This window comes from Mchenga conophoros, linkage group LG22 (assembly GCF_057382185.1).
Source record: "Mchenga conophoros isolate Kocher_MC1m ecotype Shallow Benthic linkage group LG22, M_conophoros_male_GT1.1, whole genome shotgun sequence".
NCBI lineage: Eukaryota > Metazoa > Chordata > Actinopteri > Cichliformes > Cichlidae > Mchenga > Mchenga conophoros.
The window spans coordinates 23,493,822-24,070,537 of NC_140546.1; the positions used below are offsets into that span (position 1 = coordinate 23,493,822).

The window sequence follows — 576,716 nt, forward strand, 5'->3', positions numbered from 1 at the left end:
GAGTGCCCAAAAGCACAAGGTGTGCAATACTCAGAGACATGGCCAAGGTAAGAAAGGCTGAAAGATGACCACCACTGAACAAGACACACAAGCTGAAACGTCAAGACTGGGCCAAGAAATATCTCAAGACTGGTTTTTCTAAGGTTTTATGGACTGATGAAATGAGAGTGAGTCTTGATGGGCCAGATGGATGGGCCCGTGGCTGGATTGGTAAAGGGCAGAGAGCTCCAGTCCGACTCAGACGCCAGCAAGGTGGAGGTGGAGTACTGGTTTGGGCTGGTATCATCAAAGATGAGCTTATGGGGCCTTTTCGGGTTGAGGATGGAGTCAAGCTCAACTCCCAGTCCTACTGCCAGTTTCTGGAAGACTCCTTCTTCAAGCAGTGGTACAGGAAGAAGTCTGCATCCTTCAAGAAAAACATGATTTTTATGCAGGACGATGCTCCATCACACGCGTCCAAGTACTCCACAGCGTGGCTGGCAAGAAAGGGTATAAAAGAAGAAAAACTAATGACATGGCCACCTCGTTCACCTGATCTGAACCCCATTGAGAACCTGTGGTCCATCATCAAATGTGAGATTTACAAGGAGGGAAAACAGTACACCTCTCTGAACAGTGTCTGGGAGGCTGTGGTTGCTGCTGCACGCAATGTTGATGGTGAACAGATCAAAACACTGACAGAATCCATGGATGGCAGGCTTTTGAGTGTCCTTGCAAAGAAAGGTGGCTATATTGGTCGCTGATTTGTTTTTGTTTTGTTTTTGAATGTCAGAAATGTATATTTGTGAATGTGGAGATGTTATATTGGTGTCACTGGTAAAAATAAATAATTGAAATGGGTATATATTTGTTTTTTGTTAAGTTGCCTAATAATTATGCACAGTAATAGTCACCTGCACACACAGATATCCCCCTAAAATAGCTAAAACTAAAACCAAACTAAAAACTACTTCCAAAAACATTCAGCTTTGATATTAATGAGTATTTTGGTTTCGTTGAGAACATGGTTGTTGTTCAATAATAAAATTATTCCTCAAAAATACAACTTGCCTAATAATTCTGCACTCCCTGTATTATTATTCATCATAATTTTTTTCTTTCAAAACTAACAAGAAATGGTTTTATAGTTTTATTTGCAGTAATAAAAGTATAAGAAGGAGCTTCCTGTTGTTGCTCCTGTCTCAAAGTAAATGAAAAAATACCACACAAATACTGCATGCTAATGCTAATTTAGCGTGCGATAGCACTCTGCCATGTAGGCTGTACCGTCTAGTGTTGGGGGTGGTTCTATCAACAAATGAACACCATAATTTTAATTTCAGAACAAACTGACAGTATTTTGATGGGCTGTCTACTGTGGTAACACTATTCCCCAACCTCAGATTGACTTATCAGGCCAAGAACAAGCATCTACATGTTAGCATATCCAGCTAACATTTACAGATATGCTACCATCACAGACTTTGATTCCTTTACACAAGCAGTCTTTAAGGTCACAGCCTCATCAGGTGCAGCAAACCTGCATTGTTGTGGGAAACAGTTTATTGACTGTAAGCAGAAAATCTCAATAATTAAGCAAATCACTTTAATGCTATCAGCTTCATTAAAACTTAAAGATGAAAAGGCATTTCCATGACATGCAACTGAAATCACTTACATTTTATACTTAAATGCTCAAACTTTAGTAACAAACTGCCACTCCAGTATCTAATATTGCCCTGGCTGGTGTTAACTTCCTGTCTGTGGAAGGTTAGGCGGGCAGGGTTGGGGGCTGGGGATATCGGCAAAACGGCTGCAAGCTTTAGCATGCATGTCAGGGCCGGGGGACGCTCTCTGAGCCAAATGCCAGTCTATAGATCGCAGAGGGGACTAAAGATCACATCATCGTCCACCCGGACATCGGTGACACCGGACAGCGGACGTGGGAGAGACGGAGGACCAAATGATCCCTGCCAGGACCAGGCATTATAGACAGCCGCTGTCATTACAGGGCAAACATGCACTAGTTTGAGTGCACAAATGTAAACAAACACACACACAGGGTAACACACACGTACACGAGCTGTGACAACGACATTATAGACAAGTGCTGTCATTAGAAGAGTCTCTGCGGAGCTCAAATGATAACGAGCATGGGGGAAGAAGAGCGGGGGGTTGACGAGGATGACTGTCCAGCTGTCTGCAGGTAAGCTTGGGGTGTTGGATGTTGCAGTCTTATTAGCTCAATATACACAAAGCATTTGGGTGTCTGATGAGTTTTCACTTTTTAATTCTTAATCAGCTAATGTCTGTTCAGCTTACTCTGTTCCTGCTTCAGTTATTCACCTAAGAGTGTACAGTAGCTTAAACTCGACAACTCTCAAAAGACTAATGACTTGTTGAATTATATATACAAATCTTCAACTGTAACGTTTATTTTTCCAGTTTTAATATTAACAATGTGAAATTGTATAGCTAAGTTTCTGGGCTTCTGTTAAAATAAACAAATACTACAGATTCAGGGGATTTTTGAAGTAGGAACTACAGTACTTGGCACTTACAACACATGCACCAAGGAATTATAAACACTGAAACTAAGGGCAAATGATTTTCTGCATCATTTTCTTTAACAAACAGAGTGAAAGCAGGAAAGCAAATCTGGTGTGCTTTGATCAGGTATATCCTATTGACAGACTTTACCCTTAAGCATAAATTAAGATCGGATCAAGTGATGACAGTTTGTGGGAGCTTCCAAAGGGAGTTCATGGCCAACAGGTATGTCTGGGTCATCAAAGCACTCCTATGTATCTATTAAACTAATTGTCAGGACTGAAGAATTCACATCAAGTATGTTGTGTGGGCCACATGACACCACAGAAAGCAAGGGTAGTAAAGACAATTTTTGTGCATCAAAGGGCAAATCGCCAATAAATGGATTACCTGATAACTTAATTGTATGAGATGACATTGACAACAAATGTCATCAGAATAACTTGTTGCTAACCCCAAGGCATTCTCTAAAAAAAGAAAAAAAATGCCAAAGAGGAAATGCTAGAAACCGCAGTTCCTCTAATGGCCACTTGTGGCTGGTCCCAAAAGTGAGCAAATCTCTATAGATTCTATGTAAAAATGCCCAGGTTTGCTAGGCTTTACTTCAGCTGAATCAAACCCCTGAACTCTACCTCTCATCTGTATTTGTGTTATTGGCACTGTAAGGAGTTTTTTAATTCAATTATCTTTTAATATTTTAGATTTATGTTTGGTTTATTGCAGAGCAGTGAGTCGCTGTTTCTTTTAAAATAAAACCTAATAGCAAAAATAGACAAAATTACAAGTGAATCAATGCAATGATTCATTTGTATATAGCCACTTGTTTGCGCCCAATTTACTGTAAATGACATAGAAAACTGAAAAGCACTTTTACCAGTCTGTGCAATGTACAGTCCACATTATACCACAACTGGATATGGAAATGCTCAAAGTGGTTCCATTGCCAAAAACACTGGGTATGCTTGAAAATGGGTTACTCATGACAAACTATATACAGTAAGCAGTTACATCAGATAAGCCAGGAAGGTCTTGAACCTGGAATACGAAAAAGGGAGGCTGCCCACTTCTGCTGTCAACATCTCAACACCAAAAGTGTTGTAAAGAAAAAGCAAAGCAAGTACTCTGTGCTTACACACAGTGTGTTAGAGATTTAACTGAACATTAATTTGTCTCACTAAGCTTACAGTTGGAAGTCTGAAATGTAAATTGCTCTTTGCCTGAAGGGGACAAGTCTATCAGTGCTCAGTTTCAATCCTGCTCTTCAACTCCCACAGTGTTATGCGCTTCAGGGTGTGTACATACTAGAGGCTCAGAGTTACCCTATGCCTCACATCTGTCACTTAAACATCTTCACAATAACAATCTTCTGTATTGCTGCTGCCTATTTTAACACCAATGCTTGCTTTACTGCTGTGTCTCTTTCTGGCTTCAAAACAGCACACTAACACTGTCGTGTAGTTGGGATCAACTCATCTTTGAGGGTATTGTCTGGCTCAAAAATATCAAAATATGGTGATTTCCCCTTAAAAAATGTAAGAGGAGAAATCTAAAAAACTCCAACAGCTGGGTCAAAGCATGCTGAAAAATGTCTTTGGTGTGACCTGATCTAGTAACTTATATCAGTAACTGTCAAAGAAGCTGAATACTCTAATTTGTGTCAGTTAACGCACAAATGGTTCCCTAATCTTCCTCATATTGTGTTACCAATGGTCTTCTATCACAGTGTACATGACTGCGATTGGGCTTCCTGTGGGCAAGACTGACAGGTGGTTTTCAGGTAGAATGGTGTCAGGTGAGCTCAAACATCCCGACAGTTGCTGACACAGCGGTGTTGAAACTTGTCTTGTGCCTTGAAGCTGTGTGTGTTCATATCTGTTTGTGAAAACTATGACTATAGCTCTGTGTTTTTTTGCTTTGATATGTTAGCAATTACCTGCTTGAGGCCGTTTCAGCATTTGCTACTTCATCTGTCTACTTATTCATGAAACCAAAGGCTCAAAGACCTTAATATCAAAGGCCTGGCTCAGGCTCTACTTGCTTATTGACAAGTGCTGCTGGCCATGCAGTTTAGATTATGGGATTATATTTTGGCTCTGTTAACCTTACAGTAACTCTTTGGCTCAGTAGGAAAACTATAAGATGCATAACAAAAGGCATGGGTACGCACAACATGTACAAAGAAAATGCATTTAAAATACATGTTTGGGTGATTGAGCTGAGCAAATAGGCCTAATAATTTCACATAGCCTACCTTGTGGTCTTACACTTGATTGGACTTTACATAATATTAAAAGTATGAGAATAATAAGTAGTAAAAGTAATTCCATTTTTCTAGGTTTAGAAATTCTAAAAGAATGTGGTGTCGCCTGATCACAGTAAGTATAGAAAACGTTTTGCCAGACATGAAATTTTGGCTGAATTATTTTCTTGTTTTCATCTTATTTCAGAATATCATTATTGCAAAATGTGTCTTCGGCAGATGTTTATCTTTTTCTGTGTGGGCAGATTTTGTCACCATACAGTGGACACAATGCAGTGACTGAACTTTAAATGTATACCTTCATGCATATAGTTGACACCAAAATGAAGAGCAGGTTCTAAAGTAGTTATAGTAAAACTCACATATCATTTCAGTTTTTGGAGTCTGCCATAATGAAAAAAATAGCAAACAAAAAAACAACTTCCAAGCAATCAGTTTTACAGTCTAGTTTGGCAGGTTCTGTCATGGGAAAAAGGTCTCTGCGCAGTCTCGTAAAAAAACTAAGTGCACCCTCACTTATTTTTATTTTCAGAAATTGAGAGTGTAATTAGCAGCCAGGTGCTGCTAATCAAATGCACTTGATAACTGATCAACAAGTATGACCGCCTCCATGAAAGCAGAGGTTTTGGCAGTTTGCTGGTCTGGAGTATTTAGATGTATGTTTGTACAATACCAAAAAGAAAATGCATCAGCAATGACTTTAGATCCTAACAGTTATAGGATCATTTTCAATCAATTCCAAAATGATTGGTCATTCTGCAGTGAGAAAGAGTGGAAAATGTTTCAAGATTGTCATCAGTCCTCTCAGGAGTGGATGTCCCAAAAACTTCACGCCAATGTAAGACTGCAGTTCTCAGAGAAATTGTAAAAAAAAACTTCTCACTCAAAAAAACATGGCAGCATGGCTTAGGTTTGCAAAACTGCATCTAAAGAAACCTCAAGACGAAGAATGTCCTTTGAACACAAGATCAAAGTAGGGATGTTTGACCATAACACACAGTGCCACAATTGTAGAAAACCAAACTTAGCATATTTGCACAAACATCTCATACAAACTGTCTAGACCTGTGGTTGAGGGGTGATGATCTGGGCTTGTTTTGCAGGGTACCTTGTCGTTATCGTGTCGAGCATGAATCCATCTTTATGCTAGAGTAGCATTTGTGATATTCTAGAGTCAAATGTGAGGCTATCTATCTGAGAGCTAAACTTGGGTCCAAATTGGGTTGTGCAAAAGGACTATGATCCTGAGCACAGCAGCAAATCAACAGAATTACTGAAGAAAACAAAAGTTAAGGTGTTTCAAAGGTACAGTCAAAGTCCAGACCTCAACCTTACTGAAATGCTTTGGCATTATGGCAAAATGCAGTCAGACCAACTGTAGTGGGATCCACCACAAAGGCAGCTTTGACTATTTGGCAGGTGTTAACATGTCTCTCTATCTGTGGACAGATTTTGTCAGCAGAGTAGTGTCACAATCATCCTTTAATTGTATGACATCAAAAGATTTTGAAGATGACTAGTGTGAGAACTCGTGGTCTATGGCTCTCCATGGTCTATATATATGTACATTTTCAAGGTTCAAGGTTCAAGGTTCTTTATTTGTCACATGCATAGTTATACAAGTATAACACACAGTGAAATGTAGCCTGACACGCTCCTCGACATGTGCAAAAATGGGGGGGGGGGGGGGGTAGGGGAAGAACATATATGTATATAAATATATATATATATATATATATATATATATATATATATATATATATATACATTGGGTGAATGGTGAATGTGCAGTAGTAGCAGCAAGCAGGTGAATTCTGTACATTAATATGAATAGACATCTGACTATTTTACAGGATAGACAATATAAACATATTTAAAATTAAAGGAATTTGGAATGTACATTGTGCCTTGGTTTAGAGTGTCTGTAAGAGTCCTGTCTCAGTCAATTATAGATGATGTGAGAGGGCGGGTGTGTGTGTTTGTTTAGGGCCCGGATGGCTTGGGGATAGAATCTCCTCTTGAGTCTCTCTGTCCTTGCCCGGATGATGCGGAACCTTCTACCAGATTGCAGAAGTTGGAACAGTTTGTTGCCAGGATGGGACGGGTCCTTCAGTATCTGCGCTGCTCTAGTCCGGCATCTCCTGGTGTAGGTGTCCTGAAGCGGGGGGAGAGCAATCCTGCAGCAGTGTTCTGCTGTACGGATCACTCTCTGGAGAGCTTTTTGGTCCTTCACACAGCTGTTCCCAAACCACGATATCATGTTCTGTGTGAGGATGCTCTCCACAGCGCCTGTATAGAAAATCCTGAGGATCTTTGGAGAGACCCTGAACTTCCTCAGTTGTCGTAGGAACCTTGAACCTTGAATCCTGTGGGTATGTTGAACTTTCCAGTGCATGGCTCAGGAGAGCTGAGGGTCATATAGTCTTTTACAGAATAATACTTCTTTCTGAAACCAGAAGAATCGCCTCCTAATGGACATTAAATAAAATCCAAGTTTAAGACATCTCCATCGGCTTGATTTTTCAGACCCGAAAGCTACGTTCATCTTTGATATGCAGCCTATGCTTTTCCCATTCAAGACTCACCAGATGCCCACAAGATTACAACGCTTGTGTTCATTCAAAGTATTCCTGAAGAATTCCAAGTATGCTTTTACAGCCATAATATGAAGACCACAGGAATGTCCTCTCTTTTAATTTGAACATGACTACAGGCAACACAGTGATTGCTCACTGGTTTCAGGCTGAAGCCTGAGAAATTGTAAAGCTGGAGTTTCCAGTTCTGGCATGGCAAACACACAGACCATGACTTACCAGCCAATCCATCTGCTTTCAACCACAAATTCTTGCAACAACAGGACTGCAAAAAACCCAACAGTCCACATCATTTTCATATCTGCTCCCCATTTTTACCTGACTGACTCACAAAGCAATGACGAATTACTGGTCAGAATCACTGGGTTGAAGCAGTGCATGATCCTGTTATTAGCAAACAGAAAGATTTTCACTTTTTGCAGGTTTCATCTAGCCATTTCAGACATCAATACCCCAAATTTTGTGACAAAAATAAACCCATGTGTGACAGCACACGGTGTGATCAGATGGTGGCAGCAGCACAGTTTATCTGACCTTTGACATCAAGTGTGCATGACTGATGTGCATGACTGATTTTCAACTATTCTGTAGACTAAATAAACCTCTGTACTTAATTTTTAAAGGACCTAATATTTTGTACATTCGGCATGACTGTCCTTGAGCCAAGTCTCTTATTTGTAAGACACACAGCTACTGTAACTGACAGTTTTCAGCCAGAATGTTTCTCTGTGGTTATTCCTGTTTGATCTGAAGTGTGTGTGTGTGTGTGTGTGTGTGTGTGTGTGTGTGTGTGTGTGTGTGTGTGTGTGTGTGTGTGTGTGTGTGTGTTCACACTCCCTTTCAAAGGGGAGTGCGAGAGAGAAAGAGGGAGAGACAGACAGGATGAACAGCCTGTCTGTCAGGTGTTGGTACTCACATTAGTCATGTTTAAAACAAAGGATTCTGGGAAGAGATGATGGCCAACACAAAGAGCATCAAGGCTCCTCAGTGACACCCGATCTCCTATTTTTGTGTGTGTGTCTGAATGTGTGTGTGTGTGTCTAGATAAGTGTGTGCGTATGTGTGGTGGGGGGCTTTCTTTAGGGGGTTTGGGGGTGCCTCATTGGCTGCCATGCTGAGGTCAACCTGGGGTCAGGACTTGTGTGATGGATGGACCACTGTCTCTAGACTACTAGCTAGTCCTCACTCCTCCTGTGGGCCTCAGACCTGCTGAAGTATCCTAGCTGTGCTCTTCTATTTTCACATCTCTTTGTATAACTCCATTTGGCACTCGAAGTAGGAGTGCTTCATCAAACAAAAGGGGCTCAGCGAAAACTGCAGACATCTCTTTGAGGTGAGTTCTGTTGTCAAGATGTGGCTGTGCACCACTTTACCCAGCCTTTGTTACTCATGTAACCTCTACTTTTCCTACCTCTAATCATTACAATACACATTCTGCCTTCCCTAAACTACCCTAGCGACCATGGTCTAACATGCCTGGCATGACAGACTGTTACTAACCACATGATGTCACCTCTCTTCTTGTTCCCCTCCTTCTCTTCCACCATCATTCTGTCAATCCCTCCATCGGCTCCGTCCCTTTATCGGCACATGGTAATGCACATCTGTCGATGGAGGAATTCATTTTGGCTGCCAATCACACCAGGGGAGTGGTCAATGAGCGCAGACGTGCCAATACCTCGACTACCCTGATGAGTGACTTCTGTCTCTCTGTCTCTCAGTCTCTCTGGGTTTCCAACACTTTATGTCTGAGAGAGGCTCTCTGCTTCATTTGTTTTTTACTCTGTTGTGCCCTGTGTGTGTGTTTGTGTGTTTATCCACAGCTGACCATAAACAAACTCGACAAACTTGCTTGAATATGTAATAGCACAGTCTGCTTATTTCATTCATATGTAAAGCTCTGCAATCATCTTCACTGACCTTGAAAAGAATATTACTGTTTGTGGTCATATCCCCGCATCATTGTTTGCAATGCCTAGCTGATGTTTACTCTTTTTAATTTCCTGATTCTATAATGTATTTGATGTGTGCATGCAGGTGCACAACCACATGCACCCACTCTCACTCACACACATATACGCACACGCACACGAACACACACACGCACACACACACACACACACACACACACACACACACACACACACACACACACACACACACACACACATTGTAAAAATGTGAAGATGAAATGAACTTTGCAGAGTGTGAGGACATGACAATTATTTCTGCAGTTATCTGCCTTCACCTTGTATTTGCATAGGCTACTCAGCAGTTTCTCTGACACACTGGAGGAATGGAACTTAATTACAAAGGTTTTGAGCAACAAATTTTTATATCAGTGTCCAATTAAAATTTGCAATGGATGGTGTAATGACCCAGATTTTGAACTTTCTATAGTGTGCTTATTTTGAAACCCCATCCCTCTATTTTCCCGATTTTATCAGGTTTATCATAAATTAATAGTCTTTTAAGATTAAGACTAAGTAGAGATGCAATCTTTGGAGTTATATTTCCATCTTTCGTTTGTGTTTGCATATGTGTGTGTGTGTGTGTGTGTGTGTGTGTGTGTGTGTGTGTGTGTGTGTGTGTGTGTGTGTGTGTGTGTGTGTGTGTGTGTGCTTGCACGTGCAAAATCATTCCTTAATGCTTTCAAACTGTCACATTTAGATTTCTTATATGCGGTACTGTGTTTCCAGGCGGATGTGTGTATAGACGTACAGATTTGTTTGTTCTCAGGTTTGTAGCCTGTGGGTCTTTTTTCATCAACTGCTTCTCTTTTGGCTCTCATAAATCATGCAGGAGGAAAGACACCGCCACAAATTATTTTTTATGCAACAATATAATGTAAAGTGAAAGCTTCAACAAGTATTTCAAAAGTATTTGTCAGTCACCACCAGGCAGTGTACTTGAGCCTTTAAACTAAATCACCTTTTAGAAATGGTCTGTTTCATAATTTATTTACAGTGTAAAAATGTAAAACATTTTTAAAAAATCCGAAGTGTTTAATTGGTTGCCGAAACAGTCTAAAATACACACTAATCACTAATTAAGAATCGCTCTCAATATGCTGCAGTAGAAGGCCATTAATACAGTTATTGTTAGTGAGAGAAGAAAACGTAAACAAAACAGAAAAAATGCATATTTCAAAATAAAATAGAAAAATATCTTTCAAATATTTTAATTCGGTTAAAATATAGTAAAATAATTAATTTTACTTTGATTTGAAACTGAATAAAAACGTAGACACTTTATTATTATTGTTGTCATGCAGTTTGCTTTAGAAGTTTATCATTTCTTGCTTATGTAGACTTTGGAGGGCTTCTTCATTGTTTTCCAAATTCACTTTAAATTTAAATATTGGTGAATGTTTGAGCTGATATTAATAACATTTTATTATTCTATTATTCTATCTCTTTTTTAAATGTTATGGTTTAATTTAATTATAAAATAAGTTAATCTTTTTCACAATTGGTGGATTATGTTTTGCAATGATAGTATTTCCCAAGTGCCTCTTCGTATTCGTTTACATTTATTTTTATTTATTTACTTATTTATTTTTTGTTTGCTTCGCAGTTTTCACAAAAATAAATTTAAAATTTGCGTTTATGTAGTTAGGAAGACACGCCAGATATTTCAGTTGAAATTCAAACTTATTTTTGTTTCTACTGTTATTTGAAAAGCTAAAAAAAAAAAAAAATGCTGTAATTAACTCAGTATACTGGCACAAATATGCTTGGTCGCATACAAGACGTCTGTTTCAGTCACTTAATAGGAATAGGAATCCAATTCCTTCATCAGTTTGTTAAGTCATAAGCTTTAAACCTTTAGTCATCCGCACCAAAGCCCTAATGGTTTGAGTTAAACATCTGTCATCGTCCACGTGTTTATCTCAGGTCCTTAATGGGAAACATCAGCCGCGCAGTGCTGGATTCTGACGGTCGGACCAGTGAAATCGCTCTATCTCACTGCGCTGAGGTCATTTTTTTTTAACAGTTTAACACGGAGTCTGAAAGTGTTTTGGTCAAACAGGCCGTCGTAGTTGAACTGTGAATGCATTGTTAAGGTGCTTGTTTACCCAGTAAACTGTTGTTTAGCTTTGGGTGGTGCTGTGACAACAAAAGTCAAACCGTGACCGAGGATTGACCCTTTTTTTCCAGTGTTTCCCCCCACTCTGCATGGCTTCTAGAGCGCACGGGGTCGTATAGGGAGCTTCAGAGAACCTAAAAACTGGGGTCCAGGGACACCCAAGGGTCCTTGAAGGGATTTAAAGGTCTGCTTTAACATAGATACTTTTCTTTCAGTGACGACATGGAGGTAAATTGCGTAAGACAAAAAGTATATAAAAAGTAAAGTTTCTTCACCATTAACTTACAACATAAACTAATTTTAGCACTAAAGTCACACTTTTCACCCAAAACAAAAATATTTTTAGGTAAAATAAATGGAGGTCAAACGTAAAGAATCACCGTGGAAAATCTGAGTAAGATAGCTTTTAAAAACGGCAACTAAACGACATTAGACATACTTATTAAAACCCTCCGTACATTCGTAATATTTTGGAACACATAGTGAATAAAGAAAGAAAATTAATTTAAGGTAAATAATACATTAATCTAAAGTCCCTTACAAGTTTTGGTGTTTCATAAATTGCAATTGAAATGTGTATTTCTATCTTATAAATAGTAGATCAGAAATATTATTTGTTTAGTGATTCGACCTTTTCCTCTAAACCTTCTCAGTATCAATAATAAAATATTTATTTTTAAAAATGTGTTCGCTTAAGCCATTTAACAAAAAAGCAGAATTGCGCGCATAATAAGGCACTGTAACTAACTACTTTTTAATTTAGTGTTATACGTTTCTTTGCGATCTCCAGTTAAAATCCTGGAAAGGGGGGGGGGGGGCTGTCATTAGCGTTCATTTAAATGAATACTGAACGCTTGTATGCGGTTTTGGTAAATCTATTTTTTTTTTTGATAATAAAAATAAAATGAATATTTCCAGAGGTTCGACATTTTCCCTCCAGCCCTTCTGTTCTCGATTACACTGGTCTCCAAAGCAGGCCCCGAGCAACAAGTCTGTGTACGGATTATTTATACCGAAACAACTTCTCGAAAAGCAAAATGAGGGTACCTGTAGTTACCAAAATAACCTTGTTAGGTTTTACACAAAACATCCTTTGTCCTCTGTAGGAAAACGCGACGCACCGCCTGCCGACAATAAATAGACGAATAAAAGACAGATTGTCCACATAACTTACGCTCCTTCTCCGTGTTTGTTAGGGCTGAATTGGACAGAGTAGTCTGCGCTGCTGCCTCAGCAGGTCCCCGCAGCTCAAATATAGCAGCTCCCGCAGGTGGATCCGAAGGTAAAGGAGAATGTTGCTCATTAATCATGGCTCTTTTGGCGCTTCTTTGCCCTTTTATGGTACGATGGCCTCGCATCGTGCACACCAGGAATTAAAACAACAAAAGAACCAAAAGAACCCTCTTTTAGTTTGAAAATGGGGATATAGGTTAGCTTGAATAGAGCAGTTTAAAAAAAAATGCATCCAGTTTTGCTCCCACTTAAAATGCATCATTGCACGGGTCGTTTATTGCACTCATAGCGTGAGTTTATTTTCCAAAGCAACATAATCGATATCAGATTAAAACTCAAATGACCAAATAGCATATTTTTAAATAAGATGAGCCTGTCTCTCTCTTCCTCTGACAGCTGACATAAGCTTGAAATATAAATACTCTGGTCAAAGCAGTGTTGTGCACACACAATTATGACATGCGATGCTGCAAGTTGTCACAGTTCGGCTTGTCATCAGGTGGGGATGATGACACCGCCGTGTAACTTGTGGTGGTGGTGGGGGGGTGTCAGGACCAGCGGGGGCACCATGCTTGTCAATACCGTAACCTCGATGTTTTAATCAATAGTTTCTTTTTGTCCCTTCAATAAGCCAAGTGCTCGATAAGGTTGTCATCACAGATGACGCTGACGTCCTCGCTCTCATCTTTGCCCTGGATAAACATGCCTTTCTTATGCCAGTAAATCTTTACCCCGGGGACAGTGGCGCGCATGGCTGCATACATTTAGAGACTTTGGGGTTGAGTCAAGCAGACGCGTGCAGCTTCTCAGGGGTTGGAAATGAACATAGGTTTGCTTTTCTGTCTGCTGGGTTTAGGAAAATTTTAACCCTAGCATTTGATATGACAACGAATCGAAAGTCTGCAGCACACTCTCCCCCTTAGAAATGACACATAGGAAAAAAAAACTTTAGAGGTAAACGCACTTTAATACACATGATTGACCCGTAAACGTCTCTTTGGACCAAACAGTTGTGTGCTTCACTCGATTTAACAGCTAGCAGGTTAAAGCTTCAAACGTACAAAGCCATAAAATGACTGATTCTGCAACTGATAAAACTCAGCTCCTCAATAATACATGAAAGCATTACGCATCATGCAAACCTCACGCAACAGACAAACAGTTGACACACACAGACCTGAAACACAGAAGAGACAGTGTTTAAGTGGCTACTGGAACAGTGTACTCATTAGCGATTTGATAACCGAGGTTATCTCGTTGATTGTGTGATGCCTAATTGATGGCATCCGGTGCAATCAGACTGGCTGAGGTGCACAAGTTTGGCAAATCTGAGGTATTTGTGAGTGCAGATTTGTGACACTTGCCTCTTCAGAGGCAGACTTAAAGATGGCGCTGAGTGTCCCTTGCACAGCATAATTTTGGCGAATTGCAATTTCAAAAGCGAATGGACAGAATTTAACCAATGCACAGGGCGGCAAGGCTATAGATCTTGCAAACACAACACACAATATAAAACGAATATGGTCCAGAAGTGGTCCGTGAGTTCCCCAATAGTGCATTGTTCACATCATGTATGGGCACAACTGTCATCCATTAACAAATTTTTGCCTTTGATACACTTGTATGGAATTTGGTATACACAGGCCGCCTTGACCCATAGAAGTAAAGGGGTCACTTGACCCTCAGTTGGAGGCGAAAGGATCAGGCCCCGTGGAAGACACAGTGGAGGATGTGGGAGAAGGAGTAGATGGAGCTGAGATAGATTTCTCGGATGCTGCATCGTCCATTTTCTCCTGACTGCTGTCCGAGGATGTAAGTTTGGCTGGCAACAGCCCTTCTTTCTCTCGCTTTTTTTGCTTCATCCTCCGGTTCTGGAACCAAATTTTCACCTGAGTCTCATTGAGTTGCAGCGCGGCTGCAATTTCTACACGGCGCGCCCGGGTCAGGTACTTGTTGAAGTGGAATTCCTTCTCTAGTTCCGTCAGCTGTTTGGTTGTGAAGTTGGTCCGGACCGTATTCGGCTGACCAGCATAGCCATACTCACCAGACCTCCCTGCAAAGAGGAAAACAAATCACTGTAACTCTGAAGAAGAGGGTTTTTTTCTTCTCTGATCAGAGTACACATATGCCTTGAGACTATACTGTGTCTGTGCAACAAGGCTCAACTTTTAGGTACGAGCCAAATAGCATTAGCTACTCGAAAAAACATCCAACAAGGGCCTTAGAAGAGATTCAAATATTATACAACACATGTGTTATCACACAGGTGGATTACGTTAAAGTGAAAGGATCTAAAGTACTACATTAAAAGTTAAGTTCATATATTAGTGTTTCGTGTGCTTATTTTATTTTTTGAAAAACTTCCCAGTTTAAAGATTTTGGATCATTTATAAGACAGCATTTTTGTGCATCCGCACTTTCACCCACTATAGGCTACTTGGCACCAACCTGTTTTTGGTGGATTCCTCTTAACTTTCATCCAGTCAAAAGTCTGTGCAGACGATGCGCCCTCAGACAGAGGTGAACAGCAAGCCTCCAGATGAGCTGCATGCAGAGGTGACAGCGGATTTGAACACCCTGGATAAGGGGGCGCTTGCTCGTGCCCGCCGCTGTAGGCAGTGTGGCTATACTGCAGTTGACCCAGGGGGGCGGCACTGTAACCATGGCGATGCTGAGAAACCATGGAGGAGGAAATGTTACCAGAGTACATCAGTGGGCCGCACTGAGGGAACGCAGCTGCGGTGTCTACTTCCTGGGCGAGGGCATGGTGGTTATATGTAGTGCAGAAACTTTGGGGTCCATAGTTAGAGCTGCAGGCCGGGTGGGCCCCATAGGGGAGACTTAGAGAGCTGGCATTAGATTGGTACGACCCCGTCTGGTGAGAGACGCAGTCAGGAGAAGCTCTGCTCACCATGAAATGGTCATCCACCCCGCAGTTGTTAACAGTGGCCCCGCACGACTGGAAAGTTGTAATCCCGTGGTCCGAGTGAAAAGCCCTAACAGTGCATGAGCCACCTTCCCCGCTCATCACCGTGTAGTCTAAGAAACTGCTCATTGTAGCATTTTTTCTAACCGGAACGAGGGACCGTCCTCTGCACAGACAACCCCCTGATGTCTTCCTTTCTCCCCTCTTACCCCGAGTGACCGTGCCAATCTTTACCTATACTAGGTCTTATCAGAGAAGGGAGGGGGTCGCACGGGCCGATATCAATGAACGGGTTCTGTCACGTGGGCCCGGGTCAGCCAGTGAGGTACTTGTCCTTATCCCTTTAGCTGGTGACAGATTGGTGTTTGAGGGGCTATTTAAATTCCAAGCACTCGTCGATCAAGGTGACGCGCGTCGCCACTAATGTATTGGCCGAGCAAACAATGAGCTGCGAGGCAGACAGCGGTGGACAGCTTCGGGGTCGCATGAAGAGCGGGGCCACTGTTAAAACTGTTTCTTCTAAGCTCCACTGTGCGCTCTTCCACGACCACAGAGGGAGATTAACGTTTGTCCCTCTGCACCCTCGCCATGAGGACGACCTAGCACTCTGACCTCAGGTAGGTATTTTTGGAACAGAGACGAGAATAGGTGTGTGTGTGTGTGTGTGTGTGTGTGTGTGTGTGTGTGTGTGTGTGTGTGTGTGTGTGTGTGTGTGTGTGGTGACACGTGCGCATAACAGTTACGATTTCATGTGTATAACGGTGTCATTATCTTCTAGTTGGATGGATGGGTGGATGGATGGGTGCGTGTCACTGCCACGGGCTATCTGTGGGCTATTAATGTCACATTCCCTTGCGAAATGTTTCACTTCATGCGTGAACATTGAGAAAAATATTGTTACAGAGTGACGGTGAAGGGAAGCAAAAGACAGAAAACGTATCTCCCGTCACAGACCGCCTTTTTATTTTGCACAACTTTGTTTCCCCATCAAGGTCGCATTAGACGTATATGACTGCTCGCTTTGCCGGGAGGTCACAGGTGATGAAGCGACAAGACAACACATAGAACATTAAGATGATGTGGTATTAATTTCTTTCCACCCTCTGCTCCGGTCATAGGGTCTGCTATCCACCCTGATTTCACTCCCACATGTATTCATTATGCATGTATAGTGATCAAATGATCTCATAACGCCAGGCCAGTCGTGGAGCTAATGCATCCACATAGCCCGAGGTGCAAGTGTGGGCTGATTATCCTGTTAAGTTCATCAAATAAAGCTGTTGGCGAAATTAATGCCCACGACAAGCGGCGTTGAGAAGGGGTAGAGCTTGTGCGTGGGAGACTGGCGGCAGCGGCAGCAGATGCCCAACCTCTCACTGAGGAAGCAAAAGGAATGAAGCGGGAAGAAGGGAGGGAGGGAGCGAGTGAGAGAGGCTCACACGGAGGGATGAGCGCCCCCAAAGGTCGCATGTGGTCATGCACTCGAAATCTCCAAATGTTTTTAACCTCTGGAGAAAATATATGATCGTATTCTTGGAGATATTTCATCGCTATACATTCCAGGGAACACTTTACGCAGCGGTGGTTATGGATCAAAGACAGCTGGTGTTTTTGTCACTGTATCAATTATTTACAATTCTTTGCGCTGCTTTGACTCCACTACATGTCAGAGGGGACTACTAGAGCCCACTGTTTACGCCTCACTTTTAATTAAATAATACAACAGTGTGTAAAGGCGCCCCACGTGGACAAGCACATCATTCAGATGATGCTTACTCGTTGTTAATAATAAGGATCGTGCAATAATGTGAGATGTTATGCAGCAATACCACATAATTACTTTTTTGGAGGTGTTCATTCACTGAAGTTGTTCTAGTTAAAAAATTTGACTGTAGTCTGATATTGTGAATTTTAACACAAGTAAATGATGCGGATGCTTCTACCACTAGTATGGCAAATGAAATAGAAATGCATACCGGTAATCGCATAACGATGATACTTCAAAGTGTTTAAAAGATAAGAGGTGCAAACTTCCCACCAGTTGGAGGGAGGGGGGAGTAGGGTCAATACCCTCCACCCATCACTCCCCTCCCTTTCCTCCGTCTTCCCAGCTGCCTGTGAAAAAGTAGTGAGTGGGCGCAGTGGATCTTGCCTTGCCTGATTATGGAAACTTCGCCAGGCCTCGGAGCTTTCTTGGCTCTTTGTGTGTGCACGCATGTGCGCAGACAAGGCGCGCTCTCTTGGAATGATTTGGTTAAACTGGCCCTGTGGTTAGTCAGAGTGCAGGAGTGCAAGATCTGCCCCCGCTTTTACCCATACATCCCCTCCTCTCCTCCTCCTTAAACTCAAACACAGACCACTTGCTCAGTAAGACTAATGTCCAGCCAGTCAATGAGCTGCTTATGGCTTCCAGATTATTCGATAAACGTTGGAGCCTCTGAATGTCGCGCGTGTAGATGAGTTTCTGGATCGATCCGTGCAGGCAGGCTGCCTATGCGGCTTTCCCTTCTTTCCTTCTTTCTTTTTAAGCATGTTGCAGATAAACCTGTTTAAGTGGACTATAACTTTTTTTAGTTGAGCTCATAAGTGTTTCCCAAAGTGAAATCAGGTGCAATACAGCACAACAAGACACTTTATAAGCCCTTTAAAACAAGTGCAAAAGTGATTGTAAAATCCCCCCCAAAGTACAGATACTTTCTTAATAAAGTACGCCGTGATGGCCGACTCTGTTCAATGCAGCAAGCAGGCTCTTACTGGTAATTATTTATCTGATGAATCGCATTTAGTCCACGAGTAGTCTGTTTTGAGTTTAGTCTACTTTTAACACACGAGGGAAAGTGTGCGACTCATAACCTGAGCAGGCTGCTACCGCTGCTGCTGTCGCCGAGCCAGAGCCGTGTTTAAACAAGCTATAAAAATGAATTATTACCAAACGCATGCAGAGAATCAGCCCCTTTTAGCCCAGGAATTGGGGAGTCCCATATGAAAATGTAAGTGGGGTTTTATTTGTGCACATTACGCCACAATTGGTCTCCTTAATGTCCGTCTCATTCATGCCACGGAGTGATTTATGAGCTCCTGAAGGCAAACATGGCTCGCGTATTTGCCTGCAACATGCATACAATGTTAAGAGCTCTGTCATGCCTAGATTCGTGTTGCCATATTTGCTGCTTTTCCCCCCTCTCCCACTCTCTCTCTCTGCAAAATAGTTTGAAGGAGAAAATAAAAAAAATCCGTGTTGGTGCTTAATCAAACAGTGTAAAACCATCTTTTTATGTTTAAGTGTAAATGCGAATTATCCAAAAGATTTAAAGAAATGCTGCAATTTTTCAGTGTTTTTCTTTTCAGTTTGTGTACAATTATACATCATTTGACTTAATAAAAAGTGTAACCTCCAAAGTTTTAAGATTTCAGGAAACTGATTTAATTTTTTTATGGTTCGGCAAACTTTTCAAAGAAATTTTAGTCCTAGGGAAAAAAAATTACACCGTGTGTGCCTTCAACGACACTTCGAAGTCTAGCCTATTTATATTCATTGCCAACCTGTTGTTAAATTTGCATAACGTCTCTATCTCTCCATGTCCTACTTCTTAAAAATTATTTTTATTTTGTATATTTTTCTACATGAATAATTCAAGCAAAAAGAAAAAGAAAAAAAAGGAAAGTCTGGAAAATGGATAATAAATCACTCAAACACCAGAAAAAAGAAGATTGTAGCAAGTTAATTGTATTCTAACAAAAATATCCAAGACATTGGAAGCTATACAAAAATAAAAAGGACCAGGTTCCATAGGCCTAATATTGTATAATTATTCACAAACACTCATAATTTCCATTCCAAGAGAACAAGTTGTTATGGTAATTACAAGCCACGTTTAAGCTGCTTCAGTGATTTAATCTCATCCTTACCTTGTATTAATCGTCAAGTCAAATATCAACAGAATAAATGTGCCGAATATACAAATAACATCGGGGTTAATGTTGTTGTAGCCTGATATTTATTGTCCCGAAAGAAAGAAGGGAAAAGGGTTATTTGATTGATTCTAGTTAATAGTTCAGATGCTGCAAGTCGATTGTAGTTAGAGACTCCGAGAAAAAATAGAAACTGTCCGTAGAAATGTCCACGGGGCTGTCCAGAGACTCTGACAAGCTCGGCGAGGCTGCATCGGAGAGCTGCAGGCAGGAATCCGAGGAGAAAGGTTGAAAATCGTGTAAAGAAACATCCAGGGCCGGGGGACTGTCGCCATTGTCCGGGCCAGATGCCGAGCCGGGGCCCATTGTTGACATGCAGCCCGGAACAGTGGGTGACGGGTTGGGAAAATGTTTCAGATTTTTGTCATTGCTGTTCAGCGGCGCAGCAGCAAAGCTCATCGACTCTCCATTGTGGAGCTGCTGTGTGTTGTTTTGAAAGGAGCAGGTATCTCTTTCCAGTAGGGCCCCGCTCTGCTCGTACTGGGGGGCCTCGTCCTCTTCCTCGCTGTGAATGCCGTCCTCGGCGCTCAGCCCCTTGCCGTCCCCGTTGTGGTTCTCCTTGCTCTGGGTCTGCCGCTTGTGCTTCATGCGTCGGTTTTGGAACCAGACTTTAACCTGCCTCTCGGTCAGGTCCAGCAGGGCCGCTATTTCCACCCTCCTGGGCCGGCACAGATACTTGTTGAAGTGGAACTCCTTCTCCAGCTCCAGAAGCTGTGTGTTAGTGTACGCTGTTCTCAGCCGACGGGAGCCCCCTCCTCCCCCACCGCTCTCCACGATCTCAGGCGAGCCTAGAAAATAAGCGGCACAGTAGCATGGGATTAAAAACGCAGGACCCAGCAGTTACATAACCCTGCTGCTCATAAATCTAACGTTATGGCTATCACAGTCCACCAGAGAGTGGCTCACAGCACGCTGCAGCAAAATGGCCGCTGGAGCTATACTGAACCAAACTTATACAGCGTTCACCACCCCCCTAAAAAAAAATCGTCGCTCTGTAAAGATCTTCATCAGATTGTTTTATAGATAAAATAAGGCTCAGCGTGAGCGTGAACTAAACTCAGTGCACTTTAGAAGCAGTGAGGTCCAGGCTGGTGTGGGATACTAATGAATGCTCCAGCTGCCCTCCTCGGCAAAGGCACTCCATCACTCTTCATTACTGTCACACATCAAAACTCTGCCTCGGCTAGGGGAATAAATCATCTTACATCACCAAACTTTACCCAAACTTTTTTTCGCTTCCTTTTATTGCTTCACACACAATAACTGCAAAGCAACAACCATAAATCTGCCACAATGAACCGACTTAAAGCCTATTTGTTGTTTTGAGGAAGGGCCTTTGCAGGTCTTCAATTTAGCACCAGAGAGTGAAGATAGATCACAGCAGCTCTTTCTGCTTTGAAATAACCCACCTTTCGGAGAGAAGCACACGGGTCCGTTGGAGATGGTAGTAGCAGTGGAAGTCGGCAGGTGGTTCCTCTTGGAGGCTTTCTTCTCCCGCATCCATGGGTACTCCGGGGGTAAGGAGGCGGTAGGCAGCGGGCTACATCCGTCGGGGCTGTGTCTAGGCCGGCCATGCCGCGGATGGCTGCCCGGGTTGAGGCTGGGAATGGTCTGCTCAAAGGGAGGAGGAATCAGTGTCGGGCGTGAAAGCGTCGAGCTCTTGATTGATGAACTTTGAAATGAATCAGCGACAGGGGGGAAAGATGTCAGGCACTCAGCAAGCGACGGCTGACTATTGATAAAACCGCTCTCTCGCTCGAATTCGTAATTCATCTCCTCTCCCTGAGAGCCGAGGAAAGTTTGCACGCGTATTTCTTAAAAAATATTGCAGCTCAGTGATGACGAAAAATTAAAAAAATCATCAAAAAAAATCTCCTTGTGGTGTTTTTTTTTCTATTTCACTGATTACGGCCGTATGGGGACCGAGCTGCTATTAAACTATTGAATTCATGGAGACAAGGTTGAAATTGGACCGAATTGCCTGTCACATGATTACCTCTGCCCAATGACAATTTGGGGTTTAATCAAAAGAAGCCACTGTCTGCCTGATTGATCCAAAACTCTGGTGAAGAACGCCTCGCTCAGCTGGGGGGGACGACTGTTTATATTTACATCTTTGTCTGCTGAGTTTATCCTCCTCTCGCCCTGCAGTCCACTCCACTAAGCTACAAAATGTGTTTTTTAAGAATGGCTGACGCGCTCACTATTACAGGGAAAGAGCACAGCCTGGGTGCGCGGATTCGTGCACTCCTCTTTCTCGTCTTTCTCGTATTGTTTGAGGATGTCAGTGGAGAACGCCCCCACCACACACCGCACACACACACACACACACACACACACACACACACACACACACACACACACACACACACACACACACACACACACACACACACACACACACACTTCACGCCAGTAGCCCAGCTATTCATACAATCAAGAGTCAGCCTTCAGAGGTGGAAAAAAAAATGAAACGCTCAAAACTGATTTTGAGATTTCTCGACAGAAACAAACCACAACAATGAAGTCTGTTCACTGTGATGTGAGTTTGGACACCAGGATGAATGTGATTCTTTAAAGGTTTCATAATAATGACATATGCAGTGCATCCGCTGGCATGTGCTGCAATAAAAAGGCCCATCCATAAAGTTAATACTGACAGATGGCACGTTCAGACCATTTCACCAACCCATAACAGTGGTTGAACATTTACAGCTATTGTGCAGAAATTTGCGCAGGGACACACAGGCATGTGTTATGCATATGCGCTCGCAAACAGTGTTATTTTTGTTATTATTATGATTATTATTATTACTATTATAGGCTTTTTATGCTGACTTGACAGATATGATATTAAGGCACATGGCAGTTTCGTTTATTCCACAAAAAGGTATTATAACGAGGTCATGCACGCCCGTGTACGTGCAGCTACTAACAAATATTATAGTAAACCCACAGGAGCTTTTTCTTTTATTATCATTGTTGGTGTTGGTCACAATTTTCGATAACTAAAATCTACCATAATTACTGCCTTTGCACATCTTTGAAACGGTTCCTTTTTCATATTAAGCAGGAAGCCACTCCACAGGCTAAGCCTGGATTTACTGGAAGGGCACTGGTTACAGTGCTGAGAAAGCCTCTCATTGTATTCCCATTATCATTTCTACCTGAAATTGCAATGAAGCAAACACAGTTACAATCGACCACTTACAACGAATCCATTTGCAGCGTTATTATGCGGATGGAAATGTTATTGAATTGCCCTTCCCCGCCGTGTTTGGTTTCATGCCTCTTCCAGAATAATCTGTGAAAACCATGTTTGAGATATTTTTTTCGTTAGGCAGCACATACCATATTTTCATTTTTAAAAAAGTGGCTCGGTATGTAGGAGATGGAAGAAGAGAAGTGGTAGGCTTCTCTCAGTTTGTTGCTTATATACCAAACAAAGAGTCCTGGAAGCCTGCGCGCGATCAATCTTACTCGCCAAAAGGTCTGACAGCTCGGTGCCCTCACAACACATTTAAGGCTTCTAACTCTCTGCCGGATCAAATGCAGGCAGGAAGCCGGTGAGAAACACTGGCCCCTCAGATTAGAACCAGTTTCTGTTCACAGACATAGTCTAGCTGTCGCTGGAGGGATATTTTTAAAGATAAATACGAATCCAGCTACACGAGATGCCACCATTTCCTTTTTTATGAGGAGGCGGTAACGCGCCAGCGGTGAGTAGGGCGAAGCAGCGTGTTCACCTGGCTTTTATCTTTGAATTCTCAATGCGTTTTAAACTACATTCACTTTTCGTTTAAGTAGCATCTGAGAAAGCGGGGTGACGGACGGAGTTGCTAGGAGCACAGGCTTTGTGTGAAAGAAAAGGAGTGGGTGGCTGCATTTTAGTGGACCCCAGCCTGTCCTACACACTTATCTTTATAGCAGGACTGATTTAGAACCACTTTCCCACGGATGTAAGATGCCCAAGTCTTCTCTTTCACTTAAAACTATATCAGCGTGCTACCTATGGGTTAAATCTTTGCCTTGTTGTTAAAGCGCGTGCACGCGTGTGCGTGGATGTCTCTGTGTGTGTGGCTGTGTTGGATGCAGAAATACTCAATCCATCAGCTTTTTTTTTTTTTTGCAGTGACACACCATGGTTCAATTGTTCTAGTTTTGCCTGCTAGCCATATGTCAGGGCCAGTAATGTTCATGCCCACTTAAATCAATCAGTTTGGCCTGAAATTATAATAATAATAATTATTATTATTATTATTATTTAGTGCAAAATTAAAGAGAGCAAATAATGTAGCAAGTGTAGAAAAAAGTAGGCTTGTAAACATTGGTTTCGAAATAAAAGGAGCATGTTAAACATAATGATGTATACACTGTCCACATTTAGTTAATTGCACACCCAAAGTGTAGTCTTTTAGCTCCAGCTGTGTCTCTGTTGTATACTGGAAATTTATAAATACTGAAAATGCCTGCAAAAATTCTAGGACAGATATTAAAATGATAATACTAACAATAATTCTTGTAGCACCTTTTTAATTTTATAAAAGTAAAAAAAAGAATATAATGTCCTGTCTTTGAAGAAAAAAACCTTTTAAATTGATAATTCCTTTTGTTGTAGCCATCTTCACAACGGAGCTGCTTCGTACCGAGCTGGCTTTACCACTCTGGCATCTGCAAATCTGTAGAATAATGAGACCAATAAGCCGCGTTATGATTCTAGTTCAGACTATATCCTCTCTGACCGCATTTGACTGACTGAAAATATCAGCGGATTATTTTTTAAACGATTTCTCATTTAGCTTGTTGTCTTCTTGCAGATTCTCCAGAAGGGCCCCGGTGACATTTTTATTATTATGGATGTGCCCACGCAGATGAGAGGAGGGGAGAGGGCCACCCTGGAGTTTTCTTCACCTCGAATCAAGTGAAGGGGAGGAAAATAAAATAAAATAAAATAAAACAAAAAAGAATGCATCGTTTATTACGCATTTTTACTATATCTGCCAATATTTGCCTGCATGTTATTGGATAATATTTATGGCCAATATTCCACGTTATGTTGTATGAAAAAATAGAAATATATTGCCACTTTATATGTGTGATAGGCTACTCTATGATTTATTATTGTTAAAACATTTTTGTTTCTTTTCTTTTACGTCTATTTGCCTGACTATATATTTGGAAACTGATTCGATTTTTTTTCACCTCCATTTTATTGCAGAGAAACCTAAAGATGTGTATTTATACTTTTTAGTCCACTTCGTGATTTGTGATCGTGTGCAATGCTTCTGCCAAGTCTAAATTAAAATCGAAGGCTATGCTTTCGGTATATTTCAATTCTTTTATTTATTTGTTCTAACTGGAGCAGCATGGAATGTATGACATCGAAAAAAAAGTTTGTTTCTTATTACTTCAATAAAGAAACAGCTAACGTAATATGTCCTTCTTTTCCACCCTTATTGCATGACTGATTGACTTTTACATTCGCTGAGAAAAATAAAACACCTCCTTCGATGAAGAAAAAAATGGAAACATAGCCTCTAACAGGAACATGGGTTTTCTGCTGCTGAGGAGCTAATACAGACTAACATGTATGGGCTGAAAAAGGGCCGAGACGCAAATTTTCCACCAACCTTCTACCCACACAAAGATGGAGGGGGTGTCAAATAATACTAAAGGACTCTTTCATCTTTCACACCAAACAAAATAAATAACATTAGAAAGTCCAAAAAATGGAACAAAACACAAGCAAGGGGGAGGGGTTGCCTGTAAGCTTATGACCCTTGCTTTTGAAAACGTATTTTCCCTCTTAATTCCAACTCGTGGCTCTTGAAGGACGCTTACACATAAGTGCAACAAAATGCAAAATGCAACAAAAAAAAAAGAGAGAGAGAGAGAGAGAAACATAATTCTTCAATTGCGGATAAATAAGAGGACGGACAAATTCACATTGAAAATTGATAACATGTGTTCATAATACCCTGTTTGAGTTTTTGATTAGAAAACATTTAAAAAAGATTAAATAAGTCTATGCATATACTGCGCCCCCCTCCCTCCCCTCCCGCGTACAGCCCAGATAAAGGTCTCTGTGAGACAATGACACGAGCAAATTCAAGCAAGTCGTGATTATTTTTCCTACGCTACTTCACACACCAAAAAAATTAAAAAGGGGAAAAAACTATAGGGAACATAAACAAAAGTAGAGAGATTGTGGGAGCCGTGAGGAGGCGCATAAACAAAGCAGTAATATGTCTGGAGGTGGATAAGACAATGGGCGGAGTGATCCAGGCAGCGCCACTGCTACAGATGCGTCAGTTTGGGCGCTTCCTGGATTCTTCCCTGAGAGTAGTGCGGCGTTAGGTCTGTGTACGTCGGTGTTGGATCACACACTCCGTGATGCTGACTGTGACCCATTGTGATTGCTCCATTATACTCCATGTTTGCGGACGGTGGGTGCGTAAGGTGGGCCAGACCGAAAACAGAGGCCCCAGAACTGGGCATTGAGTCGATGTAACCTCCGCCGACATAAACAGGGCTGCCTTGCATGTGAGTCCCGTAACTGCCATTGCCTTGGAGGGGATGCGCGTCATACTCGGGCGTGGCAGAGTCGTTCCCGGGATACCTCTTCTGGGAGGGCGGGCAGTTGTTGAGGGAGTTGTTTAAAGGAGGGGGGTATGACGTAGGCATACCATATGCGTTTTGATGAGGTTTACTGTAAGAATTCGGCGACTGGGATTCATATGGAACACTGTTTACGAGAGAATGCATAGAGTTGAGGTATCCGCCTCCCACACCGCCAGCACCAGAAGCTGGGCCCACGGGACTGCGCGGGGACTGTCCACCGGGAGAAGGCATCATTCCGACGCCTTTCTGATCCTTCTTGTATTTCATCCTGCGGTTCTGGAACCAGATTTTGATCTGTCTCTCTGTGAGGTTGAGCAGGTTCGCCATCTCTACCCTCCGGGGTCTGCAGAGGTACCGGTTAAAGTGGAACTCCTTCTCCAATTCCACAAGCTGAGCGCTAGTGTAAGCTGTCCGGGCCCTCTTTGATGCTGCTGACCCCGGGGGGCTTTTGTCTCCGGGGCAACTCTCCACTGTCAGGATGAAGGAGAGGATGTCAGTCAGTAATTCGTTATACAGAGAGAGGTACAGAGGCAAAGACAGGAGAGTGAAGGCGACATCATGTGACAACACATAGCTGTTAGCAAACTCTGCGATCAGGAGGGGGCGGTGGTGTTGACTGGGGAGTTTACTAAATAAGTTTGCCCACTTAAATATGTATCATAATGATCGCTAACACTAATAACGTGCGTATGTGCGTATGTTCCAAACATCTCAATATTTCTAATAAACCCATTCCCCTATGGCAAATCACAGGAGTTATCATCAAGGCTCCATGAGCTAGCTAGTTACATGCACAGCTTCACAGACTTCCAAAAATAAAAGTGCAACTGGACAATAATGGCTCAGTATCTGATATGGAATCAGGTAACCTCAGGTTTACTACTAAAATATCTTGACCCTAATTTCCCCCCACAGTTGCAGGGTAGCTCACACATAATGCAAACACAAGCATTATGTATTCCTCAGGGTGTATATAAAACAGTTCGCCTTGCCCTCACTGATAAGCTTAAGAGGCTGGATCTTGGCTGCAGAATTGCAAGGTGCTAGTCTACTTACTGTTATGGCAGGCGGCCAACATTTAATAACTATCACTGCCTTTCGCCCAAATCTAAAGTAATAGCAATGCAGGATGACATAATCTGGTCCATTGTGTTATGTTATGGATGAGAAATAAGTGATCACGTGGATTTGACGTAATGCCTTAGAATCACACGATTATTACCGGATCGGTTTAGTTTTACTTTTTTGACGACTTGATTGTCAAAAGGCCACTTAGTTTAGGTCATGCAAGATCCTAACTGTAACGTATGTGTCAAGCACTATGCATCTTTCCTACGTGAGTAACAGGTGCGTATAAATAATTTTCATGATAAATACTGGGCGTTCTTCGAACTCATTAACGCACCCTACCAAACACAATTCAGGCTGAAACCAGTCTGCTTTGCATTTTAACTAAAAAATAAAAAAAAACAGAGCCCTGATCCACCCGATCCGGCCTGAGTTGTCCAGTGAACAAAGAAGTTTCTGGAATTAGTATATGCGTAAAATGTAAAGGACTTTCCAAAGTTGTTCATAAAGCCTGGGCTTTTATATGTTGTATACGTCATGAAGACTTCTTAACAGCGTAACAAAGTTATGAACATTACGCATTAACTGAAGACTGCTGCTTAATTTATTAAGAAAATCCTCCAGCTCGCAAAAGGTCTTTGAAAGCAATTCTGAAATTAACTCTTCGTTATGGAAGTAAAAATAAGACTCTTCAAACCACTACAGTGTCTTCATCTTGACAATGAGATCTCAATAATAAGATTTGCCGTTCTTATAAACCTTGAACGTGCATCAAGGGTTTCCATAAATCGGCTATGTGATGCTGAAAACAAATTAAAAAAAACCTTTGGTGCACTTGAAATAACTAAACTTAATGAAAAGCGCCACACTGCCTTGCAGTTCAGCGATTGCACTTGGTAAGATCCTGGAATGTCATTAGATTATTACCCATTTATTTTTACAGAAAGGAAGAAGAGTTGACTACCCAGAGCTAAACTCAGAACCCCTGACCCCGAATTTCCCTGGCGCCAAAACAGCAGGTTCTACCTTGCGTGCATGAACGTGCGTAAAGGGTTGGGACTTGATAAAAAACACACAAAAAAAACACCTCTCCTGATACTCATGAGCCACGCGCCTTTGCTTCTATTAGTGCACTATAACCTGCACACCGAAATTAAAGCATATAGCCACTGAATTTACAAAATAAGAAGTTCGTGGGAAGATGTGCATTTCGAAATGTTTAGCTTTCCTCTAAGTAAATACGGACCATCTCCCACACATGCACACTGACCCACAGAGTTTTTCGCTAATCAAAACAGCAGGACAAACTGAAACAACTGTTGTGTGTATTTGTTGTCTGTCCAGGACCATTATGAGATCAGAGGAGAGGTGTGTTTACAGTAGGGACAGGTCAGCTGCAGGGCAAAAGAGACAACAAATGGTGATATCTACTGTTAATGTGGCATACAGTTTTTCCGCAGTCTAAAACGTCATATTGCGCAAATAATTTGTAACAATCCTTACAGATTTTGACCAGGATGCAGTGTAGCCAGTCTGTCAGTTTACACTGCACTTCACTACAACTGCAGTGTAGAATAAATAAATGTAATAGTAAAGGGTATGTGTGGGATTATGGTAATTATACATTACAGCAATAGCAATGTAATTCAATGACACACTGATTATTAATGATTTAAAACATTTAACAACTTCCTGTCCCCGATGCAGAAAACACACCATTGTGACCTTCCCAGGGGAAGTATTGTTCTGTTGTGGGCCCACCCCCCTTTCCTCGTAAGCCCTTACCTGCTCACCCCCTTGTGCATTGCATCCTCTCTAAACCAAACTTGAGCAACTTTCTGGTTGCAGACCAACAAAGAGTGTGGATATTAGAGGAGCAGTCATGTTAATGCAGTGAGTACCTGAACTGGAGCTACTGGTGGGTTTCTGCTTGGTGTTCTGACGGGATTCCTTCATCCAGGGGAAGATCTGCTTGCTGCGAGCGGTAGAGGTCGGGGAGTCGTTCTTGGCACTGACTGGTTGGTTGGATCCGTTGCTTGTGTTTTGGCTGATAGCACCGGGGGACTGTGAGGGAGGGGGTGGGCCTGATACCGGCACCTGCGGTTGATTGCTTTCGGGATGAACCTTGGACTGCGCCGCCTGAATGGCTGTGGTCCTGTCGCAGCTCTCCGCCATCTCCCCGGGCTTTTGCAAAGCCACGGAGCCGTCAGGAGACTGCAGGGAGCAGGCAGGTCGATGGTACTCACTTTCCACATGAGAGGCCCGGGGATATTGGACCTGATTGGCATCATAACTGAAGCCATTTGCGCTTTGATATGGGTAGCCACTGTAAATTGCGGAGCTGTCGTAGTAGGTTGCCTTTTGCATCTCGCCGTTTCCCAATATTTATTTCAGAAACTGACAGGGTCTTGACACCCTTGTAGAATAACATTGGCACCCCGTGGTCACGTGACGCCTCTCCGCCAATGGCCTCCTTGGGTGAACCTAGGGTTACAAGAAGCACTGTGAGGAGAAGAAATGGTGGCGATCCATCTTACTTTTCAATGCAGCCCTGACACAGGAGACTATGGAGGCAAGATAGGGCCAACAATTCTGTGGACTATTACCGTTTACCTTATGGCTTACACGGGGCACAGAGGCACGCACTAACCTTGTATTACCATCTGTGGCGAACATAAAACCATTTTAAAAGCATTTCAGACTGTCAAATCATTTAGAAACGCGAAAAGACGACGGGTGGCGTTTTAAAATATTTGATTCTAACTAACAGTGAAGCAGAATATAGTTAGAGTAGGCCTTATGGAGAAATGCGCTGTGGAAATAGCTTGTTAGAGGGTTACCACACAGGAAAATAATATTTCTTTTACACTGGTATTCTACCAACAGGGCTGTCAACGGTGTATCTAATTTCCTGTATAGCGAGTGAAAAACATACCGTCGGATCCACAAACCTTCAACCTTTTATTTTTTACTTTTAGAAAAAATTCATAATTTTTAAGAGAATAAAATATCCCTGAGCTTGCCACATAGTCTGTCTCTTTTTTTTTATCCCCCCCCCCCCCCTTTTTTTTTTTTTTTTTCTACGTTTCCTCATAATAGTAGAAAAACTGTAAAGGCCCAGAGGAAACCTGAAAAACCGGCCGGCGTCCGTGCATCTCCATGCCCATGGTTTGAACTTTGTTCCATAGTAGGCCCATAATAATGGCTGCTGTCGCTGTCTGAGCGGCGGCCGGTCGCGGTGATATATGAGGGCGGGGGGGTCAGTGAGCCGGGACTGCCCGCTCGGAATGAGCGGCCCGGTGAGCAGCCAAGCCCTAACAAAGCAAGTATTAAGCAGACAGAAACCCGGGGATGGTACAGCTAGAGGCTGTTGCTGGAGCACCATAATTCATGTAGGTAACCTCGGGGAGAGACTATAAACTATGATAGACAAACATCACTGCTCTTTTGGGGGAAATCTTTTTATAATGGGACATTAATGGGACATTAACAATGAGACAGTGGATTGAACAGCTATTATTATTATTATTATTATTATTATTATTATTATTATTATTATTATAATAAAGCTAATGATTTTCAGTAGAAATAAAATATTCCCATTCATTTTCGCATTTGCTGTCTACTCTGTAGATTCTATAGATTTAGCCATTATACATCGTTTGAATAAAGCAAATAAATACATTAAATTATATATATATATATATATATATATATATATATATATATATATATATATATATATATATATATATATATATATATATATATATATATATTGCATTTAACACAGTTGAGATTTTAACTGATGAGTCGGGTTGTTTTATGTCTGATAGCAAAAGTTACCCGGGCAATAAAAATGATTTAAAAACAGGGTTTAAAACAAAAAGGAAGCCCTCTTGCATGTTTCATAATCCATAGCCCCGAAGCAGACACATAACTATGCGATGCATCATCATAAAATGAGCACACGGAAAATGTAAATGTCGAGCAATTCTGGCCTGTGCCGTTCTGCATACAATAACAAAAAGCAAATCAGTTTCAAAATGCCCTCAGCGCTGTTAAACCGCAGACTGAAAGGACGTGTCTTCACCGTGTCTGCACTCGTGATGACCGGGAAAATATATCACGAAGCTCTGTGGTGTGTATCTCCAGGCGAACCATTGCGATAGTCATAAACGGCAGAGAAAAGAGAGACAAAAGACAGACTTGAGCTCTCTGCGCAGCCCCTCCGCTCCACGCTGGAGAAATCCGGCCGCCTGACTGTGTGTGTGTGTGTGAACTCTTCCTGAACCGAGATCTAAGTCATACGGTGATAAATCACCGCGCGACATACAAACTCAGCCATTTACAACCGAGGGAGCCTATTCCTGGCCTGCTTACCTTATCCTCTTACGACGAATGCAGAGCACCAAGCAATATTTTCTCATTCAGCGACGAAATCGATCAAAGCAGTAATCCAGAGAAAAGTTTAAAGACAGGGCTGACTGGGTGAAGCAGCGGTAGCAGACTGCGCCCTGCCATACACCGAGCATTAGCAGCCACAACAACAAAAAAAAAAAAAAAAAAAAAAGGAAGAGCCAAGAGAAGCCCCCTTTTTTTCCTCTTTTCCTTTTTTCCTACTCGACGTGGACGGGTAAACCGAGATTACGAAAGCAGGCGTGAGCTGTCGGGTCAACGAGATAAGACTTATCTGGCCCCAAGATTGAATGTATCGTCCTGCTATAGAGCTATGACCAGGGCTTCATAGCAATATTAAAGTCGGCCAAGGCTATGCTGGTGTATGTGATCCTTCACTAGTACCATGCAGTCACCAGTGAACTGCCCCGAACCAGAGCGTCACCATAGACAAGAAAAATTATGCAAATGAAGTAGCGCCTTGGAAAGCCTGTTCAAATCAAGTGGTTGCCTCTCCTCCTCCCCCAACCAAATGAGGTAGTGCGTCTAGAAGAAAAAATATATACATATATATATATTTATATCTCTACAAAAATAGCACAGTCCTTCCCTAAAGTGTTTTAAATCTTTTCTGTTATTATGTACTCCGTGGCCTGCAGTGGAATTATGAACCCAGTGAATGAGATGGGGGGAGAGAGAGAGAGAGAGCTGGAATACAAAGGAATAATCAGGCCCCGACCATGCTGCATTTCCATTTCCATGGGACATAAAGGGCTTCTATCCACGGCTTAATCATTAACCCGCATTTCTGCACATTTTGGCGAAAAAAAAGGAGACAACAGTGCGTTTTCATTTTCTGCGCCAGGTACGCCCTTTATGGCTTTTTAACACGAGAATAAAATAAATACCGAAATACACCGAAATACTGCGCACACGCCGAGACGCTCTCACACACGCACACACAAATATCTGTACATATAGTTGTGCTTTCAAATAGCTGAGATTTATGAAAGCATGGCTGATCAAAGCTGTATTCGATTTATATCAACCCCCTCCAGTAGCATGGTGTGAAAATGGGCACAAGTTTCATCACCAAAAGGCAAAGTGGAGGACATGCAGCGAGGACCAGGGGAGAAGAGAGCGGCAGCAGGGGGAATCCCTCAGCATATTAATGCTGTCTTTTGCAGCCAAAAAGAAAGCCTGAGAAAAGTAGATTTATGTCCTCTCAGCTTCCCCGGGCTGTAAACACGTCCAGAGCTGCAGCTTCTCTGCTGGTTTCAGGCTCTGGGACAAAATTCAGTGACACAATTAGAAACTGTAGAACACACGGACGGCGTGGGAGGTTGAGTGGGACCCAAAAATTCACATGTGAGGGTTTTTTAAGCTAACTGCGCTTTTTTTGCCCCCCCAACCAAAAGTAGCCAGTCTGTATAATTATTTACTTCTTTGTGTTGTGCTAAAATGCTGATTCGACTTTCTCTTTAATGTGGCCCTGAGGAGAGGGTTAAAAGTCAGCGGGGCTCGTATACTGCCGGACATAATAAGGCGCAAAATGTGGGAAGGAAAAAGAAAAGAGGAAAAAGAAAGAAAGGAATTTTGATAAAAGAAAAAAATATTTTCAAAAACTTCAGTTCTGTAAACTGTGGCAGCTAGAAGCAGATGGCTTTCACAGAAAGTGGTTTTTGAAATGAGTAAGGCACCGCTCCAAGAGCTGCGATTCCTCTCGTCACTTTTATAGTGACAAATTGCACCACAAAGACAAGTGGAAGAGAAGGAATTATTGCTCTCGGGCTGGTCATATTGCTGCTACAAGGAAATGTACAAGCCATAGGCTGCTTCTCTATCCCTGCGAGTGCTTCGGTGGGCGTGTGTGGTGCTTATTAGAAATTGAATAAGGATATCACCATCAAGCATTCATAACACAAATCAATAAAGATATATGGACTTACCGAAGGCAGTTCAAGGTGTCTGGGAGACCGTGCGTTGGCCAGAATTTACTAAGCTGGAATTCTGCAACGAGGAGTAGAACAAATATTAACATTTTCTCGGAGAATGATCCAACATTTCAACGATTTTGTAAATTAAATTAGTGTGGGTTTTATTTTAAATCCAGGGCTCCAATATACTGTTAAGATCGAATGTAATTATAAATAATAAGGCAATTGTTGTTATGCGTGCGTTGTTTAGGCCCGCGCGTCATGACTTAAAAAATTAAAGTCAAACATAAATCTTTAAAAATAAATAAATAAAAAAGAACAAATGAAATTAAGTCATCTTTTATTTGGGATTATTTGATTAAACTGCAAGATCCAATGAGACGGGTTTTTTTGTTTTTTTTAAACAAACTATTTTTAGTCAAGTAAAGATATCTTTACAGTTTAAAGGAAGCAGTCAATTTTAATTCATTTTAACATAAAAACACAGACTTACACACAGACAACGTCAGTCTATGAAAAACAAATACACAAAATAGAAAACAGAAAGTAAAAGGCCAAATTCTGATATTCTTCGTGGACAAACAGCGTTACAGCCACAAACGGCTGGTTATCAGCACAAAATCATAATAACATAAAAATTGGCCTATATGCAAATAACGCATTTGTTGTTTCCCTGCTGGCCGGCAAGCAATTTCTCCACAAATGGATCGAATAGTCATTAGCTCTGGCGCACCATCTTCCCCAAGTCCCCGCGCCCATAAATCAAGCAGGAGCTCCGTGACCTCAGAGCGGCCGCCCGGTCCTGGATGGCACTCCGTCTTCCATTATATCCTCGTTTCCCTGGCGGAGCGACACAACCCCACCGCTTTCCTATACTTTTTTCTTTCTTTCACGGATCTCATTTTGATGTATGATTTACGCACAAAAACGTAAAGCAACGAGATGTTTTGTTTTACAGAGGTGCCGAGCGCTTTGACTATTATTATTTATTTATTTAGCTTTTGCTTGGAAGCCGATATTTAAATGGCTGCTTTATTAACACAGGCCTCTTAATCCAAATGGTATAGCTCACGCTGTTAAAGCAGCAATTAATACTGAAATCTCCCCCCCCCCCCCTTTTTTTTCGCGCTTCTGTTTAAAGTTTTGGACTGAAATTTAAGCTGCATTTATCACAGCGTTGGGCAAACAAGCATAAACTGGAACAATGTCTCAACCTTAATGACCCAGACAAATCCTTAAATGGTTATGCATACAATCTGTATAAATCGCTCTGGTCTAAGGTATTTGCTTCGCTCTGTTAGCTGTGATAACTGAGATATTAATACATAAATGAAGCTTCTTGATATGTGTCAATTTGATCTCCCTGCAAATAAAAAAAGAAGAAGCCCTGGACCCTTTGTTACTGACCTCTGCCTCGCGCAGCAATAACTCACGACAGTAATGAACAATCAGCGGAAATACCTCAAAATAAAATCCATCCTCCCAAAGCTCGAGCTCTGACTCCGTCCGCGTGGAAAAACATATCCGTCCGTGACAGCAGAATACATCCACAAACCCGGAATCCTCTTTCTCTCAGACTGCCTCTACTTTCTTTTTTCCTCCCCTGGATAAACAAACTACAAAGCCAGGACTCCCCTCGCGGAAAGTGGGGGTAACCCGCATATAATCTGCATCATATGGCCAGACCGGGGCTCCGGTTTTCTTCCCAGTGCCATAACACCGCGCAGTATTATGCGCCGCGCTCACGTGACGCAACGTCAACTTAAATCCCTTTTATTTGAGCCCGTGAATCATTAATGGAGGCAGTCATTGCCCCCGAGGAGAAACGGATCAGTTTGGAGGGAGAAAAAAGAGGGGTATGTGACACTGCAATGTATCTGGCAGAGGAGCAAGCCTCTCGCAGGGCAAGCAGCTTCTTTTTTTTTTCCACGTGTCGCCCATTCAGGGGTAAAGACTGTTCTGTCAGTTTTAAAGTGCCATATATTTGGTGCCTGTTAGCAGCTGAAAGAGCTAATCTTGCCGTATTATGCTGAGCTTCGAGTGCACAGCAGCCCCGAGCCACACTGTAACGAGAGTGTTTTGCGGAGTAATAATTCGCGTTATGTATGGGGATGGCACCCCCACTTCTAACACACACACACACACACACCTTACTAAAAATAATTTAAGAGTGGAATAATAATTACTCCTCGCTGGCAGTGAATGTGCTTTTTTTCCTTCTCTGTAACAACACAGTCAGGTTTGAGAGGAGCCTTGCAGAAAACTCAACTCAATATCGCCCCCCAAGTCCTAATTGTCAGACTCGTGCTTTGGCACCACTTAGTCAGCCTCTGGTCCTCCATCAGCAAAGTCTGCACAAATACAAACACGTTACACGTTTACCTGTCCTACATGAAGGAGGCTGAGCGTCTTGGTGGATGTGAGGGCTGCCTGTCAGTCAGCAGAGAGCGGAAAGCGGAGCTGAGGTGACCAAAGCGCGGCTGCTCGACCCCGCTGATCAGTACATGGACCCCCATTAGACCTACATGCACTTACGCGTTTCCTATGAACAGCTGAGTGATGGTTGAAATTACAAGCTGGCGCAAAGGTTAAGGGTTGTGGGGGGATTTTTTAAAATTATCATTCCACCATGTCTGCCTTGATATGAAGCAGTTTCTATATAAATAGTGTACCACCGTGAAATACATCCGCCTTCAAACATTCCAGGTACTGCCAAAAATCCCAGCCTGGAAGAGCTTTTGTACTTCACGGCACCGTTTGGCGCTTGTTTTCCGTCAACACTGAAGCAGCAGCGGGCGTGGAAAAAATTCCACTACAACTATTAATCATTTGGGGCGGACATAGAAAGCATCCCCACTCCCACATCAGCTTTTGTCCTCTCAAACTACAACTTGAGCGGTAAACTTTTAAAAGGCAGGAGCAGAGGAAGAGCCCCTCTTATTAGCTCACCTTCCTCACATTTAACATTTATTTTTTAAAAGAAAAATAAGGATAAGAGTTAAGAGAAAGAAGGCTAAATTTGCACTTTAGGCTTTGGAAGCATGAATGTGAAGAGATGGGCTCTCTTTCCTTTGTTAAAGCAAGTGCTAATTTTGTTTAATGTCTTCTGTAGATTTGAAGCTGTCAGCGGATTTATGGCTTGACACGGCCCTGCTCTGGAAGACAACCCCTACGCCAGCTTTTGCCATCGCACCTGAACTTTTCCCTGACCCAGGACAGAGGCATGGAGTCTTGAGTGGAAAGTTATTTGGAGTTCAAAAACAAGGAGAAGTTGGAAATCAAAAGTCCTCAGCTGGTAGCCTACTGATTTCACTTTTTTTCCCCTAACCTACTACTTTCCAGATTTGCATTTAGTTCCGGAGAAGAAGAAGCAGCAGAAGAAAACAAAGCATAATAAAGCAGTTAAAACTTTCTCCTTGAGCCAAAAGTAGCTGATTGATTATGTTTTAAATCTCGGGCTGTTTTCGCATTAAACAACTGTATCAGAGGTATTTACACAAATCAAGGCTCCTTATCACTGTCAGCGAAGAGGAGTTAGAGGCAGAGACCTCTGGATATTAGCCAGACGGCGGTCCATATCTTCCCACAATGTTGACACTGGGAGCTCTTAACAGCCAGGCTTGGGTTACCGACACTCTCAGACCAAGATAACTCTTTCTGCGAGGTTTACACAGCCCAACATCAAGGCTAAAGCAAAATTCAACGCCTGAAGCTGAGGGGAGCCACCTCTGATGAGCCCACACCAACACTGTGGCGGATTAGGACGACTGACATGTTTTTGCATGAGATTGTTGTAATAAAGATATTTTAATTTACATGTTGAACAGACTCCTGGCTTTTTTTTTATTGGAAATGACCCAGCAAGCTTTAGTTGCAAGTAAATTTTGGAAATAGCCTTATGTCCACAACAACAATAATAATAATAATAATAATAATAATAATAATAATAATAATATTGTGTTCACTCTCACTGAACTGTCCATTTATTTCTTACACTTAAGGGTTTAAAGCAATATAATCATAACGCTGTTTAATAATTGCTATCATCATTCCAGATTGCTATTAATATTATTTTACTTTTATTTATTTTTATTGGGATGCGTGGTTTAGTGCATGCAGTTATTTGGAGCTGAACGTTGCCAACATAAATACTGACTGTTTATTTTGGTTCATTAAAATCGTATTGCATAGAAGCGTCTCAGTTGCCACACACACAGAGAGACACAGAAACACACGCAGTAGATTTTACCTCTGCACTTATATGTGTATTACTTATTTTAAAACAGATTTGTGTTCAGTATTTAAAAGCAAAGTTTAGACTGAATGTGACCATCGTAATGCTCTTGTTCTTGTTGTCCATAGGAGGTCCAGTAAGCAGGCTAAATAGTCTACACTTACGTAGCACTTGGTAAACTAAGCGCTTTTCATTGTCTTTGCAATTTGGCACCTAAGCTCCAATGCACGGTGCTAGCCTTCAACTGGAAGCAGTTTGGGATTAGGTGTCTTGCCTAAGGACACCTCGGCACGTGTGGAGGGGTCGGGAGATCGAACTTCTAACACTACGATTAGTAGCCCGTCTGCTCGAATACCTGAGCTACGGCAACCCTGTATGCCAAAGGCGTATATATGTATATTTTCCAAACAATACAAATTTATATGGATCCGATTTTAGAATTGATTTGAGGACCATAGAGAGCAAAACGCGATATTAACAGGAAAGGTTTGTTTGCATTGGAATATGCAGTGACATGCACAAAAAGATCATGGCGCAAACTGCACTTCCGGGATATTGTATGCAAAATTGTGATATCACTGCAAAGCTAAAAAATAAATAAATAAAATAAAATAAGAAGCAACCATGTCTACTCACAAGTCATGCCGGTCTGTGTCCAGCGGACAGAGTTTTGTCAGAGGAGAAGAGATCTGACTCGCACCCTGCGGATCACTTCAAATGAAAATAAGTCAGAATTTCACATCTATTTCTGACCCCGGGGCATTCATTATTCAGCGAGTCACGTGAACGGGCGAATTAAAATTTCAGTACATTGGAAGTGACCTCTATTCGCGACTCAAATGACTTGAAATCTGTAATTTATGCAGAATTGGACTTCTTGGAGTCTGCGCAAAATTGGTGCCAATCAGCCTCAGCGTCATCTCCTGCACAGTTTCCATATCTGAAGCAACTGCTGCACAGTAATGGGGAGCTTCAGGATGTCTGCGGCAACATACAACACTTTTTTTTTTTAATTGTGGTAACATTCAATAAGCAATGCATACACGAAAATGTACAACTATCTATTTCTCACTCTGAGGATTAAAAAAGAAAAACACTCCAATCAATTTTGCATTTATTTCATTGCAGACCCATCCTGTGTGCAGTTAGTGGCATAATCAGTGGGCTAAAACCATCAGTGCCAGCATACTAAATAACATCTATCCGTTTCTGCTCATATCTGCTCCCTTTCTTCGTCCACTGACAGGCACGTTTCAGTTATTATTTGCAGGAGAGCTGTCTCATGCCTCCGATTCACACTTACAATCACAGTTTTTGTTTCCGCGCCCTCTTTGGGTATCCCGTAAATGAGAAGAAAAAGCTCTTGGAGTTCTCGGTGCTGATATATGGTCTTAACATTGTGTGTGTCGAAAGGTCAAGGGTCAGAAGAAGTGCTCTAAGCCGGTGATTGGCCAGTGCCGGCCGTGTCCCCCAGCTGAACTCTCTATTGTTTGGATGTAGCAGGTAGTGACCAACACTCACACTCTGGTGCACAGCGCGTAATGGCAAGTAAGAACAATATGTGTTGCCGGATACATTTAACAGTTTGGGTTTGGTCTGATTCCCGTGTCAGTACAGCCTATAAAGCTTTGGAGCTATCAGCTGATACCTGCCTGATATACTCTGTCACAGCTCAGCCTAATCCACGAAAACGCGCACGGCGTTCAGAACACTCAGGAGTAACAAAAAGACATAAGACATGCCTTCACTTTGTCAAAGTTTGTGCATGGCATTGCATTTCTTAGGTTTCACTCTAAAGCGATTTTGCGCATTGGTAATGTGAAAATATCTTTTCGGATCAACCGTGAATGTATTAAAACGGAGGTGCGCAATACTATCAAATGAAACATTTCTGTAAAAAACATTTATCGCAAATATTTTCTTTCTACTCTGGCAAAGTGTTAAAAAGTGCAAGAAAACGCAGCCACAATGTTGCCAACATGTTGCAAGGCAAATTGTTCGGGACTGCAACACAATGTGACCACTTTAAGTACGCATCTCAAATGGCTGGATTTCTTACCAAAAGCTTCAGAGCGCAATAGTCCACACACCGAATAGAAATTCAATGTAAACCAAAATAAACAATGTGAGTTCAAAGTTTTAATTTCTGCAAAAAAAATATAAACAAAAATATAAATGAACAAATGAGAATCAGTTTTTAAAAAAATGGCACCTTGAATGTCGTGAAAGTGAAATCCGTATTTGCGGTGACAAAACATCCGAAGCCATGTCAGCCTTATAAGTGAAGCACACATTTATTTCACAAGGACAGATTTATTCTAAACTAGCCTACATCACAACGGCCATTACTGAGACAACATATACAAATATTCACAGTTTAGAACACAGCACAACATGGACGCACTATAGCACAAATAAAACTAGACCATATGACACCAACAAACATAAACTTACTTTGACGAAACGCTTTTCTTATTGTGCCATCATTGTGATTTGTCTATGTACATTAGATGTGAAAGTCACCTGGACTACATTCAACAGTAAACCAACCCACTCGAACACACACATACTACACTGCTATACTCTGACTGATGCCATGCCTCTAAAAAAATTAAAAATTAAAAAATTGAGAAATAAAATGCCGTGTGGTTTTCTAACTGGCATCTATAGAGTCTCGCTAAATATCTTTCAAGTATATTCAAACTTTTCCATGAGCAACAATAAAGAAAAGAAAAGGAAATATCAAAGAGAACATTGAAAAGAAAAAATGAGGTCAAACTTACTTTTTTACCTCACTCACTTTTAACTGCAATTATACATTTCATCCAAGTTTGATGTGCATTATCCTTCTTTCATAATAATAAACAAATATATAAACACTTCAGTTGCCACCGTGGCAATTAAAGGTGAATTTCAAGCTTATATGATGAGGGCGAGGACGACCGGAGAGAGGGGTAAGGGCACAAAGGACGTGACAGGGGCCCAATAGCAGAGGCAAGGTGAAAGAGATAACACCATGTGTGTGTGTAAAATACTGAGAATCGGTCCATCAAATTCCACTTGTGTTATTTGCCATCTCAGTCTGGATTGGGGTTTTCAGGGATGGGGGGTTCGTTCATGCACTATAGACCTGCGGTGCACGGCGTGGGGACAAGCTGCTGGCCTGTTTTGATCTGCTGCTGCTGCTGCTGCTGGGCCCCCGAGGCTGAAGCTGAGGCCGAGCTTGAGGATCGAATCTTAGTGTTGGGAAGCTTGTGCTCCTTTTTCCATTTCATCCTCCGGTTCTGGAACCAGATCTTGACCTGGCGCTCGGACAGGCACATGGTGTGAGCAATCTCCACCCGCCTGCGCCGGGTCAGGTACCGGTTGAAGTGGAACTCCTTCTCCAGCTCCAAAGCCTGCTGGCGGGTGTAGGCAGTGCGGGACCTCTTGGGCACTCCTCCATTGTAACTGGCATTGACTGGGAGGGGGGGGGAAAGCCATAGACAGGGAGGCAAGCAGGTGTTACATGCAGGTTGATTGCGTTTACTCCAAAACCCTTAAATCCGCCACTGGACACATTCTAGCTTCGAAAATCGTGCAAGAATTTGTGGGTTTGGTGGAAATTTGCAGTCGCTTGTTCTACACTCTGTCTTGTTTCAGTTTACGGACATGACCTTAATGTGGAGATGCCGAGTGCACAAGTACTCGCATCCAGGGACAGATCAAGCTTAGGAAATGATTAACAAAAACAGCGGGGCTGAATATTACTTTGGCTCGGCTCCAGTGGTGGAGGTAGTTTGGGTTAAAAAGCAACAAAGGCACATGGCCCCGACAGACGAACACAGGCAATAAAATTTACGAGGGTCCTTAATTACCGACCCTGCTGCTCGATAGTCGTAAATTGCTGTTGTAAGGGCTGCTACTAGTGTTGCCTCAATAGGCTTGCGTGTGTTCCAGTGGTTGTTTCTCAGTGGTTCAGTTATTTAACCGTGATGATAACTCACCGCTGCTAACGTGGACCTTTTTCATCCAAGGATAGACCACCGGCTCCTTGCCCTTCGCTACGCCGGGATAGACTTCAGTGGCGAGGCTGCAGTCTTTGCTGGCGTTTGCGCCACCGTCTGGGGCCGCCGTGAGGCGAGGACCGTGGCTCTGTGGAACCGGTTGCGGTTGCGCGTGATGCCCATCGTTGAAATCGTCGAGTCCGGTGGCGGGGACGTTACCGTAATCGTATCCCGATTCTGTGTAGTTTGACCTCGGATAGGATGGCTCTTCGTGATGGGGGAAACCCGTATCTTTTGGCCGCTCGTAATAATCACCGGGGTTAGGGATGTATCCGCTCTGCTGATATTCGTCGCATGGAGGAAAGGAAGGCTCGATATAGTTGGAGTTTATCAAGTAGGAACTCATGGTCATTAATTTGTGAAGTGCAACAATACTAATTTTTATCGCGCTGTCGTTTTTCTGATCTCCACAAAACCCTCCTACTCCCTGTCAAATGTACAAAGTTGCCTGGTCACGTGTGAAGAGCCACCAATCACGGCGTGTCCTGTGGGCATCATGTAAACAGGAACCAATGGAAAGCATGGCACTGGTACCACCAACACTGCTTGGACTGGCTTACGTTAGTGTTTTCCTTATTAAATCACGGTATATAAAGCAAAACCAATCAACTAACTTGTTTACTGCACGGGACCAAACTTATGCGGGCGAGGCTTCCTGCGTTTAAAACAATCCGCCTCCCCTGAAACAGAAAGTGGATATGAAATTCAAACCCTTAAGGTTTTTTTCGTAAACAAAACGCCATTTCCAACAAACAGGGAAAGAGGTTGTTGGAGTTTTAATCTGTTGCATCCTAATAAAGAGAAACTGCAGTGGGGGTTAAAAAAAGAAAAGAAGGCCAGCACAGCAATGCAAACTGTAGTGTTGTGTAATATAACAGCCTTCAAATTACTGACAAAGGCACGGTGAATGCAGAAGCTTTACACCCAGCACTGACGAGCCGCTTCTATGCGAGCATCAAAGCCTGCGCATAAAGCTTGCTTGTCTATAAAAACCTAGAAGATCACACATAAGCTGCAAATTAAAAAAAAAAAAAAAAAAAAAAGCACGGGCTGCTCAAGTTGCACAAATGTGTATAAATGCACGACACCTCCTTTGGCAAGTGCTGTTGCATTAAAAACTCGAAATTGCACCTTTCCCCTTATTTGCCAGCACATGGCAATGATCTGAAGCTATTCCTGGTCTGTTTGTTTGATAATATCACGTTGCAAACTTGGTAAGTGTTAATTGCACGCATTCTGTGGCTTAACAGCCTCTGCGCGTTACATGTCAGGGAAAAGCTCGTCCAAACAGCGGACAAACACGTGAAGGCACCTGTCTTGCATTACAGCCAGATGCCAAAACAAAACATTGTGATTTTAAACCTCCACGTACAGTAAGACCTGCCAGCTCCAACTAGTCTGCACAACAAAAATGACTTATATCTGAGCATTTTTCTCTAATTCTGAATAAATTTGGAAGTATTTAAAACCGTTATAAGGAGCAGTTTGCACAGATTTCAGTGCAGTCCCGCGTTGTAACAGTAACAGGTAAAGAAAAGTCCAGTGTGCCCAGTATTACTAAGAAAGCTATAATAATAATAATAATAATAATAATAATAATAATAATAATAATAATAATAATAATAACCACACGATCTGGAATCATAAAACGTAAAGTATAATTTCTTGTTTTTTTCCTGACTGCATGTTAGATGATATAAAAGTCTCTGACCGTTCATCTCGCCGGCAGCCATCACGTCCAGGCCCAGTTTCCTCTCCACGTCCGAGGTGACTTCCACACTTTATCTGTGTTTCTTGAAGATGCAGCAGCTCTTCATAAAGCTGATCCACGCTGTCCACATCAACAAGGCCTCTGCATGGAGAAACCAGAGGCCAAATTTTCGGAAATATTTTAAGCTTTCTTTTCTCCCCCATTTTCTTTATCTTCTTCTTTCTCTCTCTCTCTCTCTCTCTCTCGTCCCCCCTCTATTCTATTCGCTCCCCTAAACAGAGATAACTTCTGCCTGACCCCATAGTGACACCGTTTCCATTTTGTTTCTGATTAATCTTGCCCATTGACAGTCTTTGTTAAACAACAAGGCGTGCCCTTTTTCCAAAGAGGCGACATTTTCATATCTGTTAGACGCAGTGACCCGGGGTTCACCCCGGACTTGGACTTCAGTTTTGCGGGCTCTGTTCAGCTTTGGGTAGTTGGGGTGGGGGGAGCACTTAGCGCGGGTCAGCGCCCAGGATGGTCCCCCAAAAGAGTTTTAAATGTGTAAAATTACCTAGAGCTATTTAAGAAGCTCACACGTCCAACTACTACTGCATTGCATGACATAGATCAGAAGATAGAAGTTTGCATTTAAAAGAGGGACCTCAAAACTAAAGAGATCAACTGCAGATCGACTGAAGTAGTATATGTTTTACTTTCTTTTAGGACTTTTTTTCTCAGCTTTTCTCAATAACTAAACTTCTAGATTTTGGATATGCTCTTGCCGAGGACTGAAAACTCGAAGGCCTTTTTTCTCTCTCGAAACAAATTGCCATTCTTTTCTTGTTAGCACACTGTTGCTGCAAGGCAAAGCTGCTACTTTATGAATCTCACAGGCTCTCCTGCACCTAACTCATTGTAAATGGCAGCTGCTGTACTTTACGCCAAAGATCCACTGTATCCTTATGGCCAAGAGACCACCTGAGAGGCAATATGTCAACATAATGTCAACGGGTAAGACGACTTCACATGATATCTAAATTTACAGTCCACTACCATTCTATTATATACATATATATATATATATATATATACCTTGTATAAATATGGGCCAGGTCAGATCGGCTATTATCCACTTACTGTAAGTTATTCTTGTGTGAAAAACGACTTCTGATGGACAGTTCATTCTACTTGTTGCTATATGTATTTTTATATTACTCTATGAAAGCCTTTTTGCATATTAAAGTGAATCAAAGTTTTGAGAGCTAACTCTTCATTCATTCACCAGTGGTCATAATGTTAGGCGTAATTGGTGTGTGTGAGTGATATATATATATATATATATATATATATATATATATATATATATATATATATATATATATATATATATATATATATACATACATACATACATACATACATACATACATACATACATACATGCATGCATACATACATGCATGCATACATGCATGCATACATACATACATACATACATACATATATTGTAAGGTCCTGCTACTGTATAGTGTCAAAGTATTCAGTGGACAGTAGACTAATGGACAGTATTTGGATTACGTGATACTGACTTACATTGTACACATAATTTTGCATTTAAACTCCATTCTGTTTCAGAAATCTTTCCTTAATTTTATTCTCGGACAAAATAAGCTTTGTACAAGGGCAGGATGCTTTCAGAGCATATTCACGGAACTGAAGGCCTATTTGACCAATAGACATCTTTGCTGACAGTTTACTGTAAATTTAGATTATCAGAGAAGTGCCGTGACAATGGTGACAGATTGCAGATGGCTCTCACAAGGTTTCTTGTCTATATGGAGCTCTAAATGACGATGGAGTAAAAAAATCATTTCTACGTGCACGATGGGATACAGATTCGGGCAAAAAAACACATTTTTGCCTTTATGGAAACATTTGGATATGGGTAAACGCTCATAATAAAATATATCCTTAAGCACAGTGTGCCGTGTGCATAGCGTCCAAAGCCATAGCACAGAAAAAAAGAAAGAATTGGTTTTCCAAAATGCAAGGAACAGTCACTAACCTCTGTCTACCGTTGCTAATTTTGATTAGACTTAATCAGAGCTTAAACTATTGGAGGATTAATGGCTAAACGAGCAACTACATATTCCTTATTCCTCTGCGTGAAGGGGGGTTTGCAGTTGGGAGTAGAATTTCAGAACCTGAAAGCCAAGAAATATAATCCACGGACTCACTGCAGCAAAAAATGTTCAAGCAATTACATTTTTAAAGGTTAATTTATTAGACATGCATTTCAAGGAGAGCCACAGCAGCAAGGAATATACAGATAACCAATGTCTAACACTGAGTGTAGATATTTGCATAAAACAAACTGAAGACATTTTTTTTAAAAAGTTCAGTGCATGTTGTCATTTATGAGAATAAAACGTGTGTACAATCAGCATATGTTGTTTGTGTTTTTAATGCGAACGAATTCGCTGTCTGTCCGTCATTAATGACTTTTTAGTTTTCAATGAAATTATTAAAAAAAGACTTTGAATCAAAGAAATGTGGAACGGAGCTCATCCAATTGTTTTTGGACATTTAAACGCTCCTATCCTTTGCAAGGCGCAGATTTTTTTTAAGTAGATAAGCGACACATAAGCGTAATGTGTTGATTTTCTACCAGTCAGAATACGCAGGCCTGCAATTGTGTAGATTTTCCACTGATGAATTTTAATTCATTTTTAAATATTTGTGCCTTCAAATGTTTATCTTCTTTTCCCCCTCTTTTTAACGTGTTAAAAAGAGGTTCCAGAAAAAACGAAAATGGTGATACATTCAGATTTTGTTAGTTCTTTTAAGAAGAATTGTTTTTTACACTGATTTTATGCTCATGTAATTGATTTATTTATTTATTTAACCTTTTTCTCTGCAATTATTGCTGACTGTGTATAATCAGTATTAAGATTAAAGGAAGAAGCAAGACCTTAATGTATTTTTTAAATTAAAAAATCGACATTTATTGTTATATGTTATTATTCTTGTCAATTGTCGCGTTCCCATTGTGCCCTTACAACTTTCACAAACCGTTCACTATTTGAACTTGCTTAAAATAGCGTTATTTCATTGAATGCCACTAAGTAGACCTTATGAAAAAAACCACTCAAAACTACAATATATTGATACTATATATCTATATATATATTAAGCCGGTCTATTTATGAGGCGCAACATCTGTGCCATTTCAGTTTTTTTAAAGGCTTCTATTCAGTTGATCAGGAAGAGTGGAGCTAAATGTTTTTTAAGGGATCCGGGGGCTCATGTTGGGGGCCGAGGGCCTTCGCATTACCCTGTGACCGGGTCGAGAGTATCAATCCTCAAAATGCTAATTTTGCCCTCGTCCCCAAACATATCAAATGCAATTTATTCAAAGGAAATTCACCAATCAGCCGCCCTAATAAAACGCCAACCACTCAATCTTGTTGCTGGGGACGGGTGGGGGGTCTCCTCCCCCGGTTTCAAACGCGAGGTCACTGCGCATCCAGGGTTCACCTGGAGTGCACCATGCAACATATGTAATGCAAAGCTATTCTGTCTTTTGTGTGGAGAGTCAAGATCGCTATTATAAGGCTGGCATCAGGCTCCGAGTGAACAGATGACGGAGAGTTGTTCAGCGCGTAAACTTTTGACCCCAATTTTTCCTCCTCTTCTGCAGCTATCTCGCTCTCATCAGCCCCAGCCCAGTGAGATACCCCCCCCCCCCCGCCCCCGCGCATCACTCCATACCGTTTGAAACGAAAAAGCTGATTTTAACAATGTCTACATTTCATGCCATCACAATGATCATTGTCAAAAAAAATTTATAAGCAGCAAAGATGCCATCACAAGATCTAAAATGCAATTGTAGCTTTGTGATGTTCCCAAAGACGTAAGATAAATCCGGCGGGCTCCCACTCAAGACTAATAGGGCCGTAAAATATGCAAATCACTCATTAGTGTTAGAGCAACCACAGCAGCCAAAAGTCTTTGTTGAAGGCAACACTGCAAGTTTTCCTCCCACTATTCTTGCGCAGTCTTTTCCTCTCGTGCAGGATATTACCACAGGCTCTCCATCCTTTGGTAATTTCATTTTTACGCATTATGCTTATAGGCAACGCCAAGCAAACGTGTCATTAACGTGAGTGTGTGCGTGTGCGCGCTACCGCGGATGTGCCACTGTGGGTTTTTCCTCTCTCTATGCAGCAGGGTGACAGTGAACTTGGCCTAAAGCGAGCTCTGCTGGTGGCTCAGAGAGGATGCAGATTTATCTTGGTGCTGTGGCTGACCTCCAGATGAACCTGCTGCGCTCCCCTCTTTCTCTCTCTCTCTCTCTTTCTCTGCCTGGCAGTATGCCGCACATGGGGCCCTGTCGAAGTATCTCCTTTTGAAATATTGGCAAGGATTTTAATTTCCAAACAGCCTTCCTCCACCCCGTCCTGCTTTATTTTCAATATGTCTCAAATCAAACTGGAAAAAGTATAAATTTGTGTTTCTGTTAGGCTGGCGTTTACTTTACACACGCGTGCAAAAAACTCGCAAAGCACTGCTTCAAGGATTGGGAGAACAAAATGCAAATGCCGAATTTTTGGATTTCTTGATGATAATGATGAGAAGAAATCAAAACGATTTAAGCAATTCAAGACACTTTTTAAAGGTGCCAAGATTTTAAATACCTACCAGCATTGGTGAACATATACTAAAGTATAAACGATTTGAAGTCATTTGACGATATAAATATTTGTTTTCGTGTCATAAGGTTCAGAACTCACCGATGAATAAAAAACATGATGAAGGCCTCTGCACAAAAACAGAGAAACTTTGATATTTAAATTATTCAGACTGGCGGACAGCATGACCTTTGAAAACCCGCTGAATCAACAAATTCACCAAAGTTCATTCAGACATTCAGCAAGTTTTTTGGCTGGCAAAACATGATAAGACTTATAAAATCAAAATATTTTCAGTTTTATTCGATTTCGTGCGTATTTGCACCGGAAGTTTCAACGAAGAGAAGGCGCAGTAACACCTCCTGTAGTGCGGGATAGGAAAAAAATGAATTAAATGAAAAAAAAACAACAATATACAGTTTACACTTTCATTTTCAGATCATGTTTCTGTGAATCTGTGTCCACTAGTGACCCGTTTGGCCCCGACTCTGCTCGGACAAAAGATCACCACAAAGCGAGAGTGACTTTTAAGAGGTCATCTGAACTTTTCAACCAACTTGGTTGACACAAAACGGAATTCCTTTTAAACGTGTCCCTGCTGTTGTTTCTTCCCTTGTTGTGTTTACTTGACAGTTTACAGCCTGCCCTAAAGCCAAATACCGTGCCAACATGTGGCGCGCATGCAGCGCTCAGCATAACAACTGCAACTTTTGTTTTAGCGATGGACCCACAAGTTTCAGAAGTCATCAGCACATACAGAATCCAATCAAGCGAGCTGTAAATCTGTAGGCCTGCATTAACCCTTAACTTTATCAAGGAAATCTACACGCTCCACGAGCCCCCTGGAAACTTTCTGGCGCACGCTCTGTGACTTCTCCAATGTAATAAAACGACAACAAGTTGAAGTTTGTGGGGGTGGAAATGGACACAGATAATTATCCAAGATGTAAAAATGGATTATGAGTTACACCACAGATGGAGGGAAACAAGTTACACAGGGAAGGAAGCAATTAAATAGCCATGAGCTGGACCCAACCCTGCGCAACATCTGCCGAGACCAGTATTCAGCACTCCACAACTGACAAATTAGTGTAATGGACTAATAGGGACGAATAGAGGGAGCGAATACAATAATAAGGCTGTTTAACACAGACTGGCTGTTCTCAAGCTACCGTCTAGTCTGGTGAAACTTACCCACAGACGCGGTCCCCATCCTGGAGAACGTCCGGTCCATACTGAGGCAAGACTGAGCAATAGAGCTGGTCTGTACCGGTCAAGTAACACTTACAGCCTGCAAAGAGAGAGTCAGACGAAGCCTCGCCGTCAGTGCGATTATATGTTATGTGCAATATACTGTCAACTCCCCAAAACCATAAAACTTACTTTAATGGCTACCACGTGACCGTTTATGGCCAGTGAGCCTATCTGGCCGCTCTCCGGATGATTTTTACGATCGAATTCATAGACAAACCCCCCATTCATTTAGCACCCAAATGTCAGAGAACCAGAAACGGCCCTAATAAAGTTTACAGCAAGAAAAGTCGAGCTAATTCTCTGGGAATAGCTCGGGAGTCTGTGCGCAAAGAGGGGACCCACGGCCCCTGAAGTCAGTTAAGGACCCCAGCGCCTGAGCAAGGTGAGTAAAACTGGATGCTTTAATACGAGAGGACCTGTTGAATTCAAAGAGATTTGAGGAAACTTTGCCAGCTTGTTTTTTTCCTGAGAGCTCATACAAGTGGCTTTAAGATTTTTAGATCAACCAGCAAAACTCCCCAAATCTTCTCCGCCATAAAACAGCAGCCCTGAATCTGAAAGATTTGACAAAAACGTACACTCAGTGAGGTGTTGCCATTCCAGTACAAAGTTTATTATTCTGGCCATCATCGTCGTCATCATGAACATCATTATTATTATCATACTATAGTTTGACTTCCAGTCTTTTGAAAAACATTTACAAAAAAAAAAAAGCTTATCACGATGGAGATAATACACATTGCGATAAGATTTACGGTGGGACCCTAAAAACAGCTAAAACACGCTTTTACTCGGATATTGCGCCCAGATGAAGAACGCAAAAAGAAAAAAATATAATAATAAAATAATAAGGAAAGAAGGAGAATAAAAGCAGCTCCTGCAAAAAAAAAAGAAAAGAAAAGAAAAGAAAAGAAAAGAAAAGAAAAGAAAAGAAAAGAAAAGAAAAGAAAAGAAAAGAAAAGAAAAGAAAAGAAAGATACAAGGCACAGCTAATGTACATACAAGGGTGAGTCGGCACCTTTGTCCACGTGTGTTCACAACACATACAATAACCACACAAGGCTTTTACTGCTGGTTCTACTTTTGGAAGCAAGTTATCTGACAACTCGGTACAATACACCAAACAAATAAATACATACATATACAGTACATACAGAGAAAAGAAAGGTCAAACACAAATGTAGCTCAACCTGAACCTTCTACTTATTAAGCTGTTATTGTTGAGTGCATCACACAGAAAATATGGATTTATTTGCGCTAGGCGGGTAGCATTTCAAGCTTTTATTTATTTAACTTTTTTTTCCGTCTGAACAAGAAATAATTTAAGCAAACATTTATTTTCATGTCTCTTTTTTTCATTTTCTAAATCTAGACAGAACTGTACATAATGCATTTTACTCACATAAGCATAACCACGGTAGGGATAAAAATGAAATTATATTGTTGGACATAAAGAAGGTTTATAGATAGGGTGACCCACTCCTCTGTCCCTTCTCTCACACTAAGTCTCTGCGCTTTTTTGGAATAGGAGGAGAAGTTGATATGACAATCTTTGTTTTGTTTTTTTGTTTGTTTTTTGAAGTGCTCTTTTTTTCAGGATTAAAAGGTGTAAAAATCAGGGCCTATAGGCTCCTCCGCCTGCAGCCGCCATGCTCATGCTTTTCAGTTTGTTGTCCTTCTTCCACTTCATCCTTCGGTTCTGAAACCAGATTTTGATCTGTCTCTCTGAGAGGCAGAGGGCATGGGCTATCTCGATCCTCCGCCTGCGGGTCAGGTACCGGTTGAAGTGGAACTCCTTCTCCAGCTCGAGGGTCTGGTACCGAGTGTATGCAGTTCTGGCCCGCTTCCCCTCTGGCCCAGACAAATCTTGTACACACACACAAAAAGAGAAAACAGATCAGACGCAGAAGAATTAAATAATAATTTTACTTTTGCGCCAACTTTCCTGAACACGTTTCTTTCAATTTTACAATACTGTGTTTGGTAATATTATAGGTATGAATGTCTTAATCGCTGCCACACGACTGGCACCTTGTAGAGCTTGAATGGTTAAAACTTACAAGTAACAAGGTACCACACACTTTTACTACTGAGTCCATAGAAAGAGGGTTAATAGCAAAAAATATTTGAAGTATCCTCTTTTTATTTAAAGCCATTTTAAAACGCACATTTAGTAAATATCAAGTGTAGAAAAGGGTCAGATACATTTAACTAGTCTAACCTCGCATCTGTTGCTACACTATCCCGTACCTGATAGTCTAGCTAACCAAATATAAACCAAACAGGTGAGAGGTGCACATAGCGCCACATGCCCCTTTTCCAAAACTACGTTTATTTGTGCTCTTTCTATCACTTTAACGCCAGAATGGCCAAAATTTGGCTTGTGCTCATAAAATGTCCTAAATAAGATGATACCACGTCCCTTTTCTTTCTTTCTTTCTGTCTTTCTTTTAAACAAACAGTCAGACAACAGCTTTTTGTTTTTTGCAAAAGATCAAAATCAGTACGAAGTCATTAAACAAAGCAGTTTACCGTGACTTATGTGTAGTTTTCTCATCCACGGGTATATCTGAGGCTGTGTTGAGTCGGTTACATTTTGAGGAGTTGTCGGTGCACTTCCCGCGGGCTTCTCTTCCTCCAGAGGGGAAGCTTTGGACACACAGTCCCGGCTGAGCAGCAGCGTGGCTCCATTCGAGTTTGAGCACGGGGTTGAGCACGGGGTCGTTATGGAGTTTTTCACAGCTCTGTGCTGAGACTGTGTCTCGGTCACTGGGGACGAGCTGGCGACCGAGGAGCACGGTAGAGAGTCAGGTGGAGGCGATAGAGACGAGTTCCCGGTGCTGTTTGCGGACTGGTTGTACCTGACAGGCTCCACCGCGGGTGTTGTCGCCGCTGAGTGACTCGGGGAGTAGCCCGGTGTCCGCTCGCTTCCCACAAAGTGTCCGGTACTGGTCCGGCCGACTGTTAGGTCCATCCCGTTGTAGCCGTAGCCATACCTGCTGGAATGCATGGCTGTTGAGTCTCTATATTGCTCGTTTGCCGTACTGTGGTCTCCATAATTATGTAACTGGAAGTCCGCGCCATTGGGATAGCGACCGCAGAATGAGTTCACAAAATAGGAGCTCATTTGTTGACAGTTCCACCGTTTGCTTGTTGTAGGTATTGCTCTTGTTTTTTATGGTTATTTTTAGAGGTAAAATAGCATAACCTGTGTTCTTGATTTGTGGCTCTTATGCTTTAGCGCGTCCTATAGCACCCTTGCACAATTTATGATGAATTATGGAAATGAGTGGGACATGGACTTGATTCTCTCTTACGTAGGCACCCAAATATGGGGTATGGCGAAGAATCACGTGCTTTTGTTGACCAGTCGTAAATCCTGCTCGGTGACCTCCAGAGGTAAACTCGTGCACGCAGGAAATACTGGGTGGGATATAAAGGGTGCGCGCTTTCCCTGCGCTCGTGGCTAGGGCAAACTCTGAGCCGGGGCTTTGGGTGTTTTGGATTGTCGTGGTGCGCCATCCTCTGGTTCAACAGTTGCACTGCGTGTCTGCGGCGCTTTCCGAGGCGTGGGCTGCACACGGGGTCATTCGGAGGTTAACGACCATTGCGGCAAAAAAAAAAAAAAAAAAAAAAAAGCTCCTGAACAATACAACAAGTGACATGCTGAGAGTGCAATCTCGGCGGTGATAGTGTACAGAAATAATTCGATCAGAATCCGTTATGCATGTTATGATGGGCTATGAGTGTAAACAGTCTGCGCACTTAATAGAATAAAAGCCCATTCGCAACAGAGCTGCGTTTTCTCTCATATGATATAGCCCTATCGTGAAATATTTGAACGACTTCAAGAGCAAAAAAAAAGACTAATGAATAAATGTTTGGGGGAAGAATAAAAGCTAAACATCACTTTATCGAATAAAGCCACAGAATGTGCTATCCGAGGCCTGATTTTTACGCCACTTTGAAAAATTAATAACTATAAATATGGGCTTTATATGAACACACGAATGTCGTTTATAAGCAGGTTAAAATATATAACTATGGGCCTCCATGGAACAGATGCTCAGATGATAGCTATTACAATCCTTTTGCGCCAAACCCGATGTTATTTTGCTCTTATTTAACGGCGACTCCTCTGCTATATTGACCTTTAAACAGTCAATCATGCCAAGCTGCAGTTTCTCGTGTTTTTATTTGTTTACATATAAGCTAAAGATTGATTATTTCTTCTTTTTTTATAACATGAGAAACTACAAAGCCCGGGGCTTTGCTAAGTATGACTTTTGAATTTAATGAAATTAGTGGAGGGGTGGAAAAAATAGACTTTATTGCAAAAATGACACGGTGAAAGGATTTGCTGCTTAGGAGTGAATTTGATGCTTTTTAAGTCCTCGAAATGTAGAATACTCAATCAAACTTTAACATTATTTTGCGAGTGTGGTGAAAGCTGAACTGCATATTTATATTTTTAGGGGTTAATACAAAAAGCACATACGTATTTACGATGACAGAGAAAAGGCGATCTTGAGATTTTCTCGTCATTTGTGCCACTGTGATCATTAAAAAAATTCCCAAAACAATTTCTCAACACAACTCTGCAATCGATCAGTTAAACCGTCAAAAATATTATTGATAATAAACAATAATGTTATTTTTAGATATGTTAGAAGCTATTCCCTGCAGCAGTTATGTATCATTGCTTAATAAACCCCAGCCGATTCACCATTTGAAAACGGTTCGTCAGCTTTGGACTTTCTTTCAAATTAATTCACGAAGGAAATCACAATTTTTAAAAGAAGCGTAGCAGGCATGGCGCAGTCAGGCGCTTCCCGTTTGTTTTACTCCCTGTGGAATTTTTATGGCACCTTCGCCTCTCAAAGGCAGTGACTTGTCCTAAGGTTTCCTCCACATGCCGTTTCCCCGGAGCAGAGCGTTTGACCAGCACAAGCCCATTCCTGTGTTAGGATTGACAGGAACAGTGAGATGGATTTATTCAGTCCCAGGTATGTGTGTGGGAGAGAGAGTGCGTTAACACACTCCCAGAAGGCACGACTTTAGGAAGGGTGAATACCGGGCTCCTACACACCCAGTGTGGGCCCACAAGGAGAGGAGCGCTATGCGCGGAGTTTGTGTTGGTTAAACAGTCGAGCAACAACAGCTGATTTATGGTTGGCCAATGGCAACAAAGTTCCCACGAAAATTACTTCTCTGAGTTGAGCCAGGGACACACCCAGGAACTAAAACACAGGCATCGAAAAGAAAGGAGAGCAACGGAGTGAGTGCGCGCTGGTGTCTGACTTGTCGGGTTGAGAGAGGGGTGAAGGGGGTACGATGGTCACTGGTGAAGGGAGGGGGCGGTGCTATCCGACTTTGCAGACACACACACGCACTCGTAGTAGCTTTTGAGAAAACATTTAAAATCACTTTCTTTTTCGTGGCCTATAATCCACGTGTTACCCCAAGAAATTACGGTAGTTCAAGCAAAAAAAAAAAAATCGAAAGGAAAGTAAAATCATACTCTTTATGCAGAAATGACTTACAACAGGGAGATTTATCACTGCATTTGATGCATTTAAATCACCCTGTTAGGACTGATTGGGGGATACATTGCATGCTTTTTTTGCATCGATGCATTTTATTAAATATTAATTGCAGTCTAGCAACATACATGACTCTCTGATTTTACTTTCGGCAATACCGCTAACAAGAGCATCTATGCAAAGAAACATTTTTGCAATTAAAATATCTGATCATTTAAAAAAGCATTTTTAAGTTTAATAACGTTTAGTGGTTGTCATCCTGTTCATTAATTCCATGCACATCACGCTGAGGCCTACATGCACACATACAAGGCAATAGAATAAAACACGTGGATGCACAGATGTCGACCTTTCTCATTTGCAGCAAAAAAAACAAAACAAACCACGACGAGCTGCAAGCGCGATAGCCCCACTGCCTCCACAGGAGGGCGTCAAAGAGCGCTTACTTTGCCCATCATCCACCCACCCGAAAGCACATCCCCATTTAAATCCAACAACAAATACAATCCAGACAGCCTACAACAACACTAAGATCACTGCAAAAATGAATAACCATGTTAAAATATTAGTAACGATAATAATTATCATCATCAAATAAGAGCTTGTAAATCTGATAAATCAGATTTAACACGAAGCATCAGTGATGGGAATCCTGATGAAGATCAAGTGTAACACGAAACCATTTCTTTCCAAGATTTCAGTCTCTAACCAAAATCAAAGCAGGAGAAACCATAAAGTAAGTTGCTTGCTTTAAGAAGATGCAAATAAGTACATTGTCAACCACATGCACTGGCTGACGAGCGTAAGCTGCCTTACCTTGAGAAGGTCTCTGCATGTAAACACAGGGGGGGTGACTGGAGGGAGTGGGCAGGTGCAGTGACAGAGAAAAGTCTCCCGACTGAGACCCCTTACTTGTTTCTCCATGGGGGTCGGTTCCTTCGTCTCATTTTTCCGTTACCTAGGCACCCAAATGATCCAGGCATGTCTTACTATAAGCTCCTTGCTCGTCGAGGTTCTGCCTAACATCTCACCCCCGACCCCTTAAAAAAATCCCCAAAAGCAGATGTGAGAGATGGTAAAATGTCGAAGGTCGACTGTGAAAAGGTTCCCGTGGAAGTCCGAGACCGTTAAATGAAAGGCTCCTCTATCCCGCAATTGAAAATTAAATATAAAAAAACGGGGCGAAAAAAAAAGTTCATGTTCATGGCTCCCCGCCACGTGACAAGCTGCGGCCAATAGGAACCCGGGCCGCGTCGTAAACTTGTATGGCTATGTTGTAAATTTTCATAAACAACAACGGATTTATGGCCCAGAGCTGGAGGGAGAGGGACGAGGGGAGAGAAAGAGACAGAAAAAGGAGGGAGGGAGGAGGGCAGGTCAGCGTCAGGCGCCATCTTACCCAGCGAGGAGGGAAAGCAGAGTTCAACAGTAATTTCCCTTCATCTGCAGCCTGTCCCATCTCGCATCCTCATAGCTCACATTCCCCAACTTCACTGTTTACCTAACCCCCATTATGGACTGTAACATGTCTCATTACATGCAACCCAATACTGGTCACACTGAAGGTCACATAATGGTAACTGTGAACACATTATTACTCGACCCAGGGCGCGATTACAATCCTTTTCTTGGATGGATATTTTTAATAACACGGTAAATATGGAATGAAACCAAATAGAGAGGGTAAAATCATTTTTATTAAATGATTGCGCGTTCACTTCATTTACAGGACAGACTACAAGCCTAGCAGACTTTGATTGAAAGCCAGCAGCATTTGCTCACTATACTGGAATATTTCTCTGATTATAAAATGATGGATATTGCCAGCTGGATAACGGTACATGTATTTAAAAGACTAATCTGTAAAGCTAGATATCCACAGTAGCCTACGGCACAATCGCTGACGGTATAGTGAGCGGGTGAGGAATCTGAGGTAGGTTACATGCAAAACTAAACAAATATTTGCGTCGATAGTTAAATCCTCACCCCTAGCAGGCGGATTAAAATCCATGTTAATTAAAAGGGGGGAGGGAGAAGAAGAAACTCAGGAATTCTTTTATCAAAATCAGTCAAATAAAACATTTGCCTTTACCGGTTCAAAATAAGGCACATCAATTGTATGGTAGAAAACAGGAAACCATCAATTAAATCACCAGCTCTGTTCGTGTTTACATTTCCGTGTCAGTTTTTGAAAATTATAAGGTAAATACTAGGTCGTTTTTTGCTGAAGGAATGTTAACTCAGTAGTAGTTTTCTGTAGTCCAAAATGTGCCATATTTGTAGTACTCCTATGGGATATATGCGGAGGATATAAAAATACAGGCTAGTTAGGGTAGGTAGTTAGTATTTGTCACGTGAAGCATTTTTAGTGCTGGTTTAAATATGAAATCCAGAAGAGCAGTGTAGTGTTTTAATGTGGATTACTGTCAAAAGATTAATAAGACTTAGTGCCTAAATGTTATGTCAGAAGTTATATTCGATGCATACCAACACAATATTTAACACATTATATTTCTTTATTTTGATTTTCTGTCCGTCTCTTCTGTTACTTTTCAGTTGTTCCTGAGTCAACACGGCCGCTTTGGGTCTCTTCACTTTTGGGTTCCCTGCCTTCCGACGGTGCCTGACTATCACGGTGCTGTTCCTCGTTGCTCGGCTCGTCCTTGTGGTCCTTCTTCCACTTCATCCTGCGGTTCTGAAACCAGATTTTGATCTGTCTCTCTGAGAGGCAGAGGGCATGGGCTATCTCGATCCTGCGTCTGCGGGTCAGGTAGCGGTTAAAGTGGAACTCCTTCTCCAGCTCCAGCGTCTGGTGTCGGGAGTAGGTCTGCCGTCCTCGCTTTCGATTTGGATCTGTGGAAGATGAGATGCGTGAACAGAAATAACGTTATTGTAATGTGGGACTGTATTTGTATTTTTTAAATTAAAGTGTACTTAAAATTGGATCTTACAATAAAAACCAGCAGATTTAAATGTCTATAATTCATTTGTAAGTGCATATTTAATTGCAGCCTGTAATTACTCAATTACCACCTGCACACACGCATTCGCTAACACAACTTTTTTTAAAAGCATCTTTGCAACAATTTAAAGTGGCCCTGCTGGGGTGTTTGGTTCATGCCTCCTTTGATACTCTGCATGCCTTTCCAATTAAAAGCCAGCCAGGCTCTACACACCGAAGAAACTACTTACAGCTCCCACTTCAAAAAATATTACTATGTTTCATTTTCATCTGACTTCCCCGTGTAGCGGCCAGTAGTGGCGCATATTGATCCAGGTTTCTGAAAATACCAGAGCCTCTGCAATGCAGAACCAATTAGAAAGGGGCTGCAGAGTGCAGGAGAGCTGATTTACACAACAGGCCGGTCTTTTTTTACAACCACAAAGGGGAGAAGAGGCTGTAAGAGTAATAGGAGTGCAGAGAAAACCCCCAGCGGCAAGGTCTCTGCGTACTGAACACACACAAGCGCTGGCCAAATGAATTTATGGCTGCAGAACTCATTAGTTGCGCAATAAAAGTTTTACGATTCTTTCCATGCAACACCAATGGCTTCACGAAATTAATTGAACCACTAACGGCCAGTCTAAGTATCACAATGTTTTGTAAGCGCACTGACCCGGGGGCTTTGAAACAGCACATACCTGATACTTGCATCCAGGGGTACATCCGGTGTTGTTTGTCCGGCGACGAGGTTAGGGGTTCAGTCCCAGGGTGACAGCAGCTGTCGCTGAACAGGCGGCTCTGGTCAAACGGGCTGCAGTTTGACGAGTGTGCGTCCTGCCCCTGGCCATAGCCGCAGGTAAACACAGTATGGCTCTGGTACACTGTATTATTAACGCTGTAATCTCCAGAGAGGGATGGCGCAAATGCAATGGCCGCAGCAGTCCGAGTAGAGCTATGGTCGTCCCCACGGGGTCCGATGCTGCAAGAAGCTCGTTCCACGTTTGGGAACAGGGAACTGCCCGTCGTAGATTTGCTAAGAAGACCATCCACATAATAAGAACTCATATTTTTTTCTCTCTGATTTGTTGGCCCAGAATCCTCAGTGTCGTTTTTACGAGGTAGTGTGATAGATGACAGCAATACACCCTAGATTTACACCAAACCCCATTTTTACTCTGGACCAAAGAACTCACCCATGTGACCCCGGCCTGGTCGCTCTCGTCCAATCAGCAGAGACGTGGTTTTATTATGGCACAAGACTGCGGAGTAGGATTAACACTTCAGACACATAAACACGCACACAGATATAAACACACATGCAAGAAATTCACACGGTCCCGATAAGCCGAGGGTAACTGGCTGAATTTAATTCTCATGGGTTTGTTTCGCCATATCATCACTAATCATCATTTTATAAGCTTTCTGCTTCCTATTTCAAGTACCTCAGTGAATCTATCTATCTATCTATCTATCTATCTATCTATCTATCTATCTATCTATCTATCTATCTATCTATCTATCTATCTATCTATCTATCTATCTATCTATCTATCTATCTATCTATCTATCTATCTAGTAGTACTTAAAGAAATATTTCTAAAAGTATAGTATACTTATAGAAATAGTTTTTGATTATCTACCACATAAAAACATCTGTATATTTTCTTTTGATCTTACAAAATGGCTCGTGCCATTAAAACATATTTTCACAAGTTAGTTTTCATTATATTTGTCTATCCGTGCAATATAACCGGTTATTATTATTATTATCGTTGTTGTTGCTGTTGTTTTGTTATTGTTGGTAAAATTAGATTATATTGTTACCATAAATGGGCAATAAATTACCACAAATCATGCTTGAAAAATATTAATAATACTAAATTGAAAATATTTAGATTTCACTACTTTACCTTAAATAATTACGATTACCGTCTATAATAATGATCAGTAGTAGTATTAGTAATATTACGTTTTTAATTATTTAACTTTACTAATATCATAATGTAATTATTAACTAATATTGTTTTAAGGTAATAGTTTTGTTATTTTTAGTAATATTTTAAGTAATAATAATAATAATAATAATAATAATACGGATTGTAAACTTAATTATTCCGTGTGGAAAAAATCACATATTATATCTTATTTTAAACATATGCATTTTTGAAATAATTAATGAACAATTGAGCGGGAGGATGCAGATTTTAGCAAAGTCTTGCTGTTAAACTAATTATTTAATTTAAGGCGTTTACCTTTAAATACGACAACAGGACGACAAGAGTGAACACAGCGACTACTTGGGTGTGCAAGCAGTAATCCAGCAGCCACAGGCTTTTTCATTCCTCCCCGCAGAGCTGCAGGTTCATGAAGCAGCTTCTACACTGAGACTGTAAAAAGGTGTGAAATTATTCCTCTGGACTCTTAAAATGTTGCTACAGTTTGTTCCCAGTGCAGGCTCATTAGGGAGGGGGTGTTACAAAAAGCAGAGGGGTGATGTAGAACAGTGTCGCCACCCTCTGGTGATTCGTGGGGATTGCAGCGTTGGGGAGGCAGCACTGCGCAGGCGTTGTTATTTTAATGCTGAATCCGATAGAATGCAGCAGATTAAGGAAAGGAGGATGTCACGGAGGTGACGTTTCGTTTATGTTGGGTATGATTTAGAGAAATGCTCCGGTGTTGCAACATACTCGTGTTTATAGACACAAGTCTCACTGCTGTGTCTGAAACTAGCTGTTCACTTTATTGCTACCTTTTCCTTTAGGAAGGCCCGGCAAAGGAGCAAGGGGCGGAAGGTTCCCAGGTAGAAACAAAGGATCCCTCCAAATGACCGTGAGTCCTGCGCGTCCCCGTCGAGGAGAATCCAATAAAACTGATCATTTCCGCTCGGGCCTTTTGTCCAGACCGCAGTCTCACAGAAAGAGAAGAAAAAAACAAATGGGTGCCATTCTGGAAGCGGCCTAATTGTGTCTGGACGGCCATAAAGCCATTAAAACTGGAATGCCAGACAGTATAGCAGACCAGGCGTTTTATTGCACTGTCTCTGGCCGAGTCTTTGAAGTTTGGGTCCATCTGCGTCCCCCCCCCCAACGCGTCACAACAGCACTCCAGTTGTGGACTAAAGGACGACTTAGCCTCCAAGCAGCATAATCGATAGTTTCTGTACAGCCCCTTAATGAAAGCTGAATTACCTGCTCCTCCTGTCTTTGATCGATCAGGACACCATGCAACTGTAGCTCAGATCGGATTTGCTGGTCTCTTTGTGTCAAATATTTTCTCCAGCATGCAGAGACTTGAACCAGTCTTAACACTAAAATGAAGGGGCCATATTTTAAACTAGACCTACACCATTACTCCAAAGCCAGTTGGACAGTTTGACCTCAAAATGTGTGTGTGTGTGTGTGTGTGTGTGTGTGTGTGTGTGTGTGTGTGTGTGTGTGTGTGTGTGTGTTTAAACAAATTCCTAAATTTCCAAAATACATTTAAAAAGATGCGGGGTTTTTCCTCTTCTTGTAAATTGTTTAGCGCCGTCTGTGATGGCTCATGACAGATTAGCCTAAGCGCCCTTGTCAAATCTGAGCTGAGGAGAAACACATCGGCTGTATTATTTTGGGCTTCAGCAGTCGAAGCCCACGGTGTCTTTTTTGTTTTGTGTCCTCTCGCCTCGCAGCGCTTTGCACCCCATAAAAGGTTATAGCGGTAATTGTCTTTTATGGCTGTATACAGCTAACAACATCCTCTGCCAAGATGCAGCTATGTCCCCAACACACACACACACACACACACACACAGTGTTCTAGGTGTGTTAGGTTTCACTGGTGTGTGTGTGGGTACACACTCTTTTTTTGGGGTGGGGGGGGGTTGTTTTTTGTTTTTTTGCTTTTTACAAATTAAAAATATTTAAGCAAACAAAAAGCTCATTTTCACTAAGTATGCAATCATCCAAATATAACTGATTATCATTACTCTATTTTTTTGTTTCTGTATTTTCACGTGTCATAACTTTTGGCAGCGCAAACCAGCGCCAGCTCAGGCTTTTTTGTTTGTTTGTTTTTGCGTACCAAGAATTCAGAATTTCAAATATTATGAAAGCATGAAATGCAGACTGGCGTGGGGGTGCAGTGAGATATGAATGTAAGATACTTGTAGTCGCAGATATAATTTGTTTTATTCAATAAATAAAGTACAAATTACATTTGTGAACCAAAAGTCAGACGGTCAGCACGACCGCGAGGTATTAAAAATGAGTAGCTAGCCTACAGTGTTTTCTTCCATTTGCACTCACTAACAAATATTACGCTCTTTGAAAATGACTCCCTGAAATTCAGTCACACGAATCCAGTAATGCAAACAAATCTATTACAATCCACCACTGCAAAACAAAGGTCAATGTAGGTATGTAGGTAGTTGAAAGACATAGGTAGTCAATCATGTTATGTAATACAACTTCTAGCCTATCATATATATACTGAAATTTCGTAAGAGTTCTCAGGAGGTTCCTTGTATTTATGAGCCTATTTTACTCTGTTTTTCCCTACAGTTTCTAACGTTAGATTCAAATTCAGTCAAAGGCTTATCCTAATAGTAAGAGAGAAACAACAATAAAATACTTTTTTTTTTACAAACTATACGCTCAGTTGGCTCTGAGACAGACAACAAATATAGCTACAATCCGGAACACAGAGAGCTAGAAACAGTCGTACACAAACAAGCACAGGGGCAAGGCCAACTAATACACTTTAACGAGGTATTAATTCAAAGCAGCACGAGAAAAGAACAAGTTAAAAAAAAACGAGGGTGCACTGTTAAAACTGTGCAATATAATGGTAGTTGCAAAAAACTAAAGCCCAACATGCTGTTTTTTGTTTGTTTGTTTGTTTGTTTTTTACAAGACAAATAACCCTATAGCTGTTATTAAGAACAATATGACAATGTTGTTTAAAAACAGGGTCCAGCAGAGTTAAGAGCTCTTACACATCAAGCTCGCTATCAGTCTAATGCTGCTTTTGTCTAAGGTTCAGTCACTCGTCTTTCGGTGCGCCGTCTTTATTGAACTTCTTCATCTTCATCCTGCGGTTCTGAAACCAAATTTTAACCTGTCTTTCGGTGAGGTTTAGCAGCCTCGCCACCTCGTACCTACGGTCTCTGGTCAGGTAGGTGTTAAAGAGGAACTCTTTCTCCAGCTCCAGGATCTGGTGCTTGGTGTACGGACAGCGCTTTTTTCTTGTGGCACTCGCGTGGAGCCAGTTGGACACTGGGTTATCTGAAAAGAGTGGGGTGCGACACTGGTGTGAGCTCCTGAACTTCTGACTAACCATATATATATATATATATATATATATATATATATATATATATATATATATATATATATATATATAAAATACAAATAAAGTAAAAGCGTAAAAGCGGATGTGCGCCTCTAAATTCTGCTATATCCACAGCTCTACAGCTCCCCGTCCATGTTTTGTCCCTTCTGCCTCCCTCGCTGCTCACGCTCACTTTAAAGGCTGCAAGAGGTTATCTAATACAGCAATGTGAGCTGGGCTATTAACAGCCCCCCATAAGGAAATGGCACGTTCAGAATGGCATCTGTTAGGACGCGCACCCCCATAAGGCACCCCAATCCTCACAGCTTCATGTTGTGCAAATGACATAAAAGACTCTGCTTTGACTTACTTGGATCCAGGCCCGGTTTCTCTTCCCCCTCTCCGCTCAAATCCCCTGCCTGGACGGAGAGTTCGTCCTTTTCCACCGGTGATGCTGACGCCACGGTGCCATTGGCGTATTCAGAGAGCAGCAGAGCCGTGTGGGATCCGGGCAGCCCTCCTTCAGCCCGCGCCCCCAGTCCCTCCGGTTTGATCCCGTAGTGATGGGTCGTCGGTAATCCGGTCAACGGCAGGGAACCGGACATGGGCTCCAGAAGCCAGGATTGATACCGGCCATCTGTATCTCCACCTACTGGGCCTTGGGGATGCCCGTAGTGGGGATGATACACAGAGGAGACGGTGGCTGGAAACTGAGCCGGGACGTGGCTCCAAGACGGCCCGAATACCTGGGGCTTGGATGGGAAGGTGCAAGTCCCGACCTCGCTGTGGTCGCTGATGGAGGCATGCTGCCTGGCGTGCTGGAGCCCAGGACCGGAGGTGTACCTCGGCACAGAGAGCTCCTCGCTCTCGGGGAGAATGAGGGAATCGACGTAGTAACTAGTGAGCGTTCCAGATGTCGACATGGCAGAAAAATTACACTTTCACATGTACACAGTCATACAGCGGATGCATGCAAAAGCGAGACGCGCACACACACCACACACACACACATACACACGCAGTAAACCCAGCCTCACAAAATAACAATGTGGAGAAATCAAGTAGCAACTTCGCTCCACGGAGAACTACAGTGGGAAAGTAATGGGGGGACAGGCTGCCATGCCATTGGGTAGCAGACACACGTGATCATAAGGCTGAACAATAAAGGATAAATCAATCCCTACGGTCATTAAATACTCACCCTCTCTCCTATAACAACTTCGACTTTTTAAGAATTATCAAGATTTGAGCAGGAACCACTATGCGAGATGAAAAATATGAATGAATAAAATAAATGACACCGGGCTCCTTCTTATTGGCACTTGCTGCCGTTCCAATCCCCTCTCGGTTATCCAAAACGATACAAAATGTATTTGGAAGCCTTCTTTTACGAGACATTTTATAGGACACGTAAGCACCCTACGATCGCTGCTCACCAAAACGCATTTTAAACAGCACCACATCACAGAAACTTTGCAGCTCAATGATCTGAATAAGACTATCTAGTGAATTATGAATCGTTTTTTATAACACTTTATAACAGTTTTTCTCCCCTCACAGGCCATACGCTTTCCTCTGCAGGTTTTTCTTTGCTACAGCTTAAAGCATTAAATACATATCATAGGCGCAAAAAGCTAGCCAATAATGAAACATACTTAAGTCTATTATGAGGCTGAGTAGTTTTCAGTTAAACGTTGTATTCCTATGTGAGTTAAACCTTAAGCGCAGGCTACATGGAGAATTCTCGTATAGGGTTATTTTTCTACCACAATCAAGCTTCCTGCCTACGTCAGGTCACTGTACACGCTGGAACTAAGTCTCTGGCGCCTAATTAACCTCATTACAATACACGAAGTTTCCATGAAATGAACGCTTCTGCAGGAGTTTGAGTATTTTTTCTCAACAAAGCTATAGTGTTAAATTAACTATGTAAAACTACATCAATAAACGTGTCGTTATTTCTGAAGAATTGAAAGAATGTTTTGTTTTTCAATTTTTTTTTGTAAATTACATTTTTTTAAAAGAATAATAACAGGGTTTCTTATTTGAGCATTTTTAGTGGATTTATCAGTTACGCTGTAATAGAATTTAATAATATATAAATAATATATATATTTGTTTCTTGACAAATATAAACATATCGTGCCGTGAAGCAGTGTGTGTGTGTGTGTGTGTGTGTGTGTGTGTGTGTGTGTGTGTGTGTGTGTGTGTGTGTGTGTGTGTTTTGGTTTTTAAGAAGAACAGCGAAAATAAAAATAAATTAAATGCATATTTTTTTGCTAATTTGAAATAATCCGCTGGATTCAAACACGCTGGCCAAAACTTTAGAAATTATAGAAGTGGTTAACTAATAAATAATATATGTAATTATTATTTTAAAAAAATACCAGAGCCTCATTCTAACCCGTTTATTATTTACACCGCCGTTATCACTTAGTATACGCCTGTATCATCACTACCATCAACAAATTATCTGTAATACCAGCTAGGTGCCAGGGCGTCGGTGTAACGTTACTCTTATATGCAGCTGAGAATAAATGCAATGTGGTGTTTGTGGTTTCCCCCTTTTAAAAAGAAATGGCGCGGGGAATGTCCTGCACCAGGATACATTTAATATGCTGTATTTTCAGGTTTTTTCCCATATAGAGCTTAACACAGAATTTATTTGTGTTTTTAAAAACATGGTGCTGTAAGCCTAAGCTTGTCGTGTCCAGTAAATCCTAAATCTGCGAATTTAACTACTGCAGGTTTCAAAGTAGCAACCTTGAGTTTTCACATACTGCATGCCCGTTTTTTTTTTATTACCCGCAAATAAAGTGAGAGCTTGGCCAACTCCCCCACAAGGCCACAGGCAATTCAACACGTAGAAATTATCTGCTCTCTGCTGATGCATCTAAAAGAGGAACACAAAAGAATGCACAAGGTGTCCATAATTTGCTTTCTAGATGCGGGCTATCACTTCGCTGGTACTTGCACAATATTTGGCTAGACATCAAACAAGCCGAAGGGGGAAAGGAGCGGCTGTGCGCCTATTTGTGCACTAAAAGTTCGAATAGACAAACACCTTCAGAGCAGGAAAAGACGGCACTATGCCAATGGCTCTAAGGCTGTAAACCTAAATCAGGGTGTTTTTTCACTCAGTTTACCGCAGGGGCTATTCACTTCTTTTGCCTCTGCAGATAACAGCCTGTCTGGCGGATCTAAATATCACCATAAAGCCCTTCCCCTCCTTTTGTCTGAGCCACTATTGCGCAGTGGAAGCATCCGGTCTCATTGCCCACGGAGGTCGCTGTTGCCCCATTCACCTTCCCCTTCCCCTCCACTGCAGTGGTCGTAACCGAGGCCTTGTCTGGCGTGTCTGCGTCACTACTACTCACGAAAAACACTCACGGCTTTACCCTTAATCCCAAGTCCACAATGTATAATGCAACTCAGCTTTGATCACGTTGATATTCAGCACACGTGCCCATTCAGACGTATTCTAGCAAGAGAAAGAAAGAAGAAGGAAAGCAAAGCAAGTGGAGGACTCCAAAGAAAGCACTACGGAAGACAGGTTGAGCTTGTACACAACAGCCAGCCACCCCTCCCTGATTTCCACATAGGAAGGTTTGTAACGTGTCACCAACACACCGCTCCCCACTTTTAAAAAAAGAAAATCTCACCCTCTTTATCACCCAGATTTGCTTCACTTTCGGTTTCGATGTATGTAACTGGGGCAATTAAGACAGTTTCATGTTGCAGAGTTAGAAATGGACCCCAACAACATGAAACTACCTAAACCACTCGACAGTCGATCCGGGCCTCGAGAGAAAGCACAGCCAGCCAGTTCATAATGCACCGTGGTCGTCGTTTCGGTCATCATGTGTTCAAAAAAATGTACTGAGAAAGCCACAACAGTGTTTGATGGGCTGTATGCACTCCAGTGAACCCGCTGCAACAAGGCGCAAAATGGACAAATTTACAGCAATGAACTTACCGCGATCCTCGCGTTAATCCCAGTTATTCCCAGACTTGAGCAGAAATCGTGTTTTATCCACAGTGTGTTTGCATAGTTCAGTTTTCTAGCTGTGAGCCGGGCCTCCTCTCCGTCCGAAAGACTCTCTCACGACTGAAGCAGCTCTTAGAGGAGAGGGAGAAAGCTCATATACCAGCCAGTCATAAAACTCTACAATAGCCGGCTGGGTATGCAGCTAGACGGCTAATATCTTAATTATTTCCGATGGCCAGTGCAGTAGTGCTTAGAAACAGTTTGTTGCTCAGCTGCTACAAACACACACACACACTCAAAAAAAAATTAATAAAGAAGGAATATCAAGTGTAGGAGCCTCTGTTATTTTTTAACTTTACATTTTAAAGGCTTATTTCCCCCTCCAGCCTCTCTCTGTCCCTGTCTCCTTCTATAGAAAAACATACACGAACACAGAAAAAATTCAAACGGCTTCGGTTCAGTGCGAGCTGATAATTTATTAAGCATTACACAAAAAACACATTGTCATATGTACACAGAAATATACAAAAAGGAACATTCCTCCTTCACTTTGCAAACTGTTTTCGTGTAAACGCCCTCAACGCGAACGGAGTTCCAATTTATACATTCAGCTCATACATAGTTTAGACTTATAGTACTACATTTAATGGTCACAGGGTGAAGGATTTTCTTTGTCATTTCTCCCTGGTTATATAAGGGCATTATATTCCAGATTGGTTTAAATTTGCTTCGAAAAAATAAAAATATATAAAATAAAAACTTCTTATCATGCAGTTTGAAAATTAAATATTTTTTCAAAATTATTTCTAAAAATTTAGATGAAAAAGATGATTTGCCCCGTCACTTTCCAGGGCGCAGGTCCATGTGTGTGTGCATGTATGCGTGCGTGTGTGTGTGGGGGGGGGGGGGGGGGGGGGGGTGTTCACTGCACTGATTTAACTGCACTGAGGACACTACCCAAACATACGACGGAGGTGTCGGATCAACAATATAAAAAGAAAATATAAAAAGAAAAACACAATCAGGGGTAAAAACAGAGTCAAAAACATTCAGATGATCCTTTTTTCCTTTTTCTCAGTAGCTCACAGAGGACGTTTCATTGACATTAAGCGTGTTTGGAAATTAAAGGACGCTGCACCCCACGGTAAAACGAGTCTTTGTGTGGACAAGGAGGTGTGGGGTGGCGAATGTAATTTATTTCACCTATATATCTTGTTTTTACATTTTATTTTACTTCTCCTGTGTCATCGTGATTCTCTCGTTCATCACGAAAATCCATAGTTGGAGGTGAGTTCCCGGATCCTGTTTTCCCTCGTCATTTTCTTCAGCTTCATCCTGCGGTTCTGGAACCAGATTTTGACCTGTCTGTCCGTCAGGTGGACGCTTTTACTGATCTCTAGGCGGCGCTCTCGGGTCAGGTACATGTTGAAGAGGAATTCCTTCTCCAGCTCTAGTGTCTGGTGCTTGGTGTATGGACAACGTTTCTTACGGCCGCTTTTTGCTGTCAGCCAGTTGGCCGTGCTTTCACTTTTTGTGTCTCCTAAAGAAAATGGTAAATAAACGGGTTTACGCAGTGTAAACATGAGAAACTCCACTGTGTGTAAGAGAGAAAGGCAGACAAAGAGCATAGTTTTTTTTTAATCTATATGTTTGCATTGCGCTCATATTAAAACAACAGGCAACACTTTACCTTAAATTTCCTATATTTGGTAAGCAGTGCATTTAATAAATGTTTTATGACGTGTTAAAATGTGGATGTAAGAGTTTACTGATGAACTGCATTTGAAAACTTGACATTATCTAAATAGATAATGAGTGACCTTATAATAAAACACGTGGAGAGTAAAACAGACTTAACATTAGCTGCATATTAACAGAGTATAAGAGTGTTATAAACCAAGTCATAAATGTTTCTGATTATAAGTACGAAATGAAAGGATTACTCTGTGTGTGTGTGTGTGTGTGTGTGTGTGTGTGTGTGTGTGTGTGTGTGTGTGTGTGTGTGTGTGTGTGTGTGTGTGTGTGTGTGTTTGATGCGGAAAGTATAGTTTCTTTGTTAGATTCATCAGACTTGCAGTTGACGTTATAGCAACATATGCAAAATTTTCCGCCAATCGTAAACAGGGACACAAACATTATGCTGCTATCATAGATGGATGCAAATTACAGAAACGTTATAGCACTGGAAAAACATAAAAGCCTAAATAATAAATTTAGGCCCTTTTTTATGCAGCAGCCAACAACAAAAAAACAACACTGGATAAAGCTTCAGGTATTTAACGTGCATCGTATAATAAGTACTTCATTTCATATTACTCTGTAGGTTTGTATTATTAAATTTGTTGTGCTTGTTTAACGACAATAAAGAGTTTCATGTCACTCTGTAGGTTTGTATAATCAGGCAAAATTAAATTTGCCTTCATAATCACTGCTTCTCTCTTTTAATTTTACGCAGTACAATTTCTGTCTATTCATGAAAAAATGCACGCTTATTTAAGGGCGTTCCTCCCGCAGAATCTTGTCTTTATAGCATAAGAAACAACGAGATATGCAAAAACAGTGTTTACAGACCTGTGTCTTCACTGTCACCTCACCCTGACCAGTAAAATAAAACTTGACAGGTGTCATTAAAAAGCCCCACTCTAACTGAACGCTAACAAAACAAAAGTGCGCAGACGAACCGTGACATTACCTTTATTAGACTGTACTGCTCTCTCTTTGTCGTTCTCCTCTGTTTCTTCAGCTGACGAGGCGTCTCCATCCGAGGAGTCGCGTGCCTCCTCGGTCCCAGTCGCAGCGTGAGGCTGCAGGTCTGCGTTTCCCGAGGACACGGGCCCCTCGGTGTTCCTCCCCTCCTGTGCCGTGGCTGGAGCAGAAGTCGAGGTTGGAGGTGTGTGGAAGCGAGCTGGAGCAGTGGGGTGTAGGCCAAAATGGGAATGGGAAGGGTTCGACTGGGGGCCGCTGGAGTTGTAAAGTTTATGAGAATGTGCGTGCGTCTGAGACAAGCGGAAGTAGCCCGGCACAGGCACTGAGCCCCCGCCGCCGCCATCGGTAACTGTACAAGAACTCGACCCTTGGCCGGCTCCAGTTAACCTTGAATATGTGAGATCTTCTGCGGTGGAGGCTTTAGGACACTTCGCCTGCTCGTACAGGCAGTAGGTGCTCTCTTCCTTTATATTTTGCGGGAACGAGCAGGGCGCGACCTGAGGACCTACCGGGTGATCTTGGTCCATCCGACATGACCTCTGTGCGTCCATCCACATTTCCATGGTGGACATGTAAGCGCCCGAGGCGGAAACCACGTTTTGTGGACCCACCTCGCTCCGCTTACCCATACCTGGGAAGTATCCATAGTTGTGTAGTCCGTAAGGCACTTCTGTGGCAGTGCTGTGAGGCACGCACAGTGCGCTCCCGGTGTAGTGACCTCCGCCGCTCTCATTGCGGCCACTGATCAGAGAATCCACTAGAAATGCATTTCCTGACGGGCTGTCCGAACATGACATTATTGTGGTGTATTTTGGCGAAGAGAGAAGGTAGCCCTTTCTGGCTGACATTTCTTGTGCAAAACATGCTGGATATGATTAGAGGCACCCCCTCTCCGCCGAGCAGACTGTGAAACCAATGGAAAAGCTGGAAGATGGGCAGTCCCTCCCACTCTGGGGCTACGTAACGATATCCATCTTGGAGCTGAGGCAGAGAAAGAAGACAGCACAGCAATCAGTGCCTCACCTCTCCTTATGCGCTACCTTGAAGTGACGAGGTGCAACACGATTCAGAAGTTTTAAAACATCTGTCTTTGAATTGTGTAATTCGTGCATGTGTTCTTTAGAAAAGCTTTGGAAGCATTATTTCCATTGCACAAGTACACAAAGGCCTGAAGCACTGACTTCCACTTTCCAACAAATGCAATGCAAATCAAATGTTAGCACAACGCTTAGCTATACAGGACAGTAGGACGTACTATATGTATAACCTGCCAAGCCCCTGAACGATAAAAGTGATGTAAGTGGGAAAATATAAGCAAATAATACAATTTATTATACAATTTCGCTTTAAGCCGGTGTGGCTTTAAGGTGTCAGATCAATTTAAAACGTGTGAGCCTTCTGAAACCCATCAACAAAGACACAAGACAAAGCTTAACGGTAATAAAGTCTTTTTGACTGTAGGGAGAATGCGCCTTTGGCAAAATGTCTTGTTTTATGTTGTCCATCCTGCAGCCCAAAGCAAGTCTGAGCTCCTCTGCAATAAAAACAGAAGTGTTTGGAATATTGTTGCCTACAGATATAGTGATTGCTATCAAACATGCGGAAGATAATGCCTCTGAAAAGTTCATATTTTCATTTTAGTCCGGATCGTTTAGTTGTACTGTTCTAAGTCACTTTGTACATGTTTGTAGCAAAATCACTTTTCACTTGAGAGTTTGGGCAAATATTAAATTCTTGGAAAATTCGCGAAGATTAACAAAGCAGTGCTGCGTGACAAAGAAAACACATTGTCGATGGGTCTGAACGCAACTGAAGAATGCACAAATACATAGAAAAATAATTAAAATAATTAAATCATTTAAAAACCAAATTTCTAAAATTCCCTGTCATTCTACTTTCCATCCAACAAAGCCTCTGAAGGCACTTTCTTAATTTTATATAAATCCTGTGTCCATATAATTTTAAATTTTACACTAAGAACACGAACACATGTTTTTTCAATCTATCAATTTCAAATTAGACAACGCAATAACTATGCTCTTTGTCTGTTTTTTTTTCCAAAAACGCAAAATATAGAATGTATTTAATTGTATCCAAGCAATCATTACGGGCAACATGTAAAAAGGTCAAGCCTGCGTGTGCTTTTGCTCAAACGCTACAAATGATATCACCATGCAGCACTACGCTGTTTGGATTCCTTTCTTACAAACATTCAAAAAAAAAAACCTCAAAGCGGACTTCAATACGCAAATTTACATTCGTTAATCTGCCAAAATATTGATCACGTTGTTGTGAGGGAAAAGTCCCTTTGCGCCACAGTAAAGCCGACATAAAGCTTCCACATTCACAAGCCATCCAGTTTGTCCAATTTGGGGCAATAAGGTCCACAATAAAACTCTCCTTCCATCTTGTCGTGTCCTTGGCCATGTGCACTCCATTGCTCTGTCTCCAGGTTGAAGTTAATCTTGGCCAGCTTTGCCATTACCAGGCCCAGGTGGCCCTTACACCCCCCCAGTTTGTTTTGCAAAAAAATAAAAAAACAGAGAGAAAGAAAGAAAGAAAGAAAAAAAAAGAGGAAATTCGGGAGTTATTCATAAATTGAGCCCATTTAGGTTTTCTGTCATTTATATGTACACTGACTTGGAGTTTTACCGAGTCACGGCGGACGTTTGTCAATCGCTGCTGCTCAGTGCGAGCATACTTCAAATTACTTAAATGACTGAGGCTGGATGCGGGTTATTTATGCGCATGAGAATATAATGCAATGGCCAATTTGAGAAGAAAATGATCTATTATGGAATTGTATTTTTTTAAAAGGCGTTTTGAGATTTCAGAATAAAGGCCGTGAGCGGCCGGAGCGTTTGTGTCCGTTTGTAAAATTTCCCCCAAAACATAAAATGAACCACAACACTGTTAGCCCAGTGACACAGATAAACGAACAACAATAGGTTTAAAATCATGTGCGCTTGTCCCCACAGTGGCCTGTTGCACGTGGGACACATGAGCCAACAGGGAAACCAAATACCTCAATTAATTATGTGTGCCTGGTATTAAAGTGTTTTGGCCCGCACACTTCATGATGTTGTAGTGGCATGGGGGCCTATCGATACCGTTGTGTTGCAGTTATTAATTGTAGCTATTAAATCTTCATTTTCACAGCTGCCCGGCTATTATATCCTGAACACAGTTTAGTCTGACCACTGGCTTTGATCAGGCCCATATAATCGTGGCCGAAGAGGCCGTTTGAATCGTATCATGTTCGTCCCGAGTGCAGTTATGAACAATAACGCGGCGTTTTATTACGTCCAAGCGGAAGCATTTATTTTTCACGAGAGACAAAGGAGAGAGAGAGAGAGAGAGAAAGAGAAAAGAGACTGGGTCCACACGCATTAGGGTTTAGAATAGCCACTCGCCACTTGGACTGATACAGAATAGCCTCAAACCTCAGCCCTATAGTGTCTGTTACAGGAAGGAAAAGGAGACGCGATTGCTGCCCTATCGCAATCAAATCGACCTTTTTAATCACAGCTTTGGCACGTAGACAGGGAATTGTGTGTTTTGGAACGACGTCAAATGATTTTAATGGATTCCTTTAAGAGGAAGAGCACGGAGAAGAATGATCACAGAGGCGACTACTGTGATTTAAGATGAGCTGCATTAGTATGTGAAAAATAAAACCGTTTGTTTTCCTTCCAGCACCCACTGCCTAGTTTGTGTCATTAACGTACGAGCTGTGTCCACCTTTGTCTAATAATTAAGGCAGAGTTTCCCGAAATACAAAACATTTGTGGTTAGACTCGGGAGGGGTTGCAGATCTCTCCAGGTACAAGGCGGCTATGCTACACTCCAACCATTAAAAAGCTCTAGCCCAGCAAAATGAATAGCACATGCAGCATGAAGCCTTGGCACAGATGTGCTGCCTTATTAGGGCCCCCAGGAAGACTTTCTCTAGCGCGTAAGCCTTTGGGCACCAGAGGAAAAATGTGGAAACTAAACTAAAAAAAAAAAGAGGCTCTTATCTCGGACTAACAGGGCTTGCATGCAAGGCAAGAATTCAAGCAATGAACAATTGTTTTTTTTTAGTGCAGAGCAAAACTATTCAAGGTCCAGACTTTTACCTGTTTGCTTTTAAGGTGAGTTTGGAGATCAAAAGATCCAGGGCCGTGACATTGGTCCCAATAGCGCCGCCCGGTGGTAGGAGAGTCCAATCCCAAGTGCAGCTTTTTCCTCAGGAATGATTTGAAGTGGATAAACCACGCTACAGGGAAAAGCCTCTCAAATGAAGCCGGTGCAGCGAGCGAGCAGAAGCTTTTCCTATCCGTCCTCTGCCTGTCGTTGCTGTCGCCTCCTTGGTAACACAGTTAATAACCTTGGGTCTCAGACGGTTTATTGCACTGCACTCCAATTGTACAAATGCTCCAGACTCTCAGACAGCTTTTATGGCCGCGTTGCTGCGGCAACGGGGAGGATGTCCCGTAATTAGGGACGGAATTCCAGCGCGCAGTAAAGGATGCGCAAGGCAAGGCCGGACTATGGCAGCGAGAGGCAACCATAAACTTCAGCCTCTCTCCCTGAGTTTATGGCCCTTTTGACTGTCATATATGAACGCCAATGCGCTGCGGCTAGCTCCCATAAACACAGCGATAACAACAGCAAATATGGCGACCCTCGCCAAAGGAGACTCCAGTTGGAGAGGGTTCCCAAAGCCAATCAGCAAAATGACAGTTTGCGCACACGGACAGACACAAGCAGAGAGAAAAGATTCGAGAATAAAGTACACATGGTGCAATATGCTGGCAACAATAAATATGACTGTGACAGATAAAAGGTGACCTATAAGCTATCTGCAAAGATTCAGTAACAATGATTTCCTTTAGATGGAATGCAAGAATTGCAAAATATGTTATATAACTCAAAATACAGCAAGGGAGACTGAAAAATGTTTGGAGAGCACAGCAGCACAAACATAATTTAAGTATCGATTCAGGTTTATTATTGTTTTTATATTTGTATAACCTATCTAAGCACACAGCTGGCAAAGACTCTGAATTGTTGGGTATTTATTTAATGATTTATTGATTTTGCTTCATTCACACAGGAGGAGTTTAATCTGCAGTAGTGTGGTAGAGAGTGCGACTGTTTGGTTAATATTTCGTATTTCAGCCTTTAAATTCACTGAAAGTCATTGTTTCCGTTGTTTTGTTTCATACCTGTAGGTAGCTCACTGTGATTGCTGCGCTGTAAGTGTGAGATATATACATATATACATACATATATATATATATATATATATATATACATATATACATACACACACACATTGAAAAAGCAAAGTCACTGACAAAATACAAGTCAAGTTGATTTTCGGTAATATTCCACTTTTTATTATTTGGAAATATAATGATATAATGATGATACACAATATTTCGGGCAGACCAAGCAGTTAAATTCAGTGTGATCATCCTGGCCAGCCTCGCCCTGACGGTAAAAATTAAGATTAAAAATTAATCTTTTTAATCTTCATCTTTCTTTTTCTCTTCTTTTTTTCTGTTTTATTTAAACGACAATTGTCAAGATTCAAGAATCGTGAACTGAAAATCTTGTTTAAAACGAAGGGGCCCACCGCGTAAGGTTACCTGTTGTGAACATCTCGGGGCGTGTACCTCAGTGCAAATCCACACGGACCCATAGACCTGGATTATTAATACTGGATTGATAAAATCAAAAGAGACATCTTAGAATTGATTTGGAAATTGAAAGATACGCAAAATACAAAATTAGTCTGCTAATCCTTGGTTTGCAGGGCACAGAAAATACGACAAAAGCTCGTTTTGAGGTCAGCTCAGACTACAACATGGGATCCCAGTAGTCAGCGTGTATTAACCGATTTTAGCTTGGATAGCCGTGGCATCAAAGTAAGATGGTAAACGAGAGGCTACAAAATAAATAAGCACACAAAACAAGAAAAAACCCACATCATTGTCATCCGTCGGATTCATTATTTGGTCACACCAATATAGATTCGGTTGGCAAGATATTCACCATCAGCCTAAATCCACAAGTTTTCTGATTTGAAAAACAGGAGAAAAAAAATCAGATCTTTTGAATACAAAATACACTAGATCAGTCAATTCATTACGTCTTTTTTTCTTTTCTTTTTTTTTCTCGCGCGAAAGGAAAATGAAGCGTCTTAGGTCACATTATGAACAAGGCCTTCGCAAACACAGTCTTGGCGATGTCAAAAAATCAACATTTTCAAAAGTGAGACAATGAGGAGCGAAATCAAAGTCCGCGGACCGCCTCTGTTCGTACTCCCTCTTTGTTTGAGTATTGCAGATCACAAGATACTGTTGTCCTCGAACTTGAAATTAACCATCGAGCAGTGTTGCTGCTGCTGCTGCTGCTGCTGCTGCTGCGGCCAATGTGGTACACAATGTACACGGGGAGAGACACAGCCAGGCGAGTCAGTCAGTCTGTAAAGGTAACCAGTCCCACAAGCAGAGGACTAATGGAGCTGTGGCCGTCTTCTCCCCGACCCCCCTAAAGCAGAGGATTGGACGTATAATATTGTAATCTGTCTCTGTTTAGTTTCTTCTCCTTCATGCGACGGTTCTGAAACCAGATCTTTACTTGTCGGTCGGTCAGGTTGAGCATCCGAGACAGTTGCAGCCGCTTCTCCTTGTTTATGTACACACTGAAAAAGAATTCTCTTTCAAGTTCTCTGATTTGATATTTGGAATAAGGGCATCTTTTCTTCCGGGTCCTCTGTCCACCTGAAAGCCACAAAAATAGAAGAGGGAGAAGAAGAAATACAGGCGTCACAGAAAATCTAAACACTTCAAATTAGCCGTGACTATTTTACAGAAAGAGATTTATACGGGTGGGATGTCGCCCAGATTACGCATGAGAGGATTTCCTGAACATGAAGCATTAATAACATATTTCCCATTTCAACCTTTCAAGTGTCATATATACTGATATTATATTACACTGGAAAGATTACCAAGCCATTCGCTGCTGGCTCGCTAGACAATACACTTGGGCTTTGACCTTTACTAGCAAGTGAAAACAACAAGTTCACTTTAAAGTAGACGCCTCTGGTAGACGCAGGTAAATGAGACTCTGCTGCATTGAGTTTTACGTGAAAGCTTTTTTGGTTTGTTTGTTTTTTGTTTTTTACAGAGCAAATAAAGGGGAAATGTACAAGTAGGAACAGCAGCTCCATGCTAGCTTTAACATAAGACCTCGTGTGTGCTAAACCTTAAACCAGAGGCACCACCCTCAATTACATGCAAGGGGTCTTTTTAACGCTAAGAACCCGTGAAACAAGCACGGTCATAATAAGTGGATATAATCAACGCGGATCTGTATAGCAACTCATTGCTGGGCATTACTGGGTATATATATATATTGGTAATATATTATATATATTATATATATATTATATATATTGGTAAACATCGGGGAGTTTTACAGAAAAATATCCGCCTTGGTGTCTTTCACGGCCAATTTCAACTCCAAACACGTGATCCTGCAGTTTATAACAAAGTTTTGTTGGGGGGTGGGAAGGGGGTGGGGGGTCTGCAGGCCCTCTATAAACCTTATATGCTTATAAAACAGCATATAAAATTTTTAACAGCGGCGCGCAAGATTGCAAACTTTCTCTCATAACCGAGGCGCTGACTTTAATACGTACTGCTGCCGCCGGTTTTCTCCTCATTGTTGCCGGAAGACAACTCCGGGCTGCTCGTTTCATCCCGCTGCTCCTTCGACTCGCTGTCCGGGCACGATGGCGCTTCCTCCTGCACGGAGCCGGGAGGCTTGGTCGCCGTTTTGTCCCCTGAGTAGCCATTCGCGGAGGAGCTCTCCGACGCGTTCCCGTACGCCGTCTCGTAAAACTGGTCGAAAGCTTGCGGCAGCACTCCATTTCTGCCCACATTCCCATAGAAATTGGTAGCAGCGGAGCCAGCACTCGCGTGGTGGTGGTGGTGGTGGTGGTATGCGGCAGCGGCGGCTGCTGGGCTGCTTTTACCGAACATGTCCCCTACGACGGCGGATTGAGCTGACAGGCAGTCCCGGTGTACCATGTCCTCCGCGCTGGGGTAGCACTGAGGCAAGTTCCCCCGGTGCGGCCATTTACCGGATGCATCAATGGCTGCATAGTCCCTGAATGTCACTTCTCTGACGGGTTGAACCTGCGGGAGGTTAGAGGAGTAGGAGTATGTCATGGGGCGGGTGGACGGGGTCTGGGACAAAAACGATGGAAGACCGGAGAAATCAGCGCCCGCCGACACATAATACGTGCAGCTGGGCAGATACATGTTCGATCCGACGGGGACCCTTTCGTCAAAATCCATCATCGTATTCACCCACTTCTACAACTCTCTGCTGGGCTACGATTCCTCTATAACCGCCCTGAACATGGCTCTGAAGCGCCGTGCCTCTTGCCTCTTTGAAGCAGGTTCGCTAAGCAGAAATTGGGAGACGTAGGCTGACGTGAGAGTCATCTCCATCCACTCCACGGAGGAGGAGGTCACGTGGCAGAAATTGACAGATTTTCAGGCCCCACTTGTGTGTGCGTGCAGTGTGTGCGCGCGTATAGTGTGTGAGCGCGCGCCACGTCGCGCGTGCGCTTGCAGGAAAGAGTGTGTGCGTGTAGGAGTGTAAGAGACATGACTGCCGTGTGTCCTAAAGCTTGACATTGGTGCTTTTATCGCCATGTTTGCTTAAAAATAAATTCCTTAACATGCAACCGTGTCAGGAGAATGATGAACCATAAATGGATGCTGCCTGTTGCAGTCAAAGTTTTATGCAGTCTATTTACACCTCAGATGCTGAAATCACTTTTCAGTCTTTCGGGGGGAAATGTGCATGAAGACTTGTTTAATAGCAAAATGAAAAAAAAAGAAGGATCATGAACACTACATTGTCCAAACTATCTAATATGAACTATATAACTCGAACAACACATTATCAGAGGAAGAAAACAGCTTATTTGTAAAGTCCGCTTTTAGAAATGTCTGAGTGGTCATCATTAGGTGGCTTTTACGGCACAGCATTTGGCTGAGTGGGCATTTGGTTATCAGGGTCATGTTCAAAGTAGCGGCTAATGTTTCAGCTGGCCACAGCCTTGTCTTAGAACCATTATAAGACCAAACTGGAATTTTGACAGGATAAATTCAAAACGTCTTTAAAATAGGTAGCTCGAGGAACAGTTTCTAACTTCAAGACATAAAACACACAGTGTGTGTACAAAACCTTGTGCCATTAATGGATTATCAAATAATAATATTAAGACGTTTACTTGAAATTATTGTGATAGTTAATACGTACCCTCAACATTAGAAGAAACTGACAGATATTCCGCAAGCAACAGCGATCAATTGTTGAGAAAAATACTCATCAGCTGAAAGGTACAGTCTGTTGCCTAAATATAGAATGCTTCAATGTCCATATTTAATTAGCTTGTTGCTGAATAACAACATTGTTCCATTTTTAACGGGTTTCGCCTCGCTCTTCTGCTTTGCTTCAAGTTAACAATTTTATGCATCTGCTGGCAGCTTTTAAAGTTGCAACAGTCAAGCTTGCTCCACTTTTACGCATGGCGATCTCGCAGCATTTTGGTCCAAATATGTATCCAAATGTTCACTGTTAAGCAAGAAGACGGCGTCCAGAAATTTACATGACATTTAGATATCATTATGTACTGACAAATAATAACTTCCACCAGTTCCGTGATATTTTTACTCAGATGAACAACGAAAAACATTTACGTAAATCTCACCACCGTGTAAAATCGTTTCTAAACACATATTAATGGATTATTTTAAAATAACAGCGCTGTCAGTATTTTTACAATTATAGCTCGGAACATGTTAGCAACTAATGTACTCTATGAATATTTTTAAGTATTGGATGTAGATAATCCAAATGGTTAAGATTGTCATATGGTCATATGGAGTCTATTCCTCACAGAAACTAAAGTAAAACAAGATAAGAAATGTGTTGAATCCTGTGAAATAAATTTCTGCTATTTGAATTGGGGAAACACGCCACAGTGCACATTCCCCGGCTCCCTGCTCTGAGGCCACCGTGGAGCTTGTTTTGGAGAGGCTGCAACTTGACTCTAATGTGCTGTGAATGAGAGACCTGAGCTCGGATTAAGACCGCCGCGGCTGGTCTGCCCCCACTGCCCAATGTGCATATAGGGATTCGAGGGGCTCTTGATGGCACATGTGAAACATGACCTTGAAATATCATACATACTAATAATACTGTGCGAGAACCAACTAATACTAGAACCCAGCGATTGTGTCAAAAAGAAAAACGGAAAAAACCTGATATGAATCGTTCCAGACCCTTACAGGCAGTGTAATGTGGATAAATTGCAGGGACACAAACAACTCGAGTGTCTTTGCGGTCACACGCTCCGCCTCTCGGTCAATCCAGACAAATTCTAAGAGTTGTGCCGAAGCTTTTAAGCTGTAATTGAGGACAGGATGCCCAGGAAAACCAAAGCCAGCACTGCACAGACCTGGGTTTTTATAGCTGCTCTAGTATTCTTGTGCGCCTTTCCCCTCAAGCCAGACAGACACCACAAAATCGGTCAAGCGTGATAGGAAGTCACCACCTACACTGACTCAAAGTCAGCAGCTGGGGAATTTCAGCAACATAGAAACATGTGTCTGTACACAGCTAAGGTAAGAGTTCTCCTTTGAATAAATCGGTATTTCTCTAAGAAATGTCTAGAAATATTACAATTTTTGTTAATTTTAACAAAGACAGTGATCATAAAACAGTTGATACAAGTGAGCTGAGAGCCAGATTTATGTCAAATGTGCTTTCGTTAAAGGAAGTCGTTCTGTGGATCCTCAGTCCGCCTTTCGTGTGTTGTTTTTGGTCAGAAAAAAAACTGCCGTCTGGCGCTGCGTAAAAGCTCTCAAAGCCAAAGCTTTGTCTCTTCGGTCGACTTCAAGTTCGGGGAGAGAGGGGGTCCTTCACAAAGAGCAAAGGGCTCCATTTGCCCCGGATGGAGTTCCATTTAATTGCCTTTGCATCCACTCATGCCTTGAGTCGCAAGATTGCCTGATAACGTGAATTTATAATTGCAAGCAGCTAATAGTATGTCTGTTATTAGAGTTGTGGGCCCTAACCGTCTGCTGTGGTTTTTATCCAAATTATTAATAGAAGAGAAAACAACACACTCCTTGTGTGACTTCGTGCTCAAAGCGACCCCTTAGAGTTCAGCTTTGTCTTGTGCCTAGTATCCACAGTCAGCATCTAGCTGATAAGTTTTATGATAATAATAATAATAACAATAATAGTAATAATAAAGGGGGTTGGGGTATAAGACATAACCACGCGAGACTATTCAATAGATTTGACACCAAGACAGACAAATAAGTGACTTTACTCAAGGGCACTCGTTTTTATGACCTTAAAGTTTCCTTGTTGTGTTTTCTTTAACGCACACAGCACGCATAAACACACATTGGATTTGCTTTTTTAGAACAAACACGCAATTAAAGAAAATTGTGCATAAAATAGCAACACTTCAAAATAAGAGTCCTTGGTTTGGCATAGTGGCATAGTTTGGCATTGTTTTTCCGTTTTTTTCTTTTTTTGTAGTCAGGACGAAAATGCGACGTGTAGATTGCCCAATCCTTGTGCCATAAAACCTTGTCAGACAACAAGTAAACAATCAAGTGTGGGGAGGATCTGAAAGTACAGTTTAACGCCCTGTCAGGTAGGCCCTATAGGCCGTAAAGGGGGCTAAATAGGAGTATTCAATCTCCTGCAGTGAAACCTCCTGTAGTTTCAGTCTTCAAGGAAAAGAAAAAGCTCAGAGCTTTACTACAGGCTGTTTTTTGTTTTCATTCTGTGGCTGAGAAATAGGCCACCACACCTGCACCTCAGAGGATCTATTGACTAGATTCTTCATCTCAAAATCTTCCTTAGTCTAAACAAATACACAAACAGTCGACCAACACAAAAAGAACACAGGTGTTTGATTGTGCCTTTTAATGAGCGTGTTCCTATATTTTCAATAAAACACAATTTTACTAAACACTTTGCTTTATTGCGCATAAACCAGCCGGGAACTGCACTACCAAAATAGCCAACAGATTAGCCTAGATTAGACTAATCATGGCTTCCTTTATTTCTGTTTCGCCAAAGCAGTTCTTCAAACTGCAAATTCGTCTGCTTGTGTGTCCTAAAAAATCGCACTACATTAATATATAAAGTGTTTTTGAACTTGAATTGTACATGGGCTTGCTCAGCCGCCACCATCTTACTGGGGGATTATAAAACCATCAGACTGAAACATGAAACAATCAGAGCTCGCACTTGGTTGCGTACAAACGAACGAGCTGGAATATATCAGCAAACGTGAACCCGATTAAGCGAACATCTGTTGATTTATCCACAGGTGACAGAAACGAGGGCGATGACAGAGAGGCCTGGCGGACCACACAAGGGCTCCAAGGCGAAACTGACCAACTCCACGGTCAACGGGAGCGCCTCCGGCTAGTCAGGGGAGAATCACAAGGCTGGATTAGCCTGCAGAGGGTGTCATGAGAAACAAGGCGCCAGGAGGAGCGGGACTGGACAAAAGGACATAAAGTGGTGTGGGGAATAAAAGAATATTTACAAAGAGGTCATTTGAAAGAATAACAAGGAATACGAGAAAGAACCAAGACGCGAGTAAAGCGAAATTAAAGGATTTCATCTTCATTAATAAAAATAAAACTCCTCACAAAGTACAAAATAGAATAATGAAATAGAAAATTCATTTTTTTTTACATAAAAAGCGTTCGGCAAATAAACCCAGAAATTGTGAGTATTCTTAGAAGATCTTAGTTATTTTATTTCTTATAGGTAACCAGTTGGATTTCAGTCCTCTAATAAATAAAACTAGAAGCCTACATGCGCCAGATCTTTGGTTGAGTTCTAGTGTTTAGTTGCGATCTCCCACAACATGAAAAAAACGATCGCTTTGAAAGGACATTTGATAAAATTACACGACCATGCGACGTTTAGTTTTACTTAAACGAGGAGAGAGAAAAAATCTGTTTGGGGTCTAAAAACAGGCGCAGTGTGCGTCAAATAACGCAAATCCCGACCTGCGTTTCTTTCTTTCTTTCTTACTAAAAAGTCACATTTTTACACCACATTAACCTTCAGTATTTTCCTTTTCTGTTGTATATTTTTTCAGCTTGCTCGGCGCTGAAATGATCTTCTCAAGATGTTGACATCTTGCGGACGCAACGCCGAGTTTCTTGCTTTTTTTCTTTTTTCTTTTTTTTTCTTTTCTTTTCTTTCTTTTTTCTTTTGTTTAATTGCTGAATCTAAGCTCAAATAATAATGGGCGACTTCAAAAATTCTACTTTCGTTCACAAATATAAATGGCCCTCATGGTTACCAAATCATCGTGAAATAACGGATTATACTTTAAACTGTCAAGTGGATTTTAATTCTTTTTTTTTTCTTTACGTGGATTCACAAACAAATGTGAAACTCCCACAATTTGCTTCACTTATTATAAATGAATCTTCTAAATCAGGTAAGATGATTCAGTGAATTTGCTATTTATATAAGAGAAGGACAGCAGGTTCTAAAAAACAACAACAGATGTATTTCTTTCGTTTCCGTGGAGTCTTTTCGACTTGCCCACATAATAAGAATTCAAGTTATCACAGATCAACTGATCACACAATTGATTCGACATATTATGTATAATGATCTTTGTTATTGTTGACCACCATTTAAAATGAACAATTTTGTGCTGGGGGTGTTCGCAAACCTACAAACGAGTGGCTAGCTTTGACTGACGCATCCTTGCCGGTACATCCTTCTTAAATCTAGTCTGTATACCCTTCGTGAATGAAGACAGTACATTTTGGGGCATTTATACATGAAACCAAATGAGATGATCTGATATCCGGACAGGAAACCCGCTCTGTCTATAAAGACTGAGGCGCCGACTGGGGCATGGAGGAGGCTTTCATATAATCTCGGTCAAGTGCTTCTATTGGCCCGCTGTCACGGTCTTGGGTAAGCTTATGTCCGCTTGGGGTCTTTGTGCTGTATTACAAGATTATCTTCCAAAATCACGCTATCAAGCTTGAAAGCTGCACTGCAGGCTAAGTGAAGGTTGCAGGCCTGTCCTCCATTATGCTCAGAGACAGCGAAGGTCAATGTAAAGAGCAAAGCAAAGAGCCGGCCCTGAATGCAGAGCTCATTCACGGCTGACAGCGCGTGGAGTGATGTTGTGCATCGTGTACAACACAGTTTCTACAATCTAAGCATGTCAAATTGTCCAGTGTTATTTCATAGGACGCATTTTTTATTTAAAGAAAACACTAACAGTGACTTTTGTCCATTGCTTGTTTTGTTTTTGTTTTATCATTACCTTCCACTGTGTAAATTAAAAGCTGATAGTAAAATAGAAACGCGTTGAAATTTCTGCGCTTTCAAAACTCATTCTCTAGTTTATTTGACATTCTACAACATGCTAATTGAAACCTTTTTATTCTCTAAAACAAGCTGTAATACACTCTTTATCCTTAGTGTGGCAGCAGAATTCAATTTTTGAACACAGTGCGGTCCAGCCTCCAGAGTTTTCTAGCCACGGTCCAATCAAAGATAGCTCTCGCGAGGAGAGAGGGGTAGGCGGAGCATTGTGCTTTGAGCTTTGGACTCTCACGTTGTTTCTCAGGCTGCAGGCGGGACTTTCGTGTTTGTTTTGGTTTTCACTAAGCCAATAGCAACACGCTCTACTTCCTCGTAGCCAATAAACTTACACTTAGGTAATGCCACAAGTAACTTCCGCTCCGCAGCTTCCGCCTCTTCAACGCTTTCCTGTGCGTGTTTTTCGGGAGCAGAGGCGCGTTCTGGAGTCAGACATCAAACTTTTCTCCACATCTATGTGCTTGTTTAACACGTGCGCGCCCCGCCGCGCCGACGTCAGAAAACGTGGCAGAGACGTAACATCACATTTCCTGCTCTCTGACTGCTGTCTCACATGGCTCTGGTGTTTGTCCTGATCAGCCAGCTGGGCATGTGCGTGATAGGAGCACAAGATATGGCACTACAGAGCATTTAAAAACGGTTCATAGTCCGGCCCACTGTTGACTTACTTTATGCAACCCATAGCAAATGTTTGTTTTCATCCTACTAAGGTGGGTTTTTAACGCGCAAACGAAAGTAAATACCGTATGAATGGTAAATTAAACTCGCTGATCAAAATCTGTTCAAAGCCTAAGAACAGCAAACAAAAAAGGAACATAAAGTAGATATTAGACCTACACAAATAAGGCTGAAATTTTTAGTCAGACTAAGCGACTGGGGTTTTGGCTATAACCAAACAACAAAGAGGATATTGATTATGCTAATGAATAAACTATATAGTAAGTAAATAAGTAAGTAAGTAAGTAAGTAATAATAATAATAATAATAATAATAATAATAATAATAATAATAATAATAATAAATTAACAACATTGTCCTCGTCATTAGGTGATAAAAACATGATAAGATGAAATAAGATGTTTAAATTAATAATAATTATCTATCTAACTATCTATATATATATATATATATATATATATATATATATATATATATATATATATATATATATATATATATATATATATATATAACAACATTTAAATATTTAATTTATTATTTTTTATTAAACCTTAAGGTTAACCCAGTGGCTATAGCGATGTCTGCGATTTCACGACTGGCAGTCTCTCAAGAAAGTATTTAAGGATAACAATTTAACAGACAGACACAATGTACACGATAACATTTACACCATACCTAGAAATTCTGACCTTTTTAATTCACATTTTATTTAGGAAAATAAATCTAAGCACACATTAAATATGTTATTTATTTCCATGTTTTTATTTTTCATTGTTTTGAAATGAAACAGTTCCGTGCGAAACAGTGCTGTCGGGAAGACACCAAACACGTAACCCTCTGAATAAACTCTGCAATCCAGTCGTTGGGTATAGGTCGAAATTTCTAAGGCATTCTCTTAGACCTTTTAAAGGGAGTTTCAATGTAAGCCTACTTAAAACAACAAAGCATAATCAAACAGATACGGGGATTCTCATAAGTGTTCACTGTTTTTTTGTTCTCTCACATTTTCAACAAAGACCAACGAAGGTGAATACTTTGCCAAAAGAAACTTTCTGATTCATCAATCCGGAAAATATTTGGGCTTTTTGCAAATTATATAAATATTAATATACATTTTTGTTTGCTTTGATTTTAGTTAAAAAAAAACACACAATCTCGGCGCTCTTTCACAAACGCTTAACTTTGACTTTAACACACAGAAAAAAACTTTAATATTAAATCAATAGCTTCCAGTGTGCAGTGAGTCCGTGTGAGCACTTCGGACATATCGCAAAGTTTAATATGTCTTCAATAAAAAGTAAATTGTGGTTCCACTTGTTCCTCCTGCGTATGTTTATTCTCCCGCGTGGTCAAAGTCAAGGCTAAAACACTAGGGCTACTGACTAAGTTCATTATTATTATTATTATTATTATTATTATTATTATTATTATTATTATTATTATTATTATTATTATTATTATTATTATTATTATTATTATTATTCAGGCCTCTAAGCTTTGAATGGGATGTCCTGACCACTACAGTATTTTCCACAGTCGTCACTAGATGGCGATGTAAGCTTATATTTCAGCACAGACCAGCCTCAACTGATTTATTTCCTCTAATCCCACAGCCAAACGGGAGTCTACAGCACAGTTCAAATATTTGACTTTCTAAATATAATTTGTATATAGCATTTCTGGATAAAGTTCACCTCAAACCCAGCAAAGCCACTACGAGATAGTATAACTGTAAAAGCTGGCTGTGCGTCTCTACAGCAAATCTGCGGGCCTTCATCGTATTTTAAATTCCTATTTCGTAAAAAAGGAAAATTCGCCTTTTTTTGTTCTTACGTAAGGTAAATACGTTTAAAGGAAAAATAATGTTTATATTAAATTGAGCTATAATCACTCAAATAAACTCAAAGGATACAAACTTAGATAAAATTCAACCAAGTCCATATTTTATTGGGACGGACTTTAACGCCGACATATTGGGACTCACACACAACCTGGATATCACGCCGGAATTTACTTTTACACTTATTTACAAACACAAGAATACGCACACACATTATAAAAGCTATGATTGACATGAACACACATCAGTCATATCATATGACGATTATCTAAGCATGATAATAAGAATTGCACCATGGACTGAATATGCATGAGAGCACGGATTCATATGATAAAACTATACTTCATACAAGTTAAACATGTGGGTAGGTTTTTAAAAAAAAAAGAAGAAGAAGAAGAAGCCGGGATTGATTAATATTTAACATCCCACAAGGTCCAAATTTGTCACACCGTCACTTCCTGTGAATCTTCCATTTATCACTCTCGTTAAAAAGTTGTAGTCTAGATAAAGGTGTAGCTCGGTGGCGCACACACCTGAGGTCACTTTGAGAGTGAGCATGCCAAAAGAAAATAATAATAATATTAACAAGAAGAAGAAGAAGTCACGCCTACTGCAGCTATACATTTTCTCTTTTCTCCCACTTGAGTCTCTGAACAATATTTAACAACAAGTAGCAGGAAGAGGTGGGTCCGGAAAGTTTGTCTGGGGAGCTCCGGGAAAACATTTGCCTACATACATATGAATCATAATCGGTCATGAAGGAGCTGCTTGCCCTAATCCGTGTGTGTGTGTGTGTGTGTGTGTGTGTGTGTGTGTGTGTGTGTGTGTGTGTGTGTGTGTGTGTGTGTGTGTGTTTTAATTTCCCATAGATTTTGTCCGTCATCTAAAAATCAAAAAATGTGTAAAAAGAAAAAAGAGAAAAAGAGAAAAAAGAAAAAGAAACTAGCTGATAGTTTTCAGCTTGTTGACGATTTTCTTCTCCTTTACGCGTCTGTTTTGAAACCATATCGTGACCTGTCGCTCGGACAGGTTGGTCTGAGCGGATATCCTCCTCCTTTTGTCCTTTGTGATAAATTTATTGGCGGCGTACTCGCGCTCGAGTTCCTTCAGTTGCACCTTGGTGTATGGCACGCGCTTCTTTCTTCCACGTCGATAAGACCCGGAGTCTCCCCCGGCGTGAGACACTGCGTCTGAGAAGGAAAAAAAATACAGAGAGAGAGAGACAAAAGAACATGTGATAATCTGCCTCTAAACTTACTCTCAGAATAAAATTTCCCTCCCACGAAAAAAAAAGAAAAAAAGAAAATGTAAATAGTTGAGTGACACACTTTCAACCTTTTTTTTAAATAAAATAAAACATGATGTTTGAGGTTATTGATGAAAATGAGAAATCCTCAAACCAACTGGACAGGCTTGACTCTTTAATGATAAGTGATTGATAAAACAATAGAAAAATGTATTTGTGTAATTTTCTCAAAGGAAAACGCAACTTAGCGCATTTTAAAGCGTCCTCATATTAATCTAGTCGTTTTAACGCCCTTTGCTGTATTGTCGCTTACATTTGTTTTGTCATACATTTGAGATGTTCTTCCCACAGTGAGGGAGATTTTATCAACACGCCATGTACTACTGCACCATACATACTGGATTTGCTGTGTGTACTATCGGACTTAAATTGTCAAAAAGCTGCTTCCTGTAAAGGATGGATTCTGTGTAAGGCACATGCCTACCTGGTATGGAGGATTTCCACATGTGTCCGGGCTGAGGCTGCTCCTTGGCGCAGTAGACCTGGCTGTTCCAGCCGTTGGAAGCGAGAGTCCACGGTTGGTAGCTCTCCATAGGCAGAAGAGACTCGTGTCTGGCCTCTGAAGACGCGCTGATAGTTGGCACTACTGGGACGTCCAGGTAACTGGGGACAGGTTGGTACGGGCCAGAGGGATACGTTGGATAAAAAGCAAATTCCTTTGCCCGGGAGGCGAAATCGTCGCCTGAGGCGGACGTGTCCATGTATTTCTCCCCATACGCGGAGGGGGGCTGCGCTCCACACGACTTTATGCTGCTGTGATGCGACATTCTGCACGGGTAACCGAAGTACCCGTACGGCAGGGACGCGCTGGACGAATTCTGAGCTGCAGAGCAGGGGCTGCACTGTTTCACAGGCTCGCCCATCCCGGAGGTATGCACGTCGCTGGACGAGTACGCCGTGCTTGGTGCCAGGGATGCGGGGTGCGCCATCAGATTCCTGCACTGGTTCGCAGCAAAGTTGCCACCAGCAAAACCCTCCATGTTCTTGCTCACTTCATCGGAACCGCCGCCGTTGTCGTAGAGGAACATCACCGACGGGTCGACCCAGCGAGGACGGAGGAGCAGTGACGTTGTCATAGCACGGCATCCAACATTGAAGCTTATGGCTCTTTTTTAAAAAGCCCTCAGACTGAAAAAAGGGAGATACTGCTTCCCGGAGAGTAAAGCCACTCTGACGCGCACAAGAGCGCAGATGTGGCGCTGTTATTGGTCCAGATGTGGTCACGTGACCGGGCTATGCAAAGAGGACGGTAAACATCAGCAGATAATTAAATGGAGAAAAATGCGGCGAAGGGAAGGTGACTGCACCTATCGAGGGGTTTGACTTTTGTCATATTTGATTTAACCAGCATGGATGATGTGCATTAATTTCAAAACAGAACGTAAGGTACAATTTACATGAATCTGTGCTTACGCTCATTTAGGTTTCATGCATCCAAATGATAGAATTTCGTCATTTTGAGAGGAGAAATGCTTATTTTCACATATAATATGCAAACAAGAGTCGATTATTTAAAGGTATGCAACAATTTTTTTTAAAAAAAGAAAGAAAACCGTTGTGACCCAGGCAGTTACATATGACTCATATGCAACGCTTTTAGCCTTTACGCATGCATACTGACCTGCCTTTGTTTGCCTCGCTGTACAAATTCTAATATTATAACACTCTTTACAACAGAACCTTCTTAGTGTAAAAATAAAGTCTGTGCATTGCACCGCTATACACGGAATTAAACAGGGTACTTCTGTCTCCCGCTGATACGCCTCTGTTTGCGCTTTATCCGATAGGACGTGTAAGATGAAAAAAAAAGTTTGATCCTAGTAACTTGGAGGTATTGAAATAACACATATATAATATATATAAACACGTATAATGAGGCGCATGCGTGTAGTTCTGAAAAGGAGACAGGGTTCACTTGTGTATTTCGATAGCAGTTTTAAAAAAGAGAAAAGAGGGCATGAGAGATAATCTCGTGTTGTGGGGGATTATTTTATACACTTGACTTCAGACATGTTTACAGTATGCAAAATCAGAAATCAGAAAAGCTCTCGACATGGTGTGCGTGCGTGTTTTTGCATAGGACGTAAACGCGGTTGGAGGCCAAGGTCAAGTTGAATGTTGCTGTCTAGCCATCCAGTCCCTCGGCCTATTCAGGCTTTGAAGAGACCGTCTGAGCTCTTGAAAAGAGCGGAAGGGGGGTGAGAATTCCTGTCCCAATGAACGCTATTGGAGGACATTAACTTTTACTGTCATTTTGTTATCTCCCCTGTTTACTCTTGCGAACTAGTTCGAACCCGCTCCTTCTTCTACTTCTTCTTCTGGGTGGCACGTAGGCCTATACCTTTGAATCCCAGCGTTGGAAATGTAAAAAGGATAGGGCTGGGGATTTGTTTTATTATTCTTTTCGGGGTGTTTCTTTCTCTCTTTTTTTCTTCTTCTTTTGGTAGACATGTGTGAAAAAGAAAACGTGTGTGTGTGTGTGTGTGTGTGTGTGTGTGTGTGTGTGTGTGTGTGTGTGTGTGTGTGTGTGTGTGTGTGTGTGTGTGTGTGTGTGTGTGTGTCTGGTCTGCTGGTTAGTGTTTATGACCAGTGGCTCTCCGTCTATTCACTGCAGTAGGACCTGGTGGATTTTCCCTCGTGGTTGTTACCAGATTTTCCAAATCCACCATAAATTGTCACCTACATGTCCCCGTGTGTACTGTTTCTGCTATGAGACTGGGGAACTAAACACCCAAAGAGAAGCTGCTACTCATGGATGGAGCTGTTTAGCTTCAAGCCAAATACTTTATATGAGAACAGTAATTTTTAAAAATTGTTCCGTCACATTTGTTATCTAAAATATGAACAACTGTACAGTAAATTCCAACACATCGTTAACTTCGATAATATATCAAGTGAAACTAGATATTAATAAACAGTAAACACGGATTTAGGCAGTTTGGTTTTATATTGTGAACCGTAGACTTGCTGGCACCGGGCGACAAAAAAGGGATGGACTGAGGTTGTTAAACAAAAGGAAGCTTAAGACAGCAGTTTGTGTTAAAAAAAAATAGAAATAAATAAAAAGTGTGCTTGATGTTTTATCTTTTTGGGGGGAGGTGCTTGATTTAAGAGGCATATGATGCAGATGGAGAGAGAGTATTTGGGATGGATATTTTTTTCTCTTCTTTTTAATGAGTTCCACATTTATCCAAAAGAGAGAACACCCAAAGAGATTTAATCTTAATGTTTTGAGTGTAACTAAAAATGTAAAATAAATAGCAGATTATCGTTACCAAGTTTTTTCTTTGTTTTGTTTTTTCAAATGAGCCATTAAACGTGGGTTTGTAACGCTTATTATTAAAGTGAAAGATTATGACATTCAGAACTAGGCTGCTGTCTATTTTTTTTTTAGATCAAAGGGAAATCTGTTCCTTCCATGGATTTGGATTGCAAAGGCTCTACCTTTTCAAATACATCTCCGTTTAGACCCATAAACCGCGTCACATGCAACATTTATTTAGTAGTCAAATGGAAAAGTTATTGCATTCGGTGGATTTGAATAATTGTAAGGCTGAAGTAAAGAGGATTCAACACGAGCTGGTCGGGGTTGGTTCTGAAGTCATCGTACAAGAAAGCTCAAGTAATGAAATCATTCATCAGCAATATGCAACAATATTTATGAGTCTCGCTACAAGGCCCGGCCTGTTGATTACACTGCCTCGTGGCGTTCTCGTCGATACGGGAAAAGCTTTTTTTTTAAAAAAACAAAAAACAAACAAAATCAAAACAACAACAAAAAACACGGTTGCGTTAAACCACACTGTGGCATATGGACTTTGTTCATGTTAAATCAAGCTGCATTTAATAAAAGTATTCTATCCATTTTTTTTAAGTTTCTTGTCTCAGAGAGACTCTTGAAAAAAAATCAGGAATCGTGTTTTTAATCTCCGTTCTGTCCTTTAATTGTTCATGTTACTCTCCTCTGGTAAGAAGACCAGCCATGGGGGCTGTCTGCGCGTCCATGTGGTCAGTCCAGACACGAGACATCCCAAAGTACAATGAACACACAACAGGAGGGGGCCAGTGCCCGCCGAGGAGACGCACAATTCACCACTGGCTTGTGCTTAAATCGTGTGGCAGGAACCTTCGTTAGAAACACCTTTTAAACGCTTAGACAATTCACTATTGAATTCTTGTCGGATTTGCATTGTATTCTCTGATTTACACACAAACGTAAGCGGGATAAAAAATGAAAGACTAAACGGTGATTAATCTTATATCTGTAAGTTCCACTAAATCAAAGTGAATTTAAATGGCATAAATTTGACGTGCACCCCTTGATCTATTTCAAGCATCCTGCAAAGTTTCTAAGACTGCGCTTTGGGATTTGGCAGCAGAGCCTGGAGGCTTTTCTCTGAGGTCATTATCAAGGCTCTGATACTGGCACTGAAGTTATGCAGTCAGAGAAAGAAAGAGCGCATTTGATCCGCGGCCTGAGCCCATGAAGCCTTGGTAAAGCAGTCTATATAAAGTTATGCCCAGCTATAAATTTATATCCTTAATAACATAAATTGGGACATAAAACAGGGTGCTAAGAACGTGTAGTCAAATGTTGGTGTTGATCGCACGTGCTTTTGTCAAAAAAAGCTGTCAAAACATAAGAGCCAGTATGTTTTTGTGGTTAAAGCAGGGAACCACAAGGCGGTCACACACTTGTCTTTTCCATATTTTCTGGACGACTGCCTGCACTGTGATTATGACGGACTGCATAAAAGTAACAAGGAAAGCTGGCCCACTTCATTCTTTTTTCTTTTTTTTGGGGGGGGGGGGGGGGACGACACACATGCAGTCTAAACTAAAGGTCTACAGTTCTCTAGGAAATCCTTACTCCCACGGTGTTCCCAATAATGTTCCCTCTTGACTGACACATTTGCTGCAACTTTTCGCTGTGCTTCACTTTCTCTCGCCGTGGGCTCAAACGTTGCGTTAACAGCCTGCTAAACTATAGCCTGTAAGCTGCATGTGAAATCACTTTATTGGCATGCGAGAACCTCCGTAAATATACAGATCTGCGCTGCCTCTCACTGCATGTTCAGTCGGTTCCACATCTGTTGTATTTCTGATCCGAAGCCACCGTCCGATTGCAGCGAGTATTATTTGCTTTTAAATGCCATCAGGCCGACAATAAGTCATTTTCTCCTTATCTAGCATCATCGTTACATTTTTAATTTGATCCACACATTATTATTATTGTTGTTGTGTTTTGGGGATTTTTATATTATTATTTTTGCAAAATTTAAATAAAATATTTTTTAGCGAAGTAGGTTTTTCAGTGCATTTGTTTTCTTTTTCAATAATAGCATTGTGAGCGCTAAAATTCCTCCCAAATATGCAACACTGCATTCTAAATTGTAGCGTAACCATTTTTTTAACTGTAAATATACATTTTGAGCAATGGAGTGAGGTTAAATATGTGCACCTGTTAAGCTGCGTTACAGAGGTTTTGCTCTTTCTGCACTCCTAAAGCAAAGACGAAATTGTAAATGTCATTAAAACTGCAGCTCTGTCAATAAAACGCGACAAAACGACTGATTGGGTTTTCTTTTTCTTAACCTCAAGGTGATTTTTCCTTGTTTGTTTGTCTGGTTATAAAGATAGAGACTGAAATGGCTCGCCCGTTTTAAAATGTTGTCGGAATGTGGAGATTGAAATAGAATGGTTGCATTTAGTTACTTCAGAAATCAAATACCTCTGCATGGACTGTTTTCCTATCTTCCTAATAATTTTCTATTGAGTTTTGAAACTTGCAAAATAGTTTAAAAACCATTATTATCAAAGTAGCATTGGTTTTAAGGCATTTGCAGGGGAAAGGCCTGCACAGTTTGGCGTTCACGACCTGGAATTTAATGAAAAAATGAAGACTTGGATAGTTTAATTAAAAAACAAAACAAAACAAAACTCCACGGGATGAACAATTTAAAGACAAACAACTCAAAAAAACATTGCAGACGTAGTTGAGTTGACGTAAGGCCCGCTGTCTCCGTGCAGGTATTTTTCTAGTCAACCAGGTGTGGTAAAGGCAGCAACTTAACTTATACTGAGATTTGTAAAACTACAAAACTCCTAAAACATTGGGCTTATTCACTGCGGGACCTATGTGTCTCACGCCTTCAATTACATGCAAATCAACGGGATGCCCGTTTGTATCCACACATCATTATTTGAACGGCGGTTGTGGGAAAAATTTAAAAAAAATTTAAAAAAAAAACCCTGAAAACTGAGGGCAGAAATGTGAATAGGATGATCTTGCCGGCAGTATAACTCAATAGCTCATTATTAGAGGCTAAAATTAGTGGAGAGCAGCGAGAAAACAGAGGCACATGAGCATGCAGTGGGGACTGATGACAGCGGCACTCTGGCAAAAAAAAAGAAAAAAAAAAAAAGAAAAAACATTTGCAACCAGGCAGACTTGTAAATATCACCTTTCTCAAAGATGCCAGGGACCCACATACCAGACTAAAGAATTGCATGCACTCTTGTGAAATATCGGGGCTTTGCACCTGGTGGGTTGCCCTGCTGCTGCTGAACTAATGGTAAGCCATACCCTAAGCCCTTCGTGTAATAGCGTAGGGTGTGCGGGATGGAGCAGGGAAGTGCGATAAAAGAAGTTCTTACAGCAGAGATTTCCAGCTGTATAGTCATCAGGACTCGTTTCGCTCCAAGGTCAACGAGTTAACTCTCTGGTAGCTGCGTCATCCCGTTTCAAGGCCAAGTTGAAGCAACGGAGACGGGAGGGGCCACCTTAGTGAGGAGAGTCTAAATTGTTATTTTCTTCCAGGTTCCTTGTGTGTGAAACGCAGTGCGCCTCAGCCAGCGGCTGGCTCAACAACCACCAAACTAATTCGTGCGCAATTTCATCGCGCACTGAAGCACATTTTGTGCTAAAAGCAAACATTGTGACAGATCTGCACCGCCGGGGCCAAGGATTGGATTACACGCAGACTGCGCAGGCTCCATGGTCAAGTTCAAGTTGGGCTGGCTAGTAAAACTAAGGGGCGCATTCTGCAGTGTCTGCCATGGGGGGCGCTCCCCACTCTTTGATCTTCCCCTGAAGAAGTAGACACTGGAGATGCGCCTACACTGCAGTCCAGTTTTCTGCACTTGTGCCACAAGAATGTGGATCAAATGTGCATTGAATAAAAAATAATAATAACTGCGTTCCATGCTATGGAAATTGCTTTATGTAAATAAGTAAACCGCGTTCCACACCCAGCAAGCTCTCCAAACCAATCCGCTCTCCTTTACTATCTAAGCCACACACAATATGTACTGTAAATGCACAAGGTCACCCATTGCGCAAAAGCATTTTCGAAGCGTTATCTCAGGGTGATCACAAGATTTTATCTGCGACCCATTACGTAACGAGCGAGGATCTTGGCGCTTGACCAACAAACACTGCGCGATGACCAGTGTTTATGATTTTTCAAAACAAAAGTAACAAGTTCTTTCATTTCTTGGACGTAATTATGTCATTTTGATAGATAGATAGATAGATAGATAGATAGATAGATAGATAGATAGATAGATAGATAGATAGATAGATAGATAGATAGATAGATAGATAGATAGATAGATAGATAGATAGATAGATAGATAGATAGATAGATAGATAGATAGATAGATAGATAGATAGATAGATAGATAGCTCTGTTCTAGGATGCCCTCCAGCTCTGTTCTAGGATGCCCTCTGGACCCAGTGGAGGTGGTGAGTGACAGGAGAATGGCGGCTAAGCTGTCATCCCTGTTGGACAACGTCTCCCACCCCATGCAGCAGACTGTGACAGCACTGAGCAGCTCCTTCAGTGGGAGACTGCGGCACCCACGGTGTGGGACGGAGAGATTTCGCAGGTCTTTCCTCCCCACTGCTGTCAGACTCCACAACAAAGACTTTAACTGAACAAACACACACATCCACACATGTGCAATAACACTAAGTGCAATAATCTTTTCTGGCATCGTTGTATTTTTACTCAGTTGTATATAGCATTCGTATTCTATTTTTATCTTATTGTATATTTTTATTCTATTTTATTCTACTGTATATAGTATATTATTTTATTCTATTCTGTACAGCTGTGTACTGTATTTATTCTTATTGTATTCTAATTTTTGCGTCATAACTTTTGCACTGTCCACTTCCTGCTGTGACAAAACAAATTTCCCACGTGTGGGACTAATAAAGGTTATCTTATCTTATCTTATCTTATCTTAGATAGATAGATAGATAGATAGATAGATAGATAGATAGATAGATAGATAGATAGATAGATAGATAGATAGATAGATAGATAGATAGATAGATAGATAGATAGATAGATAGATAGATAGATAGATAGATAGATAGATAGATAGATAGATAGATAGATAGATAGATAGATAGATAGATAGATAGAGCAACAAAAAGAAAGAAGAGAGGTGAGGGTTTTTTTTCCAACGAGATGAAAGAGTCGGACGCGAAAGCCAAAGGAATTTCCCTCACTTCTCATCCGTCGCGGGGGGAGGGGTGGCTGCTGCTCGGGGCCTTTTCTCACTTTCGGACAGGCGAGGGCGCACAAGGACAGCGGAGGGTGCTGGAAACCCACAGTATGTCCCTCTCCTCTCTGTGAGACCACATGACACCGCCTATCTGTGACACACGATATGCATCCACATACATGCAGCCACACTCAGCCTCGCAGTTCGAAAATCGCACGTGTGGAGGCACCTCTGTTATAACCACCTGGATAAAGTAGCTCAGTGTGCTCAAAGAGCAATGTGATTAAGGAAGTCATCAACCTCAGCTCTTTAAAATGTTGCACTTGAAGGTACGTTGATGTTTGAATGTTGTCCCCAAGCTGTAATTGTTTTTAAGTTATAGCACGAATGCCTGATATTTTTGATAGCTGGGAGTTTAGAAACAGTCACACCAGTTTTTAATAAAACTTTATTTGCTGCAACTGTGTTAAATAAATGTTTTGGCCACGTTGGTGCAGTGAAGATGTCTTTACGCCTCAGAGGCAGAGTTCAAATGTGACCACTTCTAAACAGCAGCTACAAGCCCTGTGTGCAGCAGGTTTGCGCTCCCATTATCACCATTCATTGACTTTTTGCTGAAACACTGCACGTCTGGAGAACTGGAAAAACGACCACTGCCGATATAAGAATCCAAAGAACCCCATGACAGTGTCATGCTTTTGTTTGGATTTCTTTCATTTGGAACAGCAAATGCTTTGCACACATGATCATACAAATTAGCAATGCAAATCACGGTACCACATTTCATAACTTGTTTGGGCATAAAGAATAAAGAGAATGGTTTCGGTTCAACGTTTCCTTTTTTCATCTCTAATCGGCCTTTATCTAAACCCTGACCGCAAGACCTGACCTTTGGAGACTTTACTTGACTCCACTTAAGATGATGATAACAATCACAAGAGAGAGGGGAAAGTGACGGGGGAGGGAGGGGTGAATAAAATGTAAATACATAATGTAACTTAAATGACTGATATGAGTTTTACGAAATGACTCTGTGTTAATTAGTTATATTTGAGCAAAAGCAAAGCTGAACTTTATTTAATAAGTAGAAAAAAAAACCAAAATATTTGAGCATATTAACTGGCGTTAAAATGGCTCATTAGTAATTTAAATATACTGTAATACAATAAAATACAATAAAAAGCTAAGTCTTAAGCAAACATTATTTTACTACTACTACTACTACTAATAATAATAATAATAATAATAATAATAATAATAATAATAATAATAATAATAATAATAATAATAATAATAATAATAATGACTTAATGCATATTTCAATATTCCAACACCACAGATACATCACCATGTAAATCCTAAATATGCTGTTTCTTGTTTCTGCTGCCTCTTGTTGTGCCCTCTGACATCCCCCACCCCCATCTCGCCGTTGCCGTTGCTCCTTCTGTTTACCCACAGATTCAGTCAATGAGTGTCGTCATCAGGGGGGACCATCGTGAAGACTGGGTCATTAAGAATGACAGCTCTGAAGAAAGAGAGAGAGGGAGAGAGAGAGAGAGGGTAAATGGTGATCCCTCCCAGAGCTCCCACTCGGCACTCTGAAGCGGTCTTCTCTCAGGTTCAGACCGGATTGCATCCCCTCTTTTTTTTTCCAGAAGCCTCTCCTTCTCTTTTAGGACGCAATCTCCCACCCACCGCCATCCCCGCTGCACGCACACACGCGCACACCCCTCCAACCTGAGATTCATCTCCTTGGTTTTGACGGTTCGCCTCGAAGACGAGGTTTGCTTGTTTTGTTTTTTTCTTTTAAGTCGTGCTTGTGATGGAAAGCAGAGAGGAGATGGTGATGCTGGCAGAGGGAGGTCAGCTTGGCAAGAGCGGCTCTAATTTGTCGGAAGCCATCGGGAGCCCCGTGCGAGAACCACCAGGCAAGCCGGGCCACAGAGGTTGTCTGAGTCCAGGAGCTGCACCCTATTCCCGCGACAGGAGCGATCTAGCGGCGGAGGATAGCGCACGGAGAAATATGAGCGCCGACGCAAGGCTGGTTGGCACGTCTACCTCCGGAGAGAGGCACCAGGCTGACCAACATCACAAAGACGGCAGCAGCTCAGACACAGAGTCGGACTTCTATGAGGAAATTGATGTCAGCTGCACGCCTGAAAGCATGGACTACCCAACAGCTAAAGGTAAGCTGTGTGGGTGCATGTTGGATTGTATGCTATTGCAATAAACATATTGGCACTGTAGGGTGGAACAGAAAATCGAATATTTATGCTCAATGAAACAGATCCAGGGTCTGCTTCAGGTTCAAACACTGCAGCTGCAGTCGGTGCTATACAGCTATTCTGTCAGCTGATCGGTGTGGCTGCAAACGCTGAGGTGACACCCACAGTGTAACCTGACATTTCCCTCACTGACTTTGACAACGAGTTACTCGTACTGCAAATGTGCTTATGGGCTACTTCACCAGGAAAAAATTGGAGATTCAAGAAAAAATTATGTCAATTGGTTTTGGCAGCTGTGAAGGTGCAAGCACCCACTGCTCAGTTTATTGTGAATATCATTCTGTGTGAAATCTTTATGAATAAACATTCATACATGAAACATTTGGAGTAGTAGACTAAACGAATGGTAAAGTAACAAACGAATGAAAACAATACAGTTTAAGTATTGATTATTTTCAACCAAGGGAAATTATTGTTCATATCAAATCAATATATCGTGGAAAATACCTTTAGAAAAAAATAATAGTAGTGGAAATTGCATCTTAATTTAAAAACTACACTAAATGAGAAGCTAAGCGAGCAGTCAGGATGTCTCTTATTTTTCTAAAAGTCAAACAAATAATGGAGTTAGCCTGCTAGTCTTCAAATGGCAGCGAATGAAATAAATAAAGCGTTTCGATTTGTTTTGGGTCCTGTTTAAATTGTAAATGTGTGCGTTTTACACCTGATTGTAATTAAAATATGCTTATTCTCTGTTTTTGGTTCAGGCCGAAATGGGGATTCTCCAAGCCACCCGAACGAGTGCGGTACTGAGCCGAGTAAGAATGTCCCGGGTCAGGGCTCTCTGTCTTACGCAGCAGATCAGATTCGCCGGTACCGAACAGCATTCACGCGAGAGCAGATAGCACGCCTGGAGAAGGAGTTTTACCGGGAAAACTATGTGTCCAGGCCGCGGAGATGCGAACTTGCGGCCGCTTTAAATCTACCCGAAACCACCATCAAAGTAAGATTTCATCTCAGGGAAGTGGGACTGAATTAGGCCTCTTGACCATCAATACGTACTCTGTGAGCTTGTGTTGATGTATATCAAATCCACGTCGAGTGCAAAATGGTCAGGCTTACGTAAATGACTGCCAGTGGTTTATTTGTGTATGGATAGAAATAATCTCATGGAAAATAATCTCATAGAGTAAAATCAAATTAGTCCATACAGGAAACAAAGCAAAAAAAAAAGAAAGATTAAGAAGCAGGCACCGCGTTATGTAGCCACGGGTCATATTTATTTATTTACTTGGGTTGGTATTTTTTGATTGGATGCTAGTCAAATGTCACGCAGTCCACAATAAATAAATAAATAAATTACAGTAACAAGTTTCTCCAACCCAAATCCAAATATTGTCATGAGTAAAAAAGCCAAACATTATCTACGCATGTGCTTGTGTTGTTTCAGGTCACGGGGGGGATTGTGGTTAATATTTGATCCGCTGTGTCTCCTTCACAGGTGTGGTTTCAGAACCGCAGGATGAAAGACAAACGGCAGCGTCTGGCCATGACTTGGCCTCACCCCGCCGATCCGGCCTTCTACACCTACATGATGAGCCATGCGGCTGCCACGGGGAACCTGCCCTACCCCTTTCCATCGCACCTGCCGCTGCCCTACTACTCTCACCTGGGCGTCGGGGCTGGCTCAGCTCCTGCAGCCGCCCCTTTCTCAACCCCCCTGCGCTCTCTCGATAGTTTCCGGATGCTGTCTCATCCCTACCAGAGGCCCGAGCTCCTGTGCGCCTTCAGACACCCTTCCTTGTACTCAGGTCCCACTCACGGCCTAGGTCCCGGAGGAACTCCGTGCTCCTGCTTGGCGTGTCACTCCAGTCAGTCCAACGCCATCTCAACCAGGCCTTCCGGCTCGGACTTCGCTTGCTCCCCAACAAGCAGGACTGACGCGTTTGTCACTTTCACGCCTTCAGTGCTCAGCAAATCCTCATCTGTGACACTGGACCAGAGGGAAGAAGTGCCTCTGACCAGATAAAAAATAACTCTTGCTCCACATAAGCCTTTAACCACAAGCTTTTTAACCCTAACGTATTATATGATCAGGACTGAAACAGCATGAGGGGTGGGGTAGCCAGTATATAAACAGTGAAAGCCAGTTTATACTTGGGGAGAAGAGAAAGCTCTCCAGCTATAAGACGCGCAAAAGACCTGCTGTTATTGAAATATAATAATCCCATCGAAGATCCGGGGACATTGGGCTGAAATAAGACTGCGTAGACAGAAATTCAGATTTGATTTCTACAAGATTATTGTGACTGCTATGAGAGAGAGAGACGGGGAGAGATAAGCGGGGTGGTCCAGAGAAACGTTTAAATCTCCGTGATTGATGACGTTAAGGTCTTGATCATTATTTTATGCGTCCAAAAATCAGCCTACACGTATTGTTAGTTACGCGAGAATGATGCTTTCCATCTCTCTTTTTTAACAAGGGGATTTGTTAAAAGACTGCGGCCGTCTCATTATAGCTAGCTCTCCACACCGGGGCCCTCTCGACGGCCCGGGCCGAAATGTGCAGATGCTAGTAAAATTATTAAGTGATGTATATGTAAGACCGGGTGAATTTTGAGTGTTGAATTAATGATAATGCCAGGAAGGTTTCAGGCAAAAGGTAACAAGGCGCCGAGGGAACGGATTACCACAGCCGGCACGATCTGAAGAGGGGAGGGGAGAGAAAGATCAGAAAGAGGATGGAGAGAGGACAATCAAAAAAGAAAAAAAAAGAAATGAGCATTTTTAAGGCCACCCAACACTCTTTCTTTCTCTGTTTTCTCCCATGACCGTAAAAGAGACAGTGTGATTAAATAATGCCCACGGGCCTTCTTTAAAACCGTTTTTCGCTTTGCACTGTTACACCAGTTTAGCATTTGTGTGGGAATACGGAATAATGTGTGACTGATTTTTTTTCTTCATTGTTTTACTATTATTATTATTTTATTATAAAACTTTATTTTTGGTTCGCTATTTTTTTTGTTTGTTTGTTTTTGTTTTTTTGTGTTATGACTGGGTTGTCCTTATCGTTTAATTTGCAAATAAATACTGTCAAAGCATCGAAGGCGTGCGGAGTGATCTATACGCGTATTTCGGATCCATTTAAATAGCCAATAACCAATATGTCACTTTAAACTCACGGCAATAGAATAAAACTGATTCAAGCAAATTTTTGTTGTTGTTGTTGTTTTTGCTTTTCTCCCGGTCATCTTCTTTGGTTTGGTTTCGTTCAGCTTCAAGCGTATTGAGGATCTTCTCCATTCACAATTGGTTCAGGTCCGCCAGTCCTACCGCCTCAATAATAACACTAATTTTGTTCTCAAGTGGTAGCTGTCAAAACACCAGAGTGCGCCCCCTCCTATTTCCTGATGGGACCGTTAGATTGACCGTGACAGTTAAGTGGTCCCCGGGCTCCGTTAACGCCACTCATATTTTTTTCTGCGACCACTTAATAGACGCGACAGAATTAGGTGTCTGCAGATATTGGAAATGCAAAGAGATCGATCATTCGGAGAGGAGCGCCAACAATCAGCGGGATCTTAATTGGCCGCATTTGACCGGGCCCGAGCAAATTAAAAGAGTTTTTGGAGCGTAATAGGATTGGCTAAGTGCTGCGGCCCGCGGAGAGACACACAAATCACCCTTTAAAGGGAGTTTTAGGTCGTGGATTAGAAGTCATTGCAGTGATGGGCGAGAAAGTGTGTGGTATTTCAATTGGGCCTCGAAGTAAAAAAAAACAAACAACAACAACAACAAACGAAAAACTGGCCAATTGCGTGCTTACATAATCGAACATGAAGATTTTCTTTATTTTATTTTTTAAAAAATGCTTCAAATTTAGGTGACATTCCTCGAACCTTTATTCTGATTATTCCGAAATATGAAGATTTTGGAATTTGAAATATATGAAATATGAAGATTCCTGCCAGTGAAGCCAGACACCAAGAAGAACAATTTAGTTACCAAATATGATTTTAGGTACAGTGTTTTTTGTTTTTGTTTTTATTAGACTTGTTCTAATCAAACTCTACTGCACCCACAAAAACGGCACCATTGAGTCCAACCCCGCCCCCCCCAACCCACCCTGCTCCCTCACGCGTTTGATTGATGGCCTTATTAACTGGAGTTCTTGTAAGTGTGACCGAGCTGATTAAAATGCATATGTTTGGAATAATACACCGTTTAAGCCTCCCGGGTCGAGGCGAAACCACAAGGCAGATTTATGTAAACTATCAGCCGGTGTCTTTAAGCCTGATGGGGACGCGGGTCACGCAAGAAAATTGCTTTAGTTTGTGCATAATAAAATCGCACCATAAAAATAAAGATGAACGGGGCGGACTAACGGAATATTCAGAAGGTGTAGTCTCTTTAAAAGGAAAGGGGAAATGGTTTCATGGTGGGTTCTTTTCTCTTTTTTTAACAGTCTGGGAAATTTGGAGCTGACTTTCAACAGGAGCAGCAGCACTACACGGCCATCTAAACCTCGAGTCACACTGTGCCAAAACGACGCATTAAAGTGAGGCAAATTACAACCACATTTACCCAGCCACACATATGGGCTCCCATCTCTTTGCCGGGGAAACTATACGGCTGAATCCTCAGTGGCCTAATCCGGCATCAACATGCCATTTAATCGCTGGAATATTTCGTGTGACTGAGCTTCAAGATATGATGGGCTCGTAGATTGCGCACATAACAGCAATTACATCAGCCTTATAAGATCCTATTAGTGCGAATTGGCACAGGTCTCCCCAGCTCCCACAACCAACACAAAGCATTTTGATAGGGGCGGTGTAGTGCAGCTGTCCACCGACAGCAAATTTAAAAAAAAAAAAAAAAAAAAAAAAAAAGGAGCTGTGGCTGCTGTTACCGCTGTTTAAATTGGATTACATCCTAATTTACAGACCCCTGTCGTAACGCAAGAGGCTGGCGGAGGCGTAGAAGGACCAATCACCAAGTAATGATGATGAATGAGAGATTAATGCGCATACAAGCAAGACAATTTGAGCCTTCATCTGTTTAAATAGGCTTCCAATATCATTTGGAAAACGGAGGTCACGTTAAATCAATCGGGGGACGCGTGAAAGTCATTTTCGGAGGCGTCTTTATCAACATTATTTACGGTGCACCGGAGACAGCTATGTGCAGCAAGAAAATGTGACGGCTGTTGCGTGTTTATGTGACAAAGAAGAGCAAGCAAGACAGAGCATGACGCATCCAGGCTATCAAAAGATGCACTTAAATCTTTATCGTTAGCTGTTCAAATTAAGTGGCGGCTACACCGTTTCTCAGGGCGTCTGCGCAAACCCAAGATAGAATCTGTCCCCTGAGCAATCCAGATAAACTGGGTTGGTTTTGTAGAGTGGTTCTTTGAAGCAATACAGAGCTCAATGTCATAATTTGGAAAGAATTGTGGCTCAGAGCACAACTCAACACAAGTTTACAGCCTTAACGACTCAAGAGATAACAAAAACTCTTATTATCCCTTGTAAATGTCTACTTCCTTAAATATATGATAACTGAAAGTCTTTCGTTTGGGCCCAAAACATCGCGAGTACTAAGCAGATCTTGGAAACCGGTTCAATTAATTCAAACAACAAGGAAAATCTTTTGCAGGCTTCTTATTGTGTTGCAAGCCGGATCAACTTTGTAACTGAAAAGTACCAACCAGCAGACCCATCTACCACAGGGGAGACAAAATATAACGGCAATTATAGTTGCTAAATGTTATCAGAGGCTTCTACACAACAGGTTTAGGCTATATTCAGTGCAAAAGGAATAAAAAATATACATAGGCTGCATCTGAAAATGACCTACTGTTACACGTCATCCAAACAGAAAAGGGATTATATTCGGATTCAGCACAGAACAAACAGTGTTTTAAATTACTGACACCAAACTTTGCAGCACATATCAAACATTATTTGTTAACCTTCCAGGGTTTCATCTATATGGCGAAATTTAAACAAAGGCATGTTGTGTTAAATACTCAAGAGTTACCAAAACTTACACTTAGGTCCATTGTGGTCGATAAAGATGCAATTTGTTTTAGCAGTGGATTTAAAATCACACAACCAAAATGTGATTGAAGCGCAAACTTCCAGTCTTAAGTCAAGACTCAAAGGTTTTGTTTTTTGTTTTTTTAACAAAACAGAAAATCTGGCATAACCGTTTAGAAATTACAGCAATTTTTATGCACAGCCTCGCATTTTCAGAGGTTTAAAAACAATTGGACAATTGATTGACAAGCAGTTTTATGGTCACGTGACCTCTCTTCTACTTTTTCGTTCAGACATACTATATGAAGTTGAGTCAAAGCGTTTACTTTATATTTACTTATAGCTTTTCACTGTCATTTTAAATATGCTGTCCAAAGAGGTGTCAGCCTAAGTGTGTAATGTTAGTGAAACGAGGATGTTATAGTTGTATGCACTGGGAAAACCCACCGAAAAGCCCAACTCTTCAAGAAAAGCACGGATCCTGCTAGCCTGTAATCTTCTGTGTGCAATGACAAGAAACATAATGATATAACAATGCTGACCCATGCAGCATGTTAAAGATGGTGACAACAAACGTGTGTCTTCTAACCAATTCTGTACATAAAATATGCCCTCTTGCAAAACACACACACAAACAAATGCTAAATTTAAGGACTAAAACAAAATAACTGAGCCATCATCTTTTTCTCCATCTGATCTACAGCTCTGAGTGTCTAAGGGATAGTCACTGATTATGACATTACATTGCACATGATTGGATGAATAGTGTCCACGAGGTACTGAACAGGCATATGGTGAAAATAAGAAGCAAAACTACAGTAAGAAGTCTACTGTAAGTTTTGAGTGCAGCAATCTATCCCTGAGGCAGAAGTACTGGGAAGACAAGCCTGATGACAACGATTGGTGAGGTAAATTGTAAATATGTTGCTGAAAGGTTTCATTATCCACTGCATAGAGTATAAAAAAGGTTTAGAGTGGGTACAGGTTTGTCATCTTCTATTAAACAGCTGTTGTGGTGAACTCAGTCTCTTAGAGGTAACAATATTGGGATCCATGTTTCATTTTTATCATCATTAGAGCTTCTGGTTCTGGAAGGGTTTCAGACTGGGATGGAAGATACAAGGATGCCTTTGACTGTCCATTTAAAAAACGTCACTACAGCTGATTTACAACTGTATATACCCTTGAATCGTGGAAATCACTGTTCCATAAGAAGGCTCAATGAGTGCATTTTGGTCATAAAAACTGGACTTCCTGCAGTTTCTTACAGTTAAATGAGTCCAAACCAGAGGTCATGTTGTTTGGCCTTCCACTAAAGGTTAAAGGATAACATGGACTTTTTAACTCCTTTAATTAAAACACAAGTTAAGAACAGTGGGATAATCTTTGACACAAATTTGAAATTTCATAGACAAATAGATTAAGTGGTTAACAGCAGTGACTTCCAGCTCAGAACAATCTCCAGATGAAAAACAATAAATAAATAAAAATTAAGGTTCTGGAAAGGGTTATGCATGCCTCTGATATATCTAAATACTTTTGGAACGTGCTGTATACCACAGTTGGCTAGTCATCTCCTGCCTATTTCAAATTAGTCCAAAATGCTGCAGCCAGATTACTGACCAGGACAAAAAAAGAAAGCCCACATTACTCTAGCGTTAGCAGTTTTTCACTGCCTCCCTGTGGATTTGGATTAGAGGATCTGGTTAAAGTGACACTGCTTGTGTTTAGTCTTAAAGGGGTTTTGCATCTGCATATGTGGTAGATATGCTCCATCCATACCCTCTGAAGATCATTAAGGTCTGCTTCTCAATCACTCCGCTTATTTCAAAAAAAGTTTGCGCCTTTGCTGTTGTTGCACTAAAGCTCTGGAATAACCTCCCAAATGACCTCAGACAAGGATCAAGTGTGACTGTTTCCAAACCTAAGCTGAGGACTTACCTCTCCAGTCAAACTGTTGGAAACTGTTGTTTTCGAGAACTGTGATTGGAGGGCTGGCTACAGTTGGGTTATTTCAAATTAAAACTGTGAATGTGTGTAGCGTCATTATTTCTTTAAAGAACCTGTTCCATTTTACTTTTGTGTAAAGGACTTTGGTTTTAAATGTGCTATAGGACTAGATTTTACTTACTTAAAATGCAGATTGTCAAAAGGTTTGAATTTTGGCTTGTTGCCGTTCACATAAGCTGCACCCATTCAGTAGTTTTGCATTTAATCTCAATGAAAAGAAAAATTATCTGCAGGATTCAGGCTATTACATTTTTCAAGATGTGGAGAAGCTAGAGTTGATTACATGTGGCAGAACTGTTTGGACAAAAAACATGAAGTATTGCAGTCTATATAAGAAAACTGTTTTGTATATATACAATGTACAAGGTACAGTAACAAAGAGTATGCAGGTGTTGTACGATATGCTCAGTGGTTTGGTTGTGTTAGCTAAGTGAATTGTTTTTCCACCCTTTATGTTTGTTTCTTCAGAACACAACCTGGCGATATTTATAATTCACTCCACAGGCAGTCCAGTCCGATCCAGGCACAAAAATGAATTGTGCTTTCTCTTTCTTTACTCTGCATCAATTGAGACAAAGCAGCAGAGACTGATGTTACTGCTGCAATAAATTTCACAAGGAAAACAGATTTACCCTTGATTGTAGACATGAGTGGACATGGTTAGTGTTTTGATAGAGGAACAGAAAAGTCTTTATAAGAGAAAAGTGGGAAAAAGATGTCTGAATTTCAATGCTGACCAGAGCACAAACAGTAAATATGAGGACAGAGAGAGCATGCACGAGAGCAGGAAATTTAAATAAATAAAGCCCACAAAAAATACTGTTTTACATTCAGTAGCTGTAATGAAGGCAGCAGCAGCACAACATCATCCAAAATCATCCAAATATCCAATTTTATTTGGTTTTACTTTCTATCTGCGGTGATTGATTCATTTTAGAATTCAGCCCCGTAGGGAAATCTGAACTACTGACGTAACCAGTAGATCATCTGCTCTTATTCCTGTCTTGTAGTGATTTGGATACTTAATGGAAAAGACTGAATCTGCTCTCTTTACAGAATTGCTGGCAGCCATGTAAACTGAGGCATTTGTGTACTTTATACTAACGTAATATGAGAGATTTTTATCAAATCAAAAGTCTTTGCCTTTGGAGGGCACAATAAATGTTTGATAGAGTTGTGCAATGATAAAAAAGGAAGGAAAAGCCAGGAAAAGCACTCTGCCTTGAAATAATTCTGTTACAAAGGTGCCGTCCCATCTTGATAAGTGTACTCAGCACGGTTTGTTTTCCCAGGCTGCACCCAGTTTACATCCTGTCATGTGTAGTCTAGTGTCCTCCTGCACTGATCCATAAGAAAATCCTTTTTTTTGCTGACAGAAATCATGACTCCTTACTTTTTTAATAACACTTCCTATGCACTGATGGTGGAAAAAAATTGCTGTATTTGTCTACGTGTTTATGGGCCACCTGTGCAGAGAAAGGTGTATTTTCTTCAGACATAAAAATCGAATATACGACCTGTTCATAAACAGGTAATAATAATAATAAACTTGTTGTACACACACTCATGACCTGGAGTGTTTTTGTGTGTTTGTGTGTTTGTCTTTCTTTACACCACAGGCCTAGTTAGAAATGCAGAAAATACTGAAGACCTACTCCACAACTCCTCTGATGCAGATTACAATTCTCTCTTCAAGTCCAAGTAATAGCCACATAATGGCCAAGTGTCATTTTATTGATGGTGCTGGTAGAAGCACTAGGGTCTCCCAGGAGCCCCACTGTGACGATGATTATCAGCTTATTAAATTTCTTTTGATTGTTCGGCTTCTTTCCCCATGAGATCTTTGTGTTTTGTGGAGCCGCTCACAGAGTGCACCGCATTGTGCAATATTGTTTAAAATGATTTAATAAGCACTTTGTTTTACGATGGAGTGTTATTATTTTACGAGCCTCTCGGCAGCCAATAGCTTTGCACATCAGTCCAACTCTCTCCGCACCTCGCATTATTTTACTGCACGCTGGCTGCTTTACTGCTCGGCAGTGGCGGTGACTAAAGGCGACAGGAAAAGTTGTTCCCCCTCTTTCCCAGAGAAACGAACCAACTCCAGTGACAGGGATAAGGGGAAAGAGTGTTCCCACAGTCGCACTGGGCTTGGATCACTCAAAATGGTTAACTTAGTCTCTTACAGTGGGAATGTTGTGCAGCTGAGGATCATATGATGTTTTGTGCATAATAAGAACAATATATATCAGTGTGATGTTGGCCTCCATGGATGCTGTTGCGCAGTAGGTACACAGTGTGCCTGCTTGTGAGTGCCTGTCACTTGGTGTGTGTGCCTGTGATAGAGTATCTCATTGCTGCAGTGATGTATCCTCATTATGCCCCTGTCCCATGACCGTCACACCCAGTCTACTGGGTCTCTCATGGGTGGGGGGGGTGATTGGGAAATCTGGGCTTCCCCTTCTGTCCACGTCGCCATCTCCCAATCCTCTGACCTTCTGACTCAACACACGAAAACCCCAAACCTACACTGACTGTGAAGTGCTGAGTCGTGCTGTCCTCTCACTGCTGCTGCTGACCTGTGGTTTGCTGATGTCAACTCAACTTAAAAAGGTTCGCTTCTGAAAGTGCTGCAGGCTATAGACTCAAGTGTAATGACATCAAAATAATGATAAAATTACTGGGCAGACTTCACTCTTTTAACATACAGCCATCAAATGGATATTTAGGAGACATTATTATAAGATTTCTTTTTTATATTTGTTGTAAAATGAGACAGCGCAAAATCAAAACTTAATCTGAAGACAGACCAACCAACCAGCTTTTTACACTAACATTAGGTTTGCTATTTAGCTACACCGTATGGACAAAAATACTTTGTGACTCCTCTTAATCAATGAATTCAGGTGTTTTCGGTCTGTTTGCCTCATGTGTATAAAATCAAGCACCTAGCCATGCAGGATGCCACAACTGCAACAAGCCAGTTTGTGAAATTTCTTCCCTTCATAATCACCTGTAAGTGACATTATTGCAAAGTGGAAGCATTTAAGAACCACAGCAACTCAGAGTGGGGTTGCTGAGTGCTGAGACTCCAACACTGCTGAGTTATAAACCTCCTCAAGCATTAACATCAGCATAAAAACTGTGAGTCTGTAGCTTCATTGGATAGGCTTCTATGGCTGAGTTTCTCCTGTAGGTGGTCCATGCTTTTTGTCCATAGAGTGTAGCTGTCCACAAAATTGCCACTGACTGTGAAAACCTATATTAGATAGATAGATAGATAGATAGATAGATAGATAGATAGATAGATAGATAGATAGATAGATAGATAGATAGATAGATAGATAGATAGATAGATAGATAGATAGATAGATAGATAGATAGATAGATAGATAGATAGATAGATAGATAGATAGATAGATAGATAGATAGATAGATAAAACTAGTCATAGCCTACTAAAGAAGCTGGAGAAGCAGGCTGTATGCAAGTGTGTGTCCATTAGAGCAAGATCAGTTTGGGAGGTAAGGTTACACCATGGGAAAGAGAGCAGGGGAGATGGTGGTACCAGATAGTGAGGGTATCAGAAGAGGAGCTAAGAGCCTGTGCTTAGTGCCTTAATGGAGCATTTCAAAGAACACTCACACTGTTTGGCTGGGAGCAGGCCTCCCTAAAACTATTAAACTTTGGTGACTGACAATGTAGAGGTGGGGTTAGCTGTTTGAGCATTCGGTGTTTTAAATTGTTGGGCATTGGGATTAAAACAGGCCCGTGCAATGGCTTTAACACTGCATGTTTGCAAAATTGGGCAAATATCATCTTGATTGGTTCCACATATTATTATATTTAAAGTTAAAAAAAAAATCATGGAAAAAATGTTTCCCAAAATACTCTAACATTTATGTGTAGATTCAATGCAATTGAATCTACACATAAATCTACAATCTACAATCTATCATGCAATTACAAAAACAAAGACTTATTGTTAGAATTACTTCACTTAAACTGATGCGCTGTTGCTAGAGTGATCATCTTACAGTCATTACTCTTTCCATATATAGTGATAAAAACACAGTGGATTCCTGATGAATCAGCTCCTCTCCTTTTCAGTTAAATCTTTACAATGGCTACACTGTTCAGAAAAGGAAGTCTGACCAGGGGAACCTGAGCATACAGAGGTCTATGTTTGGGTTGGTTAGAATTAAAAATGTGTTCTTTATTTAGCACTGGAAACACCAAAAAGGCAGCGCCATCTTTACAGTAATCCCTTTGGAAGATCTCAACTCATTAGCGAAGATGGCAACACAGATCACAACTTAATTTATCAAAATGTGTTCTGTGTTCAGATTTTTCTAATAACTAAACAGCGTGCACGGTTGATCTCCCGTCTGGCATATTTGGATGTGAGCGCCTCTTTGAAGCGGTCAGATCAAAATGAAAACTGTTAGTGAATGAATGGCAAAGTGGTTTAATAAGACAGACAGACTGACGCTGACAGATAGACCTGTGGCGTCCTCAGGTTGTGACTCACAGACCAGGAACCCAGATTAAGCAGGGAACGGACTTAACAAGGGAATCTTGTTTTGGTCATCTGTGTGGGAGGAAGGGAGATGGAAATAGACTGGGATTCCTCATTGTAAAGATTTCGTCTTTCTTTGTTTTTGTCTGTTATTCACTGTGAAGGCGAAAGGACAGATGGGTAAAATATTTGTAAAAAGAGGAACAAATATGTGGGAAAGGAGGGGAAGAAAGGAGGGGAATGAGACAAAGTGTGAGTACAGGCTCTGAAGATCAAGAAAAAGATGGAGGTAAGGAAGGAAGGTTTATGGTGATGCTCTGTTTGTGACGGCTGTCTGCTGAATGAAAACAGGGCCTCTTTAACTCCTCACGGGTTAATGGAACTTTTATGAGTTTGTTCTGCAATCATGTAACCCCTGGCGTCTCCATTCTTCTGTTTCTCTCTCTGCATCCTTGTCTCTCATTCTCTCTCTTTTTTTTCCCCACCCCCTATTGCAGGGCAGATCAGAGGTGAGCCGCTCCTTTGTTTCTGTAAACACTACTCTCGCTCTCTCACTGCACTTCGTTTATGAGGACACAACTGGTTTGGAGGAGGTCTCCAGTGGATGGCTCACAGCTCTGGCTTAGCTTACATTAGGTAAAGACTTGTTTAGGTAGTGGTTAGCATCGTCAGCTGGACAGTATGGACAGCAGCAGTCTAATGGCTTAACAGCTGAGAAGTATGTAAAGGTCCAGGGGTTTCTCTTGTCCAGCCATTATTTCTGTAGCGCAGGAAATAATTGGTCTCGCTTTCCAGAGGTTGGCAATGGGACTTTAATTGTACATAAAAAAGTAGACCTAGTAGCTCATTTGTTTTATTATAGCAAAACCACATTTGGAAACCCAGACACCAATCCCTGTGACATCTCTCGCAAAACCCCACAGCTAAAGCTCTCCCACTGGGACGAAAAAGAGTCGATGCCTGGCAACGCAAGGTGCATTAAATATGAAGAAAGAGGGGTTTCTGCAGAGGTGCTGCGGATTGATGGAGATTGGCGCAGAAAGGCGACGGGAACCCAACCAGGTCTCCTATCATAAAGCAAAGCTGAGGAATGGACGGCTGCAGGCCAGACGCAACTTTTAATGGCCGCCCATGACTCACGCTGACTGTCAGTAATGAGTTTTATTCACTTCCATCATTTGAGTGTCGATTGTAATCATGGGGCTATCTGAGAGGTATGATTGACGGGATGAAGCCAAAGATGTGAGGTGGGAGTGTGGGATAAAAGAGGGCAGAAAGGAGATGGACTCTTGATCCCGATGCTTGTATGTACCTGTCTTTAGTGGCAAATGTGTGGCAGCCAGCTAATGACCAGTTCAGATCTATGTGGAGAGAAAATATACATGTGATTAGAGCCTGATTTTGCATTCAAAAAGTCTAACCTTGCATCACATCCTCCACATCTTACTATCTTCCTTCTATTCTTTCATTTCCTTTCATATCCTGTATTTCCCACTTCTCCTTTAGGTCACAAATATTAAAAAAATAAAAAAATAAAAAGTCACTCTGGACATTTTCTCTTCTTGTTTGTTTCCTCAAACATTCACAAACTCTTTTGGCTAAACTGGAGCAGCTCTACATGGAAGCACATGATCAAAAACAGGCAGTTTATGGATGATAATCAATATTGATCCCAGTAACAGACTGAGTACGGAGTGATGCAAAAGGGAGAGGAGTCCTTACTCTGTCTTGACGCTGGTGGGATCAATGAGCTTTGGAGGATCCAGAATGGATGGATCTTTGTTTGCACGCTCTGTTAGCTGTGACAGGGCCAGGCAATTGTACACAGTCTCCACCTTACTGTCATCACCTTTCTATTTCTACTTTTTCTACCTCTATCAATAAATTCTAACAGCAAAATGAACCTGAATGTGCAAATGCATAGAGTGTATGTTTGTGTGTTCATGTAGAGGTGACATGAAATCAGCCTTATTTTTCGCCTTTGAGGTTATTGATTTGGAGGTAATGTGGTAATCTGCTGGGCCGTTACATTAGAGAGACATGTCACACATGCTTTTTTTTAATGAACAGAGATTGCAGTCAATCATAGAGGATGCACGGGAGACAGAATTTAAAACACCCAAACGGAATTATATAATGATAAAGTTCTTCTTTCAGGTGCAGTAAAGAAAAGGCGAAACCCAGATGTAGAAATTATTTTAGAACAGATGAGGTTGGCTGTTGATGGTGGACATTGAGGTAAAGATACGTTCCAATTGGCCGTGTTCCCCCTGACAGTAAGAGAGCCTTTTCTATTCTAATAAAGCTTGTCCTCGCTATATTTACCTGCTTAGCACAGTCCAGTGCTCTGGGGCCACTGTGACCTGCCTGCACGAGTGTGTCCGCGCCTTGGAGGGAGACATAATGGTGACTTAGCACCTGGATGTGTCAACGCTATGTAGATTCAGCGATGTTGATGCAGCATCTGAATTGGCAGTGAATGCAAATTTATTTGTGGCCCTACCTTGCGTGGAGATGGAGAACGAGGGTTCAGCGAACATTTGAGCAAGCGCACAACATGAGCAAGCGAAAGAACGAGGGAGAAGATTCAGCTGTGTGGGTGAGAGTGGTGGATTAGAGATGACAGGCAAGACTGAGGAATCCCATCATTCCACATCCAGGGAGCACTCCATTCAGTCACTGACATGGCCCTCTGGGGTGGGAATAGGAGGGTGCTAGTTACACTCTGTCAGGGGGTCTTATGACCTGATGGATGTGGTGCTACGGGACTCAGAGAACACCCTGAATATTGCCTCTCTCACACACACACTGTTATCAAGAACTCATAAGCTCACATACCGCAGCGCGGCAGAATGCACACATGCACTTGCTTTTTGCATCTAATTTCTTGTTGTCCCCTCACTTTTCTGCAGTTTTCTTTTGCTTTCTCATTTTAGAGCTGCACAAGATGAGATGATGAGCATAGATGAGCACCGATACTCCCAGGATCCCGTATGACAGCGCTGAACAGCCTACCACAACTATCATTGAACTGAAAAGCCCCTAAGTTGCATCTTCTTTTATTAGAATGACATAATAACTATCCATCAACTCAGCCAGCCAACCGTATCTCTCCCTCCTGACGGGCACAGCCAATCGGCTACCTCAATATTTGAGAGCTAATTTGTCACAGTCAGCAGCGTCCCTCCCATTTCTTCGTCTCCCTGAAGTGAGTGTTATTGTCATCCCAAATCTCTAAGGATGGTTTTATCATTCCTACTTTGCGCAGCACTGGGACTTATGAGACACGCAGAAATATTTTCAGGCATCTTTTAACCATACAAACCACACGGCAAGTTTTTTTTTTTTTTCATAAGCATTTAATTTTGCTCCTCCTTTCTCTCTGTATTCCTCACACACATACAGACAGTAGATGGCTGTGCTCGTGTGTATGTGTGGACTGTTTCCCTCCACTCTGCTCTAAACGAACCAATTATGGGTGTTTATATAGCTTTAATGCGTGTAAGTGTCAGGAGAGAAACATTGCACCGCTCACCACCTAATCAATGAGGCCTTGCATGCTACACCACTACTTGTTTTCTCTCCTCTTCCTCGTCCCTTATCACATCAGTCCTTCCTCTATCCCCCCCCCCCCCCCCCCCCCTTCTCTGCCTCTCTCTCTCTCTCTCTCTCATTCTTTCTCCATTCAATTAGCAAGAGATGAGAATGAGGTTTCTGGCCAATTGGCCATGAAGAGAGCTTTAAACGGAGCAAGATGAGGCCATCAGAAAGTTGCTATGCTCAGGACAATAAGTGTAAATCTTACAAGCCTGGTTATGGTATATTTAGAGTATGTTCCAAACACTTTTGGCCAGCATTTCAGGTCCTGCAGCTGTTGCCAATTTATGCCTGAGTCCCAGTGCAAATGTTTTGTTGTGTTGCATTTTGTGTTTCATTGATTTGGGAGTACACTGCATAAATACAAGCTCCACACAGATTTTAACTAAAGACATTGTCATGGTGGGATCACACCAACCAGTGAGTTCCCAGTGTACATCCACCTTCAAAAATATAGCTACTTCATAAGTTAAAAACAACAACAACAAAAAGTGTTACAGTGGATATAAAGTGGGGTTCCATCATACCTAGGTTCATACTCAGCAGTCATTTTGACCTCAGCTACGCACATGTAAAGTTTATTGCCTATTTTGCATCGCTGCACTGCAGTGACATTGACAAAATCAGATTAGCATACTGCTATAAACTGTGATTGTCTGTAGTGCCACACATGACCAGAACTAGAAATTATTGAGGGCCAGAATTTTTTTCTCTTATTATTATTTAAGGTGTTGCACCTGGACCCCAGTGACCAGTAAAAAAGGCTGGACCCTATCCCAGCTACCATAGGGTATGAGGCAGTGTAAACCCTGGACAGGTTGCCAATCTGTTACAGGGTGAGCACAGAGAGAAAGAGAACCATTCACACTCTCACTCACATCTATTGGCAATTTGGAATCGCCATTTAACCTAACCCTGCTGGTTACCAATGTTGCTTTTCTGTGTGGCCTTTGCATGTTCTTCCCGTGTTTGGGTGGGTTCTCTCCGGGTACTCTGGCATTGTCCCGCAGTCTAACCACATGCAGTCAGTGGGGTTAGTGGGAAATAAAACAAAAGAAAAAAATTACAGATCTATTCCTTCAAATTTAAATAGCACAAAGAAAAACGTTACTTACTCATGGCTCCTAAACAGTTATTATTTTTTATGAATTATGCATCAAACTAACCCCTAAAACACAACCCAGTCAGGGGCACTTCAGGCCATAACTTCATATAATTCCTGTAGTCTTTTCAAAATAAAGGCCATCTAGGGTTACACACACTGATCCTGCCGATTTCTACAGACGGAGAAGCATGATTCATCACTCCAGAGAACACGTCTCTACTGTTCTAGAGCCCTGTGGAGCCATGCTTTACATCACTGTATCTGATGCGTTGCAGTGCGCTTGGTGATGTAAGGATTGGATGCAGCTGCTCAGCCATGGAAACCCATTCCATGAAGTTCTCTGTGCACTGCTCTTGAGCTAATCTGAAGGCCACATGAAGTCTGGAGGTCTGTAGTGATTGACTCTGCAAAAAGTTGAAAACCTCTGAGAGCTATGCACCTCAGCATCTGCTCAGGGATTTTATGTGGATTACCACTTCATTGCTGAGTTGTTGTTATTCCCAATTCCTTCCACTTTGTTATAATACGACTAACAGTTGCCTGAGGAATATTTAGTGGCTCACAGTTTTATTCCAAAGGTTGAGGCCAGGACTTTGTGCAGGCCAGTCAAGTTCTTCCACACCAAACTCACTCATCCGTGTCTTTATGAACCTTGCACTAACAGCTGACTGTGGAATACTTAGTATTGATTAAACTGAAAATGGAAATCAGAAAGTTTTTATTGCACAGCTTGATGAACTACACTGTGCATGTCTGGTGTGAATGTGCTGTCTGTTCAACGGTCCATGGTTCATTTTTTAAAGTTAATAAATTTGGTGGGATTCCATATTTTCTTAGTCTTTCAGACCCTTATTACCCTTATTTTCCCTCTCTGATTGCTAAGTCTGGATAAGAGTGCCTTTACACCACTCTCAGCAACTCTTATCCAATAACGAGTCTGAAGCAGCACTTCTGGATCAGGTGTTGTTGGTACTTTCTCCCCTAGTTGGTGGCAGAGATGAATGGAGCTCGGTGGGAGCTGCACCCCCCTGGGTTTTGGGGGCCCACCGTGGTGGGTCCGACGGGACTGGCAGGGCCAGAGCCCTTTTACCGACACTAGTGATTATTTACCGGGCCCGGGCCTCTGTGGGAACCGGCGTGATGGATTCTGACGGGGTTGATGATCACTCTTCCAATGAGAGTAATTAATATAATGAAGAGCTACTGAGCATGTGCAGTAGGATGTGATGAATAGCGCGTGTATGTTGTCGTTATTCACAGGTGACAGAGGGTGTGTGGGAGGTAATGTGAGAAAGGAAGTATACAGTGTAAGAGGAGGAAAAGGTAGAAAAAGAAAGCCAGGTATGTTTGGCTTTATGAATCTATATGAGTATGAATCTATCATGCTAAAGAAAGCCAGGGGTGTTGTTAAAAAATTTGGGGAAACTGATTAGATTAATTAGAAGATATGAACTGCAATGGCAGAAGTAGTGGGAGGGAACAGTAGAGAACAAGTTCACAAGGTAAGCAGGGCCATATTTTAAATGGCCTGCTTGCCTTTAGGTATTTACTCACGTTGCTGCGATCCAACCTTTTAACCAGGTAGTGGGTCCATGTTTCACTCCAAGCCATTACACCCCCATAAATATTCTAATGAGGACTTCACAGTTATAATTAGTTGTTGTTATGCGCCTTGCTGTCGACAAGACATGTAATGTGCTGACCCGCTGTCTGAAATGGAATTATCTTCACTAATGAACCTAAACGGAGTCAGTGACTCAAAATGGGGGAATGATGTCTACAAAACAGGAAGAAGACGTGTGGGTGTCGAGTTGATGTGCAGACGCTGTGGGTGTGGATATGAACCAGGGCTAAATGGCCTGAATATTATTGGTGGGTTCATGTAAAAGATATCAAGACCACATTACTACGCAGCGAGACAGTGGCTGGCTTGTTACACACCACTGGGCGAGCTGTAATACCTGCTAGATTTCAGCCACTAATTTAGCCGCATGCCACTTAACGTGCGTTTGATATGAATCACGGGGTGCTTAGCCTCGCCCCTCCTTCCCTGCCCCATGACCCCACCACTCTTACTTCCTTAAAGAGCAAGTCGTTAAACAGCAGAGAGGATCCACCCGCCGTTATAATGGGGAAATAATGAACGCTGTTGCCTCAGGTATTTATCACAGCCGCAACTCTCAGTGCCGAGGCTGTTTTAATCTCCAAATGGCAGAGGGGGGGGGATTAACCAGGTGGGAAATTAACCAGAAGCAGATACTAGAGTGATAGAGCGAGGCAAAAATTAATTATCTGTGTATAATATGCACAACTTTAATTTCTAAATTAGTTTAGCTCAGGTTGATTTAGGTTTCCTTGTAGAATAACCCCTCCAAAATAAATCACTTTGGTGTTGTAAGACTGACATATTTGTACAGTCAAAACCTATGCATCAAACGCTGAACTCTTGCTGACACTTTAGTGTTGTATGCTGGTGTTGAGACAGTCTGTGTGGTGTGTCTAGTGTCCCACCACTGGCTGCCCAGCCGAGAGGGTGAGGCCCTCCGGCTCAGACCGGCTGGCTCGAGACTTGGTCGGTCCCTCAGTCGTTCGCGTCCCCTTCAGACGTCAGCACAGGCCGGTCTCACCACGGCTCCTTTACTGCCTGCTTTCATGTGTCCTTTAATGAGGAAACCGCCGGCTCAGCAGCCTGCTATAAAACACAGGCGAATTAAAACACCCAAATATGAATCAGCTAAGCTGCCTAATTCAGCAGGCCAAGCCAGAGGCGTAGCTCTGCTTAAGGGAGACCTCAGGAAGACCAGATCCTATTGTCTGCAGAGGCCAAGGTGCAAAATCCTGATGGAGAAAAGACCCTGAAAAATAGAAGAGATAACAAGGGATTCTTAACCTAAAGCTCTGAGCACCTCAACTCTATTACAATCAGATGAAGTTAATCTTCAAAGCACGCAGCCGAAGCAAGTGCATAACTTCCCAAGGAACAATAACAGAGTGAGTCACAAGCCCACAACACAACTCCTGCCACCAACGGCTCGCCACAGTCTGCTAGAGCTGCGGCTGCCACTTAGACAACAGCAGCTCCATAAAACGTCGAAGAAACATCAACCCTAAAAAAAAGAGAGGGAGAAATAAAACAAAACCACACTTGTTTTTTTCCTCCCATTTCATTGTAATGATGGAAATAAGGGCATCATTCTGAGATTAGTGCTGCTATTTCTCCCCGGCTGGCTATAAGCGTTATACGAGTGCCTGTTGAAGAGATTTTGAAGGAATAATGCAACAACAACCCACTGAGGAGAAGGATGACAGGATCATATGCTGATTTTCCAACATTAAGAGGTATAAAACTAGTGAAACAGGATCTAAGACATGAAACCAGAAGGTTGATGATACGGTTTTTTTCTGTTACATAATCTTTGTTCCTTTTTTTTTTTTTTTTTAAATGAATGCAAGTGTGCGCTAGAAGGCTTTAGGATGTATACAACATATGACCTCCAAGAAGAGACCCCATTTACAGGTTGAGAGAAAAAACAAGTCCGAGTTAACCCTTTCCTTGAAACACTGACAGGCTGTGTATGATGTCATAAGGAATACTAGCATAAATAAGAAGACCTGAGCCAACAAGTTGAGCCAACTCACACCACACCCATCTTCAAACTCTCTCATTTTCATGTCAACATCATACCTGCATACCTGTGATATAGTGTGCTGACGGACATGTAGACACTTTCTAAAGTACTCAAAACTGCCACTGTGGTAGTTCCTGCTACAGTACAGCGCCAAATCACTTGCCTCAAGGCAAGGTAGACCCTACAATAATACATAGAGAGAAAAACCCAACAATCATATGACCCCCTATGAGCAAGCACTTTGGCGACAATGGGAAGGAAAATCTCCCTTTTAACAGGAAGAAACCTCCGGCAGAACCAGGCTCAGGGCCATCTGCCACGACTGGTTGGGGTAAGAGAAGGAAAAGAGAGACAGAGATTAATAACAGGTACAATTCAATGCAGAGAGGTCTATGAACACATAGTGAGTTAGAAAGGTGACTGGAAAGGAAAAACTCATTGCATCATGGGAATCCCCCGGCAGCCTACATCTATTGCAGCATAACTAAGGGAGGATTCAGGGTCACCTGGTCCAGCCCTAACTATACTTTAGCAAAAAGGAAAATTTTAGGCCTAATCTTAAAAGTAGAGATAGTGTCTGTCTCCTGAATTCAAACTGGAAGCTGGTTCCATAGAAGAGGGGCCTGAAAACTGAAGGCTCTGCTTCCCATTCTACTTTTAAATACTCTAGGAACAACAAGTAAGCCTGCAGTGCGAGAGCGAAGTGCTCTAATTGGGTGATATGGTACTACAAGGTCATTAAGATAAGATGGGGCCTGAGAATTAGAGTCAAGAGTTAGCCCTGGCTGCTCCAGACTGGAGCAGATATTGAGTTTCAAGCTGGTCTTCAGCTTTGAGTGCTTTAGTAGAGCAGAAAACCCCAATATAAGAACTAACATGGTAAATGGACTAGAGTTAGTGGGACAGTCAAGAATTTTAAGAGTATCTCTGGTTATCAGGTAATATTACATCTGAGCTTCTTTCTTAGTGTAAAAATGCTATATTCAATAAAATAATAACAGGAATGCCTATTTTCATAGTTTGTGCATGTCAGTCATCTCAAAATGAAGCTAGCCATTTGAGCTTTGATCTAGTTTAATAAAACAAAAATAAAAATAAAAATGATGTTACAAGAAAATACAAACACTGAATACATGGAACAGCTTTTATTTTAGGCTACAGTGTGACTGGATCTGTTTCACAGTGCAAAGACAAACTGTAGACTTATAATGAATTTTACTACAAAAAAATGGCAGTCCATTCAGATTCCTCTTCAGTGCTACACAACAATATGAATTATGCACAGAGCAGGATGAATCATTCCTCTCTGACTTTACACAGATTGTCATACACGCATAGAGGGAGAGAGAGGAGAAATATGGACTGAAGAAGGTGCTTGACAGAACATTTTGCAGTGATTAGAAAACGTTTTAACAGCACTGGTCAAAAAAATAATACTTCATTGGCTCAATAAGCAGATAGAGAAAAGCAGTAACATTAAAGAGATTCTGTGACTGTATCAAAACAGCCCAGCACATCGCACTGCGATGCACATGGTGCAAAAATAACCAGATATTTATCTCACAGAATAGTAGAGCAAAACTGGTCGATAAAGTGAGGAAATACTTGAATGGTGTACCACAGAAGATTTACTGCAACTTTAGTGAACTCATGAGGTAAAAAAAAAAATGAATTAAATGCAGTACTGAATAATGAAAGGAGAAATAAAATGTCAAAAAAACAAAAAAGTAACAAACTCAGTAAACTTTGAACAAAAAAGAGTGGCTTATTTTTGTAACCTTAAACGTAGTGCTGGTATGTGGGTATTGTAAGTATGAAGTAACCTCTTCATGCTCTTCAATTAAATTTCAATTATTATGTGAATCTATACCATTTTTTTTTACCTTTATAGTTTAATATAAACAGGCTGAGGTAACTTGGGTAATAGGGTAACAGTCAAACAGCACAAATCCCCACAAAACAAAACCAAAAAGAACATAATCATGCTTTTACATTAATTCAGTTATTACTTATTACCCTGAAAACCACATATACTTTTCACTGTTACATGTAAGCCTAATCGGAGTCAGTTTTATGATTTCCTTCATATAGACAGAGGAGGATAAAGTGAAAATATGATTTAGCTAATGTAATGAGGGGACATGGGTCGAAATGGTATGAAAACTGGGTAGCAGGTCTGTGCTCGACTGCAAGGCCTTAGCATCTCCTGAGCATACTGGGATAAGGGGCACAGGGGTGTGTGCAGCTCTGGTGTGTGTTTATGTGTGTTTGTGTATTGTAACAGCAGAGTCAGTGTGCTCCCCTTGCATTCATTGTCCGTCCTCCTCACGCAGAAACTGGAACACGGATGAGAAATCCTTATTAGCGTAGCCGCGAGAGCACATGACTCGGTAGATCTGGTGAGCGAGGGAACCCAGAGGGACAGGTGTCTTGGTGTTGGTGGCAGTGTTTTGCGCCAAACCAAGATCCTTTAAGCACAGACATGAGAAGAGAGGGACAAGCAGTCAGAAAAAGTGACAGGTGCAAACAGATCCTATGAACAGCTCAAGAAAACCGGTTTTCAGAAACATCTTTATTTTAGTGTGTAGGATATGAAGAAATGTCTGCCTCATTAGATGATGAGCACATACTGGATTTAAAAAAAATATTCTTGACAATTCTCTTCCTGTTAAAAGGGGGATTCTTCATCCCCACTGTACCCAAAAACCCAAGAATTCTCTATACAGATTCTTGGATTTCAGAACACTTTCATTATCAGTTTATGTATTGATAAGATGAACTGATTATTAAACACATCAGACATTAAGAATCACAAATAATACAACCAGAACACAAGCTTAGTACCTTTGCCATTAGTGTGGTTCCAAAGCCGCCCTGGTAGTTGTTGGCAGAGGGAACTCCCTCCATTACTCCAGGGACAGGGTTGTACGTGTCGCTGGACCAGCAACGACCTGAGGACATATTTAGGATTTTTGCCAACAGCTTGGGATCCAAACCCAGTCTGCAAAAAGAAGAAAATAGAGTTAAATAAGTTCTGTCTTTGACACATGTGAAATAGTTTTATTTGTCTGAAGGTGTACAACACTAAATTACATTGCAACTAAATTACAGTTTTAACAATTCTAGCTGTTAATAATAATTAAAAAATTTTTTGCATATACTATTATATATTGTACATATATTTATTAGTTTCAGATTTAGCCATTCGTATATATTTTGCCTGTTTATGTTATTGTATTTTGCACAACTCTGTTGCTTGTGAAGCTCGCACACAAGAATTTCACTTGCATGTGCTGTACCAATGTACCTGCACATGTGATGTGACAATAAAAGTGATTTGATTTGATTTAATAGCCCAAATAACACCAAATATGGTGGTTTTAAAGAAACCTAAAATATCATACTACTATTACAACATGTTTCAGACAAAAAAAAGTCAGAAAATTACTTTACTTTCAAACTTTTAGCATCTTAGAATGACATGGAGAGGAAAACTTTAAAAAATGGTAGGCACAAACAAGGAAAGAGGAGTTATGCAAAATATAGGGAGGAAATGGGACAGAGTTGGGTTGAAGAGGACCAGTGGGACATAAGAAATGTGGCAAAAGGTGGGTGTGGGGGTGCCTGGTGATTGTAGTGACCCCCAATGAACCTTATGCCTCACTGTGACCATTCCTCAGTGTTAATGGCTGAAGGCTTTGTAATGCCGGCTAATGCAGTATTGATGTTTACCACTACATCTATCCTTCATCCCTCTTTCAAGAAAGTGGAGGAGGAGAAGTGGTTAAGCAGCACAGGGGAGCCATAAACCTCGCTGTCACACACAGAGGCACATTCTTAGCTCTGCTGCCCTATTTTGCAGCAAACCTACTTTCATATGCAAGAGGACAAACCTCCGGACTATGATAAGAAGTAACCAAAGGCACATGAGACAAAGAAAGAGACTGAGGGTAGACAGACAGAAGCAATGAGTGAAACCGAGCAGGGAGGGTGTAACGACGGCGTCTGTGTCGACCGTTCAACATGCCATATTAATGGTTTTAAGGCCAGTATAAAGCTGACCACATCAAGTCCTGGCTGCCTCAGTTTACTGTTACTTACAGGCCTGTAACTCTATTCTGCTCTCAATATGACTATTAAACTATCATAGGTCTTTAAGGCCAGCACCCTCCCTCCTTCCCTCTCTCCACCTGGCTCTCATTCTGCCATTACTGCTGCAGTTTTATTAGCTGTCTACTAACTAATTAAGAAAAGGAATTGCATTTACACTCTCTCCATGTCTCGCCCTCCCCCTTTCCTCTCCCCTTCATCTCTTATGTGTCCGCTCAGACTCCCTAATTTTTTAACAAACAGTTTTGGAAGTGTGGCATGAGTGGTTCTGCACGCGCTGGGTTTTTTCTTCTTCTTCTTTTTTAATGGTAGTCTAGCTCATGATAGCTTTCTTAGTTTATGTCTGTAAGCATCCCTTGCCATCCTGCTTCCCCTCTACCCTTCCTCCCTCTTCCATGCTGACACCTTCCTGTCTAAGGACTCATGGGGACATATGTTTGACATCGCACAAGCCTCCCCCCCCCACACACACACACACACAAGCAAGCAGCCCCTCCCTGTGTTCTGGGTCAGCAGCTGAAAAGGTTACTGGCTGAGCTACAATAAAGCGCGTCCGAGCGCGCAGATCGTTTGTTATAGCGGCCATAGACGCTGACGGGGAGCTGTTGTCCTCTGTTAACGATAAATCAATGAAGTTCCCCTCTTGCTCCCATCACAGAGACACACACGACAAACTGTTCGCACACACTCATACTCAGCTGCGGTTATTAGCTGACGCAGTGGTGTTGTTCCTCGCCTGCGGTAATTTGCGTGGAGAAGAGGACATGTCACGCTTTAACAAGATTGACATGGATAATCAGACATGAACGGTGTTGCTGTGTAATGCTGGTGCAGATAAAAATAAAATAAAATTAAGAAAAAAAAAAAAACAGTAAGAGAGATGGTGCTGAAGATTCAAACGAGAGGGGAGGATGTTTATGTCCTGGGAGCTCTAGCAGGTGGAGTTCATTTGCAGCACTGATATTAACCGTCTCTTTCATTATGATTAGCTTCTCGATCTCATCAGACGCCACAAGAGAGGAAGCCCAGCCTCTTCCCCATTTAATATATCATTAAAGAGCTAACGAGCACATACACACACACACACAAGCACTTACTATTCCATTTATAGAGGCAACAAGCGCGTTTATCACGCGAGTTTAATCTTCATCTGAACATATGCTCACGATTCATCTCAACTATAGAGAGAGGAAGGGAACGATGTGTTTGTGCTCATGTATGTTGTGGTGAACCTATTTCTGTCTCTCTGCTAAAAGGGTCTTGTTATAAACTCTGATTTGCCTGTTGTCCTCCCCATAAAAAGAACAAAGGAGCAAATATGTATGCTCCTACTTGGGCATCGGCAACTGCGTATTTGTACGCATGAATGGGCGCAGACACACAGGTTTGCAAGGTGAACTGTAAAAGTGTCATATGAGCGTCACATGGGCCAGTCGTCTCTACTCTTATCTTCATATGTATCATTAAAATCACTGCTGCTCCTCTCCACTGCTCTATGATACTCTCTGCAGCTTTTCATCCTTCTTTTACTGACTGCTTGGCTGCTTTCAAATATTACAGCAGGCCCCCCCCCCAAAAAAAAAGAAAGAAAAAAATGGATTAAAATAATAAAATAAAGAATGTAAAGCAAATATGGATGGGAAGCAAAAGCCAAAAGCAAGGAATTGAAAATACATAGAAAGAAACGGTCTGCATGGGAGAGTGTGTTTGAGTGTGTGAGTGTGTGCGTGTGCTGATAATTGTCATGCGTGGCCATTCCTTGCACTAAGAGAACGTCACGCTCTGCTGGAGACGGCCCAAGCTTCCATCTGAGATCAACAAATTAGCTCCATGAACAGAACTCTCTGTGTGTGTGTGTGTGTGTGTGTGTGTGTGTGTGTGTGTGTGTGTGTGTGTGTCTGCCTGCATGTACAGGTAAGGAAACACACACACACACACACACACACACACACACACACACACACACACACACACACAAAAGAAAGGGCAGCTCTATCAGGCCCAAGTCCAACATGATAAAATGTTATTGCCGTTTTCCTGCAAATTGCCTGTGAGTGCTTAGCCTCCTTTGTCTTGAATTGTGTCGGTGTGTGTGTCTGCACACATGCACCAAAGAGAGCGTTCTTTCTGCATAAGAGGCTGGGCCGCAATGCAGCATGGGAGATTTACGGGTGTGGGCTCCCTCTAAACGATGACAGTCTTTGTCAAGCCCTCTAATAAAGCCCCAGAGATTGGCTAGCAAGAAGAGGGGGAAACTGAAACACACACAGACACACACACAGACACACACACACAAAATGGAATCAAGACTGAATATGGGTCAGTCTTGAAAAGATATGAAGATAATTCACAGTCAAAGTGAAGAGATGCGGTAGTTAGTATTCCTATTTTTGTTATAGGAATACATTATAATGATGTGAATTGTGAGAAGTTGTAGTGGTAGAAAACTGCTGCCTTCAGTATATCTGGATGTAAATTTGTGTGTCTGTGTGTGTGTGCTTCAGAGACAGTGTGGCAATGTGTAAATCTGCGTTGCTCCCTTAATGCCTCCATATTTCAGAGGCATAGTGAGGGGATTTATGTTCGACTGCTCATGCCAATTTTCCTCCTCTGTCTCAGCACAGATAAATCAGTCGCACTAACACAGCTGCACTGTGCAAAGAGGAATTCATGGACGCTCATGAACACCCGTGCAGAAAACTCGATGCAAATACCATTTTACACTGTAAAGGCCGTAAAATCGCATTATAGCCAGAGAGTAAACAGAAGAAACAGTCCATTATTGACAAGGAAAATACATAAATAGAACAGAATATAAAATCTGAAGAGTATAAAATCTATAAAAACTGATGTATAAGCTTCCTGTATGCAAGCCGCACTTAAAAATTCTACAGACCAAAACAAAGTATGGGTGCTGTGGTGCATTTTAAGTCCTCACATGATTTCTAGTGCTATAAGATTGCAGTGCAATCCACCGGACTTCACCTCCCATCATCCTCAGCTTCCTGGCCAAAGAAGCTTTGTGTCACGAGGAGGAATCATGAATGATGGGTTTTCTAGGTGGTGTTCAGTAGCAGAGGTGTGGCAGGATTCTGGTGAGAGCTCAATCAGCAAATGTAAATCAGACAATGTGGCTCCACCCCCTCATCCATCTCTCTTTAGCAGAGGCGGCTCTGACTTGGGGCAGGGCTGACCCCTTCACACTCCCATAAACTACACACACACACACACACACACACACACACACACACGCACCCACACGTTTCTAAACCTGTATTGTAGTAGTAAATTACAGTTACAGCTACATCGCTGGCGTAGTAATTGACCTTACTGTGACAACTATATCTAACAGCAATAATAGCAGAGTTAATGTGTGGCTAAAAGGTAGTAACCTCAAAATATGTCCTTGTAATTTCACTGTACTTGTTCTTTCGTTTTTGCAAATTCATCAACAACAATAAGGAAATCTGGATCTGGATGTACTAAATCCCTGTACACCTATGTACAGCTGTGTTAGTGCTACCCACAGACAGCTATCTCTACACTAATCATTCCCATGTAAATGAATCCACTGATCATACACTTCCTTATTATTTTATCTTTTAGCAGAGCATTTGCTTACAGTACCTGATACCAAGGTTCATGGTCTCCGCGGTCCCAATCATCCCAATCGCCAGCAGCATATTGTTGCAGATTTTAGCTGCCTATAAGGGTGTGAAAGAAAGATTTTTATAAAGGAATTATTATGTAAATGATGAAGTCTGCAAAACAAAATATAACACACAACAGTAAATCTCAGATAATCTGACTCTGGAATAGACGAGTGAAACACTTCAATGGCCACTAATGCTTAAATGCTACATTTTTAATGGTCATCTTTGAAGTAATGGGATCATTTCAATTATTTTAAGACTTCTTTTCAAGAAAATGCAACGTATTATATCATTTTAGATGTTTTTTTGGTCAAATCCAATCTGGCATTTCTTTTGTTATGGTTGATAACTAGGATAATAATAATAATGATTTGGTCCTGAAGGATTTTTTTCCCTCTCAACCATGGAAAGGATCCTGCCACAAACCAGCACTATTGTCCTCAGCGGATGTCCAGAGCTTCCTATGCTGCCAAGGTTACTAGCATGTTGTTTTTTCCCCTCAGAATGCATCAAGCTGTTGAGTTTCTCACTTCTATTGTTCTTGCCATCTCTCTGTAGGATTTGCAGTTTAAAGACGGTCTGTTTCACTTGCAATGACAGCTCCTAGATCCAACAACAGCTTCCAAATGGATGCGCCACACTTGGAATAATCTCCATACATGTAGCTAATGAAGAAATTCTGAAGTAGCCCACCTCTATCTACAAAACAGTTTTTAAGTGAATTATCCAATTATAAATGAGGCCCAACAATCTGGACTTCTAGCCCAATTTAGCCAATATAGCAAATTACCTTTTAACATGTAAACAAAAAATGTATTTCCATAATAGACTGATTCAGTGTTAATTTGAAGTTTGAGTAGACTTTATCTTGGTGGGTTTCCCAAGCCACAGACTTCATTTCGGTAAAACATGCAAATCCCATTGATATGCATGGGGCTTTGCTTTGGTATTAGGTCAATAAACAATTACTGTCACTTCATAAAGTGTCTCATGACCTGATGATGCTCACCCAGTCATCTTCTTAAGCCCACATTGCTTTGCAGGACTTTTTCTTGACTAATTGTTTGTATAGTGGCTTATTTCGATAACTATATTCATAATCAGAGGCTGCTTAGCATCACCAGGAAGATTAAAAAAAATTGCACTGATTGTGAAAATATGTAGTATAACGAATGTAGAATGCGCAAGTAAACAAACTTTAGTATGTAGACACTAAACATGAACAACACAGTTGTAAGGTGGCCATTTGGTGCTCAATTGAGCTGTCAAATGAACAAATATATATAATTGTGGGATTTGTATAAAATATTTGTATATGCCATATAGACACAACATCTTAGGAAATGTTTATGCAGAGTTTCATCAGGACTGGTCCACTCATCTAAGATGACATAGGGAATATACATACATTAGATCCTTTGGATAAATCATTATGAAAATAAATTACTGGAGGAATTGTAATAATATGGAAGAAGTCATGTTCTTATAAAACTATTTTATTAATGCTGCAGCATTTATGGGGTCAGATTGACTAAACAGTGGAAATTTGTGTTGAGAAAGGTTCTGGTCAAATTAGGTACAATTGTTTAAGGGCATTTTCCACCCATCAATATGTAAGAAAGAATTACAGCACGGTATTTCAAAATTGCATAGTCCAGCATGTTACAATATTATTACAAAGATTATTTGTAACAATACTGTAAGCAAGATGATGCTACATGCAGCAGAAACAACTGATACTTCTATAATTATAGGAGTTATCATGATTTCTTATGTGTGCATTCTAGCCTACATTTATTCTGTTTATAAAGTTGATAGAAGTTTTGTTGCTGGTGTTTTTGTTTGTTTGTTTGTTTTGTTTTCCTTTAAAGCAACATCAGAAATCTGGAGTAAACACTGTGTGCTGTCCATGGTCCTGAAATGTGAAACACAATTGGAAATCTGAATCTCGTTAAGTTTTTCAGGTAAGGTTTGTTTGGGATTTATGAAACATGAAATTAGAAGTTGATTTAAGTTGTGTTTGACTTCTGAAAAATGAACCAAAGCCAGTGGGTTGCAAAACTTTTTGGAAGAGCTATTATTTAAAGAGTTTTAATTGGAGGTTCTAAACAGTCTCCAATATACTCCGGCAAATATTATATGTACTGATAACTACATATTCTGGCAAAAAGCACAACATGAGTAGAAACTTACAAACCTCACTATATAGTTATCTGCTCAAATTTTGAAAGCTATTGTAAACATATATACGGAAAAAGACCAGACTTTCAAATGTCCACACTTTTCCATTGATAATTTTTTGCCTTGGTGTCCTATAATTTTGGCCATAGTGTCTTAGAAGTATTGGTTGAGGCATCAAATCTATGTCCCTGTGTGAAATGCTGTTTGTATTTATGCAGTCATTATGTTTAGACATTCCTTATTACCTGTCCAGTGCCGACCTGTCCGCAGTAAATAACATTTGCTCCCATGCAGGTGAGCAACTCCTTTGCTGCGTTGTATTCCTCGACCACTCCGCCTACCATGAAGGTGAGTTTGGCCATGCTGGCAGCTCCAACACCTAAACACACCACATGCTGATATTAACATTAACTGATGTGAGCACATCACTAATAAGACACACACATTTCACATATTGATGTCTAGTCTTTAAAAGTTCAACGCATATGTGCAGACCTGCAAAACACATGAAATAGTTAATGAAAACTGGAACACAAAGTTCAGGTGTTGATACGTGTTGAACTAAAATATGTGAATTTTCCACACGAGACATAATATATCAGCCATATGACTGGTTTAACACTACCAACTGTGTCTAAAAGGTCAGCTGTGCTCTGTTCTCTGTGTGCATGTGTATGCCAAACTCTTAGTGGGACAGACGTGTTAAGTAGTGCTGTACCAGAGGGACAGAGGTATCTTTAAAAGCCGATTGTTGCCATCATCCACTGCACAACTCTCATGGGATCCCTTGGCTTTTGTCTTGTCACCCCTTCTCTTTCATATACACACACACACACACACACACACGGACACACGAGCAGCTGTGCCTGAGGCCAGCCCCCTATCTCATGGGGGTATCATTGACAGGCGAGAGGGGTAATTAACTTTACACTTTATCATGTTCAATTAGGCGTCCCTCCCCGTGCCTGATGGCTTAAGGAGCGTGCCATGTTGTAGGAGGCAACCTCACCCCACTGACTCACAGCCCACCCTCTCCACAGGGTCCTTAATGCTGAAATAACCTCTTTTCAGAGTAGGCTGAATCCAGCCGGTCTGAGTCTCTTATGCAATGGCTCCTTTCCCTGTATGCTTCAGTGATTAGCCAGTGTCAGTTAAAGCTGATTATTATTAATATTTGTCTAAATAAACACACAAATATGCTTTTGGGACAGCCGAAATCACCAGATTATGAACCTGGAGGAACCCTCTGAACTTTACATTCAATTTCATTAGCTGTGTTGTTAAATGTACACATTAAAATAACTTGGTTAGGTTCAGCAAATGTTTTGATTAAATATTTCAAATTCACAGGAGCGAGACCCACTTCATTATCACCTCTACACTGGGCCAGTGCTAAAGGACATCTTTTGTATATGTCTGCAGTAACAATGACTTTGCATAGCTCAGAATGATGAAAGCTCTACCAGGGTAGATTTTAAAAAAACAACAACTCAAACCCAAAAAAACACTACCAACAAAAACACAATGAGAATAGAGCAGCACTAAAAAATACGTTATTATTTATTTTTCCTGTAAGAAAAAAAAAAAAACAAGAGGAAAGTGTAGAATGAGGATATGTAGTTTGACTGTCTTTTACGGGGGCCATCCACCCTTAATGAAAGCCTTAACAGTGAAAGCCTAATAATGTCGGTGTTAATAATTAAAAGGGAATTACTGGGGACAAAGCAGCTGAAATCTAATTGTTAGATGTCACTGCAGAGGCAAGGAAAGGAGAGGAAAGACAGGGTTTATAGTAAATTTCCATTGCTCAAATATCCCCCCCCCCCCCACCTTCTTTAATTGGCTGTGCTGTTGTCACATATATGATCATGCCACTACACTGTATGTGTGTGTCTGTGCATGTGTATTTCAGTGATGAGCTGTCAGAAGGTCATTAGGGCCACATAATGAAGCCCAAAGCCCATGCTGCAGCAGCTGCATACGGACCACGGCTAACATGCGCTCAACATACGGCCGCCACACACACCAATCATACACACATATGGTCCACAGACATGATGGATTCTCTTCCCTTCTTGCTATTTGATGTCTTCTTATTTATTTGCTTAAATTCTTTTTAGCATAATTGATTCAAGTTTTATTTGATGTAACAAAGTTTCCATTTAATGGCAGAACAGTTTTTTTTAGTCTAAAAAAATGGAAACTGGATTTTACTCCAGTATCGAGCACATAGTGAACAGTGTGGTGTGCAGTGAAGTCACAGAATTCTCTTCACATTTTCATTAAAGTAATGGAAATAAATAAATAAATAAATAAATAAATAAATACATGACTAAGAATAATAATAATAATAATCATAATAATCATAATCATAATCATAATAATAAGTACAATTACCAGCACTTTTTTTTTTTTTCTTCTGATATTTTTACCATCCCATTTTGCAGTTTCTATGCTGCAGGCTGAGCCTCACAAATACAGATACACACACACACAATGAGAAAGAGCAGTGTGACGACTGTGCTGGTTCATTAGTGGAGATCACTGTTTGCGGACGACTAAAGAGGAGATTATTGATAACACAGTCAACGTGCTGATCGATATATCTCACTAAGGAGAGAAAGAAAGCGAGTGAGCCAAAAGAGAGCAAGAGAGAGGGATAAAGAAAGAAGTACGAGGAGAGAGCGGTGCAGAGATGACAGCAAAGAAGGAAAATGATCTCTCTCTTTTTACCTCCCAGCATCCCTCCCTCAAATTAACTAATCACCCATAATAAGCTCTTATGATGTGTAGTGGATTTCTATAAGGAGTGACACCAGGATGATCGAAGATCCTTGTTTGTAGCAGAATAACACATCATTAGCATAACAGTGTGTGTATGCGTGTGTGTTACTGTGTGTATACACTGTGTGGGTATCAGTGGGTCCATTCTTTGTGCATGGGCTGAAGTGCATTTGTGTCTGTATGTATGTCGGTATAAAGTGTGATTTTAATATTGTGTCTATGCGCTGAATGTACTTTCATAGGGTATTTATTGTGTGTGGTGTATGTGTGAGGGGACGTCCCATTCTCGGGCCGGTCCTGTCAGAGACGGATTAAAGAAGAATCCTAATGAGGCTTCCTGAGCGCCGGGTATGCTGGCTCATCCATCCCAGCGGGAGTGACAGTCCTGGATCATTAGCACTGCACAACTACACAACGCCCCCTAGGGGGAACGAGAGAAGGTGTGTGTATATGTGTGGGGTTGGGGGGTTGGGGGGCACCTATGATAGAAGATTCAGGCTAGAGACAGTAATGGAGGGATGAGGATGCTAAGAAGATATCCACAAGGAATGACAAAGCAACTATATATTGAATAATAAATGGAGGTATACACAATTATGCCAGAGTGCTACAAACAATACACAATGTCAACTCTTTCAAGCACTCCCAAAAAATTGTACAGGGGCATGTTCATCTTTATTCCCAAACTGGTACGTAATACTTTCCTGAGAAATAACTCCCTTGAAGCAGAACCACCATCTTCCTCGGTCACGTTCGCTTACCAACATCCAGGGGACATGTTTGGGTTGACAGAGTGGTGGATGCTTACCTCCTCTCCCCAATATCAACCAAAGTAAATATTCTCAGACCGAGCTGAAGTTTGCTGGACTATTAACTTTGACTCTGACATAAAAGGTTGAATGAAAGGAGAAAAAAAGTCTCTTAACGCATTGTAGAAAGGATGGAAGGGCAAGACAGTTAATGTGCTTATGTGAGTGTCTGTGAGGCCCATGCAAGCCCCTTTATCTCAAATCCTCTATTACCAAAAGACTACTTAATAAGCAAGCAATCAAGCGCCGTTAGGACAGATGCTCAACAGCAGGCTTCGATGACAGCCTTTAACCATGAACATAAGAGACTGAAACTACTTGTGTGAGGGCAAAGGAAGATCAGAGACAGAGCTCTGGTTTGGGCTGTTTGTAGTAAATGCTAAGTTCATTAGCACTTCTTTCATTTCACACGAAAGAATCAACCAAAGCAATTCATGACAGCCATATAAGCCTTTTAAAACTGAGCTCTTTTTGAAGTGGTGCGTGCAAGTACAAAGCAAGTGACAATGAGCGTGAACATGTGCACGCAGTATCTGTGCACGTATGCGAGTATCAGAGGCAGGTGCAGATCTCAGAGTTGGCCGCCAGTAAGACGTCAGTTGGAGGTTCTGAGGCTCCGTCTCAGAGTTACGAGCCGCATGTAAACCAGTAGCCACTTTTTATTGGTGGTGGGTTTAAATTAAACTACATTTGTGAATATGAGGCTACACAAACAACACAAAATGGCAGACACACATGCACACACAAGAAGGGATGTTCCCAGTGTTTGGTAATGAATGACGCATTTGACAACGTTCCAAAAGCCTGCTTTTTTTCCCCCCGCGGAGAGATTAAACGGAAAAACACTTGGAGCAAAGGCAACACCTATAATATCATTAGAGCTCCACAAAACACACAATTTCCTCAAATGATAATGTAACTGCTCTTACTGCAAGAATGCCACGAAAGCTTTAAGGATAAAACTTCATATCACACCTCTGGGTTTGAATGTACTTGGTGTAAACAAACTCTGGCACTGGCAATAGACTAGACTGTTTGTCTTTAACTATATGCACATGCAAAGTTACTCTGGCGCAACCACAGTCATCTATAATTCAGAATGAAAAGTGCCTTCACACTTAATAGAGTAACAGGCTTAAATGAATAAGAGTTGACTGCTTAGAATTAAAATCAGTGGGGTAGGATGTTTACAGGCCAACAATGCAGCCTCACGTGATCCACCATCATAATTACACGCGAGAGCAGATCTTTTTCGCAAACAAATTAAAACCCTGAATGGGCCCCCGTAAAAAGTGGAAAGGATATCGAGTAAATAAGTGAAATGGGACGAGGGTGTGCGTTAGCCCACATCGGCAGGAAAAAAAAAATCAGCAGTTTCAACAGGTTTTTGCTGCCAATTTTACTAATGCCACTCTGTTGTGTTAAAAACAGACACTTTATCAGCTCCACTTAACGAGCGCAGCCCCATGAGAACTGACTCCTGCACACATATACTCTGTGAGAACCTCGTGTGAGCAGGCGACTGCAAAAAGTTTGGGTTTGGGGGGAAAAAATTTGAGAGAACAAAATTGTTGCATGTAAAGTTACGACAGTCTTGAGAATTTGGTTTGCAGTGCCTGTCCACTTACCATCAGGTCAGGCCTCATCATGATCATCACCATTATTATCATCATCATCATCATCATCATCAGTAACTGATCTTTTCCAGAGGGGAGTACCTGGTCAATTGTAAGTGACAGAATAGAGCAAGCAAGAGAGAGCCACAATCAATCCTTTGCCCGGCCCAATGAGACTCATCTAGGATAGACCGAGTTAATAATGATCCTCAATTAGGCTGTTAGCAGGCAGACACACACACACACACACACACACACACACACACACACACACACACACACACACACACACACACACAATGTTAATTCACGTGTAGATGAGTGTCATGCAGTGTGACATTTGGGCTACGTTTGATGGACAGAGACTTTTTGTATGACGTATAGACCAGCTGACTATTTGTCTGCACGCTCACGTCCACAGCAGATGACACAGGGGCAGAGTTGTGAGAACCAGTCTCCCAGCTGCTATGGGTCCACCTCCATCTGGAGCATAGGCTAGAACCCCCACATCACCACCGCTCCATCATCGTCATCATCACCCTGCCTGGCCACTTTACCACCCTACACACTCCCTCACTCCCCCTCCATGTCACCAGGGCCTGTCAGCAAGTCGCTTGTTATGCTAATCTAGTCTTTGGACGATGGCCACTCTCTAGTACTGGTTAGCCGTGACAGACTGCGACAGCACCACCCCCTGCCTGTCCAACCTGATTCCTTAACTCAGTCTTAGAGTCCCCACCAACCTTCAGGCTCATCTTCTTAAATAATTCTATTCCCAGACTGGATTAGGTTTCACGAAAACATTTAGACTGGGTTTTAATGAGACACACAAGTGCTACCCTATTACTGTTCTACCTATCACACTATGTCGCATTTCTAGATTTTTGCCAGTTTTTCCAAAATACCAGAGTGAAATATCTGTAAAAATACAGCACTAAATATACATGCATAAATATATAGTGTAAAACGCTTTAAAAACTATTCAACAAAGACAGAAAATACAGATATATAGTGTAAGCTTTGAAAGCTGTGCTGTAGTAAGGCAACACAACAGTGAAATGGTGCAGCGTGATTACATATCTATGTTAGCTTCTATGTTAGAAGAACCAAAGCACAAATACTCTGTTACTTTATGTAAGTAGAGTATTCAGGTATTTGTACTCCAGTATTTATTTTTTGGATAACTTATGTTTACTCCTTACATTTTATATATGTACTTTCTACTCCTTACATTTTCAAAAAAACCCAAACTCATTACTTAAGGTTCAGCAGAATCATCTATAGGGTTTAACTGGACTGGAAGGAGTGCAGGAGTTCGTAAGGTGTGGTAATGTCGTAAGTGTCAGGCAATTTCAAATGCAACATTTCTATCAGCTCAAAAAACATTAGCAAACACACAAACTGTTTGTGAGCAGTTGTAGGTACAGCTGTTGTATTTTCCAGGGAGAAAGCTAACTTCACTCAGAGATGGAGAAAAATGTAGGAAGACAGACAGGACAGGGCAGGACAGGATTTAAAGCTAAGGACTGCTCAGTGACACTTGATAAACTAAAAATTTAAAGCTTGCATGTAATGTCATAATTTTACTCACATATTGAATTTGTATATGATATGTAGTGTGGTGAATTCGCAGTAAAGCACTGTGTTGGACTAGTGCACAGTGGCTGTGGTGCTCATGGTCAGGTTTAGGTTGCATCAAGTGTAGCAGAGATGAATGTGCATTTAAGCTGATGATGCTTACATTTATTCACTGAATTTAGACTTTGTACCAATTGTATACCTTCTAGTATAAAGGCAGTATAAACAGCATAGCGCCAGTGTAAGGGATGGACAACAGCCAAGACAGCTGTGAAATTGCTGACATATTGTTGAATTCAGTTGCGTAAATCTACAAAGAGCAGCAGGTCAGCTGATCACAGCCTGCACAGTAAGAAAATCTACTAAAGCTCACAATGGAAGTTATTGGGAGCTGTGATTTTTTTCCCTATGCTGAGACACTACACAGATCTTAGTGTTCACCCACCTGCTGGATCCCACTGTAACCCCTGACTGTACTCATTTTACTGTTTAGCTGTGGAGGCAAAGTCCCCCACTACAAAGTAGGCTACAGAAAATAGTTAGATTTTAAAATGATCTTTCAGTGCTTATGTTCTACATAACTAATTTAAGCTGAGTATGTTTTGGAATTTGGACTTGAATAAGATTTGTATTCTCATCTACTAATATTATTTTATTATTATATTAATATAACACAAAGTTCAATTTCCTTTGTACAAAAATGGTTAGAAAAATGAGCTCCTTTTTACTTTCTTATTTTGAGTACATTTCAGAGCCTGTACTTTTTCCACCTCTGACAATCTCAAAGAATTTCACCTTCAGCAGACTGTGAGTAACATTTGAGAGCTAGAGTGAACGAGTGAGTGGTTTCCTGCAAATCTCTAGAGGCAAAAAACAACTTGGTCCATATTTTATGATAAATGTGGCTAAAGAAACTAAGATTTGTAAGTACAATGACACATTGAAGACTATTTCAAGTATCACAGCTGAAAACTTCCAAAAATCAAGTTTTGAATAGGTAAAATGTAATCAAAGGAATTAGTGTTACATTTTGACAGTTACAATTACAACAAGGGTTTATTGGCCAGCTTTTGCCCTGAGCTATGAACTCTATCACACAGTCTTCATCAGACACTGGAGTTTGCCTGCTTCTCACTTAACTGCTGACCAGCAAGGGAAGTCACTGTTCAGATTTAATTTGTAATGCCTCTGGTCTATGTTCACTTAAGAAATGCACAAGAAAAGCCTTTTCCAACTACTATTACCAGAGAAAAGGCTTTCCTGGTTTACAATTAAAAAGTATTCAGGAAAAGGTAAACTAATAAATGCTAATAATCTTAATTATACTGCTTTTTCTGTTTTATTATTTGTGCATATCAGTTTAAACCGTAGTCAAAGTTGATTTTTTTGGAAGAAGATCTAGTGGACTGGAAGTGTTGACTGATGGACAAACTAGCGCCAGCCTTGGCTTGAACAAGCTCCTACAAGCTGAAGGATGACGTTCAAACTGTCAGCAAATGACACACTGCAAAGCTAAGGTTGAGTTGATGTGGTATGGATATGATTAGAGTGGTGTTGAGACTCAGCCTAAATAGGTAGTTAGCGGAGAATTATAAGACCTCGCAAACAAGCAACATTAGCCCAAATTCCTACAGTCCCACAGCAGCTAGGCTGCCTCTTGCTTTCATTTGCACCGACAGCTGACTTTCCCAGCAATGGGAAAAACACAATGAAAGGTTTTTAGGGCCTTTTTAAAGCCATCGTCCGTTAGCTATGTGGCAGCCCACCATGGGCACACAGACACAAACACAGGCATTCTGGGTAATTACTGCTAACGACCCACCGCTTGTCAGCCAGACCTCCTATTTTTGCCATCGCTGTGCCAACACCCTTGGCCTGTGACATCAGAGCTTGTTTTGTTGTGGGACAACTTTGCATGTGGATGCTTTTAATGACTCCAGACAGTGACAGACGTGTGTTGTGTGTGCACAAGCAAACATCAGCATGCATAAAGAACCACAATCTAAGTTAATATAATTGTGTCTGGATAAAAAAAGATGTTCAGAGTGCAGATAAGAACATTTGAACACACACTGTGTGTGTGTGTCCACGTATGTGTGTGCGTGTACCAGAACACATCTGGCTGTGGCACTGCACAGCTGGCTAGTGCAGGGCTAAAGCCAAGATGTTGGTCAATGTGCAAGAATGGAAGCCAGCAGGATGCCCATGAGAAGAAAGTGAAAGTTTTTTTGACTGCTCTTTTTAAGAAGGGTTATGACTGTGCAATTCAGATCCCACGCCTGCCTGCCAAACCTCTAGTGACGCACACAACATACAAACACACATTTCTGTGTAAAAAACACCACCTCACACAGCACAGAAAAGGGATTTATTTTATATCAAACGAAATTCTACATTAAAAATAAAAACAATGCTCAAACCACAAAAAGAGCAGGCTGTGTCTGCAAAAGTTTAACAGTACAGCAGATCACGGCAAGTCTGCTCAGTGTGCTCAGAGGGAAACTGAACCAGTTCTGACTGGATAACACTTTGCCTTGAGTCAGTGGGATCAAACATGTTCAAATGATAGCGTGATATAAATGATACTCAATGACAGAAAACTGTGAGAAGTACTTTAAATTAAATATAATGATACCATTTATCAGGTTGACACAAGACATGAATGATTTTTAAGTCAGATGCCATATTTTCACTTAACTTTTATTTCAAACTATCTTTCTTTTACTAAGCATACTCTATCAATTTAACCAATATTAAATAATTATTCTCAGAACTAAGGCGCTTCCGTCCACATTTTTCCCCTGTCTCTCACACACACACACACACACACACACACACACACACACACACACACACACACACACACACACACACACACACACACACACACACACACACACACACACACCTAACTCAAAAAGTATGACAGTGCCCTGTTTGGGTAGGGTGCCATCTCCTGGTTGGAACAGAGCATGTAACTGCCCAGAGGTGTGCAAAGCAGGGGTGTGGGGTTGGGAGGGTGGGGTGAGCGGGGTTGTTAAGCTCTCTGAAATTGGTTACCAAGTTGTCACTGGGACATTCTTTCACAACCTGTCTTTACAAGTTTGGCTTGGCAACACCACCGAGATGAGATAGATGTCTCCGACCAAATATATCTCATTTACAACAGCAGGAAAATAACAATTCTTAGATTGTAGAGATTGAATGCACTTATTCAAAAACTACATGGCTGAGTTTTATTAAACTTTGTGGAAAGGTTAAGTATGAGTAAAGGAAGGACACTTTCATTTTTATGTGGATCTGGATAGCTTTTTTAAAATAGCAGAATAAGGCATTTGCCTTGGTGGGGACTATGCTCACCAAATGCATAAATCAATGGATCAAAATTATAATTTATTATCAAAAAATTTTCACTTAATTTTTCATCAATTTTCTACTTAGAATGTGCTGGCACTGTGCTCTAAAGTCAGTACCTGGATTTCTGGATATGACTTATGAATGTCTAATGTGACACTGGATGGGCAGGTGCATATAAGGAAAGAATGTCTAGCTGCAGAGACCTGCTAGGTAGCAAGTAAATCATTGGTCACCTCAAGCCAGTTAAAGAGGCCTAGTAAGGAACAGGAGAGGAAGAACGCTGCCAGGGGACTGCACACAAACACTGTCTATAGTGTTTAAACAGTACATGTGCTAAGGCAGAGTAACAAGCTTAAGACTCTGATCTCACTCACTGCAGCCGCTCTGTGCTGCAGACGCCAGCTGGTAAACATGCCGAAAATGGGATAAGTCTATGTTTGTATGGGAGACCGCGGGAGTTTCAGGGTTACGAATTAAAGATTGTGCAATAAAAAGGAAACAGACTGTGATCAGAGTTCGTACTCTGACATGCAGGGGTGTCAGCATGTTGAAATCCTTAACTGCATACCTGAATCAGAAGAACTTTGTGGTTGTGTATGTGAAAGAGAGAAAGAGACAAAGACAGAAAGACTGAGAAAGATGGACAGTTTTACTGCGATGTATCTCCTTCATGTCTTATCTTCCTCTCCCCCTCTTCTCCTGTCCTCCATGTGAGGGCAGTTTCTCTCTTCTTTACGACTCTTTATCTGACATGAAAGGCACTAACATGGGATACCCGCCATTACGGCTCCATCAACATGAAAAGCTCTGACATGGGATTCTCCACTGCAGCTCAGCCCATTAAGGACGACTGGCGATCCTGTGCTCTGTCAAGAAGCTGTCACAAGTAGACAGTGCCAACATAATGAGGACTTAAAACCTTAACCTTGCCTTTAAGACCCCTGGTCAAAAGCTGCAATAAAAGCCTTAAGAGGGCACCTACTGGCTGGCCCGCTCAGTAATTACAATCCGTGTCTGAGCATTAACCCAAAAGGTCCAATAGTTTAGATATACAAAAGAGTGTGAGACAGTTCAGAACTGAGGTTGAAGGGTCACAGGCCTAATACCGTGGTTGGCACAGTTGAATAAATAAACCAGCTGTCTAATTCTACTTTTCACAATGCCAACTAACGTCTCTCTTTTTTCTTTATGTATTTCAAGTCAAGAATGAGCAAATCAAAAACACATAAATCAAGGGAAAGACTTTACAGAATCGAAGACACCAATTGAGGTGTGCTTGCTTACTAATAATTTGTTTGACACAATACCTCCTGACACTGGGGCATCCATGAACACAGCACCCTTCTTCTCTGCAGCAACTGCCATTTCTCTAGATACAGCAGGATCAATCGTGGAGGAGTCAATTAACAAGGTCCCCTTCTTTACCTTCCTGCACCGGGTAAAAGAGAATAAATGAACACATGGATTATGGTAATCAAACTAAGTCCTATCTATTTTTTAAACACGATGAAATCTCCACTTACCATTTATAGATTTTAAAAATACAAAGAGAAGATACATAAATGTCACAGAAATCACAGAGACACCAACAATAACATGTCTTACTTGAGGATGCCATTTGGGCCTGTGTATACTTCTATGACATTGGGACTAGAGGGGAGCATGGTGATGATGCGGTCTGCTTTCTCTGCAACGTCTGCTGGGGAGTCCACTACCTGAAAACCATCACCACAAAATACCCCACTTGATTTTGTGACAGCCTGTCAACTGTCGCACAGAGAAGCTGTAAATTATTGCACAAATAAGTGTTTACATGTGTAAATGCAATGTGTTACTGAGAGTTTATTACCTGGGCACCAGTGTCCTGCAGCTCCTTGCAAGACTGAGGAAAGACATCGGTAGCAATGACAGGATACCCATTTTTTAACAGGTTTTTAGCCATGGGACTGCCCATGTTTCCCAGACCAATAAATCCCACTGGTGTCTTTGAGGCCATTGATCGTGTTGATACTGTTGTAAAAACAAGATTTAGTTGAAATCAGGAGCAAAATCACGAAATCTGAATGAAGACAATACTGCTTTCTACTGCAGGTAGTGCTGTAGACATTTCCCTATGACTAATACCTGGTGTAAAATTCTAACATTATCCAGAAATAAATTAACTAATTAAAAGTGGTTAAAAATATCTCTGATCTCAGTCAGTCCAGTCAGGCTATTAACCACTTCTAGCTTAGCCAAGATCCAGACAGGTTAAAACACAATGGAAACTCTGGCAGTGGACCAACCAGACTGCAACAACAGGATTAGGAAGGGAAGAAAAAGCACAAACGAAAGGCCTAAAGCTTAAATTCAGCAAAGTCTTCACCATACTCAGGAGACCAACTTCTCCCATCTCTCTGTAATACTTAAATGACGACAGGGTATTCTCCAGTGCTGGACTAAAATGACCAAACTTCAAAACTTCAAGTACTGGATACGTAACAATGAATAAGCTTTGTGCTAATGACACACTGACATCTAATGCAGAGGCATATCCATTCTGACAAATCAGAGCTCTACAAAAGAAGAAGAAGAAGAAGAAGAAGCAGCTTTATGGTCCATATTGAAAAAAACATGCATTTACCACTGCACCAAAATCCCCAATTAAAATCCCTCATGTCAAAATCACCATATATTTTATAGAACCAAAAGGTACTACACAACAGAAAAAAGTGTCATCTTATTCTGCAGTATAAGATGACAGCACCTTATTTTATTTTTTTTTACACACTGAATTTTATTCCAATATTGCATCGCTTTATTAGTATAATAGCACAGTGCATTACACTGAACTGCAAACGGCAACTTTTAATAAAAGATTAATACTTATAACAGGATGTTACTTTCTCAGGTATTGCTTGCTATACATGGCTTTCTAAGGTAGCACACTCAGCTGGTGTAACACAGTACAGCACATGTTTGCTTCTGAAACATTTTTAAAACGGGATTTACTTCAGAAACATAAACCAGATAATAGAAAGTGGAGTGAAGAAATCTTTTGCACAAAATTATTGAATGATTTGTTGTTGTTGTGTTTTATTTATTTTATTAATTGTGCACCAATTATTAAATTAATTGGGTCATGACAGTACATCAATCTATCTGAATAATTGATTTATAGAAATTTAATAGGGTTACAGCCCATTTAAAGAGGTTGATGGGTTATCTTCTAAACTACACTGAAATCATTTAAATCAATAGTCACTGTAGATAATTCATAAGAAACAACCTAGCGTGTCTTGTTTGCACTGTAGGAGCGATGAACAGAGTATGTGTTTGCAACAGTGATGCAATGGAAGCTAGTGGTTTTTATGTAGCGCAGATTTGTGAGTGGCAATTAAATATTCATATGAACTACCTAAAACCAACATATCGCATATTCCTACTGAGGTCCAAAATGAGCTTTTCGTGCCATTGCTATTTCAGTGTGCTCGTCTTTGTTGCGCATAGTGATGTTCAACTTGGTGACATCGTCCACACTGCAAACACCTAAGTATTCATACTTTCTTCAGAGGGCTAACGAGCTAGCTAACAAGTACAACAGGACTATTCCGCCTGAATTTACCTGTGACCACACATTCGTAAATGAATGAAACGATGCGGAAAAAAAACCCGTCAACATAAGCGAATACATTACCGAAGGCAACGTTGACATGCTTACTCCACCTTAACCATATATATCGAGACCCTCTGAACAGCGAAGCCATACTTCTTTCCCCTTGACCTCGTACGGTGACAGCTGTCAGAGCTAGGAAAGCTACGCCGAAGGGTTATGATCGACAGCATTTTCCACCAATCGTAACGGGGGATAAGTTTGCCAAGCCAATGAAAACGAGGCAAAAGCGGGATATCCTGTGCTTTTACTTATAAATGCTCTTTCAGTCTGTACAACCATTCACTGCCATGGTTTTAAATGAAAATAAAAAACGTAAAACCATTACGTTAAAAACCGAGGTTAAATGCGCAGTCTGTTTTCTGTTTTTTAAATTAATGGCATGTTGTTAGAGTTGGCAAATGACCCTAAACAGTTATCGTATTAAGTCAGATTTTTTTTTATAAGTGAAATAAGCGAGGATAATAATTAAAGTGATTTAAGTCACCCGAGTAAATAATAAAGTTGTTACATTGACCTCTTGTCGTCTCCTCTATTCCTAGCAGCATCACTGGTACTTCTCAGCATCCCGGAAGTCCAGCATCATTTTCTCTTTCAGGAAGAGAGAGACGCATCATCGCCAGAGCTTTGACAACAACGGGGACACTGGCAAAAACATCGGCCAGGCCGGCAGACATTCACTTTGTTTTGCAAGTGGAAATCCAATGAAAAGGGTACCCTTTTTAAATTCAGACTAAAATAACGCTCGTGAAAATCTTTGCTCTCTTTTCTCAGCCAGACAGCTAGCTGTCCGACTAGTATAATGTTTAGCTAGCTGGTGACTTGACAGGACATGGCCTGTTCACAAGCTAATATTAGCTCCTTAGCCATAACAAATAAGATTAACTCCAGGCTAACTGAGCTAGTTTTAAAGGGCTGTGCTCTACTTTAGCCGTTGTGTGCTGCCTTCGTCGTGTTTTGGTCGAAGCGGATCAGTGGTCAGACGTTGTACGTTAGCTGTTTAGCTTAACCGAGCATCAGTTTATGACTTAGACTTGCACGTTATGTTTATCAGTCCAGGGTTGGGTGTATAGGAAATGCAGGGATTTAGGGTTTGTCGTTGTAGCTTGCTTCGCAGTTACGGAGATGACTTGGTGACCGTGATGCTAAGCAGCTGCATCATTCTTCTTGACCACGAACAATAGCCCTGACTGTGCAGTTTAAAGTCAGCTGTTTCATCACAGTGGTGGGGCGGTTTCTTCATATATGGGGGTTTATACACTCGTGAACAATGTCAAGAGATTATAATTATAATGTCACTGATACCTCTGCTTTTTCCTATTTAACACCCTAGTTTTTCAGCAGTGTAGTACTGCATAAAAATGTCTTTAAAGAGATGCCCATAGCAGAGACACCATTTTTCAAATTATGGTTGTGTACATCACCACAGTGAATGAAACAACTCATATGTAGTTGAAGTGCAGATTTCAGTGGGTTGAACAAAAAGAGCATAGAAATGTGAGGAACTAAAGTGTTTTTTAACACAACTCCTTCATTTTAGGTGCTCAAAAGTAATTGGTAATTAAATTAAGAAAATAAAATGTTCATTTCTAATACTTGGTTGAAAACCTTTGCTGGCAATGACAGCCTGAAGTCTTGAACTCATGGGCATCACTGGATACTGGGTTTCCTCCTTTTTAATGCTCTGCCAGGCTTTTACTGCAGAGGTTTTCAATTCCTGTTTACTTGTGGGCCTATCTGTTCAAAGTTTAGTCTTTAACAAGTGAAATGCATCCCTGATTGGGTTAAGCTCTGGTGACTGACTTGGCCATTCAAGAATATTCCACTTCTTTGCTTTAGTAAACTCCTAGGTTGCTTCGGCTGTATATTTTGGCTCATTGTCCATCTGTATTATGAAACGGCGCCCAGTCAACAAGCAGACAGTATCTCTGAACATCAGAATTCATTCATATGCTTGTGTCTTGTGTCACATCGTCAATGAACACTAGTGTCCCAGTGCCACTGACAGCCATGGATGCCCAAGCCATCACACTGCCGCTGTTGTGTTTTACAGATGATGTGGTATGAGCTTTTTGACACCCTCTCAATCCTTTATTCTTGCCATTATTCTGGTAGAGGTTGATCTTGGTTTCATTTGTCCAAAGAATGTTTTTCCAGAACAGTGCTGTCTTTTTTTAGATGTTTTGTTGTTGTTGTTGTTGTTGTTGTTGTTTTTTTTTTTTGTTTTTTGTTTTTTGTTTTTTTTTAGCAAAGTCCAATCTAGTCTTTCTATTCTTGAGGCTTATGAGATCTTATACCTTGCAGTGGACCCAGTGTATTTACTTTCATGCAGTCTCCTTTATGGTAGACTTAGATATCAATACTCCTATCTCCTGGAGAGTATTGTTCACTTGGTTGGCAGTTGTGAAAGGGTTTCTCTTCACCATAGAAGAAATTCTGCAAGCATGCAACAATGTTAGATTCCATGTACGTCCAGGCCTTTTTGATTTGCTGAGTTCACAAGTGGTTTCTTTCTTTCTCAGGATGTACCAAACTTTTTCATTACTAATATTGTAGCAATTTCTCAGATGTTTTTTTTTTTCTGTTTTCACAGCCTGAGGAAGGCCTGTTTTTGTCTGCTTAATTGATAATGACATATATACTCATGGCAACTTTATTAGTTATACCTGTTCAATTGCTTGTTTACATAATTACCTAATCTGTCAACCACGTGGCGGCAACACATTAGCTATGTAGACATGGACAAGGTGACATGCTGAAGTTCACACCAAGCATCAGAAAGCAGAAGAAAGGTGATTTAAGTGACTTTTTGTGATTGTGGTTGTCAGATAGGCTGGTCTGAGTGTTACAGATATGGTTGAGCTAATGGTAATTACCTCCACATCCATCTCTAGGGTTTATAGAGATTCTTTAGAAAAAGATAAAATATCCAGTGAGCCGTAGTTCTCTAGGCAAAAATGCTTTGCTGATTCCAGAGGTCAGAGGACAATAGCCAGACTGATTCAAGTTGATAGGATGGCAACGCTAACTCAAATAACAACTTTTTACAACCAAGTTATGAAAAAAAGCAAAATTTGTTATAGGTTTGCTACACCAGCAGAGGACCACATCAGCTACCACTGCTGTCAGCTAAGAACAGGCAATTGAGGCGACAGTTCACACAGGGTCACCTCAATTGGACAATAGAAGATTGAAAAAAAGATGCATCATGACTCTCATTTTCTGCCGCAACTTTTGGATGGAAGGGTCAGAATCTGGCTCAAACAACATAAAAGCATGGATCCGTCTTGCCTTCTGTCAGTTGTTTGGGCTGATGGAGTTGTGATGGATATATTCTTGGCACACTTTTGGCCAACTGAGCATCTTTTAAACAAAAAGCCTGTTATTACTATATTATTCCATTTTTGAGGACCGTGTCCATCTTTTCATAACCACAGTGTACCCATCTTCTGATGGCTGCTTCCAGCAGGATACTGTTCCATGTCACAAAGCTTGTTTATCTCGAACTGGTTTCTTGAATATGACAGTGAGTTTACTGTACTCAAATGGCTTCCACAGTGACCATATTCCAATCCAATAGAGCACCTTTGGGATGTGGTGAAACAGGAGATTCCCACCCAGTGCAGCCAACAACTCTTCAGCAACTGTATGATGCTATCATGTCAATATTGACCGAAACTAAAGAGGACTGTTTCCAGTAAAAGAGGGTTCAACCCAATAATAACTGGTAATTAATCAAGTGGTCTAATATGTTTAAAGCAAGGAAAAATATGGAGAGAAATACATCTCAAAAGGGGTTGCAAATGCGTGGGATATGATTCACTAGCGTAAACTAAGATTTACAAATGTGTGCAATGATTTGTTTGTAAGCACTGGTTGATTTTTCCCAGCGGAAGAATGTTCAACATGTAAAAGCAGATTATTGAAACCATATATTATATTTTATAGGCTATCGTGTAATGTCTGGTTAATCACATTTTCTACGTTTTTTTAGAAAAAGAAATGTTCACTTTGTTTGGAAAAAATAAAAAACGCTGCCCAGATGTCCCAGTTTTGCACTGGCACTTCAAACCAGCTGGCAGCATTCAATTTGTCTTAAATGTGGGCATGCGACATGGTCTGTGCGTATTAGGCGATTCGTTCACATGCATTTAAAGTTTTGTAAGGGAGCGACAGAGCTGTTACGTGTGGTTTTACACATTTGTACGCATAGAAAGGTTTTTAGAAGTCAAAAACTTGGGATTTTTGAGCTAAACTTAATATATTGTGCATAAGTGATCAGTATCAGTTTAGATGTACATATTTGTGAAATAATTTTACTTGTGCTCAAACTCCTTTGTATTTGCGCGTTGAGTCCTCAAAAGTTACACACAAATCATTTCACACATTTGTAAAGCTCAGTTTATGCTTGTATATCATGTTGTACGCCTTTGCAACCTTTTTGAGACATATTTCTCTTCATAGAAAAACAAATGTTAATAAACTTCCTCTTATAGAGGTGTAGCACACTTGGTTCCTGAGAAGCAGTGAGCCTATAGTCTAGTTGAAGAACCGAATTTTCCAGTTTGATATGCATATTTAAACATTCAGCACGACTGCTTGCTTCTTCGCTCTGTGGGAGATACACTTGTGTACACTTTTACCTGTTTCAGGTGCAGAAAGGGTAAACATGGTGTCATCACTTTTATGAGTGGGAGAGAAAGTCAGGCCTCCGCAGATCTTTAGTGTAAGTGCAACTGCTTTATCATCTCAAAGTCTGAACACAGTGTCAACAAAAGGATTGCGTGTGACTCAGGAGTGCAAAAGCTAACTGGCATGAAGCTTTATGGCACGTCATTGCTTTGCAATGTACAAGTGTCAAGGAAAAACATGCCAGCAGAGCATAAAGGAATTGAGACACTTGGAATCATTTGATTCTAATAGATTGCATCATTTTGGAACAGCTTTTGTGTTAAATATTTGCTTTTTCACTCCATACTTATTTCTGTCTATGCTGTTTTCGCTTTTCTAGACAAATGAAGTGACCAACAGGAAACAATGTCATCGTTCCAGGTGGTGGATTCATCGCCGGGCAGCAGCGTCAGCGTGATGGAAACGTCCAACTTTGCCCACGTTATTTTTCAGAATGTGGGGAAGAGTTTCCTACCCCAGGCACCCTTGGAGTGTCGTTACACCCTGACCCCTTACATTACTCCCCACCCCAAAGACTGGGTGGGCATTTTCAAGGTACAACACGCACACACACACACACACACACACACACACACACACACACACACACACACACACACACTACAGCTGCTATTACTCAGACCACGCTTCAAAGACAAAAGCAGGCATAATCGGTTAAAGACCAGACGTTTATATAATAGGAATCATTTGTGTTACCGAGACATACTTAGTGAATAAAACAATTTCCCGCCCATTATACGAGTGTTTTTTGACATGGATTATGTGTTAGCGTTTTATTAATTGGCCATAGGTTTGTACTTGGCACATTAACACATACATCCGCCTTGACGCTAATGGCTGAGCTCTTCTCTACATGCCTAAAACCTCACCGCAAGCTTTGGTGTGGTTGCTCTACATGCAGAAGGAGGAAGAGTGTGCATGGTGGGCTGGTTACAGTAGGTCTCACTGGAAGGGGGACGAGGCAATCATTTGGTACTCTTTATGAACCATTCTGATTCCTATTAAGAACACACACACACTTTTGGCATGTTGGCTCACCATCTCTTTCCATCCTTTTCGCTGCTTCCTGCTAAGCAGCATCCCCCCGTGCTCCGTCCTTTTATCGGGGCCATCAAATCTCACACGTAATTAACAGGAAATGCGAACGAGGAAGCTTAATGTCTCGTAAAGTCAAAAGACAAACATTTTATCGTTGTTTAAGAACTGACTTCAAATCCACCAGCTCAATTAAAAAGGAATAAAGACGCCGCGTTTATTTGGAAAAAAAGTCGATTGGAAAATGTAATTATTGTAATCCGTGCTAATGAAACCTGTTTGATGGTTAGAGCTTCATGGCAGGGAGCAAGCAGACCACGCTTCTTTAATCCTTTTGACGTATACGTCTGTCTTTTGTGTGTGTTCACAGAGATGTTATTTTACAGCAGCAAAATCTCTGCAGTATCAGTGTATACTGTCTGTTACAAGAATATTTAACCATTTCAACTAATAATTATTTTGTCAGGTAATCAAGTTTAGTATTTAAAGGGGTTTTACAAATGGTAATGACCACTGGAAATCACTTGAATGATTTTTACCTCCTTTTTCCTCAGTTGGGCGGGTTTAGTTTCTTTGTTTCTGTTGGAAGGATTACTTCCAACAGACTTAGACTAAATTAGAGGTGATTAACTTTTGGAGTCAGTCAAGATCTGGCTCCAGAAATTAGTTTGAAGGATTTTGTACCATTGTGAGCAGAATTGTACATTTAATATCAGCTCTACATACATATCAAATAGGAAGACGCCTTGATGTCCTAGATATTCTTTTTGATCTAGAAACTCAGCTTGTACATGGCACAGAGAGAGACTTCAGAGCCTCTGGCAGAGGTATGAAGTATCAGACTTCCCCTGCATGGTTTTCACTGGGTATTTGGAAACTGTAAGCTTGCTTATTTAAAAAAAAAATGACTGTTTACATTTGACTTTTTCCTCAAACGTCTTGAACTCACTGTTGAATACTCTGTGTTTGAGTCCTGGAGGCAAAACTGTTCCACAGAGATGACTCAGAAAGAGAATATTTTCTTCCTCTTACCTCCGACATCCACAGGCGTTACCTGAACGCTAGAGAGACTGAGTAATGAAGCCGAGAGACCGAGTAACAAAGCTGACTTGCTAAGAGGATGACTCAGGTGGCTCAGAGAGGCAGTACTCAGTTGAGTTGTGTACAGACACCCCCTAGTGGTCGAAAATATTCATAGCCCACAATAAGGATCCTGCCATAACAAATGTGCTCCTAGATGGTGTTGCATTGAAACAGTACTCACATACACAGTGAAGATCAACAGTTCCCATTACAATCAAGCTTGCTTAGCTTTCTTTCTTTCGTCTCTTTGCGTCACTGAAAAGCATTTCAACATATTTGTTTTATTTGGCTACTGACAGCCTGATTTAGTTTGATGTTTGACTCACGTGCACACACACACGCTAATGCACACACACATTCATCTCCCTGAAAAGCCCCGTGGAGGTTTTTGGTTGTGGCATGTTCGTTGGGTCGGCAGGGAGAAACCCGTTGTGTGAGTGTATAATTAAAGTGTCATCGTGCTGTTCCCTCACACCTTGGATGAATGATTGATAGCTGCTTTGCCTGTGATTATTTTATAACAGCACTCATCTGTTGGAATGCCACACCATACCTAACCAAGTGTCAGTCAACTTCACTCTGCAATTAGCAAAATTATTTATGTCTGTTCTCTCTTAAGCAAATACACATGACCACACGAACAAACCTGGCTGGAGTCCCATCGCAGCCCCGCTTCTCACTCAGATGCTGTTGGCGGTGGAAGGAATGTTCTTGGCAGCAAGATTTCACGTTGACAATTACCATTTGTTTGGAGCAGCATTATACGCAGCGTAATGGGGTTGATGCGGCACACACTGCAATTACGTTTCGGTGCAACAACATTATCAAATCTGAAAGCCTGACAAACGTTTTGAGTAGCTCTGGTGATTTACTGTCGTCACCTGAAGCTTCCGTGTTTTGTTTTTGTTGACTGTTTTTTTTGTACTTGAAAGTCATTTAATGATTTAATCAGTTAAAAGTCATTTATTTTAATATTTTCCTACAGAAACAGTTTTTTAAAAACTCAGCTCATTAAAGAGAAAATCAGCAAGCGTTGCCTGTTGATCATCTAAGTGTGATATTCTTTGGTTAACTCTTCTTTTTTTTTTCTTTTTTTCTTTTCTTTTAAGAAAACAAAACGTCCTGCACTTCCACAGATGGTTGAGTTCACTGCAGCTGAAACGTAGTTATGTAATGTCACAATAATGCATCGCGTACTTATGAGTACGAGTTGCAGGGAGGTATGCGTGTGCGCGTGCGTCCAAGACGGGGCGCGTGCGCGGCTGTATGTGACAGATTTACAATGCACGGAGCTGAATTGGGACGGGCACGACGACCTTTCATCATCTGTCTTCTAACAACACGTGAAATCCAGGGAATTACATTTCCCTTCTCATTTTCTGTAAAATTTTCACCTTATTTGTATCCACTCTCCCGCTTCCCTCGCCTCCCCCCTCCCCCCCCATTTCTTTGTTGGCTAGTCTCTGCAGCCCCCACGAGCCCACGATTGTATGCAGACGAGCCCCCCTTGCCCTTCCACCCTTTTCTCACACCTTTGCTGGTCCTCTTTTTTGTGGGTCCAAAAGGGGAAGGAACTGAGGGAAAGGAGTGAAAGGGGGAGGAGGTGTGTGGAGAAATGAGGGGTTTTAAATGTTTCCATTCTTGCTTTGAACATTGGATGTAGTCCTCCAGAATGCTTCATCAAGCATCTTTTCAAATCAGATCTAACGATTAACACATGTTTGCTGGAAAATTTGGCCTTCTTCAGCGTGATTTGAACTGCAGCACACAACTTTTACACTGTGGGATCGTTTGTTTATTTTTGTTTTTAATGTCTCCTCAGGTGGGTTGGAGCACAGCCAGAGATTACTACACTTTCGTTTGGTCTCCTATGCCTGAAAACTATGAACCAGGAAGTACTGCGCACAGGGCTGTGGTGTTTCAAGGTACAGCACACACAAGCACGCACACTTACATACTATTTAAACCACTATACAAACCCAGGGTATTCCAAAGTTACTCCTCCATTTTACAGTGCATATAAAAACCAGCACTTTTATTTAATAAGGGAACACGACCGCAAACTGAGGCCTGGGACCTGAGCACCTCTCAAACCACACACAGACACACACAGACACAGACAGTTGAGGGCCTGCAAACTGGTTTTACTGGGCCTGGAACGGTCAGACATTACACAGTGAAAATATGAGAGCACGCTGCGGTGTGTCAGGAGTCAGTAAAACCAGTTGGCTTCTGGATATTCCTCTACTGCCCTAGAGGACCAGGGCTCACACTTGAATAATGTGCTTCAGTTTCCAGTGTAACCTTGGAATGCTCGAACCCAGCATATGTAATGTATTTTCTAGCTAAATCCTCTGCATAAGTCTTCTCAATGCTGGTGATTTTTTCTTTCTCTGCTTTGAAGCAGAACAGTTGGATGGATATTTGGGGTGATATTGTAAATATAGGCAGTCTAGAACAGTTTTGAGCAGGTTTGGTCTATAAAAGAACCCATTATGTTAATTTCCAGCTGCGTGTTTTTATTCTTGGTCTATAAAGAAGGAGCTTTGGATGATTCACAGTTTAAGTTCTTCGTGCTGCACCTGACACTTAAGCTTTTATTTCAGGAGATATATGTGTATATGTGAACGATTATAAGGAAGGACACAACGTGCCCCCCTTACGTGCCAACATTACGTTCTTTTTTCTTTGCTGTGCAGCTTATTATGTTCCTAAATCTGATGGAGAGTTTTACCAGTTCTGTTACGTCACTCACGCTGGTGACATCAGAGGAGCCAGCACACCCTTCCAGTTCAGGTCAGCCACGCCCACCGAAGAGCTGCTGACTGTTACTGAGGATGACAGCAACTCCGACATACTGGTCGTCACCACCAAAACGGGCCTGCTAGAGGTAGAATGCACAAAATGTTATTATTTATTAATAATTCTTAACCCCTCTGGTCTTGAGTCATCAAACAGCGATCTGCAGTGTAACTGACTATAGAATCAGCACTCTAAATAGGGGAAAAATGAGAGGTAAATGTAATAAATTGCAGAAGACCAGAAGATAACGTTGACCAATCCCCTTCAAATTGAGTCGATCTGATTTTTTTTCTGCTTCTCCTTCTGCCTGTTAGCGTGTGGAGGAAGCACAGCAGGAGCGCAGGGAACTGCTGAAAGCTATGCGTCTCCTGCAAGAGGAGAAGCAACAGCTGCAGGAGGAGCAGAAGCGACTGGCCAGGGAAAGGGAGCAGGAGAGGGAGACGTGCTGCCTGCTGCGGACACATAACCAGGTTAGAGGTAGTGGGCTAAGTTTTGAATAGTACAGGCTCCCACGGAGGGGGAGGGAAACCTGTAGGGGCAGCTGCAATCCCCAGCTCCTGCAGTCTTCATTTCAAGAATCCTTGAAATGTAGTTCCGCTGATACATTCATTGTGCATGAATGTCTGACAAGGAGCTTAGGCCTAGAATAAAGTCAGAATGTGTGTGTGTGTGAGTGAAAAGGGGCTCGTAGTAAAAAAGCACTTTGAGTTCTCAATTAGGAGTAGAAAACTCCTGTATAAGTGTCCATCCTAATTAATGAGTCTAAAAATAAATAACTGGTATTTCTCGTTTTTTCTTTTCGTTTTTTTTTTAAATTGCGGTTAAATTTGGAACCCTGAGCAATGTTCCCACCCTTAAAATAGCCCACAGGTTTTTATCCAGTTGTGACATGACAGGCCTACGTCAGCAATGTTGGATTAGCCCCAGAGCCTACATCTCTCATCTGCTTGTTGTCATCGCCAACAATGATGAACTTGTTTTAATGTCCGATGGTAACCTCAGCCAACCCACAAACCAAGCAATTAATATTCCTAACGTTAAGTAACAGAGCTCATTCTGTCTTCAGTTTAAAAGTCAGAAGTTTTATTTAGAATGGTATTTAAAAAATCTGAAGTCTTCACTCGCCCTAAGCCCCGTAGTAGCAAAAATATTTGGGAATACTCAATAGAGTTCAAATGTCCGTACATGGATAAAATAAATAAACGGTATATATGCAACCTTGAGACTGAAGAGAGTTAAGACAGTTTCGGTGTGTGTGTGTAGTTGTATTTAGTGTATGGGTGTGTACAGGTGAGTGTGTAGATGGACACAGGCTTGGAGCCAGTTCCTCACCAGTGATCATAGGTCTGAAAACTTCAAAGGGCTAAATTCATGTATAATCTGTTTCCATGTTTGACAGACACACAAAAAGCTGCTCAGTGTGTGTCTGTTTGTGCATGTGTTTGTGTGTGTGTGTGTGTCTTTTTCTCCCTCTTTAACGACCTGACTCAGTGGGCCAGAACGGAATTGGGACACAGTTTTTCTTGGGCATCTGGCGTCAGGGACGATGCCATCGCAACCACAGAGTGAACAAACATGACGTCAAACGCACACACACACCCACGTGCATGCGCCTGCACAAACCCCCGTCCCCTCCGTCCCCTTAGGCTGTCACATTCACATTCAGGTTCTACACAACAGGGCCCCTCTAATGTGCATTTACACATGCACAAGCATGCACACACACACACACACACACACACACAAACGCACTCATTATGCCACCCGCTTGCAAACCCTTTTAGTCTGTGTGTGGAATGAGAGGAGGGTAGTCCGCAAAACCGCCTGTCTGAAAAAAGAGCCCTGCCCAGCCTGAGGGACAAACACCACTCAGTCACGCGATGCAGTGGCCACTGCTTTCTCACTGTCTTATTTTCTTCCCTCTCGCTTTTTTTCTCTCTCCCTCAGAGTTTCTTAATTGGCATGACGAGGAAATAAATTTTAAATCCAAGTTAAAATGATACGTTTAGAAAAATCTGTCAAAATGAATAAAGTTTAAAAAAAAAAAAAAAAAAACTTCTACACCCAGTTCGTCCGCTATGTCCCTCACACCTTCTTCACTCACTCATCAGGATGAGTCACATTTTAGCATTTTATGAGTTTCCTCATTTGATAAGCAGTAGCTTGGCACACACGCCTAAAAACAGTCACCTCAAGCTAGCTCAATAAAAGTAGGAGAGGGGAGTTGGCAGAGAGAAGTGAAACCCAGAAAGTTGCCAGGTTTTTCTGAGCTTGAAGCCAGTCTCTTATCGCCCCCTAGTGCAGCTTCCTGGTGTAGATCCACAGGCTGCTTTGAGTTAGTCTGTTGCTCCTTTTTCCCCCCCTTTTTTTCTTTCTTTTTTTTTTATGAAGGACAAAATCACCATAAATTACACACACACGCTCTGTTATTACCATGCTGCTTTTCATTCAACAGGCATGTCCATCTGCAGATATACGACCTGTGTGAATAGGGGTGTGTGTGTCATTTGTAAAACATTTACAGTAGGTGCGTTAGCTCGTGGCTCGCTGATGAAAATATCCTTTGAGTTTCTTAACGTGAAAACATAAGTACATATTTTGTGGCTGCTAATTTTACGACTATACTTTTTATAAGGTCTTTACGCACTGCTAAAGTGCTTCCCAAACGCCAGCCGTAAAAATCATACAGTAATCTATGCAGAGCCAAGCCCAGAGGGAGACGGGCCTGAGTATGCGTTGGAGTGTGCATGTGCACTCTGTCTGTCTCTTGTATGTCCTTGACTGTGTAACTGTGTGTCTGTCTTTCCTAGTGTGTGAAAGAGAATGGGTGTGTTAAGGGCTCATACTACAAAATAAAGGAAGGGTGTGTGCACAGGTATGTTGTCCTGTCACAACCAATATTAGCTATGCATGATTTAATGTCGTTCACTGCTAATTCGCAGCAAGTTCAAACAAGGTATTTCCTCTGCAGGCACACCACACGGAGAAAACAAAACTGATATAATGTGTTGTTTGATAGCAGTAAATTGTTTTGTACTTCCACTACAGGATGCTACTGAACATTTTTTTTGGAATCTACATAGTTATTCTGTGCTTTGTGTCCAACAAAAGACTTAATGAGTCATAACTTGTAACCAGTTATTTATGAGTGATGAGATAAGGCTTTATTGAACCCCTAGAGGGGAATTCACATGTTACAGCTGCACTAGAAATATGCCGTAGAGGTCGAGAACAGTAATAAATAATTAAATACAGTTGTGGTCAGAAGTTTACATACAGTCATCGTGGGCACAAATGCAATGTTAATTTGGGGCTTTTAATGATTTCTTTCAACTTTTTACAGGATGGCATGGTTGCATAGTTTAGATCTTTAATGACAAACAAGAATTGGATACACAAGTTGCACAGACTAAAAAAACTTTTAATATTTGGTTAAATGTCCCTTAACAAATAATACCTCCATCAGACTTTTTTTTTCTGGCATAATTCAGATTAATATTTGACCACTCTTCCTGGAAAAGTTTCATTTAAATCGGCTGGCTTCCTGGCACGGATCTGGCACTTAAGCATAGTCCAAGAGTTTTCAGTGGGATTGTGATCAAGACTTGTGGAAGGCTATTCCATAAACTTAATACAATCCAAAACCAGTTTTGATGTGTGTTTGAGATCATTGTTCCATTGGAACACCCATGTGTCCAAGTTGAAGAATTTGAAGGTACTCCTCTTTCATTATACCATCCATTCCATGTAGTGTACCAGTATGACTGGCAGGAAACCAGCCACCGAGCATGATGTTACAACTACCATGCTTGACAGTTGGTACAGCATTCTTAGGTTTGAAAGCCTCATCTTTATTCCTCCAGTAATCTATCTTGTCTATCTTTGTTTTGTGTGAGCATAAAAGTCACATGAGACGATGAAGGCATTATGTGACATTAGTCCATGTGGGCAGCTATAAATTTCAGTCAAGTTTGAAGGTGTCAGTTTTGGAGCAGAGGATTCTTTCCTGGTCAGCACCCTCTAAGTCTATGCCAATGTAAAACTTGCTTCACTGTGGACAGTGGTGATTTGTGTTTCCTGGGTTGATCCTGAACATCCTAACAAAATTCCTTTCATCTGAGGGTGATAGTTCCAAACCTTGGTAAAGACACAGCGGAGTTACATACAGTTGTTTGAGCTGATGATCTTGAAATCTGTAGTTCTTTGCAAATGTCTCCCAAAGACCCTCCCAACTTGTGTAAATTTAGACTTCCCTCTCTTCACTGAGTTCCTTGGACTTTCCCATTGTTCTAACTAACGATCAGTCCAATATGTGCTGTCAAATAAATGCTTTTTATGGCGAACTGAAGCTACAATTTGTTGTCAAGATGATGTAGAACCTTCAGTACCACTTCACAAAAGATATAAGTGAATGTATGTATATGTATGAGCTTGTATGTATACTTTTGACATGTTTGAGAGAAGGATTTGGGAAAATCCAAAATAAATTCAAACTTTTACACCCAATTCTTGTTTTTAAAGTCCTTAAAGATCCTGAAAAAAGGACAGTTAAAGAAAATCACAAAAAGTCCATAATTATTATGATGTTCGTGGCCAAGAGGAGTGTTTGTGTGTGTTTAAGCTTCTGACCATAACTTTTGATTAAAAAAAAATTCTATTTATGCTGTACAAATGATAAGAAATATATAGAGACAGTAGTATTTGAAATATAGTGAATGGGTTTGGCAGGGCTATAATAGAGCTCTTCAGCTACTGAGATTGACTGTAGTGGCTGTCAGGCTGATGTACAGCTACCTCTCTGGCCCGCAGGAGCTGCTGCGTTCTTCACAGGGCCTGTCAGAAGAGAGGGAGGAGGTAAGGCGGAGGCTGACAGAGGCTACGGACCGGGTACGCCAGCTAGAGGAGGACCTGCTGGGAGTCACTCAGAGGGGCCTGCAAAAGGAGACAGAGCTGGATTGGTGAGTGAAGAATGGCAACATGTAACCATCAGTCATCCATTTGAAGACAGACTGTTTACATAAATCTAAGCAAGCTTAACATCAGCCTCACAGATGTGGAATATGTGTAGAATAGTTTTGCATGCGTGTTTACTTCCCAGGTTTAAACATGCATACAAAATTGTGCCAGATGCTGCACAGGAATATGTCAGCCTGGCTTTAACATATTTCACTGGCATCTGATGGCTCTCATTTGATATTTTCCGGCCTTATACACACATAGATTATACCCATCAGTAAAGCCATGTTTAAGGTGTCCACTTAATCACTAAATAGCTTTTTGTAAGAAAACTTTAGATTTATAATATGAGACACAAGAAAGCACTAAAGAAGTTGTTTTTCAATATGTCTTTCAGTCTGCGTGATCGCTTAAAGAAGCTGACAGCAGAGAGAGACAGTCTGGAGAGCCAGCTGAAGAATGAGAAGGATGAGCGAGATCTTTATAAGGTGAAGAAGTGTTTTACGTGAAAGGCTGACTATTTTTTTTTTTTTTTTTTTTGTACCAGCCGAGGGTGTGTTTTTGTCTGCATTCTTACTTGACCAGTTCTGTTTAACTGTTTCGCCATATGTGTAGGCCCACCTGCGCAGCACAGAACTGGAGAACACTAAGCTGAGCGCAGAGCTTCAGATGCTAAAGGCGGTGGAGCTGAACCGGGAGGTGACCATCGCTCAGTTCCAAGAGGAGCTGGAGAGGCTCAGGGCCTGCGTTGCACAGAGAGACAGTCTGGAGAAAGAGCTGCTGGCACACAAAGCTGACAAAGTAAAAGTGCTTGTGCATATTATTGCTGGCAACACTAAAGTAGTACTCAAAATGTAAACAAAAATGTCCACTAATCGCAGGGTTAGCATTTTGATGGTATAGCTTTAGTAAAATCAGTTGCACTATATTTAAATTTCTTCTTTCTGTCTTTAGGCAGAGCTGGCCCGTGTACGTGAGCAGCTCCGTCAGGCTGAGGAGCAGCTCCAGGCATCCCGGCAACAGGCCTCTCTGCTAGCCTCGGAGCTGCGTGACTCAGCCAGTACTCGCGACCACACGATGACCGAGCTTTACCGCGCCCGCTTAGAAGCCGACAAGCTCCGTGCCAGTTTAGCTGATGCCCAGGCAGAGTGCCAACGCATGGAGAGCCAGCTTGACCGCATGAGGAGCACTGCACAGAAGGAAGTGGTCAGTGGTCGACTTCCTTAATATCTGTCCCTGTGTTTAGGGAAAAGAAGTTTAGGGAAATCTGTAGCTAAACATGGAAAGGAATTTTCACACTTTTCAGTTTTATTTAGATGGATGATTTTTATATGAGAACTGAGGACAACCGATTTAAGCAAGAGAAATTTTAACTGTTTACCATTTTAACAAAGAACACAGTGCAAAGAAGATTTTGGCGTTGAGCCTTTTTTTTGTTTGTTTATAATTTATTGCTGAACAGTTTGAACTGTGTTAGATTACAAAGCTCCTGCCTTAGTCGTTCTGAGTCTCAAATATTTTTTATATTAAAATGGAGATAAATGAATTCACAAATACTTTTTTTTGTTTGTTTTTATTTAATCAATTTTTTTAACACTGTGTGTTCAGGGTGTTGGGACCAATGGGGACATGACCCCCAGCATGATTGTGGTGTCAGAGGCAGAGGCTGAGCTGCAGAGGGAAGTGGAGGAGCTGAAGCTGCGTCTCCACATGGCTGCAGAGCACTATAAGGAGAAGTACCGGGAGTGTCAGCGCCTCCGCAGACAGGTGGCCAAACTGAACACAGCGGAGTCCCAAGGGGTGAGTAATTTTTAGCAATGCTCATCAGGCTGAAAAGAAACATTTCGTTCAGTTCCATATGTGCCTAAACCAGCAAAATTGCATTTCATTGATGTGTATATCTTTGCAGGAGCCAAAGAGAAATGCATCTACTGAGACAACACTGGAGCCACTGACCCCTAGTCCAGAGTCACCAACAGGAGGTACATACATTCAGATAAAGGGCATATTCCATCTGTCCATTTTCTGCCATTTATCCAGGTCTAGGTTGGGGAGACAGCAAAGACGCCAAGACCTCCTTCTCCCCAGCCTCCTTCTCCAGTCAAGAGATGTAATTTCTCTAGCATTTCTGGCTGACCACTTCAACTGCCTCCTTTCAATGTGGAAGAGTAGCAGCTCAGTCATTCTGAGTGAATGACTGAGTTCCTTACCTTATCTCTGCGGACCTGTATTCACAATCTCAGTTTCTCACGACCATAGGTGAGAGTAGGAACAAGATCAGTCAGTAAATCGACAGCTTCATTTTCATACTCGGCTTTCTCTTTAGGCAAGGCAAGGCAAGGCAAGTTTATTTGTATAGCACAATTCAACAACAAGGTGATTCAAAGTGCTTTACAGAGACATTAGAAACAAGAACAAATAAAAAGCATGATTTAAAATTGATTAAAACAAGCAAATAAACTAACTAACTAATTAACAAACAAACAAACAAACAAACAAACAAAACAGTATATAAAATCAAAACAGATAAAATCAGAACAGTAGATAAAATCAGTAGTTAAATGTAAGTTTTGAAATTTAAGCTTAAAGTGTGGATTTGGTGCTTTATTCAAATGCAGCTGAGAACAGGTGAGTCTTCAACCTGGATTTAAATAAACTGAGTGTTTCAGCTGATCTGAGGCTTTCTGGGAGTTTGTTCCAGATATAAGGAGCATAAAAGCTGAATGCAGCTTCTCCGTGTCTGGTTCTGACTCTGGGAACTGATAAAAGACCGGATCCAGATGACCTGAGGGATCTGGAAGGTTCATACTGGGTCAGGAGGTCATTGATGTATTTTGGTCCTAAACCATTCAGAGCTTTATAGGCCAGCATCAGAACTTTAAAGTCTATCCTCTGACGGACAGGCAGCCAGTGTAAGGACCTCAGAGCTGGACTGATGTGGTCCACTTTTTTGGTCTTAGTGAGGACTCGAGCAGCAGAGTTCTGAATGAGCTGTAGTTGTCTGACTGATTTTTTAGGTAGACCTGTAAAGATGCTGTTACAGTAATCAAGCCTACTAAAGATGAATGCATGGACTAGTTTTTCCAGGTCCTGTTGAGACATCAGATCTTTTATCCTTGATATATTCTTGAGGTGATAGTAAGCTGACTTTGTTATTGTCTTAATGTGTTTTTCTAAGTTTAGGTCTGCATCCATCACTACACCCAAATTTCTCGCCTGGTTTGTGGTTTTTAGATGTATAGATTGAAGTTCTCTGGTGACCTGTAATCGTTTTTCTTTGGCGCCAAAGACTATTACCTCAGTTTTGTTTTTGTTTAGCTGGAGAAAATTGTGGCACAACCAGTCATTGATTTCCTCAATGCATTTACCAAGAGCCTGTACAGGGCCTCGGTCTCCTGGTGACATTGTGATATATATTTGTGTGTCATCTGCATAGCTGTGATAGTTTATTTTGTTGTTGTTTATAATCTGTGCCAGTGGGAGCATGTAGATGTTAAACAGAAGGGGTCCCAAGATGGAACCTTGGGGAACTCCACATGTGATACTTGTCTGCTCAGATGTGAAGTTACCTATTGATACAAAGTATTTCCTGTTTTCTAAGTATGTTTTGAACCAGTTTAGTACAGTTCCTGAAAGACCTGTCCAGTTCTCCAGTCGTTTGAGTAATATGTTGTGGTCAACTGTATCAAATGCTGCACTGAGATCCAGTAAAACTAGGACTGACATTTTTCCACTGTCTGTATTCTTTACCACAACAGACCAGTTTGGGATTCGTATCACTGCTTATATCGCACCAATCCACATGTCACTCTCCCCTAACTGGTGAACAAGACGCCAGGATACCTAAACTCCTCCACTTGAGACAACAAATCATTCCCAACCTGGAGTGGGCACTCTACCCTTTTTCAGCCTCACACTTGGAGGCACTAATTCTTAACCTAACCACTTCACATTCAGCTAAAAACTGCCCCATTGTAAGCTGGAGGTCATGGCTTGATGAATTCATCAGAACCACGTCATTTGCTAAAGCACTGTTGCCTTACAGTTTGACTCCACCATCTGGCCAGTGCTTTTCTGTGTGGCGTTTGCATGTTTGCCACATGTTTGTGTGGATTCTTTTTGGGTTTTTGGGAAAGTCATCCTGTATCTTTAGCAGAAAAATAGCCACAAAACATAATGTTTCCACCTCCGTACTTGACTGAAATCAAACACCTAATTTTTATTTTGGCAGTCTCTCTCTCGTGTCCTTGTGCACCTCTGGATCACTTTTGCCAGGCTGCAATAAGTTCGCTCATAAAAACTCCACTCTGTACCCTTGTACTTGTGCTGCTGCAGATTTCTCCACAGGGTTTCAGTGAAAGACCCACTGTTTTCCACCCAGTGCCAAGGAGCTGAATTATGGTTAATGCCTTCAGCTCATATTTCTCTGTGTAAAACTCTTTACATTTAAATAGGTTTAATTGTAACTTTGTGTTTTTACAGGAAATATAGCTGCGGCAGTCCTACAAGAAGCTGTTGAGATGACAATCACTCCAGACGTCAGCAACAAGGAAGTCACAAATGCTGATACACAAGTGTGCACAGAGAAGGAGGAGCAGAAGACACTGAATACACTTGAAGAGAAAGCTGAGGTGAAGGTTGAAAGTCAAGTTAAACAAATGGATGATAATGAAAAAGACAAAGAGAATGAAAAAGAGGAGTGGAAGGAGAGCCTGCCGGAAGAGAGCCTGAGGATGGCGAGTTGGGTAGAAGTGGAGAACGAGAGGCTGGGCGCTGAGGAAAACAGTGAGGTGGAAGGGGCCCTGAATATGGAGGAGCTGAGGGACGGTGCCGAGGAGCAGGGGCTGCTGGAGGTAGAGGAGAGGTGCATGGAAGAGGCAGAGAAGGAGCAGACTCGTTCAGTGGAGGAGGAGCTGGCAATGATGGAGGAGAAATGGAGGGAGCAGTGCGCAATCAACGAGACACTCAAACAACGGCTGGCTGACGAGGAGGAGCGATTCAGAGTAAGACACAAAGACATAACCTTAAGATTAAGTAAAGCTCTGAGAGAATGTGATTGTGAGGGTGTTGGGTCTCATTCCACAGCAAAAAGTAACAGAAATGAGATATACTGGTTAAAATAAATACTGACAAAGTACAACTTTGAGGACATAATTTGCAGTATATTCACAATATACAGATTTCACTATACAATTTTAATAAATTCATACAAATTACAGAAACTGAGTTTATTCATATTTTTAGCATCAACAAAGGAGTGGTTGCAGTTTTACCTGCTAGACTTGCCTTAATGTTCCAGCACCTTGAAGACTAGCTGTATGCCGCCACATAGTGCAGTTCCAGTGCAGCGCTCTGTATAGACTTCCCTGGCTTTGCTCCAGGAGTTCAGTGTTTTCATCACTGGTGGTAATAGCAGGAGTTCTGCTGCGTGATTTGTCAAGAACAGATCCTGTTTTGAGAAATTTGCCACGGATTGCATAAATTGTGTTATGTGCTGGAGCAGTGTCGTCGGGGACTGAAAAGCTTCTTGCTAAGTAGGAAATTTTGCAATGCTGCTCCAGTGTCACTTGGCGGACCATGGGCACAAAAATGATACGCTTACAAAAACTGTAAAACCAAAACTGTCTTATGCTCATGGCCTCAAGTCTTTCCAAATAAAATCTGAAATGAATTAGAAAAAACGAAGTATATAGTGCATTTTGGGACACTCCTGTATGTTATATATCTATACTCAGTGTATAACAAATTGTTAAAAATTGCAATAATATCATATCATGCTATATACATGCTATCATGTATTGTGATAATATCATATTGTGGGGATTTGTACCTCTACTATTGGTAGATTTTTTTTCTTTCTTTCTTTTTTTAAATCTTCACTTAACATGCATGGCTCCCTCTGTGCTGCTTTCATTGTCAAATTCAGTTTAATGCTCTTTTATGCACAATCTACCATTAAAATAAAACACAGCTGCCTGAAAAACATTGTTGTACGACGGTCTGCTGTGCCATGCATAAACACTTTAATGTAATACCCAGTCATTCAAATGGAATTTGCTGAACCACAAAGCCTGAAGAACAACAAATGTCTAACTGCTCTACTACTTACAGTATGGACCATACCTTCCAATGGGTGAGCCAGCATGTGTGGTATGTGTGCGTGATTCAGTAGAGACCTTGCATTTTGAATGCGAACCTCCACTAAAGTACCAAATAGCATTTAATCTCCATGAGTGAGTGTGTGTTTATCGGCGCTGTAAATACGGCTCTCCCTCAACTTTGATAGAGTCTCCTGTCTGGGGCGAGCACCCCGGGTCCCAAGCTGCTCTTAATGGCCCCGGAGACTGACAAGCGAGGCAGCCGCAGAGCGGCATGCTTTACGGCTGTTTACATCAGCCACCCAGAGGAAGGAGAGAGGGAGAGGAATAGGATGAAGTGTGTGTGTGTGGGGGGGGGTGCATAGTACTACATTGCTGCGGACTCCCTTCACCTGAACTTAACCTTCTAATGCCGTGCCGTAAATTTATGATAGAAGGAAAACACGAGAGAGGACAAAAGGAGATGAAAGAGAACAAGTGGGGGAAGCAAAAGAAGCGAACAGAATTTAAGAGAGAAAAAATTGGGATAGACAGATGGACATTGAGCAGAAAGAGAAACCATGGGAAGGGAGGGAATCTGGAACCTTTGAAATGGGGTGAAATTAGAGAAGACGGGCAACGGGCCATGTAAACTATCCCACAGGGTCAGTTCTGTTAGAGGCTAAGAGATTTACTACGATCCCCTGGTCCGCTTCAGCTTTATGTTATGTGTTTTATAGCAAGGCCCACACATCTGAGGCTGCACCAGGTGAAATTAAAACCAAATATTTTCACTTACCTGGCTGTATGAAGGCTGATTTTGGTCTTCTCAAGTTGGCACAAAATAAAAGCAACAAGTAAAGCGGTTATTATCAACTAAAAGCTGTATGAATCGTATGAATAAAAATACTGGTGGTCGCCAATGCTATCCCATAGCCTAATACTAGATAAGAGCACCTATGGTATCAATTTGAAAAAATCCTTGGCCACATCGGCCTCAAGTTATCACGTAGACAGAATTTTCAAAAAACTTGACCTCTGATCCTGACTTTGAGGTCAAGATCAAAATCGTTCAAACTGGTCTGAGATTTTCAGTAGATGCTCCTATGGTATGCATTTGAAAATCCTATATTGCATCGTTCTTAAGTCATCATGTTCACAAACTTGGGTGTCCATGCTACCCCGCCCGGTGGCGTGATGAAAATACTCCTGAGCTGTACAGCCCTTCAGCGGTATTGTACAACTAAGGGGGAAAAAGTTGAAGATTATTAGTTAAAACTATGGTTGGCAATTAAAATTATTGGCTAACCATACAGATTTGCAGTTAGAATAAAAATAAAAGTTTTGGAAAAACTGAAACAACTAAACAAAAACAAATGCTATCAACACATAATAGATTAAACGAGCTGTTATTAAATTGAGCCACAGCTAAACGTTGAGGATGAAATTGCTAATCTGAAAATAATTGGTAAGAGTAAAGTGTAGGCAAATCCTGGTTTTAAATGAGTTTAAGATAATACAGTTGAACATGAGTGGAGCTGTTGATAAAGGGATTCTTGAGCCCATCTTACAGGTCTGTACGTCAAATGAAAAAAAATGCTGAGATGCACTGTGCTGTGAGTTGATTGTCTTTATCTATTTCACTAGGTCCAAATGGCAGAGAGAGCCAGCGAGGTCACCGAACTGAAACGCAACCTTGCCCAGGCTCTCAGAGACAAAGAGCAATTACAGGAGGTAAAGATGCCACCACCAGTGTTCTCTAAATGAATTTCAATGCAACATTGTTGCTTTAACAGCAACTCAGCACTTTCATTCAGGTTTTCCACTTGTCTGCACATAAATTGTGGCCATATTGGCCTGAAAAGAGGAGAAAAATCAACTGTCACCATGGAAATCGGTCTAAAAACAGTGAAAATGTTAATGCACTCTCTCCACACATAGTGCCCGAGCACTCTAGAAACTTTTGCATACTCTGATTTCTAAGCAGGCACAAGTTGTGCATAAATGAATCTATTCATTGCAGGTAAAACTGTGCATATTTCAACAATGACCTCAACTTAAGGTTATAAAACTTTAGCCTCAACATAGCTCTTACTTACAATCAAATTCACATACTTAGACAATGTAGACTGAGCTGAAGCCCAGACCAGTATCATTGCTTTCAATTATAGGAGGTGTATGAACCATTTCCATAGCTTTTTCTTTCTTACTCAACACTCCCCACTCTCCTCTAATTAATACATCTATACTTGCTTCTTTCGCCCACTGGTACAGTGCCATTAGATGGTGCAAATGCCACACAACGTGTCTGTTTCACCTTCCCAACCCTGGTTTAAATGTTAAACCTGATAGCAGCGCACTAATGAAGTCATAAAGAGAGGAGATCAGGGAGGAATAGGGAGAGTAAGGAAGGAGTTACAAAGAAAGGGAGAGGGTGAGTGCTTCTATCAGCAAAGCCAGAGCAGAGGGAGCCAGAGTCTGACACCCATTACAGTAATGAGTAGGGTACTAATGCGCTTGCTTCAGATATAATCACAAAGGGCAGAAACAATGTAGACGGGAAACTTAACTCTTAAGATGAACGCACTCACCAACTGTGAGAAAGGTTCTGCTGAAATGTTAACTGATGACTTATAAAACTGAGACTGACTGCGGTTCTGCACTTATAGCATCAGGAGGATATCCAGGACTTTTTAAATGAGGTGTGGCCGTGAAGTGTAAAGTGTAAAGCTCTCTCGCATCTCTTCTGTAGCAGTTGCAGCGTTACATGTCCAGGCAGAGGGAGCAGGAGGTTGCTGTTCAGGGTGCTGAGGTCCGGCAGCCAATGGTGCTGCGCTACCCTCTGCCCTACCCCCAGCATCCCTCCCCTCCGCCGCTGGTGCCGCAGAGGCCCGCTGAGCTGCAGTACGGCAATCCTTACTCCACCGACACCACAAGAGGTCGGGTCAGAAACTGAAATGATTTACTCGCACTCTGTGTCCCTGCTGCTCCCCTGCTGCTTTAATGTGTTAATCTTTTTAGATCGGGGGGATGTTGCACTTTCCCCTGAGCACGTGTCCCGTCCCCCACCTGAGGCTCCATCCTGCACCCCTCCCTGCGCACCTCCGATCTCACCGTCTAGCCCGGGTCCGGGAGCACCAGGCTGGGATCGAGAGGTGGTCTGCATCCAACCCTCCCGTAGCACAAGTCCCCCCGAGACCCTCGAGCATCCACCAGAGGAGCCACAAAATGTGAGTAGCGGTGTATCTAGCTCAAAACTGAAAAACCTATTGTTGGCTAAAATTTTATATTTAGTGTATGTAGTGTTGTTATATATAAATAATGCATTGTATTTCTGAATAAATACAAAACCATGATTGGCAGCATTAATTGACCTCTCTACATAACTTTTGAGGGATATTTTAAATCACTGTGATGCGATCCCAGCCGTTGCTCTCCTACACTGGCTTTTTGTTGTTGCCACGATAATCCCGCGTTTACTTCACCCTTCTCCGTCTCTGGAGGATTTCTCCCTCGCTAAACGAAGGGAAATGCAGCTTGGCCTTAAAAGACGGTGCTTTGAACTCATTTGCATGAAGCTCTAATTAGTGTCACTCCTTCAGAGCTCAAGAGAGATGAAGATAACAAGAGCTGGGGGAGAGTAATTAGAGGAGGTTTTGCATAAGGACAGGCAGAAGATGAGTTAGAGACTGTCGGATAATGGGGCATCCTTGTTTACTGTCATGTAATAGAAACGTAGGTACACATAGTTTACTAACACACGCTTCATTTACTTTAGTCGCACTCCTTTTTCCTGTAATTGTCTTTGGAGGTGGTGTTCATTAAAGCATTCAGATCTGTGAGCAAATAGTGGAAATTTTCTTTTTGTGTGTGTGTGTGCCAAAGGTGGGAGATGGGGCTCAGCAGTCCTGTGATCATCAGCCCAACAGACGCAGTGAAACCAGGAGCAGCTTCTGCTTTGACTCCAGGTAGGACATTCATTTTCAACACAAGGTGTCCTAGAAGACACGACACATAAAGAATGAAACAAAGTAACGCACAAGAGCATCAGTAAAAACAGATGCACAGACAGCTGCTTTGTTGGGAGTTTTTGCCTTGGAAAAAAAAAGATTTGTATCAAAGTAGCCATTGATTCATTTTCTCTCCAGAACTTAAACTGCTCCAAGTAAGACCTCGTCATTTTGAACCCCAGTATATATGACATAACATGCTAAATGACACAGTCAGAGATTTCTTCCTTATGAACATAGAGGATCACATGAAGACAGAATTAATTTATCTGTTTCTGCTCTTACGGGAAGAGTAGCGCACAGAGCCAATAATTACCCTGCAGGGGGGGTAACACAGTTGCTTATTGCAAGTGACTCAACAGCTGCTTTTCAAGAGGCGCACGTCTCTGGCTTTCATTATTTAGTCATAATCTGGTCTGTGAGCAAAAGAGGCCTACTCCATTACAATGATCCACACGGAAACTCACATTTCTTTTTCAATTTTTTGTCTCTCTCATCTATCCATCACCCCTTCCACCAACCCCCGACCTCATCCATTTTCCCCTCATCCCCTTCCGCAGTAGTGACGTTCACAAGCGCTGCCCGCTGTGCGAGGTGATCTTCCCGCCGCACTTTGAGCAGCGCAGCTTCGAGCAGCACGTCCAGAGCCACTGGAAGGTGTGCCCCGTCTGCTCCGAGCAGTTCCCGCTCAACTGTCAGCAGCAGCTCTTCGAGCGGCACGTCCTCACGCACTTTGACGGCCACGTCCTCAACTTTGAGCAAATCGAATGAAGGGGAGGGGGTTCCGGCATACTGTATGGGTAAATATGTGTCGCTATTAGTTGATTTTGACTCGGGTTTGGTTGATTTATCTTGTTAACATACAATCATTTGCACTTTTGTTGTGATTTTTCTGGGTTTTTTTTTTTTTTTCCTTTTTGTTTGGAACGTTTAAGAGAATGTAGTCTACTTCTGAAAGGAAGCAGAGTTTGTACTTAGGCGGCTAGTCCTCCCAAGTTATTTAGCAGCTTTCACGTTAACATACAATCATTAACATTCAGGAATAGTGCCACAATCCTTTGCTTTTCTAGCATCTTTCTCCTTCAAGGGATTAAATGCACAAATATATATATTTTGTGTTCCAAAACAATTCACAGACACAAAGCTGAACTGGGACTCCGAGGGAAAGCATCCTAAACGTCCCTGTTCTTTTAACTTCTCCGAACATGCATACACCAAGTGAGAAATCATCCAAGGCAGTGAGTCGTCCTTTATTTGTCCTCAGAGTATGATGCTTCGCAAGACGCGAGAGATAAGAGCATAAATGCAAAGTGAATATGAATATGTGACATCTTAAAAGAGTCGCCTGTGCGTGTACATAAAAAGTGAAGAACTGTGTGGTGGAGATGAAATATTGTACGTATGAGATGGTTTAAACACAAAAGAAAACAGCACTACATTTTCATGTATCTGCACTAAATAAGGCTTTATTCTGAATGTACTGTACATAAATGAAAAGAAATATAAATTGTGGCGATACCTGTGAATTACGTCGTGAACCCGCCTCCCCTTATCGTTACCTCCCTCATATTTAAAAGAAGACAGGACCAATGATGTTTTACTTCCTGGCGTGCACTTTCTTGATCTTAGGTCGGCCGTACGAAGCTGGGCTTAGGAGATAATGAACCTCGTTTTTGGCTAAACTGGCTGCCGGACACGGGGTTAGACTTGTTACGTACTTTCATGTTTTACAGTCACAGTCTGTTAGCCCTCATGACTGAATGTCGTTTATGTGCGTCTTCACGGGGCTTCCTCACCACCGCTTGTTTATTTCAGTCATTATGCGTGTTGTAACCAGGCTTTTTAAAAAAAAAAGAAAAAGGAAAGAAACGCACATGTCCGGTCATCACAAGACAAACCTGTGTATGTATGTCACGTGTCCGATGCAGGCCTTTTCATGTGAGAATGGTTTAAGTGGTGCTGCAAAGATCTTTATGAATAAAGTCAGCTTGTCTAAATGCATTTTGATGCTTTGTTCTTCATTTCTGAGCTGAATAAGTAATGAACACGAGTCTGAGATGTGGAGCTTTTTTACTTTATTTTGCTTTTTTTTTTCTCAGTCGTTTCCTGTTTACATTTAAGCAGCTTCTCTTTTATATAGAAAGACAGGTTGACATCATTTACAAGTCACTCTTCTCAGAACCTGTTGTACCCCCGTACAAAAAAAGGAAACATCAGTCTCCACGTTACATACGAAAATATAATTTAAAAGCACTTGACAACAGATGCACGTTACAATACATTCACTGTACACGGTATATTGAAGTTCCTCCCTCATCTCCCCTCCAGCACACACCCTCCGTTTCTCCTCTCCCATATGTGCGAGTGGCCCTCCCGAGTCTGAAGCTGAGGATGGGTTTTGTTTTTACGAGTGCTTGACAGCTCAACTTTCAGTCTGTCCCCGCAGAGAACCTTCTCTCCTACGCTCAAAGGCCGGACTGAAGTGTCTTCTATCATCATCTCAGGCTAGCAGCTCCACAGATGTCCTCGTAACCTGGTGCCAGGATTTTACAGATCCAGGTTCCAGGTGGTTTAAAATAGGCATGGATTTGTGCTTATGTAGTAGCACACTCGCTGAGGGTATGTGGCGTATCCTGCAGTCTGCCTTTTAACAACATTGTGTAAGTAAAAATCCCTATAGCCAAACTGGAGGACAGGACGGTGTGTGCATATCGGAGATCACTGTACCTATCAAATGAACGGGGGGCTCATGCTGCAAGCCTTGAGCAGAATCTAAACTTTTTTTGTACAATGAGGGAAATGATGATATAATGAACAAATGTGTCTTGGCGAGTTGAAGCACTGCGCTCTCACTCGGAATGATGAAATCCCAGTCAGGAGCAACAAGCCAGCCAACCACCCTGCTCCATAGGAGTTGAACCAGCAGCCAGGCACAGAAACATGACACATCCGAGCAATGAGACACAGATTACAGTAATACTCTCTAGGCTGATGACTTGGATACTGCTGAAAACACACACCACTCACACTCTCGCGAACACACAATGGACTGGAATGCTTTTGTCTAAAACACACACGCACAAAAACGACACGTAGATGGTAATCTCTTTCAAATACAAAATCCACCTTCTTCTTTCACACGTCTCCACACGACACAGAAACATGCGTGAAAAACATTCTTCTCGTGTACATCCATTCATTCCCGTGACTTTTTTCTTTTTCTTCTTTTTGGAGGTGCGACGTACAAGAAAATAATTGCCACAAGTCTGGGGCGACCTCCGGGGTGGAAATATTACAACACTCTTCCCATCCACCTTCCTTTCCTCCCCCCCTCCCCCTCCCTCTCTCCTCATCCCCTCATCAGGCACATGGTATGGTCAATGTTTGGCAGTGGAGAGCTGTTGGCAACGATCATGGAAAAAACAAAACAACTACAAAGATCTTGGCAACTGGAATACAGTGTGCCGCTTAACCCACTTTTGTGGCTAAGCGTGTGGAACGCAGCTCTGGCACTGTGAATGAAGAAACGCTGGAGATAACGATGGCTTAATGCGGATACGGATCGGGCCGTGTTCTAATACGTTCTCCACGTAATAAAATGGTCAAACGACACACAGATCGGTGTCAAACTGAAAGGAGCATTAGCTCTTAATCTGTAGAACATGTAAGGAAAACAAAGAAACAAAAACTCAGAACCTAAAGTCAGCCAGCTGATTGACCTTTGACCTCTGAGGTGACAGAATTGCTCAATCAGCAAATGAGGAATGAAAGGAACACTTACTGATACATAAAAATGAACACGAAATCTAAAACACTGACAAAAATATATAAAATAAAGCTTGAAAATAAAGTAACTATGTATATGCTCATGAATACTTTTATATATTTTTATGTACACATACATATCTGTCTATTGTTTATATATCGATATATCTATTAAAAGTATAACTTAACTCCAGCGCTTTCACCCCCACAAATGACCGTGAAGGCACAGATCTAAGCTCAGCTGGACTCTGCAGCTCAAAAGGGAGTGTAACAACCGCTGAGCTTACATCAGCACTGGAGGCCAACTTCATCCCACTCAGAGCTGAGCAGGAGGAAGGCAGGGCTTGGTTGCACTTCCTGTTTCACGTCTCCGTCTTTTCTCCTCTTTACTTTCGTATCATTTTGTTTTTTGTCTTTTCTTTCTGTTGTTTTTTTTACAGTTAGCACCTTATGTAAGTCGAACGATAGAAAATAAAATAATGTGATAGCATATACGAATGTGCAAATGTACATCAATAAAAATACTACAAAGATAGTTCTTTTTTGTTTCCCAAAAAAATACAAGTGATATAACATAGATAGAAAAAAATACTAACGTAACACACAAAAAGAAGATGATTTAAAAAAAAAAAAAAAAAAAAACTTAAAGCATGCACTTGATCCTTTAGTGTACATAGGATGGGAAAGGAAAGTCAGGACTCTTTTTTTTTTTTTAGGGGAAGTTGATTGGTGTGAGCGCGGGCTCTTAGCCTTGAATCTTGCGGAGGATCTCGGTGGAGACGGGCGGGTGGAAGTTGATGGTGTGGTGCCTCAAGCCCTGCGAGGTCTTGTAGCTTTTGCCACAGCGACACTTGAAGGGTTTCCTCACACGAATCTGTGTGCGGTGGCCGTTCTTGGCGTGGTATTTGATACCATTCACATTCTGAAGAAAGTGGTCGCATGCAGAGATGAAGAAGAAAAATGGGGTTATAATTACCACTTTTGATTGCACACAGCATCTATAAAACACCAGAGCATTATCCCAGATTTTATGGACAGAATTCCAATGAAAATACAACGAAAATACAAATGTGAAACATTTCACTAAACGTAGGCTTCATCCAACATTTGTTTTTCCTCTCTCGTTTTTTACTACACACATCATGATAGAGTAGCGCCAGTGAGTTGACTTTATCTCATTCACAATGATAAAACATGGTAGATTTCAATCGATTAGCCTTTTTTATTTTAAAACAATAGGTAGCAGATCAGTTGTCAGTTATCATGTGGTACACAAAAGAAAAATCCCATGTGCACCAGCTGTTTAATACTTTGAGTCTCCTTATATCATAAAGCCACCAGAGTTAAAATCTACTGAGAATTGCAAATATGAATTTGACCTTAAGCACAATTTGGGTGCAGACCCATTACTGGGTGCAAGTTTCACTAAAATCTGAACAGTACTGCTTATTAATAGTGCACAGACAGATGCAGGGATGGATGTCTCGCCAATCCACCCTGAGGCCACTTACTGCATGTCTTTCCCTGTTCTCTCTCTCTCCCAGCTTTGTGGTCTTCTATACATTGTCCTAAGACAATAAAGACTAAAAACGCCCAGAAATATAAGTGATTTACATGATATCAGCAAAACTGCTATTTTGTGTTTAGTGGTAGGGAGTTAAAGTTATCATCCTGAACTACTAAACTAGGAAGGTAAACCTTAAGACTGCTTCATATTAGCATGTTTGCATGCTAATTTTACCATTTTTCTGTCAATCAACAATTTCCTTTCTCCGCTTTAAAGTTGGATAACTTCAACTATGTACCCGCCCACTGCATCACTAATGGATACTTCAGTGTCGTCACCATCAGTCCCTGAATTTCGCCGAAGTCCTGCGGTGTCTGGTTGTTATATCACTGCTAGTCTCATCCTCTGTGAATGCCCCTCAACAACAAAGGTCGCTTTTCCCACGCTGCTGTTTTTGTCTTCAGGGTATTAGGGAGAAATGTTCCCACACTGTCCATTAGTTAAGCAGCTTGGATAGTGAGCAAGCTGAATGAGTTTTTTGTTGCCAGCTGTTATTAAAAAAATGAATTAAAAAAAAATTAAGTGAAGCAGAAAATATTAATCACCCTCAGATCTTATAATGTGCTTTTTCAAACACATGTGATACTCAGACAAAAGTTCTAGTGTGGATTTATTCAGAAGTAAAACCTCATGCCTTCGTGGAACTGCCTGCTCCGCCCTCAGGTTCAGCCTTACCTTGTATCTCTTCTTACACCCGGGGACGGGGCAGGCGAACGGCTTTTCATCGGCCCCGTTCATTGACATGGAGCTGAGGATGGACTCAGAGCTGATGGCGCTTTCTGTGGTCCACGACTCATCGCTATCCGACTCCTCGTAGTCTACCTCCTCCTCATCATACTCGCTGCCTAAAGGCATAATGGAGCCACGCAGAACAAAAAAACACTTGTCAACCCAGCTGAAACAGGGATAGCGACATACCCACGGGAATGCAACGCCCTGGGAATTTGAGAAGCAGAAAACGATAAGTGACTTTTTATTAACACATTTCTCTGCGTGCTGTCCCCTGCTCGGATTCATAAGCAGCCCACATATCACGGAACGCACAAGCCAGAAATGGTGGGATGTGCTTCCGTGTGTGCCTGTGAGTCAAAATGTGGGGATTGGCACTGAGAAAGAGATCATTAAGTGGGAGTGATCCCCATTGCTCAGCCTGGAAAAAGTGCTTTACTAAGTGCAGAACATTTTCCACTCACATGCATGCACACACAAACACACACACACACACACATAGACATAAAGGCCCACTGACCCCCCACCATCTCACAGGAAATGCTGCACCTCAGCTTGAGGAAATGGATGGCACCCTGGCACATGTTGAAAGGGGGCGTGTGCGCGCGCGCACATATATATATGTGTGTGTGTGTGTGTGTAGCCATGCTGATGTGTAAGCCCAGACCTAACACTACGTTTGGAACCATTTGGGCTGGAATTGGACATCTGCTTCTAGGCTGTGCAACACACGGCCCCATGCGAACACACAGCGTGACAGCTGCTATGTAATTAGCAAAGTGTTGACTGGTCTGCTCACTGCAGGAGCCACCATTCCCAAGACACAAACAGTGCACACACACACACACACACACACACACACACACACACACACACACACACACACACACACACAGGAACATAGTGGTTGGTTACAAGCTTTCCACTGTGACAGCAGATTTTCCTGATGATTTACAAAAGAGCAAGTATTAGCAGAGAATTGGCCAGAAATATCCAAAAAAATAATGGTTAATGTTTACAGAGACACTGCTGAATATAAGATGAGCAGGCTTGTGCACTCCTAGCAGGTATTTTGTAGTTTTCACTTTGAGATGCAGAGCCATTGGACAGCTATGAAATAAGCTGCATTCCATTTGCATTACAAATATCTTCACTCGCTCTTCAGCGCGCTGTCTGACTTTGATGAATATGCTTCCCATGTTTTTTTCTCTTTGTGTCAGTAGGGTTAAATTGCCTAAGTCAGTTTCAACATATCCTTTCCCATCACACATATAAGCAATCCATCTTTTTCCCTTTCAATCATACGTTTGAACACACACACACACACACACACACACACACACACACACACACACACACACACACACACACACACCGGTTATACCTGTAGGTGTGCTGCTGCGGAATGAGGAGGAAGGGGTGATGGGGGGCGTGACGGGAGGCGTCAGGTTACCGCTGGTGTGGCGGGGAGGTGTGGCCGTGCTGTTCCTGGACACTCCGCCCGTGATGGACAGGGACAACTTGGGTGTGGCCTTCTTCTTTATGGTCTCCTGCTCCCGGCGTGCTGCATCCGTCATGAACCTGACGTCACACAGTTATTGTATTAGTTCGCATTATCCGATTTCTCATTATTAATCAGTGGAGAGGTCTCCTACCTGCATGTAATACTAAACTTATGTGACAGCTGTGTTCTCATCAACTTGAAAACCTTATAAATATAAGCAATGTTGTTCAAATAAATGCTAACACATTTTCATCCACTTGGGTTGGTTTTTTTGGGTTTTTTCTATAACTTTGACCTCTTAATTTGAAAGGTAATTAACTGAAAGTTTATTATAACTTCGGTAATTGTTGTAGTTTTGCCTTTTCCCTGCTAAGGCTACAGCGACAGAGGTTTAGAGACAGCAAACATGCTACAGTACGGCACCAAGAACATACTGATTGCTTTGGTCACTAGCAGATTGCAACTGTTGCCTGTGGTTTGCATGGATGACACAAACCCTACCAACTAGTGGCTGCCACTGGCCTCTGCAACTGAGGCCTAACTACTTAGATTTTGCTTGTGATTACATGAAATTATAAATTAAAACAGTAGTTCTCTTACTTTTTAAACTGATGTACAGCCACGGATCCACTATTGATCTAATGATGTAGCCTATTTTAATCCTTCATCTACAACTTTTAGCTACAACTCTGTTTATCAGCTATTAATTAAGTACACTGACCACTTTCAACAGTTTTCCCACTCCATTTAGTTGCACGTGTGAATCTATACTTTTGGGTAAGATTTTCAGCTGATAGACACATTTTCAGCCAATACTGTCCAGCTTTTTTCAACATTTCACCTCTGTATTATGTTTAGCTAATGACTGACTTTTAGCTAGTTTAGATTTCTTGAACGGTTTATCTTGCCATTAGCTAGTCATTGCAGTGGGAAATCCATGCTTTTAGCTACAAGATTCAATTTAAAGCCTCACTTTTAGCTCTTAACTCCCAACTTCAGCTTATTTTGTCGCAATTTATTTAGTAATGCTAACTGTTTAAATGTTTATACTATTATACTACTATATCCATACTATTAGCAATCAAATTAAAATCCTTATTCAAATGGTATACAGTTTCAAAAGTCTTAGCTAATAAGTTTAACTAGTTATTAGCAATTTCAAATATTGTTTCACAGTTTAGGTTTTTTGTTACAGTTTTAATAATATATGTATTCTTTTAGCTGTCTTTGCACGGTGTTTTTTAGCTGCTAACTGTTTATTTAAATGTTATTTTTTTATTTACTTATAAGTTTGGCTAATCTGTCCTCGTACCCTCTGTTGACTGCAGAAGTATCGCTGCTTTAATAAAACCCTGTTAATTTATTATTTATTATCCTTTTCATAAATTGTGATTCATATCCTAATTTGGTTTTCTAACATGTGGCGTTAAGCTGTGCTCCACTGTTGCTATGAGAAAAATGTCCATTTGTGTGAGAAGACAGGGCCTTGCTGCTGAGTGAACTCCTCCCTTAAATATTCTGTCAAAACATGTACAGTAAATACAAATGACATTTATAGCCTCGCCACTTGAACAATTATCACAGAAAACAAACCTCTCTCTTTCATTCCACCATTATCTCTCTCAGTGTTACATCTTGTAGGGATTTAACGAGGCATTTAGTGGGACGTGACACATCGGTTCACCACACACAAACACACACATGCTGTAATCCTCTGGCTGCACAGGGAGTCAAAAGTGATTGTCTTGTGTGGTTTTCTGTGCTGGTCTGTGGATGAGTCACTGCTGTGGGTATGGGAAAAGTCAGTCATTGGAGATGTTCTCCGCAAGCCACATATACACACACTCACACGCATGTTAACTTTCACTGGTGGAACAATGGTGCCCTCTGTAGACGGATGCTTTTGAGCGTGTGTGAATGTGTACGATTGTGTGTGCCTTACCTGTTGATGTAGCTTAGGGCCAGATAGGTGGGCTGCTGTTGCTCCTGCTTCTCCAAGACCCTCGGATCTGTGTCTGCGAGAGAAGGAGACGTTCAGATTAATCACCACTCCCTGTGGAGGGAAAATGTTCTGTGAATACTCTAAGTATGTAGCTGACTCACACATGTATTCTTTCTGCCAGACAGGCTGATAGATTACTAGATATGTCTCACACTGCGTTCACTGTATTAGTCTCAATGTGTGGCACCCTGCAGATACATTTCAGATACTTTCATAAACGGCACGTTATTACAGCAGAACCAAGCCCTATCTAATTTACAACCAATGCCTTCGCTGAAGTGACCCAAGACCACTTAATCGTTGCCGGGGGGAGGATGTGGTTACAAAAAGAAAAAAATTACTTTAGAGTAAAGGCGGCTGTGATGAATGTACACACTGTATGAGCTGAGGAGTACATACAGGCTTTTTCCAGATGACTTGCTAAGTCAGTAACGCTACAGTCGGCAACTTCCACTGCCTGAGGCAAGCAGTGTGTACTTCAAAGTCCCATCTCACACCCCGGGAAAACAGAAGCAAGGGTGGGTTACATATGTGAACTACCAGTGCCATCAAGTGTTCAATCTGGGAATGTTCAGAAGGAGCTTAAAAAAACAGTACATTTAAGCCAAGCCATCTATGTCTGCGTGAGTGTGTGCACTAGCAGGCATAATTGCAGCAACATATGTAATAGCTAGCAGATGTATTTCAATTTAGATCCAAGGACTAGATCATCTCTGTGCAAAAATTAACAACACACCCCTGGATGCTTCCAACTGTGGTGTGTTGGCCTTCTCAGCCCTTCAGTTTTCAGGCTTTCACACCTCATAATTAAACAAAGAATGCAGACTTCCCACCGTGCGGGAGGAGGAACACTAAGGAGACCAGCAAACAAGAAAACAACCCAGAAAAAAGAAACTTGCCCACTTCAACTGGTCTCCCATGCAAAACATAGTGCTATATATGTGACTTTCAAAATAAAAAGACTAGGCAAAGGGGGAAAAGGGTAGCAAGATTATATACCCAGGTGGTCCGCAGAGGTGGTCTCTGACAGTCTTTTATAGCTGAGACTTAATAATCCTACCTGCTGCTCAGATGTAGAGACCAGAGCTTTCTGCGCATGCATAATTGTGCACAAACACACACACATACACACAGCTAAACCTACATCCCTGAGTCACGAGACATGTTTTAGTGAGAGCTATCTGCATCTTTTAATAACCTTTTGGAAACCACTGAGTAGACTAGACAACAACAGGGAAAATCTGCTAAAACAAAATCTATATATGCACTGAGATTAAGCAAAAAGATGACAGGAATGACAAATGAGTTTGGATTAGAATATTTATAACCTGTTTTGTTTTGGGGGGGTTTTAATCTAAAAGATTCCCACAGAGTCCACAGTGGCATCTTCACATTACTTCACAAACTTAAAACACAGAACAAAACACATCTGGGGAGGTGATAGAAAGAAACCTAATTAGTGTGATCTTTTTAAAATAGTCCATCAGAGTCAAACGTATACAGTTGCAAGAAAAAGTTTGTGAATATCCTCATATTACCAGGACTTCAATGCTACTGATTTTTCCCTCTGTCCTAATTGAAAACAAACAAAAATCTGACTGAAATCAAAACAAGAGCCAAGCCCATATGATTAGCCAGTGTTATCTGTGTGTCCGTCTATTGGTATCAGCGTTTATAATGGCCAATAAATGTGAAAAATAAAGATGGGACTGAAGAAAGGCTCTTCAACCATGTTCTGTGTGTTGAGGTTGTGTAGTAAATAAATAACTACACATAACAAATGTTAGGCAAATATGTTCAGCTAATATATTGTAATAACAGATTTCTTTTATAGATATCACTCCCAAAAATCTTACACTGGTCAGATTCTGCTAACAACAAACAAAAACTTGCACTTTCCGTGCTTTTATTGAACACACTGAGTAATTACTCACAGTCCAGGCTAGAAAAACACTACCAAATTCTCCAAAAGCTACTGGAAGTCAGGTGTTCCAATTAATGACATGGGATTGGAAGTCTGGGATGCAGCTGTAGCACTTCCTTTAAAGACATGCATGAAAAGCCTCATGTAGGCTGCTCATCTCAAGAATGACTGGCTAGTCTGAACCAGAGGTGGACAAATAATGTTCCTAAGGGCCTATATAAGAAACTAGGATTACTATAGGGGGCTGCAGCAATGACCTGAACTCAGTTCTGCTTCATTTTAATTGTATCTCTTTATGAACCTTTACTGGTAAGAGTAGATGTTACAATCAGGTCTGAACCATTCTGTGACTGCAAGAAAAAGCAGTACAGAGATGCACAAAGCTGACAGCATGTCTTGCAAATATCAAACCACAGCACACATCTGAAAGAGGTGAAAACAAGACCTAAGGGTTACAACAAAACACCTGCAGAAGTCTTGCTAAAATGTTCATTCATCTTCACTAGAAAAAATTACTTAATACCAGGACTTCCACCTCTCCACGCCCCCTTCAAAAAACCGGCACATGAAGCAGAAGAAAAGTCAGCAATATCTTGTAGGCAAACAAACTGCAAGCAGGAGGAAGCATCGTGGTTTGCGGCTGCTTTGCCACCTCACAGCCTTGATGCCAATCATTAAAGGAACAATACATTGAACACTGTATCAAAACATTACACAGTAGAGTGTCAGGGTAGCAGTCCGTGAACTGAGGCTTAGGAGGGTGGCAACAACATAATAACCCAAAGGATACAAAGTAAGAATTAAGTGTTTTAATGACCAAGACAGTGACCTTAATCCAATTGAGATGCTGTGGCTAACCTGAAGAGTGTCCAATCAAGAGTTTTATATGGGCCCTCTTCACTGTGTCGGCAGCTACTGTTGCTCCTTCTACGAGTGACTAAATTCAAAAGCTGACTTACTTTTATTAGCCGATACTGTGAGTGATCACTCAATGTGTTCAATTAAGACAGGAAAACCACAACTGTGTGGTTTTAGTTTAGTCAGATTATTGAGGTCCATAACTGTAACTTTTTTCTAAAGATGCAGATTAGGCCACATTTTATGAGTAATCAATGCAGAAATTCTGTTAATTCCACATTTTTTCCAACTACATAGCAGGATAAGACTGACTCAAAGGATTAACTGTGAAAGAAACATCAGCTGAAGGCAATTTAATGTGAGAATGGCAAAAATGTGAGGAAAGAATGCCAGAATTAATATCTTGGGATGTTCAAGGTGCTGAGGATTGTGGATGAGGTAAGTGTGTGTAGAGAAGGGGGAGGGGTGTTGGTGGAAATGGGGTTAGCCAGGTGCGGATAGCGAGAACTGCAGTAAATGTTAGCCGGTTTTACAACTTCCACTCGCCGAGCTAGACAGAAAGTGAGCATGCTGTTGATCCTGCTGCTGTGGCCAGAAGAAGACCTGCATATGTACACCCAGTAAGCTACATACATACATACACACACACACGTATATATATTTGCTAACTGAACCTCAAAGCTGCCAATTTCAAATTTACAGTACAGTATTTTAGCAGGCTAATGTACATGCATGTGCATATTTGTAATTCAGTACATGTTTTCCTTATCTGTTTTGTTTCAAAGTATCACCAGTGTGGAAACACTTTAGTTATTAATATCTGTGCCCAATCTGCAGCCACTCATTTCACAACCCACACATCCATCTCTCACAAGCGGCACACTGCTGCCACCTGCTGAATGTACTCTGTCTGCATGTGTCCACATGCACAAGCCCATTGTGTAGAGAGGTCTGTGTATGTGTCTCTTTACATGTGTGCATGTGCTGAAACCAGACCAAGAATGCATGGCTTGTTATGCAGCCTGCTAATTAAGCCTCTGAGAGCATTTTAACGTGTTTCTAAAGCAGCAGGCAACCGGATGGAGGGAGAAGAGAGGCGAGGAGGAGGAGTGGGAGCAAAGAGAGGGGGCATATGGGTGGAGGGAAAGGCAAACTCCTCTGTAATTATGCTTCCCAGTGCTTGGTGGGGCGCTCAGATCGTGCGACTTCCGAAAGACAGTGTGTGTGACTGTGTGTGTGTGAAGCAAAAGAGAGGGTCTGCAGTTTCCAGTTTGGGATGCCAGTCCAATAACTGCTTCGCTACACCCTGACAGGTCATACAGGAAGTATAGTGAGCACAGCCTCTCACATGCACAAACATGCACCCCTTCCCTTCTCAACCCTCTGACAGGAGCGAGATGGGAAACAACCTGACAACTAAAGCAAGAACAAACAGCTGAAATCCTTCTTTTAATGCATATATAAATCACATATACATAGAGCTGAAATGATCAGTCTAATACAAAAACATTGTCCAAAAAATAATTACAATGTAAAATAAAAATGAAAAATAATTGTAAAAATAATCGACTTATTGGTTACCTTTTCAGCACGTGACTTACTGGTAAAAATGTTGTTATATCTAATAGAGCAGGGCAATATGGCCAAAAATATATATCACGATATATATTTGAAAATTTGCGATAACGTTATAACTGACGATATAATTTCTGCGAGACAAAATACAACTCCAGGACTTTACTAGCGCAAAAAACCCCCATCCATTTATTTTACTTAAACAAGCAGCTGTTTTTTTATGTGCATTAAAGCTATATAAACATTTAACAGTGTAAAAGTAAATTCCTTGCTGAAAGTTTAACCAAAAGGCATTTCCAGTAGAAATGGGCTGACATATCCTGAGCATAACTATGTATAATATCCACTGAAGTTAAAAAGAGGTGCTTTCAAATATGTATTTTTCGGACCATAAGGTGCACGGGATTATAAGGCACATTAAGCGAAACAAAGCAGTCAGATAAATCAAACTTTATTCAACTTATTCTTCTTGCTTCCTCCACTTCTGTACCATTGATTCATTAATGCTGTATTCTACCACAGCTGCTCTATTCCTATGTTGTTGCAGTATATTAATGACTAACCTTGTATTGTGGATGGATTATCTCAGTTGTTCTCCTGACTGAAGTTTGGTTTACAGCATCCTGCCATGCGATTGCATTTGTCTCTAACCATCAGGAACCTTCACGTTAACTTTTTCTTTATGTTATGCTAACATAGCTGTGTCGCTAGCGATCACGTAGCACAGCATTAAACACCAGCTAGCCCAACTTCAGTAACCCTACAAACGTCACTGCTGTGTAGCTTCCTGTCTTCATTTATGTTGGAAGTGATAGCAGAGCTGTACGTTTGATTTTTTTTTTTTTTTCTCAGAAATCTCTCAGTCAGAACATGCTATATCATGCTTAGGTAACTAGCGAAACTAGCGAGCTAACTTCCGCTAACTTCTAACTCCGTTAAATGTAATGAATTCCGTTTTCATGGATGCCTGGATGTTAAACATCATAGTTACACCTGGTAAAGCAGCAACGCTGATCATTTTATTAAAGATGGAAGAATTTAGACAGTTTTTAACTCTCAGTGATGTTCGTTTGACTTCGGGACCTTAAAGGACGGAGTTTAGGACCCAGACTACTCCCAGACTACTCCCAGATTTACGAGCACCTTAGTCTGACAAATACGGCAATAACGCTGGCCTGCTTGCATATTCTACAAAAAAAATGTGCTTTGTTGTGTATCTGACAGACAAACACCAAACCAGTTAAGTTGCACCATTTTTACAAACTAATTCTGGTTCACCCGTTTCACTCAACAATCTGCTTTCTCCATTCTCATTCTCCGTTACCGCCGTGCTTTTTCGGCACTGCGCATGCACGATATTTCATTTTCTTATCGTTGCCTAGCATTGTACCGGTATTACCGTGAACGGTATAATATGGCCCAGCCCTAATATCTAACATATTCAGCTTTAACTTACATAGTAAAACAGAATAATCTACACATCCTCAAACATGCTGTCTCCCTGTAAACAACATCACAAAGAAAGAAATGCAAAAAATAAATTCTAGTGGTTTGCCAATCGTACCCACAAAATTATCCCTGTAATCGAAAAGCAACAAGTTTAAAAAAATCACTGCAAACTAACGATCAGCATTCTTCAGCAGAGTTTACATCATGTTACAAGGCCGTAGTTTCAGCTCAACCTTTAACTCCGAATGCAGAAGAAAAACAAGGATTCAAGTAAAGTCTGTCCAAGCAAAGGTGATATCTTTTGGGATTTCCCTGTACTCAGCTCACACCCGTGTTTTGACTTTCATAACCTTCTCTTTTAAATCTCTTTCCCTGCTTTTAATCTCTACCTGCCTCCCCCCTCCCTGTCCTTTTTGCTGAGGTAAGGGGCAGGTACGTGCTTGTGCAGGTGAGAACATTGCTGCCGTCGTGCACGCAGGCAGAGAAGCCTGACATCATTGCATTCCTCAGACCTTACCTACACTCCCAGCACAACAAAACTACCACACTAAACACAGTGCACCTAACCCCACTTCCTTATTGCATTCGGCTGTAATCTAAACAGTGTGGGCATGCCATTGGTAGGCTCCTGCCCTTTAGGATGAGATCAGTGTTGTAGATCCACACGTTTCCTAGGTTTCTCACAGATGGGATCACGACACACTCATCTGGTCTGCTTGCTGCCAGCTATTATGTGTCAGACAAGGCAGAAGTCCAAATAAAAAAAACGATATAGAAGATAACGGATTAGAACAGGAGTCCAAACACAAGGCAGAAATTTGGGAGTTTTCTGGTCGTGTAGCACATTAGATGCCCTACCACAAGAGGGCAGCACAGCCTGCAGCAAAAACTAACTGTTTCCAGCAGAGACGTACACTGATTTCTCCACACCTGACTTAAGTCCCGCTGACTCACTTTTTACAACTACTAGCATCTCATATCTCAAGCTTCAAATTAGCTGATCCTTTGATTGATTATTGATCACACGCCACTGCACTAATTCACAACCGAAAAGGAAGTCAAAACCAAATGTCACTTGCCTCCCCGCCCCCTCTCAATCCTCTCCATGTGTCACTCTAGACCCTATGGTAACTGATCTGAAAGCAGTATTGATTAGACTCTTTATGTCTGTGCCGCCCCTGATAACCAACCGTGCTATAAAGCCAGGAGAGGGGCAATTCATTAATCCAGAATATTTGACTGGTAAACCGCTATTCTGTTCATCTGACAGTTAGGGTCAAAGGTCAGGCTAAGAGCCAGATGGGGCATACATCACTCAGTGTCTGTGGTGTTTGGGTTGTTGAACTGAGGAAGCAATATTAATCCCTGCATTTCTGTGGGGACAAGGTGAAAAATCACGTTTTGATTTCTTCCACCCTTGGGTTTATTTGGAAGAGATCCATGGAGCATATGGGTAAGATGAAGAGCAGCCCACCCTGCTCCTCCGTCTCCCCACCAGCAAACACCACACCAACTACATCACTTGTGTTTATCAGTCCTGTTCTCCACGTGACGCGACATCACGTTGGGTGTCCTCAACACAGCTGGTTGCTCGACAGCACTCTTTGTCAGTGAGACAGCAGGTGTGCAATAACTCAGCCAAATACACTGCCCCTAACCCCTTTAGGGACCGCCAGTTGCCATGGAGACTGGCTCAATGAAGCATCTATGTAAACCCCTCGCTCCCCCCCTTCACATAGCCTCCTGAGGATGGATACTCCCCACAAATAATGATTAGCCCACATCAGATTACTGAGTGATTCAGAGATGCGTAAATGCATCTCTAGTCTTATTTGTTATGGTGGATCATAGTTTAATCTAACACACTGTTATTGTGTGTTTAGTTGGAAGTGACAGTTTATTCTGTTCTTTAAATCTGCATGCTTTTCTCTGCTACCTTGAGGCAATAGGAGGAAAGCACTCCCTTATCAAGAATTCACATAATTTACTTAGATTTTAATTATTGTGCACGCAAAGACAGGTATTTTTATTTAACAGCTCAAAAATGCACCTACACCAGCTCTATTTTCCCCCATTTTTGAGAATCCACATACAATGCTGCTATAATAGAAGTTACTAATTGCACCAATTACCACTTAATTAAATAAATACATGCCTCTTTATAATCCAGAGTGTTTACCCTGCAACTTTTTCTGTGCCTCTTATGTTAAATGGTGGGCAAACTGATTACGATTGTATTTATACGTGCCAGGGGGCAGTCATCAGAGTGTTTACTGTCAGACCAAAATCTAATAAGCGGTGCAACAAGTCGGCGCTTGTACTTGTGGAAGAAAATCTGATTATATCCTTGCATGTCTGCTACAACTTCAGCTGATGGAGTGCCGGTGGGAATTAGACACCAAAATAACAGAAAAGCCACGGGGGAGTGACGCTTTCAGAAATGTGACAGTCAAGAGTTTTCGGCAGCTCAAATGCACAAGCGGTATGAAGAAAAGCCACGGCTGCACTGCGTCAGGCCTGGAAATGTAAACAGTGCTCAGCAACGCTAGCTGTGAAACCGCTGTCTGGTCGGGATGCTAGTTTCACCTATGAGACCTACGCGGCCCTCCTAGTCGAGTTACCGCTGCAAAGGTAACTGCTGTAGCTGACTCCTAATCAGACGAGTCGGCCCCAACATCTCAGAAAGCATAGTTTATTTTCCAGATATAAAAGTTGATAAATAACTCCCTCTCCGGCGAGCCTCGACAGAGAGCAAGAAGCAGGAATAGCGGAATGCAGAGCTGAGCCTATCTGCGTTTAGCTAGCTAGCTAGAGGGGAGGGGAAGGGGGGGCTAGCTAATACCAGCTAGCTGTCTAGTTCCCTCTCCCCCGCTGGCTCCACTCACCGATGTGATTGTCCTCGATGTGGACGATGAGCTCGGCGAGAGACTCGAACTGGAGTCCGCAGCCCCCGAACCTGCAGGAATTGGAGAAGAACGAAGCGGCGGCGATGCCCGTCATGTTCACGGCGCTGGTGCATTCACCGGGCAGAGAGGGGGGGGAGGGGGTCCAGGAGCCGGGGTGGTGAACGAGGAGGCAGAGGTTTCGGGTCCGGGGATAGGAACGGGGCAGAGCGCGGAGCAGCGGAGCAGACACCGGGCGGCCAGACAGGACAGCGGCGGACGCAGCTGGGAGGCAGGCGGGGCGGTGGGAGGAGGAGGAGGAGGGGTGGCTGGTGGCATACGTCACGACCTGCCTACCTGTTGGTATCACAGCCGCACTGACTGCGGAGTGGTATCAAAAATCAGTCTAATCTTGGCACATATACATACGTTATAAACACAATATACAAACCACACAAGTAGAACAAAAGGAAACAGATTTCTCTTTTTTAGTTAAAAAAAAAAAAAAAAAAAAAAAAAAAAATATATATATATATATATATATATATATATATATATTTTTTTTTTTTTTTTTTTTTTATGTCCTTAAAATAAGGAATCATTGGAAATTTACTGTTTGCCCCAAACGTATAAAGAAATACAAGCCCAAATCCAAAAAAGCTATGATGCTCTTTAAAAATGTAAATAAAAACAGAATGCAATGATTTGACAATCTCAAAACACCGTATAACACAGAAAAATATCAAATTGTCAAAGTAAGAAAATGTACCATATTAAGAAAAACATTAGCTCATTTTAAATCTGATGGCAGCAAAACATCTCAAAAATATTTGGAGGGGGCCATGTTTTTTCATTTTTTAACGTCTAGGAAGTAGGGAGACCAGGTGTCCTATTCCTGTCTGTTAGAGGATTTTATCTGCTCAACAATCCTGTTTTTTTGTTGTTGTATATATTGTGTCATGATGTGCCAGATGTTTTCAGTTCTACCATGAAGCCATGCGGTTATATTAGATGCAGTATGTGGTTCAACATTGTCTTGCTAAAATATGCAAGGCCTTCTCTGAAAAATACATAATCTGGATGGAAGCATATGTCCCACTAAAACCTATATATACTGCTCAGCACTAATTGTGCCTTTCCAGATTTGCTAGCTGCCAATCCATGGGCACTAATACACCCCCATATGTTCAGAGATGCAGGCTTTTGAACTGAACGCTGATAACAATACAGGTGGTCCCTCTCCTCTTTAGACCAGAAGACTAGAGAGATGTCCATGTTTTCAAAACAGAATTAAAAGTTTTGATTCGTCTGACCACAGAGCAGTTTCCCGCTTTGCCTCAGTCCATTTTAAATGATCTATGGTCAAGAGAAGATGATGGTTTTTCTGGATCATATTCACAAATTGCTTTTTCTTTGCCTGATAGGGCTTAAATTTTGTCTACAGACAGTAATTTCAGGAAGTGTTCCTGAAACCATTGCAGTGACTTGTCTAAGGCCCTGAAAATCATGGGTGTCCAGTATTTTCAGCCTTCTTTCTCACACACAGAGATTTCTCCAAATTCTCTGAATCTTATGATGGTATTTTGCACTGCAGATGACGTGACACTTAAAGTCTTCTGAAATGTTCTTTTTATACCCAATTATGTTACTGACCTGTTGCCAATTAACCTAATTATTTGCAAATTGTTCCTTCCAGCCTTTTGTTGTCTCTGTCCCAATTCTTAGGTGCTAACCTGTGCCTCCCTGCTGAAACACAAAGAAAAAAAAGATCAACATCTGAAATCACAGTTATGGTTTTAACAGATTTTTTAGCATAAAAGAGAATGCACAAGTCTACTAACGCAGTGAATTAAGATCATAAAAACAAACTTTAGCTTCTATTTCTGCTTCTAAGAAGTTGGTCAAATTGCATTACCGGTAATAAATACAGCATGTCCTTCACATGATCAGTGCCAAACTTTTAAACATCAACTTGTGTGTGCTTATTTTGTAAGTTAGATATCAAAATTTCAAACTAACTCTCAGTATAATGGGCCCACATTATCCCTTACAAACATCTTTGTTTACACATATTTAGTTTAATGGGTTCTGGTCAAACTAAGTACTTATAGTGGGTTATATACAGTACTGTACATGTATACACTGTCTTTTTAACTGATAAAGACTATGTCTGTTACACCTGAAAAAACACAGGCACTGATCAGTTTTCTTTTCAGCTTTTGTTATTACCTATTACCTTGCAGGATTCAATAAAACATAACAGATTTCATATTTGCTTCTGGTGAATACAATCTGGAATCTGAAGGAGCCTGAATAAGTCATGAAGAGAATAGATGCTGACTTCTTCTTTATATATTCATAACGGTAAATACCTGTCTCCAAGTATTTACTTTAGCAGTGTGCTTAGCGTAAATGGCTGCTGTATTTCTTTTTTAATATATTTTATGCTTTACGTAATCCCTTTAAAATGTGTATGAAATGTGCCATAAAAATACTTCCCTTGCCTTGTGATTTAGCTTTAATGGAACTGATTCACTTATTGCCGTGTCGTGAGCTAGAGCCAGCAGCTTACATGTTTCTAAACCATGTCAATGCTTTTGTCTGAAGGGGCTTCAAAAGACCAGGATGTGTGTATGTATAATGACATGGATAAGCCTTTGACAACAGAATCTATGACATCCATAAAGTTAAGTGATTAATGTTACCCTATAATGGGCTCAGTGATGAGAAGAGTACCGCGTAGCTTTGTGTGCAGTTCCCAGAGAGAGGAGAATGTCCTTAAATCACTGGGGCTGGCTAACCAGAGCCGGCTGGCCTGTGTTGGACCTGTTAATCGAGCGTTAAAATGGACTGTCATAAACCTGGCCAGTGACTTCAGCAAACAACCTTAAGACCTGGAGATACGTTTTTTTTTCTGACTGCTCTCTGTCTACTCAACCAAAACGAGACACAGTAACTAAAACACAAAATATAAAATACACTGCAACAGCCTTTGAAAGCAAACATGCCAAAACATGGTGGCGTCACCAGTGCACACGCATACACACACATGTACAGTACATGAATTCAGTGACTTCATCAGCCCAACACAGATGTTCTCTCTTACACACAAGCATACAAAAACACACTCGGGATAAACACACTCATTACGCACACGTGGTGTATCAGAACTGTGAGAGTGACGCAGTTCCCAGCACCATTACGTAAATGAGAAGTGGTAGCATGTGTTGTAAAAAGGCGAAGGGAGAAAGGGAGATACACATCGAGAGTTTGTGGTGCATGACATCACCTGTTTTGAGGCCTGTGGGTGGCGCACAATCTTAGGTTACAGTTTGGGATTTGGAACTATCAGACACCCTTTTTTTCTCCTTTCCTTTTCTTTTTTCTTTTTTGCTGGAAATGAATAGTCCAACAAGTGCACGGACTAATGGCCAACACAGTTTGCAAATACACACAGAACAAACACAGACACAAACACGCACACACACTGGGGCTCTGTTACTATGTGGGTCTGCATCTGAGGGATGGGTTGCATGTAAATTTAACTCACTACATTACATAATCAGATCTCTGCAAGTTGCATACTTTTTAAAGTATCTGTTACCAGTTAGCTATTTTTTAAGTGCACCTAATAGGAATAGTCAGAAATCAACCATGCATGACATGCATAGACTTTGCCAGCTGAGCCAGATGTGTAATGTAGCCAAAGTGAGGATTAAGCTACATAGAGATGGAGGTCAGAAAGTTTCTTTTACCTTTAACCTGAAACGCCATATTTTTTCAGACTGGGTGACATCAGGCTCTGAGTAGGCAGCTTTCTAAAGCTCCCAGACTGGCTGTTAAAAGCCAAGCCGGGGTGAAGGTGCCAGATGGTAATGGCTGGTAGAGCCCCTGAGTTATGGAGGTAGCTGTAATCTCACTGGCATTGTCTGCTTCAGGGCACCAGCCAGAGACTTCCTGGCTGCCGTCATACACTTTTTAGTCTGCCCGTGCACTGTTCACGGGCATGTACATCTGCTGTAAAACATCCCTTATCTTCGCTGAAAAACAAAACTCTGTGACTCACGTTCACATGGGGGAAGAGAAGCTCAAAACACAGAGTGACATCATCACAACTTCCTATTTCTACTTGTTGCCAGGGTGATGATAATTTGCATACTGTAAACGATTGGTGGATGATGAGTCAGTAGGGTTTGGTCCCATTTTGCAATTTAACTATAACAAGAATCGCCCTGTTCAGCTCCAGCCTGGCCGAAGCACCGGAAAAAGCTGACCAAACATGGTTTAGCTAATGGTAATGATTTGTTGTGCTTTTGTTTTGATGACATTTTGATGGGATAATTTTTTTGTATTTATTATAAACAACAGTCGACCTTTTTTAGGCAGTTTCTCTGATAAGTATGAAAAACGCATCATCCTAAAATGCCAAAAACTGTCAAATGATTCATACACTCCTTCAGAATAACTTTTGAAACTGTTCTTCCATGGATAGATAGACAGAGTATGACACTTTGCCCTGATAATCACATATGACATCATATCACCAACACAATGGCTTCCAGTGTGCAGTAGGTGATGCTAACATTAAACGTTATCTATAGCAGTGTTTTAGAGGCAATAATAAGTAACTCAACGTGCTTTAAATCTTAAATTTACATTTATATTTCTGTTGCTTTTGTTTATTGTTTTCTCAAGTTTATTATTTTACCTTTGTTTTAATTAGGTCATTGGTGTAAGGGACACACCTTTACATATGCTTTACAAACAAGTTCAATTTGATTGTTGCTTATGTTTAATTTGCGTTATACAGTTTGAACGCTCACTTTAAATCTCAGACCTAAATAAAGCCATTAGCTTTTGATTGATTGATTGATTGATTGGTAATTTATTTCAACATGTGAACAATATACAAGTACATTTAGAAAAGAAATGAGAGAAAAAAAATATACTATACAAATTACATACAAAAAAACATTCTGATTAATTTACATGTTGAAAGGGAGTGGGAAGAAGTATACACTTATTTAATCCCACCCCTGTCCCATAAATTATCAGTGAATATTTAGTCAGCTTCCTTACTGATATAATTTGTAATAAAAATAGTGAACAGATTTCTGATATACTATGTACTATAATATCACATCATGAATTTTTTGTTTGTTTGTTTTTAAATAGAGACATTCACTTAATTTAAATATTTTCCTTTTCTTTATAGATCGAGAAGATCATATTTTTATAACTCTTTTTGAACAGTTTTATGTTTGGACATTGCTTTAATTCCATATTCAGTTTGTTCCATAGTTTCACTCCTTGAACAGAAACACAAAAGCCTTTTCTTGTAGTACGTACCTTCATTGTTTTGAAGTTACAAAAACCCCTTAAATTATAACTTCCTTCTTTCAAAAAAAACATACTCTGAATATTACCTGGCAGTTCTTTATTTTTTGCTTTGAATAGAATTTGTGCTGTTTGGAATTTCACTATATCGTCAATTTTCAATATTTCAGACTGCAAAAATAGTGAGTTTGTATGTTCCCTATAACCTGCATTGTGGATGATTCGAATTGCTTTCTTTTGAAGAGTAAAAAGTGAATGTAATGTGGTTTTATAGTTATTGCCCCAGACCTCTGCACAATAGCTTAAGTATGGTGAAACCAGTGAACAGTAGAGAATATGAAGTGATGTTCTGTCGAATACCTGTTTTGCCTTGTTTAGTACTGCAATGCTTCGTGATACTTTGGAATGAATATATCTTACGTGAGCTCTCCAGTTAAGTTTTTCATCTATTATTACCCCCAGAAATTTATTTTCACTGACTCTTTCAATATCAACACCATTTATTTGAATCTTTGCATTAGTATTTAAACTACTATTTCCAAATAACATAAGTTTAGATTTATTCAAATTTAATGATAATTTGTTTTTATCAAGCCAGAACTTCACTTTACTTATTTCATTAGTCATATCCTCCAATAAATTCTGCAGATCATCACCAGAGCAAAAAATGTTTGTATCGTCAGCAAAGAGAACCACTTTTAATACTTTGGACACTTTACAGATGTCGTTAATGTACAAGTTGAAGAATTTTGGACCCAAAACTGACCCTTGGGGTACACCACAAGCAATGTCCGTACATAAGGAGCAACCACCATTTATTTTCACAAACTGCTTTCTGTCACTTAAATAACTCCGGACCCAATCTAAAACTACCCCTCTGACACCATAACGTTCCAGTTTTCTTATTAATATATCATGATCTATAGTGTCAAATGCCTTTGTCAAGTCTATGAATAACCCAGCCACATATTGCTTTTTGTCTATGGAATTTGTGATGTATTCTATTGAATCTAATAGTGCCGATGATGTTGATCTGCTTGATCGGAATCCGTACTGACTCTCAGTGAGTAGTTTATGTTTATCTATAAATTTTTCCAGTCTGTTTTTAAACAGTTTTTCAAGAACTTTTGAGAATTGAGGTAGTAAAGAGACAGGCCTGTAGTTTGTGAAATGGTGTTTGTTTCCAGATTTGTATAGATGTATAACTTTTGCTATTTTCATTCTGTCTGGAAATCGACCAGTTTGAAATGATAAATTACAGATGTATGTAAATGGTTTTATAATAGCCTCAATGACTCTTTTAACCACTATCATATCAATATCATTACAATCCAAAGATTTGTGATTTTTACATTTTTTGACAATTTCAAGAACTTCATTTTCATCAACGGCTGTGAGAAACATAGAATATGGATTTCTGTCAATCAGTGTATCGGGTTTTTCCTGTGCTTTCCCAGGATGAGTGATTGTTCTTGCTAAATTTGGTCCAGCAGTTACAAAGAATTCATTGAGACTATTTGCCACAACATCCATATTGTATTCTTCATGGTCATTACAAATGAAATACTTGGGATAGTTCTTTTGTCCAGTCCCACATTTTATAACACTGTTCAGGATTTCCCATAATCTTTTATTATTATTTCTATTTATATCTAATTGCTTCTTATAGTATTCCTTTTTACTAAATCTAAGTATATTAGTTAACCTATTTTTATATCTTTTGTATCTGATTTCAGCATCTTTAGTTCTCGTTCTTAAGAACTCTCTGTATAGAGCATTTTTCTTTATACATGCATTTTGCAGACCTTTTGTTATCCATGGACAGTCCATATATTTCTGTTTCCTACTATATTGCTTTATTGGACAGTTGGTATTGTACAGTAATGTAAATATTCTAAGGAATTTATTATAAGCACTATTAACGTCCTGTTCCTGATATACTTCACCCCAGTTTTCCTTCAATAAATCTTTTTTAAATGCATTCATTCTTTCTTCTGTTCTTACTCGTCTGTACTCTTTTTTACTGTCCATTTTATTGATCTTGTAATTCCTATCATAGATTGTAAAAATTGGAAGATGGTCACTTATGTCGTTAATCAGGAGTCCACTTACAGTCTTATTTTCAATGTCATTTGCAAAAATGTTGTCTATGAGAGTTGCACAATGTGATGTAATCCTGGTAGGTCTAGTAATTTTAGGGAATAGATTCATACAGTGCATTGTGTTTATAAATTCCTCAGTGGTTTTATGTTTATTTGGGTTTAGCAAATCAATATTGAAGTCTCCACAAATGAAAACTTTTTTGCGAGCTATTTCAATAAATGTTTCTTCTATCCAGTCTTTAAATGTCTCAATACTACTACCTGGAGCTCTGTATATACAGCTAATGATTACATTTTTACTTTTTTCTTTACAAATTTCAACTGTAATACATTCTAGTACATTATCAATCACCATCGTCATCTTTTCCACCACATTAAATTTCAAGGATTTCTCCACATACAAGGCCACTCCTCCTCCTCCTTTGTTTCGCCTAGTTATAAATGTGAATTCATAACCCTCCAGTTCAAAGTCTGTTCCTTTTTCCATATTGATCCAAGTTTCTGATAAGGCAATGACACTAAATGGATGTGAAAACTGGTTAAGATATTCTTTGATATGACTAAAATTAGCATAGAGACTTCTACAGTTAAAGTGGATAATTGATAATTTATTCTCAGTTTAGTGATATTTAGGTCAGCAGAATGACCTTCAAAAAGATTTCGAGGTCTCATGCTATATAAATCAATTTACAATCACTTTCTGTTTAAAGTTGGTTCTTCGTTCCCACTGTCTCCAAGTCCTCATAATGGATTATTATTACATCATTAGTTTGTTGGGGTTTTCTCTGTAATATTGTCTTTATTGTCACATTTTATTTCTTCTTTAATAATAATAATAATAATAATAATAATAATAATATCTGTACGTCTATGTATACCGGATGTATGACCTGGACAGGTTTTTTAAACTCTCACATTTTCAAAAGAAAAGTACTCAACTACTTCTAGAAGTTTATCACCATGTCTTAAGCTGTCGTATTTTAGAAATAATGCGTATTATTGTTTTATTTATTTATTTATTTTTAAGTATAACTGTAGTGGTTTGCACATTCACCTTTCAAACGAAAGAATCCCAGGAGGGACCACAAATCCTTATGGCTTTGGGTCAGAGGGGGCATCGGGCGCAAAAGCTGTGCCAAATCAAACATGGGGAGCTACCCGCTGTGACAATCCCTTGTGAATAAAGCAGCTGGTTTATGTCTTATCTTTGCAACAGAACTTTTAGTGTTAACTTTTTAGGGTATGAGTCTTCCTCTGCCACTTTTTAGTCTGGGGTCCCACAGGGCTCAATTTTAGGGCCTCTGCTTTTTTCATTATATTTACAGCCCCTGGGAACCATCCTCAGAAGGCATGGAATATCCTTCCACTGCTACGCTGACGACTGTCAGATTTATCTGCCTCTGAAGCAGAAAGAGGCCTTCTCTATTAAGCCACTTCTAGCATGTCTAGAAGACATTAAATCTTGGATGTCCCTAAACTTTCTAAAATGTAATTCAAGAAAAACTGAGGTTATTCTGTTTGGTCCTAGTGGACCTTGTGAACCCTCTGCTATTGATTTGGGAACCCTGGCAGAGTATTTTAAATCTGTTGTTACAAACGTGGGTTTTAATATGGACAGTGATTTTAAATTAGACAGTCAAATTAGTGCTACTGTCAAGTCCAGTTTTTAATCATTTAAGGCGCTTGGCAAAGATAAGACCTATTTTATCCAGGCCGCATCTTGAAATGGTAATCCATGCTTTTATTTCATCTCGTTTAGATTACTGTAATGCACTGTATTTTGGAGTTAGTCAGCATCTTCTCTCTCGTCTGCAGCTGGTCCAAAATGCTGCTGCACGACTTTTAACCAGAACTCGTAAAAGAGAGCACATAACTCCCATCCTGGCTTCACTCCATTGGCTGCCTGTATATCTTAGAGTTCATTTTAAAATTCTCATGTTTGTTTTTAAATGTTTAAACGGTCTTGCCCCAACTTACCTCTCTGAGCTTCTGCATCTTTACCCACCCCCCAGGTCTCTCAGGTCAGCTGTTAAGCTGCTCCTGGAGGTACCCAGGTCCAAGAGAAAGCTCAGAGGGGACAGGGCCTTCTCTATTGCTGCTCCTAATCTGTGGAACAATCTTTCCCAGCACATTAGAGAGGCCCCTTCACTGTCCACTTTTAAAACATATCTTAAAACCCATTTTTACTCCTTGGCTTATGACACAGTCTGACCCTGATTTTATTGTTTTAATCTAATATGCTGATTTTATTGTTTTAAATGTCATTCTCATCATCATTTTTATACTATTTTATTATTGTTTTTGCTATTTGTGCTAATTTTATTATTTTAAATGTCATTTTAATAATCAGCTTATTTTTTATTTTTTAAATATTTTTTATTTATTTTATATTATTTTTATTTATTTTTATTTATTTCTTATTTTTTAACATGTTCAATGTATCATTTCTGGCATGTCAAGTGTACAGCACTTTGTGTTCAGCTGGGGGCTGATCTGAAAGTGCTATATAAATAAATTTCTTGCTTGAAAGTAGCTACTGTCTGGGCCGTAACACTGACTTTCTAAATGGAAGACTAGTACTTTCTAAAAAGCCCCTTCATGATTATTATTATTATTATTATTATTATTATTATTATCATGTTGCTTTGGGTGATGACAGGATGTACTTAACGTTTCGTTGAAATCACTTCAGGGTTTCAGCTTTATTTTCAAGCAAATAGTCTCATACCGTTGACTGTCTAACGTTCTGAGAAGAAGAAAAAGACCCGGAGGCTCTCGCTCATTTGGACACGTAAACTCGATACAGACGCTGGAACGTCCCGTTTCAGACACACACCAAAAGTGGGGACAGGATAAAAACAAACAAACAAACACTTAACTGGGTCTCATCCGCCCACCCGGTCTGCCCCGTGTCCCGTCACGTTGCCGTTGGTGTGTCTACCCGGTGGGTCTGTCACTGACTCCGGTCCAGCACCACGCTGCTGCTATTGCTGCTGTTCCGTCCCGTCCCCCTCACCGTGTCGTAACCCCGCCCCTCTCAAGCCCTCTCTCCGTACGGGACCGCAATGATTTAGAAGTTCAGGAATCCCACGTGACGTCACCGGGAGGGTGATGTAATGCTTCTGTAAATAGAACGTATTGTAATCTCGCTCCAGTCCAACGTGGTTCCTCTCTGGAGCGCCGCTCGTCTACTCTCTACTTGTAGGTAAGTCTTTTACTTCCATTCACAAAACTTTCTAGCTCCGCGGCAACCGCTCTCCTGATACTGTGCCTTTATTATTTTTATTTTTATTTTTTTATTTTGACGGTTTAAAAAGAAAAAGGAAAGAAAAGTTGACGGCGGAACTTTTTAGCGAGGTGTCCCGGTGAAGTCTCATCACCCAGCGGAAAGGTTGAGCGCTCCTGTCTATTTGGGGTGTGTGACAGCACTCTCTGTACAGCTGTGCCGGGCTTGTTTATGAGTTGAACAGGTTCCTTTACGGTGCGGTAGGAGGAAAAGACAACTCACACACACAAACACACATAAACACACACACACAAATACCGGTCAAGTTCTTGAGACGCAGGCAGTGACCGTCCGGAGGACTTTTTGGTTAAGGACTGCGATTTAAATTGAGCAGAATGAGCTCCATGCCAGCTGCTGTCATGATTCATCCATCAGATACGGGGGACTTGAAGAAGTGTAGTGAGTAACTAAACCTGGCACCTTTTTTAAAATGATTTCTTTGATGCTTACAGGTGATATTAAAAGTTGTGCGTGTTTTTCTGTGAGTCATAGTAACCGAGTGTAAGTGTAGAACAATGACAGTTAAAAAATGAGGCGGGAAAACTTTTTTGTCAACGTAAATCCTGTCTTAAACTGACAGTATGTTGCCTGGTCTGTTGTTGAGTTCATCCGTTAAGGATGACGTCATTGCGCATTGAAGTGCCCGCTCTGACAGAAGGTTTTGCTGGAAATGTGCTGAGTCTGCTAATCTTGTACAAGAGCAGAAAGAGGGGGCAGAGGGGTTACAAACTGGATGCTGGGCTTTAAATTTTTACATTTGTCTGTAAAATGTGAGCTTGTGAAACACTTCGAGTACAGCTGACTGTGGCACGCTGTTACATACTGCTGATACATAAAACTACTAATAAACCTGCTTTCTGTATTAGCTGAGAATCAAAACCTTAAATACTTTGATCAATCTCCGATCTTGCTGGAATTTTGGTGTTGTGATCACCTAGTTACTGGTTTATTTTCAAGCACACAAGCACACGCACACCTATGAAGTCACCTCTACTTGCCTGGGGTTGGAAAATGGGGGCTGAGGCAGGTTCGAACCTGTCACGAGTAGGCCTGAAGTGCAGCCCTCCCTTCGCAGGCTCCCACCCTCATTCCTTCTCTCTTTCATTCATTGTGTCCTCCTCCTCCTGCTTTCCTCTCCCTCTCTCGATCACTGCCACTTGCCCTTTCCATTTTCCTCGCCATCAACCTAATGTCACTCTCCACCTCCCACCCGTCCTCTCACTCAAACACACACACACACACACACACACACACACACACACACACACACACACACACACACACACACACACACACACACACTTTCTTTCCACTTCTTATGGATGCCTTTACTTTTGCCCTCTCTTTCCCAACTCGTCTCTTCGGCTCTCAGTCTTTCCCATAACATCAGCACGCGCTTTGCTGTCTTCTCATTGCTCTCGGCTCACGCTTACACAAGGGGTGGGGGAGTTTGCAACCTGTGAATATGCTTCTCATAACCACCATCTCCTCCCACAGCAACACTGGTAACATTTGTTGACCCTTGTCACCTGTTGTCACCTGGCTGAGGATTTGAAGACCTTCTTACTTTGTGCTTCAACAGCAGTCTTCAAATAATTCACAATTGCTCCACATCGACGGCTTAATATCCTCGCAGCAGAGGCAACTGGGTCGGTTCTGGGTTGGCACTGCAAGCTGGTTTATTACTGTGACTCTCATAAGCATTTGTGTTGATAATTTTATCCCAGTGACTTGATGTAAGACATGGCGAGCACTTATCCTTTCATCACACCAGTATTATTAACTGATACCCCGATGAAAGCCTAATTGTAGCCTGAAACAATTGCACTATACTTAGTCCCCACTCCAAGTGAAAAGTAAAGCTCCCAATGCTGGAAGGCTTTGATGCCCTTCTTGTGTTTACGTGTAATTACTAATGAGTAATGAAAGGCTGGAAAAAAACATGGTTTGTACGCTATAGGGCTCGTCCTAATACCTAGTGTATGCTCTCACCCCCGTCCGTTGGCACCAAAGGGATCATTTTCGTCAACTTAATATTGTGTCTCAGGAAGAAACATCCATCATCTGTGGCAACTATCTCATTACACACGGCTTCCACAATAAAGGCACGATAATAGGTGAACAGTATGTGAATTATCCGTGTAAATACAAAACATAAAACAGGGAACCTCAGGCTGCCTGCTGGGTGAGCTCATCTGAGCTGTGATCTGAGACTGCAGGTAAATAAATTCTTCTCACTTCTTCTGTTTGTGCAGGCTTGTGTATGACATGAATGACAAACAGGACAGGCCTTATATGTGCGGCGCCCCGGGCTGCTCTCAGGTCAGTAGAATGCTATATACGTGTGGCATTACAAGGACTGTAATGGTCATTTAAAAAAAAAAAAAAAAAAACCCAGGATGTCAGACCTAATCATCAATGAAATGAGTAACGATCAAGCTGTAGAATATAGGAGGAGTTTCTGATAAATACAAATGTTTCTGAAGTGATGAATAACCTAAAATACTTAACAGACTAAGAGCATCATGATGTCTTAGTCAGCTTAAGATGTAATCAGCTGCTTTAACTGAGAAAATCATCCCGCGTGTCACACAGCTGCACGCATCCCTTCACATCTCTCTTCCTGTGTTGGTGTGCTGCAGCGCTTCCAGTTAGAGGAACATCTGATCATCCACAGGCACAAGCATGAGATGACCCTCAAGTTCCCCTCCATAAAGACAGATGCAGCATTCACAGGTAAGGAAGAAAATGAGCTTCTCTGAGATTTCATCCTAGTCTCCCAGTGACCGCATCTCCTGGCTGCACATGTCTGTGGTGAAACTTCCTCCTTTTCAAGATCAGTGCTTGATATATATTTTTTTTAAAAAGATGACGATATACTATACAGTATGAAGTCAGATAACCCACCAAAGCAAGCTTCCTTCCTTCCCTCAAACAGACTACAAATGGTCTCGTGTTGCATCATGTGCAGTATACTCCATCAGATTAGAGCCAAAACACAGATAACAGCACTTTGATTTAAAAACGTGGAGAGTAGGTGCACCGGTCTCTGCACGGCCCATGTAAAACACAGTATTTCACTGCTTCTAGAGCTCATGGTTTTAATTTAGCACAATTTAGCCATCATTTAAATGTATATTAATCATTACTGTGCTCTGTATTTACAACACAAATATTCATGAGGAGTGAAAATAAAATTCCAAAATTGTTTAATTGTTTCTAATTCAGTTCTATGCAACAGACTGATAATAGCAGCAAGACTGCTGAACCTTCTCCGATTGTTTTAAAAGCACTGATATTGTAAATTCATCCTCTTCCTATTTTTTTAAGGATGTTTTTTTCTACAAGAGGAAAGATAAAGATTCTTCCTGTTTCAAGATCTGCTAAGTCAGAGAAAATTTCTTTAGCTTGTTTTGTGTGTCTGTGTGTAGATTCAGTGTCCGGTCATGTGTTTCAATGGCAAAAATAAGAATTTAGGAAAGGTTTGCTCTTAAAAAAAGTAAGCATCTAACAACAGTTGACAATTTCACTCAGACTATATCAAACACATTTGCAGTGATTTCCAGGGAAACAAATGCCCCATTAAGATTAGTCCCATTGTGAACGGCTGTAAAATGCTGATTCTGCATCTAAATTAACTTTGCAAGCCTCACATTTCTGTGTTATGCACTACCTGCTCAGGCTACAGTAGTAGTATTAGTATCTTTAACATCAAAACAACCTCCAGACGATCATATAAACACAGTTTTTAAATATTGTGCTTCCACATTAACATTTCTGTGAATACATACTGACCATGAGCAGGAAGCAGTGGCTTGGCTGCTTGTAGAAAATATGAGTAAGTACGAGTCCCAATGCCAAAACAAGAAGAATTTCCACCTCATCTTCAGCCCGGACTAAAGCAACATATGAGCATAAGCTGGCTTTTGTGGTGGTGTAGGAATCAATGCAAAGCAGTACAACCAAAGTATTACCCCATCGCCAGTGGAAGCCGTGGTGCTGAGAAAAGTGTAGCCACACAAGAAAGGTGAAATCATAAAAGTCATGGAAGCCATGCTGCGATGTTTTGGCTTCATTTTTGTGACAATTTTGGAGGCGAACGTGGCTGTTGGTGTCAATGTTTTCCCCAAAGATTTGTCTGGATGTAAACAACGGCGCAAGATCTGGCCTCTGCAGACTCTCCCTCTGCACCTCCGTCCTGCAGCCTGTCACGCCTCCTGCAGGAACTCCCCTGTCAAAACAAAAACCCTCATGTGACCTCTGACCTCTATGTGTTTAGACGGCTCAGGGAGAGACAGACTGATGTTATCAGGCAGAGACGGAGAGCTCAGCTGAGAGGAGACTCGTTCCTCTTCTTCGCATGACGACCTGCACCACTGTTAATTTAGAAAGCAAAAAAAGCTTAAACTACAGTCTGTTTTGGCAAGTGCTTCAAATTTTTTTAAAAAGCAAATCCGTTTTTTTTCCCTCTCTTTTGTTTCCATTTGGATGCAATGACTCTAGACCAGACTCCGACGCCGACACGATTTCTGCAGAACTGCGAAGAGGTTGGTCTCTTCAAGGAGATCGAGGAAGAATTTCTTCAAGCACAAGAGGAGGAAAACAAGAAGCAGGTAAGTCTGACAAGTTTTTTTATTATCATATTATTTTATTTCACTTAAAATAAACCATCAGTTCTAGTCTGACGTTAGCTGGAAAGAAGCAAGGATTAAGACATGATGCAGATCCGTCCCCCGGTGCTGCTGAGAGTTTATGTTTTGAGTGACACTTGTTTGTGAGGGAGTCAGGCCCGGTCAGACAGCTGCAGATATCTGACCTGCTGCAGGAAAGACACACCGAGCGATCACATTCTACCCTGTAAATTAAACAGCTAGTCGTCACACTCAGAGACAACTAAACAAGTGCACACACTCTCATCGCTGTCACCACAGGCATTATAAGAGAGAAATGTGGCACTCAAAGCAATTAAATCAAAATATTTGGGACAATTTTGAAAGAGCATGTATAGAGAGTGGTAGTATGACTACCAGGGGGGAAAAAGCTTTTTAAAGCTTGATTTTGGAGGCAAAGACAGTTCAATTCATTGTTATTTATATGGCACCTAATCACAGCATCACTCACCTCAAGACTTTAATGTAAAGGCTCTACAATACTAGAGCAAAAAAACCCAAATTAGATGATCTCCAATGAGCAAGCACTTGGTGACAGTGGGAGGGAAAACACACACTTGGAAACCTCTAGCAGAACTAAGTTCAGAGGGGGGCAGATAGGGGGTGGCTGAGGGGAGGGGAGGGAGACAGGACAAAAGACGTGCTGTGGAAGAGAGCCAGAGATTAATAATAACCAATGATTTAATGCACAGTGGTGTATAAACACGTAGTGACTGAAGAAACACTCAGTGCATCATGAGAGGGTCACCTGATCCAGCCCTAACTATATATTTTATCAAAAAGGAAAGTTTAAGCCTAATCTTAAAGATAGGAGCTTGTTGCACGGAAGAGGGGCCTGAAAGCTGAAGGCTCTTCCTCCCATTCTACTTTCAAGTACCCTAGGAACCATAAGTAAACGAGCAGTCTGAGACCAAAGTGCTCTATTGGGATGATATGGTATTATGAGGTCTTTAAGATATGGTGGGGACTGATAGACAGAAACCTTTTAAGTGATTTGACACATTTGACAGGTGAGTGTATATAAGCAATATTAATCTCCCTGTGAACAATGAAATTAAAGTTAATATAGGTAATGCTTAAAAAAACTGCTCTGCCGCATCTCATGATGGCTGCCATGTGTCTGCGTTAGTGTCTAAAAGGACTTTGACTGGCACCGTAATCTCTGATCGTAAAAGACTTCAATCATTTACTGCCCCACAAGTTTACAATGGTCTCAGCTGTTTGTCTTTTTTTTTTATTCTTTCCACAGTCGCTTTCTCATAATGGGCCCTCCTGTATGAGCCAGCACCAGCTCAAACCCCAACATCAGCTCCAGCACCCACCCCAGCCTCAGCACCCACATCCCCAACCACCGCTGCATCATCCCCAGACTCATGCACTGCATCATCCCCAGACACATGGCCCCATGATGGCCCCTAGCTGCAGCCTGGCCGCCCAGCAAGCCCTGTCCTCCTCCCAGTCTGGATCAGTCATCACCCAGGCTACCTCCACCCTAACACACTCCGAGTAAGTTCACACAGACGCACACACACACATTTACCTACAGGCATCGAAACACATATATGTGTATCTTACATTTTCCCTACATCGCACACGCAAACACATTTCCTTTTCTCATTCTTTCTTTTTCCTCCTGTTATGGACGCATTATAAATCATTCCGCCGCTCACAAGCTGGCGTTTCCGCTGCATAATTCATCACTTCATTAACGAAGTGAGAGGAAGAAGCAGGAAAAAAATTATACGTCAGTTTAGTGAGAGAATTAAGTAACTCCAAAAGTGATGAAGAACCACTGCATAAAAAGCCACTCAGTCCCTTAGACGCTACCCACCCCACCATGCAGCTACTGTCTCTGTTACATGTCTGCAAAGACTCAGAACCAGACCGGAGTCTCTCAGCGCCTGGGCAGCTTCCTTGGCTCCCTGGTTATCACCCAGTTCTACAGACAGATTAGAGGAGTTCCTGTCTTTCATCTGACCAGCTCCCTGCAGCTGCTCCCACTCCTCCTAAAAGGCCGGCTATGAATTTGTGAAACCTAGTAAACAGTCCGCCCTCACAAGTTCTCATAATACACACATACAGGGTTCATTATGTATTCTGCTCTTCATTATGCTGTATATTTACAGCATTCTGTTTGATAAGGAAAAAAAGGTGTTTTCAAGTACTTATTTAATTGTTTACTGACTAATATTACTTGCAACTTTAGGTAATACAAGTAATTTTCATCTCTAATTTCATAAAGAAAAACGAACTCATGCCTGCCACACAACATAATTAAATAACTTCACTTGTTTATAATAACGTGTATATCAGGTTACCTTAAAAACGAAACTTAAAAAAACTGAACATTAAACTGTTTATGTGTAACTTTTTATTTAAAAAAATTTCACATATGTCTTTGTCTGCCTCTTAAAATGTTTTTCAGCTAATACAAGAAATCTACCCTTTTCAGTCAGCTTTAATCACTAACAGAAACAGTGTACCTCATATTCTGGGCAATAAGCACAACATGAAGCCTACAGCTTTATTGGGACTAAAGCATTTCACAGTTAGGCCGGTGGATTATCCAGATTAACTCTATGAATGTTTCTAGACAGAGAAAATGCTGTTGTTTGTTTTTTCAGTGTAAACTTTAATTGCTTTAACCTCTAAGCTGTGGTGCTTTAAAATAGGAAAAACTGGAATGAGAAAATGTTTGAAAGGCATCAGCCTCTAGTTTCTAAACATTTGCCAGTTTAGAATGTGGAGGACCAAAACCTAACCCTAACCTTACTCCTAATCCTGTAATAATAATAATGATAATAATAATAAGCATTTTTGGGCCTGTTTGTCTTTATTCTTGTGCCATCAGCCCACCTATAAATACACCTGTACGGGCCTAGGCACACTCACATATTTCTACAAGTTGGAACCATTTTACATTTGCTTGAGAAGATTTTGACTTTTATAGTTTTTCTTTTTTTAGTGTAACATTTTCTCTACCAGTCCTAGTTATTACAGCAATGTCATTTTTGCATTTATGACTATTTTAAGGCTTTATTAATTCACGGGAGAGCAGATGTATGATATTCTGAGATCAAACTGGACACGTTGTGATTAAAAAAATATTTTTTTGTGTTTTCTGGGGTTTAGTTATGCTAAATATAGTAAATAGCGATTCCCGCCCAAATGTCAGTCTTACATAAAAGTGCCTCCATCATCTCCATCAAACCGATGGTTTCTGCTTGCAACGCATACTGTAGACAAACAAAAGGCTGTCAAATCTGTTGTTGATTAGATGAATCAAGGTGCCACAAGTGAGTCAGTGACATAATTAGCTCCAAACATCTGTCCAGGCTCAGACAGGACGTGACAGGACAGTGGGGAGCGAGCTGACAGTCATTTATGGCAGCATTAATCAGTGCCAGCTGAATCCAGACAGCATGTTAGTCAGTGAAACCCGCTAAGAGTTACTAAGTGAACTCTGGATCGGGCATCTGGCTGTTTCCCCAAGTGTTTACCACCGGTTTCCATAGTGACCTGGTCTGAATGTCTGGCTGCTGGCCTGGTAGAACTGTTGTGGTTATGTTAGGAAATGCTGTTTTGGTTTGTCTGCGCTTTGTTGTATTCTAAAAGGGTCACATACCCTCAGATTCGGCGATGACATCATTGATGATGACCTCAGCGTGGCCATGCAGGCCCACGCTGTCCGACTGGCAAAGAGCCAGAGGGGTTAGGTCAGCACATGGCACCCTGGGTCTCTGGATCCCCCCCGCTCTGATCTGCAGGCTTTGCACCTCCCTCTCGGGCTGTCATTTTTCTCCACGTCTTTCTTTTCTTTCCATTTTTTTTAAACTTCATCACTCTTTCTCTTGTCAGCGCTTTACCTCAAAACTCTGTTTACAGCTCTCTCCTGGCATACAATAACACATCAGTGCTTTTTGATCACATTGGAGTGTTTAAGGGCTCTCAGAGACTCCTCAGTAACATTTGTTTCTAGTGGTTGGCGGCTTTGATTTGCCAACTTGCCAATGTTTTGACACATCTGCCTTTGAGACTTCTCCGCCATCCCAAAACAATGAGGCTCAGTGGAATTTAGGTTGTGCTACTCCCCATGTCAAAAAAGTTCAACAGCAACATCTTTGCCTAGAGAACTTAATATTCTGGACAATAAGCAGAACACCCTGTCAACAGTTTCGTAAGGGACTATTTCCTCCGTAGAAAGTAGTTCCAGTAAAATCTGTTAAATGTATGAAATAAACAGGATGACTGAAATGCTGCTTCTAGAAAGATATACTCCTGCTTTACTTTAGGAAACTGTGCCAACTCGTTGCTCAGACGAAGGTAAGCCTGCCAGCTAAAATCACTTATCTTTTCCTTTTGAAAAAATATTTGAAGTAAGTAGTAGAAATCAAACATGATGTTAGTTCAGCCAAGTTACCCTCACCTGCAGTGGTAGCAGATCAGCTGATCTCAGTGCTAGCCTACATCATCAGCTGATGGCTCAGCTGATACCCTTGTAAACAGTGGGAGGGCTATTTTAGCTGCTGTAGCACATCTGCAAGCCACTTTGCAACCCACCTCTTCCCTAGCTCAGTGGCATATCTGTTGCCACTGTTACCAGCTCTGTTTTGTGTGAAGGTCCTACACATTAAAGTGCAGGGAGGTCCCAGAACAGCGCCATTCTGCTGGCTTTGTATACATTTTTTGTTTGTAGATTTGGATACAGCTTCCCCTAAAAATAAGACGATATGACCATTCTCACATCTCACCTCCATCTGCCATTAAGACCCAGCTATAAATGTTTCAACTTGCACCTCTTACTGAACCTGGTTTTATGAAACTTTGGCTGTGGACGGCTCTCTAGCATGACCCGTCTCTATCGCTCTCTCCCTCTTCGGCTCACCACAGGCCGGTTCCCGGGCCGCTGTCGTGCCTCCTTCACATGCGGAACAGACACAGGCAGCCGCTGCCAGCCTCCTTACCTGGCACCCTGCCAGACCCCGCCATGCAAGGGGCATCTGCTCAGCACATGACTGTAAGTATGGAAGGGGATGGTGTTTGTCATGTTCAGACTCCCACACATTCAAACACGCATGCCTGATGATTTATAGATGCAGGTATAGTGGACCCATGACAGGAAAATTCACTTTTGTGGATAAATTAATCAAAATGTCAAAACTCCAGATGGATGTGACCTTTGGGGGAACTCTTCATACTTGAGGTTTATGTGGATACAAGCTGCTGCTTCCCTTTGTCACAGCTGAAAGATTCTTTTTGTGTCTACTGTTTCTTCTTCAGATGGAGAAGCAGATGTCTTGTGCAATGGGTATACCGGCTCCTGTACACAACCCCTCCTGTTCTTCACCCCAGGTAGGTGATCATCAGTCAGTCTGACTACCTTTTTCCACTATTTCCATTATTGGAGCTAATAACATTATATTAGCATTACACTAATAATGCATTACACCACAGCTGTTTATGAAGAGTGGATTTCTGCATGTTTCATCAACTCCCAGCATATTATATCTTATCCTAACGTTTTGGTTGTCTGTGGTTCAGGAGGCAGAGTGAGGTTGAGTGAGGTAAGCTAACAATTGAAAGGTTGGAGGTTCAATCCCAGTCTGCACTTTGAATCTTTCTGTGGCAGGATTCTGAACCCTGCTGCACTCGGTGTGTTTTATTGTTAGACAAAGCACTTAGGTGTAAACTAAAGTGCTATATGAATGACTGATTGGGTGACTGAGGCTTATAGTAAGCTCAGTTAGAACAGAGATGTCCATTATATATACCCTTTACCATCCTGCTCCAGCTCATAACACTGTGTATCATCATCACTCAGAACATCCGGTGCAATATTACTAAAGTCTGTAAAGTAGGAGTGTGTTTGTGTGTGTATAATAACTTATACTGATCTCATATTCTGATATCTTTATATTGATATATATGTATTTGAATATATTTTTGTCTTAACTATATGCACCACTCAGAGAGTTGCTCCAAATTTGGTTGTACACCTGTAGAATGACAAATAGTCGCGTTCTATTCTAATCTGTTCTATAATCGCTCAAAATGTGGGTGATTTTTCAATAAAGACAAATTCATAGTGTTATGTAACACTTAAAAAAAAGACACCCGGCCTCACCTTCTGCCTTTGCCATAGTCCTTTCTAATCAGCACGGACAGGAAATAGAATGTAACTCTACCCCCAAACACACACACACACACACATTGGACCACAGGAAGTCACAATCTACATGCTCCTCCGTGGCTTTCTCAGTTGTTTTATTTCCCTTGCGTCAACAAGCGTGCGATCTTTTCGCTTGTAAATTTTACATATCCTCTTTTCACCTGCATCTGGAATTAATAGTTAAAAATATTTTGCTATCAAAAGCTACTTCAAATGGGAAAACTGTGAAATAGCCCCACACACACAAACACACACACAGGCATGGACGCAGGTTGTGGCTTCTTGTGGAGGAGCTCGCATACAGAGTGGCAACTGAAAAGTGGTTTCAGATTGCGGAGCCACTCAGGTGGCAAGTTTACTTCTGACCCTCTTTTCTTACACTCTCTCACACACACACACACATACATAAAAGGGTACCCGATGACCCAACACATTCTTACCTTACCTTAGCTTTTATTGCTGAAGCAACTCCTTACTTTAAACCTTAATCCTGATGCAGAATCTTAACCCTCAAACAACACTTTGACTTTTTGTCAGGTTTGTAACACTCACCAAGATGCAACACATTTGTTCCACAAATGTCCTCAGTGGACACAAAGAGGTGGAGTGAGTCATCTACATATTGGTTTGTCAGTGGTTCAGTCCGGGATACTTACCCCCCCCCCCCCCCCGGTGCACCTACTGTGAGTGTATGTGTTGTAGGTAACGTTCCTAAAGTACACAGAATAAAGTGCTGCATGAATGTGTGTGTGTGAGCAGGTGAATGAGTCTTGTAGTATAAATCTAAGGAATTATATTGGTCCTCGGAAAGGTTTTTCTTTTTCGAAACAGGCCTCCGCTTATTTAAAACATCAGAAAGTGTGTTAACGTGCCTCTGTTGTACAGTAACGCTACACTCAGCTCAAGTGGAAAAGTAAACATTTGACAAGTGGATCAGTGTTTCATGTACAGTTTTGTGTCTTCATTCACTGATCCCTTCAGACAGAAATATCAACGTGGTGTGTCATCCAAGCCAAGGAGACCCATGATGTAATCGCCGGCCTCAGTGTCAGGGTGTTTCTATCTAGTAAACACAACTGAAGGACTCGTGTCCCGCTCTATTTAGTGTGTGTGTGTGGCTGTGCGTGTGTGTATGACTGGCAGCCTGGCTGGCTGGTAAAGCTGGCACAGACAGCTCAATGACCTCATCCTTGGCACCAGTTAAATGTGCTCTCTTTTTACTTCACTGAATGGTGAAGAGAGAGAGAGAGCGAGAGAGAGAGAAATCTGCTTCTTCTCTTAAAGAAATATTGTGTAACAGGGAGCAGATAACAGTATTGCCAGGGAGGGACTGGAATGGGGGGGGTGATGTCATGCTCCAAACATGACCTCTCCCTCTCTTGCTTTTCTCTGCTGAGTGTTGGAGAAAGGTGAGATGAGGTTTAATTTAGCTCGTACAGTCTGTTTAGTCAGATGATACACGGGAATGATAAAGTGTGAAGGTATCAAGCTGCAGACGGCAGCATTTATTGGAACACGTTATCCCTCTCATCAACAGTTGTCTTCGCAGTTGCGGACGCTGAGGAGAAGTGGCGAGGATGGAAAAGAAGGAGGGTTTGACCCGCAGATATTGTTTGCATCGAGGTGTAGGACGCGGCTTGAAGTGGCCCGTTGCTTCAAAGAGAACCTGCTGTTACTAATTTAGCAGGCGTTAAGGATAAACCATAGACTGAACACTATGACTCAAGTCTTTTGACTGTAGCCACATTTTTTTTTTTAGTTTGGAGTCTAAAGTTACCATATTTGGGGAAAGAAAGTTGAGTTCTTAGAAGGCTGTATCCATACACTGTATGGGTGAACTGCACAGCCACAGATGGCCGCTAATTAGTAATTTTCTTGCTATGATATATAAAATGAAATGTAGGAATTTCAGGCCAGTAGTGGAAAGAAAAAAAGCTGTCTCACTTGACCTTTGTAAACATTTTCCATTTGAGTTTATAGACTCAGTTTATGCGCCATACAGATAATAAAAAAATGAGGTCTGCTTCATAAATCTTGATCATGCTATGGTTCAAAAGACCACATTGGCTATTGAGCTGACAATCACAAGTCAGTAGCCAATAGTCAGACCCGCCCCTCTCTTTCACGTCCATTCTTCACAAGCAAAACACCGTCGCCAGCTTGAGGCTTCAAAGCGGGACCTCAAAGCAGTGCGTGACGTCAGGGCAGCTACGTCCATCTTTTATACTGTCTGTGGTTCTTATCTACCTCAGATATTATGATGTCATCATATTGCCTAGCAGCTACACATCCAAAGGGCTAAAATTATCAACTTGTAGTGTTTATCCACTGATAACACCTGATAAAGGCATCGTATCATTTTAATTTCACAGACGCATTATTATTTTTTTCCATGCACTAGTACTAATAAAATACTAAAAGAAACCCTCACGCAACAAAGTGGAAACAGTCACTTGCTGAATTGCTCGTTTGTGCCGTAAGCCACACAACAATTGATAATTCCATTAAAAATGCTCAGTCCAGAGGTCCAGTTCAATGACTGGCCAAAACTGGCCACTGTCAAACTTTAAAAGTGTAATTAGAAGAATGACAAAGAAATGAAACTGCAATACAATTTCTATTAGGGGAGTATTCACAGAGACCAAAACCATTCTTTCAGAAGAGTTTAATCTTGCTTTTTAATGCTGTTAAGTTGGGCGTTTTAACATAGTCATCTTTCCTTTTTGACAAAGCATATAGTCAAGGCTGGATCAGGTCACGCTGAATCCTCCTTTAGTTTCACTGCAATAGCTCTAGGCTGCTGGGAACTTCCCAAGTGTTTCTTCTTCACCGTTCCTATGTGTTTTCACACACTCTGCATTGAATCGTGAGCTATTATTCATCTCTGGTTCTCCTCCAAAGTGTGGTTTTGTCCTGTCTTCCTCCCCTTGCCCCCAACTGGTCACGGTAGATGGCCGCTCCTCCCCGAGTCTGTTTCTGCTGGAGGTTTCTTCCTGTTAAAAGGGAGTTTTTCATTCTCACTGTCACCGAAGTGCTTGCTCATAGGTCATCTGATTGTTGGGGTTTTCTCTGTTTTCTTTGAATTATTCTAGGGTTTTTAACTTACATTATAAAGCACCTTCAGGCGACTGTTGTTGGGATTTGGTGCTATATAAATACAGTTGAACTGAAATGAACAGTTGTCTGTTGGGATTGTCTCACTGTGCAAGCCAGCCTCGTGTGGTCATTTGAGGAACTGCAGTTTTATGGCCTTTCTGTGTGGTTATAGGGCTTCTGAGCATTCTCTAACATATTGACCATGAAAGGGGTAAATAAATATCTTTATAATCCAACATGAAAAAGAAAAGGAAAGTCTTCCTCAGTTGAATTCACGTTAATTGTTTGTATTTTCTTAATCTGGTTACTAGTATATACTTATTATCCTCTGAACACAGTTCAGAGGCTGATATCAGAGTGGATAGTGGTTAGATCTCTTCAGATTTCTAAATCATTGCACATAGAAGTGATAATAATTTAACTTTTTAATAGCATCACATGATTAATTAACTTGTTCTTTTTTTGTTTATTATCTATTTCGGCTCAGAGATCCAAGCAGACATTGGGCCACCATTATCAACAGCACCACCCAGGAATGATCACCATCAGTAACAATGTGCCACCCATGGGCCACATGATAGAGATGATGCCACAGCGTCACCAGACACCTCCACTACAACAACAACAACCACAACAGCAGCACCACCATCATCATCATCCTCAGCCTCATCCCTCACAGCTTCCGCCTGTGCCTCTTACCTACCAACAGCGGTGCCATGCTCCCCACCCACAGCATCTTGGAAGCACCCAGAGCCACCAGCTGCACCAGGCAGGGAATTTACCACCTCACGCTCAGGCTCACCAATCACCGCCTTCACATTTACACCCAGGCTCACCGCCTGCACCTCCACTGTCTGCTCCTGCGCAGGTATAATGCTTTATATTTAACGATGGCTGGGTTTTTTGTGCATTCAAGCACAGTTACTTGAAAAAGTTGTTGTTTTTGTTCTGCAGTTATCACCAGTTGCACAGCAGATGCAGCCTTCCCAGCCATCTCACACTCATGCAGTGCAGGCAGGCGGTAGCTGCAGCGGAGGTGGTGTAGGAGGAAGCGGAAACCGTCGAAGGAGGACAGTAGAGCAGGACCCCGACGAGCGAAGGCAGAAGTTTCTGGAACGTAACCGGGCCGCAGCCACCCGCTGCCGACAGAAGAGGAAGCTGTGGGTGTCATCACTGGAGAAGAAAGCTGAAGAGCTGACGCACACAAACCTTCAGCTACAGGTGGGATGTGCTCTGAGCACAAGACACACTCACATCAACACAACCTACACTTCGAGAGTGCTTACCATTTCACTGTGTTTGCTTCCAGAACGAGGTGACGTCACTGAAGTCGGAGGTGGGTCAGCTGAAGCAGATTCTGCTCACCCACAAGGACTGTCCTGTCACTGCTCGGCAGAGGGAGGCACAGGGGTACCCCAGTGAGTAAAACCCCCCTTCCCTGTAACCCTGTGTAGAAATCTCACCAGCTTTTCCAGATGCCTGACACCAGTCATCTCCATCCACCACTGAGGGTGTAATTCACACATTAAACCTTGTGTACCCACAATTACACATGCACTCGCTATTACACAGGGGGTTCTTAAACTTCTCGAGGCCAAGAACCCCTAAGAGGGGAGAAAATGTCCTAAGAAACCCCTCATATTTTCTGATTTAAATGCAGCTTTACCTGCTGACTTAATATAGATAATAATTAAAGCTACTTGCTAGCCCGTATGTCAAAAAGACAAGAAGCCGAACAGCTGGAATGGTTAATTACACCCTGAGAAAAGTGTGTGATAGCTGATGATAGACTGACGTGATGTGTCACAATCACATCTGATGGCGAGCTTCTGTCAGCCCAAAGATAACACAGGCAGGAGTAAATGTCCCCATCTGTAAATATGCACTTTTTATTATAAAATTATTTTTTTGCAAATTATTTGCCCTTTGACTTTTGGATGCAGACACCTGGTGCTCCCACTTTGAGAACCACTGCTCTACACACCGAGGACCTTAAAGTGGACCTATTATGCTTTCTCCTATTTTCTGTCATATATACGCACTGTTATTAAAATTGGTACCAGTTTTTTATGTATGTACATGTGAGCAAAGAATTTGTTTTTTCCTCGTGGACATGGATGTGTATGATGTCAAGAGAGGGGATATCCTTATGTGGTTATGTCAGGTATGCAGCCATGGCTGTGAGCACAGAAACCCCACCCAACCTGCTTTTCAAACCTTCTGTTCTGGGCACAACAGTTGTTTCAGAAAGCTGACTAAAAAGGGGAGGGAGACGAAGGGACAAACAGGAATTATCATGAAAAATGAGCATAATAGGTCCACTTTAAACTGTGTCTTAAAGTGCTAAACAAACAGCACAAAAGAGTAAAGTAACTCTTGCTTTAAACCCCGCTGTGTCCAAAAAAATTAGCAATGCACTTTTGAAGAGATCAGGGGGAAAAAAGCACTGCACTCTTGATTTAATTTAAAGGAATATCAAGTTTGTCCTTCTGTTTTAATGAACCACACCGCAATGGTATTTGAGATAACTTGTAGTACCATGCTACTAGCATTGTTTTGCCTTGCATGAAGCTAGCAGGGAACAAGTTGCCTTTCTTGCACTCCACAGGCGGCTTCAAGTTTATGTCAAACAGTGACTGAAACTGACCTGTAACGAAAGATATTTAAAAAGTGAAACGCTGTGGCCTAAGCAGACAAAGACGTATGTGTCAAGAGTTTCTTAGAACAAAGAGAGATGCAATATTGGCACATTTCATATTCATATATTTCTACTGTTCTTTATACATGTATGTACAGTATTCAATTGTTAAAATAAAGGAGCTATTTTCATTTAATCTCAAATGCCGTGGCTTTTTATTTGATGCCTACAATCTCCAACACCAAAAAGCAGAGAGTCAGAACTTTATAAGTGACTTTGACAGCTGTCTCTATGTCCAGCTGCAGGGGTGAGCCCTGGAAGAAGTCCCACCCCTGCAGGTCCTGGGTTTGATCTGCAAGCCATCCAACATAACAGCATCTCCACTTCCTCGACGTCTGGAGGCGATTCGGGCCACGACCTCCAGCCCGGACACTAGCCTGCAACGTATAGGTGAAATCCCAAACTGGATAGGATTGGGATTTTATAAATCCATGTGAACGCTTGAGGTATTTTTCAACACGATCAGCAGATTTTCTGTGAGAAGATCAGAAACACTTACTGAGAGAGAGAGAGATCTGTCGCTTCATTTCTCCAAACAGGTGCATAAAATGCACTTTCTGAAAGCCTTGTTAAAACTGTGATGGCAACTGGATCCTGTGTTTATTCAGATAATGTCTGTTTTCTTTTGACATGAGCCTAACGTTGCCTCCTACCTACTCGCTATGACACATCTTTTTAGTATCATTCTCTGGCATATCTTGCACTAATTCAGAAAAAGAGACTATAACTTTTTTTTGTTTGTTTTAATTGGGCAGCTCCAAGTGCACCTTTTTCCATTTTTGAGCAGAGGCAGCTTACCTTAAATAACACAACAAAGTTTTTGTTGTTTTGGGTGTTTTTTCTACAGGTAATTCAAATTATAAGATAAATATTTTATCCTAAAATTTCCCATTTCATTGATTTGTAAATATTAGTTAATTAAACCTGCAACTGTGTTGGAAAGCTACTGAAAACAGTATTTTCTTTAAGGCACTTTTTTGTGACTGCCTTGAGTCACTGAGTAATTATAAACTACACTTCATGTCTCAGTCCCTGCTAGTTTAATTAAATTTACACAGAAGTTACACTTTTTGTACTGTAAAGACGCTGACAATCGCTGTAAACCTAATGCAAAAATTAAAAAAAAATATTATTCTGGTATCTTTTTGTGAATCATTGAAATGTGTTTTTACAACGTCAGATCTGTCAGATTCATATTTGTTTGCCTTTAATTTTGGTCAGCTGGTGGCTGTGAGCAGTGAGACCGTGGTTCTGTACTTGTGGTGCGGTCTATCCTGCCATCTAGTGACTGTTTTTATTAGTGAGAGCAAAAATAAGAGTAGTCATCAAAGTGTGACCAGGATTGTTTCTGTCTCGTCTCATACACAGACAGAAAGACTTAAGATGAACTTTCTGCATGTTCTTCCTGTGGAGATGTGAAGGTCAGCCCTGTGATGGCCTGGCTACCTGTGCAGGGTGTACCACCTCAAAGTCTGCTGAGATCCTGGATAACTGGGCAACTACTAACAAAAGTGTCCCAGACTTCAAAGGATAGTTCTCCCAAAATGTAACCTATTGTTAACCAGTTTTTGAAAACATCAGCCACAGACATGACTGGCTTCTCTTGAAAATAGTAAAAGTAAGCAATACTTTTCTTGTGATGCTTAAAGTCCCCCCAAAATGTATTTTACTAAACTCTTTTGAGGATTTATGACCTAGTTACTCAAATATATCCACAAGCTTCGCTGTGGGGTCGTTATGCATGCATCTATCCATGACTAGAGGCGCGATGTCCACCCTCATATGCTAGCTCCAAGGTTATTATGGTTAACTGAAACGAAACTAAAAAAAATAAATATTATTAAAAAATAAACCTTGAGTTGACTAAAATAAAAATTGAAAATGGCATTTTGAAAGAAATTAAAGCTAAGTGAAATGATTTTGTGAACTTGGAAACTAACTGAAATAAGATAATAATATAAAGGAAAGAATACTAGTTTCAGTATCTTAAAAAAATGTTTTATTACAACTTGCCTGATGAGGCATTCATGGACATGTTTGAGACTCTGGATGTCTGCAACACTGTGAGTCAGCTGCTTTCAAGAAGTTATGCGTTATTATTGTAATATCTGTACTGATTTTCCCAAATCTTGTGTCTAAACATATGCCCGCCATATTCGCTTCCATTATATTCAATGGAAGGGATCTACATGGACTAAAACACAAATAAACAAACAACCAAAAAATATGACAGACAGGCAAGTCGAAAAATATGCAGTTTTGATTTTGGCGTGAACTGTCCCTTTAAGGTCAGCTGTCACAAACCAAGAAGCTTTAATGTCTAACATCTTGACTGTCTGATGCTATGAAAAGTTTGTGTGCAGACAATTGTCAATGTGTGTGTGTGTGTGTGTGATTTGAACTGAATGTAGGAGGCACTCCACCCTGTAGACTCAAACAAAGGGACTGCCTAACTATTGCCAGACCTCATCTTGACACGCACACAGCTCACTCACTCACTTCTTTAATGTTTTGTTGCTGCTCTCGTCCTCAGTCTTATGTACAGTCTGGGTTTTAGGACCCGCAGATACAATAACACATGCACTCAAATGACAAATCAGTCACATTGTTGGGGATTTTTACTTTGTCATGTAATGCAAAATGATACAAAGTTCCTTATAAAAGTATAAAATACGGTAGATGTGGTACAAAACAGGAGATTTTTCTGCCACCCAGCAGCCATCGTTACACACTGTACAAATATGAGACAATATGATGTCTGCAAACTGAATATTAGCACCGTAGTTGAAATCAGTGGTACATCATTCACGTACACAAAAAACAAAAAAACAAACAAAAAGAAAAACAATGCATGTAGACTCACAGAAGCAAGAAAATTAAAGAGGAAGGGTCCAAACTGGGAAAGGGGAAGTCAGAGGGAATGGACTTCCTCTGGTGTCTCATGAGCTCAGCTGAGAGGAGTTTGTGTTAAAAAGGCTAAATCACAGATGGAAACATGAAGCAATTCCCATTTTTTTCAGTGTCAACATTTTTTTAAAGCTAATTTGGAGTTTTAATGGTTCTAGTCAGAGAATCTCTGCATTTCGCTCTCTCTGCGAACGCTGCTGCTGTCCAGAAAGCGGTCGCAAGGGAACTCGATGAGATCCCCCTCCTCTAGCGGTGCGAGCCGTGCTGGCCGGCTGCTTTGGTAGCTGGTGAAGTCGGTGGAGACGGACGCCGTGGCCATTGCGGTGCGAAACGGTCGCCTGGTGGAGTACATGTGGCGCACGTGCACAGCTGACTTCCTCCTCTGCAACTTTCTCCTCAGACTTCTCCCCAGCCACACCCCGCCGATGACCAGCAGCAGCACAGCATTCCCGGCGAGCATCGCCACCGTCACCAGCTGGAGGTCAGAGGTCAGCGTAGCTCCACGGCCATTTGCCTCAGATAGGGTGACCAGCCCCGTGCAGTGGTCGCGTGGTGCGACCTGACACACGGAACCTCCGACCACTCCCTCCACGCAGACCATGTAGGTCACATCTGAGCTGAGCTCTTGGAGGGTCACGGAGCGAGCCGCGCCGTGGGCGTAAACGTAGCGGGGGAAACGATCCTGGGTGCCAAACCTGTCAAACAGAACCCGGTAGTGGACTTCATCAAGACCTGGCCCGGGCCCTGGTGTGTAGCGGTGATGATCCCTGGTGGTCCAGTACACAGTGACGGTATTAGATGTGACGTGATGCACGGACACATTAGTGATGAAATGGCGGTTGAAAACACAAGGGTCTGTAATGACAGGTAGGGTGTCATCCTGATCCGACCTAAGGAGATCTAACTGCTCTCCTGAGTGAACAGACACAGTGGTGGTTAGCCCGATGCTTGCTTGGCTAATTGTGGCTGATGGACTGGGTTTGAAAATAACTTTTGACCTCGTTCTCCCCTTAATGCGTTTCCCAGCTGCCTCTGCAGCAGGCCGTAGCTTCTTCTTTGGTTTCCTTCTGTCCAGGAAAGAAGAAGGTTCTGCCACCTCTGGACCTCCTTGGTCTCCTTGGATCCCCACCTCTTCCTGTCCCTCTTTTTTCCTCTGCTCTCCATTTTTCCATACCATGACTCCACCCCTGTTCACCGGTCTTAAACGTCCTGTTTCTTCCACTTCCCCTCTCTTTCTCACACCTTTCTGAGCTTCTTCATCTGTCCTCTCTCCGCCCTCTGGCAACCAAGAATCTCTTTCTCCTCTCTCAGTGCTCCCCAGCTTCACTAGTACTGCCCCTGCCCTGCTCTCCTCAGGCCTAGCTTGACTTGTACACAAGTGAGTCCAGTTCCCAAGGGGCTGCAGCTGGGAGCTATTCACATAGTCCAGATATTTCCCCCTCAGAGTTGCTGGGTAATGACACTGCACAAACACAGTCAGCAGTTTGCCCTGAGAGTGTGCAGCAGCAATCCATTCTCTCAGTTGCTCCAGGCGACAGTCACATGTCCAGTTGTTGCCTTGGAGATCCAAGTCGTAAAGTACGCTGTTGAGGGTAAACATGTCCCCAGACAGACTGGTGAGAAAGTTGTCCTTCAGCTTCAACACTCTTAGGTGTTTAAGTCTTGAAAAAGCCAGAGAGTCCACGCTGGATATCCGGTTGCGGCTGAAGTCCAGCTCCTCGACACGCTCCAGGGGGTCGAGGAGGACGGCAGGAATTCCCACCAGTTCGTTGCCGTCAATCAGAAGCTCGGTGAGGCTCGACAGGCCCCTCAAAGCACCACTGTCCATTTGGGAGATTTTGTTGTTGCTGAGGGAAAGCTTGGACAGTTTTTTCAGGTTTTGGAAGACATGGTTGCCAATATGACGAATTTCATTCTCAGACAGCAGCAACGTCGTCAAAGCTTTGAGATGAGAGAAAGTGAGGACATTGCGCATGGCTGATTGCTTGTTGTGGGCCAGGTTTAAAAAGCGTAGGCTGGTCAGTTTAGAGAAAGCGTTTCTGTGAATGTGCTGCAGTTTGTTGGATTCCAGATGAAGATAATGTAGATTGATCAAACTCTTAAAAACAGAGTCCTGCAGAACTTCTAGAGAGTTGCCATCCAGGCGCAATTTAATAAGATTATCCAGGTTGGAAAACAGTCCCGGTGTGATTTTCTTAATTGCATTGTTGTTTCCATAGAGAATAGTCAATTTCTTTAGGGGCTGCAAACTTCCCGCGGGTATAGCTGTTAAAAGATTATGTCCCAAGTACAGCTCTTCCAATTTGGGAAGGTTCTCAAATGCTTTTGGGTGAATAACTCTTATTTGATTGTACTGCAGATTTAACCGTTCGAGGTTACTGTACCGTGTGAAGTCAAAGGCGGAGATGTTAGAGATGAAGTTGCCCCCAAGGCTGAAAATCTGCACTTCCTCGGGCATCTGCGCAGTGGGTTTGGGCACAGTGCGCAATCCGCGATTGGTGCACATGAGATGCTGTGAATGCTGACAGTCGCAGAGGTTTGGGCAAAAGCCCGTCGCCAGCGAGGAGGACAGAAACCCATTAAGCGACAGCAGGAAAAAGCACATCCCCACCAGGAAACTGCTGGTATCCATTCCCACAGCGCGGCCGGCACAGCCCGGATCTGAAGCGGCATTCGCTTTGTGCGTTTCAGGTGCAGTCGCCCCTCTCCTCTGTCACGCTGGACTCTTCCATATTTCACTTGTTGCTCTGTAAAGTGTACATTTCAAGCGCGCAGCGCCATCGCTGAGCAGCATCATCTATGGAACGCGTGAACTTGCCCAATGCGCTCTGATGCTGTCCGAGGGAACAGCCACCTCCCCAAGTAAAGCCTACATCCCCCCAAGTGGTCATCTGCTGCGAATTACAGAGTTCAGACGCTGAGCATGATCGCACACTCACACACTCAAACTCACTGAAAGTCCCTCCCCCGCAACTCTGCGACCCCGCCAAAACCAGATGTGCGCAGAGATCCAGAAGAGATCTGCGCGTGCACGCAGGTAATGAGACACACACGGCGTGCAGTGACGGAGATTGAGAAACCCTTTGACCGAGTTTTTGCGCGCCCCCTCCTTCACCGGGGGTCTGAGATCTGGTATATGGACAAAGCAGACAGCAAGATTTCCTTCCCACGGAATCCCCAGGGAACCCCGAAAATTTCAGCTCTCTCTCTTGCAGAACGGTTCGGGCAGAGCAGAGCAGTCACTCATGAAACAAGCTTAGTAAAAAAAAAAGTTTAATGAATGTTGAATGCATGTTTCCCCTCTCTCTCTCTGCTACAGTAGGAATACCACCAACATGCAGCTCAGCCGATTTACCATTTTCTCATTAACACGCCTTTTGTTGCTTCGTGGGAGCACAGATGGTTCGCATTTGCAGTGCAGGAATTCTAAAGCGTGTGTTAAGACAGGCGAAGAGAGGTGCCAGATCTTAGTTAGAGATCGTCTCGCAGAAAGTGAGTGAAGCGTGCGAATATTTAGCGCACGGTTTTGCAGACGGAGGAATCATTAGCTGCAGTGTGCGCGGAGGTTCGTGTTCAGGGCCGCTCTGAAATGTTGCTGCCAAGACATCTGCAAATACGAGGCAAAGAGCTTAAATCCAGGGGCGATTCTAGGATTTTTCAGTGGGGTGGCACAAGGGGAACCATGTGGGGGTTGGTGTAGTAGCTAATAAACTTATTGAACATTTAATCACATGGTTTGTTGTAATTATGTTTCTTTTTCCTAATAAAGCTTTCATTTATTCAATTTAAATAAAAAAATTACATCATGGCAGCTGTTTTACACGTAGAGAACCAAATTATCAGTGGTAAATAAAGCGTGTCATTAACATTACTGTTACTATCTAAAAATGAATGAAAATGTGTGTCAGAGTTGCATGTTTGTAACTATCATACAGACATTGTGACAAATCAAATAGATTGAACATCGCAGTCCCAATTAAAATACTTTGTATCTTTAATCAGCACCAGTCTTTTGAGTTCATATATTATTAGTCGCATAGATATATTTAAAATAAAAAAGTGAAGAAAGCAAAGAGTTTCCCAGTAAAGGATGTCTGACCACCCCAGGCTCCCCAATTTAGCATGTTTAACTCCTGTACCAGTGCTTACCAAATCTTTTGTGGTCACAAGTCCCTTCATCTCCATAACCTGTCAGGTTGCCCATGATTTTAAATTTGTCAACACTTAGCACTATTGTGTCAGTTAGATTTTTCAGATTTCTCTCAGCAACAACAAAATCTCTGTCAATCTGCTGGGATTTTCCCACACAACCATCTCAGGGGTTTACAGAGAATGGTCCGGAAAAAAGAAAATATCCAGTGAGCAGCAGAAATGTCTTGGTTGATGCCAGAGGTCACTGGAGAATGGTCAGACAGCTTCAAGCTGACAGGAAAGTAACAACAACTCAAGAGCATCGTGGAAAGCACAACATGTCGACTCTGGAAGCAGATGGGCTACAGCGGCAGAAGACCACACCGGGTGCTGCTCGTGTCAGATATTAACAGGAAACTGCTGCAACACTCACATGGTAGGGTTACAATTTGACAGCATTAAAGCATGGATCTATTCTGTCTTGTATTAATGGTTCAGGCTGCTAGTGTAATGATGTGGGGGATATTTTCCTGGCACACTTTTGGTTCCTTAATACAAACGGGATTGTTTAACTGTCGCAGGCTACCTGAGTATTGTTTCTGGCCATGTTCTCCCTTTATAATCACAGCGTACCCATTTTCTGATGGCTGCTTCCAACTGGATAACCCGCCACATCACCATCCTCAGATCATCTGAAACTGTTTTTTTTAACATAACAATGAGTTCACTGTACTCAAATGGCCTCCACAGCCACCAGATCTCAGTCCGATTTAATACTTTTGGGATGTGCAGCCGACAAATCTACAGCACCTGTTTGACGACGTCACATCAACATGGACCAAAATCTCTGAGGAATGTTTCCAGCACCTTGCTGAATCTTTGCAGTTCTGAAGGCGATAGAGGGCCCGGCAAGGTGTAGCACTGGATGTTAAATGAAAATGTGGCATGGTGCTCCCTAGCAAATTGAAGAGAGCAGCACAGGATGTTTATTTACACAGCTTTGCTGCAAAGATTGCCTGCTTACCCCCAGTCTGTGACTGAATTTAAAAAGAGTACTTACAATGTCAGGTCGCAGGACTTTTTACCATTAGCTGTAACTCTCATTCACTCTGAAACTTGGAAAAACTGGATTTAAAATATTTTACTGCTTATAAATAGGGTGAGTCACAAAGGAAATGTGCTGCATTCTCTGGTTTCACTGGAACATTTCATTTGTCTATGTGCAGCTATTGTTGCACATGTTTTTTTTATTTTTTAAAATGTCTTTTTATTATGTAGCTGTCTGTCTCTATTTTTGCACATTCTTTTTGTACATGTGTCTCTTGGAAAAGAGATATCGATCTATATGAGACTACCTGTTTAAATGAAGGATTAAATAATACTAATAATCGGGTAGTCCTACGCTTCATACTAGCTTAGCACACTCTTGTACATCATTGCTGTTTAGGCTGATGCTCTGAATCATGACCCAGGCTACATAGTGATCACTCCAGTTCTCTTTTTTATGTAAATAACATGTTTTCTTCTGAAGTTAGCAAACTGATGTGGCTAAAGATTCATCTGCCATGGTAACAATGTGCCTGCTCAAATCTTTCGAGGTTAAAGTCAAAGGCATTGAAGATATCATACTTCAATAAGGCTTGAGATACAAGTGATGGAGCGGTCTCTAAACTGAGCAGCACAGACCAAAAGCACGTCCCCTGACTGGCCTCATTCTCATGCATAACTGTTGGTAGACATCATCAGATGTTATAGGTCTCTGTGTGTGAGAGTGTCTGTGTATGTTTGTGTGTGTGAGAGAGAAATACAACCCATGGGGAAGCCCCCCTCTCTCTGGGAGGTCATTTCCTGTTTGGCTATCTTTCTATAGTGTTTCTACATCCCTGCCTACCCTGTATCCATGTCTTTCTAGTGTTTCTTTCTCTTCTCCAAGGAACACACACATTGAGAAAGCACTCAGCGATCTGGCCCCCAGACATACTGGGACCAGCCAGTTGGTTTATGGCAGTCAGCTGGGCTGTCTCAAAGTCAAAGGGAATACACAACGATTTCATCAGTCCATGTGGACTCTACTGTAGCATCAGATCATGATCGAGATTTCCCAGAGAGTTCAGACAGACAAAATGAGAGATGAACAAAGGAGGAAAAGACAAACAGTGTGATTAAAGTTAGAGCAGAGAGGGATACGAGTGTTTTAGAGCTGACCCAGATTTACAAAGACTGGCAAAACAGGTTCCATTGAGGCCCTCGAACAGAGCTGCCCACCACTGGGGCTGCAGACCAGTTTCACCAGCCAGTCCTTTCATCACCTCCTTCTCCCGCCAATGGGGCCTCTCAGTGTTTAATGACATTTCAGTCTCAGAGCAGAGAAGCGAGAGAAATACCTACTTCCACTAAAACGACAAAGAGAGGGGAGAGACGAGCTCGTATCTCTGTCTGCACTTTAACATATTGTGTGTGTGTGTGTGTGTGTGTGTGCGCGCGCGCACAACATAAAGAATATCCAGGTCACTGCTAGTAAGTAACGTGAGCTAATACTGCAGCGTACTGTATGTAGGTCATTGAGGAGTGTTACATTACTCATTGCACAGTCTTCAGGTGTTGAATCAGCTTCTTATGAATGAGTGTGTGTGTGTGTGTGTGTGTGTGTGTGTGTGTGTGTGTGTGTGTGTGTGTGTTTTCAGATGTGTTGGGGAAGTCAACTTTGACATAATTTTAGATTTTAAAACTTGCATTCATACACAACAATGTGCTGTAAAAACTGGAGTGATTGTTAGTGAAAATGGGCCTCCTATGCACCAACATAGACAACAACATAAATGATTTATTGAATCTGAGCAAGTATGCTTCATTAAATCAAAACAAGATATGCTTTTTGTTTGAAACAAGGACATTTCCAAGTGATTGAAAACTTTTAGGAGCATACAAAAATGCTTCAAACACAGCAGGACTCTGAAGGTAGGGACTAATGAGCCTCACACAAAGCCACAAACTTGCAGGCGGTCACACTACTTCGAACATGTGCATCTTATTGTGTCTCCCGTCAAACTTTTATCTGCCTTGAATCACAGAGACAATGTCTCTGTAGTGTACCACAGCATGGGACTTGCTCACTTCTAGACTTCATCTCAGGAATCAGTGGGGGCTGTAGGTAAAAGTCAAGCAGTGCTCGAAATAACAAATAGCAGATTGTCTCTGCACTGAGACCAGAAAGCACGGCGGTCAATTTGTGCACTTTTGCAGGACGATAAGCACAAGTGCTGCATTTAGAAGGGGTGTTGGAAGTACGTTAATGTTTTTTTCAGGTCCTTCAAGATGCCAAAATAAAGCCAGATATAAATCCAGGAGTGGAAATCAAGTGGTGGGAAAGAAAGAGTGAGGAGGTGGGATTGCGTGTGTGTGTGTGTGAAGTTGGTTTACATGAGCAACAGCTGCTGTGATTGTTATGAGCTGGGAATCTAGTCCATGGTGTGTGTGTGTGAGTGTGTTACTGCACTTAGAGAGAGATGGAAGCACGTGTCTGCAACTGTGCTGACATGTTGCTGCAACTGAAGACTTTCAGTAAGTTAAAAGATGAAGGTAAAAACGATCGAAGAATAACCATAAGAGCACACGGCCACCCTTGCCTGCCTGGGGCCCAGGTGCTAACCTTTTACATCCTAGTGGTCAACCCCACCCCACCCCCACCCACCCTTAGTTCAATTCTTCCAGCTGGTTCCCATCACGGGCAGAGAAGGAGCAAAAGAAACAAGGGACAAATACTGTCAGCATCACTCTGCTCAAAGAAAAACGTGGTTAATATCAAATGAAAGCAATAAAAAAAAAAAGCACACATATCACAAACAGCTGCTGTTACAAAAATACACCACTGACGAAACAGCTGATTACAACAACAACATCAGCACGTCCTGCTAAAGCATTTCTGCTCTGGGGGAGCTCCAGCTTCTCATGTCTGACTTGAGATATGTTGAAATAGCTGGGGAAGGGGTAACGCAGGAAGGGAAAGAAGGGGGAGGATGGCAGCACAGCCCTTATTTTTCAATCGACCCGTTAAGAACAGAGTAGAGAAAGGGAGGAAGGGAGGTACTCAACATCTGGAAAATATTAGAGGCCATGCTATGGCCCTTGTTGAAGGTTTGGGAGAGAGTGGATAGGGAGATAGAGAAATAAAGAGGGCAGTGTAAAGGATAGTGTGCGTATTGAGAGGGAGACCCTTTGATCTGCCAAGTTTGATAGCAGCTGTCTGCACGCCGGGTCACATAATGACACTGAGGAAGCATAATGACTTGAGATTTTAAGATCACTGAGCTGCACAGAAGATAACACTCAGGGATTTAAGTAGCTTGAAAACTGTGACAGAGATGCATGGGCATCTGCACACATGAAAGAAAGCGCAAAAAACAGAGCCCATATGGAGGTGATCTCTGGATTAGCATCGCTCAGTTCAACGCAACACAAGTACAAGTCACAAACAAGGCTGCAGAAAAAATGCGGGTCTTTATGAGTCATTAAAACAAAGTCGTCACTCTGTAATTTAGAGAGTGGAGACATCTGATCTGCAGCTGTCCCAGTCCCCACACTGCACTGCTTGTGTGAAACATCGCCCTCTGCTGACAGACATTATAGCCTAATGTAGGCCAGTACTGTAATAACGTCACAGAGTGATTTTTATAAATGCCCTCTTTCATTGAGAGAGCTCAAAGTAAGCTAATTTGCTAACTCAATCTAGCCTTAGATTAAGTTAGCAATCTAGATGTGCTAGATTGAATCTAGCCCACAGGGCATCTCTGATACCCCCTCTCCACAGAGGCGATGCCACTGCAGAATTTAGAACTGCTTCGGTGCATTTCCTCCAGAAAATGGCTCTTTAAATGTTAGCAAGGCACATAATTGTGGTCCAAAAGTTGCTGGAGCCACCAGTGGCTGGTGGAAATTTACCAGTGACTGGCATATTTGTACCATCATTTTCTTCCCATGGAAATTATGCCAATTTCTGCCCACAGCCCTACATAATAATAGTTTCTCAGACTGTTGCCTAAAAGGTGGGTAGATCTCAAAAAGCACCATGCAGGACAGAGTGAGATCTGGTGCATAAAGGGCACCAGGGGTGGCACTGCATTGGATGGAAAGGAGGAAATAGACTCCAGATCTACAGGTAGCAAGGCAGTGTAGTTAGCTGGCCATGTGTATCAACATTTTTATCTATATTGGAAATCTCTCAACTACTGAATTGTTGTGAAATGATAAAATTGTCATTTACTGTGCAAAAGTCTTAAATCAAACCTAATTTCTTTGCCATTTTCCTAGCAAAATATAAATAGTTGCAACAGTTTATTGAAGCACATGTAAACATACAGGGATATATCATCTATGAAGCAAAAATCGAGTTTGAAAGTCAATATTTGGACAACAGTCAAAAGTCTAACACAGCAAGAACTCTCCTAAACAAACTTTCATGTAATTTCTTTAAATAGTCTTCAGGAATAGTTCTCCAGTCTTTTTGATGGACATTCAAAGCTCTATTTCTGATGATCTAATGTGATCACACACTGCTTCAATCTGAGAAGGCCAATCCATAACTGATCAGATGTCATTGTGTGCTTTTTTTTTATCCAGCTGTGTTCTTACTGCATTGGCAGTGTGTTTGGGATCATTGCCATGCTGAAAAATGAAGCTGCTGCCAATTAGATGTTTGGGCACTCACTGTTGTGTTTCTCTGCTAACCTAAATACTTACATACCTTTAAAACAACTGATTGCATCCATACATCAGTTTAGTTGTACTTTTTATTCATGGGGCCTTGGAACAATATCATGAAATATTATGAATATTGTGAAATTATCTTGTGGAGGGCCTGATTTAAAATCCACTTTCAAGGCCTGTGATATCTGTGCATCCATTGTGTGTTATATGCATTTCCTGGTCTCTAACAGACACAAACTGTGGGAAAACACAGGATCCAAATGAGTATCTTATTAGATCCAGATTCAGGGATGAATCTCAGCTACAAAACAGAGAAGTCTTGCAGTTGAACTGCATTTCCTGCTGCTACTATATCCTCCTTACACTTAACATTAAACTGCACACTTCAATGAAAAACAACACTAAAGCCCAGCCAGTCTTTTATCCTTGAATACAAAGTATTCAGTCTGCAGTAACCACAGCTGACCTACAGATGGCACTGTCATCTCTTCACTCAGTAAACATGTCTGTACCAGTCATTGGTGTTTACTGTGTGTGTGTGTGTGTGTGTGTGTGTGTGTGTGTGTGTGTGTGTGTGTGTGTGTGTGTGTGTGTGTGTGTGTGTGTGTGGACAGGCGTGTCTGCACTGTGAGGTATGTCAAGGTGCGGTCCTTAGTGGCTTCAATTAATCACTCGTAAGGTGAGTTAAGTAAAAGGGAATCCACCTAGATGTGACAATGGCAGCACCTGTGATACAGGCACAGAGAGAAAGCTCTCCTCACCCTGTCTGCTCTGCTTCCAGTGTCCCACTTCATGCTCTCTCCCCAGTCCTGATTTACATTCCTTTAAAGCTCCAAACTCTATTAGTTTTGCTGGTTCAGAGTCTCTGGACACGCCCAGCTATGAGTCTTGCTTTCCCACTTTTTTTTTCTGTTGCCATAGAAATAAGCCCAGGCAGGAAGTGAAGGCCTCATGCCCATGCAAAGGAGGGTTTGTTGAGTAAACAAATCCAGAGGCAGCACGGAGAGGACAGCAGAGGTGGACTGAGTGTTCAGAGAAACCACGACAGGCAGAAGTTTAGGAGAAAATGAGTGACACTAAGCAGAGACACATAAACACATGCTCGTTTGTGCTTCCTCGCTCCTTCCATCTGGGTGCACTGACGCCAAGTTTCTCACTTACTCATTGATTCACTAAAGAGTCAGCAGTTGTGGGCAAAGCCATCTTTTGCAACCAAAGGACAGTCACCAAACAATCTACCACTGGAGTGAGCACAGTGTTGTGAAGCCCTTAGACCAGATGAATTATGAAGGCGTGCAGTCCACACCTAGTGGCTTCTATTTTTAAAACAAAAAGCCACTTATAATGCATACTATCACAAGTTATGTATTGAAAAGAAGGTTGCTATACTGTAAGGCATAGGTCATTAATAAACAACTGCAGAAATTCTAATTAAAAGTCACTTTGTTGTTGTTGTTTTTTACGTGGAATGCGAAGATTTCTCTTTTAACCCCGGAGAACCAATGGGGTCAGAGCCGACCCCATTGGTTTTCTAGGGAAACCATGGGGTAAAATTTGACCCCATGGGTTCTCCAGGGTTAAAAATCATGCAGACGTCAAAGCCCGGTGAAGGTGTGGATTGTAAAACATGCAGGTTATTCATGTTACAGACAAAGGAACTACATATTTTGAAGGCAAAGAGGGAGTTGCCTTTTGTCCAGTCTCCCTTGCCTCACCTTACCTCCACCTCTGTTGGGGTTAAAAGGGTTTTTCCTTCCCACAGTCGCCACATGCTTTTTTGGGGGAGGGTGTGGAGGGATGATGTGATTGTTGTAGGGCATGGCCTGGAGGCCTTATGTTTGACAGCTTTCATGTTTGATAGCTATTCACAGCTTTTTCCTGCAAAAAGAAGGCCTTCACCATAGCCAATAATACTACACCAAAGGAAAGAAGTATTAGATAAACAAATAAATTACAGAGATTTGATGGTTTTTCCTGTTTTTGTTTGTTTGTTTTTGTAAAAGAATTCTCTCAGTTGACACAAATCATCAATTTTACAATTGCAGGACAGTCTCCACAGTGAGCTAACAGAATTTTGTTTTATATAATTTTACACATTTATTTCTTACAATTGAAGCCCAGAGCAGCATTTCTTTTAAATGTAGAAAACCGTTATTTTTGACATTACACCTCCTTTTATGTATTAAAGTACCTCAAACTTCTTTATACTTATAGAAAGGGGAGCTACACTGCTCTGGCCTACTTAAGATCATGTATGTGCCTCACAATAAAGCGCTTTGAGGTGACAGTTGTTGTGATTTGGCGCTGTGTAAATAAAGCTTAACTGAACTAAAATAAAATGATAACATACAACACGTAGACCCCAATGTTTAACTCTCACCTTGACTCTTCATTCGGTGTTTGAGGCGTATGTGTACGTCAACCTGGAGTATGTCAACCCCGCCCCGATTTTATCCTCGATTGCGATTGGCTGAGATGGACGTCAGTCACTCCTTCCCCCCCTCAGCGGCCCCTCCTCACCCGCGACACTCTGGCAGTAAAACGAGGCTGCTGGCTGCTTGCTACTACCGGGAGAAGATGCACTAGCTTTCCCCACGGAAACGTAAGCATGTCTTTTTGAATTATTATTATTATTTTCGCTTTCTCTCGAGTGAATTTATTCGTGTGTTTTTTTCTATAGTTGTTTAGCTTCCGCTGGCATTAAGCGCTGGGCAGCGTTCTCGTGGCGGCTGTCGGTGAGTGTTTCGGTGCTCACGTTAAAAGTATCGCTTTCGATAGAATTATTAATGGGCACCTCCAGACATCAGGTTCTTAATAGACGTGTAAGGATCGACTTATAGCGGGTATTTTTATAGGGGCGGGGGGTGTTTCGAGCGCATGGGATATCTTGGTAATTTTTGTTTACCCTGACAACTTTGTGTTGCTGTGCTGGCAGCAGGAGCCGAGCATTGCCTTTTGGTGCACTTAGACGGGACACCTGTGGTTCCCAGTTCCCATGGAGTCCTGTCCTCATGAATGCATGCTTCGTGTAACCAATCCGCACTGGCTGCTTCTCTGACATCAGTGTCATCAAAATATGTATTTATTCATTTACTTTATTCAGCTTGATTATATCCGATATTTACATTGTAGTGAAGCTGAGATTTAATCCATGGTTTAATAAAATCTTTTATTTATTTGATAACTTTAATTGAACCAACACTGGATATTACACATACTTTTCAAAAAAACAAAAAACAACACCCCCCCAAACCCGACATAAACCTCTTTTTCATATTAAAAACAACCTGGCCAAATAACCTGTCAATTATTTAATAATGAAAATAATTGTTGTTTACTCACCATAATTCATGACCCTCTTTCGTTTTTACTGTAGAACAACTAGACCATGCACCATCTAGCCCAGACAAGATGATTTTAAGCACGAGTGACGATGGCTGAGGCATTCACAGTTTGGCTGTGGGTACACAGTGCCAGAGCAACATTCAAGCTAATGTAAACACAACCACAGCCCTGAAGGTTTTTGTTAACATGTCTAACATCAGGTTTGTTCTGATGGTTTTTTTTTACGTTGATCTGTTTTTTCACATGAATTTTGTGCTTGCTGAATATTCAATGGTAGCACGATGAAGAGCTGAAATACTGAAATTGATAAAAATGGTTGATTCAGTTTTTTTTAAATAATACTTTATGCTTTATATTGTAAGTTAAAGACCCTACAACATTAGAAACAAACCCCAACAATCAGACAACCCCCTATGAGCAAGCACTTGGTGACAGCGTTGGAAAAACTCCCCTTTAACAGGAATAATCTTCCAGCAGAACCAGGTTTAGGGAGGGACAGCCTGCTGTGATGGGTTGGGGGTGAGAGGAAGAGGGAACTACATATTTTGATTGTTGTTGTAACATAATAGATTAATGGTAATGGTACATGTAATTTTATCTTGCTGATAAAATAAAAAAATATCTGTCAACAAGGCTAATATATCAGCCAGTACCGATATGTGATCATTGGTTATTGTTATTTTAAGCATCGATATTGACCCACATTTAGAGAGTATATGAACAGAAAAACCTCTAAATGATTTACTTTCAGTGGCTGTTTGGCAAAACTGCTGGGCAGATGACTTATTTGAAAAGTTCATAATTTATCAGATTCATGAATGTTTTCAAACCAGTTTATTAGCACAAATGCCAGCTTTTCTAACTTAAGGTTAGTTGGGCAAAACACAGCATTTAAAAATGGCACCCTGTTCGTTGGGGAATTTGGGATGTTTCTGGCATTTAGAGATCTAATCTGTTAATCTCAGAAATAGCCGGCTGGTTAATGCATAAAAATAGTAATTCCTCAGGCCCTAGGCAGAGTATTAGCAGCAAGAGAGTGTCCATAAATGCGGCAATCTGTTTTCAAACCCATTTGTTGGCATGCGTCTGCCTTGGTGAAGTGCCCTTGTGCAAGATATTAATTTCCCACTACAAGTGATTCTGTTCCAGTCTGCTCTCCTGGCACAGGATCTCAGGCCAGAGGATTATTGCTCTAAGGGAGTCGGTTTTAAGTCTGTCAATCAGCTGATTCCTGTCCAGCTAAAATGTTAGGTTTTTTTGTCCCTGCTGCAACATTTTGGGTGCAAACATCTAGCCAGGCCTACGTGACTCGCTGAGTTATCTCTGTGTCACTTTCTCCTTTCTGTAACACCCACTTTAAAGCTGGTAAATACAGAAGACTCTTGTTAGACTAACACACCAAGTGGTTGGTCTGAGAATAGCCCACCTGTGGTTATATGAAGTTAAAGGATCTTATGTCTTACTTCCATGCCAGCCAGCTGGTCAGCACAGAGACTAGTGTGAAATCTTTTTCTGCTTTTAACACCACATGTTCTATAAATAGTTTGGTGTTTTATGTCCCTCAGATTTTTCATAAAGAATCAACAAACTTTATTCTTGGCTTTGCCTCTTTTTTTTTGTATCCATAGCAACCAGTGATTGAAGCAGCAACACAAAGTGTCTCTTGTCTCAGCAGGAAGCAGACAGAGAGACATCTTTTGTGATGTAGCCTTTATAAATACACTGGTCAGGAATCTAAGTGCATGCTGTTTAGCTGCACATGAGAAATAATCAGTGACTGCTGAGTGACATATTGGGGCTGCTATGTGTATCTTTGATCACTCGCTCATACCCACATGTGTTTTTTGTTTTTTCTCTAACGGCACAAAGAAAATGGGCACTGTATTTCTTTCAGTGCTATCAGTCATGCACACTTGATGTCAAAGGTCAGATAAACTGTGCTGCTGCCACCATCTGATCACACCGTGTGCTGTCACACATGGGTTTATTTTTGTCACAGAATTTGGGGTATTGATGTCTGAAATGGCTAGATGAAACCTGCAAAAAGTGAAAATCTTTCTGTTTGGTAATAACAGGATCATGCACTGCTTCAACCCAGTGATTCTGACCAGTAATTCGTCATTGCTTTGTTAGTCAGTCAGGTAAAAATGGAGAGCAGATATGAAAATGATGTGGACTGTTGGGTTTTTTGCAGTCCTGTTGTTGCAAGAGTTTGTGGTTGAAAGCAGATGGATTGGCTGGTAAGTCATGGTCTGTGTGTTTGCCATGCCAGAACTGGAAACTCCAGCCTTACAATTTCTCAGGCTTCAGCCTGAAACCAGTGAGCAATCACTGTGTTGCCTGTAGTCATGTTCAAATTAAAAGAGAGGACATTCCTGTGGTCTTCATATTATGGCTGTAAAAGCATACTTGGAATTCTTCAGGAATACTTTGAATGAACACAAGCGTTGTAATCTTGTGGGCATCTGGTGAGTCTTGAATGGGAAAAGCATAGGCTGCATATCAAAGATGAACGTAGCTTTCGGGTCTGAAAAATCAAGCCGATGGAGATGTCTTAAACTTGGATTTTATTTAATGTCCATTAGGAGGCGATTCTTCTGGTTTCAGAAAGAAGTATTATTCTGTAAAAGACTATATGACCCTCAGCTCTCCTGAGCCATGCACTGGAAAGTTCAACATACCCACAGGATCTTCCCATTATCTGAATTCAATTACCAGGTCATGGTCATTTGCTAAATTCAAAGTGTACTGGCAGCAGAGTTGCCAAGGAAAGGAATTTGAAAGTATGCAATGGGGAAAAATATGAACACATTAAACACACAATACAAATTGAAAGCAACACAGCGGTATGTGAGAGGAAGAGTGCTGCAGTGTTACAAAATGTTTGCGGTTTAAAAAAATATTTTTTAGCCTATTTGAAGTCAAGAAAGACAGAATAAATGATAAATGATAACTCTTTAAGTTGTAATCAGGCCTTTAAACTGTGATCTTTGTAAGCACGTTCTTACTCAGTTTATGGTCTCAGTCATTAGTTTCAGGTTGTATTGAATGCACCATTCACCTTCTGTAATGTCTGTCCCCCATTAGAGTATAAAAAGGATGATAAGTCCTCTCCCTCAGTGCCCTCTGCAGGTTTCATAATAAGACTTCACTAATCAGTGGGTAACTTGACCTTGACTGCATCTATCTTTTAGGTAAAGTCTGTGAAAATGGCTACAAGAAGAATAATCCGCTCTTGTATTTACACGTCTGACTTTTGTCTGTTGAATCTGTGTGTGTGTGTGCTCAACTAAAAGCTGCTTTAAAGTCCAGTCTTGAAGTTTAGGGGATAAACTGTTGTCATTCTGGGCCTTGTAGGTACTTTTTACTGAAGTGCAGTGTGCAGAAAATCCACAATATGACAAACGAAGAACATATCAGAGTTATATTCATTTATTGTTGTTAGCCCAAGCAGCTCTTGCGCTGCTCAGTGTCTAGAGTCTAAACACATTTTCCATTTGCGTTTGTTTCATCTCTTCACAAAATGACAAATTCTTACCCACAGGGAAAAAAAAGAGTCACTTTACATCTCCTTTAAACCTTTTATTCCCCCATTAAGCCCTTGTGACTCAGCAGCGTTGGCCCTTACCATGAGAATGACCTGTTTCCATCTTGTGAGATCACTTACAAGGTGTTGGGCCATTAATGATTGACTCACATTACATAAGACTGAAGGTAAAACCCCAGCACTTCTAGTCTTACAGTGCAGAGGCCTTGGTGAGATACAGTCCTACGGTAATCAGTCAGCTGAGCTAAGTAGAGCACCCGGTGGGGTGTTCAGGGACTCGTCTCATAGAAGCCAGAAAGGCCTCCGTAGCTGATAAACTAATGCACAGCAATTGCTGTGGTTTTGCTCTGAGAAATGTGAGTTTCTGCTGACATATATGAAAGGAAAACAAAATGACAGGAATGGGAGGGAGGCAATGTTAACCATGTTTGTTCAAGTGGTACTTGATAATTCTTCATTCATAATCGCCACATATTTTGCATGTAGCTTTTCAGTGAGCCTCAGATGTTGTAAACTTACTGTTGAGGCCCTGAGCTCCTACATTATATGTAAATGCAATGTTGTATGATTGCATTAATCTTTTGTTGTTTACACTACATACAGGTGTATTTACATCGCTGTAGTATGCTGTTGAGCTGTGCAGTAAATTCATAACATATTTCTGTGAAGCTTCTAATGCAGCTCAAGATGCCAGACATGTCGCAGCCTGAAAATTGCAAACAGAACAGCTTGATGAGCTAAACTGAGCTCCCTGAGTTTATAATCTGAGGGCTGCTCAGATATGTTGTCTGACCCTTTAGCCTGTGCAGTAGCTGTGAAGTAAGTGGGCCGTCCATGTGCTTCATTCTGCTTTTAGCCGTGTGTTTACTGTCGCTAGCCTTGTGTTTTGGTGTGCCGGGGGTATCGAAGCGCGGTGCGGTGCGCATTCTTTCCTGTTGATGACTCACGTCCTGAGCATGGGACTGACTGCAAGCAAGGGGAACCACAGACTACACACACGCTCATAAACCACCAGAGCTTTCTCAGTTTGCAGCTAGCAGCAAATCCAAACAATTACACCCATTTGCATACATTCGGTCACACGCAAACCTCAGAGGCATTCCCTTTCCTCTCACATGCACAGTGTACTTCCACAGAAAGAGAGGGCTGTGCAAAAAGGGAGTGCCATTAACGCACAGATACAAGCACAGCAAGGTTGGAGCATGCCATTTGAGGTGAGGAGACGAATGAATGTTGCATCACATGGAGCGTTGGTGTGTACATTTAAGGCATCAGGAAAAACTCCTTAAACCTGTCATGCAAAACTAGGTCTCCTTTTTATTTATTTTGTTTTACAATTACTAGATTGGAGACATAGTGGCTGTGAAAAATATTCAGTCACCAGTCCAAATCCTTGAATTCAGGTCTTCCAATCATGTCCTTTCCCACGGGTGTATAAAATCAAGCACCGAGGCACGCAGACTGCTTCTACAAATATTTGTGAAAGAGCGGGTCGCTCTCAGGAGCTCATTCCAGCGTGGTACCGTGATAGGATGCCACTTGCGAAATTTCCTCACTACTAAATATTCCACAGCCAACTTTTAGTGCAAGGTCCAGAAAGATATGGATGAGCGAGTTTCTTGTGGAAGAACTTGCCTGGCCTGGACTTGATTGACCTCGACCTGATAGAACACCTTTGGAATGAAACTGCGAGCCAGGCCTTCTCGTCCAACATCATAAATGCGCTTCTGGAAGAATACTCTGAAATACCCATAAACGCTCCAACACCTTGGAAAGCCTTCCCAGAAGAGCTGAAGCTGTTATAGCTGCAAAGGATGAGCTGACATAATATTAAACCCTGTAGATTAAGAATGGGATGTCACTGAAGTTCACAAGCGAGTGAAGGCAGATGAGGGAGTAGCTTTGTGTCATTGACACATTTATTTATACTCTTACCTTCCCTTGAAGCCAACTTCACATGGAAACATTGGAAACATTGTCAGGCTTCTGTGCTCAGAGCTACTGCTGTGTGCCACAAATGAGTTTATTAAGGATATCCACTCTCAGTGACATCATACAGAACCAAGAGAAAAACCTCCTAAAATTTAGGGTTTAGAGCAGTTTAAACAAATGTTTGGCTGAAACTGATGTCATACACTATACAGGATACTTAGACCTGTTGGCCAACAGTGTTTGGGGGTACTGTAATCACATTACATTTTCAGTAACGCAGTAATGTAACACATTAATTACATTACAGTTACAATTATGCTATTACTTGTGTCAGTTCTTCAGTTGTCCAGGCGGATAGAAAAAAAAAAACATCAATCAAACAATCTTGTTTTTCTTCCTGTGCACTTGTGCTACAAGCAGCTGATTTCAGTTTGTATGCGGGAGGAGGAAAACAGTGGAGCGGTACTGTGGTAAAGCTGTTGAGGAGTGGAGACGTGAACATTACTTTTATTTTTACTGCACAAAAGGACGAGAGGCTGATGGTAAAGTGGAAACTGCGTCCATGACAAAAACGACTGCATTGTACTGCTAACACTGCTTCAGCTTTTATCTTTGTGCTGTTGACTTTTGTTCAAAACTAAAAGAGAGCTCATATGTGTGTCCACCTTAGGATAGGTTAGAGTTTGTGTTGGCGTGTGAGACTGTAGCCTATAGGCTTATATTGTTTACAGGTGCTGGTGTGTTTCAGGGCATTTTTACAGACTAATAAGAAAATAATTCCTCTGTGATGAGCAATTAGATAATGTGCTGTAGGGCTGCACGATATTAGGAAAACCTGCGATGCGCGATAACTGTGATCAATATCGCGATAACGATATGACTTGCGATAAAATAAATAACAAAAAAAACAAAAAAAACAAATACATAATTTCCGTTTTACTGCAACAGTTTTATTTAAAGAAAGCTGCTGTATTAGCAATGTAACAACAAAGTGCACTTTAACATAACTTAAATTATACTGAAAATTATCTCAATGCAGTTGTTCATTCAGTTGTTCACTCACCAAGTAGTTATGATGCAAGTCGAAACTGGAGAGGAAACTTTACTGTAGTGCTTGCGTAGTTTTCAGTTTGGCTCAGTTCAAACATGACGGTCTTGCGGCATGTTTCGTACATTTGTGGAATGGCGACATGGGAAAAGTAGTTTTGTGAGGGGGTGTGGTATCTCTGGTCCACTTTCTGTATCAGACTGGTGAAGCCCTCTCTGCTAACTGTATTTATAGGCATCATGTCTTTGTCAAAAAATGTGTAATGGCCTCTGTTATTTCTTTGTACTGCTTCGACGTTTTCTCATAAGGAGTTCCACTTGAAAAACTCGGATACAGAGTCGGCTGTTGGACTGCTGTGCTCTTTGGCTTAACATTAGCAACATTAGCTAGCCCCGTCTTTCTGGAACTCTTCAAACAGTTCTCTGTGGTTGTATTGAAGATGATGGTGGAGATTAGTCATGTTTCCTCTGGTGGTTGCCACGAGTGTTCGGCAAGTTTTGCTGAGTACCTGTGTTTGGAGAACGTCGTCTTTATCAAATCCAAAGTACCTCCAAATAAGCGAGGTACTATTTATTTATTTATTTATTTATTTATTTATTTTAAATTCATAGTCAGTAGCGTTCTCGTCATGTGTCTCGCTCTCAGCCATTACAACTCTGACTTGTTGCTGCAGCGTTCTTCGCTCCCAACCTGCGTAGGAGGCGGGCCTCTAATCCATTTGATTGGTTAATGCCGTGAAGGGCTCTATTTGACTGGTCAAATGTGTTGATTGGTAAATTCTTTAAAGCATGTGTGTAAACGTTTCAAGGTATCCAATTATCGCAGTTTACGCCGTCTTTTGCGATGGGCCCATTGCACAGGCTGATATCGCGATGACAATAAATTTTCGATTTATTGTGCAGGCCTAATGTACTGCATTACTTTTAAGACGTAATGTGTGACTTTTAAGAGGAGAACATGGAAAGCGATGTACCTCTGTTCTCATGATTATCTGCTCATTTTACACACTTCTTGAACAGTGGGCTTTGGTTATAACACTTGTGTTCTACTTTGACTCATTTATACAGGGAGTGCAGAATTATTAGGCAAATGAGTATTTTGTCCACATCATCCTCTTCATGCATGTTGTCTTACTCCAAGTTGTATAGGCTCGAAAGCCTAATAACTATGCAAAATAACTGCCCATGAACTGAGAAAAGTCAAGCGTGCAGCTGCCAAGATGCCACTTGTCACCAGTTTGGCCATATTTCAGAGCTGCAACATCACTGGAGTGCCCAAAAGCACAAGGTGTGCAATACTCAGAGACATGGCCAAGGTAAGAAAGGCTGAAAGACGACCACCACTGAACAAGACACACAAGCTGAAACGTCAAGACTGGGCCAAGAAATATCTCAAGACTGATTTTTCTAAGGTTTTATGGACTGATGAAATGAGAGTGAGTCTTGATGGGCCAGATGGATGGGCCCGTGGCTGGATTGGTAAAGGGCAGAGAGCTCCAGTCCGACTCAGACGCCAGCAAGGTGGAGGTGGAGTACTGGTTTGGGCTGGTATCATCAAAGATGAGCTTGTGGGGCCTTTTCAGGTTGAGGATGAAGTCAAGCTCAACTCCCAGTCCTACTGCCAGTTTCTGGAAGACACCTTCTTCAAGCAGTGGTACAGGAAGAAGTCTGCATCCTTCAAGAAAAACATGATTTTCATGCAGGACAATGCTCCATCACACGCGTCCAAGTACTCCACAGCGTGGCTGGCAAGCAAGGGTATAAAAGAAGAAAAACTAATGACATGGCCACCTTGTTCACCTGATCTGAACCCCATTGAGAACCTGTGGTCCATCGTCAAATGTGAGATTTACAAGGAGGGAAAACAGTACACCTCTCTGAACAGTGTCTGGGAGGCTGTGGTTGCTGCTGCACGCAATGTTGATGGTGAACAGATCAAAACACTGACAGAATCCATGGATGGCAGGCTTTTGAGTGTCCTTGCAAAGAAAGGTGGCTATATTGGTCGCTGATTTGTTTTTGTTTTGTTTTTGAATGTCAGAAATGTATATTTGTGAATGTGGAGATGTTATATTGGTTTCACTGGTAAAAATAAATAATTGAAATGGGTATATATTTGTTTTTTGTTAAGTTGCCTAATAATTATGCACAGTAATAGTCACCTGCACACACAGATATCCCCCTAAAATAGCTAAAACTAAAAACAAACTACAAACTACTTCCAAAAACATTCAGCTTTGATATTAATGAGTTTTTTGGGTTCATTGAGAACATGGTTGTTGTTCAATAATAAAATTATTCCTCAAAAATACAACTTGCCTAATAATTCTGCACTCCCTGTATTTGACTTTGTATGTGTAAAGCTCATTGCATCTGATTCCATGTGAATTCATTTATATTGAGCTCATGGAAATGACTGTATTTGGATATTTATGGCTAGCTTCCTTTAAACACATCTACTTTGGACTTTAGGAATTTCAGAGGCAGACAGACGCACAGTGAGTCAGTGATTCTTCTGTTTTTATCTCGTCCTGATTATGGATGCTGCGTGCTGCTGTTGTGTTTAAAATAAACCTGTGTTGCTCTCACATGTTGTTTTTTTTAAACCTACCTTCTCCGTTCTCTGCAGTGCTGGATGTTGCAGTGGCCTTCAAAGGTCAGCGTGATGCTCCTGGCTGCTCGTCTGTGATCTCTGTTGCCACGGTTTCCAGAGATACAAGACAGCGGTAGGTGGAGGATTAGTCGAGGCGCAAAAAGATGACATCAACATCACCCACTCACAGTGACAGCAGCGGCTCCTCTAAACATGACGGCAGCCAGGTGTGTGTAACATCTGTATGTGTTACTATTGTGTGATGTTTAATTTGTTAAATTCTAATAACATCACGCACTGTGGTGCCCATCAGGCTATAAAACGTGAGAAATTATTAATGTGTTTCTGTGTGTCCATTGTCTCACTGTCAAACAGTTGAAAGTGATTCACTTATTCATGGTTGTTCACTGTGACCAAATTTTAATTGTTCCTACAAATGCGTGCCACATTCGTCAGGCGGAACAATAACTGCAGCCATAGTGTTTCTGCTGTGATAGTGAAATGTATACACACAACACAGTCATTCACTGTCTGTCTCATGCTTCGTTGCCCTGTTGTCCTGCAGGATAACTGGGAGATTGTGGAAGGGCTCAGGGGGGTTCCTGCCAGCATGCAGGAGCCTGAGAAGCAGGGAGGCTTCCTGCTCAAGAGAAGGAAGTGGCCCATGAAGGGCTGGCATAAGGTGAGGGCCTCTGCTGGCTTCTTAACGCATCAGACTGCAGCACTGCTTGTTGTTACAGGAGACTCTTAAACCCTTCTGCTACTGCTGTTGATCCTTTATTTAAGAGTCTTAGACTAAAAATGTTAGTTGTAGTGCAGCATTTTATGTAATCTTTCTATGATGCATACTAGTATGATGCTAGTGCTAGTATCCTGATTTGTTGTCTGTACCTCAGGCTGTTTCCACATTTCCTCCTCCTCCACTTTTTTAGCTCTCTGTATTTCCTCCTTTCCATTCTTTTGACTCCCAGCTGATTACACTGTAAACCTGACTCATCCCCCTCCCCTTCTGATCTCAGTGAGTGTAATCATACTTGGAAACTTTTTCCTTGCGACATGATGGAACAGCCCCTTTAACAGAGCATAGTTTACCTGATAAAGAGGCCTTGAGCTCTGTCAGCGCACTCTTTTATTTAGCTTTCTCATTTGTAAAATGCAGCGTTCCCATAAACTGCTTATGTCAATATATGATGATTATCTTTAATCATTTGGGTCACTTATCTCACTTCAGTAATAAAATTTAAATGTCAGGTTCAAGAGAATTGAAAGGGACTGTTGCGCAAATCTCCACAGTCTGCATTGTGTTTAATGGTTTATATACGTAGTAATTAATAGACCATGGCACGTCTGTAAATAAATACAAATTCATTTATCTTCTTCCAACATAGAGATACTTTTTGTTGGAGAAAGGCATCATGAGATATGCAAAGCGGGAAAGCGATGTAAGTATTGTTTTATGACTCCATCTGTCTCTCTTCTGTATATACAAACTTATGCACAAGTTAAATGCCAAGTGAAAAGTGTTTTATTTATTTATTTATTGCACAGATTAGTAAGGGGAAACTACATGGCTGCATAGACGTTGGTCTCTCTGTAATGTCAATTAAGAAAAAAGCCATGTGCATTGATCTGGATACGGAAGACAACATCTACCACCTAAAGGTAACTCTTGAGACATTTAGTTACATTCCCCGTTATTTTTCTTACTGCTGTTTGAGATGTATCCTCACTAGCAAGGGCCTCAACCTCGGCAGGTCTTCTCTTTGATTTCCTTTGTGTGTTTCATAGAAAGACACCCGCAGGAGCTTTGGTTCTTCAAGTTTGCCTCAAGCTAATTTGACTTTGTGGCTTCCAGGTGAAGTCGCCGGAGCTGTTTGAGGAGTGGGTGTCAAAGCTGCGTCATCACCGTCTGTTTCGGCAGAATGAAATAAGCATGTATCCCCACGAGAAGCATCTCTTCCACCCCCATGCGACATCCTCTCCCTCTCTTAATGAATCCCTTAGGAAAGTAAGTTGCCCCAGTCCTCTTGTGTAAGGAAAAAAAAACATCCTTGGGGATGTGTTGTGCAAATTGTGTATCATCCTTTGTCATTCATCTCAAATAGAGGGCGACTCTTACCAAGCAGGCGTCAATCCACCAGTCTAAGATAAACTCCTGGCTCCACTCCTCAGACGACATGGACAAGTGCTGTAAAGGTCGGTTTGTTTGTTTCTGTCTTCTTTCTTATTTCTTACCTATCACAGCATGTCTTGGTGCAGTTAATCTTTTATTTCTGTGCCTACAACTTTGATCTAATAATACCTTCTCTTTTTTTTTTCTTTTTCAGACTTGGAGGACTGTGAGTCGTATCTGCTGGAACTGAACCTGCTGCTGAAGAGCATGGAGGTCCTGCACCGCACATACTCAGCTCCAGTCATCAGTGGACTACAAGTGAGCACAGGCACTCGGATTAAGCTGCCATTAGTGGTTCTTTATAATAATCAATGTGTTTCCCATATAATTAAAGTCAATAATACAAAAGCAACTTAGTTACCATGCTGGTGGGGAACATAGACAGGAAGTGGTGGGTCTAAGTTGTTAGTAGCCACTGAAGTTTCACAGTAAAAGTTGGTGTTTGCCTACAGGTGGATAAATAACATATTAAAAAATGCTTCTTTTTATTGCTAAATGTATTTACAAGTTTATGTTTGGGAAATGTAGTTAAAGCTGTTTGCTGTAGTGTCCACCTGCTTTTCAAAGAGATTAGTAAGACAAACTGTTATGTTAATAATACAGGCTTTCCACCAGAAATGTTAGAGCTGGTAGTTGGCAAGGGTGTGGAGGAGGATACAGTAAATTCATTGCATTGTCTTTTAAAAAAAACAAAAAACTGCGGAGGGTCACATTAGGCAAGATGGGATGCTGGGATGGGAAAACACTGGTGGAAACCCTGATCTTGGAATTCTTCTAATGTTGTTACAACCTCAAAATATGTCTGTGGTGCCACAGGCAGCTACTTATGAGATCCCCAAAAAGGAGAAGAGGCCGAGGAGGTGGCGGTCCAAAAACAATGGCAAAGACACAAAAGCCACGCTACAGGTTCACGCCCTGCTTCTTATTTTTTTCCTCTGCTGCTTATGCTTTGATATAGTTCAGTCATTAAATGGTGGGAAAGAAGGGAATGTAATGTCTCACTTTTGTCTGTATTTGACTGCCAGGTTCCAAGCTGTATCTCCTCCCAGCCCCAGTCTCAGTCCTATCGCCTTCATGCCTCCAATCCAAATCTGTCCACCGCTGAGTCAAACACCCAAGAAGTCTGTCCTGAATCCCCAGAATCACCTGCAGATGCTTCACATCTGCAAAAGGACTTCTGCCAACTAGCCAACAGCAGTGAGTCCTTTCCTGGTTTACTGTAGATTTAAAAATATGCTTTTTTTGTGTGTTCACTGCCATACGACAAAATTGTTTCCATGACAACTCAGTATTTGCTGTGTCCCTGCTTATTTTCCCGTCTCTGACATTTGCCTTTCTCCAGTCCACGTCAAACTGAAGTCAGCATTTAGTTCCCTGGTGGCAGAGAGAGACAGGCTGAGACACACTATTGACCTGCAGCCCACCCAGCCTGCGCATGTTGTCGGTCTAAAGACCGCCTATGCCTCAGTGAGTGACACCGGGTCAAATTCTATGGTCCTGTGGAATTACACCACAAATACTCACAATACCTGACAAGTGGTCTGATTATACTCACCTGGTGTCTTTTTATCCAATTCAGGATTCTGTAGATGCCCCACAGTCCTTGGTGCACCAGGTCTCCAGTGAGAGCAAAGGATCAGAGTCCTTAACGGAGTTCTTTGACGCTCAGGAGTACCTCCTGTCCTCTTCCTCTTCTGAGAACGAGGTCAGACATCATCTGCAAGATCAACTGCATCTCCATGTTCAAAACGCAATAAATGATCAGCTGATTCATTCCAACGTTGTTCCCACACAAAAAGTTTGGCATGTCCAAGATATTAGTTTGTTAGTTTTTGTTGAATATTTAGCCACGTTTAACATAATCGGACACCATTATAACCATTTATATATGACAGAGAAATCGTAGGTCTGCTTTTGTTCCATAACACACACATTATGGAAATGACTTGAAAAACACACACAGATTAAACAGTTTCTGTGTAGAGATTTAAAAAATAATTATAGTGTAAAACTAAAAACACACGCAAAAAAAATCAGCAACACTGTTTTTGTTACATGGTTGGTTTTTCTAAAACTTAAAGTCAGGGTAGAGGGAGGTGTAGAAGTGTAGATTTCTCTCAACCAGTTGAATGAATACTCAAAGACAATTCTGCAAATGGGATTTAAAAAAATGACTGCCTAACTGAGCTTTACTAACATGTCACTCCTAAAATGTTCTCCTCTATCCCGATGATGCAGAGGCTTTCTAGATCTGTGTGCTTTTGTCCTTTGATTCAGTATCCTGCTGGCTCACTGACCTTTCATCATTGATTTCCTATCTCAAGGTGTCTGACGATGACTCGTATATAAGTGATGTCAGTGACAGTGTTTCCGTGGATACCTACAGCAACGCTGGGGGGAGTGAGAGGCACAACTCCGGTAAGTAATAAGGCAACAAGCTGTGCATCTGTGAGAAGTCATTGTGACACCCACTGTGTATGAAAAGCTGAATCCTAATCTGAAATTTGTAGTTCAAATCATCGTCATAATGTAGTGAGGAGGAGAGGAGAGAGGTACAACAGTGAGTGTCTACAGCCATCTGTACAACACGGTGGAGGCCCTGTCGTGGTTTAGGGACTAATTTTGGGCCCAGAAGTGCTGGCGATGTAATAACATCTGCAAAAATTATACTGTGTAAATAAGGAAAGGACCTCTAGGGACATTTTCCGTGACGTAACAGCATCAAATAAATTATTGATGCCTAGTAACAGTAAGATTTCATACTGATATTTTATTGATATGGATACTGACATTTGTTATGCTTTGAAAATGTGACCTATGTTGCATTCGTGTGGACAATTTTCAGTACATCCTTAACCAGTTTGGAGCTAATACAATCACTAAGTATCAGTGAAATAAATCTTTGGTTCCAAAAATGTGTTGAAAATCGGCACAGACTCCCAGACATGTTTACAAACTCAGTGCAGCGTTGTTTAATGCAGTGTGTGACCGGCATGAAAGCTGTGGTTTTTAATCTTTTCACAAACAGAAGGAACGACATTCCTGCAATCAAATCATTCAGTCCCAAATGCAGTTTTCCATTTTTATTAGTTTCCCCATTTGCACCAAACTCAGCCTTGTAGGTCGTCTTCTTGGTGTCCTCCACAAGTTCGTGTATACACTTGGAATCTGCATACATAATCATATTAACATATAAACAAAACAAAAAAACACTCCTCCCATGCAAACATCAGTGTTCACTTATGTCTTTTAAAGCCATGCATATTAATCTGTCTCTTACGACATCGTATTTCTTCTGTAGTGAGCAGCGTGGTGACGCTGGCTCGTCGACGCTCCACTCTGCCCTCTCCCTGTCCCGCCAACAGCGTGAGCCTGTGGAACATCCTGAGAAACAACATAGGCAAGGACTTGTCCAAGGTGGCCATGCCCGTGCACCTCAATGAGCCACTCAACACTCTGCAGAAGCTGTGTGAGGAGCTGGAGTACAGCGAACTCCTGGACACTGCTAATCAGACTCAAGACCCCTACCAGCGCATGGTGAGTGGGAAATATTTTACATGTGGACTACAAACCGGCACATGCAAAACATTCAAATTAGCATGTTCTAATTTTCCTGAGACACTTTTGAAAGTCATATTCACAGAGTTATTTTTACAAGAGTTTGAGGTTCAGATCCTCTGACAGGCATATTAATAACACACCTAGCAGACATAAGCTCTGTGCTCTTCCTCAGGAAGCTAATGTGATGTTTGTTTTGTATAATGTGTACTTTTTCTGGAGCCGTCAATAAATATTTAATTACAAGGAAGTCACTCACATAAAACATAAAACGATACAAACTGTGGTGTATTACCTTTAACACAAATTCATATTTAAAATACGGTTATGTATGAATGCACACACACACAGATTTTGCCTCTGTTAGTTTCTTCTCCGACAAATTCCTATACACAGTTTTATCTTCATAGTCTGGGATGTGAATTTTTTGCAGAAACCAATTACAGGCTCATTCCATGGAAGATAGTGAGTGCTTCCTGCCTGAGCGCACCCTGCTCACAGCTTTTTGTTTTTTTTCTTTTGTAGTGAAACAATGAATTTGAATTTGACCTTCATACTATGAAAATTATTGGACTTTCAGGCCCTCAAGTATGTAAAGGTCGGCTGAAATTTGACAACTTCTGCTTTATCTTGTTTCATTAAAACTGCAACCAAATCAGGTCTTGTATCAGAGTGCAATGTAAAAAGGAGAGCAGCTACCCATCCCATACAGGGATATGACCCATGCAAAAACTCACCTTTGAAGTTGGTTGTAGGTACAAAGATGTTCTGACGGGAAACAAAAATATTATTTTACTTCTTAGTGTGGGTTTGAAATTGATTGAGCTCCAGTGTATGAGGGGGCTCAAGCTTTCCCCGTGGCTGACTCTGAGGGTGTTTTTGACATATTTATTTTTTGAATAGAATGACAGAGTGGGAACATCTTACTGTTCTTGTTTGGAACCAAGTGTCATTCACTGAGCCATCCCTTTCTTCCTTCCTTGTGCAGGTGTATGTTGCTACATTTGCAATATCTTCATATGCATCCACCTACTACCGAGCAGGAAGCAAACCCTTTAACCCCGTCCTGGGAGAGACGTACGAGTGCGACAGGCCTGATAAGGGCTTCAGGTTTATAGCTGAGCAGGTAGAAGTCACAAAGTTTACACATTCTCTTCAGACTGCACACAGCTGCTTTGTCATCTCTAAGTTAATGCAACTGTCAAATTATTTGTGACAACTTCATTAGATTCTGTTTACAAAAAGTGGAGGGAACATATGAATGCCACTTTCTTTATGACTCTTTTCACAAAACTAGCCTAGTAGTAGCAACAAATGTAGGGCAGTGAAATGGTGCCCTGCGGTGATCTGATGCTTTATTGGTTGTATAGCTAGCAAAGAATTAACTTTCAACTTACAGACCCAACCTTTTCATAAAGGACCTCATTATTGTTTTCTTTTTCTCCCCACTTTCCAGGTGAGTCATCACCCGCCTGTGTCAGCATGTCATGCTGATTCAAAGAACTTCACCTTTTGGCAAGGTGAGCCCCGCAGGGATTATTTGGAATAAACACCCCACATCCACCCTCTTGTCTGCCTGGGCTTCTTGCAGATTACACCAGAGCTCCCACACCTTGTTCCTGTGTGTTTGCTGCATGCTGTAGATTTTACATGTAGCAGAAACTAGTGTCTTAGCCGATCTAAATAACCTCATTTGACCATCATCTTGTACCTTCCTATCATGTGATAATTAACTGCTTAGCATCATTGCTCTCTATAAAATGACTCTATTGATTATACTAATATAGCTTGTGGAAGCTCTGATGCATTCTGGCGCGTTGTTAAAAAATAACTGAGCAGCCTTGGGTAGTCAGAGAAGCTACAGATTGTTCCCTTAATGCTCTATTGTTCTCTCCAGATGTTCGATGGAAAAATAAATTCTGGGGAAAATCCATGGAAATCGTTCCCATGGGAACCACCCGTGTCACGCTACCTGCGTAGGTTCTTTACTTTTTTCTATTTTGTTGTGGATGTGTAATGAGTGCAAGCTAAATGGTGCATTGTGTGTATATGTGTGTGTTTTCTGCAGGTTTGGGGACCATTATGAATGGAACAAGGTGACATCCTGCATCCATAACATCCTGAGTGGCCAGCGTTGGATCGAACACTACGGCGAGATGGCGATCAAAAACATCAACAGCAATGTCTGCCAGTGCAAAATTACATTTGTTAAGGTTAGTACACAAAGATGCTGTGTGTAAGCCACCAATATTAGAGTAAACTTTCCCCCCCTTACTGTTTGTAATATTATTTTGCTAAATACATGTGATTCTCTGTCATGCTGTTGTTATTAGTAATTTTAACATGTTATTTTATTTTTTTTATAAGCTCCCTTATCATCTGAGCAGGCTCGTAAAAATGATCCACGCTTGTTATAAAATTACTGCTCATTCAAATGTCCATTTCTTGCACATAAAGCCATAATAGCAGTAGTAAGCCAAATTCCTTCAACGCTAGAAGCTTAAACAGCACCATCTACTGGACAAAAAAGAAGCTGACCTGTAAAAAAAAATAAATGTCAGAAAAAGTAACAATGCTGCAGTTTCTTTTAAATTTAAGAGGATTCATTTAGGATTTAGTGCATAGTTTGTATGATACAAATAATGTCTGCTTTTGTATGGTGTAATGTATATGTATCGTGTCCTTCTTTTTAAAATGAAATATAAATATTTCCTTTTTAGGCAAGAACATGGAGCTCTACAGTGAATGAGATAGAGGGTGTGGTTACAGATTCAGATGGAAAAGTGGTGCACTCCATATTTGGAAAATGGAACGAAGCAGTGTTTCAAGGGAAGCCACCGTCTGCCACGTGTATCTGGAGAGCAAGTAAGTGAGGAGTCGCTGGAAGTGTCGGTCACACTGTCTTGCACCGCTTCAGTCAAAGCGCACAACTGACCTGAACATGATATTAGAGCTGCTTGTTTTTATGTCTGTCTGTGTTTAGATCCAATGCCAGTGGACCAAGAACAGTACTACGGCTTCACCCAGTTTGCGGTGGAGTTAAATGAGCTGGACCTTGCTTTAAGACCTCTGCTGCCCCCATCGGACACGCGCTTCAGGCCGGACCAGAGGTTGCCACTCTTTGTCTCTCATTCCTGTGTACACACTGTAACATTGAGAATCTCAGTTTGTTTTCTTAGTCCTGATTACAATAAACAACAAAAACAGATGGTCTTATACAATAGATAAATTCAAAGCTGTAAAATCTGACCATTTGGTTCCATGAGCTTCTGGGCCAAGTCTGGCTTTGCCCATGTGGTGTGAAGCAGCACAAGGCAGAGGTATGAACATAACCATAGCAACAGCTATACTAGTCTAGATCCAGAAAGATGAAGAGTATTGTGTATGTCCTTGCTTGTAGAGAGAGATTGTCCTTTAAACATAGACTGTATATAGAACATGAAATCATCCATTAATTACCGAGGCGTCGTCTTCAGGTCTCACGTTGACTATTTTGGCTGTCAACAACTTGGTGTTTTGAAACTGGATGTGATGCACTATATTGCCAAAAGTATTCACTCACCCATCACCAAGCACAGTACAAATCATCAGATAGAGTAACTGGACTCTAGGGCAGTGGAGACGTGATCTCTGCATTGATGAATCATACTTCTGTCTCTGACAGTCTGATGGATGAGTCTAGGTCTGGTGGTTGCCTGGAGAAACTGACTGCATTGTGTCAAGTTTGGTGGAGGGGGGCTTATGGTATGGGGGTTGTTTTTCGGGCATTGAGCTCAGCCCCTCATTTCCAGTCAAAGGAACTCTTAATGCTTCAGCATACCGAGATATTCTGGACAATTTCATGCTGCCAACTTTGTGGGAACAGTTTGTTTATGACCCCTTCCTGTTCCAACATGACTGCACACCAGTGCACAAACCAAGTTCATAAAGACGGTGATGAGCGAGTTTGGTGTGGAAGAACTTGACTGGACGGTACAGTCCTGACCTCAACTCGATAGAACACCTGTAGGATGAATTAGAGCAGAGACCGTGAGCCCGGCCTTCCAACGTCTGGGCTCACAAATGCGCTTTTGTAAGAATTCCCATAAACACTCCTAAACCTTGTAGAAAGCCTTCCCAGAAGAGTTGAACCTGTTATAGTTGCAAAGGTGGGCTAGCATTAAATTAAACCCTGCGGATTAAGAAGTTCATATGTTCATACATCGGTGTGTGTGGTTTTGGATCTGAGAGTTAACTCAGATGAGTTCAATATGTCAGGATCACCTCAGCTGGCCTCCACTGTTTGATAAATATATCTTGTTGAATTCTCAGAGACTATGTTATTTATTCTTGACCTAGCTGTGGCTGTAATATGTTGGTGGGTCAAGTTTGAGCCACTTAAAAGTGATACACAATTTCTTTAAAGGAATTATTCCTCTCTTCCTTCACTGCCCTCTGGTATTTTTGTGTGCCTTTAATATCTCATACCAACATATTGTAGGTATGGTTACCAGCATGTGGCTGACATTTTCCCCAACATTTGTTTGCTTGTGTTAAGCTAATTTTTGCCACGATTACTAGTGTCTGGAGTTGGCTATCGTGTGTACTCCTGCACATATTTCTTCCTGCCTATCCTCTGGTGTCTATTTATTTCAGCTTCCCATCTTGTTTTTATCTGGACTGTATTGTTCAAATTTAACTGAGAACGTACATTAAGTTTTGCATATTTAGTATTGTATACAATAGGTTTTGAAGAAGTTTGTGTTAAGGAGTTTCTGTTTACTTTATCCTCCTTTTTCACTCTTACCATAATCAACAAAAACAACAACATATTGTATTCTCTAAGATTGGAAACCAGAGATCTTGAGTATAAACACATTAGCAGATTGTTCACAGACAAATGAGTCCGAGAAACGTTTTCTTCTATATAGATTTGCCCCCTGCTGGCCATTACAAAGAATGCACATTGCCTTTTAAAAATGCATTTGCTTTACTTTTCAGACCAGGAAGTTGTGTTCATCTTTTATGTACAGTCTAATATTTTAAATGTATAGTAAGTTTTTTTTTTTAATTACTTGTTCAAAAGATATATTCCTACTGTCCTAGAATAGTTGAATAACTCTATAAGTATAATAGCTCTATAAGAAGGGACATGTTTCAGTGAGTCAACATAAATACATAAATCTTTGTTCTTTCATTTGAATTTGAGTAACTAGAAAATGTTTTATTAACATGAATCCAGCAGGTTTACAAAGTTGTGTAACAGCTATCCAGTGATTAACTACCAACGTTATGTTATTAAGTGACATCATTCAGAAGTTAATATTGTTACAGCGGCATCAAGTCACTTCCGAAACTGCACGAAAGCTGGAGTTTTTCTTTTTTGTGGAGGTTGGGAATGGCACTGACAGACAGCAGGAACAAATCTGCACTGATCCCCACCCTGACTGTGTTTCTGTATATTTATTCCAGGCTGCTGGAAGAGGGGAATGTAGATGGAGCTGAGGAGCAGAAGCAGAGAATAGAGCAGCTCCAGAGGGAGAGGAGGAAAGTGCTGCAGGACAACAACATGACACACCAGCCACGCTTTTTCAAGTATGCTCTTTTCCTTGTCTGTAAGGTCTTTGTGTGCAGTGTTTGTGTGTGTTTGTTTGTTTGTTTGTTTGTTTGGTTGGTTGTTTTTTTTCCCAACATAATCCTGGGCTTGTTGTAACTCAAAGTACAGATGAGGGTAAAATTATTAGCTCCTGTATGAAATTTAAAGTTTTTATCATAATGTTCCTTTTAGCAGAGCAAATGATTTTCAACATGCATTTCTAAATGCACTAGTTTTCTGTTTGCACCCAATAAAATAATTATTTCAGGAAAAAACAAAAAATACAAGGGTCAAAATGATCAATCCCCTGAAAAACTGAACGTTTTATTAAGCTATAGCACAAACAAAGCTTAGAGCATTTCAGAGTTAACCTAATTTTGATTTTGACTTTATCTTTCAGCCTACACACAGAATAAAAACTTCAGTAAGGGTTTGAGCGGTCACTTGAGAAAGCATCAGGTCAAAAACAAAAGAAATCAGTTTAGACTTTAAAGAATTGTTGCTGCTCACAAAGCAAAGTAATCACAGTGTTTCCAAGTGTCAAGAACTGTAGTGAGAAGTATCAAGAAATTCAAATGGAGCCACAAAGTACAGAACTAACCTGGCAGAGGTAGAAAGCAAAAGACTCAAACTAGTGAGAGATCTAAAGAGCCTGGAACTGCCAAGACACTAATGAATGATTTAATCAAGTTGGGAATTGTAGTCTCAAGGAAGACAATCGCTAGAATCCTGCCAAGTCCTGGCCAAAGAAACTGTTTATATTTGGAGAACATAGGGAGAGGTGTACAGCCCAAAGAACGGTGTCCCCACAGTGAAACACGTTGGTGTGAATATTATACTGCGGGGATGCTTCTGGAACAGAGAATCTCATCAAGGTGGAAGGAATCATGAAGAAGATAATGTGAAGATAATGAAAGAAAACCTCAGCGGCACAATTATGTCTGAGTCATCACTTTGTCTTCCAACACAACAATGACCCAAAACATGGGTTGCTCCCGGGGAAGACGTACCTCCAGAAGACCAAAGTGAATGTCATTAACAGACCTGCACGATGCCCTGGAAATCTGTGGGGTGATTTGAGACCAAGGTCTGTGCCAGAAGACCATCAAATCTGGAGGCGCTTAAAGGTTTGCCAAAGGAAAAATGGGCTGATGATGCTCAGGAGACGTGAGTGAAACTAGCTGAAAACTACAAGAAATTACTGCAGGCTGTTATCCAGCAAAAGGATACACTGTTACTATAACTGACTAAAAAATGTTTTTTGTGTGCAAAGTAACGTAATGTAAGCATCCAAATAAAACCAGGATGTTTGGAGAAATGCTTTATAATATTTGGGAAATGTTCACAGGGGAGCTCATTTTTCTATCTTCATCTGTAGTTCCTATTTGTAATTTTGTGGTGCGTCGGTCAGTATCTGTCAGTCATACTAATTCATGATCATTTGTGTTTTGCTGACAGGAAGTCTAAGGATGACACTTGGGTGAGCAACAACACGTACTGGGAGATGCGCAGAGATCCCGGATTCAGCAAAATGGACTTCCCTGTGCTGTGGTGAACTTTGGATTTAACCAAACGTCTGCAGTCGACTTATTATTAAGAGGGAAGTATGAAACTGAACTGAGGGCAGACTCAAAGTGTCCTGACCTGCCTGTGTAATGTTCCATGTCAGTGTAACCTGGATCCACACTTCCTGCTTCCTCTTTTAGAACTGAGCACAACCTATAGAACTTTTATTGGTGTGTTTTGGTTTTTTGTATTCTTTTTTTTCCAATGGTTCTTCCTAGGCTTTCACTCCTGTAACTGTAATTTACATGTAAGCGTAGACTAAAGGTGCATATCTGTATGTTTCACTGTATCTCTGCTTTTACCAAAGTGCCTTTTCATTGCAGTGCTGCATTCAAGGAGCTGCTGTAGCAGTTTTGCACTTTTATTCAGACTAAAAATGTTTTAATGATGTCAGTATGATTCTTAGCTGGAGAGAAAATGATGGTCAGGGGCTGATGGGAACTTGTGCAGATGTTTTGTTTTTTTTTTTTATCTTGCTCATGTGCTCCATCGAGTTAACATCGTGACTCGAAGAATTTCTTATTATTCCAGCTGATGCCCGATTAGAGATTCTTGTGATAAACAGGAGTCCGTATGCTGCCTTGTTATAATCAATCCTGTCATGGGATCCTGTGCACAATTTTTTATTGAGGAAATGGCAATGACACTCCATGTTGAAAGAAGATTAACTCTACAAGGGATGGACAAGTAATGGTGTCTCACTGGTTCTTGTTTGCCTCACTGCCAGTCTCTTCAAATGGTCATCAAAAAAATGCCCCCTCATTGAAATAAACTTGGCACATAAAGTAAAGAAGCGTGTGTTTGGTTGATTATTTCTTTGTTGCAACAAATGCTTCTTGGCAATAAATCTTACACAGTGGGAGAGTCTGTTTATTTCCACTTAAATTTGTAAGGAAAATGCATGAGCAGCAGAGTTGAGTACGTGAATTACACCCCTGAAAGGCTTCTCTACCAATGCCAAAGTTTTTAGCTTTTTCTGCTTTTTACTCTTATTTTGTGTCATTTATTTGATTTGATAAATAAAGTCTGAAGAAACAAGACATGCTGACAATTTAATATTTATATATTTGATAAACAGGGGGCTTATTAGCATGCGGAAGAATCGTACACAGCCACAACAGCCTACGACCTCCTCCTGCTGGTCAGCAGCTTGGTCACACACTGCATTGGGCTTGAGGCAGGCCATGCCATCCTCTCTATCCCCACATTCTGGAGGGGAAGTAGTCTCTGATAAACCCCGCTCTGTATTGGTAGGGTTTTCATCTTCAAGGAAAAAGTTCAGTCCCAGAATGTGAAAGTATTAGATTACCACTGGTTGCAGAATCTCATGTCAATATGTCTCTGCATTTTGATTGCCTCCAATGATGACCAGCTTGTTTTTCACGTGAAGGAGATCCCCCCCCCCCCCCCCCCCCCACACACACACACACAGCAAAAGTTGGTATCTCATCGATGCAGCAATCAACATAGCGTTCCCTGCATCTTCTCTACGCTTTGACCCTTTGATCCAACTGCTGTATGAATGTTGCTGACTCCACCTGGGGTGGTCAACCTCAAAACAAGATTCAATAGCAGAATAAGCTGCCTGACGTTGGCAGAGAAGTTTTTCATGGGCACAACCCACAAGTGCATTTTCCTCACAGATGTGGCTCCATTTAGAGGAAATAAACAGGCTTTCCAAAAGTATTACATTTATTAAAATAAAAGATAAACATAAAGTTACTTCGTTTTTGTACTAAGTATAATTATGTGTGATTTAGCAGTCAGCAGATAAAGCAGACAATAAGGTTCAGTTATGTCCTTTGATAAAATAATTTGACATGCTCGGAAGTACTGCACTCCCATTTTTTTTTATTCCAGCTGAGGGGACTGATAAGGAATGGGAAGGACAGCTACAGGCAGAAGATGGAGAAGCAGCTTCAGCAAAACAACGTTGGTGAAGTCTGGAGAGGCCTCAGAACCATCTCGGGCCACAAACATCAGAACTCTCTGCCTGGGAGGGATGTGAGGTGGGCAAATGAACTGAATCATTTCTTCAACAGATTTGATTCATCCATGAGGCAGTCTTCAACATCAGCTGCAGACTCACCCACCCCCACTGCTGCTGTTCCACCTCTGACACCTCAGACACTTCACACCTTTACTCACCCTGCTCACTCCCCCCCACCCCCAATAACAGCAGCCAATACACACTCCACACAAGGCTCCAGCCTGTATCTCTCAACCACCCAGGTTAGGAGGGAACTGAGGAGGATTAAAGCCAAGAAGGCAGCGGGCCCAGATGGCATCAGCTCAAGGGTCGTCAGGTCCTGCGCGGACCAACTGTGTGGGGTGATGGAGCACCTCTTCAACCTGAGCCTGAGGCTGGGGAGAGTCCCACAGCTCTGGAAAACCTCCTGTGTTGTACCAGTGCCAAAGACTTCACACCCCAAGGACCTCAACAGCTACAGGCCGGTGGCTCTGACATCCCACCTGATGAAGACCCTGGAGCGGCTGGTCCTGGCTCAGCTTCAGCACCTGCTGAGCTCATCACTGGACCCACTTCAGTTTGCCTACCAGCCTGGCATTGGAGGGGATGATGCCGTCAATTACCACCTACACCGTTCCCTCACTTACCTGGAGACCGCTGGGAGCACTATGAGAATCATGTTCTTTGATTTCTCCAGTGCCTTCAACACCATTCTTCCCTCGGTCCTGAAGGACAAGCTGGAGAACTCAGGAGTGGACCATCACCTCACTACCTGGATTTTGGACTACCTCACCGATCGACCACAGTATGTGAGAACTCAGGGCTGTGTGTCGGACAGGGTCGTCTGCAGTACGGGGGCCCCACAGGGAACGGTTCTGGCTCCGTTCCTCTTCACCATCTACACTGCAGACTTCTCCCACAACTCCACCCAGTGCTTCCTGCAGAAGTTCTCTGATGACTTTGCACTAGTCGGCCTCATCACTGATGGGGACGACAAGGAGTACAGAGGACTGACCCAAGACTTTGTGGAATGGTGCCAGCTGAACTACCTCCACATCAACACCAGTAAAACCAAGGAGCTGGTAACCACTGAACATCCAAGGTATGGACATTGAGGCTGTGGACAGCTACAGGTACCTTGGTGTTCATCTGAACAACAAACTGGACTGGACTCATAATTCAGACGCCCTCTACAGGAAAGGGCAGAGCAGGCTGTACCTGCTGCGGAGACTCAGGTCGTTTGGAGTAGAGGGCCCACTCCTGAAGACCTCCTATGACTCTGTGGTGGCATCAGCTATCTTTTACGGTGTGGTCTGCTGGGGTGGCAACAGCTCTGCTGGGGACAGGAAGAGACTGAACAGGCTGATTAGAAGGGCCAGCTCTGTTCTAGGATGCCCTCTGGACCCAGTGGAGGTGGTGAGTGACAGGAGAACTAAGCTGTCATCCCTGATGGACAACATCTCCCACCTCATGCAGCAGACTGTGACAGCACTGAGCAGCTCCTTCAGTGGCAGGCTGCGGCACCCACGGTGTGGGACGGAGAGATTTCGCAGCTCTTTCCTCCCCACTGCTGTCAGACTCCACAGCAAAGACTCCAACTGATCAAACACACACATCCACACATGTGCAATAACACTAAGTGCAACACTCTTTTTCTGACAAAGTTGTATTTTTACTCAGTTGTATAAAGCATTTGTATTCTATTTTTATCCTGTTGTATATTTTATTCTATTTATTCTACTGTATATAGTATTTTATTTTATTCTATTCTGTACAGTTGGGTACAGTATTTTATTCTTATTGTATTCTAATTTTTGCTATATAACTTTTGCACTGTCCACTTCCTGCTGTGACAAAACAGTTTCCCACGTGTGGGACTAATAAAGGTTATCTTATCTTATCTTATCTTAAAACACTGTCCATCCATTATGTAGACCTGCGTGTCATTTGCAGAGTTGTGCGAGCTTCCATTGAATCCCAGCTCACATTAGATCTGATGACTTTCCCACATAGTCAGTTCTTATTTGCAAAATGCTTCTTGTTCCTACTATCAGTTTTCCTAACTTTAATATTCTCCAGATGTCCTCCTGTTTTCCAAAAACCTCCACTTTTACTTGCTCTTAGTTCTCAAGATCTTCTCAAAGGAATGCCTGTCAATCAGAAAGAGAATATCTTTATTTCACGGGACCATAAACCTCCTTTTGTGCTTAAATACCTGAAACATTTCTGTGAGTAATGCCTGCACAGAAATATATTTGGTAAAAATCACATAAATGATGTATTGGCTCAGATTATAAAGGTATACTCAAAGAACACATTGATGCATAATATTAATTACTGCAGTGGGAATCTGGACCAGTAGCAGATTCCCACTGCGATAACGCACTAACAAATTAAAGACTACACTCTCAGCCACATTAGAAGATTCACCTGTTCAACTGCTCCTTTATCCAAATATCTAATCAGCCAATCACTTGCCAGCAACTCTTTCCATTCAAATATCCACTTAGAAGCAGCTCTGGGTGAAAACGCCTTCTTGATGCCAGACATCAGAAAGGTCTGAGCCTGGTTGCTTCCAGCAGATTAAAGGCAACAGTACCTCAAATAACCAGTTGTTACAACCAAGGCATGCAGAAGAGCATCTCTGAATGCACAAAGTGTCAGCAGAAGACCACCCCGGGTCACACTCATGTCAACTAAGAACAGGAAACCGAAGCTACGATTCGCAAATGCTCATTAAAAACAGAAGATTTGAAAAACATTGCCTGGTCTGATGAGCCTGGTTTGGCATGCAGATGGTAGGGTCAGACTTTTGTTTAAACAACAGAAAAGCATGGTTCAATCTTGCCAATATGAATGATTCAGGCTGGTCTTAGTGTACCAACTGAGCATTGTTTAAACGCAGCCTACTTGAGTTTTGTTGTAGACCATGTCCATCCCTTTATGACCCCAGTATACCCTTCTTCTCATAGCTGCTTTCAGCAGGATAACGTTGTATGTCACAAAGCTCAAATGATCTCAAACTGGTTCCTTAAATACTGGAATGAATTCACTCTACTCAAATGACCTCCACAGTTATCAGATCCCAATCCAACAGAGCACCTGTGCAGCAACTGTGTGATGCTGTTATGTCAATATGGGCCAAAATCTCTGAGGAATGTTTCCAGCAGCTTGTTGAATCCGTACTACCAGAGAATGAAAGCAGCTCTTAAGGCTAAATGAGGTCCAACCTGGTACTGGAAAGGTGTACCTAATAAAAAATAGTGTGTCCATGTGTGCGTCATTGCAGTTTGCTTTAATAGTCTCAGATTGATCAAATATATTCTGATTTCTGTGCAGTATAGTCAATGCGTGCTGCGAGTACTGTTAATGGAGGCAACGTCAGGTTATTAATCTTACTTTCTTGGACACTTGGAAGAAAAATGAAAATGTGTGAAAAAAGAAGTGGGACATGGTGACAAGCAGGCATCCTGTTGCCTCAATCATCAGTTATTCTGACTTAGAGAAAAGAGGACCTTTATTAGTTACACTCCTGTGCCAACTAAAGGGATCGCTGGAGGTCAGAATGACCCAACCCTGAACTCTTAAAGGAACTGAAACTTAAGATGTAAAAGACAGAATTTAAATAGTAAAAATGGCAGACCAGACTGTTGTGCCGTTTGCCATTTGAAAATGTGTTGGTTTTTACAGTCAGGACCTAACTTACATTTAGTAATATTTGTAATCAAAGTCGGTGGCAAAAATCCAATTACATCGTCACTCCATAATCAAATAGATAATTTCAGAACATTTGCAATACAAAAATAATGCATGTAATATTACAATGATGTCTGTTGTTTAAAACTTTCCACTGTAAAATATGAAATTTCATAACATCTACAATTAAAGGAAGATTTCACAGATGAGTTCAGTATCATAAATTTAGCACCAGAACATATTTTCTTTTTCTTTATGCTTTTTTTAATGTTCTGTTTATAAACAAATATCCAAAATTTTAAAAAAATCACCATTGATGATTTTTAAATATGAATCAAAAACAATCACCATCATCTTTTTGTGAACAGGTATATTTGTGTTTCACCTCCTGTTTTTTACTAAGCTGTTTTTCCTCCCTGTGGTTTCTTCTTCTTTTTTAAAAAATAATTTCCCCCAATATTATTAAGAAATTGTAGAGGCACTAAAGGTTAAACTACTTTCATGCATCTACATTTTCACTAATGAACATGAAAATTACTTTTATGAACGTTAAACCTCCTGATCACAGAGCCTGTTATAGTACCATATGTCACGGTCCGCGGAAGTAGACTGTGTTGGAGTGAGATGGAGGGCCCAAATGCACACCCAAAAGGAGACAGAACTGACTTTAAACAAAAGGCGAGCCGTTTATTAGGCTGAAAAAACATGAATACAAAAACAAAGCAAGGTGAACAGGGGGTGAGAACTAAAACTAAAACCTAAACTGGGAAAACATAAACTGTGATGACTATGACAAAAGTGAACATGATTCTGAAGAGGTACATGCGAGGAACTATGAAGAGAAAACACGAAAAATGAACATGACCTGAACAGACTCATGAAAGACTTTAAACCTGAAGTTACTTAGAGGGAGGAAAACAGACGACCTGAATGAAAACACAGAGACTAAATACACGAAACTTTCTCGTATCCTTTAAATATGAGTTCATTTATTATTTTTTTAAATTATCTTTTTGAGCTTAATGTTCTAGCTCATTTTAAATAAATAAATAAAGACTTAAAATTGCTTGACCACCTCAATGGTTGTGTTGTGAGGCAAGATGTGGTTTGGCTGCTGAATGAACTTTTGCTGAAAAAGACATCCGTTTTAAAGATTACTCATCACATATGAATGAATAATATTAATAAGTTCAAACAGGCAAATCTGCTCATGTCCCGAAACGGACACACAGATACACACACAGATACACACACAGATACACGTCCCAGTGTGCTCATATGATCAGAATTAACTCCAGGAGGCGGTCTTCTGTTAGGGTTAGGGTTGGCTATACAGTCCTCTCAGCACTCGCCTGTAGCTTCTCCCGGACAGTGCTGTCTTTCGGGGATTTGCTTCACAGTTTCGTCATTTGCTCAAATAGCTGTGTGTGAACTTTCACTTAGAAAGCCAAAGGACTACTTTTGGATTTTATTTTTTACGTCATCATCGGTCACATTTCGTTACTGACTGTCAACTCTGAGAAAGGTAAAAACTTTATTTATTGGCTACTGCGTGTCAGTCTGTGTTTCTGTGCGATGACGAGACTAAGAATGGTTTCACTGTCCCAACCTGTGTTGTTATTTTGCGGTCAAAGTATTTTTGAGTCTCCGGCTCCCTTTAAATTCATCCAAGTCATGCGTCTTGAGGCTCGTGCGCAATTGACCTCACTCATTACGCCAGCTCGTGCGCGGCCCCAGCTACTGTAGCTTGAAAGCTTGAACTGGAAAAAGTGGGCTGCCGGGAAATGGGCTGGCACACGTGTGTATGGGGGTGGTCGTGGAGCCTGAGCCGAAAACAGGACTGTCAGAGTCCAACTTTAGCAACCTAAAGCGTCTGATTATGCTCATCGACACATTACATTACTATAGAAAATCTATCTATCTATCTATCTATCTATCTATCTATCTATCTATCTATCTATCTATCTATCTATCTATCTATCTATCTATCTATCTACTGCATGTGACAGTTATTCCTTTTATGCCCCTTGTTTCCTTGGTTCAGAACACACTAAACAAAAGAAACATGAAATATTCAGAATGTGAGCTTTTACAGTGCGAGTTTGGGGTTAAAGGACAGTCCCAGGTGACATTACGGCAGCTGCTTAATAATTTAACCCAAGTGACTCAACACAGTGAATCTATGTCAAGTCATGGTTAGTTTGCCTTAATCTTCAACGGCGAAGTTGAACATTCTTACATTTTATTCATGAGGATAGTTTTCAAAAGCCTGAGCTCCATCATCTTCTTTTATGTAACATTCCTCTACCATCTAATGCTGCGCAGCCTTCTCCTCCAAACTCCCCTCCCCTCTTTATTGTACATCCAAATATTGTGAATATTTAAACAATGAAAACTGAGACTGCAGTATTAGTGGACCTTGGTGTCTGTGTGCACTCATGTTTTTGTTGTTAAAGTTGTATCCTAACATCCAGGGGACTTCCTCTATGTCCGATGAGTCACTGATTTCTTGCTATTTGGGGGTTAACCCCCCCCCCACACACACACACACACAGGCCTCTCAGTCACTCATAAACAATCAAGGGTAGAGAGCTGGAGAGAATACCAACTGGAAATCACCTACAGTTGTTTAGATATTTAAATAAAACACATTAGGGTTGCTGTTGGAGAGAAATTAAGCCCAAGCTGAAACCTTTAATTTCTTTCTCTTCCAGCTGTCTGTGGTGCTCGTCTTCTGGAGTCATGTTTTCCAAGGCCACTGCCAACTTCGTCCGTGAGATTGACCCCGAAGGACTTCTCATCCACGTCTCTCGAGTAAATGACTCTCACAAACTGGTTCCCATGGCCCTCGTGATCAAACGCAAGCGCTGGTTTTGGCAGAGACCCAGGTACCAACCAACAGATTTCACTCTCGGCGACTTGTTGCTGGGTGACAAGGAGCTCATCCCGGGTAGGTGTGCAGATTCAAACTTAAGTTGTTACAGGAAAAATGTCGTGCATGTGAGTTCCCAGACACATTTCAACAAAGCTGATATCGGGGTAACACCTTGTGTTTTTGCAGGAGTGTCAGAGTCAGAATTCTTGACCTACAAGGGGACATATGGAGCTAAACTTGCTAGTGATCTGGGCCCCGAAGCCGGCTCTGCAAGTATCAGACTGGAGGGGCGTGGCACTACCAAGCTCCAGTCATGTTTTGGCCAGCTGAAGAAAGAGGAGGTGAATGTGAAGAAGCTATTACTTGACTCGGACAACAGGTATGATGTAATATTTTAAAAGCTTTTTATTTTATTTTTAAAAACTGCTTTCACATATACAGGTTGTAATCAAAGATTAAGGAGATGAGGTCATCAATGGTGATGTAATGAACTCCTTATAAATGTGGACTTCAGGCATCACATGCTAAACACCTCAGACCACAGCGGCGTGGTGTCATTTTCCATTTGTCAATCAGTCTGTCTCAAACCATTAACACCAGCTTCTCTTCATATCAGGTCGGTGGACATGCAGCACGTGCTGGTGAGGCAGATAGAGAAGCGGGCTGAGGTGGTGGGGCTAGTGAAGGAGAGGATCTTCACCACCAGCCCCTGTTCCATCACCCAGACAAAAGTGGAAGAGTGCACCTTTCAAGGGGTGCTCGGGCTGGTTGGCATGCTGGGGAGTTCGGTTAAGGTAGGCCTCTTAAAAGCTTTTTTAGTCATGATGCCATGAGAGTTTTCAATAATTCTATCAGGTAAATTATTATCAGCATATGTCTTATTTTGTAGTTTGATCGCCATAAATTTGTGAAATTCTGTTTATGCACCCCCCAAAATATAAGAAAAAAAGAAATCAGTCAGCCTTCCTCTAATCAATCCTATATGTGTGTGTACAGGGAGTGCAGAATTATTAGGCAAATGAGTATTTTGTCCACATCATCCTCTTCATGCATGTTGTCTTACTCCAAGCTGTATAGGCTCGAAAGCCTACTACCAATTAAGCATATTAGGTGATGTGCATCTCTGTAATGAGAAGGGGTGTGGTCTAATGACATCAACACCCTATATCAGGTGTGCATAATTATTAGGCAACTCCCTTTCCTTTGGCAAAATGGGTCAAAAGAAGGACTTGACAGGCTCAGAAAAGTCAAAAATAGTGAGATATCTTGCAGAGGGATGCAGCAGTCTCAAAATTGCAAAGCTTCTGAAGCGTGATCATCGAACAATCAAGCGTTTCATTCAAAATAGTCAACAGGGTCGCAAGAAGCGTGTGGAAAATCCAAGGTGCAAAATAACTGCCCATGAACTGAGAAAAGTCAAGCGTGCAGCTGCCAAGATGCCACTTGCCACCAGTTTGGCCATATTTCAGAGCTGCAACATGACTGGAGTGCCCAAAAGCACAAGGTGTGCAATACTCAGAGACATGGCCAAGGTAAGAAAGGCTGACAGACGACCACCACTGAACAAGACACACAAGCTGAAACGTCAAGACTGGGCCAAGAAATATCTCAAGACTGGTTTTTCTAAGGTTTTATGGACTGATGAAATGAGAGTGAGTCTTGATGGGCCAGATGGATGGGCCCGTGGCTGGATTGGTAAAGGGCAGAGAGCGCCAGTCCGACTCAGACGCCAGCAAGGTGGAGGTGGAGTACTGGTTTGGGCTGGTATCATCAAAGATGAGCTTGTGGGGCCTTCTCGGGTTGAGGATGGAGTCAAGCTCAACTCCCAGTCCTACTGCCAGTTTCTGGAAGACACCTTCTTCAAGCAGTGGTACAGGAAGAAGTCTGCATCCTTCAAGAAAAACATGATTTTCATGCAGGACAATGCTCCATCACACGCGTCCAAGTACTCCACAGCGTGGCTGGCAAGAAAGGGTATAAAAGAAGAAAAACTAATGACATGGCCACCTTGTTCACCTGATCTGAACCCCATTGAGAACCTGTGGTCCATCATCAAATGTGAGATTTACAAGGAGGGAAAACAGTACACCTCTCTGAACAGTGTCTGGGAGGCTGTGGTTGCTGCTGCACGCAATGTTGATGGTGAACAGATCAAAACACTGACATAATCCATGGATGGCAGGCTTTTGAGTGTCCTTGCAAAGGAAGGTGGCTATATTGGTCGCTGATTTGTTTTTGTTTTGTTTTTGAATGTCAGAAATGTATATTGCCCTCTGAGTGGTAAATGCTGTGCAAACATTAATGTCATAACTCGACAAATATCTCGTAATCTGTGTTCAGGAGAAGCAACTGGAGTTTAGTCAGTATCACTGCCTTGCATTGCTTCACTTCTTCCTCTTATTGTAAAATAATAATTGCTTTTGGAAATTTATGTCTAAAATATTAAATATTTAAAGGAATTATATAACCTCTTACAGATAGTAGACCATTGTTTTTCTTGTTCTCCTTCTTGTCTGTAAAAAACTGCATATTTTACATGATTTAATAGCTTGTATATCACAAGTTATCAAGTTGTCTCCACAACACCGTGAGACACGTTACCAGTTGCTCATGTTTCTGTGAAGGAATTCTGGCCTACAACATTGCTTCATTTCATTTTGCACAGCTCTTTTGAAGTCCCACCACAGCATTTCAATCCGGTTAAGGTCCGGACTTTGACTGGGCCATTGCAACACCGTGATTCTTTAAAAAAAAAAAGAAAAAAAAAAGAAAAAGAAATGTATATTTGTGAATGTGGAGATGTTATATTGGTTTCACTGGTAAAAATAAATAATTGAAATGGGTATATATTTGAGCCCTGCAACAGACTGGCGACCTGTCCAGGGTGTACCCCGCCTTTCGCCCTATGACAGCTGGGATAGGCTCCAGCGCCCCCCGCGACCCTGAAAAGGATAAGCGGAAGCGAATGGATGGATGGATGGGTATATATTTGTTTTTTGTTAAGTTGCCTAATAATTATGCACAGTAATAGTCACCTGCACACACAGATATCCCCCTAAAATAGCTAAAACTAAAAACAAACTAAAAACTACTTCCAAAAACATTCAGCTTTGATATTAATGAGTTTTTTGGGTTCATTGAGAACATGGTTGTTGTTCAATAATAACATTATTCCTCAAAAATACAACTTGCCTAATAATTCTGCACTCCCTGTATATGTGTGCTCCCAGGTGTGTGTGAAGGACAGCAACAGCATTGAGATAGACAGCGATGTTTCTGTGGAGATCCCCTCTGGTACAGTCATCGCGTACAGCATCCTGGAACTGGAGGTTAAAAAAGACGGACAATACTGTGAGTGTGTGTGAGTGAGAGTGTGTGTGGTAAACCACATGTGTGGTTATGAACGTGAGAATGACAATATCACTTTAACATTCTGGTGTGATCTCACTTACCAAGCATACAACCAAATCACTGAAAAACTGCTGCTGTGTGTGGCAAAGGTTTTAAATGGATATCATAGCTTTTCTACGGTCTCTGCTTTGATTAAACACACATAGGTGTTTGCTTCAATGGCCTGAAGTTACCCTGCTGATATTTGTGTGATTATAATGGCAGTCTATAGGGATTGACTCATGTTTGGAACTAGCCTCAAGTGCAACTTTAGAAACTGGGACTCCATGTTGGCTTCATTTTTTTAGTTTCCTCTTGGGGCTAGCTTATATTGCCTGGAATGCCCAGGTGAGCTTCCGACAACTATCCTACAGCAGCCTCCAAGATGGCAGCGGTAGTATTTACAACAATGAAGCAATGATGCAGGTTGTATTCAATCAACAGTCTTATCAGTCTTTTTGTCCTCTGGCCAGTTCCCCTGCCACGGATGAAATGCTCGCTTACAGGTATTGTACTGCTGTTAGAGACAGGAGAGGTTAATGAGGGTGTACATGCTCGTCAGGTGTTGTTGTAATTATAGTAACACGTGTAGCTGCCATCTACTTATGAAGAGGGTAATCTTTTATTGTGTGGATGCCTCAAAGGCATCCACACTATTGAGTTCCTGTTTCTCTTTATTCTTTATTCCACTATAATCTAGTTGCTTCCGTACATTTTTTGGCACTTAACTACTCCCTCAGTTTTCAGCCAATTTTCACTGTTCAAACTTTTAAAAATTCTGCTGTTTCTGCTAATGGGTCCTATGACTTTTGGTGCTCATAACTTCTATACTTTTGAGATATTGAAAAATTTTTTTGCAATATTTTTTGCCCATTTCTTCCACATTGTCAGTGGGGTCACTGATTTTCCTCGCCAGGTTGACCTGTGTTTTAGCTCAGTGAGATGAGATGCCGTTCTCAGACTGGGAGGCCCGGGTTCAAATCCCGCTTATGGTAACATTTCTTTAAGTTAACAGTTAAACTTTTTTAACTCTTTTCAACACAAATTTCAGCCTTTTCACCCCTTTTCAGCAAATTTTTCAGTTTTTTCTACTGTTTTCAGAAAAAAACTTTTTTCAGCAGAAATTCTGCTCATTAACCTCTTTTCAGCCCAAATTCTGCTTATTCACCTCTTCTGCAAAGTTTTCAGCCTTTTCACCTCTTATCAGCACAATTCTCAGCAGCTCCTGCTCATTTCAGCAGATTTGTCAGGCTCTCCACCTCTTCTTTGTGAGAATAAGTTTGGCTCAGTGAGATGAGTAGCCGCCTTGAGACCAGGAGGGCCAGCAAAAATTTCTCCGTCTTTACCCCTTTCAGTAGAATTTTTGGCTTTTCACCACTTTTCAGCAAAAATTTTCTGCTTCTTCACCTGTTTTCAGCAGAATTTTCAGTTTCTTCACCGCCATATAACTTTTTGCAAGTTTTCAACTTTTTCAGCTTTTTCAGCAGACAACTTCAGCGTTAAGGCATCCACACAGCATTTTCGCAGGAAATGTAAATTTTTCTAGTTTTATCTCAGTTTACCATCTCCTGTCCAGCCATTTTGCTGCTGCTATGTGTGTGTGTATGTGTGTATCAGATAGGACACACTATATTACACCCATACATGGAAGCCGCACTATAAAGAGCAGTTATTCTTCTTGACTTAGATGCTTTGAAAGGGAAAATAAAATGTTGGGAATAGAAGTGTTAGTGATAGATAGCCAAACATGGTTAGAGGATAGAATAGCAACAGTAAGTTCTTCTGTTTACACACTCAATAATCAGATAACATTTGTGTGTGATATGTGTTTGCCCATGTGTTTATGATGTTTTCTGTATTTTTCAGACATATGTCTACAACCTGGTGCAATTGGAGGCTTTGAGTCAGACTCCATCTCGAGGTCCTGGCCTTCTGATGATTGCTTCGACACAGTGGATGGAAAGTGCAACGAGCAGAAGGTTCCACAGAAAGCCCCCCTTATTGCACTTCATAATGGTTTGTCCCTTCATTCATACATTCACACAATTACTTGTTGATGGAAAAAAATATAACAAATGAAACACAGTAGACTTATGGCAAACCGAGGAAGGTTCCTTTTTGTCCCAAATACAACTGTTATTTTATCCGTCTCACTGAAACGTTGCCTATGCCGTTGCATTTTGTGGTTTATTCTCAAACATTATAGCTGAGCTGACTTTCCTCAGTAGTAAACACTGCCACTAAAACTAGCTGTAATACCTAAAAAAATGATTATGACAATATGAAAGAACAGCAGTCACATGGTTATAATAATCGATAATAAACAAACAGTATCTTCTGGTTTGTTGCAGAATCGCAGGAAAAAGTCCTTTCTCCTCTGGCAAAGCTCCCCCAGCCGACCCAATGGGCTTTATTCAAGAAGCTCCAAGAAACTCTGAATGACAGTGCTGCTCTGTCATATCTGCAGCTTGTGGTGAGTGAAACTGGTAATGCCCTGTAGACCAAAACAAATTTCCCACGTGTGGGACTAATAAAGGTTATCTTATCTTATCTTATCTTATCTTCGTGGTGACCACTAGCCAGTCGGCTAAAATAGTCTGTCTTGCGGTTGTGTGAATAAATGTGTAACCACAGCATCCCAAAATGTTTATTTTTCCTTCTAATCTGAAGCCCTTTTTCTATGTCAGCTTGAAGATTTGTGTAGCAATGAAATACACAATGGGACCCCAAAAGAAGAGCAGCCCAGTGCAGAGAGTCCCACTGAAAGCACCCTAAATGCAGCGCACCTGTTGGTCAGTGCCATGGAAGGTAAGAGGAAGTTACAGACAAAAAAAAGCTCAGCATACAAAGCAGTGCTGCAGATTTTTTTTTTTTTTTTTAGTGGGTTTAACCTCATCATGTGTTCTGTTTAATGTTTTTATAGAGTTGCCCAAAGAAACTCTGGAACTTCTGAGCAAGAGCGCTCCTGACTTTCTGCAGGCTTTCAACATGCTGGTTAGCTAACTTGTTTCAGTTTAGTACACATTGTTGGTAATGATTGGTACCATGATTAGTACATTGGTGGTTGAGTTATTTCAATAATTCAATATTTACGTAGAACACACTCACACACAAAAGAAAACTATGTATTAAAAATAAATTTTACATCTCTAAACATGACAAGCACCTGTTTAGCTTAGTATAAACGGGGAACTAGCTAGCCTATCTCTGTTCCAGAGGTGTCAAAATACACACCTATCTGACCTTCTAAAGTTCAATTAATAATAATATTTCTACTTTATGTATTTTTTACCCCCCAAAATTCCTTGTGACTTTCTGGTGGCTGCTTTAACCAGGCTAGCTATGCTAAGCTAACTACAACCAATTATGAGGTTTTAGCTCTATATCTAATGTTATGACATAAATTTATAGTATTTATTAAACCATTTCATCTTTCTTTATTTTAGTTCTTTGAGGAAAGTAGAATTCGAATCTGTAAACCAACATTTTGCAACAAAAAACTTGTCCACTGATCCACATACCTATCTCCCCAGGTGTGCAAGCTAAAGAGCAGCGATGTTCTCAACATTCAGTCTCTTCCTGCCCTGCTGCAGGATAACCAGGCCTTTCAGCTGGCAGAGCAGTTACTTTCCTCTGCCAGTGTGATGCTAAGAAGAGACGCTGACCTCCTGTGGATGGAAACCAGAGATAATGCAGGAGTCCTACCAGTGGTCCTCTTCCTCAGCATCCATGGATTGTGTTTGCTCTGCAATGCACTTTAATAGTTGTAGTGCCTGAGTGTGCACTCCCTCTCCTTTTTTATTGATTGTATTTGCACCATTTCTTTTTTTATTTTAAAATCTTATTACATGTAAGCTTGCTATCGTTTGTTACAAGACTTTTTCATATTATTATCATTATTACTTTTAAAACATTGCTTTAGATTTATTACAGAGCAGGGGAAATTTTTTTTTTCATAAATATGTTTTTATTATCTAAAACAAACATTGTATAACATGTATTTTGAAAAAAAGAAATATATATTGATAGATAGTGATTAATTGAAGGAGGATTTGATATATTGTGGGGAAGCCCTGATATGATATATTGTTTCATTTTCTTACTTTTCACAGAGTTTGATTAGACACCTTAGCAGGGGTCTCGAACTCCAGTCCTTGAGGGCTGGTGTCCTGAAACTTTTACATGTGTCCCTGTTGCAACACACCCGAATAAAATTAGTAGGTCATTAGCAAGAGTATAGAACTTGATTGCATGCTGAAGTGGCAACCCATAACCCTACTCAAGTATAAGTGTTTGGAAAAATGTACTTCTAAAAGTACTTTTATTGCACCAGGTTCATTCACTCATGAGCTACTGTAACATGAATCACATGGCTGAATTGTTTCTATAGAGTCTTGCTAATGATGTATTCATGTGTGTTGCAACAGGGACACATGGAAACATTTCAGGACAGCGGCCCTGGAGGACTTGAGTTCGAGACAACTGCCTTACAGTAATCTGTCCTACAAGTTCAATCCAGACGTTCTTATCTGCTAGTTTTTGGTACACAGTTTTTTTTTTAAATTTTTTAGTAAATCTCATCGTTTAGAAAATTTACTAACCAGGGATCACTTGAAAGGCGATTAAGCTAAAGGTAGTTCAAATTTCTCAGCTCAAGAAATGTTTACATGTTGATGATTTTATACAGAAGCGTTGAGCTGCCACCCAGGGAAAAGAAAAATAGAGCTATATCACATTATAACGTGAAACGTTTATTGATCTAACAATATACTTTATATGTTTGTACAATATATCTTTCACATTTGAACAACATAATATCATGTTATTACAATAAACATAATTATCACGTTATAACAAAAAACCGTTTACGTTCGTACAATATAAATATTATATTGTACAAACGTGATAATTATGTATATTGTAATAACGTGATATTATGTTATTCAAACGTAAAAAAGGATATTGTACTAACATTAAAATATATGTAACAAACAACAAAAGTATATTTTTAGATTTTTCATGTCATAACGTAATATAGCTCTGTTTTTCTTTTGCCTGGCTGGCAGCTCTACACTTCTGCAATTTTAAGCTTTTCAATTAACATAAAAAAATTGAAGTTTGTTCCATGCCTATGGTATGTAAAATAACTAGCCTTTCCATATCTATGTGGTGAAAAACATGCTACATGCCAATTCATGCAAGGATTTTTAATTTTAAATGGTACGGCATTGTATTGCTGCTCATCTTAATAATCAAAATAGCATTAAACTTTTTTTTTTACTTAAAGAAAGCTTTATTTTTAATATTCTCTTGAAGACCAGACTTTGTTAAAACAAGCTACACTATAAAATACAGTATTGACATTTTTAAAAAGTAGAGCTTTTATTAAGAAGATCGTGTGTTTTCATATATGAACTATATGTTTTTATGACATTCCTTTTCTCATGACCTTACTGGTACTTACTTTCTAATTTATTGTTAAGAAAGACTATATTACTGGGCTTTCAAAGAAAGTGTTTTGCATGTAGTTGTCTGTATCAAAGTATATCATTTTGATAACACGGAAAGCAAAAATAAAACTTTTATATTTTCTGTGAATTGTGTCCTCCATAGAAAAATAAATGTGATGCAAGCTACATTTTATTGTACACGTTTAGAGAAAGTAGTGCATTGGGGGATTTCTGTATTGAAAACTATAAATGATCATCTTTTACATTTACATTTTTGGAAATTAAGAACGAGTGTGGTGTAGTCGCTGTGTATCAGTGAGGTATCGATACAGATTATTTACACCATTTCTAATTATCTTAAATTAGTGTTTACTTATTTTTTTTACATTACAGTAAGCACCGTAACTTTCTTATAGTTCCACCATAGCTTTTAAGGTTACTATTTACTGACAGCTACAAACTGTAGGTAAGAAAGTGTTTGACATCTTCAGTGTGCTTTTTTTCATAGGTTCAAAAAGTTTCTCCAACTCTGAGATTCCAAACCACAAAGGCGTGATGAAAGGTGTATCTTGGATTTTAGTCAGAGTTTGTGCAAATATTTAATAATGATTAAATATTCTAAGGTCTTACAAACATTAAATCACTTTTAACTTTAACATTATTACACATCATGCTGTAGCTGTAATTTACATTTTAGAAGTGATTATTTTAGCTGAGTCATGTTTAATAAGATCTTATAAGTCAGTAGCTGAGTGAGTTATTAGTAGTTGTGACATTATTTAACAACATTTACCAAGGACTTTACCATACTTTACCAAGTACAAATACTAATACTACTACAATTTTCAGGTATCTGTAGTTTCTTCTCCTTACATTTTGGTCAAATAAAATAAAATAAAAATACAGATTTGTTTTTCCTTTGGTAAAGGTTAAATTACAAAAAATGAAATAAAATGTGTTTTTAATTTAATATGATTATTTAATTTCTTGTTATTAATATTATTATTTTATATTATTATATAACTTTTGTTAAAATTAAAAAATATCTGATAGAGAAATTATCTGGTAAAGAAATTTAAAAAAAAAAAGAATCCCACCCGAAAAAAAAGACCACGTGGGACGAGTGGTGACGTAAATCTCGTGCGACCGCAGTTCAGACACGGCCAGAAAATATTGCCGAGTGGAAGTGGTGTTTTTGCGCTCTAAAAGACGCCTTTAGCACCTTTTGGAAATGCCTGTGTGCAACTTCTTTCTTCAGGGCCGCTGTCGTTACGGCGAAAAATGTTGGAATGAGCACCCAAGAGGAGGAAGCAGAGGAGGAGGAGGAGGAGGTGGTGGAGGATATAACAACAACTACAGCAACCGCTCCTCTGGTCAGCAACAGCCCAGAAGTGGAGGTAACGTCTTTGATAAGTTAACATTCATCTAAACGTACTTTCAGTTTCTTTAGCATTCTTCGTGTGATGTTTTCGCTCTCTTAGCTAGCTTTTGTTAGCCTTCCTTTACTGTTCCACTGAATTGTAGGCAAATTAAGTTTGCTTCGTGGGTAGGGTATTTGAACAGTGGGCTGAGATTGTGCTTATCTAGGTAACTTAACCATGGAGTTAACCCTGGATTTTCAACTGTGGTTCACTTCTTACTGGGGTGTGTCCCCGTCATGCTAGCTTATTTAGAAATGGAAGGGTAGCCTGAGTATGCTGAATTCACTTCATAGCACGGGGCCCAGTAAAAAATATCAACTCTGTTAAGTTTTAAGTATGTCAACAACTTGGCATATGGGTTTTTTATTTTTTTATTTTTCCCAAACTTGAATGGGCATCACAGAAGAGGTTTTCCTGTTATTCTGAAGCCACATGAATGCACATTTAGTATAGGAGGGATGGGTAATGTTACTGTGTCGTAGTTTCTTTTCCAATGCAGTTATACTAGAAACAAATACATATTTTACAAAGGTCAGGTGTGTGCTAAACAACAGCAATTTAATTTCATGTTACCACTTCATGAGACCTCATGGTGGTTATCAAATAAATGAATGTAAAGCAGACAACCAGCTTTCAGTAAAGCAGAAAGTTGAGGATAAAGCTATCCAGAGAGCTAATAAAGTGATTTAAACAAGGATTAAAATTGGTTAATAATGATGATGCACTATGGAGTGTATTTTACACAATTTGTAATGCTTTGTGACACTGGTTTGTATTTTGATTCCAGGGTTTGGAAACAGAGTCTGGGTGAATCCTTCCCAGCAAAAAGGAAACTACATCCAGCCTTCATCCTTCTCTTCTCACGGAAGTGACGACTGGGGTCATGGAGGAGGTGGGGGAGGGGGAGGAGGAGGTGGTGGTGGTGGAGGGCGAAGAGAAAATGTGAAGAGCTCCGACTTTAGTTTCTCAAGTCAAAACAGATTTTCAGCTCTTAATACTCCCAGCACCTTTGACAGGGGAAGCAGGGGGGGAGGAAGGCCAGCGGGAGGAACAGTTGGTGATGAAGACGACGACAAAAAACTGTGAGTCTTTATGAGAAAACATAATGTTCTTTTTTTTTTTTTTTTTTTTTTTTTAAACAAATTTTTTTTTTATCAGTCGTAAGGAAATCATTGTCATATTTGTTATCCAGGGAAGTTATTCAGATGGACATGGATGTTTGGGAGAAGTCTGGCCAGTGGGGATTCTCGTGTTATTATAGCTTCAAGACACTTGTATCTGGTGTGTATGAGATTTTTCATTTTAAATGTATATTTTTAAAAACTGAAACACTGGACCTGAACATGTTTCCTATGTTTTGACTACAGGTTTCACTGACCTCTCCCCTGAAGAGCTCCGGCTGGAATACTACTCCACAAGACCTTCAGGAGATCTGCAGGGCTACGTAAGTGTAGTGTTCCTTAGTAATGTCATGTCTGTTTGGCTTTGGGTCAGTATTCATCTTGTATAGGATAAAGGTCTAATCATCTCTTAGTTTACTCAGATTGCACAGAGTGTATATTTGTTAATAATTTGAATCATTTTGGATAAGGATAAGTGTAAGATAATGGGGAATTTCAGTTTTTACTTTATAATTTCTTTAGCGTAAGATTTACAGTTAAATTGTATTTTCTTGCCTTATTTAATTTTTACGTACTGTTCCTTTAACACACGGTAACTGTGCACGGGGGGAACGTTCGCGACGGGCAGTGTGGAGCTACGGGGGCTTTAACTAGCTGTGGAGAAAAACAGTTTCTTACTGTGTTTGCAGTGTACAGGAACATTCAAACGGATCACTGTATTTCAAAACTGTGGAAATAAATGTTTGCCTGTTTGTTTTTCGACTACAAGCGGACTTAGTGCAGTTGAACATAATCCACAAAGACACGCGTACGGCCCGACTACCAGCTAGTGCTTCCGCGGTATCACATCTTCGTCGTGGATAGAAGCATGGCCCCAAGTCTTTTTGTTACATGGGCTTGATTATTATAATCAAGCTCTAATTTAATATCGGAAGGCAAAAGGTTAAATGTGTTTAAGTATTTCTAAGAGTATAAGAAATTCCTCTTGTCTGTGCTTAGATGAATGGCATCAATCAGCTGCTCAGTCAGTGGAAAAACAGAGTCCAGGAATTGAAGATTATGAATCCAGCCACTCGTGCGGCACTGGTAAGACACACAGATCCTCACAAACATCGCTTCCCAACTTTAGATCATTTGTTACAATTCCAGAGTCCATAACTGGTCCCTAATGAGACGTGAAAACCAAACAGCACTGAGAAGATGTGTTTAGATTTTTGCCATTAGGTGTGCATGTCAGCAGTGTGCAGCAATGGAAATGTCAGAATACATTTTCGTTTAATAAAGTTTCCTTCTACTCTTTGAACGTATCGAACACCTGGTTTAGATTTAATGCTGACGTTCTGATTTGACACTAGCATTGCTCCTGTCTGTTTTGGGGCTTTTAATTCAGTGGTTTTTTCTTTTTTCTTTTTTTACTTCATTTGTTTTCATTGCAGCTTGCAGAATTAAATGGTGCCGCACCTCAGGGATCTTCAGGTGGGTTTGGTTCGACAACAGCAACTGGATTTGGATCCTCAATCTCCAGCTTTGGAAGCAAAGGTAAAGATTAACGATTTCTTCATTGAATCATAAACTGTCTTTCTTTTTTTTGAAGGTACTTCCCATTTCTAATGAGTTATGATGCTTGAGCAGATTTTACAGAAACTGCATGTAGTTTAGTATTTTAGCACTAAATTAATCAAAGTATAGGTTTTCAGAATTTCATAATAAAAGGTATTTTATAAAATTATCCATCACTCCATGATAACTCTAAGTCCTTCTGTTCCTGCAGATTTTGGTGCACCAGCCCAGGCCAGCGGTTTCAGCTTTTCTGCTTCAAATAGTGGATTTGGCTCTGCAGCCACACAGTCATCTTCAACAGGTTTTGGTGACATCTTAGCAGCTCCCACACAGCCTCCCTCTGGGTTCGGCACTGCGTCCTCCTCTACACCTTCAGCTTCAAGTTTCTCCTTCGCCTCTACCACCACGGACAAACCAGCACCTGCGTCAGGATTTGGATCTGCCTCTGGATTTAGTTTCCCCACTGGAGCAAGCAGCAGTTTCGGGGTTGGAGCCCCTGCGACAACAGGAAGCAGCAGTCTTTTTGGGCAGACAAGTGGAGGATTTGGGGCAGCAGCCACTCAGCCCACTTCAGGAACTGGGTCTGCCGAAGGGGCGTCAGATAGTCTGTTTTCCCCTGAGAGTAAACTGACCGAAGAGGAACTGAGTCAGTTCAAGGCTAAGAAATTCACTCTGGGACAGATTCCACTGAAGCCCCCCCCTTCTAACCTGCTAGTGGTGTGATACTGTGGAGAATATGGGTAGATTATTAAACTAAAAACTATAATTTTGTGTAAACTTTAAGCTTTAAACCTTTTCCGTGCAAGTAATTTTGAAGATGTGGCTGACATCCACACACTTCTCCTCGGTGTAGGTGGAGAAAACTCAGTTTGGAAGTGTGCTGTGTACTTTCGAGCTATCTTTTGTCATAAAAAGTTCTATTTTTGAACGATTTTAGGTTGCATGGGTTTTATTTTGTTGATTTTTTTTTCCCTTTTAAGTACCTAAGGGTACAGCAAGAAAAGTTGATGGGGAAAAAATCTTTTAAAGGTTTATTTTAATTTTTAATGATCAAACATGCAAAATTCAGCAAATCAGCTTCTTGAACTTTATGTGGAGTAAATTTGAGATTATCTGTGTGTTGGGCTAAAGGTAAATAAATGTATTTCATTTAAGGTTTCATGGGATAGGAATTCTTGCTGTAATTACATGTGTCAGTCAGAAGGTGGTGTCACAATACAAGCTGTCCATGAGGGTTTTTTTTTCTTTATTATTATTGTTATTTTTTCTGCATTTAAGTGTACTTGTGTTTTAACCTAGAAGTACTTTTTAACTTCAGGCTACTTTTCCCTTGCAATGTAATGTGATAAAACAACAAAATCAAGGCCTGGAAACCAAAAACAAACATTTATTCACACCAGATTTCTGCTAACAGAGAGCAAAGTGAGGCAGAGAATAAATAAGCTGTTCAGAATGTATTTATTAGGTGCTGAGCAAATGGTGGGACAGCAAGAGTGATCCATGTGACAGCAATAAACCATTCTGCTGAGGGGGCTCTACCTCTGCTGACTCGAGCATATTTTCAGCTGACGGGGAGTGCGTAGCTTCAGTCGGAGGTGAAGCTGGGTTTCGTGTTTGCCTGCGTTTGTGTGTCCGTGTTTTACAGCCAGGTCAAAAAGGCCTTGTAGATATAATTAATACAAATTTTGTGTTCTTATAAATACTGAACATTAACTGTGAGCAACAGTGTGCAACACAGTCATTTTCTCTCCTGCTCCTCTGTCCCTCAGCAGTAAACTCCCACCCACCCCCTGCTAGAAGATGATAAATAATTCAGCTGATTAATGAACGACTGAAAAAGACACGCTCTCATGAAAAGGCACTTGCTCCCTCGTGCCGCTGAAATGTGTTTGTATTGCTGTCCTGTGACTTTTAAAGCAATCTAACTGATAAATAAGGGCGCTTGTGAGTGTTTGTTACCCCACCCCACACCAAATAAGCAGGTTTGCTACGGCATCAAATCGATAGCATTGCTTGTGTTTACGTAGGGTATGCATGAGTGAGGGGATGAGTCTGCGGATACCTGAATACACACACAGAAACGCACGGGGTTTCATTGGTATCATTTACTCACTCTCAGATACATCACCTCAGTGATGATGTGGGATTGCTCGTCTGACCAGTTGTGCGTAATCTTAACACACATGCGTACCCTCCTTTCCTCCCATGGATCATTAAATATTCCCCAAGAGGGACCCTACATTTAAAATGATGGAAATACAGCGTCAAGACTTGAGTCCATATGCTCCTTCAGTCCTCCCTTCCCAACCCTCCTGTGAAATCACTGCTTAAACAACACAGCGTGCACTGTAATCCAATTGACTGTGCCCTGACTTCAGCAACACGAACCAGATGTACACAGTATATGGTGCTTTAATATATTTAACACACCCATCGATAAGAGGGAAACAGGAGCTGTCTGTCTGGTTGATGCCCTCCTTTAGACTGCATGCCCCGGCTGTGTAGCAGCCCTTTGAATTATGACTTCTGCCTGCTGCTAACTTTTCCAGATCAGCAATTTTTGTCTTTATTATAGGGTGACTAAATGCACGCTGTTTCCATTGCCACTGTGGTGTCTGCATTAGCTGATGTCAGCACTGGAAAGAAAGAAACGCTTCGGTTGCCCCTCTGCACATTTCAGAGGAACTGAGTTGAATCCAAAACTACTATAAATAGGGTATGATTCCAGGTGACCCCTCCAACACACACACACACACCACCCCTTTTATAGTTGTAGCAGAGAACAAGGCTTAGTAATTGGAGCTATGAATCCAGAGGTAGAATTGATTGTGTTGTGCCACAGCAGTTTGCCTATGGGAAACAGGGCATTGATCCAAGGCCTCTGATTTATGCCTATCTGACTGGCCTTTTGCAAGAGGCCTTGGTGGCACATATTTCACCTGCAAATATATTTTTATAGGTCCATGTCTGGCCTTGTGTTTCCATGCTGAGGATGTTTATGGTTTCATAGTAGGATTAGTGTCTTCCGCTTAACACACTGAGAGTAAGAAACGTTGGCTTAGAGAATATACTGCACATGCTGCATTTAAGGCTGGTCTTGTTTTAAATATTGAACTGGAGATCCAAAAAGGCTGGATAGAAAATAAATTCAAAGCATCAATCTTAACTGTGCAGACACTGCTGCATACTCACTAAGTGGAAACGGAAGCATAGCCATTTCAATTTCATTAGATCTCATATAAATTCAAAATACTTTCCAGTAAAGATCATGTCTGCTTTTTTTTTTTTTTGAAATTTCATTTCACATTAATCTAGTGTACTGGTGCTGTACAGACTGGGTAACTCAGACAGTAACAATGTGATGTGTTATGAGTCATCTCTAGCAAACATCCAGTATACTTGTTGAGTTTTATACATTACAGAAATGGAAAAATTTAAATGCTGTGTCCAAGCCAAGAGTCTCAACTTGCATAGGCCTACTGTACGTACTCCAGCCTGCGATTGCTTGCAGCTGTTTGAGTTAGATCAGAGAATAATTTCAGTCTTGCAAAAGGCAGCGACCGCCAAAGAGTTCAACAATTCTTGAAGTTCACCATGAGTGGCTGCAAAAGAAAAGTAACTGTTTTCTTCACACTTGTTGGATTAAATAACTTTAGGAGCTAGGACACATGTAAATATATATAACTCATTACAACGCTTTAGAGTAAACAAGTTTGACATTTTGCCACATACACCCTTTAGTTGTTTTGCTGAAATTAACATTAGAAGATTTCTTTTACTCTCTTTTTTGTCCATTAAGTATGAGGCTGTGCAGCCAGGAGACCATTAGCTTAACAAAACAGCAAGAGTGGCAAAGTTATTGCCGCTCTCTGCAAAAATGACAACACATCTAAAAATCGCCAATTAACACATTATAATGTGTGTTAACTATTTCACAGCCATGGACTGTGACTTGTTGGAGTGAGTCTCATCCCCATTGTGAATTTGCTACATGAAAACCCTAAATTTATGGATTTAACACACCAGCTATGATTAATATTTCACTTTGGGGGAATAAAAAAAGTACTATGACAAGAACATCAACATAACCTTTTTAGCTAACCCCCCCCCCCCAAAACCCTGTTTGCTTATTTACACATACAGCTGTTACTTTATGTGATTAACGTTATAAATTGGCTATTCAATTCTTCTATTCTTCCTGTTTTCTTTGCTATCTAGCTTGGTAAGCTAGTTTATATGCTAACTGCATATCAACTACTGCTAGCTGTTTATAGTGCCTAATTAAGGTTTTTAAAAAGGCAGTTCCTGTAACATATTTTTTAAATGCAGCTACATTATTATCATTAGCATTATTATTTAATAAAAGGTTGCTGTGTTTACTTTTTTATTTAACTAAAATTATAATTTTGTAAAATTTATTTCACAACTGGGTCATGCCAGAAATAGTTTTTTTGAAAACCGCTGGGCTAAAAGCTGGTGCAAAGCAGTTAATAAAACGTAAAATGTAACTTTCTCCAGCCTGAAAACAGTTTCCTCCTGAGGCCGAAACGAAGAATGGCAAAGGTGAATCACAATGATAAATGTGAGGACAGGTGGACGCTTTTGCACAGGTAAACATTTACAGTTCCCTCCACGCTTTCTCCACACATGTCCACGCGTAGTCGCTGTTTGCCTGTCTTCTCCAAGCGGCTGGGCCTGCTTGTAATCCATCTCTCCTCTCCCTCCTTCCCACCCTCCTATCCCTTTCGCCACAGCAGCGCGTTTCTCGCCGCGCCTTGCATGCCGTGTGACCAGCATCACAGAGCCGACAAGCCGTCCTGCGAACCGCCGTCCTCACACCAGCACAGCGAAAATAAAACCCAAACGATGACATACTTACAAAAACGACAGAAGCAAACATTAATTTGACAACTTCCGACTCCCCGCACCTTGCCTTCGCCGCTCCTTGCTGTAAGTGGTAAGTGCACTGATTCCTTCTTAATTGCGCGGCTCGCGGTGCTCAGTGTCCGTGCAGGACAATGATCGCACCAATGGACTGATGATCGGAATAATACAACTGATATCTGAGCAGATGAGAGGAGCATGGCGCAGATATCTTAAACTGTGTTTAATCTTGCAGTGTACAGGCTATAGGCATTTTGGAGGTAGTGGACTGGATTAGATTATTTGCATCACATCAGCTGGAAATACTTGGTTTCCTCTGTTATGCTTATGTTATGTTATGTTATGTTATCTTTGTTAGTAAGCAATTGCCACGATACAGCTTACAGGTTCATGTCTTTTCTTACTTTAATCTCGTTAAGTGTTTAAAGAGATTAATACGGTCATAAGAGACAGTATATATGATGCACAGTGATGCTGTGGTGGATATAGCATTGTGGCCTAAATACTCATAGACACAATTTTCTTGCTTTCACTTTTACTAATAAAGTATTCTGATTCTGATGATTCTTAGTCTACACTGATGTTTGCTTAAGAGATGTGGAACCAGTTGTCTCTGCTGATTTAGACATGTAGGGAGAAAGTTCAGGCATGTCATAGGTCAGCTGTGCCCTTCTGGTGATCTGTGGATGGCTGCATGAGGTCAAAGGCATAAAGGTGCCTCGCTATAATTCAGTTTATGCACTGCTGCCCCTTTCTTATGGTGTTTGTTTATGCTGCACGTGACAGTGAATGGAGAGGAAGGAGGGAGTGTGAGTGAAACTGAGCATATTTTAAGATGCCTGCCCCTTGCCTGTGCCAAGTGCACGCTGAGGTGTGAGGTTGTATCAGATGGCTGCATGAACGTGTATGCACACAAATGAAGGGAGATGCAAACACCAGAATGGAAGCGCAGACTGTGCTCCCCACCTGTGGAAGGAAACTGAAACATGTGACTCAGGATCTTCTTTTGAATAAAAAGAGACAGCGCATATTAATGAACATATATCAATGTAAATATGCCAGAGTTAGCCAACAGGCTAAATTTACATCTGTAGCACCTGGCAGGTCAGACAAAAACAATAAATACGGAATTTAGCAAACCCTCAGACAGTGTACAACAATCTAGTCCAGACAACAAATACATGAAATTACAGCACAAAATGTTATATTACAATGAAACCCAAAATATGTAACATTAAAAATAACACATATTAATATAAAACTAGTGATTGCAAATCTGATTCCTGTTTAGCCATCGTTTGAGATTAGTTTTAAATGTGTTGAAGGAAGTCCATTCTCTTAATACAGCTGGAATACCATTCCACATCTCAGTATCTTTGCCAGAGGTAGTGAGATACCAAAGGTACTGTACAATCCCTTCTAGTAGAGGATCTGATTACTCTTCCACTGATATTGGATTTAAACATGATGAACTCACTCAGTGAGGGTGGAGCAAGTCCATGTAGGATCTTATAAAAAGAACAAGCAAAAGTAAATATTTAAACATTTTTAAAACTGAAGATATTATATTTCTGAAGCATGAGACAGTGATGGAAAGAAAAAGGTTTTGTCTCTAACACTTCTAAGGCCTTTTAAAATAAAGAGTCTTTGGTTTCAAAGTAGCTGTACTTTGACTTTCTCTCAATCGTGTGAAGGGAATAGTATGAAGGCAGTTTGATATTTGTGACACTTGTAATTGTTAGTATTAAGCATGAGTAAGCGAGAGCGAGTAAGTGCATTAACTGGCACTAAAGGACTGTATCTTCTCGGCCTGTTTCAAGGAGAAAGAGAATAATTATCCTCATGCTTAACTCTTAAAATGCTACCGTGACTCAGACTCGATCCTTTGAATAATCCAATGAAACGCAACTGAGTAAATAAAATCTTAAAAAGACTGAAACTTGTGCTGTGGAAAGCTGTGGCCCTGTACTTCCATTTAATTTGAACTCACACATTCACAGAAGCCAGTTTTCATAAATTTGCTATTCTGTACCGATTTAAGAGAGACCAAGGATCACTCATCCCATTTTATATCCTCAAAAGCTGCCATTTAGCTCACATGTCTGCTTATGAAGTATTCATGTGCTCGTGTCACAGGTTTACTCCAGATTTGGTTGGGTGTGGCTTTCCAAGCAGCTTTTGAGCTGCAAGTCTGGGATGGAACAAAAGCCTCTTATTGTAAAATATTTACTTGGATGAAATATATAGCTGTGCTCAGAAGTTTACATACAGTGATTTCCATGAACTCATCTCACTCGCAAATAAAGGAGGATCCAAACGCAGGCAGTTGTAAAGGTGTGAGGGTGGTTTATTAAACACAAAATAAAAATGGGCAAACGGCAAAAGGAACAGAAGGCTATCTAAACTGAGAACAACTAAACTAGTGAACACAAACCAGGACATGAACATGAAGGAGGATGAGCAGCGGAGGATGAGCAGCGGAGAATGACGACGGACAGCAGGGAAAACACACGAGTGAGACATGGTGGATACACAGACAGACCAGCAACTACAATGACAGGAGACGCGACTTAAATACTCACAGAGAAACACAGGGAGATTACACACAGGTGGTGGACACAGCTGGGAGTAATTAACGAGACGAGACAAACCTGAACACACTCACATGAGACGCCGACCTTCACAATAAAACAGGAAACAAGAAAACACTACACAAGGACGCAGACACGACACTGAGAGATAGACAGAAAATGACACATGGAACTTGAACTATACTATACAGACACAACCGAAGGACAATTCCTAAAACATGAATAAACAGACACATAGAATTCCAATAATAATAATAATAATGATCAACAAAGCACAAGAGTAACAAAACGATCATTCAAAAATAAATCAAAACATAATAAACTCAAAATGCTGGGTCGAACCGACCCAGAACCGTGACATGGACCTGGATTTCAAGCATAGTCTGTAGGATTGAGGTTAAGACTTTAGGAAGACCATTCCAGAAGTTTAATCCAGTCACAAACCAGTTTTGATGTGTGTTTCGGTTCATTGTCCTGCTGGAACGCACAGTTTTTTCCAAGTTTCGTCTAGTCGTTGATTACTATTCATTATTCCATCCACTTTGTGCAGTGTATGAATATCAACAAAACAGCCCCAGAGCATGATGCTACCGCTACCATGCTTGACAGTTAGTACAGCCTCATCTTTATTCCTCCTAACATATCTCTTGTCATTGTGGCCAGAAACATCAATCTTTCTCTTTTCTGACCATAAAATGATGAGTACCCTCTCAGTCAGCGTTGTTAACCTTGCTTCGCTGTGGACAGTGATGCTGGCGTTCCAACAGTTTTCGGTTCATGGCAGGCTCTAGTCTTGGTGGTTTCTGGGTTGTTCCTTAACATCCCAACAAATTTCCTCTCATCTGAGGGTGACAGTTTGAGTCTTTTGCCAGACCTGGGCAAAGTGGAGACGCGTCCGAATAACTTTGACACACCATTATTCAAACTGATGACCTTGGAGTAGTTCTTGTAGAACATCCAGCACAATTTAATGAAAGATTTTGAGTAAGTTTATGTATATGTTTGAGCCTGTATGCAAACTTCTGTTTGAATACGTCCGTTTGTATACTGTATGGATTTGAGAAAATCCAAAATAAGCCACTAAGTCAGTAAACATGTCTGCTGTACAATAATTTCACTGTGGACAAAGAAAAGTTGAAAGAAATGAATAAAAGTCTCAAATTACCATCATATTATGTAAAGTTGTGAACACAATTGTATGATTGTGCATAGTCTTGAGTCTTAGTGGTGGGGAGAGTAGCATCACATATTATCAGATGAGCTGCTCCAAAGGCCAGCCTGACTTTTGTGCACTATATCATCTTCCATCAAAGAGCCTCAGCTCACACACACACACACACACACACACACACACACACACACACACACACACACACACACACAAACACACACACACACACACACAATACTAAAAACCAATAGCTGGAAAGGGCAAAGGCAAAGTGCAGTGCAACACACACACACTCATAAATGCACTGACACATCTGATCACACTTCAGATCTGTAGCTGCCCGCTGCTGGTTCTGGTGCTCTTTGAAATGAAAATCAAATGAAAACAACCAAGAGGCAGAGCTAGACACTTATCATAGCAATGAACAGGCTCCGGTGTGCGTGTCTGGGTGCTTATTTATATGTGTGTTATTGTTGCACCGTATGTCGCTGCGTGCACTCGTGGACAGCCATCTGTGGGGCACAATTCACTAGCCAACTGGTATGTGTCATCAATGGCGGTGGTTGTGATTGGCTGACGATTATTGTTTGGCTTGACTCGCGCCTCACCTCCCACTCCAAACTGGACTTACCACTGAGACACTAAGGTGTTATATAAGATTATTTTGCATACTTGGACTGAACCTTGCCCAGAAGAGGTCAGCCCATATGGATGTGATGGGGGTTTTTGACCTATATTTTTGAAGTTTACATTTTTCATGACACAGTGAGGGAATTGTCCAGGTTGAAAGACCAGTGTTCTGGCCTGTGTGCAGTGATGTTATGGGCAGTTGTGTGTCAGTTAGAGGAGCGAAGATGGCAGTGTCGGTAACAGTACTGTTGCAAATGAGTATTTAATCCAACACTAACTTTTACTATCCATTAGTGTCTGTGTATTCATTTTTTGGCCCAATTATCCATCCATCCAGCTACCTGCTATCTGCTATTTATCAAGCACTGGGTTGTGCAGCTGCAGCCCAGATCTCTGTCTCCTCAGCCACACTCCTTCAGGTTAGCCAATGGAGTATTCCTAGGCCAGTTGAGAGATACAGTATAATCTCTCCAGCAATCTCTCCACATAATCTCCTGAGTCTAACCCAGGGCCTTCTTTTGGTGGTATATACTTAAAACACTGCACTCTAGAAGTGCTTAGGAGCATCCTAGTCAGGTGCCCAAACCACCTCAACTAGCTTCTTTCAGTGTGTAGAAGAATTGGCTCTACTGTGAGCAGCAATATCCCACTTGCACTATTAACACTGTGTGGGCAGAGCATTGCTTCCGCCTCCCGAGTTGTGTGATGATTTGACAGAATCGCTTCAAGGCCAACTGACAGTCTGGCTCTATGGCCAAACTTCTCCCATACCTGACTTTTTGCTTTAGCTACTACCAGAGCTGCACTTTGATTGGCCTGCTGGTATCTGGCAGCTGTCTTTGGAGTCCTGTAGGGTAACCAACCTTGATAGGACCCTTTATTCCGTTTAATGGCTCTCATCACCTCTGATGGCCAGCTCTGTGTAGCTTCCTGAGCCATTGAACGTGGTCCATTCAGATTCAGTGTCCCCAGCCTCCCTCGGAATGCTGTCAAAGCTGAATGTGGGAACTGAAGGTCTTCTTATTAGAGTTCGGCCTCTCTTCAGGACGCTAGCTCCAGAGCCCAAGCCATGAATTGAGGTGAGCTTGACTGTATCCAGCCAGTATCTCTCAACCTCACACTGACTCAGGTTCTTTCCCCACCAAAGTGGTGATGTTCTGTGTCACGAGCTAGTTTCAGCACTGCTGCTTGACACACATTTAGAAGAAAAAGAAGAGGAACCCGAACTGTGATAAACCTTAGAAGAAACCTAGGATTGTCATTTTATAATAATAAAACATAATAATTGATTGCATGTTATGTTGTAAAAACACAGTATGGATTCAGCTGCAGATAAAAATAAATCCCTGAAATATAATAATAGTCATTATTATTATTATTAAGAAATCATTTATATCAGCAAAACAAGAATAACATTTAGGTCTAGCTAAAAAAAAAAAAGAAGGGGTGCAACGATACACAAAATTCACGGTTCGGTTCGATACTTTGGTGTCACGGTTTGATATTTTTTCATTACAAAAAAATGTTCATGCCTTTTTAATTTGTCATCTATTAAAATTATAAATATATATTTTAACTCAAAAGTACAGTTTTTAAATTTAATGTTGCTAAAACAACAAAATAATAAAAAAAAATTAAAGGAAGCTCTTTGGTCTTGGCCATGGCGGAGTTTGGAGTCTGACTGTTTGAGGCTGTGGACAGGTGTCTTTTATACAGATGATGAGTTCAAACAGGTGCCATTCATACAGGTAACGAGTGGGGGACAGAAAAGCTTCTTACAGAAGACGTTACAGGTCTGTGAGAGCCAGAGATTTTCCTTGTTTGAGGTGACCAAATACTTATTTTCCACCCTGATTTACGAATAAATTCTTTACAAATCCTACCATGTGAATTCATGGATTTTTTTTTCACATTCTGTCTCTCACAGTTGAAGTGTACCTCTGGTGCAAATTACTGACCTCTGTCATCATTTTAGGTGGGGGAACTTGCACAATCGGTGGCTGACTAAATACTTTTTTGCCCCACTGTATATTTATATATATATATATATATATATATATATATATAAGATAAACATGTAACTCTTATCCTGTCTTCCTGGAGGATCTGTATGCATTCCATTGCACACATCCCTTTAAAATGTTTAGCTGTAAATAAGACAGAAAGCTGTGCTTTGGTTAAACCTAGCTATCTCTCTACAGACCTACTGCAGCCCTCGAAAACCTCACAACACAAGCCCTTGCATTCTAAGTTGGAACTTGGTGATTTGACATGTTGAGCTGGGTGAGATCCTATGTGATACTCCGCCCCAGGCAGACTACCAGTGTCCCAGGTGGGATGAGACAGAGGGGCGTGGGGGCTGAGGGATAGTGAGAAAGATGTCACTGGCCACATTAGTCACCAGCAAAAGCAGGCCATGAGTCAGGAAAGCTCGCCGTCTCATCCATCACGTCCCTCTTAACCCACTTTCCTTTCAGCCCAGCCGTTCCGACTTTTATTTTTCTATTTTCTGCTGGCTCTCCATCCCCCTGCTGACTGAGTAACTCTGCATCCTTCTTTTGATGGTGATGAAAAGAGAAAGAGAGTGCAACGAGAATAGTCCAGTGCTGGACAGATTGCAGGTTACAGTGAGAGATGAAAGTGGAAAGTGATTTAGGGTCAACCTTTGTAGTGCAACAAGGGAAACGGCGAGGAAATGGACTGTCTTCTACCAAACAGCTTTTACGATAAACATAATGATTAAAAGAAGTTTATTTCGCTTCTGTCACTACAGGGAGATAAAGAAGACAGCGCAGTGATAAAGTGTGTCTTGTTTTCACACCAGATTTCTCATGGCGATGCGTAGAGAGAAACCCTGTGAGCTAGTGAGGCTTCTGTGGGGCATGCGATGATGATATGAGCCTCATCCAAAAAGCTGTGGGCTCAAATCCAGGACAAGGTGTTTAATTCAATGAAAGTCTAATGTTTCTAGCTCAATGATAGAGAAATAGGTTTGGAAAAGTGGGGATGAGTGAGTGAATATTTAATATATTTTAACACCAACCTGTGCAGTTTTTTTTTTGATATTTTGAACATTTAGAAGGTTGGCAGAGCTGATAAGCTGCAGCTGCTGCTTGTTAGTTTGATTAGTGAGATGTATCCATTATGCACTGTAACCCCCCCCCCCCAAAAAAAAACAAAAAAACCCCCAAAAAAACAAAATGCGCTTCACAGAAAAACTGATTGGCAAGTCCTTCGTAGTTAGTTTTGCCCGTACATCCTTCGTATCTACGAGCAAAACTAACTGCTGAACTGGATGTCCACGAGGAAGCAACTTATCGATTGGAAGTGGGCTATACCTTAAAGTTTATCGTATACCATTTAGAGTCTGTTTTTTGCTCTGAATGGGTCACTTTGCTACAAAGCAAACATTAGACTTTATTAAAGAAGATTTTAATCTAAGAGCTCATCAGGAAAATGTTTGCTGAAGTCCTGAATTCATAAAGTAGCATAATTTTCTCACAACCTTCCATGCAATTGAACCTCTCTTGTTAACCAGTGGAGTCGCCCCCTGCTGGCCATTGTATATAGATTGGCCATCTATATTAAGCAATTTGTTTATTTGAGGTAAAGAAAAAGCTAAATTTCCATTTTGTTTAATACCTAACATTAGCTTTTTTTTGTGCTTTTTCTGTATTATCATCAATTTGTTTTTAATCACAAATATTTCTTTTTGCAATTAAAAACAAACTTTAAAGAGATGTTGGTCATTGGCTGACATTTGCCTGATGGTAGTAAGACACAGTGTCATCCATCTGTTTGCTTACAGATGTGCACTTTTTAATGCCACATTTCATTGTTAACAACCTCCGACAGGCTAATTTGAACTGTAATTGTAGCCGTGATTGGGGAAAATTCAAAGCTTTGCTTCCCTGCCGCAGCCGATTCAACATGATTTCAGCAGTTTGTGCGAAAACGTGGTGTGACGAATCGAATTTATGTCTGCTGTCACAAGGTGATGTAGAGGGAGTGACTTGGTGACTCACCTCATTAAAGATTTTATTGGATACACTGCAAAAACTCAAAATCTTACCAAGTATATTTGTCTTATTTCTAGTCAAAATTATCTCATTACACTTAAAATAAGACACAATCAGCTACAGGGCAACATTTCAGTAAGCTAAAGGAAATTGTTTCAAGACAGTGAATCTTGAAACTAGAGAAAAACTAGAGATTTTTCACTTGTTCCACTGGCAGATTTTTTTCACTTATTTTAAGCTAAAATATCTTGTATTAAGTGAAAAAATCTGCCAGTGGAACAAGTGAAAAATCTCTAGTTTTTCTCTAGTTTCAAGATTCACTGTCTTGAAACAATTTCCTTTAGCTTACTGAAATGTTGCCCTGTAGCTGATTGTGTCTTATTTTAAGTGTAATGAGATCATTTTGACTAGAAATAAGACAAATATACTTGGTAAGATTTTGAGTTTTTGCAGTGTAAAAATTTGATTGGGCCAACGGGAGAGGGAAAGCGAAAAGCGAAAAGCTTTCTCTTTTCTGTTCATTTCATGGCTGTTAGCATTTGATTCAGATTTGTGTCTGTGTGCATCAGGCATAATATTGCTCTGCAAAGTGTGAAATGGAAATTTGTGAATATTGAGTGGTGCTCTCACTTATTGGTCAGCGTGCCTTCTGATACTTTGTACTTTTTCAAGTCGAAGTGAGACTGAAGAAATCGGATCTGAGTGTGTGAGCCGAGTGGTTCACAGAAGATTTGGATATTAGCTCAAGACCAGCAGCCAAGACATCAGTGTCAACACCCTATGTCATTCAATACTTTGGTTCTGTCTTTTGCCCCACTCTGGCACATACGTTCAGCACAGCATATGTGTGTTTGCACTATGCTGCGTTTCTCTGTGTGCGATTACGTGTGTGATCCATTTGGCTCCCAGTCTTCCCACAGCTTGGCAGTCTTACGCTCTCCTCTGTGTGTAGCTGTATAACCGGCCTTCTGTTTCCTCGCCTTCACAGACCCCTTATGATCACAGAGATACAGTACTCCCCTAACCCACACACACACGGCATAAGGTCTGGTATAATACAATGGCAGCAGGCGCTGGGGTTCACACGTACAATATCATAACCTGGGAAGTTTCCATAGTGGCCCCAAGACGAAGTGCTTTAATGGTGCTGCCTTGCCCTTGTGTACTAAATTTCTTTCATATTTCTTTTCATTCTTCATTACTTACCAGGATGTACAAAACAAAGTGTATGATCAGGATATGCTGTTTCAGCTGGTGAAGAAACTAATATACTAAGTCGTTGAAAGCGACAATGTTATTCAATTTTTATTATTTTCTACCATATATATAGGCCTACATACTGTTCTTTATGTGGGTGTTCAGTTTAGAGAAAATGATGGATGTGTAACTAATCCCTGTGAGCTAATTCTTCCAACTACTGTGAAGACTCAAATTCAGACAGTTTTTCCTGTTACTCTTGGCTCTGCATGATGTTAAGGAGGGTGAGGAACATCCTTAAAATGCTCATCTCAGGCACACAACTCTAGCTGCAAGTGCAGATGGATGATCAACCTGCTGTTCAGACCTTCTGTTTGCCAGGGCAGCCAGTCAGAAGAAATCTGGCTTAAAGGGAGAGGATCTAAAATGGATTATTTGAGATATTGCAAGAATGGCATTGCTGCACCAACAGCCAATCTATGGTAAATGAGGATTATTTTGAACGGTGATTCATGCTAAGCCACTCTTATTAGAGTCTAAGAATACAAATGTGATGGTGGAAAGGAGAAGAATAGGTTTGTACCTATTTTAGATTTGCATGTGTTTAAAACTCTGTCACAATGAATGACCGGACTCAGGCGCAGAACTCTGTTGATGTTGCAAAAAATAACAGTTTATTTACACAATCACCAGGTGCCATATACAAAGTGTGAGTGGAAACTTGGTGGTGGTGGTGGGGTGGGGGGGCACACTCTTCTTCGGCCACACACACCACTCAGCAAAGACATGCCTGGGGAGACACAGGGAACCATGACAGTACCCCCCGAACTTAAATGGGAGCCTGCTGGCGACCCATCATTCTTGCCAGGATGCAGGGGTGGAACTCTCAAAGCTTGGTTTTGTCCAGAACCACTGACCGCAAAATCCAGGAGTGTTCTTCAGGGCCATAGCCCTCCCAGTCCGCCAGATACTGAAATCCTCTCCCCCCGTGGCCTGGAATCCATAGTCCATTTTATAGAGGTTGCAGGATGGGTGCAGTGTCAGTTGGGTCCTCAGAGAAGGACCCAATCAGACAAGCTGGGATAGAGTGTCCGGTTTCACATAATGAGAACCTGGCCTATAGGTAATAGAAAAATGGAAACCGGTGAAAAACAGGGTCCATCTGGCTTGCCCGGGGGTTTAACAGTTTGGCGGACTGTAGGTACGCTAGCTTTTTGTGATCCGTCCATGAGATGAAGGTTGGACCGTGCCCTTGAGCCGGGTCTCGAGTCCTCCAGGGCAAATTTTATTGCCAGCAACGCTGATCTCCCATGTCGTAGTTGTGTTCTACAGGGGACAAATGGTGAGAGAAAAAGGCACATGGAGGGAGCTTACTCCATCCTTTTGTTAGGAGAGCATGGCATCCACCCCCGAGCTGGAAGTGTCTACTTCCACCTTGAATTGGAGACCCAGATCCAGTTGGGAGCTGAGGCGAAGTGCTCCTTGAGAAGTGTGAAGGCAGCTTGGGCATCCTAATCCCACTGGAAAGAAATCTTAGGAGAGGTTACGTGGGTTAGAGGAAAAGCAATTTTATTAAAGTCACGAAAAGAATCTACGATAAAAGTTAAAGAAACCGAGAAAACGTTGGAGCTGCCTGCTATCTGTGGGCTCGGGCCAATTCAGCAACAGCTTGAACCTTGACGGAGTCCGGTTTCAGGTTCCCCTCCTCAATGATATACCCCAGGAAAGGAACAGTCTCAACATGGAATTTGCACTTCTCCCCCTTAATGAACAGTTTATTCTCAAGTAGCTGCTGGAGAATTTGCCTAACATGGTCCTTGTATGGTTCTTGTACAAAGACACTCACGCTCACAGTCACAACTCCAGGGGTGGAAACGGGGACGGGTCCAGCAAGATCTATAGACTAGAAAACATGACTGGAAGCCAGGAAAAACACCGGGAATGAGAATACACAAGAAAGAGATGGGGTTACACCGACAAGTGTCGTAACGATCCAGCGATGAGAAACACTGAGCCATCACCTTAAGTAGTAGCTGGAGTGTCCGGAGAACAAGAAGCAGGTGCGTGATTATTTGCTGGAACCCGCAATGAGTTCCACCCTGGCAGAGGAGAGCAAGAGAGAGAGATTACAACAACAACATCCCGAGGAGACACAGGGAACAATGACAAACTCAGATTCTGGTTTTTTTTTTTGTTTTTTGTTTTTAATCAGTTGGCATGTTGTTCCTTTAGTCAGAATTCAGATATCAATTTCTGTGCTGGATGGAATTTTATCTGCACAGTTCCTTAATTTATAATGAAATGAACTATGGACCGATCAGATATTACATATCGGTATCGGTCCGATACTGGCCTAAATTACTGGATCGGATATCGCAGAGAAATAAAAAATGTAATCCGATCCATTAAATATAACGAAAGCACCTCACAAAACTTGTGACATGGCGTAACTCGGCTCATAACCTTAGCACGTCGGAGCAGTATGCATCACGTGATAGAGCGGCTGTGGCGTGCAAGACCTGTCGGTGGTCTGGTTGAGCATTTGGAGCCTTGCTACCAACCCGGCATTTCATCTCCGACAAAGTTATCCCAGAGAGAAGTAAAGCAAGTGTGTAAGTTCATCTCTGAATGTTTGTAAAGCATTCCCACGTTAAGCTTAACAACCGATATATGGATCGACTGCTTCTTCTGTCTCCCTCCCTCTCGTGCTGCTACTTCAATCGTGAAACTGATCAATGATCAGCTGATTGGCTTTTCTGTCGCGACTCCGTCTCTCTTGTTTGTTTATCACCCACTTTGCACCAGAAAGAGGAAACCAGCGGATAAACAACAGCAGCACGTTTAACCTTGATAAGCTGTTGTTAGAATCTATTTAATATTACTTTCTACACCAGGATCCTTTTCTACGTAGCTGACGGCTGGTAACTGTGCAGGGGCGGATCTAGCAAAGTTTAGCCAAGGGGGCAGGTAGGGCATTAACAGGGAAAAGGGGGCAAAAATACATACTTTTCTTTCTTATTCTCGCTTGTATTAAATAATTATCTGAATCTTACACCCAAAGTTTTAATTTGATGTAAAATGAATAGAAGTCCATTACTGTATATAGTAACTATTAAGTTTCCTTTGGGAAGGCAACAACTGTGCAGTCTGCAATTCTGTAGAAGAAAGATGTTGAATCTATTTAATATTTCTTGAAAAATAATTGATTTTGGTGCATTTTTTTTCACACTGCATCAAATTAAGGTTGATTACGTTGATTAAGCATCATGAGGTGGAGCGTGAGGGGTGGTTCCCTTTTTTTTTTTGTTGCTGGGAGTTGGAACCCTGTTAGTTAGGTTGCTTAATATTTACGCTAATTACTCTTTAAAATACCAGAATAGGGAGGATGGTGTAGGTTTAAGTTTATTAGACTGATCAGTATTGCTGAATTATGAAATATTTTGGGTGCAGTGTATTTTTTTGCATACAGGTATAACAGAATATCTTTAGAGTTATTTTTTTTAAATTTGAGTATGAACTTATACAAAATGCAGCAAGATATTAAAAAACAGTTTTATTGATTAAAAAAACACTATCGGATTCATATCGGTATCGGCAGATATCCAAATTTATGATATCGGTATCGGTATCGGACATAAAAAAGTGGTATCATGTCATCTCTAAAATGAACCAAAAAGTGCTGTTAGCCAGGACAGCTGTTATCCACTTCAGTAATATACACGCTCTTTATAGTTAACATCTGGTTGTCATAGTGTAAGTTGTGTATTGTGTGCCTCTAAATGCCTGATGTCATCTGACTGATATCAAATGAACAACACTGTCTTAATTAATATACTCCCCCATATTAATTTAGTTGTGATCTAGCTCACTTTACCCTTCACTGTCCCATGTGGGAAAATTCAGCCAAAAGCTTTTGGCAAGGATGCATGAAAATAGATATGTCTCTTAGAAAATAATATAAGCTAACTAAAAACAGTAATAACTATCAGCAGAGGGAGTAAATAGTAACAGCATTAGCAGATGAGAAAAGACAAGTTAAAATAGGTAAGATTGTTTATCGGGGTCAGTTTACATTGAGGGGTGAGTCACCTGATGACACACTCACACCTACTGTACAGTAAATCTTTAATATCTACACTGCTGCTAAATTGCCAATTAATTAAGTGCACGGCCAGTGTAGTCTGCATAGTAGAGAGCAACTTTTAAGAGACCATTAATGGATTGCTCAGCCATATCTAATTACAAGGTTGTGGCATTTTACGAGAGGAAGAGAAAAGAGAAGTTTTTTCCCCCGCTCCTTTGTTTCTCTGGGCTTTCTTTCAGCAGCTGAATTATGCTGCCTATAAACAGTCCAGTTTTGTTTTTGGTTCTTTACATGGTTTTCTGGAAGCTGATATTAGTTTAAACCTGGAAGACTCAAAACATGAAGTGTATCTGTCATTTGTCCTGTTGTGTCTTTGATCCTATTTTCCTCCTCTCTGCCCCAGCTGGTTACACCTCCAGGTGCCTGGTTCAGCCCAAGGTTTCTTCCTGTTAAAAAGGAGTTTTTTCCTTCACACTGTCACCAACTACTTGCTCATTGGGGGTCATTTGATTGTTGGGATTTCCTTTGTATTACTATAGGGTCTCTTAATTACAATATAAAGCGCCCTGAGGCGACTGTTGTTGGGATCTATATAAGTAAAACTGAATTGAATTGAACTCAATTGAATATATAAATGCTCTCCTTGTTTTTTTATGGGCCTTTCTGACCAGTTAACTACCAAAATAAGCTGTTAACTGTGAAACACGTGAACATCGGTAAACATGCTTTGTGTTGTTACTGAAAGCTAAATGAGAGGACCATCAAATTCATATTTTAATGGATGCTTCTCTAATCTGTGTTAAAAACATGTGAAGGCACAGGGCAGAAAAAGACTTTGCACAAAAGCCTAAAAAAAGGTAAAGAACGAAACAGTGAATTGGTTTTGACATGCTAACTTTAAGTCATATTTAACCTTAGGGGAGTGAAAGAGGTTTTTGTTTTTTGTTTTTTAAATAAAGTTGAAAACCTACTTATTCCCGTTTGCTTTCAGTTCCAGTTGAGAAGGGTACCCTGGCTTTGACTAAGCAGTCTTATTCACTTTATTTTACCGGATGAGTTGTACGGTATATTTATTGTTAATTTAGTAACTGTTATGTCTAGTGTATGTTTTGTATAACATGTACAACACTTTGATCAATTGAGGTTGTTAAAATGTACTATAGATATAAACTTTTACTTGACTCCACCTGATGCACTTTAATAAGTGAAAGCTAGGGGTTCTGCGGGCTGGAGACGGGTTATGTTGAGGTGTGGAGGGTGAGCTCAGAGCCACCAGAATGGGCGGAGAGGGTGGTTTGCTGACAGGAGGGGAAATAAATGAGCTTTGAGATGAGAAGTTAGAGAGCACAGAGACATATGGCGAGGGAGCTGTCTGACATAGAGATGAGGATGGATGGGCTCTGAGTCTGCCTGTAGGTTGAGGAAAACGCTGTATGGGGACAGGTGCATAGTGCCATATTGAGCGGTGACATTATATCTTAGATTTTAGAAGTAGACAGACTGAAAGAATGTTAGGTGGTGTAACCATGTCACTGCAGTATACAAACGAACAAAAGAATTACTTATTACTGAAATGATCTGACCCACTTTAAATGTATTATATTTTGTTTGGCTTGATACATCATGGAACACTGTAAGGGAAAAAAATCATTCCAATCAGTCCTGTTTGTGGCACATTAGTATATGTGAGGGGGCAAACTCCTCAAGATGGGTGGTGACCATGGTGGCCATTTAGAAGTCGGCCATCTTGGATACAACTTTTGTTTTTTCAATAGGAAGAGGGCCATGTGACACATCAAACTTATTGGTAATGTCACAAGAAAAACAATGGTGTGCACCGAACTGGGTCACTTTCGTATGCCGTGCTGAATCCGATACATATCTGATGTTTTAGAAGCGACTGCTGTTTAAATGGTCATGTCGCATTAAATCCGTCTTTTATGTCATCGCGAATGCTTCCTGGCCATCCAGTGTGGATGTTAGTGAAACTGTTTGGAAGACAACGTTGGAGAAACGTGAACATTTTATTTGTACTGTATAATCTGCAGGTTCTGACAGAAATCTGCAACTATCCTTTGAAGCACCGCTCCTCTAAAACAGCAATAAGGATAATTATTAGGCCATATGTAAATAACAAAATAACGTTATAACTTAAAGCAAAATTGGGAAACAAGTCTTTATATTAACGGGCATCAGTCAAACAATACTGTTTGGTCTGGGTCTAAACAGAGCGCGTTGTGTGTGACGTCTTCTTTTGCGCACGCGGGCGGCTTTGAGGGTTCACACTAGAGCGCGTTTGCTGTCACATTTTATTTGTAGTGTGAACAAGCAGACAGAAAATTGGAATTGAGCATTAAGACCTGCAGTGTGAACGTAGCCTTAGTGACTTTAAAGCTCATCATTATGTCTGCTTTGTTTAACAAAACAAAATGTAAAAACCGAAAATGTGTGGCTGTTTAGGAGGTTAAGGGTTTTTTGATAGGTAGGAAATGAGCAAAGAATGAGGGATGTGTGGTATGCGACAAAGATTTGACAGTTGAAACAAACTGTGGGGGTAGCAGTTACGTGGTATCCCAAACCATTTGACTTGGTTGCCAGGAAACCACTGGAGACAACCAGAACTGCTGGTAGGCAGATTTACTATATATGGACTGAGACAGGTATGCTGTTTCTGCAGTCTTTTTGCAACGCTGGGCTAAGATAACGTCTCATGGCTCTATATTTAAGGTACAGTGTAAGGAAGTGGAGAAGTGCTTAAGACATTGATTCTGAACCATAGCTGTATATAAAAGATGGATTTAGCCACAGTGACGCCACCCACTGGAAGTCCATTTCTGAAGCCTTAAAACAGAGACAGTATTTTGTCTTGTGGGTTTTTGTTGTTGTTTTATTTTAAACCAGATGGGTGAATCTGAATGACATGAATGTGCATCTCACATGGCTTGTTAATCACGATGTAAGCAAACCCAAAATAATATTCTTTTTCATCTTCTATTTTACTCTCCTTAAGAGCATGATTGCCAATTCAACTGAGGTCGTTTCGACAAGCAGATTAGTTTTCCCCTTGCTGGGTACTACAATGAACACAGATTAAAGTCCCTTCTGAATTGGCTCCACTTTGCAGAGCTGGTTTCTATATCAAGTGTGTTTTCAAATTTTTAGTTAGCACCAAATAACAACTACAGTTGCCTCAAGATGCTTTAAATTTTAAAGACCCTGCAAAAATACAGAGAAAAAAGCGAAACCCCCAACAACCAGATGACCCCCTATGAGTAAGCATTTTGGTAACAGTGGGAAGGAAAAACTCCCTTTTAACAGGAAGAAGCCTCCAGCAGAACCAGACTCAGGGAGGCACAGTCACCTGTTATGACTGGTTGTGGGTGAGGGGAGGAAGACAGGACAAAAGACACGCGGTGGAAGAGAGTCCGAGATTATTAATAACGAATGAAAATAAGTAATAATGAATTGTAACTGATTGTATGTACAGCCTGTTTCTAACTCTTTGTTTGTGAAAAAGAAACAAACATACTTACTTTTGTTAGCTTCTAATGCAATACATTAATGTAGCAAATTAACATATATGAAGCACACATTCAGTTTAGCTTGTGTCACATTTAAGCCTGTGATCCACACTCACTGATACTGTGGAAGATCTCATTAGAAAGAATAAGGAGGCTGGGATAGATGTCTCAGTTACTGTCACTGTCAGTGTCATATTCTTCTCCCTCTCCTCTTTCCTTCTCTCCATTATTTCACACAGATCAGACTGCAGCTTTGTGCAGTTTCCCCCCCTTTTTTACACTGTCCATTCATTATGAAGCATCTCTCATCCTCCCACGTTTCAGTCCCCATCCTTTCATTTCCTTCACTTTTCTTGTGTGTCCTCTCTAAAACCCACAGTTATTCTGTTTATCTCTCGCAGCCTTCTCTCTATCTCTATCCTATCCTCATTTTCTCCCGCTCTATCACTCCATGTTCCAAGAGAGCCAGAAAAGAGAGAGCTGGAATAGAGAAAAAGGAGAGAAGAGAAGAGAGGGGAAAAGGAGAAAGACATGAGAAGAATATACAGGGAGTACATGTTCACCTGGATTTCTGTTTTCAAGCCCCTGCTCCTCCCCCTCCTGCTGCCTCTGTTTCCTCTCAGTAACAAATGTCAAAGCATGCAGACCCGCTGCCTCAACCTCCTCCTCCCCCTCTTCAGCTTATTATTATGACTTTCATTACAAAATACCAAAATCTGCCCTTTGCTACATCAGTTCATTGTTCCTCAAAATAATCCACTTTGCCTATTCTGGTCATTTTTTTGCTTTGTTTTCTTCTAAAAATCGGCCAGCTACTTTGGGCTTATGGTGACGTGGCAGAAAGTGGTTGGGAGAATGATTCACGCAGACAAATGAAACACACTGCTCCAAAAATGCATAAAGGGCATATTTTACTGCATGTATGTATATATTATTTATGATTTCCAGCAGTGAGGATGTTTTAATAGTAAACTCATTTTGTGCCATTTCCAGCGATCACCGACTGAGTCTTTTAGCCACACATGTGGGACGGCTGGAGAGACGGAAATTTCCACTGCTTTTTTGGCAATAATGAATAGAAGGATTGCCATGAAGTTTTCCACTGACATTTAAAATCCTAAAATGATGAATTCTACTGACATTGAGGAACTCCATAGCTCTCCTATACCATCAGATTAGGCTAGCACATTGTAGCATGCTAAACATGCATGGTAAACATGGTAGGACAGGGCGATTAAAACTGCTTAAAAGAGGGCAATTTCAGCTGCAGTGCGTCAAACACATTACTATGCATCACTGTGACATCACAGTGGTTGTAGTACAATTGTAAGGAATGATTAACTGTATTCTGCTGCTCCAATAGGTCTGGCTGAATTGAGATGAAGGATTGTTGTCCTGAGTTAATTGTTTCATTTAGCATCATATGCGAGAAGACCAAAAATCCCAGACATTACTCTATTAAAAATCCAAAACCTTACCTTATACATACACTTGGACTGATCTTTCTCTTAAGATGATCTTCTCATGCACCTCTGCAATGTTATAAGCGTGCTTGCAGTTTTTGGATCACTCTGTAAAAAAAAACAAACAAACAAAAAAGCCCTAAAACCACATTTGTATTTATTCCTCTGATGTGTGCTGGACCTCACTGCGTTTCACCATTGGGAAGTAAATAAAGTCACAGGGAGGCAAAGTCAATTTAATTCAGTTTTGTTTATATAGCACCAATTCACAACAACAATCGCCTCCAAGTGCTTTAGACTGTAAAGATGTTAGAATAATAGATGCCCTATGAGGAGGACTAGGTGACAGTGGGAAGGAAGAAGAAGAGACCTCGGCACAACCAGGCTCAGTGAGGGGCAGCTATGTGAAACAAAGGACCAAACAGAAGCCATTGGAGAGAGAAGACAAAACTCAATGGCATGCAATCATGGCATTTAAACACGCGGGGACTGAAAAGAGGGAAGTGGAGAAGAGGTGCTCATTGCATTATGGGAAATCTTCTGGCACGCCTAAGCCTGTGGCAGCTGATCCAACTCTAAGTATTTGCTTTATCAAATATGAAAAACTTCGAAGCCTGATCTTGAAAGTAGAGATGCTGTCTGTCTCCTGACAGCTAAAGGCTCTTACTTTTCAAAACTCTAGGAAAAACAAGTAAGCCTACAGTCTGAGAGTGAAGTGCTGTGATAGGATAATACTACTACTACTAATAATACATTTCATGTACAGATGACTTTCACCTTTAAATAAGAACACCTGACAAGGAATTACTTACCAAAGTCACAGTATACATAAAGTAGTTAAGAAACGCCATAGAATAAAAAGCTAATACATCATAACCTCAAATTCAAACAGAATAGGCCATTTTTAAATAAAATATGTGTTTTATGACTGGCTATGATCGGGAGAGAATCAGTATTGTGAGTTAGGTCCGGGAGAAAGAGACCCAAAGACAAGGGGGCACTTGGTTGAAAGCTCTAAGGCTCTAAATTAATGCAGTATATTATCCTACTGTGAGGTCTTAAATTTGCAAAAGAAAGGGTGGCCAAACCGCTCTTTTCTTTTTGTTTTACATTTATTTGTGCCATTGTCATTTGAAAGAGAGCTATCTTCTAAGGTTCAATAGATGTGTCGAAGTGATGTAATTCTGACTGTCTTAACCTAGTTCTCATCTGCATTACTTTAAGTTTAGGCATCTAAGCTACCTGAGTGTGATATGTGATACAAATTTTATGAGGCAATGAGATAAGCGTTATAGAAAATGCGCAGTGATGAACAAGAAATATTTAGGGCGAGTATAAAAGCACAATGTCGGCCACAGCACAACTACATATTTAATGTGCCTCCAGGCTGTCGGTTTAGCCTCCGTATGATCGCTCTTGTGATGGGAGAGAAAAGGAGCAGAGTTAAAGAAGGTCCCAAGTCACAGATGGTTTTTTTTTTTTTTTGGCTTAACACAACTGCAGGTGTAAGCAATGGCTGAATCCCATTTAATAGCTAGTGAAAAAAAGTTTTATTAGTAGAATTGTACCTCTGCCAGTACAAAAGGTGGCGTACACATCAGTTTGAGAATACAAAGGTGATCAGAGTTTGGCGAGCGAGTACACGCGCGCACTGCCATGATTCAGCCAGCCAGTGATGACTTGGCTCTGGAGTTTATCATCTGTCGCTGTTTAAGGTCAGACAAAAAAAAAAAAAAAATACAGGAGACAAATACCAGCTGACAGGGTCACCCCTCAACAGCAGGCCAGTCCTGACATTTGTGTGCGTGAGTGTGTGTGATGCCACAGATATAGTTTACCTCACTTGGACAGTGTGCTGCCATCTGCACTGTCCTCGCCTGCTGACCTTTGTGTTCTTTGTTTTCTCAGTTTTCAAAACTGTTGAAGATGAAAAAGACTTTTTAGAGCTTTTCACTTTTTCACTGTGTCTTTTATGGTGTAAGAACTCATTTTTTCTGCCTCTGCAGTAAGTGTGTAAAACCAAACTGTGGTTGAAATCGAAACTTGGTGTCCTTCAGCCCCGGGGAGCTGCTGCTGCGGCTGTAAGACAAGCTTTTCCACTGTGTTTTATGAGACACACTGCACGTCAAGACGTCCTTTTATTTGAGCTCTTCTCCCCTATTTGTTCTTTCACGATCACCTGACTCTCTGTCCTCTCTCGTCTCTTTTGTCAAGCCAAACTTTCCGGCCCCTTCTCCCCCCCCAGCCCATCGGCCCTCCAGTCCAACAGGACCATGATGCTCAGCAGCTCCGTGGAGGTGCCCCGCCCGGGAGGGATGAGTGGCTTGAGCGGGCTGAGCACGGCTGCCCGGAACGTGGTGCGCTCCTCCAGTATCTCAGGGGCCATGTACAGCCTGGAGAAAAGTCCTGGCAGCGGGGGCCCAGACTCTGCATCGCTGACTGGGACTAAGAAGCGGCGCTCCAGTTTGGGTGCCAAGATGGTGGCCATTGTGGGGTTGTCACAGTGGAGCAAGAGCACACAGCAGCTCAACCAGCAAGGTCAGTTTACAGTCTAAACTACTTAATCTGTCAGTCGTTCTCTCTATGTATGTTCACTTTCTGATTCCACCTTTCTGACACTTTCACCAAGGCAAATTCATCTGTTTTTCCTCATTTCCCCAGCCGTCATCCTCATAGCTTCTGTTTTTTCTTTCTGTATCCTTTCCTTAGTTCTAACCTTGGTCTCTCCCCATCTGTTTTATTGTGATTTTAAAAGTTTGAAGATTTTAGATTCTTTTTAAAATTGGGGTTTTGTTATTTCGAAGAGGAAGGAGGATCATTTTTATCCTCCTGAATTTTCTTTAACCCTTGTTCCTTTAAATTGATTTAAATACCTTGCTGCAATTGTTAAAATGACACTAAAACTGTTATAACAGAATAATTATTATTATAGTTAACATTAGCATAATCCACTCTAAAGTGTATCTGGGGTTATTTTGACAGCTACAGTATTTGATTGAACAAGCTTTATCTTTTAAGGTGTTAGTATTGTAGCGAGTCCTTTTTGAAAGGCTGCAGCACATTTGTGAGCGTCGCCGTGTGTTGAACTCTGCAGCGGGTTTGCAGCGGCAGCAGCAAGTACGCATGGTGATTGTTTGGTAGCGGCATTATGTTCTAATGCGTCTCCTGCGGCGTATAATTACAGATCCTGTGCAGCTGCAAGAAAAGCGTTTCTCACTTTGCGCCTCAGTGGCAAACACAAACCTACTCTTTCCTGGTGGAAAATAAGAAAAACATGTCACACACTGAGACTTTGTAAAGGCTGAGAGGCATGGGCAGGAGGGGCAAGGGGAGCAGGGGATGCATCTTATTTGAGTGCAGCCAAATTTTTCCTTTTTTCTTTTTCATTCCTCTATCTGTCAGTATGAAAGAAGTTGTTCATCTCCTCGTGTCCTCTTACACATTCTGTTTCTCGTCTCAGCACATCAAACTGTAACTTTTACAGAACAGAGTGTTCGTGTCTGCATGTTTCTTTCTTTCTTCTTGCCTAGCTGTACACCGTCTGTGTCTAATTCTGTGTAAGTGTTGAAATATATCACAAGATCTGGCTCTCTGCTGCTTTGTGCAGCAGCGTGTTTTTACCGGTACTTTAAATTATATAAGCGCTTTATTTTAAACAAAAATGTCAAATACGTATTTATTGTACCTGCTCAGTTGTGTATATTTGTCAGTCAGACAAAACTGTGCAATTGAAAGATTTCACAATAGACGGCGTTGACTCATCTGCAAACACTTGCCATTTATTTTTTAAGCTGTTTTGAAACCAAAAAAGGTGTAGCACAAACCGGAGAACATTCACCTTCAAAGTAGAAGTTGTGCTATGCTCTTTGCGCCAAATTTAACACTAGTGACTCCCAGCAGCCTCCAACAATCACTTGCTAACTGGTTGCAGAATACACACTTATCCCTGGGTAACAGTGCTTACAAGTGGGCATTATTAACCGGTCTAAAGGCTTTTGTGAGTGGAGCATTCGATTTCACAGTGACTGCTCCAGCAATCGGTTGGAGAATGCACATTTTCCCCTCGCAATTTGTTATTGCCGTATGGCGCATGTTTGGCTATGCAAGTGGGGCCTAACTCTAGCCCTAGATATCTTATAGCCTTTTTCCACTAGTACCAGCGTGGGTTGATGCTGTTTTTAGGGCTTTCCATAAAGTGGTAGTATCTGGTACCAGGTACTTTTTTAGTACCTACTCGGCCAGGGTTCCAAGCGATCTGAGGTGAAAATGTGACATCAACAGACTGCATCCAACTGTTTGGCTAGTCAGTGGCTTCAGTTAATGAGTCATGAGCCCTATGAGTCCCTTCATGAAAATACATTCCAGCAATATGGGAAATGGCTACACAAAAAGCAGCACAGTGGTTCCCGAGTCTGACAAAAAGCCATACAACGAGCAGCAGGTATACCATCGTCTCAACATCCTCCATTGTTGTGGTGTTGGTGTTGAATATAAATGATGTCACAGGACTTTTGGCTGCGTTGCTACAACGACCCCATGCACATTTTGTGATAGTTGATGGTATATTGCCAAGTTGAGCTAGTGGCTATTAATTGACACTGTGATACTCTGTGGGATGCTAAGTTTGGACCTTAAAGCATATTATTTTTCATAGAATTGTGATTTATTCTTAGAACTCCACCGAGTAATTGGCCAACGGCTGGCATATGACAGTTTTGTGCCCTAACCAGAGACCAGGGCCCTATTTCAGGAAGCGGGTTTAGAAAACTCAGAGTTAAAAATGATACACGGGGTTGAGTAACCCCGAACTGTCCAACTCGGAATATTCGGTTTCAGAAAGGCTGATAACAATTAGTTCAGTCAACGCGGAGTTGCTTTAACCCCAAATTAAGCGCGCACACGAGGATACATAAAGCCCTGATTAGTGGAGCACAGATTAAGCGAGTCACCATGGAGACGGAGGGAAAGGAGGCGCGGTCAATGTGTTTTACAGCGCTTGAGGCCGAAATTTTGATGGCAGTATATGCCGATAACATGCAAATTTTGCGGAAAAAAAGTAACACAGCCTCAGCTGCAAAAGAACATAGCCGACAGAGTCAATGCGTGAGTGTTAATTTAAACATTGATCTAGGGATTTCCACCCATTTAACACGTTATTTTATTCTATTTTATTTTATTTTTTATTTCATACATTTTATTTTGTGATGTGATGTGAGCGCAGGTGCAACCCAACAGGCCCCAAACGTTCCTGGCAGCAAGTAAAAATGAAATATAAAAATATAGTCCAAACAGGTAAGGTGTAATTGTATTATGAGAAAAACAGGTGGGGGTCCTCCACCACCACCACTCACAGAGCCTGGCCACTTGGCTTCCACATTTGTGATAATGTTGGCAGCATCACATATGATCTTCACAGTGCAGAGAACACAAATTAGCATCCATTACTATAATGAAATAATTTGTTAGTTTGAAATGCTACAGGGAACTGTGTACCTGTACATTAATGCTGTGGAAAGACTTCCTGTTCACATAGTCTCCTCCATTTACTGAAGGAGCAATGATTGGAATGTGAGTGCCATCTATACAGCCAATCACGCCTGGGAACCGTGAGAATAAATGTAAAATTTAAGTAGTAGTTCAAGTATCACCACATCATAAATTAAGTTTTGTTCATCCTGATACCTGCAATTTTGTGGCATCCCTCTTTGATAAATCTTGTGGGTCTATGACCGGGGAACACCACAAACGAGTACAGGAGACGTTTCAGTGCAACTCTAACATTCCTGACTGCCCGACAGACGGTAGCCTTGGAAACGTGCTCAGCGTCACCAATATTATACAGAAAGCTCCCGTTTGCAAAAAACCGAAGTACAATACAAATAATATGTACAGAACTGAGAGAATGTCCGCGATGTGTCTTATGAGCAATATTAGGCCTGAGGATGTTATTCAAATAAATTATAGATTGTGCTGAAAAACGGTAACGTTCACACAGGAAATCATCAGGAAATGATAAAATGTCCGAACGCGCTCTAATCACTCTCTCCCGGCGGAGAGCTCTGCGGAGAATTTGGGCTTCAACATCTACTGGCTCTTCAAGGAAGGAGCACGCCATGTCTGACACTTCCTACAGTCAGGTTTCCGACAAAGAGGCGGAGAAAGTCAAGGTTAGTTGAAGTAAACCTGCTAGGGGGCAGGTTAGCTTCACGGAGTGTGTCGTCATAGTAACTCACTCAGGATTAATCTAAACTCGCTTTGTGAAACCGAAAACCCAGAGTTTTCGTTAACTCAGGGTATACTTACTCAGAGTTTGCACTAAACCGGCTTCCTGAAATAGGGCCCAGCTTTTCAGCCTAATGAAAGTCCTATTATGAACTGGTCTGCTCCATGCATGGGCAACACATGCACAGCGGCGCAGGCACATAGCTGTATGCTCACATTCATACGCTAGCATGCAGTTAGTGTGGTAGCTCTTCACGCAGAGTGAAAAAACAAAGTTTGACAAAGTAAACTGTAGGGGGACAACCATGAAAATGTTCAGAAAAACAGAACTAATCAGACACTTAAATCACCTTCAGCCTGAACATGGACACTTTAAAGAGGCTTACAAAAGCAAAGTGGCTGTCCAGAGCTCAGAGCCAGCCAGAGGCCAGCTGCCCTGGTAAGAGCAAGAGGATCAAAGCAGTTATGGGGATAATTACAAAGTGCAAGTGTCTGGTGAATTTAAAAACATGCTGGAAAATGATGTAAGTACTTGAAATTTGTTTTGTTATATAACTCTGTCGGCCTGGTTTTGTTTGGTAAAGTGAAAAATGTCAGGTTTGTCCGGGTAATTATTTGTGCTGCTTTTCAGTAGCAGACCACTTTATTTTGGAGCTATTTAACTGAGAGAAGCAAATTCTGTAACTGACTCCAGTTTAGGGGGTAAATTGTAACATTTAAAGAAAGCACATCTGTATCAACTCTTCAGACACAGCAGCTACATCCATCTTTTATGTACAGATTCTTTATTGAACTCATTTGGCATGTCCCGTAAGTTATAATTTGACATTATATTTATTTAAGTAAAAAATTTGGGTCAGTGTTTAAACACTGTATAGCAGCCGAAGTATAAATTTTCTGGCTATAGCGCATCTTGATATGTGTAGGACTGCATGTTTGTCAAACAAGGTCATTTGATTCACTTATTAATCGGCTTTTATTTGTACCGCAAATGTAACAAAGCCAGGCAGTTTAGCTTTTCTTTCTGTCTCCAGCGACAGCTTATCCTGAAGGATAAGTAAGAAGAAAGCAACCATTAGATAAATGCAAACACATCCACTCACCATAATTCTGCATTGTTATCCCCTATCATTACCTGCCTTTGAAATCAGCTTAAAATGGCTGTTGTAACCAGGGCTCTGTGGACACACACACACTCATACACAGTGACACAAACAAAGAGCTTGCTTCACTCATCACAGCTGACACTTGTCTGACGCAGGGAGAACTGTCGATATTTTCACCACGGGGGCTTTCGTGTCGTGTTTGCGGTGATGAAGAGAGCACAACAAAGGGAAAGTGCAGATGGGGAGGCTAGGAGGGGCTGACGAGGTAGAGAAGAGGAAGGGGAGACAAGGGGTGCATCTAAATTTAGATGTTCTCAGCTGCCGAAGCAGCACATTGTGCCTGGAACAAAATCACAGTATCGTAGATGGCTCTTTCTTCTTCTTCTTCTTCTGTCGATACCACATCTCACCGCATTAGAAGTTCGCTAGTTTTCTCACTTTGCTGCGCTGGCAACAGGTTATGAAATGATTTTTTTAAAGCACACCTCTGATGAGCTGAGACTCAGTACGAGATATGAATAAAGAAATCTGTTCTCAGTCCTATAACAAGATATTCTAAAGTAGAGTGGTTTAGATCATGACCGTGGACACAATATCTTATTAAAAATAAGCTACTAGCAGCCAATCTGATAAACTGAGCTATAAAGTGTCACTTAAGCAGGAGAGATGGGTCACACACACAGGTCAATTGTGTGCAGCCCATCTAACAGAATCTCATAGAGTCAACTGCAGCTTTGTAGATACAGAGCCTGCTGACAGTGGCATCAGTGTTATATCGATTTCAATGTTTTGGGGAAAAAGAGAGAACTGATGGTGCTTTGTGACTCAGTACTGATAGATATCCCGAGTATCAGAATCAGTTTGGCCATTGCATCTCCAAGCTGATTAAGTGGAGGGTAGGCTCAGGCTCAGACAGTCAACATTCCAATTGATTTAGGTGTAAATTGAATCACTGTCCAGGTCTTTTTACGTAACAGTCACCCAACAAGATTATGTCACTGCTCTACTAGGAATTTGCCTGTTTCTCAAAGCTTAACCAGGTAAAGACTGAAAACCTGTTGCTGGAAGAAAAAAAACAAGGTTGTTTACTCCAACCTAACATGTCATCAGCTCATAGTTTACACCAGCTAGAAGGACATATCAGATGCAGATATTAGGCATGTGACCCACACACAACATTCCTTCTCACTTGGTCGGGTTCGATTAGGGTCCTTTCTTTTCTTTGTGGCAGTCAATAATGACCTAGTCCGGTCAGCTCTCGGTGCTCCGTGTTTAGAATGACACCAGCATCGATTGACCAGAGGGGGGTAGGTATGTGGGGAAAAGATGACCAGCTAATAACCAATAACACACAATATTGATGCAGATTTGGTCTTGGACTGGATGCATGAATGGGAAAGGAAAACGAACCCAAAACTCAACATAGATTATTTCATTAAATGACTTATTGATTGATTTGATTGGATGTTGTTGGGGAAGGGAACCTTGAGGAGAAACACAGACTCTCACAGCACTCCGCAAATCTATTAAATGCATATACAGTAACTTCAGTGTTCTGCATGTGTTGTGCTCTATTTTTTCATAACTTTTAAAATGAGATCACAAGCAGCCTTCTTGTTATCAAGTTAAAAAAAATGGATGGTTCTGCTGCTGCAAACAATACAGTTTGTGTGCAAAACGTGAACACGGTGAAGGAGAATGATGAAGAATGTGACTTAGCAACGAGGTAACTGGTAGACACCAAAATGTAAAGACATTGAAGGAATATGCCAGCATCTTACCGATAAAACGCTTTTAGGAGGTAATGCACTTGTGGTATTATTGTGTCACAGTTCCTACCAGGTACGTTCTTATTTTGTGAATTGGATCCAGTCAATTTACAGCGATCTGCAGAATCACTTAAGGTAAGGTCTAATGCAAACTTTTTTTTTCTACAGATGCGTTCAAGCACATTTATTTTATCTGATTTATTTAAATAACAACATCAGCATCATCTGATGCTCTTAGTGGGGTTCTTGACCGTTTGTCAAGGTAGGCTTAATTACATTGAATCACGTTTCTGTAGGAGTTGTCATTAGGGTTGTAACAAAGATAAAATTCCTTTCCTAATCAGCTACTTGTAAATTTCCAGGCAGAACTGCTGATTAAGTATCAGTGTTGCCACACACAACCCCTTAAGTTGGAGAGCTGGTGTTGTGTCTTTCATCAGGCCAATCATTTGAGATCAGTCTGTTTGGTTAAACCTGCTTCAGGGTAAATTTCCCAGTGGCAAAGCACTCAGGATCTCTGACACATGCTCAAATCTCCTTCGTCACAAGGTGGAAAATGAGAACAAACTGTGCGCAGTGAAGAATGCAACAAGATTATTAATTTATTTAATTAGTGCTTTTGGGAATTGGCCCACCTATCCAAGTATATTATTCATACATAAACTGATTTTACATATTTGAAGTAGGGCAAGGACGTTTTCTAGGACTTGTCAGAACTGTCAGACAACAGCTGAGACCTCTGCCAGTTCGTCGTCTTAATGCGTGAAATTTAATTGCGCCCTTAGGTGTTTCCAAGAAAAAAAAAGACTTTAGGGGTCAGGTCTCTATTTTGCAGCAAAATGGGTAATTGTCATTCAGTGGAAATGTTTCAGCAACTGTCTCTTTAAAGAGAACTGCATGAATAAAAGCATCAGGTCAGAGTAAAGACACTTACAGTATGTACATTACAAGTTTATCTAGTGGTATAGAAAGTAAGGTTACATACACTGCGAGTGCCTGCATGTTGTATAAAAGTACAGTACACTTTGTGTTCTGTTGTTGTGTAACATTTGATACCATGTATAGCTCCCTATCTTGACTATTTTCACGCTTCCTACCGACTTGGTGTATTTTTTTCTACCGTAATGCAGCTCAGTGTTCCTCATGTTATTCCATTCAAAGCCCCGACTCCCACTGTCTCATTATTCTGGGTTTTGTAACAGTGTTGGGGATGGCATTTTGGTTCTGTCTGTGTTCTATTTATTACCTGCTATTATTAGTACCGGTGAGGAGAAGGCACACACACACACACACACACACACACACACACACACACACACACACACAGAAACGGTTTCCCAGGTTTATTGGGTGAGTCACTCCTCAGCTGAACATGGTCTTATCTTCTGAGCAGGTTTATCCATGACTGCGAAAACAGAGCCAGCAGAGCGCTCCCAGTGCACTGTCTGTCTGCACAGAGGGACGTGGATTCAGAGAAACAAGCACCAATCATGTGATGCAGTGCACCAAGAGAGTTAGATTAAAGGAAACCAGGCATAGATATGCATGTTTGTGTGTCCCACTGAAAGCCCCCCCCCCACACACACCCCAGCTCATATGTGTCTAAAACACCTTACTCTTTCCTGCTCTATTTAGCTCAGCGTCCATGCTTTTTTTTCTTTGACCTCCTTTTTAAAATCTTGACTCCTGTGTGTTTATTTATTATTTATTACTATGACGCTGTAGCTCCTGCTGGAAGGACGCCAGAGATACGGAAAAGAAACAGAGACAGAAATGGAAATATGTTTGACACGTGACGAGAATACTTGTTCCTTTGCTTATTAAAATGATTCCAGCTACGCTCTGTGACCAATAGCAACCACATTTCTGAGTATGCTGTCGTCAGACAAATATTTTTGAGCCTGTAACTCTAGCTCCAGGCTGTGAAAAATATGCAGAGGGACTTGCACCATTGCCAGTAATGTTAAGTGCTTCTGACTCATTTTTATATTTGTCTTTCAAGAAAATAACACAGGTGTTTCCTCCAGTGAATTTTACTTTGTTGTTGTATACCAAAGGAGAAAAAAAATAGAGCAAATACTTAATTTATGTTAAATTAGCCTTTTGTTTCTCAACACAGGACAAATTGTACTTAAGCGACAAAGCTTTAGTTGTCACAAGACTAGTATTTTAAACTCAGTACCAATACCAGGAAAGTGTTTACAATTTTATTCTTGTTATATTTGGGTGGGACTGATAACTGCCTACCTTTCACATTAATGCTATCACATTATTTAGCTATAGCTGTTAGCCGCTAACTTAATGATAGCTAATGCTACTTTTGGTTAACTGCTAATAGTTCAATGGCTCGCATGCCCCGGACAGATTAACATTTATGATAACTGTTCAACGCTGTTGAAATGTGAGCTATAGTGACCTCTTGAAATTTCTCATTAGGTGTGAGAAAAACGTCAACTACTTTAGCTGCTAGTGAGGAGAGGGGCTGTCTGAGGTTGTGTGTCAGCAGCAGGAGGCGAAGATGGCACTGTTGGTATTGATACTGTTGCAAAAGAATATTTAATTCAGTAGCAATTTCTATTATTGATTAGTGTCCGGGTACCAATTTTTTCGACAACTGTGCACAGAATTTGGGCGCCTGACCACGAACTCCTCTCTGTACCGAAATATTAAAATGTGAGGCCATCTGTTTGACAGCTCAGCTGAAATTTTGTGATGCAGCAGGGCAATGATCACAATCACAGCATCAAATCTGAAAACGAAAGGAATCAAAGTGTTGCAGTTGCCCCAGTCAGTAAAAGCTCAGATCTCAACCTGATTGAAATGCTGTTGTGGGAACTTAAGAGAGCTTTGGATGTTCGGATGCCCATAAACCTCAATGAACGGAAGCAACGCTGTAAAGGCATGAGGGAAAGATGTGAGAGGCTGATAAAGTGATGCAGAAACAGATTACTTCAAGTTATTGCTTCTAAAGCCAATGAATCTGGGTGTGCTTAGTTTTTTTACATGACTGCACAGAGTCCAATGCAAATGTGCTTTTAGATATGACTGTACACTCTGTTAGCTACAATAAGATGCAACCAGCTGTGGATGAAAACTCAGCCAGTGTTTGACCCATATTTAGCAATTTATTGCAAAGAGACTGCTTGACTCTGCACCAACATCTGCTAAGCTGTGATGCTACATGTGTGGCCGACAGTGCACAGAGCATTTTAAACAGTGGAGCCAGAGATTTGGTGACAACTTTTCTAAAATTGCTACAAGCATCAGGTTCTCAGAAAGAAAAAAAGAAGATAAGACGTTATATAAGCTGATAGCGGTATATCTGCAGGACAATGCCAGGCGGCCAGTAGCAGTTCTCCTAGTTTCCTAAATACTGATAATATGAAGGTTGTACTCCCCCAGTCTGAAAAAGCTCAGGCTAGACAGGATGATGTGATGCAGAGGGAAGATAGCAAAGGATACATTTTTCGGAGGAGCCGTTTCCATCTAGTTAAGTCTTTTTCTCTCATTTTTGAGGTTCTCTCTTCACTCTTAACTGAAAATGTTTTGAAAGGAAATGATCTCTCTCTCTTCACAATCTTGTAAATAATGTTTTCTTGTTTTTAAAGGGTGCTTTGACAGGAGAAATAAGCCCAGCAACAACACACTTAAAGGCAACAAGTTAAAGCGCGTCCTCTACACTATACTATAGTAGATTAAAGAGACCTTGCGTTTCAGTTCTGAGGGTGTTTTTGTGGTGACTCATGCCCTACTTCCAGCTCAGTTTCTGAGTCAAAGCTAGGAAACACACATTAGGAATTTTGGCAGGCGCATCTTGGAAAGCTTACAGTGATTTAGATCCTTTGAGGGAAAACTCACCTCCAAAGGGAGATTCTTAAATGTCACTTTAGCTCAGAAAAGCCCGGACAAAAAGAGCAAGAGCAAAGACTATGAATTGTTAGAATAATAACAATGAAAGTTGCTGAGTCTCTGCAGCATCCGAACTGTAGTAACACACGCGCTGCCCTTTTGATAATGAAAGCTATTTCTGTGGATGACTCACTTGATTGCTATTCTTATCCACTATGACTAATCAAAGAAAAAGTCCTTGCGTCTTTCAAGCTGCTATTTCAGGTGAAACTGCTCTTTTTTTTGTAATTTCAAGCGCTGGCACGTCTTTTTGCTTTGAAAGCGACATTGTGTGATTGGCTCTCCTGACACATACTGTAGAAACTGAAACCTTACTCCTGTCTCTAAAAGCTTTCTCCTCCATACTGGTCCTTCTGGAGGCCGCCAAACACACAGCTAAACTGACCGACGATCACTTTCTGTCCTCTTTCTGCCTCTCATGTCTCCACTTCCTCATTGTCCTCCCTTTGTTTCCACAAGCTCGCCGACATCGTAATTTCCCCTCCCCTTTATCTCTCCGCAATTAATCTCAATCTCTTTGGCTCTCACTTTCACGCAGCATCTATCACGTTTTCTCAATCTCGCCCACCAACCCATCAATGCTCTATTCTTAGCGAGACAGATTGGTGAACTATTTCACTCTTTCTTTCTTTGTGGCTTTGCAATTTTGGAAGTGTAGCTTCTGCATGTAAAACACTACATCTAAACAGCATGTGGATTCAAAGCACACTGCCTGCAATCTGATTCAACGTTGACATTTGATATACCGTCTTTAAGATGCAACTGTTTACAGCAGCATACTTGCCAATATTTTCAAATGATTTTCAGTGGGGATGGGGGTTAGCTCATCTCGCCTGATATGCTAGCTGATATGGTGTCCTATGTTACCGTTATGTTATGACTTTGCAAAAAGGCTTGCCCACTGTCCAAATGGCTATAAATCTTTTGACAACCCCAAATGCCTCACTCACACAGGCTTAAAGACAAGTCAGCAAGCGCCCGCTAGCCACAGGTCGCAAGGGAAAAATGTTCCCCGACCAGTTTGCAGGTGATTGCCAGAGATGGGTGATTGTCGCTAGATGAAATTGGTTTGTACATTTGTCCAAACACTGCCAACTAGCCAGTGAGTGGTAATGAAACAGGGAAAAGTGTGACACTTTTCTTGTCCAGTTCTAGTGAGCCTGTATGAACTGCAGCCTAACTTTCTTCTTCTTGGCCGACAGGAAGAGCACCTGGTGTGTTCTTCTGCTGTTGTAGCCTATCTGCTTTAAGGTTCAACGTGTTGTCCACTCAGAGACGCTCTTCTGCATACATCGGTGCATTGATGCAGTATTTTATCTTGTTTGTCTGCTGTTCTGTGTATTTAATAAACACATTTTGCAAAATGTTAGACCTCTACACTTGATCAAAGTCACGTAATTGTACTTGACAGCAGAGTGGTCTTTTCTCAATAAATATCCCCAAACTGCTCATGTCAATAAGCGAGGCATGAGTCAACGTGTTCATATGTAACATATCTAAGTCTAAGGTAAAATTAAAAAGCACAGTAAACACTGCGCTTACACAGAGCATACGCAAGCCTACTGCTGCCTGCCGTGTGGTGTTTTGGATGGGGATGGGGAGAACAGCTTTTGGTGCATAGGAGCAGCACACAGTTCTGCTTCTTTCTCAAGCAATGGGAACATACAGGCAGATTGATTTCTAATTCTGTTTCATGGCACAGAGACGCTGCTGCTGCTGCACTGCAGGAAGCGCTCAACAAGCGATTTAATTTCTACCCTGAAATGTTATCTCCTGTTGAACCGGAGCACAAAGTATCTGTAAGCTAGATATAGAGCTCCCCTTCTGATCAGGTTGTTTGGGGAATTTTCTTGACCTAAATGAAATTTTCTTCATGAAAAGTTATTGCTCTCATAATCCTGCTTTTATTGAAGATACACTGGCTGGAACCTGGAAAACAGCTAAATTAAATCAGAAGGAAATTAAAATATTCCATCCCAGTAGTAGAATTTTACAAAGCATTTATGTAAAGGCAGGTTTGAGATCAGTTTTGTTTTGCTCTTTACATGTTTTGCTCTGTGTGTTAGTGGTAGTTTAACAAGCAGCAGAAGGTCTTGTGATTTCGTTTGTTTTTTCGCCATATTTTGCCCATATTGTCTTATTTTTTTCTCATCTGCTTTTTCTCAAAAAAAATGAAATGCTCTGCCATCCCTAATCCTTTGGTCATCAGCCACAGAGTCAAGTAATCAAGAGGAAATTACATCTAAATTAAATTACTCTTTTCCTCATCGTAATTAATTGCCGTTAGACAAGAGCCTGTGTGGCATATTAACTCGCTGACAGACATCCTGCCATACATGAACGTTTTTTTTGATTTCATGAAATAATTTCCCATGCAACCCGATGCTGAGAAGCGCTAATCACTTACTTCACATTGACCACTCCCTAACTTAGGTCTTTGCCTGAAATGTTGCATTGCAGTTCACACACAGCGACAGTGCACACACGTGCACACACGTGCACACAAAGGGGAAATTCGATTTGTTTAATTCCCATGCATTATCTTTAAAGACGGGGTAAGACTAGGCTACACTTAACCCTCGACCACATTTATTTGTTTTTGCATGCTCTGTTAGAGTTAAATAACTGACTTGGAAAAGTGGAACGCTGGCAGTGTTTCATAAATGGTTAAATTATAGAGAAAAGGATTCTTTTGGAAGGATAAAAATACAGATGCAGCACAGCAAATGGGGGAAAAAACAAGAAAACAAAGCTTATGATTGCACATTAATACAACATAATAAACCAATTTTGAGAAGTCACGATCATTAACCTAATTACTTGTACTGTAAATAGTTTTTATGCACTTTCTGAACTGTTGCCCCTACATTATATTCGTTCTATGGCTGTTGTTTGTCAAAAAGCTGATATGCCCTTAAACAAATGGTTCAAAGTGAGAAATACTTGTAGTTAGCTTATCTTAGCATACAGATGGGGAAACAAACCATGATTATGGCTGATCAAGTCCTGCTTTCACTGTACAGTAAAAAATAAAATAAATACAAATCATATCCTTGGCTGGTTTTAAAATGAGGTGAATGCAAAAACCAAATGATTACAACATTATTTAGCAAAAATCAAACCAAAATGCAAAACATTGTGTAAAAAATTAAGTACACCCTTACTGCTTCCATAGAAATCAGGAAGGTTAGTAAACAACCAGGTGTGTTAACACAATGCCAAGATGGAAAGATATCATCAACGATCTTTGGGAAGACAATCTGGGAAAGGTTATAAGTCCATTTTCAAACAGTTTGAGTTTCAGCTTTCTACACTAAGATTTCCACTCCTGGAAATCTTAGTCAAATATTTGTGACTAAGATTTCCAGGAGTGGTCATCTCAGCAAATGCAATCCAATGTCAATATATATTCAATGATCAAAAAGAAAAAAGAAAAAAACTGCAAAGAACAAAAGGCTCTATCTCAGACTGTGCAGATCTCAAAGGATACCAAAGTGGAGGTGATTGGTCATAAAGCACAGTGTTACATTTGGTGGAGGGTGATGATTTGGCCTTATTTTACAGCCACGGGACAAAATAGGTGAGGGCATCTACTTTACAGCTAAAAGTTGCCCAACTCTGGGTTTTAAAACAGAACAATGATCCCAAGCACAGCAAAGAATCTACAACAACAATGTAGCTTGCCATCACCAGTGTGTGAATGTGTGCGTGAATGGGTGGATGACTGGATATGTAAAGCGCTTTGGGGTCCTTAGGGACTAGTAAAGCGCTATATAAATACAGGCCATTTACAACAGAATTTCTAAAGAAGAAAATAAAAATGTTGCTCTGGTCCACTCGGAGTCCAAACATCAAACTGATAACAACTGTGCATAAACAAATGCCTGCAAAATGAACTGAAGCAATTCTTTGGCCCCATGAGCTGCCCAGATTTCCTCCATGATGATGTCAAACATTGATAAAGTCATGACTAAATTTGGTTCTACAAGATACTGAATCATGGGGTGTACTTACTAATATTTAAAACCTTAGAACTGAAAGAGGTGGACCTTTATTTTTTCGTGACTGTAGACAGATGCCCGGGGTCTCTTGGGAGGGCTGATTGGAATCAATAAAACAAAAAAGCCAGCCGAGCCAACTTGCTCGGTAAATTTCTGCTGTTTACATGTTTGAGTTAACTTGGCTGTAGTGATTTTCATGCTTTTTTTTACTTGTTATATTGTTATGTGTTGCTTTGCCTTTTTTATTCCTCGGTGAAATGTTTAAGGGCAGTTCAGAAAAGACAAACCTTCATTTACCAAGACCAGCTATTCCAATTCAACTTGATTGAATAATTCATCATTGGGAAAAAAGGGGGCATTAAGTCATGTGCTTTGGGAATGTGATTATGATCTATTTAATCACATGTTATCACTATTTAAATGTTATCATAGCTATCTTCATTTAGAGGCTCCAAGTTAAACTTTCCTAGGCTTGATAAGATGAGGTTTGCCTTGATAGCAGGGAGGGGAGCGACTATGGCCCTAATACAATCTGACAGATGGCAAAAAAGGACAGAAAGGTTACAAAGCAAAACCTGTGCTGTGATCGCTGACATAGACGTGGATGAAGACAAACGAACTGAGGCCGTCAGGTCAACGGTAATGTCTGTGTTTGTTCTCATGGACAGCTGTAACGCTGGCAAAACAAACACTTGGAATGCATGCGTCTTTCTAAAAGAAATGCAACATCAAAGAGAAAATTAAATTTGTTGGTCACAAGCTCTACTGTCATACAGCAGTAAACCCCAATGCACTGCGTGATTTGTTAAGTTGCTCCCAGTGTTTGAAAATGTGGTTACACTTTTATCTTATTTGTGGTAGCTCAACTGACACAATGGATTGCCAAAAAGTGATTTCTGATGTTTCTTTTAGTTTTTTTTATGTCTAATATCTCTACTGATATTGGTAAATGGGCTGTAGTGAAGAAGATATTTGAAGGGGTTCTATATAAATAAAGAAATAACTGGCTTTGCAAATATCTGTATATCTCTTCATAGCTGAATCAATCCAGTCTTTAGTATTGAAATGAGAGTTGTATTTATCCTACAGACTTCTTGGCAAAAACTACAAATGCACATTTGAGACATTTATCAAAAGACAACTATGCCCTGCACTAAAAAAATGTTACGTCTGTGTAGATGTGGTTTGGTTACATTTCACAGAGTGAAACTGGCCAGTCAACCAACTGCTATTAGACTATTTTTTTTCTAACTGGAGTAAAAACTGCTGATCCTCCAACAGCCGTTTGAAATTGGTTCTAAAAGCATCAGAAATCATTCTCTAAAGATTGCCACGCTTGTTTGTCCTATTTTTTTTTTTTTTTTTTTTTTTAACAGTGTGGGCCTTTTAAGCTAATTTCACCATGTATTCATCAGTGGCTGAATTATACCGGTTTAGCTAGTTTGCTTTTTTAAGCCAATTTGACATAAAATAATAGACACATCCAATGATACTTTTGTCACACTCATTAAACCTTTGCCTTTGTAACAAGAACAAATTAATTATACGCTAAAAACCTGTGTTTACCTACTATTTCATATCAAAATGGCTGCTGTGAAGTTTGTGTTGTGTAAGGACTTGATGCATTATCAGAAGCATGCTAATAGTGTCACGGAGGCTAATATAATTGGTGCTAGCTGTCTACCAAATTGCACCTTAACTAATTAAATTGCTTTGGGTTATTTAAAAAAGTGATGTTACTAATAATATGTTTTGCTGTGAACTTAATGTATTAATCATCCATCTTTTTCTGTTACTTGAAATTCTAGGATTGTGTTTTTTCTGCGTTGTGAGTAATTGGCGGGTATATCAGTTTATATGACGCACATTGCTAATCAAGATAACCAGCATTACCTGATAATGTTTTCAGTTTTATTCAGATCTTGTCACTTCTCGACATTATTAAACCACGACAGCAATGACCAAAGCACCAGCCTCGAGATGTTAAAGCAGTAGTCAAAAAACCAATGGGTGATTTTTTTGAGTGTTCCATCTTTTATATACAGTCTGTGGTCACAAATAGTGCAATAATGCCAGGCTAATTAGGAGTTTTAATTTTCAGGATTTTAGCTTCCTAAGGTAAAGCAAAGGAGGTCGCTAGTGATTGTTGATTATTTTGTAAAAACTAGAGGGTTACATTGTGGGGTGTTCAACAAAACCTTTAAACTTAATCTAAGTTTTTATTTGCTGTTTGTTAACTGGCTTGACTCATTTTGAATAAACTCCATAATACAGGAATAGCTCCAAATGTGTCATATGACACATGAATTGTGTAAACTGTAAATATGGCTCTGAATCTCTGATTCATATGTACACTATAACCTCTTGGTCTTACTTAAGCTTCCACTTTGAATCTTCCCTTAGTCCAAATTTAGCTGGGGTCTGGCAGTAAATATACCACAACATATCCTTCATCTCCAACACCCATGCTTGGTTACTGTTGCTATGCATGGTGGATCGTTGCCGTCACCGGTGCATCCAATAGGCATGTCGGCGTAACCCGGGAGTCTAAAAACAGCATTCTATATTACAGCATATAATGAGAATGGCTTCATCAGTGTGCTCTCCAAATGTCAGAGCAGTTTTAATGATCTACTGAGCACACACACACACACACACACACACACACACACACACACACACAAAGAAGCTATATGTCATGTGTGAGTGTGCATGCAGTCACAGTGTGTGGCTCTTTTCTGCATTGTTGGCATTTTTAAGCAATCTCACCTTCCTAATAGTGTTCAGTGTTGAACCTATTAGTTCTTTCCACCCTAACACTTTTGTGTTACACCCTTATATTTTTTTCCTCTACCATGATACATAACATGTGCATAAGCAGCTGAGAAAAAAAGTTTAGTGTTTTTTATTCCCGTGCTTCGCATTTCCGCGAGATTCATGAGGTTGTTTACAGGGGCGGGGTATTACTCATCGTAGTGAAGCCAACAGGAGACACTTTAACTGTTTTTGTAACACACAGAAACTGAAAACCCTCTACTGTAGCACAATAAAGCACAACAGCTTATGCAATGTTTTTGTTTTAGCTGCTCAAATGGCATATATGTCAGACAACCTCTAATTACTTCTTCCGGGATGTGTGCTTTGTGTGTTTTGATGTTAACAGTATAACAGACTGAATTCACCAGCAGGTTGGGAGAAAATACATCCAAAATGATTATGAAGCAGGAAATAAGATGAGGCAGATACAATAAGAAAAGAAGAAAAGGAATTGGTTAGGAAGGGGTTCATAAGATAACTAGCAGACAAAAAGCTGGAGAGAAAGAGGAGCAATAAGAGGAGAATATGACAGTGGAAAAGCAGTGGAGGCTCGATTCAAAGAGTGGGACTTGTGGAGGGGACAATATGAGTAAGGGGGAAAGGCTTGTGAGCGAACATGCCGGCCGGGGCTCTTGGTGCAATGCAGAAGGCATTGCCATGGAAACGAATGGAGGGAAAGAGCAGACGAGGAGGAGGAGGAGGGGATTAAATAGGAAGGAAGAGATCAGTGCCTCATACTGTGTAGGGGGCTATTTTCACGAGAGGGGAGGGGCCGGTAGACAAACGAGTAACAAGTGTGGAAATGGAGTTAAATGAATAGCTTCTCGATAGTTTAACACTGGAGTTCTCCCACTTGTGTGCATGAAACTACTCATCGTAACAGAGGCGTCGTCGCACTTGTGTTAAAATTTAAACACACTCTTCAGCAGACTTGTGCGGTTTGGTTGTGAGCGAGGACAAAGTTTTGGAGAGGAAGTTAGTGCAGAAGTTACAGTCAAGTATTTCCTGTACAAGTTACGATTCTTTTTTTTTTTTTAAATGAAATAAAATAAAAGGCAATAGCGGATGAGCCTGTCGCTATGGCGCTAGTTGTCTCAGGTGGCATTGTCTGAGGTCCAGATCTGAGGGCGGGGGTTGTCATGGCAGCAGGAGTGCATGGAGTTTGTCTGGGTGTCATGCTACAACACATACAGACCTTTCCCTTTCTCTCTCGGTGTCTCTCTCTCGTGCACACACACATACGCACACATACACACACAGGCTGTTGGAAATACTCTTTACTGCAGGATTATAAATAGAAGGTACCAGAAGGCAGCACCCCTCTCCTCATCTTCAATGCCCATGGGACCCTATCATTCTCATCTTCCTTTTCACCCATCTATCCTCAGCACTCGTCCTCTCTCTTCTTTAGAGCCCCACAGATGCAGCATTTTTTTTGTAAAGGTTTATACTAGTCCGCTTCAACCTAACATGCATCTTTTTAGATTGTTGCAGACATCAACAGCATTTTTGTTAACATGGGATGCACAACAGTTTATTTTCAGCTGGAACAAAAGAGCTCTGTTCAGTAACCTGTAGCATTTTAAGATTTGTTCAGGTGAAAGCAAGAGAAGGTCTAGCAGATTGATAGAGAGATACATAGATCTGTCCTCGTCTGTCATTATCATCATTTTAACACCCAAAACTACCATCAAGGGCCTCTGTTTTGCTGTCTGTTTATCTCCACAGTGATGGTGATGATGCAGGGTGTCTGTGGTTGTCATGGTAATGAGCCTGGCATGGTAAGGATGCTTAATGAGACTGGAGATGCTCGGGCTAATGAAGTGGGACGGCTGGGTGTTCGCTTAACTGGCAGCGATAAGGAACCACTTGTTAAGTCTGCTGTGCCTTCACTGCGCTGTTTTGCTATATATCCAGGCTCCTATACAGAGCAGATGTACATGTTTCTACAACAACCACCGCTGTAGTCGTAAAGGCGCTCTGTGATGTATTACTTCTCTTTGCTATTGCTTTGATAAGCAGCCATTTGCCTCATAATTAACAAGCTCAAAGAAGAGGAAAGCTTTTAATCCCCACTGGAAAGTTTTTGAAAAATATTTTTGGCCAGAAAATCTCCTTTCATAGGGTTGACCCAGAAATTAGTCAGAGCCACTGTGGAGGTTTTTCTAAAGTGAGCTTTGCTGACATGACAGCTCACAGCTGCTTTCTCATCCTCCCGTGTGACTAAACTGTCACTGTGTGGCCCGGGCTGTTCACGTGCAGACACTTTGTGCACATGTTGCACAGAGGTGTGAGTGCGCAAGCTGCATACTAGGGGTGCAACGATACACAAAATTCACAGTTCAGTTCGGTTCGATACTTTGGTGTCACGGTTCGATATTTTTTCGATACAAAAAAATGTTCATGCATTTTTAATTTGTCATTTATTAAAATTATAAATATATATTTTAACTCAAAAGTACAGTTTTTAAATTTAACCCTAACCCTTGTGCGTGTTTTTTATTTTGACAGCGAATGCGCACCTGCGGACCACTTATGTGCACCCCTGGTTATTTAGCTCATCATATTGCAGCCACAGAAATTCTTTTGTCCATGAAACCATAAAGCTGCACTTTCTTTTTGCCTTATAGTCTGATTTGTCATAACTTCTCCGTTTTGTGGTAAGCTTTTCTTTGGCTGTCACTTCTTCACCCTGACCTGTCTTATTTGGCTCAGCAGAACTGAAATGCTTTTACACGCTCACTCACATAAGCTCAGCGATTCTCTGCACGATCAACCTCTCACATGTTTAAGCTGCGGGAGATTTCACTTGTCATGTTTGCATAGTAAGCTAACGATTAATAAGACGATGTCAGAGGAATTGGTGCACAAATTATCATCACTCACAGATCAGTACTGTCGCTCTCTATACACAGTTCGCACGATTGCAAAGTGAAAGCAAAAAAACAAGCGCAAATTCAAACGCGACTTCAATATGTCACATATTGACAGCGGCTCACCGATGCCAATGACATAATTACCCAGCTACATTTCTGAAAGAATGCAAAAGCATTGACATATATTTTTCCTACAATAGCCCGACGGGCAGGGCAGAGATAGATTTTGGTAGCCCGACTGAAAAAATCGCTAGCTCCGGGACGTCGGGCTAGCGATATTGCGAGCCCTGTATCTGATTGAGGAATCACTCATCTTTGGAAAAGAGAGTTTATTACAGAGAAATGGCTCTTTCCAAAATAAAAGCTATACCATCCGCTTCTTCTGGGCTATATTCTCAGCAGCATAAGGAGAATCATGTGCTAACAGCTGTCTAAATGACTCGGCTAAAGTTAGTAGCATGCTTGCTTTTTTTTGTCTGCTTCCACTTGTCTTTGCACTAGGATGATGTCGGCGTAAATGTGCAGTCATATTCGTTGTGTTCCCACTAGTGCTTTCAGGTTAATCTCGTTGAAATGACCTTAACGCCACAACACGGCAAATCTCCGTTAACGAGCTACCGCCGATCGCTCTGTGCATGGGGCTAGACGGCCAACACGTTAACGAGCTAACTGCGCTAGCACACTAGTTCACACCAATGTAATTGAGCATTGCATGGCACATCCAACATACTGTTTTACTTTAGTCCATGACTCGCTTACCTTCAGGGTCATACGTCACATGAAAACCAAAATAATTCCAAACGCCAGATCTGAATGAGGGTGGGGGAGGTGCCCTGCGCTCTTCCTTCTGACTATACTGTCTGTGTTGAGCGCTCAGTGGATCTGCGCTGGACAGTGCAGCCTAGGCGGAGTAGTCGAACACAGATTCACTGAGCGCTCAACACAGACAGCATCGTCAGAAGGAAAATTGATAAAATAAATTACAAATGTTGTATTGTTCGATACATATGCGTACCGAACCGAAAGCACTGTATCGAACGGTTCAATATCGATACGAATATCGTTGCACCCCTACTGCATACCCGTGTAAAGGTGTGAATTTACAGTTGTGAACATCGATCTCTTATCAAAGAGTTGGCAAATGCCAACTCTTTGATAAAACTGACCTAAAACTCTATGGCTAATGCTACAAGAATGACATCGAGGCCGAGGTGTGGAGTGGTAAAAGTGAAGGAAAGAGCTGCACAACCTTACACTTCATATCCTGAACCCAAATCACTTCATCTGTGCCCTGCTGCTGCTATTTCAGCATGCCGAGTCACACGGAGATACAGTGTGTCATTACAGGGGATGATGTCCTGAAAGCTTCTTCTGGGGTTAGCACTCTCTGGCTTGCTCTCATTCTCCTAACGTCAGCAGGACTTGCAAAGCCTTGATAACCCTCCCCTCTCCTCCTCTCATCTCCTCATCTTTCTGAGCTCAGCCTCTCACCTCTCCCCTTGCCCTGCCACCCACTACTCTTCCCCATGCTGCCAATTTGTGTTTCTGCCTTACAAGCCGAGGCTCAGGAGGTCCTGCTAAAGGCTTATTGCTCCCTAGTTGCAACAGCCATTGCAAAATGGGCTTTGTGCATTTAAAATGGACTGTAGTTATACCTGTGATGTGGAGCTGTTTTTCAGTAGCGCAGGGACACCCCACTGGATATTGCCTTCTCGCTAGAGTGGCCTCGCTTCATAATAAAGAGTGCAGGAATCTGAGCTTTCTAGGCAAACTTGAATTCTTGATTATTTGTGGTAGGTAGCTTTGAAAAAGAAAACATTTTACACAGAAACACACTCACAAATAACTAAAGAGAAACATCAGACATTTTTAGGCAATTTGTGCAACTGAGTGTGTATGTGTGTAAACTTTGCTTGGCTTTACGAAGTATCTTAAATTCTCATAAGGGTCACATAATTTCACCGTTAACCCCTGGCGCCCTTAACAGGCAGCTCTAATAATCCTTGGATTATTATACTTAGTGGATTAGCCTGTTGAAATAAAGGTACTTAAAGAAGGGAACATGACCTCTGTGTTCTGCTTTCAGATGGCGGGACAAAGAAGCTCCGCAGCACCATCCGGCGAAGCACGGAGACCGGAATCGCCGTCGAGATGAGAAACCGAGTGACACGGCAGGGCAGCAAGGACTCAACCGACGGCAGCACTAACTCAAACAGCTCCGATGGAACGTGCGTGTCCCGTCCAACAGTGTATCCGTTCGCTCGTCCATATACACAATACCTGTTCATCCAGCATGAGTCTGTTTCTCCTCTTGCAGGTTTGTCTTCCCTACCACACGCCTGGGCCCTGAGAGCCAGTTCAGTGACTTCCTGGACGGACTAGGCCCCGCTCAGATTGTAGGCCGGCAAACATTAGCCACACCCCCAATGGGTAAGCGTGAAGTCGGCCAGCATCACCATCTAGTCCCGTGCAGTCCACTCCATTCTCATCTGTTTTTATCATACAAAACTAGTAGAAGTCATCAATTGTTTCTACTTGATAGCGTTTGATTGAAATGTGAGGCATATAAGCAGGACAATATATCGCACACCAGCACAGTCAGATCATTCAGTTAATACATCATCAATCAGAACCTCCGGTTTCTGTTTAAAACTTTTTGCAGCATGCATCCACTTAAATGCACAACAGCATCGTGAAATACTGTCCAGTAATCGTGTATTCGCTCAGCAGGAATGAAGTTATTCCTGCGTGAGCTATAAATCTTTCATGCAAAGGTTACTGGTTTTGAAAAAATAACTACCCAGAGCAGTGTGCTCCTTTATATCTGGTGGTGAAGATGGCGTTGTAGCACTATGTGGCCCTCTGCTGCTGAACATTGTCTGTTGCAGCTGCAGTCCAGGCTCTCGTTTGATTGTTAGCTGAGTACCACAGAGATCTCAGCTGCATTGAAACTTCAGGGTTTTTAAAAAAAAAAAAAAATTTTATTATGGTGTTATATTGAGTTTTGGTTTGTTTTGATCTATAGGGGATGTAAATGTAGGCATGGTAGACAGAGGAGGGCAGCTAGAGGTGGAGGTCAACCAGGCCAGAGGGTTGACCCCCAAACCAGGCTCCAAGAACATACCAGGTACTCACTTCTTGATGAAAGCTACAATTCTGTGGGCTTAGCAGCACATGCATGAGGCTCACTTTTTCTTTTTTCCTCTGCAGCAACCTATGTGAAGGTGTATCTTCTGGAGAACGGCGTGTGCTTGGCTAAGAAGAAAACCAAAGTAGTGAAGAAGACTCTGGACCCCACCTACCAGCAGGCTTTGTTGTTCGATGAGAGTCCTCAGGGCAAAGTCCTACAGGTAAGTAATCCTCTTTTTCTAGCCTTTACAATTTTCCGCCAAACATTTTAAGCTTCATCACCCAAAAATGAAACGTCTCACGCATTTTTCTTTTGATCCCGAACACCCCAAATAATTGATTTTACGCTGTCTTTGCTGGTCTCACAGGTTTAAACTGGGTGATACTGAAAGTTCTTATGCACCAATCAAAAACTTCATAGGACTTATAATTATTGAGTTAGTAAATTTGTTGTATGAAAAATAGATTTGGGGTCTTCCAGTAGCTGAGAAGTCTCCACAGCACTGGAAAGCAGTAAAAAAAAAAATTGCTGTCATTTCTTCTCCAGGTAATAGTGTGGGGGGATTATGGGCGTATGGACCACAAGTGCTTCATGGGAATGGCCCAAATCCTCCTGGAGGACTTGGACCTGTCTGCCACAGTCAGCGGCTGGTATAAGCTGTTCCCTACCTCCTCCCTGGCAGACCCCAGCATCGGACCCCTCACCCGACGCCTCTCTCAGTCCTCCCTGGAGAGCGCCACCAGCCCTTCATGCACCTAGACACCCAGAATACATACACACACACACGCGCGCGCAAGGCAGAGTCACGCACACACAGGCGCACGTACTGTATATACACGACGACTATGTAAGTGCAAAGCCAGGTAGGCATACATACACAAAGCGATGCATCCGTGCAGGAAGACACACTTGACATACACACAAATACCTGATCCCAGCCACACTGACACACATGCACTCTCAACATGCTGCCATAGTCTTTACTGGAATATCCTCTCGACTGTCCGTTCACACTCTCACCCACCGCTCAGTGTTTACTGGCAAAACGATTAGCAGATCCAAAACAGGAGAAGGTGTAATTTACCTGAACATGTAGCATTTTTCCACCCACCTGTTTCCAACATCTCATACCACGAAAACCAGGATTCACCGGGTGTTCTGCAGTCCAAGATTTTCCGTGGCACAGCTCATCCCGGGGCACATCCTGATGCCAGTTTCTAAACTCTCTATGCCAAACTAAGAAAAAAAAACTTTATTTTTTAAACCAAAGCAATTGTTATTGTTGTTAATATTACTATTATAAGTAGTAGGTGAACTAGTATACAATATAAAATATGGATATGTAGCAGAGTCAATGACTTAGATGTAATACAAAAAAAAAAAAAAAAAAAAAATGACGATACACACACACGCACGCGCACGCACACAAGCTGGGCACGGGAGGCCAAACACATACACATACCTGGATAACAGGCTCGGATATTCACATAATGGCTATTATGTGAGGTAGCAACACTGCTATTCTATAATTTTCACAGGGCAGAGTTTATATATAGATATATATATATCAAAATAGATATATAGTTAAAAACTTACTTGTGTTTATATATATGTGTCGGCTGCATTCTGCATGTTTGCTTGCGAGACATTTTAAAGTGCTTAAACCTTTTTCATTTAGCTTGCTTTGACCAATGTGACAGCAGTGTAGTGCTGCTTTATTTTGTGCCGAGAAGGGAGCACACCGCACTGAGTTGGGGAGAAGGATAGGGCTGTGGTGATGGCGAAGCGAAGGGGTTGGCTGTCATCGCTATCTGCAGAAGACGAGAACAAAATAAGCCAGCCAGCGGACAAACACATTTATGATCCCTGCCTTCACCTTAGGCGTTCGGAGAAATGTGACCGCTTTGTAGCCCGTCCTCGCGTATTCTGGGGAAAGGGCCTCTACCAGCACCTGGACTTGTTCCAGCTTCCAGTTGAGTTCCCCATTTTTTTCCCCGTCCTACTTGATGAGGGATGTGGGGAGATGGCCGGCGTGCATCTGCACCTCTCCTTTTCCGATCAAATGTAGCCGGTGTTGTGCCAAAAAATAAACTGTTGTAAATGGCCTATAATCTGTGAAACATATGTCAAACCTGTTTCTCATGAATGATATCAAGTCCTTTTGAGCCACAAACAACATTCCTGTCACAAGATACATTCAGTTTTTGACAAAGTGACTCTTATAAATCCTTTATTTATCTAGCTAAGAAGTGTCATTTACATTATAAATGTCTTATTGTAATAGAAATCCAGCCAAGAGGGCAACAGAAATTGCAACAAATATAGCATAAATGTTTTAGAAAAGCCAGAAGAGACTGGATTGATTATAATGTAGGTGCAAATAATACACAATCATGATAAGAAGCTTTCAAAACAGGTAGTTTCTTCATTTTGTATATAAGCCCTTCAGAAATCCAATAGACTCTGTAGTCTGTTTACCAATATAAGCAAAGAGATTATACATAAAAAACACACAGGAACAACGGGAATGACTTTTTGGGACAACACCGGAAACATTAACATGCGCACAGCTTGTGAAACCTTTAACCCTCCTAACTTTCCCTTTGACGCTAACTAAACCTCTTTTAAATGTGTCAGTGTGAATTGAATTTCTTTGCGATAGCCGACTATTATGTCAGCACTACATTTACTAGCGTACCTGCCATATGGTGGTTTTACTTGTTTCAGGTGCAAACGTGGCAGTGACACATTTCCAGCACTCTCGTTTTATATTTCCCGTCAGGCGGCGTGTTTGCGTTTTCTTTAAATAGCACTTTACTGTAAAATATTCACGCGGAGCACGCAGCGGTTGACTGCTTCTTCTTTTTATTTTCGTTTGCATTTTTATTTGGTCACACTGCGCTGCACAATTGTTTTGAATTGCAGCATGGAAATGTAAGTCGAGTGCACTAGAACAGCTGATCCAGGTGACTTCTGCTGCCGGATTTAGACTTCTTGAAGGCTTTTAACCTTGTTCAGCCACCTTTTCCCATTTACATTTCCTCTGAGTCCGCTTTGCACTAACTATATGGGTGTTTGCAGAAAAAATCAACAAAACAGTTAAAGGTGTGATGATAATGGAGTCTTCACTGGCAGCAGAGGGACTAGCATCCAAATTAAGCTACTGCTTTCTTACTGGTTTATTTAAGGTGCAGATGTCTGGGGGGGGGAGGGTTTATTTTATTTTTTTCTGACCAACATCAATCCTTGTATATATTTCTCATACATGAACACGGGCAAAGGCGCTAACAGAGCTCATATTTTGAAGAGGTGCAAAGACACAGTCTCGAGTTCCTCTCTTAAAAGCTTCTGCGTGTTTATGAGCTCTGAATTTGCTTTTATCACCACCTCATTTGTTCCTCTCTCCTCATCTTTCTGCAAAAAAAAAGGGAAAATGCGAGGTTTTTTTTAGTCTCGCAGCACCTCAGAACAACACAATTCACGTTTCAATGCTTTTTGAACTTTGGATAAACTAAAGGGATATCTGGCATTCTTGAATTTTTGGGAGGATGATTTATGATGTTTATTTTTAATCCTCCTATCATATGTATACAAAATGTTTTCTTTGTTAAAGAGGTGTTGTCATTTGTTTTATGGTTCGGAGCTATTCCTTGCTGGATCTGTACTTGTATGGTCCCGCCTAGGAAGTAATTTCATGTATTGATTTGTTTTCTTGGGACAGCTGGCATGTTATACAAATATGGAAAAAAAAGGAATAAGAATCCTCAAAAAACAAGATAATGAAATTTATAGATCTGTGTAACTTCCCTGCTGATTGTTCCACTCCTTGGTAAACTATCAAAATACTGTTGAAAATGTGTGGAGCTTTTATGAGACTGCGTGTGTATGTGTGTCCCTTTGCTATATATCAATCATCCTCAAAGCATTACCCATTCTAATGATTGAATAGATGCAAAGAAATGTATTATATATCTTATAAGAAAGGCAGGATTAGCCAAAACTTGCCCAAATCCTTTGATTCTTGCAACCTAGAGGATAAGTTTTAAATATTGCCTTTGTTTAAAGTGTAGTGCGGGTGTATGTCTTTTAGAGAGCTGCATTTAGTGTGTTAGTGTGATGCATAATGAGCGACAGGGCAGCAAGGTGTGAGTGGATCAGAGTTTTCAGATATGAACGCCAACATTAACTTTGAACTTTCTCTTTACCTTACATTTAAAGAAAAAAAAATATTATATATAAACTGTAGTGTCACCTGATCATTGTGCATTGTCTCACACAAGGTCATTTGATTTATTTGGACACACAATTAACAAAAAAAGGGGGTCGAAGCCTCATTAGCAGCAGGGATGACGGGACGGAGATCAAGCAGGTTGCCAGTCTTCGTGCTTTTGTGGAGCTGAGTGACGCATAGACTGTTTTCGTTTTCTTTTTGTCAACGTGAAGGTGTCCAGATGCATGAAGTCGACACGGCTCAGGTGACATTTGAATGGAGAGGCTGCCAATGCTCAGAATGTAAAACCCCACAAACTTGCTATAAAAAAAGCATCTTTTTAACCCAAAAAATGTATTGTGTGTAACGCATCTTAATAACACATACCTGAGTCATAGTTTGTGCACTATATCGAAATATAGTATTATATGTATTTTATTTTTCTAAGGACAGAGGTATTATTCAGAGAAGGAGGACAGCGTGGGCAAAACCCGCCTTTTAGCTTTTTTTGCAAAAAAACGAGGGCTTGTTCAGTTTACAATGGCCTTACTTTGCGTAGGAGACGTTGCTTCACTCTTGTAGCACACAGCTGAAAGTTTTGAACAAATGTATTTTGCTTGAGATATTGTACCGAAGTTCTCTATGTGTATATGTATAGTTTTATGAATGTATTTCTAAACCCTAACACCGAGGAGGAGTGTAACTCTTTTTTGTCATCTTGTTTGCTATACTGTCTCTTCTGGAGACTTTCCGGGGACCCCGCCTGCACCCAATCAGGCGGCCCCTACTTTTCCTGTACTGTAATACTGTATGTCTTATGATTTGTGTTTTAAAGGAACAGCTCTGTGTTTGTAAACAAGCATGAATTCCGTCTGGCGAGATGCGGTTATTTTATTTATTTCAATCGCCAAGATGGGTTTTGAGCAGAAGGGTTTGCCCTCCCCCCGCCACCAACCCTTTGTCTATCAAGCTGATGGAATTATTATATTTGTATTTTGATCTAGGAAATATTTGCCGCATGGTTACTCTGATATTTGCATTTCTGACCTTGTATTTAACCTTTAATGATGGTTTGATCACGATGAGACCAACAAGCGACAGCGGTGGGGGCGATCAGACCCAGAACAGCATCCAGAGAGATGCAAAAGAACTTTTATGATTAAAAACACTGTTATCTTGCAGTAGCATGAGCCAAGCCTTACATTTTATGATGTTTTTCTTCTGGCAATAAACATTGGCTGTAGCATTTGCTGTCGTGGGCGCCTTCGCCCACGGCTTCACTCTCTCTCTCTCTCTCTCTCTCTCTCTCGTGACCCCAGAGCTGAGCATGTGGCGCCAGAAAGTGATTTCCGGTATTCGCCCAAAAAGTGATTGGCCTAATTTGTGTGAAAAATATATCGGACTTATTTCTCATGAATGATATCAAGTCATTTTGAGCCAGAAAGAAGTTCCCCTTCACAAGGTAGAAGCTTGAATCAGGTTTTTTGGCAAAGTGACTGTTATATTTCCTTTATATATTCGGGTAAAAAGTCTCATTGACATTAAAAATGTCTTTTTCAAGAGAGATCTGGCCGAGAGGGCGTCAAATACAACATCACAGTTCTTGAAACACACTATAAGGGACCAAAAGGCAATGAAAAACCAGTTATTTCTTTATTCATATTTGACCCCTTCATACATCTACAGTCTATTTACCAATATGAGTAAAGATATTAGACATCAAAGAAACTCATGGAAACATCAGAAATCACTTTCTGGCTTTTGGCACAACACTGGTATCAGTTGAGCTACCATAAATAAGATAAAAGTGTAACCATAAATTTAAGCGCTGGGATAAATTTAACAAAGCATGCAGTGCATTGTGATTTACTGCTGTATGACAGTAGAGTTCGTGATCAACAAGTTTAATTTTCTCTTCGACGTTGCATTCCAGACGCATGCATTCCAGGTGTTTGATTTGCCAGCGTTACAGCTGTCCATGAGAACAAACACAGACATTGCCGTTGACCTGACAGCCTCAGTTCGTTTGTCTTCATCCACGTCTATGTCAGCGATCACAGCACAAGTTTTGCTTTGTAACCTTTCTGTCCTTTTTCGCCGTCTGTCAGATTGTATTAGGGCCATAGTAGCTCCCCTCCCTGCTATCAAGGCAAACCTTATCTTATCAAGCCTAGGAAAGCACAGAACACAACCCAAACTAATGGTTTAACTGATATTTAAATGGACCACAATCACATTCCCAAAGCACATGTAGTAGACTCGATGCCTCTTTTTCCCTGCAAATTACGGATTCATCATCCCAGTTCAATTGGAATAGCTGTTTTGGTAAATGAGGGTTTGTCTTTTCTGAACAGGCCTTAAACGTTCCACCAAGAAGCAAAACGAAGGATAGCGTAGCTGCCTGGCTGATGAAAGGATGTGGTTTATGGCAAAGATGAAGGAAAAAACAAAACAAAACAAAGGGAGCTGTAATTTTATACCTGTGCTTTGTAAATGTTTTCTATGTGCAGTATTTGATAATGTAAAACTGGTATTTTTGTGGTTTGTACGCTGCAAAATTGATTACTTAAGGTGCACGTAGTTTTGTAAGAAAATAGAACCAAACTGAGGAGAAAAGGAAAAAAAACAATGGGATTCAGAAGCCTGTATTTGCATGCCCTTTGACATCTGGACGCAAAGTCAATAAAGTTTATTTGAATCACAGACATTCATTCTCCGTGTCTTCACTTTTCTAATGCAGGTCGTGCATTCTTTGTGTATCTTTGATGAATCTTTGTTCAAGTCACGTAAAAGAAGAGCTGCATTCTTTCCGATGGCCACCAGGGGGCACCTCCTCCCTATGGAAAAAGAAGTCAAACGTATAAAAGTCTATGAGGAAAAAAAACACCATTAATGACCTCAGCAAACACCTTTCTCTTGGTTATATGGCCTCAGTTGCTGCTTTCACACATTTTTAATACAACAAGATGCTCATTTTTATAAATTATGGTCTCAGTTAGATTAAAATGGACAAAGAAGTAGGCCACACAACAAAGCATATGAGTCAGCCACACATGAACATGTATGGCCACTAGTGGGCAGTAGAAACAAGCTTTAAAGTATTACACAGTTGCACTTTTAGTTGATTTTGAGAGCCTACAAGGAAACCATTTACTACTGTTTAAGTCATGCACATGCAGAGCAACATTAATGTGTCTATACTCAAACTACCTTGAGCTTCGTGACCTTTGTGACCTGTACATGAGGCCAGAAAAAAAATTACTAACAAACTTCCACAGTAGTATTAAACATCTGTGCAGCCACTCCTTTTTTTGTTGACAGCAGTCAAGCAGAATAGGCGATTTTCTGCAGAATGCAAACAATTCATGCAGAAGAATCGTGTGAACAGGCATTTGCGTGGTTTAATAGTGTAAGAAATAACGAAAAGGGACTAAAGACAAAGCCCAGCAATGAACACAACAAACAAAACAACATAAAATTTAACGAAAACAATATTTATTTGCATGTTTTCACGGGGACAATTATCATATGTCACATATACATTGTTAAATTTTATTGAAATTGTGTAAAGTGGGGCAAAGCATGTGGAAAAGAAAAACTAATATACAGAACATGTTGTTTAAGAAACATAATATACAGCGATATTCTGATAAAGAATTAAAATATACAGTATCTTGATCGACAAGTACGTACAAAGTTACATTCCTTTATTCGTTTTTATTTCACTGAAAAAATATTGGACCAAAAAAAAAAAGTAGCCTGATCACAAATGGAAAAGCTCAGGTGAGGCCTTAGCGTCCACAGAGGTGGACTTGCATTGCCTTTCCAGAAGCTTTTGTTGACTGACAGATTTGCTGTTGCTGTGCTGGATGTGCTCTCTCTTATATAAATGTTGCTCTCAGTGGAGAAGGTGACTGCTGCTGTCACACTGTTGTGAAATAAGTCCTTATATGCTGCACATAGGCACCTCCTATGTTGCTGCCACTCACATTAAAAGCAGCATCTTACCAGCTTAACACAAGTGTCAAATAAAATTAAAATAACAGAAACACAGCATTTCCATAAGCATTCATCAGAAAAGGCAGATTTAGCAACACTTTTAAGAGAAATCGGGGCACAGAGATGGTTTGTGTGGGAGAAGCGTACAAGCATCAGCTAAAACAGATGTGACAGATTGCGGATGTACAATCGCTTTATGCTTCACGATGTGGTTTGGCCAGCTTGTTGAATACTCTCATCCCCTCTCAAAAAGAAAAAAACAAAACAACAGCTCACTGTTTGCCCCCAACGTAAAGGTGAGGCCGTTACAGCAAAACTGGAAACCCACAGGATGCCATCGAGCACAGACGTTCGAGAGACACAAGGTGCACGTTTCTAGACGAGGAATATATAAAAAACAAAAACACATCGAAACACAAGTGCGCGCGATCAAACGAGTCAACCGAGATCACATTCAGAGCACATGTTTTACCCATTTTTTTTATTGTTTTTTTGTCAGTCTTTATCAAAGACTTTGTCAGAGGGAGAAACATTCAGAGAGACACATTCGCAAATCTTAACAAACATACAGTACAGTACATACAATCAGAGTTAGATACACATTCTTTTCATGCAATTCAGTGGAAACATCTGAAACCCGGCTGACCTTCACCTTGAAGTTTTCCGTTTCTACTCCCACTTCTCTGTTCACCTCCTATTTACAGACATTCAACGTTATTTGAGGCCACTAATGCACCAGGCAGATTCTTAACTGGAGGTGTGCGGGCGCTGATGACACTGCATGCAAAATTATTTCTTTCTTCTTCTTTTTTTATTTTTTATTTTTTTAAGTGTCCTACCCTTGGTGAAAGAACAGCACAGTGAAGACAGTGATGCTGGACTGCTGAATTGCTGTTTTTTTTTTCTATTAATCACTAGTTAAGTGGTTGAACAGGAAAAAGCATACAGGAATACTGTCCACTTACAGTAAAGCTAGTGTTGATCTTTGGTCTCCCAAAATATGGTTTTGGACTTTTGACATTTGAAGATTAAAGATTCTAAAAGAAGCCCTCTAGATATTCAGATGAAGACATCAATATTACGGGCTGTGTAGGTAGGATTTGTTGCTTGAATTAAATATTGTTAGATGAGTAGAATTTCTAGATATATGTGGCTAAAAATGGTTATGCGTATTTGTCTTCTGCATGCAGCATGAAGGGACTATTAGGCTAGCCTAGCTTTTATATTTTTTAATGATTATTAAGTGAATTAGCAGCAGCTCATCTCACTTATGTGAAAATATACTTTTGAAAAGCTCTAAATCTCGAACTTGAAATTGGCTGAATAAAGTTGTAGCTGCTACACTTTGCAAATATGGCTGCTGTTAAAATGTAGCTATGTCTACGGTGGCCCTGAGAGGTCACATGCACTGCAACTGTAGAAAACACCAGCAAAACATTAACATTTTGCAAAAGCACCACAGAAGTTGATTAAAACATAACGGACATAGAAAAAAAAATTCTGACAAAACACAATGGACACTGTAGGTACATGGTTGCTGTTAGCCGTTTACTGTTAGCTGTTAGCCAAAAACATTTTTGTTGTGTTTTGTTTGGTTTTTTTCTGTTAGCTTCTCCAGTGTTTTTCTTTCCATTTCCATTGGGTTTTATTGAACTTCAATTATTTTTTGTGTGATTTTGCACCATTTTTCATTTTTGCTGGTGTTTTATTAGGCAGCAGTGTGTTTGACCTCTCAGGGCCACTGTATATATCATCACTAAATGTCGCCCCATCAGTTGGGTAAATACTGGTAATGTAGGGCGTAAAGTATGAGCCACCTATTTAGGTTGCCAGATTATATATCTCGGTCTATTTGAGCTTTTAAAGCTAGGCTAACCCCAATGCCAACCCCAGTGCCATCTGATTAAATATGAAACAGTGCAATTCTGCAGCTGCTTGATACCCTCATAATGTTTCTGCACACAAGCTCTCTCTCATAAAGGCTGGGCAGAAAGAAAGCTCTGGAGTCCTAACCAGTGGCCTCAGAACCGCCTTGTCGTAGTCGTCATATGAAAAGGTCCTGAAGGCAAACATGGAAATCTGCAGAACATGGCTATGCATGAGACGGCAAGAGGAAGCGCGGCCAGAGAGGAGAGAGAGAGGTAGTAGTGGTTTCTCAAACCTTCTTCTTCTTCTCCACCTCAGTCTCCTCCTCCTCCTCCCTTGCATCAGAAAATGTTTAATGGAGAGTCTGATCCACGTCGTTTCTCTTCTCCTTTTGTGGGTCGTTGGCGCTCCATCGAATCTCAGATAGACAAGCTCATTTCCACACGTGCGCTGTCATGTGTGCCGAACTTGGAGCTGCTGAACCTCCCATTTGTTGACCACTGTATCCCATCATACCGCTGGTGTTGTAAAGATTCATGCCGGCCATGTGCTGAGTCATCTGAAGGGCACAAAATGAACTTTAGCAACGGATCCACTCCTCTCACAACTTTCAAAACCCCAAAAAACAAACACACACCTGACTGATGTTCCACTGTAGCTGCTGGGCTTGCTGGACTCCATAAGTCTGCTGCTGGGGTAATGCGGGCAAACCCCCAACCTGCTGCTGCTGCCCCATCATCCCACTTTGTTGCTGTCCTATAATGCTGTTCTGCTGCTGTACCATCATTCCAGTTTGCTGCTGTCCCATCATTCCTGTCATGTAGGGCGACGGCACAACGCCGCTAGGCTGAGCCGTGACACCCTGAGCGCCCATTAAGCCATTCTGCTGCCCCATCATGCAGTTCTGCTGAATTCCAATCATGCTGTTTTGTGGCACTGCCATCACCCCGCTCTGTTGCTGCCCCATCATGGCCATCTGTGATGTCATCATAGTGCCTCCCATTCCCCCCGCCTGGGCTAAAGAATGGTATGGACCATACGGGTGTGTTGGATATCCCATTTGGTTCATGTACAAGCCTGCTGAGAGCAATCACAGACACCAATAACGATGAGCAGACTATCACCGTGTCAACATCCAGATCTGGACCACATCTGACAGAAATCTTATAAACTCTTACCATGTGCAGCCATACTGCTGGCATGTACCGAGGGAGTGGAGGCGTACAGGGAAAGAATGGAGTCCTTGGATAGTTTCTTGACAGTGCCCTCCTCTGCTTTGGGTGCTGCGTCTAAGAACAAGCTCAGATTCTCAGGCACTGAGGCAGTCACTCTGCTCTGAGGCATGGTGCTGGAAACAGACTGGACAGACACAAGGCAAAGATGAAAGTCTGTCTGAATGTACGCAAATAAAAACTCAGCAGCTTATAGCATGTACAGTGTGTTGTCTACTACCGTGCTTTTTGTAGAGGAAGCAGGGGAGGGGGCTGCAAGGGAGCTGAAGAGATCCAGGGCAGAGTGTGCAAGGGCTGCGTTAGACACCACTGGGCTCTCATTACTGTCTGGAACACATCCTCCACCATTAGACACCACAGGGCTTGGAGCTGGGGCATCTAATAGAGGTAATGATGATAACAACCGTTTCAGGTATCCACGTTCAAAGCAGCTCATCTAATTAAGATTCAGCTTTCTGTCCTAAAATAGATGCCTGGCATGTTTATTTGCTTTTTAGGTGCAGACTTGCAACATAAAGCAGTTCTATATTAAGACAGCAGTTTCCTGGTGTGCAAATTTTTTGGACTCTGTGTTAGTGTAAGCGCATGCGTGCAGGTGCATAAGGCAGAATACCTAGTCCAAGCAGGTCTGTGACAGACTGGGAATCTGTCTTTGGGCTGACGTCCTTTTTCTGTCACAACAGAGAAAATCAGTGTAATTAATGCAACAATTCTGCACTGGCGAATGAGTCTGTCTGCCGATTCTTTTACTCTTCACACTCACTAGTGGTATAAAATGACTGTTCCATTCAAGTCACCACAATAAAAGTTACCAGCTTTTCTCTGCCTTTTGTTGACGCCTTTTCAAATACAGGGATGACCTGTATTTGATAATTAAGTTTAACAAGAATGATCTACAATATGCATCATCTGTCCAGATGCTAAAATGTTTATATCACTTCAATTCAATTTTATTTATATAGCATCAAATCACAACAGTTGACTCAAGTTGTTTTGTTTTGTAAGGTACAGAGTTTACAAAAATACAGAGAAAACCCCAAAAATCAGACAAGGAAAAACTCCCTTTTAACAGGAAGAAACCTCTGGTAGAACCAGGCTCAGGGAGGGGCAACCATCTCTGGCAACCGGTTGGGGGTTAGCTTTGGACCTTTTTTTAAAAATGTTGTTCAGGCTTGAAGACAGGGAGTGTGGTTGCGACGATTGACTACTACTGCATTAGACTTTGGTTGCCTCTTGATTTTTTTTTTTAAATCAATTTAGCAACTTAACAATATAATAAACAAAACCAAGATAACAAAGGCCAGAATGGAATCTCTGGTCTATGATATGAACATGGAATGATGCACCTACCAATTTCATCTTCTCAAATACAACTGGCTCCTTTGGGATGTTGTCACAACTCTTTTCTTTCTGCACAAAGAAAAGAAGTGGTTTTGTTTGACGACACTCAAGGTTGGTCGAGGGTAGCAGGAAAGTAAGAGAAATTCACTCTCCAAACCTGTTCTGCAGATTCTGCTGGAGACACAAGAACAAACACGTGGATCTGTTTGTGTGGACTCACCCTGAGCATCTGGATGTCAATGACTTTATCCATGTATTTCTTCTTTTCGTATTTGTCCCTAATAAAGATCTCGGCAGCCTGGTCTGTCTCGGGACGCTGGAAGCACTCGGGTAAAAAAGCCTCGTAGAGCCGTTTGGCCTTGGCATTTCCCATCTCTTGAACACACTGGGGATACCAACGGAGAACAAAAAAACTGACACATTGCAAAGAAATCTAGTAATGTTCAAATGCAATATCCAAGGTGTCCTTGTTAAAGTGCGGTTATATGAAAAAGCAGGATTCTTACAGTGAGAGCTGTAGAGAACTAAAGAAAAAGTGCTGACCAAAGAAATCCCCTCACACTGAGAAACATCACGCTGACTGTCTTGTCTATCAGACCAGACGAGATGAGCTGCATACTAAAGAGAAAGAGGCTACTCGGAGGTGGAAAATCGTCAGTTATACTGTATGTGAAAATACCAACTACCAGATAAAATAAGCATATATACATAGAATAAAATTACTAAATTACAAAAAATTATATTGTTGTTTATTTTCTATCCATCTCTATATTGCATGGAAATCTATTTTATTTAAAGGTTTTACTTTCTGAAAGATTTTCACAAAAGAAGCAACAGCTTAGAATTTTGGGAAAACAGGTGTTTTCTTGTTAACAGTCTTATGCAATGAACAATACCACCTATTTTAAAATTTAACTTAAAAATCTAAAGATATAACCAGCACATTTCATTTGTGTTGCTTTACCATAAAGACTCAAAACAGAGTCAGCCAAACATGTCTGACCATTTTAAAACAAACTCACTGATTAACACAATAATCTTATTTACTTCAACTTTTAAGTAACCAGTTTAAAAGTGAACAGTAGTGGTTTTTCTCGATCTTATGCTAAGCTAATTGATTGATTGTGATTTGGATTATATCCACAGTATACCGCCCCCCGCCCCGCCCCCCATTACACATGTTTTACTGGGTCATAATACATCCCCTTAGTTTATCCTCTATCTGAAATAAGCTGTCTCTTTAATGTGCCACTCCTTAATAGACAACCTTCTTCTGATTGGATGCCCCTCACTTGGCTTCCACAAACAGAACCCATGCCTTGTAAGCCACCTTCTAGTCTGAAATGACCATACAAGGAAATTTGAGCCAGGCTAGTGTCAGTTAAGCTAATTAGAGAAACTTAAAAACAAACAGACAACCAAAAAACAAATAAGAAAGCCAACATTTATAGCGTTTAATAATCAGGGACAGTTCAAAATATTTAACCCAATATTTAAAAGCTTTTGGGTTTTTTAGTGGTTATGAAACTTTCATAGTGAAGACCACTGACCTGGACTTGCTCCTGCGTCCACTGATCCAGGTTGACAGACTTGACCTTGGAGATGTGAACCCCCAGGTTTCGATGGATACCAGCACAGCGGATACAGATGAAGATGCCCAAATTCCAGGATGCCCATCGTGGACCTGGAAGAGCAACGGGGGGAATGAAATTTAGAGGAGAGGAGAGAGTCTTCGCAGAGGAGCGATGCAAGGAGGTGGTGATAAGCCAAGCTAAACGTATAAAAGAGATTTAGGTTAAACAAGAAAGAGGGCTAAGTGAGTAGACTAGAGAAACATGAGGGAAAAAAACAATTAATTTTAGACCAATTATAAAGAGACAAGTCTGAAACCTCAATTATGAGTCTGAACTCAGCAGGGAGCACATCTAATCCTGTGTAAGTCATGCGGTGGCCTAACACATAACAGGATCCAATACGAGAGTTAGCCTACATAACTGAGAGGCGAGAGGAGGAGTACAAAGTCCCACAAACACGCACCTCACACACACAAGCAATCACACACACTCAGGGCCTGGATACCTGCAGGGATGATTACTCATTTGATCAAGAGCCTGTGTGTGTGGGAGCACTGTGATCTGAGCCAAACGTATGGATCCACTCAGATTTTGTGGAGACCTGTTTATTGCTTATGCTGCATATGTTTTAGCTTAAAAGCATGCTTGCAAATCTTTCTTCTATATTCAGAACATAAAAGAAATAAAAACATCATAGATGAGATCGTTATTTATTTATTTTTGCTCAAGATATGCAACCATCCTCTTTGGGGACTGCACTCAGCTTCAAAGATAATATTTGTGCTGTTCTTACATCTTTACCATATCTCCCTCCTCCTCTTTCCTTGCCTCCATCTCTTTCTGCGACTCTCTGCCTCCACTTCTCCAAACCATCTCTGCTGTGAGTCCCTGCAACCCTGCTGCCACAGGTCTGTGCACTGTGGCCTTCACGCCACTAGGGGGAAGAGCAGCTTTTCGATTTGGATTTCTCCTCTTCTGGCAGATAAAGGCATTGTGCAGAGCTTAAGAAAAGGCCATTCTATGCAAATGAAAGGGGAAGTCGAGTTTGAGAAGGGAAAAACATGCAGCGCCTTCCTCTTTTCCTCTGAGAAAAACACTGCAATGAATAGGCTCCTTCTTGAATCCTACTAGAATTCTGTTTGCACTATTAAGAGTTAGTTTTCAGTTTTCTCCATCTTTTTAAACTGCGAATCACAAATGCAAAAAACACCATGTGCACTGGTCTTCCTCACTGTCTAGCTGCAGCATTAGCTGTCTACTGGCTAATAATAGTAGAATTACTCTGCAAAGCCTGCTTAGCCACTGTACACGCCGACACAGACACAGAGAAAGACAGAGACGCTGTCAATAGTGTTGAAGTCCCTGAACACTGGAATTAGTTTGTCCTTCTCATCTCTTATTCTAATGCTCCCTCTGTGCTCTAGCCGCCATTTCTTATCTTTCTCACTACGGCTGCCTCCCTCATGTTCTCCTTTGTCTGCTTATATCTCTTTCACACCAGTTCCATTTCTTCCTTTCTGTTTATTTTCTGCCCTCATGTTTTCTGCGATTTGTGGGAATGCTTTTTCCATTTGCATATTGAAAAGTTTCTCCTTTTTTTTTTTTATAGCAATGCACAGTTTTGACTGATGTCTCTACAAAAAAATAGGCGAGTCTATAATAACAATTAGATCAGCTGTCATGAAACATAGTTTAGGTGCTCCTGATGTTCAGAAGATGAATCATAGCTGACCTGACCTCTTCTCAGTCATCATTATGAGGCTGATGTCTGTGCTTTTAGCTGAAATGTCTTCGAAATTATGGCATGCGTTACAATAGCTTAACTTTGCTTTAACAGGCAGAGCCCAACCACTATACGTTTGTATTTTGTCCCTTTAGACACACAAAACATAGATTTCCCTAACATCTGTTACGTGTAACTCTTTGTTTACTCATTTGGCCTCGTTTGTCTGACTCTCCTCGGATGGTTGTTTGGTTGTTATGTTGCCAGCAGGGAAGCTGTAGAGTGCCGTCTGGTAGACAAACTATGCAATGTAAATCCCCAAAAGTTGATTCTGTCATCTGGATGTAGCGTTTTCAGTGGGAGAAACGTTTCATCACTCATCCAAGTGACTTCTTCAGTCTCAGCTGACTGCAGGTTTCCCCAATCTTATAGACACCTACAGGCCAGTGGACACTCTTTCAATGATAAGGATGTACACATCCTGGACAGGGAGGAACGCTGGTGTGAGCGCAGAGTCATACGAAAAGGGAAAGACCATCTCTGAATCGAGGAGGGGGCCTAAGGTTACATCTTTCGCCATCTTACAATGCTGTGATTCCAGCCATTCCCCAACTCTGTGAATGGTACTCACGGCCATGGATCAATTGTCTTTGATCAATGAGCTTTGATCAGTGGTTGTTGATCAATGGTCATGAGAATTTGCATAATTATGATGAAGGTGCCCTCCCAGCCCATTGTTCCTTCAGTGGGCTGGTTTCAGTGATTTTGCAAATGTACGGTTTATAAGATTGGGGAAACCTGCAGTCAGCTGAGACTGAAGAAGTCACTTGGATGAGTGACCAAACGTTTCTCCCGCTGAAAACGCTACGTCCAGATGAACAGAATCAACTTTTGGGGATTTACTTACCTGGATGATATGCAATGTAAACATTGATAAATTAGTCAGGTTTGATCAGGAAGTCATAATGTGTAAAATGACAATATTCTGTTCAAGTAACTCAAAGTTGGTGGGTCCTTAGTAAACAGAACCCACTTTGAGCAGCCAAAAGAAGAAGTTTATTGGTGTGGCCCTTTACAACAGTCCCAGTTTCTCATGTCGCCCCTTGGGAAAATTAATTCCCAACCCCTGCTTAAGGGAGGTAGCCAGCCACCTATGTGACTGGAGCATGCATGTCCACTAGTAATTGACAGTGAACAACCTCACACCTTTTCTTTCTTGATTAACGGAATTACACTAAAATTCAGCTGTAATTTCTATTTATTGTCAATTAGGGAACACTTGTCCTCGCTTACTTCTGTGTTACACTGTAACACAACTCAAAACCGCACACCCCTCTGAAACCCTAAGATGTAACAAACGCCGTAACAAACTACTGGAGTGGACATGAGGGAACGGAGAAATATGTTTCTGTCATGGCTGGTACAGCATTCAAAATAATTAATAACACATAATGCACCATGCACAAGCATGAATACTAGTAACAGTGTTGGCCACTTACAGTGGCTTGCAAAAGTATTCGGCCCCCTTGAACTTTTCCACATTTTGTCACATTACAGCCACAAACATGAATCAATTTTATTGGAATTCCACGTGACAGACCAATACAAAGTGGTGTACACGTGAGAAGTGGAACGAAAATCATACATGATTCCAAACATTTTTTACAAATAAATAACTGCAAAGTGGGGTGTGCGTAATTACTCAGCCCTCTGAGTCAATACTTTGTAGAACCACCTTTTGCTGCAATTACAGCTGCCAGTCTTTTAGGGTATGTCTCTACCAGCTTTGCACATCTAGAGACTGAAATCCTTGCCCATTCTTCTTTGCAAAACAGCTCCAGCTCAGTCAGATTAGATGGACAGCGTTTGTGAACAGCAGTTTTCAGATCTTGCCACAGATTCTCGATTGGATCTAGACACCAGACAGGTCAGGGATAAAGTTATTGAGAAATTTGAAGCAGGCTTAGGCTACAGAAAGATTTCCCAAGCCTTGAACGTCCCACGGAGCACTGTTCAAGCCATCATTCAGAAATGAAAGGAGTATGGCACAACTGTAAACCTACCAAGACAAGGCCGTCCACCTAAACTCACAGGCCGAACAAGGAGAGCGCTAATCAGAAATGCAGCCAAGAGGCCCATGGTGACTCTGGACGAGCTGCAGAGATCTACAGCTCAGGTGGGGGAATCTGTCCATAGGGCAACTATTAGTCATGCACCGCACAAAGTTGGCCTTTTGCAAAGAAGAATGGGCAAGGATTTCAGTCTCTAGATGTGCAAAGCTGGTAGTGACATACCCTAAAAGACTGGCAGCTGTAATTGCAGCAAAAGGTGGTTCTACAAGGTATTGACTCAGGGGGCTGAATAATCACGCACACCCCACTTTTCAGTTATTTATTTGTAAAAAATGTTTGGAATCATGTATGATTTTTGTTCCACTTCTCACGTGTACACCACTTTGTGTTGGTCTTTCATGTGGAATTCCGATAAAACTGATTCATGTTTGTGGCTGTAATGTGACAAAATGTGGAAAAGTTCAAGGGGGCCGAATACGTTTGCAAGCCACTGTATGTAGGTCATAGGCTCTACAAAGATTCACCACAAAAGTCCAAATCAGCCTTTACATGCTAAACCGATAAACATACCCAGTAAAAATCAGCACCGTCACTGTTAGCATCTTGACGTTAGCACTTAGCTAAAAGCGCTGTTATACAGTTCAACTGAGCTGCTAGCATGGCTTCAGAGTCCTTTTTCCATACACTGCCTGTTATTTTTCTCCCCTCATGCGAAGATTTAATCTGCTTCCAGCTGGGTATTATGAATGTTTGGAGTCATGGTCCTCAGGTGTGCACCCGAGTGCGCTGATCCGGTGAGCCGGGGGAGCAGAAAGAGCACACAGATGAAGGCTACATTTAAGGCAGATCACACCTGCACACCACAGAGAAGCAGCCTTCTCTTGTTCCAATCAATGCTATGCTTGAGTAAGAACCCATATGCAGTGCGTCTGTCCGGCAGCACTGCACACCTACAGGTGCTTTGAACAGATATACAAGGAAGTAGGTGGAGGAGATGTCTAAAAAGGGAAGAAAAGATTGAACCAACGATCCCTATGAATCACTTTTTCTTTGTGGCTGGCATCACAGTGAGTGTAGACTGCTCCACCGTTCACCAGCAGCAGTGAATACATGTCCTCTTTTCTTGATGTGATCAAAAGAGCAAATGCCAACATCATTTAAAGGTCTAATTAAATTCTCCAGGTCTGACTAATAAGTCCCTTTCTCAGTTTTTACACGGAAAAGCATCCAAAAGCAGAGACAACTGATGAATCACCCTGGCAAAACTAAATAAATAATTAAATAAAAAAAATGGCTGTGGTCATGGTTGTGAAACACGCAGGCTGAAGCACATTAGGGGTGGAGAAGGCAGAGCCACAGCGAGAGCCAAAAACAGAGACAAGCAGGAGGGGATTTTTATAGTCATCAAATGGTGGACTTTAGACGTCCTGCTGGGGTGTAACGGGGGTATGACGAGCAGAGAGCGCACACAGAGATCTGTAATGAACTTCGCTGTCATTTACACACACGTATTTGAATGCTTTTCCATACCATTTCTGGCGACTTAGTCATTAACTTCTCATCTTAAACACATCTCTGTTAAAAACCCTGTCTGAATCCTTACAGTTACAAACACACAGGTGCACACGTTACACAAATACACTGGTCCACCGACTCTCACACACATACACACTTGTTCATGAGCAGGTACATATGGTCCATTAGCCTACATCCCACAAGGATAAATGGTGCTCTCTGCATGTACCCAGTTAATCCCACGGAGCATCTCAGCCATCAGCGGATCCCATGCCCTGCTCCGCCGCCACACAAAACACACGCTCATGCATACACCCCTTTGTCCCTTACTCTCTAGCCCATTAGCATCTAAACCAATCCAGATACCCTGGAGCCACCCAGTGACCCAATCTGAACCAAGCAGATGGAACCTATTGATAATTTACAAAAGGCACACCCACCATCTGTGTTACCATGCAAACATCATGACTGTGATCCTGCAGGTGAGTAATTGAGGTCGAACAGTGTTACATATAAAAAGATGAGTAAGGTAGTCCAAATTTTTAGTCCTGCTTTTATGTCTTTTTTAATCTTATTGCCCACATATTGTTTTTATCCCCTGAAATGTTATAAGGTTATTGTGCTGAGTAGTCATCTGTGTTATTTGCTTAGCTATTAGAGCAATCCCCTACACTAAGATAACCACTATCTATAGAACTAAAACGCATCCTTAGAACCAATTTATCACCCGGTGAAACAGTAACAGCACAATTCATGTGACATAACTTACCTTTGAGGAGCTCACAGCTATATGATTTTTAGGTTTTTAATAACTGCTCTCTTTAAGCTGCTCCTGACATTTTGTCTGCTTCCTGTGCGGCCAATTCACAGATAAAAAACCCCAGCAGACTGACGTGTGACCTTATTATACTTTTGTGTGTTTTTCCTACATGGTTGTATAAGGCTGAATCACCAATCAGTCCAAACGGGCAACTCAGGGGCCACGAGAAAAGTCGTGTTTAGGATAGTCTTACGGAGGGGCAATATCTTTATGTTTTATCCTATAAATTGTTACAGTGGTCAGTGCTCATGTTAAAAATGGCCAAAGTTTCAATGTACAAGAACTCTCTAAGAGCCCAGCTCAGCCTCAGACTGATTTTCTTTTCACTCGTTCTGTGTTTATACACCACTTTGCATTTAATCATTAATCTCTGGCTCTCCTCCACAGTGTATCTTTTGTCCTGTGTCTCCATCCTCTCACCCCCAGCCAGTCATGGCAGATGGCTGCAGCTCCTTGAGCCTGGTTGTGCCGGAGGTTTCTTCCTGCTAAAACGACACTTTTTCCTTCCCACTATTGCTTAGCGATTGCTAAGCTGGCGCTTACATATTCAGCATTCTTAAAGGGATAGTTCACACCAAAAGCAAATGTATGGGTTTTTCCTCTGTTTTGATATTCTGTGTTAATAAAGTTAACTAGTTTTGGTGATGTTAGCTGTGCCTTCTTTTCATTATAATGGAAATACATGGTTAAAAACTGCTTACTAACTCAACAGTAGCATCTTTTTCCAGAAATCGTGACCCATTTACTCCAAAACACTACGGTGAGCAGTTTCTGGTATGAGTCCTTTTCTTGGTAAGGAAGCATGCAGCTGACAACATTACAGCTCAGCTGAGGAAGGACTCCCTTAATGTTTACATCCTGTCACGCTGTCACTAGCACGAGACGCGTGTGTCCTCCTGCGCAGTGATACGATTTGCAGGTGTAAAAGCAGGATCAGGGTTGTTAAAAAGGGACCCAGCAGCTTATTTGTCCCAAAGCCCTTTGCAGCTTAATCTGGCCATCGCTGTGTATTAGAGAGTTGTGCGCACAGCAATGTAGCACGGTGCCACCCTCTCTCTGGTACTGAGGCTCTGTACTTTGTGCCAGCCAAGGACACACGCGCAAACAAACACACACCGACACACACGTCCAATAACCTTCTTCTCTGAATGGAAATCTCTGCTGACTTCTCATTGGATGAGATTAAAAAGGGTCCGAGGGGAGGAGGGGACTGAGAGCTCATGGTAGAGGTAGACAGCCTGGCATCATCAGGTGATATCACCACAGCAACCAGGGCCCAGCATGAGTAAACACAAGTACAATAGAGACAATAAGGGAGACATGCTTTTATGCTCATTCAAACACACATGCACACACATGCACGCACATGTACACAGCCCCTTGAGACTGAAGCCAGAGGTTGAAGTGTTGACTACATTATGCACCCTGCCTAACCCTCTGCCTCTCCCCCTGTCTCTTTATTATTTCCTGGCAGTATTAAGGATTTACTGGAGGGGTGTGACTTTATGAGGAAGTGGTAGAAATAAATAAACAAATAGCACACAAAGTCATTCAGCCCAGAGAAACAGACAGAGACAGGAAGTTTGCGGCGCACAGGCAGTAATCTACAGTCGGAGAAAGAGATATTGTTAAGCGGCGCAGTATATAATAGACAGGGGAATGTCTGAGAGTGCTGCTGTTGTGTGTTTGCATTCGCTGGAATAAACACGTTCTTGGCTCCATACACCACACCACTTCCTCTCTGATCATCCTGAGAGAGGGAGGGAGAGAGGTAGGTGATGAACGTGCAACGGCAATCAGGTGCAAACAAGATTAGACCAAACCCCATCACGAGCCATATGGCCAAAAATAAAAAAGAAAACCTGATAAGAGAGAGAGGGCAGGGGAGGGCACTAATGTGCTTGAGGTGTGCACTTGTGCGGCTGTGCACGACTCGAGTGTGTAGTCTGGACTCTGTACTTACAGTTTTGAGAAATGCACTACTCAGCAAAGAGGTAAAAAACACTCTCTGAGCATCAGCTCAGATCACAGAGTCAGCCAGGACTTTGTAACCTTTCAAAATAAAAGCTTTTTATAACAAAATAATATTTGCTGTTCTTTAAAACTGTATTCATATTTACTGGAAAATTTTTTATTTTGGAACAAAACATTATATTTTAAAAATCAAAAATAATAAGATCTGGCAACCTGTCCAGGGTGTACTCATGAATCACACAGTCACATGTCAGTCATTTTCTTTAAACCCATTGGTGGTTAATTCCCTTACTCGCCAGTGGTTATTTTTCCTGTTGTGACCACAATTCAAATTTTTACTGTCATCCCACGGTCACTGCTCGTCACATTGCTGCAAGAGCCTTCCTGTGTGGACACCCTTTTAGCAAATTGTACAAAGATTTTGTAATGTGTGAAATCTTGACAGAAAACATGTTTTTGTTCGTGTGTGTGGGTGTGGTTGGCAGGGATGTCGAGCTCTTACATTGAAAATCTAAAGAGTTCACACCAAGAGAGCCTTTGTGACCATGATTTTAATATGCAAGAAAAAGGAGAAACGTAGTAGTAATCAAACTTGTGTAGCTAACTTAAATACCCTTTCTCTCTCCACATGTGCCTGATTTGGGAGTAAAAAGTCATAAAATTAGCATCGTATTAGCATCACATATGCAAATATAATCTTCTAAGGTATCATTTATTCTCTGTGCTTCTGAAGTCTGCGCCTTCAAACAGTATGTAAATAAGCTGCAGGAGCCCAATCATACTGTGCTGTTTTCAAACTGTCCACTGAGAAGTCACGAGTGTGTTTGCCTGAAGGCGAACAGCATCACTTCTAAATATCTTGTTTAAAAGAGCACCCAAAGGCAATAGGAACATTAACAAAACCCTGCGTTGTTGTATTCATAGATCTGGTGACTTATTCAGTTTAAATACAACTAAGACCTTGTGGTCACATGTCATCTTACTAAAGTAATGTACAAATGTGTTTTAAAAGGAAAAAAATGTCTATCACAAATTAGATACAGTATTAACATCCTCCCAGGACAGATGATGTGCTGTACTGACTTGACAGCTGGAACTGATTTTTTCTAAAGCTTTAATTACACACTTGAACTTGTATAGACTTAGCTGACTATACAGTTTAGCCTATAGATGTTAGATTTTTTTATTAAGGCAAAACTTTGCATAGAATTCGGTATTATTATAAAAAAAAGGATACTAATATGCTCACTACTAAGTCTGTGTTTTTAGTCTTGGACTCTGCTAAAGTAGCTTTGCATGAATCAGAGTTCAGAATAATCCTTATTTATCTTCATTTAGATCTTCCTATGTCTGAGACAAGCCAAATCTGATTGGTTGCCCCTTGTAAACAGAAGATTGACCATAAATTCTCTGCCTGAAAATACCTTGTTGATGTTGGAGGTTTGAGGAGAATGGCCAGACAGATTTAATGTTGAAACACAAAGAATCACTCGTTACAACCAAGGTATACAGAACAGCATCTCTGAAGGCACAACAAACTTTGAAGCAAATGTACTTCAAACCACAGAAGATCATACTGGGTGTAAATCCTGTCAGCTGAGAACAGGAAACTGAGGCTACAATTCATACAAGCTCACCACACATGGACAACAGAAGACGTAAAAATGTTGCCCAGTCTGATGAATCGAGATCTCTACTGCAATATTTGGATGTTAGGGTCAGAGTTTGCTAGAAACAACATGAAAGCATGGATCCATCCTGCGTGGGGAATATTTTCATACCAACTAAGCATCGTTTAAATCACCACAGCCTACTAGAGTGCTGTTCCTGAGCATGTCCATCCCTTTATGACCCCAGTGTGCCCATCTTCTGATGGTTGCCTTTAATGTTTGCCAAGTGGTCAGTAACTTTCGCATATATAGTGAATACTCCCATTTTAAACTGGGGTCTGTCTACACATATCATTCTCAAAGTTTGTATTTACCAAGGGTGTCCTCCTGCGTTACAGTGATTTGTGTACACACAGCGCTTCCTTTCAAACATTTAGAGTCAGTGATGTTGATCTCGATAAGCCCAACACCGGCTGTATGCTCTACAGAATCCACCCACAAGGCCCACACAACATGCATGTAAACAAAAACATTCCTTTTCCAGAAAAATATGCAAGAGCTTTTTAACTAACATAAGGAAACAGCCCCACGGCCTCATCAACTTGTTGATGGCTCATCCGAAAACCAAATAAAGAGCAACCTTTGAATAGTCTGTTTGTTGACTCAAGACTCTGACTGAGTGTATTTGCGACCAAAACACCAGTGTTTACCCACCCCTATGGCAAAAATAAAGGTTCAAGGCCTCCTTGAGGCAACACACAAATGAACACACAGAACACCTGACAGTCTGATTATGGTGATTCAGTGTATAAAAAGACAGCCTGGCTCCACTACAATCAAGCAACTCAATAAGTCTCCTTGCTATATAGGTAATCACTGAGAATTGCAGCTCAGTGTTGTAAGAACATTGCAGTGCCTCTTTGTTAAGAGTTGGGTTTCACTGCCTGCTCCCAGTCTGCAAGAACAGTGTGTTCAGGGTGACTCAAAGTCAGCACAGGTGCCTTCAACTCCATCTCTGAGCGGCGATAGCTGGAGTCATTTTCACTAATGAGCGCATTTTCTCACTTCATCCCGCCACGCAGTTCTCACCCTTTAAACCCTTTTTAGATCCTATTACTTGAGGTAGCTTGGCATGATGTAACTGCATGCCATGCTCCAGCCGTGTAAGGATGTGGCTCCACGTCTTTGCACCATAGTACAATGCAATTGGCCGAGGGATGATGAATGCAGTGCAGCATTTTTTTTTTCCAGCGTAGTAAACGATCAAAGAGGGTCGATTCAAGCGCCGGGCGCGCGCCTCGGGCACAAAACCCGGGGAAACATGACCCTGATGGAAATCACCTACCTTTCGATTCACAGTCAGCGCAGTATTTGTTCTCCTCCAGCGCCAGTAAAGAGTTGAGGACAGCCTGGTATCTGTCAACGTCTTTCACAGATTTGCCCGTCATCATCCTCCTCCACCACCAACACAACAGTTCCTGCGGTCTGTGCCGGCTATTGCCAAACGAGCCCTTAACAAAAAAAAAAAAAGGAAAGTGTGAGCACGGGCGATCTGCTCCGCCGTCCCTCTTCTTCCTCTTCCTCGCCGTGGAGCGCAGAGTTTGCTTCACGACGATGGGATGATTGCCTTTCAACCAACCAGCATGCGGCTTATTCGAGGTGAAAATACCCCCAATCAGGACGAAGAGGATGCCATGTGATGTCTGAGATTTAAAATGTGATGCTGACTTTGAAGCACATCTGTTACCTATCACTACTATATTCTCTCTGTGTGTGTGAACCCCCTTCCTCCGTCTTTCTCTCTCCCTCTCCCTCTCTCTTCCTCTCCCTCTACCTCACTTTCTCTCTCTTTCACACACGGACAATATCTGTAGAGTTAAAAGTTATGTTATGAGCAAGAGTAATCACTACACTTATTGAGAAAAAACTTTTTTAACGACTATAGGTTTAAATTATTTGTCAAGGAATCTTACAATTTTATAAAGCAGGCTTTTAAAACTCCCAATTTATCAATATATTGCCCATATCGCCATCGTGTGGTCAATTATGGGAAGATTTTGTTGAGACCAAGAATTTGCGGTCCTCGGTTCCCCTCCAAGACGCCAGAGGGCGGTAAGATAAGCAGCTGAACAAAAACTGCGTCAAACACACCCCTAAAACTGTAGGAAAAAATGGGTTTCTTTCAAAATAAAGTGTATTATCTGGTGTTATACATAAGAGGCTACATTTGTCTAAATATCGGCAACAACAGAGTGTAATTTTAAAGGCTTTTTATTCCTCATTGCACCGTTTTCTTTAGTTTCAATGGTTTACTCGCGAATTTCCCGCAATAAAGCTTTTACTTTTAAGTAAGACCGGAAGTTCATGTTTCTATCTCATGACGCTTGATACAGCGAGAGCGACTTAAACAGGCGATTACGGAAATAACTGCTTAGCCCGAATCAAATAAATAAAGGATTAATATCGAGTGCACCACCTGTGTAAGCCCGTAACACCCGTCACAATGTCCAGACAAGCCAACCGGGCAACAGACAGCAAGAAGATGGTAGGCGACTCCCACAGGATTAAAGGCAACATAGCAAGCTTAGCTAGCAGGATGCTAACCGTGGCTGTAAGGCTAAATTAACAACTCACTCATGTCTCTGAGCTGAGCTACTCGCCAAATTATGCATGTTTATCTTGCACGTGTGGCTAGGTACAAGAGGTATATTTGTACCTGTTTAACATTTATTTCACTGTTGCTTAATGCCGGGTTTGGCTTTGACAGGAAGTGGAGCTACAAGCTAAGCTATGACAACAAAACACAAAAACACATTTAAAAGCTATTTCTTAAAGGATTTTTCAGTTGAACGTATATGAATTTGCAATTTATTAACTGAGCTGACTAAAACTGTAATATACCTTTCTAAAAACGACGCTAAAACACTATTTTCCAAGCAGGTATCGTAGCTCCTGTGCCGTGACAGGTCATTCATGTCAGCTGTGGCTATAATCTTAACAGTTATTTTATGGTCATAGCATTAGATCTGTATAGCTTTTAAAGTTTGGTGTGAAAACTGAAAGATCAGCAATAGAAAAATGTGCCACATATTAATGAAACGTTATTCAATCCTAAGCTGGCATCAAACGTTAGTTCAATTCTAGGAGCTGCCCTGGGACGATCTGTTTAACTTCTAGATGTTCAAAAATATCCCATCCCCAAATTATTATTTAACTTAAAATTTTTTATATAGGCTTTTCTTGCTGGTAAAAAGGTTGTCATTTGTCCAGATTTGTGTGTGGCAAACATAACGTGATCTGTGTGGTTTCTGTTGGTTTTTTGTTTTTGTTTTTTAGAACTCGGAGTTGTTCACACTGACTTATGGGGCCCTGGTCACCCAGCTTTGTAAAGACTATGAGAATGATGAGGAGGTCAATAAACAGCTGGATAAGATGTGAGTACTCTTTCAAGCAGGATTTTTCCTGTCTTTGAACGAACCATTTGCTCCACATACAGCAAAGGCATTTTTTTTAAAGCACAACCGACAGACATCAGTGCTTCAATTTGTGACCATTTGAATAACAAACTTTGAATTTAGCTCGAGTCTTGCCAAATCCTCTTTTGGGGCTCACACCCAGCTGTCGGTTGAAAATTGTGTAAATACTGTTAAATGCACTTGCTGTGTGAAACAAAAAAAGCATTACTTAATTAGAAACACAGAAGGTAAACTTTTCCATCACTTAAACAGTAACTAGGTACTTTATGAGGTACACCTATTTGCTGCCCTTCAACACAAATTCCTAATCAGCCAATCACACCTCAGTTCATTTAGGTTATCCTGTCTCAAGCTGTTAGGGAGGCAACAGTAACTCAAATAAGCACTTGTTCCCACCAAGGTATGTAGAAGAGCATCTGTGAATACACGGTGTGTCAAACACTGGGATACAGCAGCAGAAGTTCAAAAGCACAGCGCTTTTTCTGTGTTAGCTGGCTTGACACAGTCGAAAGCCCCAGTCACCGAAAATAGCCACCACAGTGCTTTTTACCACCTTTCTGTTAAGCTGGGTTTCTGCTCTGCTATGTGAATGATTACATAAAAATAGTGATTTTACAGGTCATGTGACTCTTCTTTCACACAAAGTGAGTATCACCTACTGCAATAAGAGACAGATCCTCAGATAATGATCATAAAATGGTGATTAAAAATATACCAGTAAAATGCACCATTGTCACAAAGAGAATGCTACTGAAGAACATTAATCTTGGGATTTATTTCACACAGCGGTAAATAAACAGTTCCATGTGCTGCTATTTATTTTAAAGGTGACTGCGGCACATTTGAGCTTTGAATCTTTGAACTAGTTCCATTTAAACATTAAAGGTTTCTGTTCTGTAGCCTAACAAAGGAGATGTGGAAATCATTTTACTTTGTCAGCAGAGGAAAGTGAAATGAATGTGTTTTGTTCTGGTAGCTGCAATTCCAGCAATGTAAAAGAGATTTGGCACCAAATTAAAAAACCTGTGCGAACATGGTCCATCCAGCTTATTTTAAACTGAAAATTGGAACATAACCTGGTCAGGTCTTCAGCATAAGTTACCACGGTGATTTAGCTAGGTAAAAAGAGAGCCACTTTTGTGACACAGAAAACTGACTTTTAAGCTCGTAAAAGCTTGATAAGCTATTAAATAACATGAAGGCATGGATCAGTCCGGCATCAAGCTGGTGATGTAGTAATGTGTAGTGTATCCATCTTCTGATGGTTTTTTCCAGCAGGATTAAGTACCATGTCCCAAACCTCAGATCATCTCAATCTGATGATCTGAGGTCAAAACAAAGGCACCCTTTGTTTAATTTATAGTTAATAAGTTCATCTATGTACCATTAAGTATGTGCTATCATTCAGCCTGTTTAATTTGATACATTAAGAAACATAAACCTGGCTCTTCTGGTAGATAATTCCAAGCCGCTGAAACTCACTACATAACTGTTATGATGTGCAGGTGTGCATCACAAAGCCATAATGCAATAAACACACAATTTATAACATCATACATAATTTTGAACGTATCACAGGAAGTACAATGCTGATGACAAGGTATTGCCGAGTATTCTGTACATGAGTATTTATCTGTAACAAAGTTCAGTTCTTCTGTCTCGCATATGTTGAGCCTGTGGTTTTCAGTGGATGCTCTCAATCATGCATCCTTTGGGATTTTTGAAGCCTCTTGGGTGACTCTTTATAGCTGACAGCTTCATTATACTCTTTAAGCGTTTTCCTATTTTCAGTTCATAACATAGCTTGACACAAAATGGAGCAAAGACGTAGTCTTATCGGATTTCATTTCTTACACTGCTGCTTCTCCTCTTGTAAGTTCTTTGGATGGGGTCTTTTGAAGAAGCAAATATTTAATATTAAGACAGAAGAATCTTAGGAATGCCAAGCAGGAGACAGTACTCCCCCAGAATAAATGGTAAATGGCCTGTATTTATATAGCGCTTTACTAGTCCCTAAGGACCCCAAAGCGCTTTACACATCCAGTCATCCACCCATTCACACATACATTCACACACTGGTGATGGCAAGCTACATTGTAGCCACAGCCACCCTGGGGCGCACTGACAGAGGCGAGGCTGCCGGACACTGGCGCCACCGGGCCCTCTGACCACCACCAGTAGGCAACGGGTGAAGTGTCTTGCCCAAGGACACAACGACCAAGACTGTCCAAGCCGGGGCTCGAACCGGCAACCTTCCGATTACAAGGCGAACTCCCAACTCTTGAGCCACGATCGCCCCAGAATAAGATTAAGACAAAATGATTGGTTTCTAACTTAAGAAATTTAAATTATCCTGTCATGCTGACAGACCTTTGGACTGGATGTACTTTGTTTCTCTGGCTGTGCGGTAACCCTGAGCTGTCAGGACGGGGCTCGTCTTACCTGGCCTTAGAAGGCAGTGAATCTGCACTGCCCAATCTGCCAGATGCCATCCAGCTGGTTAGAGACGGACCATGTTAGGATTGGGATGCATCCATTGGCTTCAGACTCTGCTGTTAGGTTAAGTTGTCTGGACTCTTTAATCAGAAATGTCATTATTTGGCAAGTATATGAACCAAAAATATTTTGAAGGATTTGAAGCTGTCTGCCTTGGCTTTACAGTTTGCCGCAGGTTAGCCTGTCATTTCCCCCCAACTACTTTTCCTTTAATATAAAAAGAAAACATGACTTTGTCTCTTACCCACTTCTCTCTCTCTCTCTCTGACGTTCTGACTTCCACAGGGGTTATAACATTGGTGTGCGTCTGATCGAGGACTTCCTGGCACGCTCAAGCATCGGCAGGTGTCAGGATTTCCGAGAAACAGCCGATGTCATTGCTAAGGTAACTGGAAGGTTCCAGGCCAATCAGAGCATGACCATGGACTTCTCCCAAGATAGACAGAGGGAAATAGGAGAGGGAGGAAGGGACAGAAGGGACAGATTAGAGGGAACATTTCTAATAAAACACCCTAACACAGGATGGGTGAAAGAGTGTCAGGATAAGGGTAAGGGGTAAGTAGACAAGAAAAGCTCAAAACACAGAATGAAGCATATTTCTAAACTTTATGCTAAAATCACATTCGTGTGAGTGTGTAGAAATGATCCGATGTGAAATGTGATGCAAATTCAGTGAAACATCTCTGGTTTGCCATCTTTGGACTTTTATTTTGAAAGAGAACCTGTTAAGCTTTTCCTTATTTTCTCTAACATATTTGCTGTTGCTATCATAGACGCTCACATTTGTCATGGCCAAAGTAACAAGTTAAGAGTAATCCCTATGAACCAAAGGCTCTAAATACTGGCTGTGAGCACAGAAACCACACCCACCTGCTATTCAAACTTTCTGGTAGTGAGCGGCAGCCAATTAGAAGGTTACAGGCCTTAAAAGGAACAATTTATTTATTTGTTTATTGTTCGTGTAGTAGATGTAGTGATGTGCTTTACCAAGGCCCAGTATAAGAAAAATAAGAATTATTTTCAAATGTGAATCATGCATAGTTGTTAAAATAGCTGGAAGTTAACAAAATGGGTCTCTGTTCAGCTTTGGCAACAGGGCTGCATAACTGAGTCTGGTTTTATACTAAGTCACCTGGCTGTCAGTTTTTCCATATGACTTCCTTGTGACAAAAGGACACAGACAGACCAGGAAGGCGGCTCTCGGGCACGTTGAGCCTCTTCAGTTGCTTTCGAGGTGTTACATCTGCGTGCAAAGGGAGTCATTCCACAGATGTAACAACACTCCAGCTCAGGGACCTGGCTCGTGGTCATGAAGAGAGAGGTCAGCTCTGTAAATGGAGGACCACTATGGGACAGCGGTTTGGAAGGTGCAGTGAATGACTGCTTCAGGATATCTCGTGACCTCTAGCTAAACTCTGAAATCACCTCAGCAATTCTTCAGTTAAATAGATGGAGAAGAGGTCTGTTATGTGGTCACAACAGATTTTCTACAGCTGTGGATCATATTTTCATTATTATTCTGTGGCTAGTGATGTTTAAAAACTGGAATAAGGACAGCAAACATTTTACATATGAGTGCAAATCTGCCCAGGCCAGCTTAATGTTGGAATTGGAGCGTGCAACTGGGATTTTGTTTGCGCCATTGAAATTTTATTTGTCAGAAAATGAGAAAGCCTGCCGTTCCCTCTATGAAAAAGTGATAAAGAAGAACAAAAGCCAAAAAAACTGATGACTTTATCAGAAAATATTTGTAAATGATTAATGTTTTTTTTCCCTTTTTCTCCTCTGTTGTTAATATTGGGGTCTTCATTAGGTTGCTTTTAAAATGTACCTAGGAATCACCCCAAGCGTGACCAACTGGAGCCCTGCAGGAGATGAGTTTTCCCTTATCCTCGAGAATAATCCACTGGTAGACTTTGTGGAGTTGCCAGATAACCACAGCACACTCATCTACTCCAACCTTCTGTGCGGCGTCCTCAGAGGAGCCCTGGAGATGGTAAGATAAACCTCAGAAGTTTTAAGGTGCCGCGTGTATAGGATGTATGGAAAAATATAAAGAAACAATGGTGATATGGTTCCAGTGCACAGTTACATTTAGTTTATGCCGTAAAATGATGGCATACATCTTTAATGATGTCTACTACCAATTTTATTTTGGATTTCCTCTAATCCACACAGGCTCAAACAAATACATATATAAATACATTGGTAGAGTTTATTTAAATTGGTTGGTTTTCTGGCACAGACCTGGTTTTTAAGTGTAGTCCACAAATTTCCAATAGGGTAAATGGACTGATTCTTATATAGCGCTTTTCTACTCTCCCAAAGTACTCAAAGCGCTGTATACAACAAGCCACATTCACCCAATCACACCCATTCTCACGAGCACTTTCTCTACAAGTAGTGCTTTCTAACTACATTCACACACATTCATACTCCGATGGATGCATCGGTTAGTATCTTGCCCAAGGATACTTGACATGCAGACTGGAGGAGCCAGGAATTGAACCACCAACCTTCCGATCAGTAGGTGACCTGCTCTACCTCCTGAGCTACAGCCCCCCCAGGGTGGAGTTTTGGGAAGTTTTCAGAATGTTAATGTTGGCCAGCTTTATCCATTCCAACACCAGTTTTGTTGTGTGTTTGGGATCATTGTCTTGTTGAACACCCAGCTGTGTCCAGCCTTCAACAGTCAAGATTTTGATTCTAGGTGAAATAGAAAAATTTTGAGATAGTTGTCCTCCTTCACTCGTGCATGATGCTCCTTTTTTTTTGCTGCCAACACCATACTTGAGTAGGCGCCGTGCTCTTAGATTTGAAAGCCTAACACATCTCTTGTCATTGTGGCCACATAGCTCAAACTTTGTCTTATCTCACATTATACTTTTCTTCCGAAAGCTGCTTGATTTTGGAGCAGGTGCTTCTTTCCTGGTCAGCACCTTGTCAATCTATGACAATGTAAAACTTGCTGTGGACATAAAACCTGATGAACATTCATGCCCATGATGAGATACAACTTCTGACCACAACTTTAATAGTGGAAAATGAACAAATGAGGATAAAAGTCTGTCTTCCTTTTTGTTTTTTTTAAAACAAAATCTTTATGAATGTGGTTTAGGTCCAGATGGCGGTGGATGTGAAATTTGCCCAGGACACTCTGAGAGGGGACAGTGTGACAGAAATCCGCATGAAGTTCATTAAGAGGATTGAAGAAAACCTGCCTGCGGGAGACGAGTGATGGAAACGCAGAGATCACCTGCATCCCACAGAGGGAGGACTGATTTAAACACAGAACACTTTCACACTTTAAAAGATGAACACGATTCACACCATCAGACCGCATGCTCAACTTTAACAGGATGGTTACTTTTCTGGCAACATAACATCTCTACGAGTCGATGTGAGCATAAGAGGCTGATGGATGATTCACTAAAAATACCTGAATCGACTCGTAGCTTCAGTTTGACCATTTATTTGTTACTAACCCATGTTTAAAGACTCTCGTTGACATCTTTTTCTCATGAATAAAGTGTTTCGTTTATTTTTGATCGGCACAAGGCGAGTAAGTCTTATGCCAAGTTTTTCTTTTTTTTTGGTTTGTTTGGTTTTTTTTGGTCTTTTTTGGTCTATCTTCTTTGTTTTTAATGAAATCACACTTTATTGCTGCCAATTATTTGGCATGTTAATTTATGATGATGTTCAGTAAAAGTGACATATTTGATGCGATGCTTTTCTCATCCATTTATGAGATTTGAAACCTTCTAACATGCCTGCTTGGGGACCTTGAACACTTTAAACCAAGCTCTTTCTTACACAAACACACTAAATGTTTCAGTGTACTGTGGAAGTTATTTCTTTGGAGCTGTTCTGCAAAGGCAAACAATAACCGACCTTAATTTCTCTCTTATGTTTGTTCAGGGCCCATAGAAGCAATTTGCATGGGTGCAGAAAAGTCACCAGTTGGGGCTGTCACACCTGTGAATAGCTCCCTTACAAGTAATGAACAGAACCTCTCAGTCAGACCTGCTGCACACCTCATCAATAACTTAAAACACAGGCGGCCATTCATGAGATGTAGCACATGCACACACACAATCTATCTGTGGTTCCACATTTGAAAGGAAGAAAAAAAATTGGTCTGGCTACAATGAGAACATTAGCAATATTTTCTTAATTCCTCATTTTTATTCATTTTTTTATTGTGTAACAGAACAGCAAGAGTACCAAACTCACGAGTCTGCTGAAAGCACTTAGAGATTGAGATTGTCAGATAGGGATTTCCTTTTGGAGAAATCTGTCAGCCATTAACTGCTGGAAACCTCGAGGCCCTACACATTCTTATTTTATAGCTACTAGTGCTATTACATGAACCCATGACAAATTCTGTTGACTTGAGGTCAATTCTCCAAACAGCCACAAGAGGTTGCTGTGTACATTAGCTTTCCTCTGCGGGCATGTGGTTTAAACGATGTACTTTTTTTTTTCCTGCCAAAGATGGATATATTGCGGTGTGGGGGTGTACATTCCCTTACTTGTGGGAGTACTGGCCGGATCTGCAAGAAAACGTAAATAATAAGGCTCTATTTTTTTCAGATGGTGCTAATAGCTTTGATCTGGCTCGAGATGAGAGAAACATTGACAACATACAGTCAACTCTGTACTTTATAAGATGTATTAGGGAGGGATTTCTCATTATTATGCATTGTCTGAAGCATCTGCCTACTCCCGTCTGGGGTAGCGCTCATTTAAAAGGATAAAGAATGGAAAGCGGAGGCACCACAAGGGCCAACAATAAACTCGGCAGGCCATTAGGCGAGCACTCAACACATTACGCGCGCGTATCTATGCACCCTGTAGGCCTGTCATGTGGATGTTGGATGTAGAGTATTTCAGGAAATCTATTTTTTGGGTGGTTGTGTGCAGAAGCTTAATGTAAATGACTTGGCAGGTTTGGAGCTGGACCTGAGGGATGCATAGACAGCTGGGTTTGTGTACTTGTGAAAACCGGTATCCCTCTGCCATATGCTTACAGGAATTTACCTTGACAAATGCATACACACATGCTGGTCACGGAGCCCAAAGCGAGGATGAATTTATTACCGCCGCAGCACTCTCGCGTCGGTGTTAATGCTTTCTAGAAGGACCGATCATGCAAACAGTCAACTGTTTCTCGGCTCTTGGTGAGAGCTTTGTGTTGATTGTTTTCACAGTTTTACCCATTAAGCAAGAAAGTATGAAGACTAACTAGCGCTCTGCTTATAACCTGAGCATCTGGGATTTCTATTCCCTCTGCAGGACTGCAGATGGTGTCACAGAAGAGAGAGGGAGGGAGAGAGAGAGAAAAAAAGAGTTGTTTGAGGCACTTAAGACTCATCGAGCCACGAGGAACTACTTTGAAGATGCTATTCATATTTATTCCCCTTCTTTCTGTCTCATAGTTTCAAACAGTCTACGATGCTTCCTAACATGCAGGCAGTTTGTTCGCCGTCTCCCACAAGCGGACGTGTTGCCATTTAAAAAATATTTATTAATATTATTTATTGCAGCTGCCTATATTTTTCAGAAAACTTTATTAGGACAGACCTGGAATACAAGTAGCAAATGTTACGGGCCTGAGACAGCGTGCTCTGATCTGCTTTAAGCCAGCTAAATGTTTCCATGTGGCCTTTATGGGAAACAAATGGTGAAAGGCACGCTGTGACAGTAAAGCCCAGCACACAGCCTGGTAATGGACCTGCGCTTATTGAATACCGCATCCCTTTCTTCTACCTCCACCCCATCTATTTCCCACCCCATCCTCTCAACGTTTAGCCCCCCCTCCCCCTTTTTCCCTCTGACTTTCACAATGTTTCCATTATTCAACCTGTTTACTTTGCAGTTTTTGGGAATGTCCTGTATCTGCTGGGAATCGTGCTGCCTCACAGGTGAAGTAAAGGCTGGCCGAAGATTCAGTCACCCAGGATTTTCAGAGGTTTCCACAATGTGTGTGTGTGTGTTTTGCAGCTAGTCAGTGAGAACAGCTGAGATGAAAGCAGTACGGACAGCACTTCATAAAAGGAGAAAATGCAGTGAGTCAGCATACAAGTGGATTCATGGTAAATTAAAACCCTGACTAACTGAAAAATGCTCCTGGGCAGTGAAGCAGTAGAGGTGGCTGATTTAATGAGCGTGCACACCTGAAAAGATGCTCTTGCCAGTACAGGAGTTATTCATAGGAACGTCCCTTGTCTGCTAAAACACACCTCCCTGTTGCTCCGTGTGATTTTTAGTGGTTTGAGGGGATGTTCGATTGGGATTTATGCGCATAAACACCTCAGTAAATAAATGTGGATGTGGTTTCGAGAGGTAATTATAAGTTGATTTGGTATTCAGTCGCAGCATGTACCCACCGAGATCTGCTACAGCATCTGCAAGCCATTTGGAATATGATTCATTACCCACTTCCAGACAAACTGTTGAGCACTTCCTATAAATCTAATAACTCATGCTTCGCTCAGTCATCTACCATGGGTTGTACATCCAATAGAAAGTGAGAAGTTATTAGGCTTCCCAAAGTAATGTTTGGGTCATTAAGTGTGCTGGCAGGAAAAGAGAAACTAAACTAGCAACAAAACCCCTCAATTCCCAACAATAAAAACAGATCGGCACCAGGTAACCCACACAATGAATTCCTGGATCGCCAGTGCTCCGGGAAAGTTGTGTTTCTGTCTTTTCAACAGGAAGACATGTCAGGTTGAAGTTGGCTCTTTTGTGTATCAGCGGCAGCCTGGCTGGTTCCAGAGAGGGTTTCAGGCGGGCCTTGGACAATTCCAAGCCATTTAATGCTTTGTTTTCAGTTTTTCCTTCTTCCCTTTCTTCCAGGCTTTTTGGATAGGAGCTGCTAAGCTGCCTTCACTCTGCTTCCAATTTCCTCCTGCTCTTTTGTTCTTCCTCTTTTCTCCGGAATCTTATGAAGAGGAGGTTTTTTTTAGATATTCCTGATGACACAGGTTTTACCCAATCCAGATCCTTTTTATCTTTGGCCCTTATTTTCCCACAATATTCCTCAGCTCTTGTCTTGTTTTTCTCCCTCTTTTCTTCCCTTTTTCTTGACCCAGCTCGAGCTGGAGTTTATGTAACAGCGGCAGAACTTTCCAGCTTGGAACAGCCTCACTTCAAGATAGAGCAAGGAGAATGAGAGAGAGAGAAAGAGCAAAAAGGAAAAGAAAAAGTGGTGTGTGTAATTTTACACTGGCTAGCCCGAGGGCAAACAGCACCTTAGCTAACACTTTAAGACATTATTCCTCCAAAATTCATATATGTAAGCGCTCTATGAGTCTCTGGGGCAGTAACAAATAATTTCAGTTGAAAAGCTGGAATGTGAAAGTCCTGGTTTGCCCTGGTTTGACTAAAATCAAACCAGGCTTCCCTCCCAGAGCGTAGGACTGCCTAGAGGCTGCAGACCAGCTGCACTGGACGGGATGTCACTGCTCATTGCTGCCAAGCATGAGCTGACCGTGTGTGTGTGTGTGTCACATTAATATTTTGTGTGACACACAGACTGTACACTAATTTGAGTGACAAAACAGACTGTACACTAATTAGGGCAGCTTACTTCAAATGAGTCAAGCTGGCCATCTATCTACATTTCATAGTACGTTATCCATGCTAGTATGCAAGGCATAAATCCAGACACCAGCTCTAGGATTTATATCTTCAGCAAAACATTTATTTCCCCCTGATTTTAAGCAATTGTTTTATGCAAATTATTGTGATTAGAAGGGCTCTGGATAGTCTCATTGTAGAGGCTAAAGATTTTCATGCCTGAAAAACTGACTCTCTCTTCAAATACACTGGAATTTGAGGCTCACCTGACCAATAACATGATGTAGCAATATATAGTATGATGCTATTTAAATGTTGAGTGCATTTTATGCATGTTAAAAAAATGAAAAAGTAATGGCAAATGAAGCCATATAGTAGCAAATATTGCATTTTGATCAAAGCTTGGACAGTTTATGTTTGACATTGTAACGTGTCTTGAAGTTAATTAATGAGACGTCTCATAGGTCAGTGTTGCCTTCTTGGATAAAATGTAGCCACCATTTTATAATTTCATCCATTTCAAACTTAAAACAAATAAACAAAGCAAAACAAAACACAGGTTATAAAGTCAAAATAAGTCAGCACATTAAATGACTTCTTCGTGTTAAAAACAAGCTAACAAATGATTTAGCCATGGATGTATTTTCATTGTAAAGGTTAATATTAGGTGAGTAGTGTGTTTATATTTTCTTCAAATTTTATGCTGAAAATGTTACACATGGGTGTATAGTTAGTGCTATATAGTTATTGTTGTATAGTTAGTGTTATCTGCAAATTACCATTCTCCGATGGCAATGTATATCTGAAAAAACTGTAGCTGTTAGAACTGCTCTCTACAGATTCAAATTTGATCTTTGTTACTCACATTTGAACACTTTTGTAATTTTTTTTTTTTAATCTTAATTTACAATACTGATCTTCGCCTTTCTGGGAAATGACTACCTAGCTATCCTAGTAGCTTTATGACACTAAGTACATTGAGCTAAATGCTAACACGGAAACTGACGTTGAACTGATTTCTGCTAGAATGCTCACTAACATCCATCCATCCAACAGACAATATTTAATCGTGGTCACTGTCTTATTTTAAAATGTTAGATGGTTGTTATTTCAGCTAAAATATTGTAGCGGGTCAGGGCTGTTTTGGGTTTTGTTTGACAGCTGTGTTCTGTTGTTTCAGGCGGCAGCATTATGTTGCCATGGTTACCATGTGACACGCCCTCTCTGCAACTGTGTGTTTTTCTGGTGCGCCTTTTTGTTGTTACGCTAGAGCTGCGCCGAGCAGTTGCGTTAGCGTGGTAGGTTTTGAACTAGCTATAGAGAGTATAAAGGATGGATATGGCTACTGGGACATCACTGATCGGTTTCTAAAGCCCAGTTTTGAAGCCTAGAGATTAAAACTTTCAACATTGCATCACTGTAACTGTCTGTTTAGTCAGAATGTGGTTTTTACCATAGATAATCCTCATTTTAGTAACATTGTATGACCAAGATTTACAAAATGACCTTATTTTGGACTCAAGTCAAGTCAAAACGCTTTTCTACCTTAAAGTTTTAAGCAGAAATCTTTTTAGACAACAGCTATTGCCATCTAGTGGTTTTCAGGTAGTTTTCACTAGAAGGCACTTTCACATTGGCTTCATTTTTGCCCTGCAGAGGCTACGTCCATCTTTTATTGAGGTTTCTCATGTGATGTCATGTGCACAATGCTCAACAGCTGTCTGCCATATTGGATGTGATACAACCACAGGTTGTATTCCCCCCTCAGTAATTGCTTTGGTTTCTAGTAGATTGCCACATTTGCTTGTAGTAAAGTTGTGCCTCAGCATTGCAGCCAACATGTTTCAAAAGGTGCAACTTTTACTTTGAAGGCAAACAGTCTCAATTTCAGTTTCACTAGTGTTGGTAGACAAGTCCATCACTTTCAACCAACTTCAAGAATTTGTTCTATAATAGTTAACTCAACATTTGTAGTAAATGAACTTGTAAGATATAATGAGGTTTAATAATCATTTTGGGACATCAACCTTTTGTCATGAATGACAAGACCAGACTATTGTTCACATTGTCACTATTAGTATTATTTTCATCAGGTGTAGTGTTACTGTGTCCCATTACTGCTGGAGTCTGTGATGATGTGTCTCTCCAACTGTAAAGTCTTCAAAGTCTTTCTATTTTTGCCAAGTTGAAGACCTCTTGTTCACCTGCTGGGCAGACACACAAAGGCCTCGGAGTGATGAGCCATTTATGTAATGGACCATTTTTATCAGACAGAGGGTTCCTCTTTGGCAATCCATAATGGAAATCAGAGATAAAATGAGGTTAGAAACACAATAGAATTAAAATTGCATGAGAAGAGTGCAGAACAGTCCATTAGTACAGTGTTTTCAGTGCAGGAAATGAGTCATATTTCTACATGTATAGATGCCTGATCTTTTTCCCCTTCATATATAACACATGCATACATATATTTGGGATGCTGTCAGTGTATTCTCCGATGGCAATGTGCTTGCCAGACATGTGTAACTTAAAGTTCAACCTCCTCATTTCCTTGTTCATGTCATTCAGTAATGTGAGCAGCGTGCCAAAATCACTTCTTAATTTTTTATGGTCTTCAAAACATTCTGTGTGCACATGCATCAGGGCTCTAGACTAACTTTTTGCCATGGGCGCACAAATGTTAGGCGCACACAAATTTTATAATAATTTATATAATATAATGTGTTTTTCTGGATACACTGTGCTTTTTCAGCATTCAAAGATTGATGACACCGTGTCAGAGCACTGGCTATGAATTTCAGAAGGATCAGGCCTTAACTTAACAGAAAAGTTAGCAATAGTTCTTTTCCTATTACAGCTACATCCACTTCTGTGGTGCCTAGGCTGCTCACTAGGGCTGGGTATCATCACTGATTTCTATAATCCATTCGATTCCGGTTTTCAAAGTCCCGATTCGATTCAACTTAGCCTCAGACAGTCAGAAATATTATAATTCTGATCATTTATCAGTACTGACTTCTTCAGAGTTGTGAACATCACAGCAGATGCCTTTGTGTGAAAGTAACTGAGAATAAAACACAGAAAAACATGAAGGAGATTTTCCTGGTCTGGCTTTTTATAGCAGATAACCTTAAAAATATTCTACAACGTTCTGCATATAAAGTTTAAATTTCTTCAGTATTGAACAACAGAAAAAATAGGCTTTCTTGTCCGAGGTCATTTAAGTGAAAAAAAGAAAAAAAAAAAGACAGCAGCCGACAGCGCTGTAAACAACGGTAGACTGGTGGGTAATAAGCAAATGAATAATACAGAAAACAGAGATTGGAGACGGGAAACTGTTCTTGAAGTACAGAGAGAGATAGAGAGAGAGAGCTAGCTGTGCATGGAGTGTGATTTTAATAGTCGTGGAAGCAAAACAGCAAAATTCATGACGACATTGATCAAATGTGAAGCGCAGTTTGCTGCTTCTTTTGCTGCTGGCTCGGTGAATTTTAGTTGGAGAGAGACAAAACCTGCAATTTGGTCGCATTTGCGACCAAATTGGTCGCACTCTAGAGCCCTGTGCATGCATTCGTACTGTGGAGGATATATCTTTACACACATTCATATGTACATCTGCTTCACCTGTGTGCCGTCCTTTGTGATTTCCTTGCTTAGTTGCTGAAAGGACCCGCTGCGGGCCACATAACGTACAAATCCTTTTTCCAATTAGCTTGCCCAAGTTCGGCTCAGTGGCGCATAGATCTACTGTAAATCTGACCTGCAACATCTTGCTCCAAAGGGATACATGGAGCAAGTAAAAAGGAAGGGAGTTCTCCAAAGCTGTGTAGCATTTTGTTGGATTGTTTCCAGGCCTCTGATGAGCCAGGTCAGCATCTGGCCCCACCAACTGTCAGAATCCACATCAGTTATCCGGTTAAAGGAATGTCATACGCTTTGAAACAGGAAAAAATAGACACACATGTCTGAGTGGATGTTACAACCACAGATTAAGCAGCAAACAACCCCACATGGAGCCATTAAATGTTTCTTCTACGGACAGACTCTACCAGAAGCCTGCCTCGTGTCAGCAGAGGGGTTTTATTGTTTTCAGTAAACAGAGAGCAGTTGATTGTCATCAACTGAGATTCTCTCTGTGTTTGTTGTAGTATTTCCAGCCACCATCATTTGAGCACACTGTGGTTTCATGTTCCACTGTTACAATGAACCTCTTATGTTGCTAATGTGCTGTGAGACCATATAATTATTTCCCATTTCCTCTCTTTTAATCCTATCAAAGCGTTTCTTTGATTTAGACATTAAACCATAATAATTTAAACCAAAACTGTATTCCACAGAAACAAAAGACAATGTAACAAAATCACATAGACAGTCTGTTTTCAGAATACCACATTTGGTTTCTTTTGCACTCAAGTTGCGGCACACACCACTGAGACATTTTCAGTGGACATAAAAGCCAGTGGGGCTGAGTGAATGAGACCTGGATGTCCTTGGAGATGTGCCTTGGAAGGCAAAAGAATGACTTGTGAATGTGAAGGGATATCCAACATTCAAAATCCCTCCCACCGGTTCTATCTACTTCTTGGCAGATGTGAATGAGCACAAATAGATGACGCTGTGAGAAAAATTAGGAAGTGGATCGTCCAAGACGAAAGTGATGACACGCTCTTTCAAGCAGTCCGGTTATTTGGCATGAGTAACTAGATCATGGCTTTGTCCACATGACAGCAAATCCAGAACTTTTTCCGAAGAAGCAAATATTCTCACCACAAATCAATACATGAGTACCTCTTTAATGTGTGGATGGAGTATTTTCGTCTTGGTAAATGTTACCAACAAACATCAGCATCTTGGCACTCTCATTGTAAGGAGCATGCTCAACTGCTGGCCAATGTAAATCATCATTATGTTTAATTATAGTAGTGTTTTCTTCAAGCACTAGCAGAACTTCTGACTAGCACTTAAGAAACTGCAAGTGTGAACTTAGGTCAATGGAGTATGAGTGCAGCATACTGTGAGCAAGGCTCGTGTACTAAGAAGACTGAGCGGAAATAAGAAATTTCAGGTCTACTTGGTAGTAATGGAAATCTAGATTTGATTGATGAACAGCAAAATGTGAGGCCAGGAGCTCTAACCAATCAGATGACGACACCTCTACCATGAACCATGCTCTGGAAGGGGTCGACCTGGAAATGAAGCTCAAAGAGTGGATTGTTCAGAGACATAACCCCCATTCACACCCAGCTCCGGTACAACGTGGTCTGGAACAACTTTACAACCTGTGGGGGTTCTCAGCCTCCAAAAATATGTCACTGATTTGCACACGCAGACACACACACACACACACCTGTGCATGGTTCACCAACCTCTGACATGTGCTGAGAGGAAGGTGGGGCCACAGTCAAAGTGGGACACTTAAGACATCATGACATCATCGGGCCAGGTGATGGAGTGCTGTGTCAGGCTTTGTTTGGTTTTCCAGCTCTAACCATATAAGCAATAACACAGACTCTGAGAAAACATGTCAGTGGAGGATATAACTGAGACCGGCACACGAGAGAGGGAAAAAAACAAAACAAAACATAAAATAACAATTCAGGACATGAATGTGTTCAGAAGAAATCTAGGGTTGAACATAGCTGTAATTATTTAGCAACAAGGTGCCGTCAGTTTCATTTCCCGCATCTCCTTCACACCCCAGTGACCTATGAGCCACATCTGGCGAAAATACTGACACAGTGGGTCTTATGATACATGAGGCTCCCCTCAACATCTTTATACTCAACATAATGCGCTATACATTGAGTGTAGACCCCAGTATACTCAGAAGCTACAATTGCTTAAATATGCAATGTTTAGAATTTAGTAACATCTGCTGGTGAGGTTGCAGATTACAACCAGCTGAATATATGTAGGAAGAAAAAACAAAAACAGAAACATTAAAGGGGCTCTGACTGACTCTCAGTGTTTGGTTTGTCCATTGTATGGACCTGCAGAAACATGAAAAGGCAGCAAAAGTTATTTTCAAATGTTTAAGCACTATGAAAACATATTTATGAAACCTTTCTCCTAGTATTCGGTGCAACTCAAGTTCTGCAACTTACACAGATGAAGTTTTGAAAAAGTTACCTGATTTATTGGCGACTTCAAGGTTGTCTCCTTCTACACCTCTAGACCTCTTCAAATGCAATTTTTAATATCCTGTAAATGTGTGTCTAATATGTGTTGGATGTCCTTCAGTGTTTCAAAATGACAAACCTTTAACTAGAATTTCTTTTTGGTGGAAGTGGACACATGTTACAGGGACCCAACTTTGGTGAGCAGGGCAGATAGGGTGCAATACTGGTACATGCCAAACTTCAGACTGGTTTGCTCTGAGTGTCCTCAGTCAGACACCTCAGGACTTTACAGTAGAGCTCCACCATGGCAAACTTAACCTGGGGGTTGAATTTACTGGCCCATGATTAATGTTTTTTTTCTTCCTTTTTAAGCATTTGTCACAAAGTATATTGCTCAGTTTCTGATGAATTACAAGCAACTTTATTCAGATGGTTTGTGTAGCGTTAACAGAAGCTGTGTAGTAGAATTTGCCTAAATCGTAGAACACATTTATGATATTGGTGTACAGACCTTCCAGAAAGACTGGTGGGACTGGTGATGGAAACAGTAACAGATGGATTGATGAAGGGGTTGTGAAAAGCAATGATAGAAGAGAGTTGGCATGATCTGTGACTAGTATTTATTGCTACTGTGATGAAAATAATAGAATTATTCTAGTCAGTAGTCAGTGGTGCAAGGTGTGGACCCAGCAAGGAAAGAATGACACGCATAGTGGAGGGTTCCATGAAGTGTGAGTCATTCATTAGCACCTCTTTATAGACTTGTGTACCTCATTTAAAAAAGGTACACTGCATCCTAAAATAGAAGCAAGAATTAACATGCTTGGAAAACTCCATCTGATGTTTCCATCTGCACATTTTGGCCACTAATGGAAGTGTGTGACGTGTTCAAAACCAAAATGATGTGGTGGTATGATGTGTGCAGAGTCACATCACACCACACCACCTCTGAATCCACCCTCACTTCTGGCGTTCTAAAGGCCAAGCAACAGAGAATGACTTTAATTTCCCAAAGATGGTGAAAACGCCTTCAGTTTTCCTCACATACTGGAGGCCTGTGGGCTTTGAGTTTTCTGTATAATGCAACCTTGGGTTTCTTGAAAGGTGCTATATAAATATATTATATTATCAGTTAGCTAGGAAAAGTTTCAGAACAAACATGCAGACACACTACGATCTTTATAGTGATGATTTATTTAAATCATTTGATGTATGTCTTAGCCATTGTAAACTTTCTATACGCAAATAGTCACAACCCCATGTTGGGAATATTGTAGGGTGTTAACAGCGTTTCCCATCTGATGTTTCCGTTTTAGGCCACCAGGAGACTGAGGTGTGACGAATGTCCATGCCTGTAGGAAAAGGAAGTAGGATGCAGTTGTGTGACCTGTCTACCGGGGATAGGAAATGTAAGTCGTCATCTGGGGCCGGCTTAGGTCATCTCTGTCTGATTTACCTTACAATAGCGCCTGATCAGTGCAGCGTGTTGAATTTTGATAGGGCATCATGCATTGAGATTAGATTGAATCTAAACTAAGGAAAGTTCAGAAATTTTAGCCTTTTTAATGTTTTCCATTCCAGCTAAACTGAAGTCTGAAATTCATGTCTTTATATCACTTCATAACTACAATCCCCTTAAGGCATTTTATATTGCATGTGAGAGAGCCCACAATATTAGAGAGAAAACCCCAACAATCAAACAATCCCTTTTGGCAAATCAATTTGCCGACTGTAGGGAGGACGAACCCCTTGCTTAAGCAAAATGACTTCAGCAGAACCCGCTGAGTAGTTGTGGAGTGAGGAGAAAAAAAGAGAAAAAAGAAGAGCATAAAGAGACAAGGAATAATAAACTATGGGAGAGGGGCCAAAAAGCTAATGAGATGCAGTGGTGGTATATAAACATATAAGGAGTGAAAAGAGGGGGGAGTGGAGAAGAAATGCTCAGCGAATCACAGGATGTTCCCCAACAGCTTGAGCCTATAGCAACATAACTGAGGGATATTTCAGCATCGCCTGATCCAGCTGGAAAAGCCTTTGTCTTACATCTTAATCATTGAAATTCTGGGACCTACAACTAAGCCTGCAGTCTGGGAGTGATGTGCTCTCTGGGGATAACATGACACTGTGATCAGAAGATATAATCAGAACAACCTAGACATGATCAAGACCATCATTTCTTGTTGGTTTTGGACAGGTGATTTTGTTAGTTTAGCAATACAGAAATTAGTCCCTAATAAGTCTATCACTTCAGTCTAATTTAGGGATCTGATTAGCTTCTCTTGACAGGCAAAGATGGGAATGTGTGTGTTGTAGTGATCCCTTTAAAGCAATTATGAAATCAGTGGTGCAGGATAATTGGTATCTATTATCCTCCTGGGTGAGTGAAGGCAGACAAAGCTGTAATGCAGAATAGGGGAGATAGATGCTTCATCATCCTTCTGCCTTTATTACCTCAAAGTGACTTTGAGGTGAAACTGGGCAGAACATATAATGCTGTGAAGGATTTTGGGATAGCTAGGATCCTTTCAGGTTTTTTGACCACCCTTGTTTGAACCAATGATTGGTTTGAACCCATATTAACCTTACTGATGCCTTGCTTAGAAGTAACAAATTGGAAAGTTTTCCAGCATCAGCTCTGAGATTAAAATGCTTGTTTTTTTTCTTGTGTCCTTTTATTATTTTCCCCTCATGTTTGTAGTTATCTTCTCGTGTTTGATGCCTGCCCTGTTTCATGGACTATTTCCAAGGCCATCAAAACTGGCAACAGTGCAATTAGCACTGTGCAATTAGCTGGGGCTTTTGCACACTGCTCTCGTTTGTCTGAAAGGCATCTCTATTTGAGTATTTTCCTGTATTTTATTATCGTAAATATCATCTGCCAGGTTTTCTCTAATTGCATTCAATGAAGTGAATGCAAAATATCCACATAATTTGGCTCTTACATCGACAATAAGGTTTTACAATTCTGAAAATATAAGCATGTAAATATAAAAAAAACATAAAAAACACTCAAACAAAATACACAATTTCCATTACCCTCTTAAAAACAGCCTAACTAGGCTTTTAGGTGATTTTTAAAATTATGAATAGAAGCCAATTCTCTAATTGTATAAGGCAACTTATTCCACTGAAAAGATGCTCTAAATATAACAGAGTTTTTCAAAAAGTTACTTTTAACTCGAAGAGTTACTAAATTGTGGTTAGTTGAGAATCGTGTAGCATGATTATGTATTTCATCTGGATACTGTGTTTACCAATATTGCTTTCTTTAAAAATACAAGTAAGCCATAGTATAATTTAGCTTGTACAGAAAGCCAAGAAAGTTTATCGTGCATTTTATCAATATTTGTATAATATGAACACCTTAACACTAATCTGGCCGCCCTACTTTGGACTAACTGAAGTCTGTTCAGATCTGTCTTATTAGCTGCTGACCAAATGATTGAGCAGTACTCTAGATGAGATAATACTAGTGCATTAATGACATGTTTCATAATTGAAGAAGTAATATAAAAGGAGCATTTCCTAGCTATAGCTATGCCCTGTCCCATTTTCTTAATAACAGAGTTGATGTGCTGAGACCATGAAAGGTGGTGGTTTATGGTAACACCAAGTAATTTAATCTGGGTGACCTGTTCTAATACCGATCCAGCTATGGAGAGATTTCATTGTGGGCTGTTGACTAAGCGTACTCTACTTCCTATTAACATGGATTTGGATTTAGACACGTTTAAAATCGTGTTGTTTTTACTTATCCAGTCAAACACGTTCAGCAAATCTAGTTGTAATACGCTTGTCAATTCAGGGTGGCTACTGGCTGAATAAAACATGGTGGAATCATCAGCATACATTACAAGATGAGATTTATCCAGGACGTACGGCAAATCATTCGTGAAGACTGAATAGAGAAGTGGACTGAGGCAGCTGCCTTGAGACCACAGTTCATTTCACAGCCCTCCGAGAAATAACCATTATAATAAACCTTTTGCCTTCTTCCAGACAAATAACTTTCTATCCAGCACAAAGCAGCTGGTGAAAATCCATAACATTTTAGTTTATCTATCAAAAGATCATGATTTATCAAATCAAATGCAGCACTAAAATCCAAAAATACCACCCCGGCCAAATTCCCATTATCTAGATATTTGTACCAGTTATCTGTCATGTGAATGAGAGCTGAACTGGTGGAATAACCAGGTTTGTAGGCATGTTGAAACTGAGTGAGTAACTGATTTTCTGTTAGGTAATGTTGAATTTGTTCATAGACAATCCTCTCCATAATTTTACTTAGAATGGGGAGTAGACTAATAGGTCTGTTATTGACACTATTAAAAACGTCATTCTTGTTTTTAGGAATGGGAATTATTTTCGATTCTTTCCACTGCAATGGAAATAAGCTGCATGCCAAAGATCTATTAAATATGTGACCTATAGGAAGGGACACAAACTTGGCTGCAACTTTGAGCAGTTTACTACCCATTATATTATTTAAAACTTTCCACACCTTCTTTCTGTCCTTATTGGCCTCCTTGAGCTTGAGTTGATAATATTCTTTCTTCTTGCGCCTATTCAATTTAGTTACTTGATTTCTTAACTCGCGATATCTTGCCTACTCTTGTGGACTGACAGACTTATGTGCTTTTGCTATATCCCTTTCTGACATTGCAGCCTTAAGTTCATTATCTAGCCAAGGTGCGTAGTTCTTTTTAACAGTAAATCAGTAAATCAAAGGGGGCATGTTTGTCAGCCAGGTAGCAAAAGTTTTCAATAATAATAGATAATGCCATATCAGGGTCACGCTCGAGGCAGATGTCAGTCCAGTGAATTCCTTATACGTCATTAATATACTTATCTGCATTGAAATTTTTGTATGATCTATGAAAAATAATCTTTTGTGCAGTTTTCAGTGGTTTCATTTTCTTGGTCAAACCTACAAGATTATGGTCACTATAACCAACTGGAATAGAAACAATATTAGAGCAATGCTCAGGAACATTTGCATATATGTGATCAATACACGATGATGACCTATGACCTCCTGCGTTGACCGTGACCCGTGTGGGAATGGTGATCATCTGAGACAGGCAACAAGCCGACGCTGATGAACTTATCTTTTTCCTTAAAGGACAACAAGGAGCTGACCAATTGATATTAAAGTCTCCAAATAAGAACATGTCTTTGTTTTCCTCAGTTACTCTTTCCAGCATTTCACATTCGTTCTACATCATACAACATATTACTACATGGGGGTCTATAGCAGCAACCTACTAATACAGGCCTGCCATAGAGCGGGTGTAACTGAACCCACACAATTTCCAGATCGTCAAGTGTTAAGTCCATACGTAGTTTGCTTGCCATATTATCATTAATGTATAGGGCTACGCCCCCTCCAAATCTGTTTCTGTCCTTCCTATACAATTTATAACCTTTTATTTCAAATTCATTATTCTCAAAGGCATCGTCTAAATGAGTCTCGGAAATAGCCAGCACACTTATCGTATTTGTTGACAACAGTGACTGAATTTCCAGAATCTTATATTTAAGGCTACAAATATTGACATGAGCTACTGAAAAATCTTTACCAGAGAATCCGGGAACAAGTATAGGGTCAGACATTTGCAGACCGATTGATCTCAACAGCTACAAATGACAACATTGCTGAAGTCTAAATATTAATTCCGGCGTTCTGTGACCTCGGTTTAACAATTAATTTGTCATATTTCAGGACGGCAATATCACCTCTGTCTCTGGCCGCTCTCAGCTGTGGTAACAGTTCTGGACTCTGAGAAATCCTCGTTGATGTAAAGATTGGTACCTTTCAGTTTTTTGGCAGATGAGAAAATTAATTGTTTATCTTTAAATCTTTGTAGTCTGACCACAGTCTGCCTGGCTCGTCCATTTTCCTTGTATGGACCTTGTATGGACCGACGAATGCTGTCACTATCCAGACCCAGCTTGTTCTTCAGCATGTGTCGGTGAGCTAGCAATTAAAGTTTGGAGAGCTGCATCAGGCTGTGAGGCCCACGATGAATAAAATAAGTAAAATTCCCCTTTGTCCAGTAAGTCATTCAAGCCTAAACCATTGATTAATTTGCCTTTCTTCAGTACTCTCCTTTATCCTCGTCCTTTACACTTCTCTGCATCATTTTCTCTTTGAGGTTTTGTGGTTGCAGTGTGATAACTTCAATTTACCTTAAGAGCATAAATCCTTTCTGTCGATCAAAGACAGTCATTTACCACTGCATAGCAGCCCCAGGCCAAACACACTTTTCTACATAAACCTCTTGATCCTATTTCCCAGACTATTATGCTTGCATATTTCAATCGGCATGGAGCACAAGTGAAGGGTGGAGGAGGGAGGCTGAGAGGGAGGGGGGGGGGGGGGTAGAGAGGAGGAATGAAAAGCACAAGGAGGTCAGCAGAGAGACATTTCTTTCTTTCACACCATGTGTTACTGTAAGATATTCATTTCCTCGCCCCCCCTCCCTGCGGCCCTTTGTTTTTCTTCTCCATCACTGTCAGTGTGCACTGGCTGAGGTAGTCCAGGTCGTATTGAGTCCACTGGAACCCATCTCTATCTTGGATCCATCCTTCCAAACTGGTTTCCCAAATTGATCCGTGCAGAGTGCAGCTGCGGTAACTCGAGCGCTTTTTATTTTGAACCACCAAAGCCCTTTAAAAATGAGCATGTTGGACTTCTGGGCCTAGCTATGAGATTAAACTAAAAGGACCATTTTTTTAAAATCAGATTGACTCTAGACGAAGATCTGTTGACTTCACGTGAGATTTAAAATGAGGCTTGGATCGACTTTAAGCCAGCTGCAACAAGACCTGCTAATGCATCTAATTTGCAAGCCAGTGACGTGCTATTAATTTATCAAACACCTTAATTCACAGATTCTTTAAAATGAGACGAGACATCGCTCCTTTATTCCTCCTTCCCCTTCATTTGTCCGTAACTACCCCTGGCCTGTTTCCTCAGCAAGCCTGCAGTTATTAACGGTGCAGTATGCCTCTGAGTTAAGACATTCTCGTCATAAAATCCTAAAAACGTGACTGTGGTCGTACTTCAAAATGCAACACATTCTTTTACACAGAGATTGAACAGAATTCATTCCAAGTAGAGGGGAGAGTTTCTGGGGGCCAAAGCTGTCACATACTTTTGTTCCAGTTGTTTGGGTCACATGAACTCTCTCTCATTAAATACAGTATGGTAATTTAAGTTTTTAATGTGCTGCCATTTATTTGTTACATTACTCAAACCACCAAAAATAAGGTAATATATGATAAATAGAACAGACATCTTACAAGTACCATACCCTCGAGTCTTTTTCATCCTCACAAACTTCTCTGATTTTGTAGTTGCGTGTGGTCGAGGAGGTTGGTGCCGGAGTTCTAATAAACAGTCTCAGTCACATATTAGGTCTGCCCTACGTGTGTGTGTTTGCAGCTTTCAGATTCAGTCAAAAATAACTACTTATTTCACAAACACACAATATGCTGCGTGTGAGTGGAAAAATTGCTCCACACAGGAGCGATTGTCCAGCCCTAGCCTAGCAACTGCAACTAAACACAGCAAGCCAGTTCTCAGTGTACCAAAGCAGCGTTCTTGGGTATCTAAGGGAGCTTTTCAGCTTTCAAAGAGTTTGGAAGATATGCCTTTTCAGACACAAGAGCAAATGTGTTGCTGAATGCTGCATTCATCTGCTGTAATATAGTAACCAAATTTTTCTCCCGAGGCATCCATTCACTTCCTACCTTAGTTTCCTATTGCGGTTAGAGGTCACATAAACAAAGCCAATAAAAATGAGCCACACAACAGATGTGTAGCATTACCCCCCACTAAAAAAACAAAATTATGTATGCAAGTATTTATTATTATACATACTTAAAGGAGACTTTTATACTTTTTGTCATTTATTTTGCATACCCTTTAATCAATGGGCTTTAATCAGTGGTTGTTGATCAATGTTCATGACAATTTGCATATTAATGATCAAGGAACTGACCTCACAGCCCATTGTTCATTCAGTGGGCTGGTTTCAGTTATTGTGCAAATGTACTGTTTATAAGGTTGGGGAAACCTGCAGTGAGCTGAGACTGAAGAAGTCTCTTGTATAAGTGACGAAGTGTTTCTCCCACTGAAAACGCTATATCCAGATGAACAGAATCAACCTTTTGGGACATACTCTAATAAATGGTAAATGGCCTGTATGGACCCCAAAGCGCTTTAATAAAGGTTATAATGTTATAAAGTGGCAGATAATAAGGTAATAGAGTGCAAAATTATGTATGCTAAATCTCAGGCTTCACATTAGTCTGAACTGTTAGAACTGCTGGCTCTGTATGTCAGTGAGGGCAGAAATAGTCCCACCCATGTGCTGTTCAAATTGGCCATTTACAGCTAATAAAAAACCAAGTTGACCTTAAAAGGAAAAGAACTAAAATGTCTCTTTTTAGACTGTGGGTAAACTGAGGGGCTGCACCAAGGCCTGGTATAAGATAAACAAGGGTTGTTTAGAACTGTGACTCTTGCAATGCTAGTCCAAGAATAAGAATATGAAGATAGAAATTAGCTCAAGTTATACCTAAGCTGAGAGTTTGCTAAACTTAGTTGGTAACCTTCTTAACTTATGATAGCCAGACATAAATAGTAAATTCCTGTATGATGTTTTAAAATAAATTGTTCCTATTTCATAGGATAATTCATTATAGTGCTAAGGATTCAACCACCAACCTTCCCATTAATAGATGAACTGCTTTTCTCCCTTAGCTACAACCACCCATTGTGTGTTCTTTTATCCAGGTATGCCTTTACTGGAGTGTTTGGGGGTCATTACCATGAAGCCATTGCCAATCAGAAACATAGTGGATCAAAAGCGGATGTTATTCTTCATTATTCATAATTCTATCAATTTTGACTAGACCCCCCAAACCACTGGCTAAAATGCAGCTCCAAACCATGACAGAGCCTCCACTGTGTTTTACAGATGGTTGGAGACACTCACTCCTGTACCTCTCTCCTTCACATATAATGACGACTTGAACTAAAAATGTTAAATTTGGATTCTTCCCTCCATAAGCCGCCGTGACGTCCTTCCAGTGTTACTATTTGTGATGAGGTTATTTCCATCTCTGCGTCACATCAAAAAAAAAATGAAGCACTTCCTTTCTGTGAGAGATGGCAAAATTGTCATTCAGTTCTCATTTCCTCCCGCTTGGAAAACTGCAATTCACTTTATACTGGACTCACTCAGTCCTCTCTTTCTCATTTCCAGCCTGTCCAGAATGCTGCTGGTAGGCTCCTCGCAGGCACCCGACAAAGAGATCATATCACACCTGTTTTAGCTCTCCAATAGTTGCCAGTGAGGTTCAAAATCAATTTCAAGATCCTCCTGTTTGGCTACACGGCCTTCATGGTTTGGCTCGTTCCTACATCCTTCAGAAAACCTGGAGAACTGTTGCTCAAGACCACTTTAAAAAAATTACAAAAGAGTGTGGCTCCTTGACATGAGGGCTGTCTCAAGACCTTTGCCCAATACTGAATATTTATGACCTGACATTTTAAAAAAATATGAGTTATAAGTAAATATTAAGAAGTCACTGGTTTTTGTACGAAGTTTGTATAACAATTTTTTTAAACTTTGATTGATTGATTGATTGATTGAATCTTTATTTTGAACATGTTGAAAAAGTATAAAAAAAATATAGAATTAAAAGAGACAAATGAACAAAGCAAACAAAAGGAAAACGAGCAACCACAACTCCAAATAACGTCCATGTTCAAAAAGGAGCAGGAAGAAGCATAAGCTTATTTAATCCCACCCCTTTTCCACTATCTAGTATCAATAGACTACAGAAATACCTCCTTGCAATTACATTATATGTTATGTGTAATTTTTTTTTTTAAATATATGCACATATATGTTTCTATCTATCCATAGATACGTATATACACACATACGCACATATACACATTTTCAATAACCCCATTAACACCTCAAGGATACACAACCTACAATTATATATATATATATATATATAAAAAAAACACCCAGCACGCCCCTGCGGGCGGTTTATCCTTCAAGCTCGGGTCCTCTACCAGAGGCCTGGGAGCTTGAGGGTCCTGCGCAGTATCTTAGCTGTTCCCAGGACTGCGCTCTTCTGGACAGAGATCTCCGATGTTATTCCCGGGATCTGCTGGAGCCACTCGCCTAGCTTGGGAGTCACATAGCCCCAAGTGCGATAGGAGAAGTATCGTTGAGTGCGAGAGGAACTGACCTGGATAGGATAATGGCCAAGCTTGAAACCTGGATACCCCGTAGCCGGTTACCAAGATTACGTGAAGTACTCTCAGAAGGTCTGCTAGATGATGTTAATGCAGCACTACGGGCAATACCTACAACCACGATTACCGACACTAACAAGCTGATCTACAATACGGCAACAGTGATCAGTGAGATGCTTGGCTACAAGTTGAACAGCGACAAGGGGTAGTACCCTCCATGGAGAAGGAGGCTAGAGGGCAAGATCAAAGTAGCACGGAGGGAGGTTAGCCAACTAACGGAGTTGCAGAAAGGTGCGACAAATAAGGTGCCTAAGAAATACAGCAAGCTGTCCATACCTGAGGCCTTGGAAACTGCCAAGCAAAGACTCACAGCCTTGGCCAGCCGCTTGAGGAGGTACACCAGAGAGATAGAAGGCAGGAGAATAAACCAGCTGTTCTCCACAGAACCAGCAAAGGTGTACTCTCAGTGGCAAGGGAACAATAAGAGAACAGCACCACCAAGGCCGGAGACGGAGCAATACTGGAAGAGCATATGGGAGAAGGACGCAACCCATAACGGCAATGCTCAGTGGCTAGTGGATCTGAGGGCAGACCACAGCGACCTCCCTGAACAGGGTCCAGTAACCATCACAGTGGCAGATATCCAAGAAAGGGTCTCCAGTATGAAGAGTTGGACAGCACCAGGGCCCGACATGGTTCACGCCTACTGGCTAAAGAAGCTGACTGCACTCCACGAGCGTCTGGCAGCACAAATGAACCAGCTGCTAGTTAACGAGAGACACCCGGAATGGCTAACCGAAGGTCGGACGGTCCTGATCCCCAAGGACCCCAAGAAGGGACCGGTCCCCTCCAACTACCGACCAATAACCTGCCTCAGTACTACATGGAAGCTCCTGTCAGGCATCATATCGGCTAAGATGAACAGGCACATGGGTCAATACATGAGCGGGACACAGAAAGGAATTGGCAAGAATACCAGAGGCGCAAAACACCAGCTACTGGTAGACAGAACAATCAGCCGAGACTGCAAGACCAGACTGACCAACCTGTGCACTGCCTGGATTGATTACAAGAAGGCCTATGACTCAATGCCCCACAGCTGGATACTGGAATGCCTAGAATTGTACAAGATCAATGGGACCCTAAGAGCCTTCATCAGGAACTCAATGGGGATGTGGCGTACAACACTAGAGGCCAACTCCAAGCCCATAGCACAAGTCACCATCAAGTGCGGGATCTACCAAGGAGATGCTCTGTCCCCACTGCTGTTCTGCATAGGCCTGAACCCCCTCAGTGAGATCATTAACAAGACTGGCTACAGATACCGACTACGGAACGGAGCAGTTGTCAGCCACCTCCTGTACATGGATGACATCAAGCTGTATGCCAAGAGTGAACGAGACATCGATTCACTGATCCACACTACCAGGCTATACAGCAATGACATTGGAATGTCATTCGGACTGGAGAAGTGTAGTCGGATGGTAACAAAGAGAGGGAAGGTAGTCAGAACTGAGGGGATTGAACTACCAGAAGGCAACATTGCAGACATAGAGGATGGTTTCAAATGGATGGTTTCACCCCAAAATCCAGCACCCTGAGGCTGTGAAATGTGAGGATGGTGAAATGGTTAAAAAATGGTTTAACAGGAACAAACTATCGCTAAATCTAAGTAAAACTAAAATTATCTTATTTGGGAATTCCCTTAGAAATGCACAAGTGCAGATTCATGTAGATGGTGTGGAAATTGAAAGAGTACTTGAACATAAGTTTCTTGGTGTGATTATAGATGATAAATTAAACTGGAAGTCTCATATAAATCATATACATAACAAAATTTCAAGAAGTGTCTCAATCTTGAGTAAAGTAAAACACATTCTGGACCACAAATCACTCCACATTCTCTATTGTTCCCTGATTGCACCGTATTTGAATTACTGTGCAGAGGTTTGGGGCAATACTTACAAATGTTCGCTATCATCAATCTTTATATTACAAAAAAGGGCCATAAGGATAATCCATAAAACTGGTTACAGAGATCATACAAATCCACTATTCTTAAAATCAAAAATCACCCTGAGGCTGTACGCTAAGCGGAAGGAAGGGGGCCGGGGACTGGTGAGTGTCAGCACCACAGTCCAGGATGAGACAACGAACATCCAAGAATACATTAGGAAGATGGCCCCAACTGACCGAGTGCTCAGTGAATACCTCAGGCAGCAGAAACCCAAGAAAGAGGAGGGAGACGAGGAACCATCATGGAAGGACAGGCCCCTGCACGGTATGTACCACCGGCAGATAGAGGAGGTGGCTGATATCCAGAAATCCTACCAGTGGCTGGACAAAGCTGGACTGAAAGACAGCACAGAGGCACTAATCATGGCAGCACAAGAACAAGCTCTGAGCACAAGATCCATAGAGGCTGGGGTCTATCACACCAGGCAAGACCCCAGGTGCAGGCTGTGTAAAGATGCCCCAGAGACAATCCAGCACATAACAGCAGGGTGCAAGATGCTAGCAGGCAAGGCATACATGGAACGCCATAACCAAGTGGCCGGCATAGTGTACAGGAACATCTGTGCCGAGTATAACCTGGAAGTCCCGAGGTCAAAATGGGAGATGCCCCCAAGGGTGGTGGAGAATGACCGAGCTAAGATCCTGTGGGACTTCCAGATACAGATGGACAAAATGGTGGTGGCTAACCTTTTTTTTTTTGCACATTTCTGAAGTAATTGTATCCAGCAGCTCCTTTAGATTCCTCCCAGAACAAAAAATATTTGTGTCATCTGCAAATAATACTAATTTTAATATATCAGATGCCTTACAAATATCATTTATATAAATAATAAATAATTTTGGACCCAGTACAGAGCCTTGTGGAACACCACAAGCAATGTCCAAGCATGATGAGGAATGGACACCCAGCTTCACAAATTGTTTCCGGTCACTTAAATAATTTTTCACCCATTGCAGTACAACCCCCCTAATCCCATACCGTTCCAGTTTATTAATTAATATGTCATGATTGATTGTGTCGAATGCTTTCTTGAGATCCAGAAATACTCCAGCTGCATACTGTTTCTGATCTATAGCATTCGTAATCTCCTCAATTGATTCGATTAATGCCAGAGATGTTGATCTTTTTGATCTGAATCCATATTGACTGTCAGAGAGTAATTTATATTTATCTAAGAATTTGTCTAATCGTTTATTAAACAGGTTTTCTAGGATTTTGGAGAATTGTGGTAGTAAAGAAACAGGCCTGTAATTTGTGAAGTGGCGTCTATCCCCGGTTTTATACAGCGGCACAACTTTAGCTATTTTCATTTTGTTTGGCACTTTTCCCGTCTGAAATGATAAGTTGCAAATATATGTTAGAGGTCCTACAATTCCTTCAATGACCTTCTTGACGATTTTCATGTCAATATCATTACAATCAGTAGATGTTTTATATTTACACATGTGTACAATGTCAATTATTTCTTTTTCCTCCACTGATGTAAGGAACATTGAGTTAGGGTTCCTATCAATCAGGTTTTCACTACATTCTACTGATGGCAGTGACTCAGGAATTTGTTCTGCCAGTTTTGGTCCAATATTTACAAAATAATGATTAAAGCTGTTGACCTTATCAGCAGTGTTTTCCATAATATTGCCATTATCGATAAAGTATTGTGGATAACTTTGTTGTCCAGAATTATTTTTAATGATACCGTTTAAAACATCCCATATTCCTTTCATATTATGTTTATTGTTGTTCAATATTTTACTATAATACTCCTTTCTACATACACGTATAATATTGGTCAACTTATTTTTGTATTTTTTATATTTATTTTCAGCATCTTTTGTTCTTTGTTTTAGGTATTCCCTATAGAGTGTATTTTTCTTTTTACATGCATTTTGTAAACCCTTAGTGAGCCATGGTCTATCTGAATATTTGTGCTTTCTGTTGTATTTTATTGTTGGACAGTTTTTATCGTACAACTCCATGAATATTCTTAAAAATATGCCATATGCAATATCAATATCAACTTAATTATCAGTCGTGTGTTCTGAGGATGTCACCACAGCATTGCTGGGATAATATTTACCCAGGTGCTGAATGTGGATTGGGAGACGTTTATAGAGCCGAGCGCTTTATGGAATCCACATCCCTCTTCAGCAAGCCCTCGCTGGGCTGCCTGCACAGTGTCTCAGAGAGGGAAAGAAAGGGAGAAAGGGAAAGATGGAGTGAGAAGGAAAGAGCAAGACATGATGATGGAGGGAGCAGAAAGAAAGTAGACACCAGATACGGACAGACACAAATAACCCAGAGTTTGACAGTTATAGTTAAATCCAGTTCTCCACAATGCTGCAAACCCATGCATTTCTAAAACAATTTGTTAGGAGGATAATCACGCTTTGGATCCAAAGCACTCAATGCTGCAGTGAAGTCGAACTTAAGAACTCTGCTAAAATTCCTGCCTTTGGAATTTGGATTCCTGTGTTTTGAGACATATGCTTTATATATGAGCCTGGACGTGGCCAACACGCTGCTTTATTTTCTTAACCAGACACCCACTGGCAAGTACCATAACTGTGGTCAAAAACAGGGAGAGGCTTTAGCAGCATACAGAGCCCACCCTACCAAACGACATCCATACACGGTGCCTCGCCCCATGTGTTCAGTTCGCTCGTATGCGTCTGTAAATGTGAGAGCGGCTGAGACATTCAGGAAGGAGAATAGCAGAATTTGGGCCCTACCAGAGGGCCACCTCGGCGGCTAGGGTTACCTCCACTCATTCTTCCCTCCCTTTTTTCCACATGAACAGGAAAACCCGGCCTCTCCCTCCCTCTGAGAAGTGCTGTATAACTCAGTGTATCTATGAAAAAGAGACGGGCCAGCCTGGTTTAGCTCGGCCTTGGAAAAACCACATACTAGGGCGTACTCAGCCTTCAACATGCTCCCCGCAGAGAAACGCATATCGGGGAAGTCGTTGGCCCCTCTCATAAAATCAGCACCACGCTTTCACCTTCCCTATTCTTTTCTTTTGTTTTCTGTATTTCTCCACTCCTTGCTATGTTGTTTGCCATGCCCCCTTTCCCTTCCTTTTGAAATGTGCTAACATGTCAATGGTAATTCATGTTGATAGCAACCCTCTCTCCAAATGTTTCCACTGTAACTTTAACCCAGAAATCGGTGGTAGATCCTTTTTGATCGAGCTGTTTGCTGAGGTGGCTACTTAGCACTGCTTTCCTTGGCTAGTTGGTGGTGACCTGTTTAAATATACGCCCACTTTCTGTTTAGAGTGGCGTTTTGGATTTAAACCCTCTGCTCGCCAGTCAACGCACCTGACGGGAACAAATAGACTCAATCTGCTTAAGCTGTCAGAGTTGCTGTTGGCTCAAAGCGCAGCATGTGTGAGGGATGTGGACTCAAGGACGTTGTCCATATAACGTTCAGGTTATTTGGTTGCACAGTAATCAAGTCTTTGCACTGTGTGTGAACTTTTACAGCATGTCTGTTGTTGCCGTTGTAGCTGGGAGAGGTGTAGGCTTTGCAGCCTTAGCACAAAGCGGGATTTCCAAGTCGTTATACCGAACTTACAAGGAGGTAGTTTGTTAGTAGTGTAATCCTTCTGAGAATGTGTGCATTCTAAAACTGCATCAGGGTCAAGATTAAGGGTGTTTAAATTTGGACTCGATGGTGAAAAGAAAACTCTGATTCTTCTTTTTTTATACAGTTGTAATCATTATTTAAATGCACTCAAGAGGTCACTTGTCAGTTAAATGTAAGGATAATGTACACATACCTCACACATACCTCCTTTTGGTCTCTTTACACATATGATACCAATTACAGAATTATATACCCAGAAACACTGATGGCTTTGGGATTTCAGGGAGTCAGACCTGGATCACTTGATAGTGCGCATGCATGCACACACACACACACACACACACACACACACACACACACACACACACACACTACAGTGACCCCAGTAATTAGGGCTTATACAGTGTACATGAATTTAAATACTGTTTCACATAAATCATGGCCTACCTATTCCTTTAACTACACTCAGCCACAATCTGCTAATCACGTACAAACACATGCATGCCTACACACACTCTGGAGTCTTATCTGCAGCCTGTCCCAGTCCACAGATGTTCCCTCTCAGCGTGATCTCCAGGATTTGGACTGTGTTTTGAAGCACTGGGCCATCGATGCGCTGCAAAGCCTTGGAGATTTTTAGTGGCGGGCCCTAAAAGAGAATTTTGCCCCCTCTGCTGAACTCCCTAGAGAAGCTGAGCTCGATGCTAATCATGGCATGGGATCCAAAAGTGGTGCAAATAAATGTGCATGGGTTTGTGTGTGTATGAGTACAAAAACACGCATGAATTTTCAGCCTTGTGATATGGGTAGCACATGTGTAGCACAGCAGTGATGTGAGCTTTCATTCTTGAAGTCTGTAGACTTACAAAATATTGGCAACCTTCCTCCAATACATGTGTTTTCTATTTTCTAATTGGAGAGACTCCACTTTTACCTTATTTCCATCTTTTCCCCCTCCAATAGCTGATATATTTTGTACATTCTGCCTTTCAAATGTAAACACCAATGTGGAATGTTCCCAATCAAAACCCGAAAAGTCGCTCATACACAAATCTGATCCCACGTGTTTGTTTTGGTCTGTGGAACACTTTGAGCTTCTATTTTCTATTTGTTTCCTCACCAGTGGGCATGACAAAGGGTGGGCGTTGCTTTTATTGTACACGGGAGTATTAACAGGTGGTTTCAGTGGTAGTCCTTACGCACGCCTTGAGGTTCATGGATGAAAACATTTAGCCAGACAAAATTTGCACCATAATTACCATTTCAGTCTTTGTTACATCATGTCTACACATTCAAAATAATTTTGCTTGGATAGACAATGTGCATAAAATAAATAAATAAATAAATAGAGTGATAAGAAAGACCAGAGTAAAACCCTAAAGCGAGTCCAGACTCAACACACGGTCACTAAAATGAGGTCGTAAAGGAAAATCTGAGAATCATTTTACAATTTATCGGAGCCCAGATTCTTATCAGTTTGTGCTTGCTATTAAGCCATTCATAGTTACTGCACAATGGGCAGTACAGCACAATTTGACCTACTTTGTCAACAACAACAAGACTCTACAGCCGTATAAGCAGCTGTATGAGGTCCAGACAAAAGGTTTATCAGAACTGGTGTGTTTAAAATCGGAGGAAATTGTTTTGATTTGCTCCACCAGAAGTGAAACGTGGTCTCTCATCAACTTTTTCCAGATACATACTGCAACCCTGAACTTTCCTAAGCATTACCTGGTGTAGGTACATGTGAGAATGGTGACTGGACACTAAACAGTCTTTAACTTGCCAGCTTTTGATATGGGATAATGTTAGAATAGTGCAGGTGAACTGCAGGTCATGAGAGGTCTCCTTCATAATCTAATCCAAGAAAATTCCTCGCCTAAAACAGGCAGAGTATTTTTAATGGCTCCCTGCCTCTTGCTGTTTAAGTGAGGAAGGAATTATGAAAAATTACAGCAGTACCCAGACCTGATTAATAGACATTCTGTAGAATGAATGCATGATAAAAAACACACGTTTGTGAATCTGACTCGAATATTAAATTATTTTAAATTGTGGGCAGAAACACCCCCTCCCCTCTGGATCTATGTTATTTTTGTGCCACTATTCTGGGCGCACGTAAAAAAAATTTGAGCGCACGTAAAAAAAAAATTGCAGTTGCAAGTGTTGCATTTTGAGGAGAAATTTATTTTGAGCGAAGAAAAGCTAAATTTGAGTGAACAAACTTCATTGCTGCGTGCAAAAAATGTATTTCAGTGTTTGCTATTATCCACACACACACACACACACACACACACACACACACACACACACACACACACACAATAGCAGCCCCTCTTGCTCAGTTTTTGCATTTGCGCTCGCTCGCAATGTGTTGCTCGCGCTCTCAACATTGCTGCCGGTGCGTGCTCAACTCTTTCTGTACACCGTTATATTTATGTCACAAAACCAGCCAATCACAGACTTGGATGCAAAAAAATCTGATTGGCTGTTTTGGTCTCCAATCAGCTGGAAATGACGAAATGCAATATCCCAGAATCCATTTTGTCCAAAACTCAAACGAGGCAGTGGCGGAGGAACACAGAGTGGCGGAGTTTGAAATATTACTCTTTCTGTGTCACAAGATAAACTTTTAAGATATTTTCATGTTAGAATGTAGCTGTGTAAACTTCTAATATCTGCTCGATTTATCAAGACATCACATATTTCCATAAGTGCTCTAACGTTTTCTGAGATGGCTGTTACCCACCAGCTAACCCGGGTGGTCACTCGGGTTAAACATAATATATAAGGCTGAACTGACAAAAAATCACCAACTACACCACCAGGTATTATAGGAAAAACCATAAAGCCTTTGAACTAAAACAAACGCTGTTGTGACAGTGATGTACACTGTCTTGTTGGTATATATGTATGATTTGTATCACCTTCATGTTTCCCTCTCACCACGTATCCAAATCGATATCATGAGCAGCAGCTTTTACAGCTGTGGCTCCAGCAAACATCAGCTGATACTAGAAAGTAATATTAAATAAATTCTAACAACAGCTTATCAAGCTTGAACGTGCTGCTGTTGTTTAGCGCAACATCTGCTGGTTTCCTCTTTCTGGCGCAAAGTGGGTGATAAACAAACAAGAGAGATGATCAGCTGATCATTGATCAGTTTCATGATTGAAGTAGCAACAGGAGAGGGAGAATGAGACGAGAAGAGGCAGCTGACAGCGTAAAGACAGAATAACTCCAGCTTTGTGTCTTTTTTTTCTCATTCTGGCTGAAGACCGGGACGAATCGCGTTCCTTTTCATCTCAATACAGCTGTACTGTAATTGGTCCAGCTCAGAGTTGATCATGACCAACTGGCTAATCCACCACCTTTCATTGTTTATACCGTTACAAAAACAAACAAGCAAACATAAAAATGAAAAATCACCATCGGCCCACCGGGTAAATGCTGGGTATGCCCAATGGCCAGTCCAGCTATGCGGTCAGCTGGTGGGTAACAGGCATCTCCAAAAATGTTAGAACACTTATGCAAATATGTGATGTCTTGATAAATCGAGCAGATATTTGAAGTTTACACAGCTACATTATCGCATGAAAATATCTTAAAAGTTTATTTTGTGACCCAGAAAGAGTAACATTTCAAACTCCGCCACTCTGTGTTCCTCCGCCACTGCCTCGTTTGAGTTTTTTTTCCAAGTCTGTGATTGGCTGGTTTTGTAAGAGTTTTGTAAGAGTTTTGTAAGAGTTGAGCGCTCACAGGCAGAAATGTTGAGATCCCAAGCAAGACATTGCGAGCGAGCGCAAATGCAAAAACTGAGCGAGAGGGGCTGCTATTGTGTGTGTATGGATAACAGCAAACACTGAAATACATTTTTTGCACGCAGCAATGAATTTTGTTCACTCAAATTTAGCTTTTCTTCGCTCAAAATAAATTTCTCCTCAAAATGCAACACTTGCACCTGCAAATTCTTTTACGTGCGCTCAATTCTTTTTTTTTTTTTTACGTCCACTCAGAATAGTGGCACAAAAATAACGCCATATGGATCCAGCTTCATAAAGGTGAGCAGACATGTCTGTTTTTATTGAACTGAATATCTTTATTGTCATTGTCGCTTGAACAACGAGATTAACAGTTGTCTTTGATCAGCTAAAAACCTTGAAATACCAATAAAACAACAGAACATTCACATTCATTCCAATACATATGGATCAATTAGTTGCAAGTTATTCCACAGCATGGTACAGGGTACGGTTGCCAATGCTGATGTTCAAATATGATATTGCTGTTGGGTAGAAGCTGTGTTTAAGTCTGTTTGTTCTTGCTTTGTTTGTCGTATACCATCTGCCCGAGGGCAGCAGTTTCAACAGGGAATAGCCGGGGTGAGAAGTGTCTTTAATCATGTTCTGAATTTTTTTCCAAGCAATGGTTTTCATGTAAATCCTTCAGCACAGGGAGAGGGCAGCCAGTGATCTTTTGGGTGGTGTTAATGACCCCTTGGAGTGCTTTCCTCTGAGCTGCCGTACAGCTAGGGTACCAAACGCATATGCCATCAGTTAGTACACTCTCAATGGTAGCTCGATAGAAGGACACCATCAGTCTCTGTGTGATATTATTATTCCTTTCATTGTGGAGCCAGAGGAAGTTTGGCTCTCTTAAGTGTGGTGATAAAGGCATGGCATATCAGGAGGAGCCACACCTAGGACATGTTGCAAAGAACATCTTTCTTGGCTGGCTTGGCTGAGTTTAAGGAACTAGTTCAAGGAGGTGGCCAGGGAGAGGGAGGTCTGGGCATCTGTGCTTAAGCTGATGAGCAGTAGAAAATTGATGGATGGAGTACTTAGCATGCTTGCCATTTTAGGTCAGTACAAATAAGCTAATTAGCACCATAGACTGTAGCCACAGTGAAGCCACTCATTGGCTTTTTGACTCTGTAGTGTGAAACCCTAATGTTAGCATTTTGGAAACTACCACTAGTCATTAAGCGCTAACAAGCAGATGAAAGAAAACCAAAAAAAACCCCCTAATAATAATAATAAAAAATAAAAAATTCTAGCGTTTCACACACCAGAACTGAGGCAAAATCTCTTGGATAAGTAATATTATTTTGAAATAATTCCATTAAGCTTTTAAGTGCAGTGGCTTCATTTTTAGCTTTGGGGGTCTGCACCTAAATTCCTGGTCTAGTCAATGTTAATGCAAAAAGTTAACAAGTAACAACTTTGATTCACTGCTTCTGCTTTTGGTGCTAATTAAAAAGGAACATCAATAAACACACAGATATTCTCTGTGCACTATAAACAGAGAAACATGAGAAACAAACCGTCCTATAGTTTTAAGTTTGGCCCAGAGTGGCAAGTGAGACCAAAACACCACCACTGCTCCATTGCATGTCTACAATCACAATAATTACCCCAACTCTCTCTTTCTCAGCACTATCGGGTGTGTTTTGGTTGTACCCTGTCCCATGTTTTGTGTCACTGTAATCCCTGTTTATGGTAAAAGCATTTCTGCTGTATTGTTGGATTTTAATCAGATGCAAGCAGGATATGGTTGTGTTCAGGCCCACTTTGAGGTTGCACAGTCTGTGGTCAGTCTGGCTTTCTTCCCTTGTGAATTGAATTGTAAATACAGATGACATTAATGATTTGATCACTCCCACCACTACCATGGAAAGGCACAAAATAAACTGCTGTTGTCCAATTCTGGCTGAATCTGCAGAGCCAAACTGGCAGTGAAGGGCTCTATCAGGCTACAATCATATCCTGCAAACTCTTTAAAAGGAGATTCTCAGGAATGATCACAGTAATGAAATGGCAAAAATATGCACAGGTTTTCTTACAGGTGAAAAGCACTGAATTTGTTTACATTTTTATAAGGACTTGAGGTAAAACTACCACAAACAGGACAACCAGGAGCTTTTGGTTGCCCTGCGACTCTTTGTTTCGCAACTTTGTTATGTAAGTCTTTCTGATTCAGCAGTGCTCACTGCTGTTGAAGAATGTACACAACTCAAAGAGAGCTGGATCTGTACCGATGTTTCAATATGTTTCCATTTTGATCCTCAGAACCCACATTGGAAACAGACAGCTCCAGCCAAGACCGTTTTTGTAACAAGGGCATACGACCGAATGTTACAGCTTAAAAACACGCTTTCCTTTTTTTGCGACATACAGCACGGAAAAGGAAAGAGCAGAATGCTTTAGGACTTACTACTGTCTTTAAATAGATCAACTCATTGGAAGGTTAGGCTTTGCTGTTCTTAAAAAAGGCAGAAAACAAAAACATGAATGAGGAACATTCTGCTTTTAATCTGACACAAACATCTAAGTAGACTATTTCTCAAATTTGGAATAAAAAAAAAATAGCCAGTTCTCTTTAAAGGTTAAACACTTATTGATTTCCCTATCACACACATGATGAGGATATTGACAAGCTGGATAAATAAGTAGGCAGCATAGAACCTAACTAAATGAAAAGGCATTTCATGCATCAATGGGATATGTAAAATTAAAAGATTGATGAAGAAAACATGACTATAGCCATACTAATATGGAACGGGTAATGTGTTAGAAAAGAAAGGATGCCACATTGTTTAAGGGAAATAATAAATGTCAACCTACAGAGGGCTGAATTCAAAGACACCCTGAAAATCAAAGTGAAAAAAGGATACGGTAAATTCCATTGCAGCAGCTCAAAATGGTACTCATGCATGCCTAACAGTGTTAGGGCATCCTCCTGGGCAGTCTGATCTATAACCCGGCTGGGTTAGATGTACTGATACATAATATGTGAGAGGTTTTCTATTGGATTTGGGTCAGCAAGTGTGGGGGCAATTCAGTGGCATCCATTCCTTCATTGTCAAGGAACTGCCTGCACCCTCCCGCCACATAAGGCTGGGGATTGTCGTTCACCACGAAGAACCCAGGATCTACTGCACCAGCGTAGGGTCTGATACTGGGTCCAACGCTTTCATCCTGATACCTGATGGCAGTTAGATTGCTGTTACCTATTCTACAGAGGTCATTTTGTATCTCAGGCAGTGTTCCTCTTTGCGTAAAGGAGCACATACTGGTCTTGCCGATGGGTTAAGGACCTTCTAACCCTCTGTTTAGTTCTCTTAATCCAAGTCCAGCTCGCTTAGACCAGCCTTCCCTGTATAACGCTTCAAAAATTGCTCATGGAAAGGCTTAAGGAGCACAATAATGCATTGGTTTACACTCCCTAGATTCCAGTCTGATCCAACAACTCAAGGAGAAAGCCTGATTCACAGAGATCCCACCGCTGCCGTCAGGGCAAAAAAAGACACCAACAGCAGTGACCTGTAATGTGAGAATCAGGTGGACCCACACAATATTAGGCAGGTGGTTTTAGTGTTGTGGCTGACCGGTGTGAAAGTTCTATTCTACCAAAAATGCCTTTGTTTTTGTGGTTCTGAAATTTTCCACTGAGTAGACATAGTGTAACCATGTCTTCAGGCCATGGTGTGCACGTGTGGCAGGATGAATGTTATCCCTCGGTCCAACCCACTTTCAGCCTGGCCCATTAGGGGGCGCTAGTATAAATAGTGGCCATTTGAGTGTCTCTGCATCGCTTGCCTGTGTTACACCACTCCAGGACAACTTGGTGTAAACAGCAGAACCGAGTTTATTTGGGTACTTCAGAACCGTGGCTTTCACATACAGAGCCCAAAAATACACTCTTCTTCTTTTCCTTTTTCGAACATAGTTTTTCTTTTTTCGTGACTGCCCCCTACTGGTGGAAAAACATGTAGCAGCCAAAAATCCAAACATATAGTTGAATAACACAAATACCAACAGATTTATGCAATGTTTTGGACATATTTTAGCTTTACACTTTACCAAGTGCTACATTCCTCCCCTGCTAAATAAATGTTGTCCCAACATTGAGGAAACATGACAATAAGAAACAAAAATAAACAACTATACTTCTCTTTTCCTTGTGACAACGTAGAGATGGCGTAAGTCGGAATAGGATTTAGCAGTGCTTTAAGATCACTTTCATGATGCACTATTGGACCTCAGGTGACAGAATCACATGTTACTCTCTTACCAGATAAGCATCGGCTTATAACAATGCTGAGTTGTTTCCAACAGTCCACATACAATTATTACCCTCTAAGACATTACTATCACTTTATCACGTGCTCCGGAGCTTATCAACTTAGATAGTAACCATTTAATCACAATTAACCTCATCAAACATAACGATCCAATGTCTTACGCTACCATCCCAAAAGTATCAAATACTTGTGTCACCATATTGGTAAGGCCTTGTAAGTCCCCATACATTTTTGAAAAGTAACATCATTTAAATTCAAAAAAACTCTTTCACAGTTCAATAATAACTAACTGGCACATAAGCTGCATAGTAAGGCATCTGTAGAGCTGCCCAAGGTACTCCAAACTGGTCATAGAATGGCGGTGCTGCTGCACTGGCATACAATGGGTTAACACTGTGACCAATTGCTCTTTGAACTGGTTGGCCAAACGCATCATAAGTCAATATTTTCCGTGGACATCTCTCCCTCTGAGATCTTCTCGGCTGCGGTTCCGACAGTTCTGGGTTCATTTCACTGGGCTGACCTGGCGAAGCAACAGTGTCTGATGATGCTGAGGTGTCATGTTCAGCGTTACCTTGTCCATTCACCATTTCTACTTGAAACTCTTCAGCATCCACTCTAAGCTCCGTGCTCTTTCGCTGAAGGTCCTGGTCCAGTTCAGTAGCAGGTGCAGACACCATTAAATCCCCTTGAGGCTGACAGTGGTGGTGCCTCACTCTCTGAGACCAATACTGTTCTTCATCATCTGAGCTCTCTATATGGTTCGATGCGTCTTGTAGGTCTCTTTGTTTTTGTGTCTGTGTAGTGTGGCTTCGTTCAGTTCTTGTTATTGTGGGAAGCGGTAATGCATTACAGGGCATTAACATGTTGCGGTGGAGGATACGGCCTCGCCCAGCACCACGCTCCGGCTTAACCTCATAAACAGGGCTGTTTTCCCCCTTTTGAGAGATCACTATGTGAACTTGATCCTCCCAATAGGAGCGTAACTTTCCCGGGCCTCCCCTCTCTGACATGTTCCTGACAAGTACCCTGTCCCCAGGTGAGAGTACAGCACTTTGTCTCTTCAGGTCATAATGTGATTTCCCTCTTGCCAGAGTCTTTTTAATGTTTCTGGATGCAATGTCATATGCTTCTTTCATTTGTTGTTGCCATTTGTGAGCATAATCCTCATATGATTTGCATTTGTTCGTCTCACTCAGTCCAAAAATTACATCAATAGGGAGACGTGGATGTCTACCAAAGAGTAAATAAAAGGGCGAGTACCCTGTCGAGTCACTAGTTGTGCAATTATAGGCATGCACAACTTTGTTTACATAGTCACTCCAGTTTCCTTTCTTTTCCTCATCCAGGGTCCGGAGCATTGACAGCAAGGTGCGATTAAACCTTTCCACTGGGTTCCCCTGTGGATGGTAGGGTGTGGTCTTTGAATTGGCTATTCCTGTGTACTTCTGCAGCTGTTTGAATAAATGGTTTTCAAATTCTCTGCCTTGATCGTGATGTAATTTACCAGGAAAACCAAATTTCAAGGAAAAGTCATTAAAAATTTTGTCTGCTGCTGTTTTGCCAGATTTGTTGCGTGTAGGGTAGGCTTGAGCAAACTTGGTGAAGTTGTCCTGTAACACTAAAATATACTCATACCCTCCCCTGCTCTTTTCGAGATGGACATAGTCTATTGAAACCATTTCAAAGGGTGCAGTAGCCGGCACGTGACACATGGGGGCCCTACACTGAACTGTAGGTTTTTTCTGAATATTACATTTGCACACCTGTGTGATGAAAAACTCAATATCTTTGTACATATTCGGCCAATAAAACCTACTCCTTGCCAAATTCATCACACGGTCCACCCCCAAGTGACCCATTTCGCAGTGAAGGTGTTTGTACACCAGTTCTTTGTGCGATTCCGGAATCACAATCTGAGTGTAAGTCACAGTCTTTCGTATCAGCAACCCGTCATCTGAGATAAACAGCTTTTTCCACTCGTGTAGTAGCTGTTTTCCTGTAGGGGTTTTGAGCGCTGATGTCTTGTCAAGACTCGCACCAGTACTCTTTAAGTTAAGAACATAAGCTATGGCAGGGTCCTGCTTTTGAGCTTGCAATAGCTCCTGCGTTGTGATCCTCACATCTGGCAGATTTTCTGTAAGTATTTTGTTTACTTCTGGATTGCATGTTATGGCTGATATCCAATCCAGTTGTTTGTCTTCCTGTGTTTCAATGGCATTCAGTACTGCGCTTAACACTTCAGGCGAACACAGCTCAGTACATTCTGACATGTATGAATCCATACTAGAAGGTGTTCTGGACAAAAAGTCTGCATCAACGTTACTTTTTCCGGGTCGGTATTTCAGTGTTATGTTAAAATCAGCCAGCTCGGAAACCCATCTGTGCCCTGTTGCATTCAGTTTAGCTGTGCCTAAAACATAGGTTAAAGGGTTGTTATCACTGTACACTGTCACTGAGGGAGCATAGAACAAATAGTCTCTAAAGCGCTCAGTCACAGCCCATTTTAGTGCCAAAAACTCAAGTTTCCCTGAGTGCCACCTGTAGTTCCTCTCAGCTTGTGTTAATGTTCTTGACCCATATCCAATGACTCTTAATTTACTGTCCTGCCTCTGATACAAAACTGCACCAAGGCCTTCTTCTGAAGCATCGATGTGCAGAATGAAGGGTTCCTCAAACTTAGGATAAGCCATCACAGGTGGATTAGTCAAAACATCCACCAAATAGTCTAGTGCTTTTTGGTGGCTGTCACTCCATATGATTTTTTGGGTGGGTGCAGCATGCCCCGCCTTGGCTGACCGCGCTGGTGTTTGGGTGTGGTCAACTGAGAGTAAATCATATAGGCACTTTGCATGTCTTGAAAAATCTTGTACATAGCTTCGGTAGTATCCTAAAAATCCTAAAAGCTTTCTCAGCTCTTTAATGTTTGTTGGTGGGTTGTCCTTCAAAGCTCGTACTGCTTGTACCTCTTTGTCATCCATTTTGTAGCCGTCTGCTGAAATGATTTTGCCCACATAGCGGACCTCATTTTTAAACAAGTCACATTTATCAGGTCTTAGTTTTACTCCCCAAGCCCGCTGACGTTTGAGAACTGATCTCAAATCTTCAATATGCTGTTCAAATGTTTGACTGTACACCAAAACATCATCTAAATATGGAGTGCATATTTTGTCCCTCAAGCCTTCCAAACTTTCCTCCATGCTCCGCTGGAAAGCTGCAGGTGCATTGGTGAGTCCAAATGGGATTCTATTCCATTCATACAGCCCCCAGGGTGTTGTGAAGGCGGTATATTTTTTTGAGTCTTCGCTGATTTCACCTTGATAGTACGCTTTGCCTTGGTCAAGCACACTAAACCACCTATTGCCGCCAAGTCCATCAAGGATTTCCTGTATTCGTGGAATAGGGTGTCTGTCTGGAATGGTCTTTTTATTGAGGCCCCTATAATCAACACACAGTCTCAGGCCTCCATCCCGCCTCCTCACACACACTATTGGAGAGGCATATGGTGAGGTTGATTTGTGAATAAAGTCTTTTTTTTAACAAGTCCTGAATGTGACTTTTTACTTCATCATAGAGAGCACGTGGGACCGCATTATAGGATTTGGCTACAGGAATCTGATCAGTGAGTTTGATATCCATTTTTAAATTTTTTATGTAACCAACTTCCTCTTTGTGTTTAGCAAATGCGCCTGACTCCTCCCTTAACATTTCCAAGACAACTGCCTGTTGTTCTGTGTTAAGGTGGCCCAAATTGACAGGTGGTTCCCAAGGCTCTTCTGCTGAGCTAGGTGGGTTCTGATTGTCTTTTTCTACAATCGAGCCTATCTGAGCTTCTTTGAGATTTACAGGATAACTATGTGTTACCCTCTCTATGTTACCTAGAAGGGTTTTAGGTGGCAGCACAATGTCATGTTTGGTAGCATTAGTAACATAGATATTGACTTTGCGGGTACTGCCTGATATAGACAGCAACTGGCAGTTAGATTTCAGACCCTCATCTAAAGACAAGTTTTCATCTGGCTCAAAAAGCATTTCACTTTTTACCTTTAGGTCTGTTTTGATGGAACAACTAACGCCGTACATTTGTCCACTCGGTACGACAATAGCTTTGCGTCCTGATCTGATAGGATAAGTAACTATCTCGCTACTGGTGGTGTGGATAAGGTTCAACAGTGCTTCTGCTTTGCTTGATCCTACTCTTAGAGAGTTTCTGAGTAAAGACAAGCTTTCACTGGACTGAGTAGTGTCTTTTTTTATCAGTTCCTCAATAGCATTAAACCCTATTATTGGTTTTTGCATCACATCCTGACTTACTAGGATTGGAACCCGAACCTCATTCTGAGCTACAGCTTTTCCTCTCGAATCACAAAGGCTAAGGCTAACTTCTACCCAACCCTGGAAAGGGACTTCCGATCCATTTACAGCTCTCAAGTCTAAAAGTTCATCCTTACTTAGTAAATCGCTGATGGGGTGAACTTCTAAGTGAGGTAAATTGTCTGATTTCCAGCATGCACTCATTATTGAAACTTGGGCTCCCGTGTCCCACAGTGCCTGTGTTTTGCAGTTATTCATTCTACACCATACTAGACACTTTCTGCCCACGAGCTGTGCTACTTTTCTTTTTTTGGTACTTAAATTTAACACGTTTGGGGGTTGGTTCCTAATTTTAGGATTTCCTGAGTCAGTTGGTGATGCTAGGGATAAGCTTTGGGCCTTGGGAATGTTATCACATTGGGACATTGGTGGTAAAGCTGTGGCTTGTCCCGCAGTCACAGCCCCGCCCAGTTTTCCTGCTTCTGAGCTCCCCTTACTTTACATCCCTTTGCCCAGTGAGAGTCACTGCCACATTTGAAACAATGGTCACAGTCCCTGTTTTCTTGTTGACATGCAGAGCATCGCCTTTTTGGTCTCTGAGCTGCCTTTCTGTACGCCCTGACTTGTCTACCACCATCACCACTTCTATCTCGTTGGACAGTTTGCACTAGTGAAGCTACCTGTCCTGTGAGTTCCCTAATTGCTGAGTTACTTTCCTCAATTTTTGCAAATAAGGAGTTATCTTTGAGGGTTTTAGCCGGTTTTGTGTCAGGCTGGCTTGTGCGGGGATCAGTAAGCGCTACATTCTGCTCAACTACATTTAGTCCTGTTCTAAATGACCTGTGGGCTTTTGCCTTTAACGCTCTCTCGCTTTCATTGTACTGGGCTGTTTGCATTTTCATTAATAAGAGTTCATCGCTACAGTTTTCATCCTGCAAATATGCTCTCATTTCTGCTCTGACATTGTCATTTAGAAGACCCGTTCTAATGGACTGAAAACATTGACTTTGAACAAGTTCTTTGTTATACTTTAGGCTAGACTGGGTGCGCTCAGATGCGAAAAGGATTTTTTGACGCAAATCCAGCACTCTAATCAGGAACTCAAGTGGTGTTTCATTTGCCCCCTGTGTAGCTTTGGTTAATTGCTGGTACAGTACTGTTGCATCCGTTTCTGCATAATGGGCTTTTAGAACTTGTCTCAGGCTGGTCAATGTGAGATCTTCTTTCCCTTCCAAATAGCTCCTTAGTTTTAACCCAGGACTGATGGCACGTATGACAGCCTCCACAATCTCAGCTTCAGAGTAGCCCGTTTTTAAGCCGCTTTCCATCTGGTGCTCTAAGCTACTGAAACTCAGCGTGTCTTTAGCTGTAGACTCACCCACATGTCCACTTATCCTGAAGTCTTTTCTGAATCCACCTGATGAAACATTACAGCAGCTGTTGCCAATACAGTCTCTCCCCTTGCGCTGTGTTTCGCCGTCCAGCGACGTCCTCATGGCCACCTGCTGCTCCGCTGATGTCCCTTGAGCCGCCTGATGCTCTAGCGATGTCATCGGCCCTGTCCGCTGCTCCGGAGGTGCCCGCGCCGCTGCCAGTTGCTCCTCGTGCACAGCCTCCACCGTCATCTCCGCTCTGTCTGAAGATGAAGACCGGACCACCGCTCCTGCGCCGACAGCCGCTGACCGCGCCTCCACCAGCAAAACCAGCACATCATTTAGCTCCAGAAGCACCGACATGCCTTCATCCTCTCGCTGTAAAAGCTCTTCTCGTTCACAAAACTGGCTAATAAGCTTAACGAGAGCTCTGCGAGATTTGCTTTGTATTTCTTTGCTGCCGTTTTCTGTAATATTACATAGTTCACATACTCTGAGCAGTTCTTCCAAAGAAAGTCCACATAACTTCTGCTCCAATTCCAACAAAAAATCTTCACGGTTCACAGACATGCTTGAAAGATAACTAAGACGAGTAAAACTCTCTCAGTGTATCCGACCGGAGAAAACACAGTTTCCGTGGCATTAGCTAGACTGTCGCAATCCGTTAGCATTAGCTCCTTTGCTCTGTCACGCTCCTTTACTGTGTTCCTCTGTGTGAAGTAGTCCCAAAAACTATCTCGGTGGGACCTCCAAAATGTTACACCACTCCAGGACAACTTGGTGTAAACAGCAGAACCGAGTTTATTTGGGTACTTGAAGGATATAAAAAAAAAACAACAACAGCAATAGAATAATATTAAACACAAAGTGAACCCGTCTTCCTTCATTAAATAGGTTCTTTTAGATGTTAAGGAGGAATTGACTTAACCAGGCTGGCGGAGAATGAAGACAACCGGACACCTGCGGCAGATGGGGAATCAGTGAACTTTTATTGAGACAGAGACAACCTCTCAACACAGCTCACATCAGGAGATTCCTCATATTTGCTGTGAGGATGGGTATATATTCTCTAAAACTTACAGGAGGGGGTTGTGAGGAAAGTGCTGCATTAGCAGAAAAACAACTCCATAAAAGGAAAGCGGCCTTGGGTGTTCTAGTCTCTTCGCTTGCAGATATCTTGCACCTGCAGGATGAGGCGATCGCTTCTTATCGCTCTCAAGGCCAAAGTCGTGAGCACATTTTTATTACACAGTTGCACAGTAACTTTAAAGCTGAACAATATTTAAAGCTGAATAATGTTTGATCAGATTATATTTTCTTCATACTTCAGAACCGTGGCTTTCACATACAGAGCCCAAAAATACACTCTTCTTCTTTTCCTTTTTCGAACATAGTTTTTCTTTTTTCGTGACTGCCCCCTACTGGTGGAAAAACATGTAGCAGCCAAAAATCCAAACATATAGTTGAATAACACAAATACCAACAGATTTATGCAATGTTTTGGACATATTTTAGCTTTACACTTTACCAAGTGCTACACCTGTGATCTCCTTTTTGGTCACCTGACTTCCTCGGTGTGGTAGAGATCGTTTGTGGGTTACTCCTCTAAAGTCTCCATCGCGGCTGGTCGTAGCTATAGAAGCCTCCTCTGAGCTATTCTGGTTACGTTCTGTGACCCGGCTTACTTGGAAGTGTGGACCTTAGTTTTGCGCCAAGCTACGCGAACTGAAGTGCTGCTGTTTTGCCTTGCTGTGCTTTTACCGTCTGTTCCCGTTGTGAGAATTCTTTCCCTGCTGCTGTCAGCTTTTACAGTGGACGTCGGCGTGGACAACGGCCATATGCATGCCGGTTATCGGAGTCAGCTGGCGTGCATATTGATTGACTGTTAACTTATCGTCGTGTGGACGGCAAGTTGGAGCAGTACGGCGATTCCGTTTGCTCCAGATTTTAGAGTTTTATCCAGATTGTATGTTGTTTTATTGCTTTTGATTTGTAGTTTGGATTTTTGTTACACCACTGGTGGGAGGCCCTTTTTCTAGCTGTAGATCACCAGTGTGGTCCTGCAGTTGGGTTATCCCCCGGTGCTACACATTAGTTTGTTGTAATATATTACAATTTTCTTTGTTTCTTTTTATTCAGATGCGGAGTGCCGACGTGGAGGAGACTAGGGTGCCTTGGTGGTGGGATCCCTTGAGTGTACACACCTGCCTTGTTTAGTTTATTAGTGTGAGTGTGTGTGATAGTCTGTTGCACTTGTGTTTTGGGTGTGTTTTCTTTCTTTAGTTTGTGTGTGGCATCCCTGCCCCTCCACTGGTAAGCCTCAGCTCTGAATACCTTTTTAAGCATATTTGTACTTGAATATTTGTGATTGTGCTTTTATATGGTGTTTTAAATAATTATTAATAAATTGTGAATTTGTTGATCATTGAACCTCGTCTCTGGATTGAGTATAGCGAACCTAAGTGCCTTTTTGGTGATTTAGTGTCATTTCCAGTATTCTCTGGGTGAAATTCCCAGGGTGGCGTTGTCGTTCTTTAAAACTGCAGAGTATTTACTTTATATCCCAACCTCGTCTCGCCACACACGCGTGTCTGTGTGCTTTTAAAGGATAAGGATGGGATTCGTTGAGGTTTGAAATGGGAAACAGACTATTGGATACTCTTCCAGAAGTGATTATATCTGTGGGATAGTAGAGTCCATCCAAAATGTGTGTGGTGTCTTTGTCTTTGTCTGGTTTCCTAATGCCATTCGGGGGCGCAGATGAGTTTGAGGACCCGAGGACTCTTATGACAAATCAGTGAAAACAGCCTGGTGTGGAAGGGTTTGGTAAACTGCTATGCCAATAAGACCCATTCTTTACAGAAAAGATACTATTTGTACCTGCTAGGGGAACAGATGGAATACTACAAAGAGGCACTCCAACAAACACCATTACTTTAGGGGGACATTTTATCAGAACATGAGAACAAGAGATGATATAACAATAATATGACAGCCTCCTTTTTGCTTGGAGTTCAGTGGAATTTTTTGTTTTGTTTTCTTGCAGATCAGAAACAGACCCTGTAACAGTTCACCCTGGCCCCTATTAGGAACACATTTAGAAACTACTTCACTTTGATTACTTCAATATGAGAGTTTGTGCCTAATTTGTGTTACCTGTTTATCAGTGGTGCATTAAGATCTCAGACACAAAAACATAAATCATTTGTTCGGGAAAAGTTGTGCCTTTTTTAAGTTAAAAAACCGTGAGAGCAAGCTTTCCATTGCCTAACTGACAAAACATGATTACAAGCGATTAGAAATTGAAAAAAATATGAATCATTTCATGTTGCTTTGTGTGTGCAAATGACAGCTGGCTTTTTCCAAACAGTTTATTTAAAATGAGATGCACGCTGACTTTGTCTGACACAGCGTGGGAACAGGAATGGCCAACAAGTGAGTAAGGTTTTGTCTGAGCGTGTTAAATGTTGTGTGAGTTATTTCCCCACAGGACACAAATGTCCCTACTTTCAGGGAAGTACTGTGTTTAATAAATGAACCTGTTCGTGCACTGTTTCACCACACTGCCAGTAGTGCAGAACGCTCATGCCCTCTCAGGAGCCTCCAGCCCCACAATGCCAGTTTTTTTTTTTTGGGATTGGCACACGGGTTTCTCCTTTTAGGATGCCCATGGCAGCGAATCATAATCTGAATTGCATGTCAGAGTCTTAGTTCCACTCGCTGCCATCCTCATTCCTCTGCTCTTTCATTCCAACTTCCTCTCACTCTGTCTTCCTGACCCTGCAGCTGTTTTTGAGGAATATTTCCTTTGTTTCCCCATCTTAATATCGTACCTGTTTGAAGAGGTTATGTGACGCTTATCTCTCACTCACCCTTCGCCTCGTCTTAAGACTCCCTCTTTATCTCCACTGACAAGTAATTGCGCGAAACTGTGTGTGTGAATATGTGCACGTGTGTATGTTGTACTCCATCTGTCCACTCTATGCCGCACATCTGCACCACAGCTGAACTCTGCTCCAGGCTATGTCTGCACTGTTTGGTTTTCAACATTTTGCACGAGTGTGTGCGCGCATGTGCCGGGATCTGTGTGTGTTTGTGTATTCCGTATAAGATAGGATGACCATGAACACTATAAACTATTTAGAAAAAGATAGCGTGATTTCCTTTTTTATTGTCTATCTAGGCTTTTTTTTTCAACGTTATATAATCATAATTGCGTGCATGTGCATGCACATGGAGCATGTAAAAAACAGGTGTATGTCACTACTTTATGAACCCAGTAACCCCTGATCCTATATGGCTTCCATACTGTTCCCCCCAGAGCCGATATCCCGTTATATAATCAAATGTGAGAACTTTACATTGCAGGCTCTTTTTATTTTTAGCTCAAGGATCAGATCCCAGACAGTGAAGGCTTTTAGAGAACAACTCCTACACGCCGCAGCCTTACAACTCTCATGCGAGCTTTGAGTCTTTGGCAGGCTTTAAGGCCCATGTGAGCTGAGCCAGGTGATTGCCTTTTTGCCTGTGTATTTTCTTTGTATGAAGGTATAAATATTTATTATATGAAGAAACGGAACAAAAAACGTTGTTTGTGTTCACTAACTCAGACACAGATGATTTTCTTTACTCACGTGTTATGGATTTCGCTTAATAATTCAGATTTGTTAACATAACTTTAAATTGATAGTAGCCATACAGAACATGATGCTTTGATTTCTGTTTGTTCCATAGGAAATTGTGAAAAATATAATAACTTTAGGGCCGGCTTGGGATTTAGTTTTGAAAAATTGTCTGGCTCATATAAATAAACACAAGTGAATTTCTGGAACGATGGGTATTTTGCTCCAGATATGCATGTTTTTTTATCTATTGGTCTCATTGTTCACACTTCTGTACTTCCTTATGAGTATTTCATAACCTGGCCTTATGTCAATGCTGCAGGTTAAAGTCTGGGAAAATGTGACAATATATGTTGTTATATGAGAAAACCATAAAAGGGACACAATCACCTGTTATCCTAAGAAGCGTTTCTTTGGATTAGGGACTACTTCACTCCAACCGGTCATGGCAGATGGCCGCCCCTCCCTGAGCCTGGTTCTGCTGGAGGTTTCTTCCTGTTAAAAGGGAGTCTTTCCTTCCCACTGTCACCAAAGCGCTCGCTCCACTCTAACTCCCAGATAGAGACAACCGGTATCATGACAGTGATTATCAACTATGTGTTAGGTGTTGTGCCAAAAGGATAGAGACATGTTTGAGACATGCTTAGTAGATTAACAAAGCCAACAAGTGACAAACCTGACATTCATTTGCCACCACCAATCATTAAAAAAAAAAAAAGAAATACTGGAAATCCCTTTCTGGCTTTCTATTTCAGACTCTGCGCTCACATAAAAAGGGTGTTTTGCTGTTTTTCTGACTCTTTTTTTTCCCCCCACAAAAAACGTGCAAACTAGTTTTCAGTTTCAGAATAGAGGCAAAATTAGCTAGCATCTAAGGGATTTAATAAAAAAGTGGGTCCACAAAAGTGGTAAATCTTGAAAAAAAGACAGATATTAAGTTAAGTCAAACTGTTTGTACTTAAAAACCCCAAAAAACCAAAAACCAGGCTTGGAGCTCAGAGGCTGTCTCCACAGATAAAACAGTTTTTTCCTCAAGAACAATAGCTTTAGTATCCTTAGATTTCTTTTAAAAAATGTTTGAAAATTCAATTTTCTGTTAAAGACCATTAACAACAGCCGACTGTCCCATGCAGCGAAATGTCAAACTGAGTTAGTATAAAGTTTAAAACTCCTTTATGCAGAGGTGGTTTTGTAGATGGCAGGACTTTTTTTTTTCTTTCTTTTGTTTTCTTATTTTTTTAACCAAGTGCACACTGGTTGCATGTTTTCCATCTGCAGTGCTGTCATGATTTCTAAGACATCACGTTGAGTGTTATTCCTTAAGCTAACATTTCTTGCTCCTGTTGCAAGAAAAAAAAAGCTTAGAGTCCTGGATGAAACAAAGAAAAAGGAACAAAGGAAGGAGTTTAGAAAGAAAATACATTCTGACTTTCCTGAAATAACCCCCTTTTTCTTTCTGCATGTGATTCAGAGATTAAAGGATGGAGAGCAAAGTGAATCGGTATGACTGAGTTGAATGGGATTGGTATGTCTTTACATTCAAACTGTTATTAATGGAAAGGACTTTTACTTTGGCAAGAACGTCTGCTGCGCACACACACACACACACGCACGCACACACACACACAGAAGGGGAGAGAGAGAGAGAGGTCATTAATACAAAGGATTGCAGCAGGTTTTGGATTTTCACTTTGTTGGATTTAATATGAACAGTCACATAAAATTCATTCTAATTTTTCCTTTGCTTCAATTAAAATGTGTCTTTAAATCTACCATACCTTTTATTGTTCAAAATGTCTACTGACATAGTAAGGAAGTAGCTAGGGAACTCAGTAAGTATGAACAACAATAGCTTAGGGACAGTTTCTCCAATAAAGAGAAATTCATCATCTGCAGTTCGTCAAAAAAAAAGTGCCATTAACAACATTTCAGCAGATCCTCAAAGTGTGGATACAGACTGTTTTCAGAGGTACAGGTACACTTCATGCACTTATCAACATACAGTTCAGAGGCTTGCATTAGAGTGCATTGGTGCTTGGGCATCTTTTATTTAGCACGGTTATACCATTGTGAAATTAGCTATAAAAACATGCTCAAGAGTCTATCATATGTTTGTCATGCAATTAAAAATTCAAAAATATATTTTTTAAATCCGTAACTTTGCAAATTAGAAGAATTGTTTTTGGACAACAAATGTGTCACATTTTAAACAGGGTTTGAATAATCAGCGCTGACATACAGACATTTATGCGCTGGGTATAACAGACATGCTTACCGTGTGAAAGGACCGCGGATGTCTTGGAGCAGAGAAACACGCTGTATTGTTGCTTTTCTCTGTTGTATAAGCAACGCCCGACTGTCAGAAACGCTCTGTGCGGGTAGCAAAGTCGGCTCCAACGCACATCCAGGCAACCGTGTGAAAGAAAGGTGTTGCTGCGGCTAGGCTCTCTGGATAGCCAGGCTTTTATTTATATTTGCATTCTGGTGCGTTAAAACTAGCAGCCTCTGTGTCCCGCTTGGATCATTAGTCCGAAAATTCAGATATTTAAATAAAATGGTGAATTGGCTAGTGATGAGGAGCCACTTAGATCCGTAAAATGAGGTTTGATTAAATTAAACTCTTATGAACAGCGATGAATTCTACCTCTCTGCTGATGTGTTCCAAACAAACTATGTTTTCTACATGGCAAAAGTGCAGGTATATTACTACTAGCCTACTTCCCGTAATAAATGAAATCATCATTTAAAAACTGCATTCTGTGTTTACTCAAGTTATCTTTGTCTAATAAAGTGTGACTTGCCTTTTGCTTTCATGAGTGTGATTTGCCTGATCTTTATTTTTTTTAACTTTGTACTTCCAAAACAACATATGCAGAATTGGGAAAGCCATTAACTAACAGATAATTAACCAGGACACCAGGAGGGTTCACTTAATTATGTGAAGATGTGTTAAGGAAAAGGTCATTCTTTTTGGATAAAACAGAGCCTTTTCATAAGTTAACATGTTCCTCATTTAAGCCATGACTGGCTGCCTGACAATGAGCCACAGTGACGTCAACTAAAACTTACTGAAAAGCTGAATTTTACATTCTGTAATTCATAAGACTGTAAAAGTGCAGGTATATTACTACTTAGGCTATCCAAACCTACCTGGTCCTGTTTGAAAAAGCCATTGTCCTTTTGTTAAATCATGAATTAACTGCAAATAACTACATTGTGTTTGAAAGCTGAGTGCAATTTCACTATCCACTGCCAGGCTTGATTACTGCCAGACCACAAATCACCTCAAAAAATCTGTCTAACAAAGTGAAGTAGGCCAAAATACTTCAAAAAGCAACATGTGACAAATAAAAAAAACAGCTGGGAAACAAAGTCAGTCTGGAAAGGGTTACAAAGCTATTTCTAAAACTTTGGGGCTCCAGTGTATCAAGGTGAAAGCCATTATCCACAAATGGAGCAAAACTTGGAACAGTGGTGAACCTTCCCAGGAACGGCCGGCCTACAAAACTACTTCAAGAGCGCATCGACGATTCAGCCAGGAGGTCACAAAGGAACCCAGAACAACATCTAAAGAACTGCAGGCCTCATTTGCCTCAGTTCAGGTCAGATTTCATGATTCAACAATAGGAAAGCGAGTGGACAAAAATGGCATCTATGGGAGAGTTCCAAGGAGAAAACCACGGCTGGGCAAAAAGATCACAAAAGCTTGTCTCACATTTGGCAAAGAAACATCATGAAGAAATCCAAGACTTTTGGGAAAATATTCTGTGGACTTAACTGAGAATTGAACTCCTTGGAAGATTTACATCCTGTTATATCTGGCATAAAACTAACAAAACATTTCATAAATAGAAAACCATATCAACAATCAAACATGGTGGTAGTTTGATGGTCTGAGGGTACTTTGCTGCTTTAGGACCTGTAAGAATAGTCACAATAGATGGACCCATTCTAGTCTCTACTAGCATCCTAAAGGAGAATGTCTGGCCATCAGTTTGTGCCTTGAAGCTCAAGAGCACTTGAATTATGCAGCAAGACAATGATTCAAAACACACCAGCAAGTCCACCTTTGAATGGCTCCAAAATAAATAAAAAAATAAATAAAAAATAAACGTTTTTGTCAACATCTGGACTTACATCAGATTGAGAGGTTTTGGCATGACCTCAAAAACTCTCCAATGATGCTGAATTATGCAACGCTTACCCAAAGAAAAGTGGGTCAGAATTCCTCCACAGTGATGTGAAGACGTATTACCATTCATCACAAATGCTAGATTCCAGCTTATTCTGTTTGGGGGGAATTATTTTTTTAAATCAGGCTAGGTGGGTGGATATGGCTGACTCTCTCGGTCATGGTATGATGTTTTTCTTTGTGAGATCTTCTACTTCACTTTTCAGACAGGTTCAGTTTAAGCGATTTATGGTCTGGCAGTAATTAGACCTGCGTGTGCCAAGTGAAATCGAACTCAGCTTTCCAAAGATGTAGTTGATCACAGTTAATTAATGATTTAATAAATGGAGAATGACTCCCCCCCCCACACACACACACAAGACCAGGTAGGTTTGGATAGTTTTCTTCCCCTTAATGAATAAATTGAAAGACTGCATTCTGTATTTACTCAGTTAATTACTGTCCAGCATTAAAATCTATGCCCATTGGACGTAGGTAGTAGGGGTGCAACGATACACAAAATTCACAGTTCGGTTCGATACTTTGGTGTCACGGTTCGATATTTTTTTGATACAAAAAAACCTTCATGCTTTTTTAATTTGTCATTTATTAATAATAAATATATATTTTAACTCAAAAGTACAGTTTTTAAATTTAATGTTGCTGAAACAAAGTAATAAAAAAATAAATCTATCTGATCGAGGAATCACTCATCTTTGGAAAAGAGAGTTTATTACAGAGAAATGGCTCTTTCCAAAATAAAAGCTATACTATACGCATCTTCTGGGCTATATTCTCAGCAGCATATTAAACATATCAGGTCCCCATAAGGAGAATCATGTGCTAACGACTGTCTAAATGACTCGGCTAAAGTTTGTAGCATGCGTGCTTGTTGTTTTTGTCTGCTTCCACTTGTCTTTGCACTAGGATGATGTCGGCGTAAATGTGCAGTCATATTAATTTTGTTCCCACTAGTGCTGTCAGCGTTAATCTGAAATGACGTTAACGCCACAACACGGCAAATCTCCGTTAACGAACTACCGTGGATCGCCCCCGTGCTCAAAACCATGACATGACATGCAAAGAATTTCTAAATTATGCGGTTTAAAATTATATATTTTAGTCACTTAAAATTGTGGAAAGTCGTAGATTGTTAAATTAAATTATTAGTTTCCATGAGGGAGTTTGGCACTCACACATACAGGCTAATGCTTTTCTTTTTCCTTGTCTGTGTTTGTGTTGGTAACATGCTTCTGGGGTCAAGAAATCCATCACGAAACTCCAGAATAAAACAGATGAAAGTTTTACGAGACGGTGGGTTTACTTTTGTCGTATCAGCCCGTCCCAGTAGCCCTTGGTGTTAGGCATTCGTCACAATGAGTGACATTCACACAGAGTCTCTCACACACACACACAAACACACACATACATTCATTAAACTTTCAACGCAGCAAGTGGTCATAACATGGGAATGCAAAAGCAAATAAAAAACAACTGGGAAAACTAGCCACCAAAGCAGTAAACTGTAAGTCAATAGTGTGTTCTGGCCACTGGATGATGGATGCAGGCTGCACTGTTTGTATTTACAGGAGTATCGAATGCTGTTTATAAGAGAGATGAGATCAGAGAACGGGCGTTGCCATGGGAGCAGACAGACCATCCGGGGGCTACACGACGAAGACTCTGGGGCACTCTGTCATCACCAAGTGCAGCTCTCTACTTTGATTTCCTTTATTAGCTCCCTTATGTTTGCCTCTGTGTCTGTGTGCATGTGTGTGTCAGGGTCGATTCACTTCATGGGTGCTTGCATCCGTGATGATTAATTTAAAAGTGGAATTTTATCCATAAAAGTTGAGTGACATGTTAGAGTGTTGTTACTTCTTTATTTTTTTTTAGGCACACCACTGGCTTCTTTCTGCCTTTAATCGCCCATAGTGTGGATAAAAGAATGTACAGTAGACCTGTTGTAGCTCACAGCATTTATTGCATACTTTGGTTAGTGCTTTTGATTGCTCTTTTTAGGGATTTTAAGGCAGGATGATACTATACTATGCAAGAATGTAAAGAAAAATGCAGCGAAATCTGTGGTAACCAGAAATTCCCCCCTAAACAGAAAAGTATGATGCCAGTTATTCAGTTGATACTGAGAGCTCAGCCAAATGCAAAACTAGTGAAAAAAACTAAAGATCAGGAAGGAAAAATCTTTGAATGCAAGTTCATGCACCTGCACCCGTCTACCTCCTGAGGTTAAGGCTCTTACTTTGAAAAATCCTCAGGGTGAAATGGGTTGACCGAGAAAGTTCTTGTCAAATGTGTGCCTACTTTTGACTTAACTGATAACATTGCTGTGAATTTTTTTTCCCCATGAGAGACAACATAGTCATGATGGACAAACAATTTGTGCAATTTTTTGAGCAATTTGTTCTCAGAGCAATTTAAGATTTTGTAAAACAATTTTGAGCTCACAAGTAAAAAAAAATGCTGTAAAAAAACATACCGAAAGATTTAAGTAGCTGTGGAAATGAAACCCTCTGTCTCCAAATATTTTTATAGCCAGTGCTGATGGTCTGTCTTTATCATTACATCTTGCAGTTATGTCAGTTGATGTATGTTCCTCTATCATTGGCTGTGGCCTCAGTTTACTGCTAGCTGGGAGGACAACGTAAACAAGATTTTTCATCAGACTAATATAAGAAATCTGCCAAGGCCACAGAGTAATTTTAGGTCAAACAATAATTATTGTTTACCGACTTCAGCTACTGTAGTAATCTCCTCTGTTACTCTGATAACGGAAAGACTGAGGTTTTGAGGCCAATGTGACAAACTCAAACAGTTTCAGTGAAGTAAAAAGTTAAAGCTCTAATATCACAGTTATGCCATTGTAAAAATTATATCTGTGCCTTTTTTCCAAGATCATCAGCACTTTGATCTCCTCACCCACTCTCTTTCTGTTTTTCAGTTAGAAAACTCACATTGAAAAGCTGTATTTCTAGTTTACCCAACCAAAAAGCTCACTTTTCCCACGTGACCAGCCTGGCCTGTCAAATGTTTGGGAAATTAAATGCCCAATCTGCTGTTTGCACCTAAGCCCAGACAGGATATTATGATAAGCACACTTTCGCAAACAGGAAGCATTTTAACCCAAGCGTCAGTGCAGTTTATTTTGATTACGGTTTGTTTAGACCTCAGCAAAGTTTCCTTCAACAGTATTGTATGCAAATTCATTTATTTTGATACACTTACTTTCTCCTCTGGGTGATGAAACATGGAGGCTGGATCCATTTATTGCAGTGAAAGGTCTTTTATGAAGTTTGTTTATCAACCAGGCTTTGGGTTTTTCCTAGTTCATGAAAAATATGAAAAGGTTCATTGTTTTGTTGCGTGCAAATTAATAGTTTTTCTTTTCAGTTTCATCATATGAAAATATTTGGAATTCATTCTGCTAGTGTTTTCTCCAAAGCAGTAACTGGTTCAATAACGATTGTTTTAAAATGGATTACATTTGTGCCAATATTTTCCATAGTGCTTTAAAAAACATCCATGCATTTTATGCATGTTTTTGTTTCTGCTCTGCTTTGCAGCATTGCAGCTAAATTGATTTCCTCAGATTGTCTCATCACGCAGTGAGAACAGGAAGCAGGAAGTGCCTGTTGCCATGGCGCGGTGTGAGTGTTATGTTCTGACAAACACTGCCCAGTGACACTTGGCAGGGAACGCTGTTGCTGTCTGGACCGCCTTCGAATGTGCAGACGCGCGTGCGTGCATGCGTGCGTCTGAATCTGTGCACGTTTTCCTCCCTCCTTGGTCCTCTCGCAGATGGATGGCTGTCTTTGCAAAGTGGACTCAGATAAGATTTCAACTTGTCCTGCTCTGACACTTTCAACAGCCCTGTAGACCTTTACATCACCAAATACCATCCCTGCTATTAATAAAGCATTCGTGTGCACTCAAGACAGTGTCAAAAATAAGACAAATGTCCACATCTTTGGCTTGGCCAAGCATATCCTTCATGCCAAATCAGCAGTGTGGGCATATGCCTCTGCTCAACAGCCAATTAAGAACTGCATTCAGGAATGTTACAGCTGCTGACTGGAGTGGCTCTGGAGACTGCAGCTGGGGGTTTCAGGGCTCGAATGATGGATGAAGTGTGGGCCCTGGCTCCCTCTCAGGGGCTCTCTCCTCCTTATCGCTGGAAGTCACCCATGGCAGAGGCCCTGCTTGTTCAATTCACATTTGCTCTTTGTCATAAAGGCAAGTGAATGATGAGATGAAGGACAGAACAAAGTGTGTGCTATGTAACAACACCACTTTGATATTTACACCCACACACACAGCTAGAAAGTGGTTGGAATGTGCAGGACCACATGTATCAGACTGTCAAAAAGTGCTTTTGATTGCACTGAGTCTGCATGTGTGTGTCAGCCACCCCAGTGTATATGTGAGAAGACTTGAGGCCCGGAGTAATCACGGTGTGTGTTTTTCTGTCTGACGAATAGGGCAGACAGACACTGGAGAAGACAAAAACATTTGAAGTCATTTATCAAATGTAATCCATGGAGTGAATTAGTATTAGCTAGACAGCATAGTGCAAAGTCTCCAAAACCATATGGAATGTGTAACCAATGTTTAGGGCCCAGTTTTTCCAGTGTTTTTACATTCCAGACATACAGCGATGAGGGTCGTTTGTGTTATGTGGTCATTTGTGTGAGCGCCTGGATGCATGCATGTTTGTGTGCAAATGAGCCCTGGGCGGAGCGCATAGGATGGGAAGGGAAGCGCATTTTGGCCGTGGGATTAGGTATAAGTGGGCGCGTTGCGAAAGACGGGGAAAACAAAGTGAGGATAGATAAAGCAGAGGGTGGAGTGAGGTGGAGAAAATTAAAGGAAAATAAATGGGAGGGTAAAAAGGCAAGTATAAGTAGAAGAGTGGAGCAGGGTGGAAAATAGTGGGAAAAAAATAAGGAGGGCAGGAGGGAGGGAGGGAGGGGTTGAAGGCCTGAGGGAGTGGCAGCGAGGGCCGTTTGAGTTGGAGCGAGTGATGAAGGGGCTTTGGAAGGGGAAAGGGAGAGAGGGACACTGTGAAATGTTGAAAAACCTCACAATTGATGGTGTTTGATTTCCACAGTAATTACCATTCCTCTGGCTCCGCGCATTCCCAATCTGGCCCTATCTTATATCCACGCCACATTCCGCAAATGATTAGCTGGCCCACTGCTTCTCCCTACTACCCACGGACCGAGTCTGTGAGGAAGACGTGAAGAGTCTGAGTTTTCAAAAAAACAAAGCACCCCCCCCCCCCCCCCCCCCAAAAAAAAAAAGCTACTGATGTCTCAAAAACTTCAAAATAAAACTAAGATCTTTGGAATAAAGTGCTTACACTTTACACAAAAGGGCTGACACTATGCAACAATTCCACAGAGTATGTAGGATCCTCACCCTTAATGTTTGCACAAAAAAGAATGAAGAAGGGGGAAAAAAGACAGATGGAGGACACAAAAATTGCTGTGCCAAGCCTATTCGCTTGAACAGCTCCAACAGCAGCCTCTGCTCCTTAGCTGTGTGAAAAGCATTGCTCACATTATTTAAAATGTCCAGTTTACTTTTTGCTGGGAAAAAGTAAAAAAGAAATGTTGAAAAACTGCACAAAAATTTACATTTAATGTTGAATTTGAAAGCTTTCCCCCCCAATTATATTCTCATTATTACTGTATTCTTTTGAACTTTGCACAATTTTCATAAAAGCTGTGATAGGGCAACAAAAGATGAAAAAAGTTGCTCAATGCCAAACCCCCCCACACTTCTTATCAGATTAATTGACAACAGGTTAAAAACACGATTTGATATTAAAAGAGCATTGCATGCCGGTTTTGGACCACCCAGTCTGTCCTTGCCAAGGAAGGTCTTGCTTATTACAGCAAGATAATGCCAAACAACATTCTGCATTTATTACAACAACCTGGAGCCAAGCAACACGGATAACCTGGAGCCAAGCAACACGGATAACCTTTGTACATTTGATTCTTCGGAATTAAGTGCTGCTGGATTACCAGCTGAGGTTTCTCTTGGCACGTGTGTGTGTCTGCATGTATTTTCCAGCATACAAGCTCTTGCAGTAACTTCATGTTTTTGATGTTTGTGCGCTTGTGACCATGTGTTTGTGTGTGTGGCCGTGTAATATAAAGGTACAATATGAGAGATTTGGGGCTGCCACATACACGGGAGCAGATTGTAGATAAGTGGACCTCCAGACTGTAGAGCAGGTGGAGGTCTTAGGCTTCAGCCACTATTCTATAAGCCATGTCATCAATCACTGTCTAGTTACACAGCAGGAGATTTCACTGTGTCTCTAAAGCCGGCACAGCAATAAAGTCACTCAACTTTTCCAATACTGCACAGGGAAGCATGAGAGCAGCAACATGGTCTAAGTATAAAATCATACTCAAAGTAAGCATAAGTATTCGTGGACTGCCTTAATTCTTTTTGACATAGATTCAGCAAGGTGCTGGAAACATGCCTCAGACGTGGTCTATACTGACCTTGAATCACACAGTTTCTGCAGATTTGTTGGCTGCACATCATCCCAAAGGTTTGATATCTGCTGACTGTGGAGACAATATTAGTAGAATGAACTCATCATCATGTTTTAGGAACCAGTTTGAAATGATTTGAGCTTTGTGATATTGTGTGTTATCCTCATAAAAGACAAGATAACACAAAGCTGGTTGAAAAGATGGGTATACCGTGGTTGTAAAGGAATCAACATGGTCAGCAACAATACTCAGGTTGGCTGTGGCATTTAAACAATGCTCAGCTGGTTCTAAAGGCCCCAAAGTGTGCCAAGAAAATATCCCCCAATATTACATCAGCAGCAGCCTTAACCACTGAAATACCACCACTCAAAACAGGATGGATCCATTCTTTCATTTATGGCAAATTACCAGCAATTTCAGGAACACAGACCAATGTGTGTGGCACCAATAACCATGCAACATTCAAAAATCTCTTAAATCAACTTTCTTCCCCATTCTGATGCTCTCTTTGAACTTCAGGACATTGCCTTGACCATGTCTATACACCTAACCCATTGAGTTGATATCATGTGACTGGTTGATTAGATATTTGCATTAATAAGCAGTTGAACAGTTTTGCAGTGTTTGGCTGAATCTGAGCAGAACATATAGCCCTGTACACTTTACAGTTCAGCCTGCTTCTTCTATCAGCGGTCAGATCATCAGTAATCGCTTGTGATCTGGTTCCACTGGCAGCCATACATGACATACATACATAACTACGTCTATATGAAACATTGACAGATAATACAGTATGTTTTGGATTACGAGCTGTAAAATCTGCACTTCAATCACACAAAAACTGTCTCTTTGACCAACAATTTATGGCCCTAAGTGTACAGTACTCAGATTACACATGGCAATGAAATCCAGGCCCTAAAGAATTGAATCTAATATAACCACGGTGATAGTGAGTGATTATTTAAATATCTTTTAAAAAAATTTATTTGTATTTTGGCAATCTGTAGCTGCTTGTTTTTGGACTTGGGGCAAGTTGTGACTGGGTGACAAGCACTACACGATTGCCATTCAACCCTCACTTTGAAAATGGAGATCACAGCAGACAGGAAAGAAGCTAACTCTGAGTAAGTACAGGCTTGACATGAGGCTACGTTAAAAAACAAAGCAAGCCATTTATTACGTGGCCACATAATAAATGGCAGCATGCTATGCTGTAAAAAGTCATTCAGTTTTAACTTTTACAAGGTGCTGAAATTATTTCACAGGGTTGCTTCACTTTGTTTCTTTTCATTTCATTTTGTCAAATACATTAAATGGGACAGTATAGGGGTTAGGATAGTCTCTTAACAACAAGAAAGCCATCATTTTTAATCTCCTGTAAAGGGAAATAAACAGAAATAAAACTAAATATGCAGACTTCCTCTTCATGTTACCCTGTAGAGCTTCCTAATACGATAGAGCAGCGGGTGGTGGTTACAGAAAAATATGCTACAATGGAATTTTATATAATTAAAAACAAGCTAGCTTTACATATAATTTAAATGTAAGGATACACATTATATGTACAACACGGTGATGCAGTAGTTAGCACTTATGCCTTATAGTAGTAAGGTCCTTGGTACAATTTCACCAACAAGCCTTTCTGTGTGAAGTCTGAATGTTCTTTAAGTGGTTGCATGGGTTCTCTCTTGGTATTCTGGCATCCTCTAACAGTCCAAAGACATGCATGTTATGTTATTTGATTCCAAGTCAACTGTAGGTGTAAATTCTTGTCTGTTTCTCTTTTTTAGCCTGTGTTGGACTGCGATGGATATTGAACCCTGGGTCTAGATTAGGTGACATTAGAAATGCCTTTGGGAATATCTTTTTCCTTTCTCTTTTGTTGTTTGTGTTTAAAGGCCTTTACACACTGGATGTAAAATGTAAAAGCCATGCAAGTATTTTGCTTCTTACAAATAATTTTCAGACTCATCTTTTCTTAATGCTGCTGTTCGCATGGGCCGTGTAATTTTGCTGGATAAATTTGCGGTATTTATCATTTCAAACCGACCTCGATTTTTTTCAGATTTTTAGGATGTGAATCAATGAATCTGAACAATGAGACCACTGCCTACACGACAACACCGCATCTTGGAAAAACTGGAATTTCGTGTTGTTTTTTGCTCGGTGTGTAATGGCCTTAAAAGTAGTTTTTATCCAAAAACTAGACTGAATTTTATTGTAGTTGTTAAACTCTCTTTATTCAGGGTCTTTGCACAACCAAAAACCAAATAAGTCCTTGTGGTTGAAAAATAAATTGATTCATTTATCCTTGAAGAAAAAAGACCCCAAAAAACAAAGGAACACGTTTTTTCGTTGAATAAGAAAAAACACACAACTCATAGCAAAGAGCTTCGACTGGCAGTGCACTCTGCCAGTCGAAGCTCATTTCTCTGTTGTGTTTAAGTAAGATCGCCTGCACAGTTGGATAGAAACATGAATATGGATTACTTCTCCCCAGACTCTTTAAACATTTCTGCAATGACTTTGGCTTTTTCGATAATTCCTGACTAAAGATAATTGCACAATAGATCCTTTTCCAATGTGTTAAGCAAGCCTAGTTAGACCCATCGCTGTGGATTGTGTAAATAGGAAATGACGGATGAAACAGTTGTGGGGTTGCTGCCGTTGGAGAACTCTCGGGCAAATAATCAACATTTCTTCTCCTAGAGACATTGAAAATTTGGAGAAGTGACAGCTGTGTATTTTGGTAAGGATGAGAAAATTTGTTTAAGCCAAAATAGAGGAGGGAAAAATGAAAGTAAGAAAACAAACAGCGAATTTTGGTCGCACACTTCAGTTGTGCAATGATCGCAAACATGAAATCCATTTTCCTTTTATTTGTCATTCAAGGACAAGCTCTCGTGATCCCCCGCCTCGATTTCTCAGTTTTTCACTCTTTTCAAATCTTCTTTTCAACCACACAAAACAAAAAATGTTCCATCATCTCTCCCGAGAGCTAGAATAAATATTTAGCATTTCTCCGTTCCAAAACGTTGTCCCAGCGTATCATGTTTTTTTTTTCTTTCTTTTTTTTCCCTCCGCAAGTGGTCACAGGTGTGCAGCCCGCTCAGAGCTTTGGAAATGTTTTGCCTCTATGGTTTGATTGATATTTCCGGAAGAAGCTCGGAACAATTCCATGGCCTGGATTTGCGCAGGATTTTGGAATTATCTGGTGATGGTTTACAAGGGATCTGGCAAAACGCTCGACAACAGGCTTTGATCATACATGCTCAGAGAGGACAAGAGCGACATTGACCATATATGTTTTGACTGGCTCAAGTGAAGAAAAGTTGGCATGAGTATTAGAAATGCTACAGAAGAGGAGAAAATGTAAAACAGAATTTTGTCTGTGAAAGGTGTTAGAGCCTTAGGAGGACAATCTGATTTGATCCAGTCTGTGGACTTGAGGCTTTGTTAGTGTCATACAAGTTGGATGAGATCATCACCTGAGTCCATGTGCAGATGAAATGTTGGTATCATAATCTGTTTGTTCTGCTAGCCTGCTGGACTGAAGATGAACCTATTGGGTTTTTTTTCCTGACAAAAGCCACAAACGTAAAGTTTCTTGTGTAGCCAACAGTTTCTGTTGCCTATTTCTGAATATGAAAAATGTACAAATATTTTGACTCATTACTGTTTTACCCAGAGGCTTGGGAAGAGTCTTGAACTTGGAGGTGCTGAAGTGTGCATGTTTGTGCCTTTGGCAGGTTATAATAAGCCGAAGTATTCAAGTTCCAGGTTCAGGATGCTTTGGTAACACTCTAATGCAGCAATCAAAATCAAGATTACTGAGGCCCACCTAAAAAAAACAGGAAATCCTATGGGGCCGACTAAACAACACAAGCTTTTGGCTATAAATTGTCATTTATGTCACTAATGCTGCAGCCAGTACCATTAATAACATAAGTATCAATGTGTGACACGTCTTCAACTGGGACACAAACTTCCATAATGGAGCAGTAAATGTAGTTCCAAGCAGCTTACCACCACTTATTGCCAGTTGTTTTGAACTTTTTATCTAAATAAATACATTTTTGTACATATATAACTGTATATGCCAGTAATTTCAAACTGAATTTCTGTTATTACTATGGCTCACCTGCAGTACCTTGGCAGCCCACTGCAAGGCTCTGGCCCACATCACTGCTCTGATGTATTTAATACCTGGTCAAACGTCAATCATCAGTATCCCATGCACCTATTGGTAGTGACTTTAGTCGGTTGCCTGGAAGTTGAGAGAAGTTTATCTCAGGTCCTGCTAACTTATGCTAGCATTTTGTTTTGCCCATAATTGCTTGAAGTTGCTGAATGTTATTCACTTTCTGCGGTCACTGATAATGACTCACCTCCTATATGTTCATCCACCTAGTGTGCATGCAGCTTAAGCATACACAGTGCAACAATAAACTAGGTGACTTTTGAAACATACACCTGTTATATCAAACTGGATGGGAACCCATTTCCATCTTTCAGTGGAGCGACAGATGACTGTGGGAACAGTTTACCACCTGGAGATTTTGTGACTCTCATTACAATTCTCATTACAGTCTGATTACAATTCGGTTACTGTCCCCTCTGAGGTCATCTCAACTGTGTTGTGTCACATCTGTATGTCATTATGTCATCAACCATAATACTACAATAAGGACCAGCTTCCCTTCAATCCATTGCCAGGTTGTTCTGCTTGCAGAAGTAGTAGCAATGGCAGGCTCCATAGTCTAAATGTTTAGAATAATATTCATTCATTCATCCATTTTCTTCTGCTTATCCGGGGCCAGGTCATGGGAGCAGCAGTCTAAGCAGAGAACCCCACACCTCCCTCTCCCCAGCCACTTCCTTCAGCTCCTTCAGAACAGTGAAGTGTTCCCAAACTTGCCAAGAGATGTAATCTCTCTAGCATGTCCTGGGTATGCCCTGGGGCCTCCTCCTAGTGGGACTTGCCTAGAACAACTCACCCACAAGGCACTCAGGACGCATCCTAGTCAGATGCCTGAACTTCAACTGGCTCCTTTGGATTCAGAGGAATAATGGTTCTCCTCTGAGCCCCTATTGAATGTCACCAAGTCACTGAGAATAATATCTGTGTTTGTTATTGATAATTTGGTTTCTTGTCACAGGAACACTTTACTGTTCTGTTCGTCCATCTCACCCGGCCAGCTCCATTAACTATAACATGCTAAAACCCACAACCTCTCCGTCAACTTACCCATCTGCTCATCCTCTGAGTCAAAGATTGCAATGGGATTGACCTTGTTATTTAACTTTGAGACAAACAGCATTTTCACTCCCTATCCGCGCTTCTCAATAGATATGGTTCCTTGCAACTTGAACCTCTTCCCTAAAATTGTAATTAAAGTTGAAGGCTTGCAGTTTTGACACACTGGAAGATGTACACACTAGGAGTTTCACAGAAATTATATTATTATAGTGAGATGTGAATTGCTCCCTAAAGGCTTTTTCATTGACCTAGCCATGAGTCAAATAACAACTGCCTCTCTAATAGCCATAAACTACTGGAAAGCAGCCTAATCAAAGCTGACGAATGACTGTTTTCATTCCATTAGGTTAACACTGCATTCAGTCTATCTTTACACTATTCTGTTTCACGTTGCACATTCACCTATAATCCTTCCTTTTGCAAAAACTATCAATCATAGTCTTTTCTGTTTCATTCTTCCATGAACTATGGCAAAAATGTGTCTTTGTATTCCCTTTTTAGGAATAGGAAGGAATGTGCCCATTCCCCCCAACTCCTTTTCATTTATAAAAGAATCGGTAGTGATGAGGTGCATGTCTAGACTTCTACTTGGAGTATAGATAGGAGTCTAAATAAATCTAGAAATGCATTGGACTAGTGGAAAGTTACATTGCTGACTAGCTGTGAATTGCCCTCTTATGAAAGGAATGGACAGTGATGAAGCCGGAATGCTTGGCATTGTTGAGTGTATGGTCAGAGTTGAGAAAATAATTAAAACAATATGTTTTTCTATGAAAAATGTCATAATCCAAAGGGAACCTGTTGTCGTCACATTATTACTTGCTTGCTTGTATTAATGGACTGATCAGGCAATAATGTGCAGTGTGTGTGTGTGTGTGTGTGTGTGTGTGTGTGTGTGTGTGTGGGGGGGGGGGGGGTGTCTATTTATCATCAGGCCTGTGGCTTACAGAGGAACTAAAAGAGCAACTTTGGTTTAAAAGGAGAGTCAGAGAGGAGATGTGTGCTATCTCTTGGTTTATTTAGCCAATGAGAAGAGAAAGGGGAAGCTTTCCAAGGAACAATGCCACCTTTGTTTTTACTGCAGGTCAAATAGAGGGCAAGGGTCAGATGCGTTTCTCGCAGAACACAGGAGAAAATTTTGAACAAAGTGAAACAGCACCGCCAGTGATCTTTTATCGCCAGATCTGCTGGCAAGATGTTTGACCTGCAGCCAAAGTGAAGGACTCTTACAGGTAATCCAGAGGACAGTTGAGGTGTTCAACTGTTAAAGACAAAGAGAAAATGTACTCTCCAGAAACCAGCTGCTCAATTTTTAAATAACGATGTGCTCAAAAGGTTTCACTGGACTTTATGTAATCCTGTGAAAACTATCCAGACAACATACAATAACTCAAAGTAATCATTTTCTCTATGACTTTATCAGTCACATCATTGTAGAGAAATTTTGGACCATATAAAAAAAAATCTAGTTGATTTGCAGCCATTTGTTTATGTACAGCTCGTTTAAAGTTCTGCCACAGGTTTTAAGTCAGATTGAGGTCCGGACTTTGACTGCATCATTGCAACACTTTGGTTCTTTTCTTTTTCAGCCATTCTGTTGTAGATTTGTTGCTGTGCTTAGGATCACTGCCCCGCTTCGTGACCCAATTTAGGCAAAGCTTTTGCTTTCAGACACATGGCCTCACATTTGACTCTGGAATACTTTGGTATTCAGAGGAGTTCATGATTGACTCAGTGATGGCAAGGTATCCAGTAACACAGTGCAATAGTGCAAATTTGGTATTGATCTTATACCAAGTAATTACAGGGCCAGTATTGCCAATACCAATACTTCTTTTAACCTATAAAGGCAGCTTATGGAGTGGGTGGCAATGTGTCATGATTTATGAGATGAATATTAATCAATTGGCAAACTCAACACATTCTAATGACCACAAAATCACTCCGATTTTCACTCTCTAAAATAATTAGTTAATGCTACAAAATACACCTTTCAGGTTTTCATGTACTTGGGTTTCTTGGAGACCTGGGATGTAAATGTACCTGTCTCTAAAGGACCTTGGGCCAACATCTGTTGTTTAAATGTGTTATAGGCTCTAAGTAAAATAGATGAGACACTCAACACAAAAAGGTTCAGACATTTTTTATAGTCGTGACTGAAGTATGTTTTTTTCATTTACAAAAAGACCTCAGAAAAGGACAGAATCATATTTTAATGGATAGAAACAAAGCATCGATCCAGCCAAGGCAGTATCGACCTTATACCAATACTGGCTTTGGCTTGATCTACCCACCTCTAGTATCCCAGTCCAAAGACTGGTCCAAGACTTGTCTTTGCAAGGTTCAACCAAAAGTACAGAAGGGAATATACCCTGAATACAAAGGCAGCATCTGCAACATAAAGGTAAAATGAAGGTAAAGTATGGTACTTTATTTTCTGACTACATCAACTACATTCCTGTCCGGTGCTTGTAGTAACATGCTGCCATTGGTAACAAATTCCAGTCTTGCCCCCAACACGCCGATATAATCTTAGCAATTCCTCCACATTTTCAGCATTCTTTCACACCGGCATACCTCATGAAACTTTGACACAGACTGCAAGGGGAAAAGCCAAGAAGTGGTCATCCAGAGTAGGGAACTATGAGCATAATGTTTAACAGAAGTGGAGCCTCTGGATATTACTACATGATAGCATGTTGAAACACAGGTTATACAAGACCCCTGATGTGCAGACTCAGACTTATAAGTCACTTACCTCAAATAAAAGGTATAAAAATATGGACATTGTTTCAAAATGATCTAATGCCTCGCATGTAATTTTCCGCCTCTGAGCAGGAAGGTATTTGCCACAGAAAGGTTAACAGCTTATATTAGCTTTAAGGGCCTATAAAATGTGGCCTTCAGTGTATTTTACCTCCTGAGTGCCTGCGTGGATACACCTGGCTGGGCATTTGCATGTCACTCTGGCAGTACGCATGCATAGTGCCTTATTTTTGTTGACTTTGCCTGTATTCAAGGGGCTGCTTGCACGGCTAAGTCGAGAAGTGTTGTCAGTTTAGTCTCAGTTTTGACATTTTGACATTAAAACTAATCACCTCTTACTGAGACCAGGCTCCAAGCAACACTTCATTAAAAGAGCATTAAAGCAAAAGCTAGTAAAACTTTACTGAAGTTCACAGGATATAGCCATTATATACCTATGGTTTAAATTTCATCTTTTCAGTGGAGCAGCTGTTACTATTGAATACTCAGAAGGGATGAAGAGTATAATTTAGTACAGAGGTTTTCAAGCTTTTTGTGACATGTCATCAGTTCTTCTTTTGATTGTATTGTCAGAGAAATGCACCTTGGAGAGCTCGTTTACTGCATCTGGACCAAGCATGATATGTCATACAATCCAGCAAATCATCTGAGCCAGTTCCCTTCTTGAGCTACTCTTCCAGCAGTAATTTTCTCTGAGAGTGGATGTTTGGTTTTCAAGTGCCTCTTTAGCTTGTTTGGCGCCATTCTAGCTTTAGCCAACTTATCCTGACAGATGGTTTTCTCTGACTTTATATTGCTGTAATGATGTCTAGTTGTCACAGAATCCCTTGGCACACTATTTGGAAACCACTGATGTAGTGTAAGTAAGCTTGAAGTTACAGCTGTTGTGTCACATGTCACATGTGTACATGTGGCTAAGTCATTGATTTTTCTGCTGCTGAGTGTTGCTGCAGGTACGTAATAAATAGCTACAAATGGCCGTTGTGTCAAAACTCCGATATGATTCATTACCAGTGAGTCTGCTGTGAACTGTAAAGTTGTATATTAAAGATATTTCATTCTTAAAAATATGTGAAATTGTACAGCAAAACAAAACTACCGTATATAGGTGAAAGGTATTTGGCAGTTTTGGGGAGGTCTCTGTGTATATCAGCTAAACTGGTTTTTCATTTTAATGTTACTGTGTGGAGAAAAAAAAAATAGAAAACGCTTTAAGGCTTACATGAAGTGAATTCAGACTCAGTGACACAGAGATTGCAAGACGGTGTCTTAATGACCTGTGCCTTGTCATATTCTTTTCTGTGCCTACTTTTTAATGTGATACATTCAAAATCATGCAATACTGAAATGAATATTACCAAGTAAGCCGCTGCAAATTTTAAAAGTGCATGAAACTGACAGATTCAATTATATTAAAGTAAAATCTGTTTAGTGGACCCTGACAGCATTAAAACTTTTGAGGTTATTTGTCCAAAATAACTATTTGTTGAGAATAACTTTTTGCAATCCCCCCTTTTGCACACAATTATCACAAAATAAATTAAAAACAACAACAAAAAAAATCAAATCAAAAATCAATGTGACAAATCCTCGATTGATCACTCACTCATGAGCCTGTTTTTTAGTCAGAGATATGCCATTAAAGCAACAGACTGTAAAGATTCCAGTGACTCGTAACCAAGCAGAGTTAAGCCTTCTTCCAGACACAGTAATCAACTGTGGCCATAATACAGCAGTAATTTAGAAGAGAGATATAAAAAGTGAGGTTTATGACAGAATGCTGCTTGAGATGCAAATAGGATGATTCCTTTCATTTTGTTAGATTTTCATAGTTGTCTAGTTTTAGATTTCACTGGTCAAGCACTGCATGCCTTGCTTGCCTTTATGGAACAGGTGAAATCAAAACATACACAGAACATTAGGGTATCCCTAACCACAATCTGGCTTCTTGGTCATCTTTAAATAAGTGAAAAACACTAAAAAAATCTATTTGTCTTATGCAAGAAGTATAGTATTATCAGACACAGACCAAAAGACGAAGTTGGTCATGACTTATATGATCAACAGTGTATTTAGAAACCCGGTGGTTTAGGAAATGGGGAAAAGTCGGTTTTATTGTTTAGGGCTTCCAATATAAGTATTGGAAGAAGTACAATTAATTCAACAGTGGATGACCACAAACGAGAAAATCAGACAAATTTAGCAGTAAGAGAGCAAATATAAGTATAGCAAAGTCTATGACATGCGATATACCACTCTGATCCATGACTGCAATTTCCAAAGTATATATTTTCTCCTCTAAAGTAATTGATACATTGACTTGAGGTAAAGTTAAACCTTGTTTGTTGATTCTCAAAATGCCATAGAACATTTAGTCTGTCTGAAATTATATTGAATTTTTAAGAAATTGGTAAGACGTAAAACTAGATTAGCAGATATAGGAAGAATTTGACTTTAGCTCAGGAGAACAGCCCTCGAAATGAACTTCCAACATTTTACTCCCAAAGCCATCACTTCCAACTAAACTTTTTCCTATGTCAGATACTCATTGCTTGTCTTTTACCTGTTTCTGAGTTTGAGGTGGTGATGTGTGTGTCATTGAAATCTGACATGCTTGGAAATGTTTTCTCTTGCTTTTCCAAGAGCTGCTGTTTGATGAGCATCCAGCTCCATCTCTGTTGTGAGGCAATGATGTACTCCAATGGTGGATGTTTTCATTCAGCACTGGCCTTTTGCAATGACCTGACAAGCATGGAAATGAAGAGAGGATTGGAGTTTTACTTTGGACTCCAACTTTAAAATACAATCTGAAGATTTTTTTTGGTTGTTCCATTTTTGTAATAAAACACATGTATGGAAAGAGAGAGAAGGATGCATGATGACAATCCCATTTTCCTTCAATGGGATTTGGCTTCTAAAAGATCAACGAGCGTGTTTTCTTTTGCATTACTGAGGTCAAGTCAGTTGCTCTCTGATCAGGATAGACTTAACTGTCAGTCTTGGAAGCCACACATATGACTTTTATTTTCTTCTGAAAAAAGAAGACTTAAAGCAACAGAATAACACCTAAACCAATGCACCTTTGGCACTCACATTCTCTCTATTACATTTAAAATAAATTATAAGGCTTTGTCTCACCTTGCAGAGCCTGACAGTGGAAAGTCAGTTTGTCATGTGAAAATTGTGGGTTTTTTTTGATTCCCTGAAAGAGATGTGAGCAGAAGGCTGATACCACAACAAAGAGCTAGGCTTAGCTGCTGGCCTCAAACTCAAATTATGATGTCAAATGTTCTCTTTATAGCTTTTGATCACTAGATCACACTTCTACCTCCATTTTCTGCAAATTCCAGTTGTGTGACTCTAGCTCGGGTGTCTCCTTTAATATTTCCAACTGCACAGGAATGCACACCCTTTTTGTTGAACACACTTATTACAGATGCAGAAGATGCAGCAGCAGATCTCAGAGAATGACTCGGCCTCTGTGTGGAAAGGTTTTAGGAATATTACAAACTACAAGCCTAAAACCCCCCACTCCACTGATGACTTGCTCTTAGCCAACACCCTTAACAACTTCTACTGCCGTTTTGACGAGCCATCAGGCAGCCTTCACACCTCCAACGACCCCAACAATAGAGGCACTTTGGACACTCATTCCCCCACCTCTCCCCCCTCCATAGAGCCATCACCACCTTCAAACTGTTCACCTGCAACACCCGCCCCCTCACCCCACACAAAAGAGGATTTCACACCACCTCCTCCGACCACAACTCTTCATATTCATGAAGCAGATGTGAGGAAGCAGTTTAGGAGTCTGAATGCTCGGAAAGCTCCCGGCCCAGACGGTGTGTCTCCTGCCACCCTCAGACACTGTGCAAACGAGCTGGCCCCAGTGTTTTCTGGCATCTTCAACTCCTCACTGCAGGCATGTCATGTGCCTGCCTGCTTCAAGTCCTCTACCATAATCCCTGTCCCCAAGAAACCTAGGATCACTGGACTAAATGACTACAGACCCGTGGCTCTGACATCTGTGGTCATGAAGTCATTTGAGCGCCTAGTTCTCTCCCATCTCAAGACCCTCACGGCCCCCCTCCTGGACCCCCTGCAGTTTGCATATAGAGCCAACAGGTCTGTAGACGACGCCATCAACATGGCCCTACACTTCATCCTGCAGCATCTGGACTCCCCAGGAACCTACGCCAGGATCCTGTTTGTGGACTTCAGCTCTGCCTTCAACACCATCCTTCCAGACCATCTCCGAGGCAAGCTTTCCCAGATGAATGTGCCTGATCCCATCTGCCGGTGGATCACTGGCTTCCTGACGGACAGGAAGCAGCACGTGAGGCTGGGAAAGAATGTCTCGGACTCCCGGACCATCAGCACCGGCTCCCCTCAGGGCTGTGTTCTTTCTCCTCTGCTCTTCTCCCTGTACACCAACTGCTGCACCTCCACCCACCAGTCTGTCAAGCTAATCAAGTTCGCAGATGACACCACCGTCATTGGGCTCATCTCGGACGGGGACGAGTCTGCCTACAGGAGGGAGGTTGAACGTCTGGTGTCTTGGTGCAGCCACAACAACCTGGTGCTGAATGCCCAGAAGACAGTGGAGATTATTGTGGACTTCAGGAAGCACACAGCCCCACTCCCCCCCATCATCCTGACTGACACCCCCATCACCTCTGTGGACTCATTCCGCTTCCTGGGTACCACCATCACCCAGGACCTGAAGTGGGAGCCCACCATCACCTCCGTCATCAAGAAAGCCCAGCAGAGGATGTACTTCCTGAGGCAGCTGAAGAAATTCAACCTGCCAACACGGACGATGATGCAATTCTACACTGCAATCATCGAGTCCATCCTCACCTCCTCCATCACCGTGTGGTACGCTGGAGCCACTATCAGGGACAAACAGAGACTGCAGCGTGTTGTGCGCTCTGCTGAGAAGGTGATTGGCTGCAGACTCCCATCTCTGCAGGACCTGTACACCTCCAGGACACTGCGGCGTGCAGCTCGGATCTCAGCTGACCCTTCTCACCCTGGACACAGTCTGTTTGACCTGCTCCCCTCAGGCAGGAGGCTCCGGTCCATTCGCACCAGAACCTCTCGCCACAAGAACAGTTTCTTCCCCTCTGCTGTTGGACACATGAACAATAACCACATGACTGTCCCCGCCACTAACACATGACCCTACGCTGTGTCACTGCATCATTTCATGTTTGGCACTGATCACCACCTGCACTCATGTATATATCTTTCTACGTAGCACTCATAATTCTTATTCTCATGTATATATCTCATGTATATCTCATGCACATATCTTTCTTTCTACATAGCACTTTAATTCTTATTGTCTGCACTGAAGCACCGCAGCAATTTCCTAATGTTGTAAACCTCAACATCTGGCAATAAACCCATTCTGATTCTGATTCTGATTCAGATATATAAGTAGAAAGTATTTTGTTTGGATCATTATCATTTGCCATATATTTGCTTCACAACATATTCAGACCCTTTCACAAAGTTTATTATGTTGTAGATTTAATTTTAAATGAATAAAATTGACTTTATATTCTATCAATCTGTCTGTTTTGCATTAAAAATACACCAGAAGTAGGTCTTACCTCATCTTCGAAATTATAAATTTGTGCAGTTGATGCAGCTCCTTAAAGGGATACAAAAATCTTTGGAAGGATTCCCTACCATTACAAAATAATGCAAAATTGGACATCTCTACAACTTGTTTTACAAATAAATCTGAAATTGGAATAATGAAACATTAAAACCATTGTTGATGACAAAAAGTCAGTCTAATAGAGTTTCAGAAGCCTTTTGCAGAGATGGGAGAAATTTGGAGAAATTTGGCACAGGAAATAGACTGAAACATTTTTGTGTGCAAGGCCCGCTTGCAATTTGCTAGATGGCTAGTAAGAAAGAAGAAAACTGACTCTCTGGTCAGACTAAACAAAACCTGCACACTGGGCAGAACTTCAAGTACTATATCTTGAGAGAACCAGGCATAGCTGTTTACCTTATAAACCAACCTTACAGACTGCGCAGGGTGATGGTAGCATCATGCAGTGGGTGCCTCTCATCAGGAGGGACAGAATTATTGATCAGAGGTGATGAAAGGATGAAACCAACAAGATAGAAACAGATCTTTGGAAAGAAAACCTGATTGAGCATATGTATGACCTGAGACTAATGAAACCCAAAGACAGCAATCTCACAGAGCCTGATAGGATGTTCAAAGAAGATTGAGATAAAAATTCAGGTATGAAAAGCTTGTAGATTTTTAGTCTGAAAGAGTTAACATTGAAAAGCACCACAAAAAGTAGAGAATTCCTTAGATTTCAGTTTTTGACAACATTTTAAAACCATTATTTCTTGTCATTATACAATGTTGAGTGTAGATGAATAAAAATGAATTCTACAAAATGGGAAAAAGTGATAAAGTGAAACAGTTTGAACACTTTTCCATGTGAAATGTTGGTTCACTGTCATATATGGAAATTTCGAGGCCACATTCACATAAACTCAAGCATACAAGGCACTTTTACAGCATCTTTTCAGCACATTGTCTTTAACACTTGTTGATGTCTTTAACCTCTCCTTTGTGATTTCCCCTAAATCTAAGCACTGAAACATCAGGAACATTCCTCAGAAACTATGAATACACAGAAGATGACAGTTTAGGCTGCAGCTGGAGGCTGTTTCTCATGCTGAGATACTGTGCAGTTCTTCGTGCGTTCCACCCACCTTTCCTTTCCTCATGTAATAGTACTCCAGTCTCACTAATGAGCTAGTTGAGAGCAGCATGATGTGATGGAAGATGCTTGCGAAAAATCAGTTCTGACACCGCTATAACTATAGAATTGGGACGTTCCTATTTTGGATCACATGATATGCACTGGAATGTATGTGCACCTGTGGCTGTGTGCCTTTTTAGGCTCATTCATCTTTTTTCACTTTGTAGCTCTATGTTTTGCATTTTTGTTGCGTGTGGCAAGAGCACAGATTTCTGCATGTGTTCATGTGTGGTCTACCCAAAAGCACAACATGTGGCCATGGTTAAAAGTGGATTATTTTTGCTTCTTTTAAATCAGACAATGTCTTCATTCCCTCATTCCTTCATTGCCTTCCATACCCTTCCTATTCTAGTTTCCTTCACGGAAAACAAATGAACTCTAATAGCATTCTTTGAATTCTTGGTGTGTGGAGCTGCTGTTTCCGTATTTCACGGATCTGAATGGTGTGGCCCAGGCAGCCTGGAATTTCTGGCTGCAAGATCAGAAGCCTTGATTTATCAGGATGTACTCTTTTTAAGGTGTGTGCATAGCCTGGGAACCTTGGATACACACACCTGATTACACACAAGTGTGAACCAGAGACCCTGCCGCTGACTCGGGAAGTGTCAAAATCGAGGGTTGTTGTGTCGGTGTTTGAGTAGAATGTAACAAGATTTGTCAAGCTCTTGAGAAAAAGTGCCTTTATACTTTTGGTATTTATGTCTGAATGTGCACTCTGTGCTAGGGACACCCATGGGATGGGCTTAGTGTCGGATTAAGAGGAATCATGCATTTTCATGCATTCTTAGTGGGTGTGTTATGGTTTACTTTTCTCAACCAGTATGCAGTGTTTTGGCAGCTAATATTGTTTCAAACATATGGATCGATTACTTAAACTGTAGCTTTTGAGTTGCATCTCATGTTTTCGCTGCAAAGCCACTTGCAGCCTAATACATGGCGATTGGAAAGACATGAACATGCCAGTAATATGTACTTGGATGCGTCTCTCATAGTCTCCTGCTATATAATACATCGTTCCATTGCAGTGAATTAACCATTGAGCAGTTTTTCCTGCCTTGTTCTCTGATGACCTTTAAGTGTTTTTCTTCACAGGACACTGCACCCTGGGTGGATTTACACTAGGATTTAGTTGCGGCCTAAGTGCTGGCCCACCCAAACATGCTGTACATGAGCCATTCAGTGTGGTTAGCACACTTGATCTACAGGAAGGCGAATTACCCATGTTAAACACACACACACACACACACACACACACACACACACACACACACACACACACACACACACACACACACAAACTCACAACTTAAGGCCTCTGACTGGCCATATTATCCTCCACTATAGGTTGTTTCATAAATGTACTCTCTCTATATATATGCAGGGTAATGATGTGATTTTAGCTGATTATTTCTTGTAATTAGTTTTGCCAGATGCAGTTAATTTGAGCTAAATGCTTCCATAAGCTTACTAGCTTTGTTTTATTTTGTATATTTAAAGACTCATCTATAGCGCCACATATGGTGCCATGATAACTCAATTTACAATGTCCATATGAAGACCAGTGAAATCAGTAAAAGAAGGTTCTGGAAATGATTCCCTGAGAGAGAAATCTGATGAACACAACTGAAAGATTGTTAAAGGAGAAGACCAAAAGGTTAGATTTCCGTTGCACAAACTATTTTTTTATAAACTAATGAGCATGTCCGGAGTAAAGTGCTGAACCGCTCTGTGTCAAAACAAGTTAGTGAAAAAGGATTTTAATATTGTCTTGGAAGAGGCTACGTCAGTTACTCAAAAAGCTCTTCTTGCAGCGACAATGTCAAATGCCATTCGTTTAGACCAGGCCAGCTTAGACACGTGTCCCACAGAGGGAATACAATCAACACTGTTATGATGCTGGGGGCAAAATTAATCACCAGGTTTTCCATACAAGAAGCCTTTCATTCGTGCATCTCATGAGGTAAATGTTGAAGGAAGGTTCTGGCTGGGTATTTTGGGAAAGAACAACCTACTAACCTTTGAGGATTGACGTAGAAGAAAATGATGAAGGTAGCAACTGTGCCGAGCTGTTATTTTGAAAAACAGTAACACTAGGGAGAAGCGTCTGGAGTGGAGTCATGAGTGCCCTGCAGAAGCTGCTTGTGTTTGCACTTAATGGCACTGACAGTTTTTGACTGTTTAATACATGCACTCTGCGATGGTTTCATTTCATTTTCAGCCTCTCGAGTTAAACTCATGTGTGAGCGCTGAGTCATGGCTCTGAAGTGTCTCAGACTCTCCAACACACACACACACACACACACACACACACACACACACACACACACACACACACACACACACACACACACACACACACACACACACGAAATCACTTGCTCACCTGTGGCACACAGGTCTCAAACCCAGCACTTTTACTCAGTCACAACCAGGATCTCTGAAAACTCACATCAGGCCTCAGAACGTTTTTAAAATAGAGAATGAACTTGCATTAAAAGCATTATATGTAAAACAGCCTGCTGTGCTGTAGACCGGACTCGTTCCTTGAACGCCACAGTGGTAACCTGAGGCTTTTTTGAACATTTTGGTATCTTTAAGAAAAATTAAAAAGTTTGCTACTTGCCTTAAATATTCAGTAATAGTAATAACAATCAGCAGGATAAATTGGTGTGATCGGGAGCACAGGTCACCATCAAGACCTCCATGGGAGAAGACTCAGCGGTCCATCTGCATCTAAACGCCAATGTTCACATTTTGGAAAGAGAAGATAGGTGATTTGAAAGAGGAGTAAAAGAAGCCATTTATGTCCACTGTGAGCGACCATCTTTGAACAGAGGTAGTGATTTACGACACCAACTGTCTGATTTCTATAATCCAGTTTTGAGTTCCCTTCCCAGACGCCTTAACGCCCACTCACATCCTGGGCCATCTGACCTCAGGAAATCACATGATAGGGTGGGGCCAGGTTTCACAATGAGCTCACCCAAAACCCTGGCTGATTGTGACCTACACCCGTTTTCACACCTTGGCTCATGTGATTAGGTAGAGGATCATTAGGGGGTCCTTTGTTCCTTCTTTGGGGGGAAACTCTCACAGGATTTAAATCTGGGACTCTCCACCATTTGACTATAGAACTGAAGAAGCTTCTCGGATGAGAGGCGAAACATCTTCAAGCAACTTAAAGAAAGACCACCAGGACAGCATTTCATTAACTTCAACTTAATCTCCTAAGACCTGAACTCTTCCACGGCATGCATTCTCTTTGATATTTGGGCATATTGGGGCCCGATAAATGTAAAAACAAAGAATTACCAGATTTATTTTTTTTACCTTATTTTTGTTTTTAAGAAAAATAAGAGCCACATATGAGGATATTCGTTTAAAATTTCGATAGAACAGTAGCAGTATAATGTCCTCGTAAGTGGATATCAGGCCCTTGTAGAGCAAAATTGAGTATTTTGGTCTAAATAACCCAAAATGTGATGTCCACATATGTGGATGCCAGGTAAACCCTTTTAATTTTCAGTTCCAATTTAGCTTGTCCCTAGTGAATTAGTGTGAGTGGTAACAAGATCATGAAAGCATGACATACCTGGATGCACAACAGTCACATCGAGGCCGTGCAGATTCTTTAAATTCCCCAGTGCTGAGGTAGTCTAAATGATTCAGTGGCTATTTTACACCGTGTTCCCAAGGCTACATGGAGGCAGCGTACATCACAGATCACAGTATGCCATTACATGTCTGGGCTTTCTAATGTTTTCTCATCTAAAACGTTGAGTAAATAAAGTGGATGTGAAGCCATCACTGTGTTTCTTTTCTCCTTAATGTAGAAAACTCACTTTTTTTTAATCCAAAGTGATACGAAAAAACTAACGAAAACGATTCTCCCAATTATTGTTATTTCCCTCATCCTCTGGACTTAATTGGGTATGCAACGTTTTACAAAAACTGTCAAGGCCGGCTGTGTGGTAGCCGGAGGAAGACCCAGAAAGTAGGACATAAAATTCAAAAGCATCTTTATTGGTGAAAACATAAAAAGTAACATACTGTAACATATACCAAGAACAATTAAGTCAACGATCACTTACAGGAGAAACGCAAGGAGAGACACACACCGCTCGATGACGAACACAACAAAGGCCAAGGGAAGACAGAAACAATATATACACATGATGGGGGAAAAGGCAACCGGTGGGAACAAGGCTGAAACTAATAGCACATGACGAGACAGAGGAAGTAGAACTAGACACGATGCACAAGAGGCTAATGACACACAAAATAAAACAGGAAGTGACAAATGACATGTGAACCTGACAGAGATACAGAACATAAACAAGGAGACACAATTGAAGGATCAGAATGGGAATACAAAAGGGGATTACCAACCTGTGAACTAAAACAATCAGGGAACTAAAGGCACAGAAATAAAGATATAAAATACAACAAAGGGGACTCGTATAATGTATAGAAACAACCCATAGAGTTAGCTAAATGGCAATATAGAATACAAAACCAAAAACCCTTATCATTCTCTAAATTTAAAACCCTGGGTGTTGGACCCAAAAACCAGATGGCAGAGGTAAAGGGGCTCTGTCATGCACATTCCCAGCTACAGTTTTATTGATTGATTGATTTTTGCTACTAGACCAGCTTTCAATTACTCATAACTAAAAACATTCTTTATTTATTCTATACAGGGGCTGTACTGCAGTCCCTCAGTTCAACTACTGTTTGACACCACCCTCTTTGAGCCAACTTTCTTCTGATTGGCTGCAAAGTCTTGTGCAGCAGGTGGGTGGGGGTAACCCTAGTAGCTATAATAAACTATGTGCTGACCTCTTTAGTTGAAATTGTTTTAGTTAGCCAAATATGAGCATAGGTACAACAGGAAAATAAAGGAAAGCATAATAGTTCCATATTAAGCACACCCTTCCCGTGGGAATACTGTGAATAAGACTCGTTTCACCTGATAGGAGGCAGCCTTTCTGCAAATTGACTGACTATTATCACTCTCAGAGGGATTGCTGAAGATTTGCAAATGAATGCGATCTGATTTGTTGATTGCCAGCATGTTGCCATCAGTCTGAATGAGTCTTTGTCAATGAGCCCAGTTCGAGGGAACTCAACAGAAATTGCTGCCAGCTGATTGTGCTCTGGGTATATTCCTGTAGAACAGGAAGGTTGCTGAGTGCAAATGTAATAGTTAAATGTGAATTTCTGTCTATATAGAAAGCAACACATATATGATGTTTGATGATTTCTCACAGTTAATTGGTTTGTTGTCTGAAACAGACTACATGCAGTTGCCAACTTGAATCTGGGCAGCAGAGTGACATTTATGGCAGACATTGTTGGTGTGCCTGACAATCATTTTAATAACTAATGTATGGTAACTTTATCTTACTGGATAAAACAGAAAGTTTGAGGACATAATTTGAAGTTGGCAAAGGGTGATAAATCACAGTATTTGTTATTGCAAAAAAAATCACTTTAAGAATATCTTATCGTGAAGTAAGTATTGTCATGATATCGTATGGTGGGGTGTCTGGTGATTCCCACTTTTACTAAACAGTGTAGTAGAGGTTAAGCTTCCTCTACATTTTGGTCATGCAAACAATATCAGTCTTGTAGATGAAGGACGGGTAAAAGAAATCTTTTTTTTTCTTCAGGATGCAGTTCATTTGACTCATTTCACTGGAAAAAAACACATTTGCTCTGATTTGTGTTGTGAGTCATGCAGTGGCACGTCCTGTTTGCACAGAAGATGCCATATTTGAGTCACAACTGAGTGAGACTCAGTGAGACCACTCAGTCCTTTCTTTGGCTCTGCCATGTCTCAAGGCTTGGTTTGACTTTACTGGAGATTTGACAGTAAATTTGTTCCTTAAAGCTTTTCACACTGAGTGCACGCTAAATGGCAAACTGAGACAAAAAACGGTAAAGAATCTATCTGGTCAGGTAAGAGAACACTATACATAGTTACCTTTGGGGACTTATGCAGCTAGAAAAAATCGTTCACAAAAATCACATAGCTTACCACCCGTACCTGGTACTGTAAGTTTATAGTACTGACCTGGGAGACAGCCATAATTAATCTAAAGGAATATGTTCTGTACTCCCACCCAAAGTGGAAACGTTTAAAACAACAGTGACTGACTGAGTTCCTTGATTTCAATCTGGAGTTCATTTTAGTCAGATGTCTTCATCAGTTAAAATCCTTTAGTTGGAAATGTTTCTGTTTCTGTTAAGCATTTCTCAGACATTTTCCAAATGTTAATATAGCTATCTGGTGAAGCTAATCTTAAATTGAGATCACATTCATGCACTAAGCATATAAAAGTATTTCTGAACACATTTTTGAATGTGACCACTGACAAGCCACACACATGCTTAAGCTCAAGTTCAGAAAAATCTCAGACAGAGCGTCTCACAGAAATCACACCATTTGACAGTCAGATATTTAGGCGGATATACACCCGCGCACGCATGCCATTCCACGAGTTAAACTCACCAGCTAAGTCAGCGATAACCTACAAAAAGCATCCTCATCATCTTTAAAACAAACGGGCATCCCTCCAAAGAGGCTAAGTGAGGTTCTGTAACGTTAAAGATACTGGTGTTTTATGGCCTGCTATTGGAGCCACATGTCAGGAATCATTTAGGAAAGAACGGACTTCTACATGTGCACCCCTGTGACTTTTTGATTGTTGCAATTACATGTGCGTTGCTCTTCCTAAGGCTTCTGGCCGTTTGTAGTTTCTGGCTGAGTACACAGGTTCAAATATTTTTTCTCCCAATTTATGGGGGAGCGGTAAAGATCGCCTCTGAGGCTTTGCCGCAGATGGTCCCAATGATCTGTAGGCCCGAGGACCCCACACTGGAATATTTGTACCCTTTGCTTTTCTTCCCCCCTTCCCTCTTGTGCTCCTTCTCTGCATTTTGTCATTGCTCCTGCCAACCAGCTCTGCTCCGCTCCCTGAAAGCTATAAAATGAGTGTTTAAACAAAAAACACTGGCATGCTTTTGCACTCCTTCAAAGTGGATTTTTCTGGCATTGGAGGCAGTACAGAGACTGGGCTCATGTCTCATTGTATACTCTCAGACACATTCTCAAATGTCAAACTCAGAGGGGTGGGCAAATCCAAGCATCACCACAAACATAAGACACATGGTGGACAGAGGCAAAAGAGCCGAGTGACAACCAATTAAAAAAAACCCAAAAAAAAAAAACCCAAGAAAACAGCAATCTCCACTACATTATACCTGAGCTGGCCTTGAGAGTAAGCGTTCCCAGGACTCTGGCGCTGCAGTTCCCAGGAGGTTGCTCGCTCCAATCTTTCTAATGAGAGAACCTTCCAGGCTAGACATTGTGGGCTCTGGCTCCAGCTTCCAGCCCATGCTGTTCTCACCACAAAGAAACGAGCCAAGTTATTCACTGATTCCTTTCTGACATCCCTGGCCAAAATGTCTCCAATCCCATCGTCCTACGGCCACTGCTATTCACTTTCTCTCTACCACTTATCCTTTTGCTTTCTGTTAATTTTCTTTAAATTTCACTCATTTTTTTCTTTTTGAATGTGGTCAGAGTTGTTATGATGAATCAGAGAATGCAGACGCTTCAATTAACAAAGGTATGAGCAGTACTGGGAATTAACCTTCTCCATATAACTAGTTACATGCATGTAATTACATTACTGTTTCGAATCAAAATGTTGGTTAATGTGTTGGATTCTTATGTTTTTGGAATTCCTTTGCATCCTTTTGCTGTACAGAAATATGTTCCTTTGGCATATTTCCAGACTGCACTGCAGTAAAGTGTAGTCAGCAAAGCCTTGGGATAAACTAGCATGGATGATCATCAAGAACAGGATTGCTTACAAGGAGCCGTATCTGTGTCTAGAGGGAAAACATTTATGCTGACATGTTTTTGATTAGGTGTCTTATTTGAATATGGACCAGCTCTTGTTCACCAGTCAAATCAATGCACACTGCACTCAGTAACATAATGCTGTGTTCAGACCAAACATGACTCTAAGCTACCTTGTGTAGCTTAGAGTCATGGTAAAAAGAATTCTAAGGTTTTACATGTCAAAACATAATAAAAAATAACCTTATCCTCACCCAATTAGGTTCATACAACCTCAGATGGCTTACAAACTGGAAAACTCAGACATGTGTCAATGCCATGGCCCAGTCTTTCCTGGAGTTGACATCACAAAGTGTCCCTCAGGCCAGATAATATAATACTCAAAGTGTAAACAACGCCCAAGAGCAATTTTCAGCCTTAGTTAGTATATTAAAGGTTAAAAATCATGTCAATACAATTTTGGAAGGGTTGTCAAGAGAAAGCCACTTCTTTCTAAAAGGAATGTGGAAGAATGGCTTTGATTTGCAATCTTGGATCTGAGTAATTCACAGCAACCCATTTGGTAGACTGCACAAACACCTCATATCAGCTGTCAAACACGGTGGTGGAGGGATGATAATTTGGGCTTGTTTGGGCCTTCCAGCAATTGAGTCGACCATGAACTTCTCTGTATAGCAAAGTATTCCAGAATCAAATGTGAGGCCACCTGTACAGCAGCTGAAGCTTGGCTGAGACTGGATCGTACAACAGGACAATAGTTCCAAGGACAGCAGCAAATCTACAACAGGATGGTAAATGGCCTGTATTTATATAGCGCCTTACTAGTCCCTAAGGACCCCAAAGCGCTTTACATATCCAGTCATCCACCCATTCACACACAGGATGGCTGAAAAAGAATCAACATGCAATGACCCAATCCAAGTCAGGGACCTTAAGAGAGCTGTGCATGTACAACTGCCTGGAAACTTCAATAAAATGAAAAGAGAAACGAGATCTAGCAATGCTGTATAAATAGTTTGACAAGCTTTCTCTACAGTGATGTGAGAGACTCATAAATCCATACAGAAAATGATTACTTCCAATTATTGCAGCCAACGGTGGCTCCACAAGCTTCTAAATCAGGGGTGTCCAACTCCAGTCCTCGAGAGCTGCTGTCCTGCAGCTTTTAGATGCATGCTTGTTCCGACATACCTGAATCAAATGAATGGCTTGTTACTAGGCCTTTGCCAAACTTGATGGCATGCTGAAGAGGTAATCCAATCATTTGATTCAGCTGTGTTGGAGTAGGGATGCATCGAAAAGCTGCAGGACAGTAGCTCTCGAGGACTGGAGTTGGACACCCCTGTTCTAAATCAGGGGGTGTACATTTTCAAAACTTATGAGAGATCTTAGCCATCTCTCTCTTTTTTTCGTTCTGTTTTTATGTAATTAAAACATGTATGTACATTTTGATTCAGGTTAGCTGGAACTCTGTAATCTGTTAGGTGTAAGATGCACAAATAGGAAATCCGAAGGCACAACTACTACATGGACAACCACGAGGTGAACTATCACTTTCATACTTCTACAGGAGTACTGCTGTGCTTGGCGTCTTTAGTGAATGTCAGTTTTTACTCAGCATGTGATAGATCAGGTTGACAGTAGAGAGGAAATAGCATCGGTCAAAAGGTTGGCCAATTCTGAAGGAGGAGGTCCATCTGTGCAAACAGCACCTATACTGGAGTTATTAACTATCCCTCGGGGAAACCAGGGGTGAAAGCAGTGATGTAGGTCAAAATGTTGTGCATTTTTTGAAAGATATTTCCAAAGGAAGTATCAGCTACAAATTTTTAACTCATGACATGTGATAAAAGAAAAATTGCTGGAACATTTAGAGCGTCCTTCACATCAGGCAAAAGAACGTTTATTTCTCTCCTTCCTCACTGTCTACTGCCCTTAAAAATTACGAGAGAAAGGTCATTTGCTCTTTAATTCACCCCTCCACTTTGCTTTCAAGAATGTCTGCAATGCTTCCCAAGAATCCTGCCTTGTTGACTTTGGTTTGGGATAAAAGGTGCAGTCGCCTCTGTTCTCCAAGCTGATCTGAAAGGTGATTAGGCTGACCTCAACATGAGCCCCAGCATAGCCCAGCACATTGACCCAGACAGATTACTCCGTTTCTCTGCGCTCCTGTTAGTCAGGGGTCCACAGAGAAGAGATACATAAGATAAGAGGGGAACAATTAAGGAAAGAATGTGGGTATCTTGGTAGTGGTAGCGGGCACATTGTAATAAAAGGGAGGGGAATTCACATCATTATTGTCTTGAAATGATTGGATGCGGTTTTCGTCATGTGTCTTCTCCCATTTCACATTGGACAAAACCTTACCAACACCCACCAACAGCTGGCTGTTGGTTCAGTGGTGAAGAAAACTGTTCATTAAGTAAGGTGGTTGTCATGGCTTTTTGTTTAAAGATAGAAATAGGTCATATGGAGTCCTCTTTACTAAAGCTTTGTTTCATGATGTCATAGCACCTTGGCTGTCAGTGTTCCATTGTGTGTTTTTCTGTGGATGCAGGAGGTGGGGATGGAATAAATACTCTTCACAATTTAGCAAACAACACCACACTGGGAATTTCACCCAGAGAATACTGGATCAAGAGGATTCTAATCACCAAGAAGGCATTTAGGTTCGTTATACTCAATACAGAGATGTGGTGCAATGATAAAACATATTGAGAATTTATTACTAATTATTTAAAACATCATATAAAAGCACAAGCATACATACCAGTATACAAATATTCTACTGTCTAGGTTGCCCTGTCCCCCACTGCTTACTAGTGGGGGACAGGGATGCTACACACAAAAACAAAACAAAAATAACAACAACTCACCAATACACAAGTGCAGCATACTGTCACACACTCACACTAATGAACTAAAAATGCAGGTGTGTAATACTCAAAGGATCCCACCACTAAGGCACCCCTGGTCTCCTCCACGTCAGGCCCTCAGCATCTGAATAAAAAACCCCAAAGAAAATTATAATATATTCCAAAAAAAACAAGCAAACAAAAAAACCTAATAGGCACATGCTTGGGTTAGCCCAACTGCAGGAACACACTGGTGATCCGCAGCTAGAAAAAGGGCCTCCTACCAGTGGTGTAACAAAAACTAAACTACAAATCAAAAGAACATAGAGCCAGACATACAGACTAAACAAAACCTTAAATCTGGAGCAGACGGAGTCACTGTATTACTCCAAATTGCCGTCCGCCCGACTACTCTAATTTAATAATCAAGTAAATCAACATGCACGCCAGCCGACTCCCGTAGCCGGCATGTATGTAGCCGCTATCCACGGCGACGTCCACTCCTAAGAGGCTGGCAGCAGCAGGGAAAAGAGAATGACAGACTACGTGACTTTCGCGCATTGCATTGTGGGTACGAGTGGCAACAAAATCAAAACACTGCATCAAGCGCTAGCATTTCCAGCACCGGTAATCATTAATTCTGCGGTTTTAATCCCTACTTGCATTTTATATGCCCCAAAACAGTTATGTACAAAACGACAGAGAACACGGCAGGCCAGTACAAAGACAGACTTGACGAAAATGCAAAAAAAAAAACAGTAGGAGGAAAAAAATCAAAGGAGTGAAAGGGTCAGACCCATACGAGCATACAGAGTGGAGTAAGGATGTGAGCATGCTGCCCAACTTTCATCACCCACATATTTATTATTATATGGTCCTAAGTGTGTCATGCAGCCTATCTCCGCTGCAGTCCTTTGCGCTCTTCCTGGGACTTCCACGCTCGGAGCTGCACAAGCTCCCTGTCTCTTCGACGCAGCTCGGCCCGTCATCGGCTCAGTCAGCCGACGTCTTAGAGGTGCCTGCGTCTACAGCCCCGGCAACTCACGGCACAGTTACCAGGAAAAAACGACGCTCACGCCGTCGCCACCCTAAAGTTACTGAGCAAACCCTGGTGGTGAGTGTTTCTTCCATGCCACTTCCGAGCCTGACTAAATTGGACAATATTCTGTTCCTGAGTCCGCAGTTTTTCATGTCTGTAACTCATCGGAGAGGAATAATAAGTTTGAAAATGACTGTGTTTGCAAGCCTCATAACGTTTCGAAGTTCACCTCTGCACCTATTAAGCATGATGCATGCTGTTCAGGCTGAACGAAATAATTCTGACACTGTAAACTCTGTGTGCGTCATCCCAGAGGCCGTTAACTCGGTGTCTTCTGGGACAGTTAATCCAGAGCCTGCATTACAAACCCTCACGCCCGTGTTTGAGAATGACTGTTTTTCCTTTGCTCCTCCCAGGTCAGCAGTAATTAACTGATAATCTCACTTTAGAAAAGCAAAAGACTATTTTTGAGTTGCATACCTGTGAACTAAATATTAAAAACAAACAGTCCTGAGGTTCCTGTTCCTGCTGAAACCAGAGGGGACCCCCTGGAAAATGAACTGTGTGTCTTCCAACCTTTAAAGGCTGCTAATTATGACATGGACAACTTTAGTACAGCAGAGTTGCTAAGACCAGCCCGCCATAAGTCTCTGTTTGCTGAAACTGTGTTTGGCTCCACTAACTTGGTTTTCCCAGTGTCTGTTACTGCTCCTGAGCTCAGCTCTCCATCTCCAGTTCCTGTACCCAGGGCAGCGTGGGCCCAGCTTTCCCTTGCACCCGTATCAGTTCCTCGGGTGAGGGTGGCTGAGGTCCAGCTGGTCCCTGCTTCTGTCTCCAGCCTGGCAGAGGCTCCGTTCATCCCGGCACCCGTACCTGCTCCTCGGGTGGGGTTGATGGACACCCAGCTGTTGCCTGCGCCTGTTCCGGTTCCCCGGGTGAGGTCAACTGTGACCCTGCCGACTCCTGCACCTGTCTCAGTTCCTCGGGTGGGAGCGGCAGAAGTCCAGCTAGCTCCTGCACCTACACCGGCCCCCAGGGCAAAGGTAGCCAGAGCCCAGCTCATCCCTTTTTTTTTTTTTTTTTTAATTACTCAACACTCACCCAACGTGGAGACAGACATAAAGAGACACTGTACACACAATCACACTCCCCAAGCGTACTCTAAGCCCCGGGTCTAGGTACCCTTGCCCCTGGAGGGGGAAACTGCACCCAGACCCAGGTGGTGTTACCCTTTTCCCTGCGGTGGGGAGATGCAGACCGCCCAGCTCGTCCCTGCACCGCCAGCTGAGGACTGCGTGGTACTGACAAACTTTGGACAGACTGTTTGCCCTGCACAGCCCCAGCCGTTGCATCCCAAGCCGACTGTGTGCCCTGTGCAGCTACAGTTAGCGTCCCCTCAGCCAGAAGTCTCCACACCTGCTGGCTCTGCATCTGTTCTCGCTGGGGGTTCAGGAGAACCTCTCCAGCCGCTCCTCGTCTCCGCTGGGGGTTCAAGAGAACCTCTCCAGCACCTCCTCGTCTTCGCTGGGGGCTCTGGTCAGCCCGGCCAGCACCTCCTCATCTCCGCTGGAGGGTCCAAGACACCATCGTCTGGTCCAGCTCCGTTGCCTGTGGCTGCCACGCCACCATCTGGTCCTGCCTCGTCTGGTCCTGTGCCCACCAAGCCTCGACCAGTACACCCGACGCTTGAGAGCCGCCGCCGTCTTCCACGCGGCCACTTTTCACGTGGCCGGCCCCCGGAACAGCCGAACTGTGAACTTTTGTGCTGTCGCCTCCCTGGTTGACCTTCTGACCTCTTTGGACATTGCTTCCCTGTCTTGAACTGTTTTTGTGTATTTGTGGACTCAGTTTTGGTCTCATGCTCCTTGTCTTTTGTTTGGTTTTGTTCCCTCCGTCCTGGTCCCCCGCCTCCCGCCCTGGGTGGGTTGTTTTCTGTTTTTTCTTGTGTTTTGGTTCTTGGGTTTGGGCTGTCGGGAGCCAGCCCTTGAGGGGGGAGGGGGGGGGGGCAATCCAGGCCATCCAGGCCCAGCATTCTTAGTTTTCGGGTATTTTTGCATTTTGTTCTTTATTTAGGCCATGGTTCCTCCATGGTTCCTCTCTGGGTTGCTCTGTTAAGTTGTTCCTTATTTTGATTTCCACTTGTGACTTTTTCCCCCTGTGTGTCCCTCTGTATCTGTGAGCCCTCGTCTCCCCTCCTTGTGTTTTATTCCATGTTTCCCCAGCCCGCTATGCCTGTGCTCTCTCTCCCCCTGTCTGCACCTCTGTACTTCCTGTTTTACTTTGACAGTCTCCCGTCAGTGTTGTGTTTACTACTGCCGTGTCTCGTTATGATTATCTGTGTCAGCTGTGTTCCCCGTGTGCTCCCACTTCCCTCGTTAACCCTCTGTGTATTTATGTGCAAGTCTCCCTCAGTTCAGTGTCGCGTCGCCAATGTCTCCTCCCCGAACCTGTGTGCCTTTCTGTGTTACCTCGGCCCTCTGTTAGCATTCCCAGTTTAGTTCTGTGTCTTTGTGAAGACTGCAATAAAGCAGTTTTGAGTTCAGTTCCTGTCTCCGTGAGTTTTGCGTTTGGGTCCTCATCTGCCTCCACACAGCCAGTTTATGACAAAGTGTGAGTGCATACACTCACAAAATGCTTAGTAACTTCAGATCCCTGCAGCAAACCCAGGTCCAGTTTACTTCGGTGATTTGGACTATTCCATTTCACAGCTGTTGTTAATTTTTCCAGCATTTTGCAGGCTTGTTTTCCTACAAAACACAACAAATATTAGCCCACAAAGCCACAATAAACAAAGCAACATAGTGCAACAAATTCAATTCAAATCAATATAAGACTTATTTGTAACCTACATCAACAATTTTGTTATGATAAATTACGTAATAACTACTAGAAGATTTACCTTTGTGGAAATGCTTGGAGCACTAACATGCGAGCTGGATTGTTCTGAAACGTTATATTTGGTCTTCGAATGGCTGCAATCCAGGCCATCCGTCGGCTCTTTGTTACTTTGGAAACATGGCTTGAACAATTTCTCTTCCACGACGGAATCCGATAAAAAATAATTTCTTTACCAGTCGGCTTCCCGTGGCTGTCATGCGACCGGCTATTGCAGTTAATAATACAACAGCTTCTTGCCATTATTTGTGTTTCTTTTTATTGCTGTGTGACTGTTTTCATGTGAAAGCCTGCGTGCACTAGTACTGCTTGCCACTCGTACCTACAATCCTTTGCGGTTTTACCCCGGAAATGATGTCACATTTTCCTCCAGCATAGTGAGGATAGGCTTAAGTGCAACATACATGCTTAGGCCTACCGTTTCTTCTTTTGTCCAGTTTCCTGAATTTATTTAAGGATACATTTCACACCATACCAAACTATGCCAAGTTTTACTGTAATAGCTCTTTGGGAATTACCTTGTTGGTGCAGAAACACTATTTTATGCCTGCCAAACCGTGTTATCCTTGGCATTTTTATTAGAATCAACTAAACAATGAAACTACTCATATTGCAGTGTTTTTATCTTACAAAATCAGGGAACCTTGAGGCAACTGTTGATCTGATTTAGTAGTATATAAATAAAATTTAATTGAACTGAATTGAATTAAAGAAATGGGAACAAATTGTATTTTTGTAACATGTTGCCAGTAACACAGTTTTTAAACATATAATTTAAAATAAAGGTTATTTCCTATTGTTACTGTTGTTACTGCTTTGGCAGCATCCTGAGCGTCACCAAGTTCAACTTGGTGAGATGAATTGTCCATCACAGATCTACATCAGATCATTTGGGTATTTCAGGTTTTTCGAAATGAAGAAAATGAAGAATGCATTTTTTGCAAACACTTTAGGGTGCAGTCTATCTCCATTTGAGAAACAAACATTTCCATCATTTAATATTTGCCATTCATTCAGGTTCTCTTCTTGTGCTGTTTCATACATAGTTCAGTTGTTCTCCAGCTGGGTTTTTCCAGCCCAGTTGATGTTCACTTGCTTCTCAGCACAGTGTGTTGGGGTCGCTCTCATTTTGGAAGTGCTTAGAGGTCGTATATAGCACAAAATATGCTGCCAGTCACATTTACAGATACATATGGAAAGCATGAGCCATTATTCAGCTGGATAGAATGCTGGACTGAAAACCTCAATGCACATGAATCGGATTACTGAAATGTTGGTAGGTGCATTTATAGGTGAGAGCACAGCTCTGTTGCTGTGTTTTCAGTCTTAGTCAAGATAATTATAGGGCAGACAGAGATCTCAGTCTTCATATCTCGCTCTTGGCAAGAAAGTAAATGAGTATTTTTCTTTCAACCACAAATTGTGCTACTAATAATCATGGATCATGATAAACCTTAAAAAAGTCCATTGATGTCTGAGTGAACATGCATAAATTCATTCTTTTTCCATCTTCAGTGAAACAGTTGATCTTGGAGATGCATTTTTGTTCCTTTGCTGCTTCAGTATTCTTTTCCTTTCTACACTGTAATTACCCTCTCTTTTTCCTGCCCCTCTCCCCAAAACTACCGTCAGGAAGCTGTAAGTAAAGCTGATGTTTTGAAATAAGGACTATTTCCACATTCGCCATGCACTGATACACGGGTGAGAGAAAATCGCGATTGGCTTGCATGGGCCAACAATAATATTGTGTTTAATCTAGATATCATTACATGCAAAATGAGCAGGAGAAATTCAAGGGCACCATTGTTTCCCTCGGTCAGTTTTTCAAGGGTTCAATGATGGGGTGTTTCCTTTAGAAACCCAAACCCAGAGAGAGATGTGGAGGTGCCACAGTATTTAGACAAAATGATGAGAAAGACCTAAAATCACTGAGACAGATGGTAACGGTTGAGACAGGAAAGAAATTAGGACAATCACTGGTTGCCTTCTACTTGTTTTCTTCATACATTTAGTAAATATACTATTTGTGTTCGATGACAGCATGAATTATCTGGCACCCAATCTTGTAACCTACTTGGAAATGCATCACAGTGATTTCAATCTTTGCTGTTTTTACCCCCCCCTTCTCTGCAAAACAAATGTCAGAACCACTGCTGTTGAATCAACAGGTCAATTGGCTTCAGTGTCATTGGGTAATGATGATTTTTTTGCTTGCTGAAATTGTACAGAATTGTGTTTCTCAAAGAAAATGGACAGAATATTACAAACATTATGTTGAAAGTTTTTAAAAAATTTAATTTGACCTTTATTTAAACAGGTAAATCTCATTGGGACACAAAGTCTCATTTTCAAGAGGGACCTGTTTTAAATATCCATGCAAAATTACAACATGTTAAAACATACTATAGTCATTACTATAGTTTGACAAACTTGTGTAATTAATGCTAATTACCAAAAGTTAATAAAATCTGAAGATTAAATTTCAGCCAGCAAATTCTAAAGCTGTCAGCTAAAAAATTAGACTGAGCTTGATTTTTCTCTATTTTGGGATTTCAATTGCCAAAGGTCAGGAGTGGGAACATCAAGTGGAAACCCACTTCTACTTGGCGTTCGGATGAGGCACTGGGACAGAGGCAATCCTCTGCCGCCCCGTTTCTCATTGCCTCTCTCCAAGAGGAAGAACAAGGGCCAAGTGCAGCAGTGGAGAAACAGGAGGAGGAAACACAGGCAGAGACATCTGTAGGTTCCCCAAACTGAGCCAGAAAGACTGACGAAGACTTGTTGGAGCTTATTAGGGAGGGCACACAGTTCCAAGAAGACAGAGGAAGAGCGAGAAGAGCAGGGCAGAGATCAACTACTCATTTATCCTTTTTGGAAGAAATATAGATTTGTGCTTATTAGTTATACAAACTGGACTTGTGAGGAGAGAATTGATTTGTTACAATAAACAATAAAAAGCAGTATTTACAGCCACATCTTTATTTCATCATCAGTCATGCATTAGTGAATGTGGCTATTTTAAAAAGGCTTAACTGAGTTGGAACTCATCAAGAACATTTTCTTTCTACAGTAGTTTTTTTCTTTACTGACTTTGTTTATATTTGGAAAATATCTGGCTTTGGAGACCCCCTGTGGTAATACCCAAAATGATACTGTAATGCCAATGCTAACAATACCCCATGTTAAAATGGCCTGTATTTGTATAGCACTTTACTTAGTCCCTATGGACCCCAAAGCACTTTACACTACATTCAGTCATCCACCCATTCACACACTGGTGATGGCAAGCAACATTGTAGCCACAGCTGCCCTGGGGAGCAGTGACAAAGGCGAGGTTGCCAGACACTGGCGCCACCGGGCCCTCTGACCACCAGTAGGCAACGGGTGAAGTGTCTTGCCCAAGGACACAACGACCGAGACTGTCGGAGCCTGGGCTCGAACCGGCAACCTTCCAATTACAAATCAAACTGCCAGCTCTTGAGCCACGATCGCCCCAATGCACATAGAGCACTGTGCAAAAGTCCCAAGCCATCATTTATTGTCTTATATTTTGCTAAAATGCGAAAGAGGTGCAGTAGTTTATTGAAAAAGGTGTAAACAGACACAGAATTACAGTACAGCAGGCGAAAAAAGAGTTCGTCAACATAGCCTGAAATGTTTGGTAAAATCTTCAAGTAGTCTTCGGGAATAGTTCTCCAAGCATCTTGAATGGCATTCAAAGCTTGTTTTTGGATTTTAACTGCCTTTTGTTCTTCTCTCTCCCAAGATGATCCTTCACTGCTTCAGTAATGTTTGAAGTCTGGGCAATGGGGAAGCGAATCCATGACTAATAAACTAATAATAATAATCCAGTATGTGTATTTCTATCAAGCTATGCTTTTACTCCAATGGAAGTGTGTGGAGATATTACCCATCAGTTTCTTTCTAGTTGGTATTACATGGGAGATCAACTCAAATCACTTTTATGTGTTCTTAATTCCACCAATTTTAACAAGATGCCCAGCACCACCAGCTGAAATGCAATCCTAAACTATGACAGAGCCGCCACGGTGTTTTACAGACAGCTGTAGACGCTCTCTGTTGTATCTCTCTCCTAATCTCTTCCTCGCTAATGATTTCAAACAAAGATTTTACATTTGGATCCATCACTCTATGAGACCTTTTGGTACCAATTTTCAGTCCAGTCTTTCTCAGCCCTTTCTCCTCATATGTAAAGAATGACTTCTTAAGCCATTGAGACCATTTGATGAGGCATCAGTAAATAGAGCCATGTACAGTGGGGCAAAAAAGTATTTAGTCAGCCACCGATTGTGCAAGTTCCCCCACCTAAAATGATGACAGAGGTCAGTAATTTGCACCAGAGGTACACTTCAACTGTGAGCGACAGAATGTGAAAAAAAAAATCCATGAATCCACATGGTAGGATTTGTAAAGAATTTATTCGTAAATCAGGGTGGAAAATAAGTATTTGGTCAATAACAAAAATACAACTTAATAGTTTGTAACATAACCTTTGTTGGCAATAACAGAGGTCAAACGTTTACTATAGGTCTTTACCAGGTTTGCACACACAGTAGCTGGTATTTTGGCCCATTCCTCCATGCAGATCTTCTCGAGAGCAGTGATGTTTTGGGGCTGTCGCCGAGCAACACGGACTTTCAACTCCCGCCACAGATTTTCTATGGGGTTGAGGTCTGGAGACTGGCTAGGCCACTCCAGGACTTTCAAATGTTTCTTACGGAGCCACTCCTTTGTTGCCCGGGCGGTGTGTTTTGGATCATTATCATGTTGGAAGACCCAGCCTCGTTTCATCTTCAAAGTTCTCACTGATGGAAGGAGGTTTTGGCTCAAAATCTCACGATACTGTCAAGGCGCGGCTGTGTGGCAGGCAGGAGGAGGACCCAAACGCAAAACTCACAGACACGGAGATGAACTCAAAATCACAGCTTTAATGCTGGAGTGGCAGAACATAGGAAATACAAAACTAAACTGGGAAAAGTAAACTAACATACGCAGAGACACAGGGAGATCCACACAACATGAGGGACGACGTCACGCTGAACAGAGGGAGACGCAGACAGAAATACACAGAGGGTTAACGAGGGGAGTGGGAACACACGGGGAACACAGGTGACACTGATAACCATAACGAGACAGGGCGGGGTAAACTGAACACTGACGGGAGAGGTGAAACAAGGAGCACAGAGGTTCAGACAGGAGGAGAGAGAGCACGAGTAGAACACCAACGTAACAGGCAGGGGAGACACGGAATAAACACGAAAGGGGACGAGGGCTCATAAATACATAGAGGGCACACAGGGGGAAGAGAGAGCACGGGGAGAACTTAGACATGATGGGCAGGGGAAGCATGGAATAAAACATAAGGAGAGACGAGGGCTCACAGATACACAGAGGGGCACACAGGGAGACATGAAGGGCAAGGGATCAAAACTAGAAGCCATGGAATAAATCACACAAGTACAATAATACGTAAATCACAAAGAACTAAAAACGCTGGGTCAGGAGACCCAGGACCGTGACAGTACCCCCCCCTCAAGGGCTGGCTCCAGACAGCCCAAACACAGAAAAACAAAACCAAACAGAAAACAACCCAGGGCGGGCGGCGGGGGCCCAGGACGGAGGGCTCGGAACAGAAAACAAAAGAGTCACAGCAAACACCGGAGCCCAAGAAAATAACTCACACACAGAGCAGTTCAGGGGGCCGACCGTGCGGAAGGCAACGGCGGAGACGCGGAAACAGTTCAGGAGGCCGACCGTGCGCAAGGCAACGGCGGCGACGTGAAAACAGTTCAGGAGGCCGGCCGTGCGCAAGGCAACGGCGGCGGCGAAGGAGACGACGGAGCAGTTCAGGAGGCCGACCGCGCGGGAGGCGGCGGCGACGATGACAGCGCTGGTCCGGGGGCCGGCCGTGCGGAAGGCGACGGCGGCCACTCAGGCGATGACGGTGCAGTTCAGGGGGCCGGCCGCGCGGAAGGCAGCGGCGGCGGCTCTCCAGTGTCAGGCGCACCGGCCGGGGCCCGGAGGGCACAGGACCAGGCGAAGCACAGGCTGAGGAGGCTGCAGCAGACGAAGAGGCTGAGGAGGCTGCAGCAGACGAAGAGGCTGAGGAGGCTGCAGCAGACGAAGAGGCTGAGGAGGCTGCAGCAGACGAAGAGGCTGAGGCCGGACCAGGCGGAGCTGCAGAGGCTGAGGCCGGACCAGGCGGAGCTGCAGAGGCTGAGGCCGGGCCAGGCGAGGTTGCAGATGGCGGCTGGACAGGCTCCTCGGGCCCTCCAGCTGATGCGGCGTGAGGCTGAACGGGCCCCTCGGACCCTCCAGCGGAGACAGGAGGCTGAACGGGCCCCTCGGACCCTCCAGCGGAGACAGGAGGCTGAACGGGCCCCTCGGACCCTCCAGCGGAGACAGGAGGCTGAACGGGCCCCTCGGACCCTCCAGCGGAGACAGGAGGCTGAACGGGCCCCTCGGACCCTCCAGCGGAGACAGGAGGCTGAACGGGCCCCTCGGACCCTCCAGCGGAGACAGGAGGCTGAACGGGCCTCTCGGACCCTCCAGCGGAGACAAGGAGGTGCTGGCCGGGCTCACTGGAACCCCCAGCGGACGAGGTAGATGGCGGCGTGGGAGCCGCGGAGTCCTGGATGAGCTCATCCGAGCTTCCAGCAGGAGCTGATGTAGAGCCAGAGAGGTTTGGGACCCCTGGCTGAATGTTAAGCCGAACAGAAGACCGTATTGCTGTCGGGGACTGGGCCAATGGTTCAGGTGCGAGCTGAGCTGCTGGACACACGGGGACCTGAGCTGCTGGACACACGGGGACCTGAGCTGCTGGACACACGGGGACCTGAGCTGCTGGACACACGGGGACCTGAGCTGCTGGACACACGGGGACCTGAGCTGCTGACGGTGGAGGAGTAAACGACTGCACAGGGGACTGAACTGATGTCTGTAGTAACGGTGGTGGTGAGAGTGGAGTAGGAGTAGATGACTTCACAGGAGAATGAACCAGAGGTGAGTGCACAGGAGACTGAGCTAGAGGTGGTAGTGGTAGTTGGGGGGAAAGTGGAGCTGGTGATTGAGTGGATGACTGTACTAAAGGAGGCTGCACTGGGGACACTGGAGACTGCACTGGGGAAAGCAGGGCTGCAGGTGACTGCACTGGGGACACTGGAGACTGCACTGGGGACACTGGAGACTGCACTGGGGACACTGGAGACTGCACTGATGGTTGTAAAGTTGGAAACCGAGCTGACGATAAGGCTGATGATTCCTCTGCCAACTGAGCTATTGACTGGGCTAGGGATTGAAATAAGGTTTGTAGTAAGTCAGGCTGTGGATGTGACTGTGCTATGGGAAGCGAGGCTGAATGTGGTGGAGGTGGCGACTGAGCTTCGGGCCGGGCGGCTAACAGAGATTCATGGCGAGTCACTCCTGGCAACTCTGTAGGCCTTAAACTGTCCATGTTAGGAGTAGCAGTCTCTAAAACAGTCACAGCACAGGAAGATCCAGGTTTAGCAGAGTCAGTAATACCGAGCACAAAGGGATCCGTTGCGGACACAGGAGCATTCACACAAACGGTTTCTAAATATATAGGTTGGAGAGCAGAATATTGTCCGAGTTGGTCCGACTTGGAAGTGGCATGGAAGAAACAGTTAGTGTCACTCACCACCGGAGTTTGCTCAGAAACGTTAGGGCGGCGGCGGCGTGAGCGCCGTTTTCGCCGAGAGGGGGGAGGAGATGAGCCGGGCCGCGAATCCTCCAGCGGACCGGGCTGAACGTCCTCCGACCCCTCACACTGGAGAGGCAGCTCCGGGCGGACGCCTACGGTGGAAACAAGGAAGTCCCGGATGTGGGGGTGCAGCGCGCCGAACAGCCACGGGAGTCCGGACACCATCCGCTGTAGACGGGCGGCTACGACCTCCCGGTGTTCGTCTCCTGGCAGCGCCTCCCACTCCTGACAGTGGTACTCCACCGTATAGATCAAATCCTCCCGGAGCTCAGCGGAGGGGTTGTGAGTTGCTGGGTCCATTACTGGTGACGTCGTACTGTCAAGGCGCGGCTGTGTGGCAGGCAGGAGGAGGACCCAAACGCAAAACTCACAGACACGGAGATGAACTCAAAATCACAGCTTTAATGCTGGAGTGGCAGAACATAGGAAATACAAAACTAAACTGGGAAAAGTAAACTAACATACGCAGAGACACAGGGAGATCCACACAACATGAGGGACGACGTCACGCTGAACAGAGGGAGACGCAGACAGAAATACACAGAGGGTTAACGAGGGGAGTGGGAACACACGGGGAACACAGGTGACACTGATAACCATAACGAGACAGGGCGGGGTAAACTGAACACTGACGGGAGAGGTGAAACAAGGAGCACAGAGGTTCAGACAGGAGGAGAGAGAGCACGAGTAGAACACCAACGTAACAGGCAGGGGAGACACGGAATAAACACGAAAGGGGACGAGGGCTCATAAATACATAGAGGGCACACAGGGGGAAGAGAGAGCACGGGGAGAACTTAGACATGATGGGCAGGGGAAGCATGGAATAAAACATAAGGAGAGACGAGGGCTCACAGATACACAGAGGGGCACACAGGGAGACATGAAGGGCAAGGGATCAAAACTAGAAGCCATGGAATAAATCACACAAGTACAATAATACGTAAATCACAAAGAACTAAAAACGCTGGGTCAGGAGACCCAGGACCGTGACAGATACATGGCCCCATTCATTCTGTCCTTAACACGGATCAGTCGTCCTGTCCCCTTGGCAGAAAAACAGCCCCATAGCATGATGTTTCCACCCCCATGCTTCACAGTAGGTATGGTGTTCTTGGGATGCAACTCAGTATTCTTCTTCCTCTAAACACGACGAGTTGAGTTTATACCAAAAAGTTCTACTTTGGTTTCATCTGACCACATGACATTCTCCCAATCCTCTGCTGTATCATCCATGTGCTCTCTGGCAAACTTCAGACGGGCCTGGACATGCACTGGCTTCAGCAGCGGAACACGTCTGGCACTGCGGGATTTGATTCCCTGCCGTTGTAGTCTGTTACTGATGGTGACCTTTGTTACTTTGGTCCCAGCTCTCTGCAGGTCATTCACCAGGTCCCCCCGTGTGGTTCTGGGATCTTTGCTCACCGTTCTCATGATCATTTTGACCCCACGGGATGAGATCTTGTGTGGAGCCCCAGATCGTGGGAGATTATCAGTGGTCTTGTATGTCTTCCATTTTCTGATGATTGCTCCCACGGTTGATTTTTTCACACCAAGCTGCTTGCCTATTGTAGATTCACTCTTCCCAGTCTGGTGCAGGTCTACAATACTTTTCCTGGTGTCCTTCGAAAGCTCTTTGGTCTTGGCCATGGCGGAGTTTGGAGTCTGACTATTTGAGGCTGTGGACAGGTGTCTTTTATACAGATGATGAGCTCAAACAGGTGCCATTCATACAGGTAACGAGTGGGGGACAGAAAAGCTTCTTACAGAAGACGTTACAGGTCTGTGAGAGCTAGAGATTTTCCTTGTTTGAGGTGACCAAATACTTATTTTCCACCCTAATTTACGAATAAATTCTTTACAAATCCTACCATGTGAATTCATGGATTTTTTTTTCACATTCTGTCTCTCACAGTTGAAGTGTACCTCTGGTGCAAATTACTGACCTCTGTCATCATTTTAGGTGGGGGAACTTGCACAATCGGTGGCTGACTAAATACTTTTTTGCCCCACTGTACATCTCTCAGGTCCTGTCTTTCAGGTCTTTTAATTTTTCCCTATTTCTTTAGAACATGACTTTCAGATAATATCCATCTGCTGTATATAGTTTTTTTAGGCCATGTCTCTTTAATTTCTTCAGTTTTTGTCTAATAGCTCTTTGGGAATCACATTTTTCATGCCAAAACACTATGTTATACCTGCGAAACTGTGTTATTTTTGGTATGTTTTTTAACTAATTTGAAGTAAAAAAATGGGGAAAAATGTTTGTGTTACAGGCTACTGGTAACAAAGCTTACTCCTGGTATCTTTTTCATGATTGGACAGGACAAGAGGTGGACTTGAATTGTGTGAAAAAGCACCACATACACCACCACAAAGTAAAACATTGAAAGACCTTCAGAAAACACGGAGAACTATTTCTCAAGACCACTTTCACAATAACAGGAAAGTCTCACTCCTTGGAAGTGAAATACAAAGAAATGAGGGTTGGCTCAAGACTTCTGCACAACACTCTATTTTCACTGAGTTTGTACTTGTAAGATGCTTTATATTGAGTTTAACAATGTTTCACGAGCACTTACTTGGCGCACACCAAACCTGATCCCACTATCCACATTATCTTTATGAGCCATTTTTCTATAAATGGTGTAGATGAGACCAAAATTACAGACTCCCTATTTCATGTTCTGATACCTTTGCTCCCGGCTTGATCCTTGCATGCCACAGTGCAATTAGTCTCCAGTTTCGAATGAGGTTTCATTGCATTACACAAAAAGAAACCTCAGCAACAGGTTAAATATACCATGGAACGAAGAAACTTTAAAGGAAGAATTCATGATGATGGAGAGGATGAATGGTACAGGTTCAGGGAATGAGCAACAAACAAAGTTGAATAATGTAGAAAATAAACAGGGAACAAGAAATTAGTAACCAGGAGATTAGTGATGGTGGTAAATTTGATCAGCTGGTGTGACACTCTGCTGTAAATGCTTGTTGTGGTGCTAGACATTGTTGGGAATGCGCCACTGCACTGGGTTATTATCCTGTCAGCTGCATCTGACAGATCAGTGCCAAAAACTAAGGCTCGTTGATCACTTGAGTCTGGCTTCCAAAGTGAGTCAGTCCCCACAGACCTTCGTGTTAAAATGCCGACTTTATAGTAGAAATAAACATGTTTACAGCCTGGTGCAAAAGCGGTTTTGGTTTGTATGGGAAATTTCTCTCTGCATGACAACTTTACCAGGTGATTTTTCTTTTTCTTTTTATGTTTTTGTAACTCATTACTCATTACGCTCTGAAGTTGGGTAAGGCCTAAAGTAAGACCTCCCAACTGTTTTGGAGCCGTTTTGACCATTTTATTCCAGATGATGAGAAACAGTAACTTGCATGACTAGCTAATTGTACCAACAGCCCATACAAGAGGTTTGTATTGTGTTTTTTTTCTTTGTCTGTGAAATTCTAGTATAGTTTTCTTTAATGTTAGCAGTAATTAGCAAATGTTTATATCTGTGCAGATCACCCACATGATCTTTGAATCCATCTTGCTAGCAAAGCTAGCTAGCATTGGACAATAACTAAACAATCCACCACAAATAGTTTTTTCCTTCTATCATGTTTTTCTTTGTATTGCTTTATTTACCCAAATACAAAATTCATCTTTCATGAATGGATACAGCACATCAGATAAGCAGGAACATTTGCCAACCACCGGATTCAGATCAGTATCCACAATTGATTTACACTCTTAGATTGCTAGGGAAAGGAAAAGATAGACTCAGCTAACGCTCCTGGTCTCCCAATCCCGTTCTTAATAACCCCTCAGAGACGACGAGAGGAAGATGAAGGAGGAAAAGGGAGCTCAGAGAGGGTGAGAGTGCCACGGGATGTGATTAGGCTGGACCTCCCGTTTATGATTTCTGTATTACAGGCGCTTGGTGCCAGACATTCTCTCCATGGAAGGAATGTCTTCTTAACCAGTTCCATGTGAATGGTTTAGGAGGGAACCGCAACCCACTGGTTGGGTTGAAGGCTTTATAATACACACACACCAAAGGAAGAAATATGTAAAGGATGGAGGGCAAGAGGCTGCAGCAGAGAGAACAAAAGCATTAGAAGGAGAAAGACGATGAACAAAAGATCAGAAGTAAGCCAAAGACTTTTCAAGTACAGCTGTATGTATAGGGTTTAATCCACCTTGAACCTATCATTTGTTTTCCCTACTACAACCCATGCCAGCTCTTAGTGAAATGAATGTTGAATTGCAGAATATTATGTTGAAGTGGTTATTCAAATACAGTTAGTGGCTTTAGGTTTCATATAAAACAGAGACAAATATCTTTTCCAGGATAGCATGACTTAATCTCTATAAGGCAATAAGAGAGGAAGAAAGACCAACCTCATGCAAGAAAACAAATATTTATGTAAGACATAAGATGTAGCTTGGCTTTATGTGGATGAAATTATCTATATATATGTGTGTTAGCATAATATTGGTTGAGATGTATATAAATCAGATCCAGAGTTCATGAGGTACATGTGGAAATATCATTGCCATGTAGAGTAGATATATATATATATATATATATATATTATACAGCTTTCTATCATGCCCCCAAATCTAGTACAAACACTTAAAACATACTCAGACATTAAACAGCCTTGCATGCTGTGTTAAAATTTGAGACTTCATGAATTACACCAACTGTGTTAGCAGCAATTTCACACAATTTAACTGTAATTGCAACACTAACAATCATTAATATGCTTTTGTTCAAAATGTTCTTATTCTATTCGGCTTCTCTTCCCACGAGAAATTGGCCGGGAGCGTGCGCAGGCTCAGCTCTGTCCTTCTGCAAGTTATTTGTATTTTACCATTCAAGAATAGCACAATATTGGATGCGGAGTGTAAACTTTTTTTTCCCCCCTGGAATTTCTTCTGGACTTGATTGTGCTGGATTTTAGCCACATTAACAACACGATAACTATGGTTTTGTTGAAAATGGCTGCAGTCTCTACTCATGCTGTGCATGAAAAGGTTGCAATTACAAGCCCATTCAAACTGTTGTCAAGATTATTGATTGAATAAAGAATTATCTACCGTTTGAATAACTCCTAATTCACAGCTTCACAGCCTCGCAGGTGCTTAAATGACTATATTTAATGCCTGCTTTTGGAATGTTTATCCCCTGTTGCTTATTTTCATTCTTCTATTTTCTGTTCTTTCCTGAGCACACACATGCACAGCTGACAAAAGTCACAACCTAGTTATTATACAAGCTGCTGGCCTTAGCTCCAACAATAATGTTTATTCATCTGTCTCAGGAAAGAAAAGACACGCCTGCCGGTAGCAGCTAGTCAAAGCAGGAAATCTATGAGAGAAAATGTAGATATCCTGCACATTTTCAAGCCAACAGCTGTCACCCATAAACACTTCTAGATGTGCAGACAGACAAGACACAAGCCCGAGGAGAGATAAGCTCTCCTCAGGCCTGAGTCTGCAATGAGCAGCGGTAACTAGAGAAGATTTTCTGTGACATTCTTGGACCTGAGAATATGAAAGCATGTTATTAGACAAACTACATTCTGCTACAATCTTAGCGTTTTGTTTTCAGCACTCGGTGCCATTGTTTTACAGATTCTTTCTTCCTCTGCAAGATCAGGATGTAGAAAACATGGAGAAATTTAGGACATGATTGTGTTCCTGGCAGGTAACCTCTGGTTCTTCTTAAGAGGTAAATAAAACTGACCTCTTTAGACTGTCATCTTTCCAGTGTGTAGACATTACTGGTGGTTGCTAGGTGGCTAGATTCAGACTGCCTTCACATGCATGAGGTATTTCTTATAAACATTATATGTATGTAATTGAGTGGTATTGTAATATTATAAGATAACCTTTATTAGTCCCACACGTGGGAAATTTGTTAAACTCTGTTATACTACCCAATGTCATCCTGTTATTGTTTAGTCCCATAACACCACATTACTGCTGAAATCCCAACATTTCCTAAGGCTACAGCATGTACCTAGTAACACATTGTCTACTTTTGTGGTAAAGCATACAAATCAAAAAGAATACACAGAACATGCAAAAGTCTTGAGCCACTCCTGATCTGCTTCAAAAGAGCCAGATTTGTATTGTATCATGTATGTTTTTTAAAGTGCTCTTGCGAAACAAACTTTCTGAAGACCTTTCAAGGTTTTCTTTGGACACTGGCTGCTTTTTCACATAGTCCAGTCCTTGTACCGGACCGTTTTTAGAAATTTTGTTTGTCAAGCCACTTAACTGCGACGAAGCATGAAAAAGGAACCTAATTCAAGACATGGACACGACTTGAAGCTAGTGATTGAGCTCATAAACTCATGGCTCAAGAGAACCAGATGGTCCTTGCTTTGAAGCCGGAGGAGTTGTCCACTGCTGGCCGTTAGAGAAAATACAGGTATAAGCCATTTCCACATTGGCCTTACTTCAGATCTTTTATATCTAATCAATGACTTTGAACTCTTTTATCCATAATCTCCTGCTTATATTGAGATAACCAGGACATGTGGGGGTCTGTGTGGAGAAGTATCTCCTTCAATAAAGACTCTTCTCGATGAATTTTAAGAGTACACTGGACTAAACTAAACTTCTTCAGTGTCTCTGACAATATGCAGTTATACTGTTTGCAATTATACTGGATAGAGTATAATCACTGGACACCCTCACACCCTTATTTTATGCATCACTACATAGTGGCACACTACTTTCAGTAGTTGCACTGAACGTTGACTATAAATTGTGAGGTGGAGAATACCCAAGGTTAACATAATTCCTGGAGATGCTGAACTGCATTATGGCGAAGCCACATGTCCATTTACTCCCCTCTCTGTGTTCCTCTTTATTACTGCAACTGTTTTGTGGCACATCTGTGTCTGCCTCTTTACCCATCCATGCATGTCATACTCTTTATCTAGTAGCACCCACATCCAAGAAACTGATTTAGGTCTTAGTGGCTCACTTGCCACCTTCATGGGTGGTCCTTGCTGCAGTTTTTCTACTGTGGTGTTTGTGCATTTCACGGGTCTTTTGTTTTTCTGGCGTGTCTTACCATGTTAACCAAAGCCGGAGGCCCGCTGCCTGTTTTCTTTTGCGTATCTACACATCTGCAGGCTTTCAAGGAGAAAGTGGGCAAAAGAGTGGAGAACAAAAGTAGGGCGGAGGATCAGCAAGGCAGAATAACAGAAATGCTTTGCATTTAAACCTAACTTGCCACATTCTCCAGTAGGTGTGTATGTGAGAGTTAGTGTAAGCCCTGTTCTTCTGACATAAACTGTGGTTTGTAGGCAAAGGCCTGGCACTAATGTTGACAGCTTCATTATTTATCCTTCATTTTGACTACTTGTTTTGTGTAATATACACACACATATTTCCATCCTTGCTCCGCCCTGTCTTCTCTGTTTCTCAGGAATAAGTCAACATTATGAATTTTGCGTGAAAAAAATGGTCTCCCCAAAGAGTGCATTACGCATGAAACAGTCACTCAGTCACCGGTGCTTTATAGCTAATTCACCCTGATCTGAACAAGGTCATATTGTTCGCTGTTTATTCTCCCACAATGATCAAAGTTGAAAAACAATCCCTTCCGACAGTTAATATTTCTTAATGTCCCACTGAGAACCAATTTTGTGTTATTCAAACTGCTTTCCCAGATGCATTTCTCAGGACATATCACCCACTCCGAATGCGAAATTCATGATGTGATACCCACAGACTGTGCGGGAATTGACCCGTGATCCTGTAGTGCAATTTCTCTGTTTCCTTGTGTATATACGACATTGGGTGTTGGGACAGCTGTTTAGGGAGGAGGTTCCTGTAAGCGCCAAGGTCAGGACGCACTCACAAAGCCAGACAGGACGCCAGGTGAGACGGGGCACCAGTATACAGCCCATGAGTGTGAGCAAGTGTGCATGTGCAGACAAAAGCTTATTTGGCTTCTCAGGCACTGAAACACAAAAGAAACAACACTAGAAGCTCATCCAGGGTCAGCAAGTGGTCAAGTGAATAAATTAGTTTGTTATAATAGGACTAAACTTACAACAGCTTGTTTGAGGGGGCTGAGGAGACCTAAGGCATTTGCAGCAGGAGCACAGAATCTGCTTAGTGGGAGTACAGAGGCCAAAGGTCAGGGAAAAGGATTGCTGCCACTCAAGAGGTCACAACCCAGGCTGTTGTAAGGCTTGGGAAAGCAATACTTGCAAACACAGTACTGGCTGTCAGCATTGTTGTCTTATCACTGTATAAAGTTAATGTTTCTAGGTTTCTATTAGCTTCTCTTTAAACAATTCTGCTAATCCAGTAGGGATGGGAATTGATAAGAAGCTAACAATTCTGAGTCTATTATCGACATCAATTATCGGTTTGATTCCTTATCGATTCTCTTATTGATTTTCATTGGGTTCTCACTGGCTCCACATGTTTGTGCTTGTTGGAGTCATTACTCAAAAAAAGTAATGGGTTACACATATTACACAGAACACTTGTCCTAAAAGTAATGCAGTACATTACTTCACTACTGGGGCAATCGTGGCTCAAGAGTTGGGTGTTCGTCTTGTAATCGGAAGGTTGCCGGTTCGAGCCCCGGCTTGGACAGTCTCGGTCGTTGTGTCCTTGGGCAAGACACTTCACCCGTTGCCTACTGGTGGTGGTCAGAGGACCCGGTGGCGCCAGTGTTCGGCAGCCTCGCCTCTGTCAGTGCGCCCCAGGGTGGCTGTGGCTACAATGTAGCTTGCCATCACCAGTGTGTGAATGGGTAGATGACTGGATGTGTAAAGCCCTTTGGGGTCCTTAGGGACAAGTAAAGCGCTATACAAATACAGGCCATTTTACTCTCAGGAGAAAGTAATTCTTTATACTACTCCTTATATCGGTTTAGTGTTCTCTGTAAAATGAGCTCAAATGCATTTTCTCATAATTACCATTTAACAATATACACTGATAGTCCACAGTCACACACACCAAAACAAATCCTTATCCTAATAAGGCCACATGCATGATTTTTCTCAAAGTACTTGGGTACAAACACAAAGCCAGCAACGCAAAGCAAAGATGGAAACTAGCAAAAAGCGATCACCACAGTGATTCTACTTCAGATACATGAACGTGCACAGCATGACTGCTCCTCACTGCTTTTGTTACCTGTTAAGGTTCAGGCTGTGGGTAGATGATAAAACTCTGTTTTATCATCATTCTGGTTTCTTGGCTAGCTTAGCATTAGCATGTTGTCTATGCAGGTGCTTGTAAAGAGCTGAAGTTTAATTAGTTAGATAATGCAGATGTTTCTGTTCTGGATGAACTTTACCATTGCACTCTTGTCCCTTTGCTCAGTAAAAATAAAAGTAATGTCGATATCCACCCTGTAGGCTGCACCACCATTTTCCTCTTCCCGCACACAAACTGAAATCAGCTAATTGTTACGCAAGAGTAGGCAGAACCAATAAACACAATTGATAGGCAGGCAGATGATCAATTCAAAGGAATTGAACTACCAGGAACTGGTTCTCGATTCCCATCACTAATATCCAGTATGGCTAAGAAGGGGAAGATAAAGATTTCAGCTCAATTTTCACCCTACATGTACAGTGTACCAGTGAATCCTACTTTTTAATATACTGTTGTGTGAAAAAACAAGTACATCAAACACCTTATCAGACTTTCACATCACTGTGGATGACCTTTGACCCACGTGTCTTTACGACTTGGTCAAAAGGCTTTGCATCAGTCCCTTGAGATTTATTTTCATTCACTTATGCACAGTTCTCTTGAAGATCCACCAAAGGTTTGAGTTAGGCTGAGGTCTGAACTTTGATCAGGCCAATGCGACATTGTGATTGGTTTTTTTTTTAACGATTTTGTTGTAAATGTTCTTGCTGAACTTGCTGATCATTGTCTACTCATGTTTGACAGCAAAAATGCAAAAAAAGCAAAATCATTACCCCTCCACCACCGTGCATGACAGATGGTATCATGTGTTTGCGCTAAAATGCAATGTTTGGGTTTCACTAAACATGGTTCTGCACATTATGTTCAAACATCTTTCTTGTTCCAATCTTTGTTCAGTGGTTTGTTCAGAAGCAACTCTCTAAAGCTTCGTCGCGCTATCATGGTCATTTTATATAGAAGAGGCTTTCTACATTTTCAAACCAGCCATGCTTGTTCAGTCCTTTTCCAACTCCACTGTTATGAAGTTTAACATTTAACAAGCCAACTTAGCTACTACTTATCTTCTCAATTCCTATGGAAACGGTGAGGATAGGCTTAGTTCTTCATAGGACTGCATAGAGACATTTTCTTTTTCGCATGACTACACATTTAGGTGAGGTGAAATGAGTATCTGAATTGATGAGTAATTTTGATAACTGAATAAGTTAGTTCAATATCTTTGCATTGCTGCTCAGACAAGTAGGCTCATAGACCAAGAAGTGTTACATAGACCAGTATTACAGCAGTTTTCACTGAACTGTATATTGTGTGACAGACCAAGAACAACACTTCATCTGGGTTAAACTCTAACCCGTCTCACTGGGACAATCCTGTTTTAGTTTTCAAAGCAGGAATTCTGTAATGGTTACTTATCATATTTGTTTAGCCTGTTATCGCAAGATCACAGCTTAATTAGCTTTTTTTCCTTCCATATGAGCCTATTTTTCTGGCAAATTACTTATCTAATTATCTAGAGATAACAAATATGCATTGTGTCTTGCCAGTTATCCTGAGAAAACAGTTTAGGTTGCTATCTTGACATATCAAACACATTTTTTCTTGTAATTACAGTGAGTGTATCATTATGTCAAAGTAAACCGTTTATCGCACCAATAAATGTGCTCTGTGGACCTGACCCATTGGATATGGACAGTGGAAGAAGAGCAGCCGTGATTACTCAGTAACTACCAGGGCTGCCGAGCAGAAAATAACCAGATGGTACGTTCATTGTTTTGAAGTGTTTTCAATAAAGTCAAAACAAAAGCATGCTCGAGTCAGATTGAATTATTTAAGTGATCACGAGAATACGTCTAGTCAGTGTGTTTGATACTGTGATTAAAATCATGTGTGCAAACGAATGCGATTAAGAGATGCAACAACTGGCGCCACACAAGTGAAATCTTATATAACTACATAATAAGATAATCAAGTCACAGCTGTGAAACAGGTTAATCAGAGACGATTCAGATAATTCTGTTATTCTAGGAGGAAGAAGGATAACACATTCAGATTCAGCTGTCGCTGTTTACACAGAAGACATTTGATGTTTTTTTCTTATACAAATCAATCATAGTTAGGATACCCTTCAGTGATGCTCATCCTTGACCCACAGCATTAGTGCCACATATCTAACTCGGGTGGAGTCTTTGGATGTTCTGCTGAAATCTCCAAACTCCGGCAGTCAAATTTATTTATTGTAACCTGATTGTTTGGGTTTCGTGATTCTGTTGCTCCCGCTGTAAAAAGGAAATAGCTGTCTTGCCCAATGGTTCGGAAACGGAACATGGGTTTAAAAAAATGTAATAAAACAAAAGCTAAACAGTTCTGTCTCTGTTTGATCTCAGTTCCCTCTGCCCTCTCAGGGCCGGCTGGCTGAGACGAGGGGCTGTCAACAAGCGGTAGAAAGAAAATGGCATTCTAACAGCCGACTAGCTGATAGAGTGATGAGCTTATCAGTCAAGCGCAGATCTCTGGGCGTCTTGTTTTTGCTGTTTGTGCGCAAGCATGTTGACAAAAAAGTTAGCGGGTAGGGAAATTGCCGTTTCAGAGTGTGTTTGTCTTTGGATGAACCTTTGAGATCAGTCAGTAAAAGACAAAGAATAATAATAAAGTTGGATTCTTGGACGTACAATAGCCCGATGATCTGGTGGGCTGGCTTTAACTCAAAGGGCTGCTCCTTTTGGGGCATGCACGTATCCCATGACCCTAATGTGTGGTGGATGGTGGATGTGTACAACAGCTCAGTGAGAGTTTTTTGAGATATAGCAGCACTGTTGCACTCTGGAAACAATTACCAGGCAATAATCTTCACATTCTTTCATCTCACCACCAGCTCAGCTGATTAGGATATCCACTGGTTTGCGAGGCAAACCTCAAACATGCACGTACACACTTGCTGTTTTTTTTCCCTACCCTTCCTGCTCATACAGCACAATACAGTACAGTACAGTAAATGGGCTTGCTCTTCTTTGGTTACTGACCAACTCTCTTTCCTTTCTCCCGCACACACTCACACACCTGACATCTGATTCCTGACTGATGATTAATGACCCCAGAAGTCTTTCAGCGGGGACCACCCAGGGTCAAAATAACCTGCCATAAATACAGAAGCAGTAAAATACCATTCAGTCGCCACTCTTCTATTTGCACATGCTGCAGCATCGTGTGTGTGTGTTTGTGTGTGTATACGTGTGCATGTGCACATAGGTGTGCCAAAGCTAGAAATCTGGACTTGTGACTGTGGAAACACTTAAAAATGTGCGCACACCTCTCTACCTCCAAACACCCCCTGCCTCTCCTCTTTCTGTCTCCAGTCATTTTAGTGCATGTGTGGCGCGTGTGAAGAAAGGGAGGGGAATTACTCCAACAACACCTTCCAAAATGCAGAACAATTCCTGCTATTCTCTCCTGAAACTCTTCTTGAATTTTTTTGTTCACTCTCTTCTCTTCTTTTCCCCCGGTCTTCCCTTTCCCCAGTCCAACAGACGGAAGAATTACCCCAGCTGTCCTCTAATCTCCATAGAGAGCTTTTTCCCAGGGTGGAAACACTGTCATCCTTTTTCTCTCCACTCTCTCCCCTTCCCCCTTTTTATCAGTGTCAAATGATTACCCCAGGGGGAAACTGAGCTCGGCAACAATATGCGTCAGGTGAGCCAAGAGGAGTCTAGCCACAAAAAAAAAAAAAAATTCTCCTCCTCTACCCGCTCTATCCATCCACCTATCCATTCTTCTCGCTTCTCTACTCTCTTGTGCCCTCCCATAACCCCACCCACACTCTCCACCCTCATGCCAACTAAGGGCAGAGCCCCAAGCCCTTCTCAGAGGAATTTCCTTGTTGAAATTCACATAAATTTCAGAGGCTTCAAGTTTTATCCACAGTGTGTGAAACTACTGAACCTCCAATAACTCTAGCACTCACTTTCCATTCCTCCCTTGCTTCTGTATGGCACCTTCTTTAAAAGTTTCTGTCTTTTCCTTTTTGGTTATCCTCTTCGCATTAGCTTTTTAATGTTTTTTGCATCTCTGTTGTGCTGCTTTATTATTCCCTTCTTGAAATTTCCTTTTCTTATGCCTTATCCCTTCCCTTCCTCCCTCACCAGCTTTTTTCACTCATCTTAAACTGCCTTGTGCAGGCACAGCCTGGTGAATGCCAGGCATTCCTTTGTAAGGTTAGAACAGACAAAGGTGGACCACATCACCTGAGAGAAAACAGCCCTTTTGAATTGTCGCACAAGGGAAAGAGAGGCTGATAGTGAATAAAAGAGGGACTATAGAAGCACAGGAGAAAAGAGCAGGATGGAAGAGAGGAACACCTGTCCTCTGTTGTCCTTGTGTGAACCTTCAACTCTGACCTTCGCTAATGGATATCAATGGCTTGTTTGAATAAAAGGGGCTTAGCTGAAGGAAAGTGCATTAGGTGTAGGTGCTCCTAATCCTGCTATGAAAAGTGAATGAACGCTGTGAATCAGAATAATGTCTCCAAACACTCTTAACCGTTACCCATGTTAGCTTATGCTATCAACGCAGTCACTGCCATACAATACTTCACTCAGAGAGTGACCACTGAATCGAATAAACAAGGTCATATTACAACCCCAAACTTAATTTCAATCAAGCTCAAAAGCAACTCCACCCTATAACACACTCCAGCCATTCACAGGACCCACACAAGGAACACACATGCTCAGTGCACCCCCAGACAAACTCCCTCCACCCTTAACACACCACCTTTGAGAACAGACCCCCATACGTTAGTACATAGGGAGTCTATGTTTGGGCACACTAGGCGTGGTGTAGGGTGTAGTTTATCTGTGACGCCAACCTGTCCCTGATGTCTTATTTTGGGGGTTTCTGACCAACATCAAGAGCAAAGCGGGTCCGTGTGATGCAATGCAACGATTTTCCAGCCACTGTTTGTTTTTGTTCTTACTAATGGAATGGAGCGGAGGGGAAAAAGTGGAGTGAAAAAAGGCAAACTTATGACGACCAGGTGTTTTTTCCCTCTCCTCGGGAATGTTTCACCTTGTAAAAGCAAAGCGAGTGGGAGGGGGCTTTCGTACCATGCTATAGTGGTGAGTGGTGTGGGGACTTTTCAGGGGGTGAGTGTAGGCTGACCAAATGAGTGAACATAAGCGTTTGTTTTGTGTCTGTGTGAGAGTATTAGAAGGTTAGCTGAAATTTGTTGATGAGCCCGAGGTGGAATTCTTCAGTGCAACTGTACCATAACTGGAAGAGGCGGAGGCTTTCTTGTGGTTGTATGCGAGCCTCCGCCGACTGATTTTTTTTGCCCCATTGAGGTACAAACAGCGATCACTTGTGCGGCGGGGTGTGATCAACAAGCGGCACGCATGCACGCAGAAACACATACACCTGGGGAGGGGAATGAATGACAGGCCTAACTACTACACAGGGTTCCTATTGATGACATCATTACTGGGCATATGGTTACTCCACCCTTTATATGTTCAGAGGACCATTCAACTTGCACCATGGCTCTTTCAAAGGAATGACGCCTGTTGCTTTTTTTTTTTTAATTATTCAATTTGGTCGGCTCCAGTCGTGAACAGGATACTTATTTTAGCTGATCACGATGGCACTTATGGCAATTATCAGCAGTCACATTTATGACCATCCATCACTGCAGATGTCTCCTTTTTAGCCCTCTCATGCACGTCTAATCACTTTGCTATCTTGATATTTGCTCAAAAGAGTGCAAATAAAATGCATAAAACCCCATTTGCACTATAAATTTTGCCATAATGGCACCCTTCAAAAAGCAGATCCCCATTAAATATTATAATAATGATCCAAATATGCCCTTTTGAGACGCTCTCATGCAAGGAAAAGCTGACTTCAGCCCGACTTTGCTTCTAAAAGTTGGTCGATTACACAGTCTGGGGACGTTTATTACTCCTCATGTGCAAAACATGAATGAGAGAAAGTGCCGTGGGGCTGCCAACTTTTGACAACTCTCTGTTACTTGCAGAGTGACTGAAGCAATGAATCAGTGGATGCTGCCGAAATGACAGAGCCTTAAATAAACCAATAACTGGCACAACGTCATAATGAGGGGAAGAACTCGGGCAACTCTAAAATCCTCTTTATTGTTTCTCCCTCTCTCTCTCTCTTTCCTCTTGGTGCGGATCTGTTTGGAATCCCAGTCTCTATCTGATCTTTAAATCAGCCAGTGGCTCTGTCCCAGTAGGTCTTTCAGGAAAAGGCTAGGCCAGCTTTCCTCCCAGTGTATCCAATCAGAAGCGTGGAACAGCATGCTCGTCAAGGTCCACTACCATAGCAAAGAGCCAGCTAGCACGCTGCCAGTTAAACACTGAATGCTAAGTCTGTTTTGATCCTACTAAGTTGCTGCTGTGTGGGAAGTAACCTATACTAAATGATAAGGGATGGCTGTGGCTCATCCAGGTTGTTAGCAAACATCCAAAACATTACCAGTTTTCATGAGAATTTGCTTATTTTCCCGGCAATCGCCTGGCACGCTTCAAAGATGAGGAATAGTTGATACTTGTAATACGTGCCACGAATAGATGAGGCGGACTAAAGAAATGTAAAAAGATGTGATTAACCGCACTATGGTGATCAAAATGAAGAAAGTGGCACCATGTGACAACTGCACACGACCTACAGCAGGTTTTAGGTGATGGTGCAATGCCGCTTTGAGCCTTACCGTTGTCCACTGTCATGTCATCCACAGACTTTATCAATAAAGCTGCAAAAGAAATAAAGCATAAGCTGGATCTCATTTGAAAGACTGATTTGTGATCATGTTTCAAAACAGTAAAGAGGCTAAAAAGGCAGCGTGATTTCCTGGAGGTGAGTTTGGGAAGGCGAGGAGAACAGTGAGAAACAGAACATGAGACGCCTTCGAATTCCCCTCTTCTCGTGTTTTTTTGTTCCCCTTCCCTCCTCTTCATCCTACCCCACCCCTCTCTGCGCGGCTGCTACCCCACCCCATCCTGCTCACTCCCCTCCTTCTTCACTGCAGCCAGCCACAGACACTTGCTTTTTGTATCAAGGGGGCTAACCCAATGAACAATCCTGTCCGTCTTTCCCAAAATAAGCTGGTGGGAGAGGGATCGTGTAGTAAGCCAGAGAGATTGGAGCAGCGAGGTGCACAGCCCCCCCCGCCCCACCTCGGGTTATAAGTCCTTGGAGTGGGAGCACAACCTGCTTGGACCCAGATACACTGCCTCGCTGCCTGCCTGCCTGACTGACCTGAGTGACTAACTGACTGAGTTCCACTTCACTGCTACTCACTCTCTCTCCCTCTGTGTCCTGCTCCCTTGCTCCTTCCCTCCTACTTTCCACCCTGGAGAGCAAGAGCGCACAGATTGGGAAGGTGTTCCTCAGACCTGCGTCTGGACAGCTCGAAGACGACACAGAGAGGACGTTTCCCCATTCTCACCCTTTCATCACCTCTGTCACTTTTGCCACCTCTGCCCCCCCAAAAAGTACATGGATAGAACTTTTTTTCTTTCTCCCTTTCTCCCTTCCTTTTTGTTTGTTTTTGTTTTTGCTGGAAGCAGAAAATTAAAAGTTTTGCAGACAGTTATCTCAACCTGCAGTTGAAGATTTTCAGTTTTTAACTTTTGCATTTTTTTTTTTTCTTTTCCTTTTTATTGTTTGCTTGTTATTCTTGCACCTGCGAGCAGCGCTGGACCAATTCCGAGTGCCAGATCTTTGCCCAGGAGGACCCTACTTGTTCGCTGAAAACCTGATGCCATCACATCCCATGGGAGACACGAGTGGCTGAAGGAGGGAGGTAGAAGAGACCCTGAACCACCTGACGCAAACACCTAACGCTGCCCTTGCCCAGCGATCCTCCCCCCCACCCCTGCTCTCCTCCACCGAGTCTCTGAGGAAAGAAAGGTAAGCAGGTTTCCTCTGAATCCATTAGCATCCTCGTGGCCTGTCATCTCTTTTCTTTTTTGTGCCTGAGGTGGCTAAAAGCAATTAAGAGAGAGAGCGGGAAAGGAGGAAAAACAGATTCCATTTGTTAGTCATGGGACTTGCATAATTCTCCTCAGTCCTAAGCCAGCGCACAGCGTAACAACTTGCAGACTAAAAAGAACTGAGCACACCAAAAGCACACTCAAGTGTTCCACTCACACTGTGTGGACGCTGATTTTTATATAAAATTTGTAGCTGCGCACCGTCTGTTGATCTTTGAGTGTCCCGTGAGATCGATGATCTGGACTGTTGCTTTGTGTATGCGAGTTTGAGATCTGGGCTAAGACACTGTTGATGCATCCATGCCCATACATCTGGGACTTTAGTTGATGATGTTGAAGGGGGCGTGGTGTGCATTGCAAGTGTGTATCGGGGGCTCGGCTGTGCAGCAGGATATGTTCAAGGTTACAGATGTAACAAGGGTGTCCTCCATCTGGATGGATCTGTGTTTTCTGTGTAATGCAATAGCTGCTCTTAATCATATAATGATTGGTATGTGCAAGTGCAAAGGAAGATTGCAAACGCACACAAAACGCACACATGCTCTTCTCTTCTCTGCTCTGTCCATCCACTGTGATACCTCTGGCAGGCGACACTGCATTCCTTTGTAACGGCATCCTTCCATCGCAAACAGAGAGAGGACAGACAGTTGTGACTCCGAGCCCTTGGGTGTACTGCACGACAAACTAGCAGGGATAGATAGAGAAAAAATGCAAGCTCTGTTGAGGAGATACATTTTTGATCACATGTGTTTTAGTGCACCAGCAGCAGCAGCGGCGGCGGCAGTGGCTTGTGGTGGCAGCAGTAGAGTTTCTTTGCAAAGGAAGGAGGGGAGGTAGAAAAATATACAGAGTAAGAGAGGTGTAGAGAGAGAGTAAGAGACAAAAAAGTGGAGGGGGGGAGTCTGGAAAAGACAGCGGTCAGGAAATCTGAAATCCAAAAACATTTGGCAGCATCCCTCTACTTTGCTGGCCTACGGCAAGAAAAGTCTACTAAACGTGTACCTGTGTGTATGTGTGAGTGTGTGTGCTGGTATGTGTGCACACATGCTTGCCCTAATGTGACTGGATCTCCACTAGAGTGTGTAAACAGTCGTATGGGACACACACTGGAGTGTGAGCGCTCTTCTTTGTTGGTGAGCAACAACAGGAGTGTGCAGAGCTGCTGGTGTGCAGCAGTGAGCCAGCTTCCAGTCAGCTTTCCACACGTGCATGGCTTGGTTTCGATTAAAGAATTGATAGATTAAAAGATTTACATTCCTCTCAACTTCTTCAAGAATTAACGGTCTGTTTTGTGTTCAGCGCTTGACAAAACCTGGGCTAAATGGCTTTCACCGATTTGCACCCTCCAGTGGGCGGCGACTGGTCAGTTAGTGGCTGACTTGTGGTTACAAGCAGCTCAAGTGTGTGTTTTGTGTGTAGTGCATTATATAACCACAGTTACCAGACTCCAACCAGCTGCCCATGCAGGCCTTTGATACAGAGTGCCAAAAGTGTGACCAAGCATACACAAGCAATAGTCACGCTGGATACACAGCGGCACACACGGCACACTTTATGCCCCGTGTAAAGCAAACACCTCCATGTGGATTTACACCTCACACACACACACACACGTTTCCAACAGATGAACATACTCGACTGTCAGCGCTGCTGCCAGACTGCCTGCTCATATACTGCTGAGCTTCTCATCCCCCACTGCATTCAGTTTATAGAGTGTGACGTTTTTACACTCCAAACTCAACACCAGCTCTTGAATTTTTTCCCCCTCAGTAGTTTAAAGGGAATTTATTTATTTTCTTCCTTAAATGTTGCAGTAAAAGGATAAAGGACATCTTTGTGGATCTGTAAACTCTTGGGCGAGCTTTCATAGCCATTACAGCGGCACAGACCAGAGACAGCCAGCAGAAAACCTGTACTCGGATGTCTCCCTCGTTACAAATACCCATCTGTTTTGCTAATGTCCTGTATTTGTGTGATCGAAGAGCAAAACAGAAGGATAATAAAAATAGAAATGTTGCTGTGCTGATGAACTGTGTCACCCTCTTGTAAAACAGTCCAAAGAGTGTGACCTCAAGGGGGCAGAATAGCAGGCAGTTTCAAAGACACCTGGCACTGTGTAGTTAAAAGCATACCTATTGTTCTCTCTGCTAATTTTCAAATGAATCTTTATTGAAACATGTTTAAGTAATCTTAAAAATATTATTCTTTTTATAAATTGCCTCACAACTCTGATAACATTCAAAGAGGTGTCCTAATTCACTGTTACAGTACAGCTGATCATGATTCATTTTCATTTTCGCTGACTTAGAGGAGGGGATATCCGCAGTCCATCACATCACTTACCAACTGTACTCAGTTTTCAGCCTCCCCTCTTGTGCTGTTAAATGATGCCAAACCACTTTTAGCAGACTGTATCAGTTTCATGTGCTAGATTGTGCTTCCTCGCAGTCCCTTTGTAGCCGTGGCTGTGTAAGCTTTTGCATGTGTGTTTGTGTTTGAGAGCGGGCAAGCACTTGTGGCTCTATTACTTTCAGTGCTAGCAGGAAATGAAGGAGAATGCCACTCATTTTCCAGCAAACGTAAACGCCCACCTTATTCCTACACACACACACATACACAAAATCACATGAATGGACACACATACAAGTTCTCCCTGAGCCTTTTGAGTCGTGGTCTTTTTGTTTGTCTGTGGTTTTATTATATAATCCTTATTTTTACTTTGTTCTTATGTTACTGGGGATTTTTCTTCTTTCATATCTGTTCCTTCTGTGTTCCTAGCTTTTTTGTTTGTTTGTTTGTTTTTTACAAGTACTTCCTATTTTATTTTGAAACTTCTTCTACGATTTTAGTTTGCTCTAGTGGTGTGGAATACTGCAAATTCTGGTACTGCAGATACCAATACCGATGCCGATACTTTTATCTTATATAGGCAGCTGATGCAGGGTAGAGCAATGTGTAATAACTTAAGAGATAATCATCAAGAGACCTGGAATGTAAGGTCTCTAAAGCACTTCGCGTCAGCTTCTGTTGTTTAAACGTGCTATAGGCTATAAATAAAACAGACGTGACAGTCAACACAAAAAGGTTCAGACATTTTTCATAGTTTGAGATATATTTTTTTCATTTCCAAAAGAAAAATAAATTATTTAACACAAATCAGCAGGCGGCATACTGATCTCAGAGGATATTAGGCTACTATCGACTCTGATATCAATACTTAGATATTTGGATCCATCTGCCCACCTCTACTCTCCTCCTATCTTCCTGTTTCTGCCCTTGTTACTGTGTTGTTTGGGTTCACCTACGCCATATTATGCTTTTCTACCAGATGTGTGTATTTGTTAGGTTTTCTGCTTCCTTGCTCCCCTTCTGTTATTTTGTCGTCTCGTAAAGGTTAAAGATTTCCCTGCCCCCTTGTGAGCCTGGTTTAAAGTTCTTTTGTTCAGTATGCCAGCTGTTAGGTCAGCCTTAAGAACTTTCCTCCATGATTTTCCTAACATGACTCTGTGGTACACAAACAGACACAAATACTGTGCAGCACCCATTATGTGGAATGCTAACTGGTGCTGCTGATATACTGAATGAAGAATTCCAGTGAAGGATGGGGGAAACACTATACAGGTCCTGTTCTTGATCAGAGCCTGGCCCATAACATTAAAGATTAATTGGCTGGATTTGTTTTTCAGCTAATAGGGGAATTAGAAAAAGACACAGTGAAAGGCATGAACTTGTTTCCCCGTGCCGACGCATGGAGATTTGCATCCTGCCTCCTTTTGCTTCCTTTGACCTCGTGTGTTTATACTGTCTAAGCTTATTTGAACATCAACAGTAGCCATCTTGGCCCGCACATGCGAGCTGATATATGTGGAAGTCAGTTAGCTGAATGGCAGATAGTGAATCTGCGCAAACATACGGCCCTCCAGAGTGGATGGAACAGCATGTTATTAATCAGGCCCTTGTTTTGAAGGACATTGTTTTGGCTCTCACCTCAGAGCTAGAGGACAGAAAGACGAGGAGAGGGGGAAAAAATGCCGTTTTCTCTCATTTGAGCTCTGTTTCATGTGGATTAGAATTTTGACAGCTTTGCTTATTTAGTTTTCTATTTGAATTATTCTCTGATTCATTTACCTGTTTCCCTTTATCTGTGTTTACCGATCTCCCACTCCTATTCCCTCATAACTGTGTCTGGACCAGAGGAAGTTTTTCCACTGTGCTGGCAGCAACAAGGGGATGGAGAAAGAGAGACGGGGGGAGAGCAAGCAGTGGGGAGGCTTGGCAAATGTGTTATTTTCCCTCCGCCTCCCATTGACTCTGTCAGCAGTGGTTCAATCTTTTAAAAAAAGAAAGCGTGCAAGCTCAAAGTAGCTTGACAACATACCCTTTTCGGCTATCAGAAGAAACTTATCAGTCATACAGCAGCAGGAGGAAACTGGCGGTGGCATTACTACCCCACCCCCCAACAGCCCCCTTTCTCCTTGACTTTTATCCAGTTGTTTTAGCATCTCTCCATTTTCCCCATTTCTTTCCATCTTATTTTACTGGTTTAGTCTACAAATCCTTTTGGACTGAACCCCAACTCTTTACTGGGCTCAAACTAAAACCCCTGTGGTAAAGCAGTGCTCTTCCCCAATGCCAAACATTGCTTTTAGTCAGTGAGGCCTGAACAAAGCGCAGTGAGGAAACAAGCCGCGGACGGAATACGTATTGAGCAACAGCTTCCCGGAGTCACATCTATGTTTTTCCCGCCTGCCTCTGAGTGTTGTGGGATGACAGCTTGTGTTTCCAAAGGGAACCCAACAAGAACAAACAGGAATGAGAGCGTTGCTGCTCATCCAGCAACAGAGATGTTTCTAGTTAATGAGATGTGACATCTGCTGTTCTGCTGATGAGGCTGAGTTTTCCTTGGTTTTAACTCTGGATGCAAGGATGTAAAAGATTCCCAGCATCTCCAGGGGAGGTGTGGAGCGATGTCACTGCTCAAAAGTCTCATAACACCGAGAGAAGCCAAAAGAAGACTGTTTGATGTGTGGGCGGCCGCGTAGCCCACGTGTTTGTACGTTCAGATAGTTAGTGCAAATGAACATGTGCGCGGAGTGCATGTGGGCAAGTCTATTTGTCTTACCTCTCATTCATTGCCCCCCTCTTGCCCCCACTTAACGTCTGGCGAGGGTTTGTTTGGGGCTTCCAAAAGCAGGACTTTTGGCCAACTCTTAACAGGGGTCAGCTCCTCAGTATAAAACTTACATTATCCCTCTTTTCATCTTGTTGCAGACGTACTTCCCAGGCCAGCAGTTTATTTTTTATTATTTCACTTCAGATGCGGGATGGATATATCTCCATCCCGTTTGGAAACAGCTCTTCTGAGACTATTTGAAAAGCTCCAGACTTTGTTTTTGTTCAGTCTGTGCTTGATTTAGATTTGTGCGTAGGTGTTTGTAAAAAAAAAAAAGGAGAAAAGAGACTAGGGTTATTGTGGTGTTATGATCCCCTTGGAGCCGGATAATAAAAAGTATTTCAGAAAGCCAGATTCTCTGGTGTAGAAAGGGGGATGCTTACTAAGTGACACATGTATCACATGCTAACACAGAGTAGAGTTTTCCCAGTGACCACTTGTAGACAACAACAACGTCTGCTATCAACAAACAACCACACTGCTAAATTTGGAGCTTCTAATTTCTTTATACCACAGAAATGTGTATTAACCACACCCCTGGAGCAACAAAAGTGTCATCTATTTGACCTACGCCATCTAGTGGTCACAGGTATAGTGGCCTCAAACACACCGCAACTTAAGAAAAATGGTGCAACAACAGGAAAAAAAGCTCACCAAAACCCCTCACAAAACACAACAGAAGTATTTTTGGGAAGGCAATAACGTGACGGAACAGCAGCGGAAGTGACAAGCTAACAGTAAATGGCTAGCAGCAAACATGTATGTGCAGTATTATACGAGTCATGTGATTAAAACACACATTACCTGCATCTTTTCCTCCCTCACAACACGAAGAATCCTCCATGTCTTTTGTCTCAGAGCGACCCTTCACGTTTTGGTTTCTGTCACTTCCAGAACTGGTCGGTCACAGTAATGCCTCCGCATAAACACATCCATTATGTTTTCTGAGATTTTGCTTTTCTGTACTTTCATTGTGTTCCATTCAAGTTCCAATATATTTCCATACTTGCACTTGCTAGTGTTTTCTTAAGTTGCAGTGCATTTAAACTATCAGGACCAACATACATAGAACTTACAGGTAATAAGGAAGAAAAGGAAGAACTCAAAATTATATGTTTGTCACTCTTCGTGTAGGTTTTTGTATATAAAGAGCCTACCTGTGCATGAACATGGAGTTCACTGGGAGAAGTGTGAAAAAATGTTTAAAAGAATAAAAAAAAAAAAATACACAAAAGCACAAGCTGTGGCTGCAAGAAACATGTTTCCTTGTTCTTAACTCTCAGTTTATTTTAGCTCTTTGTATTGCTACATTAGCTTTGCTTACTTTTCTGCAGCACGCTAAGGACCAACAACAGCACAAGAAAGAGTACTTCACAGACTGGTTGTTTGTGACACTGCCCCCTGGTGCCATTAAACAGCTACAATATGTAGATGACAGTCTGCAAAGCTGTATGTGAGCAAATGCAGACAAGAATGCAATATCAAAAAAGTCACCTTTGTGCTACTGAGAGTCACTGCTGGCATGATTAAGCTGCAGTTGTCCACTATGAGGGAAGGGTTGCCGCAAGCCGGTATAAAGTTGTTATCAGATTTTTATCCTCATGTGAACGGGATCCTCCAGGATGACAATGCCCCAGTCCATATGGTTTGAGATGTCACTGAGTGGTGTGATGAGTATAAAAACCATGGACTTTCACATGGACCAGTTTTAAACTCAATTGAACTCGTGTTTGAAAGTGTTCTCAGTCTTCACAAAAACGTCAATACTTCTTAGAGGAATGGTGCTTTGTCTCTCCAGAAGATCTCAACAACCTTGGAAAATTAAAATCAGGGCATATTGGAAACATATTGGAGTCTCTGGTGACAAAACACCTCACTAAGACATTTATGTTGGTTTTTCATTTCATTTCTCACCTGTCTGTTAGGACTCAAGAGCTAAAGCTGAAATATTGCTGCTTTATTACTCTGTTCATACAAAGAAAGAAATCTGAAGAACTTTAAGTCAGTGTCTAGATGGCAGTGGTTGTGATACCTATATCACATGGGCCAATCGTACATTGGGTTCACAAGGGAAAACTTCTTTCCCTATTTCTAAATAACAATGGCTCCTTCTTGTATCCATACCAGATTTCTAATCTATATTATTACTACACTTTATAGTAATTTTATTCCAAACCACAATGTTTACCTAACCATAATGAGGTACTTGTTTTAAAATAAACCAAGATTTCTCTGGAACTTTTGTGTATCCAGATTTTAGCATTAAGTTCGTCAGTACCTCTAAAGCCAATCATTTCATCTGCAGCACTTGTTCGTCTTAAACGCTTTCAAAATATTATATGTTTTATGCTCATAAGATGGGGGAGATTTATTAACTTAAGTAACTATATTGCAATGATGATCTGCTGCTCAGCATGATATAAAATGAAAACACATTAGACTGTCAGTGTTCCTTATGTCCTTTCACTTGCAGGTGACCGCAGGTACTCACCACATGGCCACAAACATATGTAACCCATCTTTTATCCAACCTTAAAAAAACTAGCAGGGTTTGCCAGTTTCTGCCCAGATAAACACCTGAAATTTAACTTGGCTTGCAGTGTTTCTCGAGGAAGTGGGTTTAAAACAACTTATCCCTGCAGCGGACCACCCCCTCGCTTTTGAGCTGTGTCTTTTGAAAATGCTCTTATACCATACTATATTGGCATCTCAGTAGCACAAATTACACCTCTGATGGTTCATACTGTCTTTGTGTACACTTATTTATATTTACCATGGCTCCATTCCCATATGAAGCGAAAAAAATAGAAGAAAAGGAAGAAAAACTAAGCTCTTACATTATTCCCTGATTGTTCAGTGCAGGGTGCTTTTTCTCTCAGACTTTATGTTTAAATGGCTTTGGCTTAGAGACCTAATCCTTTCTGTAAAGACTTTGAGGCCATTGAGCAACATGTGTTTCATAATGCAAATGCTCAAAGGCTTTAGGCAGCATACAACACAACCAGTCCTTCAAGGCTTTTGTCTTGATCATTTCCTGTAATCAGCAGCAAAGTAGTGAAACGACAAAATGGAAAAAAAAAAGCTTTGTGCTCATTCCAGCTTGTCTGAGGTGCATGCAGTGCAAGCTTTGCTCTACTGTTCTTGTGTGTGTGTGTGTGTGTGCATGGTCCTAACTGCAGTTCTTTTGTGTTTATCCCAAAAATATATGTAATGCTTTCTGGAGTCAGACAGCAAAGGCGATGCTGTTTGGCAGCGCTTCTAAGTCCCTAAAGAAGCTGTTGTGGGAGAATTATTGTGTTTCATGCTCACAGGAAAGGTTCTGCCTATAGAAAACAATTTAGGACGGATACATGTGGAGTTGCATTTCATGGAAAACATTTGCGATGCTCCGCAGTGAAAACCAAGATAAACACCAGACTGACCGCACGACAGCCTTATCGCCTGCCTTTCCACTTTGCATACATTTACAATATGGAACTGCTGTTGGCTGTAAAGCAACGCAGACATGAAGTATTTTATTAAAAACTGAGGAAGGTCAAAGATTTACATGATCTGATTAAAATCTGGATATTTTGCAGGTGATATATTACAGAATAAGCGAACGGAAATAAAACATGCCTAACCAGACATTAACCATGCAAGTCTGTGACTGTTTGGACAGTGAACGCTACAGAAGTACAACCACTTCTGGGAAGATGTTCTTTGGCCAACCAACATAATACTTAATTAGGGAGGGCATTGAATCAATTACCACTCACCTTCATGTGGTTTACAGATGGCTGTGCACTCTCTCTCTACACTTTTCCATCTATTTCATCTGCAGGCCCTTAGTTAAAAAAAAAAAGCACCCAAAAAAAAGAAAGAAAAAGAAAAAAAAAAGACGTTGCCTCATTGCTAATTTGAACCAGAGGAGTGGTCATTTCCTAACAGTGGGCCCCGGCCGAACCGACAACCAGCCCAATGAGCCTCAGCTGGATTGCTCCCAAAACTGGGCAGAAACCACACAAACCCTAGTCTTCCTGACATGTGGTGAAAGTGTGATAGGGATATGGGAAACATCAGCACGAGTTAGGAAAGAGAGATGGAAACACATCTATTTGGAAGACTGAAGTTGGACAGAGTAAAACTGGGGAAAGAGAAAAGTTGAAGGGCCTGCTTTTGGAAGGAGGAGGTAGGAAGAGATGAAAGCACATGGACAGATGAAGGTAAAGAACATAATACTGAGAAAATAAGCTCAGTACGAGGGCACGTCACTTTGTAGCAACCGTGTGCCGTCTTTGATCTGGTTGAGGTTTTGAATGAGGGTCAGCAGAAACATGCAGGGTCTCCTGTTTACTCCCAGATGTACATTATTTGCTTTGAATTACTAAATATGAAGTTACCTTTTTTCTATTCCAATATGTGTTCACCCACTATGCCCATTCTTCAAATTTACAATCAACATGTCATCAGTCTGAGTATTTCTTTTAAGATTTAAAAGCCACAATTGATGAATCACAGTGCTGCCTTTATATTGTATTAGTATTTAATTTAGCAACATGGTCTCATTGTGTCCTGTCATACAGGATTAATTTGTTCTACTCCAATCACTGTAACTGGATATTCTGTATCTGTCATTGTCTGGAAGGAAGAGGCAGGGATAACAAGGAGGCGGAGGAGGAAGACGAGAGGGTGCAGACATGTCTGCCAGATCAATATAGTGAGACAACGTGTCCTGAATGCTGCGTCCCTGCCATATGACAGCCCGCTGATTCAAACCTTATGCTGGAAGAAGAGAGACAATGAGCAGACTCCAGTGTTAGGGGCTTGTTCACGGTTAAATTGCAAAGAAAAATTTGAGGAGGGCTTTCGCTTGTACTGAAGCCTTGTTTTTCTGAACTTTTCGATGTTACAGTCTGGAATTTGCAAAGGGCCACTTACATATAGGGACGGTGTTACAGTGAATTATTGCAGATACCCCTAGCATTGTGGACTTTTCTTTTAAGCATTGTTGGTTTTAATAATAATAGATTGGATTTATATAGCGCTTTTCAAGGCACCCAAAGCGCTTTACAATGCCACTATTCATTCACTCTCACATTCACACACTGGTGGAGGCAAGCTACGGTTGTAGCCACAGCGGCCCTGGGGCAGACTGACAGAAGCGAGGCTGCCATTTCGCGCCATCGGCCCCTCTGGCCAACACCAGTAGGCGGTAGGGTAAAGTGTCTTGCCCAAGGACACAACGACCAGGACAGAGAGCCCAGGGATCGAACCAGCGACCTTCCAGTTACAGATACGCTTGCCAACCCCCTGAGCCACGGTCGCCAACAATGCTAACACTCATCAGTGGTGTTATTAGGTGCTGCAGAAGATTCAAGCAAAAAATCAGCTAAACTAATCACGCATATTTAGTCCAGCACCTTACAGTTGGCTCATAGAGTCAGGAGAAGACAACTGGTTTGAAAGAGAAGTGAACGAGTGAAAGAGCCAGCTCTTATTCCTAATGCCATAACCCAGTGCGTCACGCAGTACTGCTAAAGAACACTTTGTGGGTAACTGACACACATTAGCAGTTTTGACAAGAACTGCATTATCTGACACACCAGAAATAGAAGTATAAAGTAGCATAGAAACCACACAAATCTAGAAGTGCATGGTTAATTTAACCTGGCAGAAAGCACCTTCCCCCCATTTCCTTTTATTAAAACCAGTTTCTAATTGGCGTTGCCTCTTGCTGGGGTTACCGAGCTGCCACAATGATGTAGGTTTGACGCAATATTTTTTGGTTTCTTTTGGTCTAGAGACTGAACAGCAATACCACCTGGCAACCTCTGGTTGTGAGGGAGAAATCTTTATTCCCAGACTGGTTGCAGACGGGTGAAACTGGTCACAAGGAGAAAGCAGATGCTGCACAAAAATTCTTCTTGTGATTGCTTTGTTCACTAGTTCACTAGCAGATTGCTGCAGTTGCTCATAGTTTGCATGGTGGACACAAACTACAGAAGACTTGTCTGTAGCCACTCATTATTTACTCTTTGAGATGTTGTGACACTTGAAAAATGTGACTCAAACAGGAAACAGAGGATGTTTGCTTTCAAAGTAAAAGTTTGACTTTTCATAAACCACAGCTTTTAATTTTAAATGAATTCAAATGAATGTTTCGTGTTTCCAGTTTGTGTTGCATTTTTCACAGTTTCACTACAGCTTGGTGAGTATTGTTCATGGATAAGTCGGTGCAAACCACTGGTGACTACATCAACAGGTGACCAAAGGTATCGCAAGGAGGTTCTTGGGGCAGCATCGTATACTTTTCTGCGACCAGTTACACGTAGCGACAACAGACGACTCGCAAACCAGTTAGGGAATGCACATTTTCCTTAGCAGTGACTGCTGACAACATCGAGCAACCACTTGCCAACCAATCCCTGAATACACAGTTTTCACTACTCACTGCTAGTGACCACTGACTGGTCTCTATTCCTGCATGAATGGATTTTTACCAATGGAGTTCACACCAACTGCCAGCAATCTTCAGCAGCCACACGCAGCCTGCGTATTCTTTGCGTGGTAGGCAAGTAGTCACAGACAAGTCTCTAGGCTAGTGTGACCGAGGCCTTAATGGTATGTTACACATTTCCTTGCTCTGATTGCTAATTCATTCTTGATTTTCATACCTCTGCAGGTGCGTCTGAGACATTCTAGACTAATAGATTTGCTCTTACTCGTTTATCTTTCTACATGAGTGACAAAACTCAAGACCTTTTAAAAAAGTCTTTTAGACATTGCCACAGGATAACAATTTCGTTAATTTTGAATATAATATAAGAATATGAAATAATAGGGGAATGTACAGTCCACTATATTGGTTGGTTCCTTTATCATTAGTTCTTCATGCTGAAACCATACCCAGGCTGCAAACATTTTCACTAAATATACATATTTCTGCCAGAATCTGTGTTTTAGCTTTGTCTTTTTTGTTTGCAGTCTGATGTCTTGTCTTGAGGTATGCTTAGGAAGCTTAGCTATGCCAGACCAGGCCATTACCTCTCACGTGGAGACAATGATAAATCCAGACCATGTCAACACTTGTTGGAAATATGCAGATGCCCGGACAGTACACTCTTATAGTGCCCTAATGAATTGTAGGGGTTTCCTTGGGGGGTCTTTATATGGGTGCATGTGATCCAAAAAACAGCTTCTCTGACATTTCTCTCTGTCTTGTGTCTCGTTTCGTTTCTGTGTATAATTCTGTTGATTGCAAATGTCTTGCTGTTTTCCCCAGAGTTTTGGTTGTTGAAAGGCGATCTCCCAGTGTGCACAAAGTGATGATGAGATTCAAATTATTCCAGACTTCTTTCCTAAGGCAAATAATGCTTCTGTTGCAGAACACATTCTTGCTGCTATCCTCTTGCTGCTGTTAGTCACACTAATTTCACAGGTTTTTTCCACGATTCAGATGGGTTTTTTTGCTGGCATTTAAAGCTTTTGACTTGTGAAATTCAAAATGTATGAGTACATTGTGATAAGAACATGTAAAAAATGCATAAGCTATGATTTGCGCCAATGTGTTACATCATGTTTTGTTATTGAGTCTATCACTTTGGAGCAGCACTCAAACCAAATACAAAGCAAAATTTCATCTCACATTACTTGTGTGAATGCAGTGGCATGAGTAAGGATGTTATCAGTGTCTTATCATCAGGAGCATCAGGTGAGAAGAGCTGATGTGTCTTTGCAATCCAGTGTAAAGCAACTTTCTGCATAAGTTTAAACATTTTTAGTTGTGCAAATGCAGATTCCCGTCTTCCCATCACTTGATGCATTGCATAGACTTTGTATGTAACTCCTAAGGAAGAGGTGTAGGTTCGATGTACTGAGGTGGAGGGTAACATCATGGAGGCTGAGGTGGAAGATGGGTGTGTAGCATTTAAATTTGAATTCAATTAAACTTATACTAATGAGTGCATTTGCAGGTTTCTATCTAACAATAACATTGTTACTGTACAGAATCTGACCTCTGTTAATATTCTTCTATTGTCAAAAAAATTCATTGGCTGTCGTCTGCCTGAAGGCCATCGCCAGATCCTCCTGTCTCAGGAAAACCCGTGCCATCACAGGTGTGCACCCCACCCACCACCAGTTTGAGCAGCTGCCCGACACCCCACCCCTGTCCACTCACCTCACCAATCTGAGCCATGGTCTGAGTAACCCTCATCACTCAGGCCACTCAAATACAGACTCTGTACTCATACTACATCTGTACTGTACTCAAACTCCTACACATACCACTACAGGCTAATTTTGCTTGTTTATTCACAAACTGGTGTGAAAGCTAAGGTAGTTAGAGCTCCACCAAGCAGAGGTTGGCATCAGTGGTTTTCTTACTGCTGCTTTACTTCTTGACCAGTGACAAATATCAAACAAATGGTAGAAGACTCCACTGAGTCTGCGTCTGTTAATCTGCTAATCTACTCCATGTGACAAAATTCTCCTGTCTTTATCCCTACACATTACACAGCTCGCAATACAGTAATTCAGAAGGGGGTGGGGGGGTGGGGGGGGGGGGGGGGGGGCTGTAATGCTGCCAGTGTTCAAAATTGTCCAAATAGTTCTTAGGCCTGCCAGACACAACAGCATATTCACAGTGCTTGCCTGTATATTTTATTCAGTCTTGCACATTTTGATCCTGTATTTGTTGAATCTTTTAGCAAAATTGGCATTTTGCTTTGCTTTGCATTTTTTGACACTTCCTACATATCTCGCTTGTCTATTGTCAAGAGACACCACGGTGGCACCGTTGTCCTTGTCCATTTTCTGCAAAGTGCATGTGAGCAAGTTTCGGGTGCTCCTCAACACGTTCAGGTAAACGTCAGAGACGATATATGGCTGATCTGTAACCTCTGCTGCATCCTATGTACTCCCTGCAGCTTCTCTGTGTTTTCCCACTGGTGCATCACTCACTCCATAGAGGGCGTCTGGAATGCGTCTGCAACCACTTTCGTTGCATTTTTCAGATTCAAGACGAGAATTCAGACAGTAACACAAAGCATCTCTGGTGGGTGGGAGCATAGATACAGAGGATACAAAGTAATGGATCGTGTTGTTTGTTAGCTGAGAAAATGGTCTGATCCCCAGATATTGAAATTGAGACTGTCTAGAGCTTAACTGTTTGAAAAGTGTGTTAGAACAAAGAAACATCTTTGCTTTGCTTTCTTATTATTCTTTGGGAAACTCAGTTTTAAATGCACATGTTAAGGTTTTGTCTCCACTATCAGTCTAGACTCCATTTATTTACACATCTGTGCTTGTACGATAAGCAAATTGTAGCCATTACCGTATGAGTGTGAGAAGGCAATTGCGTTTCTTTTTTTTCGCCTCACAGTGGGGATAAATAAGCAGAGGCAGACAGGGTGTGGGGTGGGGGATGTGGGTCAGAAAAAAGTAAAAGTAAAAAACGTGCACAAACAAAAATGAGTGTGACCACTGTGGGAGATGTGGTGAACATCAAGATGGGGGGAGTGGGGTTGAGATGGGAGGGTGGGTGGTTGGGTGAAAGAAATTTGGCATCTTGGATGGAAACGAAGGCCTGGAGCCGGCACGTACTCGCACATAAACACGTGCGCATATACGCACACCAAGACTGTCCAGACACCGGCACTCATCATTCAAACGGCTTTTTAAGAGCCATTTAAGTAATTCCAATAAAAACCGCAGCCGTTATAATACCTTGTCCATGGGAGACAGAAAGAGACTAAGTTATGGCATGGGCAGGGGTAGGGGGTGAGAGGTGGTAGAAAGAAAATGCAGGAAAAGTAAGTCAGACAATGTTTGTTTTCAAGTCTGCACTTTGAATCCTTTTTTTTCACGACATTCTTACTCTCTGCTTTTCTCTGCAAGCACGAGGAAAGTTTGGCAGTCTGGAAAATAATTTGGAGATAGCAATAAGGTGCAAAGTTTTGATATAACTGCCACGCGTATCAGCAATCATTTTAATACCTCCCTTAGACAACAGTGTGATTTTTCCCACCTGGTTTTCTTTGTGTTCTTGTAGGCAATTTCAAGTACTGATCCCGTGTTGGCAACTTGGTTGCTGGGAAACATTTGACCCTGTTGCGTTTTGCTTCCGTTTGCTACCTTTCTTATATCCCCTAATGTGTGACCCATGTGTCACCCGTGTGCTACTGTTTTTTTTCATGACTGAGTCATCCCCATCTCTCTCACTGAGACCCAAGAGGACTCTCTGACAACAACCGCCTCAAATGTGAGACCAGATCAGCATGTAACAGGAAAGTAGGGGGAGTTTATCTGTCTGCTTCATGACCTTAAATCTCCATCCAAGGCCAACAACCACATATGCATCATTGCATTCCGACGACTGTTATTTTGGCACTACGTCTATTTGCACTGTTCTCAACTGAGGAGCTGTGAAAAGCCATCTAAACACAGCTCCCTCATACCATACAAGTCTGGCCAGCGTTAGGAAAGCCGCGTGAGTGCAAATATGGTCCAGGGAAATGGAGATGTTGGATAAGCAATGCTCTGCAACTTCATGCCCTTAGCTCTTGGGTGTCTTGAGCTTTTTTTTTTTTTGCTCTACTTTTTCACTCTACTCCAGTCACATTCTGAGGCATGTATATCTCTGTGAAATCTGTAAAAGCTCGTTTAACCCAAATTACGAAACATATTTTCTCAGTTACCCTTTGCGTTGGATAACTAGGCAGATTTTTTTTTACTTGTCCATAATGCTTGTCTGGGTTTTCTGAATCAAAGTAAATGAAATTTCATAAATAGTGTTTAAAAAAGCAGATAAACAACTTCATTACAAAGGATGTGCAATTTGGACTCTAACCCTACTAAACTACAGACAGTTTTTAGTGCTTTGAAGTAATAATTTTAATTTACACAGTTAATTATGTTACTTTTTATAATACCCCAATACTTAAGAAGATTACCGCCACACCTGGAAAGCATCCTTCATTTTCTTATGATTATCCAATTCAGGGCTTTTGGCAGGTGCTGGAGCCTATCCTAGCTGTAATGGGGCAAGAGGTACACTTTGTACAATCAATTGCATGGCTAACATAGAAGGACAGACAACTATTCATGCTCATGTTCCACCAATCACTACTGAACCCAACAACATGTCTTTGGACTGGAAGAGGCCAGGGTACATAGGGAATGCCATGTACCCTGGCATTCCCCAGGGTACATAGCTTTCAATGCATGTATTCATTGGTTGAAGTTATTTCAACCAATGAATGCTCATTGTTTTAAGTAACTTTGAGTTACCATTGATACGTTGATTATATTGTACAGAATGTATGTTTCCTGTTGTGTAGTTACCTCTAAACATACTGACTCAGGCTCATTTTAATGGCAATATTGCTAGCATGTCCTCCAACAAACAACAAGGTCATTAATTTCCTTCAGAGTAACCGTTTTGTCAAAATTAATAGCTAGCTGATATTCTTATTGCACCTGTAGCTCCATTGTCACGCTCCTCTGTGGGCCACCAGGTGTTACGGTGCATGTTTAGTTAGCACGTGCTTCTTAAAATTAGCATTAGCATGTCACTTTGACTATGTTTTTGTACCTTTCTACCACAAATTAAAAATAACATAAAGGCTTTCCTTGCTGCCATTTTGGTAGCTGAGCAAGACATGTGCACAGACACTCCTCAACCTCGACAGCGCCTTAGCTTCTTGACAGCAGAAGATAAAAATCAGAAACAAATCCACCTCAAATTTACAGGACATTACAAAAAGTACTGAGTATTCTGATGAGTGACTTTGTAATTGTAATGCAATCACTTCAACACTGTATAGTATACTATATAAAAAACCAGTTATCAATGCAGGAAAACTCCTAGCATGCCTAGCCTTATGCTAACATGGTTGTGCTTTGCCTGCCCACTGCTACCAATTTGCTTAATTAATAACAGACACTTAAGCCACCTAATCAAACAGCTTTTCTGGATTGTCTGGATTATGACAACCACCTGACCCACAGTTGGTTGTCATGTTCAGAGTGCCCTCTGGTGGACAAACTATGCATTATCATGGTCATAACAAGGTTGAAGGGTACTTCTATCTCTCCTTTACACTCTTTACATTTTAATTTATCAACCATTATACCAATATATTGACAAATAGCTATAAATCTGCCCCTCGGATAGACTGATACATCATTCAGACTATCTGTATACTAAGTAAACACTGATTTTCAGCCAAGACTAGCCAACCAATATTAGGTAACACCTGTGATTGGCAGTTGGTTTGCACTAATAGAATCTGAGTGACACTGCTATCATAGAGTACAGGCATACATCATAGGAATCATCATGGTCCACTGTTTACCAAATTCTGGTTTCTATTGCTGAAAAATTCCAAGACAAAATAATTAAAATCTAATACACATAAAACCAAAGCCATCTAGCTATGTACAAACTAGTGATGGGTCGGTCGCGAACGAAATGGCTCTTAGAGCCGGTTCTTTGATGTGAACGACGCTAGCCGGCTCCTTGTCGCGAGCCGTGGGTTGTTTTTTTTTTTCTTTCTCTCACCCTCTCTCTCGCACTTTTTTTCCGCGTCACACTGCACGCGAGCCTTGTGCTTTACGCTGGGAAGAGGGGGGAGGGGCGGTAGTTACACTCAGTAGCACAGGAACAGAGCCAGAGGGAGAGAGAGAAAGAGAGCCAGGGACAACAACGTCATATTAGAAAGTTATAGTAATCTTCCACAACTATTTTCAGTAGTGGATGATAAAGGATTCAGAGAGTTTAATTAACCTAATTAACCTGCAGGTCCATATGACAGAGAATATGCATCTTCTTTTTGTTTTCATCAGTGTTGGGAAGGTTACTTTTAAAATGTATTCCATTACAGAATACAGAATACATGCCCCAAAATGTATTCTGTAACGTATTCCGTTACGTTACTCAATGACAGTAACGTATTCTGAATACTTTGGATTACTTAATATATTATCATGCTTTTTACAACAACATGAATGTACTATTGCTGTGTGATTTATTACTATTAATGAAAGGTCCGCGACTCCGAACTGTAGTAAAGGGACCTCTGACTAATACGGCGGGGTCCCTGTCGGCTCGTAGCCGAAAAATAGCTTTACTTTGTTGTGTGGGTCAACTTTTCTTGCGAGAGACAGAGAGAGGCGTTGAAAGACTGCTCCTTATTAAACTTATTGTTTTCGGAGGAAAACACGAACACGGTGTACAGTCAAGTCTTAATAGCTTACTTACAACTGGGCTCGTCAGGCTCTCTTCTTGGCTGCAGTGGTTATTATTATATTTACATGCTTCCAGCTCCCGTTTTTGCTCGATGACAACTCGTACCTTTCCACTCCCCTTTTTCTCCCTCCTCGCGCTCACAGACCCATAACGTGTATGGCAGTCCATTCTCCCTGCAGCACGGACTACACTGCCCATGATGCTACATTCTTTAGAGCTACGCTTGTAGCATTCTGCCTGTTAGCTTAGCACAACAACAACAACAACGAAAAGGCGCTCTCTCACCCAGGAAACACGCAGTCGCAGAGAGAGCGTCGTCCTGTAACCATGGCAACCGTAACGCTGCCGCCTGGAACAACAGAACGTAGCTGTCAAACAAAACCCAAACAGTCCTGACCCGCGACAAAATGAAACAGTAAAGTACCGCAGTGTAATCCATTTATTTCAACAAAGTAACTGTATTCTGAATACCACCTTTTTAAACGGTAACTGTAACGGAATACAGTTACTCATATTTTGTATTTTAAATACGTAACGGCGGTACATGTATTCCGTTACTCCCCAACACTGGTTTTCATATTATAATTTATATCTAATTGTGTTGTGGTTTGCAGTGTTTTGTGTTGTTTCACTTTCAATTTGTGAAAGGAAAAAGCTGAAAATTTAAATAGTTAAAAGTTGAAATGTGAATAGTTGATTTTTGTATTATATAATTTATTTATTACATTTTATGTGGAGTGAATAAATAAAAGTATATTTACGGTGGCCCCTACAGACAAAGCACGTACAAACTTCAAATCACGTACGAACTCTGAAGCACGTACAAACTCGAAAACACGTAAAAACACGTACAAACTCAAAAACACGTAAAAACTCCAAAACACGTAAAAACTCAGAAGCACATAAAAACTTTTGTTACCTAGTGGCTACACAAGCCAGCAAGTACCAACAACCGGATTTGGTGTGTGGTAATAACAGGTAAATGAACTTTTTAAAAAATTTTTATTTGACTATATATGAATACGGTGGCATGGTGGTTAGCACTGTTGCCGCACAGCAAGAAGGTCCTGAGTTCAATTCCAACACCAGGTCGGGGTCTTTCTGTGTGGAGTTTGCATGTTCTCCCCGTGTTTGCGTGGGTTCCCTCCGGGTACTCCGGCTTCCTCCCACCGTCCAAAGACATGCAGCTTGTGGGGATAGGTTAATTGGATAATCCAAATTGCCACTAGGTGTGAATGTTCGAATGAATGTGAGCACGAATGGTTGTCTGTCCCTGTGTGTTGGCCCTGCGACAGACTGGCGACCTGTCCAGGGTGTACCCTGCCTCTCGCCCTATGACAGCTGGGATAGGCTCCAGCGCCCCCCGCGACCCTGAAAAGGATAAGCGGAAGCGAATGGATGGATGGATATATGAATGCTTGTGTATAAATACACAAACAATACACATATGCTTTCATGGTTTCAATTGTGTAATTTAAGTGATCTAGGTAGCTCTGTTTTGGAAGTTCAGAGCTACCTAGATCACTTATGCTAGAAATGTGTTTTGGAGTTTGTATGTGCTTTTTGGAGTTTGTACGTGTTTTGTCTCTAGGGTCCATCGCATATATTTATATATAAACATATATAAATAAAACCACTTTATTATTGTTAATAATAAATTAATTAAAGCAACAAAACAACCATGAAGAGCCGGTTCGTAGCCGAGAGAGCCGGCTCTTTTTAGTGAGCCGAACCGAAAGAGCTGGTTCTCTAAAAAGAGCCGGAAAACCCATTAGTAGTACAAACCACTATATGTAATTGAGGAAATATGTTTGTGTGTAATTTTGCTAAACTGACACATTCCAGCCTTGCCCACTTCCTAATTCTGGTCTTCTCTCCCATTACTTCCATTACAACGTCACATCGACGTTATAATGTGGCATGTGTATCGCTATACATATACACATACACATAAAACTGCATCCATGCACACCAACATAAAACATTTTCTAAAGCTCATTCCTCATAAGATTTTTACAGACTGTTCAAAAACAATTACCAAGATCTACTGTACAGAGCTTGTTCTATCGACCAAGACAAACCGCACCCTGGAGATACATCACCTGTCACCTTCAGCCCACCTGATGTTTTCATAAACTTGAACATAGTCAGTGTCTCTTGTCCCTATCTCATGTTGTTATTGATAGAAATAAAAACACACACATGCACACACACAAAGTGTTGGGGTTTTCACTCCTAACACTCCAAACCTAAGTAAACATGCTGGTTTCCAAACCATACACAGTTGCGCTAAAGAGACGCGTCAGATGGGGTCTGGGGTTATGCTTTCTCAGCAACAGATGAGTGATTGAAAGGAAGAAAGGGGATTTGTGGGCAATTTACATATACGAGACTTTGAGTCACTTTGGGGTCGATTGCGAGGCGCAAGCAGCCATTTCTCTACCTCTGGATCGGCTATCATATCTCTGTTTGATCTCTTTTTTTTTCACTACTTTGCTCCCAAAAAGCTCTCGTCATGATGGAGAGTGAGATGTGGGATGAAAGGGGGGGGGGGGGGGGGGGGGTACAGTAAATGGGCAGACAGGGGGAAGATTTTCAGATTTGGTTGATGATGCGCATATCCGCCTCCTTTTCCTCTTTGTTGCCTACTAGTACAATATTGCTTAACCGAAAAACAATAGCAGACGTTCTCCATCTGGTTGCAGTTTGGATCCTGTGCCAGTTTGAGTAGGAGTGATACAGAGACCTCCAAGAGGCTTAAAACAACAACAGCTCACAGTCAAGGGGACTGGTTGCATATTTCTAGCTACTGGAGTAATAAACATACTTTCTCTCAGATGCGCACAGACACATGTTCAAGCACAGAAATCCATGGATTCAACTCTTAAAATGATATTATGATAATTCGGAAGTCTGCTGAATTATTACATTCTGGAGAATCTCAAAATAAACAGCTATTCCGATGGCAATACAATTAAGAATTGTGTGATGTGACAGGATGAGTATGATTGATAGAAAGTATAATATGTACCAAGCCCATGGCAAGCTCAGTGGTAGAATGTCCCGAAGTGTTTAACGGAGTTTGCATCTCCACACCTGTGGAACCAATAGTGAGCTACTGAAGTCAGATGTCCTGTGAAAATATTTGGTGGAATAAGTGAGGGATGGGGGGTGGGGGATCTGTTTGGAGGTTCATACCTAAAGACAGGCGTGTACTTTGGCTAAGACGTAGGATTTCCATTAAACGTCAGGTTTGAGGAACAAGATAATATCTTCTCCAGAGTCTCTAGAAGCCCATCTTCACTTCTGTCCCTGTTACTCATAGACACACTCTGAACCGTGTGCTGGCAAATCTATCAGAAGGAAAAAGAAAAAGCACACGGTCATTCTCACAGGATGTATGTTTGTGGAAACTGCGTCACTTGCTATTGAGAGCCGTGGCCATCTGCATATTTTAAACTAAATGAAAAGTATAAATCTCTTTGTGGATTGAGAAACACATGTCTTCATTGCTTACGAAACCTGTTTTTTGTGGCAAATTGAATTGCTTAAAAAAATGCTTGGCTTTCTCGCTAAAAGCAACTTTTTCTACTTTTTGCTTTTACCCAACAACTTGTGATATGCTTAAAGGTTTTATAAGGTCAGAGAGGATAAGCAGCCAGAATGTGGTATGGAAATGGGCCTGGTAGCATTAGGGGATTGGTTGAGGCTTTCCACTGATGAAAACACTCTCTCAGTTGCTCCCCACTTCTTTCTTTGAAGTCAGTGATGGTAACAGTTAACACAAATGATGATGTCCCCTTTGCCTTTGCAAGTATGGAGTGAATTGTAATGTTAAGGCTGTGAAGGTCTTTTGCAGTGCTAAGTTTGCACGTAAGCCATTAAAGTCAAATATTTCAGCAACAGTTGGATGGGTTGCACTGACATTTGGTCGAAGTTTTCATTTATGCTTGAAAGATGCCCTCATCTACAGTTGCACAATAAAAGAAATGGAGCCGTTGAGATTTTCCTGTATATTTTTGCATACATATAAACATCATCAGATTTTTACACTAGTCCTGAAACTAGATAAAGATAACCAAAACAAACAACCAAAACAAAGGTACTTTGTCATCTATTTAAAGTCAAATTTGAAGTCATTTTACTATGAGAAAGATGATTCACAAGTGGAAAACACTGAAAGACTGAAAAAGTGTGGTTTGTTTGGAAAGATTGCCAAGAGAAAATGCTTCTCTCTAAAAGAACATGGCAGCACAGCTTAGGTTTCCAAAGCTACTTCTGAACAAAAAACAAGAACAATGTTCTTTGTGGACATGTTTGGCCATAATGCATAATGCATGACTCACAGCACCACAAGACAGAATATCAGCACAAACACCTTATGCCAACTGTGAAGCACGGTGGTGGAGGTGTGATGATTTTGGCTTGTTTTGAAGCCATTGAGTCCATCATAACATCCTCTGTATACCAAAGTATTCTAGTCAAATGTGAGGGCGTTTGTCTGACAGCTAAAGCTTGGCTGAAAGTGGCTTGTGAAACAGGACAAAAATCCCAAGCACAGTAGGGTGGCAGAAAAATAAAAGAATCAAGGTGTTGCGATGGCCCAGTCAAAGTTCAGACTAGGGATGGGTATCGTTTAGGTTTTATCCGATACCGGTGCTAAACCGGTACTTTTGAAACGGTGCCGGTGCTTAAATGGTGCTCAAACCAGTGCTTAAAGAATGGAGAACAATAAATTGGTCCAAAAACCTCTCATGTTCAGCTGTTTTTTTGTAAAAAAAAGATAGCAATGTTAGCCTTTTCTGTAGCTATAGGGGATTTATGGCATCACTCTTGGCTGGAAGCAGTGCTTAATCAATGGAAAAAAAACACAAACTTTGTCCAAAAACCTCTCATGTTTAACTGTTTTCCACTTTTTCTTTGGTCATTTTACCCTTTTTGGCCAGGGTGAAGGGAGTATCTGCCATCAAACAAGAAGACAGCTGCATGTAACTACGATGGTGTTTGCTAGTTCACCTTACATGCATTAATGTAATAACGTGGTTAGCCTACTCAGCGTAAATTATACACGAACAACATTAGGCTACTCACGCAGAGAAGAACGGCTGCTGCTGCCATCATCATCCGTCATCATTTCTGCTACACTGGCAGGGCTAGGGGCCAGGACTCTCCTCTTCGGGTTTTTGGGGGATGTTGCTAACTCCGGGTCGATAACAGGCACCATACCCGCAGTAGATGTGCTCGGTGTGAGGTCTCGCAGCAAGCTATCAAAAACGGCTCATTTCTCGGCTTTTTAAAAAAAAGCTATGGCATGTTTTCTTGTTGTTCATCAAAGTTGCATTTACCTTAGTTTAAGACCTGTCAAGGAACAGATCATTTCTTGTTATACCTTGAAAGCCTCAGAGCCCAGTAGGGGTGAACTTTCTTTTTGCCAAGACTTTATTTCTGTCAGAGATAAAAGTATTTGAACCTTAAGTATTAACATGTAATTTAAAGGTAAAATTAGAATCCAGTGCTTTTCATCAATGAGATGACAGATGTGAGTGTGCAGCCTTTGTTATTTAAAGCACTTGCAGTTTATCAGTGTTTTGTTTGCAACACACTAAGGAATTTCATCATGCCATAAGAAAAATTCTGACTGACTTCAGGAAAAGGGTTGTTGACGCTCATCAGACTGGAAAAGGTTACAAAACAATCTCTAAAGTGTTTGTTCTGCACTAATCCACTGTGAGACTGTACTGTACATATAAAGAAGAAAATCCAAGACCAGTGTTACCCTCCCCAGGAGTGGTCAACCAACAAAGAGGCTAGCCTGGATTCCTGGTCACAAAGGAATCCAGGGTAACTTCTAAGCAGTGAAATTCCTCAAGTTGGCTAATTTTAAGGGTCATGAATCCGTCATCAGCAGTAAAACAAAAATGGGTGTGCATGGCAGGACAACAGCTACTGCTCTCCAGAATCAACACTGTTGACGGGCGTTTACAGTTTGCTCAAGGTCCTGTAAAGAAGCCTTTTTCTTGCAACTGTATGCAGACACTCATGTTTCCCAGACAGCGTGTCCTGAAATGTTTGATCCTCACACTTTCTGTTGATCATCCACCTGAGGTTGATGTTTTTGTTCGTGACAAATGGCTCACCTTTGGTGATATCATTTGTTTACTGTGCTTTTTTTTGTGATCAACATTTTATTGATTTAAAACAGGGTTGTGGGAAGGGGGTTGGTTCTGTGCTTTATGGCTAAATGCTACTAATAGATAATATTATTCACACAAAGCTAATTAGAGTAACACTGTGCCTAAGAAAGTGTAAAATGCCAGCCAGAGGTGTGAGGCATATCTATTTGTCTTGTGGCTTGCAACTCGTCATTTCACACTGCATTCATTCAGCCTACCTGGGGCTTTTATTTCTTCTGAAAACTTGTATGTGGATCCACAAAGACTGATTATTTTTTCTGTCTTAGCTGGAATGAGTCATACTTTTTGGACTGCTATAAAAACTGAAGATGTATTCAGTGTATCAGTAAATAAGACAGAAATATAACAGTCAAACACTAATGTTTAAGGCGATTTTAAGGAGTGATGTTATGTCTTCAAAAATACATTGAAAGCACAACATACATGAACATGGGAATTTTATCCACATTTACATTACATCAGTCACTTACATGTGTGTGCAAAGAGAAGTACCATTCTGCCTAAAGGGGGGTGTCTACAAAGTTTAGCTAAGTGACAAGGGTAACAAATGTGATCTGTAAAAGTTGCTGGCAGTGGGATGAGATTTGACCTTCTGAAGTGCTTCATAATTTCCCAGGTCATGGTGGGTCACAGGGTATGCACAGTTGGAAGTGAGGAGGCAGTGATGGTCTGGTGGCTTTTGACTGACAGGTGCTGGGCAGATGGCGGCTGATAAATGTCAAGATGGAGAATGGTCTGAAGGTTCAAAGAGAAGCTTCAACTTTGCCTCCTTTTAGAATGGTAAAGCATGACATACTCCTCCCTGACGTAGACTTTTAAAGTCTTCCAGAGAAGTTAGAGCAGAAGGTATGAACAGAAAACGGCTACATCTCGACTACAACGCTAATGCTGAGCTGTCAATTCATGTTTAATGTGTCAGGCTCGGATTAGAGGTAACAAAAGCCCCTCTTTATTTTCCTCCCGTCTTCAGTCACTAGCACGGAGCCACCAGTGGGCAGAAAGAGGGCGAATAACTCAGTGGATCAAACCCCCGTCTAAAATTGTGGCAAAGTGCCGGGCTGCCCCATACCACATAACTCTTCCCCTCACCCAGACTTTAATCTTTATTTCACTTTGATACCAAAGACAGAATCGCTAATGTGGGAGGAATGGAAGAGGAAAGGGAAGGAGGTGGAAAGAGAGGGGGAAGGGGCAGTAATGGGGGAATAATTGAGTAATATGGTTTCCAAAGCTGTATTATTTTTTCATGAAGCAGAGAAACGTATTCAAGTCTGCAGATCAAAGGAAGTGAAGCTTTTTATGTTCTCAGACCACAGTGAACGAAGGAGCTGAGGTTTCCCGCAGCGGCCTGCTCTCTGTCATCCAAAGAACTAGAGCAGCTTTCCCCCGTCTGCCTCTCTTCTTTCTCCACTGTCTGTTCAGTCCTCGCGTTTAAGCCACTGTGTCAGTTGCTGGAAGTGGTTTCTTGGCGTGGCAGAAAGCAGTTAAAGTCCTCTAATCAGCATGTAGATGATATCTTGTGTTCTGACAGTTAAAAAGGCACACTGTTAAACCTGTCAGCCCTGCAGACCTGCACTACTATCTTTTATTTCCACATGAGAAAGAATAACAAGACCGTCTTGAGAAAAGCTCCAAATAAATCACGGAAGAACTGACTCGCTCTCTTTCTGTGGCTGTTTAAGTGTCAGGTGTTTAACAGAACATAACTTCTGCTGTGTGTAAAATTTGACAGATCATTAACACGGGTGTATCCCAGAGGAAATGACACATTTTCTCATCTATGATCTCACTCACACACTTGCGCACATGAGATTGGAGGCATCTGCCCAGGCAGGGCAGGTTCACCCTAATCTGACTCACAGGACAACGCTTGGCCACTTGGACCCTACTTCACTTTGAGTGTGTTTGCAAACCGACAACTTGTAAACAAACAGGGTTTAAGAGGGTTTTCAACATCCACTTCTTCCCTCAAATCCTCTTCTTGTCCTGCCGGTTCCTTATTTTGGCAGGTCGGTCATTTAGGTTTGTTTGGAGTAAAAACATTGCATCGAGAGGTTTGGTCCACTGGAAGCACTGAACATGACTTCATGAAGGTATACCTTTCACTCTCCTTGCTTTATTAATGTTCCACATTGCGTAGAATGTGTCATACTGAACAGAAGACTCTTTGTGTTGGAATGAATGTGTGGTAATGAACCTTTCTGGAACTTCTTTAACTATTTTCATCCACTTGAGGTCAGCAATCAAAGTTGTAAACACAATGCTGTCACACCATTGCCTCTTTTGTATGTCTTATAGTTTAGAAAATTCCTTTTTTTTTAGCCTTTATAGTAGCAAAATGATGAAGTCTGAACAGGAAGTCTAGGAAAAATTGTAGCGGAAGACATGCAGTACCAGAGTCAGATTCGAACATCAGCATCTGCTTAGCAAAATTCCTGCCTATTCATGCATTATTTGAACCTTTCTTCCCCAAAGGAAGTCTCTGATTTTTCAGTTTAGTCGATAACTTTATGTGACTGCTGTTCGGCACTGGCATGACATTATGCAGGTAGCATTTTTAGAGCTATTTTCTGCAATGATCTGCTGACAGAACAACATGTTCATCATCCAAATACTTCAAAGGTATTTTCTCAAGACGTGCACCTTGCGCTGCCTGTAAAGCCCACAGCCCCAATCTCTGTCTGTTTTGATTTATTCGGTCTGGACAGGGTCTGTTTTAGGAGCCTGGCCTCCGCCGCCTCGCCGCATCGGGCTGTCCTCCCCCGCTGCTACTCTAGTATCCAAGGATGTGTCTCATTCTCATGTCTGTGGTGTAAGTTTTATTCCTCTCTAATTCTCATATTCCTCCCACCAATCCTCCCGTCCCCTCCAGCTGCCAAGTGCAGACAAAGAAGCTGCTTCAGCCCTCTTTTGGTCTGGTGATTATCTAACTGAGGGCCCATCAATCTAAACTAACTCCAGACTCGAAAGAATGTCCCCTTCTTCTTGCTGCCAGGTCTGAGATAAACACATATCTGATCTTTAGAATCAGCCCTTAATGAACCATTAATGCATGCGGACTGATGTAGCCTTCGCCTGCCTTATCATAACCTTCCAAAACGGAGCTCCATTATTGCTCGATGCACTGATACAATCTGATTAAAAGCAGCAAGCACAGATCCTACTATTCAAAACCAGAGAAAACATGCCGAGTGTTGCTTTATTTCCTCCTAATTTCCAACCATTTGCTACACAATGCAAAACGAGACGGTTATTATTGCGTCTAGCCTCACGGTGGTTGAATGTGCTGTTTTATTGAGTCTTGGCAGCGCTGCAGGAATTCTATGAGGCAGGTGAACAAGGAAATGGAGCTCATTCAACACCACGCAATTATCTGAATGTTTGTTGTCAAATGCTTTCCCCCCCTTTCTTCCTGATGGGCAGTGCTCGAGCTTGATTCTTGGGCTCAGACCAGGCACTTTATAGTCCATGTAACCATACATTTTTTGTGCTTGCAGCAGTAACAGATTCCTAAATTAAATCAAAGTTTGCACATACAGGCCTCACATAGCATGCAAACATGATAAAAATGCTTTAACAGAGATATATAAAAGTTTGCAGATTTTTTTATCCATTCCCCTGAACTGGCCCTGACTGACAACGCCGTCTTTGATCTGCTCATTATATCTTGTCTCATCTGGAACATTCCTCTCTCCATGTGTCTGATCACCTCCTGATGATTAAGACTATGAGATAAGAGAGAAAGAATGAGGAAGGCTTGGTTTTAATATAAAAAGAAGCCCCGATGTAATCAATTGCAGGAAAGAGAACTAAACAGGGAGTCACCCTCATTGAGTTATTTGCCAAGAGAGTGGAGGGTTGTTGACAGAGCAAGGAGAAGCAGAGTACCAGAGTGAGGCTGAGTGATAAAGAGAGAGCCCACCATCTTTTTCTCTTTTTAGGTAGGAAATATTGAGTTAACCCCTGTATACTTGAGACATGTTTTCCCCTGTCCTCCTTCAAGCTTGAGTTGATTTATTTCACCTCATCCCCTCGGTCTCACACTCCATCGTCCAGCATCTCCACGTTTTATTCTGTCCCTTGTTCACCTCAGTTCAGCTCAACAGACAGGAAAATGCACAAGACATGACAGATGTTAGAGAGCACGCCAGGAGAGTTTAACTGCAACTTTTGTTGAATGCAATCGGAGTAATCTGGTGCAGTAAAGGCAAGCGAGCAAGCTGCCATTTTCAGAGGAAGTTCATTTTCCCCCAAATGTTTGCCAGGGTGAGCTGAAATGCTGCCTTGTATCTTTTTTGTTTTTTGTCTTGGCCTTATTGAAGCAAGATGCGGTTCCGCTGCCAAACTGGCGTATCTCCGTCTGTTCTCAGGTCCTTGATATTTAACAAACGCATCTGCAGAGCTGCACTTGATCACGAGGAAATTAGCAAGCTGCTCGTCTGAGCTATCTTCAGTGTGAAATCTACTATATGTCAGCTATATATAATCCAAAATGATTTGAGGTAAATAAAGGCGTTGGCTTTTTCTTTTCTTTTGGAAGTTTGTTGCCACAACATTGCCAGGTTTACATGTCGGGATATTTTGGATTGACTGAACTGGAGAGCAGTGCACATGTTCTCAGGGAAACGTCTTTAGTGTTCAAGTATGATTGAATCCGAGCCACACATCTCAAAATGCTGTATTATTTCTCTATTTAAATAAATGTATTACTGACTTTTAAAAGGTGGCACACGGATATTAAAGGCTATTTTCCCAAATAAATTACATAAAACAGGAGAGAAAAGATCAAGGATGTAACATTTACTTTACATTGTGGGATACATATAGCCCACTTTGGTCTTAGGTGGGCTGGATCAGTGGAACTCCCCTTTCTTTTCCCATTCTCCTTCTTATTTCTTTTATACATGATAAAGAAATGCCAGTATGGTAAATGAAAAAAAAATGTGTTAGTATGACTTAAAGTCTAAGAAATAAATGTGTAAAAGTATAGAAAAAGAAAAAGAGAAAGTTTCAGTTAACTGACAGAAATTATTTTTTTTTTTTTACTTTATACCCATCATAAAAAATCTAAATAAAACAGAAATTTCTGTAGGAGATTGTAAAAAACCAGGATTTTTTCTGTCCTTTAATTGTTTATATATTACTTGATTACTTTGGTGTCACATGAACGGCCATGGGGGAAAAGTTGCAAAACATATTAAAACACAATTTAAAGTCCAAAATGTATTGCCTTCCTTTTTTTTCCCCCAAAGGCATCCAGTGGGACTGATCGGACTCTTTGCTGGGCCAATTCTGACCCCCAGGCCTTATGTTTGAAACCCCTGGAATAGATGATAATAAAAGCTGATCTATAGTAAAGTATGTATTGCATAGTATGTGTTTTCCCGTGCGTTAAACGTGGCTTTCACTGTAAATTCACCAGAATGCCAGAACGTATTTGACGCTTTTTGTGGGACGACCAACACAGACTCGGTTTAATGTGGACCCCCATTGTTCAAGCTAAACACAGCTTTATGTATGTGTCGAGTACACAATGTACAGTTTGTAGGCACCTTGAGGCTTTATCTCAGTGTGAAATCACAAACTAAATCAGACATCTAGTAACACGCAGTGGTGTGAAATAGGACTGGGCACAAACCCAGCTCTGCACTCTACTTGTCATCGTCTGACACTTCCCAGAGCTCCTAAAGCCGTCTAGTCTGACCCGGGCTTCTCCTGTGGCTCTTATAGCCTTCATAGGAGCTGGTGTGGGCCCACTGTACAATTACTCAAACGGGACATATCACTTGGTTTTCTTACAACTTTTACACGGCCCAGTGTGTGAGTTTCAGCCGCCAAATAACTCATTTTATGTCTTTCATACTCAAGAAGCAGACTGATTATGACTGCACAGATGTAGCCACACTAAAAATCCCACTTATCACATGCTTGCTCCGCTGACACTGATCACTCTGTCACGGTCTGCAGAGACAGGCCGTGCGGTGGTGTGTGTGATGGACCCAGGTGCATACACAAGTGAGTAGACGGGAGTGGACTTAACAGAAAGCGAGCCTTTATTGTGGCTGAAGACAAAGTGCACAAACAAAGCAGGGATGGCGTGACTAGACTATAACTAAACTGGGAAAACTAATACTGCGACAAACTAAGAAAACTCAGACTATGATGATCACTGCAAGGACTGACCGTGAAAACATGGAGGTGAGAACACAGACGACGCGACACAGACTGTACGAAACACAGAGACTAAATACACATGAGGGATGATCAGGGGAAGTGGATGCACACGGGGAACACAGGTGACACTGATAATCATAACAAGACACGGCAGGAGTGAACGTAACACTGATGGGAGATGGGCAAAGTAAAGCAGGAAGTACACAGAGGTTCAAACAGGAGGAGAGAGAGCACGGGGAGAACGCAGACATAACGGGCTGGGGAAAACATAGAATAAAGCACAAAGAGAGACGAGGGCTCATAAATACACAGAGGGGCACTCAGGGGGTAAGAGTCACGAAGGGAAAACACATAAGGAACAACGTAACAGATCAACCCAGGAAGCATGGCCTAAATAAAGAACAAAATACAAAAATACATGAAAACTAAGAATACTGGGCCCACATGGCCCAGGACCATGACACACTCGAGTTAGACACTGGCTGGAAAGTCTAAATTCTAGAGTGAAATGGGAATTATGGCAGGATTCTAAAGTCCTTCTTGCATCCCACCCTTTTAAATTTCTTTCAATTGAACTTTAATGTCATCTTTACAACGACATACATACTCCACCCACACAAACACAGATGCTTGCGCACACAAAGCTTTGTTTATACAATCCACCAGTAGATTCGGGGAGGTGTGAGGCCAGAACTGGCAGGATCTTCTTACATAGCCAACAGTTATAGCCAGCAGCTAATAAAGACTTGCATTGATCCTGATGGGTGGGGTGGGCTTCAGCAAGGACCACAGTCAGAGGGGGCTGTATGCTGGTGGTCTGGTTCATATGCATGTGTGTGTCTGGTGTGCTTTGTGGGCTCTTTTTAGCTGGTTATGTCTGAAGCCTGAAAGAACCAGCTGGAGTCAGCGGTGTTTAAAGTGAGTGATCAATCAAACGAGGGCCAGTGAATTGTTAATGGTCCTCAACTGGGATTCAAACCGTCTAATGAATATCGATTTAAAACATGTGGGTGGCTGAATGAACAAGTGATCCTGCACAGAGGGGGATTTAACAGATTCCTCTCTGCCCTTAAATGTTTAGAGAAAAAAATGGAGGAAAAAAAGAACCAATTTGGTTCCAGGCAGCAAAACTTTCATCTTTCGCATCTATCCATCCATTTCTACTTATCTATTTAGTGCCGTAGTTGAGCTGGAGCCTATTCCAGCTGGCAAAGTACATGCTGGACAAGTCTCTAACACAGACAGCCAGAGAGCCATTCATACTCACATTCACACCTACAGCCAATTTACCAGTTAACCTAATGTGTTTAGATGTGTTTAGATCTCTGGACTGTGGGAGGAAACTGGAGTACCAAGAGAAAACTCACTCAGGGGTGGGGAGAACATCCAAATTCATCCATCGATCCATTTTCTTCTGCTTATCTGCCGCTTGTTCGTGGGGGCAGCAGTCTAGGCAAGGATCTCCAGACCTCCCTCTCCCTAGCTACCTCCTCCAACTTAGGGGAAGGATGAGGGGAAAACCAAGGTGTTTCAGATGAGATGCAATCTCTCCAGCGTGTCCACACCCACTGGGAATGAGTCCGACTTATTGCTGGCTATGCTTACCAGGCTCCTGCAATGGTTATACAGGGATTAAATGACTTGTAGCAACAGGTCAGATTGTTGTCACATGTAGATTTGTTGGGCAAACTTCCAGACACCCTCAAAATTCAATTAAATTCAATTCATTTAAATTGATATCGCCAAATCACGAAACCTTTGCGACACCAGGAAGCAAAAACTCCCTTTTAGCAGGAAGAAACTTCCGGCAGAACTAAGTTCACAGGAGAGACAGGAGGAAGAGTTTAATAATGCAAAGTGGTGTATAAACAGCCTGAGTGTGAAAACAGGTAAAGAAAGATAAAAAGTCACAAGAGAAACTGTCAGTCAGGGATCTAAACCCAGTTTGGGTTACACGTATATTCTGTCATATTATAGACAAGAATTTACAATGTACTTTGTGTTGTATCGTGATAGTTTCACTTATAATAAGTTACTTCAAGATTCTCACCTCTAAATAAAAGTGTTAACACCACTATCATGCTAACAGCAGCAATGCTACAGTGAACAAGAATTACTTTTAGAGTTTACCGAGATATCACATATTCCCATCACCTAACACCTCCACACAGTGTGTTAGACCTTTAGGAAAATGCAACAGTTTACTTTAAAGGTTATTTCCTGTTTTTCTGTTGACTATCAAGAGGAGTTTATGTCATTGTAATCTAGGCTTCAGTCTTCAGTTTAGTCCAGGAACGTCCAGGGAGCCTGCAGTTACTCAAATGCATGTAGTCGTTTTCTTGTTTCATTTAATTTAGGGTCCCGGGCTGCATTTATTTATTTATTTAGTTTATGGCGCTATGTAGTATCGGCTTAGATTAGCAGAAAGGAAAAAGTTAAACTTGAGTACCAACCAACACTGAAAAATTCCAGTAGTTACAATCAACTACTTTAGTCTTGTTTACATGCATTTACATATACTTTACATATATTCAGGCCCTAAATAAATAAGAAATGATGAAGCTCATGCGGGCATGTGTATTTACAAACTGCAGATTCATTCTTCTATTTCTGTGTGACGCCAAACAGCAGAATTTATTTCTCCCTGTCTATTGTCTGCTTTTCGGCTGTCTGTCCGCCTGCCTGCAGAGAAGCCCATTCAGATGGAGCTCAGTCAGTCTGTAGAGCAGTAGCCTCCAGCTTAGAGGCATTTCAACTCCTTCAGGGGGATTTGACCAAGATTTCCTGCCCCTTATTAAATTATAATCTCCCTTCTGCCTCCGCTTCTCTCTCGCCCTTGCTCCATTTTCCTCCATTTTGGACAGAAAAATAGGTCTCCCTCTTTGTTTCGCTGCCAACTGATTTGTGTATTTGTGTGCGCTTGACACATGCGCGTACGTGTGAATCTGTTTCAGATGCAAAAAGAAGGAGTGTGCATCTGAAGTCGCTCAACAGGGAGCTCAAGAGCCAAACCTCTTCTTTTTTATTTCTCTTCTGCAGCTCCCTGTTTTTCAATCCGCCCCTCGTTTCTTAATGACTTCACATCTCCTTCACAGCTTCTTGTTTTCTTCTCCCCGTCTGTTGCTTCTATCTTGTTTACAGTCGAAAGACATATTATTCTTTTTCCTCGTCCCTCGATACAACCACAAGTGTAATCTTTGACAGTGTGATCTGTTGTTGCTCTCCGTTTTCGTGGAGTGTCAAACTGTGGAATCCTTTGATAGAGACAGACTACCAGAGGATTTTTCTGGGCTTTTCCTTCCTGGAAATTAGCCCCAGCTACGTGCAGCTTGGGACTTTTTCCAGTCTTGGCAAAAAAGAATGGAACAATTGATGGTTTGTGATTGTTACGGGTTTAGGCCCCTTATTTCAGGGCCCCAGAACATTTCTCACCTTCAGAGCCCCGAGTCTTAAATAGACCCATGTGCTTCTTCTCCACATGGGCTTTGAGCCCTTGCCACAGCCAGCTTTGACTCTGGATGAACTGCCACCGTGAATATTTTCTCACATAGCAATAACAAAGCTGTATAGCAAAAACCTCACTGAGAAACTCATTAAAGGGAAATTATGAATCATCTGCAATTATAAATCATTTGAAAGGTGGCTTATTTTGAGTTCTTTTATTGGTCCCGGCTTTGTCAGTTTTCTGTGCCTTCCCTGACCTCTGTCTGCTGAACATTTCAAAGGCGCCATTATGGCAGAAGCAAAGCCACCCACCCAGTGAAGGGAACAAGGTAACAGCTACTTGGAGACACTGGCACAGAAGCAGGAGACATAACACAGACCAAACCCAGCCCATTACATTAAAGACATACAGATTACTGTGTCCAATCCTTGATCCTGAACTACACCATCCTGTCTGAACAAATACGTGTTCACTAAGCCCTTCCCCATCAGAGTGATTATACTATCCGAGTTATTCACCTTTTAAAATGTACTGTATGGGCCTATAATGAGACTAAGAATAAACCATTTTGCAGGATGCTTTTTACAGCATTTTTACAGCTTCTAGAAAACCAAAACCACACATGTACATGTACACATGTACATTTCAATTCCTTTAATTTTAAATATGTTTATATTGTCTATCCTGTAAAATAGTCAGATGTCTATTCATATTAATGTACAGAATTCACCTGCTTGCTGCTACTACTGCACATTCACCCAATGTATATTCTACATATATATATATATATATATATATATATATATATACATACATACATATATATATATATATATATATATATATATATATATATATATATATATATATATATATATATATATATATAATGTTTTTCCTCTACACCCCCCCCCCAATTTTTTTTGCACATGTCGAGGAGCATGTCAGGCTACATTTCACTGTGTGTTATACTTGTATAACTATGCATGTGACAAATAAAGAACCTTGACCTTGACATCGTGTAAGAGATCCTAAAACATGGATTAAACATATCTTTATCTGCTGTACTGTAAGAAATTGCCTTGTTTTGATTATTTATTTATTATTTTGTCAAGTTAGGTCATGTTAGGTTGGAGGGGAAAAAAATCAACCTAGGACTAGATAATCCACTTCACTAAAGCCAGTACATGCAAAAGTATATCAGTCATTTTACTTTATACAACCCTGTGACAGAACTCTCACTTTCAACAGGTCAGATGGAATATGAGTTTTCCTCCTGCAGGAGAAAAAAAATAGTTTGTTTGTAAATGCTGTCATTAAAGCCTCAGTGACACAGTCCTAGAGGTCTGTTGGTGACTATATGGAAACCACCGGTTGCTAGGGAAGAATGAGTATTCCCTAACCAGCTGTAAATGATTATTCACAACTCTTGACTCTTGGTAAACTCTGCATTGGTGGACTTCCCTTTCTTTGCATAGAACGAGCAATGCAAGTGGGCGCTGATGCAAAACCACAAACCTGCCTTAGATGGGGTGGAAAATTGAGCCTTGTAGCACAACTCTTACCCCCTTAGATGGCTACTTGGGGTAACCCTTGTTTTTCTTTTCTGAACTGAGTTTTTGTCATATTTCAGGCCCGTTTCCAGAACAAAATGACTGGCTGTGCATCAGAAGTTGGTGAATACGATCTCTCCTTATACACTTTGCCAGGGCTACCCTTGGAAAAACCCAGAACCTATTGAAATGGTCCGGAAACCACCCCTTTACTGCTATATACTGGGCTGACAGAATTCATTGAAGGTATGGGGGAGGCCATTTAAATGTTTCTTACCTTGTAAAAAAGTTTTTTGTTACCTAAGTTGTGTAAAAATAAAAATAAAATCATCTCTTAAAACCATAATTACTACTAACCAAAGTACTTCCTGTGATAAACAGGAAGTGAAAATTTAAATAAAGACAAATAAAAGTAAAGGTAAACTGCAGTCTCAGATGAGACTCAAACATCAACCTTTTAGTTGAATGTTATACATGAAAATAACACATGATCAGTCTCCAGCCTTCTCATATTGCCTTCTTTCAGCCTTTAAAGTGGAATCACTTTTATAGCAACAATTAGTTTGGGTGTTTGTGGTAAGACCGTTCAACCGATCCAATTGTTTTGTTGGAGAAGTTCTTGCACTAACTTTGAAATTACTCATTTCTCCAAAGCCACAGCTAGTCTGTGTGTTCAGCCAACACACACCATGGTCCTCGACTAAAAAGGGAGAAACTGCTGTTTAAGTTTGGTTTATATTTAAAAGACATTGTAAAAAAAAAAAAATCACAATAACACTTAATTGATAAAATTTCTGCTCTTTCATTGTGGACTCCCTCTGCTTTTTACTTTTACGTTCAAATAAACAGCAGGAAAAGTTCCGCCGTGCTTGCTTCTGGCAGCAAACAATATTCACACTAGCAATGAGCAGCACAGACGAGCGGCCGGAGGAAGCCGAGTTTATTCAATTCAGAGCTGCATGGCAGGGAGAGCCAGAATCATCATTTTAGTTTAAAGATTAGCTACATTACTGAGCATCCTCAATGTTTTACTTTTGAGATGAGGTCACCTGCACAGTGCTCTTATAACACCAAACCCATTACAGTTGTTGCATTCCAAATGTGCAAATCTCTAACTTTATATCAACGTCAAATTTTTTTTCACATGATGAGAGGATTATAATGTAATGTCAGTTTTGGAGAGTTTTGAGGTGCAATTTCATTGAGCATTTACTGGTCTGGAGAGAGGGAAGCAGATTGCTTTTTATAAGATTATTATTTTTACTATTTCCTTTTGATAACCTAATCAGGTACTCATATTGAGTTGAGGTGCATTGGGCAGATGGAAAGGTGTAGCTGTCGGTGTCTGCCCCCCACCAATTCCTCCGCATACTGTAATCCGCTTCTTGGCAGGTCTGGGGTAACTCTGGGTGTTTTGCAGACTTTCAAAATCCCTCTCTCTCTCTGCTTCATCCTGATTCCAAATACTACATATAAGATGAGGTGATAGAGCATGAATTGCTAAAGCAGCATGGGGGTTAGTCTGGCTAATATGCTGGAATGGATTACTTTTCATGGGCCTGAAGCTGTTCCTGCTAGGAACTGAAGAGCATATAATGGTCCCTTGTAAAACTCCCATGCAATTGGACATGTGTGAGGTCCTGGAGCTTTATAATTCTGAAACTAATTAGCCTCACTTTCACTGCTTTAACCCTTTGTCCCTCACACAGAGACCTGTTCATGAGTACAATACATCGACTTGCAGTTTTATGATTAGCGTGTCTGCTTCTGCACTCAGATTAAGTGCCCTAGGATATTAGACGTGTTCCTCTGAGTGAAGTCATCAAGAAAAGAAAACCCTCTTTGTGACCTCTTCACTCTCCCCACAGCTCCCCACAATTTACTCGGCCTTCATTTCCTTTTATTCTCACACGTTCTCCCTCTTTAACAGTGGCGTCAACATAAACTCGTTCCCCTTTGGACATCTCACGGCTCTTGTAAATGTAAAGGGATATAAAGAGTATTTCATCCTGTAAGGTGTATATCATTGGATGATGTCTGTGAGTGAGCGCCTTTCTGAGAGCTGTTTGATTTGGTGTGCCTGGGTATTTGTAAATGTGTGGTCATGTACATATCATGTGGATCAGTATAAATAGTCTACCTCATGTCTCGACATTAGAAAGAATTATTTACTGTGTTTCCTATGGCTGCTTTATACTTAACTTATGATTCAGTGGAAACACAAATAAGAGGACATTGGGGCTTTTATTGTGGCGGGTCAAAGGGGACTTTTTTTTCCTTTTCTTTTTTCTCCTGAGAAACAACCAAACAAAACTTTTCATACAATTTTCCAGCTGCTGGTAACTAAAATAACAGATGTTAATGTCTCATTATATATGCATTAGCTTAGTGGCCACCTTTATGCACACGCAGCCATGTTATGTGAACAGCCGTGCTGTTTCCCTGCTGCTTATTTGCACAATATTGAGTTATTCAAAGCCAGCAAAAATTGTGACCGCAGCTCAAATATTACGCTCGGAGCTGACACCTTAACGTGCCACCGAGGCTGTTGGAGGGATTACCTCATACTAAAGAAGGTGATTCTCGAAGAAAAACATGCTCACTTTTCTCGCCCCTTCATACACAAGCCCTTAGACTCACTACAAACTGTGTTTCGTAACTGCTGTGCAGACCTTCTCTTCTGTCTTTCAATAGACTTTGTGCATTTGTTTTTCTTGACATCTCCAGGTGCATGTATTTCAACTACAAATCCGCTAAGGGCATTAACACTCACTTGTCTAGACTGCAGATTGATTAATAAACCACAAATGTATAAACTGAATTTGAAAAATCTTCTCCCTTTTCTCTCTATTCCAGGGTTGCAATGGCTGTTGTGCCCATTTTCAGCTCCTTTCTCACTCTAAGGGAGCCAATCTTTCATCTCATTGACTTCCCCTCACAAGCAGAGGACTTGAACATGATTTGGGCTCTAGCTGTGTGCCTGAGATGACTATTTTAAGGATATCCACTCTTAACTGACATCACACAGAGCCAAAAGTGTAAAGAAGCGCCCTTGATAGTATCAGAATGTCTCCTCTTTCCAACCTTTGCTTGTTAAATTCACAAAAAAACTGGGCTGATAATGGAAGAGATCCTGGGAATAGGACCTGGGTAAGACTTGTGGGTTCATGGTTGGAGTTAGGAACGGTTATGGTAATGGCTGTGGCTACGGTTTTTCAGAATGGGATGAATCAGCTAAAATATTTGGTCAGGTTTTAAGTGCCGTTCTCCCTGCGAGGCTTGTGGTTTTAACCAAACTATTTAACCGCTATAGGCCTTGGTTGTTCTTGAACCATTTGGTGTTTTTTCTTTCTTTCTTTCTCTCTTTTTTATGAAAGCCGGCATAATGCCCTACATGATGTTAAGGTGATGAGTTCTCCACTCAGGGAGCGGCTCAAATGTTCACCACAAAAACAATCACCTCCTCTTCCCCCCATGACACAGAACCCTCACACTCAGTGTACCTACTGTAATCTGTCTGTGCCGCATGGTTTAGGAAATGTCTGGCGGTCTGGTCCTGCATATGCACAGCTTAGGGGAAATGGAAGCAGAGTACCTTGGAGCTCACCTCCTCAGCGCTGATTATATTAGAAGGTAGATGCAGCAGTAAGGGAATTGTGTCTCCTCGTCTGTCTGAGCAAGCCACTTGAGATGCTTCTGAATTTGGGTTTGGAAGATGCCGAGTCTGCTTTGGCGGCTCAGAGCCTGCGTGGATTAAGGTTTTTGGCTCGTTTTAAGTGATGTCCAATGCATGTTCAAGAAAGGTGATTACCTAAGGGAAATCTATGCTCCATTTGCAAAGCTGCGGTGAAAGAGATGCAAACAAAATGATCTTGTAATTATGACTCCATATGCTATCATCATAATCATCTGATAATATTAACACAGCTAATAATCCTCTCGTTCATACAGTTATGTGGAGAATGCGAGTACGCCCCACAGGTACTCTTGGCTTTTCTCAGAAATGATATGATGATGAGAGATGAAGTGCCCTTCCATAGAAAACCATCAGAGCATGGCTTAAAACGGCCACAGGGAGGTGCAAAGCTGCAAAAGATAGATATAAAGCAGAAGTGATGATCACTTCTGTAACAAAATGAATGAGTGGTGCCCTTTCACCGTTCATTGCGACACTCTCTTTTATTTCTTCGTTAATGTTCCTTTTGTGCTCTGTCCTTGTGTGTTTTTGGCTCTGTTGCTGTATTCTGTCTTTTTTCGGTCAGATCTGTTTTGTATAATGCGTCACCCGTCCTGCCAGACGAAGCTTTCGCGCTGTAACTTTGGATCCTGCTCGTTGTTTAATGGTTGAAAGAGGCTTTCATTCATCATGAGCCCCCTCCACTCCACGTTCAGACTTGGGGTTTGTTATGATGTGTTTTGAATGGAATGATTTCATGTGAAAGTGGGTGAAACTTAACAGGTTTTCAAGTATTTTTAAGCCACCCTGTATAACTGCTTTCTAGAAGTCTTCTGCTTTCTCATGCGTACCAAGAGTGTGTGTTCTGTTATGTGGGTGTTCTTGTGTGAGAGAGAGCTCGTATGAGTCCAGCGGTGGCCAGACAGACGGGATTGCATTTTTAACATCCACTGCAGACCTTTTCTACAAATTAAATACTTGATAAACAGATTGCAAAGGTCTCCCAAGTGCCTGTCTGTGACTTGTCCCTGTTCGTGCACAGTTTCTGTGATGCCTTGCAGAATGGTGGGCATCCAGAGCTGCCTGTTAAATTGCATCTGCACCAAAAACCGCAGACCCCCATACCAGACGAGCTCCCCTGCCAGCCAGCCAGAAAGTCGGCCAGCGAGCAAACGGCGTCTTACCAACGCGGCTCTCTTTTTCTCCTGTTTATTTCTCTTAACATCTTTTTCTGCGCTTTCGTGATTTCGCATAGATTACATTTTGATTTGAACACTTATCGAGAGGTCGTTGATTCTTCCTTACAGCATAAGCAAGCATAAACCACAGACTAATCATAATTTGTAAAAGGAACCCCAAAAATTCCCAAACACTTTGATAAATTGCTCTAAAACAGGAATTGAACAATCTAGCTATGCAATTATTAAACAGTCACAAAAAAAAAAAAAACCACACACAGCAGGAGAAAAGCTGTAAAGGAGACCTGGAGTCAGCACATATGGTGGCAATAAACACACCTTTTTTTTCTGAGCATCTGTGATTTAAAAACCACTGTGAATACCCCCAATTACTCCTAATGATGCTGCCAATTAACAGCAATGTGCAATTTTCAGATTAGCAAATGTCAGTTAGTGTTGGCGTGTGCTTTCAGAGTGATCGCTCTTCTTGCTGTTGAATGCAGAGACTAACAAGCTTCAAACTCACAAAATGAACACGACAAGACAGGCATTCATAATAAAAGAAGATGCCATTATTTATTTTTTCATGTAACTACACAGGATGCTGCTATAACACACTGACCGGGAGCCTTATATGATTCATAGTGACTGAGACCTGCTATAGCATGGCTACAGTGGTTCTGAATTCTACTTGTGCTTAAAATAATGACCCAAAGTTATCAAAGTAACTGTCAGAAATCAAACCAGCCTCCAGTGCTGCCACTAAGCCCTATTATTATTCTGTTCCCTAAATGGATGATGAGCCAGTTTAAAGAAAGCAATTCAAGGCACATAGTTTTTCATGGCTGTGCGGTGCATTGTCTTGTTCTTTCTGAGTTTTTAAGCGCGACATGGTTGGCATTTAAAAACAAGCAGCGTGAGCCTGAAATGACATTTTGCATGTCACACCATCACAAAATAACTCCTGACAGTCATCTGTTCAAAGACAGCTGATTAAAAGAGTTCACGGGAGAGTTGCAGTGGAAACAGGAGTCTTTAACACGCTGCTTGAAGCCAGCACACCTACAGTCGCTGCTGGTCAGCAGTCTGATTGTGGTTGTGAAAATGAAGAAATGAAAGTTACGCAGTTGCCAAGTGCCATCTAAACCAAACACAGCCTTAGACTATGCTGAACAAATACTATACTGTAATAACTGTATGTTATTTTTGTGCCTAAATAATGTGTTTGCTCATGCTTCAGAAACCTGAAGTAAATTCATTTAACAGCCATTACCAATAAATGTACACTCACGGAGCTAAATTCTCGCATCACTTAAGTGATTTTCTGAATGTCTGGCATTGTAAAATGTTCAGTAAGATGGACCAAAGAGTGAAAGTGGGTTTTATTTTTCTGTGTCCTCTCTCTGTTCCCTTCAGTTCTTTGCGTGTGACACCTAAAGCCTGGGATGCTGTTGACCATGCTGCTGGCTCCTGTCTCTGTGCTACTGATGCTTGTGGTGCCTGCTTTTGCCGGAGGGTACGCCCCCATACCCCACATGAAGTACATTCAGCCCATGATGAAGGGGCCTATTGGACCTCCGTTTCGCGAGGGCAAAGGACATTATGTTGGTGAGTAGTTCCTGTGAGTATGTCATATGTAGCCCTTTTATGTCTCATTTGGTCCTCTAAAAGCAGTCTAATAGGTCCCCTCACACTTTACTGATTGGTCATTTAGGTCATTGGAAAACGCTGATAACTGCCATTTTACAACCTCCGTTCCAAAAAAGTTGCAACACTGTATAAAATGTAAATCAAAAAAACAGATTGTACAGATTTGTAAAACTCATAAAGTTGTAAAGAAAAGCATCTGGACTTCTTTAAGTTGCTTGAAGACGTTTCACCTCTCATCCGAGAAGCTTCTTCAGTTCTAAGGTCAAATGGTGGAGAGTCCCAGATATAAACCTAGTGGGAGTGTCCCCCCACAGAGGGACAAAAGGACCCCCTGATGATCCTCTAATCGCCTGAGACAAGGTGTGAAACTGGGTGTGGGTTCCAATCAGCCAGGGTTTCGGGTGAGTTCATTGTGAAACCTGGCCCCACCTTATCATGCGAATTCCTGAGGTCAGATGGCCCAGGATGTGAGTGGGCGTTAAGGCGTCTGGGAAGGGAACTCAAAACTGGATTATAGATGGCAGACAGTTGGTGTCGTAAACCCCCGCCTCTGTTCAAAGATGGTCGCTCACAGTGGACATAAATGGCTTCTTTCACTCCTCTTTCAAACCATCTGTCCTCTCTGTCCAAAATGTGAACATTGGCATCCTCGAAAGAGTGTCCTTTATCCTTAAGATGCAGATGGACTGCTGAGGCTTGTCCTGTGGAGGTGGCTCTTCTGTGTTGTGCCATGCGCTTGTGAAGTGGCTGTTTGGTCTCTCCAATGTAGAGGTCTGGACATTCCTCGCTGCACTGTACAGCATACACCACATTGTTAAGTCTGTGTTTTGGAGTTTTGTCTTTTGGGTGAACCAGTTTTTGACACAACAACATTGTCATCCCCTATGTAGCCGGTGTATCAGAAAAACTCAGATTAATGCTCATCGTGCAAAGAACTCAACATGGTCCAGAAATGCTGCCGACTTCTCTGGACCAAAGCTCATTTAAAAGGGACTGAGGCAAAGTGGGAAACTGTTTTTTGTTAAAACAAATCAGAAAAATTAATGTGTTTTTAGAAAACATGCATCCTCTGCACTAAAGAGGAGAGGGACTATCCTGCTTGTTATCAGTGATCAGTTTAATGGCCTGCATCTCTGTTGGTATGGGGGTGCATTAACACCTATGGAACTAGCAGCTTGCACGATGCTCGATGCTGAAAGTAAAATACAGGTTTTAGAGAAACACACAGTATGCGCCCGTCTTGATGACGTCTTTTTCAGGGAAGGCCTTGAATATTTGAGAAAGACAATGTTGAACTGCATACTGCATCTGTTACAACAGCGCAGCTTTGTAGTAGAAGAGTGCGGATTCTAAACTGGCCTGCCTTCTGTCCAGACCACCTTAACAAAAAACACAACAAAAACCCAGGACTGTTAAACAGCTAGAATCCTCTATCAGGCAAGAATGGGACAACATTCCTTTCCCAAAAGTCCAGCGGTTGGTCTCCTCAGTTCTAACTCATTTATAGATGGTTGTTTAAAGAAGAGAGGATGCTATACAATGAGAAACACTGCGCTGTCCCAACATTTATGAAACGTTTACCTGACATCAAATTCAAAATATGACCTTAGTATTTTCTTAAGATGGTACATTTTCTCGGTTTATACATTTGATGTTTTCTAAAAGTTTTTTTTTAAATTTAAATAAAATATGGGGTTTTGAGATTTGCATATGATTGCATTCAGTGTTTTATAAAACACACATTTTACATTTTACACAGCATCCCACCCGTTTTTGAAACTGGGGTTATGAACTACCTCCATAAAATGTAGCCTTATGTCTAAAGCACCAAATCACATGAAGCTCTGACTGCACATTGTGTGCTAAAATCGCTCGTCTTACCAACTGGATATCACCATTTATTACATATCCCCCAGGAGAGAATGTAAAAAAAAAAATCTAGAAAAGATTAAATCAGGTCTAATCTAACTCGAACTACACCATTCGCAAGGCCAGTGGCACCATAATTAAAAGATATAGGGCATAATAGAGCATCAAATTGGAATATGTCATTGGTCTTTGCTGGAATTCACCTTTCAGTAGGTGTCACCAGAACCACGTTTTTGCACTTGGTCTGACAGACAGGCTAATAAGATGACAACTGTCCCAGTCATGGCAGACAAAAAAAATCAAAGACCTATACAAGGAGTGTATCTCAGCTAAAGGCATGCTTTGTATAAATAGAATTGAAAAGAATGTGGCAGAAGTTGGATTTCTGATATATGTGGTACATTGAATATGAGCTTGCTGCCACTGTGTGGTAATGTGTCCACACTGCATTACTAATGAAATTATTCAGTCCTCTAATGGAGCAGCTGACTGCCTCTTTTCCACAGTCGGCTAAGACAGCCTGACTTTTTGGGTTGGCTTAATATCTCAAAAAATAATGCCATATCATTATCTCTGGTTTGAGGCACCTAATTTTTCTTCTGTGTGTGCTATATTAACGGTGCTGTAAAATGTTATATGTTCAAGTTTTTCCTAACAACCTAATCTTCTGACTGCTTGTGCTCCCCATCCTATCAGAGGGACTGCATTTATTTAAATGTAAACATTCATAAATGTACAATACTACAGTGTGCACAGTGCATAGCATGCTTTTACTACTTTGTTTTAGATTTTATAGCTTTTCTCAGTTTTGTTGGCTCACTTCTCAAACAAACAACAGTTGAAGTTAGCAAAAAATAATTAGAGAAAGTCTTGAATGAATGAAATGAAAGAGAAACAGTGAGAGCATTTAGCATTCTCAGCACAGCTCCCTACAGTGTGAACAGGTTTTGGCTGTTTAACACTTTTTGAAGTAGGTTGTGTCTCAGTTGAACAGCTTTATTCTCCAGAATTATTTCTGTGAGTCATCTGATGCTGTGTAATAAATTTAGTTGGTTTTTTTTTAACTCTGCGATCCCACAGTTGATTAGTGAGAAGTGACTTGAGCACATCAGAGTTATGAAAATGTGTCAACATGAAGGACCAGGTACTCAGGTAAACATTTTACAGAGGAAAGAGGATGCCCATAGATAAGACATATGGAGGGATAAGCCCCTGTGTGAGGTTACTGAGAAGCTGTGGCACTGTGGACTAGTTCTGTTCTGTGCACTGCTCTATAAATTGTCTGTGTTTTTTTTCTCTTTACTTTGTTGTGTGACCACTGCAGGAAAAATAAAATCGCTCTCTAAAAGTACATGCAAATGTAAGTGCTCTTTTGCATTACAAAGCAGCATGTAAAGCCTCTTGTGCTGTTTATATCAGCGTAGTATAGCATTCACTTTGATACACAACAGAAGTCAGTTACCCCAGAAAATAATAGTCTGGTACGGTGCAGTTCTTCTGAATTATTTTGGCATATTTGTCTTAACATTTTTGAAATTTCTTTTTTTTTTTTCATTTCACATAACAGCTCATACATGTAGCAAAACAACCCACAAACAGCTGCATCTCATCCCAAACATTAAATTATGTGTCAAAATTAGGGAGCTGTCAGTAAGTAAGTTTTAGCCACTATGTAAATTATAGTGGTCAAAATGTTTACACACTTTGTCAGATTCTGAAATGCTGAAATCCTCATCTTCTAATTTCCTAAAAGTCTTTTCATGCAAGCTGTCACAGCAAATTCTTACTGTACCAAACCATTTCCTCCTATGGTCACACAATACACTAAGCTACAGTAAAAACAAACAAACAAACAAAAAAACCTTAATATACACAACACTATACAGAACAAAATATGTAGCATAACAATAGCAAAAAAGAAAATATTATCCTGCTATGTGCAGGAAGAAAACGGCTCTGTGGATCACTATGCAGCCTGTCAGTCCTTTTTCTTTGGCCTCATATTTTCACAGACCTCACACATTATGCTATCCCTTGCAGTAAAACAGCAATTGTGCTAAGTCATTTGCAAACACTAGCAATGATCTTTCTGGTGTGCTCAATAGCAAACTGCTTGAAAATTTCAGCTGTCTGTAGGGGGCAATATTGGTCCATGGTTCCATTAGGAATGCCATGAACTATTTCTGGAAAGTGTTCAAAGGCCTGGCAAGGGTGACATTCTAGGGATGAACAGGATGCAGCAAACAGGAAACCACATCAACCTTAAACCAAGGTTTAAGAATAACAATTCATATGACTAAAGGACTAAATGGATCAGATAGGGCAAGCTCATCAAGTAATAGACATTTTGCAATCAACCTCAGTTCTATTTGACAAAGATCTCCTTGTTATTAGCTAACATTCACCATTTAATCAGACTTGGAGTGCAATAGACAGGAACTGTGTTGCTAAGTAACTGTGTTATTTGTTTTTTTTTTCCTGTTTAAGCCTGGCTGTGTTGCACTCCACTGTTATAGGAAAGATTAATGACAGAGTTTACAACCTGTGGCACACTTTTAATGCTGTTTTCCTCTATGGTTCAAAATCAAAAGTAAACTCCAATAACCTTAACAGGAACTCCAACTGAGTCAGTTAGGACAACATCAAAGGTAACTCAGTGACAAGTGTTTGTCACTTGTGATTACATAACAAGTGATGGACTGGTGACCTTTCCAGAATTTAGTCTAATAGAGTACCTTCAGACTGGGTAATATTCAGCCACTCACAGCACTGATAAAGTAAAAGAAAATGAAATGGAAATGAATTATGCCACTGATTAAGATATGACTTTTCAGTCTCTAAACTCATACTGAAGTATGCAAAGTATTAATTTCTTAGATAATAATCATGTAATATATTTTGTGTATTTCTCGAATTTTCAGTGTTTCTTGTATGTAGATAATTAATTCTTTGATTTCACAACAGAAGAACACAACCAGCCTGGTTTTATGCCTTCTCTTTGTAGTACTAGTTAAACTCTTATTTAAAAAATTACCCAGTATTTTTACAAATGAAAAATTTCTTCAATAAAAAATATCTTTTGATTCAAACAGTTCTTTAATGATAAACTCACAGACACTTGTTGATTGAAAAGATGGATAGTCTGTCAGTTTCCATAACAGCTAAGTACAAAGTAGTATAAAGTAGTCTAGAGAATCTTATCTATTCTTCTCAAAGAATTCAACTAATTGTATTACAGATAGTTATTAAAATCCAGTCACCATAGTAGTGTGGATTGAGATGACATCTTTTCTCTCGGACATCAGCAATTTAAAAAAATACTTACTTAAAGTACTTAATAATAATGATGATGATGATGATGATGATGATGATGATGATGATGATAATAATAATACCTGTAACAGTAGTCCTAACAACCTGTACATATTTTTTCTAGATATGCCACCCATGATGGAAGTGAAGGGGGAACCCGGCCCCCAAGGGAAACCAGGACCAAGAGGTCCCCCTGGACCACCAGGCGTTCCAGGGAAACCTGGACTGGGAAAGCCTGGTTCCCAAGGCCCACCAGGTCCTCAGGGACCTTCAGGCTTTACGGGAATTGGTAAGCCTGGACTTCCGGGACTCCCAGGAAAGATTGGGCCAAAGGGGATGCCTGGGGTTAATGGTGAGGTAGGCCCTCATGGTGAACCAGGTCTCCGTGGTCCTCCCGGGCATCCTGGGCTTCCTGGCCCAGCTGGACTGTCCTTGAATGGGAAACCTGGGCTTCCAGGTATGAGAGGCCCCCCTGGGGTCCATGGCGAGCCAGGAATAAAGGGTATAGCTGGCCCACCAGGTGATCGTGGGCCTAAGGGCGAGAATGGAAATGGGAATCCAGGGCTTCCAGGTCTAAGGGGTTCTCCTGGCCCAAAAGGGAGTATTGGACCACCTGGTCCTTCAGGTATTGGCACACCAGGACTAAAAGGTTTGCCTGGAGTACCTGGTCCTAAAGGTGATAATGGACTCCCAGGTGATCAAGGACTCCCAGGAGAGGCAGGGCCCCCGGGACTACAAGGTTTGCCAGGGCCAGTTGGGTTGGGGAAGCCTGGGCTAGATGGACTTCCTGGAGCACCAGGTCCACAAGGTCCAAAAGGTGAATCTGGGGCCAGGGGTACTCCTGGAATGCCTGGAACTAATGGCTATGGAAAACCTGGTCCAAATGGACTAAAAGGAGAAAAGGGACATGGTGGATTTCCAGGTCTCCCGGGGGATAAAGGAGAACAAGGACCAACTGGACCAGTTGGGAAGCCAGGACTTGATGGACAACCAGGACCATCAGGACTTCAAGGTCCAATGGGATTGCCAGGAAAACATGGAATACCAGGACAGAAGGGAGAGCTCGGGCCCCGGGGTCCTCCTGGACTGCCTGGCCTTCGAGGTGACCAAGGCCCCAATGGACACTCTGGAAAACCTGGTATGCCTGGGGAAAAGGGCATCCCTGGGCCCAATGGTCCTATCGGAAAACCTGGACCTAAAGGTGAGGCTGGGCATATTGGCCCCCCTGGGAATCCTGGTATAACAGGTGCCCCGGGGCCTAAAGGGGAGTCAGGGTTTATGGGAATTCCAGGCCCCAGGGGCCAGTCGGGCATTCCTGGTCTTCAGGGGCCCATGGGTCCCATGGGTCCACAGGGTCCCCCTGGCCTAAAGGGTGAACAAGGACTTCCAGGGCCTCCAGGGCTGGGCAAGTTGGGTGAGAAAGGTCCTATAGGTCCCCAGGGTCCTCCAGGGAAACAAGGCTCCCCTGGACTTAATGGCATACCTGGGCCTCCTGGCCCTCCAGGACCCCCTGGGCCTCCAGGAAATGGCCATACAGTTGTTGCAGGGCCAGAGAGTTCAAAGTTAGATGGGGGAGAAATTCCAGATGACAGAAAAGGCCCTGCATATAGTCAAGTTCCATTGTCCGCCTCTGTGGCACCAGCCTTCACAGCTGTCCTTACCACACCATTCCCTCCTTCAGGCATGCCAATCAAATTTGACAGGACCCTCTACAATGGGCAAAATGCCTACAGCTCTTCTACTGGCATATTCACTGCTCCTTTATCTGGTATATACTACTTTGCATACCACATGCATGTAAAGGGAACTAGCCTGTGGGTAGCATTGTATAAGAACAATGTACCAGCCACTTACACATATGATGAATACAAGAAAGGCTACATGGACCAGGCATCTGGTAGTGCAGTCTTAGAGCTGAAGGAGGGTGACCAGGTATGGGTCCAGATGCCTTCAGATCAGGCAAATGGCCTATATTCTACAGAGTACATCCATTCTTCCTTCTCAGGATTCTTGCTCTGTCCCACATAACCCTATCTTTTCCTTAAAAGATGTTGCTAGATTGGCACCTCAGTGCAGCCCTTAACCTAAAATACCTGCAGCCATTATAGAAACACAAAACCCATAAAATACTCAATATTATTGCCATAGTCTTTATCTGTCTCGCCCTCAACAGCACAAGCGAAACAAAAACTTTGTGAATGAAGTGAGTTTTTAAAGGCAGGGGAAGGAATTTCATACTGTGTTCTTTATTTCAGTGTCCTTCAAATGTGTGTTTTAATTGTGTTTTATGTTTGTGTTTTTTTAAGCTTTTAGCTTATTTTAATTATTATATTGTCATAATTTTATTGTTATTATTTGGTCCATGTCATCATTGTTGTTGTTGTTGTTTATTGGATTCAGACTATTTAGTGCCTTACTTTTTAATGTGCTAGAAACCTTCCCGTGTGACTGCACAACCTGCCCACATGCTCTGACACAAGGACGACATCACCAAACTCTGATGGGGGGAGGGGGAGGTCATCGCTGCAGTCATGTTGCCCTGGTGTGTTATTTAAATCATGAATTGCTAGAATTATATTGAAAAGCCAAAATACAACACAATAAATATAGGCATACATTACAATACCAAAACGAAGTATTTGGTGTGGTGTGTTACTATTAAGTTTTACTGAAATTTTTAGGATTTTAAATTGTTGCTACATAAAAAAAAGTTGTGATTGAACTCAGCAACAGTTGGTTTTAGGGTGAGATATATTTAATGATAGTGAACATATGCACCTGTTCAGGGAGTTTCTCTGCTTCACTATGCATTTAGTAACCTACAAATTTCAAATAATAGGTCTTCCTCTTTCTTGTAATTTAGTTTACATGCAGTTCAGAACAATTAATTCTACAAATAAACATGACCTCACATTTAACGAGGTAGACACCATTAAATTGCCCTTTAAATAGATCAGCACCACCAAGCAAGACCCCTGCATCACCCCCCACCATCATTCTTTAGGACATTGTTAAAAATGTACACAGTCAGTGTTCACAGGCCAGAAAATAGATAGTGTCTATGGACAAATGGACAGTAAGGACACACATACTGCTGATTCAATGGCCTGTTTCCTTCTGTTTTCCTTCTGTTGATCTGGTTTCATCACTATCCCAGGCATCCTGTTCACACATTCTAACCATCACATCACTGATTTCTAATGTCATTAAAAACCCTTTCCCTGATTCCAAGGGAACCGTCTGCACTGCCACATTAGAAAAAAAATATAATCCTTTAACAACATGATGCAAAATCCACAAAGATTTTGAAAACCTGAGTCTGCTGAGAAAACAAGGAGGCAAAAGGATAAGTAAACAACAACAACAATTCAATTACGTCCTTCACTGCCAGTTTCTGTGTTGTTTGTGATAGATGTCAGGCAAATAAGAGCAATTTTTAATCATTTGTAGCTCTGAATGACAGGATTTTCTAGTTATTTCTAAATCAAATGTGTCAAAAATTGCTTAACTGCTGAGCTTAGTGTAACATCTGTGGCCAGGATGTTTCAGAACCGGATAATGTCAAAGTGCACGGCTGGAAATGAGAATCAATTTGCCTTTAGTCCATAAATAAGTGAAAGGGTCTGACTGGGGCCTGAAGATTGTGAAATGCAGGTTGTGTAACATTTTAACAAAACCACGCCAGATTTCTGGGAGAGGTGGTAGGTCAGAGGTGTGTTTATTCATTTCTGTTGGATGAAGTATTAAAGATCCACTCTGTGCATGCGTGCACTTGTATGCTTAGTAGGTATACCCTTCAGCCCGTCACTGTGTCACTGCGTGCGTTTGTGTGTGCGGATTTGTCACAATGTTCCCTTGGCGTTCAGGTCCCGAAAACATTAGCGAGGATAATAATAAACTAAAATTAAGTTACAAAACTGTAGGAACGGCTTACAGTCCCATCAGTGTTCCACCAGAAGATTTTGAGTTGTGTTTTTTGTTTTAAAGAGAATCTTGTAGAAGATTTACTTTACAACACTCTAAAGATGAAAGGTGTAAAGGCGTGCAATAACTACTTTGTGCCAAGTCACGAACCAGCAATTTTTTTTTTAAAAAGACATAAAAAAAGACATACTATGAAATGTACAAAATGTTTATTCACCAGTTGTAGTTACGAATCACAAAAGATAATAAAATCTAGGCAAAACAAAACAAAGGTTGGTGCTTCTATCTAACTTGTGCTGCCCTGACGCTCGTAAACACTGAATTATGACTACCTTACATCATGATGGAAGAATGTCAATGTACACGAGCATGGTGCCAAACATTTAGCCTTCCCATTAGAATGAATGTATAATGTTTGACTGTTTTATGGTGGGTCACAGTGCATAAACAGTAACTCTTCACGTCGCTTTGGAAAATTAGTGTGAGGATAAGGCTTAATCAGTATTTCTATTTCTATGTAATGCACTTACTCTTAGCCCTTTCTGTCTCATAACATGAACACATCGACAACTGCTATGTATCATTGTTGCTATGTGAGTCTACAAAGCAGTCTCGTTATGTACTGTATATTGCCTTTTATTTTTTTTGAATCACCTCCTCTTTTTCGACACACGGTGAAACGGTGATGAGAGTTACATGCGGCTGTTACGCTCTGTCCTCATATTTTCTTAGACAATGTCACTTGCTTGCTGAGTTTGCTCTGTGTGCAAATCATTTAACAAGTGTCACTGAGATCCATGTACCGCAAATGTTTTGTTTTTCTTTATTAGGAAAAAAAAGAAAAAAAAAATCACAAAAGCCTTGCTTCGGTTCTTAAGGGATATATGTTTGTTTTAGTTTCAGTATACAAACGGCCATTCCCATTTGCACATGAAATTAATGAAGATGTATTTATACATTTATGATAATTTAATAGGGATGCCAAAACTGACCACCGAAGCCTGGGACATATAAATGGTATTTAACAGCATCGATGAGTTAAGAGCATTTACAACTTGTAGTTAGCATTCTAGAGTTGTTTGTGAAGGATTATTTGTATTATTTTCTATTTGTGTAATGTACAATGTATCAACGTATAGTTTTTTTTTTTGTCTTACAAGGCTATTGTGTGCACTATGCAATAGAATTTGGGTATAAAATGCACTCCTTTTTGATTGAAAATGTTTGTCTGCTTATACAAAATCTACAGTACTTGATTGTATTGATACCACGTCAATAAAAACAAAGAAAAAAATGCCTTGGATGCTGGCGTGAAACTTCATTGACTTTCTGTTGTATGGTTATGTAACAAAGAAAATATATATTAACTGGAATACAGAGGCTACTACTACATCTTAAAAAAAATCAGTAACACTTAGTAAAAATTCAGTAGCTCGTGTGCGGAGCAATCTGTTGCACGTAAAAGAACTGACACTAGAGGGAGATATACAATTATAAACAGCGTTTCAGGCCTCAGAGAGATGGGTGATTGCATAGTAAGTTTAGGACTGAAAAGAGGAACAGGTAGACTTTTCCTTTTCAGGTCAGCTCGCTGGATGTAGATGGAAGCAACACATATCTTTGCATAAATATTTTGCATGTTGAATATATGGGTTATCACGTAAGCAGAAGAGTATAAATGGATGGATAGATAACTACATTAAATGTGGATAAACAAACATATGAATGAGCTGGCTTTTAATTAAAACAACTAAACTAACTCTGATGCGTGACTGGAGGCGATTCAACAGTCTGTACTTTTCGAAACAAAACGGTTCTTGTAGCCAATCCAAAATGTGCTTAGATAAGAATAAAATCTATTTTTAAAAAACAGCCCATGAGTTCAGGGACAATATGGTGCTATTACTTGCTGGAACTGTCGTCACCATGGTGAGCTGTCATCAGTCAACCGGATTCTTCTTACGTCGTGCTGACGTCAGACCATCCATGCTGCATTCGAGAGATCCCGGTAATTCTGGCGCAGTGACCGCAGATACAACCTGATGCACATACATGTGCTGTTATAGAGAGAAGTAATAGAAGATATGAAAAGTTACCTACACTAAAGCAAAGTGAGGAACGACCTTGAAGCTAATCCCTTCAGACGTTGCCATGCATGTCACTTAAACTTTATTCCAGTTTCCGCTTCCTGATAGTTAAATTGGTGACGAGGAAACACTCAAACAAACAAGAAAAAAAAATGCTAGGATGATCTGGGATACACGCGTCTGTCGTTTAAAGTTTTCCGAGGTTTGCAGATTTCTCAGGTGGCCCTCATTTTGTTGACTATTAATTCGCACTGCCTGGTCGACATTTTTCCGACGGTCCCTGAAGGTCTTGTACAAACTGAGGAGGAGGCTCCTCCCCGACAACAGTTCCCGACCTCCGACGAGATCTCAGGCTGCCACACTAAAGAGGAACAAAAAGGCGATCTGACAGCGCTTTCTGCACTCCCTCCACTTTCTCCGGGGTAGTCACGGGATTTCAATGTTCAGCTTGCTCTTTGTAAGTACTCAATGACTAAAAGATCTCAGCAAACCTCTGGGAACTTCTTTCTGCGTTGATTGAATGTAATTCTAGTGCTATAGATCCGCTAGAGCCCACTGAAAAGTTGAGTTCCATATGTTAGGTGATCGCCACACTGCCGGGCAGCCAAAGTAAGTTGCATGAGGAGTCGTCCGAGAATAGTGTCCAGTATGTAGCCACGTTAATGGTAGCTCGCAGAGCAAAGCTTAAGACGGTTTAATCGTGTGCTACAATCGGTGTTGAAAATCCCGTTAAAGGTATGAATGTTCATTCTCACTGCCTCAGACATCCGTGATATCCACACTTGAGTCAATTACCTTTGTCTTGATTGTTGCAGTGCTGCTGGTCTAAAAGATTGCTGCTAAAAGCAAAGTGCGTTAGCTAGCCCGCTAGCTAACATAGCTGCGCTAGCTTGCTATCGCGGCTATGGCTTTTTCCTTAAAGAAGAAAATCGCTGACTAGCATTAGGACTACTAACACGACTATGTCATAGCTTGTGTTTTTCTTTTAGAACAGGATACGTTTAGTTGTATTCATAACGTGGTGTTTTCTAAACTGACCGTCGTTCGGAATACCACAAGTGCTAGCGCTACCTTAGCGCTACACGGTGCAAGGGTGTACAGGTTACCGTAGAATTTCTTCTGAACAACGTGTATCATATTGGCAATGAATACTTGTGTTAACGTTAACAATTGTGCTGGCTAGTAGTGCTACTGTTGTGTATAAGATGCTTGAGTTATTTGTAGTTGTGGAAAGCTGCGTGGTAACTATATGGCGACTAAGCTAGCCAGCTGCCTTCCGCCCTTTGTGACAAAATCTTGACCTGCAGTATAGTTCACCCATATGCTAAAGGCCAATTGCCAGGCTGACGGGTTGATTTATTTTTTTTTCTTAAACCGACAAACGATTTGTCATGTCTGTTTGTTTGTCGTCGCGGCTACTGGACTGGACTGTCGTGCTCCTTGTCTTTATTGCTTGCTGTCTGGTTGGAGTCGGAAAATTTGCTCTGTTTCGACGAAAAAAGGAGAGAAAAAAATGGCCAACACTGGAGTTAGGTGGGTCTATAATTTAGCCTCGTCTGGTTTCCTAAAACAGCAAGCGCCCAACCATTTAGCCATGTGGGTTGAAGTGAAATGAGGAAATGCATTTCGGGAGGAAGTTGACTAGAGCAGCTGTGACACTAAAGGCCGCGGCACATTCCCATGCCTCTCAGTTTTCAATTTATGACCTTCCACTGATTTGAGGCTCCCCTCTGGTAGTAAATTCTAGTGGGCGGCTAATACAAGTGAATAGCCATCCTACCAACAGGGCGGATGAGTCAATCAGTAACTGGTGTAACAGGTAAGCTAATTATATACTCCCGATTATGAGTCACTGCAAGGTGACCTGGTTTGCCTGTTGATAGGATGAGATGAGTGATTGCATTCAGGAAAAAAAGCTAAGGGAATGTTGGGACACTACAACAGAAATAATAGAAAGTTGCAGTGAGTAATGTAATCAATAAGGTCTATACTCTTGCTTCATAAAAGGTTAGACTTTCACAACTTCAGTATTGTAATGCTTTGCAGTCTTCAGACTCCACTAGCATTTTATTCTTTGTGGAAGTAGGTCGTTTGAACAGATGACCCGCTTTATTTTGTAGCTAATTGACACATGATGCTCTGGCCAATCTAGAAATAGCAACTCTCACTCAATCTGCTTATATAGCACATCCCTCAGCTAAAGTCAGCCCTATACTGCTTGGGTGGGCACTCATTTTTGTGATCCGACTCTGCAAGGCAAACTTCTATTACCTGTAACTTTTGTAAGCCAAACTTGAATTATCCTTATTTGAGTTTTGCTATTTTCTCAGCTAAATCAAACTTGTTGTTTAAAGACTTAATATGCTGGTTGGTTGCTAATTTATGCCTACTAGGAGCAAAGAAAATGCCCTGTGACAAGATGGGAAGTTCTCAGCCTTGGTTACTGTAACTGTGAAAGGTGAACCCAGTGTGCAGTAACTTGATATCAGCCTACAAAGGAGTGTTACTGGGGGAGAAGAACACCTATGTTGTAGCCTGCTGGCTTTCAGCCCATCAAGCCACAGGGGGGTGACTGAGTGTTGAAAGGTAGAGCAGAGGAGGCCATTCCATACTGACTGCTTAAACACATTTTAAAATTTAGCTACTCTCCCTATCTGTGGTGGGAATGGAACACGACGTTTTTGGTTTTACAATGGGCTCACTCCTATCTTTGGCTGCAGTAGAAGTTGTTTTGAAATTGGTATAAAGTGGCAAGCTAAGATTAGTTGGCCACTGTTTGTGCTACCTCTTTTCAAAGCGATTAAGTGAAGCCCATATGTAGTTACGCATTAGTGGGCACCTTTTTGTGAGTAGCTCGTTTATTGCAAAGTGTGTGGATTAATGAATCATGCAGTGATCGGCACAGTGTTTACTGTTGTTGCCACAGTGTTGGGGTAAAGCAAAGGCTCAGTGGCACTGGCAGTGTTTCACAGATTGACACCTCTCCTAGATTGCTGTTGCAGGGGTTCCCGCTGAAACTATAGCAACAGGTAGGAATAGGATCCTCCTTTGTTTTTTGTGTTTACACCTGCCTTGTTTAGCTACAGCTGTCAGAGCTGCAGTTAACAGGGGAACACGGAGTTCTGTGCCAGAACATGCAATAGTAATATGTGTTATTGTTGTTTGAGCAGCTGTGTGTAGGTGCTTGCTTTCTCAGATTTTAAAAACGGTGCTATTTTTGAAGCAGACAACAAACCCTCTGTTTGCCCATTGCCTAGGTGTTTTTTTTTTTTTTTTTTTGGTGTGTGTGTTACTGGCACCCCCACCCCGTGAGTGCCTCTCGCAAACTAGTGTGTTCATTGTGGCTATAATCTCAAAAAAGATGGATTTGCTACCATGAGCTAAATTGAGATCATAAGGTGATTTATGGTTCTGTTAGGGGCTGTTGGTTTTTAGTTGAGAAAAAAAAGTTCCTTGATGACAGCATATAAACAAGCGTTAATTCTCATTATTGCTGCACTCTTAGGTTTTCTTTAGCTTTACTTTGTGAGCATTTACTAAGCACCATTGCTCCTTTTTGATTTCTTATCAAGAGACACCATATTCCCCGCAGGAGCACTTGTTGCTACCACAGGGATAATTGTTGATATGGCAACAGGCATCCCCCGATGCTGCTGTCAGAAGGCAGTTGGTTTCCAAATGTCAGAAGAATTGATGTTGTGGTGGGATCAGCACCTCCCGGCAAAAATGCGAGCAGACATTCTCTTTACTGGCTCGGTCTGTTGCTGAGCGTTGGTCTCGGCACAGAAATGGACTTCTAGACAGTCCTGGAAGTTTACTTTTCTTAATGTTGGGTTATTTTCTATTTTTATTTTTTTAAATTGTAAATCTGTCATGAATTGACTCTTGCACATATCAATTATAGCTAAATGAACCCATAAGCCTGGCACACTTGTAAACAAGAACCATTGTGCCTTTAAACAACAAGGCAGTTAACTTCTACAGGAGCAGCTGTCAGTTATTTGCTAGAGTGGAAGTAATTGTTAGCTGGAATGTTGAAGGAACACCTTGTATTTTAACTTGCCTGTTCTTAAGGATGCACCAATTGTGAAAGTCTGTTATTTGTTTACCCATATATGCTAGAGGGGGAAAAAAATCATCACAATCAAAATGAAATGAGATTTTTTTTATCTGTATTTTTCCAAGTCTGTATTAGCTCTTATTTTGGAACTCTGTATAATGAATTGACTGGAACTAGAAGCTTTCACTGTTCTTGGCAGTCTTAGAGTTCTACTTACTGTTGGTTATTCTAGCAAATGTTTTTAATCGGTCTTTGGTTACTGTCACATTAAGCAATAAAATTAATAAGAAATGCATTATTGTGAATATTTATGGCCTTCCAAATTTCCAGAAAAGGAAGTAAAAAATGTATGTGTATATATGTGTGTATGTGTGTGTGTATATATATATATATATATATATATATATATATATATATATATATATATATATATATATATATATATATATATATATGTATATATATATATGTATATATATATATATATATATATGTATATATATATATATATATATGTATATATGTGTGTATATATATATATGTGTATATATATATATATGTATGTATATATGTGTATATGTATGTGTGTGTGTATATATATATTTGTAGATTTAGAAATGGTCAGCACAAAACAGCCTCACTATTTGTGGACCAACAATTAGGGAGGCCAGTGGCAGCTTATACTTATTAATAGCTACATGTTCTGCATACTAGCTGTGTGGCCAGTATGCAGAAGATGTGACCACAGCAAATGTTCAGAACTTTGTCCAGCAAGAAGGGGTAGATGTTTTTAATCATTAAAAAAGTCACTATAGAAATAATTTGGTATTGATTGTTGTAATTGCTGTGCTGTGATTTTTTTTTTTTTTTTTTTTTTTTTTTTTTTTTAAATTTTATTTATTTAATTTTTTGGCACCCTCCGGTGATCCCTCAGAGAAAATGAGTCAACATTTTGCTTCTGATACACGGCAAAAATTTGCCAAATTGAGTGACAGTGTTGCTCAATTAGGAACAGTGAGGTAAATGAGACTGTTTACTGCATCACGATTCTAAATTAAAGGAAGTAGTGATGAGATTAGGTTTCTGTGTGTTTAAAAGAGAGAGGAAAAAAAAAAGGTGAACAATTGAATTCCAGAATTGAAAACCGAACAAATACTTAAAAAATAATTCCATGAATAGTTGACTCTTTGGCTACAGCACTTTAGATTTCTTGTTAAAATGCGTCTTTATGCTGACTTTCAGTGCGTAATTCACATGTTAGCATGCAGGTCAAGGTGTGTCTCGTTGCTGCTTTGTGTTCTGTCTGTGTTGAGAAATGTCATCCTGGAGCAGATTTAGGATTGTGAGATGAGATTATAACTTATCAAAGGCGCTCAGATGGCTCAATATAGTCCAGCGACCCATATTCCAGATCAAGCCAGAAAACTACTGCCTTGTCTTTGGAGTCATATTTGGTAATGGCAACTATTACACACATTATTATTATTATTATATACTATGTAAATAGAACCGTAAAGGTACTGAAGGTTTAGAGTTTTCTTGTAAACAAATGTGATTTTTGTATTTGGAATTGGTTATTGCTCCTCAAGTTTTCTGCAACCAAGACTCCACAATTTAACTTTAAAATGCAGGAGTCAAAGTGCAGATGGTGACGTCAGCCTGATGAATGCTGAACTTTGTAATCAGCATCTGAGTTGTTATGAATGGATGAGTTTTAAAAGTCTTCCAGTGGTCATTTAAAACTTCGGGAAAATGTGTAACGAATTTGGGTACAAACGGTTTAAATGGTAAATGGCCTGTATTTGTATAGCGCTTTCTAGTCCCTAAGGACCCCAAAGCGCTTTACACAACCTGTCATCCACCCATTCACACACACATTCACACACTGGTGATGGCAAGCTACAATGTAGCCACAGCCACCCTGGGGCGCACTGACAGAGTGCACAGCACCTCCCGGCACAGTTTAAAGTTTTCTGATCTGTAACTGGAACTCCCCACTAACGTTTTTTGCTAGTTCATCTCTGTATGCACACCATAAAAATTTGCTGTATTTTTTTAGATCCGCAGCATCCAAGCATTGGAGATTTTGTAAGTAGAAATCTCTGCGGTACCTCATTGTTGTTATTTACTATTTTTCAAACCATGGATTTTTCAGTTGGTGAGCTGGTCCACAATCTCAGAAGTAGATTTGGTGCTCCTGCCATTTGTATCTCAATCTTGTATCATTTGGTAACTTGCCCAGCCTTTGTTGACGCACGCAATTGGCACAAACACTTTATATTACCACCTTTTGTCTCTTATTAGTTTCCTTTGTGTATTTGCACTTTTGATTCTCACTGAAATCGCAGGGAAAAAGTGTTTTTTGTTTAACATATAATTGGGCAGTCTTTTTTTTTTTTTTTTTTTTTTTCTTTTTTTCTCTTTCCCTATTTTGTGAAAACTGATTAAAAGTGGACGTAGGCCAATTATGTGAGGGTAGAACAGACCTTTGTTTAAATGTTTTCAACCTTTTCATTCCCATTTCTAAGGTGCTGAGCCCTGGTCTCTTTCAGTGTATTCCAGAGATGGATCAGTCTTTGCCCTCCCCCTCTAAGCTCTATCAGAAGCCTTTGATCGTTACACTGTTTATCTGTGCTCACTCAGAGGCAGCAAAGCAGTGTGATAAGTGGGCTTTGCCATGTGCAAGTGCATGTGTTGTGGGTGTTCGTCTGTTCATGGACATAGAGGGTGGGGGTTACATGTTCCCATACCTCCCTCTCTCAAACCCAGTTTACACAGACAAAAAAAAAGGCAGTACAGCAAGTTCCCTGCAGGAAGATTACCTCTTGTGCTTTAGGGCTACAGAGAGCTAACCTGCTGTTCTGAATAGGGATTGGAAAGAGACTGCCCATTTATGACAATGTCAGCAAAATAAGCTTGGCATTTAAAAGCAACACTGACAATTACACTTATATTTTTATTCAAATATCTTAAAACTCTTATACTTTCAGAAATATAAATGAGGAAATGTTCTTGTAAAAATAATTCATATAGACTTGTACACCACAAGCTCTAAGGGCTATTGCACAGCAGTTATAATAAGCTCTGTCAAAAGTTACACCCGCTCACAACATAACATACTTGGCTGCCAGTAAGTAGATCTAATCAAGATGCAAAATAAGTAGACATGGCAGCTGCATTTGACATCCTCTTTTTTTTCTTCTTCTAACTTTTGCTGTCACTGTTCTGAAAAATCACGAGTGTATTCTTTGTGTGATTTGCAAGTTTTAAGAAGTAAAAATGCTTCCCCTTTTTATAAAGGTCAGCAGTATTAGCGCTATTCTATACTAGAGTACCAAGGTTTACCAAGGTCCATGGTTTGTCAAGAGACACTTAATAAATGTGCCTAAGTTACTCCCAGCCATTAAAAATGTTTTAGTCAGTATTTATGAGGATTAGATCAGAGTTGCTTTGGAAACCAGTCCATTTGACCAGTTAAGCAAATTTGTCGCTTGCCAGTTTAATCTGTTATAGCTTATCAGTAGTGATTTTTGTGATGTAATTACAAAGAGGAATTAGCTGTCTTGGTACCGTGAGTAAACAATGCAGCTTCTGTTCTACAGTATGTACGTCTAACCAGGTGTTTCTGAAGAAGACTGCTCTACGATTGGAAAATATTCCAGGATCACGGATTGTTTATGGTTCAGACAGACCAGCAGAATCGTGAGTTGTGCTTATGGAAATGATCTAGCTGTTAACCTGCAACCAGTCATCTTTCAGTTAACCAGTTCAGGGTTGCAGGGGGTGGGGGCATGGATTAAAGCCTGAAAATGGTTGGACAGCATCAGTGTCTGACTGGTCTACTTTCAGTGGTTATTGTTGGGATAAATAGAAAAGTGCTGCCACAGTTTGAATGAGGTTAGATGGGCAGTTCTTGGAAAATGTGTAGTGACAGGTGATTATGATGTGAAGTCCCATGACTTACCTACATCAGTGTTGTTGTTCTTGTTGTTTTCTATAATTATTAAGTCCTAACAATGCATTTGTCTTTAAACATTACTTACTGGAAAATGCCTTGCCTAACCAGTATATCACCTTTCCCTAAAGGCTTAAATAAGAGACATACCAAAGCGCTTTTAACCACTCCAACTGTAACAGGAAAACACCATCCTGTTTACCACCTTAGCATGATAATTATTTACAAACAAAGCAAATGCACTCTTTTAAAATGTATTTTCTAGATGTTTGTCACAATCATTTAAAAACGTACTGCTGCACTACTGCTATTATGCTAATGTTGCATCATGTCACCCAATTATGGTGTATGATTTTTTTTTCTGTTTTTATTTTACTGTAAGGACTGTGTGTGAATGAGGAAACTATCCCAATCCTGAGTCATTTTCATCTCCCCAGAGTATTTGTCAGCGTTTATATTAACTACGCATTAGTCCAGTGATGAAATGAATCCATGCCATAACCATTTTATATGGATGCTTGAATAAAACTACTGATTCTACAGTTAAGAAGCATTGCTATAGAGTGATTAAATGAATGCATGTCACAGTCATCTTTTTTTAATTTGAGGTCCAGTATGAGCAGCTTTTGATGAATAGAATCTATTAATATTATAACAGTGCCTTAGCAATTGCATGATGATTAGCTACAGTACTAAAATATTAAGACAGATCTCTGATATTTATTTTTTGTCTAAATGGGTTTTATTGAGTAATTTAAAAATATAATTAAGCAATCGATCCTAGACTTGAGTTATACAAGATATACGTGGAGCCATATCAACCGCTATACAATTTAAAGGCCTAGTTAGCACGTGCTAATGGGGCGAAAGCTGTAATATTTGAAGCATGCTCAGATAAGGAAATGCAAATGTATCAGAGTAACTGAGCTTCAAATATTTATGGCGATCAAGTGGCCTCTGATTTTAAAAAAGAGGGGTTGGGGGGAGAAACTCAAGTATGAACCTAACCATGGTTTTGGAGTCTTGTTACACCCCTTATGATGATTGATGAAAGCAGCCATATCAAAGGCGAACCAGTTAGAATGGGTGCATCCTGAATGGGCACAGAACTAGTTTTTATATAATGATCATCTATACCGGAGAGGTGCATTTTATTTTTATTTTTTTAATTTATTTATTTATTTATTTTTTCTGGGACAGTTGCTACACAGGTGCTAGACCTTTTGGCAGTTCATGTATTTTCAATACTGTTTGAAAATTAAAAGCATGTAAGCAAGTTTAGTGAGTTTCAGTGAGTCTATAAACCCTTTAAAGAGGGTCTGCTGTGGATTGAGGAGTCCAGCTGCTGGGCAGTCCTGAGGATATATGCGTATTGGCTGGCTGACAGATTCATAGAGGGCCATTCTTTAACCCAACCTATTTGTAGCCTGATGAAACCGTGGCAATCCACACACAGGTTTTAACAACAGGAATGTTTTCCTTTCCACTTGCTGTTAGCACTTTTACTTTTTGATGGAGAGAGGGAGAGCAGGTGCCTTTCCCTGAGGTTTAGTCTGGTTTTTAAAATACCCATCTTTGCTTTTTTTTATTTTATTTTTTTTTTCAAACTAAACACACCACAGGTCTTTGTCACAATGTCTGTGCAGTGCCACCTTGACACAGGTAAACACAGACATGACCGGCTGTGATTCACATCCTGATTATAAGGATTCAAGGGCCGGCGATGTCTCAATCAGCCTGAAAACAACAAATGTTTTGTCCTGTTATTCTATCAATTCTCATGACGTATAATACCTCAGTGTTTTATTTACATCATTGTATTGTTTGTGTTATTACTTCTCAGTTGGTCAATTCAATTGATTAGATTTCTAATTCACTTTCCCATTGATTTCACCAAGTTGGTTAACTTTAACACCAGAATATCCTTAAGTGTTTTTCAACTAATGACACGTATTGTCCTATCAATATTTTGCTCTGCACTTGTGCTGGTAGTACTAGGAAAAATGGCTTACGCATTGCTGTATAATCCAGCTTTGATACTCCAACCTCAACCCGCATGGCAGGTGAAGAAATGTTTTTCCTGTTCTCAGAAACGTTTTGAATGGGCGCACACCAGTTCTTCCCACCTCCAGCCTGAGCCTCTTCTTTCTAAAATCCCCAGGAGTGTGCAGCTCATGGGAGGCACAACAACAGTTTGGAATCACTATTGGAGTTCCCAGTGGAGTTTTTGCATACGGGCCACCCTCCCTTAATACAGTCTTGTTCAAGCATGTCTGGGGATTTTGGTTTGTTTGTTACACTATGAAGGGGGGGGAAGGGACTGGTGAGGCAAAAAGGGGGGTAGAAGCTGAACTAGAGTAGGGTTTTGTGGGGGGGGGTTGTTTTTTGTTTTTTTTGTAGTTTTGTGCACATGTTTACTTGCATGCTTGCTTGCCTGTATGTCTTTGCTTTTTCAAGCGTGACTGATGACAAGGGCGTGTTGTGCTGCCCATTTCTTTTTAATGTTTGTACTGTTTGTTGAATACTTTGGTGACCTGTCACCATAACCTGTACTGACATGGGTATTGCGTTGTCCTTGGAATTATTAGAAAATGTTTTTTTTTTTTTTTTGTTTGTTCGTTTGTTCCTCCTCCCCCATTGTAGCACAAATTCTCAATCCACTGAATTAGTTTGATAGACACCATCATAAAATGCCAATGAAGCGTTTTTTTTTGTTTTTGTTTTTTTTGAAACACGTACATACATATGGAACAATTTCGGCATATCATTTGGGTCCTGCATGCTGGGGCTTCTTGTGTAATGGGCTTTATCTGGCACCTGCTGTGGTCCTTCAATTGAATTGGGATTTGAGGAGTTGGGGGAACCTGAGAAATTTTTGCAGCGTGGTGGAGGACATTGTTCTGCTAGAGGAAAAGGACCTGAGGTTTTCTGGTAGAATGTTTCATTGTAACAAGATGAACAAGCTTTAGTCTCGTGTAAATGGGGGGGGGAACCCTTCTACTACTACTACTACTTCTTTTTTTTTTTTTTCTCCTCTCCCGGTCCAGCTGGCAGGGTTATTTAAAAAAACAACAACAAAATAACAGGAAAAAACAGTCGTCATGCAGCTGCACCTGAAGGCTAGACCCTTGTTTTTCATGATTGGTTTTTACCCAGCATGTGACATGTAAAATAAATGGAAGGGTGATTGTGATATAATATAATATTGGGGGAGCATATTTTGTTACAGTGTTAAATAAGTGGTCCATACAGTAAACATTTTCATCTTGGAAAACGGACAATCATCAAAGCTCGCTATGAATAACCATAACCTACTCTTGCTCCACATATGAGTTTGACACCCACCCACAAGTAAACCAAAGGTCTGCAGGTAATTTGTAATTGGCTTAAGTGTATTTTTTTTATTTTATTTTATTTTTTATTATTATTATTATTATTTTTTTTTTTTTTAAGTTCTAAAGGTTGGGGTGTGTGTGCTAGTACGGCTGTTTGTATCAACTCTTTTCTCTCCCACTAAAGCATTAAGTTCTTGCTTTTTCATTCTTTATCTCTTTTTTTTTTTTTTTTTCTCCCCCTTTCTTAGCACTGTCTTACAGTAACAGTAGTGCTGTAGTGAGTGTAGTGCTTTCTTCTTCATCTTGGGTTTTTGGTATGAACACTGTTAGGGCTGCTCCAGTTTGAGGTGACATACACCCACCCACCCACCCAGCCTATCGGTTGTATTGATGTCACTACTAGGAACCAGCTGGACCATTGGGTGATCCTCTGATTTATCTCAGCTAGTTTTTACCCATTGCCTTTTTGTTTCTCTTCTGTACTCTTTTTGCTCTTTTCCCCTCTTGTTCTAATCTTGCTAATCTCTTGTTATGTCCTTACAGGATGTCTCTTCAAATGACATCTTGCTGGCTTTCTTCGTGGTACTATTTCTTTGTCTCTGTCCTCTTTGACATTTCCAAGTATATTAGTTATCTTTTATTTGGCTCTCATGAAGGCCACAGGAATGAAGGCAGGTCTCTATGATACTTGGCTCCGGTTGTGCTCCTCCTGGTTCGTGGTTTCTCTACGTTTGTTTGCAGCTGTCAGCGCTTCTCAATCTTCTCGAGTTTCACATCAGTGCCCGTCATATCAGAGAGGTAAAGGGAGAATTTAGTACTTTGCTGTCAATACAAAGTGTCGTATTATTTGTGAAGGCATTCTAAGAATGAGGTGGGTGCAGCAAGCATGTAGGTGAGTGTATCAGAGCTTTTTTTTCATTATCATTGCATGTTGCTGTCATGTCAGTGAACATGGTTTCCTCCAGCTTGCCCTCTCACCCTTTCCTCCTCACATGACAGGTGTGCTCCTGTACTTTTCGACTTGGATCTCATGGCAAAAATTAGGCCTCAAGCTGCTTCAAGGCAGTACAGTCTGGTCATGCCCAGTCTGGCTCCAGACAAAGCGTCAGTAAAAGACGGAGAGCCTAAGCTAACCTCAAACCACCAGACTGGGATGCATGTAAAACTAATATTTTTCACCATGGGGGGAGGATGTACTCAGACATTTTGTATAAAAAGTCTGTTTCGTCATTTGGTATTCCATGTCTCACTTCTGTGTGTTGATGTATTTGTCTTTCTAATTTTAGAGCAGCCTGCCTCACCCACTCCTAAGCTTGTGGCTAGCTACACTATGTGAACAGCGTGCGTGTGTGTGTGCGTGTGTGTATAGTAGTCCTGGTGGGAGAGTCATGGAGACGGCCCACCTGATAGCTATCAAGTGCCAACAAGAGCTTCTCACAGCTTTAGCTTTGCAGTTATGGAGTCTTGTTGCAGTAAAATCCTTAACATGGCGAAAGCCTTTTAATTAGCACTCCCACTGTAGCACTTTACTCTTCATGCACTTAAGCTGTGATAACTTCACAGCTGCCACCTGCAGCGTTTTATTGTTGATATTCTGAGCTTAGTTACCACTTATCTTGCACTACAGGATAATGCCATATTCATTTAGTTTGTTTTATGTCTGACTTGACTTCGTATTTCACCAGACAGTTTGATGAATCAAGCAGAAAAAAAGAAAATGAGTTAGCAGCTGCAGGATACCCACACCCTGGTTCCCATTCTTTTGCCATTTTTATCACCTGTTTAGGTTTGCGTGTCCTTTTCTGTTCTGAGATACTGCAGTCCTTATCAGCTAATACTTGAACTCCTCGCTCTCTCGTCCTCACAGTCTTACTCGCTGTCTACCGTTGCTTTGCCTTAGTTACTCTTAAGAGGGTTCTGGTGAGGACCAATCAATTTGGGAAGTTCTTCCCATCCAGCCTCAGTCCTTTTCCCCTGTTTCTTGCTCCAACAGCCCTGTTCCAACAGTGAACACGTGATGTTGAACAGGGCACCAAGGGAGCTTTCTCTGAGCCATTGTGTGGGCCTCTGCCTTTACTCAGTGACCTTTCTCCCAATTTAGAATATATGTTTATACATGGACACGCATGTGCAAAATGCCAGCTGTAAGCCCAAGTTCTTTATAATACTGTTTCTAGTATTCATAAAATAATCTCACATTTAGATAATTTAGTAATTTTTGCAATCTTAGTTAAATACAATTTTTAAAAAGTAATGTTCGTTGATGATTTTGAATGTGGTTCTCACATTTAGTAGGTGTTTTGGTCTGGTTTAAAAATGGCAATGAAATTTTATTTGCTTCATTTGCTGCCAATTTATACAAACAAAATGGTATTGGTTAAGTTTGTATTTGTAAATAAAATTGGGGTTAACCAGACAGGAAAAGCTTAGCATCATGAGCTCTGATGATTTCAGGCTGTCTTCACCTTCTAGAACTTTCTTTTTCTATTTGTATTACATATATCTATTTTGTGAAATTGTGTATGCTGCACTGTTTTGTGGCAGAGCAGCTGCAGAAAATGTTTAGCCTGTATTTAGCAAAATACAGGCTAAACATTTTTAGCCTGTTTTTTAATTAGTAGTTTGTCCTAGCATTCTTACAACATTTCCACTAAGTTATACCAGCCATTCATGTCGAAGTGACTAGAGAGATCGTTAACACGCTTTCGGTCTACAGTTTGAAGGTTTTTCTGTCGACGGCTGCTCGTTTCCTGTGTGGTTAAACATACTTGGCTTGTACAAACACATTTGGTGTGTATCTCTGTGCATTTTTTTTCTTCCGTCTTCCCTGATCTAAGCAGTGCATAGCTGCAGAACCAGTTTGCAAATTTCAACAGTAATTTGCATGCATTCCCGACAATGTTGTGATGGCAGACTGGGCAGCAGCTGGGCAGGCCCAGTGTTACCACAGTTTGCTTACTTCCTCTGAAAGGCTTAGTCAGAACTGGTGGCCAAAACTTTTCTTCATCTTTCCGACTTTCTTGTTTATCTTCTGTTATGTAAGGCAATTTATGAATAGGTGACAAATAGCCAGGTATGGCTATTGGGTTTGAGTTGAAAGTTTGCGCATTTGCTGTCATTTGTTTTCACCTCAAAGCTTAGATTCAATACGGGACCCTTGCCTTTTTCACTTTTTTTATTTTTTATTTTTTTCTTTCTTTTTCTTTCTTTTTTCATTTATTTATTTATTTTTTTGCTTTATGTACCTTATGTCAGAGACTTTCTGTGGTCTCGGGCCTGGAATTGCTTCCTGTGCCGACATCGCCTATAACGATGACGTTGGAATTCACCTTACGCTGCTCATTGTATTGTTGTTGTTGTTGTTTATTGATCACAAAGTGCTTTGTTAATAAAATATTCACAGAGGAAGAACTTATGAATGATCACTTAATAATTCATTTAAAAAGCACATGCACTGGTCTTATCTGCACAAACAAAGCTGCCTGTGTGTACTATTGACCGTACGGCACAAATAGAATCTAAATCAAATAGAAACGTACAAACAGAATAGCAGAAACGTAATAGATTTCTGTCAATCAACAAGTGAATTATGTAATCATTACAGCTCTAGGTAGTGAGTACGGTGAGAAGGGATTGCAACAAAAACATGAAGCGCCTGAATTTAGCTCGACTGAGACTGCATTTAGCGTAATACTTGCTGCTTAGCCACACCTCATGTTCTGCACCTGGCCCTGAGGTGCTTTAGTTCGCATACACTTGTGCTAATTCTAAAATGGGGTTTCCCATCTGCCCCCCCCCCCCCCCCCCCCCCCCCCCCCACACACACACACACACACACACACACACACGCACACCTGTAACCCTTCTTGTGGCAGCATTTGGAACACAGACTGTATGAAGTCACTTGGTCCATCTGAGCAGCTATCCACAATCCAGTTGCTTTTCATCCTTTTAGCATAAGCTGTCATTGTGGTGTCCTTGGTGTGTATTTGTGTGCGTGTCTGGTTCTTTTGTTCTTTGATGGAGTTTTTTTTTAATTTCTTTTATTTATTTATTTTTTATTTTTTATTTTTTCCAGTCTCTTAGTCTGCTCTCCTCCTTTTCAGTCAGGTTTCACAGGTGAAAAGCACATGCTAGCTGCCCCGTCTCTCCACTTATCTGTCCTTTTCATTTCTGGAGGATTAGGAGCTGATGGGGGGGAAAAAAAACAAAACAAAAAAAACCCTTAGAAGCCTGCCCGACTTTTGTCCAGGCTTCAGTTGTCAGATTGTAGCCATGCCACACTCTTTTCTGTCGGGCTCAGTGGTGGTAATTAAAGGCATCACAGATGATCTTGGCCAACACACAGGCGCAAACAAAGTCAAGGCTGCTTTGAGTGCCATTGCAGCTGTTCCATGGGTTGACACACTTCTTGTGTAGTGGCGGTGTGGTTGATAGTACATATCAGGCTGGTTGACTTGAGACAGGCTAAAGATGGAAAAAGCTGTCACTCAATTTATTTAATATTTGAATGTATTATATAAAGCAGCTGAGAGTACAGAGTCTTGTTTCATTCAAAATAAGTTTTTATAAAAGGGGAGCATGGGATTGAAATGCTGGGGCTGTTTGAAGCTTTGCCCACCCGTTAATCCGCACCTTGTGACTGCTGCCTGTGACATGGTGCTAAAGTCCGAGCCTTTTTTTTTCTTTTTTTTCTTTAGCGCACGCACGCACGCGCAGACACACACACTCTGGTGTGTGGTAGGTGTAGAGATAGTCAGCTCTTGCCGTTTTTGTTTTGTTTTTAAATGCTACCTCCCCACCTCTCTCCCATATTGCTCTGAGAAGGTTCCAGCCAGTTTGTGGCGGCTGGATTTAGACTGTCAAGGACTTGGCACAGTTCAGCTGCTCCGTGGCCAGTTACAGGCCAGACATTACCTGTTCTGAAAGACACTGTTATGAAGTGTCTGCACTCCATGCTGTGAATATTATTAGTTTTCCATTTTGGTGACGGGTGGTGAATTGACAGTGATGTAATCCAAAGGTGCGTTCATTTCACTGCAGGATTAACTGGCTGGAAGGTAGAAACAGTCATGATGGGGATTTTTGAGTGTCTATACACTGTCGTTGTGCTTTAGTTCTTTTAAAGCTACCTTTAGCTGCTTTGTTATTCACAGGGGGTCGTCCCAGCAAGTAGCTCCACATGTTTGAGTTTTTAGCACCAGGTGACCTTCCTGATGCAGCCCCAGGGGATTTGTCCACCCCTGGAATCAAAAATAGGATCTTTTGCTTCTGTGAATGTGTAAACCTCTACAGCATGGAACAACCTTTATGTTGCAAATTCCAGAAGCTGATATTTGAGAAGTGAAAACACTGACAACAACTACAAGCAGACCGCAGATCATGTTTCAGTTAATCAAGACTGAAATGTATGCCTTTAATTACTAGGGAAGTGAGCTTGTTGGCTAGACACTTCAGTAATGGTGGTGTTGTTGTTGGTTAGATTCAGAAATACTTGTTGGATTAACTAATGGTTTGTATGTATGAGTCTGGGCTGCTGGGTAGTCACCTGCCACCTGTGACTCTGCTATTGGGATTTGTAAATGAGTAATGTGGAAGAACAGACTCAAACTAGTACACTGGCGTGTTATTTTGATCTAAATTGTTGTATGTAGTTTAATCTGGCATAGCCTAACTTCAGCAGAAGTGTGTGGCAGCTAACCTGCAAGGAAAGAGGCATGCTGATGCTAGCACAGTTCACTTAACCACACTTGGTGAACTAATCTGACATTGTGCGTGTGAACAGTGTTGTGCAAGGCTGCAAAGTGCCACACATTTCAGCAGCTTTTAAAATGCTGTTGGAGGCACTGAAGAATGTGATCAGCAGTTTTGGTGGTTTCCGTAAAACATTCAACAATGTTTGAAGATGTTTAACTTTGACCTTTTTAGTTTGTTGTTAATTAAAATCACTTGTTTAATGTAGTCATATATCCCTAGTTATTATAGAAAGCCTTTTTGATGGGGAGGAAAAATAATCTTGTATAAACTGAAATTCCAGATTTATATCTGCTTTATTAAAGGCTCCTTTAATCTGTACTGTTGTCCACCCAGTGCTCAAAAGTCAACATGTGGTATATTTAATCTCCAGACTAATAGTCAAATATAATCATGATATGCAAAATGTATTGTGGTTATTACCATTAATCAGCTGCAGATGTGCAAATTTAACAAGTATCATATTCTGTAACGACCTGAATCGGTGGCCTCCTGCTTGTGCAGACACTGGTTATCTGTTTGAAATAAATGGGTGCTGTTTGTGTGCGATCTCGTTACATTTAAGTCTCCCTTTCTGTGTTCTCTTCACAGGGTTTCTGTGTTGACTTGAGCCGTACCTATATGGCGTGTGTGAGCGGAGAGTTCTGCCAGGCACAGCACCTCACCTCTGTGGAGAAGTGAATCGGCCGCCCCCCGAGGGACTACGCTACCCAGAAACCCCCCTGACTGCCAGCGCACTAGGAACTGCTGACTTTTCCCAAAGGCCCTCTGGGATATTGCGTAGCCCTTGGCCTGATTGCTCTGCCCTGTCCCAACCGATACGAAAAACCTTTGCTTTCTACTTTCTTCTTGAACAGCCAATCACAAACAGCTCTCCTGAATGGGGTAAACTGATTGGATGACTCCTGGATAGTCTCCTCATCTTCTTCTGTGTTATTATTTTTTGTTATTAACTTTTTTTGGTTTTGTATTTTTTGTATTTTTATTTTATTTTTTTAAATCCCAAAGTACTGTGGACTAGTTTGTTTGTTTGTTTTTTCCTTTTCTTTTGTGTTATCATTCTGTGTACATCATCCCATAGTGAATACCTGTTGTCCTCCTGAGCGACCCCCCCCTCCACGTGTTGTCATTTTTATTTATTCTACCCTACATGAAAACATACGTTTCCTAGCAAATTTTTTTTTGAGGGTTTTCTTTTCTTTCTTTCTTTCTTTTTTTTTCTTTTTTTTTTTTTTTGCTGACTTCTGAGCCAAAAGTCGCTTTTGTTTTGTAAGAGTTTTGTATTGTAATTGTTTTTTTTAAAGCCGTCTCGCCAACATGAACCGCCCCGCTGCAGTTGAGATTGTCTACGAGCGCATGAGGTTCCTCATCACCCACAACCCCACCAACGCCACACTTAACAAGTTCACCGAGGTATGCTTACGTTTGTGTTATTGCTGATTATCAGATTCCCAGGGCTCTGTCTCAAATGCACCCTTTCACGTTTTCTGCCAGGAACTGAAAAAATTTGAGGTGAACACTCTGGTTAGAGTTTGTGATGCCACCTATGATAAGGCTCCAGTAGAGAAAGAGGGGATACAGGTCTTGGTAAGTGTTGACATACATTTTCGTGGCAGTCTCTTACTGGATGTTTGTGCTGTTCAACTAAGTTATTTGATGACGATTGATGTTTTCTGCTTTAGGACTGGCCTTTTGATGATGGTGCCCCTCCTCCCACCCAGATCGTGGATAACTGGCTCAAGTTGCTCAACACCAAATTTCGAGAGCAACCCGGCTGCTGCATTGCCGTACACTGTGTGGCAGGCCTCGGACGGTATGTATGGTGTACAGTTGGCCTCCTTTTCACCAAAACTCTTTTTTCTTACGTGCCCAAATAACAGTCCTGCGTGCAATAAATGAGAAATGTAGTGGTATGTTTTAAGTTAGAGGGTTAGAAGGTGGTTATTTGGGTCCATATCAAAGTGGCTGCAGAGATAACTGAGACATCTGTTCTCAAAGTTAGACGTGCCATTTCCAAGGCAGCAACACAGCCTGTCCCTTGTGTAACGCAGCCCATTTGACCCAGTATCTCATCCTTTTGTTTTTTCCCGCCCTGTTAGTAATCTGGTTAGTGTGACCAGGGACCATTTTATTGCTGCGGTATTAACAGTAGCTCCAGAGAGATGTGGTCAGAGAAAGCATTCACTTGTTGTTTCTTCACTATTGATCACACAGCATTGGCTGGTCTTGCCTTTCACCCCCACCTCCAGAATTGAATCCTCAATACTCATTAGTGATTCATTTAGTAACTCAAATGATTGTCTCCTTTTTCTCCTCCTGTTAGAGATCATTTAAGCAGCTGATTGTCTTTTTACTGAGCACTATCATTAGCTATAACAGCCGGACATTGGTTCTGGGGGGGGGAAGCGCTAGCTTTCGAATACATTCTATCTAGTTATGATCTTCCGGAGATGAAAATATGCACACTTCTTAGTCAGAAACCAGTGTGACAGTGAATTACAAACAAGTTATGCTGAATAACAACACAAAGTGTGAAAACAAATAAGGCATAAGCACATGACATGGGGGGTGTTTGTGTGAAAATGTCTTTCCTGACCACAAGTGCAGAGTTAGCCAATCTGCTCTCAATGGCTTCTAGCGTTTTGCATTGCTGTGGCATTCCAGAGACTTTCTAATTCCCAATATTGGTTAGACTGGCATTTTCTGACTGCGTCTCCTCTCCTTCTTTCCTGTACTTTGTTTACTGCAGTCATATGAGATTTCTGCCTTGCAGTGTGATCTGCTTTAAACAGGCTAACACTTAAGCCTTCAGTGTAGGAGGCAGCAGTTATGTGCCGCCTTTTAACAGAGTCCACACAACATTCTCACATTCTGTCTGTCTTGAATTGTATGTGAGAAAAAAGCCACTAAAACAACTGCTGTCAGCACTGAGCTCTAACCTGCCGAGTGGTCTGGAAAGTGTTTATGTTTCTCTTTTCTCACCCCATCTCCTGTTGTGAGAAAGGAGAAGCCTTTTACTGTAACTCATCAGTTAGTTTTGTGTTTGAGGCTCAGGGTGTGAGCACAGTGCCCCAGCAGGGCAACAGTGTACTTGTGCACCCCTGTTGAGTTCCCAGGCCTCTTTTTCAGGTTTAAACGCCCCTTTCTCATTCCTTCACCGCCGTATTACTGTGGAACCATGTGACTCTTGGCATTTAATCTTCTCTTCTCCTTCTTTCTTCCTTGGATGCTCTGTCTGCTTGAACTGGTGGTCCACTGGATTTCTTCACCTCACAGAGCTCCAGTCTTGGTGGCCTTAGCCCTCATTGAGTGTGGGATGAAGTATGAGGATGCTGTGCAGTTCATAAGACAGTAAGTATACTCTTTGCTTTTGTACTAGAACCATAAAAGGAGGCCAAGTCTTATCAAAGATTATTGCCTTTTTAAGAGACTTGCAGTGTAAATCAGACACAAGGTGTGCTGATACTGAAAACTCAGACCTCCATAAAACATAAGAAATGATTAAATGCATTTAAGTTGGAGGGATTTAGAGTCATGGAACTTTTTTTTTTCTGCTAGGTGATATCAAAGGTCCTTTTGGGAGGAAGGTGCTTTCAGAACTTTTTTGTTTTTCCTTCCCTGGTTGGAAAGCTAATGCACTGTATTAGTGAGTTGGTTGACAGCATAGCAACATTTGGGCTATCAACAAAAAGTTGAAGGATGCTGTGAACAGAGCTATGGACTCATGATAATCAGAGTTAAAAGGGACCTATTTTTATGCTGTTTTAATTTAGATAACCTGGCAAGTGAGGTGGACTGAAATGCCTGATTAATATGTGCCTTTCACCCACATTACCAGCATGTGCTGCTCTGTGCCCAAAGATGGCATCCAGTAACTATAACAATTCACTTGGTGGTTTTTCCTGTAATCCTGCTTAATCTTAATTACTTTTTTGTGTTTGGATGGCCCGAGCAGTTGAAAGGAAATGCTAGCATGTTTTGTTTTATCTTTTTTTTTTTTTTTTTTTTTTTTTGAAGAGCTATTTGACATTAGCTGTGTAAATGACAGTCCTTCTTTAATGTATGCTGTTTACATAGGTGTGTTGTTTGCTTTAAATATGCCAGTTGCAGTGTGCTGCACCAAAACATCATGTGATCCCATCTAGACCAATGACAGTACACTTGAGTCACTGAGAAATTCCCATTTTAAGCCCTTACGCCAAAGTAGAAGATGGAGTTCTAGGAATTCAGAAGTACTAGTTCTGACTCGCTTGAAAATGCTTGTCAATCTTTTATAACTCCTGTAATCACCGTCATGTTTTAATGTGCTGCATTCTTTGTAGTCACGTTATTTAAAGAGCCTCTCCTTCTTTTCTTGTTTTCACAGGAAGAGACGTGGAGCCTTCAACTCCAAACAGCTTCTTTACCTCGAGAAATACAGACCCAAAATGCGTCTGCGGTGCAAGGATAGCATCTGCTGCGTTCAGTAGGCTGCCTGTCAGTGCGTCTTTCTTGTGCACATCTAGTGGGGAATCTTCCGATAACGGGAGAGATTTAAAAAGAAAAAACAAAACAAAACACGGAGAGTGCTATCAGTAATTATTGTGATGATTTGTTAACACTGAGTCATGGTTAATTGAGAAGGAAGCGAGTGATCAAATGAATGAGTCCAGATCTGGGGATCCACCAGCCGAACCAATGAATGGAAGGTTAAAGCACACAGATAGGCCCGCCACCCGGTTTATACTGTTCAACCACGGGCCAGAATTTTTCAACTTGAGTCCATCCTGTCTCTTATGGGGTTTTTATTTGACTTTTTTTTTTTTTTTTTTTTTTGTTCCAGTTTTAATCATGGGATAACAGTTTCCATTTTTTGTGAATGTTTATTTTTACACAAATGTGGTGATGAAATTATATATTCTCATTTTGATTTCCACTATTGATATTTTATAATTGGGCCAGAACGACATACTTTTTTTTTCTTTTTTTTTCTTTTTTAAAACACACATTGTGACTGTGTCTTTTTTGCACAAAACTCAAAGGTTCACCTGAAAAATGCAGTAATGTTTTTTTTCTTCTTACCCTTCACTTGCTTTAATGTCACTTTCAGTTTAAGGGGTCACTGAGTTTGAATATGTCTGTAATATTTATTCACAAGATATGTGTGGCAGTTAAGAGTTTGGCAGGGGCAAGGACACTTTGTCATCCAATAGTTTTAGTTTTATCTGTTTGAGAGCCATGTCTTTTTTCTTCTTCTCTCTCTCTTTTTTTTTCTTCTTTTTCTTTAAATCTTGTTGGAGTGCAATAATCAGTCCACCTCAGATATGTCCGCCAAACCCTGCTGAGTGTCCTACGCACACATACACACGAACTGCAGATTATCATCCAGGCCGTTTTAAAAAAAATAAAAAACAAAACAAAAAAAAAATACAACAAAAAACAAATGTAACTACAACAGGTACTTGTAATTTCATTCTCTCTCCCTTCTGGGGCTACAATAGGACTTTTTACAGGTATGCGTATTTAAACTCTTACACAGAGCCTAAGATTCAATCTGAAAGTCAAGCTGGAGAAGAATGAAAGTGGTCAGTTTTTTTAATCATTGTACCCATTTTGAAAACATCCCCAATTCATATTGGTTCTTTAAAGATAAATAAATTCAAATAAAAAGCAAACGTGTCTCCTTCCCACCCCCCCAAGGTTGTCACAGTCTGAGTGGGCACGGGCGTGATGTGTAGTGAAATGGGTGTTTCGTATGGTGCTTGTGGCAGATAAGAAGTCCCTGCCTAAATGCCGCTGTCCTAAAAGTTCACTTCAACCAGAGGAGCTTGTAAGAGATCCATCTAAAAGGAAACCATGGGAATGCATGGTTTCCTTTGTTTGGAGCAGTGAAGCCTAATTTCATTTCCTGGGCCACATGCAACGTACTTTGAGCTTAAATGGGAAGTCAGTGTAAAGACGTTTCACCTACACAATCCCTGAGATATCTTTATATAATATGCATTTAAAAAGAAATCTTAATTTCTTTATTAGTAAATTACTTTGTTCTTTAGAAGTAGGAAAAGCTGGAAAATGTATGAGGGAAAAGGTTTTTCAAAACAATTCAGTGGCTGAATTAGAGACTTAGCAGGACCAGTTCTGGCCCCCAGGCCTTGTGTTTGACGGCTTAGAATAAAGTTCAGGGGGAGGGGTTGTACATCCTGTTGGATTGTGCGGTTGTCTTGTTGGGTTTGCAAGGCTGCTGTGTTTCTGGTCTTCCTGTGTATCTGGCTGATATCAGGGGAAGGGTCCAGCTGCAGTCCCGACAAACCCCCGATCCCTCTTTACCCATACTTGATTCCTTACCCATGCTTTTTGAAATACCTGCTTCATTATGCTAAAGTATGACACACTTGGATATCACAGGATATCTAAACCAAAACTTCCTACTTCCTGTGCCAGTCATTGTTAAAAGTTCTGGTATGAAGATGGTGTGCATTTAAAATCAACACACAACAGTCAGTGGGTTTGAAATGTAATGTCAGACAGTGCCATCCAGGATGAGTCAGTACTTCCAGAGGCATATATGAGACACATCACATTCCAAGGATCCTGAATTGAAATCCATGGAACAATTCTGTAACAGTAGAGGTGGTGGAAGTTCTCCCAGGGCTGCGGAAAGCTTTTTAAAAGCTTTTTTTCTTTGTCTTTTCTCTGATTGGTGATTCACACTTTGCCTACCCACACATTCTCCATATTTTTTCACATGTGGGTATTGGTTTAGTCATGTGGTAAAAAATTACATTTTATTTGGAAAATTCAGATGTTTAAAGCAAAATGTCATCTTTGTCCCCCCCCCCCCCTTTGTTTTTTAAACTGAACAACAACGCCGGCTCTCACCTTGCACTTAGTGATCAACGCAATCAGTGCTTCCGAGACAGTATGTTCTCATTAGACATGTCTGTCAAAGGAACTCCCCCATGTCCTTTCCTCATCTGAGAGTGAGTCAGCACCACGTGGAAAGCACAGGACACCGAGGTACCGAGCGATGACTCACAATCTCAAGTGGTAATCACGACTCCTGCCAATACCTCAAACAATTGAAAGTGCCCCCTCTGCTGCTGAAACGGTGTCATGGCGTGAGCAGTGAAGTCGTTCCACTCACGCTGAGAGCGATGACAGTTCATTGGTAGTTGCAATGCGTCTCTTCCTCCTTTTTACTTTTGCAACAACACAAATTGGAGATTAAAACAGACTTGTGCCTGTCTGCACTCTACATGGGCATGTTGCCAAAAATCCTTTACTATTACCTAAAAACGGCGAGTGCTGGAAGTTTCCATTCCTTAGAAGAAAGAGCACTAAACACAATGAAAACACCTCAGTACACATAAAACTGTATTACTGGAAAACTAAGCAAAAGACAAAAGTAAAAACGATTATTCTGGAGAAAAATGTTCCCCATCAGTGTTAAATGGATTCATAGAACTATTACACGCTGAAGCTTGAGCTCATTTTGAATCCTTAATATCATACTTACTGTCCATCATCATATTCGCTAAGTCACATGTTTGTAGTGGTTATCCATAAGCTCAAAAACACACACCTACATCTTGATTAAAAATAATAATAATAAAAATATATAATAAGCACACATCTCTCTCTATAGAGGAGATGGCGTGTGGGAAAAAAAAAAATATAAAACAAAAATCAGCTGAATTTAAAAGGCTTGAGCAATGTGTGACATGGTTAACTGTCAACAGCTATCTTCAGGGAGGTTTAAAAATATGAATGAAAAATGAATATCTAGTGTTGGCAAAGCAGCTGAATTCAGACATTCTAATCTGTGCTAATACGAAAAAGTTGCTGAACCTGCACCTGCTCAACTTGCCTGTTTTATTAGACCAGACATGGTCAGAGCTGCTTCCCCCTCTCCATCATCCTGAAAGCGTTCCTTGTTACTGTATTAAAGAAGTTATTAACAACTTTTTCACACGCCATCTCCTCTACATCGCACGTTACCCAAGATAGTTACCAAGAGGAAACTCATCTGTCACCATGATAAGTCACTGAAGCTGGTTTACTTGCTAATGTTATATAATCATTTCCTGTATAATGTGTTTTTCCTCACCACATACATAATAGTTCTCTCTGCAAACATGATTCTGTTTATATTTAAACACTTATTAAGAGTACTCTGTGAGGAAATTGGAATAATGAAGTGATCTGACATTGATGTTCTGCTGACACTGACATCAATGGAGTATGTCAGTTATTGCGACTGCCTACAGCAAGATAATTAGACTGTATTGCCAGTTCCTTGTTCCGTGCATAGCTTGCTTTGAATAATATGGACGTCATTTACTTCCAAATCTATGATAAGAGCACAGGAAAATGTCGTGCAAGAGGCTGATTGTTACAAGGAAAAAGGTTGCAACCACTTGATAAATGACTCAGAATGTCGTCATTGCTGGGTACAAAGGCACAATCCTGTTGCCCTGTGCTTCTTCCTCAACACCAGAAACACTCATGTAGTTTTGTCTGAGTCTGACATCATCACACCATCATCACAATTTGGGGCCACTTGTCTTAAAATACCCTAAAGGTTAGTTTCACAGGCTGATCAGAAACTGGAGCGGACCAGTGAGAATGTGCAATAAAGCTCCAAATGCTTTGTGCTCAAACAGCCGCAAAGACAATCTGAGGACAGTTGGCATGGGCCACCCAGAGGCCTGATATCAACATTCTGATTATCAGAAAGCCAAAGATCCACCAATGAAGAAGATGATGATACTTCGAGCGACACCCACTTGCCTTGTTCTTTGAAATCTGGGTAAGTTTAGATCAGATGTTATTTTCTCAAAGTGCACTCTGTATGAGGGTAATTGATACAAAACGCCAGCCTCACTTCACTGCTCAAAAACACCTCACCCTTTCACACTCTTTTGACACGAAGTACCGAATGACGTCGCAGTGTTTGTTGCTATGGATAACACGGAGTGCTGAAAGCTTTAAAAAGCATCAAGCTGACAGGTGGCCACGTAGAGATACCAAACCCCACAGTGCCTCTGGATCTGAGGCAAAGATCGAGCTGCTGTGAGGCAAACAAATGAGTTAAGTTTTTATGTAAATCTGATTACGATTGATTGATTAAACTATTTCGTTTGGGTAAATGTGAGACTTAAAATTAAAATCACTCTTGATTTTCACACGCATTTGAAAATGGCTCAGGAGCAAAAAGAAAGGCTAAAACAAAACGGGTGTTATAGTAATTAATCAGCAGCGATTGCATTTCATTTAGCTGCTTGGTTTTATGTAATTTGTTGATTGTTACCTTCAACTACTTTGTAACAGCATGACTTTGATGAACCCTGCAGGATGTTGGAAAACACCTATGCCAACCCCTCATTTTATAATTTCTCCAACTTGGAATATTTTTTCCCTTTTTAAAAAAAAAAAAAAAACGCCAGCAGGTATGTACGTTTCTCTGCTTGTTGTATGATTCAGGGGAAATGTGAACTGGTTACGCTAAAGCAGTAGACCAGAATTTGAAAATAGACAGCCCCTGCCCCCCTCTTTGTTCTACTGCGTCCCTTTTCCACCAAAGGAGATCGGGCATGTTACATGTGCCTATGAGATCCTTGAAACGCTGAGGGGAGGGATTAAAACCCCAGTCTCACAGCCTAACCCATTCCATCACCCTGTTTTAGTCCGTGTATGGATTATTTTTCTTCTTGTGCTTTTTATACTACCTCATACCTGATCGGGTTAAAAACAAAAACAAAAAAACTGCTATTGACCAAAGTCCTCCATGACAGCCTGGCCTGTCCAAAGCCTGAAAATAGAACCAGAAGAGGTGAATTCTCTCTTTGAACTACAATACTGTACTACTACTTCCTGCTATAGCTTTTGCAGGGCTGTCATAGATCGCCAATCTATTGTAGGACTAACACAGAAAGACAATCATTCGCACTCACATTAGAATTGGCAGTTGACCCCAACAAAGTAGGGCACCCTACTTCTTTCGGGGTTTAACCTCCAACCGACGTAGGGTTGGAGGTTCAATTCCTGGCTGCTCTAATGTGTATGCCAAAGTGCCCTTGGGCATTGCTCTTAAAGCACTGTTTAAAGGGCTTTTAAAGCAGAGTAAGGAGTCCATTTGGTGTTTTATGTCTTGCAGCATGAATGACGTGTCTTTCGGGAAAATTTAAATAAACAAAACTTTGCAGCTTTCTGTTGTCTGGTCTTGGTTTATTTAAAAAAAATCTGTATTTCTGCTTGTGTTTGCTTCTGTTTATCATGTGCTGGCCAAATGGGCTTGTGTGAGCGCCAACATCTGGACTGAGGGTTGTTACGGCCCTCACTTTAAGGTCTATGTTAAGCATAAAGCACATTCATCTGTTTTTTCTACATCATCTGCCATTGCCTCCATATTTTCTTTTTTGTTGTTGTTGTTGTTGTTATCTGTTTCTTGTTGTATGAAACGGCAATCGGAAAGAGTTGGAACTCTAACAGCCTTGTCTGTATGAGTTTACTTTATTCACTCCGTTTCATACTTGGCTGCCATATTTCAAACATTTCTGTTCCTTCGTGAAGTTTGTAAGTGGACTTTTGTTGAAGTTGTTAAATGAGTGCTGAGTAAAGTCAGTGTCATCTTGGGGATTGCGGATTTCATTGCTGTGCTGCTGAATTGCGCCGGGTTAATCTGAGAGGTGTGTAAAGGCGTAAAGTAAAAGGAGAATATTCTAACCTCGGCGAAAGGCAGGGCTGTTGCAATTAATTTGACCAAAGTGAATCTAATAAAGAAGCAACTGTTGCTTCACGGTCCACATTATGCTCGCGTGTAGAAGAAAGTAGCCTATAGCGAACTCATTGATGGAAGCTGAATTGAATTGCTTTAAACTGGACATCAAAAGCCCAGTCACTACTTTTATGATAGCTTCAAAAAGTGCAAGAGAAAAATGCCAAAAGGCTTAGGTCCTTCCGTGAGAAGACCTTGATGTCTCGGAGCACTCTGCCCAATCTAGGCCACACTACTGAGCAGGCAGCTCTGGAGAGTACGCCATTGTGAATCGCGGCCCTTTAAAAATGCATGTTCGCTCTCGGCTCTGTATCTTTAATGAAGTGTGTCTGAAATATTTGATAGCCTTGTGCTCATTTGTAAAACAAATACGTTTATTTTCATTAATATTTGATACGGAAATGAATATATGTAAAACACATACATTAATTAGTCTGTTTTGATCAATTGTCTCTGTCGAATGCAGAACGTGTGTTTCCGCGCAGTAACTCCCCACAGGCTACTCGGCTGCATATCATTCTCTGGTGCTTCAGAGCGAAACCATTTAATTTTCAAAGTGGGATTTAGCATCTTTTAAGACTGCACACTCAAAAAAAAAAAAAAAGTCATGCATTTTCACTCGGCAGTTTGCAAAATGGATGTTTGTCACTTTGAAATGTGTTTTTTGAAGGATGAAAGAACAGGAATACAAAGATGACTAATGTGCCATCGCAGATAATGACTATGATAATGGAGTACTGATTTTGCCTTCAAGGCTTACAATCAGGTTTGAACCTGTATTTGAGGTTTTGGCAGCCAAAGGGAAGTTCATATGTTACATTTTTTTTTAAATTATCGGAAACTCTATATTTACATATTTGAGGACTTTAGGCCAAGCCGACAATTACAAATAACAAATAACAATATAAACGTCTGGTGGATCAAAATATGAAACAATAGCATTCAAAACAAACAGGGACTGTGTTTATGGGACTCATGATGTCACCATATTATAATACACTGCTTGTGGCTGTGACCACACACACTCACCCATCACTTTGTTAGGTAGTGCTGCTTGCTCAAATATCTAATTAGCCAATCGCACGGCAGCAGCTCAGTGCACTTGAGCACGTAGACATAGACAATACGACCTGCTGAAATTCAAAGTGAGAATCAGAGTGGAGAAGAAAGGTGATTTAAGTGACTTTTAAATGCGACGTAGTTGTTGGTGCCAGATGTGCTGGTCTGAATATTTCAGAAACTGCTGATCTTCTGGGATTTTCCCACAGAGCCGTCTCTTGGGTTTACAGAGAAAGAGCTGAAAAAGAGAAAATATCCAGTGAGCAGCAGTTTTCTGGGATAAATCATCTTGTTGATGACAGAAGTCAGAGGAGAATGGCTAGATGGCTTCCAGCTGATTGTAAGGCAACAGTAAAATAAATAACCCATCATAATTTGAGTTACAAAGATGACAATGTGCTTTCAAATTCAAGTCGTATGCAGAAGAGCACCTCTATGGCAGAAGACCACACCAAGTGCCACACCTGGCAGCTAAGATCTGAAGCTACAGATGGTAGGGTCTGAATCTGGTGTAAAAAAACAAGAAAGCATAGATCCACCCCACCTTGTTTCTATGGTTCAGGCTGCTGCTGAGTAGTGGTGTGTGGGATATTTTCTTCATACACGTGGAGGTCCATGCTGACTTTGTGCATTTATACACCACAGCCTGCCTGAGTATTGCGGCTAACCATGTGCATCCCCTTTGTGATCAAAGTGCAACCATCTCAAACTGGTTTCCTGAGCATCAAATGGATTTAGTGTATTCAAATCTCCTCCTCCACAGTCTCCACAGTCACCAGATCTCAATCTATTAGAGCACCTCTGTAATGTGCAGTGACTGTGTGATGCTATCCTCACAAAATGGACCAATCTCTGAGGATTATTTCCATCTCCTTGCTGAATCCACGCCAAAATAGAATTAAGGCACTTCTGAAAGCAAAAGGGGGTCTCACCCAGTACTACCCAGTATACAATACAAGCAGACATGCTCCCTCTCGCAGCCTGAGATCATCTAATCGAAGGCTGTTGGTAGTCCCTCGAACACATTTTAAGACCAGAGCAGATAGATCTTGTAGAGCGGTGGGATGCCTTGCCGCCATCATTACGTTATCTTGATTGCATTTATTCTTTTAAACAGCAGCTTAAGACTCATTTGTGCTGTGTGTTCGATTGTGCTGTTTTATATTATTGTGAAGCACTTTGTGGTTCTTACTGTGTGAAGAGTCCTATATAAATAAATAAAGTAAGGTACAATTTTGGTCCTCAGCAGATTTGACTTTGCCTAAAACTGCATATGCATAAATCTACCTCTCTGATATCCATTCCTTCAGGTGTTTATCAACAAAGTCTTCTTAAACGCATTATCACAAGGCACACATACACACACCACCTCTTCTTTTGTTTATCTGTAATGTACAGAACGGCTAAAAGTTAAAGAATGTAAATGCATTCTGTCCTTTGGCCACCAGATGGTGATGTAGACCTATATGATTGACACAGTAATATGTGAAACGACCACGAGAGTGCAATGCCATCACACCAACCTCTCATCTGCCAGTTTTGGGCTGCAGTGTTGAGAAGCGTGATGTATTCTCTCTGGCAGCACCTTGGACAGCGGCAATCTGGTGAGTCATTCTGCCACTGTATCCAGGATGTTTGAATCCAGCAGCAGAGGCCATGCAGTAATTAATAACCACATATTTACATTTGGGACACAGCAAGATGTGGGGTGGGTGGGGGGCAGCATGTTTATCTCCTCTGTGACTCAGCTACCTCAGTGAGCAGCAACTGAAACAAGGAAAACCTTCTTTTTTTCCCCCTGACTGCACCAGCAACATTTTTTCTACTTCTTTTCCCCATGACATAAAAAATGTACTATGTTGCTTTTTAACCCCTTCACTGAGGGGACGGTGACTTTAATGCTGTCTGTTTTATATCAGAAGTGCTTAATGCAGCGCTCAGATGTCTTGCCAAGAAGAACGCAGATGCCTATTGAAGCAGAACTGTGAGCCAGGTATGTTGTGTTTTAAAAGGCTTCTTTTTCAAGTGGTGCAGTGGTTTGGCATACAAAAGCTTCGTGTGGGTGAATCTCATTGTGCATTGCTAGCTTTCTGCCCTTGGCTCCATTGCAGGGAGCCAAGCCAGTGTTGATGAATATGAGAAGATGGTGAAAGACAGGCGGAGACGCTGCCAGTCAATCAGCAGGGTTGTCTGGCCCCTCTCCTTCACTCTCTGGGGGATAAGATATGTGTCATTCTCCCATGAGGCATCTCACCACGGCGCTGCCTCCATCCGCCCTTTACTGTGCCAAGTCCTCTCCACCTTACTCTGTTTCTGCATGTTAGTCTGCATAATTCTACCTCTCTTCTCTTCTCTTCCTGTTTCCTTATCAGCCTATCCTTCATCAGCTCAACCTGCTGCTTCCCATCTTCCCATCGATTCCTGTGGATTTGCAGCTCTGCAGTGCCTCACAGCGACACCCTGTAATCCTGCTGATCTCTCATTCGCTGGTTTATTTCTCTTTCTCAAGCATGATCGCCACTCCCTCCTTCACCTCTTTGTTCTCACCCTCTCTCAAAAAAGCTGGTCAAAGACAACAAGCAAAACAAAACAGGACAACAGCAAAAAAAAACAAAACTAAAAAAGAAGCACCGAAGCATTAGATTACTTACGGTTTAACCAGCGGAGCCTAGTTCGTTTGTCGCATGAAACAAAAGTACCACAGAAAAGAAGTGGGACTGGTTAGCCCCAAAGCATTTTCCCTTTTTATTGCACTTGTCAGCAGCCATATCAATATCCCCAAAGCAGCCATGAAAGGCCAATCTATCCTGACACAGCAAGTGTAAAAGTGGCTGTTTTAACAAGCTCCACAACTAATTGGCTGTGTTTGAGCTCTCTATTCATTAGTAGCTGAGGTCACGCTATTCCAGCAGACAGGTGTGTCCACCTCCTTGTCGTATCGTTCTCTCTCTCTCTCTACCTATCTAACTTTATTTCTGCCGTGCTCTGTGATTCGCAGGAGGCGTCCTGCGTCTTGTAAGCGTGCCCTCCACTTCAGCACGGATCTGATTATCTTTGAAAAAACCAGTGTGCAAAAAGTGTCATGCATCACACGCACGCTGCACATTACACGTTCTAATTAGCAGCCATCCTTCATTCCTTCACAGCTCGTGAAGACATGAAGACATGGAGAAATTACACCTGAACTTTTTAAATGAAATAAATAAATCAATACATGGTCGCATTCACACATGTAGTATACAGACTAAATATCTGTGTCTTTTTAATGTAAATCACATGTCTCAAATAACCTCTTTATTGGTAAAAAAAAAGAAAAAAGAAGATAAAGAATATCAGTGACTCTGTCATAGAGTGCATGGAGACCTTTTCTAAATCTCTTGTTTTCCTGACAATTTAATTATATTATATTATATTTGTACAGCCCAGTATCATATACGGCGGTTCAAATGGCCTCACAGGCATAAAAGCACATACATCCACACAGACATATACAAAAATTGTCTGTAACTAAAGTATAAGGCCAATATGACAATGATGCATATGGTCTGTATCTTCCAGATTAGCAAATGTGGCTGAACTCAGCAGGCATGACTGTGCAGTTATATTAGTATTATTAAAAAGTGGCAGCAAAAGCTAAATGGGTCATTTTCTTGAAATTGTCTGTAAAGTTTGTTTCCTTAATATTTTGAGTAGGCTGTTTCAGAGTTTGGGGTCATGAACTGGGAAAGCTGCTGTCCCTAAGGCAATTTAGGATTTCATACACTGTACAAGTAATACATTGAAATGCATTGTGTACAAGCAGTAGAAAATACAAAATTTACTCAAATACCATCAAATCTTTGGCATCTGTATTTAAGTTGACTTAAATAACTCGGTGATTATGAGAATCACTGCTGCTCAATTGGCTTTCAAGCAAATGCTTGATTACTTGAGCAATCAGAACTTTCATATGTATAGCGGATTGAGTTCTTGTGTGAACACAACCCATCCATCCTTATTTGTAGAGCTTGCAACTCATATTCTAAAACTAAAGAAATTTAGATCATACTGAGGTAAAACGATATGATTAGTTAATGTAAAATACACAACGGTTGTGTAGGTCAGTCCATTGGCAAAAAGTCTTTAAAGCAGTATACACTTGGTGTTATATGGCCATAAATTGCTTTTTGATATAGTCATGTTTTATGAGGCGATACAATAGGCTATATCTCCTTAAAGGTTGGTGGTCCAGTCTGCATGTCAAAGTATCTTTTGGCAAGATTTTTCCTTACATGCAAGAAGCTTGAATCCTTTCTCTCTGAAGTGACCTGTCCAGGGTGTAGCCTATCTTTTACCCTAGTAGTAGTAGGCACCAAAAGAACTGCCCGAGCCTTTGAGTGAACAGATACCTGCCTCTTCTCCATGACACTGGTCCTGATCTATCCCCCATCTGTCAAGATACAGCTGCACATATGGTTGGAGGTCATGGTTCTTGTTTGCGAATGCTCTTTAGAGCCATGTGCAGTCCTCATACCTCAGCCAGTGTTAAAACTTATATGAACTAACTCTTCTTCCCTGTGATACACTGGTGTTTCCATGAGACATCACCCTTTCGGAGTCAGCTGTCAAAACACTCTCTGGAGACGGCGTCAGTATCCCCGGTGTAATCTGTTTTGGCAGACAGCTGATCCTTGCTGAGTGAAGCGGCTGCCAAGGAATCTGGTCTGAATGCCAACGCTCCCCTCTAGTCTCTCACTTACAACAAGTGAGCCGAGTCATTCTCAGGGGTCAAACTGCTAATCAAAACAAAGGCATTAGCTATTCTTTAGGAGCGTACAGAAAATGCTTTTCCTGCTGTCTTACACCCTTGTTTAGAGTCAGCATTGAAGCGCACAATCCAAGCAATGCTAATCTCACAGTAATGGTCAAACCATTGACTCAATAATGCTTTCTTTTCAGCGCTGCCCTTTTCCACTATTGACTCTGGGTACAACGCTTTGCTCATTGACGCTTGCTAGTGATATTCCAGAAAGTAGATGAGAGGGGGTTGGAGAGGTGATCTCACTATTATCCCCTAGACGCTCCTCTATTGTGGGCAGATCAAAGTGGTATTTATGCTAGGCCTCTGGATATGTGCATGCCACACTGCTGTACAGAAGGATACTCAAATGCAATATGAAAGCCTCCCCATTAATGGATGAAAGGTTGTTGGCCTAAATCATCAGATGGAAGCCTGATTGCTTGGGGCTAATCAGGCCCCGAGCAATCCAGTGTTATTATTCCAAAGCATCAGCAACATGCAAAAGGCTGCCTCCTTTCTTAATAGTCAAAAAATAAAACTACTCATTTTTTTTTCTGCTGAGGATTAGATGGTCCTGATAGCATCTATCAGCTATCTGGGCACAAAGGATTGGAAACTTAGAAAAACACCTAGCTTGGGGCTTTCCAAAGTTAAGAAAATCAGGTCTCTTAAGCTCACAGTCTGTTACTATTTCTATTACTATATTCTATTTTCTACTACTATTTATGGGTGCAGAGTCTCCACATTAGACTGCACATAAAAGACAAAGGGTTCTAAGCTGATGGTAGCGAGTGCCATCCATAAACTATCCAGATTCAATTCACAGATGGATGAATATTATTAGTCATAACTAATAGACTAATACATTTCACTCAGCAAAACTGAATGGGCTGTACCACACAGCAATGTCCGTTATTTGTCAGACATCTGGATTAAAAATGCGTAGAAAAGGGCACCGACACCACAAACGCAGCCATGAGCTCCACTTCGGTGACTTAAATGAACTAAGGCGAAGCCTACTAGACCACTATGGGCTACAGCTCCTTCTGATGGCATATTGATCAAAGCCTTGCAGATATCCTAATGGATGACAACATATAGGTTTTATAGGTTTTATGAAACTATCTACAGAGGACGAAAACATTTTGTACCAGATTTAACCATGAACAATTTAACATGAAGGTCAGTTGGAACCAGTTTCAAGAGGCCACTAGAGGAACTGCTACATTTGACACTTTAAAAATGTTACTTTTTGAAAGCATTTTTACATTTGCTTTGTTTTGTCCAGTCGTTGGAGATGCTGCTCGGTCTGCACATCCCATCACCGCCCAGCAGTAATCTTGGCTATGCCCTTATGGCAGTTATTTCAGGCAGTTATTTATTCCACTATACATGGACTTACTCCAGTGTAACAACATGATTTGCAGGGTAGGTTTCCCAGTTTGGCTGCTATAAACATGACACCTGGCTTTTGGGGTGTTAGGAGTGGGCTTATTTTAGCCAGTGGATGAAATCGGGGGCTGCACCAAAGCCCAGCATATGAAAAATGTGGGCTTTTTTTAGGAGTGACTCACCCAAAGCAACTCTAGTGCAGCCAGTTAAAAAAAAAAAAAATTGGAAATAAACACAAAAGCTTCATTTTTTTTGTTTTACATCACAAACAAAGAGAACAAGACAACAACAAGATACTTTTATTCTTAAAGTACTTTAAAAATCTACAATGTTCACTTGTAATCTGTCATGAAGTTAATGGCACTCCTTTGCTTGGAGACCTTTCATACTGTGTGTTCTGCTTTAGAGAAACACTGAATGATTGACTGAACGATTCATGTTAGAACAAACTGCTCTCATCTGCTCAACTGTGAAACTTTGAAACAAAGTTTTTTTTTTGTTTTTTTTTAAAAAAAAGGCTCACCTGTAGCTACCACAGTTGGAGGTGCACATTGAGTTTATCACTTTGCATGTAGGAGCTCATGGCCTCTTTCAGCCTGTAGTTATGATCATAAGTGATGTCTGCCTGTGTTCCAGATGAAAGTACAGGCGTTGATGTTTTCATTAGGTCACAGACGCTGTGCATCAGTCTGGAAAAAAAAGCCTTTAATCTTTGCAAACTGCCAAAGTCTCTCAGGCTGCTTTCCTTCTCCTTAAGGGATTTAGACATCAACCTTCTGAACCTATCAAGTACCACACGTGCATCTTTTGTAGTCAAGCGATGCATGTTGAGGAAATGTCAAAAAAGCCTCTGAAATGTTAAATTATTAATCACTGTTGCAAAAATGTGCAAGCCACCTTTGGCAATATCAAACTCAGACAACCTGTAGCTTCAGAGGTGACAGTTTAAGGTTTAGGAAGCTGCTGCTGATGGCTTAAATGTTCCTAACGTATTTATTCCTTCATCACCCCCCTCATCAGTGTGAACTTTTTCCTCTGTTTGCGCATGTTCATTTTACTTTTACTTTTTTTTCTTACTCTGTCTATAGGAAAAAAATTGTAAGAGACGGTGGCATTTGCTGATTGCTGATAGTGAACGCACTGCATGAGGCAAGGCTTGCATACTTAATGCCGGAAGGCTGCAACTCCGATTGCAATCAGAGGGTCTGAGTGAGGGAGAGGGTGGGAGGGAACAAACAATAATACTTCCAAATTCAACAAGTGCTGTTGCCAGAGGGCACCAGAGACAGGGAGAAGAGTGGCTGAATAGGAGGCCAGCACAATTTACAGCTGATTCTACATAGACCTTTGCCGCTTTGTTTTTCTCTCCCCCTATTTTCCCACTCCACACACACACACACACATCTCTAAATCTATGTATTATAATTCAGTCCTATTTCTGCAGCGGCGCCTGTATAGAAGCATCCCATAAACTCATTTAATATTCAAGCCATTTACTGCATGGCAAACACCCACCACTGTAGATGTATGGAGGATGTATAACCATTTTCCTGTTTCTTCAGGTAATAGGAGTAGCTGGGCAGGAAATCAGAGGGGGTCGGGAGAGGTTGAGGAACTGATTAACTTGTCTTCATGCAAATGCAACAGTGCGCTATTCTGTATGTGCTTCTGTGAAAGTGTTTGTGGAGCACGAACTTGATGGTAATATGAACTGGCCATGCTGGGACTTGGAGGCAATTTTCCTAGCTCATAAACAGCAGGATGTTGAAATAAAGTCAAGAGGGAGGGCAAATCAGGAATTGCAGGAAGGGCTGTGTGTTTGCATAATATATATGTATGGAAAAATATCATGCAAAGTCTTTGCTAAATAAATTCTCGCTGTCGTGCAGCGTTTACTCGTAGGTTACAATTCTACCTTTTGAGGCACGCACGTAAGGCTCTCTCCTTCAGTGACACTTGGAGGAAGATTCTCGGGAAAGGTTTGCCAAGGTTTTGGCCTCTTGTATCTAATCAAGTCTCTCTCCAGGCTGCTTGCCCATTCAAGGCCTTTGCCTCTGTCAGACTACAGACAAAGACTTGTTAAGGATGTAAACTCCTGGTGACAAACTGTGCTGTTACTCTAGGGGGGCTTGCGCATATCTTGCATGCAGTACACTCAGTCACAGAGAAAGGCGACAGCATAATCATGCAAATTTTTCTTCTTACCTATCCTCATAGCATGCTGAATTCTCACTGCAAAAGACTCCATTCTCCTTAGCTGTTGTTCTCCCCACGGCACACAGTTTATTCATTACTCCATCACCAGAGTGGCATGGGTTAATCTCAAGCGACAGGATTCAGAGGCCTTACATCCTTTGGCGAACGCTCACAAACGGGTGGCGCATGGATGTTGACTTGATCGAGTGCGGCTCTGACAACTGTAATTATCCGCTGACAAGTTGCAAATCAGTGGCTTTAAGGAACAGACTTCTGAGCAGGAATGTTCAATCCAAGCTTCAAATGGGCTCAACATGTTCTGCGAGGAAATTCGATACCGGCACCCATTGTGTTGCGGGGCATCTCATGCATGTTATCGTTGTTCCATCAGATTGTGTGCAAGAAGTCCAATCCAATCCAAGTTTGGAACCGTGGAAACACAAAGCACAGAAGTTTCCTTTTCAGCTTGCAGCACCAAACACTACTTGCACAAGCAGTCAATAAATATCTGAGACAATCTCCCCTTTTTCACCCTTATATCAGTCAGACTCTAAATCCAGTCTGGGATGCATTCACTGCTATCTGATCCATGTTGTCACATTCCCTACACACACTCACACATACACACACACACACACACACATATATATATATATACACACATCTTGGTGCCAACAAAACTACGCCAGTTTGCATGGTTGCCTCTATATTTCATAATGTGTCATGTAGCAGTGTGAGATATGGTCCCTGATTTCATTTATGTGGAGCAATGGTGGCTCTCTTATCAGTGCCGCAGTGAAATAGCTGTGGATCAGTACCATTAATATGTCAGTCTCGAACTGATGGAGTGTTTACACGCTGTAGGGAGTTACAGAGGAGCATTTGGTAACTGTAGCAATTTAGGAAAGTTCACATAAATGTAGGCATTCCTTCATTTTACACTGACGTGAATCTGATTTTCACTCCAGTAAGCTGCCACTATTGGGCGTGACTTTCTTGTGTTTAAGCCAAGATTTGTGGAAGGGCTTTGTGAGTGATTATTTTCACATATGTGAAGATGAATTGTGGATAATTACTTGTGGAGTTCCATTTACTTCTATCACTATCTACTACTTGACCTTTTTACAGTGTTGACTGATGAGTTTGTCAAGCACGTTACTGGAAGTGGGATAAAAGGAACGCTCTGAATCACACCGAATGCATTTAATGTTTTCACAGATATGGGTGCTCTAATACTTATTCCAGTAAACTGAAAACAAGGATGGTGACTTAAATCAGGAAAACAAACTGATATGTGTCTAATATTCTATGCTAGTTTTATCTTTTCACCCCAAATCACCTCAAAAACCTGATATTCAGCTGTACTCACCAAGTTTACCCAGAGTCTTTCGATTCCTGGGTAGGCTCTCACTCCACTGTTTAACTCAGCTGTCAATATGCCAGATGAGGATCATCCACATCTATTTACTTTGGAGGAGTTTGTTTAAGCTTTGTGAAAGGAGTCTGAAATGAGCCAATGTGTCAGTGAAGCTCTGTCTGATGACAATGATACTGAAGATACTGAATGATACTTTTCCGTTGGTAAGCACGGCTGTTTTTGCCGCTGTTAGCTTCTGGTTAGCCGCTGTTCACTGGCGTTAGTGAAATTTTCTTTGAAGTGAGCCTAACACAGTTGGACTGAACTCTTGTTTAATGCGAGAATGTTATCAATCTGTTTATCAGAGGGAAAGTGCATTTTTATGATACTGAGCCCAATGTTAGCTGATACGATGTTAGCTTAAACCTAGCTGTTGTTGAATAACTGGCTTGCTGTTAGCTCCAACTGCACCAATATCATGAGTAAATAAGTATTTATGCACATGTTTGTGTGTTAGACTGCTGACTTCAGTTTAGGAGGTTTGAGGTGAGCGGAAAGAGCACAACATTTTATTAACATGCTGGTGGCGTTGCCTCTTTCCTTCGGGTTTTCGCTTCTTTGTTGAAGGTGACCCCTTCTCAGATGATGAAACATGGGTATGATCTTTCATATCTTCAGTCTGAAGGTGCAGAGAGGAATTTAAATGCCCCTTCATGGCAAGCGGACAACTGCGAGTTCTTTACTCCTTCACTTTGGCGTACTATGTATGTGGCCAGTCTCTAGCCATGTACATAAAACCCGATTAGTCAGAAGGGAGATGTTTTTCGAGGCCTTTCAAACTGCTGCAAATGATGTGAAAAAATGAAATGGGATGGAAAAATAATAGACAGGAAACAATCAGTGGGTATTTTTAATCAAAAATACCTCATGAACCAATTCCACTATCTTTGAATTCTCTATTCTTTTTTTTTTAAAGATATTGAATCATATTGTTAATTTCCATCAGTCAATGAAAGCTGTGGGTTTTGTGTGGTTGTGTGCTTTGTGCTCAGTAATTGAATCTGATGCTCAGGTCCAGATGGAAACTGTGTTCTGAGGAACAGCAGGCTGAGCTGTTGGCTTACTGAGATAGCGAAGTAAAAAAAACAAAACAAAAACAAAAAAACCATCTAGCCATCCGGACCCCACGAGCATGACTAATCATTGCAAAGCTTACTGCGTTTTATCAAAGCAACAGAAACACGGAGGGACTTTTTTTAAATTTAAGATTTCACTGTATTTGAAGTTTAATTGTGTGAGACGTACAGGCATCGGTATGCGTGCCCAAATATAGACCATCGCTGCGTTTACCGGCACAGAATCAATCAGCTAAAATTTTCTGCCTGAGCTGGATCATCTCGCTATGAATACGAACATCTGGGCATGTGCTATCTGTCAGGAACAGCTCACAGCAACTGGATCCAAATCCTTCACGGCATTTGAAATATGACAAACTGTCAATGTGCAAACTTCCTTTTGCTTCACACAGCCTCTGGAACACATAATTGTATTGTAGTTTGACTTGAAAAACCCTTCTTGGCATTATAAACTGCACTCCAGTCACTAGTTGCCGTTCTTGTTCTACATAAGCAGTCCACTCATTCCCTAAGGTTCAAGCAAACTGTATAATAATGCCTCTGAATACCAGATATGGAGTTTTAACATTTGAAATTATTCAATAATTTCTGACTAATGCGTGTCTAATAGCTTTCTTGCTCTTTCCGTCTTATAGCCTATCTCCCCTCTCACTTTGGCTCTCAGTTTCTAAAAGCCTGATTTTACAGCTTCTTTCCCGCAGTTTGTTCGGAAATGCGACAAAAAAAGAAAGAAAGAAAAAAAAAACATTGGGAAAGCGAGGGATAAAAAACTGCCACTTTGCCAAAGGAAGTTTTAATTGGGGCCCATGGGAAAAGAGCTCCTCCGGTTTTTGCAAATTCTCTCTGCTCTTTATGGAAGCAATGAGCAGCAATCTGATGCCCAATAGGGAAATGGGATGCAGTTACGCTGACTTAAAAAAAAAAGGACAGTACGTGATTTCATAATACGCCTGCTTGTGTTTATATTTTTAAACTGCAGGGTCTTCTGTTTCTCCCAAAATGACACAGCGCTTTTGTAATCAGCCGTTGGTGTTTCGCTGTCACTCAAGATTTCATCACGCAGTCCGAGATGTCTCCGAGGACTTAGATGTGGCTAACTGTGAATAATATGTTATGCATGTAAATAGAAATTAAAAGACTCTGGCATGCATAAATTACAGCTTTATTTCACTAAAACCCCACAACAAAGGCTATTCAAGTCTTTGGGGGTCATGTTTTTTTTAGGTCTATCTCTCCCTCTTTGCCACTTCTAAAGCTGTTGTCTCACTCCCTCGACCTCCCTCACGTTCTCTCCTCCCTCCATCTTTATCTCCAAGTTCATTCTTACTTGGACTGGCCACATATCGAGTTTCTGTCCAGACACACCCACAAACTGCCAGCAACGCTCGGCCTGAACTCTAAAGAAATGTCTATCAAAAGTCAAGCAAACGGGTGGAGCCGCGCGCAACAACAATGGCGGCAGGAGTGACCTCTTGACAGACTTACATCGCCAAGAGTAATTGCCTGTCATGTGCCGTACTGTTTCACATTTCACATAAAAGTCGTCTCTGTTATTCATTTAAAGTTAAGCCGGGGTGGCCAAGGTCGCCACACTTGTCCTGTAAAGAGAGGGATAATTGAACACCACACCTTCTCTCCGGACTGCCACGGGATGGAGTGACAGCAGAGTCAAGAATGAGTGGAGGTTAAGAAGATAGGCATTTGAATTTGAATGCGTCTTGTAAGATGTGTTGGTGGTGTTTGAGTGTTTACATAGTTGTGCGTGGGCTCAGGGTGACTCTTTATCCTGCTTGTCATTTTCCCTAGTGTTAGTTCTCAGTTCCTCCTCTTCCTCCTCCTACCATCTAACACTGGAGGAAAACAGAGGAGAAATGCCATCCTTTTCGTCTTTAAAGCAGTGCCTATTTTTTTCTTTTTTTGATAAACCTTGGCCCAAGCAGCATAAAATGCTCATAACAGGCAGCTATTGTTGGGGTTTGATGTTTTGCCCAACAGTTATTGCATGCAGTGCACAGTATGTGAATTCACAGCTGCAATTTTTTACTCTGTAATTCAAAATGTGATCGACATGCCTATTTCAGCTACAAGACTAAGTGAATAAAAATGAAATCATTAAGGGATGTGTGTATTTTATATTCTGCATTGATATATGATACCTTCAAGCCATTCATTAATAGATGTTTCAAGCAGATGTGTTTTATTAAAGTCTGTGCTCATGAAAAATGTCATCATTAAGTACCCCCCCCCCCCATAACAGAACTTGTTCAATGCTCATAACAGCTCCAACTTTGCAGAGATACTGCTGTTAGGGAAAGAAGTTGTATTAAAAAGATTTACACTGTGACGCCACCTGTTGGTTTGAGGCCTGTGGCTGTCTACATTTTGAGTTTTTTGGAACCAGAAGTGACCAGAGTGCTACAGTAACTTATTGGCCAGTATTAAAGTATTACAGTTCTGTGCAAAGGTCCAGAACCACACTCATTTCTTTATATTTTTGCTTCCAATAGCCAGACTTTCTTGATATTTTTTAAAAGTGGTTTTAAGCAATAGTATATCTTGGTTTCTGAGATGTTGTACTTCATTTTTCAGCATGACAGTGACTCTGAAAGAACTGGAATACACACTACGTTGATGGGCATTTAAAGTTAAACACACAGCTAGCATTTGCATGACAGATAATTGCATTAAAAATGCCCGAAAATCCACAAACACCATGAATGTGGTCGAGAGGTCCAATTTAATGACGTGAGTTAGTTGAGGTGACACTAAGCAAACTGCAAGGTGCTAAGCCTGCCTTTGCTGGCAGCCATTCAAAGTACCACACCCCTATTAATGCATAACTTAGAGCCTTAATACAGTCTAAAAGGGTGAGACATAAAAATATTTACCCCTTGTACATTTTTTAAGGGATAAATTGGCAATAAAAGACCAGAATTTTTTTTTTTTTTTTTTTAACGAGGCTGTTGTTTTGCTCTAAAGTTGGGTATTCTGGAGTTTTAACCCTAACCCTAACACCGATATTTTGAAGAAAGGCAAAATGGGAACAGTTTTTTTAAGTGTATCACTTACAGTGATTATTGTCTTTGTTCCCTGACAACCAGGACTCGGGAGAACAAGTGTAAAACACACAAAATTACATATTCGGATCACCTGGAGTTAGAATCAGGTTTAGGGTTGGGACTGTCACCGATGACTTAAACCTCTGAGTGGGAACAGTGGAGTTTATAGGGTTTGACTTTCTCTTGGAACAAGCCTCAAGTGGCTTGTAGGAGAACTTGTTTTTGGCTTTTCTATTCCTGTTTCATTTTTCAGCTCTCGAGGTTGTCACTTGCTGTTAAATCAAAGTTTGAATTAAAGGCATTAATACAGGAACTGAAAAAGCTGCAGCTCAAAAACATCCCTGGGTCTTTACTCCTGTGAATTTAAGGTTCTGTAACAAATACAAACTAAATACTAGTGCTGTGTAATACTGCAAACTTTGGCATCAGCTAATACTAAGTAAATAAAGGGCCCGTATTTGTTGATACCAATACAGATAGCAATATTTTAAACGTATAAAGGCAGCTTATGTAGGGCAGAGCAGCATGTCATGACTTCTGAAATGAATCACCATCAATTTGCAGATTCTGAACACATTTTAATGAACACTAAATTACTGTGATTTTTTTCTTTCCACAGTAATTAGTTAACACAACAAAATACACCTTTGAGCTTTTCATGTATTTTGAAACTGGGCTATTTTGTAAACCTGGAATATAAATGTGCCTGTCTCTAAAGAACTTTGGCTTAACTTGTGTTGTTATAATGTGCTATAGGCTATAAATAAAATAGACATGCCAGTCAATACCACAAAGCTTCAGACATTTTTTTAGTGTATATTTGTGATGTGTTTTCATTTTCCCAAAAATTAACTCAATTAAATGGGCTACATGTTGAACTTAGAAAAAAGGATCAATCCTATCACACTAGAATCGATCCAGTACCAATACTGGCATTGATTCATTGATTGATTGGTATTGATAGACCGATACCAACGATAGATACGATCAGTGTTTGGATTTATCTGCCTATATCTACTTAATATTGTAAAATTAGACTTAAGAACAAAAGAAACCAAAGCTAGATTCAATGCTTGCAAAATAGGGGGCTACATGTTTAGCACAACTGAAGTACTGAATTGTAGTATCTGTAGTCATTTTAGTGTATACAGTAAGGAATCTATGTGCTGATGCTAATAAAAGTTGATCAAATAAAAAAACCCAAGACTGACAAACAAAATTAAAGCCGAATGATACGGAAAAAAACCTAAAGAAAGGTATGAATTGTGCGATGACTCATTAGAAAAAAGAATGGGGGGGAGGCAAACTGGTCAGATTAGCAGTTGGTAAACCACTAGACTGACATCTAACAAGGAGAGCACAGGTTTATATATCAACAAGAAGCAAACAGTAGGTGTAACTAGTGAGGCCAAGGCAGGCAGTCTTATTGGAGGGAAATAGACAAAGACAGGAAGTAAAACCAGCAGAACCTCACAAAGAAAGCGACTGACAAAATAAAACAGGAAATGACTGAACAGACGCAGACACTGGGTACACACTAAGATCAGATTTTACACATTTTAAAGACCAAAACAGTAAACCAAATGATTTCTATCATTTCTATACTTTTAATTTGTGCTTACATTTTGTGCACCTTTTCCACACACTTTGCACCACCAGCATTGACACTTTCACAAGCTAATTACATTCACAATATGAAAGGAAGTCCTGCGTCTGCAGCTTGCTAGCTACCGTCTGTAGCGGTTTTAGATACGGGCGACACGGGCGGTTGCCCGGGGCGGCATTGTGGTGGGGGGCGGCATCACGAGCATCGGCAAAAAGAAAAAAATGCTCGTACTCATGCTGCATGTCAGCCAGCGCATGGCATATGGCAATGGCATACGCACCGATCGGTTTTCTATCGCCCATTTGCTGGGAGTAAGGGCCTCTCCCTTAGAGATAGGGTGAGAAGTTCAGCCATCCGGGAGGGGCTCAGAGTAGAGCAGCTGCTGCTCCACATCGAAAGGAGCCAGCTGAGGTGGTTCGGGCATCTGACAAGGATGCCCACTGGGCGCCTCCTGGGTGAGGTGTTCCAGGCATGTCCCACCTGGAGGAGGCCCCGGGGCAGACCCAGGAGACGCTGGAGAGATTATATCTCTCGGCTGGCCTGGGAACGCATTGGTATTCCCCCGGATAAGCTGGAGGAGGTGGCTGGGGAGAGGGAGGTCTGGGCCTCTTTGCTTAGGCTGCTGCCCCCGCGACCCGGCCTCGGATAAAGCGGATGAAGATGGATGGATGGATGGATGGATGGAAGATGGACAAGAAAAGTTCAAAGCCATCAGGTGCTCAGTTTATAAAAATGAGAAAAGAAGAGGAGGAGAAACGAGCAAAAGATACAGGTAAGCAAATGTGTCATTGGATAATGGCAGGTCAAACAGGCTAGGACCGCCACTGGCTACCGTCTTCTGGGGGGAAAAAAAGAAGCCTTTTACAAAAATGAATTTTCATATTAAGATTCTATCATAAATCGGGCAAAAACAAGGTAACACGAAGGTGCTCGCGAGGCTGATGGAGGGCGGCGATCTACTGGAAATGACACAAACGGCCGATGATTACTATGGTAATGATTTATTTAAAATGCTCTCTAAAAAGTGTGCAACCTGTTTGTATGGGTGTTTCTGCGGTTTGATGATGAAGAGGAAGCAGAGAGGCAGAGAAGGCAGGGAGGGCCGAGTGAAGAGAGCAACTGTTGCAGAGGTGATGTGATAAAAGATTCATAGTGCAGCGGAGCCTGGGTCAGCTGGGGCCTCTGCAGCCTCTCTATATCACTGGCAGCAGCTTACTCGATGCAGAGGCAGGGAATTTGAGCACGCATGTGTGTGTCTCAGAGAAACATAGACACAGGGAGCGATACAGACACAAGTATAAAAATACAGATTCTCTGACGAGAACAGCTATCTTTATAGATAGCTGAGCGGCTCAGCTTTAATACTCTTTAATGTCTACTTAAATAAAAAAAACTAAAAAAAAAACTTTTTAGTTAAAAAAATACTTACATATCAGGTTATACACAAGGTAAATTCACCTGCACTAAGATCTATATTGCAGTTTGCATTTGCTGTATTGAGATGCCAAAAGTTGCATGTGGGTTTATACAGATAAGAGCAGGTGGCAACACGCCCCACCTTTAGCCTATAACGCAGTGTGTCTGACAGTACCAATGAATATGTTACCGGCTCTGTGAGATTAAGAGGGACAGGCAGAGTGTTCCATATCAAATCAGGTGGAAGTCATTTCCACCTCTGCCATGCATTTATCATTCCACGTCACTCAGCATCCACCGTACCCCCACTCACCGCCCCGTTCGCTCTTGTTCCCCCTCGCACTGTCAAAACAACACCTTTGACATCTACAGGATTCCATATATATTACTCTTCCCCTCACTCTCATGGGGAGGAGCTGAGAATTAGAGTGTGGAGAGAAATGAACGATCCGATGATGAGTTAGGTGTGATTTATAATAAGGTTCCTGTGCAAAGTGCAAAAAAGAAGTTTCATTATTTGAACTTTTTTTTTTTCCCTAGAGATTCTGTAATGATGATGTATCGCCAGCATTACCTCCTGCTCTGATTTGACGCCAGCACCAGCAACTATATTGAATTTTGTTTCCAGGTTCTTTTCCTGGTGCTCGAGACGGAGGGCGAAGTGTGGGGTGGGAATGTGCATTACCGACGGTGAATTCTCCGCAGCCAGGCGTTATTTTTAGGGCGACAAAGGCTTGATGGCTTGCAGGCGAAGATGTCATAAGATTTTTTTTTGTTGCTATTTTCCAGCAGGAAGAATACAAACACAGGCTCTCCGCACCACAGCGGAGCATTAAGACGAGTTAAGTTTGACATATTTTGATTAGAGGGAGATGGAATACTGCTGACACTGTGTAAAAATGCAAATCAAAATGTTTCAAAATGTGCCTGGAGTTTTCCTTCCAACCCTGACTTCCCCCCCTCTCTCTCTGTATGTCATATTTTTGAGGTTGCTGGTGAATACACAGAAATATAATTTATGGTAAATCAACACTTTTTGAAGTGCGCAGAAGAAAAGTTAACAGTGGAAATGTGGACGTGCATGAACGCCTGCGTGGATTTGAATACTTGCATATTGCATCTCCGGCCATGATTAAATATCCACAATGTCGCTGTTGTTCCGTCACTTTTGATGACACTGAGCGCCCCTAACGTTGCCCAAAGCCTGGTTTATTTTCACCATCGCTCCCGTTATTCTGCTCCCACTCATTGTCTTTCTCTTCATCACTTTGCAAATGGTAAGCATTTCTCGGTGGATCTGACATTGCTCATATTATTACACGCAGTGGAGAAAATGAAAGGACAAAGAATGGGTAAGAAGCAGGAGTGAGGAGGAAGGGTTTAATGTTCAGGATGAGGGATACAAGGGGAACATGGACACACACATTAACACACAAACCAGGCAGGCAGACAGCGTTTAATCATCTCTGCTACATTGGCTGTGTGTACTGTAGTTCTTATAGAGGCTTTTAAAAGGATTGCTTCTGTAGACACCAGACGGCTAGACGGCCAGATGAAAGACGGACTCTCAGAGATTCTCAAAAACAATGTTATTGCGATGAAGCTCTGGGCATAGCACTGACAGAAATGCACTGACTGAGAGTGAGACTGAAGCACTGCTGAAGATATTTGAACTTGGCATTTCAAGTAAAAAAAAAAACCCCAAAAAAACCCCTAGATTTTATTTTTATTTTGTTTTTATTATTTGATTTTTGAATTGTATTATTGCATAGAAAGAAGAGAAATCCAAGAAAGAAATTGGTTTATATCCTCAAAGATAGCTACTTCTTATTCAGTTAAACTGAAGACGATACTTATTATCATATTTCTTTTTTATCTTTTTTTTTTTTTTACCCATTTGCTTTTTACCCCTTTGTTTTTGGAAGAGAGAGAGAGAGAGAGAGAGAGAGAGAGAGAGAGAGAGAGAGAGAGAGAGTGTGTGTGTGTGTGTGTGTGTGTGTGCGCGCGCATCATCTAAAATAAGATGGCATTTATCTTTTAACTTACATGTTGGAAAACAATAAAAAAAAAAATAGTTTCCTACTATAAAAAGGGTAATACTGTTCTGTCTTAAATTACTCTTTATAGTTTTCTTCCGAGGAGTTGGACTTTCTTATCATTTTTAAAAGGGTCTCGAGGAATAGTTCCCCAGGCTTTCTGAATGCCTTTCAAAGCTGTTCTGTGGACATTGGCTGCTTTTCTCTTCATTTTCATTCTAGTAGTACTTCAAGGGAAACAAGGAGAAAAGGCTGAGGTCTGGAAATTACAGAAAAAAACTGTGTGTGATGGACTGATGAACCCAAATTTCAGCATTTTTGGTTCAAATCATCATCAGTCTGTACAGAGGAGGTCAGGAGAGAGGTGTCCGGTCTTCAAGTCAGCCATTTCCAGGTCCAAATGCTGCTTCAGGTCCCAAAGTCAAACGCACACTGTGGCATCACTGAGAGTTAAAAAATGTCTAAATTTAATAAAACGATCAGTGTGGCTGCTCTACCAGGTGTAACAATTAAGTTTAACATCCAGGCATCTATGAAAAAAGGATTTATGAAATTTAACGGAGTTAGAAGTTAGCAGAAAGTTAGCTAGCTGGTTTCCACCCACACATAATATACCATATTGTGACTGAGGGTTTTTACGTCTGACATAAGTGAAGACAGGAAACAAAACAGCAGTGTAGGGTTAGTGAAGCTTGGCTAGCTGGTACATTATGATGTGCTACATGGTGGCCAGCTACACAGGTATAAACACATAATATAAACACATTAGCACGGTGAAGCTGGAGGATGAACGCTAACTGCTTTCCACTCGATAAAACGTGAGGGTTGCTGATGGTTAGGGACAAATGCAATCGCATGGCAGGATGCTGTAAACGGACCACACTTCAGTCAGGAGAACTACTGAGATAATCTATACACAATGCGAGGTTAGTCATTAATATACTGCTGCATGGGCTGGGCTGTAGTTACATTGTAAGGCTTTAAAAACTGAGCTTTAAAATGAATAGCAGCAATAAAAACCGAGGGAGGCTGGCATTGATCACTGCCTTTTTTAGGGGCTTGTACAGGTTAAATAGAGCATTAAAATATGTTAAAACCACAACAGCCTTGATAAACGCATAGTAGTTTGTACCCAGTGTGAAGTAGTCAGACTCGAACGTCAAGGAAGGTGGTAGGGAAGCAGACTATGCTTCCCTACCACCAACTAAATGGCAGACATTTCAGGTTTCCAAGATGAGCAATTTATTTACAGTGAACTTAATTTAATGTAACTTAACAAAACTTCCCCCCCAAATAAACTCTATTAACATATCATGGATCTGGTGACACAGCTCACCTCTCCTCTCTCCTGCATCTGGTAGAGACTGGCTTTAAATAGGGCCATCAATTTCCCTCCAATTGCCCAGTCAGTACCACTCACTCAACTGAGGGATCTAAAACTCTACACAGATTATCTAAAACACAAAACCTCTACACACTTCTAGCACGCACATTTACACAACTAAATGGCAGTATTAACGAAAGGGAAAACATTCAACAAATCCCTTTAAACCTTAACACAAACAAAAGGAAGCATCTCTCTGGAAAAAGAAACCCCTCCACTTGGTTTGACCTGCTGATGTCATATGTGACATCATCAGGACTTTAAAATGAGGAAATGCCAGGCGGGCGTTTCCCCACACCTGACCCTTATGACGACTGAAAAGACAAACAAAGTAAGTATGAACAAATGACTTAATCTGTAACATAATAAAATATAAAGAAGCATAACTTAGTATTTGTCTTAATTTGCAGAATGTTTGATTTGCCGGCACCAGAACGCTTACACAAACAAACCCGAGATAGTGAGTGAAGCAATGTTACTGTCACGATCTGAGGAGGCAGACCGTGCGGTGGAGTGTGTGGTGGACCCAGGTGCGAACACACGAGAGTAGGCTGGAGCAAACTTATCTGAAAGCGAGCTTTTACTGTGGCTGGTGACAAGGAGTGCAGACAAGGCAGAACGCAGTGACAAACTAAACTATGACTAAACTGGGAAAGTAAAACTAGGAAAAACTATGAAGACACAGGAAACCATAACTATGAATACTAAGACTGGCTGTGACAACATGGAGGGTGGGAACACAGACGACGCGACACAGACTGTATGAAACACGGAGAGTAAATACACATGAGGGATGATCAGGGGAAGTGGCCACACATGGGAACACAGCTGACACACATGAACCTAACGACAGGACAGGAGAAGTGAAACTGAATACACTGACAATGAATACAGACTTTCAAAGTAAAACAGGAAACATGGAGATTAGACATGACAAGAACTAAACATAACCACGCAGATATGACTCATGAACCAGGGAGACTTAGTACAGGGGGAGATGACATAAACAACTAAGGAACAAAACTAAACTGCAATCTAGAAATTAACTACGTGAACTAAGCTAGGTGCAAATGAATACAAAAGATACATGAAACTCAAATACTGGGTCGCTCGACCCAGGACCATGACAGTTACTTGACAAATAGCAAATCATAGCAAATACATAGAAACAGAATAATGTGTACAATGTGCAAAAAAAAAAGGTAAACACATATGGGACAAATGGAGAGCATTGCAATTGCTCCTCCTCTTTGTCACACCCAGAAGCAGGATTCATCACATCATCACTTAAAGACCGGATAACAGTGAGTGTCTACAGTCATCTGTAAAACACAATGGAGGCTCTGTCATGGTGTGGGCTTGCATTTCAACCAGTGGTGTTAAAGATCTTGTCAGTGAAAGCATACTGGCATATAAAAACACACTGTAAAAACTGTGACTAGAGGTTACTTAAAAAAGTTATGGCAACAAAGTGACACTTGAAATAATTAAGTAGATTTTAATTTCAAAAGATTTATGTAAAATGTAGAGAAAATGTTAATTAAATTCAAATAGAAAACAAAAGTAGATATTAATAGAATTAAACTGTAAATATGTGTTGGATTTAGGGTCAAAATCTCAAACTGAAGGTTGAAATTGCCCAACTTTACCAAAAAAAATAATTGATATGAAATAAGTCTCTGAGAAAAATTACTTTGAATTTACTAACTATCTGGCAAATGTTTAGTAAAAACTTCCTAAAATATCCATTACAAAGAAATGAAATCTTCTTGTTTTTTCAGTAAAACTCAAATTGGATTCAATAATTTTCCAAATAAACCTTAAAAATAATGACTGAATAATAAGAGAAAATGAAATGAATTTAACTTATTTTCTGAGTAAAATGAATCAATTTCACAAAGAAAACATCAACACAGTAATTTGTTTTATTGTGGAAAATAAAACACAGTAATTTATAATATAACATTTTTCTGCTCGTATACACTGAATTCTCATCAACAATCTCCTGATCTCCTAAATACATTCCTCTGCTGTAAATTTGTTTTAGTGTCATAAACAGTTTATCACACAGCTTTGTGTACAGAGCAACAGCAACATAAACTGCATGAATGTAAACCAGTTTTGTAAAAAAGAAATTAATCTTTAGATTAGACTGTAATATCAACATGAACCTGAAATTTGAATATCCTTTACCGTTTCCTTTATCTCTGTTACTTATTTATGATTGACTAACAAAAACTTTAGTTAGTCAATCTTTTGTTAAATTGAATCACTCAATATAACTGTAGAACAAAGGTTTTTTAACTCATGTACATGGAATATCAATAATGTAAATCAACCTTTTATCCCAATTTGGATGTTTAACCTGAGAAAATCTAAGACACATGTAAGAGGAAGTAACATTTCTACAGCTACAGGACTGCACTTCTGTTAAATTTTAAAGTTGTTTTAAACTAATGTTTTATAGTAACATACACTATAAACAAAGAAAAGCTTCACTAGTGATTCCTCCAATTTGTTGCCTTTCAAACAGAATATTCCTAAGAAACTTGTAGGTAATAAAAAACAAACATTAAAATGAAGAGCACAAATACAGCCTGACACATTGCAGGTCATTTGGGTAAGACATGAATAAGTTGAAATTATTTTGAAAACTGAAAAGATAGCTGCATCTAACAAAGACAAACCAAAGGTTTTCAGTGAGCTTATTTCCCTTTCATTCTTTCAGAGTCCTCACTTAAGCCAATAACTTGTTCTTGAGGCTGTTCACTTTTGGTGAGAGCTTAGCACAATCCAGTTCAAGGAAAGTTTTCTGGAATACTTCCAAGGTGTATTTTAGCTCTTTGGGATAGGCAAGATTGACTGCATATGTCAATTCAACCAGCATTGCGCATGCTCTTGGAAAATTGCCCAGAGCAGGCATAACTCTCACACCCTCCAGCACAATGCCAATGTCATCCTCCTCAGATCCAACAGCCTTGATTTTGTAGATTTTCATCCTCTGTTCAGAAAGATCTTGTGACACACCATCCTCATCAGCATCCTGAAACAACAAACACATGGGTTTTCTGACTGTAGTTGCACACATGAAATATTTCCTGGACACATCCTGTAGCTGAATGACAAATAGAACATGATAATGCCTCAAATTATTTGAAACTTGACAAACACATATGAATAACAAAAACAGAATAATGTTTCTACTTCAACACTTACACTGTACTCTTTGATCAGTTGATCAATGGACTCTCCAAGGTACACCATCAAGCACCGAATAACCAGATTTCTGGTTATGTCATTGCTAGGATTGCTTGGTGACTGAAAATGAGCAAGAATTCCAAAAATTACCATCAGATAAGTGACCATTTATTAAGACAAAACTGTGAGAATTGGCAGTATTAAAAAAAACTGTTAAATATCAAATTATCATCACATGGAACATTATGTGCGATAATTAGCTGATGTTAATGCACATGCCTGGGTGCTGACAGTCAACACAAAGGTATTGTCAACATGCTTGTAAGCTTCAATCTTTAAATGTGTCGTTTTAGTAAATTACATTAATTTATTCTTTTAGTTTTTTATCTAATTTAGTTTATGTTCGTCAGAAAGGGTTTTTCCTTCTTGGGACAAAACAAAAACCCAGCAATACCTGTACTTGTGTTTTTTTGTTTGTTTTTTGTTTGTTTGTTCTTACTAAGAATAGACATGTATTTAAAATACAATTAAAACATGAAACCCATAATTGTGTTGTTAATTATATCAGTGACGTCCTGGCGTCCTCTTGCACTGACAAAAACATGCAAACAAATTAGTGGAGCTGTGCACCATGCAAATGAAATTTGACAAAAAAATTCTTTAAATAAAATTCCAAGCTGAAATGTCAGTGGAAAATACCTTGGCTATGATAGCCTGCAACTTCAATCCCATGGCTCCCCCCTTGGAATGGAAAAGGGCCAACAGTTTGGGAGTGTACTCATCCAGCATGGACATGAATTTGGGTTCAAGGTGTACCAGGGTGATCCTGTAGAACTCATCCTGCAGCTGAACGACAAAAAAAAACATGATGCGGCCTCAAATTATTTGAAGTTTGAAAGATTACATTAAAAAAACCCAAAAGCCTACCCAAAATGAATTTGGAACTCACATGAGATGCCTCAAACAATGCTGGCCATCTGGCTTTGATGTCTTCAATGCTGGGGGACAGGTTGACAATTTCATGTCGTCTATGTGCAAATGTTTTAGCCATTTTTTCTTTTATCACTTTGTTGTTGTCTCTTTTCTTGACTTCAGTAAGCAACTGAATTCTCTCTTCTTCTTGACTGTCCTCATCTTCACCTGCTGGATATGGCGGAAGGTAATTTACCTCTGCTTTCCGAGGCTTTTTCACTTTATTTGCAGACTTCTGGTCACCTGGACTCTTGTGTTTCATGGCATTGCATGTCAACTCAGGAACACCAAACCCTCTAAGTTTTGTACGATAATTGGCCATCTTGTATTTGATGCTTTGTTGCCAACCATAATAACCTGAGAAAGAGCCAGGTTCCTTGAGACAAGGGTATTTTGTCACAAGTGCCTCAGCAACATAACTAACCTGTGCACTTGAAGGATAGGCCGTAAATGTAAATATAGTTTCAGCCAACTTCTCAAGAATATCAGTCTTTACTTTGGAGGTGGGCAGAAGATTTCCATTCTTTTTATACTCCTCAGTGGCTCTTTCCAGGTACATCTCAGTTTCATATGCAAACTGTGGAATGGGAAACTGTTTCGGCCAGGGCTCACAACGTTCTGTGGTCTTCTGCCTTTTGAGAATAATGGTGTCCTGAGAAGAAGTAGTTGCAGCAGAGTCTGCATTGGATACAACTGACTCAGCATATGAGGAGTCATAGTCAGACAGTTGGCCAGAGGGGCCGCCAAAACTGTCATCAACCGGAGTCAAGCTTAGCATGACTGGGGTGATGCCAACAACCTTCACAGTGTCTTTGTCTTTTATCTGGTCAGCTCTGTGAAGAGTGAAGTAGTCCTGGAATTCTGGGTCAAAATACTGAAGACTGAAGTCATTTGAAATCCCAAAAGTATCCTTCACAACACTCTGCAGCTCCTCCAATGTTGGTGGGATCCCTGATGGAAGAACCAACTTCTCGATTTGGTCATCAATAATTACACGAAGCTTTGCCTCCATCTTGTTCAACCTAGAATAAAATGTAAATGGGCAGAGTTAAATTTCCCTTCAATTAAATAAAATTAGTTATTACTTTTCATTTATACAATAGTTGAGATATAAAACTATAAAACAAAAAGCACACTTCAACACACCAAATGTTGCAAATAACAAATACTTGGGAGATGTACATGTTATCAAGTTTTTGTTGTTGTCGTTTTGTTTTTTGTTGTTTGTTTGTTTGTTGAAAAAGATTTGCATATCTTACACTGCCATCCCATTTGCCATGTCCTAAAGTGATGGAAAAATATATATCTAAGAATCTAAATAGTTTTTCATGACAAATGTAAGAGCATGGGTATCTATACACATTTGATGTTGAGATTATAGAGAAGAAGAAAGAAATCCTACAAATAATAAGCAATTATTTTCTACTTATTGTTTTTACAAAAACAAATAAGTTAGATTAAGTGGGGTCAACTTGGTAATTTTATGCCGCTTCAATTTCAAAACCATTAGTTTAATTTAATATAACATGTTATCACAACTTACTTTATAATGCACAGTCTACATGCTGATCAGGTGAATTTAAGTTGAGGGATCTTCCATTACCTGAAAGGAAAGCAACATTATCATTAATAGCAGTCTCCAAAATAAAAAATTTACACAAACACACGCAGTCATTCCAATAGATTAACACATTTCAAAACATATAAGGACGTTTACTGTTATTTTCTAATAATGATTCTACAAATTTTCTGGTGAGATATTTACTCTTAACAGTAAATATAAACTCACTGACACTGACTTAACGCCTCTAAACGAACACAAACCTTTAGAGCACTTTTGCAAATATGCGATGTCTTGATAAACCGAGCAGGTATTTGAAGTTTACACAGCACCTCGCATGAAAATATCTTAAAAGTTTGTCCAAATTCATGGGCTGCATCCTCCTGAGGACCCGGCCTTCGCGGTCTACGTGGGCCGGGTCCCCAGAAGGTCGGGTAGGCTGGAAGTAAACGGCTGGGGAAATTGGACGGTCTAGCCTTCTGATTAGCGTCACCGCTGTCTCGGTGGAGTTTAATAAACTCAGCCGTCTGCTCCTTGCTATCTAAAATATAACAGGACGCTGGAGTAAATTCTCGACCGTCTCACACTTTTGTTTAATCAGTTTTCTGTTTGACGTTTATTCAGCTGTGTGAAAATCCCGGAGGATTAATAAAGTTTTGTTTTATCTAATCTAATCTAATAACTTTAATCTCAGCCAAACCGATTTACTCACGAACAAATAAAACACCGAAAAAACCAAACAATAACATTTTTAGGTTGTCTAAGTGACTTATACATTACGTTTAAACTGAGTAGCGAAACCCCGCGGTGATCTGAAAATGATTTGCCGGGAATTGTGCCGTTCTCAGCGGCTTCAGTGACCCTCGAGCTCCCGGCTTGCTATCGAGCTGGTGGGTAGCAGATGCTCCGAAAACGTCGAAGCACTTTTGCAAACATGCGATATCTTGATGAACCGAGCAGATATTTGATGTTTACACAGCTACTTTCTCGCCTGAAAATATGTTAAAAGTTTATTTTGTGACCCAGAAAGATTACTAAGAGTAATTTTAAAACTTAGTAGCGGCCGCCATTATTGGAAACTGGAGTTCGAAAAACTGACTGTGGCTGACAAAATCACTCACAACTGAGCGCAAAACATTTTCATGAACTTTTAAACGTGGATGAAAGACGTTAAAACTCATCGGAATATGTCGTTGATGTTTTTTAATACGGTAAAACATGTGGTTAGTTAAAGCTGTTCAGTAACACAGTCGTGAAGGCTTGGAAAGTGACCTTGTGCTAGCAGTCCACTAACTGCCATTTGTGTAAAAATACGATACTATCATTACAGTGATGATTATTAATAAAATTTCGACGTATCATACTGTTTAAAACCTTTACTCAAAACCGATATACGTTATTGTTTAAACCGTGTCTTATATTTGAACAAATTAAGAAGTCTTACCTCTGACAAAATGGAGATGTCCACTCATGAAGCGCGTGTGTCCTGCACGTGGCACAAAGGATTATGGGCGGAAGTGTTCAATGATTAAAATGAAAATGCTTTCATCAGTTAAATCTATTAGATTTCTTAAATTTTTTTAGTACTCAAACATTTTTTTTAAAATCTACTCAACAAACCATTGCTGAATTTACCCCAAACAAAACTGTGTAAATTTAAATAACTGAACATCTCAAAATTGTTGAATTTTGCTTAGATTTGATTAAAACTACTCATACACGTTTTTACTGAGTAATAATTACTATTACTCTCCTATTAGATTCTAATTAACCCCAATCACAGTTTTTACAGTGCAGAAAGTGGAACACTATGAGTTATAGACTGACCTCCCAAGAGCCTGGATCTCAACATTACAGAAGCATCATCTTCACAGCCGACGTCCAACCGAGTTTTCAACCTGATATCACAGCAAAACGTCTAATAGACATGCTGGTCCACCATGTCCATTTCTTTGGAGTAGCAGACACATAAGCAGCATGTAATGGCCTCCGCTGCACTCACACGCACGAGGAGTCTCCTCAACTACTACAATAGTAGGACAACACCCCCTGGCGGTGCTATATCCCAATAAGGGTTGTTACAAAAGGGTTAACTGTCCAGTCCCTGATCAACTTGAAAAAATCAGGTTCAGTCACGGTAAACAAAATTGCTCCAAGCATGAAACTTAAGTAATTCATAAACCTATTGGGCATATTAGAGGACAGTGTGTCACTGCTTCCAGAAACAAACCCAATTAAACTACAAAATGCACAAACCCAAGATTCTCATTGTGCTCTG

General features: G+C 41.3%; 25 protein-coding genes and 2 long non-coding RNA genes across 44 annotated transcripts; 12 read left to right on the forward strand and 15 right to left on the reverse strand.

The window, feature by feature from the left end:
• Nucleotides 1-14,387: 14,387 nt before the first annotated feature.
• On the reverse strand, nucleotides 14,388-15,825 carry hoxa1a (homeobox A1a). The gene is made up of 2 exons (XM_085261840.1): nucleotides 15,154-15,825; nucleotides 14,388-14,758 (listed from the first exon to the last, which is right to left on the reverse strand). The coding sequence occupies exons 1-2, from the start codon at nucleotides 15,758-15,760 to the stop codon at nucleotides 14,388-14,390; spliced, it is 978 nt and encodes a 325-aa protein (XP_085117966.1). The 5' UTR covers nucleotides 15,761-15,825.
• Nucleotides 15,826-19,337: 3,512 nt separating this feature from the next.
• On the reverse strand, nucleotides 19,338-23,152 carry LOC146549519 (homeobox protein Hox-A2a). Its single transcript, XM_085261877.1, has 2 exons — nucleotides 21,013-23,152; nucleotides 19,338-20,391 (listed from the first exon to the last, which is right to left on the reverse strand). The coding sequence occupies exons 1-2, from the start codon at nucleotides 21,374-21,376 to the stop codon at nucleotides 19,679-19,681; spliced, it is 1,077 nt and encodes a 358-aa protein (XP_085118003.1). The 5' UTR covers nucleotides 21,377-23,152; the 3' UTR covers nucleotides 19,338-19,678.
• A 7-nt stretch (nucleotides 23,153-23,159) lies between these two features.
• Nucleotides 23,160-25,036, forward strand: LOC146549520 (uncharacterized). Its single transcript, XR_014890359.1, has 2 exons — nucleotides 23,160-23,322; nucleotides 24,421-25,036. It is a non-coding gene; the product is annotated as an uncharacterized LOC146549520 (long non-coding RNA).
• hoxa3a (homeobox A3a) lies at nucleotides 24,928-67,439 on the reverse strand. Of its 6 annotated transcripts, none has more exons than XM_085261870.1 (6): nucleotides 67,318-67,439; nucleotides 49,489-49,585; nucleotides 43,619-43,759; nucleotides 33,640-33,700; nucleotides 29,194-29,776; nucleotides 24,928-26,694 (listed from the first exon to the last, which is right to left on the reverse strand). In XM_085261870.1, exons 5-6 carry the CDS (start codon nucleotides 29,657-29,659, stop codon nucleotides 25,901-25,903), a joined length of 1,260 nt encoding a protein of 419 aa, XP_085117996.1. In that variant the 5' UTR covers nucleotides 29,660-29,776; nucleotides 33,640-33,700; nucleotides 43,619-43,759; nucleotides 49,489-49,585; nucleotides 67,318-67,439; the 3' UTR covers nucleotides 24,928-25,900. The 6 variants fall into 6 exon arrangements, with proteins under 6 accessions (XP_085117996.1, XP_085117995.1, XP_085118000.1 ...); XM_085261869.1 differs by lacking the exon at nucleotides 67,318-67,439 and adding an exon at nucleotides 55,908-56,279; XM_085261874.1 differs by lacking the exons at nucleotides 43,619-43,759; nucleotides 49,489-49,585; nucleotides 67,318-67,439 and adding an exon at nucleotides 36,010-37,047.
• Nucleotides 40,137-43,233, reverse strand: hoxa4a (homeobox A4a). Its single transcript, XM_085261881.1, has 2 exons — nucleotides 41,848-43,233; nucleotides 40,137-41,321 (listed from the first exon to the last, which is right to left on the reverse strand). The coding sequence occupies exons 1-2, from the start codon at nucleotides 42,257-42,259 to the stop codon at nucleotides 40,984-40,986; spliced, it is 750 nt and encodes a 249-aa protein (XP_085118007.1). The 5' UTR covers nucleotides 42,260-43,233; the 3' UTR covers nucleotides 40,137-40,983.
• hoxa5a (homeobox A5a) lies at nucleotides 50,140-53,007 on the reverse strand. Its single transcript, XM_085261878.1, has 2 exons — nucleotides 52,081-53,007; nucleotides 50,140-51,414 (listed from the first exon to the last, which is right to left on the reverse strand). Exons 1-2 carry the CDS (start codon nucleotides 52,673-52,675, stop codon nucleotides 51,164-51,166), a joined length of 846 nt encoding a protein of 281 aa, XP_085118004.1. The 5' UTR covers nucleotides 52,676-53,007; the 3' UTR covers nucleotides 50,140-51,163.
• On the reverse strand, nucleotides 56,805-60,442 carry LOC146549524 (homeobox protein Hox-A7-like). 2 transcript variants are annotated; one of them, XM_085261801.1, is made up of 3 exons: nucleotides 60,288-60,442; nucleotides 58,734-59,294; nucleotides 56,805-57,944 (listed from the first exon to the last, which is right to left on the reverse strand). In XM_085261801.1, exons 2-3 carry the CDS (start codon nucleotides 59,098-59,100, stop codon nucleotides 57,637-57,639), a joined length of 675 nt encoding a protein of 224 aa, XP_085117927.1. In that variant the 5' UTR covers nucleotides 59,101-59,294; nucleotides 60,288-60,442; the 3' UTR covers nucleotides 56,805-57,636. The 2 variants fall into 2 exon arrangements, with proteins under 2 accessions (XP_085117927.1, XP_085117928.1); XM_085261802.1 differs by lacking the exon at nucleotides 60,288-60,442 and having other exon boundaries at nucleotides 58,734-59,442.
• On the reverse strand, nucleotides 62,164-66,997 carry hoxa9a (homeobox A9a). The gene is made up of 2 exons (XM_085261879.1): nucleotides 63,712-66,997; nucleotides 62,164-63,295 (listed from the first exon to the last, which is right to left on the reverse strand). Exons 1-2 carry the CDS (start codon nucleotides 64,262-64,264, stop codon nucleotides 63,054-63,056), a joined length of 795 nt encoding a protein of 264 aa, XP_085118005.1. The 5' UTR covers nucleotides 64,265-66,997; the 3' UTR covers nucleotides 62,164-63,053.
• Nucleotides 67,440-67,785: 346 nt separating the features above from the next.
• LOC146549526 (homeobox protein Hox-A10-like) lies at nucleotides 67,786-71,063 on the reverse strand. The gene is made up of 2 exons (XM_085261876.1): nucleotides 70,022-71,063; nucleotides 67,786-68,869 (listed from the first exon to the last, which is right to left on the reverse strand). The coding sequence occupies exons 1-2, from the start codon at nucleotides 70,881-70,883 to the stop codon at nucleotides 68,595-68,597; spliced, it is 1,137 nt and encodes a 378-aa protein (XP_085118002.1). The 5' UTR covers nucleotides 70,884-71,063; the 3' UTR covers nucleotides 67,786-68,594.
• Nucleotides 71,064-75,387: 4,324 nt separating this feature from the next.
• Nucleotides 75,388-78,495, reverse strand: hoxa11a (homeobox A11a). The gene is made up of 2 exons (XM_085262752.1): nucleotides 77,732-78,495; nucleotides 75,388-76,808 (listed from the first exon to the last, which is right to left on the reverse strand). The coding sequence occupies exons 1-2, from the start codon at nucleotides 78,393-78,395 to the stop codon at nucleotides 76,576-76,578; spliced, it is 897 nt and encodes a 298-aa protein (XP_085118878.1). The 5' UTR covers nucleotides 78,396-78,495; the 3' UTR covers nucleotides 75,388-76,575.
• Nucleotides 78,496-80,547: 2,052 nt separating this feature from the next.
• On the forward strand, nucleotides 80,548-84,408 carry LOC146549528 (uncharacterized). The gene is made up of 2 exons (XR_014890463.1): nucleotides 80,548-80,735; nucleotides 82,466-84,408. It is a non-coding gene; the product is annotated as an uncharacterized LOC146549528 (long non-coding RNA).
• A 1,519-nt stretch (nucleotides 84,409-85,927) lies between these two features.
• Nucleotides 85,928-89,478, reverse strand: hoxa13a (homeobox A13a). The gene is made up of 2 exons (XM_085262634.1): nucleotides 88,759-89,478; nucleotides 85,928-88,218 (listed from the first exon to the last, which is right to left on the reverse strand). The coding sequence occupies exons 1-2, from the start codon at nucleotides 89,408-89,410 to the stop codon at nucleotides 87,971-87,973; spliced, it is 900 nt and encodes a 299-aa protein (XP_085118760.1). The 5' UTR covers nucleotides 89,411-89,478; the 3' UTR covers nucleotides 85,928-87,970.
• Nucleotides 89,479-97,080: 7,602 nt separating this feature from the next.
• On the forward strand, nucleotides 97,081-102,347 carry evx1 (even-skipped homeobox 1). Its single transcript, XM_085262172.1, has 4 exons — nucleotides 97,081-97,180; nucleotides 98,310-99,037; nucleotides 99,844-100,079; nucleotides 100,578-102,347. Exons 2-4 carry the CDS (start codon nucleotides 98,674-98,676, stop codon nucleotides 101,103-101,105), a joined length of 1,128 nt encoding a protein of 375 aa, XP_085118298.1. The 5' UTR covers nucleotides 97,081-97,180; nucleotides 98,310-98,673; the 3' UTR covers nucleotides 101,106-102,347.
• An 18,758-nt stretch (nucleotides 102,348-121,105) lies between these two features.
• hibadha (3-hydroxyisobutyrate dehydrogenase a) lies at nucleotides 121,106-144,354 on the reverse strand. Of its 2 annotated transcripts, none has more exons than XM_085262158.1 (8): nucleotides 144,233-144,354; nucleotides 141,913-142,073; nucleotides 141,669-141,778; nucleotides 141,371-141,492; nucleotides 130,165-130,298; nucleotides 127,713-127,789; nucleotides 122,820-122,976; nucleotides 121,106-122,443 (listed from the first exon to the last, which is right to left on the reverse strand). In XM_085262158.1, exons 1-8 carry the CDS (start codon nucleotides 144,261-144,263, stop codon nucleotides 122,285-122,287), a joined length of 951 nt encoding a protein of 316 aa, XP_085118284.1. In that variant the 5' UTR covers nucleotides 144,264-144,354; the 3' UTR covers nucleotides 121,106-122,284. The 2 variants fall into 2 exon arrangements, with proteins under 2 accessions (XP_085118284.1, XP_085118283.1); XM_085262157.1 differs by lacking the exon at nucleotides 144,233-144,354 and adding an exon at nucleotides 143,740-143,889.
• tax1bp1a (Tax1 (human T-cell leukemia virus type I) binding protein 1a) lies at nucleotides 144,292-170,371 on the forward strand. Of its 3 annotated transcripts, none has more exons than XM_085262149.1 (18): nucleotides 144,292-144,428; nucleotides 148,368-148,441; nucleotides 148,727-148,941; nucleotides 152,348-152,450; nucleotides 153,225-153,415; nucleotides 153,642-153,797; nucleotides 158,137-158,285; nucleotides 158,681-158,771; nucleotides 158,899-159,084; nucleotides 159,238-159,489; nucleotides 159,892-160,083; nucleotides 160,193-160,265; nucleotides 162,766-163,286; nucleotides 166,008-166,094; nucleotides 167,113-167,299; nucleotides 167,382-167,590; nucleotides 168,246-168,328; nucleotides 168,931-170,371. In XM_085262149.1, exons 3-18 carry the CDS (start codon nucleotides 148,753-148,755, stop codon nucleotides 169,139-169,141), a joined length of 2,880 nt encoding a protein of 959 aa, XP_085118275.1. In that variant the 5' UTR covers nucleotides 144,292-144,428; nucleotides 148,368-148,441; nucleotides 148,727-148,752; the 3' UTR covers nucleotides 169,142-170,371. The 3 variants fall into 3 exon arrangements, with proteins under 3 accessions (XP_085118275.1, XP_085118276.1, XP_085118274.1); XM_085262150.1 differs by lacking the exon at nucleotides 148,368-148,441 and having other exon boundaries at nucleotides 144,294-144,428; nucleotides 168,931-169,170; nucleotides 169,507-170,371; XM_085262148.1 differs by lacking the exon at nucleotides 148,368-148,441 and having other exon boundaries at nucleotides 144,294-144,428.
• A 57-nt stretch (nucleotides 170,372-170,428) lies between these two features.
• jazf1a (JAZF zinc finger 1a) lies at nucleotides 170,429-197,076 on the reverse strand. Of its 2 annotated transcripts, none has more exons than XM_085262160.1 (7): nucleotides 196,944-197,076; nucleotides 188,279-188,368; nucleotides 186,629-187,006; nucleotides 177,878-177,950; nucleotides 175,816-176,012; nucleotides 174,378-174,547; nucleotides 170,429-173,057 (listed from the first exon to the last, which is right to left on the reverse strand). In XM_085262160.1, the coding sequence occupies exons 3-7, from the start codon at nucleotides 186,741-186,743 to the stop codon at nucleotides 172,881-172,883; spliced, it is 732 nt and encodes a 243-aa protein (XP_085118286.1). In that variant the 5' UTR covers nucleotides 186,744-187,006; nucleotides 188,279-188,368; nucleotides 196,944-197,076; the 3' UTR covers nucleotides 170,429-172,880. The 2 variants fall into 2 exon arrangements, with proteins under 2 accessions (XP_085118286.1, XP_085118285.1); XM_085262159.1 differs by lacking the exon at nucleotides 196,944-197,076 and adding an exon at nucleotides 189,331-189,446 and having other exon boundaries at nucleotides 188,279-188,371.
• LOC146549534 (cyclic AMP-responsive element-binding protein 5-like) lies at nucleotides 197,051-215,782 on the forward strand. 5 transcript variants are annotated; one of them, XR_014890376.1, is made up of 12 exons: nucleotides 197,051-197,269; nucleotides 199,606-199,672; nucleotides 199,993-200,086; nucleotides 201,854-201,963; nucleotides 203,270-203,526; nucleotides 206,911-207,037; nucleotides 207,301-207,372; nucleotides 211,773-212,153; nucleotides 212,240-212,506; nucleotides 212,595-212,703; nucleotides 214,223-214,429; nucleotides 215,352-215,782. XR_014890376.1 is itself a non-coding variant. In XM_085262155.1 (12 exons), exons 3-12 carry the CDS (start codon nucleotides 199,619-199,621, stop codon nucleotides 214,357-214,359), a joined length of 1,608 nt encoding a protein of 535 aa, XP_085118281.1. In that variant the 5' UTR covers nucleotides 197,051-197,269; nucleotides 197,382-197,479; nucleotides 199,606-199,618; the 3' UTR covers nucleotides 214,360-215,087. The 5 variants fall into 5 exon arrangements, 4 of the variants coding, with proteins under 4 accessions (XP_085118281.1, XP_085118279.1, XP_085118282.1 ...); XM_085262155.1 differs by lacking the exon at nucleotides 215,352-215,782 and adding an exon at nucleotides 197,382-197,479 and having other exon boundaries at nucleotides 214,223-215,087; XM_085262153.1 differs by lacking the exon at nucleotides 215,352-215,782 and having other exon boundaries at nucleotides 214,223-215,087.
• Nucleotides 215,783-216,009: 227 nt separating this feature from the next.
• Nucleotides 216,010-219,783, reverse strand: tril (TLR4 interactor with leucine-rich repeats). The gene has a single exon (XM_085262151.1). It carries the CDS (start codon nucleotides 219,520-219,522, stop codon nucleotides 217,045-217,047), a length of 2,478 nt encoding a protein of 825 aa, XP_085118277.1. The 5' UTR covers nucleotides 219,523-219,783; the 3' UTR covers nucleotides 216,010-217,044.
• A 9,444-nt stretch (nucleotides 219,784-229,227) lies between these two features.
• Nucleotides 229,228-252,871, forward strand: LOC146549536 (oxysterol-binding protein-related protein 3-like). The gene is made up of 22 exons (XM_085262474.1): nucleotides 229,228-229,326; nucleotides 239,225-239,415; nucleotides 239,754-239,870; nucleotides 240,577-240,630; nucleotides 240,737-240,850; nucleotides 241,044-241,196; nucleotides 241,294-241,384; nucleotides 241,516-241,619; nucleotides 242,178-242,267; nucleotides 242,387-242,558; nucleotides 242,704-242,828; nucleotides 242,941-243,066; nucleotides 243,686-243,779; nucleotides 244,663-244,898; nucleotides 245,908-246,045; nucleotides 246,376-246,439; nucleotides 246,817-246,895; nucleotides 246,988-247,132; nucleotides 247,640-247,784; nucleotides 247,903-248,029; nucleotides 250,371-250,493; nucleotides 251,953-252,871. Exons 2-22 carry the CDS (start codon nucleotides 239,353-239,355, stop codon nucleotides 252,047-252,049), a joined length of 2,457 nt encoding a protein of 818 aa, XP_085118600.1. The 5' UTR covers nucleotides 229,228-229,326; nucleotides 239,225-239,352; the 3' UTR covers nucleotides 252,050-252,871.
• Nucleotides 252,872-259,087: 6,216 nt separating this feature from the next.
• On the forward strand, nucleotides 259,088-269,588 carry LOC146549537 (gasdermin-E-like). Its single transcript, XM_085263119.1, has 10 exons — nucleotides 259,088-259,250; nucleotides 260,440-260,675; nucleotides 260,787-260,979; nucleotides 261,217-261,394; nucleotides 263,831-263,951; nucleotides 265,857-266,006; nucleotides 266,342-266,463; nucleotides 266,678-266,798; nucleotides 266,914-266,984; nucleotides 267,524-269,588. Exons 2-10 carry the CDS (start codon nucleotides 260,468-260,470, stop codon nucleotides 267,749-267,751), a joined length of 1,392 nt encoding a protein of 463 aa, XP_085119245.1. The 5' UTR covers nucleotides 259,088-259,250; nucleotides 260,440-260,467; the 3' UTR covers nucleotides 267,752-269,588.
• Nucleotides 269,589-270,556: 968 nt separating this feature from the next.
• On the forward strand, nucleotides 270,557-274,964 carry nup42 (nucleoporin 42). The gene is made up of 7 exons (XM_085262989.1): nucleotides 270,557-270,837; nucleotides 271,649-271,943; nucleotides 272,054-272,142; nucleotides 272,229-272,305; nucleotides 272,982-273,068; nucleotides 273,419-273,521; nucleotides 273,754-274,964. Exons 1-7 carry the CDS (start codon nucleotides 270,672-270,674, stop codon nucleotides 274,263-274,265), a joined length of 1,329 nt encoding a protein of 442 aa, XP_085119115.1. The 5' UTR covers nucleotides 270,557-270,671; the 3' UTR covers nucleotides 274,266-274,964.
• Nucleotides 274,965-278,270: 3,306 nt separating this feature from the next.
• On the forward strand, nucleotides 278,271-329,845 carry rims3 (regulating synaptic membrane exocytosis 3). Its single transcript, XM_085261839.1, has 7 exons — nucleotides 278,271-278,499; nucleotides 299,317-299,640; nucleotides 321,889-322,030; nucleotides 322,120-322,232; nucleotides 322,828-322,929; nucleotides 323,013-323,152; nucleotides 323,479-329,845. The coding sequence occupies exons 2-7, from the start codon at nucleotides 299,376-299,378 to the stop codon at nucleotides 323,689-323,691; spliced, it is 975 nt and encodes a 324-aa protein (XP_085117965.1). The 5' UTR covers nucleotides 278,271-278,499; nucleotides 299,317-299,375; the 3' UTR covers nucleotides 323,692-329,845.
• Nucleotides 329,846-330,615: 770 nt separating this feature from the next.
• smap2 (small ArfGAP2) lies at nucleotides 330,616-348,658 on the reverse strand. Of its 2 annotated transcripts, none has more exons than XM_085262619.1 (9): nucleotides 348,214-348,658; nucleotides 337,131-337,264; nucleotides 335,801-335,965; nucleotides 335,590-335,649; nucleotides 334,853-334,910; nucleotides 334,460-334,617; nucleotides 334,186-334,366; nucleotides 333,645-334,084; nucleotides 330,616-333,566 (listed from the first exon to the last, which is right to left on the reverse strand). In XM_085262619.1, the coding sequence occupies exons 1-9, from the start codon at nucleotides 348,317-348,319 to the stop codon at nucleotides 333,441-333,443; spliced, it is 1,428 nt and encodes a 475-aa protein (XP_085118745.1). In that variant the 5' UTR covers nucleotides 348,320-348,658; the 3' UTR covers nucleotides 330,616-333,440. The 2 variants fall into 2 exon arrangements, with proteins under 2 accessions (XP_085118745.1, XP_085118744.1); XM_085262618.1 differs by having other exon boundaries at nucleotides 333,645-334,087; nucleotides 348,214-348,656.
• Nucleotides 348,659-349,233: 575 nt separating this feature from the next.
• trappc3 (trafficking protein particle complex subunit 3) lies at nucleotides 349,234-356,566 on the forward strand. The gene is made up of 5 exons (XM_085262674.1): nucleotides 349,234-349,413; nucleotides 350,205-350,302; nucleotides 353,126-353,225; nucleotides 354,654-354,836; nucleotides 355,959-356,566. The coding sequence occupies exons 1-5, from the start codon at nucleotides 349,372-349,374 to the stop codon at nucleotides 356,076-356,078; spliced, it is 543 nt and encodes a 180-aa protein (XP_085118800.1). The 5' UTR covers nucleotides 349,234-349,371; the 3' UTR covers nucleotides 356,079-356,566.
• Nucleotides 356,567-360,991: 4,425 nt separating this feature from the next.
• Nucleotides 360,992-518,642, forward strand: col8a2 (collagen, type VIII, alpha 2). 3 transcript variants are annotated; one of them, XM_085262570.1, is made up of 5 exons: nucleotides 360,992-361,091; nucleotides 367,860-367,952; nucleotides 465,661-465,877; nucleotides 508,001-508,192; nucleotides 513,540-518,642. In XM_085262570.1, exons 4-5 carry the CDS (start codon nucleotides 508,030-508,032, stop codon nucleotides 515,441-515,443), a joined length of 2,067 nt encoding a protein of 688 aa, XP_085118696.1. In that variant the 5' UTR covers nucleotides 360,992-361,091; nucleotides 367,860-367,952; nucleotides 465,661-465,877; nucleotides 508,001-508,029; the 3' UTR covers nucleotides 515,444-518,642. The 3 variants fall into 3 exon arrangements, with proteins under 3 accessions (XP_085118696.1, XP_085118695.1, XP_085118694.1); XM_085262569.1 differs by lacking the exons at nucleotides 360,992-361,091; nucleotides 367,860-367,952 and adding an exon at nucleotides 465,055-465,459; XM_085262568.1 differs by lacking the exons at nucleotides 360,992-361,091; nucleotides 367,860-367,952 and having other exon boundaries at nucleotides 465,055-465,877.
• Nucleotides 518,643-519,728: 1,086 nt separating this feature from the next.
• On the forward strand, nucleotides 519,729-542,184 carry ptp4a2b (protein tyrosine phosphatase 4A2b). The gene is made up of 7 exons (XM_085261866.1): nucleotides 519,729-519,883; nucleotides 537,122-537,415; nucleotides 537,835-537,943; nucleotides 538,025-538,117; nucleotides 538,213-538,343; nucleotides 539,807-539,881; nucleotides 540,897-542,184. The coding sequence occupies exons 2-7, from the start codon at nucleotides 537,411-537,413 to the stop codon at nucleotides 540,997-540,999; spliced, it is 516 nt and encodes a 171-aa protein (XP_085117992.1). The 5' UTR covers nucleotides 519,729-519,883; nucleotides 537,122-537,410; the 3' UTR covers nucleotides 541,000-542,184.
• Nucleotides 542,185-570,618: 28,434 nt separating this feature from the next.
• LOC146549544 (uncharacterized) lies at nucleotides 570,619-574,802 on the reverse strand. The gene is made up of 5 exons (XM_085261695.1): nucleotides 574,421-574,802; nucleotides 572,855-573,899; nucleotides 572,605-572,751; nucleotides 571,924-572,025; nucleotides 570,619-571,750 (listed from the first exon to the last, which is right to left on the reverse strand). The coding sequence occupies exons 2-5, from the start codon at nucleotides 573,887-573,889 to the stop codon at nucleotides 571,445-571,447; spliced, it is 1,590 nt and encodes a 529-aa protein (XP_085117821.1). The 5' UTR covers nucleotides 573,890-573,899; nucleotides 574,421-574,802; the 3' UTR covers nucleotides 570,619-571,444.
• Nucleotides 574,803-576,716: the final 1,914 nt, after the last annotated feature.

Coding starts and splice junctions, on each gene's coding strand:
- hoxa1a (XM_085261840.1), bottom strand. CDS start 15,760: ATGAGCAGTTTCTTAGACTACACGGTGATGAGCGGGGAAGGTGGCTCA. Junction 14,759..15,153: donor GAGGAATCCACCAAAAACAG/GTTGGTGCCAAG, acceptor TCCTCTTTGCAG/GGAGGTCTGGTGAGTATGGC.
- LOC146549519 (XM_085261877.1), bottom strand. CDS start 21,376: ATGAATTACGAATTCGAGCGAGAGAGCGGTTTTATCAATAGTCAGCCG. Junction 20,392..21,012: donor CGTGTGCTTCTCTCCGAAAG/GTGGGTTATTTC, acceptor CTTATTTTCTAG/GCTCGCCTGAGATCGTGGAG.
- hoxa3a (XM_085261870.1), bottom strand. CDS start 29,659: ATGCAAAAGGCAACCTACTACGACAGCTCCGCAATTTACAGTGGCTAC. Junction 26,695..29,193: donor CACCAGTAGCTCCAGTTCAG/GTACTCACTGCA, acceptor TCATCCTGACAG/TGGAGAGTTGCCCCGGAGAC.
- hoxa4a (XM_085261881.1), bottom strand. CDS start 42,259: ATGACCATGAGTTCCTACTTGATAAACTCCAACTATATCGAGCCTTCC. Junction 41,322..41,847: donor AAAGGTCCACGTTAGCAGCG/GTGAGTTATCAT, acceptor CCCCCCTCCCAG/TCAATGCCAGTTACAATGGA.
- hoxa5a (XM_085261878.1), bottom strand. CDS start 52,675: ATGAGCTCCTATTTTGTGAACTCATTCTGCGGTCGCTATCCCAATGGC. Junction 51,415..52,080: donor AAAACTACACATAAGTCACG/GTAAACTGCTTT, acceptor TGTGTGTACAAG/ATTTGTCTGGGCCAGAGGGG.
- LOC146549524 (XM_085261801.1), bottom strand. CDS start 59,100: ATGAGTTCTTATTATGTGGATGGTCTTCTTAGCAAATCTACGACGGGC. Junction 57,945..58,733: donor CCCCTGGATGCAAGTATCAG/GTATGTGCTGTT, acceptor CATCTTCCACAG/ATCCAAATCGAAAGCGAGGA.
- hoxa9a (XM_085261879.1), bottom strand. CDS start 64,264: ATGTCGACATCTGGAACGCTCACTAGTTACTACGTCGATTCCCTCATT. Junction 63,296..63,711: donor GAAACCGGGCCTGGATCCAA/GTAAGTCAAAGC, acceptor CACTCTTTTCAG/ATAACCCAGTGTCCAACTGG.
- LOC146549526 (XM_085261876.1), bottom strand. CDS start 70,883: ATGTCAGCCAGAAAGGGCTACCTTCTCTCTTCGCCAAAATACACCACA. Junction 68,870..70,021: donor AGCAGTACAGTCTAATAAAG/GTAATGTCACGG, acceptor CATTTTCTTTAG/GAGACACAAAAAGTGAAAGC.
- hoxa11a (XM_085262752.1), bottom strand. CDS start 78,395: ATGATGGATTTTGACGAAAGGGTCCCCGTCGGATCGAACATGTATCTG. Junction 76,809..77,731: donor GGAGAAAACCGGCGGCAGCA/GTACGTATTAAA, acceptor TGTGGCTTTCAG/GTGGACAGAGGACCCGGAAG.
- hoxa13a (XM_085262634.1), bottom strand. CDS start 89,410: ATGACAACGTCACTGCTCCTCCGTCCTCGCTGGGTCGACCCGTCGGTG. Junction 88,219..88,758: donor GTGGAAATCCTCCATACCAG/GTAGGCATGTGC, acceptor TTTCCTTCTCAG/ACGCAGTGTCTCACGCCGGG.
- evx1 (XM_085262172.1), top strand. CDS start 98,674: ATGGAAAGCAGAGAGGAGATGGTGATGCTGGCAGAGGGAGGTCAGCTT. Junction 99,038..99,843: donor GGACTACCCAACAGCTAAAG/GTAAGCTGTGTG, acceptor TTTTTGGTTCAG/GCCGAAATGGGGATTCTCCA. Junction 100,080..100,577: donor TACCCGAAACCACCATCAAA/GTAAGATTTCAT, acceptor TCTCCTTCACAG/GTGTGGTTTCAGAACCGCAG.
- hibadha (XM_085262157.1), bottom strand. CDS start 143,809: ATGGCTTCGCTGTTCAGAGGGTCTCGATATATATGGTTAAGGTGGAGT. Junction 141,779..141,912: donor TGCAGGACACTGGTGCCCAG/GTAATAAACTCT, acceptor GATGGTTTTCAG/GTAGTGGACTCCCCAGCAGA. Junction 122,444..122,819: donor GAACCACACTAATGGCAAAG/GTACTAAGCTTG, acceptor CTGTGCTTAAAG/GATCTTGGTTTGGCGCAAAA.
- tax1bp1a (XM_085262149.1), top strand. CDS start 148,753: ATGTCATCGTTCCAGGTGGTGGATTCATCGCCGGGCAGCAGCGTCAGC. Junction 158,286..158,680: donor AAGGAGACAGAGCTGGATTG/GTGAGTGAAGAA, acceptor TATGTCTTTCAG/TCTGCGTGATCGCTTAAAGA. Junction 159,490..159,891: donor GCACTGCACAGAAGGAAGTG/GTCAGTGGTCGA, acceptor CTGTGTGTTCAG/GGTGTTGGGACCAATGGGGA.
- jazf1a (XM_085262160.1), bottom strand. CDS start 186,743: ATGACGGGCATCGCCGCCGCTTCGTTCTTCTCCAATTCCTGCAGGTTC. Junction 177,951..186,628: donor CATCGAGGACAATCACATCG/GTGAGTGGAGCC, acceptor CTTCTCTCGCAG/ACACAGATCCGAGGGTCTTG. Junction 176,013..177,877: donor GCCCTAAGCTACATCAACAG/GTAAGGCACACA, acceptor GTGTGACGTCAG/GTTCATGACGGATGCAGCAC.
- LOC146549534 (XM_085262155.1), top strand. CDS start 199,619: ATGAATGACAAACAGGACAGGCCTTATATGTGCGGCGCCCCGGGCTGC. Junction 207,038..207,300: donor CATCTGCTCAGCACATGACT/GTAAGTATGGAA, acceptor TTTCTTCTTCAG/ATGGAGAAGCAGATGTCTTG. Junction 212,507..212,594: donor ACACAAACCTTCAGCTACAG/GTGGGATGTGCT, acceptor GTTTGCTTCCAG/AACGAGGTGACGTCACTGAA.
- tril (XM_085262151.1), bottom strand. CDS start 219,522: ATGGATACCAGCAGTTTCCTGGTGGGGATGTGCTTTTTCCTGCTGTCG.
- LOC146549536 (XM_085262474.1), top strand. CDS start 239,353: ATGACATCAACATCACCCACTCACAGTGACAGCAGCGGCTCCTCTAAA. Junction 239,416..239,753: donor CTAAACATGACGGCAGCCAG/GTGTGTGTAACA, acceptor GTTGTCCTGCAG/GATAACTGGGAGATTGTGGA. Junction 239,871..240,576: donor CCATGAAGGGCTGGCATAAG/GTGAGGGCCTCT, acceptor CTTCCAACATAG/AGATACTTTTTGTTGGAGAA.
- LOC146549537 (XM_085263119.1), top strand. CDS start 260,468: ATGTTTTCCAAGGCCACTGCCAACTTCGTCCGTGAGATTGACCCCGAA. Junction 260,676..260,786: donor TGACAAGGAGCTCATCCCGG/GTAGGTGTGCAG, acceptor GTGTTTTTGCAG/GAGTGTCAGAGTCAGAATTC. Junction 261,395..263,830: donor TGCTGGGGAGTTCGGTTAAG/GTAGGCCTCTTA, acceptor GTGTGCTCCCAG/GTGTGTGTGAAGGACAGCAA.
- nup42 (XM_085262989.1), top strand. CDS start 270,672: ATGCCTGTGTGCAACTTCTTTCTTCAGGGCCGCTGTCGTTACGGCGAA. Junction 271,944..272,053: donor GAAGACGACGACAAAAAACT/GTGAGTCTTTAT, acceptor TTTGTTATCCAG/GGAAGTTATTCAGATGGACA. Junction 273,069..273,418: donor CAGCCACTCGTGCGGCACTG/GTAAGACACACA, acceptor TTTTCATTGCAG/CTTGCAGAATTAAATGGTGC.
- rims3 (XM_085261839.1), top strand. CDS start 299,376: ATGATGCTCAGCAGCTCCGTGGAGGTGCCCCGCCCGGGAGGGATGAGT. Junction 322,233..322,827: donor ATTAGCCACACCCCCAATGG/GTAAGCGTGAAG, acceptor TTTGATCTATAG/GGGATGTAAATGTAGGCATG. Junction 323,153..323,478: donor CTCAGGGCAAAGTCCTACAG/GTAAGTAATCCT, acceptor TTTCTTCTCCAG/GTAATAGTGTGGGGGGATTA.
- smap2 (XM_085262618.1), bottom strand. CDS start 348,319: ATGATGACGGGCAAATCTGTGAAAGACGTTGACAGATACCAGGCTGTC. Junction 337,265..348,213: donor CGCTGACTGTGAATCGAAAG/GTAGGTGATTTC, acceptor TTGCTCTTCCAG/GTCCACGATGGGCATCCTGG. Junction 334,618..334,852: donor CACAGACCTGCTTGGACTAG/GTATTCTGCCTT, acceptor TACCTCTATTAG/ATGCCCCAGCTCCAAGCCCT.
- trappc3 (XM_085262674.1), top strand. CDS start 349,372: ATGTCCAGACAAGCCAACCGGGCAACAGACAGCAAGAAGATG. Junction 350,303..353,125: donor AATAAACAGCTGGATAAGAT/GTGAGTACTCTT, acceptor TGACTTCCACAG/GGGTTATAACATTGGTGTGC. Junction 353,226..354,653: donor CAGCCGATGTCATTGCTAAG/GTAACTGGAAGG, acceptor GGTCTTCATTAG/GTTGCTTTTAAAATGTACCT.
- col8a2 (XM_085262570.1), top strand. CDS start 508,030: ATGCTGTTGACCATGCTGCTGGCTCCTGTCTCTGTGCTACTGATGCTT. Junction 508,193..513,539: donor GGGCAAAGGACATTATGTTG/GTGAGTAGTTCC, acceptor TATTTTTTCTAG/ATATGCCACCCATGATGGAA.
- ptp4a2b (XM_085261866.1), top strand. Junction 537,944..538,024: donor CACTTAACAAGTTCACCGAG/GTATGCTTACGT, acceptor GTTTTCTGCCAG/GAACTGAAAAAATTTGAGGT. Junction 538,344..539,806: donor TGTGTGGCAGGCCTCGGACG/GTATGTATGGTG, acceptor TTCACCTCACAG/AGCTCCAGTCTTGGTGGCCT.
- LOC146549544 (XM_085261695.1), bottom strand. CDS start 573,889: ATGGAGGCAAAGCTTCGTGTAATTATTGATGACCAAATCGAGAAGTTG. Junction 572,752..572,854: donor CATTGTTTGAGGCATCTCAT/GTGAGTTCCAAA, acceptor TTTGTCGTTCAG/CTGCAGGATGAGTTCTACAG. Junction 572,026..572,604: donor TGCAGGCTATCATAGCCAAG/GTATTTTCCACT, acceptor GCTCATTTTCAG/TCACCAAGCAATCCTAGCAA.